We start from the raw sequence: 576,716 nt of genomic DNA, 5'->3' as shown, positions 1-576,716 counted from the left end.
CTACTTTCCCTTCTTCTCCTAGGAAGGGGGTTTTTAATTCTTAAGAAGTTTTTTTCCCATGCTCCTTTTGTTGTAAATCTTATGTGCTTCTTTCCCTGATCTCTCCAATAATTCATGTCCCCTCTTTCTCCTCACTCCTCTATTTTGCTAGTCTGAGTCTAAACTTAAGGGTCATCAGTATTGTGAAAGAAGGAATAGAAGTTCATGTTGATGATCTCAAACGACCTGAGTCACAGAAACAATATGCCTGAAATGGCCAGTCCAAAGAGCAAGACAAATGACTCAGTTGTGGCAATAACAATAAAGGATCCACATATTCTCTACCCACTTAGGTATAATTGCTTTTTATGTATGAGGACATGTGACTGTCTTAATGACAAGGAACACTGAATGGCTGGCTGTATGTTAACTCACATTGGATTACCGCCAATAACTTCTATGCACAAATGCACTGAAAAAAAAAAAAAACAGGAACAAAAAATAGACTCTTAACAGACTCTATTCATTTCCAAAGAGGTTGTTTCTAGTAATATCATTTCGCCAACGATGCAACATTGAAATGGTGATCAGGTGATAATAAGTTGACTTAAATTAAATGATTTAGCCATGTGTCTGTCAGTCAATGGCAAATAGAAACCTGAATTTTACTCCTCTATGAACCCTTCTCTGCCTATACCAGCCAGAAATGATTTCTACTCCTCCTCAATACTGCAGCTCATTATCTGTACCTCTAATTGGGTATTTATTATTAATATCATTTATGTTAGGATTTTTTTAATATATTTTTGCAGTACAGCAACTTACACAAAATAAGGGTTCAATAAATGCTTTTTGAAAATATTAAGTGTTGCAAGTCTGACGTCAAAGATACCTTCATAGGATTTAGACCAGTAGGCTAACTGCCAAAGCCACCATTAGGGTCTTTTTGAAAGTTCTATAGTCTGTATCAGCCTTAAAACTGCATTAGAGAGCCATCTCTCTGAGTAGGTCATTGTCCTCTAGTAAAATAAATCTGCCATTATACCACAAGGTGAGTTTTTTTAATGAATTACAGGAGTAATGGGAGAGAACAGTAAGATGAAGAGAAGGTGTGAATGAAGTGGGGCTCAAGAGGCTTTGAATTCCATCCTCATCATTTATGAGCTGAGTGCCTTTGAACAGGTTACACAGTCTCTCAAAACCTTGACTTCTCCCTCCCTAAAATGGAGACAGTAAGAGAATCCTACCTAGGTTGTTGTAAGAAGTAAATCAAGTAAGACTTGAAAAGTGTTTGGTACTGAGTAACTAGGATTTTTATCCAGATATCCTGATAAAAATGACCCATGAACTACCAAGACAGGAATAAAAATTTAGAACTTGAGAGCAGGGGCACCTGGGTGGCTCAGTTTGTTAAGCCTCCAACCTTCGATTTGGGCTCAGGTCATGGTCTCAGGGTTCATGAGTTTGAGCCGACAGTGAGTTTGAGTTGACAGCCTGCTTGGGATTCTCTGTCTCCTTTCTCGCTGCACCTCCCCCGCCTTCTCAAAATAAATATATAAACTCAAAATTTTTTTACAAAAAGAACTTGAGAGCAAAAGTGTAATGACAAGAAAGGGCTAGTGATAGACATTGATAGAAAATAATGAAATGGAAATAATTATTTTAAATAAAGCTAAAAAGAACAGAAAATTATCTTGAAGAAATTCAAATTTAAAGGCAACAATGGACCAAATGGCTATTCATTGCAAATATCACAGTGAGTTAATATTCTTAATATAGAAAGAGCTCATAGAAATTGATAAGAAAATTCAAAGGCTAAAACAGAACTGGTCAAAAGACACAAAAAGGCGATAGTGCACTGGTGAAAAATTTGCACAAAAAAGGCAATAGCGCACTGGTGAAAAAAAGATCGATCGAGTGAAACATTCACACTAACTATAAAAAATGCAAATTAAAACAGCAAAGACTTTTTGAAAAAACAAGACTATCAAGTGTTCACAAAAGTGAAGTAAAATAGGTAGGAAGTGAAAACTGTAAAAATGAATGGGGAAACAATGTGACAATACACACATTAAATATGTATGTTTGACTCAATTCAGTTTTAGGAAACTTGTCCTAAAGAAATAACTCAAAGTGCAGAAAAAAAATCAGGCAGAAAGATGTTTATTGCTGCTTTATTTGGTAACAGCGTAAAATGAGAAGTGATCTAAATATGTAACCACATATGAATGGCTGAATAAATTATATGGTCACTTAAAGCAAGTATAACATAATATGTGCTTGCGGGGTGCCTGGGTGGCTCAGTCAGTTAAGCATCTGACTCTTGATTTTGGTTCAGGTCAAAATCTCATGGGTTTGTGAGTTCAAGCCCCATTGTTAGTGTGGAGGCTGACTGGGATTCTCTCTTTCCCTCTCTCTCTTTCTGCCCCTCTCCACTTACTTGTGAGTTTGCACATGAGCTCCCCCCCCCACACACTCTCTCTCTCTCTCTCTCTCAATGTAAATAAACTTTTAAAAGAATGTGCTTACAACGAGTTTGTAATTACATTCAAAACTACATATGTTACTATTCATGGAAAAGGCTAGGGGAAAATTGCAACAGCATAATATTAACTATGTCAAGCAAATCAATTGCTCTAATACTAGAAAGAAATATATGAAAATGGGAAAAATGGTTTTTTGTGTGTTTTTTTTAATGATGGAAGTTAGGTCCATTTTTTCCTTTATACTTTTCTGTTTTTCCAATTTTCTATATTAAAACTAATGAGCGGGGGGGGTGGGGGGAAAGAGAGACAAATGAAGAAAAAGATTCTTGAGAACAAACTGGTGGCTAGCAGAGTCATCCAGGAGGGATGGATGAAACAGGTGATGGGGATGAATGAGTCCACTTGTGATGAGCACCGGGTGTTGTATGGAAATGTTCAATCACTAAATTGTACACTTGAAACTAATATTACACTGTATGTTAACTACACTGGAATTTAAATAAAAACTTTAAAAAATAAAAGTATATTATTTTTACAATGGGGAAGTAATTAAATGAAATATCGTGTAAAGCATGGAGACGGGGATCAGAAAGTAGGTCCAGGATCCTGGTTCTGGTTATCCACCTCTCAGTGGAGTTTGCTGCTTATTAGGAAGCAAACAGCAACTAGTAAGTAGCAGGTGCTCTGCTAGACACTGAAGCTAGGAAGACAAACAGGCACAAAGTGCATCAAGTTATGCGGGTGTATTTTCAGGGGTGAAAACTATTAGTGTAGTTTTGGTACACAGTGCAATTGTTTTGTTTTTGTTTTTTACAAACAAAGCTGAACTTTTACATGTAAATGAATGCCATCCTTTTCAATGTCAATACCAATGGAAGCTATGAACCAATTTCATCGATGCCTGCCAAGGAATAAAGTAGTTGGAACTTTTTTTAAAAAATGGTCTTCAGAGTCTACAGAAATATGTTTTGAATGTCCTGAATAGCAAATTCTGCCAGTGACTGAAAATTTTAAGTTTCAGAAACAAGAGAAACCCTACATTGCAGCGAAGAATGTGGGCTTCAGCATTAAACAGATTGAGTTTAAGTTCTGGTCTTTTGACGGAGTAATTATTCTCACTGCAAATGAAATTCCCCATTTGTAAAATGAGACAGTGAATGGAGAGCAGTTAGCTTAGTACCTGGAACGTTAACTTCTATTCTCATGGTTCTTGTTATTATTATTAGACTAGTGAGTGACTTACTTGACAGAAGTTTCAGTTGAAAAATTAAATATTGCTACCAGGTAATGAGCCAATTTTTGCGTGCGCTTAGCAAATTTATTCTGAAGATTATTCCTAAGGGGAAATTCCTCTGAAGTTCAATACTTCTTCAGTTAGATCAATCCTAGTATACAGTATCTATTTAATCAGTGTCTTACTTAACAGCCAAACCTTTTGCCCTTATACATCAGCACTGAGGAATTCCTAACATAAAAATGATAACATTTCCTTAAATGGTTAATTTGCAGAGTTCATGAAAAATGTCACTTCCTTTTCAGTTTTTTAATTGCTTTATGATTCATTGACTTTGAACTTGTCCAATCTTAAATAAACTCTCTCCTGGGAACAAGGTCAAATCAGTTCAATGAGCTGATGCTCACTTACTTATTCTTTTTAAAGCTTTGTATTATTTCATAGGACAAATCTACTTAAAATACACTTCCATGTGTAAGGAATATTGTACTAATAGACCAACGCATAGTTGGTTAGATCTGCTTTTACAATTATAAACTAAGTTAAGGAATATTTTGGGTTTTTTTTTTCAATGTTTACTTATTTTTGAGAGAGACAGAACCTGAGGGGGGGAGCAGAGAGAGAGGGAGACGCAGAATCCGAACCAGGCTCCAGGCTCCAAACTGTCAGCACAAAGCCCGACGCGGGGCTTGAACTTACAAACTGCAACACTTAACCAACTGAGCCACCCAGACACACCAAGGACTGTTTCATTTTAAGTCGATATTAGGAATTCACTCATTCATCCATTCAACACTCGTATCTGAGCATCTACTTTACGTCATGTGCTATTCTAGGTTGACATGCGTCCATGAACAAAACAAGCAAAAATTCCTGCTTGGGTGGAATTTATATTCAATGATGGTAGGCAGATTGACAAAAGAATTTAAAAAAATAAGTGATTTAGTATGTTAAAATGTAGACAGTGCTAATGGGGGGAAACAGATCAGAAGAAGGAGACTGGGTGGACCAGTCAGGGAAAGATCTCAATTTTAAGTAGGAGGACCTCCTTTGAGCCAAGACTAGATAGAGCTGAGGAAAGATTTGAGTGAGCAGTAAAGTTCTTGGAAATTCTTGAATATGAATGCTTTTAAAATTATTTCTGTAAAGTGGTTTCTAATGTAGGGTAATTCTCATGCTCCAGTGTTTCAGATTCATGAATATTTAGGTTTATAAGAGAATTTCAAGGTCGATGTGTACAGTTCCTTCATTACACTGAAACGGAAATGCTAACAAACTTGACTAAGGTCACACAATCAGTTAGAAAGAGGATCAAGTTAACAACATGGGTTTTCTGACACTGAGTCTGCTGTTCTTTCTAACCTGTTGAGAGGGGATTCTAATGGCAAAGATTTCAGATTGGCTAGTATAGGATACGTGTTAGGGGGACAGGTGCAATCATATTCTCTAGCTGTTTTATTTCACCTTGAGTAAAGTTTCTCTCATTTTAATTTTGTTTTTGCCCTTGATCAGTCAGACTATCCTGTTTTAATTACTGTTCTTCAGGATGCAGGAGAAGGGTTACCAGTTCCAGAGTGCATTCCATTTATTTGTTTTAATAGTGTTTATAGTCCAATTATGTGAAAATTTGGACCCAAGGCTTATTTTATTGTTCAATACTTAGAAAATGGTGAAAGGGGGCAACTGCGTGGCTCAGTCAGTTAAGCATCTGACTTCGGCTCAGGTCATGATCTCACAGTTCATTGGTTTAAGCCCCACGTCGGGCTCTATGCTGACAGCTCAGAGCCTGGAGTCTGCTTCACATTGTGTCTCCCTCTCTCTCTGCCCCTCCCCAACTCACTCTCTGCCTCACTCTCTCGCTCCCTCTCTCTCTCTATCAAAAATAAATATTAAAAAACTTTACATAAAAAGAAAAGGGTGAAAACATATTGCTTGTTACAAGTTGCATTTTTGTTGTAGCTACTAATAAGAATCTATTAAATACCTTAAATATTAACACATAGAAAATGAGGGGACAATGCTAACCACAATACTGTAAAAAAAACTAAAATTTTAATTGTGTGAACTTTTAATGAGACAGTGATAAATACAATTATTACCTTTTAGTTTACCTTGCATTATTCCTTCCCAAAGAGGTATTCTTTAATTCTGCCAAATATTTGCTGTATTATCTCTGTTGTTTGACATGGCATGCCATGATCTTATAGTTATTGTGTTCCTTCTAATTGGCAAATCCTACTACAATGTTCTTTTCTGGGAACTGACAATTAAGTTTGCAATTAATATTCTGTTATCATTTCTAGCTTTGTGCCTTTTATTTTACTGACTACTATGCATTAAAATCAAATAGTGTCACCCAAGTCAACTATATTACCTATATTACCATTTCATCATATGGCAAAGGCGAACCTTCTTACTATTCTGTAATCAAGTTTTCCTTTTCCTCCATCATCTTTGTTACTGTTAAGGATACTAAATACTAGTACTAACGTATGCTGTGAAAATTGCCACCACTAAACCACTATTCTTTCTTAATTGGTTCGCTATCAGAGCCTCTTAACTAGTTTTTCCAATTTCATTCTAGACCTCCTCTAATCCACTCTCCACACAGCAGCCAAAGTAACTTATAAAAATGCACATATGACCACGTTATACCCCTTAGCTAAGGCTTGAAATGGTTTGCCATTGCTCTCAGGATGGCCTTGCCTGATCAGGATTTTGCTCATCTCTCTAGCCTCAGGTTATTTCTCTCCTTGCTCTTTCAGGATCCAGCCACACGTTGGCTGTCTGGCAGTTCCTTTGAGATTTGCTGTGCACTGTGTTCCTTCTGCCTGGCTTCATAACACAGTCTTTCTTTATCCTCTCCCCCCTCCCCCCCATTGCCCAACATGCATTTACATGAACACACACACATGGATTCTTTCTTCTGGCTTAGTTTAAAAATCACTTCTTCAGGAGGAGGGGTCAACATGGCAGAGAAGTAGGGGGATCTGTACTTCCTGTGTCTCTCAAACAAAGAAGGGTTGAAGTCAAAGGACTTGGAACCCCAAGAGTCTGGGAAGAAAGGAGACTGAGTCTAAAAGGGAGACACTGGTACAACCTGACAGGTCACAGATGGGTGAATGAGAACCAGGGGAGAGAAAACAGGCTGAGTAGGCATGGAGGGGAAGGATCTTCTTCTGTGGAAAGAGCAGCTGGGGGAAGGTAGGACTATAACTGGAGAAGAGAAAAACCTTGGGCCAAAATGAAGACGGATCCCATCTCTAACTGCAGGGCTTTCTTCAGACTGGGGTCTGCTGCCCCATTCGTGCACCTAGGAAGGAGGGGAGCCTTGGTTCAGTGGTAGATCAGGTGCACAGTTCACAGTAGCAGAAAGTGATCACCTTCCTGAAGTGCTGCGGAGCAGGTCAAAACCAGCGAGGACCTCATATCAGGCAGCATAGAGAGGAGCTTCCCCAGTGCTGCAGTGAATGGAGCAGGAGTTTAAATCCCAGCCAAGCACCAGGTCACGGGAGTCAGAGAAGCGAGACAGACTGCCCTGTCTGCGCCTGCGGCACAGTGAGGATGACTCCAAAGGAGTCCACTGGGTCTGTGAAGAAGAGACTGAGGGATCACCATTTTTCTCCCCACCACCACCAAGGCAGGGCCTCAGGGATCAGTCCGTGGAGCCCACAGTGGAGGCGGACCCGCCTACACCAAACCACATCCCTCCATACCAGGTAACTGTGTGTCTACTGGAGCGGGATAGACCCTGAGGAACCAGATGGCCCCTCCTCCAGATCAGCTCTGCTGCATTGCCTGGATTAATTCTAGGACAATTCTTGTGATTTAGATATATGCTTTCTTCCTTTTACCTTCATATCTCTTCCCTCCTCTAGGCTATTCTGGTTGTTTGTTTAAGCAGACATATTTAATCCATTCTCTTGATACATGTTCTACACCTCCTTCCTTTACTTTCCATTCTCTCTCTCTAGAATAATCAAGCCATATAGTTTCTCTGTCTGGGTAACTTTATCTTCCTTTCTTTTTTTATCCTCCTTCTTTATTTTCCTTTCTCTCTCTCTGAATTAAGCTGTTTAGTCTCCCCAATCTGGGGAGGGAAACAGACATTGAAATCCAAGAGGTATAGAGAACTCCCTTCAGTTGTAACTTGAATTGATCTTCTGCACAACATATCATAGTGAAACTGGAAAAATGCAAGGATAAAGAGAGAATTCTGAAAGCAGCTAGGGATAATCGGGCCTTAACATACAAAGGTAGACCCATAAGACTAGTGGCAGACCTACCTACTGAAACTTGGCAGGCCAGAAAGGAATGGCAGGAAATCATCAATGTGATGAACAGGAAAACTATGCAGCCAAGAATCCATACAGAAAGACAGTCATTCAGAATAGAAGGAGAGATAAAGGTTTTCCAAAAAAAAACCAAAAAACTGAGGGAATTCATCACCACTAAACCAACCCTACAAGAGATCCTAAGGGGGACTCTCTGAATGGAATGTTGCAAAGATTACAAAGGACCAGAGACATCACTACAACCATGAAACCTACAGATAACACAATGACGCTAAACCCATATCTTTCAATAAAAACAGTGAATGTAAAGGGACTAAATGCTCCAATCAAAAGACACAGGATATCAGAATGGTTAAAAAGACAAGGCCTATCTATTTGCTGTCTACAAGAGACCCATTTTAGACCTGAGGACACCTTCAGATTGAAAGTGAGGAGATGGAGAACTATCTATCATGCTACTGAAAGTCAAAAGAAAGCTGGAGTAGCCATACTTATAGCAGACAGACTAGACTTTAAAGGCTGTAACAAAAGATGAAGAAGGGCATTATATGATAATTACAACATCTATCTATCAGGAAGGGCTAACAATTATAAATGTCTATGCTTCGAATTCAGAAGCACCCAAATATAGAAAACAATCACAAACATAGCCAATCTTATTGGTAACAAAGTGGTAATTGCAGGGGACTTTAATATTGCACTCACATCAATGGAAAGATCATCTAGACAGATAATCAGTAAGAAAACAAGGGCCCTGAAAAATACACTGGACCAGATGGACTTGACAGATATATTTAGAACTCTACATCCTAAAGCGGCAGAATATACTTTCTTCTCGAGTGCACATGGAACATTCTCCAAGACAGATCACATACTGGGTCATAAATAGCTCTTAATAAATATAAAAGAACTGAGATCATACCATGAACACTTTCAGATCACAATGCTATGAAACTGGAAATCAACCACAGGAAAAAGTTTGGAAAACCTCCAAAAGCATGAAGGGTAAAGAACATCCTACTAAAGAACGAATGAGTAAGCCAGACAATTAGAGAAGAAATTAAATAATATATAGAAACAAATGAAAATGAAACACAACAATCCAAAACCTTTGGGATGTGGCAAAGGCAGTCCTAAGAGGTAAATACATTGTGATCCAGTCTTATCTCAAGAAATAAGAAAAATCCCAAATACAAACTCTAACAGAACAACTAAAGGAACTAGAAGCAGAACAGCAAAGATACCCCAAGCCCAGCATAAGAAGAGAAATAGAAAGATCAGAGCAGAAATAAACAATATAGAATAAAAAAAAAAAAAACCAGTAGAACAGATCAATGAAACCAAGAGTTGGTTTTCTGAAAAAATAAATAAAATCAATAAATCTCTAGCCAGGCTTCTCAAAAAGAAATGAGAGAGGACCCAAATAGATAAAATCATGAATGAAAATTGATTTATTACAACCAACCCTCAGAAATACAAGCAATTCTCGGGGAATACTATGAAAAATTATATGCCAACAAACTGGACAACCTGGAAGAAATGGACAAATTCCAAGACACCCACAGACTACCAAAACTCAAACAAGAAGAAACAGAAAATTTGAACAGATCCATAACTAGTAAAGAAATTGACTCAGTTATCAAAAATATCCCAACAAATAAGAGTCCTGGACCAGAAGGCTTCCCTGGGGCAATCTACCAGACATTTAAAGCAGAGTTAATACCTATCCTTCTCAAGCTATTCTAGAAAATAGACATGAAAGGAAAACTTCTGGACTCATTCTATGAAGCCAGCATTACGTTGATTCCCAAACCAGACAGAGACCCAGCAAAAAAAGAAAACTACAGGACAATATCCCTGATGAATATGGATGTAAAAATTCTCAAGAAGATACTAGCAAATCGAATTCAACAACATATAAAAAGAATTATTCACCATGATCAAGTGAGATTCATTCCTGGCCTGCAAGGCTGGTTCAATATTTGCAAATCAATCAATGTGATACATCACATTAATAAAAGAAATGGTAAGAACTTTATGATCCTGTCAATAGATGCAGAAAAAGAATTTGACAAAATACAGCATCCTCTCTTCACAAAAACTCTTAAGAAAGTAGGGATAGAAGGATCGTACCTTGAGATCAGAAAAGCCATATATGAAAGACCCAACACTAATATCATCCTCAATGGGGAAAAACTGAGAGCTTTCCCCCTGAGATCAGGAACACGACAGGATGTCCACTCTTACCACTGTTGTTTAACATAGTGTTGGAAGTCCTAGCATCTGCAATCAGACAACAAAATGAAATAAAAGGCATCAAAATTGGCAAAGAAGAAGTCAAAGTTTCACTTTTCGCAGACAACATGATACTCTACATGGAAAACCTGACAGACTCCACCAAAAGCCTGCTAGAACAGATACATGAACTCAGCAAAGTTGCAGGGTACAAAATCAATGTACAGAAATCAGTTGCATTTTTATACACCAATAATGAAGCAACAGAAAGAGAAAAAAAGAAACTGATCCCAATTACAATCGCACCAGGAACAATAAAACACCTAGGAATAAACCTAACCAAAGATGTAAAAGATATGTATGCTGAAAACTATAGAAAGCTTATGAAGGAAGTTGAAGATGACACAAAGAAATGGAAAAACATTCCATGCTCATGGATTGGAAGAATAAATATTATTAAAATGTCAATACTACCTAAAGCAATCTACACTTTCAATGCAATCCCAATCAAAATTACACCAGCATTGTTCTCAAAGCTAGAAGAAATAATCTTTAAATTTGTATGGAGCCATAAAAGACCCTGAATAGCTAAAGTGATACTGAAGAAGAAAACCAAAGTGGGAGGCATCACAATCCCAGACGTTAGCCTCTACTACAAAGCTGTAATCATCAAGACAGCATGGTATTGGCACAGAGACATAGACTAATGGAATAGAATAGAGAACCCAGAATTTTACCCACAAATATATAGCCAACTAATCCTTGACAAAGCAGGAAAGAGTATCCAATGGAAAAAAGAGTCTCTTTGGCAAATGGTGCTGGGAGAACTGGACAGCGACATGCAGAAGAATGAAACTAGACCACTTTCTTACATCATACACAAAAATAAGTTCATAAACTCAAAATGGATGAAAGACCTGAATGTAAGACAGGAAACCATCAAAACCCTAGAGGAGAAAGCAGGCAACAACCTCTTTGATCTCAGCTGCGGCAATTTCTTACTCGACACATCTCCTAAGGCAAGGGAATTAAAAGCAAAAATGATCTATTGAGACCTCTTCAAGATAAAAGGCTTCTGCACTGCAAAGGAAACAATCAACAAAACTAAAAGGCAACTGATGGTATGGAAGAAGATATTTGGAAATGACATATTAGATAAGGGGCTAGTATCAAAAATCTATAAAGAACTCACCAAACTCCACACCTGAAAAATAAATAATCCAGTGAAGAAATGGGCAGAAAACATGAATAGACATTTCTCCAAAGAAGACATCCAGATGGCCAATAGACACATGAAACATGTTCAACATCACTCATCATCAGGCAAATACAAATCAAAGCCACACAGAGATACCACCTCATGCCAGTCAGAGTGGCTAAAATGAACAAATTGGAAGACTATAGATGCTGGCGAGAAGGTGGAGAAATGGGAACCCTCTTGTACTGTTGGAGGGAATGCAAGCTGGTGCCGCTGCTCTGGAAAACAGTGTGGAGGTACCTCAAAAAATTAAAAATCGATCTACCCTATGACCCAACAATAGCACTGCTAGGAATTTACCCAAGGGATACTGGAGTGCTGAAGCATAGGGCCACATGTACCCCAATGTTTATAGCAGCACTTTCAACAACAGCCATTGGCAGCAATGTGGATGGAACTGGGGGTATTATGCTAAGTGAAATAAGTCAGGCAGAGAAAGACAGATACCATATGTTTTCACTCAGATTTGGATCTGGAGAAACTTAACAGAAGAGCATGGGGGAGGGGAAGGGGAAAAAAAGAGTTACAAACAGAGAGGGAGGGAGGGAGGCAAACCATAAGAGACTCTTAAATACAGAGAACAAACTGACGGTTGATAGGGGGTGGGGGAGAGGGGAAATTGGGTGATGGGCATTGAGGAGGGCACTTGTTGGGGTAAGTACCAGGTGTTGTATGGAAGCCAATTTGACAATAAATTATGTTAAAAAATAAAATAAAAATCACTTTCTCAAGGAAATGTTCCCTATGCTTCCTGATTAGATTTAGTCACCTTGATAGCATTTCACAAGGTATCTTGGACTTCTACATCACAATTGCCATTTTTGCTCATTACAAAATATGTCTTTCCCATTGAGATGTGAGCTCTATAAGCAAAGTCCAGCTCTGCTTTGTTCTTCTGTTTCCCAGCAAATAAAGCACAGTGTGCACTCAGGAAATATTTGCTGAATGAAGATATAACTAAATTATTATCATCGTTCATTTCCTTACTTTTCTCTCATTATATCCTACTGGGTACACTTCTTTTTCAATCCTTATTCTAACACTTGTAGAACAACACTACAAGGTCTTATATAGCAAACAACATGACTACTTTCATTTGACATCCCCAGAAAGATTCCCATCTTTTGAGACTAGGAAGAAAATAATGCATTAGTATTTTTTTTAATTAGTTAGATCATGTCTGGATTTTTTTGATCAATGGATATTTGATTTTCGGGTTGTTTTAGTTATACTTGGAAATTTGAATACTTCCTTTTGTCATTAGATCTTGACATCTCCCATATTTAGGGTTTGAAGTATTATGTAAGTTTTGTGGATAGGAACTAAGTGACACATACACATCTTTTATACCTAAATTGTGTTCTATAAATATACATTTCAATATCAATTGTATGGTGTCTGAGTATTATCTCTTAAATCAATGCTTAAAACAGATTGCTTTGGGGTCCCTTGGTGTTTCAGTTGGTTAAACATCTGATTTTGGTTCAGGTCATGATCTCACAGTTCATGGGTTCGGGCCTTGCGTCAGGCTCTGTGCTGATGGCTCAGAGCCTGGAACTTGCTTCAGATTCTGTGTCTCCTTCTCTCTCTGCCCCTCACCCGCTTGTGCTCTGTCTCTCTCTCTCTCTTTCTCTCTCTCTCTCAAAAATAAATAAACATTTAAAAAAAACATTGCCTTAGCACTTCTATAAGCTCTAAGATATCTGAAAGATAAGATATTCACTAACAGTCTGACTGCAGAAATTCAACTAGAAAGACAATGCCATCATTTCATTGAGTGTAGAATAGCTCATCAATAACTTAAAAGCACAGTAACCATTATCTACCTTGAGAAAAGGTCTACTCTTTTGGCTCAAGTTTTCATTCTTACCACACACCATGTTTAGGACAGTGGTAACAGTGATAATATCCACTGAATTACTGTATTATGTAAAGACACTGTCTTCAATCAACTCATTATTGAAAATTATGGGCTAAAGGAATGTCAGAATATGGAGGAGAAAAAAAGATCTTAATATACATGCATTCACGTCTTCCCACTCTATGTCTTTCTTCATTCTCCCAATTATTCCCATTTTCCTAGACACAGCCTTTGCTTCCTTTAAAGGAAATAACTGCATAAGTCCTGTAACCTTTTTGATGGAGAAGATTTACTCAGAAAGAATAGTGTTTTTTCCCTCTTTTAAAGTCTAACTTAATTTATATACTGGTTTGCACTGCTTCATCAGAACAGATAAGTCAAATTCTCATGAAGTTTAATTGAAAGATTGAGGTTCTTGGAGTAGAATTTTCTCACTGCCACATAGGTTAAAAACTCCTTTATATTTTCTGACAAACACTGCCATGACCCTACCTTTGTGGATAAAGGACTCTAGGAAGTATACTCTGATCAAACTGATATCTAGATCCACTAGGGATTAGCTCTCCAGTATTTTGTTTTTTATCCATCCTTTCTAAATTGTAGAACTTCATTGCAAAACCATTAAAGTAGGATACTGGTATTCTTCACCATCCTTGAATACATGATACTGTTAGTCTACATTCAAGAAAACATCAAAGAATATATGGAATTATACAAACTGGACATCTAGACTAAGGTTCCATGCCATCACTCCCAGACTGTAGCGATTACTAAAAACTCTTCCCACACACACTCCACCCATACAGACTCTGACAACACCTTTTAGATTTAATTGCCAATCTCTATGTCCCAAGGCCACCCTGAGTGCCAGGTCTTCCAGAAACTAGCTCTGAAAATCACTCATCAAATCATTCAAATACACTCCAGCTTATTAGTTTTAATAGGCTAAATCTCACCTTTAAGAAACTGTTGAAAATATGTAATAATCACTGGCTCAAGTTGGTTTGAAGTCTTCATGAACTCAAATTGCTTTCCTTGACACATTGATAGAGGCTATTTTAAGCTCTCCTTCTAGCAACAAAACAATGCACCTCAAATATTTATCCTCTCAAACTCTGATATAGCTACATTTAGTATTAACTTACGTGCTTTACTTAGGGGAAAAATATCAAATGTGGAAATATGGGTTCTCAAAAAAAAGAAAAAAGGATGCCCTTAAGTAGTACACTAGCTGTCTAAAAAATCTCATTTCTGCTTCTTAAACATTATGTTGTTCTGAACGAGAGGAAGCACACAGAGGTGGTTAAAGATGTGGATTCTAGTATTCAAATTTCTGAATGGGACCCTGGATGCAAATTTCTGTTCTGCTACTCACTGTGTCATATTACACAGCTTTTTAATTTCACTTAATCTTCATTTCCTCTTCTTCAAAATGAATATAATCACAGTCCTGCCTCTGTCAGGATTACTGGGGAAAAAACACCTGATTTAGAGCTCAACAAATATTAGAAATTTTTATTTTCTTTCTTCAAATGCATTAGGAGCTCCTTTGAAGGAAAGTACTAACTCATTTCTCTTTTTATCTAGAATGCTCAGTGCAATTGCTTAATAAATATTTGTTAAATGTTGTTGTTGTGGAATTCTTAGATTTGAGAAAAACCATTTGCAGTAAGCCATTAAAAAGATTTAAACAAGTGTATTTCCTCTGGCATCAGATTACCAGGGCATAGTATGGGGTGGTAAAAAGCAAGGAACTCCTTCCAACTGGTCACAAATCTTGATCATACCAGAGTATCTTAAAACTTTCCAAATTATGTAATTCTCTTCAATAAAGGTAATTTCTTCTATGTATAACAAACATGGTTAATTTATACCTTTGTAACACTTAATGTTAAGTCATAAATCAAAAATGATTCCCTCATGAAACCTTGGGTGCAGATTCTTTCATTTGCTACACGCACGCAAAACCAGAAACAAAATCTGCATAGATCAAAGAATTTCAGATGAGCACTTAAAAAAAAGTGCTTTCTTTTTTTTAGAGACTCAAACATGATACTGGCACAAACTGGATAATCAGAAGAAGGGACCAGAATGGTGACTAAGAAATAAACTCTACTGTATATTAGAAAATAACATGGTGGTGCCTGGGTGGCTCAGTCAGTTAAGCATCTGACTTTGGCTCAGGTAATGATCTTGTGGTTTATGAGTTCAAGCCCCATATCCAGCTCTGTGCTGACAGCTCAGAGCCTGGAGCCCATTTCAGATTCTGTGTCTCCCTTTCTCTCTGCCCCTCCCCTGCTCGTGCTCTGTCTCTCTCTCTCTTGCAAAAATAAACATCAAAAAAAAATTTTTTTTAAAGAAAATGACATGTAGTAGAAGAAGCATCACAAGTAATGGTGAAGAAAGGGGTTTTCAATAAATTGTATTTGAGCAGTTGACTACTTATGTAAAAATAGATCCATTTAGATTTTTACCTTATACCACCTATCAAGGTCATTCTGGACATGTGCTTTAAAGTAAATCACAAAGAAAACACAGACAAATTGGAAGACATAATTAGAAATGTATAAACCTCCAAAGAGAGAAGTGCTTTCTAAATTTAGAAGTAATAAAAAAAGATCACAAAAGAAGGCTTGGCAGATTTAATAAGACATAAAACCTCTATTGGTAAAAATAATTAAAAGGCCAATCAGACGAGGGAAAATGTTTACAGCAGATATTAAAGACAAAAAATTAGTATCTTTACTGACCAGTGAGCATACTATTATAGAAAATTCATATTTTACCCTACTAGATCTCAGTTTCCACATCTGTAAAATGGAGATAAAGCAGTCTCTTACAGGGTTTTTATTTGAATTAAATGAAATAATAAATGTGCAAAGCTTAGCACATAGTAAGCAACTAATGAGATTATTTTTAATTTATAAATATAAAAATATAAAGAAAATTAGTAACTTTAAAGGGCTAAGACAGAACTGTCTAGATACATGGCATGGGGTTCCTGGCTAAACACAAGTAGACATTTTAAAAAATAGGAATATTCAACCCAAGTGCAAAATAATAATTGGTACTTGGTAATAATAACTTAGCCTTTTTGTTGTTGTTTTGTTTTTGCCTATCCTCTAAGAAAAGATTTTTTAAAAATAATATCTAACTGGCAAAATGTGATGAAACATGCACTTTTATGCCTTGCCATTGTATTTGTAAATTAATGTAAACCTCTTAGAAAATAATTTGTCATTAAAAAAAAAACAACTTTAAGGGGTGCCTGGGTGGCTCAGTCGGTTAAGCGTCCAACTTCAGCTCAGATCATGAACTCACAGCTTGTGAGTTTGAGCCCCATGTTGGGCTCTGAGCTGTCAGCACCTGAGCTGTCAGGCTCCTGAGCTGGAGCCTGCTTCACATTCTGTGTCTCCCTCTCTCTCTGTCCTTCCCCCACTCACACTCTGTCTCTTTCTCTCTCTCAAAAATAAATAAACATTAAAAAATTTAAAAAAAGAAAAGACAATAAAACAGCAGCCACGCTGGACAAGGGGAAATTGCCAGCTTTGATAAGGCCAAACTGAAGAAAACAGAGACACAAGAGAGGAACATCCTGCCTACCAAAGAGACAACTGAGTAGGAGAAGCAGAGTGAAATTTCCTAAGAATGTAGAAGATTCCCCACCCCCATCATCAAGACACCCAGTCATGATGTGGAGTAGGAAGAGCCACCTGCAAGATGGACACAAGTGACAAACTGCTCTGTGAACCTGGGCACTCTGAGCTGAGGCCACCAGTCTGGCCGTCAGGTCTCTGAGGGAAACCCCCAACCGGACTGCCCAATTCTCTGGTGTGCTCTGGTATATTGTAGCAAATTATTTGTATAATTAATGAAAATAAAACACGCCTTGTGGCACAACAAAACAAAACAACCCCTCCCCCACAAACCCCCCCAAAAGAACTCTTTAATTTCTTTCAATTAATTAGATCTGAAAAAGGCAATTACCAACTTTGAAAGCTTTATTTTTGTTTATTAACCTGTAAAAACTAGAATTCTGTTCCTATCCTTTGGGTTCATGCTAATATTTAATATCCTCTACTTGATTACTCCTTATTTTAACTAAACTATTCTAAGTAGTCTAATAATATTTGTTTCTTTATAAAGTTAGTTCTCCACCACAAACTAAAAAATAAAATTATAAAATGATGGGAGAAAAAAACCTTGACTAATATTTATTTACTGTAGCTTACAACGTTCCCTAGTTGATAGCATTTCAAAGCATGACCTTGCATTACAAAGCATTAGATCAAATAACGCTATTTCTCAAGGTGAATTTTATTAAGTAGGAAGAATGTTGCAATCTAAAATAAAGCAAAACAAAATGTGTTAAAAGTCAGCCATTTTAGGTATTTACGATAATAATACTATTGGTTTCATCTTTTATTTTTATTACTGATTTGTTTCCTATCTCTCCTGCTACACTATAAATGTTTTAAGGAAAGAGCTCTGTATCTTGTCCATTTCTATAATCCCCCATAGCCTGTGCCCAGAGTGGGGACCTAACCTATATTGGTTGAATTAATGAATGAATAAGGTTGGCCTGTGCATTTATTCCACAGAGTTAACGAGAGGCCTAGAAATGAAGAAGGCAAGAATGGGGAGTTACTCTAAAACAATCCACCTGTTCCTTGCCCTGATCTCAATCCCCTCAAATTTCCTGTTGCACTAGACTAACATCTTAAAGTTGGTAGAAAAACAAATCTGACCAGGATGCTTTCTGACTAAAACATTTCAGTGACTCACAACTGCCTAAATAGTACAATCCAAGCTTCTTTGCAAACAAGGGTGTCTGAATTCTCGCTTGTGTTAACATTTGCCAGGCTTCTCTCTTGCCACCCCCGGTTCCAGTCTTACCTCACCAACTATAGCCCCAATATCCATCATGTTCTTCACTACCCCAGACTTTGCTTATGCTCCCTCTGGCTTGGAATGTTCTTCCTCTTACAGTCCAATCAGTGAAGTCCTTCTTCCACCTACTCAGCAAGTCCTTCTGTTCTACCTCCAGTACCCAAGTAAAACTAACCATACCCCCTTTGATGTTCCAATATATGTTGTATGAGATTTCATTATGAGAGTATTTATCAGTATGTTGTAATGATTGGTTCCATGTTGAGGTCCTCTACTAGTCTGTGAGCCCTTCAAGGGAAGAAGCTGTCTTGTTAATTTTTGTAACCCCAGCATAATTCTTATAATACTAGAATATAAGAAGTGCTCAATAAATGATGAGTGAATGGGGAAAAGGAGATAAAGTAGGAAAAGAAAGCTGAGGTTGGTTTCATTGGCTCAGAAAGTAACAGGTGAACAACTACCAAATGTCAAACACTGTTCTGCATCAGTGAACAAAATATGTGGAAATTTTTGCACTAATGAAATTTTATGTCATAGTGAGAAGAGATAGAAAAGGAACAAATAGATGAATGGAAAATATATTAAGATTGTGATAAGCACTACAGAGACAAACAAAGCATTGAAAAAATATAGGGCATTCAGAAGAAAGGGGTTTGTCATTCAAATAGGGTTTCAGGGAAGGTCCCCACTGAGTAGGTGACTGAAGGAAGAAAGAGAATGGCTCCAGTTCTTATCTGGGGTACAGCAGTGCAAAACCCCTAAGGCACTAAAGTATGCCTGGAATGTCAGCAGGAAGCCAGTGTGGCCAGAATAGAGTGACCAAGGGGGATGAGCCATATCATAGAAGTAATAGTCACATAGGGGCGCTTGGGTGGCTCAGCCAGTTAAGCGTCCGACTCTTGGTTTCAGCTCAGGTCATGATCTCACAGCTTCGTGGATTTGAGTCCTGTGCTGGGCTCTGTGCTGGCAGCACGGAGTCTCCTTGGGATTCTCTGTCTCCCTCTCTCTCTGCCCCTCCCCCACTCAGTCTGTCTCTTTCTCAAAATAAATTAATTAATTCAAAAAAGAGAGAGAAGTGGGAAACTGTGCCATAATCCAGGTGATCCCAGAAGAGCAGCAGTGGGGGTATTGAGAAATGTTCAGATACCAGATATATTTTGAAGGTATCTCCAACAAGATTGTAGAGGTGAACAAAGGAGGAAGGAGAAGAAGGGCCAGTGGTCATATCAAAATTTCCAAGGTTTATAAATTTGAAAATGTATATTTAATCTAATTTTATATTGGAAAAAATGATTTTTCAATACAGACCACAGAAAGTACAGATCTACAAAATCTGCTTGACTGGTGGAGATGAAGAATACTCAGAAGATTAAGAAAGAGAGCATTGAAAGAGAGCCTAACAACCTTGTGCTTGGCTTTATTAATAACTATGTGCACAGTAAATGCAGGGTGTGATTTATATCTTTATGGCCACTGCTTTAAGTAAGTATAACACATTTTAAGGAGAGTAGATTTTAACATAAAGTTTGATGTTATAGTGATGGGACAAAATAATGAGAAACATCTGCCCTGTAAACTTATGTACCTGAGAGTTATTTATATCTTCTATTGGTATCTTCTATTACTTGGAATAATAAGGCATCTTAAATGTGAGCATATCCTGGGCTGTTACTGAGTTGTTGTGACTTCTGGGTTGTGAGGTCTTTGAAGTGCAGCTTGTGTGTATAGAAGAAAAGGACAAAGATGATTCAGAATACCTGATTAGGCAAACCTGAATAATTAGAGAACATTCTTTGTAAAATTATGAAGAAGAGGAAATATCTGATAAGGAAGGTTAGATGTTCTGTCTAATCTGGAACTGACAATTTCCTGGGTTAAAAAACAACAATGACAATATTAAGGTGAAATTCACAAAGTCCTTGCCAAGCCATACAATACAATTTTGGAGACCCCAACTGAATCCAGACTTGATGTTCTGGTGCTTCTTCCATGAAGAACAATTAATAATAGCTAACACTGGTTAAACACTTACTTTACACCAGTTCCTGTTTGAAGAGCTTTATTTGTTTTTCATTTAATCTCCACCAAACTCTAGGCAATAGATACTGTCATCATTATACAAACTTTAGAGATCAGAAAACTAAAGGATGTAGAAACATAATTTTCCCCAAGGTGACCTAAAGCTCATGAAGGACAGAGGCAGGAGCTATTATACAACTTCATGGTAAGGGAAGATAGAATTTGTCTGAAAAGAGCTCAGTAAGCCATATTCACTGTATCCTTTAAGAGTTTAACAAGAAAATCTGCATATAGTGTTAAGGAGGACTAGGCAGAGTGATGGTTAATTTTGTGTCAACTCAACTGGCTATAGGGTGCCCAGATTAACATTATTTCTGGGTTTGCCTGTGAAAATGTTTTGGAAGGGATTAGCCCTTGAATTGATGTATTCAGTAAAGTAGATTTCACTCCCCAGTGTCAGTGGGCATCATCTAAACCATTGAGGGCTTGAATGGGACAAAAGGTAGAAAAAAGAGGAATTCACCTCTATTCTTTTTCCTGCTTTGTTGCTAAGTTGCATCTTCTCATCTCATATCCTCCTGTCCTTGGATTGGGAGTTGGCTCCTTGGCTCCTGTAGTGTATATTTTATAGTATATATTTAGTATGTGTGTGTGTATATATATATATATATATATATATATATATATATATATAAAATACATGATATATACATAGTGTGTATACACACACACATACACATAGTGTATATATGTAACAGTGTATATACAACATATATATTATATGCTATATATAATATATATTATGTATTATATAAAAATATATATGTATGTTGTATATACACTTATATATACATATAGTACAATAGTACATATATGTAAATATATTATAATACATACATATATGCAATAACACACACACACACTATTGGTTCTGTTTCTCTGGATAATTCTGAATAATATAGGTAGAGAATGTGTATATGTGGCAAGGCAGAGCAGGGGAAAAGCCCATGAGATATGGACTGATTTGGGTTACATGGTCTTTTTAGTCCATCATATCAATTACAGTCCTGCCCAACTCTGCAAACTGGAAATCACAAAATCGGTAAAATCAGGTAACTAGATCTGCTGGTTTTGGGTTCTGTTAAATGGTTTAAGACGCTGGTCTGAATGCTAAATTTCACTTAAGTGGGGAGGGAGCTGAGGCATAAAACCAGGATAATTCTGCACTCAGGTATTGCCTTTAAAAATTATTCACTAGTATAAAATAAAATAAAATATAAAATAAAATAAAATAAAATAAAATAAAGAGAAAAGAATGAGTGAGGCAGCATCCTTGAGACTGGAAAGGACGGGTTAGGGAAAAGATGGGCATCCTGACAATCAAGGGACTGAATTGAAATGGACAATCTCTCAGGAGGACCTCTACCCAGCAGAGGTCATCTGCCAAACAGAGGCTTTCCTTGGCCTCCTTCTCCTACCATCCTATCCCAGCAGACCCACTTCTCACGAACAAGCTTCCATCACATGGTTTGGCACAAAAGGTGAGGTCATGAACACCTGTATGGGGCTATGAACAGGAGAAAGCCTCACCCCATACCCAGACACAGGTTAGAACAAGTTTGGATTCTCCCTATGAACCAACCCAGGAGAGGGTGTGGCACCTGTGTCATAAAACTACAAGTGGAAAATCAGAAAGCAATGGGAGCCTGTGAATCAATAAATGGGCACAAATAATCAATCTGTGACTTATGTGGTTACTATTACTCAAACTATGATTAGTTCTGAACTTCCTGGCAGAAAGAATATAAAGAGACAAATGGTCTAATATATAGGTAGGCATCAAAGGAAGGATTGCCCTCCTAACAGTGGAGTTTAAAGGAAATTGTTAACAAAGAAAGAAAGAAAGAAAGAAAGAAAGAAAGAAAGAAAGAAAGAAAGAAAAGAAAAGAAAAAGAAAAAAAATACTCATTAGTTGCCCAGATAAATTCTCACACTTTTGTCTGTTCTCGTTTACTTTATTTTTTCTTTTGGATAGAAGATGATAATGACTCAAACAACCAAAGCTTGAGGAGGCATAGGTGAAGTGGGGATTCCCACATATAATAAAGGAGGGGTTTTCCAACAACAATATCACTCACTGTGGTGATGGTTAGAAAACTCTGAAGAATGACAACATGTAACCTTTTCATCTGAAGCAAAACCACAGGCATATTACTGAAAAAACAGTGGAGTTCTTTGGGTTTTCGGTATTGTTTTTCTTCTTCTTCTACAAAGTACATCGTGGCCCAGTACATAAGATTGCACAGTACAGGCACCTATTATTAGGGACTTAACCTACTAAGGCTTTAAGGTGAGAGAACTAGAGTTTTCAATCACAGTGCTTGTAAGAGCCTAAGTTATTAGGGAAACGCTAATGAAATCTTACATTCTGAGCACTGTCAAATCATAATGCAGCAGCACTTTTTACCTGCAGCTTTCAACCACTTTCCACCTAGCAGCCAGAGTGATCATTTCAAAACTCAGACATGGTCTTGTCAGCCTTTTGCTACAAACAGTTCCAGGGCTTCTCAGTGCTCTTAGGATAAAGATCAAAATGCTCAACGTGATCATTGAGACTCTGAGTAGAGCAAATCCTGCTGTCCTTTCTGGTATTATGTCCAACAATACCCTTCTAGTCCCCTTTCACTATGAGCTCCAGCCACATTAACCCCAGGCACAGTGTATTTCCTCCAGCCACAGACCATTTGTACATGCTTTTTGTTCTGCCTGTATTCTTTCTCCCACCATAAGCCCCTTTCCCTAGGTAATTCCTAATTCTTTCTTCACACCTCAGCTCTTCATTCCCTGACACTGCTGCAGGGACACAGTGTCATTCAACTTCACAGACACTGTTGACATCTTATTCTATGGGGACAGTGCCTCCTGGAGTCCTGTTCCCAACTTCCCCTTTTATATGTTCTCTCCTTTGGAGCATTTATCATAAGTTTACATAAGTCTATATGTATTTATTTCATTAGTTTGTATCAGCATCTCTTTCTCTTATCTAAACTTTAAACTCAAGGAAAACAGGAGCTTTTGTTTACCATTGCACTCCCATAGCTTGGCACAGTGTCTATCACCAAATGGGCAACTCTGATGATTAATTTTACATGTCAACTTGACTAGTCTCAGGGATGCCTTGATAGCTCCTAAAACATTATTTCTAGATGTGCCATCTGTAGGGGTGACTATGGAAGAAATTTGCATGTGGATCAGTAGGCTGAGTAAAGGAGATCATGCTCACTGATTTGGGTATCATCCCATCTGCTGAGGGCTTGAATAGAACAAAAAAAGGGAGAAAGGGTTAATTAACCTTTCTCTGTTAGCTGAAACATCTACTGTCTCGTGCCTTCAGGCCTTTGGACTCAGAACAGGACTTATGCCATCAAACCTCAGATTCTTGGACCCTTAGAGTCAGACCTACATCACCAAATCCCTACATCACCAAAGTTTTCAGGCTTTCAGACTTGGACTAAATTGTACCGCTAGTTTTCCTGGTTCTCTAGCATGCAGATGACAGATCCTGGGATTTCTTGGCCTCCATAATTGCATGAATCTCTTGCTATAAGGAATCTCCTCTTATATCTATCATGTGAATACATACTATACATATATACATGTATACATATATATACATATATATATGTGTGTGTATATATATATACACACACACACACACACACACACACTATTGGTTCTGTTTCTCTGGAGAACCCTAATACAGCAATGAAAATGTATGTACTGAATGAACAAAAATGACAAATGTTGTTTCCCTAAGGCTTGGAGACCTCTAGTGGGTTGATGGTCTCTTTGAAGTTAGCTGTATCAAATTTCTATCACTAGAATATTAACAGTGGAGGGGAGGAGCCAAGATGGCGGAACAGCATGGAAGTTTTTTTTGTGTCTCACGTCTATGAAATACAGCCAGATCAACAGATCAACACTAAACCACCCTGCAAACCTACAAAACTGATTTGAGGATTAACACAACAATCTGCACAACGTGAACCACAGAACTCAGCAGGAACGTTGTGCGGAGAGATGAACTCCCGTTGTGCGGGAGAGAGAAGCTGCAGAGGGCAGGGAGCTGTTTTTGCTTGTGTTTTTGCTTGCTCTTAGTAGACTAAGAGCTCCAATCAAAAGACATAGTGTAACAGAATGAATAAAAAAACAAGATCCATCTATATGCTGTTTACAAGAGGCCCACTTTAAACCTAAAGACACCTTCAGATTGAAAATAAGGGGATGGAGAACACTCTATCATGCTAATGGTCAGTAAAAGAAAGATGGAGTAGCCATACATATATCAGACAATCTAGACTTTAAAATAAAGACTGTAACAAGAGATGAGAAGGGCATTATATCATAATTAAGGTGTCTATCCACCAAGAAGACCTAACAATTGTAAACATTTATGCGCCAAATGTGGAAGAACCCACTTATATAAATCAATTAATCACAAACATAAGCTCATTGATAATAGTACCATAATAGTAGGGGACTTCAACACCCCATTTACAACAATGGATAGATCATATAAACACAAAATCAATAAGGAAACAATGGCTTTGAATGACATACTGGACCAGATGGACTTAACAGACATATTCAAACATTTCATCCTAAAGCAGAGAAATATACATTCTTCTGCAGTGCACATGGGACGTTCTCCAAATAGATCCCATACTGGGATACAAATCAGCCCTCAACAAGTACAAAAAGATTGAGATCATACCATGCATATTTTCAGACCACAATGCTATGAAACTCAAAATCAACCACAAGAAAAAATTTGGAAAGGTAGCAAATACTTGGAGACTAAAGACTATTCTGCTAAAGAATGAATGGGCTAACCAAGAAGTTAAAGAGGAAATTAAAAAGTACATGGAAGCCAATGAAAATGATAACACCACAGCCCAAAACCTCTGGGACACAGCAAAGGCGATCATAAGAGGGAAGTATATAGCAATCCCAGCCTTCCTAAAGAAGGAAGAAATGTCTCAGATACACAACTTAACCTTACACCTTAAAGAGCTGGAAAAAGAACAGCAAATAAGACCCCCAAACCAGCAGAAGACAGGAATTAATAAAGATTAGAGCAGAAATCAATGCTATTGAAACCAAAAACAACAAAAAAAACAAAACCAAAAAAAAAAAAAAAAACCCAGTAGAACAGATCAATAAAACCAGAAGCTGGTTCTTTGACAGAATTAACAAAATTGATAAACCCCTGGCCAGTCTGATCAAAAAGAAAAAGGAAAAGACCCAAATAAATAAAATCAAGAATGAAAGTATGCGCCAATAAAATGGGCAATCTGGAAGAAATGGACAATTCCTAGAAACATATAAACTACCTAAACTGAAACATGAAGAAATAGAAGATTTGAACAGACCCATAACCAGTAAAGAAATCTAATTAGCAATCAAAAATCTCCCAAAAAACAAGAGTCCAGGTCCAGATGGCTTTCCAGGGGAATTCTGCCAAACATTTAAAGAAGAGTTAACACCTATTCTCTTGAAGCTCTTTCAAAAAATAGAAATGGAAGGAAGACTTCCAAACTTTCTATGAAGCCAGAACCTTGATTCCAAAACCAAAGACCCCACTAAAAAGGAGAACTATAGACCAATTTCCCTGATGAACATGAATGCAAAAATCCTCAACAAGATATTAGCCAACCGGATCCAACAATACATTTAAAAAATTATGCACCACGACCAAGTGGGATTTACACCTGGGATGCAGGGCTGGTTCAATATCTACAAATCAATCAACATGATTCATCACATCAATAAAAGAAAGTAAAAGAACCACATGATCCTCTCAATACATGCAGAGAAAGCATTTGACAAAATACAGAATCCTTTCTTGATAAAAACTCTAAAGAAAGTAGGGATATAAGGATGATACCTTGAGATCTATGTGAGCTATATGTGAAAGACCCAACACTAATATCATCATCAATGGGGAAAAACTGAGAGCTTCCCCCCCAAGGTCAGGGACAAGACAGGGATGTCCACTCTCACCACGTTATTCCACATAGTATTGGAAGTCTTAGCCTCTGCAATCAGACAACACAAAGAAATAAAAGTCACCCAAATCAGCCTGGATGAAGTCAAACTTTCACTCTTTGCAGATGACATGATACTTTATATGGAAAACCCAGAAGATTCCGCCAAAAAACTGCTAGAACTGATCCATGAATTCAGCAAAGTGGTGGGATATAAAATCAATACACAGAAAATGGTTGCATTCTTATACACCAACAATGAAGTGACAGAAAGAGAAATCAAGGAATCAATCTCATTTACAATTGCACCAAAACCTATAAAATACCTAGGAATAAATTTAACCAAAGAGGTTAAAAATCTATACACTGAAAACTATTGAAAGCTTATGAAAAAAATGGAAAAAGACACACAAAAAATGGAAAAATATTTCATGCTCCTGGATAGGAAGAACAAAATTGTTAAAATGTCAATAATACCAAAAGCAACCTACATATTCCATGCAATCCCTATCAAAATAACACCAGCATTCTTCACAGAGCTAGAACAAACAATCCTAAAATTTGTATGGAACCAGAAAAGACCCTGACTAGCCAAAGCAATCTTGAAAAAGAAAACCAAAGCAGGAGGCATCACAACACTGAACTTCAAGCTGTATTATAAAGCTGTAATCATGAAGTACAGTATGGTACTGGCCCAAGAACAGACACTCAGATCAATGCAACAGAATAGAAAACCCAGAAATGGACTCACAAACGTGTGGCCAACTAATCTTTGACAAAGCAGGAAAGAGTATCCAATGAAATAAAGACAGTCTCTTCAGCAAGTGCTGCTGGGAAAACTGGACAGCAACATGCAGAAAAATGAATCTGGACCACTTTCTTACACCATACACAAAAATAAACCAAAACAGGATGAAAGACCTAAATGTAAGAGAGGAAGCCATCAAAATCCTCAAGGAGGAAGCAGGCGAAAACCTCTTTGACCTTGGCTGCAGCGACTTCTTACTCAACACGTCTCTGGAGCCAAGGGAAACAAAAGCAAAAATGAACTATTGGGACCTCCTCAAAATAAAAAGCTTCTGCAAGGCGAAGGAAACAATCAGCAAAACTAAAAGGCAACCGACAGAATGGGAGAAGATATTTGCAAACGACATATCAGATAAAGGGTTAGTATCCAAAGTCTATAGAGAACTTATCAAACTCAACACCCAAAAAACAAATAATCCAGTAAAGAAATGGGCAAAAGACATGAATAGACACTTCTCCAAAGAAGACATCCAGATAGCCGACTGACACATGAAAAAATTCTCAACATCACTCATCATCAGGGAAATACAAATCAAAACCACAAGGAGATACCACCTCACACCTGTCAGAATGACTAACATTAACAATTCAGGCAACAACAGATGTTGGCGAGAATGCGGAGAAAGAGGATCTCTTTTGCATTATTGGTGGGAATGCAAGCTGGTGCAGCCACTCTGGAAAACAGTATGGAGGTTCCTCAAAAAATTAAAAATAGAACTACCCTACGACCCGGCAATTGCACTACTAGGTATTTACCCAAGGGATACAGGTATGCTGTTTCGAAGGGGCACATGCACCCCCATGTTTATAGCAGCACTATCAACAATAGCCAAAGTATGGAAAGAGCCCAAATGTCCATCAACGGATGAATGGATAAAGAAGATATGGTATATAAAAAATGGAGTATTACTTGGCAATCAGAAAGAATGAAATCTTGCCATTTGCAACTACCGTGGATGGAACTGGAGGGTATTATGCTAAGTGAAATTAGTCAGAAAAAGACAAATATCCTATGACTTCACTCATATGAGGACTTTAAGATACAAAACAGATGAACAAAATGGAAGGGAAGCAAAAATAATATAAAAACAGGGAGGGGGACAAAAACATAAGAGACTCTTAAATAATAGAGAACAAACAGAGGGTTACTGGAGGGGTTGTGGGAGGGAGGATGGGTTAAATGGATAAAGGGCATTAAGGAATCTACTCCTGAAATCATTGTTGCACTATATGCTAACTAATTTGGATGTAAATTAAAAAAATAAATTAAATAAAAATTAAAAAAAAAAGAATAGAAATGGTTTGGAGTAGGGAAGACAACACCAAGTAACAAACATTTAACAAAATAAATGTCTTTAAAGAATGAATTGCTGGGGCGCCTGGGTGGCTTAGTCGGTTAAGCGTCCGACTTAGCCATCTCGTGGTCCGTGAGTTCGAGCCCCTCGTCAGGCTCTGGGCTGATGGCTCAGAGCCTGGAGCCTGCTTCCAATTCTGTGTCTCCCTCTCTCTCTGCCCCTCCCCCGTTCATGCTCTGTCTCTCTCTGTCTCAAAAATAAATAAGCCCCTCCCCCGTTCAATGTCTATCTCTCTCTGTCTCAAAAATAAATAAACATTAAAAAAAATTTTTAAAGAATGAATTGCTTCTTTCACCACTGTAGTAGGCAAAATCCTTAAAATGGCCCTTAGGATCTCAGCTCCCTGACTTTACTCCTTTGATTATATTACTTTACATGACAAGAGGGATTTTGCAAATAGGATTATAGTTACTAATCTGGTGACTTTGAGATAGGGTAATTAACTAGGTGGACCAAACCAAAGCAGAGTTTTCTGGCTAGTAGCAGAAAAGAAAGTGAGAGTTTCAAAGTGTGGGAGAGTTTCAGTGCGTTGTTGCTGATTTGAAGATGGAGGAAGCCAAATGGAAAGGATTTGAGAGTGATTTCTGAGTTGGGAGTGACCCCCAGCCAACAACCAGCAATTAAACAGGGACCTTACTCCTACAACTGCAAGGAACTGGATTCTGCCAACAACCTGAATGAATTTATAAGTAGATTTTGCCCAGAATCTCATTCTCCAAATGAGAACGTAGCTTAGCTGACACCTTATGAGATCCAGAGCAGAGCGCTCTGTCACATTGTACCAGACGTCTAACCTATGGAACAGTGAGTTAATAAATGGGTATTTTTAAGCCACTAAGTTTGTGGTGATTGTATAACAATAGCAAAATAATATAACTGTTAAGCATTAGATCCCAAACTCTGCCAACCAATATCTGACAAGATATTAACCTCATTTTCAAGATCAATTATATGAACCACAATAAATTAAACATAAGCTTGGTAAAGAATTGAATGATGACCTTAGAATTCTTCTTTTCCTTGTTTAGTTTCATTGGCTGACATAGGTAAATATACTTGGCTAGGTTTATTACTTGAAAGACACAATTTTTGAACACCACACACAGAACTTAATGGTCATAAATTAGTATATACCTAAACAAATACACAAATATATATGATTAAATTGATCCTGAAAATTCAGAGGGGCAATCATTACTATCATTGTTATTTTGATATATTTTAAGCATGCAATAGCAAAATTCAGTTGTGGGTATAGTAAACTGGTACTAAAGTGTATTCTAATTTTCTTGACTTTAAGGATCTCTCAGGAAGAATTTTCTTGAAAATTGTTTTAAGGAGAAAAAGTCTCATTCAGTCTATCTTCAGGAAGGATTAAAGCAAGATATTTTTTTACAACCGTGACATCATGGCTTAAAATCTTATTCAGAAGTTTGTGAGTAACCCATTTCTCACTGATGTTTAGCTTTTGCCAAAATATCCCCCCAGATGATTATTTTTAAGAGCTTACATTTGAATATTTTGCCCAATATAACTTATAGAAAATTACTTTGTAGAATTTGTAAAATTGGTATTCACATATTTTAAGCCATTAAAAAAAATTCCTGATGTAAAGAGATTTCTGTTACTACACTAACCTCACTATTGATCTTTCTGTTTTTGAGCGAGTGTTTTGCTATTTTATCTTATGTTTTTACATACTTCAGTATTTTAATATCTGATAAAGCAAGCCTTCTCTGTTACTTGGCTACATTTGCATGTTTATGCCAACAGATAAAATTTAGAATTATTTTTCCAAGATCCAAAAATGTAACCTACTGACTTCATCGTGGACAATTCAGTCTTTCTGATAACTTACTAAAATGATTCTATGTTTATGTGAAAGAATAGGCATTCCAAAATTACCCAAGAACATTCTGAAAGGGAATAATTAAAAGATATTACTGCTACTATGTATTTAAAAGAATTGTAAGGCAAAAAAATAATAATAATAATAAAAATAAAAAAAAAAAAAAACCACAGTCTGTCTCTTACAGCTGGGTAGCAGACCAGCCCCTCTGCTAGAGAGACCACATGGAAAGGTCCTGAGACTACATAGTAAGGGAGAAGTGTCCAGTGCAGCCCAGCCCCCAGCTGTCCCGGGGAGCCAATCATTCAAGTGATGACATCCTAGGACCCTCAGACCAGCCTGGCTGCCAGCTGACACCAATGAGTGACCGCCATCAAAATCACATGAAGCTCAAGTATCTCCCAGCTGAGCCCTGCCTGAAATCATGACCCATAAACTGTGAAACTGTGAGATATAATAAAATAATTGTGTCTGAAAAAAAAAAAGAATTGTAAGGCTTCATTGCTTATTCAATTTTGGCATCACCAGTGCACAAATGATAAATCAATGGATCAGAATAGGAGATCTAACAATGGACTCAAAAATATACAAATATTTAGTACCTAATGAAGATAGTATTTCATATAAGTGGAAAATAATGCATTTTTAATATCACTATTGGATAACTATTGGCCATTTGGAAAAGTTAGGCTTTTACACCAATTGATTCCTACAGCTAAATTCTGTGGTTATCAAACACAAATGCAAAAAAAAAAAAAAAAGGGAAAATAAACATCCCACAAAAGTTAGGTAAACATTTTAATAATCTAAGCATAACAGAAAGCTTTTCTAAGCATGAAAACTCAGCACTGCAAAATGAAGATATGTAAATTTGACTGCAAAAGATACACAATATTTGAAAGGAAGAAAACATTATAAACAAACACAAACAAATAGTGACAGGTGGTGAAAATATATACCAACTGTATGTAGCATGAATCCTTCTGAGTAAAATTAAGTACATATATCTCAACTGTATTCCTGGAGATATATCTTGAAAAAAGTTGCTGTGAAATATTTATGTTAGTTGTCTCTGTGGATTTATTATCAGTAACACAAACCTTTATTGCAAGTGCAAATTACTATTTAAAAATTATTACATGATAAATTTAATATTTCAAATCAGTAGGGAAAAGATGGATCATTTAATATGCAGAATTGGACAAACGGCTAATCATTTGGAAAAAATAAAGGTATATCCTAATTTCACATCTTCATGTATTCCATATAGATATTTTTTTTCATTCAAAAAGTATTCACTGAATACTAACAGAGATGTACAAGATGCTAAACACAATGACATGGTATCTGTTCTCCTTTAGCCATAGTGCATGTAAATTTCTACAGAAATATGTTTTTAAATGAGAACAATAGATGAACAATTTCTGATAGAAACCAGCAACTATGAAATATCTGTATAACCTTGGAAGTGGCAAAGGCTTTTCTAAAATCACCAAAGGAAAATCCAGTAAAGAAAAAGATGGATGAATTTCATTTATATGGAACATTTCAATGTCTCTCTCTATAATAACTTTACAGGCACCCTAAAAGAGGCAACAGCAAACTAGAAAAAGTAGTTGCTATCCATACAGTAGACCAAATGATAAGTCATTATAAAAAAGACTGATGTTCCTTAGAAAATATTAAGCAAAGGACTCAAATAGGCAAAACCCAAACACAAAATATATGTGACCAATAAGCACATGAAATTAATGTGCAATTTTACTACTAATTCAAAAATTAAAGTATAAATGTGATAATGCTCTTTGCTTATTTTATGAAACAATATCAAAAAGAACGATAGCTCCCAGAATGAGCAAGGGTATAAGAAAACACTCTTACATACTGTTAGTAGGAATGTAAATTGGTAAGACATCTCTAGAGAAAAGTTTAATTTGTGTCCATTAAAATATTTCATATTTTTTGACTCAACAATACTTTCTGAGTCAAAAAATGTATGCAACAATTTCTCTTAAAGCAGTAATCATGGATATGCAGATTAGCAATGCTAATGCTGTATATAATAACATAATTGGAAAAATGCTGGAAGTTCAATAAATGTGGGGTTGATTGAATACATTACGATACCAGTATACCATGGAATATTATTTTGTTATTATGGTGTTTCAGAAGAGTTTTTATCAACATTAAGGTGACATTGAAAAATGTTGATGGTATTTATTAGAACCATAGAGGAGGAGGGGAGTGGGTGAAAAATGAAGTTAATGTGCTGGAGAATGCTGAAAACATTCTCTTTGGTGTAAAACAATTCAATCTGGTACAAGATGAGGCTAAGGCTCTAGTGCAAAGAGAAAGGTAAGATGGAGGAGGGAAATGGAAAGACTGCTCCATGCTCTAAATTGATCAGGTGACTTTCTTGCTAGTTCCAATGAAGAAATTCATCCCACTTTTCTTTTAAATTTTTCTTTTAATGTTTATTTATTTTTGGGAGAGACAGAGACAGAATGCGAGTGGGTTAGGGGCAGAGAGAGAGGGAGACACAGAAGCAGAAGCAGGCTCCAGGCTCTGAGCTGTCAGCACAGTGCCCAACGCGGGGCTTGAACTCAGGAGCCCTGAGACCGTGACCTGAGCTGAAGTCGGATGCTCAACCGACTGAGCCACCCAGGCTCCCCCATCCCACTTTTCTTATAAAGCATTATGAAAGCTTGAGGACTGCCGCTTTTGACTCTGGAGACGTGATGCAACTGGTCACTGTATACAACTCTTCCTGATTCTTAAGCACTATGTGTGCAAAGCAGAGGTTTTGTGTTTAAGCTTCATCTGGAACTAGGTGGCAAACATGTTAGGAAAAAGAATGAATCTAGTAAAAACAGTATGGAGGTTCCTCAAAAAATTAAAAACAGAAATACCATATGCACTAATAAGTCCACTACTGGGTATTTACCTATGAAAGGAAGTGAAATCACTAATTCAAAAAGGTAGATGCACCCTTATGTTTACTGCAGCATTATTTTCAATAGCCAAGATATGGAAGCAACTGAAGTGTTAATAAATGGAAAAAGAAGATGTGGTATACATATAAAGAGAATGGAATATTAGCCATAAAAAAGAATGAGATCTTGCCATTTGTGACAACATGGATGGACCTAGAGAGTATTATGCTAAGTGAAACAGGTCAGACAGAGAAAGATAAATACCATATGATTTCACTTATATGTGGAATCTAAAAAACAGAACAAATGAACAAAAGCAGAAACAGCCCCATAAATATAAAAAACAAACAGATGGTTGCCAGAGGGAAAAAGGGTGAGAGAATAGGCAAAATGGGCGAAGGGGAATGGGAGATACAGGCTTCCAGTTATGGAATGAATAAGAAAGGTACACCATAGAGAATATAGTCAATGATATTGTAATAGGGTTGCATGGTGACAGATGGTAACTCCATTTGTGGTGAGCACAGCCTAATGTATAAACTTAAGGAATCACTGTATTGTACACCTGAAACTAATGTGACTTTGTGTGTCATGTATACTTTTGTGGAAAAAAAAAAAAGGACGACAAAATGAAAAAAAAAAAAAAAGAATGGATCTAATAGATCCATTTGCCTCTAATAAATGAAGCTTTTAATTTTGGTTCTCCAATTTATTGTGTTATTTTCTGCAAGTTACTTAACCTCTCCAAGTCTCTGTTTCCTTGTTTGTAAGTGGGAGACTATATCCTACTACAGAATGGCTCTGAAGATTAATTGATGTAGTTCAAGCAATGTCTGGAGTCTGTAATTTTTTGTTAACACCCGCTTCAAAAGAAAAAGAAAAAAGCCCTCTGAACTAAGAGCCCATGTTACCCTCCTCAAAGAAACTGTAAGACCAAATGCACCTTGTTTTGATCAGCCATTAAGTAAGCCTTAAAAAAAAATTTGTGACATCTGTCAAGGGACTCTTCAACAAAGCCTGTAATGCCAGTCTCACCATCCATGCCCTATTGTACCAACGTTTTACATGTCTTTGATCTTGACCTTATCTGCCACCCCCTCCATGATGACCTCTCAATTTTTGCTCTTTCGTATCTCCACCCTCTTTCCTCAACGGAAGCCTGGATCTCCCCTGAGGACTCTGCTTCCTTTGTACTCTCAAACAGATTTTTGTTTTGTTTAGTTTTGTTTTGTTTTTAAATATTTTCATCCCTTTTATAACTTAGAGCCAGAAGTATGCCTGACTGGTTTCTATTGCCACTTCTAAACCATTATTTCTCCACTGTCTTGTAAAAAGCAAGCAAACCAAAAAAATTCGCTCTCAGTCCTGAGGTTTAGGTAATTTGACAATAGTGTCATGTATTAGTCTCCCACTTATTCCCCCTGTATTATTGGAGGTAAGATAACACAACAGCTACTGTGTATTCTAAATCCTGTCACAATGCTGGGTGACTTCATAACAACATAAATGGCCATTCAATACTCTGACTTCTAAATTTTTCTTACCTGCTTTCATCACCAGACCTACCCATCCACTCCTCTACTCTGACAACAATCTCCAATCTTCTCTCCTAGTTTGCTTGTTTAACTATATCCATTATGACTATTCTTTGAACTCAACAGACCAGCCAGTTCTTTGGTCCTTCTTCTCTACCTCAGCTAATCACTTCCTTATCTTCTTTCTTCATTCCCTCTATATCAAATTTAAAGTACATTAGAGTCATACTCTTATTAATACAAACGTCCTTGTGCTTCTGTCTTTTCCTTTTACCCCATAAAATCTCAGTCCTGCTTGAAATCAATGTCTTTCTCATCACCTGCATGCCAGCAGTCCAGCTGTTCTCAACTGAATGCTTTTGTTTCTCCCCAAATCCATACATTGAGGTCCTAACCCTCAGCGAGATAATATTTAGATATGGAGCCTTTGGACGTAATTAGGGCTAGGTAAGGTCATTAGGGCAGGTGCTAATGATGGGGTTAGTGCCCTTCTAAGAAAAGACACCAGAGAGCTTGCTCTCTCTCTCTCCCACTCCCCAACCGCACCCTCTGTATACGAAGAAGAGGTCATGTGAGCACACAGGAAGATGGCAGCCACCTATAAGCTAGAAAGAGAGTTCTCACCGGGAACCAAATTGACTGGCACCTTGATTTTGGAGTTCCCAGCATCTAGAACTGAGAAAATAAATCTCCATTGTTTAAAGCCACCAAGACTATGTTATTTCATTATGGCAGCCTGAGATGAATAAGACAATAATAATGGCAAAGAAAGTCACTCGATAGGGTGGATATATCTCAATGTGAGTTCACCATTACCAAATTCAAATGGATCCTCAAACACTGACCAGGAGTCCTAAGTTTCATTAGTGAATTTGTTCTACTACTACATACTATTTGAAAGGACTATTTGAATCTTTCATTTTGTGGGTAACACAGAAGCTATGAGACGGGAACCTCCTGGACTTTCTAATAATAAAAGTTCAAAACTACTTAACATCTACATGGACACTCCCACCATTTTCTCTGGTTATAACTGCAAATTAGTGCCTCTGACCAAAGCTCAATCCATTCATCTGTGCCTTGGATCCCACTGCTTTTCTGCATTCTCTTTTCTGATCACTTTTTTTCTCTCTATTACTAACCTTTCCTTCCTAGTGGATTCATTCTGTCAACTTTAAAATGTGCTCAGGTTACTTTGGTGAAAGGCAACAACACAACAATAGGGATAAAATACCAATATCCCTCTATTTAATATTACCCTGTACCACTCCCCTCTCTCTCCCCACCTTCATTTGGCTTCCACCTTCATTGTTCCACTGAAACAATGCTTACTGATCTGCAGGAGTACTGTGTATATAAAGGAAATGAACATTTTGTCCATGATATTAATTTCAAGTATGTTTTCTTAGTCTGTCATTTTTCTTTGGCTTTGTTTATGGATAAACTTCTTCATGGATTTTTAGAAATGTTTTTAAATGAGAAAGGTGCAGAGATTTCTGTATATTCCCTCCTCCAGAAAAAAATATACCTTAGGACCAAGACGGGGGAAGAATGATGGACTGGTCTAATTCATCATTAGAGGTCCTCTATATGGGGCTGACAGCAGCTCTCTTCATTAAAATGCTGTGTAACATGACTATGACCTTGTCTAAGACAATTAAGAAACCTAGAGTCAATAGAGTGGCTCTTGCTCAGCTTACTGCCAACTCAGTGAGGACCAACAGTGTGATATGCCTTCCAAGTTCATGTAACCCAAACTGTATTAATAAAAACTTAGAGACTAGAATAAGGGAAAAGAGCCCCATCACATCCTCTTCACAACAGATCACTTCCAGAATGATCTCTTTATAGAAATACAAGTTGGAGTACCAGTGATAGTACAACTTTGAGAAATTGTGCCCAAACAGTTATGTATATTTTGTCCATGCTCTAGAGTTCTCACAGTCGCTATATTTATTATCTCACTGACTCTCAATATAAATATATAATGTAACATTATCCCCATATTACAGATGAGAAAACTGAGGCCCAGACTGGGTAATAGACTAGCCGGGAGGTGGAGCTTCCTGAATTTAAATACAAGCTTTTTTGTTCCAGGATTGGCATGAACCATGAATTGAACTTCAATAAGCCCAGAGGCAGGGGGCTAGGACAGGATTCTGGAAGCCATATTCCAGAAGGAGCTTTTGAAGAAACTAGAGATGTTTGGCCTGAAAGAAAGATGCTTTTAGAGGGCCTGTGTAGCTGTTGTTAAATATTTGAAACCCATCATATGGAAGAGGAAGGAGACTTCTTTATTAACTCTAATGGGCAGAACTGGGAGTAATTGAGGAAAATTATGATGAACTGGGATGGTGAATACAAAACTGTGTCTGAAAGAATGACAAGTGTTGAGTTGCAGAACTGTGTCCAGATAGGGCAGACAAGTAATGAGCCCAGAGCAATAGAGAGCCAGCCTGGTTGTCTGCAGCTGGTAGGAGGGAGGGTCATCAGCACAGTGTCTGCTGCTTAATTTTTACCTGCTTTTGTGGGCCAGCTGTCCGTCTAAAGCACCAATCCTGCTCAGTTTTTATTCCACTCCCAGCAGTTTCCTCTCATGTGGGGTCTTGTCCTGGAGGGGAGCCCTGGTTGGTCAGTTTGGAAAGTTTATAGCTCACAGCTGACTGCAGATCCCTCCCACTCCCTGACTGGATTGGGCAAAGCACCTCCCAGTACCTGCATGGTTTCCCCGTAGGCCTGTAAGTGCTCCCACCTACCTATTGGCTATATTGGATTTTCCTGTTCTAGGTCTATAGCTGCCCTGTGGCTTCCCTGTGCTTTCTCACAGCTGCTGGAGAGAGCCCAGGGCTTGCTGCTCTTGGTGGTTTATCCCAGCTTGTTTGCATTTGGGGTTCATAGGAATATCTCATCACCTAGTTTTGTGGTAAATGTTGTCCACAGCCGGGTTTCTTGGTTTGGCTGCTTAGTAGCTCTGTTTATATGAAAATTCAAGAAGATCCAAAACCTTGCTGACCCATCACCACCATCCTGAAAGAATTCTCAGGCCTGCTATTGTTACTTCGAGCTCCTTCTTCAGCTCTCTGGCTGGATATCTGCTAATTGAATTCTATTCAGTTGACACTTGGAAATGACCATCAGCATAAAATGAAACACAATGCTTCTGTAAAGGGGCTTGGAGTTTACAAAATAAGCTCTGCCAAAACATAACTTAAAAAAGAAACTCAGGAAAATTTAAAAATGAATATAGACGATTTTTTTTCACAGTGAGTTACGGTCCTGGGGTGGGTAAAGATAGGCCATTTATCCACATTTTGCATCCTTCACCCCAGTAGAGAATCATTCTCACAGTTGGATGGCTGAGTCAGTAATTTGTCAGTTTTGCCTGACTAAAGTCACATCATTGATTGATGCCAAATCTCCCTCAATTAAAGGTTCATTTTTCTCTTGGCTGTTGGCAAATCCAACACTGATTATGAGTTATTAGCACCCACCCCCTCAGATTTCTAATGTGCTGGGAGCAGTGCTGGGAGCTGGGAGCATTTGCCTGCATACCAATTACAGCAGCAGCAACAGAGCTCAGCCACACCTTTCTATTCTGGGCGCAAGGACACCTGCCAGGATGCCTGACTGCAGGGAGGGATATGTTTATTCAGGTCCTTCCTAGGGAGATTAAAAGAACAAGGGATCTTTTCCAATATCCATCTCACCGCCAGCTCTGCACCTTCATGCTAAGAAAAACGGTGATATTTTGTGACAACATTTGGTTCTTTTTACTTGTCTATCCACTTTGCATTTGCTCATTTATTGGATTCGTTCAATAAATATTTTTGAGGACTGGCTTGTGGGACAAATGAAAACAGTACAGAGACCATAGATGGATGAGACTGAGTCTCATAAGCCATGTGTGAAAGTAGACTCTGTTTTATTGCAGGAATTCCTGAGCAGGATATGGAAACTCTGAGACAACTGTGGATAGCCACACTTTCTCTGACGTTTTCTGAGGAGAAAGAAGACCTGGTCTGCCTTTGGCCTGTTCTGTCAAAGGACTTTAACTTTTTCGGTGTTTTCCACTTTGGGGTGGCCCTTTGTCCCCTCAACATGCTCCATTCATAGCAAAGCTTTATGAGAATGAAAAGTAGCTGCTCCTCCTACATGGCTGAAGCCTCCACAGGAGTATGCTAGCAGGAAGGAGTTTGTGTCCAAGGCCTGCATCTGCAGAATTTTCTCTGCATTGTTGCCTCCAAGCCTGATTGGGCCCATGGGTCTCCACTGCTACCCAGTGCATTTGTATATGAGGACTGCTTTTCCAGCATCCAGAGGTCTCCTGTGCTCCCTTGGGCTCCTGTCCCCCTTCCTCTATCCTCAAAGCCAGCAGTGTACTGTCTTCTTTCCTCTCTACCCTCTGCTTTTGTCTTCACATCCCCTCTCTTGTTTGGGGGATGTTTTAAAAATTTTGTGTCTTACAATTTATCAATCTTTTCTTTATGATTGCTGTGTCTGGGCATGCTTAGAAAGTCCACTTCTTCTTTGAAATTAAAATAAACAATGGTTTGATAATCTTTCCTGCTCATAGCATTTTAAATTTGAGGGTGTTTTGTATGCTACAGTTGTACTATTGTCTTTCTTAATGGGGAGAAAGAGGAGGTTGGGAAAATGGTGAATAAGTATGGTCTGACCATTCAGTTCTACAGCATTCTCATACTTTTTTTTCTTCCAAATTTTTATTTAAATTCAAGGTAGTTAACATACATTGTAATGCTGGTTTTAGAAGTAGAATTTAGTGATTCATCACTTACATATAGTACCCAGTGCTCATCACAAGTGCCCTCCTTAATACCTATCACCTACTTAGCCCATCCACCACCCTCCTCCCTCCATCAACCCTCAATTTGTCATCTATCACTAAGACTCTATTATGGTTTGCTTCCCTCTCTCTTTTTTTCCTTGTGTTCACCTGTTTTGTTTCCTAAATTCCACATATGAATGAAATCATATGATATTTGTTTTTCTCTGACTTACTTCACTTAGCATAATACCCTCTAAATCCATCCACATTGTTGCAAATGGCAAGAGTTCATTCTTTTGATGGCTGAGTAATATTCCATTGTATATCACATCTTCTTTATCCATTCATCAGTCTATGGACACTTGGGTTGTTTCCATAGTTTGGCTATTGGTGATAATGCTGCTATCAACATTGGGGTACATGTACCCCTTCAAATCTATATTTTTGTATCCTTTGGGTAAATACTTTGTAGGATAGTTTTATTTTTAACTTTTTGAGGAACCTCCACACTTTCCAGAGTGGCTGTACCAGTTTGCATTCCCACCAACAGTGTACCCCTTTCTCTGCAGCCTTATCAACATATGTTGTTTACTGTGTTGTTAATTTTAGCCATTCTGATAGGTGTGAGGTGGTATCTCATCATGGTTTTGATTTGTATTTCTCTGATGATAAATGATGTTGAATATCTTGTTATGTGTCTGTTAGCCATCAGGTTGTCTTCTTTGGAAAAAATTCTATTCACATCTTCTGCCATTTCTTCATTGGATTATTTGTTTTTTGGGTGTTGACTTTGATAAGTTCTTTATAGATTTCGGACACTAGTCTATCCGATATGTCATTTGTAAATATCTTCTCCCATTCCATAGGTTGTCTTTTAGTTCTGTTGATGATTTCCTTCTCTGTGCAGAAGCTTTTTATCTTGATGAAGTCCCAATTGTTCATATTTGTTTTGGTTTCCCTTGCCTCCAACAATGTGTCTAGTAACAAGTTGCTATGGTCGAGGTCAAAGAGGTTGCTGCCTACGTTCTCCTCTAGATTTTGATGGTTTCTTGTCTCAAATTTAGGTCTTTCATCCATTTCAAATTTATTTTTGTGTATGGTGTAAGAAAGTGGTCCAGGCTCATTCTTCTGCATGTTGCTGTTTGGTTTTCCCAACACCTTCTGCTGAGGAGACTATCTTTTTTCCATTGGATATTCTTTCCTGCTTTGTCAAAGATTAGTTGACCATATAGTTGTGGGGCCATTTCTGGGCTTTCTATTCTGTTCCATTGATCTATGTGTCTATTTTTGTGCCAGTACATACTGTCTAGATGACTACAGCTTTGTAATATAGCTTGAAATCTGGAATTGTGATGCCTCCTGCTTTGCTTTTCTTTTTCAGGATTGTTTTGGCTATTCAGGGTCTTTTGTGGCTCCATACAAACTTTAGGATTGTTTGTTCTAGTTTTGTTAAAAATTCTGGTGATCAGGATTGCATTACATGTGTAGGATGCATTGGGTAGTATAGACATTTTAACAATGTCTATTCTTCTAACCAATCCACGAGTATGGAAATTTTTTCCCATTTCTTTGTGTCCTCTTCGATTTCTTTCATAAATGTTCAATAGTTTTTCAGAGTACAGATCTTTCACCTCTTTGTTTAGGTTTATTCTTAAGTTTGTTATTGTTTTTGGTGTACTTGTAAATGGGACTGATTCCTTCATTTCTTTTTCTGCTGCTTTGTTATTGGTGTATAGAAAGGCAACAGATTTCTGTACATTGATTTTGAATCCTGGGACTTTGTTGAATTCATGTATTCCAAAAATTTTTTGGTGGAGTCTTTCAGGTTTTCTACATAGAGTATTAAGTCGTCTGCAAATAGTGAAAGTTTGACTCCTTTCTTGCTGATTTGGATGCCTTTTTGTTGTCTGATTGCTGAGGCTAAGATTTCCAATAGTATGTTGAATAGTAATGATGAAAGTGAACATCCCTGTCTTGGTCCTGACTATAGGGGAAAAGCTCTCAGTTTTTCCCCACTGAGGATATTAGCTGTGGGTCTTTCGCATATGGGCTTTATGATGTTGAGGTACGTTCCATCATTCCCTACTTTGTTGAGGGTTTTTATCAAGAATGGATGCTGGTTTGTGTGTGTGTGTGTGTGTGTGTGTGTGTGTGTGTGTGTGTGTCAAACAGCATTTTTATACTTTAAATTAGGCATTTGCTTTTTTCATTATTTTTATTGTGAGTCTTTTTACATCTCTAAATAACCTATGTTCAAGTGCTCAAATAAATAAAATAAAGACTGTAACTGGTTTTGATGAAAGTTTAAGAAGCAGTATAAAAACTCATGTGACTTTATAGTAGTATTATATTTTGTAGCAGATATAATTGATTAATTATTTCCAGATTAGTCATGTAAAGAAAGAATGAGGCCCAGGACACATTGCTCAGGATAATCAAGAAAAAGCATTATCAGATAAGGCCCCCATGTGGCAGTTTAATGACTCGTTGTACATACACAAAAAAAAAGTTCTTTCTTAACAAGAAATACTTTCAGCAAATACCTGTGTCAGCCGAATTCACTGAACAAGTAGCGTTTGAAGAAACTTTATTACCTGATCATCTAAGATGGAGTTTTAGTAAGTCTTCAGTTATAAGTAAAAATTTGTAGTACAAACAATATGAAAATGTACTTGAAGCTAGAGAGCCAATTTTAAGAATAACAACACCTCACTTTCCAGTATTTGACAAAACCACTTAGTTTTGTCTTCTTGATAAATGTTAAGGACTTGTGTGTCCTCTCCTTCCTGTGGGACAAACCAGCATAGGGGTCTAGGAATTTTCTTGATAACTGGTAGCTTTCCACTCTTTTCCTTATGCAGTTTTCACTTGTTTTTAAACAACAAAAAAATCAGTTTGAGCAGTGTTTGTCATTGCCAGTGCAAATATTTTGCAATGACTGCATGCATAGCTAGTGTATCTATTTCCTTATGGCTACTTCTGAATTCACCGTTGGTCTAGCAAGAGGGGACAAGTTAAGTCAGAGCTTCTAGAATGGCAACTTCCTTAAAAGCTTCCATGTTGGCAGAGAGCAGACAAGAAATGTTTGGAGACAAGTGCACTGACCTAGAAAACCCTCCTGCTTTTATTATTTTAGAAATATAAAGTTTAAAGTCTAAGTTATTTTTTATAATTTTAATGTGTGAATGTTTATTGCAGTAAGTTAGTTAAGACAAGTATTTTTTTTCTACACAGATTTTTATTCTATTATGATTAGAGTTAGTAGCTGAAAGGGCTGTCTTTGCCTTAATCTATAGAGACTTTTTTTTTTACAAACTCAGATATTAGTAATCTACAGTTTTATTATACAAAACTCTTTTTAAAGTGTTCGGCATAAAGTAACAATACCTCCTTTGTATAATATACATGAAGGCCAGATATCCATTTACACTAAACGATGTATTCTATAACAATCATCTTTGACAGAAACTTCAAAATTAAAGGTGGAAGTTATATGGATTTGGGGGACACTAAAATTGTAAAATTTCAGCAAAATAATGCCAAATGTAACTTGAAGTTACATTTAATGAACGTTTATTGAGTACTTGTTCTATTCAGGGAAGGTTCCACAAGGCCCGTAGTTATTAACGGATTTCACTCTAAATCTGAGCATATTGATGCCAAGGGAGATGGACCGCCACATAGGTGAGTACGGGAGAACCAGGTAGAGGCCAAGACCTTCCTGCTGGTAAGGCCAGGGGGTGAAGTTTTGCAAAGTGGGCGCTAGATTCCAAACACGCGGACAAGAGCGGTACCCTTCTCAGGGAGCAGCCCAGAAGAGCCAAGGGCCAACCCTCCCTAGACTCACTGTTCCCCACGCAACCCCGGAATCGCTGCCCAGGCCAGGAGAAGCGGGAAGGGGCAAGACCGCACATTAGCACCGCGCTGGTTCTCATGTGGGTGGTCAGTCCTGGCTACAGGACATGCTGGGTCTAGGGTAGGAGCGACGTGGAGTGGACGGTCAAGAAATCCCATCATGAGACGCTCAAGAGGGATATTCCACGGGCATTTTCCCTCCCTGGGGCTATTTGTCTCTGTTTTCCAGGCCAGGGGAAGAAATTAGGACAAAAAAAACCCCTGCTTCATTCCTGAGAGTCAAGTGCTAGGTAGGGTGTGACAACCGGACTGCTGCCTTTTCGGGACCGAGGACCTTAGAAGAGGTTAAGGGCAGGAAAAAGATCAACTGCTAGGGATCCTAGTGGTTAAAGCCGGGCTTTCTGCAAGGGTCGGCATTCTGCCTGGGGCTCTCCAGCGCCCCGCATCCCACAATCCCCGGGCAAACTGCGACGCCGCTCCGATGCGTGCTGGCTGCCTGCGGCACGCGTGCTGCGAGCACGAGCCCGGCGTCTTGACAGCTGCCCACGCGCCGGGGAGGTGCTTCAGCACGCTGCATTAAAAAGGCCACGCGGCCGGCCCCGCCCCTCGCGTGCCGCGATTGGCTCCAGGTGGACTGCGTTGGTCTGATAGGTGCAGGGCGGGCGGGGCTGCGCGCGCCAGGTCCGTGGCTTCACCGTGGCCGCCACAGCTGGGGCGCGAGTGGCGGCCGAAGGCGGGCGGTAGGGCGTGAGGGCCAGCGGGAACGCGCGCGTGCTGGCAGCCGAGGTCCCTCAGGAAGCAGGGGAGCGCCCAACGCCGCCCCGCACGCGCCGCCCGAGGCCGGCGGCGCGCGCGAGGGCGGGGGAGGTGCGCGCGTGTGTGCGAGTGAGTGTGTGTGTGTGTTGGGCTTGGGTGCGGAGCGTGAGCCGTCAGTGCCCGGGTACCGGTTACCCCGCGGTCTTCCACATCCTCCGTCGGTCCCTGCTCTTTCCCACGACCCTACAGTGTCCTCCCACGGTCGCAAAACGAACAAGAGCGTTACGGAGCAGGTGTGGAGGGGTGGGGGTGGAGAGGAAGGGTAGCACCAGACAAAAGGGGCGCCGGGGTCAGCCCGCCATGGCCTCCCGGAGCCTGGGGGGCCTGAGCGGGAGCCGCTGCGGGGGCGGCGGCGGCGGCAAGAAGAGCCTGAGCGCCCGCAATGCTGCGGTGGAGAGGAGGAACCTGATCACCGTGTGCAGGTACGGCGCGGCCCGCAGAGCGCTGCGAGGGGAGGGGGCCGCCGGCGCCCCAGGCTTCGGGCTTCGGGCGAGCGCGCGTGCTCCCTGGGGGTCCCGCAGACCCGGGGCTGTAGCCCCAGTCTCTGCCGCACCGGGTGTGTCCGCCGGCGCGAGCGTCCTGAAAGGGGCCGGGGTCTGGGCACAGCTGAGGCCCGGGACTTTCCGTCAGTTTCAGCACTGGAAGCAAGCGAGGAGAAGGCTTGGGGCGGGGCTGGGGGAGGATTTGTTTTGAATGTGCCTGCTAGTGTCAGAGTAAAAGAGGAGGGCAGGGAGGAAGTGCTCTTTCATTTACTGCACATTAAGCTGTCAACTAGCTTTTGGTAAAATCGTCGTCACTGTGATTATTTACTGTGTTGTCTCAAAATCGGAATGCATTTTGGTTTTGTTTTGGCTTGTTTACATATGTATTCAGTCATTTCATTCCACCAGTATTGAGTGTGTGTGTGTGTGTGTGAGTGTGTTTTCTCTCTCCACTTTTGAATTGCAGTGCTAGTGCAGTTTCTGCAGTTGTTTTTAAGAGTGGGACTGTGGAAGATACCGAGGCTTCATGTCAATGATTTATTCCACGTCTGCCTCTCCTTCAATGTTTTCTAATTGTAAATGTAGTATTCCTTTACTCTGGAACATATAGAAACATAAAAAGGAATAATTAGTATCTATAAGTCTAGTATTCAGAAATAGCTGATTTTTCACCAAACACCTCCGCAGCAACTATCGGTAATCCTCTAAGAATTAGGGAATGATCACACCTTTCCCTTCCTTGCAATTTCTGTCTGTATATTTCTTCCTGTGTAACATGTGTCTGGCATCTTATGCATTATACAGATACAGATATTTATACTAGGACTTATATTCAATAACTTTGAGCGACTTGTTTTTAATTTGGACTGTTACAGATGTTTGCCTATATAGCAGGAAGACCTGCCTCGCTGTTACTGCACTTAGAGCTGTAAACCATATTATAATGTGGAATTGGTTTAGTTTACCATTTGTGCTGTCTAGAATGCAACCTTTTGAGGAAGACAGGTTTTAAATGTATTTAAATCCAGATAAATCTTTTTTTTTAAGTTGGGAAAAACAGAACAATAAGCAAGGCTGATTTCTTAGTTTTATTTTATCTACATTAGAGATTATTTTATTTTTCTAAAAGACAATCATCTCAAGCAGGATCCAACATATACAGCGCTTCTTGGGGTAGCGTATTTTATAAAAGCTCCATCAGAGTTAAATTTCACAGGAGAGCTTTTTGCTCAATTATATTTTTTTACTTTTTTAAAACCTTCCTACTATAGCATCTGATGCTCAGGAAGTATTTATTGAATGAATAAATTCAGTGGTGGGTACTATTTCTTTTGCTTCTCCATTTTTGTCATGGCCGATTTTAGGTTATTTAATGTTCATCTCCCCCATCAGAGGCTGAGGCCTGAAAAAAGGGCTTGTATCTCAACCTTATTTAAATAACATTTTAAGTTATGGATAAGAAATTTCAGTTATATCACACTGATTTGTGTGGACAGCTGTTTGGGCTAGCTGTATTTTCATTAATTTTATTTGCATAATTATTTTCGATTGTGAATATCAGTGCTGACCTTAGTTATAATTTACTTGTAAGTTTAGTATTGTAGCTAAAATACATTTCAGTTTTTCAACATGTATTTATGTGGATTTACTGCTAAGGTTGTTCTTTATGTCCGAAGAGGCGATAGTTTATATAAATTACATCCATCTCAATAGTAATGGGATCTGTTTGATAGGCTTTGTCTAAAAGGCTTTTACTTTTTGGGAAAAAAAGTCACTATAGGCCATTTGTATGCTTTAAGTAGCTCTGCCCCTAATTCAGCAAAATGAACAAATCAATATTTATGCATTTGCGTTTCTTTGCCTTTCAGAGTTACCATATTGTAGAATCTCACCCATGTCTCTTAATTCATTTTTTAATTTTTATTTATCAAGTTAGAGGTGATTTGATAGTTAAGTTGGGAAGAAGTTGGATTAGAGTTTGAGTTCTAAGTTTACCTTGTCATTGACTAGTTGTATGTCCTTTAACAAGCCATGCAAACATCTCATTTTCTAGTTTTCACATATATAAAATAATCTTGTACTAGATCATTAGTAAGCTTCAGTAACAGCCCTAAAACTAATAATAGTCTTGATGCCAAATGTGTTCATTTTTTTTCTTTTGAATTTCTCCAAATATGAGCAGGGTAATGGTAGACATAGGTTTTATGGTAGCTAGATGAGGCATGTGCATTTTTCTCTTTAAAGAAAAATATTTTGAACTGTGCCTTCCATTTTGTTTCTCTACTGATGTTCTAGAAAACTTGTGAACAGTTTAACAAAGCAAACCAAAGCAAAGGTTCCCCCCCCATTACCACCACATATCATTCTACTGTATCTATAATACTTATATAGTAATGCTTTTTCCTTAACCCTTAAACGTTATGCATATTCGCAGCTTAGTTTTGAAACCTTATTATGTATCTTCCTAATTCTTTAGGTTTAAAGCCTTATACAACAACAATATTGTTATGGTGTTAAACTTTTGAAGTGGGTTATTTGGTTAGGTTAAGATAGTCAAGACCTGAATTAAATTGCAGTACATTGTGATTGTGTATGTAATTATTTCATCGCTTGTTTTTGTTCCATTGAACATTGTATTGCAGCCTTAAAAATACTTGTATGATACTTAGTAAGAAAGTACTATTTTATCATGCTTTTTACAGATTGTGGTGGAGAGAAAGTAGGTCATTTGAGGCTTCTAAATATTCCACACTCAACACCAAAATATTCGTAGACTGATGTTGGCTCTGTGTACCAACTAGTATTTTCCCTGCATATTCTCTACCATTTAGAACTTTGAAAAATTAATTTTTTAAGGTCTTATAGGCTTTTTTTAGCCTGCATCTTTCATCCATAGGAAATCAGGTACATTAGTCATTTTTTCTGTCATTTTTAAGCTTCATGTTTTACTGAAAAGCTTACATATTCCTTTAATTTTACTTCTGTTGACAAGGAGAATTTAAATCTAGTCTCTTTCTGTGGGTTAATATTGTTTTATGAGAAAGCTGTTACAGTATACAGTTTAAATATATATGCATAAACGCTTTTAAAATAATATTCAGCTTTTACATCAATTCTTTAAGAGAAACTCCTCACACAGTCATAATTTTCCTGTCTTGTGAGGAGAGAGGATTAACGAGTGATTTAAGGAGAAAGTGTGATGAGTGGAGACAAATGATGGTTATCAAATTTAAAGTACTTCTAATAAGATGTACATAGTTATTCTTGGATGTCTGTAGGTGAATATATTACTTCATAATTTGAAAGTTATTTCAAGTAACAGTAGGGCCTTATTTTTCCAGTGTAGTCAGGGAATGAGGTGCTCATATTTTCCATGTTATTAATGTTTGAGTTAAGCTTAAAATTCTCCCATTAGCTAGAGTGCCCTACTCAGCATTAATTGTGGAGTAGTCTTCTGAATAACTGAAGCTTTTAATTTAAGTGTTCAAATTTAAGCCATAATAAATAACAATATTTAAAATATTTTGGGTGAACTGCTTTTAAAAATGGATGACACATTTCCCTACCTTCTTTAAAAAGACTCTCTAAAGAATAATAAAATCCTTATTAAAGACTTCACTCTGAATCTGTTTCTGTGAATATGCCCTCTGCAGTGGCTGCCCTGGGGACTCTTGAAATACATAGAGCTTTTTGCTACATGGCCCCTGAAGATTGTCTTTCAAGTTTTTTGTCTGGTTTTGTATTCTGCTGTCGCCTCCTACCAAGTTGTTATTTCTTACAACTTTGCATGTTTCTGGCAGCTCTTTCCTTTATGCTTCCATCCTCACATGCTTCTTATAATTGGTTGTGATCTAGGAAAGCAGATAAGTAAATTTATCATATGTTAAAAAAAAAAAAAGGCACCCAGAGGCCTTAGTTAAGTGAGTGATCTTTAGCACTCTGAACTTCACATTCTACTTGATGAATAATCAGAAAAAAGGTCTATTCCTATGCTTGAACTTGGTGGGTAAAATGCAGATATGTAAAATGTTACTGAGTATCATTGGCAATATAATCCTTTAACTTTAAATCCAGTGACTTACTCTACTTGTTACTATTGGCTTGAGTATCCCTCATGAGACTGTTCATCCATTGGCTATAGTGATTATATTTTTGGTGAAAGCTCTTTTAGTCATGCTATGTGTGGCAGACCTTGGGGTCTGGTCTTTGATCAACATTTTTAGTTGTATTCTCTTGGAGCAGGTTCAGTATCATTTCTAAGGATTGTTAGAGCCCTGATAGTAGGTATTCACAACCGAAGTAGCATGATAATCTTTTCAGCTATTGGTCCTGGATAAGCTTCTCAGCATTCATAGAAGGTTATTATCTCTTTCCCTAGCTAAAATGTGTTCATACTCAACTTACAGAGAATAGCTGTCCTCCACACATTTACCTGCACTGCTTATCGTAACTTCACTGCTGATAGATAAATTTGAGAAGCTCAGTTGAAAGATAAGATACTCAGGGGAGAATATGTGACGCTTATCCACTGTTGTATTCAGTCTTACAGGTTTAAAAGATCTGTCTCTGAGTCGGTCCAAATCATCAGAAAGCAGTTGGGTATGTTCACACACTCCTTTCACCAGTTGCTTTTACAAAATTGTGTATTGGTAAGATTCCGCTAGCCTATATTGTGGGTCATCAGAAGAAGCATTCACAGGTCTTCTTGACATTGTTGTCAAGAACATCATTATGTCAAGAAGTGTCTTCTTTTTGTAAAGATTTCTGTGAGAAATATCGGTCTTATTTTAGTGCCAAGAATTCTATCTCTAGGCAGTTGGTGTATTTATATCTACTGGACACAAATGTGTAACTGACAACTTCTCTTTTCTTACACAGCTTTACAAATTTTAGTATTAAATCTGTAGCCAAGCTTTAAATGATAGGTAGAACATGGGAGTATTGCATTTAGCCTTATTCTTAGCTGTTCTTTGTTTCCACATTTTTCATATAAATTATTACTGGGGCACCTGGGTGGCTCAGTGGGTTGATTCTGACTCCTTTTTTTTTAAGTTTATTTTTATTTATTTTGAGAGAGAGAGAGACCAAGCAGGGGAGGGACAGAGAGAGGGAGGGACAAGCAAGGGACAGCTTGCACCATCAGTGCAGAGCCCCATGTGGGGCTGTAATTCACAAACGGTGAGATGATGACCTGAGCTGAAATCTAGAGTGGGACAGTTAACTGACTGAACCACCCAGGTGCCCCAAGATTCCGACTCTTGATTTCTGGTCTCATGATCTCATGGTTTGTGGGATGGAGGCTGTGCCTGACAGTATGGAGCCTGCTTGGGATTCTTTTCTCTCTCTCTCCCCCTCTCTCTTTTTCTCTTTTCCGCCCTCCCCTACTTGCACATGTGCATGCTGTCTCTCTCAAAATAAATAAACATTAAAAAAATAATTACTGATTTATAATCCGTATACAGAAAGTGCACATAGCTCAGTGAATTTTTTGCAAAGAGAACACTACAGTGTAACTCATACCCAGGTCAAGAAAAAGAACGTTACCCTTCATATATTTAAATATTCTTAAATTTTTCTCAAACATGTTGGTAGTTTTGAATATCTCTTTTTAAACCTATTTGTTTATATTTTTTATATTGTAACAAATCATTAAAATTTTTTTCAATCTTTTTTTCTCGCTGATGCATAGACATAAAATCAACCTTGTAAAATACTTGTTTTGTGATCTAGTAATCTTAACCAGGTTTACTTATTCTAACAGATTTTCTGCAGTCTTTTTTTAAATTTTGAATATAGTCATGTCATCTGCTTGTTTTATTTCTTCCTTTTTCAACTTTTACACCTTTGTTTTCTTGTTTTGCTGCACTCCCTAGGACCACATTATTGTAGAAAATATTAACAATTTTACCATGAAGCAGATATTTGCAATCAAATGGTTTTTCTGTCTACCAAAATAAACATAATTTCTCTTTTTTTGGTTTATGTGGTAAATTATATTGATTGACTTTTGGAGGTTAAACTACTCTGGAATAAAAACATGTGCTATATTGTTAACTTTTTAATATATATTATATATATATATGATATATATAATATATGCTTTTACATATATTTAATATAATATATATATAACATATATATTAATAATATATATATTAATGAGTTAATATTCTTTTGGGATTTTTGCGTATATGTTCATGGAAGAGATTTATCTGTAATTGTTCTTATAGTGTCCTTGTTTAGTTTTGTCATTTAGATTATCTGACCTTATAAAGCAAGTTGGGAAATATTCCTCTGCAGAAGAATTTGTGTAAGATTAGATTATTTCTTTCTTAAACTTTTGGAAGAATTCACCAGGGAAGAAATTTGAACTGCTAATTGTTTTTGTGGGAAGTCTTTTAGTAACAGATTTAATTTATTTAATAGACACTGTAGAATTCAGATTTCCTTTTACTTCTTGAATCAGCCTTCAGTGAGTTCTTCATGTGTGTTACCAAATTTATTCCTAAGACCTTTAAAATATCCTCTTAAAATATTTTTTATTCTTAAAAAAAGTCTGTAGTATTTCTTTCCTTACCCTTTATTTAAGTTCTTGTTCTTTTTCTAATTTCTTGTGATGGGGTTTTAGATTACTGTTTTTCAGCCTTTCTTTTCTAGTAAATACCTTTTAAATACAGATGCCCTTCTTGGACATTACTTTGGGATTGTTCACAAGATTTGAAATTTGTGTCTTTATTATTAATTTGTTTAAAATGTTTTCTAATTTATGTTGGGATTTCCTCTTCAACTCAGGGATTATTTTAAAAAATTTTTATCTTTCCAACAGTTTAGGGTTTTCTAATTATTTTCAGATACTGATTTCCAACTTAATTCTACTCTGCGGAGAACATATTCTGAAAGCTTTTAAACTTTTGCTAGTTAGATCTAAGTATGTTAATTTTGTTATTCCTATTTTCTGTAACCTTACTGGTTTTTGTATGCTTAGTCTATCTGATTTTGAGAGGTATGTTAAAGTCTGTCTCTGAGTGTACATTTGTCTATTTCTTCTTTTAATGTGTCATTTTAGCTGACAGTATTTTGTTGGTATGTGCAGATTAAGAGTTGTGATCTCTTCCTAGGGGTTGGATTATTTGTCATCATGAAATGTCTTTAATACTGTTACTGCCTGAAAGTCTATTTTGTCTGCTATTAGATAAAACTTTCTTTCAGCCAATGTTTGTATGTATGATGTATGTTTTTCCACCCTTAACTTTTAATCTTTTTGTCCTTAAACATTTTTATTTAAATGTTTATTTATTTTCGAGAGAGTGAGCATGAGCAGGAGAAAGGCAGAGAGACAGGGAAACACAGAATCTAAAGCAGGTTCCAGGCTCTGAGCTGTGAGCACAGAACCTGAAGTAGGGCTCGAACTCATGAACCAGGAGATCATGACCTGAGCTGAAGTCAACGTTTAACTGACTGAGCCACACAGGTGCCCCTTAATCTTTTTGTCCTTAAATATAACGTGTCTCATAGGCAGGATAGAATTGAATTTTGCCTCTTATCCAACCTTTTATTTGGAGTATTTAGTCTATTTACATTTAATGTTGTTATATTTGGGTTTATAGCTACCATTTAACTCTTTGTGTTTACTTTTTTTCTTCTTATATGTCAGTAAAGTATTTTTTATTTATTCCACTATTCCAGTTTTTCTAGGGACTTGTTAGTCATATATTCTTTTTCATTTTCTATATATATGATTGCTATCCTTTTAGCAGTTACTCTTGATTTGTTACAGTGAAATATAAATCTAACTCTCACTGCTTCTCCAGTAGTGTTAGAGCCATTTATTCATTCTCATCCTGAGACATTTTAAGTCTACATATATTTTACATTCTACAAGATTCTTTTATTACTGTATTTTACACTTGATATTCAGGCAATACACGTTTGCGTTTACCAACATATTTACCCATGCCATTGATCTTCCATCAAGTTTGGAAAGATTTGGCTAATTTTTTTTTTTGTAAATTTTTTAAAATGTTTATTTTTGAGAGTGAGAGAGCGCGTGCACGTGCATGCGCTTGCATGAGTGGGGGAGGGGCAGAGAGAGAAGGAGACATAGAATCTGAAGCAGGCTTCAGGCTCTGAGCTGTCAGCTCCTGATGCAGGGCTGGAACCCATGAACCGCGAGATCATGACCTGAGCTGAAGTCGAACACTTAACCAGCTGAGCCACCGGGCGCCCCTTGGCTAATATCTTTTTAACCTTCAATTACATATATGATAAATTTTACCCGGCTCCACTTGCCTTATATCCTTTTCTGTATTTTCTCTTCATTTTCTCTGTGCTTCAGTTTGTTTATTTTCTATTGACTTCTCTTTTCATTAATCTTGTCTTCTGATGTTTCTCATCTACTGTTTAACTCATTAAATGAGTTTTTAATTTCATATAGTCCTAGAATTTTAATTTGATTCCTTTTTAATAAACTCTAGTCTTCTGATAGAAATGCCTATCTTTTTATCTATATCCATCTTTTCCTGTATTCCCTAGGTCATATTAATCATGGTTATTTTAAAGTTCTCATCACTGATTTGGAATATTTGGATTGTCTTGCGTCTCTTTTTTTGTGTTTTCTCTCTTCCTCTCTTTGTCATGCAGTCTTATTTTTTGGCATATTTAGGTGTTTTTTTTTTATTGAATGCCAGAGAGTATGTATTAAATTTTTCTTTAGCACTTTTATTGTTCATTAAATGCCATTATACTTACCCTATTGCCAACCATCATGTCAAATGTATTAATTAGAACAGAGTAGAAAAAGATCACGGAGTAAACAGGTGGAGTCCACTCATCCATTTGAAAAAAACATGGCCAAGGACATTCTAATGCCCAGTGCTCGTAGTATAGGATAATGCCCACTTTCCTTACTGATGTTATCTTCCTTTGGAAGATAGAATGGTAGCTGATCACCATCCAGTCAGGAATTATGCTGAATCCAGGCTGTATTCCAACCCTGTTAAGTCTTGCTCAGCCTTTCATTTGCCTCTGACCATCCAGGGTTTTCAACCTAGGTTTGATGTATTTTTCAGCACCCTTTCTCTGGTAGTCCTAAAGTATTATTTTGTTTTCTGGAACTACCAAATGCTTTATTCTGTTTTTCAGAGACTTCTTGATTAGGATTTTAGTCTCCTGATGACAGCGTGTTAGAGGGCTTCCCAAGTCTCTTCCAAAAGCTTTCCTGGTTTTTCTTTTCCGCACTAGCTGCCTTCTTTGGGAGTCAGACCCTCCACACTCAGAATTGGCAGACGTTTCTGGGTAAAAGCAGCTATAGCAGTCAATTGATTTTTGAGCCTTTCTCTTTTTGGAGTCTTAGCCTCTCTAATTCTTATTGTTGGAGCCACTCTCTGCAGGTTTCAAACATAAGATTTCTGTAATTCTTCCCCCTCCCCTCCAGTTTTGCTAGCTGTATTCTGTGGGACACTGGTCTACCACCATTTATTCTGTCCTCCTTAGAACTGGAAGTCTAATCTCATGTTTTTTATCTTCTTCCTAGTTTTAATTTATGCAGCCAACTGATGGTATTTTATATGCCCCCATAAGTAATCTTAAGTCTTTCTGGAATAGGTTATATAAATAAATATAGCACCAACTGTGCTGTAACCTAATTATCTTTTGTCTTTTACTAGAATGTGAATTTCTCAGGTACTGGAATAATAATTTATTCAGCATCTAGTTTATTTCCAGCATTTAGTACACAGTAGGCATATTTATCAAATGAGGTAATTTGTAATTAATGAAAAATAATAGGATAGACATTTCCAAAATAAGGGTGAAGGTCGAATTAAAGAATCATCATCACTTAATTTTTGAAAGTCACCCGAAGGATTAATCTCTGATGATAGTAGAATTTTAAACATCTAATAGCGTCAGCAGAAGAATTTGCTTTCTTTTGCTTGGAGTCACTCTAATTGAAATTTAATGAGGAAATGGAAAAATAAAAATTCATCTCTTCCAGTGTTTGAAAAATAATAGTAAAAACGGTGAGGCTGAAGTAAACAAATATATTTTTTGGTATTTCTTTACCAAAGCAATCTACTTTAATTTTCAATTGTATAGAAGCTATTTCACAAAAATAGGTTAAAAAAATATAAAATGCATACTATTTTAAAAGTATTATTGAAAAGATAGAAAATGTACATAATGCACACATTTTTTTCCATTGAATAAAATGACATTGTCCATTTTCTACAGTGATGGTGATTGTCCTTAGAAGAGGATAACAATATCTCCCATATATTCAAATTTAATTTTCAAATTAATTGAAAATTGATTTTGAAATTTTAAATTTCTCTTAGTATTTATAGTTAAAAAACACATCTGTTGTATTCCAGATGTAGTCTCAAAATTAATATTAAAAATACCAGTTAAAATTTTAATAAATTAAAAAAACACAAAACATCTATGCTTAACATATGAAGAAAATACATTAATGCATGCAGAATATGCTTTTTGGAGGAAAAATATTAGATTGAGCATTTATGACTAGTCATGGAAATTCTTTAATTGAAGCAATGTCTGTTTCACTCAGATTTATGTTTGGTTAAGCCTAACATTGGTAGAATTAAAACCCAAATATATCAAAACCTATGCATTTCCTCTTATGTTGTGCTTCCTTCAGTGTCTGTGATGTGTCTGAACTGAATCTAAATTATGTATGGGTATATGTGTTTATATTTGAGCCATAGAATCAGAAACTGGGAACCTTCATTTTCTTAGCATTTCTGGTGTTCATAAACCATGATTACTGTCTGCTAAGTTTTTTAAAAATTCAGTTCACATACAAACACTTGCAATTCTTGCCTTTTTTCTATGCTTAGATGTTACTAAGTGAAACGTTGTTGCTCTAAAAAGAAAGGGGATGTGTGCTAACATTTAATAACTTTTGTGTAAGTTGAAACTGTATTAAATACTTTATATTTTATTTATTTATTGTGAGAGACAGTGCAAATGGGGCAGGGTCAGAGGGAGATGAGATGGAGAATCCCATGCAGACTCTGTGCTGCCAGCGCAGAGCCCAGTGTGAGGCTTGAACTCACGAAAGGCATGATCATGACCTGAGCTAAAGCTAAGAGTTGGACGCTTAATGGACAGAGCCACCTAGGCTCCCCAAATGCTACCTCTTTTAATCTTCACAATTATTTGGTAATTGATTACTGAGAAAACTGAGGTTCAGAGAAGTTAAGTGTCTTGACAAGGAATGGATAATAGCAGAGCCAGGTGTGAATCCAGGGCGTTCTGATATTAAAGTTCTTGTTCTTCCTCTTGCTGTACTGTTACCTTGAATATCTAGTTTACTAGTTTACCTATGTTAAAATATGTTACTTGAATATTTCTGTTTGTCATTTGATAAAAAACAGTTAGATTCCAAAAGGATATGTGATCTAAGTGTATAAAATATTCTTGGGCCTCCTGGGTGGCTCAGTCAGTTAAGCATCAGACTCTTGATTTCAGCCCAGGTCATGATCTCATAGTTCATGGGATCAAGCTCCCTGTAGAACCTCAAGCCCCATGAGGACTCTGCACTGTCAGTGTGAAGCCTGCTTGGAATTCTGTCTCTCCTTCTCTCTGCCCTACCCCCACTCGCATTATCTCTGTCTTTCAAAATAAACAAGCTTAAAAAAAAGTCAAGTATTCTTTATTAACATGATTTTAATTTGGAGTTCTTTCATATAAGAAATTTAATGAAATTATGTTAAGATGGAAGTTTTCTGGTTTGATAGCTTCTAATTTTAGATGTGTATTTTTATTGGAAATTTTTTGTCTTATCCCTTTTTTTAAAAAGATAGTGCATCTAATATTTTTCATGTTGGGAAATCTGTTGTCATCTATCTGCTTATATAGTGGTGTAATACAATTATATAGATTATCTTCCTTAAAGTACCTAGATTAACAGTTTTCTTTAAAAGAAATATTATCACTACAGGTGAGGAAAATATTTTAAAATACACTTTTCTCTGTCTCTCCTTTTAATTTTTAGATTTGGCAAAATTTTTAGAAATAATAATCACTATAATAGAGACTTTTAGGTTACACATTCCAGAGAAAATGGTTGGGACTTTTCTCCCCTGTGTTCCAATAAAACTTTATAGAAATGGGCAACTGGTTGGATTTGGCCCATGGATACTGGTCTATAGACTCCCAGTAAAAGGAAATAGGAAAATAATTTTTTTCATTATAAAAACTTTTAACTTTTATAATTTCTATTTATGGTTATAATTATGTTACAAATCTTTGACTAGTAGAAGGAATTAATTTAATATAGTATAATAGTTTTTAAACATAGTTTTGGTAACTATCTCGTTTTTCTTGGTATGTTGCCACAGGGAAAAAGGTAGTTTATGCTTTTTTTAGGTTTGAAGGGCTTGTTCACAATCATTCTTTCTTATTTATGATCTAACAAAAATTTTCTTTGGGTTTTGGAAGTGGAAAAGAGAATCTTTTCAGACAGAGACATTTTAAAAAACTGTGCTTAATTATAAGACTCTTCTTTGTAAATTTTTGAATTTTTAATTCTTATGTAAAAGCTGTTACTTAGACTTGAATTGGTATTTTTAGGCATTCATCAAATTGTCATTTCATTATTTTAAAATCAGTCCTCTTCAGGAAATAGATGACTAATATTAATGTCATCATTATCAGGAAATAGCTCAGCATCTGTGTGATATTTTTTTTTTGGTGAATTGAAATTCTTTTTACAGGTTTGGTTTTTATAGCACATCTTAGCTAGTTAATGTGTTATGGAGGAAAAGATTTTCATTATTTTGGCATAATGGAGCTAGCTAGCTACATGATTCTAGAGCGGTGTTAAGTGGGATGACTTGGCTAGCTAGAAGTAAAACATGAACTGTAAGGAATTAAGTTACCTTTTGAAATTTTGATTTGTGTTACCAGGAGGAGAGTTAAGATATAAATGATGAAGCAAAGCCAGAAAACTTTCTTTTCTTCCTTTTTCATTATTAACTTTGATGTAATTGAATATTTAAAATGCTTTCTTACCCTTAAATATCTTCATGCTTGGCAATAACAGAAAATGTGTCTCATGGTATCCTTTAAGATATGTGAACTTTTATTTTAGTTTTTATTCAGGTGTTGGGTTAAAAGTAATTTAATGCTCTGAGATTCACCATCTTATGTTTTTGTCATGCAAATAGTGTCTTCTATAGGAATATAAACTGATAACATGATAAAAAGACTCATGTATTTTGTTAACTACTGATTGATATGTATATAGCTCTTGGTGCTACAAAATATAGGTATTCATATCCATGGCCTTTCTTCCCGTTAGATTTTACAAAGTAGATCATTTGCTAGGGAATTTTGTACTGTTCCTGGAGGACCATAGTGACTAAAATCTTACCAGATTGTTACAGGTAGAAATTGAATGTTCAAACGTAGCTCTTTTCGATGAAATAAGTACTTTGTTATTTTTAAATTTAAAGTTTTTGTTCATTTCACTAATATGCATTACTATCTTAAATGCCATATTTAATTTTTTTTTAATTTTTAAAATTTTTTAAAAATTTATTTATTGTTTAATTTACATCCAAGTTAGTTAAATGCCATAATTTTTTAAAGCAGTAGGTTACTTTTGCCTTGAATGTGATTGTAGAATCAGACTTCCTATTCTAGTCTACCTAACGAAGATTAGAGGGAAACATTCAGATGTTCCAAAGTTTCCTTTTATTTAGGTCAAAATCCAAACTGTGAGTTTTATTTATTCATTTTAGGAACATTTCTTTTTCATTTTCTTACTGAATAAGAACATTGTACTTATTTATTATTAAAAGTTTGCTGAGGATTGGCAGCTTTTTTTTCATTTATTGTCTATGAGATGGACATAGGAAACAAAAACAAGTTTTCAGGTTCCTCTTTAGTCTGGTTTATCTGTTTATCTTCTTTTTGTTTCTATTTATCTACTCATGCATTTCATCTGATGTTTATCTGACTTGACTATCTTTTAGGTATAAGAGACCTACTTCATCACTGTTACTTGTTAGCTGTTCATATTTTTTCTTTACATAATGGTTTCCACTTTTGATCTTTTGTTGTAGTTACAGATAGTACTATATACCGAACATTAATCCTCCTTAGCTTTTCTCAGTCAAGGTTACTTGCCCTAACCAAAAAATTATTTGAATAATTGTTTCCTCAGTTCTCTCAAGGAGATATATATATATATATGTATATATATATGTGTGTGTGTGTGTGTGTATAATTACTGCCATCATGGTTACATAAGAGAAAAGTTATTTCATCACATACAAAGAATTACATACAAAGAATGATTCTCAAAGTCAGAATTACTTTCTTGTTGCATTGGGGGGTGGTCTCAACGGGCAATAGGTGTTAAGGAGGGCACTTATGATGAATCACTAAATTCTACTCATGCAACCATTTACATTATATGTTAACTAACTTGGATTTAAATAAAATTTTTAAAAAATTAAAAAAAAATTATTTTCTTAATTTTAAGACCTAATTTGCCTTTTTTGTTCCCATTCTTTAACAAGTGTACAGTGGAGTTTTCCAGAGCCACATGGTGTATAATATTAGAATAGATTGAATACAGAAATGGATATGAGGATTTAGCTATATTCTCTTCAACACAACATGAAAGATGTTTGCAAAAAGGAGCATCTGGGTGGCTTAGTTAAGCATACAACTCTTGATCTCACCTCAGGTCATGATCTCATGGTTTGTGGGTTCAAGCCCCTCTGTGCCCCCTCTCTGCCATCAGCACAGAGCCCGCTTGGGATTCTGTCTTTCCTTCTCTCTGCCCCTTACCTGCTTGTGTTCTCTCTGTATCCCAAAATAAACAAACTTGAAAAGAAGATATTTGCAGAGATGTACAACAATGCTATTCTTGGTAATTTTTTGTTTTGGAAGGCAGCTGTGCTCACCACTATACCACCAATGCTAATTTTTTGTTTTGGCAAATATATGTTTTATAAAAATACATTACTTGAACATAATTAATTTCATTTGTAATTAATAAATAAATGGGGTGGTCCTCACTTTGCACAGTTCCAGTATGTACTAATTTCAGGTACCTGAAAATTAGCTAATACCAGTCCTACAATAACATAGTTCTAGTTTGACCACCACCATATATTAACTGTAATTGCATAAAATAAAATTTTGTTGCTCGTGCTTTAGTCTACGAATCACTGTCATTAAATGCACATCATGATTAGTGACCAAAGACATCACTTCTTGTAAGTGGGTCTAGCATTGGTCACTATTCATGTGTTATTAGTTCATACACAGAAATCAAAACCTGTAGTTGTGTTGCCTCCTTGTGTTCTGGTGATAAAAACACATGCTTTACAAAAATGGATAATTGAAAGAGTGGCAAAGAAATGGAAAATGCTAATATTGGAAGTGAAATTTGAATTTAACAAGTGGAATTATAGAAGAAATAGTAGATCACAGGAATATTGACATTGCTGCTATTCAAGGGAATTCAGGTATGCAGTCATAGGAACTTAGTGAAGGAGGATGTATTGATTTAAGTGAACAGAGTGGTTGTGCCAAAAAGGAGGTCCCAGCGTAAGTGGCACTGGCAGGCCATTTCACGTTATAGGACCTCTCAGAGATTTTCACAGTTGAAAGTGAAAAGGATAAAATGCTGGAAACTTGGGGTGCCTGGGTGGCTCAACTGGTTAAGCATCTGACTTTAGCTCAGGTCATGATGTCACATTTCATGAATTTGAGTTCTGAATCAGGTGAGCAGAAGCCCTGCTTTGGGTGAGCCCGGCTTCTCTCTCTTGTTCCCCCTTCCCCTCTGCCCCCTGTGGGATTCTCTCTGTCTCTCTGCCTTGCTCACATGCACCCTCTCTCTCACTCTCAAAAAAATATATGTATTGGAAACTGATCCAGACTTAGAAAGGAATAATTTGCCAAGGTATAGAAAATATGCTCAGCCCGTATTTTAAGTTATACAGTAAGAATGTAAGCACTGTTCAAACTACTCTTGGTAAATTTTTTACAGAGAAGACATTTAAAAATTCCCAATATTTCTGTTTTAAATTATAGTGTACTATTGGGGCCTCTGGGTGACTCAGTCAGTTAGGCATCTTACTTTGGCTCAGGTTATGATCTCGTGAGTTCGAGCCCCACATGGGGCTCCGCACTGACAGTGAGGAGCCTGCTTGGAATTTTCTCTCTCTCCCTCCCTCTCTCTCTCTCTCCCTTTTTCTCTCTCAGCTCCTCCTGTGCTGTGTTCTCTCTTTCAAAATAAATAACTTAAATTTTAGTTAACTATATAAACGTTTCACTAGTTTTGTAAATAATTTCCTTATACATTACACCTGGCAGCAAAGAGAGTTTTTAGTATAGAGTTTTTAGATGTAATCCATATAAACAAATCTCTTTATATTTCCCTTTATACTTACCTCCTGTGTTTTCTGTCCTGATTGAATAGTATAACCATCGAGCCTAAAGCCTAAGAAATAGTTTGTATTCCTTTATCTCCCTCATAGTTTACATTTCTAATTATTTAACAACTCTCATAATTATCTCAATTGCCTCCTTCCTCACAGATTGTCCTTACTTAGGCATTCATTTGTCACCCTTTATAGGGTATGGCTATAAAGGGATGGCATTAGGGAGTTGCTTGAGATGACAGAACTGTCCTGTATCCTGACTTTGGTGGTTACACGAATGTTGTTATATGTTAATAATCATAAACATTTTCTCTTGTCTTGCCATGATATTGGCATTAAAATTTTTTTTTTTTTGCTGTTCTTTCAAAATAGGGCTTACAAATAAATGAACAAGTACTGACAACAGTGTTCAAGGCATTGTCCTCTGTGCTGAGGAACATATAAATGTGCAGAAGATATGTTTCTGCCCTCAAGGAGTTTATATTTTAGTAAGATTGATACCACACATAACAGCAGTAGGATAAACTGTAATTGTTCCTTAAGGAAGATATGAACAAAATGCTAGCTTGTGCTGGGAATATTCAGGAGGATACTTCTTCCTTGAAGAGGTGGCATTTGAACTAAGTCTTGGAAAACACATTGATTATTGACAGTCAAAAATAGAGACAAAGGACATTCTGATAAGAGAAATCTAGCTCACTTGGCAGATTTGTAAGTTTCCTATTTACAAAGGTCATAAAAACTTCAGATCTACACTTCATGCATTCTCTCATCCTGTTTTATTCAATATTGTGTTCCAAAACTCTTAAAAGCATTTGGACACATTTCTTATAAGTAGTATTGTAGCTTTTGAGTTTTTTGGACTTAATTTAGGTGATTTTAAAGATTCTGACTTTAATGACTGTTAACAGTGAGCTATTCGTAAGTCTTACTGTGATCAGTAGATAGTAAATATATAAGTGAAAGCCTGATATTTATATAAAATTTTCTAAAAAAAAAAGTTAGAATGGGAGAGAGCCAAAGCATAAGAGACTCTTAAAAAGTGAGAACAAACTGAGGGTTGATGGGGGATGGGAGGGAGGAGAGGGTGGGTGATGGGTATTGAAGAGGGCATCTTTTGGGATGAGCACTCGGTGTTGTATGGAAACCAATTTGGCAATAAATTTCATATATTAAAAATAAATAAATAAAATTTTCTATTTACAGAGTTAATTTAAATAGGTAGAGTTTTCAATATATGTAATACTTAGAAAGTATTTTTGTAATAGTTCCTCAAAATGCTTTCTTTCCATTTTTCCTAGTTGAGTGCATGAATCAACTCTCTTTTTTTTTTCCACAGGTTTTCAGTGAAGACCCTGATTGATCGGTCCTGCTTTGAGACAATTGATGATTCTTCTCCTGAATTTAACAATTTTGCAGCTATTTTGGAACAGATTCTCAGTCACCGGCTAAAAGGTAACAGAATTAATGTATTTATATTCCTCGACAGCTTTCTTTTTAATAAACTTGAAATTTTACAAGCCATACAGTCTGGTATGATTTAGATAATAGCCATACTCCATCTTGAAAAACGTAAAACTGATTTTAGAATGCCTAATCTTTTGTCTTGTCCTTTGTCCCTCAAAAAGAAAAGAATTTCTGTTCTCAGATTTATACCTGTTTCCAGGATGCATTAAAAGTGTTGAATGTATTGTCACATACAGGCAGCAGAGTCACTTTCCATAAGTGATTAAAACAAAAGCTTAAATTAAAAGGTAGCCTATCTTCAAAGGTTTCTACATGCTATTTTAACCAATTTACAAAGATGCATCCAGGCATTACATTTGTTTGCTTAATCTTTACTTTGTTAAACTTTGGACTCTTTGAAAATTTTTTTACCATAAATAAAAGAGGTATGTAAAAAGATGCTTAACTATGGTTTTATTAAAATAAATCAGTAAATATATTCACATTAGAAAGAAGAGTCTGTGGTTTCTCCGAATTATAAAAAATATTTACATTAAAATACCTATAAAATAAAGCGGATAACATCAAGAAATATTATGTAGCATAAGTGAGTAGTAATAAATAATAACTTTATCACATTAATTCCATTATCTTCTTTTCCTAAAGGAAACTTGATCATCAGATGTTTTCACTTAAGTTTTTATTATCTTTACTATCTTAATGGTATAGTTTCAAATCAATAATCTACTTTGGTAATACAACTTAAGAGAATCTCAAATTTAACCTAGTGGTTAATTCTTTTCTGTGCTTTTTGATGCTTTTTGAAGCATCACGTCTTTACTCTTAATTAATTATTTAAATCATTTGAGCAGTCCTGTGGGCCTAACAAAGGGTTGAATTTAATTACATGGAAAAACAAAATTGTATTCAGTCAGCCCTTTGTAATTTAAAATGGGGTCCATAACATCACTAATGCTTTTCTGTTAAAAGTTTGTTATTTTGCATTTAAAAAGTTATTTTTTATTTTCGCTGTACTGCATTTCCTAAATTTTCTGCCATTAATGTTACCTATTATAAGAAAATAAGTTTTTATAAAAGCAAAGGCTATGAGAATACTTTGAGATATTGTCCAGGTTACTATATTGTGGTAATCATATTTTAGAATTATATGTACAAATTTATAAATAATAATTGAGTAGAAAACACATGCAACGCAGTAGACCTTGATGTGCTTTAAAATTTACAAATGTGTTATCACAAGACCTCAGTTCCCTTGATTCAGTGTACCATTTAGCATATGAATCACTCACAAAATACATAAACAACTATCAGCAGAAAACAGGCCATGTTGAGATATCCATGCTGAGTGATTGGGCATACTCCTGACCACATAAGTGGACCCCTCCTGCACAACAGTCTGCCATCTTCTGAGTCATGCCTCAGCAAAATATAGATGATAGATCTTTAGAATTACTTAATAGTGAATGTTATTTCTTTTTTTAAATGTTTATTTATTTTGAAAGAGAGAGGGTACATGTGAGTAGGGGAGGGGCAGAAAGGGAGGCAGAGAAAGAGGGAGAAAGAGAAACCTAAGCAGGCCCCACATTGTCAGCACAGAGCCCAATGTGGAGCTCCCTCTCACGAACTGTGAAATCGTGACCTGAGCTGAAATCAAGAGTTGGACACTTAACTGACTGAGCCACTCAGGTGCCCCCAGTGAATGTTATTTCACGGAAGCCATTGAACTACCATGTTGAAAATAGAATCTCTAGTTGATTTATGGATAAGGATTCCACTAGTGTGACTAAGAAAGTAAGAATGATGATACAGTGAAATTTGTGTTGTCTTTTTAGGCTAAGTAAAATTAATAATTTAAACTATGCTTTTTGAAAAAGATCCTGTAGATTGACTAATGTGGTCACTATAATTAGTACAGATATGAATCATGAAATGATACTTAACTTTTGAGATGAGCTATTTAAAGTTTTCTTTTTAATGTTTGTTTATTTTAGAGAGAGAGATAGAGTGTGAGTGGGGTTGGGGCAAAGAGAGAGGGAAACAAAATCCAAAGCAGGTTCCAGGCTCTGAGCTGTCAGGACAGAGCTGATGTCGGGCTCTATCCCATGAGCCACAAGATCATGACCTGAGCCAAAGTCAGACACTTAACTGACTGAGCCACCCAGGTGCCCCTGAGATGAGCTATTTTTAAAGACTTGGGTGTCTACAGACTTCTGTATATTAGTATTCTGATATATAACAAATTGCTTTTACTTTTGGAGAAGTTATATAATTTTTGTGGTACACTGTGTTCACCTAAAATTTAGTATGTAATAACTAATTTTTCCAATGTTTGTCTTTATAGAAGTACAGATTTAAAATGTGTAACTTTGTGGGTTTGTGAGATTCACTTTCCTCCAGGTACTTTTTATTTTTGAAATAAAAGGGCATTTTAAATACTAAAATTTTCAGAGAAAGGTAAAATCCACCTGCAGGCACAAATAGGCTGTACTGACACTTGTAAAGTGGAAAACTGAAACAGTTATTTATTTAATTCATTCTAAAAGTCCCAATGGTGAAAAGGAAGCTTTTAAAACTACATACATTAATCTTCTTTATAGTTATCTCTCAGTAAAATAATGATCTTATTTTCCTGGAAGATAGCTGAGAACTAGGAATTAATCACAGAATATAGAATTCAAAGAGACATCAGTTCAGGTCTTCACTAATTTTTGAACTTTTATTTACTTTAAAGTCTCCTCCTCTCCACCCCATCCGCACCTGCCCTAATAAAAGCAACTGTAGACACTGGCTGTGTAAGTGGAGTGTGTGGTTGAAGCAGATTGAGAAAATTGGGCATTTACCTGCTCAGCAGTAGTTGTACCCCACCACCCTGTAACTCTGTAGCATTACTTCAGGTAGCACCATGAATCACAGATTAAAAATTTCTCTAATCTCTGTCCTTCTGAAGCAATCCACTCAACAATATTCATGACTGGTAGACATACAGACTGTTTGAATACTTCTGATGTCTGAGAACTTAGGATAGTAAAGCAGTTCATCACATTTTGGGGCAGTTTAGATTGTTAGAAAACTCTTATATAAATGAAGCCAACCTATTTGATTGGCTTTGATATATTTTCTGCCACTTTTTTGTTTTTCAGTTTTGAACGTAATATTAAAAGACTGCTATTATATAATTCTTTGTCCTCAGTTCTCCTTTTTTCTAGGTAATGTATCTGTAGTTCCTTCAACCTTCTGGAACCACCACAGTCTTAGTTGTTCTTCTGGTTTGTCACTGGTTTATTGGTATTGCTCTTAAAATCTGATACTCATAGCTGAGTAAAGTGCTTCATATAGGTCAACACTGTATTAGTTCAGAACTTAAGATTATGCTGATATTTTGATTCCCACATCACACTTTTGGTTTTCATTGAAATAGAGACCAAGTCAAATCCCATAGATTTTTAGAAATTGAACTATTACTTAATTTATGTTTTAGTTAATTCTCTTAGTTGCCTGTGTAGAAGTTTGATAGGGATAAATACTGTATTTTTTCCTTTGTCGTCCACTATATAGATGGATGAAGTGGCAATAAAAAAACTTAAAACTTGTAAAGATGAAGTGGACTATTTTTTCCTATTTCTCTCACTATATCTAAAAGCCTGGACATTGTTATATAAAACAAATACATGAAGACCCCAAAAGGTAGGGAGAAGAAGAAAGACTCTCTAGGGACTCTCAGACTTTGGGAATAACACGATTGGTTCTTTGAATTTTCTGACTGCCTTGTATACCAAGATTGGGTAAGCCAGTAGCCTATAGACATCAATATGTACAGAAAGCAAGGTGGAAGACTTTTAGTAACAGCTCTACTTTAGCCAAATGCACAGAAGTGTGGTACCACCCCCACCCAGGCTAGAAAAGGTTAAGTGGGGGACTTAGAATTCCCTTCTCCTGAGGCTGTAACAGTGTGTCCCCCATCATCATCAGAGTGGTATCAAAGAAGGCCATGCAAAGAACTGGGACTTCTTCCCTCCTGGCTGGTTGTGAGTCTTCTCTTCCTATCTTACCTCCCACCCTCACCATGTTAATGGAGAGCCTGGATTTCCATTCCCAACCCAGCAGTAATGAGGGGTCATTTCCCTGCCATCCTGAGGTTGTGTCAGAAGAGACATTTTGGAGATTGATGTCTTTCACCATCGCCCAGCAGTAACAAGAATACTCCCAATGCATTATCGGTGGAGACCTTGTAGGAAGCCTGGACTCCCACCTCCACCCAGCAGTAATGAGAACTCCCCTCTCAAATGTCAGTGGAGGTCAACTGGAAAAATTGGACTTCTCCCTCCACTTGGCAGTAATGAAGTGATCTCACCACTTTACCTTCCCCTGCCAGAACTGTCATAGAAAGCCAGTGAAATAAGATTCCAACACTCATAACATAATATTAACACGTCCAGGTTTCATATGAAGATCACTTGTCATAACAAGAACCAAGAAAATCTCAAATTGAATGACAGAAGACAACTAGTAGATGTGAACACTGAGATGACAGAGGTATTAAGTTAGTGACAAAGATCGTAAGTTGATCATGATAAAAATACTTCAGTGAGCAGTTAGAAACATGCTTGAAACAAATGAAAAAGTAGACAACATCAACAAAGAAATAGAAGATATAAAAACAACTGAATAGAAATTTCGGTACAAAAAGTACAAAACCAAAATGAAAAGCTGAATGGATAGGCTCAACAAGAAGATGCAGGGGACAGAGGAAAAAATCAGTGAACTAGAAGAGAGAACGATAGAAAAATTTTAATCTAAATAACAAAGACTAAAAATAATCTAAAATTAGAAAGTGGACTTAAAAAATGAACAGAGCCACAGGGACTTGTAGGACTATAATAAAAGATCTAAATCTTTTCATCAAAGGGTCTGAGTGAGAGGAGAAAGGAATGTACTGAAAAGGTGCTGAAAAAATAATGGCTGAAAATTTCCCAAATTTAGCAAGAATAGGCATACAGATTTGAGAAACTAAGTGAATCACAGAGTAAATCCAAAGAAATTCATGCTAAGACACATTATAATTAAACTTTTGAGAAATAAAGACAAGGAAAAAATGTTGAAAGTAGCCAGAGAAAAATGACACCCTGTTTGTAAAGGAAAAACTGTTTGAATGATGGCAGGTCTCTTATCAGAAACCATGGAAGCACTTCTTTTAAGTGCTAAGAGAAAAATGTCAACACAGACTCCTATAGCAGAATTATTTTTCAGTTTTGAAGGGGAAATCTAGCCATTCTCAAAACAAGGAGAACTAAGCAATTTGTCACCAATAGACTGACTGAAGAACTGCCTTGAAGCAGAAATGAGATGATAAGGAAGAAAATACAATAATTTCCTATTTTTAATGTTTTATTTTTTTGATTTTTCTTTTTCTTGTCTTCCTGTGGATTACTTGAGTGTTTTTTTGAATTCCATTTTTATCTGTCTGTATTGTTTTTGAGTGCATCTTTTGGCATAGATTTTTTAGTGGTTGCTCCAGGTATTAGGTTGTATATACAAAATTTAATCACAATCAAAAGTATCATTGTTTTCTGGTCTTAAATTTAAAAACTATGCCTTTATTTCCCTTAACCCCCCCATTTATACTATAATTGCTTTAAAAAGTTAAAAATAGAACTGACCTCCAATCCAGTAATCACGCTACTGTGTATTTACCCAAAGAATACAAAAACACTAACTTAAAAGGATATATGTACCCCTATGTTTACTGCAGCATTATTTACAATAGCCAAATTATGGAAGCAGCCCAAATGTCCATCAGTAGATGAATGGGTAAAAAAGATGTGATACACACACACACACACACACACACAGGACATTATCTAGCCATAAAAAAAGAATTAAAATTTACCATTTGCAACAACATGGATGGAGCTAAAGAGTATGATGCTACAGTAGAGAAAGACAAATACTATATGATTTCACTTGTGGAATTTAACAAAGAAAACAAATGAACAGTGGGGAAAAAAGAGACAAACCAAGAAATAGACTCTTACTTGTCTATGGAGAACAAATGATGGTTACCAAAGGGGAGGAAGGTAGGGGGATTGGTGAAATAGGTGAAGGGGTTTAAGAGTACACTTATGATGAGCACTGAGTAATGTACAGAATTGTTGAATCACTATATTGTATACCTGAAACTAACACAACACTGTATGTTAACAATATTGGAATTAAAATTAAAAAAAAAGAAATACATATAAATGCTTTAAATATTTCCCCTACAATAGATTAGAGCCACATTAGACAGTGTTAGAACTTTTGTTTCCACCATTAAACTTAATTGAGAAAACCCAAGAGGAGAAGGTCAGCCTATTTCAGGTTGCTGATTTGTCCAGCACAGAGTCTGGGATGTATGGGGCAAGGAAATTTACCTGCTGTGTTATTTCTTGGCTTCTAAGATCTCTAGCCTGGGTTCCTTTTATTCTCTCAATTCAGAGTCTTTTTGTTTTATATGTAATGTCTAGTGTTTTTAGTTATATTTGGCAAGAGGAAAGTGCATCTGCTTTGTCCTGTCTGGTACCAGAATTCGTACTTAATTTTTTAATGTGAAGAATTACATCAGTAGTGTTCCTAATGTTAAATCCATATATTCTTGGGACAAACGCAATTTGAGCTTCATGTATTGTTTTCATATACTTGGCCAGATTTAGAATTTAGTTTGCTAGTATTTTAGGAGTTTTGGTTCTATGTAATTTCTGTTTTATACTTGTTTTGGTTTTTGTTATGAAGATTATATTAGCCTCACTAAATGAATCAAAAGTGTTTTATCTTTTTTATTCCTTGGAAGAATTTTCCATAAGCTTGGAATTGACTGTTAGAAAGAATCTGCCAGTAAAAACTCTGGGTTTGAGTACCATGTCAGGCTCTGTGCTGACAGTTTGGAGCCTGGAGCTTGCTTCGGATTCTGTGTCTCCCTCTCTCTGTGACCCTTCCAGGCTCATGCTCTGTCTCTCTCTCTCAAAAAAAAGCAAAAACAACAAAAAAACAAACTTAAAAAAATAGATAAATTTATCTAAATGGTTTTAAAAAGTTAAAGCTCACTGAAGAGATCTAAAAACTTAAAGCTTAAAGCACATATTCGTCTTTATAGCTTTTTTTAAAAGCTGAAATTCTGTTTTTTTTTTTAACTTAGACCCTACTTATACTTATGTATGAGCCATCCACCCCCTTTTCTGAAGGATATGACATGTTTCATTCAAATGGCTGTTAAGAAACAAAAATTTCACTGTTGTTACTTTCCATGCAGTTGTCAGCTAGTTGGTCGCCTTTTCATCCCTAATATTATTAATTCTTTTTCTTTTTTCATAAGCAGTATTGCCAGAGATTTGTTAATTTTATTAGTCTTCAGGTAATTAACTTATGGCTTTTTTGTTCATTTATGTATGCTAATGACATCATTATTTCCTCTATTAAATTTTCTTTGAGTCTATTTGTTATGTTGGGTTCCTAGCAGATTAATTTTCAAACTTCTCTCCAAGTACTGCTTTGGTTACATGTACAAGTTGGGATATATAATATTTTTATTAATACTCATTTTTAGGTAACTTCTAATTTTCATTCTTTATTTTGGCTTATGTGTTGTTTAAAAGTTAATTCTTAGGGTTACTGAAAATAAGAATTTTTCCTTTTTATTTTTACTTCTGTATTAATTAAATTGTGGTCAAAGAATTTGATATGTAGGGCAGATGTTTTGAAATTTGTAAGATTTGCTTAAAGGCCTAGCCTATGGTTGGCTTTAATAAATGTTTCATCTTGAGAATAATGTTTATTCTATAATTGATTATGTTTCTCAAATGTTACATTTTTTTATATCTATTAATAGCTTAAAATTTGAAACTTATTATTTTGATGGATTTACCAAGTTACTCTTACAGATATGTCTAATTTTGTTTTTTAGATTTTGAGTCTATTTTGGTGTATTCAGTTTTAGGGTTTTTATACATTTCCTCATTTTCTGTTTACTTATTTTTGGCTTCTTAAGGATTTCGATGATTTGTTTCATGTGGTAACTGTATTTTAAAGTGTGTTTGTTATATATTATCCGGCATTTTCAATTTTCCTACTGTTGTGTGTTGGGTATCAGGAAGGTGTTCCTAAAATTCCATGTTTACCACTCCATAGACAAATTATTGCTATATCTAAAGAGAGCTCTGAAACTTCCTCTTCTTTTCTTCTTTGAAAGTTATCCTTGCCTTTTGTTGTGAGTAGTTTGAGTGAATAAACTTAATGGGCAAAGTATGTAACATTGAGGTAAAACAACTATGGCTGTAATTTTAAGTATTTATTAGTTTATTTTAGATAGTCTCTACTGTCATGTGGTTAAAAATATTTTCCATTAAAAAGTATCCAGATATATGTATATATATTTGCATAGTATATGTTATATGCACTGTAATATGTAGTCATCATATACGTTAATGTTTATGCAATACCGTGTATAATGAATTATATATATTTTAAAGTTAAGACACCCCCTTTTCCCATGTTCCTATCTTTATATAAATTTACCTATTTCTATCCTCTAGCCTGGGGTTTTAATTACTTTTTTGTTCCTTTGGATACAAGGTTCTTTTCTACTTGAGCATGAAGTATACTCCTGGTTATTATCCATTGGAGCTTTTATTTGAATAGTAATTTTGTTTTCCAGTCTGCTGCATTCTTCTATTTCCTTTTTATTCCTTTCTTTCTAGCTGGTTCTTAATAAGCTTTTCTTTCAGATGGTTTTCTCTTTCCTCTGCTGTTATTATTGCATTCTGAACTCTTCATTTTTCTTAACCCTGGCAAATTTCCTAAGAAAACTTCCCTTATTTTTCTACCGTATCCTGTTTTTCAGGCAGCATGGGTTCTGTTTATCATGTCTTTTACTACACTGTACACTTTACCACATTATAGCATTCCAATATTATAATTAAAAAACCTAACTGAACCTAAAATGTTATTCAAGATGGAGTAAATCCACTACTATCCTGTTTTAGTCTGCTCAGGCTGCTATAACATAATGCCACAGACTGGATAGCTTAAACAACAGAAATTTGTCTTTTACATTTCTGGATGCTAGGAAGACCAAAACCAAGGTACCGGCTAATTGTGATTATGGAAAGAACTTTTTTCCTGGCATGAAGCTGGTCACCTTCTTGCCGTGTCCTCACATGGCAGAGAGAAAGAGTGCTTTCTGAGATCGTTGCTCTCAAGGACACTAATTTTATCAGATTAGGACCCCACCCTTCTGACTTCATTTAACCTTAATTACCTATGTAGTCACAGTGGGAGTTAGGACTTGAACATATGACTTTGGGGGGATGTGACTCAGACCTTATCTTTCTCCTCCTGATTGAATTTAAAAACTAGGCAGAATACAGAAAACAACTAGTTGTATACTATGAAAAATAAACAGTAGCATCCAGACTGGGAAGAGATACCAAAATTTGAAGAGGAACTATTACAGGAGTTAGTATCCTGTGTATTTTTTCCTCTTATTATTTCCTCAGCTTTAACCTGTGGGGGCCTCAGTTCTTAATTGCACTTGTGGCTGCAGACAGCAAAAACTCTCAACAGTAACCTCTTTCTGGTAAGAGGATAAGGAAAGATAGCCTTTGTGAGTCAGGGAGTGTTGGAGTCTTCCCATTTTTTTCTCTTTTTCCTTGCTTCTTTTCCCCCAAATGTAGCTTAAAGTTGCCCATATCTTTTTGACAGTGTGGGAAGTTAAAAAATTTCTGATAAAATGGAAGAGTAATTAATAAAAAAGAGACCTGGGAACCAAAGATTGTATCAGGGAAGAGAGAGCTGGAAAGAATAATGCTCTGATTCTACATGCTAATAATGAGCATGAGTCCTGGCTTCATACCCAAGATTCTGAGGACTGAGCTAGGACACTAAGTCCTAGAGTGGCATATATATGGGTAAGATGCAAAGAACCATAGCAAAGGCTTTGCAAACTGAACTTACGTTGGAACTTCTGCACATATAAGACAAGAAAGAACTTGGCTATCTGGATTTAACCAGGTTGATTGCCTACCAAAACAGAGCAAAACAAAAATCAACATACTTCCGAGGGTTTTAACAGAATACAGAATTTAAAGATAAGCACCTACTATAAAACCCAAAATTGCTTCACGTAAGAAGAATCAGGAAAATATGGCCAGTTCTAAAAAGAAAAGACAAAGATGCTAATACTGAGGTTAATTATCAAAGATACTATAGCAGCCATTAGAACCATGCTCTGGGATGTAAATACCCTTTTTTCTTTTCTTTTTCAAATTTTTACTTAAATTCTATTAGTTAACATGGTACAATATTGGTTTCCGAAAGTAGAATTCAGTGATTCACCACTTACAACACCCAGTGCTCATCATAACAAGTACCTTTCTTTTTTTAAAAAAAGTTTATTTATTTTGAGAGAGAGAGAGCCTGGGAGGGGCAGAGAGAGAAGAGAGAATCCCAAGCAGGATCTACACTGTGAGTGCAGAGCCCAACGTGGAGCTCCATCTCACAAACTGTGAGATCATGAACTGAACCAAAATCAAGAGTCAGACATTTAACCAACTGAGCCATCTAGGTGCCCCCCTCAACAAGACCCATCACCCATCTAGTTCATCCCCCCCCCCACCTCCCTCTATCAACCCTCAGTTGGTTACCTATCTTTAAGAGGTTCTGATGGTTTTTTTCCATCTCTCTCCTTATTCCCCCCCATATGTTCATCTGTTTTGTTTCTTACATTCCACATAGGAATGAAATCATATGGTATTCATCTTTCTGTGACTGACTTATTTTGATTAGCATAATATTTTATTAGCATAATAAAAGCCTCGTTTTTCCGTCCACATCGTTGAAAATGGCAAGATATCATTCTTTTTGATGGCTGAGTGATACTCCGTTGTGTGTGTGTGTGTGTATGTGTGTTTATATATAGTGTGTGTGTGTGTATGTATGTGTGTGTATATATATATATATTTAACGATTATTTCTTGGGTATTGAGTTTATTTTTATTTTTATTTTTTTACATTTATTCCTTTTTTGAGAGACAGAGAGAGACAATGTGATTGGAGGAAGGACAGAGAGAGAGGGAGACACAGAATCTGAAGCAGGCTCCAGGCTCTGAGCTGTCAGAACAGAGCCCAACATGGGGCTTGAACTCATGAGCCGTGAGATCATGACCTGAGCCGAAGTCAGTCGCTTAACTGACTGAGCCACCCGGGCATTCGGGTATTGAGTTTAGTAAGTTCTGTTCCTTTGATCTATGTGTCCATTTCTGTGTCAGTACCATGTTGTCTTGATGACTATAACTTTATAATATAGCTTAAAATTTGTAATTGTTATGCCTCCAGTTTTTTTTTCAGGTTTGCTTTGGCTATTTAGGGTCTATTGTAGTTCCATACAAATTTTAGGATTGTTTTTTCTAGCTCTGTTAAAAAGGCTGGGTGGTATTTTGTTCAGGATTGCATTAAATGTGTAGATTGCTTTGGGCAGTATAGACATTTTAACAATGTTCTTCCAATCCAGGAGTAGGGAATGCTTTTCAATTTCTTTGCGTCTTCCTCAGTTTCTTTCGTAAGTGTTCCTATAGTTTTCAGAATACAGATCTTCTACCTCTTTGTTTAGGTTTATTCCTAGATATATTATTGTTTTTGGTGAGGTTGCAAATGGGATTGTTTTTTTCATTTATTTTTCTGCTGCTTTGTTTTTGGTGTATAGAAATGCAACAGATTTCTGTACATTGATTTTATATCCTGTGACTTTGCTGAATTCATGTATTAGGTCTAGCAATTTTTTGGTCAAATCTTTTGGGTTTTGTACATGGAGTATTATATTATCTACAAACAGGGAAAGTTTGACTTCTTCCTTGCCAATTTGGATGCCTTTTATTTCTTTTTGTTGTCTGATTGCTGAGGCTAATACTTCCACTACTATGTTAAATAGTAATGGTTAGAGTGGCATCCTTGTCTTGTTCCTGACTGTAGGGGAAAAGCTCTCAGTTTTTCCCATTGAGGATGATACTAGCTGTGGTTCTTTCTCATAGGGTTTTTATTAATGTGGTGTATCACATTGATTGCTTTGCAAATATTGAACCATACCTGTAGCCAAGGAATAAATCTCGATTGTGGTGAATAATTCTTTAAGTGTATTGTTGGATTTTATTTGCTAGTATCTTGAGAATTTTTTGTATCCACGTTCATCAGAGATGTTCATCATGAAATATTCCTTTTTAATGGGGTCTTTGTCTGGTTTTGGAATCAGGGTGATGCTGGCCTTGTAGAATGAATTTGGAAGTTTTCCTTCGTTTCTATTGTTTGGAACAGTTTCAGAAGGAAAGATACTAACTCTTCTTTTATATATCTGGTAGAATTCCCACTGGGAAGCCATCTGGCCCTGGATGTTTATTTGCTGGGAGATTTAAAAAAAATTTTTTTTAATATTTATTTTTTAGAGCAAGAGCATGAGTGGGGAGGGGCAGAGAGAGATAGAGACAGAATCCAAAGCAGGTTCCAGGCTCTGAGGTGTGGGGCTAGAACCCACAAATCATGGGATCATGTCCTGAGCCAAGTCAGACATTGAACCAACTGAGCCACCCAGGTACCCCTGGGAGATTTTTGATTACTGTTTCAATTTCTTTGGTGATTATGGGTCTGTTCAAATTTTCTATTCCTATTTCAGTTTTGGTAATTTGCATGTTTCTAAGAATTTATCCATTTTTTCTAGATTGCTCAGTTTGTTGACATATAATTTTTCATAACGTTCTCTTAAAATTGTATTTCTAGGGTGTTGGTTGTGATATTTCCCCTTTCACTTGTGAGTTTATTTGGGTCCTTTCTCTCTTCTTTTTGATAAGTCTGGCTAGAGGTTTATCAATTTTATTAATGGTTTTGAAAGACCAGCTCTTAGTTTTGTTGATCTCTGCTACTATTTTGTTTCTTTCTATATCGTTTATCTTTGCTCTAGTCTTTATTTCCCTTCTTCCACTGACTTGTTGTTGTTGTTGTTGTTGTTGTTATTTTTCCACTGTTCCTTTCCTAGCTTTTTTATATGTAGTTAGGTTGTGTATTTGAGACCTTCCTTGCTTCTTGAGGTAGATCTGTTTTGCAATATACTTCCCACTTAAGGCTGCCTTTGGACTATCGAGGTTTGGATATCCAAAGGTTTTGGACTATCATGTTTTTATTTTCATTTGCTTCCATGTACTTTTTAAATTCTTTAATTTCTTGTTAACTCATTCATTCTTTAGTGAGATGTTCTTTAACTTGCATGTATTTGTGGTGTTTGCAAATTTTTTCTTGTGGTTGACTTCAAGTTTTATAGCACTGTGTTCTGAAAATATGCATAGTATGATCTCATTGTGTTTGTACCTGAGGGCTGGTACGTGACCCAGTATGTAATCTATTCTGGAGAATGTCACATATATACTTGCAAAAATGTGTATTCTGCTACTTTAGAGTGGAATGTTATGAATATATTTGTTAAGTCCATCTGGTCCAGTGTGTCATTCAAGACCATTGTTTCCTTGTTGATTTTCTCCTTAGATGATCTGTCCATTAGTGTGAGTGGGGGTGTTAAAGTCTCCTACTATTATCGTATTATTATCAATGAGTTTCTTTGTGTTTGTTAGTAATTGATTTATATATTTGGGTGTTTCAAGTTGGGGGCATAAATATTTATAAATATTTATAATTACAAGAAGATCAAGTTAGATCTTCTTGATGGATACATTCCTTAATTATGATATAATGCCCTTCTTCATCTCTTGTTACAGTCTTTGGTTTAAAATCTAATTTGTCTGATATAACTACTCTGGCTTTTTTTTTTTTTTTTTTGCATCCATTATAGATGGTTCTCCATCCCTTCACTTTCAATCTGCTGATGTCTTTAGGTCTAAAATGAGTCTTCTGTAGGGGCGCCTCGGTGGCTCAGTCGGTTAAGCGTCTGACTTCGGCTCAGGTCATGATTTCATGGTTTGTGGGTTCAAGCCCCACATCAGGCTCTGTGCTGACAGCTCAGAGCCTGGAGCCTGTTTTGGATTCTGTGTCTCCCTCTCTTTCTGCCCCTCCCCCACTCGCACTCTGTCTCTCTCTGTCTCAAAAGTAAATAAACATTAAAAAAATTTTTTTTAAATGAGTCTTCTGTAAGCAGCATATAGATGGATCTTTTTTTTATTATTATTATTCATTCTGATAGCATCTGTCTTTTGATTGGAGCATTTAGTCTATTTACATTCAGGCTGATTATTGAAAGATAAGACCTTAGTGCCATTGTGTTATCTGTTAAGTTTGTGTTTCTGGTGATGTTCTCTGTTCCTTTATAGTTTTTGTTATTTTTTGTTCCCTTCCCCCCCCCCCCCCCAACCTCGAAGAATCCCCCTTCATATTTCTTGCACAGCTGGTTTAGTGGTCATGAACTCCTTTAGTTTTTCTTGGTCTGGGAAACTCTTTATCTCTCCTTCTATTCTGAATGACAGCCTAGCTGGATAAAGAATTCTTGGCTGCCTATTTTTCTGATTCAGCACTTCAGATATATTCTTTAATTCCTTTCTGGCAGGCCAAGTTTCTGTGGACAGATCTGCCGTGGATCTGATCTGTCTTCCCTAGTTTAAGGACTTTTTATTCCCTTGCTGCTTTCAAGGGAATTCTTTCCTTATCTGAGTATTTTGTGAATTTGACCATGATATGGCTTGGCAGTGGACGGCTTTTGTTAAATTTAATGGGAGTTTTTGTGCTTCTTGGGTTTTGATGTCTGCATTCTTTCCCAGATTAGGGAAGTTTTCAGCTATAATTTGCTCACATAAAACTTCTGCCGACTTTTCCCTCTTTTTATCTTCTGGAACTCCTATGATATGAATGTTACTACATTTTAATAAGTTGCTGAGTTCCCTACATCTACCTTCATGATCCATCACCTTTGTTTCCCTCTTCTTTTCAGCTTCATTATTTTCCATAATTTTATCTGCTGTATCACTAATTCATTCTTCCACTTCATCCATCCTTGCTGTTACGGCATCTATTGAAGTTACATCTTGGTTATAGCATTTTAATTTTGGCCTGACTAGATTTTAGCTCTTTTATTTCTGCAGTAAGGGATTCTCTAGAGTCTTCTATGGTTTTTTCAAGCCCAGCTAGACTTTTTATAAGTTCTAGTTCAGACATCTTATATTGCATTGATTAAATCCCTGGCTGTGAGTTCTACTTCCTGCTCCTTCTTTTGGGGTGAATTTCTCTGTGTTGTCATTTTGAAGGGAAAAAGTAATAATAAAATTAAATTAAAATTTAAAATAATAAAGGAAGCTAGATCATAGGTGTGTTTTGGTCTGATTGTTAAGAGAAACTTGATAGAAAACAAAAAGGGACAAAAAAGATAAAAAGTAAAAAATTAAATAAAATTAAAAATTTGCTCTTTCTGTATCCAAGAAAAAACGAAAACAAAAACAAAAAAAACACACAAACCACAAAAAAAAACTAAGGAAGCTAGATCCTGTTTCCCCTAATGCTGAAGCTTTGCAGCACTCTATGATCACTAGACTTAGTGCATGGAAGGGGTTTATGCTGGTTTTCTGGGTGTAGGGTGGGGGGCTGCTGTTTTGATTCTCAGGCCGACTTGCCCTAATGGAGAGGCACAGGGGTGGAACTTGGTGTAATGGCTCTGTTTTCCACTTGGTGGCACTATTTAACTTACTGAGGTTGATCTGTGCTGGTGAGCTAGAGGTGAAAATGGCTTCACCCTGCTCTCTAGTCTCTGGAGCAGGAAGTTCACACCCTCACAGATGTGCAATCAGTAATCCCTCCTGTGTCTCCAGATTTTGTCAGATCCCTGACTTGCCAGGCCATGCCACCCTTGTGGGTTTTATCTCAGGCCGGGCTGTGTTTCAAAACCCCATACTTTAGAGACCCTTGTGGCTGGGACCTGTGCTGATCCTTTGGGGGAGCATCTTGCTGCACTCTGGTCAATACATCCTTGTCCTAGAAACCAGCTGGATGACTATGCAGCCACAGCAGTTTGGAGTTTATGGTAAATCGCAACACACAGCTGTTGCCAGGGTTTGCTGCCCTTACTTCGTGTCTTTGTTCTTGTATTGTTGAACTGGGCAGACCTATGGCTCCTGCCTGGTCTTTGGCCTGTGGAGAGGCCTTGTCACCTCTACCAAATGCAGGGGAACTGCTTCTCCCCTGGTGACCCAGGAAGTCCTCATACCTTGCTGCCTACTCCTGGGGCTCTGCCGTGCTTCCTCGTCAAAGCATTGCCAGGCGCTAACCTCTGAGATTTCAGACTCTGTACTCTGCTATTTATAAAAACTGGTGGTATTGAAATTTTCTGCTTTTACCTGTGAATCGTTTTGGGGAATAGTTTGCTTGAGCACTCCTCTGTGCTATTTCGCTCTTTTTTTTCTTCACTCTTAGCCTATGTCTCCATGATCAGAGATACCTCCCCACTGCAGCTACTCTCTTTTCTCCCAAATCAACTCTCTGCAGTTCCTACCTTCCCCAGGTCCTTTTTTTTTTTTTCTGTTTGTAGATGTGCAACTTTGTTCTCTAAGACTTCTGATCGATTTCTTGGGTGTTCAGAATGGTTTGATATTTATCTAGCTGTGTGGGGTAGGAGGCAAGCTTAGGGTCGCCATATTCCTCTCCCATCTTACTTGGCTTCCCCATGTAAACGTTATTGAAATGAGTAGAAAAATAGAAGTTCTGAATTGAGAAATACAAAACTCCAAAATGAACAAATGTAGTACAGTATCTGAACAAAAAAGTACAATATCTGAAATAAAACATTGAATATGTGGGTCTTTATAGCAAAATGGAGATAATAGAGATGTTTATGAATTTGAAATTAGATCAGTAGAAATTACCCATCCTGAAGAACAGAGCTTCTGAAACCTGTTGGACAGTAGCAAAAGAGAGCAGAAAGCAGTGGAACAATATCTTTTAAAGTTTTAAAAGAAAAAAACTGAAAACTCAGAATTCTATCTCTGGTGGAAACATAGGTTAGGAATGAAGGCAAAGCAAATACTCCAATGAAGGAAAACTAGAATTGTTACTAGTACCCCTGATCTGAAAGAAATGCTAATGAAAGCTCTTCCCTTCATAAAGGGAGATGATACCAGAGGGAAACTTTGAATTCATGAATGAAGAAAGAACAATAGAAATGGTGAATATCTAAGTTACATAGCAGATATTTTTTCTTCTGAATATTTTAAAAATATGACTATTGTAAGTGAAAATTACTAACATTTATCTTTTCATGTATAAGGGACGCTTAAAACAAGTAATGGAAAGTAAAGGGACCAATGTGGTCATCTATTTTACTTCAAATAGTAAATTAAAAACTCTAGATTGTTATAGATGAGATATTATATTGTAAGCGCTAAAGCAACAACTGTAAAAATACCAAGAGACTTAACCCAAGAGCCAGTAAATAGATTAAAATAGATTAAAATTGAGATTAAAAATACTCAAATGAGCTGAAAGAAGGCCAGAAAAAATGAAGGCGTAAACAGAAAATAAAATGGTAAACCTAAATCCAACCATATTACTAAATGTATTAAATATACATTATATAAAATATAAATTGCTTTAAATATAAATGATGCACCAATTAAAAGAGACAGTTAAAAAAAAAAAAAACAGACTCATAGGGCACCTGGGTGGCTCAGTCAGTTAAGCGTTTGACTTTGGCTCAGGTCATGATCTCACGGTCCATGGGTTCAAGCCCCATGTTGGGCTGTGCTGACAGCTCAGAGCCTGGAGCCTGCTTCAGAATCTGTGTCTCCCTCTCTCTTTGCCCCTCCTCTGTTCACACTCTGTGTCTCTTTATCTCAGAAATAAACATTTAAAAAAAAAGACTCAATATATAAAGAAACCTACTTTAAATATAGTGACACAGATAGGTTAAAAGTAAAAGAAAAGAAAAAGATATTGCGTGCAGAAACTAATTGAAAGAAAGTTGGAGTTGACTATATTAACATAAGGAAAAATAGATTTCAGAATAAGGAAAATTGGTGGGATTGAAGGTGGACGTTTACATAGTAAAAAGTCAATTTGCCAAGAAGATAAATCCTAAACAACAGAGCTTCAAAAAGCAAAAGCTGTTAGAACTGACTAGAGAACTAGAAAATAGAATAATCCACAATTAACCATTGCAACTTCAGTAATCCTTTTCTAATATAGATCAAGTAGACCTAAAATCAGTAAGGACAAAAAAGACCTGAACAATATTATCAACCAACTGACTTAACTGACATTTATAAAACAGCTCATCCAACAACTGCAGAATATGTGTGTTTTTCAAGGGCAAATACAGTATTCAGAAAGATCTGATTCTGAGCCATTACACAAACCTTTAAAATTTTTTAAAGAATTGAAATCATATAAAGTATATTCTCTGATTATAAATAATCTAGAAATTAAAAACAGGAGAATCTGAAAAATCACCAAAATTTGAAAATTAAAAAAAAAAACTTGTAAATAACTCATGGGTCAAAGAGTAAGTCTCAAGGAAAATTACAAAGTATTTTAAATTGAATGTAAAATGAAAATGCATCATAGAAGAAAACATATCACAAGAAAAAAATTAAAGGCTAGTATCCCTCATGAACACAGATGCACAAATCCTTAACAAAATATTAGCAAACTGAATTCAAGAGCACATTAAAAGTATTCTACACCATGATCACGTAGGATTTATTCCAGGGATACAAAGCTGATACAACATCAGCTTTGTGGAAGTGAATCAGTATGATACACTGCATTCACAACATGAAGAATAAAAATCATGATTACCTCACAGAAGCATTTGAGAAAATTCAACATCCATTTATGATAAAAATTCTCAACAAAGTAGATATAGGAGGGAACACACTTCAACATATTAAAGGCCATATATGACAAGCCCATAGTTAACCCCACATGAAGCAGTGAAAAGCTGAAAGCTTTTCCTCTAAATAAAGGAACAAGACAAGGATGCTCATTCTTAACACTTTTATTCAATATTGTATTGGAAGTCCTAACCAGAGCAATTAGGCAAGAAAAGGAAATAGAAAGCATCCATATTAGAAAGGAAGAAATAAAACTGTCAATATTTGTAGATGACAGGACTTTATGTATAGAAAACTCTAAGGGCTCCATTAAAAAACTGTTAGAAGTAATAAATTCAGTCAAGTTGCAGGATACTAATAAACAAATTCAGTCGAGTTGCGGGATAACAGATATCATAGGGGTGGCCCTATTGGTTAAGCATCCAACTCTTGATATCAGCTCAGGTCACGATCTTACAGTTCATGAATTCAAGCCCCACATTGGGCTCTGTGCTAATGGTTGCAGAGCCTGCTTGGGATTCTCTCTCTCTGTGCCCCTCCCTCACTCATGGTTTCTCTCTCTCAAAATAAATAAAACAATTTTTTAAAAATATGTTGTATTTCTATACACTAGTGATGAACTATCAGAAAGATAACAATCCCATGTACAGTTGCATCAAAAAGAATAAAATACCTAGGAATTAATTTTATCAAGGCGAAAGACTTGTATATTGAAAACTATAAGACAATAATGAAAGAAATTGAAAAAGACACAAATAAATGCAAACACAAATTCTATGTTCATTTCAAGCTATCTTACAAAGCTTTATTAATTAATATAGTATGGTGGTGTCATGAAAACAGTCCCATAGATCAGTGGAACAGAATGGAGAACTCAGAAATAACCCCCCATATAAATGGCCAATTAATTTATTACAAAGGAGCCAAGAATAAACATTGGGAAAGGACAGCCTCTGCGATAAAATTGGATAGCCATAGGAAAAGAATGAAACTGGACCGCTTTCTTATACTGTATACAATAAATTAACTCCAAATGGATTAAAGACAAATGCAAGACCTGTAGAAACTCCTGGGAGAAACCCCATAGGCTGTAAGCGCCTTGGCATAAGTCTTGGTGGTGATTTTTTAAACCTGAGACCAAATGCAAAAGCAACACAAAAATAAACAAGTGGGAACTACATCAAACTAAAAGTTTCTGCAAAGCAAAGGAAACTAGCAACTAAGTGAAAAAGCAACTTACTGAATGGGAGAAAATACATGCAAAACATATATCTAGTAAGGGGTTAATATCTAAAATATATAAAGAACTCCTACAACTCAATAGCAAAAACAAATACTGATTTAAAATTAGGCAGAACATCTAAATAGACATTTTTCTAAGAAGACATAAAGATGGCCAACAGATACATGAAAAGATATTCAACATTACTCCTCATCAGGAAATGCAAATCAAAACCACAGTCACCTCACACCTGTCAGAATGTCTGTTACCAAAAAGACAAGCAGTAACAAGTGTTGGTGAGGACGCAGAGAAAAGGAAACACTTGTGCACTGTCAGTGGGGGTGTAAATTGGTGTAGTCACTATGGAAAACAATATGGAGGTACCTCAAAAAATTAAAAATAGAACTATATGATCCATCAGTTCTGCTTTCTGTTATCTGAAGAAAACAAAAACACTAACTCGAAAGGTATCTGTGCCCCCCATGTTCATTACAGTATTATTTATAGTAGCCTCGATATGGAAACAACCTATGTGTCCATAAAGGAATGAACAGATAAAGAAGATGTGGTATATATATATATATACCATGGAATATTATCCAGACTTAAAAAAACAAAAACAAAAACAGAATGAAATCTTGCCATTTCTGACAACATGTAATGGACCTCAAGGGCATTACACTAAATGAAATAAATCCAAGAAAGACAGAAAACATGCTCTTTCTTAATATGTGGAGTCTAAAAAAAAAATTAAAATACAAAGTTCATAGATAGAACAGATTGGTTCTGCCAGAGGTGAGGGATGGGAAGATAGGAGAAATGGGTGAACTTAAAATAAATTCTTTAATAATAAAAAGAAAGTATTTTGAACTGAATGAAAAATTAATATGCATTATATCAAAATTTGTGATATGTGGTTAAAACTGTGCTTAGAAAGATATTTAAAGCATTAAAATATTGTATTAGAAAAGAGGAAAGGTCTAAAGTCAATAATCTAAACTACTACCTTAGGAAACTAAAAGAATAAAATTAAGCCAAAAGCAAACAAAAACACGAAGCAGAAATCAATGAAATAAAAAAACTATAAAAATGATAAAGTCAATGACATGAAAGCTGTTTGAAAACATTCATAGAATTCATAAACCTCTGGTTAGACTGACCAAGAAAAAGAGAAGACACAAATTACCAGTATCAGAGTGAAAGAGGACATCTTACTGCAGACTCTATATTCAAAAGGTAAGTGAATACTGTGAATAACTCTGACTGTAAATTCGACAACTCCTATGAAATGGACTGATTTCTTGACAGACAAACCTAACAAAACTTACAAAGAAATAGATAACCTAACTAATATTATATCTATTAGTAGCCAAAAACCTTATAACAAAGAAAACTCAAGGCCTAAATAGTTGTACTGTTGATTGTGACCAACTGTTTAACAAAGAAGTAATAGCAATCTTCCTCATTCTTTTCCCCAAAAGAAGAGACAATACTTACCAACTCATTTTATGAGGTCAGCATTAGCCTGATACAACACTAGACAAAAATCACACAAGAAAAGGAAACTATACACTGATACTCTTTGTGGACATAGACACTAGAATCGTTGATAAAATATTAACAAATCAAAAGGTCGTTTTAGTATTTGAAAATCAATGAATGTATTTCATTTTATTAACAGATTAAAGAATAAAAATCATAGAATCATCTCAATAGATAATTTGACAACGATTCAACATTAATTTATGATAAAAGCTCTTCACCAACCAAGTATTTATTAGAAGAGAACTTCCTTAAAAACCATTGTGTTTGGGCTACCATAACAGAACACCATAGACTGGGTGGTTATAAATAACAGAAATGTATTTCTCACATTTCTGGAGGCTGGTAAATTAAAGATCGTGCCACTGACAGATATGTCTGGTGAGGGCCTGCTTCTTGGTTTGTAGCTACCATCTTTTTGCTTTGTCTTCAAATGGCAGAAGGAACAAAGGAGCTTTCTGTGGTGTGTTTTATAAAGGCCCTAATCCCATTCATGGGGGTGTTTGACCTAATTACTTCCCAAAGGCTTCTCCACCAAATACCATCTCACTGGGGATTAGGTTTTGACAATGGGTGGTCACAAATGTTTGGTCTGCAGTAGGCATCTATAGAAGTCTGCAACAAGGTTTCTCCACTTTAGTACTGCTGACATTTTGGACAAGATAATTTTTCTAAAACTGAACATTAAGATGTCACTTCTTTCGATATTAGTCTATGGATTCAATTCAATCGCAGATTCTCAGCAGGCTTTTTTGTAGATACCAGACTAATTCTGTATATGGCCAGACAAATAACTAGACTAGACCAAACAGTTTCATAAAGGAAGAACAAAGTCGTATACTGAAACTATCTAAGACTTACTGTCAGGATACACTGCGTAAAATAGTGTGTTATTAGTGAAAGCTCAGATAGGTAGGTAGGTAGAGAGATAGAATGGAATAGAGTCCAGAAGTAGATCCACACAACTATTCTTGATTGGCTTTTAGCAAAGATGAAAAGGCACATTCACTGGTGAAATGGTAATCTTTTTAACAGGTACACTGGGATACCTGTATGCAAAACATGAACATTGGCCCATCCCTCACACTGTATACAAAAGTTATTTCAAAATGGATCATAGACTAAATTTAAAAGTACAAAAATGTTAAAACTATAGAACACCTTTGTTATGTTCAATTAGGCTAATATATTTTAGATACAACAATGGAAATTTAATCCATAACAGCCAAAAAATAGTATAAAGTGAACCTTATCAAAATTAAAATTTTTGTCCTCCAGGAGACATTGTTAAGAGAGTAAGATAAGTCATGGGCTGGGATAAAATAGCTGCAAATCACATATTTGACAAAGGGCTTGAATCCAGAATATGCAGAGAACTGTACATATGTAATAATACATATTATTATTGTATATAACCCACTTTAAAAATGGGCCAACCCACTTTAAAAATGGGCCAAAGATTTGAATGGCTACTTCATCTGAGATGATACACACATGCCATGTGATCACATGAGAAGATGCTTAACCTCATTAGTCATTTTGGAAATGTAATTAAAACCACAAGCAGGTGCTACAACATACCTGTATGAAGTTCTGATGAGGATGGGTGGAAATTTTCAGATGTTACTTGTGGGAATGCAAAATAGTTTCCCAGAAATCCCACTCCTTTACTCAAGAGAAATTAAAAGTTATATTTACACAAAGAGCTGTTTACAGCAGCTTTATCCATAATCATTAGAATTGGAAACAACCCAAATATCCTTCATGAGATCAATGGATAAGCCAACTATTATATGTATCCATACAATGGACAAAGTCAGCAATAAAAAGGAAAAAACCCTTCTCTACACACGGCAACATGAATGAATCTCATATGCATTATGTTAAATGAAAGAAGAAGACTAAGATACTGTATGATTCCATTTATATGACATTGTCAAAAAGACTGAACTGTAGTTTCAGAGAATAGGATTATGGGTTAGAGTTGGGGGGGGGAGGGGGTAGGAGGAGGGGCAGTATTGATTATATAGCACCAGCACGAAAGAGTTGTTGTTTTATGGTTTGTTGGTTTTGTTTTGTTCTTTGATGATGGAACTGTTACATATCTTAGGGTCTTGGTTACATTACTCCTTGTATTTTTCAAAAATGATAGAACTATACACCAACATTAAATTTACTGTAAATTAAAAAATATAACTCATCCAAATTCTATTGTTGCCCGTTAAAATATTTTGAAATGCGGAAAGATACCACTTTTTCATTGATAATTTTTAAAATTCCTACTCTTTGATCCCCAATTGCTTGAGGGAGTTGGGTAGTTTGTCATACAACACGGTAAAAAAGAAACCCCAAAGAGCATTCCTTTACCATCACCTTTCCACATTTTCCTTGGCTAAATGTAACTCTTACTTTTCCTCTCCTTTGAAAGTGAATCATAGCACGAGTTTCCTATTCTTCTGGAGTATATGTCTTAAATTGGGCACTTCACCTATACTTTCCTCTTTTTTTTTTCCCCCACTTTGCCTTTTTCCCCTGATTGTTTTCACATACACATACCTATTCTCTTTGTCCCACTCTCTTACTTAGTAATCAGTCTAGGCCCTGTGCTGGGGTTTCGGGAGATTAATTAAGGTATGCTTTCATATGAAACTCTATTCTGTCTTGGAGGGCAGAAGGAGGTTACATTAACAAATAAAGGTGTATAGTAGTGTCACTGAGTTATAATAGAAGTATTAATGAGCATGAGGTAGCACCAAAGAATAATGAATGAATTCTGCTTGGACAGGTCAGGAAAGGCTTTATACAGGAAAGAAGTATAAAAGTGGCTCAAATTAAAATTAAAGTTTAATTCTTTAAGATGTCATCTATGACTTTGATTATAGACTGTAGTCTAGACTAAACTGTTTAGACAGTTTAAGAAAAATACGAAATTTAGTAGTAAAGTGGTCAGAAACAGTTGTGTAAACTTCAGCTAGAAGGTGTGGGGATGGGATATATAGTAGTGAATCTTGTAAAGGTTATATAGAATATAAGTGACTAGAATGAAAAACCTTCTGAGTATCATAGAGGACTGCAGATTATCAATTAGTAAGATACTATTTATTAAAGAAAACAGTGATCAAATACAATGAGACCCTCCTTTACTCAAGAGAAATGAAAACTTATATTTACACCAAGAGCTGTTTACAGCAGCTTTATCCATAATCATTAAAATTGGAAACAACCCAAATTTCCTTCATGAGATCAATGGCTAAGCCAACTATTACATATATCCATACAATGGATAAACTCAGCAATAAAAAATTTCCTGTGAATTAATCTGCTAATTGTACTTATTAACACTGCCTTGCTGACTCACATTCAATTTAGATTTTGCCTTGATTCTGAATATTATTTTCTGGTTGTACTTGTGTACAGTGGACCCCTCTTTGCTTTTTACATTACTGTGTTCTAAGCCTCATCGGTCTCTTGCTTTCTCTTGACTCCACCAGGCACATTCCTGCCTTGGCGCAGTGTTTACTTGGTTTACAGTGTTTCCTCCCTGTGTACAGAAAATACTTCTCCTACACATCTGCATGGTTAACTCCCCTATCCATTTCAAAATTTCTCTTTGAGGCCTAAACCCTTCCACCGTATTTTAGATTCGAATTCACCTCCCTTCCTTTCACCCCCAAGCAGTCCTGACCTGTTTTTCCTGCACTATCTTTTTTAAGTCTTAATTTCTAACGTACTGTGTGACTTAGTTATTATGTTTATTGTGTATTGTCTGTCTTTACTTCCACTAAAATGTAAGCTTCACCAGGGCTAAGATCTTTGTCTGTTTTTTTCATTGATGTATCCCCTATCTCTAGTGCCTGGGATATGGTAGGCACTCAGTGAATATTTGTTGGAAAACAAGAGTCCTTGATGTAAGAATAATCATCTCTGCGTTTTTCTCCTAACAGTGTCTGGATTCAGATTCTTAAAATAAGTTAGAACGCCTGTGACTTGATGCTTTAGAATTTCTCCAATACAGTTGAACTGTTATGATACTTAGCATTGCTCAGGAACACTGGCTCGAACCTCAAAGCTCTTCCTGACTTAGATGATAAATAGTTACCTCCCCATGAGGCCACCTTTTGAAGTATCATATAAACACCGTTAGAAACAATGGATAAATATAAACCTGTTCATGTGGCTTTTGAATTTTCTTTGTTCATTTTGAAGGTCTTCCAACTTTTGATTCTTGGCTTGCACACAAAATGAGACTGGAATTGTTTCTGTAGTAACATAGGAACGCAACTCACCCAATAAAAACCCATATACTTAGGCCAAAACATGATATAAGAGATAAGAAAGTGGCCCTAAAGGTTAGCAGAATTTGGCTTTTAGACAATGGACAAGGCCATTCTGAGAAACACCCTTTTAAGTTATTCACTTGGAAATTTAGGAAAGCTCCAGCAGATTTTGTATCTCAGAAAATCATAATATTCAAGTAATTCTTGAAACATGGTATGTAGCACAGTATATTTGGTTCAGTGTCTTAAATTGCATAGGAAATAAAATTAACCTCTATATAATACAGTACATTTAAGTTTCAGTAGTAAATAAGTAAACACATAGAATCTAAAGACAAAAAGCCTTAGTTTCTAAAGCAAGTATGATGGAAACAATTAGTAACTGACAAAATTTAACTGTTACTCAGATTTCTGTATTCTTCCTGTATCTTTTTCAGTTAAATTCTATTCCTATACTGTATTTACTATTAAACTTGTAGCCATGATTATTTCTTGTTTTTCTGATGCCTTTTGAAAAGCTGCTTTCTTCACTTTGAGATTTTATTTCATAACTGCCATATAGACTATTTGAGTTGACTTTTTAATTTAATCTTGTTTTGTATATACTTTTTATCTGCTTGGACTACCAATCATTTTTTGCCTTTCCTCTTCCCCCTACTCCTCCTAAAAGTGACAAGATATTCAAATTTAAAGCTGTAGGAAGTATTAATAAAATCTTCCAGAAATTCCAGATATAAATTGCAGCTGGCATACCTATTACATATATTACATATGTATTTGCATATGCATGTATACATATTTGTATTTCCTTTGCTATGATCTGTATTTTACCCTTAGTGTATTGTAGGCATCTTTTCATGGCCATATGGTATTTTCCATTTAATTTTGTTTTTAGTAGTTTTAAGTGAGATTCATGTATCATAAACTCATGATTTTAACCATCTTAAAATGTATAATTCACTGATTTTTAGTATATTCACATATAGTATATTCACAGTATATACTAAATACTGATTTAATGTATCCACTACTGCGTGGTTCCAGAACATCTTCATCACCCTAAAAATAAATTCTATACCCATTAAGTGGTTACTTCTTTTCTCTCCACCCTACTTCCCTGGCAACCACTAATTTACTTTCAGTTTTTATGGATTTAGTTATTCTGGATATTTCATGTAAATGAAATCATAAAATATATGATCTTCTGTGTTTGGCTTCTTTCACTTAGCATAAAGTTTTCAAGGTTCGTGCATGTTGTAATGTGTATGAGTAGTTCATTCATCCTTTTACGGCTATCCATTATATGGATATAACACATTTAGTGTATCTAGTTAAGGAACATTAGATTGTTTCCACTTTTTTTCTCTCATAAATAATGCTGTTGTGAATATTCATGTACAACGTTTTGTTTGAACAAATGTTTTCTTTTTTTGAGTATATTTCCATTTCATATTTAACAAGTGAATAATATTCTAATGCATGAATTAACCATAATTAATATTTATTATTTCCTAATTTTCTCTTTCATAAGCATGGTGTTTTATCCCTGAACATTTATGTTTATGTAGTTTTCTGATTTATTTAAAATTATTTCCTGTTAGTGGTACTAGCTAATGAATTCTTAGAGTTACAATTACTGAAATCATAGGGTGTACATTCTGATTTATATACTCTTCAATATATGTTGCTACATTGTCTACCAGAAAAGCTGTACCAATAATAATGTATATAATTGTTATTTTTTTTCATGTCCTCATTGTATCATTGTTAATATTAAAAATTTTTAACCTGATAGGGGAAAATATCTTTTTGGCCTTTTATTGATATGAAATATATTAAATATTCTGTTATTTTAACTTGCATTTATTTGCAAATGAGATAGAGTATATTTTCATGTTTATTAAAAATCTTTTTTTGTAATTTTCTGATTATGACCTTTGCTTATTTTCTGGAGTGAGTTTTCTTAATAACCCGAGAATAGAAAAAAAAAAAAACAACTTTTTACATCACATGGAACTAGCTTTAATGTAGCCCATTTTGATCAATAATGGCTTTTTTTTTTCCTCCCTGTTGGTGGTCTTTTTACATGATTACTATTGGTGTTATTTTCTGCTTATTTTTTATTTGAGTGTTTATTATTTCTGTTTTAAAATATCTGAAATATTTTTCTTCTTTTGGTTTTATAATGTTTTATATAATTTGTGAATGTTTATAATTCTAAAACCCATAATCCCCCCATACTTGGATATTTGCTTCTTTTTGGAGCCATATGATTGTAGTGGTAGTACTCTTAATTACTGTATTTCTGTAAGCATTTCTGGGTGAAGAGCAAGAAAAATGTCTTTAGTATTTGTACTTATTTGTAGATACAGACAAAATGGTCTTTATGTTTTACAACCAAACCAGAATTTTCAAGGAGTAATTTTAATCCCCCAGTTTAAATATTTATTTACAGAATGAGAGATTTACTAGTGGTTTTAATCTTTGTTTTTCGATTATTTTTCAGGTTTATTTTACATGAACTTTACTTCCAAACCCCATTAAATTAAGAATGCCAAATTTAGATTTGGCTTCTGAATGTGAATACCACATAGAAAAAAATACTATGACAATACTTAAATAATATCTACCATTGATAACATTGCCTCAGATATTTTTGAAAATCTTTTTTAAATACGTGAGAGAGGGAAAGAAATTTATAATTCTACCAGATAATACAGATTCTTGGATTTAGCAGGAATTAATGGTTTCTGATGGTAGTTCATGCTTATGTTTATTTATCTGTATTTGTAGCCAGAAAAATAATGCAGTATTTCCAGTTTGACCTGATGATTTTTGTGGAATTAGCATAGAGTAACTTACAGTACTTGTAATTATCAAGTTATATTTTGCTTAAGTAATGGAAAGTTGCTGTCTCATTAAATTTTTTAATACATAAATTCAACAGTTTTGATCACTTTTAATGCTCAAATATTGCTCACATATTTCTCATTTTTACACAACAGAGAGATTGCATAGTTTAATGGACTTTAGTTCATTTTTGTAAGGCATCATAATAATTTTATGTTCTACATCTTTCTGCATTTCTAATTTCAGGAGTTGTTTGTTCATGTAACTTAATATTTTTATTTTATTAAAATTCTTTTTACATGTCTTTCCTTTAAAGTCACTATGACTCTTAAAATGTAAAATGTTTTCAAAGTTTTGATACTCACTTTTCAAAAATTATTGAATGAATGAACAAATGGTTTTGTTTCTAATGCACCTACCATCTACCTATAAATGTCATTTAAAAAGAATTTTTTTAATATTTATTTATTTTGAGAGACAGCATGAGCGGGGTATGGATGGAGAGAGAGGCACATTTGTTGCCAAAAAATTGAAGAATAAATGTCATATTCATGCGTTAGAATTAAATTCAGCTTATCACCAAGGCAGATTTACTTGTGGTCAGTAATCTTTTCTGTTTGAGGGCCAGTTTCCACATTAGTGAAAAGATTATAGTTGCATTTATTTTCAGTTGTTTGTGAAAGTTCAGTACTGTTTGGGTTAGAAAATTCTGTTTTCAGTATGATTAAATATTCTTTTATTATATCCATCTCTGAGTAGACTCTTTGGCTGAAATCTCAGAAATTAAGTTAACACCTACTATAACTATGTGTGATATGGTTGTAATGGTGCACTTGAATGAATTTTGTTTTTGAACAAAAACACTTTCTGTTTATTTGGTTTATTTGGTCTTGTGTAAACTTTTTCTAAGGTACTTAATGGTAAAATACTGTTTTACTTTCTCTTAACATTACTATATTTTGTAACAAAGGGTTTTATTTTAGTTGCAAATGAGAACTTTTTTCCAAACAGAACTCCTTGAGCCACTCTGAAATAATGTGATTTGTGGTTCACTTATTTACTTTTTTGGCAACAACTGTGCTAAGAATTTAAATTTTGTATGAAAAATATTCACCCCAGCCACACTAGATATTTATTGCCTGTTTTTTCTTTCTTTCTCTCTTTCTTTCTTTCTCTCTTTCTTTCTTTTCTTTCTTTTCTTTCCTTCCTTCCTTCCTTCCTTCCTTCCTTCCTTCCTTCCTTCCTTCCTTCCTTCCTTCCTTCCTTCCTTCCTTCCTTCCTTCCTTTCTTTCTCTATCATTGAGAACTCATAACCAACCAGGAAAACCAGTTGACTGATTCTCCTCTGTCAAATCTTGTCTTATGAATAGAGCAGCATGAAATTACAGCGAACAGAAATGGGTCTAGGCAGACTCTCCCTGGGCCTCTTCTTTCTCATCTATAAAATGAAAGCAGTGTTGAAATTTGATTACAGATAATTTGGAATCTAGTGGATGGTTATTTGGTCTGGATGCTTCTGGTTGTTTAAACTGACCTAGAGTGAGATATTATATTATGATTAAAGCAGTTAAGTCCTACAAATAAGTGAAAGCATTTTAACTTTAAAAAAATTGTTTTTAATGTTTTATTTATTTTTGAGAGAGAGACAGAGTGTGAGTGGGGTAGGGACAGAGAGAGAGGGAGACACAGAATCTGAAGCAGGCTCCAGGCTCTGAGCTGTCAGCACAGCCCAACATGGGGCTTGAACCCATGGACCGTGAGATCATGACCTGAGCCAAAGTAGGACGTTTAACCGACTTAGCCACACAGGCTCCCCAGCATTTTAACTTGTTAAATTTTCGCATGATATTTTACAGCCAAAATAAAAACTTTACATAATGAGGACATAAAGGCTAACATACTAACAGCTTTAAAAAAAGCTTAATCTATAAATTGTGATTTATAGTAGAGTTAGTAACTATTTCTTCATACCAGGGGTTAAGTCATGACATAAATCTGGATATGATACACCTTATTTGATACATTTTTTGAAGTAAAATTTCTTTAAGATTTTCATAGAAATTGTTTTTACATTGATAACTTTTTTGATTATGTTAATAACTACAAATAATACACATAACTTATTTTTAGGGCAAAGATAATAATTGTGGTTTAAACATTAAGAATTGGTATTAATATTTGCAATGAAAAGCATTCTATTCTGACTTACATTTCAATGCTGAGACATTTTCATTTTTCTGGTAGTTGTAGTAACAACATGATGTTGTAAACATCATGTTTCAACTAGGGTACCAAATTATAATTCCTTTTGGATATGTGTTTCCAAATTTAATGTTGGTTAAAAATGTTATACATTGAGGTAGGATAGAGAGTGAGTGGTTAACACATAGATGTAGCCAATAGCGCAAACTATATATGTCGTCTAACTTTTATTTTCATACATTACTGACTGTGCAGTTGATTTTGTTTGGTTTCGTAAAAGGTATAAATATTTGGTAAGGTATATGGGACCATGTCCTGTTGGAGATTTCAGTGTTTGGTTATGAGAGACGAAAAGATTATTTTGGGGGACTGCGACTTTAGAAATTTGGCTTTGAAATTTTCCTGTATAATTATACTAGGAATTTTCAAACAACATAGCAACAATTTACAGTACTTTTCCACATGGTGGTTGTTAAACAATAATTGGAAGATGTAGAAGACGTATTTTGCATGAACCAGGCATTTAGTTAACATTCCTTAAACTGAACAACTCTCTACTTGATCTCTAAGTGGTGTTCTCATAATTCACAAAAGAAAAAAAAAATACTAACTATTCTTAGGCCAAAAAAGCAAGAGAGCTGATCTTTAAAATGAGTTTGCTTATAACTTTTACAAAAGTTACCAGGTAGAAAGTATATATATTTTTACAGTTGAAAATGTTATAAGCTGTATAGTTTAATATTAATAGTTTAATAGTAGTTTTCCTAACCAATCTTATAAATTCTGAGGTGCAAAGGTAGCAGATTCATTCAAGCTTTTGCTCTTTTTGCCCTGTCAACATTGGCGTATCAATTTTGGGAAGAATGATGGCCCTGACACAAACAGGGAACCTATTTCTGTGACTTGCAAATACCTTCCCTTCTCCAGTAGAACAGGATACAGGGGACCAACTTGATTTAAGTGCTAGGTGTATCTCATATTCATCTTAACTGAGTTCATTTTATTTATTAGGTAAAACTAGTGTTTACTGCACCGAGATAATGTGTAGCCATCTTATTTGGGCTATTCACTTTGCAATTGTAAACTTGATAGCAGGTTTCTTAAATATCTGTGTGTTGTTGTTGTTGTTGTTTATTTTTTTTAAAGAGATATCCCAAAGTTGCAGATGGCTGGCTCATCTCCAAATACCTCTTCAAGGTACTCTATGCTGGTGATGTCTCCCGCCACTGAGCTGCGCGGGAGCATGGAATTGACTTACTGGGGAGGGCTGTATCAGTTAAGTGATCTTTTTTAGTACATTGCATGGGTTTTGCAAAGCTTTCTTTTTTTGTTTTGGCTAATCCAGAGAGCACAAATATGCTTATGCTAATTTTTAAATTAATATCTTGATGTAAACCCACTCAATATAATTATTTACTTTCCTTCCTTTCTCAGTGACCCCCTCCACATTTCTCTATGTTCCATGGTTTTAATGACTTTTATTAATTACATCTATCAGTGTAATTTACATTTTATTATAACTCTTAATGATATGATAATTATTAGTTATTTCCTCATTTTTGTAACTATTGTGTAATAATATTTGTATTACATGCTAACTGGGGGCTTAGGGAAGCTGTGTGATTTTAACAGTCACTCAATGAAACATACATGGGCAGTATCAATAACTTCTTTGCCATTCTTGAACCATTAGTGGGAATATATTTCTTAGTTTCCTTTCTCCCAGGTAGAATGCATGCTTTTATTCACTTATTCAAAACTTTTTAATTGAGTTCCTGCTGTCTGCAAAAACACTGCTGGGCTCTGTACTTATGACCTAGCCTTTTGTTATATTTTTTAATTAGAAAAGAAATATATAGTCATTCTTTCTAAGGATTATAATTAAGACAAAAGATAGAAAGTAGAAAACAAATGTCTTCTTATTAACCCTCATTTCCACAAGTAATCATTTTAAACAGTTTCGTTTGTTTCATGTTCTCTACATATAGCCTTAATCACTACTGAAACAAATTATGCTTGATTTCTTTGGGGCTGCACATTGATGTGCTGCTCTCTTTATGGATTTCAGCCTTCAGTATTCTAATTCAGTCTGCCAGTAGTCTAAGCCTTATGTTAAAACACTGGTAGAAGGAAAAAACAAAACCTTTGTACTCTACTCAGAAAGATGGTAAAATTACTGGGATAAAAAGCTTATTAAGTCAAATTCAATTTTTGGATTTTTGGTGAACCTGGTCATCTTAAATTTTGTGGAAGGTTAAGAATGGACTCAGTTTTATAGTATAGATACATATTATTGGTATTTGTGGTAAACTCCTTACCAGTGAATAAGACATTGTCAGTAACAAAGAATAATAATCATATTTTGTAAACTATGATTCATAGTTGCTAGGTGACTTACTTGAGATGCCCTGTAAGTATCTAGTCTAGATTTACTCTTCTTAAGATTCAACTTAATATGTAATTAAAGTATTTTTAAAGTGTTTAAATTTGATTCCTCTTTTTAGAGTATATGACCTTTTACTTAGAAAATTAATTATCATTGTCATTATTTTACTTTCAGAGCTGAGTGATCTAATAAATATGAACCTCAAATAATAATAGTACTTTTTTTAAAGGAAAAGATTCTTTTTGCAGAAATAGGAATTTTCTCTGTTTAGCAAAACTATAATAGAAAATATTAAACTGAGTTTTATAAATTAGCAGTAAGAAATTGAGGATTGCTGTTACAAAATTTAAAATGAAAAGTTAAAGTTGTATATCTAAATACTAATATATTGGCAACAATCAGTCTACAAGTGACTATTTTCCTTTAAGTGTCTGAAAACTTTCAGAGTGGTCAATTAAAATTTGATGGGACTGTATTTTATTGCTTGTCTAGTTGAATGACAGTTCCAAGGTAGTAGTCTTTGATATTGTCATTGATGTGATGTATTGTAACACTAACAAGACTTAAATTTGTGGGACCAGTGTTTCATTTGCTCTTTACATAGATAAGCACTAATACAAAGGCTGGAGAAAGGAAGTCACTTAACAGATTCATTTATATTTTGTATTATCAAAAGATAATGTGTCATTAGCCACTACTTAGTAGAGAACCACTTTAGAAAATTTAGTCCTTGTTCTCAGAAGGTCTCATTCTGGATGTGAACTAAGATATAAGCAAAACACAAATATATTGCATGATATGAACAGACATCTAACTTAAGTAATACAGAAGAGTAATTTTATTTTATTTTTAAAATTTTTTAGAATTTTTTAGTAATTTTAGAATAACATTGGACCCGAGAGATCACAGGCCATTGTTAGGTGCTGAAAATAATGCTGTTTGGTGGGAAGGATACCACATAGTTGGTTAGTAGCACATTACCTTTTAGTCTAGCTAACTTTTCACTCTTTCTTTCTTTGCCTTAAAATGATGGAATGCTGATAAGTTTGGGAAAGTTTGTTAACTTTGTCATTGCTAAAAGTTAACTTCTAGGAAAACATAACTGAAAGCATATTATAAACTTATCAAGGGCTTTAAAAATAATTCTGTTGGTGTATTTCTTCTCCAGAATAAAATTTCTTCAAGGTATAAACTAGTTGTTTTCTTGAAGTGTGATTTGTTTTTATGGTTATTTTTAAGGAAATGAAAGTATTTGAGGAGTGATTGTTTATTCAATAGTTATTTTTGAAGGCGTGATCAATCCACTTGTAGCTTTGTTTTTTGATTTTTCTGTTGAATAGTGATTACAGACTAATACTCTCAGTACATCTTTTGCAATTAATCTGTGTTTAAGTAAAAGTTGTCTTCAAATAATAATATTTCAAGTGACCAATTGAACACTTCCATTATTTTCAATTAAATGTAACCTTTTCATAGATGCAGAATTTAACTATTTAAATAAAATTCTAGGATATACAATTTACACGAGAGTTTGTTTGGAGGCTCTAACAAGGGAATGCACCTTCTCTTATTCAAAACAGATTCTTTTGAATGTGAAAAATTCAGTGTCTTGAATTCAGAACTTGACTTTGGACATGATGCACACGGAAGAGGAAGGAAGGCAGAATCAAGCCAAGTTATCCTTGCATCTAGTTTGTGGAGTAGATAAAAGTATTGTGGAGATAACTACAGGGTATTTTTTTAAGGCCCTGTAAATCATGATGATATGTCATTCTGTTAATTGTTTAGTCTCTTGGTTTGTAATCTGGGAAATCTTGCCATGGTCTCTTGGGTGAGAGTCTTATAGATAACACATCTTACCCATACCTGGAGTCCCACAGATTTAGTGCCCATTCCTTCTGTTTAACTTTAGCCTAGATTTTGCTTTTTGATATCTTGGTTTCCTCTCCTCCAAAATGGGGCTTTGTTCTATTGTTTTGGGATTTTTTTTACAGCTTTATTTTAAAACGTCTTAAGTTATTTTCTTTAGCCGTGTCAAACTCATGAGAAGATTCAAAATAAAGTTGACAGAGAAAGCTTGTAATATTCCCTTTCTTTAAGATCTCCTCATTTTGGAAGTCTGGCAACCATACCTCTCAAATTATGGAATGATCCTACTTAGTAGAAGCCAAAGAAAATTAATTGAGAATAGAGACATATTGGGGAGGTGAATATAAAATGGTTGATATGTGAAAAGGCTGAATTAGGGAGCAAATTTTAAGGACTTTCCTAGATTCTGAGCAAGTAATGGGAAAAATTTAATTTTGCATCTCATTCCCACTTCATTGACACTACAGGGGAGCTTGGGTTCTTTAACTATTTGTATGATAATAACAGTAACTGTAGTAATAATTGTTAACATCTGTACCAGGCTGTCTACTAATTGCCTCACACAGATTATCTCATTGAATCCATGATAACAGTGTTATCATGTAGGTACTACCATTATTGTTAACTTATAGATGAAACCCAATTTACAAAGTGAAGTTAACTTATTAGCTAGAAAGTGATCTAATTCAGATCCCTCCCGACTCAAAAGCATATATTCTTAACCAGTAGGCATCTTACCTCCTCTCCAAATGGCTAACAAATTGATGTTGTCCCAAAGACAAAGTATATTGAGATACTGTACCAGGAATTTTTTTCTAACCCACAGAACAGAGGGGGCAAAGGAAAGTGGTAGGGAGAGATTAGAGAGGAAGACAGGAAATTTTAAGTATTCCTATAGATTTCTGTTTGTAGATAGTAAGCTTTGATTTTTAAGGAGACATTGAGTTATAGAAATAGTTATGTAAAGATTTGTAGATGCTTTTGTATTTTTATTTATATAGATAAAGGTGTGTTTGTCCAGAATGTTTGACATTTGTAATCTAGCATGCGGATGTCTTCTCAGATTGTCTCTGAACTGTCACTATAAAAAGATATGCAGAATTTTAAAAATCGAATTTTTATATGCAATTAAGATGATCTCTTTTGTGTTGATTCACCAGTTGATTTGTTTAACAAATATTTTCTGAATGCCTACTGTGAACCAAGCATGTGTCAGATGTTAGAGATTGATTTAAAGACAGATAAGACAGTCCTTGCCTTACTGATTTTACCCCTTAATATGTAAGATAATCAAGTAAACATTTATAAGGATAAATAAGCACAGAGTGCTGTGTCAGCACATAGGAAGGTGTTGATCCACTGTAGAGATCATACATCGGTTGCAAGAAGAAAAGAACTTTAAAATGTCCAGAATAATGAATACAAGTTTCCTATCATGATATGTACAATTTCTATTGGTTAATTAACCATAAGTAAATTATTAGAAATAGCAAGGTGATCTTTTAAAAAATACCTATGCCTGGGCCTGCCCTTAAAGGTTTTGATTATTTAGTTTGGGGTGGAGCCCATGCATGTATATTTTTTAAAAAGCAGCCCAGTTACTGTTTCGAGCTCCTGTGTTTGGAAACCACTGAAGTATCATTTGAGACAGTTCTCCTAAGACAATGCTTGCCGACAAGAATGCTTTTGATGTTGCTAGAGAGAAACTATTACTGGGGAAAGGAAGATTTGAGATAGATAGATAGATAGATAGATAGATAGATAAAGGAAGCACAGATTTAAGATGCTTCTACATTAAGATTAAACAACTTCCTTAGGTAAGACTAATCATTCCAGAAAAACTAAAGAAAGTATTAAGATGTCTCTTATATTCTGCTTAAAAATGCTCAGAATACAAAATGGCTCTCACAGATCCACCACTGAAGAGTCCCACATAGAAATAGTAATACTAATGGGAGATAACACAAAAGAACATTTGTTTGTGAACAGACCCATAATTACCCAAATCTGAAAAAAATTATAATGGTAAATGCCTGAATGAATTTTGATGGTTTGCCAACTAGAAGAGAGCAGATGAATGACAGAGGGAAACTTGATGGGTTTTTAGATGGGAACGATTGGGTAGATAATGAATGATCAGTGAATGCAGGATTCTAATTCATCATGTTACTTAGAGGGTAGACCACACATTGTTTTATTTCTTTGAAGTTTCCTTGTGAAGAGGAGGAAAGGGGTTGTGTTACTATTTTTTCTGTTTCTCTACGTAGAGAAAGGTTTAGAATGCAACCGGTGACATGTGAATTAATGGTTAACTAGAACCATAAGGAGGGTTTTCTGGGTGCTATCTACCAGATGGTTAGTCTCTAGTCCCTTTTTCTTTGATTTGTTTGGTTTTATTGTTGAGAAAACTATGATCCAAATCCATTAAATAGATTGCCTAAAGTAGCACAACTAATTAAAAGTAGAGCAGGACTAGATTTAAGGCTTTTGGCCAATGAGATCATTACCCTTTTCACTATAGTACATATGCTGTCTTTATTTTTTAGAATTTTATTCTTGCACTTTGAATTTTCTAGTCTAGTTTTCTTTTATTTTGTATTACAATTTGTCTTCTGAAGGTCAAGTAACCTGGTTTGGTTATGAAAGTCCTCGTAGCTTCTGGGACTATATCAGAGTGGCTTGCCGGAAGGTTTCACAGAATTGTATCTGCAGCATTGAAAATATGGAAAATGTCAGTTCCTCTAGAGCTAAGGTAAGAAATAAATAATAATATGCAATGTATATAATCTAATCCTAAACAGTTTTGACCCAAATAGAAAATTCTGAGCTCTTTGCTATGTAATTTTTTTTTCTTTGTTGGGATTAAGCACTTGACAAAGTTTAACATCTTCTGTAGGCTTGTTTCCATTTCTTTTAATTGCATGTAGTTATTTTAGAATGCTGTTGAATCTTCACTGTGGCCTTAGGAATAGCAAAAGGATTTGTAGCTAGTCAGTATGAATTATTTTTTTTTGAGAAGCACAATAAAATATTTCCTATTCTGTGAGGTTTGTACATTTCTTGAATTACCTAACCCAGTGGCCCTCAGTGTCCTAAAGAACCCTGGAGGTCCATAATGTCAAAACTATTTTCATATAGTACCAGGGTGTTATTTGGTTTTTGTGCTATGTTGGCACTTGCACTGCTGATACAGAAGCTATGGTGGCAGAATTATTAGTTCCTTAGTATGAATTAGGGCAGTGGCATCAAACTGTACTAGTAATCATTGTGTTCTTCCTACTGCATTCAGTCTTAAAAACAAAACAAAACAAAAAAAGCCTGTTTCACATGAGAATATCCACGATGGTGCAGTAAGCATTATTAATTTTATTAAAATTCAGCCATTGAATGCCTGTCTTTTTAATATCCTGAGTAATAAAATGGAAAGTACACATAAAGCTTTATAGCATATTAAAATATGATGGTTGTTTCAAGGAAAAGTATTCATGTAGCCATTCGAATTTGTGAGCTGAATTAGACACTTGTATCATGTAATACTATTTTTACTTAAACGCATAGAAAGTATAGTTTTTTAGATTTAGGCATTTGGTAGAATTTTCTTGAATAAACATGACAAAGTAAGCCTTTTAATTCAAGGGAAACAGCTGACAGCATTTGTTGCCAATGGTAAAATCAAAACTTTGAAGTAAAAATTAGAATCTTGAAAAACTTGTATTTACCATCTTAAGACCAACAATTTCCTTGAACTTAGACTTTTCTGATAACAATGATGTTGATATTAGAAATGTATTTTTTAACTTGTTTAATGAGATGTGTTAGCATTTGGTAAACCTGCAAACCTCATACTTTCCAAATGATCATTGTATGGAATTAAAAAATCATGCATGGGTAAAAGATCCATTTTATCCAGTGGGTTTAATGTAATACAGTATGAAGAGTTCATTGATACGGTTATAGATTCCATGTTGCTGTTAGCCTTTAAGGAATTCTCAGTTATTGAATTTTAATGTAGAATCAAAGGAGAATGTCCACAATTATCTTAAAAGGCTATAAAAGGTGTCCTTTTGCAACTGTGTATCTAGTGAGGCTAGATTATATTGCCTTCATATGCTTCAGCCAAAACAACACCTTAGATTGAATGCAGCAGCAGATACCTAGTTCACATTTATTAAGCCATACATTAAAAAGATTTGAGGGGAGCCTGGGTTTCTCAGTCAGTTGGACGACCGACTTTGGCTCAGGTCATGATCTCGCAGTCCCTGAGTTCAAGGACCACATCGGGCTCTGTGCATGATCTTGTGGTCGGTGAATTTGAGACCCACATCAGGCTCTGTGCTGACAGCTCGGAGCCTAGAGCCTGCTTTGGACTCTCTATCCCCCTCTCTCTCTGCCCCTCTCCCACTTGTGCTGTCTCTCTCTTCCTCAAAAATAAATAAACATTAAAAAAAATTTAAAAAAAAAAGATTTGAAAAAATATAAAACAGACCTCCTTTCCTCACTAATATTTTTGTTTAGGAAAAGAGAGTTATTTTTAATAAAAGATGTTATTTACATTAACATTTAATGGGTTTATATGTATATATATTATCTAATTTTAGAATTTTATATATTTTTTTATCTAATATTTTAGAAGTTTTCAGTTTTAACTTGTAATACAGTAAATATCAATAGATATAATCTATATAAAAGCACTTTGGAGTCCTCAATATTTTTAAGATTATAATAGGTCTGAGTTGCTGATATAACCTATATCAGCTTTAGTTTAGGAGTTTTGTTTTTTTTACTGGATCATCATACTAGCTTTCCTTACTATTTTTGACACTTAAGAGTTACAGCATGAAACCCGGGTAGAAAATAAAGATTGAAAACAGATACATACAATTGTAAGATCAAGACATAATTCAGTTCAATTCATTATTTCATAGTTACAAACTTATGAATTACAAGTCTCTATAATAAATGAAAATAGTATAGCAATCATATTTCAGAAGTATAGTTTCCAAGTTTATTGTTCCTGCATCTGTTTTTATTTAGCGTAATTTTTCTTCTGGAAAATTATTAGCAAAATTGATAAAGATATATTAAAGTTAAACATTTTGTAATACATAAACTGAATGTTTTTTAAAATGAGATTTATAATATTTAAGTGACATAATTAGAAAGATAGTTAAATATTTTTAAATTATACTATATAAGTATTTTTGGATAAAGTTGATAGCTGTGATTTTTGGCGCCTTTTGAAAACTAGGGCTGTAGACTGCATTTTGTGAAACCACTGCTGCCTCCTTCACTGCCGCCAGTCTGAGCAGTGGTTAACTTTCTGTTTCATTGTCTTTGAACTTTATTAGTTTGAATCAGTTTTCTTCCCTGTGTCACACATTTTTTAAGCCAATAAATGTCTTCATTTTTAAGTCAATTATAGCTAGATTATTGAAAATGTTTTTTCTTATAGATGTTTAAAACTTGTTTTTTATTTTAATGGCTTTCTTCTTAGCTATAATATTGTGTTAGTAGTCCCTTTAGCCTCTCTTTTCTCAAACTATTGAATTTATGCATTTATTTACATTTGAATTATCTACAATTTGATTGACTACAGGTTTAGAAAATGTACAATCTGAATTCTCCTTTGCATCTTAGTTGAGTTTATATCAGGTTTCCTTTCATGTTTTCTTTATGGTTTAAGAATCATATTGGGGGCTCCTGGGTGGCTCAGTTGGTTGAACATCTGACTCTTGGTTTTGGCTCAGGCCATGATCCCAGGGCTGTGGGGTCAAACCCTGTGTGGGACTCTGTGGTGAGCTTTGAGCCTTCTTAAGATTCTCTCTGTCTTGCCCTCTGGCCCTCTCCCCTGCTTGCACTTGCTTGCTCTCAAGAAAAAAAAAATTTTTTTAATATTTTTAAAATTAAAAAAAAATCTTTTCTTCTGTAGATTAAGATTAAAAGGCAAGATGTAATTTGAATGAATGAAGTGTATAAAAATAGACAGTGTCCCAGGTGTTATGTAAACTTTATTTTCTTATTTTCAAATTAAAAGTAGGAGCAATTGATAATAAGTGTATTCTAAACCCCTTCAGTATAGGAGAGAATATTTATAGAACTAGCGTATACCAAAATACAAAAGGTAATTGTGAAGTTAACACACATTAGATATGTAGCATTTGGACTTGGGTGTAATACATAAATGCAAAACCCAGCTGACTCCCTCTCTTAATGAGACTCTTGGGAATAGGCCCTGCACAGCAAGGTGCTGCCCATCAGAGAGAGTTAATATTTATTCTGTAAAAAACCAGTGTTGAATATCACTGCATAATAATCAGGTTCCAAAATCTGGCATTTATATCTTTGTTTGCTCAGGCCTCAAATAGATTCCATTTACTGGGGAAAGAAAGATCAGTGATTTGCCTGGTTATGCTGGGGAAAGTCTACAAGCAAATATTACTTCTGTCTTTATTCATTGTGGTGGGAAGAACAAAGTATTTAATCTACTTATTAAATCACACGTGATAATGCCAACTGTTAGGATTGAAGGATTAAGCAAATACCTTAGATGGCTGGTTTATTGAGTCTTCGAGCTGCTTTCAGGAGTAACTACTAGCCTATACAGCACTCACATCCAGTTTTGACATTTGTGAAAACTTATCAGAACCACAGCACCAAATTTACCTGCTAAACAATGTGCAACTCAGTACACCTGGGACCAAGCAGATCTTCATTTTTGAATTCTATATAAGAAGCAGAATAACTTTGATTACACCTTTAGGGTTATGTGGATGACATACTAAGCACTGGAAGACAAGATACCTTACAGAACAATGACTAATTCAGTATGGAAACTTTCTTTAACTTTAGTTGCATTGATTTTAATCGGGATTGTCTGTGTCCTACAACTACTGTACAACTCAGATTCGCATCGTAGAAACTTGCCACCATGGGAGATCTGATACTTGGTCACTCTGAGCTGAGATCTGTGAAATGCTGACAGTCCCTTTCTTTGCTCAGTCTTTGTCCAGCTGAACCTATTTGCCAGGGCTTAAAGAAAGCCTAACAGTGGAATACAGTATTTGAATTAAATATCATTTCTGTAATCTTTACATCTCAGGTGTATCAGCCGCTCTTCTTTCTACAATACGCAGAAGTTCTAGGAATGGGATTTCTGTATATGGGATTTCTTATTTAAGTTTCAGACTAGAATTAGCACTCTTAGAAAACTAACTTCGTCGCAAAGGGCATTTATTTTACTCTATTCTGAACACACCCATCTTTCCCATCTGCTGTTGGACTGATTACTTATCAGCATAATAGGTGATTTCTGACAGAAATTCCCTAAATGGATCCTTAGTTACCACTGTTACTGATCTTACATATATTTCCATTGAATTTTCTTAGTATTCCAACTGATTTCAAGCTCAAGAAATTCTTTTCCTCCTTCTGTTTTTGTTGTTGTGTGAGGCAACAGCAATTCCAGCATATGAGCTCTATACTATTCTTGAGTTCTTCTTGCCTTCCTGCCTATCTTATGTAGTTTTCTTTTTCTTTGTTTTTAATGGTTCTTTTTTTTTTTTTAAGTTTATTTTGAGAGAGAAAGAGAGCAAGCGTGGGGGAGGGGAAGAGAGAGATGGAGAGAGAATCTCAAGCAGGTTCTACACTGTCAGCGCACAGCCCAAGGCAGGGCTCAAACTCATGAACCATGAGATCATGACCTGAGCCAAAATGAACAGTCAGATGCTCACCTGACTAAGGCATCCAGGTGCCCCTCTTTTTCTTTGTTTTTAAGAACAGTTCTTGTTTGTGGCTAAGTTAAGCTTTCCTGGTTTGTGGTTGCTTACTCTGTACATTTCTTTGGTTCTTGAGTTTAACATATTGGACCAATTTCTGAATATGCTGGCCATACCAGCCATTCATATATTCATGCATTCTTTCATCTGATACATTTTTGAGCACCTATACTATGTCAGAACTGTGAATGCAGTCCTTAACACATTTCTAGGACAGAAATCCCCAATCCTTCCTGGTCTTTTTTGGTCTCATCCTCTTGTATACTTTTTCCTTTATTCAGAAGCTGACTTTATCACTGCTCTTTTTTAGAGGCAGGTTAGCCAAATTTTCTACCGAAAGAGGTAGGGACAGTGGGGCTATTAATCACAGATGCACTAGAGTTATCAAATACTAGAACTTTACAGTAAGATAGATTTGTGAAGACATGATTTTTATAATCATTTTCTATTACTAACAAATCTGTCTCCTCTTGTCCCTTAAACCACCGCTTGACATTTCCTATTCCTAATTCTTTATTGTGATGGCTGCAAACCTGGAAGAATGGCAGACATACTTGGGGAGCTTTAAAAATAAACGGTTTCCTAGGCAGAAACCAGAAATACTCTGATTCTGCCCATTTGTTTTACATTCTTTCCATTTTAAATACTAAGTTCATATGAATCTTTATGAAATACCATTTTCCTCACATCATTCCTTTTCCCCACTTGTCACTGGTACCTCTAATGCCTACTGGCAATGAGCAAGTTACTTATCTACTTTAGTTTTATCCATTTATTCAACAAGTATATATTGACTGTCTACTGTGTGCTAGAAACTGTTAATAAATATTGAGGATACAGTGGCATTGGTGAAAAGATGGCAGAGAACAAATGTTGTGTAATGTTTCAGTAATTATAACATATCAGTGTATATATAATATAATCTCAGGGGCCTTAAAAAAATGAAACATGTTAAGTTAGAAAGTGATCAGAGTGGTAGAAGAAAGGACACTCTTTTAGAAAGGTTGGGCAGGGAAGGCTTGTGTGATGCAACAACATTTGAGCCAGCACGTGAATTACAGAAAGAAATGTGCTGTTCAAATGGTAAGCAGAGGAAGCAGAGTATGTTAAGAGTTTAGATATTACTCTGAATGCAATGGGGAGCTACTTGAGGGTTTCTTTCTTTTAATTTTTTTAAATAATAGAGTATTGTTATGTAGTTTGCATTTCAAAAAGATCAACTGAGTGCAGTATGGAGAATGCACATGGAGGGAGAGAGTCATAGTAGAAGGATATAACTGAAGTAAAAAAAAAAAAAGATGATCCTGGAGGTGAGAAATGAACCAGTTTCTGATTCTGGTGATGACAGAGTAGCTTGTATCAGAGCATCCCTTCTGCCAACAACTGTAGAGTTTGGATAAAATACACAAAACAATAAATTTAAGACATAAGAGAACAGACAAGGCATGAGGACTTAAGTGGCCACAATACTAGAGAGAAGGATCGTACATGAGGTGTGAGCCCTACTTTCATCTTGGCTGTTAGCCTAAGGACATTTGTCTGTTCACATCATTGATACAGAGTCAATCAGAGAGTGCTGGGAATTCTTTTAGTTTCTCTAGGCTAGAGAAACAGAAGGTGGAACTTGGACCTGCCACTGAAACCAGGACTTTATTGAGATAGCTGCAGACAGATGTGTCTGAAGTTATACATGCAGTTTTCCTGTGAGGTGTTTGCCAACTTTTAGCTACTTGAAGCATAGAGCAAAAGTCTCATAAACCAGGCTGAAAGTTGCAGGTAGGAAGCTAAAAAAGCTGATTATAAAGATTTCACAGTTTTGGTCTGGAGATAAAGAGGTTAGAGTTTAAGGTCAAACAAGTTGGAGGGGCCTTGTAAAATACTGTAGACTTTTATTTGTGACCCCAGAAAGATTCCACCTTGGTAGTAAGAGATATTCAGACAAAGACCAGCCCAAAAAAGTCCTACAATTGGTGCCCTTAAACAGTGAAAAGTGATGTTTAAGTACACTCCCTTCCTACCTGAGCAAAAATAAATCTACTCTAGAGAAAGGTAGGGTTAGTGCAGCTACAAACTTTTATATACAGTGTCCAGTATTCAATCAAAAACCGCTCACTATGCATATCAGGAAACAAGATCTAATGACCAAAACTAAGAAATAAAAAAAGGTAATTGAAATATCTATTGGAGATGCAAATAGTAGACTTTTAAGTAATTGTAGTAGAAAATATTAATAAGGATTAGTAGTACCAGAGAACTGAAGTATGTAAGAATGTATAAATATTCATTCAAAATATTCATTCAAACCAAACACATACAGAACTTATCCAAAAATTGATCATATGCTGAGTTATAATTCATTTCATTGAATTTCAGATTGAAATCATCTCAAGTGTGTTCTCTGATCACAGTGGAATTAAGCTATAATTAATAACAAAAATATAACTAGAAAATGCTTATGTGAGTAAAAATTGAGAAGGACTTCTAAATAAGTCACGGATGAAAGAAGTTAAAATTAAAATGGAAAAATAAATGGAAAGTAGTGATAATGAAAATATAACATGTAAAATTTGTGCTTAGGGAAAAAAAGACTTACGTAGGCTCATGTATTAAAAAAAAATAAAGGCTGAAAGTCATTGATCAAGGTTTTCATCTCAAGAAGCTATTTAAGAAAAGTAATACATCCAAAAAGAAGGAAAGAAATAAAGGGAAAAAAATCAATTAAATTGAAAAAATATATACAATAGAAAAAGCTCAACAAAACTAAAAGGTGGTGGTTTTAAAAAGATTAATACAATTGGTAAGCTTCTAACAAGACTATTCATACAGAGAAAAAGATTATAAATTACCAGTACAGAAATAGGCCAACCAACCTCATAGGCCGTATAGGAGTTAAAAATCCTAAAAGGATATTATGAGTAATTCATACCTATAAATTTTATTTTTTTAAGGTTTATTTATTTATTCCAAGGTGGGGAGAGGCAGAGAGGGAGGGAGAGAATCCCAAGTAGGCTCTGCACTGTCTGCACAGAAACTGACGCAGGGCTCAAGCTCACAAACCACAAGATCTTGACCTGACTTGAAATCAAGAGTAGCACACTTAACCAAGTCACCATACCTAGGAATTTTAAAATTTAGATGAAATGGACAAATTCTTTGAAAAAAATTATAAAACTAACTTAAAAAGGAAGAAAACATCTGAATATTTTGGTACCCACTAAAGAAGTAGAATCTATAAAGTCTTTCCCTTGCAAGCCCAATTTTTAGTTGAGTTATTCTTATAGATTTGTAAGAATTATTTGTATTTTATAAATGAGAGCTTTTTGTCATATGTATATAATGCAGATATCTTTGCCTACTCTGTAATTTGTTTTTTTTTACTCTCTTAAATGATTATAGGTTATCCCCTGAAACAGGAGGGAAGGTAGAGTATATAGAGCATATAGATTTTAGTTCAGTTAGGTTGGTTGGTTTGGTGGTGGGATGTTTCCTGTCTTCTCAATGTGTCTGTTTTTTGTTTCCTCTTAGAGTAAGGTAGGGCTAGTATTGTAACTCACACAATTCTTGAGAAGATTAAGTATTTTAATGTATATAAATATCTTAATGTATCTTAAGCCAGAGCTAAGCATATATTAATTAAGCCAAGCTGTAAGGCTTTCCCACTTTATGGCCCCAACAACTTTTATAAGTCTGTTTATCTCCTGTTCTAGTAAAAGTTCTTTTGTTGAAAGAAAAGAAACTTAAAATTAGCACAGTGTATTATCACAATATAATAGAGAATTCCACAAACATACAAGGACAGGAAATTAGGTGCAGGCCAGTTTTGCATGAATTGAAATTAATAAATCAGGAAGCAGGGCTTTCCCCACATTTCTTATCTAGCAATAGCACAGTCTCCTGTGTCTAACTTTCTCTGGCGAGCAACTTTCCCACCTTCTGCTCTGGTGAAATCATAGCCTTTTGATTCAAACCACCACTACCAGTCTCTGTGTCTTTCAAAGGAAATTTCAGGAGAGAAACTTGAGACTGCTGACCAGTGGTTTGCTTCTTCCTTCCTTTTGTTCTGATCAGCCACTGCTATTTGTAGGTTCCCCAAGGCTTACTCAGCAGGAATAATGGACTGAGCCCTGGGCAAACTAAAAGGGGTTTTGAGTTTGATGAACAAATTGACTGCCCTGCTAATCACATTCATATCGTTCCTTTTTTTCACAATACTGCTGCTTCTAGTTTGTCAGGTTTTACCACTGTCTAGATTGACTCCTTTTTGATCTTTCCTATCCAGAGGTTTGGTGAATTCACTAGAGGTATAGACATTTCTAAAGAATGTTGTGTGTGTTTTTTGTTTTTTGTTTTTTTCTGGGCACCTGGGTGGCTCAGTTGGTTAAGCATCAGACTCCATTTTGGCTCAGGTCATGATCTCAAGATTTTGGCTCAGGTCATGATCTCAGGGTCTGTGAGTGAGTTCAGATCTCATGGTTTGTGAGTTGGGCCCTGTGTCAGGCCTCTCGTGTTGACAGTACGGAGCCTTCTTGGATTCTGTGTCCCTCCCCAGCTTGCTCATCCTCCCTCCGTCCCTCCTTCCCCCCCCCCTCAAAAATAAATAAGTAAACTTTTTTAAAAATGCTTTTTTTCTCCATACCAGGTGATTGACCATCATGTATAATGATTAGCGTCACCTTTATTCTCAACTGCCATTGCATTGTTTTGATTTTCTATCTCATTAATCTTCATAGATTTTCTGGAGATTGGTGGGAGGGTTGCATGAAAATGAAAGCAATCGAATTAAAAAATTCTCATTACAAATGTGACCTCTTATATTCTTTAATTTTAAACAGAGTCCAGGAGAAATGCTTTGGATTATTAAAAAAAGCAAAAACAAAAACAAAACTGGCTAGTCTCAACTACTGAATGATATTACCCCTTTCAAAAGTAAAATTAAATTATTCACATTTAGTCAGAATTGTCTGCTTATGTGATTTTCTACTAGAATATATGGTTTTGTGTAACTTTATTGTGAGTTTGTTTTTTCCAGTTAAAATATTTGGTAATAGTTTTAGGATGTTACGGGTGCAAACTCAGTAACTCATGATTTGGATGCATGGTACGTAATGAAATTTGGTTCAATATTAGTTATCTAAAACCTCCCTCTGGAAGGATAGGTGGGAAGTTTTCTTAAACAAGTGGTGTGGCAATGGTCATTTAAAAAAAAAAGAATGGACTCTGCTCTTCATGTTTTATAAGGGGACTCATTTTAATTAGCATGTTAATTTGGGCATTGAAGTAGAGTTACGTAAAGTCTCTGACCCGAGTAACTCAATATTAATAGTTACCTCCCTACAGCTGATAGAAAATTAGTATGACATATGGTACCCTATATATTTAGAGAAACAAATGACAAAAAAACAAACTTTATATAATCAAAACCTACCTGTTCTTATCTACTTAAATATTTTTTAGTCTTTATCAAATGTATATTTTGACTGAATTGTTATTTACATATTAAAATGCTTATATTTTTGATTACAGTGGACAAAATATTTTTTTAACCTGTAATTTTTTTTTTCACATTTGATTCTTTCTTCTTCCTTTTAGGGTAGAGCCTGGATTAGAGTAGCACTCATGGAAAAACATTTATCTGAATACATCTCTACAGCTCTGAGAGACTTCAAAACAACCAGGTTTAAAAGTCTTTTTGATTTTCAAATATATATTTAAAAGAATCACCTAAAGATTAGAAGTAAGAATAAGATGAAGATTCATTCCTATCTTAAGTCCTTAGCTATTTTATTTCCTCTTTTTTTGTACTGCTCAGGTAAATCCACTATCTTCTCAGGAAAATGCCATTTGTCAGCTAACCATGTATCTTCTTGGGTTTATCTTTTCAGGCTTTACATTATACCTAGAGTATCTTTCTGAATCATTTCTATTTCTCACACTTTTAATAGTTGAAGTTCATTCTCTCCACAGGCTTTTCCCTGACCAATTTGAAGAAAAATCTCACCATCAGATTCCTATAGCATTCTTTCTCTTTCTATATTACATTTATTTTATTTCTTTCATTTAATTCATACATATAACTAGTGATTCCTCAGTTGTCTTTTTAAGGCAGGCTAGACTAGTGTTGTTTTTCTTAGGTTGTATACACGTAAGAGATGACATACTGTGCCATGTGACTTTACTTTTTTACAATGATAAAAGAAAAGGTTCATATTAGGACAACAGGCATTCCTATAAAACTCTGGTCTGCTAATCTCTATGCTTATAACTGTTGTTAAAAAAATGATTTTCTGCATTTCAAAAGTATTTGTAAATGAAAATATTCAGTACTTTCAGTACCTTAAACATGGACTATTCAATACAGTGGCCACTAACCACATGCCACCATGTAAATTACTGTCAGTTAAGAGTAAATAAAATTACCAAATCGCTTCTTCAGTTGCCATGTCACATTTCAGGTGTTGAGTAGGCATGTGCAGCTAATGACTACCAAACTGGACAGCACATATGTAGAACATTCTATTGGACCACACTGCCTTAGGCACTTCTAAATTACCATACATATTACTACCTCATAAATCATATTTCTGAAAGAGAAGAAAAGAGTGACAACTAGAAACCAGTTTTGATAGAGCAATTAGGGCCATATATAAAGAACTCATATATCTGGAATCTTAATTTCCATGTCCTGTTGCAATATTTGGCATTTTGGATTTTGAAAAAATCTGGGCATTTATTATGATACATTTTTGCTTTGTTTTTTTCCCACTTTACTTAGGTATAATTGACATATTTTGAAGTTTAAAGTGTACAACATGTTGATTTGATACACTTATTACTATCAAATGATTACTGTCATATCACTAACACTTCCATCATGTCACATAATTGTTTGATATATACTTACTGAATTCTTTTATTGCAGTATGATTCCTTGGGCAGTGAAATGATGAACTCTTAGATGTTTGAGATGAACTTTGTGAAATGAAAATTTTGTTACTTCTATTTATTATTTCTAGTAAATAAGTTTAATTATGGAAGATACCAAATATTGAGGATACTAAGGTTTTGAAGATAAAAGTAGTATAAGAATCTCATAGATCAAACCTATAAATCCTAAATCAATGAAATCAAAATGAAGTTTACACAATAAACATCTCCTGTGCATTTGCATAGTTGCATTAAAGTTATGCTAGTCTTCTGAATAGAAATTAAAGCATTGATAATCTAAGTTGTTAGTCTTGTTTCTTAGACAAATGAGTGGAGTAGAAATAGTTCTTGAATAGATCATTTTTAGACTGAGTAGTTCAAATATTTAAAGGGAAATGCTTTTTGGCTTGTTCTTAGGTGTTAGCTGTCTTTTTTGATAAAAAGGAAATGATTCAGCTCTAAAAAAGTCCATGAAGTAAAAATACTCTTGTAAAAATATATAAGCACACATTATTGAAACAGAAACATGGCTTAGTAAATGTTTCTACACATATGCAAGCAAATATATGTTTATATAATATATGCACCCATAGTATTTAAGTGCTAATACAATGGCTCTAATTTCCAGAAAAGGAAGGAGGGTGTTATTTCAGAATTCTCATCTTAGAAGTTAAAAAATGCAGTTGCAAAAAGTCTTCCTTTTTAAAAGCAAAACAAAACTATGCTATTTTTTTTTTTTTTACTGAAGTCAAACCAAAGAAACTTCTTAATTATAAATAAATTTGATTGTGAACCTCTGGCTGAAACATACCTATTTGGAAGATTAGGCTTGTGAAATGCAAGCAAAGTATTGCAAAGAATAGTTATACCTTACCTTTTGTCTGGATGCTCCTGACATAAGTGCTTGTAGAACAATGAGAAATGATCTCTGGTCCTTTAGGAATCTTGAGAGTGTCTGAATCAAGTCTTCTTTTCTTGTTCTACTCTTCACAGATAAAGAGTAATGACGTCCTTTAAAATGGTGATGCAAGTGTTTACCCCAGGACAGAAGGAGGAGCTACATGAGCTAAGATAGGCAAGCTTGAGAATAATAATCTGTGAAAATCCAAGGATAAGATTGGGTGAAGAAGTAGGGGAACAGAAATATAGTAAATTATCTTGTAGGAGCACATCACATGGCTCTGTAGTGTTAGAGAAATACAAGTGATTTTTTTTTTTTTTTTTTTTTTTTTACTAAGATGGAGGATGTCTTAGTAGCAGTTGGAAACAACCCTTGCAGGGTTTCTGGTTTAGGGATTGAGGGGTTACTGGGAAATAGCCAGAGTTGGGAGGTTAGAGAGTTGAGATTAGAATCCAAACTTAAAAAAAAAAAAAAAAGGTGGGCAATTGTTTTTGTAGGTTACTGGGAAGACTGAGAAATAGAGAAGTAAAGTAGAAACTGAATTAATTTGTTCCAAGTTTTAATTTCTCCCTACACACAGACTGAAAAATAGTTACAAAAGTTAAGCTAAAAAACACAAATGTGATACTTGAAACAAGATAAGATTGAAACCATTCTGGTAAGAATTTGAAGTAACAAATATGGAAAATATGAAGTAGAGATAAAATTAGTTTTGTAGAGACCTGTTTGTTACTTTACAATTGTACCGCAGTACTTAATTTATGACAAAAGTTGTACTCAGAAGAAATAATAATTTTTTTATACTATAGTAGGTGTAAGAGAAGGAAGGAGTGAAGTATGAAACCAAACTTCAAAAATTAACTGAGCTGTCACAAAGTGAAAAAGGAGTTGATAAATACTTTTCCCACTTACAGAAAAGTAGATAGAATAGTGAAAAATTACCATATCTTTCAAGAGCTAAGAAAGACTTAGAATCTGAATCTGTTTAAATTGTAAAATACAATAATTAAATATTTTATAAATATATATTTAAAATATATTAAATATTTTAAAATAATTTATTTCCTAAAAATATAAATAAAATACTTATATTTTATATTATTAAGATGAAAAACATTAATAAAACTTGCTTGTGCACTACTACCTTATTTCATGTACAAAAATTACTGAAAATGGATCAGACTTCCATGAAAACTCTTGGAAGAAAACATAAATGTAAATCTTCCTGACCTTGGATTAGGAATAATTTCCCAGATATAATAGCAAATACACAAGCCACTAAAGAAAAAGTAGATACATTGGCATAATCAAACTTAAAACCTTTTTGCTTTGAAGAATATCATCAAGAAAGTGAAAAGATGATCCAAAGAATGGGAGGAAATTTTTGCAAAGTTAAATGTCTGATAAGGGACTTCTATCTAAAATATGTATAAAGTACTCTTACAACTTAGTAATAAAAACGAAAACAAAACATTTAAAAATGAGCAAAGAATCTGAATAGGCATTTTTCTAGAGAGGATGTACAAATGACCAATAAACACATGAAAGATGCTCAACATCAGTAACAGGGAATTGCAAATCAAAAACACAATGAGATATTACTGCTCATCCACTAGGATGGCTAAAATCAAAAGAACAAATAATAACAAGCATTGGCAAGGAGCTGGAAAAATTGAAATCCTCATACGTTGATAGAAGGAAACAAATCATGTAGCCCCTTTGAAAACCAGTCTGGAAGTTTCTCAAAAAGTTAAATATAGATTTACCACATGACCCAGCACATAACTCCTATATATATGGATACATATATGTATGTGTGTGTGTAGCTATCTATAGATACATATATATCTACATATGCATATATGTGTATATGTATTTCCGAGAGAATTGAAAATATGTTCACAAAAAGCATATATACGGACGTTCATTGCAGCATTACTCATAATAACCAAAAAATGGTAACAACCCAAATGTCCTATCAACTGACAAATGAATAAACAAAATACATATTCCATACTGTGGATTGATATTCAGTCATAAAAAAGAAATGAAGTACTTCTTATGCCACTACTGGTACTTGCTTCTGTGCTCATTCAGTGTGGACCTGATACCTCCTTTGTAAAGTGGCAGAGGAGGATACTCTGAAATTCTCCATGGTCAATGAAAAGCCCAAGGAAGGAGTCAAGACTGAGAAAAATGATCATATTAATTTGAAGGTGTTGGGTCAGGATGCTTCTGTGGTGCAGTGTTAAGATTAAGAGGCGTAAGGGTGTCTGAGTGGTTCAGTCGGTTAAGCATCCGACTTCAGCCCAGGTCATGATCTCAAGGTTCATGGGTTCGAGCCCCGTGTCAGACTCTGTGCTGACAGCTCAGAGCCTGGAGCCCGCTTCAGATTCTGTATCTCCCTCTGTCTGCCCCTCTGCTGTTTGCACTCTGTCTCTCGCATCGTCTCAAAAATAAACAAACATTAAAAAGTAAAAAATAAAAAAAAAGATTAAGAGGCATACAACACTTAGCAAACTAATGAAAGCCTTCTGTCAACCACAGGGTTTGTCTATAAGGCAGATCAGATTCCCATTTGAAAGACAGCCAGCCAGTGAAACAGACATACCCACACAGTTGGAAATAGAGGAGGAAGATAAAACTGATGTGTTCCAGCAGCAGACAGAAGGTGTCTACTAAAGAAGGAACCTGCCACTTTGTTCCAGAACTATGTTCGTACAGACCAAGAATACATTCTGTGTTAAAAACCTCAGTTTGGGGCGCCTGGGTGGCTCAGTCGGTTAAGTGTCCGACTTCAGCTCAGGTCATGATCTCGTGGTTCATGGGTTCGAGCCCCGCGTCAGGCTCTGTGCTGACAGCTCAGAGCCTAGATCCTGCTTCGGATTCTGTGTCTCCCTTTCTCACTGCCCCCTCACTCACACGCTGTCTCTCAAAAATGAGTAAACATGCAAAAAAAAAAAAAAAAAAAAAGGAAAGGGGTGCCTGGGTGGCTCAGTGAGTTGAGCGTCCGACTTCGGCTCAGGTCATGATTTCACAGTTCATGAATTTGAGCCCTGCATCAGGCTCTGTGCTGAAAGTTCAGAGCCTGGAGACTGCTTCAAATTCTATGTCTCCCTCTCTCTCTGCTCCCCAGCTCATGCTCTGTCTCTCTCTCCTTCAAAAATAAATAAAAACATTAAAAAAAATTTTTTTAAATTAAAAAACTCAGTTTGGTTCCACCACATCCTGAGTACTAGTTGATAGTTTATTCTTTCATTTTCCCGTTCCTCATTCCTTTACTCTGCATGCAGTAACTGGTGTGTTCGCACTAGCATATTGCCTTTTTTTTTTGTACTAAATATCCAGTGGTATATTTTGATTGACATCAAATCAAGATGGAATGGGACAAAATAATGACTCTGTGAAAAGAAGCTCATTCTCCATGTTCTTCACAACTTTGAAAGATCAGTATTTCCTGACTTAGCCCTATATTGTGTGATCTTTATTCTCTATTCATTTTCCTTTCTGTCTTCGTAGAATTTTTAGAATGGCTTTAAATACCACCTGTATGATCATGACACCACATTTAAATCTCTAGCTAGCGAGTTTAGATCAGATTTTTTTCCCCTCTAATCTTCTTTACCTCTTCCTTAACAAGTGGTCTCACAATCTACCTACATGGTTGATCAAGTCAGAATCTAAAATTCGTATTTGATTTCTCTTTCTCCCTCATTTTCTATAATAATTCCTAATTATCAAGTCTTGTCAATCTTCTCTCCAAAATATATCTTGATCTATTTACCTCAATCTCCATGACGGTTACAGTAATAAATACCTTGTTTATCTCTTGTCTACACTCCCTTATTGGTGTCCTAATTGAGCTTCCAGTTTTCCCCCTTCTACTAGCCATTTATCTTCCAGCCAATCTTCTTGAATGTTAAAAGGATTGTGTTAATTCCCACTTAGGTCTAGAATGGTTTCTCTTCAAACATATTTCTTGGAGTCAAATCCTAGTTTCACCACTTTCTATCTGTAGAGTCTTACACAAGTTCTTAATCCCTCCCTGGCATAATATGTGCTGGTAAAGTTAAGGAAGATTATTCATATCAAGCATTTGTAACTGTGCTTGGCACTCAGTAAATGTTCACATTTATTATTAATGTTATAGGGCCTGCAGAGCCCTGTGTGATCAGACTTCTCTGGGCATAAGGCTTAACCCTTGAGAATGCCTTTCCTAATAGTGATTTTCTTCAGAGTTGAGTTCTCCTTCAGTTTTTCTCTACTTCAACAACCTATTTATTTGCTTATCCTACTTATCAAGTCTAATTACCTTTTTCTCTTGTTTGTTGCCTGTCCCCTCCCCTAGACGGTAAGCTTCATGGAGAGGGACCATGCTTAGGTCATCCACTATTTAACTTTCATACCTGGCACAGTTCTTGCCACATAGTAGGAACTTATTCTATACTTGTTGATAAAATAATTAATGAATCTCACATTCTTAGCAAGATATTTGGAGATTTACTTTTTAGTCAGGTTTCATTCTGATTCAGTTTGTCTTTGAATGGAATATAACATTTATTTATAATACTATAATCTATTTTGGATGTCATGAGGGAGACTTTTCTAACTTCCTCCCTTAAAATTTCATACATAGAGACTAAACTGGGCAAGGGAGCAAGAATGTGATAATGAAATTTCTTTGGTTTAGAAGAGAAACTTTCTCATACTTTAGTATTGCATTTTCAGTGTGTGTAATAACTTTTGACTCTCAAAAAAGGAAAATTTGAAGCCTGATATTATATAGTATCAGTATGATACTCTGGTGGTTCCTTTGGATGCAATTCAAAGGGTATTTGTTATTGAAGTACCTGAAGGGCCTTCAAATAGTTTTACAGAATGAACACCAAAGAAAGAATTATAGAGATATATTTCAATGAGAGTTAAATTATATATGATAAGAGAAAAAGTACGGTTGTTATTAGGATGTTATTTTAAATGGTTTTCTGGTTTCTGATATTTTTGTAGTCAACAAATGATTGGAAAGAGTATACCTAATAAAAAGTGGAAGCAGGGCACCTGGGTGGCTCAGTTGGTTAAGCGTCCAACTCTTAATTTAGGCTCACGTCATGATCTCACAGTTCATGAGATCAAGCCCCACATCAGGCTCTGCACTGTCAGTGACGGGCCTGTTCGGAATTCTTTCTCTGCTCCTTCCCCACTTGTTCATTCTCTCTCTCTCTTTCTCTCTCAAAATAAACATGGAAAAAAATTTTTACAGTGGAAGCTTTTCCTCCAGATACAGTAATATCAGTAGTTGCTCATAATTTTTCTTTGTTTCTAACATGTAACACTTCTTTAGGGATACAATCTAATGTATAAAGCTTTAAATTGAAGTTTTAATACATCTTTTTCACCTTGGTACTTTCATTGTTTATAATATATTTTAGCAATTCATTATACTGTTTTGGTTAGGTCCTCCTCATACAATTATTTTCTTTAGAACAAAAAATATTTTCAATAAAAGGGAATTTTTTTAGTGTATACCTTACTATTATTGAATTTAGTCATTTAGGATTTACCCTTGGTTCATTTGTTACATAACTTTGATTATATAAGCAAACTTTATTAATGCTCCAGTTTTTCTATAAGATAAAATGTAGATGTTTACAGGTTTTTTTGAAGTCTTTTGAAAGGGTTGATAACAAGAGTCAGATTTCCAGTCAAAATTGATATGTTGATTTGATTAAGAGAAAAAAAATTAATTTTTCCTAACAGCTTCTTCTTTAATACATGGGAGTAATGTCTTTGGTTAAATGATAAAAATACCTTTTTTGGTTCAGATCACTTTAACTCAGTATTTTTTTGAATACTGAATTATTTTTTAAATGTTATCTCAGAAGTGTATTTTATGAAAAATACTTTTTTTCTTAGCTTGCATTAATAGTGAAGATGTTGAGCATACGGTGGACACCTCGTTAAGTAGCACTTCCTCTACCGTTTGTCCTCCCATCCCTTCTGGTTCAGTAAAAACTCATAATAAATGAGGTCTATGCAGCATTCCACTTCAGGTATTGTTTTATTTAAGTGGAATTATTTCACATATAGCAAGTGTTTCACTTATATTGGTTTACTTAAAAAATTATTAGTAAAACTTAAGCCAAAGAACTCCTCAAAAGAATATTGTATTAGATCTTTAGACTTTAAGAAATCTCTGAAACTGGTGAGATACGTGTGTGTTTTTGGTATTCTTCAGCAGTCCCTAACACAATGTTGACATTAGGAATAAGCAGAAATAGTTTTGATCTGACTCTTAGAATGTACTTTTAAGCATGGTGGACTCAAAATTAAAAAAGAAAAAAAAAAGACCTTTTCTTATATAGGGAAATACTAGGAATAATGGGTGACTCCCAGTTATCAAAAACCAGAATTCTTTTTAAGGCATGTGTTCAACAGAATTTGGGCTCTAGAGCCATTGTAATCATAACTCTTTACGGAGTCAAAATATTTTGTCAACAGCCATTTTAGCTATTGGAACAGTGGCAAAATCTCAGGTATATAAATTTACTTAAATATCTTTACCTTTTTGTGGAAAACCTTAAGTATGTAGAAATTTTTTCCACTTGTTTTGTTAATCTCTGTTAGGCTGGAAGTTTTAGTTTTTCTCTTTTTACATAAATCAATAAAAGCAATTCCCATATTTCCAAGGAAACACAAAACCTCTATTCCAGGCAAGTCTTCCCACATATTTGTTTGTATCTGACAGAAGGTCTCTTATTTTCCTTTGTACTTTTCACTCATTTAAAATTCCTTATGAACTATAATATAGGTTAAATTCTCTTTAAATATTTTTGTTTTATAGGAAGTGATAAGGTTTAAAAGAAAATATATAGAACTTAAAGTAAGAAGAATTATGTTTCTTCCTTGAGCAGTTTATCTGCATGAGCTTGGGCAAATTGTTTTAACCTAATTCTTAACTTTTCTTGATGGAAAATTTGAAACTAATAATAGTTCTTTCCACCTTTGCTTCATGGACTTTTTAAAGAAGTATCAAAGGATATGTTTGTAAAAGTATTTTTTAAACTATGAACTATGCAAAATTGGTGGATTATGAGCTTATTAAATTTTTTTGCAGCCTTAATAAACTCATGACTAAAAAGAGTAAGACAAATTCCGTTTACTAAAATGGAATAATTTAATTTGATAAATAAATTTTATTTAATTTTTTTATAAATAAAATAAATAAATAAAATTATTTTTATTTAATAAATAAAATTAATTAATTAATTAATTAAATAAAATAAATAAAATTTACTAAAATTCCATTAGTAAAATTTCCTTTTAGTTGGTGGGATCTTACAGAGTGGTGTCCACTGTCTATATCTAATATAAATAGGTAATACAATCAAATGATGCCTGGTTATTGAACATAAACTAGTTTTTGCACAGTATTATTTTTAAAAGTAAATACAATGATCGTACTTATTTGTGGAAAAATGCCATAGACTCGTATCATAATATTTTCTCAAAATACTTATTTTAAATATTTTAAAAACTGACATTAACCAAAACAATAAGCTTTACAAGAATTAAGAGAGGTGGATTCATAATTTATTTTGTCAGAGATAATGAATACTTCCTTTTTCATACGCAAACATCCTGCTAGCTCATTAGTATTGTAGTGTTAAAAGATTAGGATGAATTACTAATGATCACATCTCTCTAGTTCACCATTTAGTTAATAAATGGACTTTCTTGTACTTACAGGAAAGCAATGTGTGTTTGTCTTTTTCTATATATACAATAATATCTACAGAATTTCAAAATTAGACCAGTAAAAATGTGAATTTTCCACCTTTCAGATTACATTTATATTGCTTCGCTGTTAGGGAAACAGAGTAGGCAGTTTTGGCCAGTTGAAAGAGTTACTTTGGAAGTTCTTTTTAAAAGTGGTGGAAATACTTAGAATAATTTTTTGTTGTTGTTCTTATGGCAGCATTTTTTGTTTTTTTTCCTAAATATCTTCAAGAATTGGCTGATCCAAATAGTTTTTATTTTGATAAATAGAATTTAGTTCTTTATACCTTAGTTTGGTTTCTAAATAATTTCTACAGAGGATACTTCAGTCTGTTTTTAATATTTATATATTTACCCGTTTCATTTTATAGGCGATTTTATGACGATGGAGCAATTGTCTTGGGCGAGGAAGCAAATATGCTTGCTGGCATGCTGCTTGGACTCAATGCCATTGATTTCAGGTACTTAGTCTAAATGCATTCAGGTTTTAAATTATTCTACCTCATACCAGTTTCTACTTAGCTTTTATTCTTGGTTTGCTAATAAGAAGTAAAGCACACAGCTGGATATTGATATTTGATTCATGTCGTTCCCTTTCCAGTAACATCAGCTTTCTAACTGGGTTTGCTCTCAGCAAAGAGACTGTCTCAAAGTTAAGGATTTAACGGACATGTTTGTTCTGTAGTTTGGGCAAATCTTAGACTATATCTCCCCAGCAAAAGATTATGTACCCTTGTAGCCCTGAAGGAAGTTTTTGGATCTTATCTCTTAGTATTTTGCAGCTACTGCTATAAAGTGAAAAGATGCACTGAAAGTAGATGGAAAGCCAGAAAGATTTTCATGATCTCATGTGTTGAAATAAAAAACTCCTGGCATGATGTGTTTGGTATCTTGTGTTTATATTATGTATCTGGGCCATCAGAAATATTATTAATATTTGCTTCTATCATCAACAAGATGAATTGATTTCAGACTGAGTGTAAGTTCTAAAAAGGTAAATGTAAGTTTTTCATATATTCATGGAAGTATCTTTTTGTATTCTTTAATTGATCTAAGATTTTACATTATGCTAAAAATAAAAAGTTTGCTTATAACAATTTAAACATAAGATTAATGGAAATATTACAATTTTATTGAAAAATATAACTTAAAATCTAAGAGTATCAACAAAATAAGTATAAAACTTAAATGAAAATCTACTGTTAGATATTTAATAGAAATATAATGCTGCTCATTTTTAATACAGGTACCTTTTTTTTTTTAGCAAGTCACTGAGGGTACCTTTTTTTTTTTTTTTTAGCAAATCACTTCCTTTTCAAAATACTTTCATTTTCTCAGTATAACTTTCCTCTGTTTAAAATTTAATAAAGTAGTATTAGGTTATTAGCTTAATTGTTTAGAATACAAAAATGATAGATGCCATATGGAGGTTGTCTTTTTGATCCTTCTGAGTGTATTAATTTTTCACCTGTCATCCTGTTGGTTCTGTCTGAATCCTTTACATTTCTGTTTTTTGGTGCAAAAAGAAAACCTGGGATAAGAATGTGAACTCTTGGTTTATTGTAACCCAATGATACTGTATGATCAGCTGAAAGTAAATGTCTTAAAGATACATTAGTAATATTTCTGTAAATGAAGGAAAGCCCTTATAAAGTATTGCCACTTTGGCTCACTCCTTATTCAAGCATGAAACAGTATGGAGCAATACCAAGATACTCTTGATATTAACATTTATAAATGGAATTTCAATAGGCAGACTTCCCAAAGAAATCAGAACATAGGAGTTCATAGAATACTTTGTTTTTTGAAAGATCCACCTATATCTTGTAAATGTTCTTGTTTATGTTCCTAGTAGATGTACTTTTTTAATAACAGTGACCATAAAACTAAACACTTTTTTTATTATCCTATTGGCTACACCATCATACAAAACAAAGATTACTGGATTGGGAGACCAGAGGTCTAGAGTTTTTTTACTGGCTTTATGTGACTCCCAGTATGACTTTGGGCAAGTAGCAACCTTTCCTGTTGCCATGGCCTCAAAAAGGATCGACTGATGACCAAAAGGACTTTTTTTAGCTTTCTTTTTAGGTCTAAGACCCAGGCCCTTTCACTTATTCATAGTTTAAAAAACTGTCATCTTCTAATTAGTTAAATCTTTTAAAAATATAGTCAGCGGCATCTAAGAATTTGTATGAAAACATGAACAAGTCTTCATTTGAAAATCCTCTAATGACGTCTTAAAAAATCCAGTGAAGACTAAAATAGTGTCAAATAACGTTTGAACAGATTTCTCAGAAAATTTTTCTTTTGCATGATATATTCAGGTTAGAGTGTATTGTGCAGTCCTTTGTCATTGGTATTGAACGCAGAGTATCTTTATTGAGGTGTTTATTTGTAACAAGTAACATCTAAAATATGAATAAAAAATTTACCTACAATTTGATGAAACAAATGTCTCGAACCAGAGATTGTTTATAATGCTTAAGGTCGATTTAAAGGTTTGATGTATTATGTGACATATTTATTTGTTTCTTAGCTTCTGCCTCAAGGGAGAGGGATTGGATGGAAACTTTCCTGCTGTAATAGACTACACACCATATTTGAAGTTTACCCAGAGGTATATGACGTTTTGAAATATGTTATTGAAATCTTAATTTAGGGGCACCTGGGTGGTTCAGTCAATGGAACGCCCAACTCTTGATTTCAGCTTAGGTCATGATCCCAGGGTTGTTGGATTGAGCCCCACATTGGCCTCTGTGGTGAGTGTGGAGCCTGCTTAAGATTCTCTCTCTTTCCCTGTACCCCTCTTCCCTACTTGTGTGTGCTCTCTAAAATAAAAAAAAAGATAGAGAAAAAATAAATATTAACTTATAGTTTAATGTCTTGTGTAATATGTTCATCTGATTAAAATTGCTTTTATTTTAGTATCAGAAGTTATTCAAAAATACAGACTCCATTTGCAGACCCCAATGTGTTTAAACTTTTTACATAGTTGTAATTTCAGCGTAGTTTTTAGAAAACATCATGTATTTCTGTTGCTATCATCATTATAATAATAACTTTGATAGCTCTTTAATAGTCCATTGAGAGTTCAAAATTGTAATTCATCATTCAGATTGTTTTCCATTATAGAGGAAAGGATAATGAATGTTTTTGCAAATCAGTTTTCTTTTTGTTTCTGCTGTGAATTTACAGAGTTATTCAGGCAAATACAATGAAAAATTTTATGGCTCTTAAAGTGTGTCTTTTAAAAGAGTCTGTACCAATTTATCTTAATACTAGTATTGTATGAGAGTTAAGAATTTCCTACAATCTCACCAGCGTTGAAAATTAATCAGATGATATCTGTAAATTTTTTGAAGGTGTGATTACATAATTGGCTTCCTGAATAGAAAGATTATATACTTTAAAAGTGTTATGATCAAGCTAAAGCTTTAAGGAAAACAGAAAGAGAGTATTATAGGTATATATGTAATGTACATACACACACACGCACACTGGAAGATGCATTTATTGGGGATCTAATGTAGGAAAGAAACTTTACCAGCTGCCAGGGATACACAGATGTCAACAGTAAGGGCAATTCATGAAATTCTGAAAATAATAATATAGTCCCTGTCACCAGGATAATCATCATCTAGTGAGAGAAGTCCCTATGTGAGAGGTAGGAGTGTGAAGATACTTGAGGTGGTGAAGGAGTAGTAACACAGTCTTATGGTACCAAGATTTCTAACTTGAGTAAGTGGATCACTTGGGGAAAGTGATAATTCTAGTACTTTACATCTAAAAACCAAATAGAGCAAGAATTTTGAACAGGCATAAAATTATACTGTTTTGGGTATATTAGATTTCAGGACATTTTTGAAGACAGTAGTTCAAAAATAATACTAGTAGAAAGAATGCTAGTAATATTGAATGCTTATTGTATATCAGGCATTATTCAAAGTGCTTTCCTTCTATTAACTCATTTAATCCTCAAAAGCTAATTTTATAAATGAGAAAACTGAAACATAGCTTAAGTAGCTTGTCTAAACACACAGCTAGTTTGTGCAGAGTGGGCCACAGGTCTGGAATTAAAGAGCAAGATGACAGCTGGACATAGGAGTTTGGCCACTGACAAGTAGGTAGAAAGGCTATTTGTAATGATTTAGGAAGTGACTTTAAAATATAAAGATGAATGTGAATACTAATTCTACATACATAAGAGACTATAGTAATTACTCTCCTACATACATAAGAGACTATAGTAATTACTGCAACACTTTTAAAAATAAAATAATGGAACTTTCTCAGGTGGTCCCCTCAGAATGAGTTTAATGATAAATGCTCTCTGCCTCCAACTTGCTTAACCACTTTTTGTCCGCATTTTTATGCAACTGTCTTTCTTTGATGCACTAATCCAAACTTGTTTGCCTAGCTTCCTCTCCTTCATACGCTGAGGGATTTCTACTATCTTATTATAAAAAGGACACTGAAATGAGAAGGGAAGTACCAATTCCACCTTGTCATAAATAAGTTAGCATTACTGATAATGGAGGTCTTCTTTTTAGAAATACGTAAACAGTCTTGATTATCATAAAGAGCCAATATTGTAAACATTCAGTTGCTTCCACAAAATATACCTATATTAGACAAATAAAAAAAAGGTTTATTAGGTTTCTAATTTTAAGAAACTGTAAAAATATATCCTTAACAAAATTACTGCTTTTAATTTATTTGATAAGTAATACATTCTGATGGTGGGTCTGAGTCCATCACCACTCAAATTTATTTGGTAAGTAATACATATTCATTATACAAAAACTAGAAAATAAAGATAGGTAGATAGAGGAAAACTTAAGTCACTCAAAATCTTACCTTTAAGAAGCAGCTGCTAGAGGCATTAACATTTTGATGGGTAGCTTTCCAGCCTTATCTTTTTCTTTAACATGGAATTATAATGTACATGTAGTACTTCTTTCCCTTAATACTGTATAATGAAGATTCTTGCATGTCATTAACCATCCTTCCACAGCGTCATTTCCCTAAGTGAATAGAATTTCATTATCTTACAGTATTTTTACGTAATTATTGTTGGACTTTTAGGATACATTCAGTTAGTTGTCACTGTCGTATGCACTTTTGCAGTTAATAACCTTGTAACTACATCTTTTATGTAGACCATGATTATTTCTTAAAGTGGAAGTAAAATTTCTGGGATAAATAGCACATGTATTATTAAAGCTTTTGAAATATGCTATCAAATTGCATTCCAAAGAGGCCATGCTAGTTAAGTTTGTATAGGCAATATGTGAGATTGCTTGCTTCCCACCATTGCCAACCAAGTATTAAAAATGTGGCCAGTTGTACAAGTGGAAAATAATATCCTGTTGGGTTTTTTCCCTATTGTTTTAATTTGCATTTATTTGCTGGTGAAGCTGAACTTTTAAAAAACGTTTATTAGCTATTAGTCTCTGTAAATGAAGTGTTATCCTTCTGAAGCTAAATATATGAAATATGTTAATAGAAAACATCCTAAAATAGATTTCATATTTAATAACTGGCTTTTAGGTTGTGTATCATTGAGAAAACTCAGGTTTTCTGAGTTACTGCTTGATAAATCTTTAAACATCTTTTAAACATTTTTTCTTAAATAGATTTTAGGCCTGAAAAGTCCAGTAGCTAATGATAGTGTCTTATGATGCCTTCAGTTTTGTACTTCTCAATATAATGTTGCCATCAGCATTCTTATAGCTAAGTCTTCGTACTTAAACATGACTATATCCTTAAAGAGGCAAATTTCTACAAACAAAATTGCTGACTTAAAGAGACTGTTAACTCATGTATGCTGTTAATTGCCCTTCTTAGACATTCTATCCCATACATTCTGCCTCCTGTAGGAATAAAGTAATCATTTTGCTATGGAAGACCAGTTCTTTGACCTGTGTACTACATCCCATCCTGTCTCTTAGGTTAAGGTTTTTGTCCCAGCAGTTGTTCTGTCCTCTTCCATTAATTTTTCCTCTTTTCTTTTTTTATTAATTTTTTACTTAATTTTTTATTTATTTTGAGAGATAGAGGGCAAGCAGAGGAGGGACAGAGAGAGGGGAAGACGGAATCCCAAGCAGGCTCTGTGCTGTCAGCGCAGAGCCCAATGTGGGGTTTGAACTCATGAATTGTGAGATCATGACCTGAGCTGAAGTCAAAGAGTTGAATGCTTAACCAACTGAGCCACCCAGATGCCCCTAATTTCCCCTCTTTTCAGTATCTTCCCACACCTCACAGAATACATGCATGTTGTTATTTTCCCCATGTTAAAAATGAAACAGAGGAATTTTCCCCATAGTCACTTGTAGCTACTTCTCAGTCAGTCACCTCTCCTTTATTATAACACTGTGTTCCCAGGTTTGTTTTGTTCTGCCTCCATTCTCTCTTGAACTATTCAAATTGAGCTTTAATACTTACCCCTGAAAGTGCTCTTGTCAGAGTCAGCTGTGGTGTCTCATTGTCAAATCCAGTGGTTAATCATTTCCTTGTGTGTCTCGACCTTCTTTGAGCACTGTTTGATACCATGCTCTTCCAGTTTTCCTCCGTCCTCACTCCCCTTCCCCATTTCTCCTCATCTCCCCAACCTCTAAGTGTTGGACTGTTTTAGAGATCAGTCCCAAATCATCTTTTCTGTCTGTACTCACTCTCCAGTTTAGTGGCTCTAAATATTATCTTTATGCTACTCTTTCCCAGATGTACACTTCTACCTGGAACATTGCCCTAAACTCTAGACTCATATATCCAGCTGCCAACTTGCCATCTTTGCTTGGATGTGTAGTAAGCACCTCAAATGAGCATGTACAAAATAGAACTATTTCTCTCCCAAACTTTTCTTCCTTTAGCCATTCCCATTCCAAGAATGGTAGTTCTATCATTCTGGCTGCTTATGCTGAAAACTTTGGTATCATCATTGAACTTTCTCTGCCATAATCCACATAGGATCCACCAGCAAATCCTTTGGCACCACCACTATTACCTCCTTAATTCAAACGTGGAAATTTGCAAAAGTCTTCAAGCCTTCACCTCTGACTCCTATACTTAATTCTCCATAGACAGCTAGACTGATTTTTCTTAAATGAAAGATCATTTCATTCCTCTGCTCATAACTTTTCCAGCAGCTTCTTTCATGTAACTCAAAATAAAAGACAAGGTCCTTAATTGATCTGGCCTCCAGTACCTCTCTGACCTTATCTCCTACTACCTGCCTTCCCACTTACCATGCTTCAGTAACTCTGGCCATTTTGTAATTCCTTGAGCATACCAGACATACTTGTGCATTAGGGCCTTTGTCCTTCCTATCAAATGCAATATCACTCAGATATTTACACGTCTATTTCCCACTTCTTCTCTAAAATCCAGCTTAATACCCTCTTACTGATGAAGCCTTCATTGAACTACCTACCTAAAATAATATTCCTACCCATGCTATGCCTCTTCCCTCCTTTATTTTCTGCATAGTGACTCTTGCTAACAGGTGGTATATTATTTGTTTATTTCCTCCTACTGGAATGTAAACCCCGAGAAAGCAAGGACTGTTACGTCGACTCACACTTAAATCTCAGTGCTTTAACAGTACTTAGCATAAGAATAGACATGCAATAAGTAGGTGTTTTGAAAATTAAATGAATATCTTCTAGTTTTTGTCATGCTCATTTACAGGATTAAAAATAGCCCTCTGAAGGAAATGATACTTTAAAATTTCAACAAGATAAATAGTCTGAAGATTTTATGGTCCATTATTTCCTTCTTTTTATATCCTTATTAAAAATAAGTGCTTAATTATTAGAGGTAAAGGAATAAAGAAGGTGAGTGATAAGAATTTTTAGTCTGTTTAACAATTATAAATAATAAAGCATTATATAGGTTTTCGGTAAAGGAAAACTATTTTCCTTTTATATCATTGCCTCAATAAAAATTTTAAAAATATTTTGCTCTTCAAAATATTGGAATGTTCCTGAAATTCTTAAGTATCATTTTCCCACCAAAAATATTGCAGAACTTCTGTGTCCTTCAGAATAAGAGATACTTTTGTGAGTTTCAGCTTTTCATTGTCCATGGCCTAAAATAACTAAGTGTTAGCAAAACATATAGGTCATTCATGACCTGGTATCAATATACCTTCTTAGCCATTCAGCTTTTTTAGACAGCTGTAGTATTATTAGTCATTGAAATGTTGGGAGGCAATGTAAAATTGTTTTAAAATTTTGTAATAGAATACCAGTTTCCCTTACTAGGGCGACCTTGAACAAACTACTTTTCTCTTATTCTTACTGTCTTCCATTGTTGGGTGAATCTGTTAAATAGTAGAGCAATACCTCATGGAGTTATCATGAGGATTAATGAGGTAATGTATACCTTGGAATCATTGTATGTAAGTATTTATTTTCTTCCTCGTCCTTACAAGAAACTTCCTTATTGCTCTTTGCTTTCTACTTTTTAAATTTAAAAAAATTACTATTTTAATTTCATTGGTAGTCCTATTAATCATTACAATTTTCTATTGTTGATTCAGTTTTGGTAAATTATATTTTATTAAAGTAAAACAAAAAACATGTCATGATGTTCAGAGATTTCTTTAAATATCTTTTAAAATCTCTTTTCATTTCTGTTATGTTACCTTTTGCCTTTTGTGTTCATAGCCTTTTATTTTGGCTTAATTTTGAAATCATTCTTGCCAAAGCATTTTGTCAGTTTTGTAGATTTTTTTTTCAATTTTTATTGAGAAATAATTGGTATACATCACTGTAGAAGTTTAAGGAGTACAGAATTAAGGTTTGATTTCCATACATTGTGAAATGAATGACTACCACAGTAGGTTCAGCTAACATCCATCTTCTTATATAGATACAATAAAAAGAAAAGAAAAAAAAGGAAAAAAAACTCTACTTGTAATGACCACTCAGGATTTATTCTGTGAACTTTCTATATTCATACAGCAGTGTTATTTCTTGTTATCATGTTATATATTACATCCTTAGTACTTAGTTATTTTATAACTGGAAGTTTGTACCTTTTGACCACTTTCCTCCAATTCCCTTTCCCTTTCTTCAGTTCTTCCTCCCTCTACCCTCTGTGTCTGGTAACCACAAACCTAATCTCTTTTTCTACAAGTTTGTGTTTTTGTGTGTGTATGTGTTTTCTACATATTAATGAAATCATATAGCATTTGTCTTTCTCAGATTTATTTCACTTACTAGCATAATGCCTTCCTTCAAGGTCCATCCATGGTGTTGCAAATGGCAAGATTTCATATTCTGTTGTATACCTGTACCATGTCTTTTCCATCCATTCATCTACTGATGGATAGATTGTTTCCATATCTCAGCTATTATACATAGTGCTGCTATGAATGTAGGGTGCAGATATCTTTTCAAGATAGTGTTTTGTTTTCTTTGGATATATTCCCAGAAGTGGAATTTCTGGATCATATGGTACTATTTTTAATTTTTTGAGGAGCATCCATACTGTTTTCCATAGTGACTGTATCAAATTTACAATCTCACCAAAAGTGAACAAGGGCTTCCTTTTCTCCCTATCCACACTAGCATTTGTTATCTCTTATCTTTTTGATGATAGCCATTCTAACAGGTGTGAGATGGTATCTCATTGTGGTTTTGATACTCATTTCCCTAATGACTAATGATGTTGACCATCTTTTCATGTACCTGTGACCCTTTCATATATCTTCTTTGGAGAAATGTCTATTCATGTCCTTAGTCCATTTGTAATTGGATTATTTATCTTTTTGTTATGAAGTTCTCTGAGTTCTTTATATATTTTGGGTATTTACTCCTTATCAGATTTATGATTTGCAAATATTATCTCCTATTCAGTAGGTTGTTTTTTAATTTTATTGATGATTTTTTTCTACTGTGCAGAAGCCTTTTAATTTGATGTTGGCCCATTTGTTTACTTTGGCTTTTGCTTTTGTTTGCCTTTGTTTTTGGCCCCAAATCTGAAAATCATTGTCAAGATTAGTGTCAAGGAGCTTACTTTCTGTGTTTCCTTCTAGAGTCTTACAGTTTCAGATTTTACATTCAAGTCTTTGATCTATTTTGTTGAGTTGATTTTTATGTATGGTATGTGTAAATGGGAGTCCAGCTTTATTATTTCACATGTGGCTGATCAGTTTTTTCAACTCCACTCATTGACCAAACTGTTCTTAACTATTGAATATTTTTGGCTCCTTTGTCATAAATTAATTGACTAAATATGTTTGGGTTTATTTTTGGACTCTATTCTGTTCCATTGATCTGTGTTTATTCCAGTATCATTCTATTTTGATTGCTGTTGATTTGTAATGTATTTTGAAATTAGTAAGTGTGATGCTTCCAGGTCTGTTCTTCTTGCTCCGGACTGCTTTGGCTACTCACTGTGAGTGATTACGTAGATTTTCTGATTGTTCTACTTCTATGAAAAATGCCATTGAATTTTGATAAGGATTGCATTGAATCTTAGGTTGCTTTGGATAGTATGGTCATCTTAACAATATGAATTTTTCCATTTCATGAGCACAGAAAGAATGTCTTGAAATTTATTTGTGCCTTTTTCAGTTTCTTTCATCAGTGTCTTACGGTTTTCATTGTAGAGATCTTTCAACACTTTGTTACATTTTTTGCAAGGTATTTTATTCTTTTGATGTAAACATAAATGGGATTACCTTCTTATTTTCTCTTTCTGATATTTTGTCATCAGTATGTAGAAACACAGCTTATTTTGTGTATTGATTTTGTAGTCTCCATGTTGACTGAATTCATTTATTCTAACAGCTTATTGGTGGCATCTTGAAGGTATATATATATATATATATATATATATATATATATATATATATATCATGTCATCTGCAAATAGTGACAGTTTTACTTCTTCCTTTCCAATTCAAATGTCTTTTATTTCTTTTTCTTACCTAATTGCTCTGCCTAGGATTTCCAATACTTTGTTGAATAGTAGTGGTGACAGTCGGTATCCTTGTCTTCTTCCTGATGTTAGAGGAAAGGCTTTCATCTTATTACCATTGAGTATGATATTAGCTGTGGGCTGGGTCATATATGGCCTTTTTTATGTTGAGATATGTTTCCTCTATACCCAATTTGTTGACAGTTTTTATGATCTTTTCTCTTTCAATACTCAATTTACTTCTTTTAAGTACATAAGGCCCTTGAATTACTCCTTTAGTTGTACCTTATGTTTGATAAATTATTTTATATTTTAGTTGTTTTAAATTAAATTTCCATTATAATTTTTTTGACCAACGAATATTTGAAGTATAATTTTTAATTTTCAAACATTTTCAGGGCTTTTGTTATAGTTGAGATTAGTGAGTATGGTTCACATAATAATAGTTTCTTGAAATCTGCTGAAAAATGGTCTAGAATTGGTCAGTATTCCAATGATTGGGGCCTATGCTCATTAGATTATGCTTGTTAATGGTTGTTCTGGGAGTATGTATCCTTTCTTATTTTTCTCTGCTTCATCTCTTTCATTGAGATGATGAATTCTTTCACTGTTATATTTGATTTGTCAGTTTTTTCTTGTCGTACTTAAAATTTTTGCTTTCTAGTTTTGAAGCTGAGTTAAAACATGCGTCTAAGGGAGGCAAACCATAAGAGACTCTTAAATACAGAGAACAAACTGAGGGTTGCTGGCGGGGTGTTAGGTAGGGGGATTGGCTAAATGGGTGATGGGCTTTAAGGAGGGCACCTGTTAGGATGAGCACTGGGTGTTATATGTAAGTGATGAGTCACTAAATTCTACTCCTGAAATCATTATTACACTATATGTTAATTGACTTAGATTTAAATAAAGTTAAATTTTTTTTTTTAAATTACCAAAACTAAAAAAAAAAGATGCATCTAAATTTTGAATTCTTAGGTTTTCCTGAAATAATGAATTTTTTTATCACTATGTAGTAGCCATAAATATGTAGTAATTTTTTATTCCTTAAAATCCACTTTGTATGATATAAATAGAGTCCCACCAATTTTTTAGGTATTTTTTAGTGTATTTTTATCTTTTTTTAAACCATATTTCATCTTAACTGACATGCCTTCCATTGTAAATGCATCCCAGTTCAGAGATATTACTAAGTGAGAAAATGGTTTGACAGCAAGTAAAATGTCATCAGTTGTATGCTGTATCCTGATTTCAGTATGTTAATATATGAAAAAGCGTACAGCAGGAAGGTATGAAATGGAGCACTTCTAGCCTTTCTATATCCTTATTTTTAAGTGTATCTTTTTAAAGTACTATTTAATTAGAAATTTTTTAAAAATTTCCATTGTAGTTGACATGCAGTGTTATATTAGTTTCAGATGGACAGTATAGTGACTTAGAAGCTCCGTATATTGCTCCATGCTCATCAAGATACACTTAACTGGAATTTTTAAACTCTAGTCTAAAGGCTTTGTCTTTCAACTGAGGTGATTAGGACATTTACTAATATATTTAGATTGGTATCTACTGTTTTACTCTTTGTTTTGATTCTGTTTTTTTGAATTTCTTTTTCTACCTTCTCTCTCTTCTTTCTCCCTCTTTTTGTATTGATTTTTTTCCTCTCCCCCCCATTTTATTTCTTTACTAGTTTACAAGTTACATACTACTCTTCTTTTATTGCTACTTCATTAATTTTAATATGCATATTTAAAAGTTAAAGTCTAAAGTTAATACTATCTCTCCATATAAATGAGGACTTTGTATTGTTTTAATTCCACTCGTTTTGTTTTTAACATATGCTACTACCATCCAGAATCTTAGGTCTCTCATTGATGTTTTTAAAATTCCACAAAGCAGGAATCATTGTTAGTGTTTCATTGCTCTCAATATTTGTTCAGGTTTACCCATAAACTTAAAAATTTCTTTGATCACTGTTTCTTCTTAGATCATTGTCTTTTTCTTGGAGTATGATCATTAGAAGTTCTTTTAGGAAAATTTATTCGTGTAACTCTCAGGTTTTAGTTTTCTGAATATGTGCTTATACTGCCCTCTTTCTGAGAAGATAATTTTGCTGGATATGCTATCCTGGAATAGCAGTTATTTTTTTCTTAGCATTTTGAAAATCTTTAATTATAATTTCTTCATAGCTTCTACTAATTCCCTCTTCAATTCTATCTGCTTGTTTGCTCATCCATTTAATTTTTTAATGTCAAATATAATTTTTTACAAGTTCTATTTGTCTATTTTTCAAAGCTGGAGCTTTATTATCAGCCACTGCTTTATTTTCTCTGGTCCACCAAAAGCCTTGGCTATGTTAGGCACATTTCCTCTGGTGTGTGTTTATTTATTAGTTTGTTTTCTAGATCACTGACTGAGAGCATCTTCTTGGTAGTTAGGACCTTTCTTTATGGAGGCCTCTGACTCATATTGACAACATACTTGGACCCCAGACTTAGAAGACCAACATATGCAAACACGGATCACGGAGAATGGAATGTATATCTTTCTTTGATACTTATACTGTTTTCCACCATTATATCTATGTTACCCCATGAAATCATGATTGCTGACCTGGATTTCTTTTGAGTCATATTTTCTGGGTGTGCTTTCCATCTCTTTAAGGTTAGTTGTTCTGTATTCATATGTATCTTATAGACAACTTATTGTTGGTTCTTATTTGTCTTAATAAAATTAAACATTTGGCTTTTGTTATTGAATTTAACCCATTTAAGATTTTTATAACTTATTTTGTATGAGGGATTATTCTGCCATCTTATTTTTTGTTTTGAATTTACTGCATTTTCTTAGTTTGCCCCTCAATTTGATAGATCACAGGTTGTTTTAATACTTTGAAGATTATGCAGAATATTTTTATGCTGTTCCTCTTATGTTACTATCATTGCTTATATTTTGAAATGTACTTTTATCTGTTCCTCTTTGAATATAACATCTCCTCATTCTTCTTTCTAAACCAGACATCCATTTTAGCACACTTCTTCATTTAGTTTCTTCTTTTTTTTCCCCACCTTATTCTGTCCTCTTCTACCATAAAGATGTCATTAGAAATTTTAGGTATGGGTTGTAAATGATGTTTTCTCTGCTCTACTTCTGTTTCTCCTACCTCATCCAATGGAAGATGCCTAGGAATACCTAGTTTTTCTGAACCTTTTATTATTTTTGCCAACACTGAGCTCACCTTGAATACTGCCCTGTTATACTCCCCCCGATGTTAGGCTGGTAGTGCTGTTTGTCTGCCCTACAGTGGATATTGGATAGGCAGTGAACTACCTATGACAGTGGAGAAAAAATAGCTAGAAAGTTCTTCCCAACACATTTGGGGTTTGTGGTTCTCTTCTCTGGAAATCTTTTCTCTCTCAGAATGTTCTCACAGTTTTTATGTTAATTCCTTAGGTCTATAAACCTCAACTGAATTTCCGTAGCATCTCAAGGCTTAACTCTGTGAGAGGGAGTCAGCAGCCTATGCTAGCTGTCTTTTTTTTTTTCCAGGAACTAAAGTCTTTATAATATCATTTTTATAACTGTATATGGAGTGCTAAATATTTGCAGTTTGCTCACCAGTAGCTTACAAAATATGGAAATATTTCTTAACAGAGTGGAATATATTAACTTTATTTAAAAAATTTTAACCTTCCCAGTTCTGATAGTATCAGCAGTGACGAGGAAGAACTGAGGACTTTGGGAAGCAGTGGTAGTGAAAGCAGCACTCCAGAGAATGTCGGGCCTCCTTTCATCATGGATGAGAATAGTTGGTTCAACAAGTGTAAGAGAGTTAAACAAAAGTATCAGCTAACCCTGGAACAGAAGGTATTTATCAGTTGCCAAAGGTCATTTAATTTGATTCTCATTATTGCGTTTGGACTGTCACTGCCAAAAGATTTTAGTTGAATGTAAGTGTTGACCCGCTGCTACTTCCTTTCTGTTCTTGAATTGTCCTCTTAATTAAAAATCAGGCATAGTTTTAAAAGAGGCTTTTGTTTGTTCAACTTCTAATTTTATGTTGTAATATAAAAATAAGCCATTTAGGGGCTCCTGGGTGGCTCAGTTGGTTGAGCATCCCATTCTTGATCTCAGCTCAGGTCTTGATCTGAGGGTCATGAGTTCAAATCCCACGTTGGGCTCCACATTGGGTTCCACACTGAGCTCCATGCACGACGTGAAGCCTACTTAAAAAAAAAGAAAGTAATTTATTGTTTTGTGTGCAGTTTCATTTATATATTTGAGATTTTAACATTTAGTAGAATAAAGATAAAACAAATACTAAGCAAAAGAATTCTATATTAATATCATTCGACATAGACCTTAAGGCAAAAGCACTATTAAATAGACTAAAGAAATACATTGCCTTTGAAAAAAAGTAACAGTTCACCAGAAATGTATAACATGGTGAGATGGGTAAAATGGATGAAAGGGTCAAAAGGTACAAACTTCCATTCTACTTATTGCAGCAAACATACCTTATTGAACTTCAGAGAAGGGCTTTAAATGGTGGAGAACATATGTTAAATTTTCATACTTAATTGAAAGGATTATTTTTTTTATGATTTCATCAGTAATGTTTTGAGACTGTTTCATTACAATATAGAAAGAATAGCATTTAAACTATTCAATATTTACTTTCAAGATATATATTAGATTTTTGCAGTTGCTTTATCTCAATGATACTGTATTTTCAGGGTTATCTTGAAGAACTCTTACGACTTAGAGAGAACCAGCTGTCTGAATCTGTCTCCCAGAATAAAATACTGCTTCAAAGGATTGAAGATTCTGATCTGGCCCATAAACTGGAAAAGGAACAATTAGAATATATAATTGTGGAGCTTCAAGATCAGCTGTAAGTGAGCTCCTTTTGGAAAAATATTGGCAGTGTATAAACATAAGAAAATGTCATGTTTTGACGTAGGATTCAAATTCCAAGAAGTCTGATTGCTTGCTATTAAGTTATTTTCCACTTACTCTTTTTTAAAAGTTTACTTTTCTTATTTTAAAAGTAATCCGTGCTCATCATAGTTAGATTACAAAATATAGAAAGAAAATAAAAATTACTTTCAGTTGTGCTACCCAGAGTCAACTGCTATAACTTGGTGTATATTCTTTCAAATGCATAAACATAATTTTTTAAAAGTGTTTATTTAGTTAGTTATTGGTTGACTGATGATTGGCTAAAAAAGATGGTATATAAGACCAGTACCACTCAGAGTATAGTGACAGTGCAGTGTTTGTTACCTGGCTGTCCCAGAATATCACTAAGCACAGTTTAGGAGAGCCTTTTCCATGGCAGTACTTTTTTTTTTTTTTTTTTTTTTTTTTTTTTTTTTTTTTTTTTTTGATGAAGAAAGCTGTGTATTGATCTACATTCTGGTACCAGCTCCTTAAATTATCACTATTCAAAGCACTTGTACTGATCATACCATTTTGTCAAACTTGATTTTATTAATTATTTGTTTATGGTGAAAATCTTGTCACATTAATATTTAATCTTAAAAGATGATTTAAAAGTTTTTTTTTTGAAATAATTTCAACATTTCAGAGAAGTTGCAAGGAGAGCACAAAGAATTCCCATAGGGCATTTCTTAGATTTACCAATTTTCAACACTTGCCACATTTGCTCAGAATTCTGTCCCTCTTGCATACCTCATAACTTTTCCCCGTAATACTTCAGTTGTGTCTTTCCTAGGAACAGAAATATTCTCATATATAAGCATAGTTCATCTATCAACTTAAATTTAATTCAGTACAGTACTTTCATCTTACCCATAACTCATTTCAATTTCATTAGTTATCCTAATAATGGCTCTTATTGCAGCTTTCCTTTTTCTGGTACAGGATCCAGTCCAGAATCATGTTTTTCATTTGGTTGTTTGCATCTTTGGTCACTTTTAACCTAGAAGAATTTCTCAGTCTTTGTCTTGCATGAGATTATTTCTGAAGAATACCAGCTAGTAATTTTATAGAATGTCCCACAGTTTGAGTTTGTTTGCTTTTTCTCATGATCAGAATGAGCTCATCAATTTGTGGATGCAATATTACATACATAGTATGTCTGTCAGTGCTGTGGATATCATATCCAGAGGTCCATGGAGTCTGTTGGCCTTTTTTTAGTGATACTAGTTTTAATCATTTGGTTAAGATGTTTTTCTCTCTGTATAGTAATTATGGTTCCTTTTAATTAAAGGATGTTACATATTTTGCACAGAGATCCTTTGAGAGCTAGTCAAAGTGAAAGATGATTTTGAAGTAAAAATTTTTTATTAATAAACATAAAACTTTAATGCTTTCTAGGAATTTGTATCTTGATGAAAAGAATTATGTTCACATATTATTTATTTTTTTCCTAATATTTTAAAGAGAGTTTGTCATTTGGAGTATTACTCATTGAGGGGCAGATTAATACCTTCCATAAGTCCTCACTTCTATAAGTGGGGAGAAAAATATCAAGAGCCAAACAATATGGATTTCTAGTTATTTCTCTACCATTAAAAGAGTAAAAAGATAATTTAATTTTTCATTTGCAGGTGATGCTGGTAGTCTGTCTTAATGGTGTTAACTTAAAAAATAATTGTGAAATCAGTTTTTATTTTGTCAAAGAAATATTTTCATTTGAAGAATTAAAATGTATCATTTATTGTACTTTGGATAATTTAAAGGAAAAGATTCTTATGATTTGCCTCCCTCGCTGTTTGAAACTATTTTTTCCCCTTCCCTCCCCCCATGGTCTTTTGTTAAATTTCTCAAATTCCACATAAGAGTGAAAACCATAAGAGACTCTTAAGTACAGAGAACAACCTGAGGGTTGTACGGGGGGAGAGGGGATAATGGGTGACGGGTATTGAGAAGGGCACTTGTTGGGATGAGGACTGCGTGTTGTATGTAAGCGATGAATCATGGGAATCTACTCCCAAAGCCAAGAGCGCTTTGTATATACTGTATGTTAGCTGTATGTCATACACTGTATGATAGTGTATTATATTTAAAAAAACAAAACAGTAAACAACAATCAAAAAAGGAAAAGACTCAAACTTTTTAGTTTTAAAAAAGAATCTAAAATACAGTTTTATGTATGATAAAAGAGTGTCATTGATACTTAAAATTGTTTTTAACAAGCCTTTAAGGAGATTTAAACTAAATATTATCAGAGCAACAAATAAATAATAAAGGCCAACAATCAGAATTAGGCTGTTTTCTTGACTTTAGGGTTAAAGATTTACTTTCACATAAGATGGCTACAATCTTAGCCAGGTGTAAATTGCTGTCTTAAAAGATTCCTTTGTGCAAAAACCATTTACAAGGATACTGAATAGAAGAGTAAGATACATTCCTTTGAGAGTCTTCACAACTCACTACATCAACTGAATCATCTCTCAGGTACTGAATACTCTGGGTATTTTTGTGGTTGTAGAGAGAGTGGACTTATTTTCCTTCTTTTCTTGCTGAGATTTTTGTCAACAGTTAGGAGGGCCTGCAGTGAAAGCTGGGCATTTAAATTCTCTTTGTTAATCCTGAGAAGATAATAGTGGCCCTGAGAAGATTAAAATTTGTGATGTGTAAAGGAAAAGGTCAGGAGAGGGGTTTAAATGGATTATGTAGAATGTAATATTTGCTTTCTCGTTATGTTAATTATCTTTTCCTGGTTGATTTAAATCCTTTGTCACTTACCTTATTCTTTTTATATATTTCTCAATGCGTTGAGAAATATGTGTTTGGTGTGTTTTTGAATAACTGTTAAAATATGGTTTAATTTGTCTCAAAAAATGTGAACAGTCTACAGTTTTGGCAATAGAATTTAAGAGTGACGTAGTAGAGGAGCATTCTAAAGCTTTCCTGCGTATGTGGACTGTGTTCAGATACTGGCTTTATATTTGCCCGTTACGAGCTCAGTCTTAATGTCCTGTTCCTCTGTCTCCTTATCTATAAACTGGAATTGATATTTACCTTGTGGATTGCTATGAGTATTAAATGCTGTTGTATATAATATAGTTAGAACAAACAAAACATTCAATGATTATTCCTCTATTTTGGTCTCTAGAAACTTTAAAATCTCCTTTAATAAATACACCTGGATAAATGGTAAATTTAAAATATTTTACTTTATCATGCCCAGATGCTACACATCAAACAATGAGTTTGGACTTAGATTGTGTTATCCCAAGTTTCAAAAAATTTGCTTTTCAGATCTAGTTTTTAAATGGCATTTGGATTAATATTTATAATCATAATATAGGTTTGTGTATATTGTGAGGAAGACATTCATGGCCCCTGAAGATTTTACTGGTATCAACTTTAACTGCAAGTCTTTTCTTCATTGATCTCTGATATATTACTAATTTGGATTATTTTGGATTATTAGGCTTTGACAAAGATATATTTGAGTGATTACATTTATGGTGGTAGAGTTTAAAAGTATTAAATAATTTTAAATCTCCAAATAATGATTGGAAATAATCCTATCATTTCATTGAGAATACAGCATAATTCTAGGTTTTTATTCTGATACTTTTATTGAAATCTGTGGTACACATTTATTTAAATGACTTTTAACTCCATTTTACTTATATATTAAACTTCATTAAATAAATACAGTCTTAATGTATCAGTTATATTTTGAATCATATTTGGAAAGTTTCTCATAATATTATGAAATATATTGGTTTTAGCCTTATAAAAAACTTACTGTCATATTATTTATGCTGATTTGTGGAAAACTTTTCATTTTTGTATTTAGTTTTTTTCAGTAAGCACTTATTTAAGTGTATACTTCTGTACTTGAGAGTAATAGAATACAGAGAAGAATAAGACAGTTTCTCTGTACAAGGACCTCATAAGCTAATCAAGTGGACAGATTGACATCATTGGTCACATTGTTAATTGAAGAGTGTCCTACATGGGAGGAAAGCTTTGTCCTCAACCACAGGTTTAGATCTTCAGATCGATGATCTCTTGTACAAATAACTCTTTGTAAAACACTCATTGCAAGCCACAGGAGTAGGCAGCCTCAGAACAGTGTACATTATTAGTTCTTAGAGGATATATTACTTACAGGATATTGTTGACTTTCAGAAGAAAATGTTGATGCCCTACTTAGTTACCAGTGAAATGAAGATTTTGTTCTTTGTTTTGCTTTCTCTCTTATTTTGAGAATATGATGAACTTGTTATATATAATCACTTCTGTAATGTGAATTAACTCATACAGGATTCACAAACTAGGGTGTGATGTCCGTATAGCAAAGAAATCACCTTGAGTCATAGTTGATTTTTCCTGAGGTTACTGTTTCTCAACAAGAAACATGAATGTAATGTAAAAATACCAATATGGGCACATACTGCAATGCACCAATAGATGGCACTCTCTCACTATAGTACTGTTTCATCATGCATTCCTTTGGTTCAGTTGAACTTTATCTTGAAGATGCTCTTTTTGTCCTTACCCAGGTTTGTGCATTCTATCGTTGCCTTCTTGGCAAGCCTTAACCTCAGCAGCCTCAAGCCTTCTTTCCACCCTTTTCTATCAAATGGCTTTTACTTTGTTGTTAAAGTTGTTGTAAAATGATTATTATATTTCTTTACTTAATGGGAATTTAACCAATATTTTAAATCTGGTTTGGAATTTTGTTAGAAATGTCACTGTTTTTTTAAGTGTGTTATAGTTAGAAAGTTGAATAGGTTTTGAATTGTTAGCTCCTACCTCTGTTTTACCCATAAGGCTGGTTATTTCCAGTGTGATATTTCAGAACACTTTGTTTTATTTTCTTTCTGTGTTATAGCAGAAACGCCCATATTCAGTGTGCTTCTATAGCTTGTAATTATTTTAGTTTTGATGATCATGTTGTCCCATCTTTGTCTAGTGGAAACCTCTTTATATTCATGTTTTGTGGCCTTCACTTTCTTTGATCTTTAGGGCTCTCTGCACAGCCGTTCTAACCATTAGCATAAAATTCTGCATTCCTGAAGCCATGATATATTAAATCTTTCATTTTCATGATTACAGCCTAAGATTTTCTCCATGTGCCATGTCACAAATGGCAGTGGAGGGTATCCTAAGAATTACACCATATCTGACAATAAGTGATAAGTGGAAAATAAAACAAAGGTTTACTGCAGTACCATTAAGATTTTGTTAGACTCACTCTCAGAACTTAACTCATAGCCATGGGCTTCAAATGTATTCCCTTATTAAAATTAAAAGTTCCTTCAATATCAGGAGCACTTGGGTGGCTCAGTCAGTTGAGTGTCCAACTTTGGCTCAGGTCATGATTTCATGGTGCGTGAATTTGAGCCCCACGTCGAGCTGGCTGCTGTCAGCACCGAGCCCGCTTCAAATCTTTTGTCCCCCTTTCTTTCTGCTCCTCTCCTGCTAACTAAGCTCTCTCTGTTGCTCAAAAAACAAACATAAAAAATTTTTTTAATTGTTTCATATCACTCATCTTTGGGGTTTCTCAGAAGTACTTGGAATCGCAGATATTAAATCCTACGTGCCAAGGGTCATATGCCTTCTATGTCCAGCTGCCAAAGTAACCCTCATCATGGGCATCAGCATAGCCTCTGAGGTAAATGAGAAAGAAGCAGAGTAACGGAGAGAAGATAACCCTCAATTGGAGACACAAGCTAAAGGATCATGTGAACAAAATAATAGCTTTGAATGAGTAATTACTGCTATCAAAATAGAGTATAGAATTCTAGATCCTTTATAAGAACTTGTGAGTTAACAGCAGACTTGAGCCTAATCTCTGAAAGGAAGGAAAAAGACCAAACTGAAAATCTTCTTTTTTTGTCTCTTTTGTTTAAAGTCATAAATGTTACATCCAGGGCTCAAAAGAATGTGGGATCTCATTTTTAAAGCCAGGATAATCTCTATTTACAAGGAATCTTAAGGATTTGAGAATAGGAGTGGAGGGAATCATTGGGAACACCAACACTTTAGGAAGAAGGTACCTCCCCCAACAAAGACCAAGAAGGAACAGCCAGATAGTTATGTGTGGAGTTGTTATTATTTCACAGGAGAAAAAAAATATATTCACTTAGGGAACATTAACAAATACCACTGCCTGGACCCCACCATTGTAGAATCTCATCTCATCGATCTGAGATGAGATTAGGGTATCAGAATTTTTTTAATGCTTCCTTACTTACTTCAATATATAGTCAGGGTAGAGAACCACTAGACTAGAAGTTTGTTGTGGTGTTTAGCAAAGCACAGTGGTATTTATTATGCTCTGAACAGCAATTTAATTGCTTCCCTAAACATTAAAGCTACCTAGATATTTTGTTATTTTAAGCAAGAAAGATACAGTGGTAATTAATTTCTAATAGTTTTAAAGTAGAATATATTCTGTATTTGCTATTCCCCAGAAGATTAAATTCTTTTTCAAGATGCCTTTTTTGAAAAACTCTGTGTTGTCCTTTGGATTAAAAAAAGTGAACCATAGCTTATTTTGATAATGATCAAATTTACTTGTTTTTATAGTTCAATATTTGTTTATCCTGCTGACATTTATTGAGCCCCTCTTCTATCCTAGGTGCGTGGCTTGGTGCTAAGAATACAGAAATAAATTTGTTCTAGTTCCATAGCTCTTACAGAGGCCACAGACCTAGAAACAATAAGAGCAGTAAAATGTCACAAGTGCTATGATAGAGGTGTGTATGGTATACAGTGGGAAACAAAGGAGAACGAACTGGGAAGGATTGAAGGTGGAGTGCTTACACTAATTCCTTAAAGTGGCTTTGACGTTTGATAGATGACGGTGGGAAGAGACAGACCTCCCAGGCAGAGAAAACAACAAAAACAAAAAGAGATTAAAGCATCCAGCAAATATAGGAAACTGTATGCTAGCTTCTTACTCAAACATAGAAGGCAAGTGTATATGTAAATGTGGCCAGGTGAGAAATGAGTTTATATTCCATGTTAAGGAGTTGTGTGGAGTTACCTGTATCACATCAGATCAGATTTCCATTTTAGAATGACAAACCTTTGAAATAATATTTTCTGATACATAAGCACTTACTGAGTACCTATGTTGTTCTAGGAACTATGCTAGGTACTGCAAATTTAAATGTGAATACGATAATTATGAGGATATCAGAATTGACTAAATGATATCTAAATGATGTGAGGAGTGCATAGGAACGTGTATATATATGTACAGTAATAAAAGTATGTGCACTTTACAGAAGTAGCACAGGAATAGTGGTCCAGAGAAAGCATCACTAAGATATTGATGTTTGAATAGGGCTTTTCAGGAGTTAAAGTGACCAGGTAAAGGAAGGAAAGGAAGGTTTTTCTAGATAAAGGGAAGAGTACATATGGAAACATGGGTACAAAACATGAGGAAGATCAGCATAATAAAATATTAACCAAAGTATTATTAGAAGCAAATAGTTTTTTGGAAACATTGAAATATCTTTTATTGGGACTATATATTTTTATCTGAGATGAGTCTCTATTAAAAATTAAGATGCCAAACAAACAAAGAAAAAAAAAGAAATAAACTGAAAAACAGACTCTTAACTATAGAGGTTTACCAGAGGGGAAGTCGGTGGGGAGGTGGGTGAAATAGGTGAAGGGGATTAAGATTGCATTTACTGTGATGTGCACTGAATAATGTATAGAATTGTTGAATCACTATAGTATACACCTGAAACTAATGTAACAGTGTGTTATAACAGTATGTTAACTCTATTGAAATTAAATGAAAATAGGGGCACCTAGGTGGCTCAGTTGGTTAAGTGACCAACTTCAGCTCAGATCATGAACTCTTGGTTCATAGGTTTGAGCTCCACGTCGGGCTCTGTGCTGACAGCTCAGAGCCTGGAGCCTGCTTTCGATTCTGTATCTCCCTCTCTCCCTCTGCCCCTTCCCCACTCATGCATGCACACTCTTTCTCAAAAATAAACAAACATTAAAAAATATTTTAGGGGCACCTGGGTGGCTCAGTCAGTTGAGGGTCCGACTTCAGCTCAGGTCATGATCTCACAGCTCATGGTTTGAACCCCGCATCGGGCTCTGTGCTGACAAAGCCTGGACCCTACTTCAGATTCTGTATCTCCATCTCTCTCTGCCCCTGCTCCCCACCCCTGCTCACTCTCTGTCTGTCTCTCTCAAAAATAAATAAAAATTTAAAAAAATTACAAAATATTTTTTAAATTAAAAATAATTTAAAAATTTTAATTAATTAAAATGCCTGTAAAATAGTTCACATTATCAGAGGAGAGGGGTAAATATACCTTTCTTGTTTTTAGTTTTTTTAAATTCCATTATAATTAATGCACAGTATTACATTAGTTTCAGGCATACAACATAGTGATTCACCAATTCCATACATTATTCACTGCCCATCACTATGAGTATATTCCTAATCCCCTTCACTTGTTTCACCCATTTCTCCACCTCTCCTTTAGCAAATGACAGTTGGTGCTCTATATTTAAGAGCCTGCTTTTTGTCACTTTTTTCCTTGTTTGTTTTTTGTTTCTTAAGTTCCACTCGTGAGAAATCATATGGTATTTGTCTTTCTCTGACTGATTTATTTCACTTGGCATTCTATCTTCTAGATCCATCAGTGTTGTTGCAAATGGCAACATTTCATTCCTTTTTATGGCTGAATAGTATTCCAGTGTGTGTGTGTGTGTGTGTGTGTGTGTGTGTGTGTGTGTGCGCGCGCGCATACACACCATGTCTTCTTTATCCATTTATCTATCCATGGACGGTTCAGTTGCTTCCATAATTTGGCTATTGTAAATAATTCTGCAATAAATATGGGAGTGCATATCCTCTTTTCGTATTCTTTGGATAAATACCCAGGAGTGGAATTACTGGATTATATTGTAATGCTGTTTTGATTTTTTGAGAGCCCTCTATACTGTCTTCCACAGTGGTTGCATCAGTTTGCATTCCCACCAACAGTGCCTGAGGGTTCCTTCTTCTCCACATCCTTAGCAACACCTGTTGTTTCTTGTGTTTTTGATTTTAGCCATCTTGACAGATGTGAGGTGACATATTGTGGTTTTGATTTGCATTTCTCTTATGATTGGTAATGTTGAGTGTCTTTTCATGTGCGTATTGGCCGTCTACATGTCTTCTTTGGAGAAATGTCTGTTCATGTCTTTTCATTTTTAATTTGATGATGATGTTTTGGTGTTGAATTTGATAAGTTCTCTGTATATTTTGGATACTAACTCCTTAATCAGAGATGTCATTTGCAAATAACTTCTCCCAATCAGAGGGTTATCTATTTGTTGTGTTGATTGTTTCTTTTGCTAGTAAAAGATTTTTATTTTGATGTAGTCCCAGTAATTTTTGCTTTTGTTTCCCTTGCCTCAAGAGACATATCTAGAAAAATGTTGCTATGGCCGATGTCAAGAAAATTACTGCCTGTCCTCTCTCCTAGAATTGTTATGGTTTCAGGTCTCACCTTTAGATCTTTAATCCATTTGGAGTTTATTTTTGTGTATGGCATGAGAAAGTGGTCCAATTTCATTGTTGTGCTTTAGCTGTCCTGTTTTCCCAACATCATTTGTTGAAGAGACTTTCCCCCTTGCATATTCTTGCCTTCTTTGATGTAGATTACTTGACCGTATAATCATGGATTTATTTCTGGACTCTGTTCTATTGATCTATACGCCTGTTTTTGTGTCAAGACCATACTGTTTTGATTATTTCAGCTTTGTGGTGTAACTTGAAATCTGGGACTGGGATATCTCTAGTTTTGTCCTGCTTTTTCAAGATTGCTTTGGTTATTCTGGGCCTTTTGCGGTTCCATACAAATTTTAGGATTGTTTGTTTTAGTTTTATAAAACATACTGTTGGTGTTTTGATAGGGATTGCATTAGATCTGTAGATTGCTTTGGGTAGTATGGACATTTTAACAATATTTGTTCTCCCAATCCATGAGTGTGGCATATTTTTCCACTTTTTTGTGTCATCTTCAGTTTCTTTCATTGGTGTTTGTTTTTGGAGTGCAGGTCTTTCACTTCCTTGGTTAACTTTATTCCTAGGTACTTTATTATTTTTGGTGCAAACGTAAATGGAACTGTTTTCTTAGTTTCTCTTTGTTCTACGTCATTATCAATATATGGCAATGGAAGGGATTTCTGTATATTGGTTTTGTATCCTGATGCCTTACTGAATTGGTTTATCAGTTCCAGCAGTTTTTTGGTGGAGTCTTCACTATACTATACTATACTATACTATACTATACTATACTATACTATACTATACTATACTTAGATATTTTACTATATGCTTAGTATTTGGATATACTATGCTATACATAGTATCATGTCATCTGTAAATAGTAAAACTTTTCTTTTCCCTTACCAATTTAGATGCCTTTTATTTCCTTTTTGTTGTCTGATTGCTGTGGCTAGGACTTCCAATACTATGTGGAGTAAAAGTGGTGAGAGTGGGCATCCTCGTCTTGTTGTTAATGTTAGGGGGAAAGCTATTTTTTTTTCCAATGAGTATGATGTTAGCTGTTGGCTTTTCATAGATGGCCTTTATTATGTTGAGGTATGTTCCCTCTAATCCCACTTTGTTGAGGGTTTTTATCATGAATGAATGTTGTACTTTGTCAAATGTTTTTTCTGCATCTATTGAAATGATCATATAGTTTTTATCCTTTCTCCTGTTGATGTGATGTATCGTTGATTAATGTGCAAATATTGGACTACTCTTGCAACCTAGGAATAAATCCCACTTGATCTTGGTGAATGATTTTTTTAAAAAAATATATTGTGGAATTTGGTTTGCTAATATTTTATTGGGGTTTTTGCTTGTATGTTCATCAGAGATGTTATACTGCAGTTCTCTTTTTTAGTAGTGTCTTTATCTGGTTTTGCTATCAGGGTATTGCTAGCCTCATAGAATGAATTTGGAAGCTTGCTTTCCTCTTCTATTTTTTGGAATAGTTTGAGAAGAATAAATATTAACCCTTTTTTAAATGTTTGATGAAAATGTTTGAAGCCATCCATTCCTGAGCTTTTGTTTGTTGAGAGGTTTTTGATCATTAATTCAGTTGCATTACTGGTAGTTGATTTGTTCAGATTTTCAATTTTTCCTGATACAGTTTTGGGAGGTTATGTTTCTAGGAAGTTACCCATTTCTTCTAGGTTGTCCCAATTTATTGATGTATAATTTTTTATAATATTTTCTTATAATTGCTTGTATTTCCATGGTGTTAGTTGTCAATTCTCCTCTTTCATTTCTGATTTTTTTATTTGAGTCTTCTCTTTATCGCTCGCTCTCTCTCTCTCTCTCGATAAGTATGGCTAAAGGTTTATAAATTGTGTTGATATTTTCAAACAACAAGTTCCTGATTTTATTGATTTGTTCTACTGTTGTCTTTTTAAAAAAAATTCTGCTATAATCTTTATTATTTCCTTTCTTCTACTTGTTTGTTCTTCTTTTACTAGCTCCTTTAGGTATAAGGTTAGGTTGTTCATTTCAGCTGTTTCTTGCTTCTTGATGTAGCCCTGTGTTGCTGTAAACTTCCCTCTTAGAACAGCTTTATCTGTATCCCAGTGATATCGGACTATTGTGTTTTCATTTGTCTACATGTATTTTTTGATGGCCTTTTTGATTTCTTATTTAGTAGCATGTTATTTAACTTCCATGTATTTGACTTCTTTCCTGATTTTTTCTTGTGGTTGATTCTAGTGTCATAGCAGTGTCGTTGAAAAAGATGCATGGTATAACTTTATTCTTTTTGAATTTTTTGAGCCTTGTTTTGTTGCCTAACATGTGATCTATTCTGGAAAATGTTCCACGTGCACTGGAAAAGAATGTATGTTCTGTTTTAGGATGGAATGTTCTGAATATACCTGTTAGATGTCATTCACAGCCACTGTTTCATTTTTCATTTTCTGTTTGGATGATCTATTCATTGATGTAAGTGGGGTGTTAAAATCCCATACTATTATTGTATTACTATTGATTACTCTTTTTACATTTGTTATTGGTTGCTTTATATATATGGTTGCTTTCATGTTGTGTATGTAAGTATTTACAATTGCTACACCTTTTCATTGCATTGTTCCTTTTATGATTATGTAGTGTCCTTTTTTGTCTTATTCCAGTGTTTGTTTTAAAGTCCAGTTTTTAACTTTTTTTAGTGTAACCTCTGTATCCAACATGGGGCTTGAAGTCACAACTTCAAGATCACGAATTGCATGCCCTACAGACTGAGCTATCCAAAACCCTTAAAGTCCATTTTGTCCAATATAAGTATTGCTACCTCAACTTTCTTTTATATTCAATTTGCATGATGTTTTTCTGTCCCTTTACTTTTAATCTACATGTGTCTTTAGTTGTGAAATGAGTATCTTATAGGCAACCTATGGATGGGTCTTGTTTCTTTACCCATCCTATCACCGTATGTCTTTTGACTGGAGCATTTACTCCAGTTACATTCAAAGTAATTATTGATAGGTATGTACTTAAATGCCATTTAATTGCTTGTTTATGATTATTTTTGTAGTTCTCTATTCCTTTCTTCTCTTGCTCTCTTCTTTCATGGTTTGGTGGCTTTCTTTAGTGATACACTTGGATTCCCTTCTCTCTATTTTTTTTTACAGACCTATTACTAGTTTATGATTCTGATTAGCATTAGGTTTATATATAAAATCTTATGCATCTAGCAGTCTATATTAAGTTGATGTTTGCTTCAGTCTGAACCCATTGTAAAAGCACTACATTTTTATTCCCCTCCCTCCCTCACAATTTTACAAATAGGGTGTCATACTTTACATTTTTGTATTTTGTGAATAACCCTTACCGATTTTTATAGATATACTTAATTTTACTACTTCTGTGTTTTCTACTTTTCTTACTCCTACTTATGGTCTTTCCACTCCAAGAATCCCCTTTAACATTACTTGTAAGGTTAGTTTAGTGGTGAGAATGCCTTTAACTTTTGTTTGTCTGGGAAACTTTTTGTCTCTTCTTCTATTTTGAATGATAACCTTGCTTGACAGCATATTCTCAGCTGCACATGTTTCCCTTTCAGCGCTTTGAATATATCATGCCACTACATTCTGGCCTGCAGAGTTTCTGCTGAAAAGTCCTCTGATATTTTTCTGGGGTTTCCCTTGTTTGTAACTATTTTCTCTTGCCGCTTCTAAGATTTTCTTTTTATCACTACCTTTTGCCATTTTAATTATTACGTGTCTTGGTGTGGACTTCCGTGGGTTGATTTTGTTGGAGGATCTCTGTCTCCTGAATCTGAATTTTTGTGTTCTTCCCCACATTTGGGAAGTTTCCAGCTATTATTTCTTCAAATACATTTCCTACCCCTTTTACTCTCTATTCTTCTGGGATCCCTGTAATGCAGATGTTATTATACTTGATGGTGTCACTTAATTCCCTTATTCTATTCTCTTTTATTTGCTTTTTTTCTCTATCCTGTTCTCCTTGATTGCTTTCCATTACACTGTCCTCCAGGTCACTGATCCATCCTTCTGCTTCCTCTAGTTTACTCTTTATTCCCTCTACTGTTTTATCTCTTTTTTTTTCAGTATATATAATTTATTGTCAAAATGGTTTCCACACAACACCCAGTGCTCATCCCAAAAGGTGCCCTCCTCAATACCCATCACCCACCCTTCCCTCCCTCCCAGCCCCCATCAACCCTCAGTTTGTTCTCAGTTTTTAAGAGTCTCTTATGCTTTGGCTCTCTCCCACTCTAACCTCTTTTTTTTTTTTTCCTTCCCCTCCCCCATGGGTTTCTGTTAAGTTTCTCAGGATCCACATAAGAGTGAAAACATACGGTATCTGTCTTTCTCTGTATGGCTTATTTCACTTAGCATCACACTCTCCAGTTGGATGCACGTTGCTACAAAGGGCCCTATTTCGTTCTTTCTCATTGCCCTGTAGTACTCCATTGTGTATATAAACCACAATTTCTTTATCCATTCATCGGTTGATGGACATTTAGGCTCTTTCCATAATTTGGCTATTGTTGAGAGTGCTGCTATAAACATTGGGGTACAAGTGCCCCTATGCATCAGTATTCCTGTATCCCTTGGGCAAATTCCTAGCAGTGCTATTGCTGGGTCATAGGGTAGGTCTATTTTTAATTTTCTGAGGAACCTCCACAGTGTTTTCCAGAGTGGCTACACCAGTTTGCATTCCCACCAACAGTGCAAGAGGGTTCCCATTTCTCCACATCCTCTCCAGCATCTATAGTCTCCTGATTTGTTCATTTTGGCCACTCTGACTGGCGTGAGGTGATATCTGAGTGTGGTTTTGATTTGTATTTCCCTGATGAGGAGCGACGTTGAGCATCTTTTCATGTGCCTGTTGGCCATCCAGATGTCTTCTTTAGAGAAGTGTCTATTCATGTTTTCTGCCCATTTCTTCACTGGGTTATTTGTTTTTCGGGTGTGGAGTTGGGTGAGCTCTTTATCGATTTTGGATACTAGCCCTTTGCCCGATATGTCATTTGCAAATATCTTTTCCCATTCCGTTGGTTGCCTTTTAGTTTTGTTGGTTGTTTCCTTTGCTGTGCAGAAGCTTTTTATCTTCATAAGGTCCCAGTAATTCACTTTTGCTTTTAATTCCCTTGCCTCTGGGGATGTGTCGAGTAAGAGATTGCTACGGCTGAGGTCAGAGAGGTCTTTTCCTGCTTTCTCCTCTAGGGTTTTGATGGTTTCCTGTCTCACATTCAGGTCCTTTATCCATTTGGAGTTTATTTTTGTGAATGGTGTGAGAAAGTGGTCTAGTTTCAACCTTCTGCATGTTGCTGTCCAGTTCTCCCAGCACCATTTGTTAAAGAGACTGTCTTTTTTCCATTGGATGTTCTTTCCTGCTTTGTCAAAGATGAGTTGGCCATACGTTTGTGGGTCTAGTTCTGGGTTTTTCTATTCTATTCTATTGGTCTATGTGTCTGTTTTTGTGCCAATACCATGCTGTCTTGATGATTACAGCTTTGTAGTAGAGGCTAAAGTCTGGGATTGTGATGCCTCCTGCTTTGGTCGTCTTCTTCAAAATTACTTTGGCTATTCAGGGCCTTTTGTGGTTCCATATGAATTTTAGGATTGCTTGTTCTAGCTTTGAGAAGAATGCTGGTGCAATTTTGATTGGGATTGCATTGAATGTGTAGATAGCTTTGGGTAGTATTGACATTTTGACAATATTTATTCTTCCAATCCATGAGCATGCAATGTCTTTCCATTTCTTTATATCTTCTTCAATTACCTTCATAAGCTTTCTGTAGTTTTCAGCATACAGATCTGTTACGTCTTTGGTTAGGTTTATTCCTAGGTATTTTATGCTTCTTGGTGCAATTGTGAATGGGATCAGTTTCTTTATTTGTCTTTCTGTTGCTTCATTGTTAGTGTATAAGAATGCAACTGATTTCTGTACATTGATTTTGTATTCTGCAACTTTGCTAAATTCATGTATCAGTTCTAGCAGACTTTTGTTGGAGTCTATCGGATTTTCCATGTGTAGTATCATGTCATCTGCAAAAAGTGAAAGCTTGACTTCATCTTTGCCAATTTTGATGCCTTTGATTTCCTTTTGTTGTCTGATTGCTGATGCTAGAACTTCCAGCACTATGTTAAACAACAGCGGTGAGAGTGGACATCCCTGTCGTGTTCCTGATCTCAGGAAAAAGCTCTCAGTTCTTCCCCATTGAGGATGATGTTAGCTGTGGGCTTTTCATTAATGGCTTTTATGATGTTTAAGTATGTTCCTTCTATCCCGACTTTCTCAAGGGTTTTTATTAAGAAAGGGTGCTGAATTTTGTCAAAGGCCTTTTCTGCATCGATTGAGAGGATCATATGGTTCTTATCTTTTCTTTTATTAATGTGATGTATCACGTTGATTGATTTGCGAATGTTGAACCAGCCCTGTATCCCAGGAATGAATCCCACTTGATCATGGTGAATAATTCTTTTTATATGCTGTTGAATTCGATTTGCTAGTATCTTATTGAGAATTTTTGCATCCATATTCATCAGGGATATTGGCCTGTAGTTCTCTTTTTTTACTGGGTCTCTGTCTGGTTTGGGAATCAAAGTAATACTAGCTTCATAGAATGAGTCTGGAAGTTTTCCTTCCCTTTCTATTTCTTGGAATAGCTTGAGAAGGATAGGTATTATCTCTGCTTTAAACATCTGGTAGAACTCCCCTGGGAAGCCATCTGGTCCTGGACTCTTATGTGTTGGGAGATTTTTGATGACTGATTCAATTTCTTTGCTGGTTATGGGTCTGTTCAAGCTTTCTATTTCCTCCTGATTGAGTTTTGGAAGAGTGTGGGTGTTTAGGAATTTGTCCATTTCTTCCAGGTTGTCCAGTTTGTTGGCATATAATTTTTCATAGTATTCCCTGATAATTGTTTGTATCTCTGAGGGATTGGTTGTAATCATTCCATTTTCATTCATGATTTTATCTATTTGGGTCATCTCCCTTTTCTTTTTGAGAAGCCTGGCTAGAGGTTTTGTTTATTTTTTCAAAAAACCAACTCTTGGTTTCGTTGATCTGCTCTACAGTTTTTTTATATTCTGTACTGTTTATTTCTGCTCTGATCTTTATTATTTCTCTTCTTCTGCTGGGTTTAGGCTGTCTTTGCTGTTCTGCTTCTATTTCCTTTAGGTGTGCTGTTAGATTTTGTATTTGGGATTTTTCTTGTTTCTTGAGATAGGCCTGGATTGCAATGTATTTTCCTCTCAGTACTGCCATTGCTGCATCCCAAAGCGTTTGGATTGTTGTATTTTCATTTTCGTTTGTTTCCATATATTTTTAAATTTCTTCTCTAATTGCCTGGTTGACCCACTCTTTCTTTAGTAGGGTGTTCTTTAACCTCCATGCTCTGGAGGTTTTCCAGACTTTTTCCTGTGGTTGATTTCAAGCTTCATAGCATTGTGGTCTGAAAGTATGCATGGTATAATTTCAATTCTTGTATACTTATGAAGGGCTGTTTTGTGACCCAGTATATGATCTATCTTGGAGAATGTTCCATGTGCACTCGAGAAGAAAGTATATTCTGTTGCTTTGGGATGCAGAGTTCTAAATGTATCTGTCAAGTCCATCTGATCCAATGTCTCATTCAGGGCCCTTGTTTCTTTATTGACCGTGTGTCTAGATGATCTGTACATTTCTGTAAGTGGAGTGTTAAAGTCCTCTGCAATTACCACATTCTTATCAATAAGGTTGCTTATGTTTATGAGTAATTGTTTTATATATTTGGGGGCTCCGGTATTCGGCGCATAGACATTTATAATTGTTAGCTCTTCCTGATGGATAGACCCTGTGATTATTATATAATGCCCTTCTTCATCTCTTGTTACAGCCTTTAATTTAAAGTCTAGTTTGTCTGATATAAGTATGGCTACTCCAGCTTTCTTTTGGCTTCCAGTAGCATGATAAATAGTACTGTATCCCCTCACTCTCAATCTAAAGGTGTCCTCAGGTCTAAAATGAGTCTCTTGTAGACAGCAAATAGATGGGTCGTGTTTTTTTATCCGTTCTGATACCCTATGTCTTTTGGTTGGCGCATTTAGTCCATTTACATTCAGTGTTATTATAGAAAGATACGGGTTTAGAGTCATTGTGATGTCTGTATGTTTTATGCTTGTAGCGATGTCTCTGGTACTTTGTCTCACAGGATTCCCCTTAGGATCTCTTTTAGGGCTGGTTTAGTGGTGACGAATTCCTTCAGCTTTTGTTTGTTTGGAAAGACCTTTATCTCTCCTTCTATTCTAAATGACAGACTTGCTGGATGAAGGATTCTTGGCTGCATATTTTTTCTGTTCATCACATTGAAGATCTCGTGCCAATCCTTTCTGGCCTGCCAAGTTTCAAAAGAGAGAACAGTCACGAGTCTTATAGGTCTCCCTTTATATGTGAGGGCACGTTTATCCCTTGCTGCTTTCAGAATTTTGTCTTTATCCTTGTATTTTGCCAGTTTCACTATATGTTGTACAGAAGATCTATTCAAGTTACGTCTGAAGGGAGTTTTCTGTGCCTCTTGGATTTCATTGCCTTTTTCCTTCCCCAGTTCAGGGAAGTTCTCAGCTATTATTTCTTCAAGTACCCCTTCAGCACCTTTCCCTCTCTCTTCTTCCTCTGGGATACCAATTAACGTATATTATTTCTTTTTAGTGTATCACTTAGTTCTCTAATTTTCCCCTCATACTCCTGGATTTTTTTTATCTCTCTTTTTCTCAGCTTCCTCTTTTTCCATAATTTTATCTTCTAGTTCACCTATTCTCTCCTCTGCCTCTTCAATCTGAGCCGTGGACGTTTCCATTTTATTTTGCATCTCGTTTAAAGCGGTTTTCACCTCCTCCTGACTGTTCCTTAGTCCCTTGATCTCTGTAGCAAGAGATTCTCTGCTGTCCTGTATACTGTTTTCAAGCCCAGCGATTAATTTTATGACTATGATTCTAAATTCACTTTCTGTTATATCATTTAAATCCTTTTTGATCAGTTCATTAGCTGTTGTTATTTCCTGGAGATTCTTTTGAGGGGAATTCTTCCGTTTGGTCATTTTGGAATGTCCCTGGAGTGGTGCGGACCTGCAGGGCACTTCCCCTGTGCTGTCTTGAATAACTGGAGTTGGTGGGCGGGGACACAGTCAGACCTGATGTCTGCCCCCAGCCCACCATTGGGGCCACAGTCAGACTGGTGTGTACCTTCTCTTCCCCTCTCCTAGGGGCAGGATTCACTGTGCGGTGGCGTGGCCCATCTGGGCTACTTGCACACTGCCAGGCTTGTGGTGCTGGGGATCTGGCGTATTAGCTGGGGTGGGTAGGCAATGTGCATGGGGGCAGGAGGGGCAGGCTTAGCTCACTTCTCCTTAGGTGATCCACTTCAGGAGGGGCCGTGTGGCAGCGGGAGGGAGTCAGACCCGCTGCCGGAGGGGTGGTTCCGCAGAAGCACAGCGTTGGGTGTTTGCGCGGAGCGAGCAAGTTCCCTGGCAGGTACTGGTTCCCTTTGGGATTTTGGCTGGGGGATGGGCGAGGGAGATGGCACTGGCGAGCGCCTTTGTTCCCCGCCAAACTGAGCTCTGTCGTCCCGGGGCTCAGCAACTCTCCCTCCCTTTGTCCTCCAGCCTTCCCGCTTTCCAAGCAGAGCTGTTAACTTATGACCTCCCAGATGCTAAGTCCCGCCTGCTGTGGGAACACACTCCGTCTGGCCCCTCCGCTTTTGCCAGCCAGACTCGGCCAGCAGGCCGCCCCTCCACCCCGGCTCCCTCCTGCCAGTCCGTGGAGCGCGCACCGCCTCTCCGCCCTTCCTACCCTCTTCAGTGGGCCTCTTGTCTGCGCTTGGCTCCGGAGACTTCGTTCTGCTAATCCTCTGGTGGTTTTCTGGGTTATTTAGGCAGGTGTAGGTGGAATCTAAGTGATCAGCAGGACGCGCGGTGAGCCCAGCATCCTCCTATGCCGCCATCTTCCCAGCATCCCCTCTACTGTTTTAAAATGGCTTTTTCTTTAGTGTTTATTTTTGAGAGGAAAAGCACATGAGTAGGGGAGGGGCAGAAAGCAAGGAAGATAGAGAATCCGAAGCAGGCTCTTCACTGTCCACGCAAAACCCATAAACTGTGAGAACGTGACCTGAGCTGAAGTCGAATGCTCAACTGACTGAGCCACCCAGCCACCCCTATTCCCTCTAGTATATTTTTAATTTTAGTTTTTGAGTTCTTTATCTCTGCTTGGTTCTTTTTTATATTTTCTGTGTCTTTGTTGAGAGTTTCACTGAGGTCCTCCCATATTTTCTCAAGCTCACTGATTATGACCATTACTTTCTGTATCAGATATATTGCTTATCTCCATTTTGTTAACTCCTTTGTTGTGATTTTTGTCCCTTCTTTCATTTGGGACACAGTCCTTGGTCTCCTCATTTCTGTCTAACTTTCTGTGTCTTTTTTTATGTGTTAGGAAAGTTAGCCATGTCTCTGGCCCTTGAAAGTAGTGGCCTTATGAAGAAAAGGTCCTATAGTGCCCTACAGAGCAATCTCCCATTTACCAGAACCTGAAGCTTCAGGGGCATCTCCTATGTGTGTTGAATACACCCTATTGCTGTGACTGAGCTGCATTTCTCTTCAGTCTTATGCAATGACTGCTTTTGACTGTTTTGGGCAGGGTTTGGTTTCTGTGTTGCTAGTGGGCCAGTATGGGGCTGCCTTGGGCTTGAGTTGAGTCAGACCAGGAATTTGCCAAAGCTGTGGTCATGTTAAACTGCAGAGTGCTCTCCTTTGTTGTCCCCTGAGAAGCTTTCATTGGTGGGTGGGGACTGCAGTCAGACCAGGTGTCTATCCCCAGCCCACTTCTGGGGCTTCAATGGAGCTGGGTGTATGGGTATATTTCCCTCTCATCAGGGCAGCAGTTTTTTTGAAGTAGTCACTGTCAGGGCTGCTTGCACAGTGTTAGGCTTATAGTGCCCCTTTGGCTGGATTCCTCCCTAGGGCAGGTTGGATGGTGTGGGTCTGTAGAACATCATGGGGATGGGGCATGCAGTTAGCAAGGTTGGAGCAGAGGGCCCCTGGAGCCACTTTGGAGAGTTCAGAAGTACAAGTTAGAGGGAGTAGTCCACAGGAGAGCACAGGCTCGGAAGGCATGTTAACAAGCTGCATGGAGAGTGTCTGTGCTGATTCTGCAGGTGTCTGCATATATAGGCTGGGGGACGGGAGGGAAAGGTGAATTCTTCAGTGTTCATGATCAATCCAGAGTTGTATTATGTTATATTGTATTATACTTAGTTAAGAAAAATGAAGTGTTTTGGCAAATTATATACCTATATATAGTGCAAATTACATATTTAGAAAGTAAGGAATTTTCAGGCTTTAGCTAGATTCCAGAGAATAAATTGTATTCATCAAATAGTTCTGTCATGCCCATGAGGGCTTAATAATGAGCTGATTTCCTTTGAAAAATAGAACAACTCACTGAACTTTAACTGGAAGCTATCCTGTTTTGTTCCAAACTGTTTCTCAGGAGAGCTGGACTCCTGCTTCGTAGAGAGATTTTGTGTTTATAAATCCATGGTATTTTGATTTTATGTATATCCGTAAGGATATGCTCAGGTTAGAGAGTTGAAGGTATATTCAGAGGGCTTATGAAATGGCCAGTTAACACTGACACATATTTCAACATAGTTATGCATAAAGAATCAAACTTCACATGATATTTTTTTACCAAAATGCCAAGTAAAATAACTTTACGTAAGCAAGACAAAGATCCTTTTCAAGGATCTGGAAGCATTTATTGGGAAAGGTAAAATATAATAATAGAATTTAAGTTGTACTTTCTGGACTTACCTTTTGAGAATGGTTATGAAAAAGATAGGATAATCAGAGGTACTTTTAGATGGTTGCTTCTTTACACATTTTAGTCATTTTTAAAAATATTAATTTATTTAAATGTTTTATTTATTTTTGAGAGAGAAAGAGAGAGACAGAATGGCAAGTGGAGGAGGGGCAGAGAGAGAGGGAGACACGCAGTCCAAAGCAGGCTCCAGGCTCTGAGCTGTCAGCACAGAGCCCAACACGGGGCTCAAACTCACGGACCAAAAGATCATGACCTGAGCCGAAGTTGGACGCTTAACCGACTGAGCCACCCAGACGCCCCTGCTTCTTTACACATTTTAAGTGTATCTGCCATGGCCCACTCAATACATTTACTTGATATTAGTTGCAAATACGTTTTTTCAGTTTTCATGAAAATGCTCTCTTTGAAATATTTTGTAGATTTAATTTAAATATTTGGTTACAGCTGAACTTGGGCATATGTACTTAAAGCACTTTCAAAGTGCTTTACATAGAGTGTTTTTTGTATACATTTGAAGTTAACATGATTTAAAATAGGAAGTTATAACTACATGAAAATTTATTCAAAACTCTAACCACAGAGAATAAACCTATAGTACAAACACAGAAGATAGATTGGGGGCCCCTGGGTGGCTCAGTCAGTTAACCATCTAACTCTTTATTTCCCCTCAGGTCATGATCTTACGGTTTTTGAGATGGAGCCCCTTGTCAGAGCCCCTCATCAGGCTCTGCACTGACGGTGCAAAGACTGGGATTCTCTTTCTCCCTCCCTCTCACTATCCCCACCCTCACACTCACTCACATGTGTATCCTCTCTCTCTCAAAATAAATAAATAAACACTTTAAAAAATTATAAAAAGAAAGAATGGCAACAAATCATTACAAAAAAATCATCAGATAATAAAGGAAAACAAAAGTGGAAGAGAGACACAAAACTGCAAAACAGAATGGCAGTAATTAGGATTAAACTCATCCATCAAAAGGCATAGAGTGACTGAATGGATTAAAAGAGTAAGAGCCAGTGATATCCTGTCAACAAGAGACTCATTTCAGATTTAAAGACATACATAGGCTGAAAGTGAAGGAATGGAAAAAGATACTTCATGCAAATGGTAACCAAAAGAAAGCAGGGTGTCTGTACTCAAAATAGACTTTAAGTTTAAAACTGTGTCTAGAGGTAAAGAAGGTCATTATATAATGATAAAAGGTTCAGCTCAGCAGGAAGATGTGTGTGTGTATGTGTATGTACATACACATATGTGCATATACATATATAAAGTCTCTGGATATTAAATATCTGGAAAGGAAATTTAAAAACAATCCTATTCACAGTGGCAACAAGAATACAATATTTAGGAATAAATTTAACCAAAGAGGTGAAAGATTGATACCCTGAAAATATTAAAACATTGACAAAGGAAATTAAGATACTGGTAAATAAAAAAGATATCTTGTGTTCATGGATTGGAAGAATTAATATTATTAAAATGTACATAGTATCCAAAGTGATACGCAGATTCAGTGCAATCCCTATCAAAATCCCAATGTCATTTTTCACATAAATAGAAAAAGCAATCCTAACATTCATATTTTAGACCCTGAATAGCCAAATCAGTTTTCAGAAAGAAGAACAAAGCTAAAAAGACATCACATTTCTTGGTTTCAAAATTTATTATAAATTATAGTAATCAAAAAAGTATGGTACTGACATTGAAACAGACATATAGGCCATTGGAACAGAATAGAGAGCCCCCAAATAAGTCCATGAATCTACAAGTCAGCTGATCTTTGACAAGCTTACCAAGAACCCACAAAAGGAGTAGTGTTGGGAAAACTGAATATCCACATACAGAAGAATGAAATTGGATTCTTCTCTTACCATTTACAAAAATAAATTCAAAATAGATTAAAGATTTAAATCTAGACCTGAAACTGTAAAAATACAAAAGAAAACAGGGAAATAACTTTTGACATTAGTCTCAGCAATCATATTTTTGCTTATTATACCAAAAGCACAGGCAATAAAAGCAAAAATAGAAAAATGAATTGTACGAAATTTAAAAAATTCTGCACAAAAAACATTAGAGTAAAATGGCAACATACCAAATGGAAGAACATATTTTCAGCATCTGTCTAATAAGGAGTTAATATTCAAAATCTATAAGGGACTCATAATAGCAAAAATCTAACTCAGCTTAAAAATGGGCAAAGGACTTGAATAAACATTTCTCCAGGGAAGACATGCAAATGACCAATAGGTATATGAAAAGATGCTTAACTTCACTAATCATCAGGGACATGCAAATCACAGTCACAATGAAATACCTTCTTACTTAGAATGTCTGTTACTAGATAGGTGTTAGAAAACAACTGTTGGTGAGGATATGGAAAAAGGGAGCCCTCATGCCCAGTTGGTAGTACTATAGATGGGTATGGTCACTTTGAAAAAGAGTAGGAGGTTCCTCAAAATATTAAAAATAGAACTATCTTATGTTTAAGCAATCCCACTTCTAGGTATTTATCCAAAGGAAATGGAGTTACAATCTCAAAAAGATATCTCCATTTAGGTGTTAATTTCAGCCTTATTTACAGTAGTCAAGAGGTGGAAACAACCTCAGTGTTCACTGATGGATGAATGGGTAAAGAAAATGTGATATATGAAGATTCTGTGTCTATATACACACATAAACACAATGGAATATTATTCCACCTTTAAAAAAAGGAAGGAAATCCTGCCATTTGCAACAACATGGATAAACCTTGAAGGCATTATGCTAAGTGAACTAAATCAGATGTAGAAAAACAAATAGTGCATAATTTCATTTATATGTGGAATCCAAAATAGTCAAACTTACAGAAGCAGAGAGTAGAATGGTTATTACCAGTTCTGGCCCAGATAGAGGGGGAAATGAGGAGATGTTGGTCTATAAGTACAAAGTTTCAGTTATGCAGGATGAATAAATCATGGAGATCTAATGTTAAGCAACATGACTGTACTTAACAATACTGTATTGTGTACTTGAAATGTTCTAAGAGGGTACATCTCAAGTGTTCTTATCACACACAAAAAAGAGGTAACTGTGAGGTGATGGATATGTTAATTATCTTGTGATTACTCACATTGTATATGCATATCAAATCAAGTTGTACACTCTAGATGTATACAATTTAAAAAAATTTTTTTAATGTTTATTTTTGAGAGAGGGAGAGAGAGAGCATAAGTAGGGTGGTACAGAGAGAGAGGGAGACACGGAATCTGAAGCAGGCTTCAGGCTGTGAGCTGTCAGCACAGAGCCGGATGAAGGGCTTCAACTCACGAACCACGAGATCATGATCTGGGCTGAAGTTGGACGCTTAACTGAGCCATCCAGGTGCCCCTAGATGTATGCAATTTTTAATTGCTGATTATACCTCAGTAAAGCTATGGGGCAAGATATTGAATTATATTTTTTGTGGCAAACTTCTTGCATAATTTCTATTGAAAATCTGAAGAGAAATTAGCTATCTAGCAATTTAGGGGTGGATACCACAGGAAAGTTCTTAAAATTAGTGTGGTAAATATATTACGGATATGTTAATAAATTTCCTTTATTGTATTTTCCTGTAGAATTGTTACCTTAGTGACAGAATATTCAGTTGTTAGTGAGAGACTTAGAACATAGATATAAGTGACAAGTAGCATCTATCTCATATACAATAATTTAATTATTAAATTAGCTCATTAGTGTTAGCATTGGTTAGCGTTTGTTTTTTTTTTTTAATTTTTTTTCAACGTTTATTTATTTTTGGGACAGAGAGAGACAGAGCATGAACGGGGGAGGGGCAGAGAGAGAGGGAGACACAGAATCAGAAACAGGCTCCAGGCTCTGAGCCATCAGCCCAGAGCCCGACGCGGGGCTCGAACTCACGGACCGCGAGATCGTGACCTGGCTGAAGTCGGACGCTTAACCGACTGCGCCACCCAGGCGCCCCTGGTTAGCGTTTTTATTAAAGTTAAATGCTAACTTCATAAAATTTTGCCTTTAATTTTCACTGATTTGACCACAAGGTAATGACAGTAATTGTTGAGTGACTTAAGATGAACCTACTTTTAAGCTTGGCCAATGAGAAAAATACCCTCATTTTACTTCGCTTGTAAAAAAAAAAAAAGTCCAACCAACTCTTAAGCACAAATGGAATTTGTTAGATTGATATCAATGACTCAAGCAATGGATAGAAAGACTAGAAAAGTAGGCTTGGAGAGAGGTAGGTTGAGCTACTTCGGAGAGTTGGGAAGTAGAACTCCACGTATATCTCTTTGCTGGTGCATTTTGGTCAGGGCCCATTGCTAGAATGAATAAACTACTTTGTCTCTTTATTATCTAAATAGACTGAGCCAAGATTCAGAATTCAAGGGTGGGTTTTCAAGGTGCCTTAATGGCCCCTAGTATACTGAAGTGGTGAAAGGGCCTTACACAAAGGTCCTCCAGGAACCTTTCCCTTTGTAGTATCAAGTTGAATGTCAGCATTGTGTGTTTCCCTCCATATTCCTCACAGAAGGTGGAAAACAGATGCAGCATGGATGAAGTTATGCCCATCCAGTACACTGAAATCTCTTATCTCCTGCTTCAAAGGACTAGGCAGTTCCCTTAGAAAACAATGTCATTAGGATTTCTAAACACAAAAGTCTAAAGACAATACAATAATTTGTCATTAGACTAAAATTTTCCATGGACTAATGTGTAAAAACTTGTGTAAAACTTAGTTCTTTTTTTTTTTTCATTCTATGCAGTGTAAAACTTTGCTTTTCCAGAAAGAACATATTCTAAGTTGGAAGTTGTTCAGTTACTTGTCATTAACTGAATTTTTCCAATGTCATTTCCTCAGATGCCCATTTGCCTTCCTTGCATTCTGCTGTAGATACTTCCTGTAAACCAATTATGACATTGAAGTTGTTTTCCAGTGACAGTCAGTAGAGACCCTAGAGAGTGAATATGTGAAGGAGAAAAATCTAATAAGCGAAGTCTAGGGGCACCTGGGTGGCTCAGTCGGTTAGGTGTCCAACTCTTGATTTCTGTTCAGGTGATGATTTCATGGTTTGTGAGTCTGAGCCCTGTGTCAGGCTCCGCACTGACCGCACATGGAGCCTGCTTGGGATTTTCTCTCTGTCCCTTCTCTGCTTGCACGGGTACTTGCTCACACCCTCTCTTTCTCAAAATAAATAAACTTAAAAAAAAAAGCCAAAATAATGGTACTTTATTGTAATAAATTCTCTGGCCAGTAATCCCCTTTTTGGCGTCACAAGATTTTTTTCTATCAGTCTTGTAATTTTTCTGAACTCCTTACTGTTTTCATAAAAACCTAGGTTAAGGTTTTTAAATTTTTCATTCTTCTTAAATTTTTCATCCTTTTCCTGTGAAATTGTTGAAAATAGTCAAAACGAGTATCTTCTTGTGATACATTCTCACGGACTTCTGCCTGTTTTACTTTTTTAGTATTCAATTCTGAGAATCTAGTATTTACATCAAATACTATTTCTTTGTGGATATAGTGGAGCAAATATTTTTAAATGTACACAGATATCCTGTAAAATCAGAAATATTCATAGTTAGACTGTTAGAGACATATACATGGGGTTGTTCCATTTGAATCATTTCCAGCTAGAGGTTTTGTGCAGGCTAATTTTCTTTAGTGAAGGGTTGTCTTGCCAGCACACTGTTGACTCTGCCATCCACAATAGGACAGTTGTTCCTACTTCCCTGCTTCTGAGCTGATGGCTCAAGACTTTGGTACACTCAAGTCATGGACTCCTGTTGGAGAATGTGGCTTGCCTAGGTTATATTTTGAAGCCTTAGCTAGAAGTAGAATACAACCTTTGCAAACAGAATTACACTTTTTTTTTTAATAGTTTTTATTTTTAAGTACGTCTACACCCAACGTGGGGCTTGAACTTAAAACCCCTGGATCAAGAGTCGCATGCTCCACCTGAGCCAGCCAGCCCCCCCCCCCCCGAATTATGCTTTTAAACTTAAAGTTTTTTTAATGGTTTTATTTTATTTTTGAGAGAGAGAGAGAGAGAGAGAGAGACTGAGAGAGAGAGAGACTATGAGTTGGGGAGGGGCAGAGAGAGTGAGGGAGACCCAAAATCTGAAACAGGCTCCAGGCTCTGAGCTGTCAGCCCAGAGCCCGACCCAGGGCTCAAACTCAGCAATGGTAAGATCATGACCTGAGCTGAAGTCAGAAGTTGAAGCCACCCAGGTGCCCCTAGAATTATGCTTTTAAATTATCTTTAACTACCGACTCAAATGTTGAATTAGTCTTGTGACAGTGATTTGTGAGGTTTAAATTTTGGCAAAAATTAACTTCTTTTGAAAATTGTTATTAACGGTTCTACAAAAATGAGAATAAACCATGTATTATAATGGCCTCATTCTGTAAATGGAAATATTTCCAGTGGGTTGTATTGTTCAATGTAGTTATCATTGATTTAATTATTTTCTTTTTTTAAAATGTTTATTTATTTTGAGGAAGAGCGAGAGCATGCGTGAGCAGGGGAGGGGCAGAGAGAGAGAGAGAGAGGATGAGAGAGAATCCCATATGGGGCTCAAACTCATAAACCATGGGATCATGACTTGAGCTGAAATCAAGAGTGGGACGCTCACCCAACTAAGCCACCCACATGCCCTGATGGAATTATTTTTATAAAGATTTATTGGTGGTCACTTTTATAAAAAAATTGCAGAAACCTTATGGATTTTTAATTTTATGTTTTTCTGATGTGGTTTTATTTTTTATTCATTTTAATTGTTTTTTGTTTACTGAGTTAAATGACTTTAATAGATTGTGAATTTTGAAGCTAAAAAATCATACACATGCAATCTTTTCTTATTTTAACTGGCATCTGATAATCTATAACTTTAAGATATCACCCTAGTTTTTTAGGTAAGATGTGAAATTCAGCTTTAGTCCTTTAGTAACATCTCTGTAAAAGATTGAAAGTCTGCATTTCACACGTTAGTGATTTGTTACAGCCTTTGGAGAAAAAGTGAAAAACGCATATTGTAGGAGATAGTCATAGCCCCAACTAGTCTTCCTGTAGTTCTGTTGACAATCTGTTAACGTACCATTTTAAAAGATGAATTTTGGGGGCCAGGTTGATACCATTAGGTTCCTCTGCCATTGCAGAGCAGTGAAGACAAAAGCACTCACCATCTTAATATTCACAGGACTGTGCTAAAGAATAATGATTTAAGATCAAGACAAGAGTTAACTGCCCACCTCACCAACCAGTGGCCTTCCCCAGGAGCTCTGGATGTCAATGCTGTTGCCTTGGATACGTTGCTTTACCGAAAACACAATAAACAGTGGTATGAGTAAGTGTAATACTTTTTTTTCCAACTAATTACAAATTTAGTTCTACCAAAACATTTGGTTATCCACTTTGGTTTCTCACGTATTCGTCTTTCTGAATTCATTATTACTTTAGGGCAAAGGTAGAATTTAAGACTACTTTGGCTTGATAAAGTCAGATTAAAGCAGTAAATATGTTAGTATTTTGAAGCCAAGGCACCCTGGGGAAGTAAAGTATCTAAGAAATTCTTAAGCAGTATTGTACCGGCTACCTGCTTCTCCTTTAGTCTTCAGCCAGTCCTTCAGTTAAGTCTATGAGCTCATATTTAATGAGCCACCTATTTTTGAATTTTAGCTTTGGTATTTGTATTTGCCTTAGGAATAATTGTCCTGCCAGTGAGAAAAAATTCCATCTCATGAAAGAATGGAAAGATACTTACCTGTTCTTGGTGGGTCTGAACGAGTTTTGCTTATTTTCAATAAATCTAATTTTTGGAGGCTATAGAAGATATAATCACCCCACCTGTTGGCCACAAGATCCTTTACCTATTTTTTATCCCTTTTCAGGACTATTTCATTAAGTGAGAGTGTTGCAATGTTGAGAAATCTGCCAAATCTTAGGCTGCATTCCTTTATGGTATCTTCGTTTTGAACTTAAATTTTGTATTACCTTCTTTTGGCTTTTAGACATTTTGTCCATCTTGATAACTTTTTGGTTATCTTTATTTTCCTATCTTCAGCTAATTTTCTAATTATTTCCCCGTTGCCCTCCATCCCCTTCTGTTCTCTCCCTTTCCTCCTCCCCCCCACTTTCTTCTCTTTCCTTTCTTCTCCCCTCCCTGCCTGCCTCCCTCTTTTTTTGTTTATTTGTTTGTTTCTCTACTCTTCTTTTAGAGTTCTTGTATTTACACTTCACTGGTAGAGTTACCCACTTCCATTTGTGCTTGTTAGGGTGCTTTTCACTAGGTAGTTAGTGGCTAGACATTTCTACAGGGATTGTTTCAGCATAGACTTAATTTCCGCCTGTTTACTATGTGATTTTTTTCATTTATCAGAGGGAATACTCAAAATAAATTTGAGCTTCTGTTGCCTTTTTTGCTTGTTGGTTTCACTGATTGCTAGAGATAAGGAAGAGTGAGCAGATTATTTACAGAATAAATCATTAGAACTGTTTTCATTATCTACTAGCCCATGATTCAAGGTATTGACTGAAGCTTTCATGGATTGGGATCTAGTTCCCTTATATACCCCTATGAAAAATTTGAATAACTAGAGTATATCTTCTTATACTGGTATATAATTTTATTTTTCTATAATGTATGTAAGTAATAAAAATATTAGTTTATTCATATTTCTGATATATGATGAAAAAACTGAATCTATTTTAATACTTGGTTCTTATTTCTATATAACATACAAGATACTCTTGCTTTTATAACTATAAAAATATTGAAAGATTAACTCCTGACAAGTTAAAAGACTAGTAATACGCTTTTTTACTACAATATCCACATTGTTACTTTAGGTAGTACAAGGTAAAATATTTTAGCCAAAAAGATGTGTTTGTAGCCCTGGCTGCCTGTAGAGCTACCTATTGAGGAACCAGTGAGTCTAAATGGAAGAGTTACTTCAAGTTTACCTTTGTATGTGGTAATAATGACTAGCTTTTACAAAGTATTATAGCAGCAGCAAAAGTAATTGGAGTATCAGAAAAGAAAGTAGTGAAACTGTTTGACGTGGATCCCGATTTTATACTCCTTGACTCAGCTACTTACTCCATTAGCTCTTTCTCAGCATCATCCTTTAATCTGGCCTTACTGTAGATGTTGTTATTGCCTTTAGATGGCCCTATTCCTGAACAAAATATTTGCAGCTAGTATGCAAAATGTTTGCAGGTGTAGTATGGAGATCACTGGACCTAGAGTGTAAGGTCAGGATTTAAAAGTAATCTCTGCTACCCTACTTGATGTGTAACAACACTAAGCAATACCTCCTCTTACCTTCTGCACATGTAATACTGGGGCTAATTCCTGTTCAAATGAGTAATAAGTTGCTTGGCACCTAATACTTCTCACGAAATCTTTTATACTCTGTATAGTCTTTTTTTTATGTTCTTAGAAAACCTTGTGTCTTCCATGTTTGGAGAATATACACCCACCCACTGTCCCAAGCTCTCCTTTGAGAGTTTGTAAAACCTATGTAAAATTAAAATGACCAGCAAATCCCCAGATGTTCTGAACAAATAATCTTTTTAATGCAACTTTTTAATGTAAAAATGGAGACTTTGGATTTTCAGATTAGAGTGGTGCTGTATAAATCATGTTTGAAACATCATAGCTTTTCTCAGGATTAGTTTTTGCTGTTCTCAAATTTGTAATATAAGCTAAAGTTCTTGAACTAACCTCATCATTTTTTCCTCTTAATTTGACCAATATCTTCAGTAGTTTAACAAACATTTTTGAGAACCTACAAATTATTATCAAAGTGGCCAGAATCTCTTAATAAGGAACATTAGTGCTCTTGATAATTCGGAGAGAGAAATTGACCATATAAGTAGTCATTATATGTATTATAATTATAATTTCCTGCTAAGAAAATATGATGCCTGTATTTCTCTAGGAGATTTGCTGAATTAGCTTTGAAAAGACTGAGAAGGTGCTATTTGACTTGATCAATTTCTTGGTCTTGCAGACATTTCTTAAAATGAGTGATTGGGTAACTTAGCTATGTTGTCATCTACTCATGGAAGAAATCCTTTGCATAGTAGAAGATTTTACATTTAGTTTCATTTATTGTACTGTTAATAAAGCTTTAGAAGTATCATTTCCATTGTTTTCTTGATTACTTAGACCTGGCAATATTAATTATGTTAGATTTTCTATCCTTTATTTCAAACATTAGAGATATCTTGTTAAAAATGTTTCAAGCATTATAGGCTGATTGTAAAAACTCAACAATAAATATGTAAGCACATTCCCTTAACACACACCTGGAGAGCATTTGATTACTTTTTTATTTCCAATTTGTTCCTATTTTAATGTTTATTTATATTTATATGTTAAGTCTAGGTCACATGAGCTTATTAGATACAGGTTATATAATTTTATTATATTATATAATCTTGTTAGATTATTGCCTAAGCCACCCATTTCCATCCCTAAAGATCAGATTCATTATCATCATCTTTTTATTTTCTACTTAGGCTTTTTTGTCTTGTAAATTTATCATTATTTTCATTTAGGCTGTCATTCACAAAATTATTAAGAATTATGAGCTTTTATATGCCATTCATGATCTACTCTTTAGGCTAACATTTTTGAATGACTGCTGATAAGTAGGTATAATTACTTCAAATGTCTTATAGGGTCTTCTTCTTATGTGAATCTTTCCAGTATTTTTGGAGTAGGACTCCCCAAAGCATTGAGACTGCAAAAATCTTTTACAACTTATAAATTTTGCATTGACCTGACTCGCATACAAGCCTTCCCTTTCAGGCTCCCTTGCATCCTTCCATTAATTTTAGTAGTTTAAAAGTATATCAGTATTCTACTATAGGAAATGTTTGTTTTCTTTTTTAAACACATTTCTATGAAAATCAAACCAAGAATAAAAAGAACAGCCTATCTCTGGCTCCATGCACACACGTATGTGCCTCTGTGTATATAGTGTATGTATCTTTGTTTTTATTTTCTACATGTGGAAAGTGTCTCCTTCTGAGCCTAATACTCTCTTCCCCAATGACTATGAGATAATGTAAATTATTACTGACCTCTGTATATCTCTTGGGCAAATAGGTGATACAGATTATCGATATCATTACTTCTGATCATTGATATGAAGTCTAAGACTGTAGAAAATATATTCATAAGTGAATTCAGGCCTACTCAGTTTCCTTTTAATTTGCCTTTATTTGGTGTCCAAATTCTTTGTATACAAGTCTGGATTTGAGTGATTTAAAATTTTAAGTAATTAGATATTGAATGCAATGTTTTGTTTTTTGGTTTTTGGTTTTTGGTTTTATGTCCCAGATGCTTATGACATAACTCCTGTCTTACTATCTGGGGTTCTTATTTTGAATAAGTAAGCTATTTCTACTTGAAAAATTCACTTCTGGAAAGTAGACTTAGACTGTTGATGGGCTTGATGTGTTTGGTGGGTTACATTTCAATTTTACAGTATGATGCTAATGAGTCTAGAATTCTAAAATAGGACTTAGTGGTGACCTTTTAAAGACAGAACTCCCATAGACAATTTACTCCATGACAACATGTTTGTCAGGTGGAGCACCAGTTGCATTGGAACTCAGGTAAGAATGTGGAAAACCTTTCTTGGTCATTACTACAAACAGCTAAACCAGATTTCTCCCAGGTGGTAGATCTGTAATCATTTTCATGCAAGGAAGATATTACATGGTACTGTTCTTAATATCTTTTGATTCAGGTGCCTAATTTTGCCTAGGCATTTTTATACTGCTTCAGAAGTCATTGTCTACCAAATTCTGTTTCTATGTTCATTGACAATTGGTTAAGTGAAGCCTGTAAACTGAAAGATTGTTTACTAAGTGTAACAAATTAGAGGTTAGAAAGTGTCCATAATCACTTTGGATTTGGAAATATGATATCTAAAAGGAACTTAAATAGTTCACGCAGAAAGCTCATTTTGTGTTGCTTTTACCAGAGATTGCTTTTATAGACTTTTGCAGGCTTTCCTCCCCTCCAGTAGTGACAATACTTGATTTCTATAAATGTGTGCTGTCAAGCTCTCAGTCCTTATAATTTTCAAATTAATTTGATGTTTGTTTTGCTACTAGGTACTTTGTTGTTTGTAAATATTCTTATAATTTTTTAAATTTAATAATAGTAACTTTTTATCAAGTTTCTAATGATGAAAGTCCAGTGTCAGAAACTCCCTTAAAGCCATTTAAAGACAGGCCTTCTACCTATTAGGCACAGAAAAATAATTTGGAAAAGAAACTTATTTATAACTTCCTTTATTGAATTCCTGTGTTCCCTGCTTTCTTGTATAGCTAAAGAAATACAGTTTTAATGAAAGTCAAGTGAAATTTTCAGTGATACGATTACATACAGTATAGTTGACGTGGTCAATCTCTGTAAGCAAACTGAAACCTAGGAAGGGTTTCTCATAAAACAGAAAACATTTTTTTTCTCTCTCTGTAGTAGGAAAGGAGATAGCATAGAAGTTAATGAGACAGAATTAGAGCCAGGCTATGAGGTTCAAATCTAGTCTCTTTGTGCCCTGGTTAACTCTGCTATAAATTGGGAACAGTATAATTCCAACCTCTTAGAGTATTTGTGAGGAGTAAATATATTAATCTATATAAACATGTAGGGACAGTACCTATATAGTGGGAAGCATTATATAAATATTGGCTATCCTTCTTTATTACATGTTGTATAGCTCATAATATATTTTATGTATTACAGTTATCAGAAGTTTCCTACAATAGATTCTCCTTTAAATAAATTTGTAAGTTTACTCTTCTGTGTCTGAATAGAGAATAGCTCTGGAATAGATCATTTAAATTACATATACTCTCCTGTAATGTTATCATAGAATATATGACATTTCTAGGAAATTAGTTAGGGTTTGGCTACCTTGGGAAATAGATATTAAACCTGAAAAACATACTATTTTTCCTGGATCAGATATATTTGGAAATAATATTGAATTCCATTCTCTTACTTGTCAATATGTCAGTAACACCAAAACTGCCTAAGTCTTTTGAGTTGTTTTTATCTTGACAAAAGAAATATGAGGAAAGTTTAATAATAAACCTTATTAAGTTTCCATACATAATGGAATTTTTCCTCTGTTACAATTCATTTCTCTTAATTTGTTTAACGGAAATCGAAATCACAGTAGCAAATACATGAGGGAAGAAAATTAGTTATCTTCATAGTATATTAACAAAAACACCTATTTTATAATCCAAGATTTTTAAACTTCTAAATTAGAGGAATTTGTAATGGTAATTTGTAATTACTCTTATGTAAAAGCATCCATAAGAATATCAAGACATTGGTGAATTTTGAAGTGCCTGAGAGATAATACATCATTATTAAGTTATATCATTTTGGTTTCTACATTAAGAGTAATCTGTAGATTTTCCACTCCTTTGAACATTGACAATAACCAGGGGTGTTTGGATGGCTTAGTGGTTAGGTATCTGACCCTTGATCTCAGCTCAGGTCTTGATCTCAGAGTTGTGGGTTCAAGACCCACACTGGGCTCCAGCCTGGGTGTGAAGCCTACTAAAAAAGAAAAGAAAATTGATAATAACCAGAAAGTCTCCATTTTCTAAGCAGCTAAATAATCAAAAATTTGTGTAAGGGTTTAAATTAGTCTGACAAACTGTTTTTCTTTTTTAGTTGATCAATCCCAGAGACCTCCAAAGAGGGTAGAGGGAAAAGTATAATGGAGATCATATTGCAACCACAATAGAGACAGAGTTGAGGGGGAAAATTGTGGAGAAATAAACCAAAACTCAGTAAATTGAAGAAAAACATTGAAGAATATCTCTAGAAATTATTTTTTTGTGAGAAGAAATCCAAGTAGTATTTCACTCTTGTTTTACAGAAAAAGTTATCAAAGTCTTGACCAGTTATCAGCTGAAGTTAGCCTTTCTCAGACTTCGCTGGATCCAAGTCATTCACAAGAAGGAGATGGAAAACAAGACACATTAAATTTAATCACTGAAGGTAAGAAAAGAAAAATTTAGTTGGAAATTAGTTTTTCCTGCACTATGTATGCTTTGGTTGCAGAATGTTGAACAGTAGTGGCATTTCTGTGAAGGATGCTAGGAATGAAAGTGCCATTCTGATTTTTAAAGGTCTGGTATTGTTTTTTGGTTTTTTGTTTTTTTCTCATGTGTTTGTGGCTCATGTTCTCAGAAGATTGTAATTTTTCCTTTTATTTCCCTTGCTTCCTGTCCTGTTGTGTTTTTGTTTGTCTGTTTGTTTTAACCCATGCTGATTCGGCTTTTGTGTCTCTACAGCTTACTAAAATGACTAAAATGACCACTTAAAAGGTGGTCGGCCACTGCCATATTGCAATTCGAAAGTCACTTCTCTGTCTTCATCGTTTTAAACTTTACAGCAGCTTTGATACAACTGACCACTTCCTCGTTCTCAAGTCACTTTTGGTTCCTCATTTATTAAGTATTCTGAAAACCTTGGGGAATAGATGTAAGAGTTTTATTTTTTCCTGTTACTGCTTTCAGCTGTGCTCTGTCAACCCCTCTTTCCCTTGTATTGCATCTTCCTGGACAACATCTTGGTTCAATTCCAAAACTTTTCAGGTCATTTTCGTAACCACATTTCTTGTCTAAGACTCAGCCTACGTATTTTTAAGCTTCAGTAGCTTAGTTGATTGCAAGTTATTTTCTTTCCTATCCCCAGCGTATGCTAGGGCTGTGACTCTAGAACTTTGGGTTGGACAAGTGGTGCTGGTGTGATATGGTGCTCACATCTTTTATCTCTGTGACCCAGTTCTCCTTCTGCCAGTGTGTGTGAGGTGAGGGCTAGGGAAAGAGTTCCTTACTGCAGGGGAACCTGCACTCCTCTGTGTCTCCAGTTTCTTCCCTGTCTTCTGCATTGCAGTAAATGGCGCTACCATATGTCTTACTAGATTCTACTACCCTTTACAACTCCAAGTCAGTTTATCAGCAAGTCCTGTTACTCCCCATACAACACATGCTGTCTACATTGACTCATCATCTTCTTCACTATTATAACCCTAGTCTAAGTCACATGGAGCAAGCCTCTTGGATGGACTGCTGCCACAGCTTTTTCTTTGATCTTTCCTCTCTCATTCTTGTCTCCTCGTAGTCCATTCTCCATATCGTAGTCAGGGTTCTTAGAAAATATAAGTCAGAAAATATTATACCCAAACTTAAAGTTCTCCAGTGGTCTCGATGACAATCACATTAAAATCTATACTGCTTATCATGGCCTCCCATATGATCATGTCTTTGCCAACTTCTGCCTTACCTCATACCATTCTTTTGCTTGCTCCCTGCACCCCAGCAAACTGACTTCCTAGCTGTTCCTTCAGTCTGGTTCCTGCCTCCACTCTTTGCAATTGCTTTTCCCACTGCCCTAGATCTTCTTTCTTAAAGTCTTTGAATGGTAACCTCCTTATCAGATCTCTGTTGAAATATCTCTTTAAAGAAGTTTTCCTTGACTACCATACTTTAAGTAACCATCCCCATTTCCATATCCACCCACTCCAGACACTCTATCACATTGCCCTGTGTTATGTTATGATTCTTGTCTCTAACTCGCCACTAAAATGTAAGCTTCATGAGGGTAGGGAAACTTACCCATATTTTTCACCAGTGTGTTACTAGGGCCTGTCACATAATAGACAATTATTAAATGTTTTTTGATAGAATAAGTATATAATGAATGAATGTCTTAGAATGTGAGGTACAAGGTGTGGATAGTATAAAAATTCAGGTAACAAGAAGGCTCAGGCAATGGGAAATTTTGTTAAGCTGAATGTTCTGCTTCTTTTAAGAGTTGTTGAAATGTTCTCAGAGGGCCTTAAGTCTATATTGATAGTTTTGTAAATACTGTGTACTGACTACATGTGAATCTTTTTTTGATGACGTGGATAATAAAGATAGCATAATAGAGTATCCTAATGGCACTAATGTAAATGGAAGAGAGTAAACTGAGTTCACTGTCACAATTTAGAATATGTATATTTTAAAAATTAATTCAGTAGTGGATTTACTTGTGATGACTCTCAATGTAAAAGACACATTTATTTAGTATTTTAATCAATTTATAATTATAGTCATTTTAACAGCAATAGGTCATGATTAATAATGGGTAATTTTTATACTATAAAAATAAACATATAGAAGAGTGATGACTGGGTGAATCATAGAGAATTTTTAGGGCAGTGAAACTACTCTGTATGATAGTAAAATGGTGGATGCATGTCCTTATAAATTGGTCCAACCCATAGAATGTGCAGCACCAAAAGTGAACCCTAATGTAACCTGTCAACCCTGCTTGATAATGATATGTTTGTGTAGGGTTTATCATTTGTAACAAATGTACCACTCTGGTGGGGGATGTTCATAATGGGAGAGGCTTTGTATAGAGATACGGAAAATCTCTGTACATTCTGCTTATTACTTTTGCTATGAACCTAAAACTACTCTAAAAAATAAAATGTGTAAACACACATACACACACAGAGAAGTTTTGGCTTTAAGAATTCAAGGTTAAATAACAGATGAAATATTATTTATAGACTTTCCATACCCAAATATCTAATAGAATGATAAAAAAAAAAGAATAAATTCACCAACTGAAACCCAACAACAAAAAGGACTTCATTTAGGATTGTGTAAAACTAAAGAAAAAATTGTAAAACTTGAAGGACACACATCCTTTCCACTCATAGCATCCTTACCCTCTCCACCCCCATAAAAGCCATACAATTAGGAAACTGCTTTGATACACTGACACAGGAGGCTGCTCTTGAATGAAAAGTTTCACCAGCCAATCAAATCAGCTAGACTTCCTATGTGTACAAAATTACTGTTTTTTTTAAATGCCTAAATTGCGGAAAACAATTCTGATAAAACCCTCCGCTAGAAAAACAATAGTGAAGCAGGAAAAAAAAAAAATCCTGTAATACAACCATACGATTTTATTCAGTATCTTCAAACAAGCATTTAAAGATAGGATAAAAACATTTTAAATTAGAAGTCAAAAACTAGGAACAGAAATGTTCCAGAAACAGAAAGAAATGAATTGGTAGTTGATTACACTCTGGAAAGAAATGTAGAAAAAGGCAAAATTATATCAGAAGTAAATATTAAAGAATAAGCTGTCTAAAGAATAGATTTGAAAGAGAACTTAATAAAGAACACTGAAGAAAAGCAGGAAAGGAACCAAGAGAATGAAAATGCAATGAAGAAAGAAGTAAAATGAGTCAGGAAGTGTTTGAATTGAAGTCAAGCAAAGAAGATCTATCAGTGAAGTCACTGAGGAAGATAAAACAGTGGAGCAGAACTAATACTGAATCTCTAATCCGAGAAAAATATCTGGAAATAAAAGACTAAAATCTACAAATTGACAGGGCTGACAAAGTGCCTGAGAAAATTAACCAGTATTAATCACCAGCAAGACATATGGTATTAAAACAATTAGGCATTAAAAATAAAAAAAAAAAAAAAACCATACTCAGGGCTTCTAGGCAAAAAGATCGAGTAATTCATAAGGGGAAGAGGATGAGATTAGCATTACACTTCTCTAGTTGTATAAAGGATAAAGGTAACAACTAGAACAAAACTACAAACCATTCCAAATAATATGAAGTTAAAACAGAAAGTAAGACTTGTTATCCTGTAGAAAAAGAAACAGCAAGTAAGAAAAGCTGAAATTACCCATTTCTAAAAAATGACAATAAAAACTCATCATAGCACTTTGTGAGATTTATTTAAGCCAATCAGAGGAAAGTGTATAATTTTTATATATATACCTTTTCATTAAAAAGAAAGAAAATAAATGAATCAAGTTTCCTAGACCAATATGGCAAGAAAAACAAAGTAAATAAAAAAGCCAATGAAGAAAATAATAAAGATAAAACCACAAATTGAGATAAAGAATAGAAAAACAGATCTAATTAATGAACAATCATTTTTCTTTTAAAATTAACAAATTAGAGACCTAGCTAATAACAAAGGCAGAAAGAACAAATAAAAGTGTAGGGGATAAATATAATTTGATACAGTATGAAAAATTAAAAAATAAAAAATTATAGCCCAGTATCACTTATATTGATAAGTGATTCTAAATAATATATTAGTTAACAGAATCTTAGCCACACAAAAAGAAATGGTATACAATGACCATGCACATTTAACCCATGAATGTAAGTTTAATTCAATATTATGAAATCTATTAATATAATACCATAATAATAGGTCTAAGATAGAAAAGGTTGTCCCCACAGATGACAAAAAAGCCCTGAACAGAATTCAACATTGTGTGACACATTTAAGAAAAAAGAACTAAATAATAGTTCTTTTCCATGAGTATGTATGAATGTCTCTGTCCCAAAGCGGGTATCTTACTTAATGAGGAAATACTAAGATACCACATTGATTCTACCACTGTTTAATGTTATACTAGAGGTAGTAGCTAGCACATTTAAAGAAGAAACTTCTAGAGACAGGAGAGTTGGATTTTTGCAGATGATGGCATGAACCTGGAAAACAAGAGAAATAATACTTAGACAATAAAAGTAGTTATATGAAGTAGCAAAATATAAAATTATACAGAAATCATTAGCTTTTACATGTACAAACAATAATCAGTAAGAGACTCTGTTAGTGTGTGTGTGGGGGTGACATTTTAAATAGCAACAGAAAAGATAAAATATTTAGAGTTTGCACATTTAGTGTTAAATTTATTCCTAGTAAGAGGAGAGCTATAAACCATCCTGAAGGGACATAAAAGTAGACACAAGGAAATGGAAAAAAATACTTTAAGTCTTCCCCAAGTTAATGTAAAGTTACATGCTTTTACTTTCTAAGCCAGCAGTCACACATCTGGGAATTTACCCTGAAGAAATACTTAAGCAGTACAAAAATATAAATGCACAAGATTATTCTGCTCATTTAGCATTCCTTAACATTCTGCACTATTCCCTCACTGCTTATCATATTTTAAGGAATTTCTCTAGCTATCCTTTTTAAAATTTAACTATTTTGAGGTGAGTGTGGATTCAAATGCACTTAAGATCCGTGTACCCTTCACCCAGTTTGCCTCCGTGGTGGCATCTTACAAAACTATAGTACAGCATCACATCCATGAAACTGATGGTATGATCCAGTGATTTCATTCAGACTTACATGTATTCATCACTGTGTGTTTTTAGTTTTGTGCAGTTTTATCCCATGTACAGGTGTGTGTACACATTGCTAGAGTCAAGATACAGAATAGTTACATCATCACCAGGGTCCCTTGTACTGCCCTTCAGTAATCATACCCACCTCCTTCCCAGCCTTGCCCTATCTCTGCCCCTTCCCTAACCCATGGCCAACACCAGTCTGTTCTTCATTACTATAATTTTGTCATGAAGTTATGAAGGGAACTTGTAAATCAGACAGTATATAGACTGTTGGGATTGGCATTTTTATTTTCACTGAGCATAGCTCCCCTGAGATCTATCCAAATTGTTCTGTGTATCGATGATTTATTCCTTTTTATTGCTAAAATATATTCTGTGGTATGTATATATTATCACCTTTGTTTAAAAACCCCTCATTGAAGGACATTTGAGTTGTTTGCATTTGGGGGCAGTAAAGCTGCTACTATAGTCTGAATGTTTGTGTCTGCCAGACTCATAATTTCTGGTGTGATGATATCAGAATGTGGGCTTTGGGAGGTGATTAGGTCACGAGGGTAGGGCCATCAGGAACAGGATTAGTGTTCTTAAAGAGACCCCAGAGAGCTCCTTTGCTCTTCAGTCATGTTGGGACACAGTGAGAAGATGGCTGGGCTGTGAACTGGATATAGGCCATCACTAGGCATGGAATGTGCAGGTAACTTGATCTTGGATTTCCCAGCCTCCAAAATTATGAGAAATCAAAACCAGAAAATAAATTTCTTTTGTTTGAGCTGCCACTCAATTTATGGTATCTCTGTTCTAGCAGCCTGAATGGGCTAAGCTGCTATGAAGGTTTGTTTGCAGGTTTTTGTGTGAACCTAAGCCTTCATCTCTCTGGAATATATACCTAGGAATACAGTTGCTGGGTTGTATGGCAGTTGCATGTCTAACTTGATAAGAAACCACCAGACTTTTTCAGTGTACCCTTCTGCATTCCCACCACCATTGGATGAGCAATTGAGTGTCTCTACCTCCATGCCAACAAGGGGTGGTGTCACTATTTTTTATTTTAGCCATTGTGGTTGATATGCAGTCATATCTCATTGTGTCTTAATTTGCATTTCCCTGGTGGCAGATAGTGTTCATTATCTTTTCGTGTGCTCATTTGCCATCTGTATATTCCAGTGAACTACCTCTTTGCTTATTTTACCTGTTCTTTAATTGGATTATTTTTTGTTTTTTTTTTTCCTGTTGAGTTTTGAGAGTTCAATAGATAATTATAAAATTGATGCTTGCAGTTAACACCAAGATGTGGTGGGCAAAAGTATGAATGTTTTTTATGCTCTCTAAATATAGAGTAATCTTTTACAAATTAAATCTCAAAAAAAATTTTTATTAGAAGTTCAGCATTTCTTTTACTGGCCTTTTCTTATATTGAATTTCAGTTAAAAATAAAATGAAAACTTTATGAGAAGTATATCATATGAATTTTATAATATTTTTCTGTCAGAATGTAAGCTGAATGGTAATTTAAAATTTCTTGTGTGCTTTACTCTGTTGATTAAATTTTTACAATGAATGTATGTCACTTTTATAAACATAGTAGATTGTTTTTTCCATCTAAAAACAAACAGTGGAAGCCAAATATGTCAAGATTTAAAAGTAATTAATTTTGGTGGTGGAACTGTAAATCATTGTTAGTTTATATATTTATGCATTTTTAGTTACAAATATTTTTATTAACTCCATATGAACAATCTTAAGAAATAGAGATTTGTTACTTATGACTTGAAAAAAATAGAAATTTATGCTTGTATTCTAAAATTTGATTCAGGCCTTTTATGCCTTTACATAGAATAACCTTTTATGTGTTTACATTCCTCAAGGATGTATTTTAATGAATAATACAGTAGAAAGGTATAAAAAAAAAAGCAATTCTACATTCCCACTGATTGCTAAATAAAAGAATATCTCAGAAGTTAAAATGGCACCATAATTGTTGAAGGAAAAGGGTGAGAAGTTGTCATTTTTTTCAAGAAGTTTTTATTGGGGCGCCTGGGTGGCTCAGTCGGTTGAGTGTCCGACTTCAGCTCAGGTCACGATCTCGCGGTCCGTGAGTTCGAGCCCCGCGTCGGGCTCTGGGCTGATGGCTCAGAGCCTGGAGCCTGCTTCCAACTCTGTGTCTCCCTCTCTCTCTGCCCCTCCCCAGTTCATGCTCTGTCTCTCTCTGTCTCAAAAATAAATAAAAAACGTTAAAAAATAAAAAAAAAGGTTTTATTAATCCTTCTTATGTGACAATTCCTATTACAGTATTACTAGTTAGCTACCTATGTCTCAGCAAATCTTTTTATTTTTGAGAGAGAGAGAGAGAGAGAGAGAGAGAGAGAGAGAGAGAGAGAGAGAGAAGGGCAGAGCGAGGGACAGAGGACAAAGCGGGATCTGCGCTGACAGCAGACAGCGCAGTGCGGGGCTTGAACTCATGAACTGACTTAGCTGAAGTCAGATGTTCAACCAGCTGAGCCATCCAGGCGTCCCATATTTCAGCAAATCTAAGATGACTTGGGTTTTAAAATACACCATTATTTTATGTGGCTCCCCCAAAAGAAAAGAGCCAACAATTAAATCATAACATTGTTTACATATCTCTTAGCATTTTTTTACATTTATTTTAAAAGATCCTTTAGGCTTTCAAAAACTATTGTAATTTACTTAACATAAAATTCACCATTGTAAAGTGTAGAGTTGATTAGTGTTTAGTGTATTCACTGTGTTGTGCAACCATCACCACTAATCCCAGAGCATTGCCATCAACCAATGAAGAAGCACTGCACCTGTTAGTAGTTGGTCCCAATTCCTCCCTCCCCCAGTCTTTGAGTAACTACTAATGTACTTACTGTCTCTTTGGATTTGTCTACTCTGGACATTTAATATAATAAAGTCATATAATATGTAGCCTTTCTTGTGTAGGTTCTCCTACTTAGCATTGTGTTTTCACAGTTCGTCCATGTTGTACCAAGTCTCAGTGCTTCATTCCCTTCAGTGCACAAGTAATATTCCATTGTATGGTTATACCACAGTTTGTTTATCCACTCATCATTTGGGCATTTGGATAGTTTCCACTTTGGGGCAGTTATGAATAATGTTGCTATGAGCATTCACATACAAGTTTTTGTGTGAACGCATATTTTACTTCTCTTGGGTATATAACTAGGAATGGAATTGGTTAGAACATATGTGTAACCATTTGAGGAGCTGCTAAACTTTTTCACAGCAATTGTATTATTTCATAATCCCCCCAGCAACGTATGTGTATCATTTTCTCCACACCCTCACCAAGATTTGTTATTGACAGTCTTTATAATTATAGCATCTTAGTGGGTATCAAATGGAGTTTCATGGTTTTGATCTGCATTGCCCTAATGAGTAATAACATTGAGCGTCTTTTCATGTGCTTATTGGCCATTTGTATATCATCTTCAGATAAATGCCTATTCAACTCCTCTGACAATTTAAAAATTGCATTGCCTTTTTTTTTTTTTTACTTGCAATGTATATTTTGAATAGTAGGCCCTTGTCAGATGTAGGATTTACAAATATTTTTTTCCATTCTGAGGGATGTCTTTCTACTTTCCTGCTAGTGTTGACTCACAAAATTTTTAGTTTTGACAAAGTCCCATTTAACTGATTTTTCTTGTGGTTGCTTTTGCTTTTGGTGTCACATCTAAGAAACCATTGCCTAATCCAAAGTCATGTAGATTTACTCGTGTGTTTCTTTTTAAGAGTGTTATAGTTTTAGATCTTACTTGATTTAAGTTTTTGTATATGGTGTGGGCTGATTGTCCAGCTTGATTCTTTTGCATGTGGATATTCATTTGCCTCTGGATCATTTGTTGAAAAGACTATTCTTTCCCCCAACTGAATGGTCCTAGGACTCTTTATTGAAATGCATTACCCATACATGTATGGGCTTATTTCTGGATTCTCAGTTCTGTTCTGTTGGTCTGTATGCCTGTACCAGTGCATATTCATACTATAGTACCACACTGTCTTTATGTTTATACTATTTATGTTTTGAAATCAGGAGTTTGTTCTTTTTCAAGATTGTTTTGGCTATTTGGACTCCACTAAATTTCCATAGGAATTTTAGAATCAGCTTGTTATTTCTAGAAAAAAAGGCAGTTAGAATTTTGATGGGGATTACACAATATGTAGATAAAATTGGGAGATAGTGCCATTTTAACAATATTGTCTTCGAATCCATGGAAAAATGGAATGTTTCCCCACTTGTTTCAACCTTGAATTTTCTCAACAGTAGTATGTAGTTGTCAGTGTACAACTCTTGCACTTCATTTGAATTTATTCCTATTTTATTCTTGTAGATTCTATTATAAATGGAATTGCTTTCTCAATTTTATTTTCTGATTATTCATTGCTTCTTGTATTAGACTTTAAGCATAGATTTAAAAAATTACTGGACCTCCTCTGTATCTGTAAAAAGGAAAATAAAAGTGAATTCAGTTGTAAAGAACTTCTTTGTATTCAGAGTCAGTCTCTTCTGAATCATTTAATCAAAATTGTCAGTGGCTGTCTTTGCTTACAGTAGCATTTTCTGTGTCAACAGTGAACCATTTCCCAAAACAATCCTCCACTGATACAGGGATTTTCTCTCAAGGTACTAAGTATCCTGTACATTTTTATGTGTACACTTTGCTATCCGCCTGAGAGTTTCTTTTTCTTCCTCAATTAAATCAAACACTTCTGCAGGTTAAATAGCTTCCCTTCAAAGGCCAGAGGAATTCCATGGCAAATTGACGTTTGACGTCTTAACAGAAATCCTTCATGGTGCATGAATCAGTCACACCAATTGCTTGTTGCTTTAAAATTTCTTTTATCTAGTCTGAGGAATTTCTTCTGCCTTCATTTATACACTTGGCATGTGATAAGCAATCCTTCTGTGTAGGTCACCAAGCTTCATCTACTTGCAGGGTTTGTCCCAAGTGCTATGTGTTGTTTTACCAGAAAGTGTGAATTGTAGTAATTCTTTAATGAAGATTTGCTTCAGTAATAGGAAATTTACATCCTACTGTCTGTTTTCATACTCTTCTATCAACAAACAACTACTAATTTGAAAGGGAAATTGTAAGTTTTTGAAGGTTTTTTTGGCCTTCATAAAAGTAAGTCTGTTAGAGATTGCTATGAGCACCCATGGCCACCGTTAATCCATGTGCATGCAAAAACAACTGTGTCACAACTCCCTCTTTGCCAGCTCCAACTACTACAGGCAGTGGTTCCAGTTTGAAATTTTATCGCACAAAATTCTGACCACCCCTTTTCTTGACCTTTGATCACAAAAAGGTAACATGTTCCTTATATAACAGGTTAACATAACATTTTCCCTATGTTTATGTGTTTATGATAGTGGCTAAGGAATCTGTGTAGGCATTCCTTAAAATTAGGATATAGTTTACTGCCTCTTCATTTCCCCATTGGCCCCTCCGTCCCCACTCAGACTTCCTTATAGAGTTGGTGATCTCACCTTTACCTTATGTTTCTCACTGTACTTCCTGCATTTTATTATTATTTTCTGTGTGTCTGTTTCTACCTTGCATTAAGCTCCCTACAGGCAAGAAGTGGTTCCTTTTATTTGTATCACAATATCTGGCATTGTGCTGAATGACTTCTAACTTAGTAATATTTGTAGCAGTACCATCTGAAGACTTGTAGAGTCCAGACTCTTTATCCGTAAGTTTAAAACAAAAGGGATCTTTCTTGCTATAAAATGAAAATCTATTTGCTGCTTCTTATGACTAACTTGTTTCTGCTAGGAACTACTACTTTTCCATTTGTCTGAGCTAGAAAGTTTTGTTAACCTTGACTAGTTATTTCCTCCCATATCAAAAAATTGTTAAAATATCAACACATAGTTTAACATATTTATTTTTTAATTCATATAGTAATTTTATACGTATATGTGTATGCATAAGTTACTGTTGACATCACAATATTCAAGAATATTTTGGAATAATCAGTTATAATTCTGTATCTTAACGCTTCCTTTTGCTTATTTCCTTTTTTTAAAGTTAGAGCGCATGCATGTGCACACACACACACACACACACACACACACACACACACACACAGTGGGGGGAGGGGCAGAGAGAGAGGAGGGGAGAGAGAATCCCAAGCAGACTCTGCATTGTCAGTGTGGAGGGCTTGAACTCATGAATCCCATGATCATGACCTGAGCCGAAATCAAGAGTCAGATGCTTAACTGACTGAGCCATCCAGGTGCCCTTTTTTGCTCATTTCCTTTTTATATTTTATTTCCTTTTATAGTTGCATGGCTGCAGTCACAACATAACCATTTTTGGAATCTTGTGCATTTTTTTTCTACTTTTATTTTTAAATGAAGGCTTACAGTGAAGTCTCTTGGCTTTCTTGAGGGTAACAGACTGCCCTGCATGTTCCCCAGCATCAGTATTTTCAGAGGCTGGCCGTGTGTCTGCAAAGGCTGGCTTTCATAGGTGGCTCCCCACCCCCCACTGTGCTCTCCTGGATATGCCCCACTCAGCTCTGCTGTATGATTTGTTTGTTGGGGCACAACTGAGGACTTTGTGTACCTTTGTTTTCTTCCCCCACTCCAACTTTTTTTTTTTTTTATAATTTCAAATCTACAGAAAAGTTGAAAGAACAGAAGAATGAACACCCCTGTATGCTTTACCATGATTCACCAATGTAACCATTTTGCCACACTTGTATTATGTTGCTCTTGTTTTTGTGGGCACATACTCCCTTCATTTACTCCTGTATCTGCCTTTTCTGTTGTGCTCAACCATCTGAAAGTGAATTGCAGGTTTCATAAACTTCATCTGTAAGTATGTCAGCATATATCTCTTAGGGATAAGGATGTCTTCTTACAAAGCCATACCATTATGATCCTTAGGCACTTTAACATCAATACACTATTACCTGATAGTTTGTTAATATTCTTGTCTCAGCATGTCCAGTAATATCATTTAAAAGCCTTTATTTTTTTTGGTATGTCCAGAATCCGATCAAGGATCACATATTATTTACTTTTCATTCTCTTTGGTGTCCTTTCATCTAGCAGAGCACCCACCAACTTGGCTTTTTCTGTCACACACGTTTGTATATTGAAGAGCCCAAGTCAGTTGTTTTGTTAAATGTCCCACGATTTAATTTGTCTGATGTTCATTATTATCAAATTCAGATTAAACATATGTGCATTAACAACATAAATGATACATCTTTGTCAGTGCATCTCATCAGGTCACTGTCCTTTTTGAACAGTGACCCTTAAAGATGGCTTCTATGTCCTTTCGACACTCCCCCAGTCTATCATAGCTTCCTCACTTTGTGGTGAAAAAAGACGTTTACATTTCATGCCCACACCCAGAATCAGCTATTTCTTTAAGAAGACTTACCTCCTTATACTGGGAAATGTTAGAGGCCATAATTTAGCTTTAGGGGTCCCTGTTGCTACTAGAATAGTCATTGTTCCTAGCCTGTGGAAGAGTTAGGAAAAATTTTTTTAAAGAAAAATATACTTTAAATTTATTTTACAATTTAAGATTCAGGGTTTCTGTGCACTTGATTTTATATTTTGACATGTTATGGTGAATATATTGGTTCCTAATTTATATGAACATAATTACTTATTTGCTTTATCCTACTATATATTAATTTCAAAATAACAGTATCTATGTTATTACTAAAATGTGGTAAGATTTCTTTCTAATTATTTTATCTTGAGAATATATGCTAGAGTCCAGTTACTGTGCTGAAAGTTCATTTCAGTTCTGTTCACTTCTGCTTTCATAGTTAACTATTTTTATTTTTGAATTATCTTTTTAAAATACAAGTAAGTTCAAATAATTTACATGCCCCTCTTCTAGATAGAAGGTAACATGCTATACGCTATTCTGCAGTTTGCTTTTTTCACTTGACAGTGAAATCACTACCTAGCAGTACATAGAGATCTTTCTGATTCTTTTACAGCTGTATAGTACCTCATTGTGTAACTATGTTAGACATATAGGTGGTTTAGCTTTTGCATTACTGTATGATTGTATTAAAAAAAAAAAGTTACCTAAGTATAGACTTGCACAGAATTGCAGACAGTACTCAAACAGATTCTTGTGTGCCAGTGTTTGCAGCTGCACTCTTTACAATAATCAAAAGGTAGACACAACCTAAGTGTCTGTACAGATGAATGGGTAAACAAAAAGTAGTGTATACATACAAAGGGATATTATGCAGCCGTAAAAAAGGAATGGGGTTCTGATACATACAACATGGATGAACCTTAGGAGACATGGTAAGTGAAATAAAGCCAGACACAAAAGGGCAAATATTGTATGATCCTACTGGTAGGAATAACGTATGGTAGGCAAATTCATTGACAGAAAGTAGATTAGAGTTTCCAGAGATTGGGGGTAAGGGGAGAATGGATAGTTACTGCTTAAATGGGTAGAGAGTTTCTGTTTGGAGTGATGAATATTTTGGAAATAGTGGTGATGGTTGCGCAATACTATAGATAAAATTAATGCCACTGAGTTGTACAGTTAAAGTAGAAATTTAGAGAGACTATCCAAAGCAGTTAAGTCCCAGGAGCATTTAACAGGAACTCCAGAATGTTGACCCGAAATGGGTCTCTAAGCTTAAACGTGAAAAGGGTGCTTGAAACACCTAAATCTTTTGGTCGTGAAATAACGCCATAAACATTTTAAATTTGAATTTAACAGTCTTTTTCATAACTTTTTCTAACGCTTTTATATTTTCCTGTATTTTACTTGTCAGCAGAACTATGCAGTTAACATAACTCGTCATATTTAGTATCTGTTCTCATTTTATTAAGCACATAGGCTCCGAGAAGATGCTTTTCCTAAGGCCATACAGCCAAAAGGGACTAGGAACGCTCTTGGGTCCCAGTACAGTTCCTACAGTCATGATTCGTTAATTATATAATTATTTAATGACCATCTCCTGTGTGCTAGGCACTGGGACTATAATAATAAACCACAAATTCCATGTCCTTTCTCAGTGTACAGTTTAGAAAAAGAGCCCCACAATTATCATACGTATCATAGTATATAGTACTATGTACATAGGCCCCACATATTGTACCATATAGTACAACTAGGTGGGTTAGAGTACAGAACCCTGTGGGAACACTTCACAGGGGCCATTTGAAACAGTATATAGTATTCAGAAACACCTGCTGTCTGGTTTGGTTTATACTTGTATAACTGTGTAAGTAAGACGTAAGCTTTTTATCTACGTGGGAGACCTGATTTTCAAAGCTTAGCCTTTCAGTCTCAAACCAGCTACTTCTAGCTGGTACTTGAAACTCTGCTCTGGGAAGCACTTGTATTCCCCAGCTGTGCAAAAGATCTACCAGTCTTCCTTCATACGCCTACTGAAGTCTAGCACATACTAAAGTTCCTGATGCAAAGCAGATGCTGAAAAATGTTTATATTCACTAAGTGAGTTAATGCTGTCCCAGTTGAGCCCTCCTACTGAACTGTACCAGTTTTGCTTCTACAGCAGTACTTTACCTGCATGGGGATTTCCTTGTATTTCTGTGGCCTGGGCACTGACACTGTTACTTTAGTTTATTATCCTTTACCGACTGAACATGAACATATTCTGGAAAAAAGGTAAACTTTTGATTTTAATCTCAAAACAAGGCATCTCAGACTTCCATTTCTAGAACTTTTATGAGGAGCACAAATAATTCTCTGGTAATGTTTTTTTAAGGGTGACACTGAAACTATAGAAATACATAATTAGATATCTATGTTTGCATTATTTTGTGAAGTATGTAAGTTTTAAGCTTTGTAAGATCTTTTGGTACCATTCTTCAATGGCAATTAAATATCTGTAATTTTATCTTAACTTTCAGGTAAAGAAGATACTCCCTCATTACTCGGTCTCTGTGGGTCTCTAACATCAGTGGCAAGTTACAAATCACTAACAAGTCTCAAATCTAATGACTACCTTGCAAGTCCCACAACAGAGATGACAAGTCCAGGCCTAACTCCATCCTGAAAAATTTTATGTAAAAGCCAGAAGTTTTTATGTTGCAAATGTTCTATTTACATAAGTTTGACTGCTGGGGAAAACCTTTGGAATTTTATATTGTTCTGGCACATGTATGGAATCCTTTTGCTTCTTTTAGAGAATTCAGTCTATTCCATGTGCCCTTCTGAGTGAAAAAAAATGATCCTGCCATTTTCATTTTAAGATTCTTAAATTTGTCACTGAGGAAGTTTAAATATGAATAGGCTTAAAAAACTTTCAAATATCCTTTAAATTAATAACCCATTGTAAACGGTGATGTATATTTATTATTTAGCTGATTTTCATGTATTTAAATGCATCATCATTGCCAGGCTGAGTTGAAGGTTTTATTCTAGAGACATGTTTTTTCTTTTACTCTCTTATTCAATGATTTTCTAAAAATGACATGTTAATTTCATTTTTTCATTAATTTCTTCCTATATTCTGATGTTTAAATGCCTTGTTTTTAATATGAGGAGGAAATTCTCAGCTGGTTTCATAGTGGCTTATTCAGTTTTGGTATCAAAATTCCATTAACATTTTATAAATTTTGTAGGAATGTGCCTTTAGGCCATCACTAAATTTATGAGGGTCATATGGGAAGTATTTTACAGCATTTCGGTAAAGTGGATAAATTTCTTATCTTTATTTTCCCCAAGATTTTCTTAAGAGGTTACATAAAAATATCAAGTATTCCTCAATAGTTAGAAAACATTTAAAAATGTACAATACTTCTTGAAAAAAACTCCAGGTTGATTTAAGGATTTGAGATCTTTGAAGTAAGGATTAGTAATCACCACACTAAATAATCTGACATAATAGGGTTGTTTTGTTGTCCCTTGTGTGCAACAATGAACCATGCCATGTTAACGTTAAAAATCCCTACACTTCTACTAAAGTTAGTTTTCTTTTTTGAAAAGTTATGTGCTATAAACTTTTTGCAGTTTTTGCAACTATATATTTCATCCATAAAAATCCCACCATACTGAAAGAAAAAAAAATGTATGAAGTATATTTTCTATAGTAAGTAATATGAGGAAAACACGATCAGTTGTGCCAAAGAAGTTTTCTATATTGTTTACATGAAGAGGACACAATACTTAATGGGGAATTTGTATGCTATTTTTGTTTATTAAGAAAACATTACATTCAAACTTAGGAGCTTGGACATAACAGGAAGAATGTTCCTCCTACAGCGATTTCTTTTATTCAGAGGAGGCAAGAAGAGCGCTGAATTTACTACATCGTTCTTTGCATTAGAAATGTGTAGGAGGAGTGTGGTGGTTCTCTGCAATACTTAGAGCTTTATTCTCATAATTTGGAATTTAGGATAAATAATAAGAAGGCTAGTCTTCTATGTAAGACACTTTAAGCAATGTTATTTCAGGGACAGAGGAGGCCTGGAAGCTGTTAAAATAAGTTATCCTAGATGTACCAGAACATATTCAGAGCTTTATTCCTTTAGCTTAAGGCTTTAGTACTTGTAAAAATGCAAATATTCTTGAAAATTGGTACCTTTTACCTGCTCTTAATTATGTATACCTTATTATGAGTGAGGTATCCAAAGCAATTTTTAATGAGCATGGGGCTGGAAGGAAGATATAAAATGAGGACAGTGGCAACACTGGGAGAAGAGAGTAAGAAACGGCTAAGTTGGGGAACTTGAAAAATTTGAAGCTGGCTTCTTAAGCACTATTGCTGCTTTCCTAAAAAACGATCAGAATGTGTAAAATGTTTTATCATTCACAGTCCACTCTGAACTGACATTTATTATTCCTCAGTGATTTAAAACAATTATTGTTAAATTTTTTCCATACATTTTTATAATACAGAAAGGAAATTCAAGATTCCATAATTGGTAATTTTCCAGATTTGTCTAATGCATTCAGTAACCTGTGCATCTTCACATGCTGCTAAATGCAGATTTAAACATGACATCTGAGGATCATGACTTTTCCTCCTTTCTTGGAGCTCTTGGTACAAAATTCATCTGCTGATGTGAATTCAGGTTTCTGTACAGTTCATTTCACACTTGTTATATATGTAATGTCTGCATGAGGAAACAATGTATGTCTCAATCTTTAATTTTAGGTGGTAGTGTTTATTGTTTACACACCCTATCCAAAATAGAATGCTGAATTGTATGCTGATATTTCCATGTGTATTTTGTTGCCTTGATGTACTATACTTGTTGCATGTATATTAAACGTTTTGTACTATGCATTAGTGGTTATATTTTTTCCTTGAAGTTACTTGATTCAAGTTGTACACTGAGCCTTGTGTTTTAGCAAATATGGTAAATGTATATTATTCAACACCTAAAATACTAATAGGACAAAAGTTTTAGAGAAATCTTTATTTTAACTCATATAAAATTAAATACCTTTTATTAAAAAAAATAACATGATATGGTTCAGAATACACAATATCTATTGAAGTGGTACAATACCATAGTGATTTGGGCAGTTGCTAATATAATTATACATCAGCCATATTTGTTTTCTCACCTATAAAATGGAAACATCACCATCTTCTCAGAACCTATGATAGCATCAAGAGGATGTCAGCATTAAAAGATATTATGTAAACTAAATTTTTATTTAAGTCATCTTTATTAGATTTACATAATTGTTTTCAATTGGTTAAAAATGTGTCTCAAATTTACAACTTAAGGAAATTCTCTGTAAAAGAAGTTCCTAGTCAAATCTCCAGTTTTGATAAATACACTGAATCACCTCTGAAATGTCACAGGACTCCTTTGAACATCAGGGCTCTTAAATATCTTTTAATCTTCTGAAGGAAAGCAGCCCCTATTTCACTTTAGATTTTGTTCTTTTTAACTGATGAGGGGATATAAAATTGTATCAATGACCTTATGGTCTCTTTCAAAAGTGTATTTTAGTCCAAACTAGTTCTTATTATAAGTCCCCATTATTTCTCTAAAACCCAAATAAAACCAAAGTTTCACTACATAAGACAGCCTTACTACATGTGACACATTCTAGTGTTTGCTGTGCTGTGTTGTGCTAAACTATGCTACCCTATTTTCTTTTCAGTTAAAAAAAAAAGCTGGTCTTGGAAAACCAACCAACCAACTCAACTCCATAATTACTAGAGCTATGCCAAAACATGCTTCTTTGGTTTCCCGTTGTCTTCTTGTTTTTCCACATTTGGGGCTCAATGCCTCCCACTTCCAGGTATGTTTAACTGGATCACCTGTCCTAATCATAGAAGTATGTCCCTGACACCCTGCCTCTCTGCTCCCAGGCTGAGTGGACAATCCCTCAGCTGTTCCATGTCTTCCTTTGCAAACCTGTCAAACACCTCTGCCGTCTCCTTGTAGCTGGTGACAGTATCTGAAGTATTTTCTTATCTCAAGTGCTCTTTATACTGCCTACCACATAAAAGATCTGAGTAAATGTTGAATGTTAAAATTTATTTAAAAAGTTCATTTTGGAGAAAAAATTCAAAACTGATTCAAAAAATTCAAAACTTTCCTACATCCTTGGAACTCGTACTCCAGAAAGAGGGAAGAATTTAAAAAAGTCATATGTGATACCATATGTTTTCACTCTGTGGATCCTGAGAAACTTAACAGAAACCCATGGGGGAGGGGAAGGAAAAAAAAAGAGTGGGAGAGAGACAAAGCATAAGAGACTCTTAAAAACTGAGAACAAACAGGGTTGATGGGGGGTGGGAGGGAGGGGAGGGGAGGTGATGGCCATTGAAGAGGGCATCTTTTGGGATGAGCACTGGGTGTTGTATGGAAACCAATTTGACAATAAATTTCATATATTAAAAAAAAGTATCAAAAAATGCATAAAAAAGTCATGTGGTTAAATATGTATAGTGAATAGTTTTCTTAGAAATAAAAGAAAAATTTATTTTAATTTCATCTCTGCTTTTTTAATAAGTCAAATGTGTATTATATGGAAGGTAGCAAGTATGTAATACATGGATTTATTAAAAAACTTACACATAAATCAAATGTATGTGTTAGAAAACTTAACATAAATAGAAGGAAACTGCTTTCAGAAACATTACATAGAATATAATTTCTAGCCAAGCACTTTTTAGCTGCTATTTATTTAAATAAAACATTAATGCTTCTCTACCTCTACCACCTAAGTACAGAAAAAGCTTCATTTCACTCTTCTTTTCATCCAGATACGCTGCATGTAGTATGTATTAGAAAAGCTTCGAAGGAATTAGATTTATTTATTTTAATCCTGAATGATAAGAATTTTCCATATATGCAGTCATACAGTACTGGGGATGGTGGCAGTATCCCTGTTGGTATTACTATTAAGGTGAAATATCAGACTGCTTCTTAAAAGTTACAAATTAAAATTTTTGTTTTCTACTGATCAGTTACCAAAAAGAAGCATAACAGAACCAAGGTAAATTTAATACTGTTAAAAAAATAAAATAAAATAAACTTAATACTGTTAAACATCAGTGTTCAAGATAAAACTTTCTTATATAAAGTATAGCATTAAAATAATGATTTTGTATGAAAATATTTAGCTTGAAGCACAGTCATACTTTTAAGAAATCAAAATATTTTAATGAAAATGTCAAAGTCATAAATATTTATGATTTTATAGATATTGCAATTTTAAGGTAAATCAATAGAGGGTAAAGCAAACACAAAAGACTACATACACACACGATCTGTTCTGGTGAAACAGATAAACTCTTTTCTATAATACAAAGTACATTAGTTCCTCTACAAACACTAGAGGTCTGTCACCTGAACATATTACTCTATTTTAGAACAAAAAATACTTCACATTTCCTAGCATACATGTAGACTGCAATAAAGTGCTTTTTCTTATAGGATACAGATCCTGGGAAAATGAAACAAAAACAAAAAAAGGGTATCACTTTTGTCCTGTCTTCATAACCCTTCCCTGTCTCATTCCTGCAGTCATAAGCAACATTACTGAGGCGTTAGCCTACAGTGACTGAAAGCTATTTCTTCAAGGAAACTGCTGCCTCTTTAGTCTCTTGATCTAGCATACTAACATGAAGATGTGTAAAATCGAGGGACATTTTGGAAATATTTTGTGTCTTATACTATATTAGTAATCTCTATTGTGTTAGAAGAAGCCAGTACAAGTGACCTAGAGAACTCCACAAACAGTGATATCTGAATTACAAGATGGCTGAAACCAGAGGCCCTTCCTAGGCTGAAACAGAAATTTTACTAATGTAAATCTAATGTGGTTTTCTGCTCAGCCAAGAGCTACTGTGCCAAACATTTAACACCATCAGAAAGACGACTCCTCTTTTGCAGAAACAGTGAATAATAGTCTTTAATCATAAAAAATATCACCTATATCACATAAACAGTTATATTTTGATTCATAAAGATAAAATAGCCATACCTTTGAGTGAAGAAATCCTAACACTGGTGAAGCCTTAAAACAGCAACAGGAAGTAAAAAAAAAAAAAAAAATCTAATGCATTTGAATTAAAGAAAGTAATAGGTATTATTTGCTAAATGCAAATAATGTTACTTAAAGACTGCCATCTATTATATACTTTGCTGAAATACTTAAATATCTACATGCATGATTTAGGTATGTATAAAAGACTTGGGCATTTTTCTTCTAGACTCTCCACATCATTAAGAACACAATTCAAAATGTTCTGATACATCCTACACATTCTCAATTATCAAACTCTCAGATTATTGCTTTCAGTACTTAGGAATAATTTTTCTTTTCTTTACAGGGACATTTAATGGATGTGATTTCTGGAATATCTTTTTCAGTATCTCAAAAATTAGGGTAACAGAATTTATTTTTAACTTAGGATTATGATTTAGAGGCAAAGCAGAAACTAGTACTCATTTAAGTTATAAAACAGAAAATAAATCATTTTGAGATAATGGTGAGAGTTCTTGCCTAAGAATCTCCAACTTATTATTTGGCTTTGGTTGTTACTTCAAGTTGAAACAGCATCACTGGTATTGTTGTCTTCTGGCATTTTGCATCTGGAAAAAAGCCTTCCCAGATTCATAGGTACTGATCATAATGGCACAAGCAGGAGCAATTTTAATTAAACGGGGAATGAGGCCTGAAAAGAGAATAGAAAAAAATCAGAACAAATTTTACCTTATGTTTAAAAAATGTAATTTATTTGATTTCATTCTGATAATGATCAAATGAAGTGATGTATCAAACACTGTGCCATCAACTGGTATCAAAGAACAAGCCAAATTACTCCCAAGCTCCTCACTTTAATTCCGCTTTACTTTATACAGAAGTTTCATCTTATTAAATCTATTCAGATTTTTTTTAACTTAAAGATGTTTAGGGAGAAGTCATAAATGTGTAATATTTTCAATAATTTTCTGCTAATTTAGGAAAAGGACAGACTGAAAAATAATCATTTTATTCAACAATTTGGTAAAATAAGTATTTTTACCTGTAAATAATCCTGCAAACCCATTCTTAGCAACAATGTTCTTCATGATAGTCCACGTTGACATATGCAAAGGCATAGAAACTAAATGTTAAAGAAATGATACATTATAAATTACCACTTAATTATTTCTAATACATATGACATACATCAAGTATTTATGGTCTTTGGGAATGTGGGGTGTATAATTTCATTATACTAAGAAAAGATCTATCTACCCAAAACTTACCCAAAGTCTTATATTTAATAGTCGGATTCATTAAAAAGAAAAAATAGAAAAATGTTGAAGGTTAAAGGTGTATAGTGTATAATATAGTGTATAATTATAGTGTATAATTTGTCACTGAGGTTCAAACATAAAGCTATAAATGAGCTATTCATGCGCAAAGTTTACTTACCTTTATTTTACACAACGATTCTAAGCAGCTGGCTTAACCCAAAGACTACTAGACACAGTAAGTAAAACAAGAAAGAGGCTGCTATGAAGCAGACACACTACTATGCAAACACTGTGATAGCTGCACACGGAAGTTGTCAAGGTCTTGGTTTGACACCAGTTGGATGAGGGGCAAACACTCCTCTATTATCCTCATTAGCTGCTGGGAGCTGCTATTAGACTCCACAATCACCAATGTGAACATGGATGAGTGAGTCATTAAGAAAGATTAAAGTATATAGTATTAAGCATGGCCAGGGGAAAAAGGGAAAGGGTGGAGAAAGAGAGCTTTCAGAAATGGCTTTTTAGAATTTTGCCACTTAATGGAATGGGGGACTCATTATCTCAAATCTCATTTATATAAATATCAGATTCTCTATGAAGATAAATGAGGCCTTGTTATTTAAGAAGCTATATGATCAATATAAATAGTATAAATATAATAATTATAGCAACCCAATAAAAGGACATTTTTTAAACCAAGAACAAAGTATTTATGAATGAAATTTAACTTTCTAAAGAAAGTCAATGACAAAAACTTTATACTATGAGTCGGCAACTTCTGCATATTTGAATTATTCCATTTAAATTTTGGAAACAACTGGTGTAAGAAAGGAAACCGAATAGCCAGGTATTTTCTGATCTTGTAGAATTCAAGCCCCATACCAGTCCCTGTTTAAAGACTAAGGTGCAATAAATGCAAAAGAGAACAGACAGAAAGAGTTATTAACTGAAGATTAAGTCTCAGTAGAGCTCCAAAGCGATCTCCACAATATCTCCTGCCTAAGTTCCAACACTGAAGAGCTATTCCTATAGGAATATTGTAAGGGAACACCGTTGGTTACTATGTATTTCAAGCATAGACAACAATAAAATACTCATTTACTGACCATCCACATTTTTCAAATCCTAACACCTGTATCTTTTAGCTACAATTGAAGTCCTCAATATATTCCTTCTCAATACTATTGCTCTCCTTAGATGTAACCACTCTCTCTCCTTTTTCCTTTATCTTTCTCATGCATGTGTTTAAACCTTTACTACATGTGAACATATCCATAAATAATACATACTCTTGCTTTTTATGCTCTTAAACTTTATATAAATGCTATATGACATTGTACATTTGTAATGTGCTTTTAGGATTATCTATGTTGACAAGCATAGCTATATTTTATTCATTTTCATTGCTGTATGGTATTGCATTATATGAATGATCACAATTTACCCATTTCTTTGCTAGGGGCTATTTCAGTGCTTTCTAACTTTTGGGGATTATAATTCTTTCAGTGAGTATCCCTGTACATGTGCAGACATTTCTCTAGGGCACATATCTTAGGTGGAACTTCTTGTTCAGAGAGCCTTCTTGGCATTGCCAGATTATTTTCCAAACTCATACTCTCACCTGCCCAGCATTCGCATTACCATTGCTCCGTATCCTCCCCAACAACCCAATGGGGATGTGAGCCAGGTTTATGAAGTGGAAACCTGAGATTAAATTTTTTTAAGTTTATTTATTTATTGAGAGAACAAGTGAGCAAACGTGGAGGAGGGGCAGAGAAGGAGAGAGAGAGAATCCCAAGCAGGCTCCATACTGCAGCACAAAGCCTGATGTGGGGCTTGAACTCATGAACCTTGAGATCATGACCTGAGCTGAAATCAAGAGTCAGGTGCTTAACCGCACCCAGGTGCCTGAAACCTGAGATTAAAATTTTTAATTAAATATAAATGATGGACTCAGGACTACATAAATGATAGGACTACATCCTAAAGTGCTTCTTTTCCATTAGATTATGAGCTGTTGGACACTGCTTCATTTGTCTGTATATACCAGAGTGGAGGAGCCACTACAACTGGAACATTTGGTAGGGATAAATAATATATAAAAATGAAAAAAATATGGGCTATTTATCACTCAAATCAGAAGTGTAGTTTTCAGTAGAAGTAAATATAACTGGTTCATAGCTGAAGCAGAGGAACAGGTAAAAGTGACCAAAAATAATCATCTAAAATTAAGACCCAAGGCTTATTCTAGATTTCTCCTTTGGGGTTTACTGGAGAAACATAAGGAAAAAAACAGCTATCATCGGTAAGAGCTGAATCTAGTGAAAGAAGATGCCTCCCTGATGCCAGTCTCAACGAGGATGTATAATCATTATCATCTAGGGAACATTTTCAAAATACACAAGCTAGGGCCCCAGATTAGAACTATTATATGAGAGTCCACTGGGGGTGGTGGCCAGCTTCAGATGTAGTAAAAGAGCACCCCAGCTGACTCCAAAGAGTATTTACCCAGAGAAGTGACTCTCAAACCTTAGCCTCAGAATTTACCTGTAGAGATTCCCATCTTCTCCCTGTCACCATGTCTGTGCCCTCATGGCCATAGTCATGAATCACAATAAAGAAATATTCCCACTATAGTAAATACTTAATGCAATTGAGGAAAGAGGAATTATGATTAGTTGGAAAGAAGAATGAAACAGTTAATTTCAAACTACCAAGGGAGAACAGATAGGGCATAGGCAGCTAAAAGGCTCCCACCTAAAACAGGGAACTGGAAGAACCCTGATAATCAACTTTGATTACTTCTCGGGTTTTAGTTAGCTCCTATTATTAGTGGGAACTAGGACTATGGAAAGTCAAGGACAAAGTTGTCATCGGATTCAGTTTCAGGGTTCGGTAAGCAATGTTTTTTTCAACATATTATAATACCTATTTTACTTTGTATGCAAAATCTTCTGGTGGGTCAAAACTATTTACATTATTATAAGAGACTTATCAGTCAGAAGGTTTACATGACATAATTTTGTAAGGGGTAATTTCCAGTGGGTTTGCCACATTTTCCATAGATAATAATAATGACAGATCTGGTGGAAGCAACTAAGAGTACACTTTTGTTCTAGAAGAAATTACAGGTTATATAAAGAAGGAAAAATTGGATAATATGAAGAAAAAACCTATCCAAAGAAGCTAAAAAATAAACAGAAAAAAAAAAAAGAAATATGTATACTAATGAAACAAACAAGAGACGATGGGTTCCTAGTAATTTCCTACCCTTCACCCTAATTTGTCTAGATTTATTTGAAAGGATAATTATAGGGGCGCCTGGGTGGCTCAGCTGGTTAAGAGTCTGACTCTTGATTTCAGTTCTGGCCATGATCTTATGGTTTATGAGATGGAGCCCCCACACAGTCTGTGAGAGCAAGTCCTGTCTCAGGCTCTGCTAGTGTGGAGCCTGCTTGGGATCCTCTCTCCTTCTCTCTCTGCCCCTTCCCTGCTCCCATTCTTCCTCTCTCTTTCAAACTCTTAAAAAAAAAAAAAGTTATATAGTATGCAATCTTTTTTTTTTTTTAATTTTTTTTTAACGTTTATTTTTACTTTTGAGACAGAGAGAGACAGAGCATGAACGGGGAGGGGCAGAGAGAGAGGGAGACACAGAATCGGAAACAGGCTCCAGGCTCTGAGCCATCAGCCCAGAGCCCAACGTCGGGCTTGAACTCACGGACCATGAGATCGTGACCTGAGCTGAAGTCGGACGCCCAACCGACTGAGCCACCCAGGCGCGCCTAGTATGTAATCTTCTATATAGCAGGTATGAGACTTAATTGATGGCAGGCAAAAGAGATTTTTAAATTTCTTAAATTTTGGAGGGGATTGAGAGTATTTTTTCTGGGCATTTCATTCTAACAGTATATTATAGTTTCAGTTAAGGCAGCAAAGGAAAAAAATCTTGTTTCCTTATTTTTCTTCTACCTGGAAAGAAAAACAAAAACAAAAACAATCATGGCATCCTGAAAATGTTTTAAATTAATAAAACTTACTTTTATGACATTCATCTATCCAAAGTTGTGTCTGCTTTTGTGTTTTTACCACATCAAACGGCAAAGTTGCAATAGCTGCAATCTGTCAAAAAGTAAAATTGATTAAATTTACCTTTAAATTTTTTCTAAATGTTTTTACATTATTCTAAATAGGAAATTACTTCAGGATAATAATGGAAATCATAACTAAACTGAAACTTAAAATGAAACATTATCTATTCAAAGAGAAGTTGTTATTAAAGAAAAAATAACGTGTCCTATATATTTCTCCCCAAATTCAAAAGTAAATAGTCTCAAAAAAGCTCTGCTACTTTCCTGAGGTCACACAACTACTAGTGATAGAGTCAGAATTAGAACCAGACAGACCACTGACTCCAAAACCAGTATACACAAATTTCCGATGCTCCTGTAGGTCCTACTATTCCTTTACTACACATGAAGGTGTAGAGGGAGAGAGAATCCCAATATAATATTTTAAAACAAATTCTCGGGGCGCCTGGGTGGCTCAGTTGTTTAAGCGTCCCACTTCGACTCAGGTCACGATCTCGCGGTCTGTGAGTTCGAGCCTGGCGTCGGGCTCTGGGCTGATGGCTCAGAGCCTGGAGCCTGCTTCCGATTCTGTGTCTCCCTCTCTCTCTACCCCTCCCCCGTTCATGCTCTGTCTCTCTCTGTCTCAAAAATAAATAAACGTTAAAAATAAAAAAATAAAACCAAAATTCTCAATTATTTAGTAAGCATTTAAAAATTCCAATATTTTTAAATTGATTAAAAAAAATTTACATGAACAACACTTTATGGGTTTCAACATCTTTATCAAATATAGCTACAGTAGTTCACAAATCACACTTTTAAAAACATCTAAAAGTGAATCGATGATTATTTTCAAAATGACCTAATTAAGGTTTTTTTTTAAGAGTAAATTCCCTAAAGAATGTGTCATAATACTTGACATAATAGCCATGCAAAGTAAAAATGTTTTTCTTCCCAATTCACATTTGACAATAGGCTCCCAAAATGTTCCCCAAAATCAATTACATTGTATTTCACCCTAACGATGTTGTTTTAAGTTTCTGAACTAACATCAGTTTCAAAGATCTCAGGTAAGTGAAAATCAATCATTATTTCTCCCTTTCTATAATCTAGCATGTAGTAGCCAAAGGTAGCAACAATGTTATATAAGCCTTTGACACTTTCTAAAATGATGTGGCTTAGGCTGTTCTGTTTCCTGACAGAAAGTCTGAACATAACACTCATGTACTTTTTCTGTTACAGAAACAAATTTTTATTTGAAAACAGTCAAAGGGCAGCATTATAGGGCATCTAAAAGTAGGGAATTTTCCTTCATATTTTTGGAAAGCTGGTATAAAATCCTGGAGCCATGATCCAACTTTTTAAAAAAAGATATTAAGCATTTATTTTTATGTACAAAGTTGATTTTGTGATTCATCTGTTATAAATTTCAATATATAATAGTACTTGTTTTTCTTCATTCATGCTGGATTAAGATATAATGAAAATACAATTAAGTTACATTTAATCACCTCACAAATAAGAAGAATAATGAAAATACCTTGCTGGTTTTTAACTACTTAAATTACTCAAAAAGTCAATGGGCGTATAACTTACAGAGTTAAATCTGACAGAGCCCAGACCTGGAAACGCTCAAATCTAAGTTTTGAGCTCAATCACAGTGGCTTCCTTAGCTCCAAGTTTTCTGGTACAATTATTCCAGTATTTTTCTGCAGGTCTCCATCCCTTCACTATGCTCCTTCAATCTTGTTTTCATTTGGTTCCAATAGGTCAGCATCTCATTCTAGGTCATTACAAATTCCTTTTGTGTAAGACCACTACACAACTTTACCTTATGTGGAGGAGTTAGAAAAAGTGAACTCTCTACTACCTAAAAACGGTCATCAGAGATTCTTTCCTTCTGATTGTAATTTCTGTTAAAATTCCTTTAAGGAATGCTTACCAAAATGTTCCCAAAGAAATAGGAATTAGCGCAGAGGATGAAATTACTTCTATACAATCTGATTATACATATGAAATGACACTCCATGAAAAATTACCTAACCAGATCTACTGGCATTTAATTTAATGAACAAACGGGCAAATATCTGGTAAATAATAAAGCACTATTATAACTGTAATGATCTAAGAAATCCAAATTTTTTTCAGAAAAATGTATTTGTAATATAATAAAACGATGGACACAAAGTACATTTTAAGACATTTAATGACTAATAATTTATTTCCTCAAAAGGGGATAGTCAATACTTTCAGCCGTGCGGCCCAAAAGTGGTATCTCAACAGATAGGAAATGCTATATAATTTGTTATAATAAGACAACTACCGTTATTCTGGAAAATTAACAACAAAATAATATAAACTTACAGAACCAGACAATGCCCCTGAAGTAAAGTGGATCATAAATGTTGGTTTATATAAACCAGATTTCTCACACAGCCACTTCTTTAAAACTTCATAGTTATACCAGTACAGTGCTATAAAAACAGAGAATGAAATGAACATAGAATTTAGAAGTAAAATGTGAACTTTATTTATAAATATATATATTAAAGGAAAAGAGTAATTCTAACCTTGACACACCCTACTTCCTGCTTGGACACATACTAGATGAGATTGAAAAAGAAGGGGGCAGGGGGAAGGGAAGAACCAAATTCTCAGAAATGTTCTAGCAGTCTTATAAACAAAAAGAACCCCTATGCAACAGTAAAGTAGGACTTTAATTCCAAAGCCTGACAAGGTCAGTAGGAGAAAACAAAATTACAGTTCAATCTCATTCATTAACAAAGGTATAAAGATTCTTAAAAAAATAAAAAATAAAAAAAAAGCAACTGAAGCCAGAAGTATTTTATAAAAGATCATACACTATGACTAAAGTGGGTTTTCATAAGAGGAATGCAAAGGTAGTAAATATAGCAAATAAATGCCAAAGACTGTATTAAAATGCCCATGCAATAATCTAAAATTGATGGAAAAGCATTTCATAAAATTCAACACATTTTCATTTAAAGCAAAGCAATTTCTTGAAAACCTGGGATAAAAGAGAATTTCTTTAAATAGAAAAAGGATATGCATCAAAAACAATAGCAAAAGTAATTAATGGTGAAACAACAGAAGTATTTCCTTTAGAATGAGAAAAAATGATAGGGATGTGACATTATCATCGCTATTTATTATTCAAAACTGTTCTACGGAGCATAGTAAGATAGAAAAAAAATAAAAGCTCTAATGATTAAAAATGAACAAAGTAGTTATAATTTATATATTAATGTCTATATAGAAAATCCAAAAGACAAAATTATTAATAGAAATTTAAAAGTAGCTGAATATTAAACACAATCTAACAGACAAAAATTAATTATAACACTGCACCAGCCCAAGATTTGGAATTTTTATTTTATTTTATTTTATTTTATTTTTATTTAAAATAGCTACCAAGAGGAGTTAAGATGGTAGAATAGGAAGGACCCCATGCTTGCCTCATTCCTTAAACTCAACTAGATAAATACTAAATCAATCTGAACAGCCAGGAAATTGACCTGAGGACTGAGAACACAAACTGCACGTCTAGAGGAGAAAAGAGGCCACATCATGGAGGGGAGGAGATGGAGAGATGTGATTTGGGAGAGAAAGAACCTGGTTCTGTGGACGGGTGGGGGCCCTGATCAGGGAGAGAGGGGAAGAGATAGGGAAGGAGGGAAAGAAAAATACTGGATTACAAATGTAGACATAGGAAACTCAGTAACACCATAAAACATAGTAACATTCATCTCATAGGAGTCCCAGAAGAAGAGAGGGAAAAGGAGGCAGAAGGTTTATTTGAGCAAATTACAGATGAAAACTTTCCTAATCTGGGGAAGGAGACAGACATCCACATCCAGGAAGCACAGAGACAGACCTCCCATCAAAATCAATAAAAGCAGGCCAACACTGAGACATGCTGTAGTAAAATTTGCAAAATACAGAGATATGGTAAGAATCCTGAAAGCAACAAGGGAAATGAAAACTGTAACTTACAAGGAAAGACAAGGTTCACAGCAAATCTCTTCACAGAAACTTGGCAAGCCTGAAGGGGTGGCATAATATATTTATTCAACGTGCTGAATGGGAAAAATATGCAGCCAAGAATACCCTATCCAGCAAGGCTGTCATTCAGAACAGAAGGAGAGATAAAGAGTTTCCCAGAGGGGTGCCTGGGTGGCTCAATCAGTTAAGCTACCCAACTTTGGCTTAGGTCATGATCTTTTGGTTTATGAGTTCAAGCCCCACATCAGGCTCTGTGCTGACAGCTTGGAGACTGGGGCCTGCTTCAGATTCTGTGTCTCCCTCTCTCGCTGTTCCTCTCCGCTCACACTCCCTCTCAAAAATAAATAAAACATTAAAAAAAAAGTTTCCCAGAAAGACAAAGAAACTAAAGAACTTCATGACCACTCCTAAAACAGCCCTGCAATAATTAAAGGGGACTTTTTGAGTGGGAAAAGAAGACCAAAAGCCACAAAGACAGAAACAATGACAAAACAAGTAATAAAATGGTAGTAATAAATTCATATCTATCAATAATTACTCTGAATGTAAAGGAACTAAACGCTCTAACCAAAAGACATAGGGTGTCAGAATGGATTACCAAAACAAGACCCATCTACATGTTGGCTACAAGAGATTTATCTTAGACCTAAAGAAATCTGCAGATTGAAAGTGAGGGGTGGAAACCATTTATCAGGCTAATGGACATAAAAAGAAAGCTGGAATAGCCAAACCTGTATCTGACAAACTAGATTTTAAACCAAAGAATGTAACAAGAGATGAAGAAGGAAATTAAATAATAAAGGGGTCTATCTAATGAGATGATCTAACAATTTTAAATATTTATGCCCCCAACTTGAAACCCCTAAATATGTAAGTGGGACTTTAACACCCCACTTACAACAATGGACAGATCATCTAAGCAGAAACTCAACAAGGAAACAATGGCTTTGAATAACACACTGGACCAGAGGGATTTAACAGAGATCTTCAGAACATTTCATCCTAAAGCAGAATACACACTTTTTTGAGTACACATGGAACAGTCTCCAAAACAGATCACATACTGGGTCACAAATCAGGCCTAAGCAAATACAAGAAGATTGATATCATACTATACATTTTTTCTGCCTGCAATGCTATGAAACTTGAAGTTAATCACAAGAAAAAATTTGAAAAGACTATAAATACATGTAGGTTAAAGAACATCCTAATAAAGAATGAATGAGTTCGCCAGGAAATTAAAGAAGAAATAAAAAATAATACATGGAAGCCAATGAAAATGGAAACATAACAGTCCAAAACCTTTGGGATGCAGCAAAGGTGGTCCTAAGAGGGAAATATATAGCAATCCAGGCCTTCCTAAAGAAGGAAGGAAAGTCTCAAATACATGACCTAACTTTACATCTAAAGGAGCCAGAAAAGGAACAGCAAATAAAGCTTAAAGCAAGCACAAGTAGGGAAATAATAAAGATTAGAGCAGAAATAAATGATATAGAAATGAACCAACAAACAAAAACAAAACAATAAAACAAATTAATGAAACCAGGAGCTTGTTCTTTCAAAGAATTAACAAAATTGATAATCCCCTAGGCAGACTTATCAAAAAAAAGAGAGCAAAAGGACCCAAACAAATAAAACCATGAATGAAAGAGCAGAGATCACAACCAATACCACAGAATTAATTATAAGCGATTATTATGAAAAATTATAAATTTATAAAATATTATAAAGCTGTAATCATGAAGACAGTATGGTACTGGCATAAAAACGGACACAAAGATCAGTGGATCAGATTAGAAAGTCTAGAAGTGGATCCACAACTACATGGTCAACTAATTTTCAACTAAGCAGGAAAGAATATCCAGTGGAAAAAAGACAGTCTCTTCTACAAATGGTGCTAGGAAAACTGGTCAGCGACATGCAAAAGAATGAAACTGTACAACTTTCTTATACCATACACAAAAATCAATTCAAAATGAATGAAAGACGTAAATGTGAGACCTGAAACCATCAAAATGCTAGAGGAGAACACAGGTAGCAACTTCTTTGATCTTGGCTATGGCACTTCTCACTAGACACATCTCTGGAGGCAAGGGAAACAAAAAACAATCATCAACTCTTGGAACTTCATCAAGATAAAAAGCTTCTGGACAGTGAAGGAAACAGTCAACAAAACTAAAAGACAGCCTATGGAATGGGATATTTGCAAATGACATATCAGATAAAGGGTTAGCACCCAAAATCTATAAAGAACTTATCAAACTCAATACCCAAAAAACAATCCAGTTAAGAAATGGGCTGAAGCCTTAAATAAACATTTTTCCAAAGAAGACATCCAGGTGGCTAACAGGCATATGAAAAAATGCTCAACATCACTCATCATCAGGGAAAAGAAAATCAAAACCATGATGAGATACCACTTCACACCTGTCAGAATGGCTAGAATTGACAACACAGGAAACAGAAGATGTTGGCGAGAATGTGGTAAAGGGGAAACCTCTTACACTGCTGGTGCGGATGCAAACTCATGCAACCACTCTGGAAAAGAGTGTGGAGGTTCCTCAAAAAGTTAAAAATAAAACTACCCTACAACCCAGCAATTGCACTACTAGGTATTTATCCAAAGGATACAAAAATGCTGATTCAAGAGGGCATATGCACTCCAATGTTTATAGCAGTACTATCAACAATAGCCAAACTATATGAAGAACCCAAATGTCCATCGACTGATGAATGGATTAAGAGGTGGTATATATACCCAATGGAATATTAGTCGGTGATAAAATAGAATGACATCTTGCCATTTTCAACAATGTGGATAGAACTAGATTGTATTATTAAAGGTGAAAGAAGTCAGTCAGAGAAGAACAAATACTCAAGAAATATCACTCCTATGTGGAATTTGAGAAACAGAACAAACACAGAAGGGGAAAAAAAGAGGGAGGTGAACCATGAGACTTTAACTATAGAGAACAAATAGGATTACTGGAGAGGAGGTGACTAGGAGATGGGCTAAGTGGGTGATAGGCATTAAAGAGGACACTTGCTGGGATAAGCACTGGGTTTTACATGTAAGTGATGAATCACTAAATTCTACTCCTGAAAGCAATAGTATGCTGTATGTTAACTAACTCGAATTTAAATAAAAACTTAAATAAAATAGCTACCAAAGTTGGAGGTAGGTGTACCTATAAATAAATCTAAAAAAAAAAGTTGTACATAATATTAAGAAAATTTTAAAACTCTACTAAAACACTTTAAAAACTTAGAGTTATATAACAGAGATATAGGACAATACTGGAGGGGGGAAATAAGGTAAGATCAAAACATTTAATAATGCACTAGTAATTTAGACAACACTGCAGTATTAGCAAAGGGTTAGACAAATTGTCCAGTGGAATAGACACAGGCATGTGTGAAACTTTAATGTGACAGGTTATACTACAAACTCCTGGAGCATGTATGGTTATTCAATAAATGATGCTGGGATAACTACCATCCATATGAGGGAGAAAGACAGTTGAATACTTACTTCAGTTCTTAATCGCAAATCAATTATGGATAAGTGAATGGCCAATGAAACAGTGCCCAATCTCATTAATAATCAGGCAAGTATTAAGTTAAAATAAGATACCACTTTCACTTACTAGGTGAACAAAAATTATGAACTTTGATAGTAAAAGTGCTGGTGAAGGGATGAAATGAAGGAACAGAAAACTGGTAGGTGTACTGATCTACACAATCACTTTAAAAAAGAATTTGAGAGGTGCCTGACTGGCTGTCAGCAGAGTATGCAACTCATGATGTCAGGGTCATGAGTTCAAGCCCCACATTGGGCATGAAGCCTAATTAAAAAAAAAGAATTTGATATTACTTAATAATTAAAATATATATTTATATGAACTAACAAATCTAATACTGGACAAATTCTTGTACACCAAGAGTCTGTTAAAAACATTCACAATAGCACGCACTTGTTTACTCATAAAGAAGAGTAAAAATTTTTTAAACTTATATGTAAAAACAAAAGGAAATCTTAAGATTCTTAAGTAAAATAAGCTTTTAAAGCTCAAAAAGAGGCGCCTGGGTGGCTCAGTTGGGTGTCTGACTTTGGCTCAGGTCATGCTTCTCGAGGTTTGTGGGTTCGAGCCCCAAGTTGGGCTCTGTGTTGATAGCTTGGACCCTGGAGCCTGCTTCAGATTCTGTGTCTCCCTCTCTCTGTCCCTCCCCAATTTGTGCTCACTCTCCCAAAAATAAACATTAAAAAAAAGCTCAAAAATAGGCAAAACTAAATAACATACTGTTTAGAAATAATAGAAAAGATCAATGAAACCAAGAGTTGGTTTTTTTGAAAAAAAATAAACAAAATTGATAAACCTCTAGCCAGGCTTCTCAAAAAGAAAAGGGAGATGACCCAAATAGATAAAATCATGGATGAAAATGGAATTATTACAACCAATCCCTCAGAAATACAAGCAATTATCAGGGAATACTATGAAAAATTATATGCTAACAAACTGGACAACCTGGGAGAAATGGACAAATTCCTGAACACCCACACACTTCCAAAACTCAATCAGGAGGAAAAAGAAACAGACCCATAACCAGCAAAGAAATTGAATCAGTCATCAAAAATCTCCCAACACATAAGAGTCCAGGACCAGATGGCTTCCCTGGGGAATTCTACCAGACTTTTAAAGTAGAGATAATACCTATCCTCCTCAAGCTGTTCCAAAAAATAGGGAAGGAAAACTTCCAGACTCATTCTATGAAGCCAGCATTACTTTGATTCCCAAACCAGAGACCAGCAAAAAAAGAGAACTACAGGCCAATATCCCTGATGAATATGGATGCAAAAATTCACAAGAAGATACTAACAAATCGAATTCAACAGCATATAAAAAGAATTATTCACCATGATCAAGTGGGATTCATTCCTTGGCTGCAGGGCTGGTTTAACATTCACAAATCAATCAATGTGATACATCACATTAATAAAAGAAAAGATAAGAACCATATGATCCTGTCAATCGATGCAGAAAAAGCCCTTGACAAAATTCAGCATCCTTTCTTAATAAAAACCCTCGAGAAAGTCGGGATAGAAGGAACATACTTAAACATCATAAAAGCCACTTATGAAAAGCTCACAGCTAATATCATCCTCAATGGGGAAAAACTGAGAGCTTTCCCCCTGAGATCAGGAACACGACAGGGATGTCCACTCTCACTGCTGTTGCTTAACATACTGTTGGAAGTTCTAGCATCAGCAGACAACAAAAGGAAATCAAAGGCACCAAAATTGGCAAAGATGAAGACAAGCTTTCACTTTTTGCACATGACATGATATTATACATGGAAAACCCGGTAGACTCCACCAAAAGTCTGCTAGAACTGATACATAAATTCAGCAAAGTCGCAGGATACAAAATTAATGTGCAGAAATCAATTGCATTCTTATACACTAATAATGAAGCAACAGAAAGACAAAAAAGAAACTGATCCCATTCACAATTGCACCAAGAAGCATAAAATACCTAGGAATAAACCTAACCAAAGATGTAAAAGCTCTGTATGGTGAAAACTATAGACAGCTTATGAAGGAAACTGAAGAAGATACAAAGAAAGGAAAAACATTCCATGCTCATAGGCTGGAAGAAAGAATATTGTTAAAATGTCAATACTACCCAAAGCAATCTACATATTCAGTGCAATCCCAATCAAAATTGTGCCGGCATTCTTCTCAGAGCTAGAACAATCCTCAAATTTGTATGGAACCACAAAAGATCCAGAATAGCCAAAGTAATGTTGAAAAAGAAAACGAAAGTGGGAGGCATCACAATCCTGGACTTTAGCCTCTACTACAAAGCTATAATCATCAAGACAGTACTGTATTGGTGCAAAAAGAGACACATAGACCAACAGAATAGAATACAGAACCACGAACTGGACACACAAACTATGGCCAATTAATGTTTGACAAAGCAGGAAAGAGTACCAAGTGGAAAAAAGTCTCTTTAGCAAATGGTGCTGGGAGAACTGGACAGCAACATGCAGAAGGTTGAAGCTAGACCACTTTCTTACACCATTCACAAAAAATAAACTCAAAATGGATAAAGGACCTGAATGTGAGGCAGGAAACCCATCAAAACCCTAGAAGGGAAAGCAGGAAAAAACCTCTCTGACCTCAGCTGCAGCAACTTCTTACTTGACACATCTCCAAAAGCAAGGGAATTAAAAGCAAAAATGAACTACTGGGACCTCATCAAGATAAAAAGCTTCTGTACTACAAAGAAAACAATCAACAAAACTAAAAGGCAACCAACAGAATGGGAGAAGATATTTGCAAATGACATATCAGATAAAGGGCTAGTATCCAAAATCTATAAAGAACTCACCAAACTCCACACCCAAAAAGCAAATAATCCAGTGAAGAAATGGGCAGAAAACACGAATAGACACTTCTCTAAAGAAGACATCCAGATGGCCAACAGGCACATGAAAAGATGCTCAATGTCACTCCTCATCAGGGAAATACAAATCAAAACCACACTGAGATATCACTTCACGCCAGAGTGGCTAAAATTAACAAATCAGGAGACTATCAATGCTGGAGAAGATGTGGAGAAACGGGAACCCTCTTGCATTGTTGGTGGGAATGCAAACAGGTGCAGCTGCTCTGGAAAACAGTGTGGAAGTACCTCAAAAAATTAAAACTAGATCTACCCTATGACCCAGCAATAGCACTGCTAGGAATTTACCCAAGGGATACAGGAGTGCTGAGGCACAGGGCCACATGTACCCCAATGTTTAAAGCAGCACTTTCAACAATAGCCAAATTATGGAAAGAGCCTAAATGTCCATTAAATGACAAATGGATAAAGAAATTGTGCTTTATATACACAATGGAGTACTACATGGCAATGAGAAAGAATGAAATATGGCCTTTTGTAGCAACGTGGATGGAACTGGAGAGTGTTATGCTAAGTGAAGTAAGTCATACAGAGAAAGACAGATACCATATGTTTTCACTCTTATGTGGATCCTGAGAAACTTATCAGAAGTCCGTGGGAGAGGGGAAGGAAAAAAAAAAAAAGAGGTTAGAGATAGAGAGAGCCAAAGCATAAGAGACTCTTAAAAACTGAGAACAAACTGAGGGTTGATGGGGGGTGGGACGGAGGGGAAAGTGGGTGATGGGCACTGAGGAGGGCACCTGTTGGGATGAGCACTGGATGTTGTATGGAAATCAATTTGATAATAAATTTTATATTTAAAAAAAATCAAATGAATGGTAAAAAAAATTCAGTATAGCAGTGACCACTGGATGTGGCAGTCGAGGAGGATATATGTCATGATTTGAAAAACTGCAGTGTTCTAGTTCAGAGATTGAACTGGTGACTTCACATGTGTTCACTTTATTAATATACTTCATAATTTATACTGTTACTTTCTACTTGTCAAATATTATAGTAAAAAAATAATTGGCCTATGAATCTATATTTCTAAATAGCATTAACTGAATATTAAAGGTTGAAGAAAAATAGTAATGGAAAGGGCAAGATGCATGTGAATAAGAGAGCCCAAGAAAAGGATTAACTCAAAGGGAAGAAGAAAGAGAAACTTTAATACAAGGGTTCTCAATAATTATTCATCTCAGGTCTTAAACAGAAAATTCTGTGATTCACAAGAGAAATATTACTAAAGTATGCACATTTTGTAAGTTATTTGTTAGTTTTATACTTCTTTTTCATAATTTTCTGTTTCTTCATAATTCAATAATTAGCACAATCTTCTGATTAATAACAGTGTTTTACAGGATGCTCAAAGGGGAAGATTTTGATCTGTAATAATTGAAAAAGCAGGAATCAATATAATTCACAGGTGGTATTTAATGTATTTTATATTTTGATTTGTATTAATTTATTTACCTTACTAATTATGGCATTTAGAATAATGTCAAAGGTAGTTTGTATTATCTAAATATGACTACACACCAGTTAATATCTTTTAAAAAGTTAAAAAGAAAGAAAAAAGAAAAGCTTGTATTAGATACTATTCATTCAATAAAGACTCATAAAGATCTGAGAGCCCAACAACAAACTAGAAGTTTATGGTCACTAAAGAAGATAACTTACTGTTAGCCTTAAAGGGTTTAAATTGAGTTGATTTAAAAGTGATATATACATCAGACAACACTACCTAAAATTGAGCAGATACTAAAATAAATCCTACCTGAGAATGGTACATCTCTAAGAACAGTAGGAGCCCAGCCCCTCCAAAGGGAAATCCAACCATCTTCAGACACTTTCCTGCTGATAAATCGATGTAATTCTTCATAAGAAAACTTCTTAGATTGCATCTTGGTTCTAATCAATTCTAATGGACTTATCACAGTTACTGCACCAACTAATACAAACAAGTAAATATAAGAAAATAAAAACAAAACCATGTACGATGCAAACATATATACAAAAATATTTCATCATTATATATAAAAAAATTTTATTCTGAAATGTCTGCAAACCTTAAAATCAAATAGGTAAGGATGCCAATATATTGGAGCACCTTATTTTTCCTTGATAAGGCTATTTCTTAAAAGTCTGTTTTCATTTAACTTCCTCTTTCTGGTTTCAATTCTTTTTCTTTTTTTTAAGATTTTATTTTATTTTTTAAAGTAACGTGTAATGTCTAATATCTATATTCAATGTAGGGCTCAAACTCTCAACCCTGAGATCACGAGTCATGTGCTCCACCCACTGAGCAAAACCAGGTGCGCCTAGTTTCAAGTCTTTCAAGAGCAGTTCCAGAAATATTACACATCAATTAAAATACTATAAAACCTCACTTTTACATTTCTCATGGAGAGAAATATCCTTCTTCACAGAGGCAAATTCCCTTCTGAATAGACTCTGAATCCCAGAGTCTACAAGGAAAATGATTCAGGACTTGGGCATCAATTTGATGTCAACCTGACATTAATCTGACATCTGATGTAACTCTAAAATCTAGAAAATATAAAGTCTAACCTCTCTGCCCAAGATTCAAAAGGGATGGGTTGATCCCCTCCTATCCTATGGCAATCACCATACTACGACTCAAAGAGTATAGATATTAACAAATCAGTACAAACTACAATGCAAAATACATCTTACCAATACTCTGTATTTTATGGAACATTATCTGTGACTGTCAAAATTTTAAAATAAGCTTTAAACCGAAATCAAAATGATATAACAATATGTTTAAGTTTATTAAACAATAAGTTTATTACTTACATCTAGCAACAATTCCAGCAACAATTGGTATATGACTTTCATTTTCTCCTAATTTTGATTTCAGAAAATAAGTTAATTGATCATAGCAGGTAAAATAAATGACTGTGGCAGGAACTGCCATCACTCTGTTAGAAACACACAAACAAAAAGATTTATACAAAATTAACAAAAGGCTTAAATGTATTCTTAAATTATTATTAAATATAAGCAAAAATCCTTATATTGTGTATAAGCTGAAAACCACAACGAATCAGTACAAATGATCAACTTTTCCTTTAAAATTATTGTGTTTAACTTAGTATGCAACAAAACGATACACAGTAGGTATCTGCCCTATGGAAGTTTAGATTCTAGTTGTGAAGGTAAGTTACAGAGCACTTGGTCAGGTCATAAACAGGAAAAGACTAATGAGGACACTCCTCTACTTCCTTGACTTGTTCTATTGTTTCTGGTCTCCCAAAATCTTCCTCCCAATTACATTTACTATAATGTGAAAACCTCTGAAGTAAAAAATACAAGAGCATTTATAAAATATTTTTCAAACTATGGGCCATATGTCATACCTGCTTATAACTAGAAATAAATTACAATTAATGTTTTGAGGAAATTCCAATGACATACCTTTCAAATAAAATTATCAAAAGGTTATTATAAATAAAATTAAACACAAAGGTGGGGCACTGGGTGGCTCAGTAGGTTAAGCATCCAAGTCTTGATTTCGGCTCAGGTCATAATCTCACAATTCGTGAGACTGAGCCCTGAGTTGGATTCTGTACAGACAGCATGGAGCCTGCTTGGGATTCTCTCTCTCCATCTCTCTCTGCCCCTCCCCAACTTATGCTTTCTCTCTCTCAAAATAAATAAATACATAAAAAATTAAACACAAAGTTGCAGGCACTCTCATGTTATATATATTAACACAACAAGAAACCAACTGATGTTTATGGTCTAACTAAGGGACATTCACAGACCATACTTTGAAATGTCTAAGGTTCCATAGTGAAATTTGATGATGAGAATTAGAAAAAGAACTGACTGTTGGTTCTGGATCAGCCACTAACTTTAGAATTTTAGGCACTGTTTAAAATATATGCCTCTGGGCGCCTGGGTGGCTCAGTCGGTTGGGCATCCAACTTCAGCTCAGGTCATAATCACACGGTTTGTGAGTTTGAGCCCTGTGTCGGGCTCTGTGCTGACAGCTCAGAGCCTGGAGCCTACTTCAGATTCTATGTCTCCCTCTCTCTCTGCCCCTCACACGCTCATGCTCTGTCTCTCTCTGTCAAAAATAAATAAACATTAAAAAAAATTAAAATATACACCTCTAAGTTGACTAATTCACTCCATAAAAAGATATATTAAAAAGAAATGAGACAGGGGTGCCTGGGTGGCTCAGTCTGTGAAGTGGCCAACTTCAGCTCAGGTCATGATCTAGCGGTTCATGGATTTGAGCCCCATGTTGGGCTCTGTGCAGCTCAGAGCCTGGAGCCTGCTGTCTCCCTCTCTCTGCTCCCTCCCCCGACTCATGCTCTGTCACTCTCTCAAAAATAAAACATTTAAAAAATTTAAAAGAAAAAGAAATGAAACAAAGTATTACTTGGGCTTTTTCCATTTAGCCTTACTAGTTTATCATATTAACTCATATAATAGCTAGTTAGTAGAGAATTAAAATTATCCAGTAAAGGGAAAGTACACACATCAGGGTATTTCTTGTTAGTAAAATAAATAAAAAACCAAATAACACCAAACTCTTCATTTCAGAAAATGCAAACAAAATTATGCACCAAAGACCTAACACAGCAGGCCTGGTTGTTCAAATCTTCTTTATCTTCAGGAGGACCTTTCTGCATGCCTGACTTTTGGCCAACTCTAAGGAATTTAGCCCTTGGAATAGTCCCTGCAATAAGGTTTCTTCGGTATGCTTGTAGCACAAAGTCAACTTGTTTAGGCTGATTTGTGCAAATTATGTGGTTTTTGGTAAATATCTGTTTTCTTCTGGGGGGTCTGGAGTTCTGGTAATCACAGCTGGTCATAAAGCAAGGTCATCAATCCCAATGTAAGCTTCAGACTGCCATTCAAATGGATTTTTTTTTTTAATTTTTTTTTTCAACGTTTTTATTTATTTTTGGGACAGAGAGAGACAGAGCATGAACGGGGGAGGGGCAGAGAGAGAGGGAGACACAGAATCAGAAACAGGCTCCAGGCTCTGAGCCATCAGCCCAGAGCCTGACGCGGGGCTCGAACTCACAGACCGCGAGATCGTGACCTGGCTGAAGTCGGATGCTTAACCGACTGCGCCACCCAGGCGCCCCTCAAATGGATTTTAAGGTAGAAACACTTTGCACATGCTGCTGCACTTCAGTGGTGGACAAACAAGCACGTCCTGTGGGATGTCACCAGGGAGGGCCCTGGAAGCCTTGTGCCTGTCTGGTCAACTACTGTTGTGCCTTTCCCTTACTGATTCTGCTTTGTCTCCTTTTGCTGCAGTAAATCACAGACATGAGTATAACCTTAGGTCCTGTGAGTCCTTTTAACAAATCATCAAATATGTGGGTGGTTGTGAGACTCACAAAACAATGTTTTAGAAAATGAAAAAATCCTAATGTTAAAAATTTTATGCACAATTTTATGCAACCATGTTTACTATAAGGCAAAATAAAACAGCAATCACCATTTAGTGAGAAAAAATAGTAAATTATAACTTACAAAGTAGGGGGAAGGCCACTCCACAGGGATTTAATGCCCTCATTTCGAATGATTTTCAAAAAGGCATCCTAAAATTATAATAGAAAAAAGTGTCAAAATATATCCCTGAACCCAACATTACAAACTTTTTGATAAATGATTGGTACACTGATTCTTTTAAGCATTTATGTCCAAAATATGAGTTTCTCAAACTTATATTACATCCATTCTTTTAAAACTTTCAAACATAAGTAAAACATTTCTGAATGATACTTTCTGCTAAGCAGAATAAAAACTATGTCACTAAGCTTTGGATTATTCTACTTAGGGCTTAGATGCCAAGTTTTATAAAGTTTATTATAAAAAGGAATTGGAGTAATGGCAGAGAATTGGTCAGATTAACTCTCTTGACCTACTAAAGAATCTGAGAAAATATTATTTAAACCCAATACTTGAATTCTCTGGAGAGGAATCAAAAGCAGGTAAAGATCAGAGGAAAGTACTGTTAAGAGAGACCAATGAGAGATTTGCAAGTTTGTAGCTTTTTGCCCATGGAAGTCAGCTGAGAACAGCACATGTACTTGCTTAAGGTGGCAAATACAGAGTGCAGGGTGGCAAATAAAGAGTGCACAAAGTTTGCATACAAAATCAGCCACAAAACGTGGCTCACTAATAAATTATGCAATGCCTAGAGGAAGATAACAAAGTGCTGGCAACAGCAACAACAACAAAAAAAGCAGCAGCTAAAAGCTGCTGAGTGGAAGTTTCAGCTGCAACTCACCACAGGGGAACCTAAATATGGAGTCTGAATAGAGCCAAAGTTCAGTGCTAGAATTCTAGAACAAAACTGACTCTTTCGAATATAAAAGAAATCCAGAGTCCTTACAACGCATCATTCATAACTTCCACTATACAATCATAATTGATTAGGGGTGCCTGGGTGGCTCAGTTGGTTAAGCGTCCAACTTTCAGCTCACGTCATGATCTCATGGTTTGTCAGTTCGAGCCCCGCTTCAGGCTCGGTGCTGACAGCTCAGAGCCTGGAGCCTACTCCGGATTCTGTGTCTCCCTCTCTCTGCCCTTCCCCTGCTCTCTCTCTCGCTCTTTCTCAAAAATAAACATTAAAAAATTTTAAAAAATTGATTAGATATAGAACAAAATAATGCCCATACTTAAAGAAAAAGTAGTCAATAGAAATCAATACTGAAATTTCAAATAATATAGTTAGCAGACAAGAATTCTAAAGCAGCTATTATAAATATATTTAAAAAACTAAAAAGAGAATACATACATAATGAGTGAACAAATTTGGAATTTCAGCAAAGAAACAGTTACCATAAAAAACAGCCAAATGAAAATTCTAAACCTGAAATGAAAAATTCACTAAGTGGGCTTAATAGCAGAATGGAAGCAGCAAATAAAGAGTTGGTGAACTTGAAGGTAGATCTTCAATCTGAAGAAGGGGGAGAAAAAGAATGAAGAAAAATGAACAGAGGCTCAGGGACACTGGGGAAACATTAAGTGGTAGAATGGTTTTATATGGAATCAGACAGGAAAGGAGACAAAACAGTCTTAGAAATAACCTGAACAAATGATGGCCAAAAACTTCCCCAAATAAGTGAAAGATACCAATTTACAGAGCCTAAAATCACAAGGGTCCCAAGCAAAACAAACACAGTGAAAACAAAAAAAGAAAAGAAAAATGATAAGGGGTGATACAAATGAAGGCTAACCTCTCATCGGACACATGGAAGGCCACAAGATAATGAATGATAGTTAAACGTATTGAAAAACACATTATGCCAGAATTTTGTATGTTGCCAAAACAGGCTTCAAAAAAATGCTTGATAAAGACATTTCACTAGAACAAAAGCTGAGAGAAAAACTGCCAAAATACCTGCACGAAAGAAATGTTGAGAAAAGTTCTTCAGGGAAGAGGGCCACAATGCCAAATAGCAACTAAGATCTTCAAACAAGTTAGGAAGTACAGGAGAAATGGTAAATATGCGGTTATATACGAAACATTTATTTTCCCCCTTTCTCCTTTTAACTACTTTAAAAGATACAAGACTCTAAATAAAAAATTCTAATAGTGAAATGTGGAATTTGTAACATGCAAAGATGAACTGTACACGAAGCTATAGCACAAATAAAGAGGAGAGTGAATGGTGTCAAGAACTGTGAAGGGGCTGGGACTGTACTCCACCTGCAAGTTGACAAATCAGCCAGCCACAGTATCATGAGAGCTGGTAGAAGATAAGAATCTCTGGGATAAGAGGTAAAGGACAGTTTATTACTCACAGGACCAGCAGCAGCCAGAGTATCAGCATTTCTGTGCCAGTTTCCTGAGCCCCAATTTCCACAAGGCAACATGAAGAAGGCTGGAAGACACCTGAACATATGGTGGCCTGCATTATAGGAGGGGAAATCTGACCATAGGGAACCCAAATCCTCTATAATAGGCAGTGAGGATACCTTTCCTTTGCCCTAGAGGGAAACACTGTATCATCCAAGCTTATTCATTATGTAAACACCCTTGAAAAGATGGAAAGGACAAAGGACAGTCAGTACCTTGCTCAAAACTTATGCAAAAATGTGAAAGATTTTTGGAGAACGGTCTCCCTAGAAATGGGAATAGAGAAGTCAATGTAATATTAATTATAATTGAACTAATCCAAAAGAGAGCAAGGAGAAAAAAAACAAAAAGCAACAGAGGGAGCATATAGTTTTGGACTGAAACTCAACCATGTTAGTAATTTTGGGGGCGCCTGGGTGACTCAGTTGGTTAAGCATTGAATGTTGCTCAGGTCACGATCTCACAGTTTGTGAGTTCAAGCCCCAAGTGGGGCTCTGTGCTGACAGCTCAGAGCCTGCAGCCTTCTTTGGATACTGTGTCTCCCTATCTCTCTGCCCCTCCCCTGCTCATGCTCTCTTTCTCTCAAAATTAAACATTAAAAAAATAAATAAAAAAATAAATAAAGTACTAAATTATCCAATTAAAAATCAGAGATTGTAAGAGAGGGTAACAAAAGAACAAGGCCCAGCTATGTCGTCTTGGAATAAAAGGATGGAAAAAGATATACTTTATAAATAATAATATGAGAAAACTGGAGTGGCTGTATTATATGACAAAAATTTCAATATAATGAATACCAGTAGTGATAAAGACACTTCATTATGATGAAAATATGTCAGAAAAACATATCAAAATCCATGTAACAAACCTAACAGAACTAAAAGGGAAAACAGACAAACTGTCAATCATAATTGAAGATTTTTATATCCTCTTTCAGTGACTGACAGAGTAAAGAAAAAATTGAGTAATAATCTAGAAGATCTAAATGAAACATCAGCCATCCTGACCTAATAGTTTATAGGATACTATGCCCAACAATTGCAGAGTACAGATTTTAAAGTGTACATAAAGGGGTGCGTAGGTGGCTCAGTCAACTGAGTGTTTCAAATCTTGATTTCAGCTCAGTCATGATCCTACAGTCGTGGAATCGAGCCCCACTTAAGATTCTTTCTCTCTCTTTCTCCCTCTGGCCTTCTTTCCCACTTGTATGCTCTCACTCTTTCTAAAATAAATAAATAGATATAGATAGATAGATAGATAGATGGGTAAAGTGCATATAAAATATTCAACAAGACAGATCATATGTAGGGCCATTAAGCAAGACTCAATAAATTTCAAAAATGTGAAAATTTACAGAGTATATTCCTCTAATCACACTGGAATTAAAAGTAGACATCAGGAATAACAGGATATCTAGAAAGTACCCCATTATTAAGAAATTAAAATACTACACTTCTAAACCCAAGGCAAAAAACAAAATTACAAGGGAAATCAGAAAATATTTCAACTGATAATAAAAACAGAACATCAAAATTGTGGAATACATCAAATTTAGTGCTCTGAAGGATATAGTTGCCATTTCTGTTCTCACAACAAGAAAAAAGCTGAACTGAAAAATTAACAACTTGTTTTACATTTAGAAACGTAACCAGTTTTCAAATATACCCCAAACTTATATTCTCCTTAACAAAGCTGAGCAAGGGAAACTATTTTATCAGACCCTCATTTACTGCAGTTTTGCCAAAATCTGCAATCTGGCAGAGTGGAAATACCCAATTCATGCTCCGTAAGAGTAAGACCTAGTCATAGGACTATAGAATGTTTCTCTTCCTACATACTTACCACCCCATCAACAGGGCTCCTGTGAAACAGAGGATCACAGCTGAAAGAACCACAAACCTAAGACCCTATTTGAGCAGTCTCTAGGAAAACTCAAAGATGATAGCAAACAAGACAAAAAAATAGGACACTAGAGGGAACTTCATTCTCTGAGAACACAGCTATAACAGGCAGTAAACATAGACTAGCTTCTAATCAGATAAACATATCACTTGACAATAAAGCTGTATTTACCTGTTTGGTTTTTTTTTAACCCAATACAACATGCCTGGCTTTCAACAAAAAAATTACAAAGCACGCTGAACGGCAAACAACACAGTCTGAAGAGACAAAGCAAGCATCAGAACCAGACTCATATATGGCAGAGATTTCAGAATTATCAGACTGGGAATCTAAAAACATTAAAAAAAAATTAAAAATAACTAAGATGAATATGCCAAGCGTTCTAATGGTAGTGTCAGAGGAGCAGAGGAAGAAAATGAGGAGGGGTTAGGGTTTTCCTGTCACCAGTGTAAGGCAAGCCAGAACTTCCTCTCTGCTGTCTTAGTCTGTTTGAGCTGCTATAACCAAGTACCTTATAAACGAAAGAAATTTATTTCCCACATTTCTGGGGGCTGGAAGTCCCAGACCAGGGTGCCAGCAAGGTCACAGGGTCCTCTTCCAGGTCTTTGATTTCTCATTGAATTCTCACATAGTGGAAGGACAAGGGAACTCTGGGGTCTCTTTTCTAAGGATATTAATTCCATACGTGTCTGCCCTCATGACATAATCACCTCTCAAAGGCTACACCTCCTAATACCATCACATCAGGTATCAGGATTTCAACATATGAATTTTGGGGAGACACAAACATTCAGATCATATCACCTGTGTAAGAGTAAAGAAACTCTCCACACGGTGTGCCCATGGAAGCTAAGTGAGGAACCTTAACTTCCAGCTACACTCAGTACTAACAAGGTGACACCCCTCTTCCTCTAACATTGTCTAAAAAGCCAGTCACAATAGAATGTTTCAGTGAGATTCAGAGTCTCATAATGTAATACTTAAAATTTCTTGGTTTCAATAAAAAAAAAATGATCACTTGTCATTCTAAGAAACAGGAAGATGTCAAACTGAATGAAAAGAGACAATAAACAGACGCCAACACGGAGAAAAGAATATTAAAATTATCTGACATAGATTTTAAAGCAGTCAACAGAGAAATCACTGAATGATCATTTACAAACACATCCAAAAAATTAGGAAGGCTCAGCAAATAAATATACACCCAAAAACCCTATAAAGACAGAATTCTAAAAAATGTTCAAGTAACACATTAGAAGGCAGGAAAAATAAAACAGCAACAGAAAACAAAGAGAAAGCAAAAAAGGAAATGGTAGGCTGTTAACAATGGGACAACAGAACCAAAATGGAATCACGTATGCTCACCCCTATGTCAGCACAACCAGCATAGTACCTAACCTAACTGCAGTTTCAGCCTCTCCTAAGAACATGATCTTTAATCAGTCAATGTGTAATTACCAGGTTAGCACTAGTGAGGTAATCTGCCAGACAGACCCCCACCTTCCCTCAGAGGAAGGTGACCTTGCCTGTAACAATCCACTGCTGGTTAGTAGAATTTCCTGGCCCCATCTTCTTCTGCCTATAAAAGTCTTCTGTTTGGTGTAGCTCCTCAGAGCTCCTTTCTACTTGCTAGATGCAACACTGCCCAAAGCATGAATTGTTGAAATAAAGCCAATTAGATCTTCAAATTTAGTCAGTGAATTTTGCTTTTTAACAAAGATTAAGTTCTAATATATCTATAACTCTATTAAATATCAGTAGTCTAAATACATCTGGTAAAAGATAAAAACTGACAGTAGTTCAAAAAACATGACTCAATTATATGCCATTATGGGGAGCAAAATTTGCCACCACAAAATGTGACTTTTTGACATGTAGATTATTTTAGGCTGAATATTTTCAAGAAACATAAGGTTCAGGAAGAAACTTTGACCTTCTTTCTGTCTAAAAGAGTTTAGAAAGAGGAAGTGCTCTACGAAGGGAGCTTTCACCATAGATAACTATAGTATAATATAAAGTAGGTGTGGTAGAGAGAAATCTAGCAAAATCTGTTAAAATTCCTGTGTCCCAATGTTTCTATGTGGTTCAGCACACATTATTTACCAAACATTTACTTTTTCATATTCCTGTGAATTGTCTTTATTCCTTTGAAGTCCCAGACCCCTCTCCCTTCTTAACTGTGGGTGGCATATAAACCTTAAATGCCTGCCTGGGGGCTGTATTATCTTACAGAGCACCTGTACATATGTAGTTAAGTTTGATGTTCTCCTGTTAATCTGTCTCATTGTCAACACAGTAAAGATGTTATTTCTTCCCAAAGAGATATATAGCCTTAACACAATTTCTATAAAAATCTTAGTGACATTTTTTATAGATATAAAAATATTTTTCTAAAATTTATATGAAGAGACCAAGGAACTTCAGGAATAGCTAAAACAACTTTGAACAAGAAAAATAAAAATAAAGTGGGAGAAATCAGTCTACCCAATTTCAGGGCTTATATAGTTATAGTAATTAAGACTGTGTGATCTCAATACCCAAAAAACAAATAATCCAGTGAAGAAATGGGTAAAAGACATGAATAGACACTTCCCCAAAGAAGACATCCAGATGGCCAACAGACACATGCAAAAATGCTCAACATCACTCATCATCAGGGAAATACAAATCAAAACCACAAGGAGATACCACCTCACATCTGTGAGAATGACTAACATTAACAACTCAGGCAACTACAGATGTTGGGGACAATGCAGACAGAGGATCTCTTTTGTACTGCCGGTGGGAATGCAAACTGGTGCAGCCACTCTGGAAAACAGTGTGGAGGTTCCTCAAAAAATTAAAAACAAAAATACCCTATGGCCCAGCAAGTGCACTACTAAGCATTTATCCAAGGGATACAGGTATGCTGTTTCAAAGGGACACATGCACCCCAATGTTTATAGCAGCACTATCAACAACAGCCAAAGTATGGAAAGAGCCCAAATGTCCATTGATGGATGAATGGATAAAGAAGATATGGTATATATAAAATATGGAGTATTACTTGGCAATCAGAAAGAATGAAATCTTGCCATTTACAACTACGTGGATGGAACCAGAGGGTATTATGCTAAGCAAAATTAGTCAGAAAAAGACAAATATCCTATGACTTAACTCATATGAGGACTTCAAGACACGGAACAGATGAACATAAGGGAAGGTAAGCAAAAATAATATAAAAACAGGGAGGGGGACAAAACATAAGAGACTCTTAAATAATGGAGAACAAACAGAGGGTTACCAGAGGGGTTGTGGGAGGGGGGGACAGGCTAAATGGATAAGGGGCATTACAGAATCTACTCCTAAAATCATTGTTACACTATATGATAACTAACTTGAATGTAAATTTAAAAAACAATAATATATTAAGAAAAAAAAAAGACTGTGTGGCACTGATATAGGTAATAGACAAAAAAATGAATGAGAGAGAGTAAAGAATTCAAAACTAGAGCCACAGAGTATGCCCAAATGATTCTTGATAAATGTGCAAAAGCACCTAATGGAGGAAAGACAGCCTTTTAACAAATCCAACTAGACACCCATAGGCAAAATGAACAAAAGCAATGAAAAGGTCAACCTTGGGTTTATACTTTATGTAAGAATAATTCAAAATGGATCAAAGACTTACACATAAAACATAAAGCTATAAAACTTATTAAAGATAAAGCATTCTTAGATTTGACACCTAAAGCAAGAAAAAAAATGATAAGTTGAACTACATCAAAATTAAGCTTTAACTCCATGAAAGACTGTTCAAGAGGATGAAAAGGTAAGTCTGAGAGTGGAAAAAATATGTGCAAATCCACATTCGAGAGAGGATTATTATCTAGATTTTATAAAGAGTTCTCAAAACTTAACAGTAAAAATACAAAGAGTTCAATTGGAAAATGGACAGAGGACATGAGAAGCCATGTCCCTGAAGAGGATATACTAATAAACAATAAGCATATGAAAAGATGTTCAACATCATTAGCCACTAAGGAAATGCAAATTAAAACCACAATGAGATATCATTAGACATCTATCAAAATTGCTAAAAAGTGACAACATCAAAGGCTAGTGAGGATATGGAGAAATTAGAACAGTCACACACTGCCACTGGCAATGTAAAATGGTACCACTAGTCTAGAAAACAGATTGGCAGTTTCTTAAACTCTAAACATACAACTACCATGTGACCTAACAACTGCACTCCTAGGCATTTATCCCAGAAAAATGAAGACTTATGATGATATTAGGACTTATAAAATTAGAAATATACATTTTGGTCTTTGTCCATGGTTCCTGGCACATAGTTCCTAAAATCAATATGATTTCCTAATTGATAAAGAGCAGTGGAGCATCTTTTGTTCTAATATTTGGCCTTTTTTTTAGTCCTACAAAGCTCCAAAGAATAAAGGTGAAAAGGGTATCTTTTGTTACTCATAACTGTGGGGGATAAACTTAGGAACCCTCCTGGGCTTACACCAATGGGTTAACAAGGCATAAAGAAATACAAGGCCATAGGATGCTCACACCCGAGCTTGGGTAAACAAGATTGGCACCCCAACAATAGGGAGGTGCAAAGGAACCCCAGGATAGAGAAGGGCACAAAGGCGCCCAATACAAAGATTTATGAGGTAAGCAAGATTAGGTGTTCAGGGCAGAAGTGCCCCCCAATTTAGTACTATAGCAAAAAGCTGCTTTCACAGGAGGAAAGGACCAAGTTACATAAACAGGTAAATTGAGCTATAGACTGCTGTGATGCAGGTGAAGCTTCCCAGAGCTGAGATGATTAACAAAAGAAAGGTGCCTTATTAACTCTGAGGTCAAGTGTCCTGTCTCATCCCCTAGTCTAGCTAAGATAAACGGAGGTGGTACTTCACGTCCACTGTAAACAACCTTCTGCCCAACTGCCTGGCGCCCAGATTTTGTTTTGTTTTAACCCAAACCCCTAACCCCGAATATCTTCAAGACCCCCTTTTCCTCATGTCCCCAAGTTAATGTTCACAGATTCATTGCTTCTTTGTACATGCCCATCATGTTTGCAAGCCTTCTGATCCTAATAAAAATGGGGCTAATAAAAACCCTGATTCAGGGCTCTTGTCTTTTCCCAGACATTAGCCATCTCTTGCTTTTCATCGTGCATCCCGCTCTTTTGCTGGCCAAAAGAGAGCTTTAGACTTAGAGTCTATGACATGTAACAAATCTCTTTCAAACCCCATCAAATTTATGCTAAGGAGGTGACTTATGAAAGGTCCCTCAGGACTGGGCACCTGGGTGGCTCAAGTCAGGTGAGTAGTCCTGTCTGACTCTTGATTTCAGCTCAGGTCATGATCCCAGGGTCAAGGATCAAGTCCCACTCCATACCGAGAATGGAGCCTGCTTAAAATTCTCTCTCTCCCTCTGCCCCTCTCCCTGCTAGTATACACATGCTCTCCCTCTCCCTGAAAAAAGAAAAAAATAAAAAATAAACATGAAAAGTCCCTAGATAAGCAGTGGATGGGGGGCTGGCTGCTGGGGTACCCAACCATGTGATTAAAGGGCTCAAACTTCTAGTCTCACTCCACTACTCTAACCCACACCCCAACTTCAGGGGCTCTGGGGAGGAAAAAGGGACAAGAGGTTACATTAATAACCAAAGGCCAATAATCTGATCAATCATGCCTATATAACAAAGCCTCCTTAAAAAATCCCTCAAGTATGGAGTTTAAAAACTTCCAACTTGGTGAGCAAAGCACATGGAAATTCAAGAAGGGTGACATACCTAGAGAATGAAGCTCCATACCCACCCCCCGAGTCTTGCACTAATGTGTCTCTTCTACCAGGCTATATTCCTGAGGTGTACCCTTTCATAAAAAGCTGGTCATCTAGTTAGTAAACTATTTTCTTGAGTTCTGTGAGCTATTTAGCAATTCACTGAATCTGAAAAGGGGGTTGCAGGAACCTTTGTTTACAGCCAGTTACTCAGAAACACAGGTGACAACCTGATCTATGATTGGCATCTGAAGTGGGAATAGTCCTATGGTGTCAGAATGGAGTTAAACTCTAGGATACCTAGCTGGTGTTCATTAATACTTGAAGAATTGTTTGGAATAAGGGAAAAAACCCACATATCTGGTTGAGAAATGTTGTAAATAGAGTGTTCGCAGAAAAAAAACAGTGAGTAGTTTGTTTTGTTTTTTAATACTTTCACACAAAAACCCGGAAATGAATCTATGTAACAGATTTATTTGAAACAGCCCCAAACTAGAAACAACCCAAAAAGCAAACTGTGGTACATCAATACCATGGAACTACTGAGCAATGAAAAAGAACAAACTATTGATAAATGCAACAACCTGAATGAATCTCCAGATAATAATGATAAATGAAAAGTGCTAATCCAAAAATGTTATATATGTTATTATTCCACCCACAGAACATTCTTGAAATGAGAAAATAATATAAACGAAGAACACATGGGGCACCTGGGTGGCTCAGTCAGTTGAGCATCCGACTTTGGCTCAGTTCATGATCTCACGGTTTGTGCGTTCAAGCCCCACGTCAGGCTCTGTGCTGACAGCTCAGAGCCTGGAGCCTGCTTCGGATTCTTTGTTTCCCTCTCTCTCTGCCCTTCCTCTGCTCACGTGCTCTCTCTCTCTCTCTCTCTCTCAAAAATAAATAAACATTAACAAATTTTTTTTAAAAAAATGAAGAACACATTAGCGGCTGCCAGGTGTTAAGTAAGGAGCAGTTGAGAACACAAAGGAAATGGGTGTGGCTATAAAAGGGAAACAGGAAGGATCCTTGTGGTGATGGAATTGTTCTACACCTTAAATGTATCAATGCCAATATCCTGGATGTGATATAGTACCACTTTTGTATGATGTTACCACTTGGGGGGAAGTAGGAAAAAGGTATATGGGATCTGTCTGTATATTTTTCTTAAAATTGTTATTATCTATAATTATGTCAAAATTTAAAAGTTCATTTTTTCTTTTCACACAAAAAAGTACAAACAGATGAAAAGAAAGTTAATAAATTAATTAAAAGCAAAGCAGTACTTGCCTTTTCCTGCCTTACATCTACCTTTTAACTCTGGATAACTGTGCTGTGTCATGGACTTTTTACTCTCTTACAATTAGAAAAATCTTTCATACATAAATCGTAAAAATAGAAAACATATTGTGATTATAAATAACATAATCTCCTTACCAATGTACCCTGGAATCGTCCTGGCTTCTTATACCATGCTCTGTTGCCTTCCTCTTCACAAACACATAGATGATCCATAAGTCCATTACTATATACAAAACATTTTCCTAACAAAGAAGATCCCAACAGTCAAAACCTACTTCACACAACTATGCTATTTTTACAGATGAACAAATTCAAAGTACAAGGAGTTGACTAGAAAATTATGAAAAGAGATATACCTTTGTTTTCACCTTTTAGGATGAAAAATACATATGCTGATTTGCTTATGACATAGCACTAGTCTCTAAACTCAAAGTAGTGAAAAGTAATAGAGTAAATTTTACATTTTCAGAATGTAGAAAGCAAATGCACACAGAAGTAAATTCTTTTAGGGTATATGAGGGAATACAGGGGGGAAATAAAGGAGGAAAACCTGTTTTGAAAAGAGAACATGGGTGTACATCCTATTTGACAAGAAGAAAACTGTGGTATACAAGGGAAATTCAGGCAATAAAATTTTTTTTGGACTATACATAAGTGAAACAGACATATAATAAAAACATACACATAAATCTAATGTACACTTGAAAGTTGCTTAGAGAGTAGATTTTAAAAGTTCTCATCACAAGAAAATGTTAATTGTGTGAGATGATGGAACACGGACTAAACTTACTGGGTTGATCATTTTGCAATACACACATACATTAATTCATTATGTGGCACACCTAAAACTAATACAATGTTATATGTCAATTATATCCCAATTAGAAAAATACACTATTTAAAAAGGTTCTTCTCACCAATGTAAATTGTGCTATGCTTTGTCCCTTGCTCTCTATTTATACTGCTCAATCTAGACATTCATCAGCTCCCACCTAATTTACTACAACTTTCCCTAATAGCAACTCCTTCCAATTATTGGACTCACTCTAGCTGCCAAAATTACCTTTTCTGTTCAACCATGTATAATTCTGTGAGTTTCATAATATGTAAGTCTAAGTGTCTCCTTCTGCTTTTAAGGATTTCTTAAATGTGTAGGAAACTACCTTCCCTTTTACTCTCCTATAATCCATGTATACTTTCCTCCATCTGAAATATGCCTATTGTTCATTCCATGTCAGTACTGTGTTCATCAGAGGGGCATCTATGTCCAAGCCAACATTCTCATAGTCCAAGCAATCTGTTTTCTGCTACTTAAACATGTTTGAGGGGCACCTGAATAGCTCAGTTGGTTAAGCATCCGACTTCAGCTTGAGTCATGATCTTGTGGTTCATGGGTTTAGCCCTGCGTCGGGCTCTGTGCTAATAGCTCAGAGCTTGGAGCCTCCTTTGGATTTTGCGTGTTCCTCTCTTTTTCTGTCCCTCCCCACCTTGTACTTTCTCTCTCTCTCTCAAAAATAAATAAACATTAAAAAAAATTTTAACATGTTTAAAATATCATCTTTATAAAATTGTGGAAGATTGATAAAGGAATTGCTATTTTTTTCCCATCTAATAAAAATACATGACTACTCTTTTCAAATTCACATAAACCATACTATCCTGATAAAATAATGATTTCTAAGCACTATATTCACGCACCAGTTGGATGACTGTTGGATGAATGTTCTAGGATGGGCAGAACTCTCAGACTAAGGAGGAAGCTAGAGTCTAAGATTCCTTACACTTTTAATTGTGCTCTTGTGAGACACATACTCAAATATTAAATCACCCGATACTTTAATCAGCTATATAAAAGAGTTATAAGTGTTTTATATATATTTGTTTTAGGGCTAGACTCCATCACGTACAACTAAGTACGTGCCAAAAAGCATTTCTGCATGAGGATAAAGAGGCATGAACTTTAAAAAATTAACAAAAAATATTTTTCAAACAAAAATGAATAAAGTAACATTTAAAAACCTAACAAGATTTTTCAGGATAACTAGTACACATACCTTTGGAGAATGGGTTCCTTTGCGCTTGCAGTCGAATTTTAACGACATCCAGAGGAGTCACTATGAAGAAACATAAATTTTAATTAATAATACCTGTAAATTATACAGATATTTGTCCAAATATGACAAAATGTAGCAAATCATACCCCTCTTCATGACTATATGAGTAAGATTATTTATCTCAAAGTGGTTTTAAATGTAACATTCTAATTTTTTGCCCTTGAATTCTGTTTAAAAGAGGATCAATGAGAAGACAATTACTTCTCTCATCACTAAACTATCATTTATAATATTTCTATAATAATTCCATTCCAAACCTAAAATACTAGTATTTTTAAGAAACTACATCATCTAAGGTAAAGAATAAAAGTTTTAGAAGTCTATATAAAAATTTGAGAATAACTCTATTACAAGTAATCAACAATATTAGTTTTTCTAACACATTAAATTTAGCTATATCAAATAAAAACTATAGATAATGAAAAAGTGAGTAAGCTAGCCATAAATTGTCTTTACTGTCACATTGTGTTACTCCATTTGGGAATAGCACAGTAAAGGAGAATTGTTTTCATTTGCATGCTATTTTATCCAAGTAGGAAAAAATGCCGAATAGTGGTTGAAGAAACCTTTTCCTTATCTGAGAATGAGGAAGTCACATTAGATTATCTTTAAGGTCTTTACAATACTAACTGAAGTAAGATAGCACATCCAACAGTAATACATTTATATGTGTTCTAATCATCTGCTATCTTATCTAAATAAACTAGCCATCTATCACCTAACTATATTGTTTGTCTTTCTCTAGAAGAAATAGACTGTAAAAAACAGAAAATGTGGCCAAAGGAATTTAAGAAATTCACTGTTAATGCAAGCAAAAGAAAATGTAACTTGTATTTGTTGCTACCATAAGTTGCCCAAGTTCTAAATCATTCATTATACTAATATTTTATCCTATTTTCTTGTTTCCTTTTAAAAAAGGCTAATAGAGTCATAAAAGTTCAATATTGACAGGCACTTCAATATTGGTCTGAGCCCCTGATTTCATAGGTAAAAATGAAGTTCAGAGAGAAGTAGGGACTGTCTCAAACTGCACTCAGCCTAAGAATGGCAAAGACTGTAATAAAATTCAAGTCTCTTGATTCTCTCTCCAGAGTTATTTTTATGTTACGCTGATGGAGAGATATGATGAAGCATGAATGATAATACTATCATTATTTCAGACAGTAAATTCAAATGGAAATCTATAACAGTTACATAATCTATAACATTAACATTATTTTACCCATTAGTGATGTCAGGATAGCTCCAGTACAAGAGGCAAACATTTGTTGAAGGGGTGTCACTTTGATAATCTGTGGTCCCTCTGACTCAGGATCCATATTTTTAACTGACTAAAGAAAAATCTGTTAAGGAAAATCAAAATTTAAAATAGGAGTTTAATGAAAATCCCTCAGATCTGACTGCTAAAAATTAAATCATCTATAAAAACAGTAGCCAGCATTAATATCAAAGCACGTGCTGTTGACCACAATCAAAAATAAATATATATAAGTTCTACACAAAGGCACTAACTACACAATTGTCATTAATAGAACATGCACTCTGATTTTCCAAAAATGGTAGTGCACTTAAGCTGTGTGAGCAGCATCACATTTGTAAGACAGTTCATAGAGCAGTAAGAATACAGACTCTGGCCATGTAACAGAATGAAGGCACCTGATCAACAAGGCCCAGAATCTGTGTATTTAGCCTCACAAGAACTACGTATATACTCTAATATAGAGGTAGCAAATATATCATTATTTCTGATGCATGCCAAAAGTTGCTCCAAAGGTATAAAATAAAAACACATAATCTTCAAAAGAGGCATTATCTTAGAAAAATTTGATGTGAAAAGCAATATATACTCTTTTCTAAAAAGTCAGTTAATATAAAAAAGTATAAAAACCACTTATAAGCCTTTTATTCAAAAATAACCACTAGCAATATAAGGGTATCACCTTTCCAAATGTCTATGTACACACAAATGCATATATAAGTATGTACATGTATATAACATATACACACATGCACCTGCAGATTACACATAATAAATCAAACACGTACAAACATTTGTATACCTGTGTACATGCATCTTTTTAAAAAAACAAATAGGTTAATACTATTCATAATGTTTAGTAGCAGTGTGGACCCTTAAAAATACATTACAGACATTGTATCAATAAATATAGATTTATACTATCATTTCTAATACTTTGAGTTTTTGATTGTATTTAATCAGTCTCACATTGTTGGATATTTAGGTCACTGTCAAATTTTCATTATTCATTCACTCATACACTCTTGTATAAATATCCTCATATACATAGTTTTTTGTAGTCTTCCTAGAATTACTATATAAGAAAAAGTAAGCTTACTAGGCTTAACTAAAAACTTGAGATAAATTGCCAAAATGCTTTCCAGAAAGACTGGACCAATTTATACTTCCACTGGAAATAAATGAGTTCCTATTAACCCAGAATTTCACCAAACTCACTCACTCTCTCTCTCTCTCTCTCTCTCTCTCTCACAAACACACTTTGGTATCACTTATTTTTTTGTGAACAATTTGAAAGTAGGTTGAATACATCACACCTCTTCATCCTAAAAACCTCAGAATATTCTTAAAAATTTTTTTAATGTTTATGTTTTTGAGAGAGAGAAAAAGAGAGACAGAGCATTAAATCATCTATAAAATGATGGGAGAGGGGTAAAGAGAGAGGGAGACCACAGAATCTGAAGCAGGCTCCAGGCTCTGAGCTGTCATCACAGAGCCTGACCTGGGGCTCAAAAGCACAAACTGTGAGATCGTGACCTGAGGCGAAGTCAGATGCTTGACCAACTGAGTCATCCAGGTGCCTTACCTCAGAATATTCTTACATTTCACAGTAACATTATCAAATTGAGGAAACTTAATTTAGAGAGTATTCTATGGTTCATATTCCAATTTTATCAATCATCCCAATAATGAACTTCATAAAAATGGTAGTCTTATCATTTCTTCGGACTTTTCTTACTACTCACCTGGTTTAAGTCTTTTCCTCAACTCTATGCTGCAATATTTTGTTTGTAACATCAGTAGCTGAAAATCTGTAGTGAAAAATGAAAGTAATTGTCTTATTTTTTCACACAAGAAAAGGAGAACCTAAGGAAAGGAGTATGTAAAAAAAAACAAAAGACAAATCAACAAATATTTACTGAGTATCCTCTTTTACACACTTTGAGGAATATTGCCACAGTAAATTTATTCTGCTAAAAAAACCCAAAAACAATTCTAGAACCTGCACACTCTGATTAACCTTAGCATCACTGAGTCAGTAAGATTTTGTGCTGCAAAATTAAGTATTCAGCATTATCTATCTATGAAGTATTTTTTAGGAAAAAAGTTTAATCTAAATCTAAACAATCCACTGGATCTAAGTTCCAATTTATAGGAAATTCAGAGACTCAAGTAACATGGTTAAGAATACCACAAAATAGGAGAAATTGTAACACTCTATAGGACTATTGTCTTGGTTTCAACAAATGAAATTAAGGTGGGAAAAAAGCAGGGGAAGGAGAACTGTTCTAGTACAAGGGAATCTTGTCAGAGTTACCAAACAAATACATCTTGATTCAAATAAATGAAATTTTAAAAGTCAGTTTGAGGGTAAATAAGGAAATCTAAACATCGTCTACATATCAGATATTAAACAATTATTACTGATTTTGTTTGATGAGATAATAGTACTATGGTTATACTGGAAGTGTCTTTTTTTCAATTAGAATTTTTATTTATTTATTTTTAGAGAAAGAGAGAGAATGAGAATGAGAAAGAGAAAGAAAGAGAGTAAGTGTGTGCCATGAAGGGGGAAAGGCAGAGAGAGCGCATCCCAAATGTGGATCACTTTCACAACCATGAGATCATGACCTAAGCTGAAATCAATAGACACTTAACGGACTGAGCCACCCAGGCACTCCCAGAAGTGCCTTTTTTTTTTTTTTTTAAGAGAGTCACAGTGTAAGTATTATAAAGCTAAAGTGTTATGATAGCTGCAGTTTACAATACTTCAGAACAAATAAATATACTAATATTAATAATCTGCTGGGGTGCCTGGGTGGCTCAGTCAGTTAACAGTTTGACTCTTGGATTGAGCTTCACACTGGGCATGAAGCCTGCTTAGGATTCTCTCTCTCCCTCTACCCTTCCCCTGCTGTGTACACACTCTCAAAACAAACAAACAAACAAACAAACAAACAAACAAACTCCTAAATCTAGGTGGTAAATATACCATAAGTTTTTCACTGTTCTGTATTTTTCTGTATATGGGAAAATTTGAACAATGAAATTTTTTTAGTTCCTGAAATTTATGTAGAAACTTCAAGTCAAGTCCAAGAAAATACTTTTAACATTTGTTTATTTGAACAGTTAAGTGGAAAAATAATAAACATATGCTAGAATATAGGTGTACTCCTCCTCCAGAAAACTAAAAAGGCCTACCATGCTTTATTTTGACATCCTTTCCAGCAAACTTGTTAACCTGAATATGCTCAAACCAGAAAAAAGAGTCAAAAAAACTGATATATTTCTAACAATTATATAGAATTATATAGAATGTAAGTCAGAAATTCAGTTGTAACATTTGAGAACTCAGAATTAAGGTTATTGGACTTTTTATTTCTTCTTAATAGAAAAGTATTTTAAAAAAATTATAGCAGCAATTTTTATAAGATCATAATCTACTTAACAATGAGATCTGAAAAATTAGTCTCTTTTTCAATTTATCTGAAAAATAATATGGGAAAAAATGAACAACATAACCACAGATTTGGAGGCAGATGGAGAAAAAGTGGGAAGTAATAATCATTGAGGACTGTCTAGAACTTATAACATATTCTCCAGTGTTTTAAATTCCTTTCAGTCCTATCATCCTACTTATCTTTTTTCTTTGCATCCTTCTACTCTTCTATTGGGGGAAATGATTTTAACATTAATATATCCTGTAAACTCAGTATATTTCGTAAAGAAATATTCTGCAAGAAAAGCTTTTTCCCCAAGTCCCCCAGCTCCTATTTTTTACACCTTTTCTGCATTCTACACAGTACTTAAGTTGGTATTAATAGTTTGGTACACACCGCCAAGGTGATTTTCAAGTATAAAAGGCAAACATTCTCAAGCATGAATAATGAACGAGCCCTTCTTGGGGCAAGAAATAAATTTAATTAGTGACAAAATAATACTCAACCAAACAATGGATGGAGAGGCTTTAGTTAAAAGGATTAGGGCAATACCCAAGTTGGAGGACAGTAAATCAATACATACTTCGTATCATCAGAATTTTTAATTTTTTTTCAGTCAAATATGTTAACTGCTATCTTTTTTTTAAATTTATGTTTTTATTTTATTTCTGAGAGAGAGAGAGAGAGAGAGAGAGAGAGAGAGAGTGTGTGTGTGTGTGTGTGTGTGTGTGTGTGTGTGAGCAGGGGAGGGGCAGAGAGAGGGGGAGACACAGAATCCAAAGCAGGCTCCAGGCTCAGAGCTGTCAGCACAGAGCCTGATGCGGGGCTCGAAATCCCGAATTGTGAGATCATGACCTCAACCGACTGAGCTACCCAGGCGCCCCTAGTTTTACAATTTTAGATCTTATATTCAAATCTTAACCCACTTGGGAGTTGATTTTTGTGTATGGTATAAGAGAAGGGTCAAAGTTCTTTTTTTTTCCTTAATATTTATTTATTCTTGAGAGAGAGAGAGAAAGAGAGAAACAGAGTGTGAGTGGGAGATGAGCAGAAAGAGAGGGAGACACATAATCCAAAGCAGGCTCCAGGTTCTGAGCTGTCAGCACAAAGCCTGATGCACTGCTCAAACTCGTGAATAGAGAGATCGTGACCTGAGCCGAAGTTGGACACTTAACCAAATGAACCACCCAAGTGCCCCCAGGGTCAAAATTCTTATATTGTTAATGTAGTGAAGTTTATCATCTTTCCCTTTATAGACAATACCTTTTTGTTTCCTCTTTAAGCAATCTTTCCTTACTAAAAGTCCAAAAAACATATGCCTCCCTAGGTGTGTTGAAGTTGTGCTATTGAACAGATATTAATTCTTTAATCTAAATGTAATTTTTTATTAAAAAAAATGTTTTTGGGGCTCCTGGGTGGCTCAGTCGGTTGAGCGTCCGACTTCGGCTCAGGTCATGATCTCGCGGTCCGTGGGTTCGAGCCCCGCGTCAGGCTCTGTGCTGACTGCTCAGAGCCTGGAGCCTGTTTCCGATTCTGTGTCTCCCTCTCTCTCTGACCCTCCCCGTTCATGCTCTATCTCTCTCTGTCTCAAAAATAAATAAACGTTAAAAAAAAAATGTTTTTAATGTTTATTCATTTTTTTTTTTTAGAAACAGAGCACAAGTCGGGGAGGGGCAGAGAGAGAGGGAGACACAGGATCTGAAGCAGGCTCCAGGCTCTGAGCTGTCAGCAGAGAGCCCCACATGGGGCTTGAACTCATGAACTGTGAGATCATGACCTGGGCCAAAGTCAGTCACTTAAATGACTGAGCCACGTAGGCACATTTAAGCAGAATTTTTTAAATAGCATGTGAAATAGTGAGCCAGTTGCATCATTTTCCAGGTGAAAACAGGTAACTATTTTCTCCAGGTCCAATTACTAAATAATCCCTCTTTTCTCCTCTAAACAGGTGCTTTGTGGAACTGTTTCTAGGCTCTCTATTCTATTCTGTTAAACTTATCCATACTTAAACCTTACCACACTGCATTATTATGTAGCTGTAATAGGCGCTTATATATGTGGTAGGGTAAATCCACCCTACCTGTTCTTCAGAAATATCATGGCTGTTCTTGGCCTTGTGGTCTCTCATGTAAATTTAAAAATCATCCACAGGGCTCCTGAGTGGCTCAGTCAGTTAAGTGTCTGACTCTTGGTTTTGGCTCAGGTCATGATCTCACAGTTGTGAGATCAAGCCCCTCCACTCAGTGTGGAGCCTGCTTAAGATTCTCTCTCTTCGTCTCCCTCTGCCCCTTCCCTGGCTCATGCTTTTTTTCTTTTCCTCTCTCTTTCCAAAAAAATAAAAAATAAAAATAAAGAGAAAGTCAATCAAAACACTACTGAGTCATCACACAGAAAGACAGCAAGAGGGAAAAAAAGTAACAGAATTACAAAAATAACCAGAAAACAATTAACAGATGGCAGTAAGTACACACCTATCAATAAATTACTTCAAATGTAAATGGTCTAAACGCTCAAATCAAAAGACATAGGATGACAGAATGGATAAAAAACCAAGACTCAGGGCGCCTGGGTGGCGCAGTCGGTTAAGCGTCCGACTTCAGCCAGGTCACGATCTCGCGGTCCGTGAGTTTGAGCCCCGCGTTGGGGTCTGGGCTGATGGCTCAGAGCCTGGAGCCTGTTTCCGATTCTGTGTCTCCCTCTCTCTCTGCCCCTCCCCCGTTCATGCTCTGTCTCTCTCTGTCCCAAAAATAAATAAACGTTGAAAAAAAAAAAAAACAAGACTCATTTATATGCAGACTATATTTCAGACCTAAAGACACATAAAGAATGAAAGTGGAAGGATGGAAAAAGACACCATACGAACAGAAGCAGAAAAAAAAGGCTGGTATCTGATCTGAGTAAAAACTCAAATCAGATAAAACAGACTTTGAAACAAAGACTGTAATAAGAGACAAAGTATTTACATAATGATAAAGGGGCAATTCAACAAGAAGGTATAACAATTGTAAATATCCACAAACCCAACACTGGGGCACCTAAATGCATAAAACAAACATTAACAAACATAAAGGGAGAAATTGAGAGTAACACAGTAATAGTAAGGGACTTTAACACCCCTTATATCCATGAATACATCATCCAAGCAGAAAATCAATAAGAAAAATGAACAAAGTCTTTGAACAAGACATTAGACCAGATGGACCTAACAGGTATATACAGAACATTTAATCCAAAAACAGAATACATATTCTTTTTAGATGCACATGGAACATTTTCCAAGATAGATCACATTAAGGCCACAAGTCTCAATAAATTTAAGAAAAGTGGAATAACATGCATCTTTTCCAACCACAACAGTATTAAAATAGAAATTAATCACAAGAAAAAAAAGAGAGAAAATGCAAACACCTGGAGGCTATACAACATGGCAAGAAACAGCCAATGGTCACCAAGAAATCAGAGGAAATTAAAAAATACGACTAGGGGCACCTGGGTAGCTCAGTCATTTAAGCATCAGACTTCGGCTCAGGTCATGATCTTGCAGTTCACGGGTTCGAGCCCCACGTTGGACTCTGTGCTGACAGCTCAAGCCTAGATCCTCCTTTGGATCCTGTGTCTCCCTAGCTCTCTGCCCCTCCCCCGCTCACACTGTCTTTCCCTCTCTCTCAAAAATAAATAAAACACTAAAAAAAAAAGCTTTTTAAATTAAATAAATAAATAAATAAATACATCTAGACAAAAATATAATGGTCCAAAATCTTTGGGATATACCAAAAGCAGTTCTAAGGTAAGTTGATAACAACAAAGGCCTACCTACAGAAGAAAATTATCAAAAAAATCTAACTTTATACCTAAAGGAATTAGTAAGAACGAAGCCTAAGATGAGTAGGAGGAAGGAAATACTTGAGCATAAATAAATGAAATAAAGACCAGAAAAAGAAAAAAAAAATTGATGAGACCAAGAGCTGGTTCTTTAAAAATATAAACAAAATTGATAAAACTCATTTAAAAAAAAAAGACACATAATGAGAAATGAAAGAAGAATAGTAACAACTGACACCAGAGAAATACAAAAAAATTCTAAGGGAATACTATAAAAAATTATATGTTTGGAATTTAGACAACCTACAAGAAATGGATAAATTCCTAGAAATATACAATCTTCCAAAACTGAATAAAGAAATAGAAAATCTGAACAGACCAATTACTAGTAACAAAATGGAATCAGTAATCAAACAACTCCCAACAAACAAAAGTCCATTTAGAGAAGAGTTCACACCTATTGTCCTCAAACTATTCCAAAAAAACAGAGAGGAAAGAAAGTTTCCAAATACATTCTATAAGACCAACAATACCCTGATTCTAAAACCAGACAAAGACACTACAAAAAAAAGAAAACTACAGGCCTCTATCTCTGATGAACACAGATGCAAAGGCCCTCAACATAATGTTAGCAAACCACACTGAACAATAAGTTAAAAGGATCATTCACAATGATCAAGTGGGATTTAAGTATGAGTCAATATTCACAAATCAATCGCTGTGATATACCACGTCAACAAAACAAATGATAAAAATCACAAGATCATTTCAACAGATGCAGAAAAGTATGTGACAAAATCCAACACTCATACATAATAAAAACTCTCAAAAAAGTGGGTTTAGAGGTAACATACCTGAACATAATAAAGGCTATATATGAAATATCCACAGCAAACATTATTAATAGAGAGCTTTTCCTTATAAATATAGAGCTTTTCCTCTAGCATCAGGAACAAGAAAAGAATGCTCACTCTTGCCACTTTTATTCAACACAGTACTGGAGTCCTAGCTGCAGGAATCAGACAAGAAATAAAAGGCATCCAAATTGATAAAGAAGAAGTCACTACTTGCAGATGACAGGATACTATATTTAGAAAACTCTAAAGACTCACCAAAAAGCTATTAGAATAAATGAATTCAATGGGTACTGAGGAGGGCACCTGTTGGGATGAGCACTGGGTGTTGTATGGAAACCAATTTGACAATAAATTTCAAGTTAAAAAATAAATAAAATGGTTTAAAAAAAGAATAAATGAATTCAGTAAAGCTGCAGGATACAAGTTAACATGCAGAAATCAGTAGCATTTCTATACACTAACAACAAATTAGCAAAAACAGAAATTAAGTAAATAATTCCATTTGCAATTATGCCAGAAAGGATAAAATATCTAGGAATAAACTCAACCAAGGAGGTGAAAGACCTGTACTCTGAAAACTATATAACACTGATGAAAGAAATTGTAGGCAACACAACCAAATGGAAAGATATCCCATGCTAATGGATTGGAAGAATATTGTTAAAATGTCTATACTACCTAAAGCAATCTATTGATTGAATGCAATCCCTATTAAAATGGCAAGAGCACTTTTTTTTTTTTTTTTTTGCAGAACTAGAATAGATAATAACAAAATCTGTGTGGAACCATAAAGATCTGGAATACCCAAAGCAATCCTGTGATGGAAGAACAAAGCTGGAGGTATCACATATCACAATCTCAGATTTTAAGATATACTAAAAAGCTGTAATAATCCAAACAGTATGGTAGTGGCACAAAAACAGACACAGATCTGTTGATGGAACAGAACAGAGAGCCCAGAAATAAACCCACACTTAAATCAAGTGGTCAATTAAAGTATGACAAAGGAGGCAAGGACAAGATAAACAATGGGGAAAAGACAGTCTCTTCAATAAATGGTGCTGAGAAAACTGGACAGCTACATGCAAAGAATGAAACTGGACCACTTTCTTACACCATACACAAAAATAAACTCAAAATGGATTAAAGACTCATATGGGAGACGTGAAACCATAAAACTCCTAGAAGGAAATGTAGGCAGTAATTTCCTTGACATCAACCATAGCAACATTTTTGTAGAGGTCTCCTTAGGGAAGGGAAATAAAAGCAAAAATAAACTATTAGGACTATACTAAAATAAAAAGCTTTTACATGGCAAAGGAAACCCATCTTTAAAAGGCAATATATTAAATGGGAAAAGATATAGGCAAATGATTACCCAATAAAGGGTTAATATCCAAAATATAAAATGAACTTACACAACACCAAAAACATAATTGATAGGATTTAAAAAATGGGCAGAAACCCAGATAGACATTTTTCTAAAGAAGACATACAGATGGCCCCAGACGTATGAAAAGACGCTCAACATCACTCACCATCAGGGAAATGCAAATCAAACCACCGAGAGATATACCTTACCCATCAGAATGGCTGAATCAAAAAGATAAGAAACAACAAGTACTGGCAAGGATGTAGGGAAAAAGGAACCCCTGTGCACTGTTGGTGGGAATGTAAATTGGTGTAGCTACTGTGGAAAACAGTATGGAGGATCCTCAAAACTTTAAAAAAAGAAGTACCATAGGATACAGTAATTCCACTTATTGGGTATTTCTCTAAGTAAACAAAAACACTAATTCAAAAAGATATATGCACCCCTATGTTTATTGCACTCTTACTTACAATAGCCAAGATATGGAAGCAACCCAAGTATCCACCAACAGATGAACTTATAAGAAGACATGGTGAATATATACATATACGTAAATATACATAAAGAACCATTACTGAGCCATTTGTAACAACACAGATGGACCTAGAGGGTATTATGCTAATTGAAATACATCAGAGAGACAAATACGATTTCACCTATGTGTGAAACATTAAAAAAAAAAAAAAAACCCAAATAAACAAAAAGCATAAACAGACTCATAAGTACAGTGCAGTGATGGCTGCCAGAGGGAGTGGGTGGGGAATAGGCAAAATGGGTGAAGGAGAGTGGGAGATACTCTTTCAGTTATGGATTGAATATGGTACTGGGATACAGAATATAGAGAAACAGGAAATAACCGCTAATGGTATTGTGATAGGATTCTATGATATTATATGGTAGCTACCTATACTTCTGGTGAACATAGCATAACATATAGATACAAGATACTACTTCACAGCAGTAAGAAGGGCATAATTTCAAAAAATGAAAAATAAAAAAAACATTAAGTGCTGATGAATGATGAGTATGTGGACAAATGGGAAACCTTTTACATACACTGGAGGGAATGTAAAATCATGCAGCCACTGTAGAAAAGTTTGACAGTTTCTCAAAATGTTAAACACAGAATTTTCATATGACCAAGCAATTCCACCACTAGATATATACCTGGAAGAACTAAAACCATAGCCTAACAAAACCTTGTACACAAATATTCAGAGCATTATTATTCATAACAGCCAAAAGTGGAAACAATTTGAATGCTCAACTGAGAAATAAATAAACAAATGTGGTGTATCCTTACAAGGGAATTTTATCCAATCAAAAAAAAAAAAAAAAAAATGAAGTACTAATACATGCTATATCATGGGTAAACCTTGAGAAAACGTTATACTAAATGAGAGAAGCCAGACACAAAAAGACATATTTTATGATTCTATTTATATGAAACTTTCATAATTGGCAAATATGTAGACAGCAGATTCATGGTTGCTAGGGGTTGAGGAGAGGGGGATTAGGGGAATGACTGCCGAATGGCTATCAGCTTTCTTTTTAAAGTTTTAAAAATGTCCTGGAATTAGATGGCGTTGATGATTGCATAAGAATATAAATACACTCAAAGTCACTAAATTATACATTTTAAAATGGTGAATTTTATGTTGTATAAATTTCACCTCAATTTTTTTAAAAACTAGGTGAGGTATTTCTTCACTCTCACAGACTACGATGCAACTGAGGCTTCTATACATTGCTGGAGGGCAGAGTTAAAAACTTCAGTAATTTCCCATGGTGTTAAACATTCAGTAAACATATGATCCAGCAATTCCAAGAAAAATAAAAACATATGTCCACAAAAGGACCTGTATACAAATGTTCACACCAGCATTATTCATAACAGTCAGAGGTGAGAAGAAACCATCCAAATATAAATCACCAGGTACACTATATTCACACCATGGGATACTACTCAGTGATAAAAAGGAATAAACTATTGTTACATATAGCAACATGGATAAATCATAAAAGGTTTATTTTATGCAAAATAATTCAGAGTTACAACATATAAATTATATGACTTCACTTATATTAGGGTGAAATATAGGAAAAACTATGCTAATAGAAGCCAGAGAACTGGTTACCTCTGATGGGATGAGAAAACGGAATGAAGAATGAAATAACCTTCTAAAACAGAAATGTTCTATATCTTGATTTTAGAATAAATTACATGGATATACGTATTTATTAGAATTCATCCTGTATGCTTAAAATGTGTGCATTTTATTGTATATGGATTATCAGGAATACAGAAGTCTCCCCTCATCTGCCAGGGGATACATTTCAAGACCCCCAGTGGATGCCTGAAACCTCATATAGTAACAAAGTCAATGTATACTGTTTTTTCCTATACATACACACCTATCATAGTTTAATTTATAAATTAGGCATATTGAGAAATTAATAATAACTAAAAACAGAATTATAACAATATACTGTAATAAAAGTTATGTGTATATGGTCCCTTGCTCTTTCAAAAGATCTTATTATACTGTACTCATCCTTCTTGTGATTATGTGAGATGATAAAATGTCTGTATGATCTGATGAAGTGAGGTGAAAGAAGTAGTGTTAGGCTACCACTGACCTTCTGACAATAGATCAGAGGAAGCTCATCTCCTTCTGGACCATGCAGATAAGGGACTACTATATTATAAAAATTTAAAAAATTTACATAAGGAGAATTCTATGGGGTCTTATGTAAACCTTTCTCACTGATCATAGCACACTGTGGGTGCTCAATCAATACATAAGGAAAGAAATGAGATAAATATGTAGACTATTTTATAGTCATGGCCAAATAGTATGTATGTATCCTGTATGACCCTTAAGGAATTTACAATCTAGTTCAGAACATGATGTATCACTTATGAACCAGCTCATTATCCTCCTATAGATGCCATAGCAGCCTCTGAATTATACTGTCTCAAGGGAATCCACTTTCAAATTCTGAATCTTCCTGTCTTGCTAATTCTCCATTTTTTACCCTTCACTGAGGTTGTGTTCAAGGACTTGATCCACTGAATTTTCCCTGGTTTTCCAGCCCACCCTCACTTGAGACATGGACCACACCTATCAGTGCCACACCTATCTTTTCATATGCTTAGCCTATGAAACTAAAAACATAATCTTCAAAAACCCCTAAATTCTCCAATCCACCAGGATATTGAGATTATAAAATGTGAAAATTGAATTTAAAAGATAGCAAGAGAACACATTTCAAAAGACAATATACCAACAGTTAACAAATGAATCAAATACGAATATTGCTGAAGGCCTCAAATTAGCAGGAGATAAAGGCTCAATCTAAGCTAGGCTTGGTATGAACAGGGAAGAGAAACAGGTGGAGTCTTAAGCAAAAGAAAGAAAATAGGAAAGTGATTACTATTATAGAAGGGACAAATTCATTCATTTGCCTAGGCTCTAGAATTAAAAAAAAATTAAATCTGGATATGTGAGAGGTAGTCTGAAAAAGATTAGGCCTCATTTCATAATCACAAAAATTGTAGGGTAGATTGAGCAGATACAGTCTTCATTTACAAATGAGGAAACTGCCTAAGGTAATAAAACTTCTTAGGAATAGAGTCAATACTGAGTGGAATTCATTTCTCCTGATTCACAGCCAAATGTTCATTTAATTAGACCATGATTCTGCTCAATGTTCTACAACTTGGCTTAATAAAACTCTAAACTCTAAAAAAAAATTTTTTTTAATGTTTATTTATTTTTGAGAGAGAGAGAGAGAAAGAGAGAGCGCGCGCAAGCACGAGCAGGGGAGGGGCAGAGAGAGAGGCAGACACTGAATCCGAAGCAGGCTCCAGGCTCTGAGCTGTCAACACAGAGCCCAACCTTAGGCTTGAACTCAGGAGCAGTGAGATCATGACCTGAGCTAAGGTCAGCTGCTTAACTGACTGAGCCACCCAGGCGCCCCTGCTTAATAAAACTCTTTAAACAAACTTCTCACACAAATAACCTTGCCCCCTTCCCCATTCAGTTCTTCTTGAATGTATACCCTTCACCTGAAGCATACCCTAAGATATACTGTAGCATAAAGTTTATCATCTTATCAACAGCCTGATTACTGACAAGATAGGTAAGGGGGTTTCTATGCATTCAGGGCATAGACACATGACCAAATCTTTTCTGTAGCTACTGAAAGATTTGAGCTCCAAAAATATTTTTTTTAAATTAACCTTGAGTTACAGATTAGAAACTTATTAACACCCGTAAAACAGACTTTCTGCTTATTCATAGCTTGTCATTATCACCTATAATGAAGTAAAGGGTGTGTCTAAAACCATATGGTACAACTGTTACTGTTTCCTCATTATTATAAATAAGAAAGGTAACTCAGTTTTCACTAGAACATAAAATGAGCTTCATTTTTTTATTTTCTTGATAGAAATATGTTTAAATATTTCCCATATCCCCTAAACTTTCCAAAGACCCTATTTTCCCTTCCTATCACTTTAATTCCCTACACTAATTTTTTCAAGAGTACACTGAACCTGTCTCCACGTCAAGGCCATTGTTTTTATCTAGTACTTAACCTTAGTCATCTACTGACAGGCCTATTTTTCAAGTCTTGGCCTTCTTGAAATCTTGAAGATGGAGGAGCTGGTGTAGAGTTCACCAGAACGATAGCCCTTACTAAGCTCTCTGTGGTACTAGTTAAGCTTTGAAAAATGTTTCATTTCATCCTCATAATATTTCAGAAGTATTAATCACAGCCTTTTCAAAGATTAAAATTAAGGTTCAAAACTACCCAAAGCTAGACAGTGAAGACTGCATGAGCCCAATGTTTGTAATTCTGTGACTTCTGGGAAGTTTCGTTCCCAATTCTCTTCCCACCTCTACGACCTTTTCTCCATCTTTCTCACTATTTCATCATGGTCTGCTCATCACTCCTTCTCTTATTTCACATGCCCTCCTGGGTAATGTCATTTCCTCAAATGACTTTCTTTAAAGTCATTCCTTAAATGACTTTAACTGCATTCTATATTCGTGTTTCTCAACCCTAAAGTTTTTAATAAACATAAAAATCTTGTGCTCTTTCTGTAGTTTTACATTTTGGAAACAGGTTGTTTCCCTCAAACAGAAATTCTCATGTTGAATGCTTTGTTCAAACTATACCTCCATCTGCCTCCCAAGATCTGATAACCTCTTCCACATCACCCTCTGGCTGAGGGTGTCTAGGCCTCTCAAACCAATCTCTTCCCTCTCTTCACTACCTTCCCCCACCCCCCACCCCCCATCTCTCCTACCTTACAAACAAGTATTACCGAATGGTAATATAGTTTCATGATTCTCTCCCCAGGTCCTTCAACCTAAAGCCATCCACAACTGAACTCTCATTTCCCTTAGCAAACCTGAACCACCTCTTTGTATTCTCCATTTTGGTTAAGGGTTATTACAATCCTATGCTTTAAGGTACCTACCGGTGAAACGGTGATATTGGCACTAACCTCCCCGACCTCCACTAGTTCGAAAATCAACCATTATACAATGAGTGACTATTACGGCCAGATGTTAATGAATGCAAAATGGTACACGATTTAATCCTTTTCCTCCTTCACAAGTTTACAAGCAGTAACAAACCCAAAATAAATTTTTTGTGAAGCGTTTTCCCACTTACAAAATTATTTCACTTTACAACATATTTTAATGTAATCCTTTCTGTAATCCCATTATTATCCCCATGTTACAAGTAAAAAAACTGGCACTCAAAGGGATTAGGTAATTTAACCAAAAGTTACACGCTAAGTGGCCGGTCCAGACCCCAAACCCTAAAGCTTGAGATTTCAAATTCCATTTTCTATTATTGTTGAAATAAACTCCACAAAACGAAAACAGAGACCAAATGAGCAGCACACAGTCAAGTACCAAATGGCACAAGGCGACGTGAACTCGCTCTAGGCTGCGAGTCGCCAGGCCCGACCTTCGCTCCGACGCCCCCCTCCCCCCACAGGCTGTTCCCTCCCTGGAAGTCCCTCTGCGGCCTGGCCTGTCTCCGGCCGGCTGGGTCGGCGATGACCGCAGGAAAACCTCGCTGCGCGACTCGGGGCGCGCCGAGGCTGCCGCTGCCAACCAGCCCGGCCTGGCGGGAGGCTGAGTCCTAGCTCAGCCGCAGCCACCACGCCTCCAGCCTCGGGGACAGCCGACCCGTGGGCAAGGAGCGTACCTGGTGAAGGAGGAAGCTGGAGGGCTAGCGGCCCCGGCAATCTTAGTAGGCGGGAATGACCCTGGTGGAGGGTTGGGCTGGCCACCTGGGCTAACTGCATTCACTACGTTTGGTAAACAAGGAGCCACAAGGACTCCACGGTAGCGGTGGGACCCAAAGCCACCGGCGGAGAGCTGTAACCACTGGCCTGGAAGGCACAGCTATGGGGGAGGGGCGAGGGGCGGAGACGCGGCCCGTGGGGGCGGGGCGCGCAGCGCCAGGAGGCAGGCACGTGGGGGCGCGGCGCGCGGCGTGAGAGAGGGCGGGGCGCGCGTATGGGCGCCGCGGCCGCGTGACGCGTTTTCAAATCTTCAACCGCCGCAGCCCACTCGTTTGTGCTTTACCTCTTCCTCCTCCGCGCCTTGGAGCCGAACCCGGCCCCGGAAACCCGGACGGTAGACGCGGCATCTCTGCTGCGTGGGTGTGGTAGTCTGCGGAAGGGAAGAGGCGACCCGCGGATAAATCGGCCTCGACGCGCTGTGTTTTCGTGGCCGCCCGGCGCGACACTCTCCCAAACCCAGTATGTAGGTGCCGGGCGGCTGCCATGAACTCCGTAGCCATGAGGATCCACAGCAAAGGACATTTCCAGGGTATGAAGCCCCTCCCCCGCCCCCGCAGTCCCTTTAATCCTTCCCTCTCCTCGTGGTTCCACCTTTGATTCTCTGGAGTTCTCCCCCCGGGGGTCTCTGCTCCTTTTCTTTTATGGCTCGTGCGTCCTTCTCTGTGGCCTGAAGGAAGGCTCTGTCCAGGGCTTTGCCTCGGAAAGGGAACGGATCCCATCCAGGCCCCTCGCACTGCTCATGCTCTAGCCGCAGCCCCAGATTCCCGGTTGTACCGTTGATTGTACAACCAGGAAACAATGTGCGGACCCCGGACCTCGCCGACCCTCGGACAGATGCTGAGACTCAGCTCAGGCCCTTTGAGGCTGCCGCCGAGCCCTCTATTTGAAAGCAGAGGTGTTCGTGGCTTTTAAGTTCCTGATTAAATTGGGTGGTTGTGGGTGGGTTTTTGGTCTTTTTGAATTTATTTATTTTTCACTCATAAAGTTGAGGGATAGTATTTGTATTTCAAATACACCTTTGCTGTTTCAGCATTATAGACAAACAGATTTTCATTTTCGATGACTTTGTATGGTAGGTGCATTGCATCCTCCCAAGGTTTTCTTTTTAATGTGCCTAGTATGTGTAGTAGTACGTGTATAGGAATCTCCATCTTACGAACGGATTGTATTCTGAAAGTTAATTTTTAAGGCAATTGTTTCGATCTCAGATGCTTTCAGGGGAAATAATGAAGTGAATGGTGATTTGGGTCTTAAAATGTACCATTGAGTTCTTAATATATAGACAAACTCTATAGGAAACTAAACTTTGGCATCTTGAGGATTAGGTCATCGTGGGTAACAGGTTTCTTGTATTGGAAAGTGTTAAACATTTTAAGCCCCAACTTTGAGTGTTCAACACAATGGCAGATGCTCCATAAATATGTGTGAGTAAATAGCTCATGGAGTTTACATCCTAAGGAGGAAAATCTTTCAAAAGGGTTTTATGTAGTTTCCACCGAAGTACATAAAAATATGAACAAATGCATAAATATTTCCTGCAGATTCAACTCTCTGTGAAAATAAGTATGGTATTTTGGTTTTATATTAGGTGGTACTACAAAGAAATATGTTAAAATGCTATTGAGTGGAGGTGCCTAGCTCAGGCGGTTAAAGCCTCTGACTTTGGCTCAGGTCACCATCTCACGGTTCATGGGTTTGAGCCCAGGTTCCAGCTCTGTGCTGACATCTCAGAGCCTGGAGCCTGCTTCTCATTCTGTCTCCCTCTCTCTGCCCCTCCCCTTCTTGTGCGCGCTCTCTCTCTCTCTCTCTCTCTCTCTCTCTCTCAAAGATGAATAAACATTAAAAATGATTTTTAAAAAGTGCTATTGAGTGTTTAATTGGTGGGATTATAAAGATTTTTTTCTCCTCTGTGGTATAATGTTCTATAAGAAATAATTTTAAAATAGTAGAAATTTTTTTGTCTGTATAAAACATCTAATTCTACGTTTTTTAAACAACAGGTGGAATCCAAGTCAAAAATGAAAAAAACAGATCATCTTTAAAATCTATGAAAACTGATAACAAACCAGAAAAATCCAAATACAAGCCACTAGGGGGAAAAATATTTTACATTGACTTACCTTCTGTCACCGTATCTGAAAAACTGCAAAAGGACATTCAGGATCTGGGAGGGGTAAGTCAAAACTATACATTTTGACAAAGGAATAATTTGTGACTAGTACTTTCTACTGTGAAATCGTTGAAGATACTCATTTTGGGAAACATAATCATGTAATCACCAAGCTTAAAATTTTTATGAGCTGTTTATCATCAATGAAAAATTATTTGTTTTAACCTATTGTAGCATAATAGAACTTTTAGGTTTCTGTGATTAATGTAAAGTTCACGAAGTTTGAGAACTGTGACTCCCTTGGCCTGGTGGAACCTCTGCTTGCGTTCTCATTATTATGTTGGTATGTCCTCCAGAGAGCAGCAGCTCCTTGATTGTGATTTTTAGGGAGCTACATAAATCTGTCTGGACTAGCATAACAGTAAGAATGTCATTTACAGAACAAGGAAAAAAACCTCTACAAACCACAACGAGTTAAAATTAACTCTCAGTGGTAACAGTCTCAACAGAATGAATGTCATTAAGAGAACAATTTTGGGTTAACAATTTTGAAAGCCCTCTTTCCTACCTTATGCTTTGACTAAATGATTAAATAATTAGAAAGTTTGAGGAAAATTCCAAGATTTTCTTAGGAATAAGGTTAACACTGGGCAAATTTTAGCAAGTGAGGTTAAGAAGTCATTAATTTCTTTCTTAATTCGTCCTATTTAAAAAAAGTTTTGTGCTGCACTTTGAGTTTGTTGAGGTTAATACCTTTGAATAAGCGAAAGAATCCTGGCATTTCTAGAACAGAAATTTGCAGAGGAACATGTAACAAGTTTCTTGGAATTGTTTGTTGGTGTGATATTTACTTATTTATCTTTGAAAAGCTGTTCTACTTTGTTACTCATGTTATTAAAACATTGTCATATTTGTCATAGCAGTAACGTGTCATAATGACCCTATGACTGCATTCCTAAAGATCATGTCTTATAGGCCTGCCACCTTGGAATAAAGACTCCTTCGTTTTAGATAGTAAGTACTTAAGCATCCAGGGAAGTGAAATGACTGGCCCAGTACAGGATCAGCCTAATTCCCAAACTGACATGCTACTACACTATTCTGTTCCTTTAGGAATTAATGGCTACAAAGTAGCTTTCTGGTTTAGTTTCACAGCTTTCTCAAATATGAATAACCCATTAACTTACATGATATAAATCAGTGATTTTAGACTTGTATTTTTAGCAGTAGAACTCTTCAAGCAAAATCATTCAGAAGTCCACAGTGTATAAAGCCAGTAAAAAGAAAACTGTTCTATATAAAACCGCACTTACGGTTAGTGCAGGGATGCTTGCTCTGCCCCCTTTCTCTCTCCTTCCTACAGCAGTTCCTGAGGCACTTGCAAGAAACAAGTTTTGGATTAACTTAGGCATTTGATAATAGTTGGGTTTTATACAATTCAAATTTTATCCTAAAATGGTTTGAAGTAGACCAATGAAGTGAAGATTATATTAAGAGCATAAATTTCCAGATTTTTTCCCTCAAGCTGTGGATTTTCAACTAAACTTAATTTATTAACTTTTTTTTAATGTTTGTTTATTTTTGAGAGAGAGAGACAGAGTATGAGCGGGAGAGGGGCAGAGAGAGAGAGAGAGGGGAAGACACAGAATCCAAAGTAGAATCTAGGTTCTAAGATGTCAACGCATAGCCCGACGAGGGCTCAAACCCACAAACTGCGAGACCATGACCTGAGCCACAGTTGGACTCTTATCCAACTGAGCCACCCAGGTGCCCCTGATTTATTAGCTTTTAAAAAAAAATTTTTTATCAAGTTACGATATCTCCCCCACACTATCTTTCCAATAATTTAGTGATGTCCTGATTTCTGTTCTTAGCACTTTACCATCTCTATAATTAAAAAAAAACTTTGGTAATGGTCATCTTTTACATGAACTATAAAAGAATCTTGACCTCTAGACAGTAAGAGTTTTAGGGCTCCACATTAAGGAATATTTAGTTGAATAGATATTCCTTGAAAGGCTGATGCTTTTTAACGCATTTTTTAGGATTACTTAGACCCTTTTCATTTTGTAATTGATCTTCAGATTATTACCAGTGGGTTTTTTTTCTGTACTTGTCCACTTTATGAATTTGTTTTGTCTACTCTTAATGAAAACATACCCCATTTATCTAGAGAGTACACTTCTGAGACATTCAACCACTGAAAACACAGCAGTGAAGTCTGACCTATTGGGGAAATATCTTCTGGTGGTGGCAAGGAATATAGCTGTTATAAAACCATCCAAAAAGGACATGGAACCAACCACATTTAGGCCCATATTTAAACATTTTGTGCCAAAATAAGGCAGTTGGAGAAGAACAGAGATGTAAGGACAAATGCCATATCATGAACTTTGAGGACAGAGTTCCTTATCTGATGTTCACTGTAACCTTCAGTGACTCAAAAATAAGTTTTGAGTTTACTCTTGAAAAGACCTAAATTCAGCAACAGCTAATAAATTGAAGACTGATGAAACTAAATCAATTCTATAGGGCATGGTATTAAGTGTTTTGGTAGATTCAAAAATGAGTCTTAAGTCCATCCTGCCTTCAACTTCTGATCTTGGTAGAGATTACATGGGCACAATTAATTGTAACACAACATACAGTGTCAACAGGAGGGAGAAATTACTTCCAATAGAGAAATTTTGGAAGCTGTTTTGCAGACCCAATTTTAACTCTGCTTTGAAAACATTATAATTTGGGCATGTGCAAATTCATTACAGAATTGTTTCACTGGTGTCTTTCATGTACCAACACTATTTTAGCTGCTGGGGATGCAAAAATAAGTAAGATGTACTCTACTGCGCTTAGTCTTTGGGAATATGAGACCCCTAAATCATTTACAATATAGCATTGTCCGTGTCTAACAGAAATTATGTTGAAATTGCCATTAGAATACAGAGAAGAAAATGATTAACTTTGCCTTCAGAAATCATTGCACAGGTAGAGTTTAACCTAAGGCTTGAAAGTCTAGTAGGAATATACCAGGTAGAGTCAACAAACTAAATAGAGGAAAGAGTATATTTGAAAATTTTTTTTAAGTTTATTCTTGAGAGAGAGGGAGACACAGAATCTGAAGCAGGTTTTAAGCTCCATCCTGTCAGCACAGCCTGACACGAGGCTCTAACTCCCAAACCGCAAGTTCATAACCTGAGCCAAAGTCAGACATTCAACCGACTGAGCCACCCAGGCACCCCTAGGAAAGAGTATGTTTAAAATATGGGGTGCCTGGGTGGCTCGATTAAGCGTCCAACTCTTGGTTTTCAGCTCAGATCATGATCTCACGGTTCATGAGTTCAAGCCTGCTTCAGGCTCTGTGCTAACAGCCTGACACCTGCTTGGGATTCTCTCTTTCCCTCTCTCTCTGCCCCCCTCCCCTGCTTGCTTGCTCTCTCTTTCTCTAAATAAACTTAAAAAAAAATGAAGCTATATGCATGTTATATGCTAAAATTAATTACCAGTGGGTCAAGGTCTAAACATAAGAGCTAAAACAAAATATAAGGAAAAGTCTTCATGACATTGGATTTGGCATTGATTCCTTGGATATGAAATAAAAAGCACAGAGAATAAATGAAAAAATAGATAAATTGAACTTCATAAAAATGAAAACATTTGTGCACAAAAGGATATTATCAAGAGGGCAAAAACACACTAAATAGGAAGAAAAAGTATTTGCAGATCATGTACCTGGTAAGAGGTTAATATCCAGAATATATAAAGCGCTCCTGTAGCTCAACTACAAAAACAACCCGGTTAAAACATGAGTAAAGGACTAAAATAGACATTTCTGTAAAGAAGATGTACCAATGGCTAATAAGCACATGAGAAGATGCTCTACATCACTAATCATTAAGAAGATACAAATCAAAATCACAAGGAGATACCATGTCACATGCATTTGGATGGTCAGTGTCAAAAAAATAAGTTGGCAAGGATATGTGGAATTTGGAACCCTTGTGCACTGTTGGAGTTATAAAATGGTGCAACTGCGTGGAAAACAAGTTATATCCAAAAGATTTGAGAGGAGGGCCTTGAAGAGATATGTTCATAATGGCATTCACAATAGACAAAAGGTGGAAACAACCCAAATTTTCATCAGGATCAATGGATGAACAAAATGTGGTCTATACCTGCAATGGAATATTATTCAGCCTTGAAAAGGGGTGAAATTCTTTTCCATGCCACAGTATGGATGAACCTTGAAAACACTGTCCTAAGCAAAATAACTCAAATACAAAAGAACAAGAACATGATTGCACCAGTATGAAGAATCTGGAATGGTTAAATTCATAGAAACAAAGTAGGACACAGGTTAAGAAGGGCTAGGAAGAGAAAAAAAAAATGGGGGGGGGGGTGTTGCTGTTTAATGGACTCAGAATTTCAGCTTAGGATGATGGAAAAGTTCTAAAAGTGTATAGTGGTAATGGTTGTACAACATTGTAAATGTACTTAATACCACTGAATTGTGTACTAAAAAATAGAATAGTCAATTTTACATATACTTTATCACAATTTTTAAAAAATATATAGGAGATTGGGCTTGTTTTGAAAAATTGGAACCTCTGGCAGCACTGAAGCCACATAGTTATGAAAATGAAGAAAGCATTTGATGTGTAAATTGTGAATTTATATTCCTGCTGGCACTTGTAGGCATTTGAGTTTATAATCCCTGGAATTAATAAATGTGAATATCTTATTTACTAGTTGATGAAATGTTGCTCAGAAAAAAAGGAAATAATGATTTACATCTAGCCATTGGTATAAGCAGCAGATTCTGCTTAATGCTTAGATGGAATTAATTCATGTTACATATTTTGCTGTTTTTATTGTTACTTCCATTTATGTTGTAAGATCCTATAGAAATTAGATACAGCTTTTTAAAATATTTTAGAAATTTTTCATTTATGGAAGTAGTTAATGATTGATAGTATTTATGTCTACTTTAATTTTCCTGTTCTTGGATGGGAATGATCTTTGATAATGTTGACATTTGGTACCTGCATTTATAAATTCAGGCATTTAAACAGTGGTTTTCAAAAATTTTAGTAGGGTAATTGTCTTTGACCTTAGACTCAAAGGGTAAAGGTCCCCTCGTATACGTAAAGATGTTATAACTGATTTTGAGCTGTACTGTCCAGTATGATAGCCATCTGGCACACGTGGCTATTTAAATTTAAGTAAAGTTTAAAATTCTGTTGCTTGGTCACATGAGTTACATTTGTTACGTTTTAAGTACTCAGTAGCCAAATGTGGCAAGTTGGCTACCGTATTGGACAATATGCTGGTAAAGAACATTTTCATTATTGCATTAAGTTCTACTGAACTGTAGTGCTTTAGAGGATGGACTTGAGTCACAATACCTATGTTCAAGTTCTGTTATTTACTGCTGTTGTAACCTGCAGCAAGTCACTTAACTTCTCAGTTTTCTTCTCCACAAAATGTAGATATTAGCAATATTAGGACCATGGAGTTGTTGTGGATTAAACTAATTGGGATAGATAAAGTACTTAAAAATAGTATCTAGCCCATGCTGGTTGTTATTGGAACTCCCATTGTACTTGCTCAGAACTCATAGTCAGAAGAACACCTTATAAAAACCCCCAATTTACAAGTTAAAAAAAATTTTTTTTAATGTGTTATTTTTTGAGAGAGATAAAAGAGTGTGAGCAGGGGAGAGGCAGAGAGAGGGAGACACAGAATCCAAAGCAGGCTTCAGACTCTCAGCTGTCAGCACAGAGCCCGATGTGGGGCTGGAACCCATCAGTCATGAGATCATAACCTGAGCCAGTTGGACCCTTAACTGACTAAGCCATCAGGCGCCCCTACAAATTATTACAACGTATCAAATTTGCATTTTTTACTAAAAATATGAAACAGTCTATGGTTTGTATGGCTTATTTGAAAATACTTTGGTTTCCTTTAGCGAGTTGAAGAATTTCTCAGCAAAGATATCAGTTACCTTATTTCAAATAAAAAGGAAGCTAAATTTGCACAAACGTTGGGAAGAATTTCTCCTGTACCAAGTCCAGAATCTGCATATACTGCAGAAACCACCTCACCTCATCCCAGCCATGATGGAAGTTCTTTTAAATCTCCAGATTCAGTAAGTATCTTACATTCACAAAGGCCATAGCTGGAGGATCTCATGATTTTCAAGAGACTGACAGTCGAGTTCACTTAGGTAGAATATCTACATTGTGTGTGGCTTTCCAGTCATTTTTTTTTTTTAATGTTTATTTTTGAGGGAGAAATAGAGTACTAGTGGGGGAGGGACAGAGAGAGGGAGACAGAGCTTCCGAAGCAGGCTACAAGCTCTCAGCACAGAGCCCCAACATAGGGCTTGAACCCACAAACTGCGAGATCATGACCTGAGCTGAAGTCAGTCGCCTAACCGACTGAGTCACACAGGCACCCCAATAAAGTTACTGTCTTAAAGTATGGTGATTTTTCTCCTAATACTTATGCAATCATGCTCGGCTAAAATAATAGCTTTGCATTTGGGGATGACTTTTATTTTGAAGAGTAATTTACAACTAAAAGTAACAGTAGATCATTATTTAAAGAAGAAATGGAAACTTTTTGTTTGCTTCACAACGTTAGTAAGCAAACAAAGATTCTGTAGGCCAAATCCGGCCTGCCACTTGTTTTTTACAGCTTATGAGCATGGTTTTTATATCTTTAAATGCTTGGGCAAAAATCTAAAGAATATTTTGTGACAAATTTAAATTCAGATGTCATTGTACATAAAGTTTTATTGAAATACAACCAGTCCTGTTTGTTTACAAATTGAGTTCCTATATAGGAAGTATTGGATAATTGGGGCAGATACTTTATGGCCTGTAGAGCCTAAAACATGTACGATTTGGCCCTTTACAGAAAAAGTTTGCCAGTCTCTGTTTTAGTTATTTAGTTATCTCTAGTACTCTGTTGACAGTAAGTTTGAAGATTATAGTCAGGGATAAATTGTGGAAGGAGAAAAAACAAATACAAAGAAGGGGAAAAAATTCCAGGAAGGCTCATGCATCTTTTCACTTTAATGCTTTTTTGCAGGAATGAGATTATATACTAGCGAATGGTTCCAAATGAACTGTTGCTCATAGCATTTCAATTGCATCTCCAGTATTTAAAATGTGAAATACCATGTAAAGACAACATATACAATTGATATTCTTAGATCTTCATTTGAATAGGGAATTAGAATCTAAACTTAGTTTTTAATTATGGACAATTTCAGAAGAATCTAGCTATTTTATTTTTAATGTTTAATAGAATTTACTACAAAACTAACCTATGGTCTCATTTAATTGTTTAGTTGCTCTATCAAGAAAAGAAGCAAACTTTAATAGATCTTATTCCCAAGACTCTAAGGAACTCACTTTTACTGTACATTTATTGTGTTGATAGTCTACAGACTATCAACTTGTACAAGACTACTTGTACAGATACCTTTCATTTATTTTTGATATTTTATTATTAAAATTTATAAATTGTATCTATTTATTTTAGCTATTTTTAAATTTTTTCCCAATGAGGCATTGTTATAATGTTTAACGTTTGATCTCTGGTCTTTTTATAGGTGTGTTTGAGCAGAGGAAAATTATTAGTTGAAAAAGCTATCAAGGACCATGTAAGTATGAAATTTAAAAACTGACAGTATTTATTCTGTTATTAAAAATTCAAGTGGAAACGGAGATGTTCCCCAAATCTTCCTTTCCTAATTTTAAGTAGGAAAAGCGTAAATATTAGCATGTATCTTGTTTTACAAAGAACAGAATCTACTTTTCATGAAGAAACATCTCCATCTTGTGGCCTTTTAAAATATTACTGCAGACGTATGAAGCTTACGGCATTTTTGTATTTTTAAATGAAATTTCTTGAAACTTAATTGGAAGGCTACAGTGGGATTAATTGTGAAGTATATGGGAATATATTAAACAGGGTTGATTTTAGAAATCGCAAAATAAAAACTGGTGTACTCTTTGCCCTTGTAACTGTGTATGTTACTAAATACCCACCTCAGTAACATTAACCCTCAAATAATTTTTAAAATTTAGCTCATTTAAGTTAGTAATTTTCTAGAAAAACTATCAAACCTTTTTTATTTTACAGGATTTTATTCCTTCAAATAGTATATTATCAAATGCCTTATCATGGGGAGTAAAAATTCTTCATATTGATGGTAAGGATTTTATCAATTTTTTGACAATATTTGTTAAAAGTATTAATTTGTACCCCTTGGTTCCTAACTTTAGGTAGGGAGTATTCTGATAGCAAGAGGTCCTATAATGACCTATAATGATTTAGGTGAAAGAATTACCTAAATCTAGTAGTAAGAAAATAGCAGTGCTTAACTCTAAAGATGAAAATGCTAATCTTAAACTTTTTTTTTTAATGAAGACATTAGATACTACATTGAACAAAAGAAAAAAGAATTATATTTACTCAAGAAATCAAGCACTTCTGTAAGAGATGTGGTATGTTATTTTCCTTAATTTTTAAACTAATCACAGTGATCAAGGTTCGTTTTTATTTATCTATAAATTATTCTTGCCAAGTAGAAAATATTACTTGCCAGCAAAGGTAAGCCTTTGTACTGTTTTCGTTTTTCTGTTATTTGAATAAGGTATTATGTATCATTTAACTTTAGGATTACTCCTGAGGTAAAAGTTAGTTGTTCCTGGGAGGCTGGCATAGTTGTATTTATTTTTGGTTGCTTCTTTGGCTGCTGTTGCTTTTTATTAGATACTCTTGTTCAGTTCTGAAGGAAAACATAATTAGCTTATTGCAGGAGAAGCTTCTAATATATATAATTTATTTCTTTGGTGAACATAAATAGGAAATGTGTTTACTTTTCAACTGCTCTAGATAGCATTATGACAAAATCTTGTTATGCACTGTGGCTTTCTGGCCTGAATTCACAATATTTGCTAATTGAGTGCATTAGGCATTGCAGTGTTAGACCTAATGTTTCCGTATCTTGTGTCTTCCCTTTTCAAAAACTAGCTTCCTCCTTAGAGCCTTTATACCAAATCAGGGCTTTTCCATCCTTTAAAATAAGTATAATAAAACTTACCTCTTTTGATCTCTATCCTTCCCTGATAACCATCCAATCTTTTTATCATCTAAACTCAAATCTCCACTTTCATACTTCCCATTCACTCTTTAGCCTATGAAGTATAAAACTCCGGACTGATTTGCCAAATGGAGTTAACACTTTTTTTTTTTTTTAATGTTTATTTATTTTTGAGAGAGAGACATACACAGAGCTGTTAGCACAGAGCCTGACGTGGGGTTTGAACCCACAAGGTGTGAGATCATGACTTGAGCTGAAGTCATACACTTAACCAGCTGAGCCACCCAGGCACCCCTGGAGTTAACACTTTTTAAAACCAGTCATATTGGTTCTGTGAGCTTTTGTTCATCTCCTTTTTATTTACCTGTTTTCTTCTGGAACTTATCATCTCTCATTTTTGTCACAGTTCTCATACCAGTGTATTCTTTTGTGATCTGCTTTTTCTTCATCAATCCTTAAATGATTAAAATATAAAAGGAAAATTTTATAGAAGAGTATATGTATAAACACATGTAGACATAAATAGGCTGGCATGTTAGGGAAATTTTCTGAAATCAAATGCACCTTGATTTTTGTGTGGGAGAATGATAAATGATGAAGCAGGAAAAATTACGAAGTTCAGATAGGACCTTGCACATTGTATAAAGGAGTTAGAGTTTATTTGGAAAGGTTTGAAAAATTACTGAGATTGTTAATAGGAGAGTAACCTAGTTGAATAGATATGAAAGGTCTGGTTGCCAGTAAAGCATGTTTGCTGGTAATAGTGACATTGGGACAGTGACTTTTAAACTCTTCTGAACACAGTTTTCAATAAGAAACATATTTTACATCATGAGTATTCTATATATGCATGTTATGTGCAAAGATACCTAAAGTCTTAATGAATTTTATATTTTTAATAAGTTTACATTTGTATAAGATAGGAACAACTTGCAGAAAGTAACAAATAGTTTACTTAATACTTAATGCTTTGAATGTCTTATTTACAAGTGATAAAACAAACCTCCAAATGGCTATTTCCAAATTTTAAAAAATTATGGGTGAATATACCTTAATTGAAATATGCTAAATAGCATTAAGCTACCTTTACTGTTCTTTACAGAGTTTTTGGATGGTATATAGAAACAAATACGAAAATGTAAACTCACAAGGACATTATGGTCTCTGAATACACAAACGTATTTCTGTCTACATGCAGTGTATTTAAGTACATATCTGAAACAAGTTTCATGAAATAGTATTTACCCTTAATGTGATTTATGCCAGTATTTCAATAGTATTGTATTTTCATTTGTAAAAAATACTAGTCACAACTCTTAAGTTGATATTAACCTGCTAATAGGTCATGGTTCATCGTTTAAAAAGTATTCAGGGATATTTTGTTTACACTTACAACCGTCAGTATTCAACAGATATTCAGTCCTGTTATGGGCCCGGCACTAGGGGTTGTTGCCCTGGTGAAACAAGAAAAACAATGAAAGTGTGATAAAATAGCTGTGAAACAGATCTTTTCTCTCAAAACAAAAAGGAAAAGAATACCAAATTTATCTGTAGTCCAGGATGTATACTTGTCAGGGATTGATTGATTGATTGATTGATTGTATGTATGTAAGAAATTTTGTTTGTATATGAGAAGAAAATGTTTCTGGAAAATTTGGCTTCCCAAGTACTAAAGTTGAATGAATGCATTTTGCTCCACTATTTAAAGTGCTTGGAGTTTTTTTTCTTTTCTCGGTTTACTTGAAATTTTGGGGAGAGAGTGTGTGTGTGTACATGTACATATACACATACATATGTACATGAGGAATATTGGTCTTTCTCTGTTTTGATGTCTTTGGTTTTAGCGTCAGGGTAATTCTCTCCTCAAATGCTGGGATGTATTTCCACTTTTATTTTCTAGATGGGTTTTTGTAGAGTCAGTTTTATTTATTAAATGTTTGGTAGAATTTACTAGTAAGGTTATCTGGGTCTGGAATTTTCTTTTGAAAATCGCCAACTATGAATTCAATTTCTTTATTAGATAAAAGAAATTCAGGTTATTTCTTCTTGAGTGTATTTTGGTGTTTGGAATTTGTACTTCCTGTCTAAGCTGTCAAATTGATGGCAAAGGTGTTTGTAATATTCCCTAATTAAGCTTTTAATGTCTATGGAGTCTGAATGAGGTTTCGTCTTTCATTCCTGAGATCATTATTACATTTTTTCTTCATCAGGATAGAGTTTTATCAATTTTATTAATCTTTTCAAAGAACTAGCTTTGCTGTAAATTTTTTTGAGCCCTGCTTTACTGCATTCCCACGCAATTTATATAGAGCTTTATATACATATATATGTGGGTGTGTGCGTATGTGTATATAATATATATGTTTATGATATGCATCAAATATGTATAATATATATGGTATTTATGGATATAGTATACATACAGACACTGTTTTGGAGCAGCTGTAGGTTCATAGTAAATTTGAGTAGTAGGCAGATATTCCCACATACCCCTTGCCTCTCAGTATACACACAGCCTCCCCCGCTATCAACATCCTGCACTACAGTGGTACATTGATTATAAATTGATGAATCTTTATTGGTAAGTCATCATCACTTAAAGTCCATAGTTTACGTTAGGGTTCATTCACTCTTGATGTACATTCTGTAGGTTTGCACAAATGAATAGTGACATGTATCTTCCATCACAGTATCATACAGAGTAGTTTCTCTAAAAATGCTCCATCTATTCATCTCTCTCTCCCTCCTCGTAACTATTGATCCTTTTTCCATAGTTTGGCTTTTTCCAGAATGTCATATTTGGTATCATATAGTATGTAGCCTTTTCAGATTGGCTTCTTCAGTTAGTGATAGGCTTTTAAAGTTTCTCCATGTCTTTTCATGACTTGATAGCTTTTTTATTTTAATTGCTGAATAATTCCATTGCCTGGATTTGCAACTTTACTCATTCACCTTCTGAAAGACATCTTGGTTGCCATGTGCAGGGTTTTGTTTGGACCTTAGTTTTCAACTCATTTGGATAAATACCAAGGAGTATAATTGCCGGATTAGATGGTAAGAGTATGTTGAATTTGGTAAGAAGCTGCCAAACTGTCTTCCAAAAGGATTCTACCATTTTACATTTCCACTAGCAATGAATGATTGCTGTTTTAATTCTTTTATGGTCAGAGCACCCACTTTGTGTGATTTCAGTTCTTTCAAGTTTGTCAAGGCTTGTATCATTGTCCAGAATATAGTCTCTTAATGCAAGTTCCATGTGCACTTAAAAAGTGTATATTCTGCAATTAATAGATGGAATGTTCTTTTTTTTTTTTTTAAGTTTATTTATTTTGTGAGGGGCAGAGACAGAGCAACTAGAGGAGGGGCAGAGAGAGAGGAGACAGAATCCCAAGCAGTATCTGTGCTGTCAGTGCAGAGCCTGACATGGGGCTCAAACCTACAAACTGGCTCAGACCTCCAGACCATGAGATCATGACCTGAGCTGAAACCAAGAGTTGATGCTTAACCAGCTGAGCCACACAGGCCACCCCAATAGGTGGAATATTCTTTAGATGTCAAACAGGTCAAATTGTATAAGTTTTCTGTATCCATACTGATTTTTTGTCTTATTCTAGCCATTACTGAAAGTGAGAGGAGTACCGAAGTTGCCAAGTATAATGTGAATTTGTGTATTTTTCCTTCCAGTTCTGTCACAATTTTTGACTCATGTATTTTGAGTCTTCTTAGATGTATACACGTATATTATTCTTATGTTTTCTTTGTGAATTAATCTTATCATATGTCCCTCTGTCCCTATTAGTAAGTAACCTTATTGTCATATAATGTCCCTGTGTCTCTGTTAGTATTTCATGTTCTGAAGTCTCTGTGTCTGAAACACTATTGCCACTTTTTTCCTTTTTTTATTACTATTAATTTTTTTTAACATTTATTTTAGAGCGAGAAGGAGACAGTAAGAGCGGGGGAGGGACAGAGTGAGAGGGAGGCACAGAATCTGAAGCAGGCTGCAGGCTCTGAGCTGTCAGCAAGAGCTTGATGTGGAGCTCTATCCCATGATCCGCAAGATCATGACCTGAGCAGAAGTCAGACACTTAACTGAGCTACCCAGGTGTCTCCAGCTTCCTTTTGATTAGTGTTTGCATGCTCTTTTTTATTCCTTCTCCATTTACATATCTGTGTGTTTTTTAAATGCGTTTCTAATAGATATTTGGAACTTGTCTTTTTATTAAATCTGCCAATGTCTGTCTTTTAATTGGCATGTTTTTAATGATTTCTACTTAGTAATTATCAGTATTGTTTAATTTAGGCCTAGTAAGTATACTAATGTTTTTCTCTTGGTGTCTCTGTATTTTATTTCTCTGTTTCTCTATTTTCTGCTGCCTTTCAGATTGTTGGAAAATTTATCTCTTGGCTTTTTGACCATATCCATTTTTTTTGTTTTTGTTTTCGTTTTGTTTTTAGTTGTTGCTTAGGATTTAAACTATACCTATGTAACTTTTCATAGTCTATTTAAAGTTAGCATTTTACCCTTCAAATAAAATGTAGAAGGCTTAAGACTTTTTGAACCCTTTTATCCTCCCAAACCAATTTTTGTGGTATATTTTGTTAGATTTGCATTTTTTGAAAAACCCACCAGTTTTACCCTTTTAGCTCGAAAAAGTCCTATAGAGGAGAGTGTGAGAATGTTTTTATTTTGCTTTCATTCCTGTAAGATCTTTTCACTGGATAAAGAACTATGAATTAATTTTTTTTTTTTTTTTTTTTTAAATTTCAGGGGCACCTGCGTGGCTCAGTTGGTTAAGCATCCTACTCTTGATGTCAGCTCAGGTTGTGATCTCACAGTTCAGTTTGTGAGATAAGCCCTGCTTCGGCTCTGCATTGGCAGTGTAGAGCCTGCTTGAAATTCTCTCTCTGCCCTTCCCCTGCTTGTGTGCACTTGTGCACATGGTCTCTCTCTCAAAATAAACTTAAAAAAAAAAAAATTCTTTATTTAGCACTTTTTTTTTTTTTTAACGTTTATTTATTTTTGAGACAGAGACAGAGCATGAACAGGGGAGGGGCAGAGAGAGAGGGAGACACAGAATCGGAAGCAGGCTCCAGGCTCTGAGCCATCATCCCAGAGCCCGACGTGGGGCTCAAACTCACGGACCGCGGGATCATGACCTGAGCTGAAGTCGGATGCTTAACCGACTGAGCCACCCAGGCGCCCCTTTATTTTAGTACTTTTACAGGTGTTCTACAACTATCTTGTTTCCACGGATTTTGATGAAAAATCTGGAGTCATTCGATTGTTGTTTTCTTATATATAATGATCATTTTTCTCTATGTACTTCCAAAATTTTTAATTTATCTTTGGTTTTCAACAGTTTGTGTTATGCCTCAGCATGGTTTACTTTGAGATGATTCTGTTTGTTGTTCACTAAGCTTCTGAAATCTATAAACTTAATGTTTGGGAAGTTTGAGCTATTTTGTTAAACTTGTTTTTCTTCATTCTGTTTCTTCTATTTCTGCATCTCCAGTAACACTAATTTTAGACCTTTTTTTGTTAATTATAGTAGAATACAAACAAGGTGCTTATTGGGTCCCTGAGGGACTGTTCATTCCCCCGCCCACCTTTTTTTCCCTCTGTTCTTCTAAGTAAAGATTTTTATTGATGTCTTCCAATTCTCTGACACTTCAGTGGATCATCTGTGTTTTTAAGCCCATCCAGTTAATTCCAAATCATGTATTTTTCACTTCTACATTTGATTATTTTTAAATAGTTTGTCTTTTTGCAGAGAACTTGTATTTTCCCATTCATTTTAACTGTGTTTACCCTTAAAGTCTTTCTCTGATAATTTTGACATTGGGAACATCTTGGGGTTGGCATCTGATTGTCTTTTTCCCTCAAGAATTGATCATGTTTTTACTGATACTTAATATGTCAAATAATTTTTGATTTATATTAAATATTGCAAATTTATGTTGTATAGACTTCCAGAGCTATTACAGTACTCTGGAGAATGCTGATTTTGTTGCTGTTGTGATTGGGGGTTTTGTGTGTGTGATTGTTTTAGCAAACATTTGTCAAGTTTTGTTCAAACTATCAGTTCTGTCTCAATTTCTGTACATAGCACTTCCAGTCTCCGTTTTGGTTTTCAAAGATTTGTATGCAGCTGTTTGTTCTGCACATGTATCACTTATAGGTTAGTCAAAGGCTTGGGCAGTGTTTAAATCTTAGTTCTATTTTCAAAGCCTTGAAGTTAAGCCTAACACCTATTTTGGATATATATATAGGTAATTAAGGATCCCTTTCTCCAACTTGCTACTTTCTGCAGTCTACCCTTCACTCTCCAGCCTACAATGGCCCTTTCCCTTATTCTTATGTTTAGAATGTCAGGATTTCTCAATTTTAGTTGCCTATGGCACCTACAACTGCAGTTTGATAACTGGAATCCACCCTGAGGTAGAACTGTGGGAGAAAAGGAAAAAATAGTCCATGGATTTCCTTTGTACTCTTGGGACTACAGGAAATATGTGGTTTATATAGAAGTTTTAGCCACTGGCTCCACTAATTGCTGCCAACTCTGTGATTAGAGGTTACATTGTGAGATAAAGGGGAGGATGGGAAGTGTAGTCCCTTAAAGGTAGCCTAAGTTTTGGATTCTTTCTACAGTACGTCTGCTTTTGTTTACTTTTCTGTTCTCCTGTAGTTGCTTATTGTATTTTATCCAGAGTTTTACTTGTAATCAGGGGGATTGATTAACCATATTGAACATATTCCACCTTGACAGGAATTGACAGACTGTAATATTTCAATAATTCCTTTGTTCATTCTGTCACAAATGTTTTGTTGAGTAAAGGCATAAAAATAACTTACAATGACTTTTAGATTATTTCATTAACTGTACCTTTTCCTCATTGGTTGATTTCTTTCTGTGAAGACAAAAACAATTATAGCTAGAATGCAAGGTATTTTGGGGGTGCATTATAAAAGTGAGCTTGTATTATGTTCACTGTTTCATGTCTTTGGTTGAGTTGATTTTTAAAAGCAAGCTTCTCTCCCCCCCACCAAAACTACAGTAATTACCCTTTTTTATTTAATACTTTCCCTGTATGATGGTCTTCAGGATAAAAAGAGCCATTGCAGTTGCCATTGTCACAGTACTTTCAAATCCAGTGTTTTCACTTTTTTTCTTTTTTTTTCTTTTTAGGGGAAAAGAGTAGGTATTGGTACACAGAAAGCAAGAAGTAAGTATTTTGATATCCTTAAGTGTGTTGGATTTGCCTTTAGAAAATAGAACATATAAAACTCCTCTGAAAAATCATGTAAACAACACTTCAGGGAACTCGTTCAGTAGGTCTTAGCCTTTTTTAGAATATGGACACCTATGGTAGTCTGGTGAAACTTATGGACCCCTTTTCAGAATAATGTTTTTAAAAACATTTGAAAAATTATTAGATTACTGAGAAAGTCAGTAAATGAAATTCAGTTGTCAGAATATTTTGAGTTATGAAATCATGATATACTTGATTTTTTTTACACATTAAAAATGAGTTCTAGCAGTGATTCTAATTGCTATTGTAATTTTGCAGTGGTAAGCTATCAGTGGTGCTTTCGAATATCTGTAATAACTAATATGAAAGTATTTCTTTTATTCAGTATCCGAATTACAGGCACTGCTAATACCACTGTGATCCTGTTCCTTATATGCATAACTGGAGGAAATGTTAAATTTTGGTTAGAGATCAGTGAAAATAAAAGTTGAAATTTTTTCCTGTTTTAGCTCATTATTCTCCTGAATTCTATTCATAGATCTTTTGGGGGATCCCTTCAGTTTAAGAATCTCAGGATATAGACAGAACTTCTGGTATTTTGGAAATGGGCTGGTATTGTAAAATATCTCACCTGAGGCTTAAAACTTTGAGTTGAAATGAAATGGATAATGGATATAGATGGTCCTCAATTTACAATGGTTTGGCTTATAATTTTCCATCTTTACAATGTTACAAAAGTAATACACATTCAGTAGACATCGTACTTCACATTTTGAATATTGACCTTTTCCCGGGCTGGCAGTATGCCATACAATACTCATGACGGGAAACGGCAGGGAGCTGCAGCTCCCATTCATTTACGTGGTCGTAAGGGTAAACAACCAGTATGCTTAAAACCATTCTGTTTTTCACTTTCAGTATAGTTTTCAATAAATTACATCAGATAGTCAGCATTTTATTATAAAATTGGGCTTTGGGTTAGATGATTTTGTCCAACTATAAGCTAATGTAAGTGTTCTGAGCATGCTTTAAGTTAGGCTAGGGCTAAGCTATGATGTTTGATAGATTAGGTGCATTTTCATCTTAAAATATTTTCAACTTAAAATGGGTTTATTGAGGTGTATCCTGATTGTAAATTGAGGACCTGTACATAGTTGGGTGGGATTTTTAGCCAGAGTATTTTTTTTTAATTTCTTGGATTTATACATATCTAATAATAATGTTTTGTTTGTTCTCAAGCAGGTAGACTTAAAAAACCTTTTGTAAAGGTGGAGGATATGAGCCAGTAAGTATCTAAGTTCAGTTAAAAGAAAAAAAATCTAATTGATTAAGCTATCTCCACTAATATTATTAGGTCTCTTTGTTAGAGTTATACTAATAGGCAGGTGCACAAGTTGGAGAAAGTAGTGTTAATTAATTTTTGCTCAAAAATTAAGCAATTTTTAGCTTAATTTAGTTTCAGTATGTTGTAGATGATAATTCCTTGAAATATTTGGTTTAGAGCAGTCATGAAACCAGCTCATTTTTTTAATATTTCAAATAATGATTTGCTAGCTAAATGCAGTACCTAATGATTTAGAAATACTGTTTAAAGATTGCTTCTACTTTGTGAAAAAGAAATTATTAGGTAATATTTGGAAGTACAAAATCTGAGAATAACCTTTAGTAGTTTTCTTGAACTCATTCTGAAGTTTCAAAGAGTAATCTTAATGAAGACTGTATACAAGGAAATTAATTTGACATGAGAATTAGATAACTTTTTCTTAACCTTCTAGTTACTCCTTTAGACATGTGTGATTAATTTTGGGTACTCATTGAGGTGACAAAGATGTGTTGAGTGCTTCTTTTTATGAAACGTATTACTATGAGGAAAAAAAATGCAATTCAAAGTTAGGCCTAGAGAAGGCACCAGTATATGGAAAGATATCCCAAGTTCATAGATTGGAATACCTCAGACTGCCAACATGTCAGTACTGCCCAAAGCGATCTACAGATTCAGTGCAATCCCTGTCAAAATCCCAATGACGTTTTTTGCAGAAAGTGAGAAATACATCCTAAAATTCATACCAAATGGCAAGGGACCACAAACACCCAAAGCAATCTTGATAGAACAAAATTGAAGATCTAGACTTCATGATTTTGGAATTTACTAAAAGCTACAGTAATCAGAACAACTTGTTATCGACATAAAGACAGATGTGTAAACCAATGGAAAAGAATAAAGAGCTAAGAAGTAAAATCTTTACATGTGTGGGCAAATGGTTGCCAGCATTATTCAGTGGGGAAAGGACAGTCTTTAGCAAATAGTAGTGGGGAAACTACATATGCACATGCAGAAGAATGAAGTTGGACTATTAATTTATACCATACATAAAATTAACTCAAAATAGATCAAAGACTTATAACTATAAAACTCTTGGAAGAAAACAAGGGGAAAGCTTTATGACACTGGATTTTGCAATGATTTCTTGAATATGATACCAAAAGTACAAGCAACAAAAGATAAAATAAATTGGATTAGATCAAAATTATAAATTCCTGTGCACAGCAGTGAAAAGGCAAACCATGGAATGGGAGAAGATATTTTTAAATCCTTTATCTAATATAGTGTAATATGGGGGGTCGGGGTGGAGCTTGGGAAGATAGTGGAGGAGGATCCTCAACCTATTCCATGTTTACAACTAGTTAGCACTTGCATCTGAATGAATAAACCAGAGAACCAACTGAAGACTGGCAGAACAAACTTCACAACTAGATGTGGAGAAGAAGCCACATCTGAAAGATTAGAAAGGGCAGAAATGGTGATTGGGAGCTGCAGGCCCTGGCTTGGAGAGGTGAAAGCACCAGGCAGCCCACAAGGGGAGGATGAATCCCTATAATGTCTGGCTTTGAAAACCAGAACAGCTGAGTTCCCTGATTTTGTATAACCAGCAGGACTTGGATCTTAGAGATTTAAAAGTCAGCTGACTTACTAGTGAGTTGGAAGGGCATGTGATAGCTAGGTTCCTGCCCTTAAAGAGACCACAGCCTGCGAAGAGGCAACATAGAAACTATAGTTTGCATAATGCCTGGGGCAAACAGGAGGAGCATTCGGTGATGTATGGAATTGTTGAATCACTATATTATACACCTGAAACTGATGTAATAACTATTTTAACTGTACTGGAATTAAAAACTTAATTTAAAAAATGTAATATTAAAAAGCCAACAGAAAATCAAATTATCAGATTTTAAAAATGACACAGGACTTGATGTTTCTCCAAACAAATTGCCAACAAATACATGGAAAGATGTTCAACATCACTAATTACCAGAGAAATGCAAATCAAAACCACTATGAGATATCTATCACCGCACACCATTAGGATGGCTGTTATTAAAAACAAATCAGAATAATAGGTATTGGCAAGGATGTGGAGGAATTGGAACCCTTGTGCACTGTTGGTGGGATTGTAAAATAGTGTGACCACTATGGAAAACAGTATGGAGGTTCTTCATAAAATTGCAACTATGATATGATCTAGGAGTTTCACTTCTGGGTATATATCCAAAGGAGTTGAAAGCAAGACTTGCACATTCCATGTTGGTGGTAGTACTGTTCATAGTAGCCCAGCAGCAGAAGCAATCCATATATCCATCAACCAATGAGTGGATGATATGGTATATACATAAAATGGTTATTATTCAACCTTAAAAAGGAATTAGTTTTTGACACATGGATGAACCTTGAGGACATTACGCTAAGTGAAATAAGTGGAAAAATACTACATGATTCCATTTAATGAGATGTGTCAAGGGTTGGTGGGGAAGGGAGAATGAATTACTGTTTAATGGTAGAGAATTGCTGTTTTCAAAGATGAAAAGAGTTCTAGAGATGGACAGTGTTAATGGTTGGAAAACCCTGTAAATGTACTTAATGCAGCTGAAGTGTACATTTAAAAATGGGTAAAATAGGGGCACCTGGCTGGCTCAGTCAGTAGAGCCTGTGACTTTTGATGTCACTCATGAGTTTGAGCCCCATGCTGTACATAGAGATTACTTTTAAAAAAATGGTTAAGATAGTAAGTTTTGTGTTATTTTACCATATTCTTTTTAAAATGTTTGTTTTTAAGAAAAGAATTAGGTCTAGGAATGGGGAAGGAAAGCCTAACTGATTTCTGTTATTTCAGATTCTAGATGAATTCCATGTTTTTGAAATAGAAGACTTCAGTTGTGTTTTTTTTTCACCCTAAAGAATTTCATGTATTTGTCTTTTTACTTTTTTAGACTTTATAGACCATTTTATCTTCAGCTGACCAATATGCCTTTTATAAATTATTCTATTCAGAAGCCCTCCAGTCCATTTGATGTAGATAAGCCATCTAGCATCCAGAAGCAAACGCAGGTTAAACTAAGGTTGGTTTAACCTTTAAGTGATTTTTTTCGATTTAAGCAAATATTTAAAATAATTCATTTAGCCATGGTGGTGTGTGTGTGTGTGTGTGTGTGTGTGTATTTATGTTTGATCACTGTTACGGTTTTACCCCTTGTGTATTTTTAATGGCTCTCTGCTAGATTAGAAGTCTGAATCTCTTCTAAGTCAGATTTAGACAGATCAATAGATTGAGGTTGAGGGGTGGCTTACAGATATTTACGATTAAAATGTGTTATATCTCCTAAGTAATCTACAATATTCTACAGAATAATTACTGCATTCTTAGTTTGCTTCTTAATTTCTTAAAAAGAAATATATTTAAAAGTATTTATTGATATAAATCTCTGGAGATTATAGCAGATTGTTTGATAGTTGAGGACGGTACACTTTATAAATTACTCCTTAATGTTCAGGAGTTAATTCTTTTACCGTATATTTCTATCAGAATCCAAACAGATGGCAATAAATGTGGAATCCCAATTCAACTCCAGTTGAAAGAGAAGAAAAAAAAAGGGTACTGTGAATGTTGCTTGCAGAAATATGAAGATCTTGAAACTGTAAGTGTCATTTTATACTTAGGGGGTTGATATTTCTAAAACTATGAATATTTACTATTTAAATTTTAGCTTATTTTTCTGATTGTGGTTCATAACTTGTAAGTAGCATGTATTTCTTTTTTATAGAATTATCTTAAATTTTAAGAACCCAAAGTGGGAAAATAATATTTTGAAAAATTCATTTTTATTCATTAACTCAGCAAATATTTATTAAGTACCTGTGTTATACCAGTCACTACTCTGAGCAAACAGCACTGAACAAAAGAGACCAATTCCCTACCCTTGTGAAAATTACATTCTTTGGAAGGGGGTGGGGGATAGGTAACCACATGGTAAGAAAAGTAAAAAGAACATGAGATCAGTGCTGTGAGAAACTGTAAAGCAGGAATGGGAGTGTTGATACTTATTTAGACTACATAAGGAAAACCTAGATAACTGAATATTGAATGCAATATTGTGATTCAGTAAAGTGAAATTGAAGTAGAAACCTAGGAAGTGAGGGAACAAGACTCATGGATATTGAAATAAGCAGTGCAAAAGTGCTAAATTAAACTGATTTGATGGGATTGAAAAAAACATTAAACTGGTAGTGATGACCTAGTGGAAGTGATGTGGTCTGGTCAGATTGTGGATATATTTAAAGATGGGGTGAAGGGGATTTGCCAGTGGATTGGATGTTCGGAGTAAGAGAAGATGCTTCAGGTCTGAGGAATTAAAAAATGAGCATATGATTAACTAATAGGAGGATGAGAAGAAAGTAGAATTCTTTGAATTAGCAGAAAGAGAAATAGAATAATTGGAAGGGGTACGGGATGAAGATGCAGTTTGTAAAGTGATAAATAAATTAAAAAAAAAAACGAAAGCTTTGTTTGGATCCTGCTACCCAGCTTTGAATCCTGGCTTCCTGTTTGTGTGACCTTGGACAGTGGTGGGAGCTGTGTTTATTAAATTTTAGGTGTTATTATTTGAGTTGGTCATTTTAGTGGATATGTATGTTTGGTGTTTAGTTTGGTAGAAGGTGGTGAAAAAGTTTAAGGAGAAAGAATAATATTTATAAATATCTAAGAAATAAGCTATTTCTGTTTTTAGACTCTAAGTTGAAGTTTGATTGTTTTATAACCCAAAATATATCAGTATTTTGTGTTAGTATTTTGTGTTTTATTTACGTAATAAAGGAGAAATGTAGGGTTACTTTAAAATTATTTTTTTAAATGTTTATTTTGAGAGAGAGGGGGACAGAGAAAACACTGGGTATATAGGCTTGTACATGTGCAGAGGAAAGACAGAGAGGGAAAGAGAGAATCCCAAACAGGATCCGCACTGTCAGCACAGAGCCTGATGTGGGTCACGATCCCACGAACCTTGAGATCATGACCTGAGCCAAAGTCAAGAGCCAGACAATTTACCAACCTGAGCCACCCAGGAGCCCTAAAATTATTTTTAATCAGAAGAAGCTAAAACCATCCTAGAAATATTTCCTCTTCCCAAAAAATCATTTTGAAATTTAAGTTATAGATTGGTCCTGAAATTTTGCTTTGCTGTTATTAAAATGGAATAATCTCTAATGGATGTTTTCTTTAATACCAATTTGTGATCCTCATTTAATGTTCAAAAAATGTTAGGACTGAAAAATGAAAACCTGGTCACTGACACAAGGAAGGAAAAGTAGTAGATGTTGGGATTTATATTTTAAAATCATTTGTTATTACAGTTTTTATGTATCTGTTTCTTAGTTGCTGAGAATAAAGAAATTATTTTGTTTTTCTGAATCTTAGGTTTTAGGGATTCAGTTCCACCTGTATCAAGGCATTCATTTAGCAGATTTGATTACTGGAGATTAAGCAACAAGCAAGGCAGACATATTCCTTTCCCTTAGATAGTTTATGGTATGAGAGAGAAGATTGATACAAAACATGCCTTTGCAAGTAGGATAGTATCAAAAAAGTGAAGTATACAGTGCAATGATAACAAATAATGAGAGGGTACTTAACACTGGATAAGGGACATAGAAAACTCTATTGAAAAAGCGACATTTAAGTCAGGACTTCAGAGAAGAGGTAGGTGGAGGTAGAGGACAGCTACATAAAAGTTAGGAGACTGTTTTCTTAATTTATTAAAATTAATTTTCTTTCTCCTAAAGACATGAGTAAATGGAATCTAAACTTAAAAGTTAAGGTTTCTTTTTACATTTTAATCATTTCTCATTTGTTTAACATTACTGGGCATAGATAATTTGTATGTGGGCAATTTTGCAACTTAGGAAGGAATAGTCCAGAATACTTTTGTTTCTTGTAATCACTGGAGACTTTAGTTTTTGGAAATACAGTCAAATCATCAAAAGTTACATGAAACTAGAGAAACGGAAGTGAGGTTCTTGCACAGTCACTTGGTACAGCCTTCTAGGTGCAATTCCCTTATCAGCTGACAGAGAAATAATAGAATTAGCCTGGAGATTCCACCTATTTAGCAGAAACTGTGTTTCCTTTGAGTTTTATCCCAGTACACTGAACTTGTTTACTATTCTGCACCACACTTAAGACTGAGAGTAACTGTCAACTAAACTTCAATTAAAAAAAAAAAAGACTGAGAATATAATTTCCATATTCTCTATTATAAGCATTGGGTAATTGAGATGGTTTACTTGCTCATTCTCAAATGTGTTCCTCAATAGTGAATTCTTTCTTTTTTTGTACCTCACAGCATTTATTTCACTTGTCTTTATAATCGCCTTTTGGATTCCTATATGTTAAACTGTAACATTTCATTCATTTAATATTTTATAGGCCCTACCATATTTACTTAGTGGTAATTGTGTAAGAATGAAATAAAATAAAGAGAAATACTGTCTTAAGAGTATTAGCACACTCTAAATGCTAAATGTTACTGTTGTATTTCTTCATCTTTATCTTTATTTTCTGATGTAGTTTATTTGTAGTTCCATTTAAACCACAAATTTATTTTACTTAACATTCTTTGAAGTTCTAGTAAAGGATATTTCTTTGGAGTAGTTATGAGAAACCTAATCTTAGGGGCATGAAAATATTAGAAAGCTTGAACAAAAAGGAATCTGTTCGTTTAAGAATATAATTATATGATTTATGTGTATTTTTGTTTTTGTTTTAGCATCTTCTAAGTGAGCAACATAAAAACTTTGCACAGAGTAATCACTATCAAGTTGTTGATGATATTGTATCTAAGTTAATTTTTGACTTTGTGGAATATGAAAGAGACATGCCTAGAAATAAAAGGTAATATATCAACCTAAGTTTTAAATTTTACCAGAATATTAAGCTGTTTCATTAAACTAAAAATAAATCAGTTTTTCGTTCTTTAGAAGGAATATATCTTTTCAGGATGTAAATGATTAAGAACTGATTACTTCTTTTCTCCCCACTCCCATCCCCTCTTCACTACCAAAAGTGCTTACTTTAGATTACTTTTAAGGTCTTCAAGTCTTGTTATAGTCTAGAAGGGGAGTTGGCAAACAGTAAATATTTTAGGCTTTGTGAACCATAAGATACCTATTTCAACTACTTAGCTTTGTCATTGTTCAGTGGAAGCAGCCACATCCAATATGTGTAAGTGAGTGGGTGTCGCTGTGTTCCAATAAAACTTTATTGAAAAATATATAAATGATAGACTAGATTTGGTCCATGTGCTATACAGTTTGTCAGTCCCTGGTGTGGGACCATAAAGTTTACCATCTTCTTGGACTAAAAGAGCTAGAATTTTTAGTTAATCTTAAGGAGTTTAAATAAACCTTCTTCTACTTACTTCTGTTAAATCTTTATACTTTCACTAAGTTTTTTTTTTCTTATATTCTACTTGCCAATAATATTTACTAATAGTACTTAACAGAACTTTGAAATATGAATACAGTACTGTTCATTAGCAGTTTACTGCACTTTGACTAAATGATCCTGGTTAGATTATTCCCATAGATCCAAAATAAAAAGACCTGCTTTCCCTTGCTAAAATTTATAGTAACTCATTAGGCTATTCAGTCCTTATATCTGTTTTTAGTCTACTCTTAAGGCTTAAGGAAGATTAGAAAATATATCAAGGTACAGGTTCAGAAAATTAACTGCAAAGTCTTTTGATTATATCTAGGTAGAACAGTCTAAATTTATTTCTGTAACATTCAGAATGGTTGTTTATTATTGACTTAAGATATTTGGAGAGGAGCCATATTTTCAATTATTAAAAGTATGTGGGGAGCGCCTGGGTGGCTCAGTTGGTTGAGCCTTGACTCTTGATTTCTGCTCAGGTCATGACCTCAGGGTTGTGGGATCAAGCCCTATGTCAGCTTCTGTGCTGAGTGTGGAGCCTGCTTAAGATTCTCTGTTTTTCTCTCCCTCGCTCCCTTTGCTCTCTACTCTCTCCCTCTCCCTCCCTCCTTCTGTCCTTCTTCCCCTGCCTCCCCCCCATCCCCCTGCCACTCATGCTCTCTCACTCTCTCTTAAAAAAAAAAAACTATAATTATGTGGGCTACTGTAAGAATTCAGAATTCCCTAAAAATTTAATCTGCAGCAAATTCTGAACTAGTACTTAAATATAGACTGGTTTTTCCTTAATTATATTATCTGCATAATTATCATCTGTGTGCACATCACCTAAACATCTCTAGACATTAAAGGAGAGAGCAGTATTGGACTAGTAATTTTACATTTTTAATACTCCATTTGTTCAAGAGGAATTCTTGAGTGAAAGTATAAACAAAATAAATATAAAATGGTCCTTGCTGGTTTTGAAAGGGCAGGCTGAATTCTATATTTCTGTGTTATCTGTGACATGTAGAACAGAAAACATAAGTAGTGAGCTGGTAAGTTTCTCTCTGTATATAATTTAGTAGGATTGTGTAATACAAACTAGCATACCAAGGATATTAAGAGACGCCATGAAGAGGTTTTCAGGTCAAATACATGTGTGAAACTTCAGGATTACTATTTTGTCATTTTTAGAGTATAAAGATACCAGGTTTCTGACTCCATATGTTCTTAGGTATTTTACACTTAAATATATATAAGTGGGGAATATGTTTCTGCCTTAGGTCCCAATACTCATTCCCCACATTGTTAAGTAAAATGAGGAGACAGTATTAATGTAAATGAAACCATAGAAGTTAGGATATTTTTCAGGATAATGAGAACAATATTAGGAGAAGACCCATATCTCTTTACTGTCCTCTTTCTTTGAATTATATGGTTAAAGTAGTTGTAAACATCACATTTAAGTAAGATAACTGGTTCCCTCTGGGAAGAAGGGGAAGAACATAGATGAGAAGAGGGGGTACACTAGAGTTTTCAGCTATATCAGTTTGTTACTTTAAAGACATCTAAAGTAAATTTGGCTAAGGGTTAAGATTTCAGTATTTTTGTATTATTGTCTAAATAAGCTACATAAGTAGTTTTAAAAGATACTAATTTGACTTTAAACTAAGGAATTTTTATAGCAATTTAATTTTTTCTTTTTGTTTTATAAAGAATAAAATACAGTATTGGATCCCTTTCTCCTATTACTGCAAGTATCTTGAAAAGGTCTGAACCAAAAGAAAAGCTAGAATTGCAACATACTTCTCAGAAAGACTTCAAGGAAAATAATGTACAGGTAGTTGAGCAGCGTTTCCTGTATAAAGAAGTCCAGGAACCTGAACGGAAGTTTGTGTTTATTTCAGAATGCATCCCCTGCCCTTCAAGTGAATTGAGAGGACTCGATGAGAAAGCACATAGTAAATGTTCCAAGTTAAATCCAGTTGAAAATGACCTAAAACAAGATTTTACACTTCTACTTCCACATAAAAATAAACAGGGATGTATTCTTGACATTTCTGAACATAAATTAATGATAAATGAAAGTGACTTAGAAGAACTAAGTGTAGATCGCTGTCCATGTAGGCTACAGACATCTGTACAAGTTTCTAACGTCAGTATGGATAATACTGCATCTCAACCAAAACAAAAGTCAGATACTGTGCTTTTTCCAGCAAAGGATGTGAAGGAAAAGGACCTTCATTCAATAGTTGGTCATGATTCTGGTCTGTTAGCAATAAACAGTTCACAGGAGCACCTAACAGTTCAGGCAAAGACTCCATCCCAAAGTCCCCCTGAGGAACCCAGTGAATGCAACTTCAACAATGTGGATAGTTTACCTTCTGGTAAGATCCATCGGAAAGTGAAAATATTATTAGGAAGAAATAAAAAAGAAAATCTGGAACCAAATGTGGAATTAGATAAGAAAAGAACTGAATTTATTACACAAGAAGGAAACAGAATTTGTAGTTCACCAGTACAATCTCTACTAGATTTGTTTCAGACTAGTGAAGAGAAGTCAGAATTTCTGGGTTTCACAAGCTACACTGAAAACAGTGGTATATGTGATGTTTTAGATATTTGGGAAGAAGAAAATTCAAATAATTTGTTGTCAGTGTTTTTCTCTTCCCCTTCAACTTCTACATTTACTGGCTTTTAGACTTGAAATAAATACCTTTCAGAAGTGATGAAGATCATATTCTTGAAAATTTTAATAATGTGTATGAGAATGCTTAGTTTATTTTCTTTTTGCCAACTTTGTTTACAGAACTAAGTGTAAATATTAACAATAAAGGTGATGTTTGCATTTTTCTACAGAATTGGATACCTTTTATAGGAAAATTGTAGAATAAACTTGTGACTTATTTTACACACTATGTTTTAAGAATTATGAATAATGTTTTATGTCACTGAACTTCAAGTGAAATTTTGGGTATATTAATATTTAGCATTATATATTTGGATAGTCTAGTTCTTTCCAAAGGCTATTAAAATAAGATTCCCATGATAACCTGAGAATATTGCTTTTAAAAACCTAATTTTCACACAAAAGGGAAAAACCGTATTAATTTCTGTGTTTGGGTTTTGGAAGTCATTATTACTTGATACTGACCTACGTGGACCCTGCTCCTGTGTTGGCACCAAGGAGTTAGGTTATTTGAAGAGATAAATAGAAGCCATAAAGGGAAAAACTTAGCCAAACTACTATATGGAATAAATTTCCCATTGTTGATTATTCACCTTTAGAAAGATTTTCTTCCAAAATGACTCATTATCCCCTAATTTGGTATCAGGAAATGAAAGAGGGAGGATGGCATTGAACTATAAATAAAAGTATTGAAGCATTGTGAAGATTGCCTTTGATTGGGCACTTAGCAACTCAATAATTGAGGGGAAAAAATAGTCAAATACAAGAAAAATTTCAACCATTCAATCTTTAGATGGTAGAGGCGTTTGCCTTTGAGTGTGTTCTTCCAGGAGAGGCATTTACAGCTAATGACATTTTCACAATAAAAGTTGGTGCCATTGAATATTTTTGAATATATTGTCATTAAAAATTAACTTTGATTACCAGTGTTAATTATTTGAAACCCTATAGGGTTCCTAGTGTATTCGTTTATATGTTCTGATGTGTGTGTTTTGACTGTGTGGAAAGTGTCAGTGAGAAATAGTAGCTTTTCATCACCTTTTTGGTCCTTCTGGTACCTTAAGTAAGTAGGATCACTGAAATACTCTTTTACAGTGCATTCATGCAAACCTTGTTTTCATTGTAAATTACTATAGCATTTTCTGTCACAAATGCATGTGTGTGTATGTAAATCTATGTCAGATTTTATAGATAGCCTTCTAAAAACCTAGATGAAACTTGGGAAATTATTTGTAGGAGGTATTTTTTTCTCTTAATTTTCCAAATAATTAAAAGGTATTTAAACTTGTTCTATGATCCTTAGACTTTAGAGTGATAGTTGCTTCAATTTGCAGTGGCCCTGTTTGCCTTAGTTGTATCTGATAAGGAGTAAAAGACTCGAACTGAACCCTTCCAGTAGTTAAAAGTGTTAAACTTTATTTTGATACCATTTTTGAACTATTATTTTGAACACTGGGCTTTAAGATACTGTCCTCCAAAATCTTCATAATGAGTATGTCAGGTTTTAAGAAATGCTCAAATTCTGTGTGTGGGTAGCAGGACCACCACATAGAATTTGTGTGAGCTGGGCAGTGCAGATGGGTGCTCAACCAAGGGGAGGGTGGCAGGTAGTAATTGAGCCTCCAGTATGCGGTAAGTAGTGCGTATGAGGTAGCAGCCATGTAGAAGTATGAATACTTTCTCTCTTAACTTTTACCAAGGCATGGTCACCTGGCCAAGGTGCCTTGGCGGTTGTGTTAACTATGGTTTCGTTCCCAGATTTGTTCACAAAAAGACACTTAATTTTTAATGTAGCAAGCCATCTTACGAAGGAAGCTTCAAATCCTCAGCAGGGTAGATAGAAAACTTGGTTTGCTTGATAAAAAGTGACAGCCTCCGCCAAAAGCATCTAGACAAACAAATCTCAGCAAGTACATGATAAGTTTAATTCTTTGACAACAAGAGCATTGAAGTGGAAAGGTGTGAAGGGAAAAAAAAGGCACCCTAATTAATTTTAGCTGTGGGCAACAGTGCCGCTTTCAAAGTTGGTGGCTCTTTTTCTAGGAGTAACTAGAAACAGCAGCAGTAAAGACAGTGTGATTTTGTGACTTAAAATGAATAATTTTCTGAGGTAACAAGCAGTTCTAGCAAAGGTATATTTTACATGTCAGTAGAATCTTTTAAATGGTTTTTAAAGCCAGTGACTTCTTTGCATGTATAGATTAGTATATTAAAATAATGGAGCCATATATAGATGTTATTCTAATGTTATAATTTGTAGATAATAATTTGATGAATGTCAAGACAAAATTACCTACTTTTAAAGGAAACAAGATTTTATGTATAAAACTTAAACATAAAACCATTGAACTTGAATCCTTATCTCTGGAAATGTGAGATTATTATGCTATCAGATAAAAATTAAGGTTTTTTTAAACACTGGTGCTAGGATGGGTGTGTAGTTAATACTATTCTATCTAAAGAATATATTAAAATAATAAATGTTATATCTATTTAAATATCAATTTCTATAAATATAGTTTGGTTAACGTGAGACCAAAGAGTTTTGTTTCACTTTTCAATTAAGAATCATTCCAATGCTATGTTTCATTAGTGGAGTGAAATATGAGGAAGATCATCCTCTCCCGAAGGAGATGGAAAGATTTTTCAAGCATAATGTAAACTAATCCTTCACTGAGCTAGTCGGATCTTAGATCATGGGATTGCCAAATTAAAAGGTCTGAAAGAATGCTGGTTACACAGTAGGTTACTCAAAAGATTAAGTGGAGTCAAATTACCTTAGATATCAGCCACTATAGACTTGGTGGTGTTGAGCTCTGTGCTGTGACCAGTAGTGTAATGCATGAACCATATGCTGTGATTTCATCATTTGTTACATAATGGAGAGTAGGTCAGGGACTGAGGAGAAGGAATGGTAAAGTACAAAGGCAACTAGATCAAATGAAAGGACATTAGTCTTCTAGCTGTGTTAGTTGCAAGGAATGTTTAATGCTGTTACACAAGTAGTATAGCATCCATGTTTCCACAGATTCCAACCTTTGCATAAAGAAGCCACATTATGCCCACCTACATGACTATATGGACTAGTGATTTTGCACGAGTAATGTTAAAAATTAGAACCAGACCCTTACTGATAAAGGCCATTAATTAGCATTAATATTGTAGGCAATACTAGAGGGAAGTAGCCTCCTTACAATATCATGCAAAAGAAGGGAAAAGCCTGGGAAGAGCAGTGGGCAATTAAAAATGCATAAAGAATCTTGACACAAAGTGTATTACACAAACAAGAAAAAGATACTCCAATTTTGAACACTGGGAAAACTGTGTGACCAAAAAAATAAGACTTAAATAGAACCAGATTAAGACAGCCACATCTATTGAAGAATGTCACAATTCCCTCCTGAAGAAAGCAAATGGGAATTATCAAAGTCCCTGTATATTAGTTTATTTCACTTGGTTGTGCTTAATGTATAATAAATCGCATTCAGCTTCTGTTACTGTACCTGATGTGATCAACTTGCCATCAGGTGTCTGATCTTGAGGGATTGTGCCATGTTAGTGTTAGTGTTGGTGTCTGTTCCTTGGCAGGTTGGCCTCTTGGCAATGGCAGAAACACGAGGTCAGCTTCAGTGAATAGAAACCCATGCTGTCAAATCTATATGTGACTTTTTTCCTGCCACCATAACCCTTTTGCTCATGTATCCATTGTGCCAGCATTGGGGTGGCATTAACATACAGTAACGAACATGCTCACACTTTGCGCCCACCTCCATGTGCCATGTGCCTATACCCCTTGTACTCTTTCTTCAGATCTTTTTTTTCCCCAAGTCCCTTTACAGCCATATGTCATTTCTCACTGCTCAGCAGTCCATGTATATTTTAAACTGAGGCCAGTTCTCTTTCCCTACAAAGGGGATGACCAGGTATACCACTTGAAGCTCTGCCCATCAGGAAGATTTTCTCTTGTGACTGGCTTTCAATGTCACCACTGAGTGGAGATGTACGACAACTACCATCTATTCTAAACTTCCACCCACAGAAGCAACTAATCCATGAACCAAGTTTAGGTTTTCCTCATGTTTCATCTGGTCCAAAGGGATGGCACATACACCTGTAGGTATGACCCGAGGGAGAGGTACTGATGCAATAGCAATGTATGACATGGGGATCTCAGCTGCCTGTTCATTCCTTGAGCTCTCTGGTCTTGATCTAGCTCAATCCTGGATGTACCAATTCCATTTTACAATGGATTATTGGTACATCTGCCCAATTTTATGACTTGATAGTTCTGACAGAACCTCAGCTCATGATTGGCAGTTGTGACCACATGATGGTTTTTGCCCCACAGACAGGTACTTCATCTCATGTCATCATCTCATAGAACAAACTTTTCATTTTTCCAAAAATACATAATTATTCACTAAAGATGGCATGGCCTTACTCTAAGTCTCCTAGGGAAAGTTGTCATCTCCCTATTGGGGCTTTACATAAACTCGTTTTTCTACCAATGATACCTCTCAAACCTTTGAACCTGCCTGGTTATATGACTGCAGAGCTATTTTCTGCTCACAGTTGGCAGCCTTTCATGCCCTTGGATGGAAGCAGTACTCCCATTTGGAACATTCTGCCTCCAGAATCTAAAGAGGCTTAGCAAACATTTTGTTTCCTTCATGTTTAGGAAGTTCAGGATGCAATAACTTGTCCTTTACTTTGGATGGGATGTCCTGGCATGCCCCTGACCACTGGAATTCTAAAAAATGTTACTGATGTGACAGTCCCCTGAACTTTCTTAGGATACATCTCTCACCCCCTGGAAGACGTGCCTCACCTAAGTTTCCAGTGTGTTAGTAACTTATTATTCATATGGTCTGATAAATATATCAATACAATGGATTAATGTGATGTTCTTAGTGGCATCCTCTTCAAATTATGACAAAGGACAAGTTTAAATAGCCCTGAGTTAACACTATAAATGTAGGAAGTGTCTGATCCAAACCATCCTGTAGGACAGGGTTACTTCAACGAACAAATCAAAGCACACCTGGTGGAAGGTCCAAACCACCACTACAAGTAGGGAGATAAAGCAACCAGAGTCACAACAACCGCATGCAACACACTCCAAAAACACCTCCTGAAGGGCCAGGTCCTGGACAGTGTATGACCTCTTTTTAATATAGTAGTGCTCACAGGTTCAGGACACCTAACAAGCTATTAAAACACATAAAGGACAGAAAACTAGCCAAACTGACAAAATGGAAGAATTCTCCTGAAAAGAAGTTCCAGTAAGAAATGCTGGAGAATTTCTGAATTTCTGAAGAAATGCTCCAGAACGCTGGAGAAATGTGAGAAAATTGCTCAAAACAGATATAAATAATGTATCTGATCAGAAATTTAGAATAAAAGTCCTAAGATTAGTAGCTGGGCTTGAAAAAAGCATAGAAGACAGCAGAGAACTATTGCTGCAGAGATCAAGGAATGAAGAAATAGTCACGACAAATTAAGAAATGTTGTAAATGAGGTGCAAAATAAACTAGATGCAGTGACAGCAAGGATGGAAGAAGTAGAGGGGAGAATAAGTGAAATAGAAGATAAAATTAAGGAAAATATTGAAACCAAAAGATAAGAAAATATTAGACCATGAGGGGAGAATTAGAGAGCTAAGTGATTCATTGAAACGTAATAATATCCGTATCATAGAGGAGTTCCAGAAGAACAGAGAGAGAGAAAGGGGCAGAAGGTTTACTTGAACAAATTATAGCTGAGAACTTCCCTAATCTGGGGAAGGAAGTAGGCACCCAAATCCAGGAGGCACAGAGAACTCCCTACAGATCCAACAAGAATAAGTCTTCTCCATGGCATATCATAGTGAAACTGGCAAAATACAATGATAGAGAATTCTGAAAGCAGCCAGGGACAAAAGGGCCTCAACCTACAAGGGTAGACGCATAAGGACAGTAGCACACCTGTCCCCTGAAATTTGGCAGGCCAGAAGGGAGTGGCAGGAAATATTTAATGTGTGGAATAGGAAAAATAAATCGCCAATATCCAGCAAGGCTGTCATTCAGAATAGAAGGAGAGATGAAGGCTTTACCAGGCAAACAAAACCTGAAGGAGTTTGTGACCACTAAACCAGCCCTACAAGAGATCCTAAGGGGACTCTGTGAGTGGAATGCTGCAAAGACTACAAAGGACCAGAGACATCACCACAAGCATGAAACCTACAGACAGCACAATGACATTAAATCCATATCTTTCAATAATAACTCTGAATGTAAATGGACTAAATGCCCCAATCAAAAAAACATAGCGCATTGGAATGGATTAAAAAACAAAAACAAACAAACAAAAAAGCAAGATCCATCTATATGCTGTCTACAAGAGACTCATTTTAGACTTGAGGACACCTGCAGATTGAAAGTGAAGGGATGCAGAACCATATATCATGCTACTGGAAGTCAAAAGAAAGCTGGAGTAGCCATACTTAAATCAGACAAACTAGATTTTAAACTAAAGGTTATAATAAGAGATGAAGAAGGGCATTATATCATAATTATGGGGTCTATCAATCAAGAAGAACTAACAATTGTAAATGTTTATGTCCTCAACTTGAAAACACCCAAATACTTAAATCAATTAATCACAAACATAAGCAATCTTATTGATAAAATATGGTAATTGCAGGGGACTTTAATACTCCACTTACAACAATGGACAGATTATCTAGGCAGAAAATCAATAAAAAGTGGACCAGATGGACTTGACAGATATATTCAGAACTTTTCATCCAAAAGCAGCAGAACACACATTCTTCTCGAGTGCACATGGAACATTCTCCAAGATAGATCACATACTGGGTCACAAAACAGCCCTCAATAAATATAAAAAAGAATTAAGATCATACCATGCATATTTTTAGATCGCAACACTACAAAACTTGAAATCAAACACAAGGAACAATTTAGAAAGCCTACAAATGCATGGAGGTTAAAGAACATCCTACTAACGACTGTATGGGTCAACCAGGCTATTAAAGAAGAAATTAAAAAATATATGGAAGCAAATGAAAATGAAAACATGACAGTCTAGCCCATTTGGGATGGATGCAGCAAAGGCAGTCCTAAGAGGAAAATACATTGCAATCCAGGCCTATCTCAAGAAACAACAACAAAAAATCCCCAATACAAAACTTAACTGCACACCTAAAGGAACTATAAGCAGAACAACAAAGAAACACCAAGACCGGCAGGAAAAGAGAAATAACAAAGATTAGAGCAGAAATAAGCAATATAGAATCCAAAAAAAAGGTAGAACAGATCAATGAATCTAGAGCTGTTTTGTTTTGAAAACATAAACAAAATTGACAGACCTCTAGACAGACTTCTCGAAAAGAAAAGAGAGGGAGCCCAAAGAGATAAAATCACAAATGCAAATGGATTTATTACAACCAACCCTCACATATACAAACAATTATCAGGGAATACTATGAAAAATTATATGCCAACAAACTGGACAACCTGGAAGAAATGGACAAATTCCTAGACACCCACACACTACCAAAACTCAAAAGGGAAGAAATTAATAGAAGAAAGGATAAGAACCATATGATCCTGTCAATAGAGGCAGAAAAAGCATCCGACAAAATTCAGCATCCTTTCTTAATAAAAACCCTCAAGAAAGTCGGGATAGAAGGAACAGAACTTAACATCATAAAAGCCATATATGAAAAGCCAACAGCTGATATCATCCTCAACTGGGAAAAACTGAGAGCTTTCCCCCTGAAATCAGGAACACAACAGGGATGTCCACTCTCACCACTGTTGTTTAACATAGTGTTGGAAGTCCTAGCATCAGCAATCAGACAACAAAAGGAAATAAAAGGCATCCAAATTGGCAAAGAAGAAGTCAAACTTTCACTTTTCACAGATGACATGATATTCTACATGGGAAACCTGAAAGACTCCACCAAAAAGCTGCTAGAACTGATAAATGAATTCAGCAAAATTGCAGTATACAAAATCAATACACAGAAATCGGTTGCATTTCTATACACCAATGATGAAGCAACAGAGAGATCAAGGAATCAATCCCACTTACAATTGCACCAAGAACCGTAAAGTACCTGGGAATAAACCTAACCAAAGATGTAAAAGATCTGTATGCTGAAAACTATAGAAAGCTTATGAAGGAAGTTGAAGAAGACACAAAGAAATGGAAAAACATTCCATGCTCATGGGTTGGAATAACGAATATTGTTAAAATGTCAATACTACCCAAAGCAATCTACATATTCAGTGCAATCCCAATCAAAATTGTACAGGCATTCTTCTCAGAGCTAGAACAAACAATTCTCAAATTTGTATGGAACCACAAAAGATCCAGAATAGCCAAAGTAATGTTGAAAAAGAAAACGAAAGTGGGAGGCATCACAATCCTGTACTTTATCCTGTACTACAAAGCTGTAATCATCAAGACAGTATGGTATTGGCACAAAAACAGACACATAGACCAATGGAATAGAATAGAGAACCACGATTTGGACACACAAACGTATGGCCAATTAATGTTTGACAAAGCAGGAAAGAGTACCCAGTGGAAATAGACAGTCTCTTTAGCAAATGGTTCTGGGAGAACTAGACAGCAACATGCAGAAGAATGAAACTGGACCACTTTCTTACACCATGCACAAAAATAAACTCAAAATGGATGAAAGATCTAAATGTGAGACAAGAAACCATCAAAACCCAAGAGGAGAAAATAGTCAAAAACCTCTTTGACCCCAGCTGCAGCAACTTCTTACTAGACATGTCTCCGAAGGCAAGGGAAATAAAATGAAAATGAACTATTGGGACCTCATCAAGATAAAAAGCTTCTGCACTGCAAAGGAAACAATCAACAAAACTAAAAGGCAGCCAACAGAATGGGAGAAGATATTTGCAAATTACATACCAGATAAAGGGTTAGTTAGTATCCAAAATCTATAAAGAACTTACCAAACTCAATACCAGAAAAAAATGAAATGAAATGAAATGAAATGAAATGAAATGAAATGAAATGAAATGAAATGAAATGAAATGAAATAAAATCCCAGTGAAGAAATGGGCAGAAGACATGAATAGACACTTTTCCAGAGAAGACATCCAGATGGCCAACAGGCACATGAAAAGATGCTTAATATCACTCATCATCAGGGAAATATCAATAAAAACCACACTAAGATACCACTTCACACTGGTTAGAATGGCTAAAATTAACAACTCAGTAAACAACAGATGTTGGCAAGGATGTGGAGAGACAGGAACCCTTTTGCACTGTTGATGGGAATGCAAACTGGTATAGCCACTCTGGAAAACAGTGTGGAGTTTCCTCAAAAAATTAAGAATAGAATCACCCTGTGACCCAGCAATAGCACTACTAGGAATTTACCCAAAGGATATAAGAGTGCAGGTTCATAGAGGCACATGTACCCCAATGTTTATAGAATCACTTTCAACAATAGCCAAATTATGGAAAGAGCCCAAATGTCCATCAACTGATGAATGGATAAAGAAGATGTGGTTTATATATACAGTGGAGTACTACTTGGAAATGAGAATGAATGAAATCTTGCCATTTGCAACAATGTGGATGGAACTGGAGGGTATTATGCTAAGTGAAATAAGTCAGTCAGAGAAAGACAGATATCATATGTTTTCACTCATATGTGGAATTTGAGAAGACCATGGAGGAATGGAAAGGGGAAAAATAGTTTCAGAGAGGGAGGCAAACCATAAGAGACTCTTAAATGCAGAGAACAAATTGAGGGTTGATGCGGGACAGGGAAGAGGGGAAAATGAGTGATGCGCATTGAGAAGGGCACTTGTTGGGTGAGCACTAGGTGTTGTATGTAAGTGATGAATCATGGGAATCTACTCCTGAATCCAAGAGCACATTGTATATACACTGTATGTTAGCTAACTTGACAATAAATTCTATTAAAAAAATTAAAAATGTATACTGTAATGTTTTCCTTGTTAATGCAATGTGTTCCTGATCCTTTTTTTCTGGCCGGGATGGAAAAATATGCATCCACCCAAACAATGGCTGCATATCACCTATCTGAGGCTATGTTAACTTCCAATGAAGAGGATATTACATCTGGCATTGCATCTGCAGTTGAGGCTACTACTTAGTGCAGTTTGTGGTAGTCTACTGTTACTCTTCATAAACCACATGAAAAGGATGGGAATCCACCATCTTTAGATGGTGCATTAATTTCCTCCATCACCACCATCACCATTGCCCCATATTAAGGTATATTTCTTTAGGGGTGCCTGGGTGGCTCAGTTGGTTAAGCGTTTGACTCTTGGTTTCGGTTCAGGCCATGATCTCATGGTTCGTGAGTTCGAGCCCTGCATCAGGCTCTGCTCTAACAGCACAGAGCCTGCTTGGGCTTCTCTCTCTTCCCCTCTCTCTGTCCCTCCCCTGCTCACACTCTTTCTCTCTCTCTCTCAAAATAAATGAATAAACATTTTAAAAAATTAAGGAAAAAAGATATTTTTAAGGTTTATTTATTTATTTTTGAGAGAGAGAGAGCACAAGCAGGGGTGGGGCAGTGAGAGAGGGGGACCGAGAATCCCAAGCTGGCTCCACACTGTCAATGCAGAGCCTGATGTGGGGCTTGAACTCAGGAACCAGTGAGATCATGACCTGGGCTGAAATCAATAGTTGACATTTAACCAACTGAGTCACCCAGGTGCCCCATGGGATATTGTTTTTGATTTATTATTTGGCTGAGAGATAGAGGCAGTTTCACAGATTCTAACTTGGTCTTTTTTTTTTTTCTTTCTTTCTTCTTTTCTTTTTTTTTTTTTTTTTTTTTTTTTTTTTTGTTTTTTGGTCTTGTCCACTATAATAATTCTTACCCTGTAGGCCGGAGATACAATGTGGAGGATTTACTGAAGTACTAAGTATTTCTTTACTTTCTTTTTTAAAATGTTTATTTATTTTTAAGAGAACACAAGCAGGGGAGGGACAGAGAGACAGGGACAGAGGATCCGAAGTGGGCTCTGTGCTGACAGGCTGACAGCAGCAAGCCCCATATGGGGCTCAAACGCATGACCTGAGCCAAAGCAGATGCTCAACTGACCGAGCCACCCAGGTGCCCCCAAGTATTTCTTTTCTAATAAAACATTAAGAGGCTAAGCAAATGACACTGTTGACCCACTATGAGCCAAAGCTTGGTGAGGACTTCATTTATTAGCTGGCTCCCATGCACCCAATATAACAGGTGCTTTGGTCCCAGGTATCACTGCCAGTTGAGACTCTGCATCCAACAATTATTTGGGTATTCTTCCCCCTTTCCCCAGTACAGTTACCCAGGTAAATGGAGGTAAGTCCCTTTGGGGAAGAGCTGAGGGAATAGTTACCATGTGTACTTAGCATGTGATGCTGGGTCCTTCTTCTGAGGATATGACTTTTTCTTCAGTGGTATCTTGGTTGAAAACTGACTTAAGTCTGGAAACAGATCATGATTCTCGATTGTAGCAACTTCCCTCAGCCTCCTGAGGCTGATTTATTTTAAAGGACATATTGAGAAGTTATCTTGTTACTCTCCATCGTTTTGCTTCTAAAGGAACCATGTTCTATTAACCAACTCCACCACTCTCAACATCAACTTGGCATTAGTCTTGGCAATGACTTTTTTGACTTAATACCACAAACAAAGGCAACAAAAGTAAAAAAACAACTGAGGCTATGTCAAATTAAAAAGCTTCTGCACAGTAAAGGAAACCATCAACAAAATGAAAAGACAATCTACTGAATGGGAGGAAATATTTGTAAAGCATATTTCTGATAAGGGGTTAATATCCAAAATATATAACTAACTCATACAAATCAGTTGAATGGATAAAGAAGATATGGTGTATGTATGCCACAGAATATTATTCAGGCATAAGAAAGAAGGAAATCCTGCCATTTGCAACAACATTGATGGAACTTAAGGGCATTTCGCTAAGTGAAATAAGCCCCCCAAACACAAATACTGCATGATATCACTTATACGTGGCATCTAAAAAAAAAAAAAAAAGTCAAGCTTGTTAGAATAGAGAGTAGAAAATTGGTTGTCAGGTCTGGGAGGTTCCCACCTCCCAATAGCGAGGTGGTTGGTAAAAGGGTACAGATTTTTAATTATAAGTTGAATAATACCTGAGAGTTTAACATAAAACTTGGTGACTATAGTCGATAACATTGTGTTATATGACTGAAATTTGTTGAGAATAGAACTTAAATGTTCCCACTCCCCACCCCCACCATGTATTTGAGGTGATGAATGTGTTAATTAACTAGATGATGGAAACCAAATAAAAAATTCACCAAAAAACTATATATCAAATATAAATATATACAAAATAGGCAAGATGCAGTCAGAAACATTACTTCAAAGAGATTCAAAGAATATTCTGTCTCTAGAGGATGGGATGTTTTGTTTTGAAATGACACTGGGATAAGCTTACTCCTGGCCCTCCCCAGAACAACACACACCTTGGAGAAACTGTGTAGTTTAGAGCAGGTATCTTCTCGCTTACCTTGCCTCTCAGGATGTCCGTTCTGTGCCAAGAAGATGAAATGGTTTAAAGGCATGTCTCTAGATACACCTGGGTGGCTCAGTCGGTTAAGTGTCTGACTTCAGCTTAGGTCATCATCTCGCGGTTTGTGAGTTTAAGCCCCACGTTGGGCACATTGCTGTCAATGCAGAGCCCGCTTCGGATCCTCTCTCCCTCTCTCTTTGCCCCTCCCCAGCTTGCACTCTCTCAAAAATAAATAAACATTAAAAGAATAAAAAATAAATAAAGGCATGTATCTACTACCTTAAAAAAATGTGCAAACCCTTTGGACTAAGCAAGTCCTAAATCTGGTGTCTGTCTTAGAGAAATGCTTACAAGACATGCACAGGGAGGCATTGCTTATAACAATAAGAGAAGTGTAAATAAAAAAAAATATGGAGTATACTTAGAATAGCACAATATTTACAAAACCTGTAAAATTAATTATTCCAACTTAGAGAATTGGGTTAAGAATTTAGATGTATGATAGAGAAGATGAAGATATTGGGCTTTTCCAGGCCTGTAGGTTTTAATTCTCTTTTACTGTAACTACTATGGAATCTTCTGCATCAAGGTGTAAAGTGTACGACTGAAATCTTTTAGATCTTATTCAGGTTATAATTGCATGTCATATATAAAATTCTTAAGTGTCTTATTTATTTGAAAATTTGGGGAATTTTTTTTTTTTTTTTTGAAATGACAATAAGATCAGTGAGATGTGGTTACCTAGAGATGATAGAATGTTCCCTCAAGGGAGAAAAGAGTCCCTCTCTACTGTTTGCTTGTAAAACCATGTCTAAGTTGTATTTAATTTTGAATACCACACTTTAATTGGAACACTGACATACTGGAGTGTATTTTCAAATCATCATGATCATGAGGAAACCTAGAACTATGTCACAAAAGGCAAGGGTGAAAAGAATTTTTGCCCACGGGGGAAGGAAAAACATCTTCAAAGAACATCACATGGAAGATTCTTGTGCATGTTTTACAGGACTGGAATCAGGATGGAGGTGACAAAAACACGGGTTTGACCAGCAAGATGTGGAGAAAGACTCAGATTTGAAAGCAGGATATCCAGTCCACTCTATAACAAGCCACGGGAACTTAGGAAATCATTTAAGTTCCCCAAACCACTGTGGTCCAATAGAACTGTCTGCAATGATGGAAATATCCCATATTCTTGCTCTACAATACAGTAGCTGCTAGCCAAATGCAGCACAAGAAATGTGGTTAGTGTGACTGAGGAACAGAATTTTAAATTTTATTTACTTTTAATTAATTTAAATTTAAATAGTTACATGTAGCTAGTGGTTACAGTATTTAGAAGGTGCAGCTCTAAGCCTTAATTTCCTCCTCTCTGAAATGGGAATAACAACACTTATTAAATTGCTGACCCGAAGATCAAACGACATTATATGTGACCCCAGGAAAACTGTATCACACTACACAAGTGTTAATTACGGTGATAACTAATTACTGAATTGTATGTATTGTATTACTGTCTTATCCTCAAAAGAGTTTCTAACATTTGGAATTAGAGAAAAATGGAATTAGCAGCCTGAGAAAGTAGAGTTCCCCAAGTCTGTTTTTCACAAACAGGTTTGAGACAGGCAGAGATCAGAGAAAGAACAAAGTATCCTGGAGACTTGGGCTATATTCAAGACATCCTTCCAGTAGAGCTTCTTAATGTTCTCCCTTGACTCCCCTGGCTGAGTTAACGATGCTCCTCACTGTCGGGCACTTTCACACCGTTCTGTAAAAAAAAACAGTATTTACTCAACTGTATCTTAGAGCACATGCCTCTTACACTCATGTCTTTCACGGTTGTATCCCCGTTCTTAGCCACCGGGCCATACAGTAGGTCCTCAATCAGTATTCGATGAATGATGAACTTAGCATGTTTTCTTGAGGGAGTGATTCCCCGTTAATAATGTAACCAGTAACTCTTTGAAAAACATTATTATGGTTCTTTGAGGATGTACGGAGTGGAGGAATACTGTATCCAGCGGCACAGTTGGAGATTTCGGTGCCAGGAGGCCTGCGGGGATGACCTCTCTTTCTCCTGCCCTTTTCCTCCCTCCGGTCTTCGGCTGTGGAGGATCTCGTGGTCCCGAAAGTCGCTACCGTCCGCACCGCAGTGAAGAGGAGGGGGACGCGGAGAACTACATTTCCCAGCTGACTCTCCTGCGCGCGCCCCTGCCCGTGCGCGCGGGGGGCGAGTGCACCAGGCGCTCGCTCCCTGCCGAGCGCTCGTCGCCCGCCAGAGCCTTTGCCTTGGGATGAGGTGGGAGGCGCTAGAATCCACTTAGCTACAGCCAACCGCCCAATGCAGCACTCGCTAGCTCCCCCCGCCAGCGGAAGCACCCGCGGAGCACAATGCAGCACTGAGGCAGCGCCGCGGCGGAGGCTGCAGCGCCACGGCCGCCGCAGCACGGTCCGGGGCTGGGAGGGGGTGGCCGAGGAGAACCGGGGGGCGCGGGCGGAGGGAGCCGGACCCTGCTGCCGGGGCATGAGGAGCTAGCTGAGCGTCTCGAACGAGGCGGGCTGACGGCAGCACCATGCAGGCGGCGGCGGCTGCGTCCGTGCCCTTCTTGCTGCTCTGCGCCCTGGGGACCTGCCCCCCGGCGCGCTGCGGTCGGGCAGGTAAGTTCGCCACCCTGTGTGGCTTAGGGACGTACCATTTTCCAGGAGTCTTTGCAGCCCTCAAGCGCACTGGAAACGGGCATGCCCGTTTCCCGAGTGCGCGGGGAGATTTTTTTATTTAGAAGGGTGGTGAGAAGTGAAGCAAAAATACATGTGTGGGGGCGCGCAGATGCATTAGAAGCCTTCGGTCAAATGCATGTTTTTCCTTTTCTGAAGAAGCGGAATGCGGAGGATGGGAAAGGGGTGCTGTGCTTCTGGGCCCCGATCCTGGATGATCTCAGATGAGCTGGTCCAAGGCTCTCCGTCCGGCTGGTGTCTCTGCGTCCTTCCCAGATAGGGACCTGGAGGGAGGGGGCGGTGGGATTTTCCTACAGAAGACGTCGGACCGCAGGAGACACGCGTGTGGGTCAGGGTCATTATTTTCTCCTTTTCTCCCCGCTCCCTCCTTACCCTCGTCCTGCCTGGAGGAGACGCCTCGTTGACGGAGCTGGAGAGGAGGAACGAAAACCGCTTCCTGGAGCGCCAGAGCATCGTGCCACTCCGGCTCCTCTACCGCTCGGGCGGTGAAGACGAAACTGGACACGACGCGCTCGACACGCGGGTGCGGGGCCACCCCGGCGGCGGGCAGGTGAGAGGCGCGGTCCAGGGGGGTGGGCCCGGGCGCGGCCTGGCCCACCCTGACCCCACGTTTGCTCTCCGTCGCCCTGGAGATGCAGTGTCTTCGGTGGAAGGAGCGCAGCCCTAGTGCGAGTCGTGCATGGCGCTCCCAGTGCGAAAAAGAAGGGGCGGGGGGGACAAACCCCTCCAAAGCACCACAGGCCGGAGCTTTGCTAGAGAGGAGTTTGTGCGGGATGTCTTCGGCAGTGCGGTATCCTGAGCGGAGGGGCGGAGACCCTCTCACCTCCGGCAGGCAAAAAAACATGCATAGGCAAGAAAGGATGTAATGTGTGGGCAGGGTTTGCATCATCATTATTGTTGTGGTTGTTTTAATCCTCAAAAAGACTTTATACGTGATTTAAACCAAGGTTGGTACCGTAGAAAAAATGGAAAGGCAAGCCTAGACATCCCTAACTAAACTCAAACTGTAAAAATAAGCTAACCTGCAGGGTTCTCAGCTCACTCGATTTATGGACACCAGAGATGTATCCATTCACCTCCACGTTTCAGGAAAGGCCTCTCCTCCTCCATTTCTTCGCTGGCAGTGGTCCTTTGGCGTAATTTGAGTCCTTTTGTTTTTTGGGCATTTATAAACTATGTTTAAAAAATCTAAGTTTATTCCATTTACCCATATTTAGATCAATATCACATATCCACAGATAATGCCTGAAAATTATTTTGAGCTTACTTGCTAATTTAGGTAATTATTTCAGGGCTCTCTAAGCAATTTTTGTATTTATATACATCAACATGGCAAGCAGTTTATTCACCTGCAAGTACATATTAAGGTAGAGCTTGTTCGTGTGGTTGAAAATGTTGTAAGTTTTGCTGACCTAAAGGCAGCTGAACATTTTCACGTGTGTAAATACATTTATTAATACTTCAAGATGTATGTTGTAGCTGTGATAGTCATAATATTTGATCTGTTTCTGTAAAATATGTGGAAGCAGAAAAATGCCATATAAATCACAAAAATGCTAATGCTTAGCTCTTGAAATTTTCATACAAGAAATTAATTTAAAGGGCTACACTAATATCCATTAAAGTTTGAGTACTGTGGTAGAAAGTCCAGTGTGCCAAGCTTTAATGAAGATTTCCATTATTTGAATCGTTTGATAAATACCTCTTCTCTTTCATTTTGACTTGTTTTCATAGTAAGACTGAAGAAACGGGACACTCTTATTTTTCAATAAATGAGAATTATTTCTGTTGAGGAATATTCTCACACTCATTTACAGCTTTTGCTTAGGAAAAATTTCACATACATATGCAAAAGAGAATGTTATAATGAATGAATATTAGAATAAATACATAATGCTTCAACAATTAGCAACTCATAGCCAGTCTTGTTTCATCTGTCTCCTACCTGTTTTCTTCCCCTTCTTGTATTTGAGGCAGATCAGATCATTTCATTCATAAAAAATTCACTCTGTACTTCTAAAAGGATTCTTTCAAGAAAGAATGTAACCCTGTTATTATACCTAATACATAAATATTATAAATATGTAAAATATATTTAAGTATATTAGATAAATATATGTAAAATGTATACATTTAAGTTTGTTTGTTTGATCCAGGACCCAAATGATGTCTATAGACTGGAATTAGTTTATTTTTTTGAGTCTCTTTAATGCATAATTTACCCCCTTCTGTTTCCTTCATTTTTTCCTTACGATTTATTCATTGAAGACAGGGGGTCTTTCATCCTGTAGTTTCTCAGCCTGAATTTTTGCTGATATAGCCAGTGCTTTAAAACAGATCACAAAGTCTTTCTCGGAGAGGAGGGAGACAGAAGTAGAAATATAGAAAAAGAAAATTTTAGAATTGGAAACTCCCACATCTCTGCCATATGCTGGTAATGTCTTCAGGTACCCTCTGCCCTTCACTATGGTGGTGAAAGACCACCACTTTTGGAAAACAGGCCAGTCCTTCTTTTCTCCTATTTATGGAGCACCACTTCGGCAGTTTTTTGGTTCATTGGCCTTTCTACTTGGGGCGGAAGATACCTTGGGCCTGTGCAGTTTCTTCTTAAAATAATAAAACTCACAGTTAGGAAGAATGACTCTGGCTTTTGGTGAGGTATGGATGAACTGGTATGATTTAGGTTGAACAGCATGAATAGATTGTTTATTCAAGTCAGGATTGGAAGTGAAGATACTGTCTACTGTCTTACCATCAAAGTAATTATTACAAGTAGTTACCTCAGTGCCTGGCACGTAGTAAGGTATATACCGAACACCTGGTTGGATGTCTGTATCACCTGGGGGGCTGTTGCATTTTACCGTGCTCCTTAAACTACAGTTAGAAATCGCTGACTGCTAGATCTGAATCTGGCAGTTACAGTTGTGAAGACTTAGTTGCCATATGCCAAATTTTCCTAAAGTTAGGGAACTCAGGAGTGTTCCTGCATTTTTAGATTCATTGAGAGCTGCATTGGATCTAAAAACTCAAGCTGATTATATTTGGCCCTTGTTATTTCTTTGGTAATTAAATAGATAAAATTTATGGCATCTTAGCTACCCATAGATATTTTTTAGTAATTTCCTTTCTTCTTCAGAAATAAAATTGGGATGCCTTCCTATCAGCCTACAAAGCTTATATATTCATTTGTTGATTTGTGTATTTAAAAGGCACTTATTTACTTGAGCTCATACTGTGTACCAATTTTTGTACAAGGCTCTGGGGATTTAGAGGTAAGAGACACACTTCAAACCTTTAAGGAATTTATAGACAAGTGGGAACGTGCATGAATGGATAAGCAGTTATACTCTGCCCTTCTGTGTGAGTTTCTGGAGGTGATCACAGAAAGCTTTGGAGGCAGTGAAGACAGTGTTTAACCCAGGTGAGCAGGCGGGGTGGGCTTTCACGGGGAGGTGCTGTCTTAGCTGTGTTTTGAGGCTGAAATGGGCCAGATTAAAGGAAGGGGATGGGCATGTCAAACCAAAGGGGCAGAAGTACATGGACATTTGGGAATTAGGACACTTTTTTGTTAGGTGCAAATAGTTAGGATTTAGGGGACAGATGAGCCAAAACAGGAAAGCAGAGAGTAAATGCTGCAGTACCTTCATGATTTGTGGAGCAGTTTGGACTTTGTCCCAAAGGCAATTGAAGGACTTTAGTAAGGAGAGTTTACTGACCAGACTCATGATACTGTGGGATGGTCCTAATTGTTAGAAATGAATAATTTTAATTTCACAGGGTAGGTTCAAGTGGTTGTTCACTTTAATTTATTGGTAAATGCTAATTCACATACTCGTTAGCTTCCTAAGAATTTAGTTAGTAAACTGAAAATACCATATAAATGAGTTTATAAGGCATTTAGAGCAATGCTGGGTATATTGTAAGCATTATATGAGTTTTTGTTAAATAACATTTACTCCCTCAGGCTGCTTGAGTACTATTTAGAAATTTTATGACATCACTTTAATTCAAAATGGTGCCCTAATTACCTGAATGTAACACATTCCCAGAAGTAAATTACACATTACTAAAATTTACATAAGTAAGTGGAATCTGACAGTCCTAGAGATGGTAGAGACCTTATAGGTCATCTAACCTAATTCAGGAATTACTTCACACCTGGTAAGATAAAGTCATTGATCCACAGTAAGGAAACCAGTAACGTATCACTTAATGTTTCAGAAAGCTCACAGGAACTATGATGGTATAAAACACCTTAATTTTACTCTTAATGTGTCCTTGTTTCAGTTTTTAACCACTGAATGGAAAAGAATACTCAAATTATTACTTTTTTAATGTTTATTTATTTTTCGAGAGACAGAGACAGAGCATGAGCAGGGGAGGGGCAGAGAGAGAGGGAGTCAAAGAATCTGAAGCTGGCTCCAGGCGCCGAACTATCAGCACAGAGCCCGAAGGGGCTTGAATTCATGAACTGTGAGTTCATGACCTGAGCCAAAGTCAGATGCCTAACTGACTGAGCCACCCAAGTGCCACAGAATACTGATACTTTTAAAAGAAAAATTTATTTCAGTTTTGGGGAAATACTGGCAATATGATTGGTGTGAAATAATAATTCTGTTGATGAGTCCATGTTGTAAAAGATTTCTTTATTACCTGTCCAGTTAGTTACTTGAATGCATACTTTGTTTTTATCCCAAGTGTGATGATCAACCCATAATGAAAGGTTATTTTGCCATCAAGTTCTAGAAATGATAGTCCAAGAAACCATGTTTGATTGTGGGTAACCTTGGTATCCTCAAGGTTGTCTACCTAGTCTGAGATAATTTCAGTCCTGTAAAATAGCACAGGGAACTAGAATATTCAAATTATTCAGTCTTTCTTTCTTCTGCCTTGAAGTGATTTGTGCTGAAGGAATTGGGTGTTTGCAGATAAATAGATAAAACTTTTTTAACTGGGCATCCATATGGGCAAGATAGTGCCTCCTGAGCCTTATTGATGGTTTGATACTGATAACTGATAATCATTTAATTGCTATTTTTAAGAAAAATCACCTTAGGGGCACCTGGGTGGCTCAGTCGGTTAGGCGTACTTTTTTGGCTCAGGTCATGATCTCATGGTCCGTGAGTTTGAGCCCCGTGTCGGATCTGTGCTGACAGCTCAGAGCCTGGAGCCTGCTTCGAATTCTGTGTCTCCCTCTCTCTCTGCTCCTCCCCAGCCCATGGTCTGTCTCTCTCTTTCCTTCAAAAATAAATAAAAAACATTAAAAAAATGTCTTAAAAAAAGAAAAAGCACCTTAATGGTTCCTTTTTTTTTTTGGCTAGCCAAGCAGGACAGATTTACTGTAACATCAAAGATAAGTTATTTGGTGGTTTATTTTGTCATGTATTCACCCCATATATTTTCAATTATTTATTTTTCACCCATTGATATTTCTCTATAAATAGCAGAATTTCTTTTTATCATAAGTCTTTGCTTTCAGTGAATAGTTGGGCTACTCATTTCTCTGTCTCTTTCCCTGGATAGTGTTGTAGCTTCTCAAGTAGTCAGGTACCAAAAACACAGATCTGTAAATTATCATACTTTTGATAATCAGTAATGCCAGATGGTATAGCAAGATGGTAAGTAGTCATGTGCTCCCATTTTTTTAAAAGGCTTATTTACTTTTGAGAGAGAGAGAAAGCGGCGCAGAGAGAGAGGGAGACAGAGGATCCAAAGTGGTCTCTGCACTGACAGCAGAGAGCCCAGTGGGGGGGCCTGAACTCAGGAACGGCGGCGAGATCATGACCTGAGCTGAAGTCGGGCACTCAACCAACTGAGCCACCCAAGCGCCTCTAGTGTGCTCCATTTTTATGAGTATATTTATACATGTGCCTAAGCATGGATGAGCTGTAGTTAAAATTGTGCTGTTTCACTTGGGAGCACTGAGTCAGCTTCACGGTAAATTGTCTGCGGTACTGCTTCTCTGGCAAAAAAAGGGCTCCTAGGAATTATAGCTTTGGGAGTATTTTGCAAGGATAGCACAAGCATTTTTTTTTTCTTAATGGGCATTTGTTAAACCTAAGTAGCTCAATATTGATAAAGTTTTGCCACCAGTAAAAAGTTTGTTCTGCTATAAATAGGAAGGAGACATTTCCTACCACATTTTTTTTAAATTCTCCTACCAATATCCTTCCCTTACAATTAAATTTTTAAAAGAAATGGTATTCAGAATTGTGGGAGTTTTCTTTAAGTCTTGTTTTTACTCTGTGAGATCCCAATTTGTATATATGTGTTTGGGGCATCTTTGAAATTATGCCTAATGATCTCACTGCATACAAAAAGAACCCATCTCTCATCACTTCTTTATTTTTTATTTTTTTAACGTTTTATTTATTTTTGAGAGAGACAGAGTACTAGTTTGAGAGAGGCAGAGAGAGGGAGACACAGAATCTGAAGCAGGCTCCAGGCTCTGAGCTGTCAGCACAGAGCGAGACGCGGGGCTCTAACCCACGAACTGTGAGATCATGACTTGAGCTGAAGTCGGACGCTTCACTGATGGAGCCATCCAGGCGCCCCTCTCTTCACTTCTTTACATTTATACCTGAAAAACTATGAATGACTCTAAGAGCTTATGGCTTGGTAAAAATCGTTCTTAGTTTTATTTGCTTTCTCAACTTTCAAAGAATGTGAAGTATTCTGTCATTTTTAGTGATAAAGCCCTCTCTAAGTATATACATGGAGGGAGGCCTGCTTTCTTGTCATGGTTCATTGAGAGCAGTAGTCTGTAAGGTCACTAGCTCTCAGTAGCTCCAGTGGGGCTGAGATAAGGCCACATTTATCATTATATTTCATGGATAAGGTCCAAAGGGAAAGAGGATGTTAATAAAAGGAGGGGAGTGAGCAGAAGAGGAAAGGATGGTAAGGAGAGTGGTGACAAGGAGGAAGGAAACAAATCAGGAAAAGAGAAAAGTGCTTATAGTAGTATTATCATATACGTTATAATGTACACTAACATACTTAAGTACAATAACTTATGTGGTTAGTTTTTATGTACCCAACAGTTTTCTTAGTACTTGGTGCACATTAACTCATTGCAGTCCCACAAGAATCATGTGACAGGTAGTACTTATCAGCTGTAAAACCACAAAGCCGGTGGGTAGCTGAGAAAGGATTCAACCCAGGTACTTTAACTCCACTGCACTGCCTGGGCTTAACCACTATGCTTAACTGGCTTTATGGCAGGAGGCCACCAACATTTCTTTAGATGTCGTTCAATGGCAGTGAGATCAAAGCTTTCTTACATTTGGTCCTGTTGGAACCTTATGTTTTTTGCAGCTTGCAGAAACAGTAGGAATGCATCATTTCTACTAATTTGAGAATGAGAATGGACTGTATAAAGATATTTAACATTTAAAAGATGAAAAACACCTCTTCAAGGGTCATGTTCTAGTTTGGAATTGCATGTGTACCCTTATTGTTATAATCTTTCTGTGTAATTTGAAGATTTTAATATTCAACAGTCAGTACCAAAATTATGTATATTCTTTTGTGGTCAAAGTTTCATAAAACAGAAAGAAATGCTAAACAGGGATCGATACCCTTACCTTTCTCCAAAAGAAAAGATACAGAATATCTTTTGTAGCTTCACAGAGCAAGTAGCTCCAGAGTTCCAAATATCAAAGCTTTCAGGGAAAAGCGATACATAATCATTAATAACCAAAATGATAGCTTCTGTGAGCACCTAGTCATGCTTTCATATAAGTATACACATTTATTTTGGTAATAAAAGCCCTAGAAAGCAAATATTAAGGGAAAGAAATGTAAAAGAAGAATGAATATTTATTGAATATGTAGCATGTACCAGGCACTGTGATGAGTGATTTACATGTATTATCATTATGAGGTAGATATTATATCCATTTTATAGATGAGGCTACTGAGGCTTAAGGAAGCTAACTAACCTGCCCAAGGTCATACAACCAGGAAACAGTAGTATTAGGAGAAGAATTCTCAAAGAAAATGTTAGAGATCCAAATAAAATAATCCTTCTGTAATATATGCTACTTATTTAACATGTAGTTACCCATTCATCTCTGTGGTGGAATCATCCTAACATTTCTTTGAGAAACTCTTGGTCCTGCTCACGTCTCCTCCCTTGCTAACTTCATTCAGGTGTGAATCGATGTCGTGTTTAGCACTTGTTATATGTCTTCATTTCTAGAAGTGGATATAATTTCTGTTTCTACCTCAGATATTCTTTTAGCCACATAGACATATTTGAATCTACATCTAAACAACAGCATAGAATATCTGTACTCAGTACTTGTTGGAGTTTTATCTGCCAGAAACTCAGAAAAAACTCTTTATGGGGGAGGGAAGAAACTATTTATGGGGAACTATCCTCTGTTCCTCCATAGGGTGCTGGCCTCACCTACCGGGATTCTGGGTAATGAAAAAAAAAAAAATCTCCCCAGTGGATTCCAATTTGCACGCAGGGTCAAGGAGCTCTGTGTATCCTTAAGATTTAGGAGATTTTTTTTTTTCATCTTAAATCTTTCTGGATTTAAGTTAGTCACAAGAATTTGTATCTGAATTGGGATCAGTTTTCTTATTTGCATCACTCACCTCCTCAATAATTTATCAGACCTTTTCAAAAGGATATTTTAAAGGACATTGTAAGAATTATTCCTGAGAAACCAGTTACAGTATTAATTGAAGTCTGGGGAAAACATTATGGATGGTGCCTCATCAGGACCAAGAGGAGAGATTTGTCATGTAATTGTTTCCTTCCTTGGGTGGGACGCCAGAAGCTTAGAGGCAAATTGTGCCCTCCTCCAAGCCAGAGTCATAGCCTGAGTTTTCATTCCAGCTCCATCCTAGCTCATCAGCACCCATTTCAGCTCAAGAGTTATCTGAAATATCTCTTGACTCGTAATAATTTGTCAATATGAAACGTCATACCTGTATTCAGGCTTAGGGAAAGTAATCTTAGAGGTTTCCTCTGTCTGCTTTCCTGAAGTGGTCCACCCACCCCCTATCACGTCATGTTACTCTCTTGTCTTCCCAGCACTTGTCAGCACTTGACATTCTTTTTAATGATTGGCTTGTTTATTGTCGTTCCTCCAGTGTGCCATCCCTGGAATATAAACTACGAGAATTGTGTATGACAATAGTGATCTTGTCTGTTTGTTCATCACACATCTCCACTGCCTAGCCCAGTGCCTGGCACAGAGTAGGTACTTAATAAATATTTCTTGAAGTGATAAATTTTCCTTTCCCTCCAGTTTTCTCATCTGCTTATAATATCTTGTAAGTATCCATGTAAACATCCTCAAGTCCTCTTTGGAACTTGGTATGGTATAAAATAATGAATACATGAATAAATGTTAGTCTTTAAATATTGAATTTATAGCCCCCTTTGATAATTGTAACTCTTTTACACATAATTAAAATAGAATTCAGTGTGCTGTGTTTTTATTTTTTACTTATCAGTGTGCTGTATTTTTAGAATATAAATACTTCATATATAAAAATGATTTTAGACTTCTAGTTGTCCTTTATTTCTGATTTCATCATTCGAGTTGCTTTTAAGATCAAAATCGGTTTTGTCTTCCCTAGAGCAGACTATTAGATGTAATTTGATTTTGAAAATAAAAAATGCCATACCATGACCAAGAAATACCAGCAGTTATAACTGGGAAGAGAAGGAATAAACAACTTAATCCACCCCCTGGCCCCCACCCCCCACCATCTGTTTGTTTATGTTGAAGAGGTTTTTCAGAATCATATGCATGTATCAGCAAGGGTAGATCAACATTTTTCTCCTTTTTAAAGATCGATTTTGTACCAGGGCATTTCAGTTACCACTGAGCAGTAGTTGCCCTTTTGCTGCATTTTTTTTTTTTTTTTGTCCCAAGTAGAGAACATTAGATAACCGTTTTTGGAAGAATGAGAAATCAATGAGGCTTTCCTGAAGATGGGCCTCAAGAGCTCACATTTTGCAAGTGGCTTTAACATTTTCTACCTGAGGCAGGAGAACTCCTGGTTGACAGTTTTCTTAGACCCCTTATTCTACTTGGCACTAACTCATGTCTCTAGCCTTTACCTCTAGTCAGTCAATTGCTCTTCTTCTTATTTTATTTTTTTTCCAGTTTACTTCTTATATAGGCTTGGTTGGGAGAAATTGCCTTCATTCCCCTCCCCCCAGCCCCCCACTCCCCCACTAGTGAGGTCAGAAGGTTGGGAGTCAGGCTGGTACATGTGATTTGGTACCGCTGGTCACAGCTCAAACTTTAAGTGGTTTCTCATTCTTTGGACTAGGTAGCAAGATGCTGTAGAAAGAGCTGGCACTTGACAAAAACTAGTTCTGTAGATTTCTGTGAATTCTCAAGTGGATTTTTAATGCCTTTAGAATACACTGTCAGGGGTCTGGCCAGGAACTCAGCTATGGATTCTCAGTGGGCATAATGAGCTGTCAAGGTTACACATGGTGGTATTAGTCTAAAGTAGCCTGGGGGAGCAGTTGTCTGAAGATAGCTGTCTAGGGTCATCAGAACATGGGCAGGAGCAGGGTGTGGAAAGAAGTGTGGTGGTAAAGCTCAGGGAAATCACAACGCAGTTACAGGGAGAAGATATTAGGTGCGCTGTGCCAGGTGGGTCCCAACTAGAGAGAGCTACCTGAAACAGACTGAGGCACAATCTAAGTTTTTAATCTCACATCCAGGTTTTAGTGATTGGCTCCACTCTTGATTTAGATCTTGTGTTTTTAAGGAAACGGAGTGTTTTTTAGCCTGACCTGTCTCTCATGGCACCAGCGATCATTTTCATCCTCACATGAGTTTTAAGTTTTTGTTTCAGAGGGAAGAACCATTTCCCTTCTTCTTCTTCCTCACTTCTCCTTGTCTTTTTTTCTTTCCTCTTCTTCCTATTCTTATCCTTCTTTATTCCTTCTTCTTCCTGCTTTCTTCTTCTTCCTCCATCTTACTCTTTGTTGGTCTTTTATTTTTTATTTTTTTATTTTTAATGTTTATTTTAGAGAAAGAGACAGAATGCAAGTGGGTTAGGGGCAGAGAGAGAGGGAGACACAGAAGCAGAAGCAGGCTCCAGGCTCCGAGCTGCCAGCACAGAGCCCAATGTGGGGCTTGAACTCATGAGCTGTGAGATCATGACCTGAGCTGAAGTCAGACGCTCAACCAACTGAGCCACCCAGGCGCCCCATCTTCGTTGGTCTTTTTTAAAGGTCTGAAGGCTGATGGGAGAGGGCTTTCCTGGGCTCACTCTGCCCCATTATGCATAGTTCAGACTGTGGACTCTGCTTCTCCTGGGTCAAGAGATGAGGCTTAAAGATTTATGGCTTTATATACTCTGAAAAATCACACTTTGTTTGTACAAAATGAGCAACAGGCTCATTTTGAATGCCATGTGGTATGCATTAAATAAAGGTATGTTAATGATTGAAGAGTTCTTTTGCAGTAGCTATTTGGAACATTTATTTTACTGATGTGGATAATTTTAGTATTGTAATCAAACTAATGTAGTCCACTCCTTGGTGAGTTATTTATAGGAACTATACCGGGTAGAGTTGTTGCACAAAGGAAACTTGACTTGCAGCAAGGGAGGAGGTCACAGGGAATATCTTCCAAAGCCATGACCCTCTGAGCAAGGGTGAATGGGTTCCTTTTATTTAGGGTTAGGGAGAATATTCAGAAAGGGGTGTTTTGTCATTGGATGTGGAGGTAGGCGTGAAGTCACGCATGTGCCTTAGAGAAACAAGCCTATACACACATTGTGTGTAATGTTAATGAGGTTTGTGCTCCTTTTGGGGCAGAGATTTTAGCATTATAACAAGGCAGAGGTGCCTGTCAGTCGCTCCATGGTCCATGTGCACAGATGTGAGTTGGTGGTTGAGCTCAAACTGGTCTGGGTGGTCTGGGCAGGCTGGAACTCTTAGGACAGTTGTTACTGCTTGAGAAAGTCGTCTTGGTTTCCATCATGGGTTGCTGTGAGGTCCTTTGCCTGTTAAAAGATAAGCTGGAAAAAAGAACTTAAGGAAAATGTGGGACAAAGGTCGGTGGATCTATGCAATAAAGGTCAGGTCTTGAGGTCCATCGTGGGATGTTGCTGGTGACAGTATCAGTCTCTGTTTCTATAAATAGTGGGTTATTTTCGTGGTGAGTTTGGAATTATATGGAGTTAGAGGTAGTTATGAGTACTTGCATGTGCTTTCAAGTTTCATTACCTAAACTTTCAAAAAAATTTAGATAATGTTTAATAAGAAGAATGGGAATTTGGTTTTTACAGATGCATTTACAAATGTACCGTTATGTAAAATAATTAAGCCATCATTTCTTAGGAAGATTTTTATTTATTTTGATAAAAACTTAAGCATCACTGAAGGTGATGAAAATTTAGATTCAGAACCGCAAAATTGTGTTCACACTTTAGGACTTTGTACATCTAGTTTAGCTATAAATGTTACGTTGGGTTTTTTTTTTTTTTCCAAATGTATTTCCTCATAAAAGTACCTTAAGTCTTGGACAGATATTGATAAGAAGGTGGGCAAAATTCAAGTAGTGTTCATTGTGGTCACCAAAGGTGAAGCAATTTCTGCCTGGGAGGGTGACCTGAGATAAGGTATTTCAAACCACGGTATAGCAATTTTTGTTGGTTTTCAGGATTTTCTAGGGTAAAACAGGAAGAAAAATATTATTGGTGCTGAGATAGTGAAAAGTCTCATTTAATTTCTGAAGTAAGTTTAGCATGATGTTCTTACGGTTCTTAATCATCTTGCATAGACAGCGTTCTCAGAATTAATGAAGGGAGAATACTATTAATTTATAGCTTAACCAGTTTCATGTGAAATCAATGTGAAGTCATTGATTAATGAGATATTTAGAACATTTCCTATATGTTCTGATGATGAAATCGTGAAGTTTGCAGTTTTCTTAGGGTGATGGGGTAAAAATTATTTTACATTAATTTCATTGTACAGAAAAAACAAGGGGCGAAGGCATGCATCCTCATCTTCATTTTTATTTCTTCCCAGCGTTGACACACAGCCTTGTACATGGTTCCGTGTACATAGTGCTCAACAAGCAGATGTTGGCTGGATGAAATCATTGATGCCATGTCCCCAGACCCCTGTTATTAGGTTAGGTTTTCCCTGGTCAGTTATTTCTTTCTCTTCATCTTTCAGTACAAGTTTGAGCACTTTCCTGTTGCCTCTTTCCATTTATTGTTTTCCCGTGAGCCTAGTCTTCCTCTGTTCACTTTCCCCATGACCCTTGGTTTATTTTGTATTTCTCCCCTACTCTATTTCTGTCAAGTTCCTCTTTTTCTCTTAGCAACTAAAGAAAAAACAAGTCTCTGAAAGGTTATTTACATTCAGTGTTAGGACCCATCCCTGCTGCACATTGCTGGACTTGATTATTTTGCGATTTGGAAAATGTGTTATAGTTCAACAAGCTTTCCGTTTTACTACTTTTCTTTAAATCTTTTTTTTGGGGGGGGTTGGGTATGGCTTTTATTTTTTCTGTTTGTTTGTTTCTTTTGTTTCCCTTCAGTCGTCTCTCATTCCTTCTTTTCTTTGGACATGGAGTGAAGTGCCCCTTCTGCTTTTTACTGCTGGATTAATTGCCTTCCTAAAATCGTTTTTCTGTTTGTTCTCATTGCTCTTCATTCCCTGGATTTAAACTCTGAGTTATGTGCTCAGTCCACCCTCCATAGTTGCTCAGCATGTGCCTCTCAGAGTCTTCTAGAATGATCCATCACTGCATTGTCACAGGATTCAGACTCAGTATTAAGAAATGATGAGGCACTTTTGCAGGTATAGTAAAACTTGCCTCAGAGTGTGGTCATAAAATTATTCATGCTTATGTGTGTGTTGGTGTGTGGGGTGGGGGACTGGGGCACTGAAAACTTGGGTATGTTAATAGAAGGTGTTCCCATGAACTAGACTGAATAATATTGGTCTGGGACTTTGTCATTCAAATTTACTGTTGTTCGTTCACTGCTTCTTGTTGTGCCTGACGTATAGGTGAAATATTTTGGCTCAGCAAATATTTTGGCTTTGTTTCAATTTTCTGTCTCAAAGTTGCAGGAAAGAGTTCTGTCACCATTTATGTTACGATTTTACGTACTTTTGATTTATTTCCAATGGTTAGAGTAGTTCTTTCCCTGAGATTATTAAAATCTTTTGTTGGGATGAGCTTGAGAGGAGCCATGGACTTTCCCTTATCTGTGATCTCTTTGTTCCTCTTCCTCCCACAACTATTCTTGCTCACCCTACAGAGACACCCTGTAGATGGCATGCCCAGGTTCGTGAGGATCCCGTCACTGTGAGCATCTGAACTGAAATGGCTGTCACTCTTGCTTCACATTCGAAGCAAGGTTTATGAGGAAAGGCAGGGCTGTGATGGGAAGGAGAGAGAAGGCAGCGGGAACTTGGACAGTGGTTGGCACACTGACATTCCGGCACGTGAGGCTGCCTGCCATCTCTCTGCAGCCTTAATTGCTGTGACAAAATCATTCATGTCAGTTTATAGCCTCATCTCCCCCAACAAAAATAAATCCAAGCCGTTTAACCTTTGTGTGTGACTTTATTCACCAGAGTTTGCCGTTTGGTGCCTGGAGCTGCATTTTCTTTAAGACAATGATGCGTGTCTTCTGGGAGAGTGACCATGTAGTGTTTTTGATGGATCTAAACTCATGTGACATAATTCAACCAAGGAGTTCCCTTGATATTTATTCTTGGAATTTTGATAATTTTGATTTTTTAAATTGGGTTTTTGAACTAAGTACAACACCTGGTCTTTTGTTTCCCTTTAACTAAGTCCCAGATACTTCCTTGTCTATTATTTTATCTTTATTTTTGCCTCACCCCCAATGTTTACTACACCATTTTATGGCCTAACAAGTTAATATAAAAGATTTACTTTCTTTGTTTCTTAGGAGGTAGATATAGATAATACCTATATAATATTATTACTCCATGAAATCTCCATGACTCAAAAAGCTCTGCACATCTGACTTAAATCCGAATAAACACCACTACAAGGGCACCTGGGTGGCTTAGTCGGTTAATCTTCCAACTCTTGGTTTCAGTTCAGGTAATGATCTCTTAGTTCTTAGGATTGAACCTGCGTCGGGGTTTGTGGTGATAGCATGGAGTCTGCTTGGAATTGTCTTTCTCCCTCTCTCTCTGCCCTTCCCCTGCTTGTATTCTCTCTCTCAAAATAAATAATAAAAATAAACATTAAAAAGTGTCCTAACAAAAAATAAACACCACTAGAGAATAGTTTCTTTAGTATAAGTAGAGACCTCAGAGAGGGATGGATGGCACTCTGTGCTGTTTTTAAGCACTCATAGCTTAGTGTGAATGAACTATCTAAAAGTAGGTTAAAGACCAGAAAAGAAAATAGAGGCATATGGTGGTGGGGAGGTCCCACATCAAAATATTAGGATCAAGTAGCTGGCCCATAGAAATGAACTCTAACAGTTTTCATGACTTGAGTGGCCCCAGTGTAATCTCAGGAACAAAATTATGTATATTTTAATTGTGTACATATATATTTTTTAATTTATTTTTTGAGAAAGCACGAGTGGGGGAGGGACAGAGAGAGAGGAGAGAGAGAGAGTCTCAAGCAGGCTCCACTCTGTCAGTGCAAAGCCTGACACGGGACTCCATCCCATGAACCGTGAGACCATGACCCGAGCTGAAATCAAGAGTCAGATGCTCAACCACTGAGCCACCCAGGTGCCCCTGTATGTATATATTTTAGTAAGAGATTTATTGGATTATAATTTACATACCTTATAATTCACCCACTTAACAATTGTTTACAACTAAAAGTTTACTAGTATATTCAAACAGTAATGCAATGACCCCCACTGTCAACTTTAAAATGTTTTCATCACCTCACAAAGTCCATACAATCCCCCAAACTCTCCCACACTGCCTACCCCCATCCTCACCCCTAGGCAACCATCTACTTTCTGTCTCTGTAGATTTGTCTGTTCTAGACATTTTATATAAATGGAATAATACACTGTGTATGATTATGAGTGGCTTCTTTTACTCAGCATAGTATTTCCAAGGTTTATCCATGTTATTGCATGAGGTGTTACTTCATTCCTTTGTATTGCTAAATAATATTCTCTTATTCATTCATCTTGATAGAGATTTGGGTTGTTTTTACTTTTTGGGAATTCTGCATAATTCTATGAGCATTTGTGTAGAAGTTTTTATGTGAACATGTGAAAACACAAACACACCAAATACTGAAACAAGTGTGTCCTGAAAAATACTTATCCTTAATACATGCAGTAGTATACTTTTCATTGTACTCTATTCTTTTTTTTTACTTTTTTTTTTTTTTATAAAGCTTATCCATTTATTTTGAGAGAGAATGTACATGGGAGGGATAGAGAGAGAGAGGGAGAGAGAAAAAAATCCCAAGAAGGTTCTACACCATCAGCTCAGAAGCCAATGTGGGGCTTGATCCCACAAACCATGTGATCATGACCTGATCCAAAGTCAAGAGTGGGACACTCAAATGACTGAGCCACCCAGGGGCCGTATTCTACTCTGTCTTTGTTATTTTCTAAAAAATGCTGGCTGTGGTGCACTACAGTGATTTCAGAGCCCTCTAATGGGTCATGATCTGACCTATAGGATTCCTGGTGGTGAGCCTGATACCTACAAGGCAGGTCTTCTTTGAGTAGCTCTGGTTTAGGTTTTAAGAGGTTGGGGTGCCTGGGTGGCTCACTCTTGATTTCGGCTCAGGTCATGATCTCATCCAGTTCATGAGATGGAGCCCCGAGTTGAGCTCTGCACTGACAGCGCAGAGCCTGCTTGGGATTCTCTCTCTCCCTCTCTCTCTGCTCCTCCCCCACTTGTACATACTCTCGCTCACTGTCTCATTCTCTCAATAATAAAAATAAAAAGGTTTCAGAAGGTTGAGTCAATGTGAAGCTCCCTGCAGCTTTCAGAAACATTAATTTTTGTTTCTTGTAGTTCTTCTGGCCACAGTATTAGAGACATATCTGCGCTTGTGCTATTCATCCCTTGGCTGTTATGTGGAGTCTACAAAATCGACTGTGTGAAGGTGTTTGTGAAAATTTATTTAGGACAACTTTTGTTTCTCTTTTAAATTTAAAACTCCTTGTAATGTGATAGGCACTTGTACTCACCATACAGAATCAACACAAATTTAATAGTTTTTTTAAAAAAATTTTAAATGTTTATTTATTTTTGAGAGAGAGACAGAACATGAGCAGAGGAGAGGCAGAGAGAGAGGAAGACACAGAATCCGAAGCAGGCTCCAGGCTCTGAGCTGTCAGCACAGACATGGGGCTCTAACCCACGAACTGTGAGGTCATGACTTGAGCACAAGTCAGAAACTTAACCAACTGAGCCACCCAGGTGGCCCTAGTTTTTTTTTTTTTTTTTAAGTAATAAACATTATAGATTCAGTTGATGCTCTCCTGCCTTCCATTTCCCCATCCTTCCCAGGGAAAATCATTATCTTGCAATTAATGTGCATCCTTCTTGGCTTTTTATACTTTAACTACATAAATATTTATCCATAAACAGTGTATATTACTATTTTGTGTGTTTTTTTACATGTACATATTTGGTTTCATATACGTCCTTTTGATACTTCTCACCATTGACTTTCTTTTCTTTTTTTTTTGTGTGTGTGTGTATCTTGACTATATTAACAAAGTAAAAAGATAACCCATAGAATGTAAGAAAATACTTGCAAATCATATATCTGATAAGAGATTAATATCCATAATATATAGAGTAAACTTAAAACTCAACAACATACAAACAAGACAGGTTATTCAGATGTTGAATCTATAAATTTGTGTCTTCTACCAAATTTGATAGGTTTTCTGCTATTATTTCTTCAATTTCCTCTTCCTCCTCCATTATCTTACTCTTTTCCATGTGGACTCCATTTATCCATGTGTTAGACGTTTTGAAATTGTATCCCATGATCTGAAGCTCTCCTCACTTTAAAGAAAGAAGTTTTTCTCTCTCTTCTTCAGATTGGATGATTTTTATTGTGTTCATTCTGCTATTTCATTACTGGCTGCTTAAGGCCAGCCAGGATTTTTTTTTTTTTTTTTTTTTTACTTCTGGTACTATATTTTTCAGTTGTAAAATGTACATTCAGTTCTTCTTCCTAATACCTATTTCTTTCTTGATCAACATTGACTTTCAGTTTCTTAAGTTGGTACATGTAAAATAATTGAATTTATTCTTTTTTTATTGTTGTCTGGCTTTCTATGTTACAAACTTACCATCATATCTTTCTTTTTATATTAGTGGTATTTATGGATTGTTTTCAAGTTTTCACTCTTACAGCAGTATTTGCCATTGATAGACACATGTGCATGAGTTTCTGTGGGACATATATTTTGAAGAGCCATTGTTGATTCTTCGGGTTTGTGCATTCTCAACTTCTGTACATAATGCCACATCACATAGTGATATACCAATTTACGTCCCCTGGCAGTGCATGAGAATTTCTGTACGTCTCCATCTTCATAATCATTTGGAACCATAAGATTTAAAAACTTATAAAAACATTATGGATGTGAATGGTGTGTAATTATTTTACTTCCCATTTCCCTGATGACTAATGAGATTGAGCATTTTTGGTGATTATATTTCTTCCTCTAAATGGTCTACTCATATACTTTTGCCATTTTTCTATAAGAATATTTGTCTTTTATTCATTTATAGGCATTTAAAATATATTATGGATTCTTTTCTTTTATTGGTTATTGCAGATACTTTTATAAATTATTATGGCATGAGGTACCTGGGTGGCTCAGTCGGTTGAGTGTCCAAGTCTTGATTTTGGCTCTGGTCATGATACCAGGGTCATGGGATCGAGCCCTACGTGGGGCTCCATGCTGAGTGTGGATCCTGCTTATGATATTCTCCCTCCCCCCCCCCCCACCACCTGTGTCCCTCTTCTCTGTTCTCTGTCTCTAAAATAAGTAAAATGAAAAAAAAAATACTATGGCTCATCCATTCTCATTGTATCGTGTCTTTTGTTTTAACATTAATAATTTTTTTGATATTATCCATATCAATTCTTTTCTTTATAATTCTTTGTGTATTACTTGATTCCTGCAGAATCTACTATTTTTTTTTAAGAATAAGTCTTAATTCGGGGTGCCTGGGTGGCTCAGTCGGTTAAGCAGCCGACTTCGGCTCAGGTCATGATCTCACGGTCCGTGAGTTCGAGCCCTGCGTCGGGCTCTGTGCTGACAGCTCAGAGCCTGGAGCCTGTTTCAGATTCTGTGTCTCCCTCTCTCTGACCCTCCCCCATTCATGCTCTGTCTCTCTCTGTCTCAAAAATAAATAAACATTAAAAAAAAAAAAAAAGAAAAGAGTAAGTCTTAATTCGTAGTGAAATAAGTCCCTGATACAATTTTTTGGAAACATTATAGGATAGTGATTAAGGGTTGGAGGTTCTAGAATTAGGCTGCGTGTGCTCAAAGCCTACCTTTGCCATTAGCTCACTGTGTGAACTTGGCATGCCTGTAACTTTTTACACCAATAAGACTGGAGCAAGAATAGTACCCAGCTCATATGTTGTTGTGAGGATTAAAGGAGATAATACACATAAAGCTTGTGGCTGAGTATTTGGTATATAGTAAGAGCTCAATAAATGTTACTTTTTTTTTTTTAAGCTTCCATCGTGATCATTTCTTGGTGTGAAATTGGTGCCCAGTTTCTTGTGTATTCAAATCACTGCATTACTCAGATTATTTCATGAGAGCTGTGATTCCTATCGAGTATTCCAGGAGGGTAGAACGTTTGGACCCTGGTGCTAATTGTGGGTTCCAGCTTTGATGTAGTTGAATTCTTTCCAGGAATTTAACAAAACAAGTAAATCATGTTTCTTTTCTTTAATTGAGTTATAGTTGACACACAATGTTACATTAGTTCCAGGTATGTACAACATAGCACTTTCACAAGTTTGTTTGTTTGTTTGTTTGTTTGTTTTATTTTAGAGACAGAACATGCGAGTCAGGCAGAGGGGTAGAGAGAGAGAGATTCTTAAGCAAGCTCCACACTCAGGGTGTAGTCGGTCGCAGGGCTGGATCCCACAATCATGGGATCATGACCTGAGCTGAAATCCAGATTCTGATGCTCAACTGACTTGAGCCACCCAGGCGCCCCATGATTTCACAAGTTGATACACTGTGCTGTGCTTACCACAAGTGTAGCTACCATCTGTCACCATACAAGGCAATTATAGTATCATTGACTGTATGCTCTATGCTGTATAATTTTGTTTCTTGTTTGTCCCCTCACATAGTTTTAGTTCAAATATCAGGTGGGATTTGTTTTCTTAAAATTGAATGAGTAACAATGCATCTTAATTACTTTGGGATGGGAGGCCTCTCTGCATCAGTCCAGACTTCAGTAGTCTCTATCCTCCACAGGGCTGTTCCTAGCCAGGAAGTGAGGAAAGGGAAGGAAAGCAGGACATGAAGAGGCTGATGGGCAGTGGGATAAAAGGTTGGGCTCTTGGTTCCTAAACTAGGCTGAGTGTTGGAATCTATATGTTAAACTGGATTAGAGGATAAGATGCTCTATTTTAATAGCTTGCTTTATTTTCTTTTATAAAAACATGTTTTATCTGAAGAGCTTCAGAAGGCAAAAATCTAAAGGAACAGATCATTGAAGAAGAAATGGTTTCCAAAATTTTATAGAAAGTAGCAGTTATTATAACAAAGTCCATTTTTCTTCTGTGAAAACTTTGTATTTGTTTATGACAACAATCCTAACTTTTAATATAGTTTTTGATAACAGCTTTCTTGGGATATAATTCATGTATCATAAAAATCACCCTTTTAGCATACAAAATTCACCCTTTTTGCAGTGGCTTTTTGTTTTTTTAAGTTCATTTATTTATTTTGAGAGAGAGAGAGCACATGCATGCTGGTCAGGGGCAGGGGGAGGGAGGAAGAAAGAGAATCCCAAGCAGGCTCTGCACCCTAGCACAGAGCCCAATGCAGGGCTCAAACCCATGAACCGTGAGATCGTGACCTCAGCCAAAATCAAGAGTCATAGGCTCTTGACTGAGCCACCCAGGCACCCCTTGCCGTGGCTTTTAATAAAACGTTTAGTCATTCTTATATGTGGAATTTAAAATGCCAAACAAATGCATACAAGGGAAGAGAAGCAAAAATAATACAAAAACAGAGAGGGAAACAAACCGTAAGAAACTCTTAAATACAGAGAACAAACTGAGAGTTGCTGGCTGGATGTTGGGTGGGGGGAAGGGCGCAAGGGGTGAGGATCATTAAGAAGGGCACTTGTTGGGATGAGCACTGGATGTTATATGTAAGTGATGAATCACTAAATTCTATTCCTGAAATAATTATTACATTATATGTTAACTAACTTGGATTTAAATTAAAAAAATAAAAATAATAAAAATACAATGCCTTTTGGAAAAAAAAAAAACTTTTAGTCATTCTCAGTTCTCTGTTTTTCCTTTTATGTTCTGGCTCTTCACTCTTTATCATTCTGTTGTTTTGGATCCCATTATAAATAAGCTGTAATCATAAGTACCTTTGCTGAGCTTCTTGTTGAGATGACTCAACCCAGCGTTAGACATAGCCTTCAGCTTAATGGAAGAACTTTCCATTTTTTTTTGCAGTGGATTTCCATATTTAATAAATATTTTAACACTTAATCAATCAACCATGTGTTTCTGAATTTCCAACAGTTTTCAACAAACATATTTCCAAAATCTGTGCTTTCAAAGTTAATTGTGTTATTTCTCTTTCTCAAGAAATAATTAGGTTAGAAGAAGTCCGTATGCTTTCATTTTAGTATCATATGCTCATTGCAGAAAGTGTTGAGGAGGAAAAGAACTCTTAAGTGCAGATATTGTTGCTGGTGGTAGTAGCTGGGTGTGTGCGTGTCTGTGTGGAGAGTGTTTGCAGACCATCCTGTCTCCATAGGGCGGGGGGGTCAGTTTCAGTTCTTATACCCCACTTGATGAGAAAAACAGCTACACTTGTCCCTGCACCTTCTGGCCCTTGTGCAGTTGGGTATTTTAGTTATGTTTGAGCTATTAATCATGCCTTTTTATAGCTCCTGTTCTCTGCAGCGTGTTTTCACTAGAACTAGAGATTCTTGATTTTTCTTTTCATCATCCTATCTTTGAATAATGAGGGAGCAGAGAAGGTTGCAAATATTTAATAGGCTTTGATTCTTATTTCTTCTCTTATGAAGTTTGAACTTGACAACTTTGCAATTAAAGTTTTTACATTAAAAAATTTTTCAGATTAAGACTTAATAACTAGTGTGTGTGTGTGTTTGTGTGTGTGTGTGTGTGTGTGTGTGTGTGTGTACATAGGTGAGAGAGGAGGAGAGAGGAAGAGAGAGAGAGAGAGAGATGGAATTATTTCTTGTGGTTTGATTTGTGAAGTAACATTTTTAAAATTCACTCCACAAATATTTATTGTGGGCCTCTTATATGCAAGCACTATTTTGGGCCCTTTGGATCATAAGTGATTAAAAACAACCCTAAATTTCTTTTTTCATGGCACTTATATTCTAGCAGATAGATAAAAACATAATGAATGATAAGTTACATGGTGAGTACTATGGAAAAAGAAAAAAAATGAGCATGGTAATGGAGATTGGGCATACAGAGGGGTGTGGATATCATAGGTTGTAATTTTTAATAGGGTGGTCCACCATGTCTCAGGGAGAAGGTGACATTAGGAAAAACTAGAAGGAAGTGGAGAGTGAGCCAGGCATATATATCAGGAAGAGCATTCCAAGATGAAAGAACAGCCAGTACAATGACCCCAAGACTAGCGCGTGTCTGTAAAGTATGAGTAACAGGGCTATTACTCCAAAGATTTGTGTTGAGCGGTCTCATTGAAAACTGTACTGGGGTAAATATTTGGAATTATCCATGTCTCTGGAAGTATTTTCAGTTTTATCTTGGGTTCTCAAAGGATTGCATTTTATCACCAAAGAAGACCATACAAATTTTCACTTTGGGGTTTGAATGTAATCCACCCCCCTCCATCTCCCCACATTATAATGCATTTGGATTCTTCTTTGCAAGGCAGTATCACTTCCATGTAGTTAAATGTACTTCTCTTTTATGTTTAGTACATGGATGGCTATGGTTTACTTTTGTGCAAGGTATTTTATTGTGTGTGGTTGGTAGATATTTTTAGTCCTAGCCTGCTGTAGAGCTTACAAAGTGGCACATGATTTCTACTCTGCCTAAGAGATGAGAGGCATACTTCCAACCCATCTTTGAACATATCCTGCTTCACAAATGGAGAAAATGGACCTAAATTGCATTAAGAGAGTTTTGTTAGCTATGTAAGAGGGAAAATAAGATGATTCAGCATTGGAACAGACCACAAATAGGGGTTGAGGAACTCTCTCAAGAACTTATAATAAAATAGGCTCAACAATCATTTTTTCATAATAGTTTTGAATGGATATTTGTTTCCTAACAGGTGGGAAATGAATCACATAAGTCATTGAGCTTCCCTAAAACTCAAAGTTCCATCTTTCTCCCTCTGTCCTATGGATAATGTATATTTTAAGTCATGTAACCAAATGACTACCACCCTCACGAACAAATGTTAGTTGAATAAATTGGGCACAGAAATACAGATTAGTAATTTTAAGGACCATGAGTGGAAAGCGCATGCTGGTAAGGGTTATACCCTTTTTAACAGTGATAAATGTTTGTAAATACTAGAGAACTAAAAGAAGCCAATAAAACAGTTTATACTAATGAAAGCAGCCTTCATTATGGTTATACTCCTGAGAACTCCTTCCCATTTTTGGATCATTACAATTTGCAAAATAATGTTTGTTTATGTTATTGTCAGATAACAGTTGTCAGGTTTATTTTAAATTCATAAACGAGCACATCCTTTGTGCCAAGAAAGGTGCTAAGTGTTGGGAATACATAGGCACTTGGAGTAGAGATGAAAATGCAGGGTGATGTAGCTGTAAGGCATGGACCTCAAGAGACAGGGACGGAGGAATTGTCATATGGATGTGACAGAGGGTAAGCAAGAACGATTCCGAGCCCTGGATGCAATACAAAATTCTGTTTGCACATATTCAGACTCTTGCTGCTTATGTGGTGCAGTCATAAGTGGCCCTGATAGAGCTAGAGTGTTCTGCTCACCTTACATATACTCAATCTTCCCAGCAATCCTGAGGTTGGTACTGTTGTTCGCATTTACCAAGTCGAGAAATTGAGGCACACAGAGTTTAGATAACTTGCCCAAGATCATTAACTTGGGGGAAGAGGGGGGGGGATGTGGAATTTGAAACAGTAAATTTGGCTCTAGAATCTAGAGTCTTAGCCAATACCCTCTGCAGCTTTTCATAAGAAACTGCTCACAGTTTTAAAACAGAGGGAAACTCTTGAGGATGAAACAGTTTCATGCTGGATTATATTATTTTCTTACATAGTAGTTGAATGTCTTTGCAGACAGTTGAAATCTGTGGATGTAGACTGAGTTCCTCACTGTCTTCTCTGGTTCTCACGGCGTCCCTGTGCACACGGAAAGGGTTCAGGATGCAGTGGTGGTATGGAGGCGGTAGACGCATGCAGGGAAGAGCAGAAAAGGACAAAGGGGATGGATCGGTGGCAGTTTGCTGAGGATGCTGATCTGGGGAACATTTCATTCAGGAGTCCATGCCAGGAGGCAGCTTCCCAGAAACTCAGTGGGCATAGTTCAGACCCACTTCTCAGAAGTGAATAAATTCCTTTATGTTATCATTTAATAAATTAATTGAAAAGTGAAATCCATATTATTTCAAAGTATTCATTTGCTTCAGAGCAACAACCAGTAAAAAACTGTCACAAAATGGGCAGAAAGATGGTACCCAGGCTTTTTCCTTTGTAAAAGAGAATCAAGATGTCTTGTAGGAATCCTTTCTTCAACCCAGCATGTGAGATGCACAAAGCCCTCATTATGCTTTAATTTTCCTCCGGTAGAGGCAACAGCTAGAGAGTTTGTTCAGCTTTATATCAAAACACATGAGCAGCATAGAGACCTAGGTCATGTATAGAACATTAAAAACAGCCCAGCGTGTGCTCCTGGGTTGAGGCCAAGAGTTTACACAGAGGGAAGAAAAAAATGGCTCTCCTCTAGTTGGTGACTCCCAGGCTCCACCAACCCACCCTAATGAGGTCATGGCTGCTTGTGACTCTATTGGTTTATCCTTTCTGTTTCTTACATAGAGGTAGTCAAATTCTATCATGCCTTTGACCTGAAGTTGTGTCTAGCAGAGCTGAGTGTATGCCAGTGAAGAAAACAGTGGTGAGACTAAGGATTTTCTTTCTTTTCCGGTTTAGACACAAATTCATAAAAAATTGGAAATCTCCAGTATTATGTTTTGGTTTTTTTTCTTCGTGTATGAAGATGCATTTTAGGGCTAAGGGATACTCTACATTTGATTCTGACTTTATGTCATTAGACACTGTTTGTTAGCTTGTTCTAATCTAGAAGACCCTTTAGTGATGATCTATGTCCTATCTCCCTCTTTTAGGGGAGCAGTTGTTCCTTCTATTTGGGCTTTTCAGAGTCAGACTTATCAGCTTATAGAGTTCGCTTGTTGCAAGTAGTAATTATTTTCTAGGTTACAGTTGGTTACAAGATTTCCCTGCCATAACATATACACACAGGCACAGAAACGTGTGCACGCAAGCATTATTTGGATGTACAGTGGATAATGTGACTCGATTTGTTGAGCTTTTCTGTCTGTCTTAATAACAGTATCTTTTAGAATTTCCTACTTTCAGAGATTATTTACAGTCAACGTATTTTTAAAAGGCATTTCACTTTTCTAGGGGAAGTTTTTCATGCTAAGTATTAGGTGACAAGAATGACCTATTTATTTCCAGGGCTAATAGTGACTGGCTCCAATAAATAATAGAAGTGTAAGTAAAAGTAATTTCTAGGGGTACTTGGCTGGTACAGTCAGTAGAGTGTGCAACTTTTGATATCAGGGTTGTGAGTTCAAGCCCTGTGTTGAGTATAGAGATTATTTAAAAATAAAATATTTAAAAAAAGGTGATTTCTAGAGTTTCTTTCATTACCCTTATAATAAGGGTACCCCTTTGATTTTTCCTCATAACATGTCTGAAAATTGTACTTAATTTATTTAGATTTAGATGCTTTTGAAATTAGCATCCCAGCAAGATTATAGGCCAGATACATGTAATGCAGCGCACATAACGACAGTTTTCTTATTGCGTATTTGTGTTTTCTCTCAAATATGCATCATCATGGATGGATTCTTTGCATTTTCCTTTAACCTAAGGGTACAGAGTTATCCTTCAAAGCAGTTTGGAGACACCAGCTAGTAGTATGTGGAAGCCCTTCAGTTTAAGAATTTGGAGGGAGGGGGGCAGATTCATGTCTTACTGAATCTCTCTAGCAGATTCTTGCTATATTCTAATGTATGCATGCATTGAAAGATTCCATGGTCTTGAGACATGGTTTCCTCAGAGATAGCTGGTGATGTTTTCTCTCTTTCTCTCACACAATTTGACTTTGTTCCTTTCCTTCATAGTTCTGGTGAGTAAGATAACTAGTGTGTTCTTCATACCAGTCTTCATTCTGGCTATTTGAGAAACCACCAAAAAATGAAATATTTTTGCAGGAATTCTTATCTCTGGAATTCTCTCATTTGGTGTCCTAATAAAGAAAGCCCTTGGTGGGTGACTGTTAAGTTATAGGTGAAAAAACATCTTTTTTTTTAATTGAAAAATAATTTTTTATTGAGGTATAATTGACATACAATAGCCTACAAGTATCAGGTATACATCAGAGTGACCAATATTGAAATTTTTTTTAATTTTTTAATGTATTTATTTATTTATTATTATTATTTTTTTAAATTTACATCCAAATTAGTTAGCATATAGTGAAACAATGATTTTAGGAGTAGATTCCTTAATGCCCCTTACCCATTTAGCCCATACCCCCTCCCACAACCCCTCCAGCAACCCTCAGTTTGTTCTCCATATTTATGAGTCTCTTCTGTTTTGTCCCCTCCCTGTTTTTATATTATTTTTGTTTCCCTTCCTTATGTTCATCTGTTTTGTCTCTTAACGTCCTCTTATGAGTGAAGTCATATGATTGTCTTTCTCTAATTTCACTTAGCATAATACCCTCCGGTTCCATCCACGTAGTTGTAAATGGCAAGATTTCATTCTTTTTGATCGCTGAGTAATACTCCATTGTATATATATACCACATCTTCTTTATCCATTCATCTATCGATGGACATTTGGGCTCTTTCCATACTTTGGCTATTGTTGATAGTGCTGCTATAAACATGGGGGTGCATGTGTCCCTTCAAAACAGCATACCTATATCCTGTGGATAAATGCCTAGTAGTGCAATTGCTGGGTTGTGGGGCAGTTCTATTTTTTAGTTTTTTGAGGAACCTGCATTCTGTTTTCCAGAGTGGCTGCACCAGCTTGCATTCCCAAGAACAGTGCAAAAGAGATCCTCTTTCTCCTCATCCTTGCCAACATCTGTTGTTGCCTGAGTTGTTAATGTTAACCATTCTGACAGGTGTAAGGTGGTATCTCATTGTGGTTTTCATTTGTATTTCCCTGATGGTGAGTGATGTTGAGCATTTTTTCACGTGTCAGTTGGCCATCTGGATGTCTTCCTTGGAGATGTGTCTATTCATGTCTTTTGCCCATTTCCTCACTGGATTATTTGTTTTTGGGTATTGAGTTTGATAAGTTCTTTATAGATTTTGGATACTAATCCTTTATCTGATATGTCATTTGCAAATAGCTTCTCCTATTCTGTCAGTTTTCTTTTAGTTTTGCTGTTTGTTTCCTTCACTGTGCAAAAGCTTTTTATTTTGATGAAGTCCCAGTAGTTCATTTTTGCTTTTGTTTCCCTTGCCTCTGGAGACCTATTGAGTAAGAAGTTGCTGCGGCCAAGATCAAAGAGGTTTTTGCCTGCTTTCTCCTCGAAGATTTTGATGGCTTCCTGTCTTACATTGAGGTCTTTCATCCATTTTGAGTTTATTTTTGTGTATGGTGTAAGAAAGTGGTCCAAGTTCATTCTTCTGCATGTTCCTGTCCAGTTTTCCCAGCACCACTTGCTGAAGAGACTGTCTTTATTCCATTGGATATTCTTTTCTGCTTTGTCAAAGATTAGTTGGCCATACGTTTGTGGGTCCATTTCTGGGTTCTCTGTTCTGTTTCATTGATCTGAGTGTCTGTTCTTGTGCCAGTACCATACTGTCTTGATGTTTACAGCTTTGTAGTATAGCTTGAAGTCTGGGATTGTGATGCCTCCTGCTTTGGTTTTAGTTTTTAAGATTGCTTTGGCTATTCGGGGTCTTTTCTGGTTCCATACCAATTTTAGGGTTATTTGTTCTAACTCTGTGAAGAATGCTGGTGTTACTTTGATAGGGATTGCATTGAATATGTAGATTGCTTTGGGTAGTATTGACATTTTAAAAATATTTGTTCTTCCTATCCAGGAGCATGGAATCTTTTTCCATTTTTTTTGTGTCTTCTTCAATTTCTTTCATAAGCTTTCTATAGTTTTCAGTGTGTAGATTTTTCACCTCTTTGGTTAGATTTATTCCTAGGTATTTTATGGTTTTGTGTGCAACTAAACAGGATCGATTTCTTGATTTCTCTTTCTGTCGCTTCATTGTTGGTGTATAGGAATGCAACTGATTTCTGTGCATTCATTTTATATCCTGCAACTTTGCTGAATTCATGAATCAATTCTAGCAGTATTTTGGTGGAATCCTTTGGGTTTTCCATATAGAGTATCATGTCATCTGTGAAGAGTGAAAGTTTGACCTTCTCCTGGCCGATTTGGATGCCTTTTATTTCTTTGTGTTGTCTGATTGCAGGAGCTAGGACTTCCAGTACTATGCTGAATAACAGTGGTGACAGTGGACATCCCTGTCTTGTTCCTGATCTTAGGGGGAAAGCTCTCTGTTTTTCCTCATTGAGGATAATATTAGTGTTGGGTCGTTCATATATGGCTTGTATGATCTTGAGGTATGCTCCTTCTATCACTACTTTCTTGAGGGTTTTTATCAAGAAAGGATGCTGTATTTTGTCAAATGTTTTCTCTGCATCAATTGAGAGGATCATATGGTTCTTGTCCTTTCTTTTATTGATGTGATGAATCACGTTAATTGTTTTGTGGATATTGAAACAGCCCTGTATCCCAGGTATAAATCCTGCTTGATCGTGGTGAGTAATTTTTTTAAAGTATTGTTGCATCCAGTTGGCTAATATCTTGTTGAGGATTTTTGCATCCATGTTCATCAGGGAAATTGGTCTATAGTTCTCCTTTTTAGTGGGGTCTCTGTCTGGTTTTGGAATCAGGGTAATTCTGTCTTCATACAGAGTTTGGAAGTTTTCCTTCCATTTCTATTTTTTGGAACAGTTTCAAGAGAATAAGTGTTAACTCTTCCTTAAATGTTTTGTAGAACCCCTGGAAAGCCATCTGGCACTGGACTCTTGTTTTTTGGCAGATTTTTGATTACTAATTCGATTTCCTTACTGGTTATGGGTCTGTTCAAATTTTCTGTTTCTTCCTGTTTCAGTTTTGGTGGTGTGTATGTTTCTAGGAATTTGTCCATTTCTTCCAGATTACCCATTTTATTGGCATATAATTGCTCATAATATTATCTTATTATTGTTTTTATTTCTGTTGTGTTGGTTGTGATCTCTCCTCTTTCATTCTTGGTTTTACTTATTTGGGTTCTTTCCTTTGTCTTTTTGCTCAAACTGGCTAGTGGTTTATCAATTTTGTTAATATTGTCGAAGAACCAGCTTCTGGTTTCATTGATCTGTTCTACTGTTTTTTGGTTTTGATAGCATTCATTTCTGCTCTAATCTTTATTATTTCCTGTCTTCTTCTGGTTTTAGGTTTTATTTGCTGTTCCTTTGCCAGCTCCTTAAAGTGTAAGGTTAGGTTGTGTATCTGAGATATTTCTGCCTTCTTTAGGAAGGCCTGGATTGCTATATACTTTCCTCTTATGACTGCATTTGCTGTGTCCCAGAGGTTTTGGGTTGTGGTGTTATCATTTTCATTGACTTCCATATACTTTTTAGTTTCCCCTTTAACTGCTTGGTTAGCCCATTCATTCTTTAGTAGGATGTTCTTCAGTCTCCAAGTATTTGTTACCTTTCCAAATTTTTTCTTGTGGTTGATTTCGAGTTTCATAGCGTTGTGGTCTGAAAATATGCACGGTATGATCTTGATCTTTTTGTACTTACTTAGGGCTGATTTATGTCCCAGTATATGGTCTATTCTGGAGAATGTTCCATGTGCACTGGAGAAGAATGTATATTCTGCTGCTTTAGGATGAAATGTTCTGAATATCTCTGTTAAGTCCATCTGGTCCAGTGTGTCATTTAAAGCCATTGTTTTCTTGTTGATTTTTTGATTACATTATCTGTCCATTGCTGTGAGTGGGGTGTTGAAGTCTCCTATTATGGTATTACTATTGATGAGTTAGTTTCCTTATGTTTGTGATTAATTGATTTATATATTTTGGTGCTCTTACATTTGGTGCATAAATGTTTACAATTCTTAGGTCTTCTTGGTCTATAGACCCATTGATTATGATATAATGCCCTTCTGCATCTCTTGATACGGTGTTTATTTTAAAGTCTAGATTGTCTGATATAAGTATAGCTACTCCAGCTTTCTTTTGTTGACCATTAGCATGATAGATGGTTCTCCATCCCATTATTTTCAATCTGAAGGTGTCTTTAGGTCTAAAGTGGGTCTCTTGTAAACAGCATATAGATGGATCTTGTTTTCTTATCCATTCTGTTACCCTTTTGATTGGAGCATTGAGTCCATTGACGTTTAGAGTGAGCACTGAAAGATAAGAATTTGTTGCCATTATGATGCTTGTAGAGTTGGAGTTTCTGGTGATGTTCTCTGGTCCTTTCTAATCTTTTGTTGATTTTGGTATTTCTTTATTTATATATATCTATATATTTTCATCTTTTCTCCCCTTAGAAAGTCCCCCTTAAAATTTCTTGCAGGGCTGGTTTAGTGGTCACAAACTCCTTTAATTTTTGTTTGTCTGGGAAATTGTTCTCTCTCCTTCTATTTTGAATGACAGCCTTGCTGGATAAAGAATTCTTGGCTGCATATTTTTCTGATTCAGCACATTGAATATATCCCACCACTCCTTTCTGGCCTGCCAAGTTTCTGTGGAAAAAAAAAAAGCATCTTTCTAATATCTTTGTCATTAGAGACTTACTGTCTTTTTTTTTTTTCCTCTAAAGCAGGAGCTTTGTTCTTGTGATATTTTACTTGATTATTTCTTCACTATGTTCTTGGAAAACTTTTGGACAGTTGAGATATGTTGGCAAATGAGGAATCTGGTCCTTTTAAAGTTTAGTATATGTATGTATAAGTTTATGTTTTTATGTTTTTGTGTGAGCAGAAAGCCCTCTGGAGTTATGTTTAGTTACAGTCTTTAGTTCTAGGAGAGAAAAACCCTTTTTATCCCATGAGAATTTGTTTCTCAAAGGAAATGTTATGGAATTCTTATGTTCCGGGTATTCATCATGGGATTTTGTTCAGTGTTACTTCTGATTCTGCTTTCTTTGGATGCTTGGAGCTGGCCTTTTAGTGGAAATGAGACATAACTCTCAGACATCTCTAATGTCTTTGTAAAAAAGATGAAATTAAGCAAGCAAGCAGACAAAAGTCCATTGACATACCAGAACTGAGTGAAGTGAATCTTGATGTGATGAATTCACCATTCTTAAGTTTATTCTTTGGACTTGGCCTTTTTCCGATGTTGCCTCCAGGAGACAGTGTGACCCAGCTGGCAGACACAACCCTTCTCTCCAAGGCTGCTTTTCAAATGATCTGATTTAGAGCTGAACTCACTACTTACTCATTTGATAACGTCATAGCTTAACTACCTACTCATTTTCCCTCCTCTGCTTTTTTTTTTCACCTGTCTTTTGTTTAGCTTTCAGTAGTTAGATTATTCTTTGTAACCAGCTTTTATATACTTTGTCCATAAACAAAAATTTTAAAGCATTTTTCTCACAGCATTCTATAATTAATAACCTTTCACATTTGGGGAGAAGCAAGATGAAGTGTAGAAAGTTTTCATAACTCCACTCTTAAATCAAATATCAAGTCACTAGTGAGGCCTGGAAGCCCTGTCATCTTTCTCCCAAGCCTTTTTCATTCAGGAAGAGTATCCATTTTTCAAGACTGATTCATCTTTTGTCTGCTCATTTTGTCTGCTGATTTTGTTGCATCTAAACATTGGGGTTTCTTGCACTCAGATTTAATTACAGCTCAATATGACTACATATTATATTGTTCTCTGGCTACTAAAGATCTTAAAGATCTGCTTTGACTTCAAAATTATACGAATAAGCGTCTCTTGTTCAGACCTTAAATGAATGCCTAGTAATGGGCAGTTAATGGCCAAAATGATGGAGAGACTGATGTATCAGAAGATAGCTGGAGCATAAATAGGTAATGAGGCTGCCTGACTTCCTGAATGGAGATGGGAAAATCGAGATGGTGTCTGTGTCAGCATAGTCTCTGTGCTTCCAGTTTATCGGAGCAGAGGGGCCACTGGAGACAAGGGCCCGTGGCTGCCAGGGAATCACAGACTTTAGGGTGTTCAGTGCCACCAGAACTGGACACTTCAGCAAGGTAAATTCAGAGAATGCCTCTCAAAAACTCATCTAAAGAAAGCCTTGTTTATAAAGTTTGTGTGTGTGTGTGCGTGTGTGCGTGCGTGTGTGTGTGTGGTATATACAGCTTCACCTAGAGGTACTCTAGGTGCAGAGATTTCTATGGTGTCATATCTGTCCTTGGGTCATCCATCTCAAAACAAGGGTATGTCGCATCAATTGAACATGTTTACATTGATTGTAAAAATTTTCACATCAAATAAAGTCAGTGCAAGGACAGGCATTTGAGTTGGAGAGCAAGTTCATCTGGAGGGCAAGACCATGGGAATTGGCTACACTTTAGGCTTACTCATGTTATTTCCTCACAGAATTCTACTTCATAAAATTATTTCCATATCTTAACTAACTAGCCAGGGGAAAACTATCTTGTTCATGTGGCCACAACAAATGGTAGAATGAAGAATCTTAAGGTTACTAGATGTATCTCTTTGAGCTGTTTTGTCCAAAGTCCATGCAAGGCAATGGAGTAACTACAGTGAAATGATGGTCATTTTTCAATTGGCCTTTTCTGTTGTAGAAAAAAAGGATAATATATGCAAGTGATTATTGGTATTTTGTTTTTTACTGAGCTCAAGGTGTATTAGATGCCAGGAATTACGCTTGCATTTTTAAAAAAATTTTTTTTTAACATTTTTATTTATTTTTGAGACAGAGAGAGACAGAGCATGAATGGGGGAGGGGCAGAGAGAGAAGGAGACACAGAATTGGAAGCAGGCTCCAGGCTCTGAGCCATCAGCCCAGAGCCCGACGCGGGGCTCGAACTCACGGACCGTGAGATCGTGACCTGAGCTGAAGTCGGACGCTCAACTGACTGAGCCACCCAGGCTCCCCTACACTTGCATTTTTTTAAAAACTCAGTTGAAGCAATCAAATGGCAAAGAAGTATGTAGGATGCAGAAAAGCCAGAGATTTTGTTACTTGCATTAAAGACTTCTTTTTAATAATGTTCATTACTTTCACAGTTATTGTGCTGCACAATGCCATTTGATTGGGAATATTCCCACCCATTGGTATTCATTGATTCATTCAAGTTGGGCTTAATTAAACACCCAGACTACCTTGTCTTTCTCTTTGTGTCAGAGTTCCAGTTCTACCATGAAAGTTTTAGCATCAACTTAGCTTTCAAAAAGGGTTATGAATAAAGCAGTCTTCAAAAGTTCCTTTGTATTTATTTGATCTTTGGGTTATGTAGGTTGGCCCTGGTTCATTGGCTCCAGAAGATATCAGGAGAAAAAGGCTGCCGAGAGGCAAAATGCACAGGAGCATGGGGCTATGTTAACTTCATATTTAAATTTCAGCTCTTAGCCATGAATAATAAATAGGCCTCAATCTGGAAATTTATATCAGGTTCTTCTGGTCCTAAAATTCTGTGATTCATTTTTGAAATTTGAAATTAAAATTATCCTTATGTAATTTTATTGATTTATGAAGTTTTCTTGCCATCTGGATAGTTATTTTATATCTTTGCAGGTTTTCCCCTTAATCTTTTGTTTCACAGCTTCTATAAATGTCCGCCTCACTACTTCTCTCAGTCCTGAAAACACACACATACGCTCACACAATTTACCATACCTATGTAATTTTTTTTCCCTTAAGAGATACCTACTTTAAACTAATTCTTAATTTCTTAGTTTGTAATCAAATTGGCCTCAGAACATGTGCTCTGTGTCAGATGTGGTAACATTGTTGAATGTTCTGATGAAAAAGTTCTAAACACTGCTTTTCATTATTTAAGTTTTCTTTTCATATATATTAAAAAAGCTCATTAGAGCATTTTAATGGCTCTAAAAATGCTCCTTTTGTATTTAAAAAAAATTTTAACATTTATTTATTGAGAGACTCAGACAGAACATGAGCATGGGAGGGGCAGAGAGAGGAGGAGACACAGAATACGAAGGAGGCTCCAGGCTCCGAGCTGTCAGCACAGAGCCCGACAAGGAGGTCAATCCCACGAACCGTGAAATCATGACCTGAGCTGAAGTCGGATGCTTAACTGACTGAGCCACTCAGGTGCCCCTGATGTTTATTTATCTTTGAAAGAGAGAAACAGAAAGACAGAGTGCAAGCAGGGGAGGGGCAGAGAGAGAGGGAGACACAGAATGCAAAGCAGGCTCCGGGCTCTGAGCCGTCAGCACAGAGCCTGACGCGGGGCTTGAACTCACAAACCGCAAGATCATGACCCGAGTTGAAGTCAGACGCTTAACCAACTGAGCTACTCAGGCACCCCAAAATGCTCTTTTTTTTTTTAATAATTACTCATATGGGGCGCCTGGGTGGCTCAGTTGGTTAAGCGTCTGACTTTGGCTCGGGTCATGATCTCACGGTCCGTGAGTTCGAGCCCCACGTCGGGCTCTGGGCTGATGGCTCAGAGCCTGGAGCCTGTTTCGGATTCTGTGTCTCCCTCTCTCTCTGACCCTCCCCCATTCATGCTCTGTCTCTCTCTGTCTCAAAAATAAATAAACATTAAAAAAAATTAAAAAAAAATGATTACTCATATGAACCCAGTAAAACCTGCAAGCACCTCCAAGCTGCAGAATGGAAACCAGGATGAAGTGTGATGGGAATGGTCTCTGCCGCCAAGTAGCGTGACATTGCAAATGACCTTTGCCCACACTGGCCTCACTTTCCTTGTTTGTAAAATAAGGGTGTTGCATTATATGAGCTTTAAGGGTTTTCTCCATATTATTCTATGATAGTGAACTGTTTGATTAATAGTTTTTAAAATCACAAATCATTCTTATGTAGTAATTTGAAAGAATGCATTTCTGCAAAATTACATTTTAAAAACATCCCTGAGAGCCAGGAGCACCTGGGTGGGTCAGTTGGTTGAGTGTCTGAATCTTGATTTCGGCCAGGGTGTGATCTCACGGTTCATGGGTTTGAGCCCCGCATCGGGCTCTGCGCTGAGTGGAGCCTGCTTGGGATTCTCTCTCCACCCTCTCTCTCTGACCCTCTCTCACTCACGGGCACTCTTTCTCTCTCTGAAAATCAATAAATAAACTTAAAAAATATCTCTGGGAGCAATTACTACCTTTTACATTCAAATTAAAGTTAATAAATATTAGAAATTTTCTTTGACAATGTGTGTTAGGAATTACCCAACCCGCTCCTGAAAAAAAGGGAAAATCCTGATATTGTATGGGTTCTCTTGTTTCAAACATTTTCTTTTTCTTTGAACTAAAAAGGCAGGGTCTAAGATTAACTTTCTGAGACCCACTCTGTCTCACTTTGATGGTGTTGGCTAAGAAGCTGCATTGTTAACATGGCATGAAGTCAGTGTAATTCTACTTAATTTATTATTTCTCCAAGATAACCTAAAGACATAAACATGTTTCTTTTCTTTGGCCTGGTTTTTAAACAAACATGGAGAAGGCAGGTTCCTGAATGATAGAAGGTCACAGAGAATACAGGGACAACATTTACTGTTGTGGTCACCACTGCAAGTTGGGTTTGGTTGGGAAAGTCTGATGTTTGGAGTTTGATCCTTACGCCTTCATGGGTATCAGTGCTTCCAATGTGAGTGCCATGGAGGAGAGTGACATGGAACCATTGGTGAAATCAACTCTTTATTGAACCCCTTTTCTAAATGTTCAGGCACATTGCCATTGATGCTGTATTGGTTTTGTATTGCCGCTGTTACAGCATTACCACACATTACATTACCACAAAATTAATATAACAAAACAGCAAAAATTAATTTTCTTAAGTTCTAGAGATGAGAAGCCTGGAATGGGTCTTACAAAGCGAAGGTGCAGGTGTTGGCAGGAGTATGTTCCTTCTGGAGGCACTAGGGGAGAAATGTTTCTTGCTTTTTCCAATTTCTAGGGGCTTCCAATGTTCATTGGCACGTGGCTTTTGCCTCACCTTATTCTCATCTCTGTTTCCATGATCACATATCCTTCTCTGACTCTGACCCTTCTAAGAGTCTGGTTTTATAAATACCCTTGTGATTAGATTGGGCCCACCTGGATAATCCAGGCTAGTCTCTCCATCTCAGGATCCTTAAATTAAGCACATATGCAAGCTCCCTTTTTCCATGTATGGTAGTATGTTCATGGGTTCCGGGAGCTAGAGTTTGGGACTCTTTAGGGCCATTATTCTATCTGCTATAGATTCCTTTTAGTCACTTATGTGTCTGCCCGGTGCCACCTCCTCAGAGAGGCTTCCAGGACCACCTAGAATCTCATCTATCCTGGTCACCTGTTTACCTTGTTTTATTAAATCTGGGAATAGTGTATTTATTTTCCAATTTTATTTTTTATTGTTAATTTTCTGTCATTTTATTTGTCACTTTCTCCTTCCACTTGAAAACAAGCTCCAGTAACAGAGAAACATGGTCAGTTTTCTTCACTACCTTGTCTACCAGATCAAAATAGTTCCTAACACTTGGTAGATTCTCAGAAGATGTTTGTTGAATGAATCAATCTGTATACAGTCTAAGGAAGCCTGCCTTACATTACAACAATAGTAATATATACTTGTTCCTATTACTATCAATAATGCAATTTTTTCTTTTTACTAAATAGCAGTTAAACATGCTGTCAATAGATTTTCTTTTGAATTTAAGTAATGTGTTTCTCTTTGGGACATGTATGAGATCAATAAAGATACCAGATATAAACTGAAGCTACAGGAAAAACAAAACATAGGGACGAGATGAAATTAATATAAACAGTGAGTATCTTGCTAAGAAAGAATGGTTATATTATCTTGATCCCTACAATGAATCATAATGCCATGATGAATAACATGGGGCCTCTTCCCTGTTGACAACAGTAAATGCCAAGAAAGAATGGAGGGAAGAGGGAAGAGAGGTTTTAATTGAGACATCAATTCTGGTAAGCTGAGCTTTGCTCAGCCTGTTCCAAAACATGGTTGTTAGCACTTCAGGAAACTCTGAAAGCTTTTAGACAAAAGGAAAGACATTAATGGTATTAAGAACAACCTTGATGGAAGGAGTGCATTTCTATAAGCGGGTAATTTATAGCTGCTAAATTTTTGCTCATTTTTGTATCCAGGTGACTCATAAAACAAACCCTCAAATGAGTTAATCAGGAAATACTTACTGAGTACCCCATGCTGGTCAGTACTGAGGCCCTCATATCAAATTGAACAGTATTGAGGAGGAGAGGAGGAGGAGGCTTGGAAGGGTTGGGAAGACTTCATGGAAGAGGAGTGTTTAGGCTAAACTGTGTTTCCTCCAAAATTCATATGTTGAAGCTCTCACCCCTGCTATGACTGTACTTTGAGATGAGGTATTTAAAGAGGTAATTAAGACTAAATGAGGTCATTTGGGTGGGCCCTAAATACAGGATGACTGATGTCCTTACAAGAAGAGAGAGAGGGGGGCACCTGGGTGGCTCAGTTGGTTGAGCATCCATATCTTGATTTCAGCTCAGGTCATGATCTCAGGGTTGTAGGATGGAGCCCTGCATCAGGCTTCATGCACAGCATGGAGTAAGATTCTCCCTCCCTCCCTCCCTCCCTCTCCCTCTGTGCCTTTCCCCTGCTCGTGCTCTCTTTCCCTTTCTCTCTCTCTCTCTCTCTCAAATAAAAAAAAGAAGAGATAGAGAGACACCAGGCATGCACACATACAGAGTAAAGGCCATGTGAGGATCCAGTGAAAAGCCAAGGAGAGAGGTCTCAGGAGAAACCAAATCTGCCTTTACCTTGATCTTGTAGTTCCAGCCTCCAGAACTTTGAGAAAGTAAATTTTTGTTGTTTAAGCCACCTAGTCTGTGGCACTTTGTTATGACAGCCCTCAGGGATTGATACAAGGAGGAGTTTGATCTACATCTTGAAAGATGGATAGGGCCATTTCTGGGAAATGGCCTTGGTGAAGATCCCTCAGTATCCAAGGGTCTGGTTCATCATGGCACTTTGCAGAAGTGATGAATGAAGCCACAAAAAAAGTTGGAATGCACACAGCTTGTTGAATTAAAGAGTAGAAGAGAGAATTGTGCATGAATAGAGTACAGGTGGGTCCTTGGGGACTTGTGTGGCATTGTCTGGGAGGTGGGGAGGAGACTGTGGAGGATCTTGATATCCAGGGGGAGAAAGTTTGTATTTGATACAGTAGAAAATCTGGGGCTTACCAAAAGTCAATTTTAGATCAGGGAGAATATGATCTATGGCAGATATGGAAATGAAGAGTAAGGTGTGGCTTCAGGAATTACAAGAAGAAAAAAAAAAAGCCAGAGTTTGCTGATAGATAGCCTGGGTGTTAACTGGGAAGAGCCAGCAGTTAAAAATGAATGGTAATGAGGTAATGAGGCTGAGAGGTGTTCAAATAGTTGTTCATTCTTGGGGTTTCATGGGGATTGGAATGTGTTAGCAACTGACTAACTGGAATGCCCTACCCCCACTTCTTTCAAATACTTGAAAATAGAAGGATTACCCTTTCTTTCCATAAAGCTTTATTATTATCAATTAAGCTTTCTCCTTTCACCTACAACAAGAAGCTTACTATGTGTGAAGATCCCAGGGATGATTGAGGTGCCCTTTATGCCCCACAGAATCCTAGGATAGTGCTCGTTCTCCGAGAACAGTAACACCATCTGCCTCACATACCACATAAATACAGTTGCTCAGATGGTTCTTATCTATAAAATAGCATTTGTTTTATTTTCACTGTTGGAATTATACGTGTTTATTTTAGAAATTTTGGATACCAGACAGACATAAACAAAAAATTAAAATAATTCATAGTCCTGCTTACCTATAGCTACAGTTAATATTTGGGGAATCAAATGGAATAGTTTTGATTACTTCAGTTAATGCATATGATTATTGAATATGTTAATATTAGTGTTATTGGTAACATTACATTTTTTTTTAAGTTTAGAGTCCCTTGTGATTTTATCTAGGAGTTCCTAGAATAGCATAGAAAATAGTGACATTTTTTTTTTCCAAACAAATTTTTGTAGGTGGTATTTGCAGTAGATAGCAGAGGTTCAGTTTTGCTCTTAGGAAGATGTGGAAACCTCTCTGAAATAATGTTTGGTAAATTAGAACTGACTTATTATTTTTAAAGTGTGTGTTTCATTTAGGATGAAGAAGGTTTTTAAGAGATTCAGATATCTTCCTTGTAAATGGTGCATATTCACTGTATTATTTTACTCTTGAACATATTTTTCATATCTTTTTTTTAATGTTTACTTATTTTTGACAGAAAAAGAGAGAGAGGGAGAGAGAGCGCACACATGGCTGCAGAGAGACAGGGAGACAGAATCTGAAGCAATGTGGCGCTAGAATGAACCTGCCAGATCATGACCTCAGCTGAAGTCACACTTAACCGACTGAGTCACCCAGGCACCCCCCATATCTCTTTTTTAACATACAAAGTTTAATTTTAGAGGAGCCAGTCATTTAATACAGAATAAAATGAATGAAGTGCAGTCTTCTTGGAAATGAAATGGTTAGCCACTTGAGATAAACCAGAAAGGTAGGGCACTTGCCCTCTAAGGTTAGGTGGTATTTTACTTCAGACTGGTGAATGTTTGGCTTCTAAGAAGGTGCAGATTTGATGTTTTTTTCATTTCATGTCTGCGTTGAATTGGCTTTCTAATTTATGATGTTACAAACCTTTTTGAATCATCATAAGAAATGCTTATTGTCCGATTGCCATGGCTAAATAATAAATACCTTTTATCTTTTTGATATTGCAGTTGACTCATGTTGACCAGGCAAGCTTCCAGGTTGATGCCTTTGGAACATCCTTTATTCTCGATGTCGTGCTAAACCAGTAAGTCTTTGTTGAGCTGTACTCACTTTTGTCAAATATACATTCAAACCACTTTTATAACTTTTGTAAAGTTTTGTTTTCTTACTGTATTTTACTTCATCTTCCCATATCAGTTAAATACTACATTTAAAACTTTTCTATTGACTTTAAGTTATAAAGTCTGACAAATGACAGGAAATGGATATTCATTTAAAATTGAACAGCTGTAACAGATTTGAGAAGGTAAAGTGGAGGGCAGGACTTACTCCAATATTTTGCATGAGAATATATGTGACCTAAGTTCCTATGAATGGCAGTAAATTGTGAAAATAATATTTAGGATATTAACACATCCTCTTTAAGAACAGCAGAAAAGAGTTACTTTTTTTGCTCAGTGATTCAAAGGACTGGCTGCATGATGTGCGACTCCTAATAATGGCATTAGATGCTTTGATTTGGGAGTCCGTTTCTGTGAGATGTAGGTACCCTGCTATTATTCTGTAAGTATGGTATAATTTTGGAAATTCTGTTTTTCAGTTTTATTAGCCACATTTGAAGTGTTCAATAGCCATCCATGCCTAGTGGTTACCTTATTGGACAAGGCAGAACATTTCCATCACGGCAAACAGTTCTGTTGAGCATTGCTGGTTTAGATTTCTTTTGGGGAATGGGCACTATGTATAACTGTTAGATTCTTGAGCTAGATCACTCAGTATTCAGGAGGAGAATTCATGTCTTCCTTTTAGATTCCAGGCCATGTCCAATGGATTAACTTAATAATTAGTCTTACTAGGATCCTGGTTTTTATGGAATTTATTGCAACGTCATAAATTTTGATAATATCATTTGTGTTATATTAATGTTTAAGCCGTGTATTAGGTTTTTTTTGTTTTGTTTTTTTTTAGAGAGAGAGAGAGAGAGATAGAGAGAACAAGCAGGGGAGAGGCGGAGAGAGAGAGCGGGAGAGAGAATCCTAAGTAGTCTCCACACTGTTAGCTCAGACCCCAAACTCTGGGCTCTATCCCACGACACTGGGAGATCATGATCTAAGCCTAAACCAAGAGTCAGATGCTTAACTGACTGAGCCACCCACGAGCCCCTAGTTTATTTTTTAATTAGGCTGTCTCATAGCTACCTCTTGTAAGTTTTTCTCGTCTCTCCCCACATTTTTGTAGTTCACAAACAAATCTGAAAAGCATTGTGTTAGATTGACTATTTGGGTGATCCATTAATGGGAGTTGTTTGTTCTTGGATCATGTACATTTTAAAAATGTAACATAAATTTTTAAAAATGTAACATAAACTATATTTCTACTATGCTCATTAAAATACAGTTTGTTGCTTGTTTTTAAAATCAGTGGCTTAGAACATATATAATTAAAGCCTTTCTACCACACTTTATACCAGGTATTTAACCTAGTTTCATAGAGCATAAGACTCTGTTAATATGATTTGTATCTTATATTCCTGCTTGATGTAAATGCCCTAAAATTTACATTTTTAAGTTACTTATTGCGTTTTTTTGGCAACTTTAATATTCTAAAGTTTTTAAAAACTCAGTATAAAGGAATGTATGCTCCTTAAAAGAATAATGATAAAGTAGCAAAAACGGTGTCACATAAGTGTACCACTTGGAAATGGATTGCCCCATTTTATTTAAAAAAAATTTTTTTTAATGTTTATTTACTTTTTTTTTTAACGTTTATTTATTTTTGAGACAGAGAGAGACAGAGTATGAACGGGAGAGGGTCAGAGAGAGAGGGAGACACAGAATCTGAAACAGGCTCCAGGCTCTGAGCTGTCAACACAGAGCCCGACGCGGGGCTCGAACTCACGGACCGCGAGATCATGACCTGAGCCGAAGTCGGCTGCTTAACCGACTGAGCCACCCAGGCACCCCAATGTTTATTTACTTTTGAGAGAGAGAGAGAGAGAGACAGAGCACGAGTGGGGGAGGGGCTATTTACTTTTGAGAGCGAGAGCGCGCGCGCATGAGTTAGGGACAGGCAGAGAGAGAGAGAGGGAGACCCAGAATCCGAAGCAGGTTCCAGGCTCTGAGCTGTCAGCACAGAGCCTCACACGGGGCTTGAACTCACAAACCATGAGATCATGACCTGAGCCGAAGCCGGACGCTCAACCAACTGAACCACCCGGGCGCCCCTGCCCAATTTTAAGTTGTAACCCTCTCTGCTCTCACTCTTTTATCGAGCCTACTACCTATTCTTCTCCCCTGCTTCATTTTTAATTTAATTTAATTTAATTTAATTTAATTGTTTAGTTTTGTTTTATTTGTTTTATTTTAATGTTTATTTTTGAGAGAGAGAGAGTACGAGTAGAGGAGGAGCAGAGAGAGAGGGAGACACAGAATTTGAAGCAGGTTCCAGGCTCTAAGCTGTCAGTACAGAGTCTGACATGAGGCTTGAACCCATGAACCATGAAATCATGACCTGAAGTTGGATGCTTAACTGACTGAGCCACTCAGGCACTGCTCCCCTGCTTCATTTTTTAAAACATAATATTCATCACCATTTAGTATATAGGTTGACTCACATGATATCATCATTTTTGCACATCACAAAGTTTAGCCACACCAGCATTGTCATATGGTGAATTAATATTCTGTATTTTAATTACTTACTTTATTGTCTTCTTCCTCTCACTAGAGTATAAGCACCTTGAGGGCAGGAATTTTCTTTCCTTCCTTGGTGTCTCCTTAGCATAGAATGGATACTAAATTCCAGGCTGGGAAGCTATATAGACTTAGAAGCCAGACATTGGAATTCCCTGGAATTTGCAGGACACAGGGAAGACCAGATAAAGGATGGAGGCTATCAACTGGGGAGAAGGCAAATAGCAAAAAAGATCCAGAGATTAAGTGTTTGGGACTAGCTCCCAAAAGCTGAGCATCTGTATATAGGTGTGATTTGGAAAGTCAGATTCCTACGTTTCTGTTTCAATGACTCTTTCCTATCCCTCCTTTATTTTTAAATTTTATTAAATTTATTTTATTTTATTAAAAATTTTTTTTAAATGTTCATTTATTTTTGAGACAGAGAGAGGGCATGAGCGGGTAGAGAGAGAGAGAGGGAGACACAGAATCTGGAGCAGGCTACAGGCTCCGAGCTGTCAGCACAGAGCCCAATGTGGGGCTCGAACTCACGAGCTGTGAGATCATGACCTGAGCCGAAGTCGGACACCCAACCAACTGAACCACCCAGGCACCCCTATTTAATTTTTTTAACATACGAAAAATTTAATAGCATAAGTTGAGGGAGTGACATAGACGTAGAAATTCCCTCACATTCCTCCTTTAAATCACTATTCCTGTGGATAACCCAGCCTCAGTTTCTGGTTCCTGACAGTTGTAAAGCCTTGATTATCAATTCTCAAAGAAATGATATTTTTTCCTGTCCATTCTGCCCTAAACTACCTCACTTCCTTTGGAGAAATCTCAGCCCCAAAACATTCTCTTCCTAAAGGCGAAACACATATGGCCATACTTATCAGAGCATGAATACTTTGGAGTACTAAGGGTAAAGCAGAATTTCTTTGGAAATACTGGCAAGAATCTCCATTGGGCATTTTTCCTCTTATTACAATGGAAATTTAAAATTGCAAGAAGTACAAAGTATAAGATAATAACATAAATGGAGGTTCCTGGGCTGAGGAATATGTGAAGTCCTTTTTTTTTTTTTTTTTGGTTCTGGGATCTATATTACATATGGGTTGCACAAAGCTGATTTCTTTATGCTATAAGAGCCAGGATGATTTGATACCAAGTTTTTTTTTCTTATTTTTGTGAAGAATGTTTTTAATTCATGGTTTCAGTTTATATATTGCCTTGTGGTTGTGTTGATTAAGGAGCAGGAAGGTGAAAAATTGAATATGCTCTTCAAAAATTATTTTTCTTATGAGGCAATTCTAGGGTTGTGGAACCGGTGGAGTTTTTTGTTTATTTGTTTTAAACTGGAGGCAAATTAAATAAGTCTCTGTGTAGCTGGATTCCAGTTGCAGATTAGATCCAATAATACATATTTTTAGATTGGAGTGGAAGGAAAAGTATCATTACATAATATTCCTTCTGACTGTTCAGTAAACAGAATTATCTATAACAAAATTATGCAAGAGTTCAACCTTTAAGTTGTAATTTCTACAAAAGGCAGATAAGGAATATGGAATATGGGTAAAAATGAAAAGCACAGCCAGTTCCTGTTTTGTCGAGCGATTTTTAGTTCTTTCATGGGGTCACACAGTTGTGAAATTTCACTCTTTAGGACAGATCAATTAAAAAAAAAAACCCAAACCTATGGTCTAGCCTGGTCAAACTGGTCCTGAGGCCACATTGGACCTTTCCAGAGATCAGTGACTGGTGAAACATTTCTGGGAAAGAAGAAGACTCAATGAAGATATTTTATACCACATATGTAATACTGTATATACAGTGTGTATAGTACATAATATATATTACATATGTGTTATTGGAGCAATTCATTCAAGCCAGGTCTTTTCCTATAAGTCTCTCTCCTGTTCTTCAAAAAGTGGATGATTAAACTGCCCAAAGCATTGCACAAATTTTGAAAAAATTTCTTTTCCATACTCCTTGATCCTTTTACAACAGGTGTCCTGACAACACAAACCACACATGTGTAGGCACACCCACACCTGCACCCATACACACCCACATACCCATCCCTACACACCCCACAAAGAAGCAAATACTCCACATGGATATGGTTAGTTGTTTTAGGATGTGAAACATATAATTAGGAAGAGAACCCATCTTTTATAGCCTGTTTTTGGAAGGGGATTCTGTGGTACAGTTCACAGATTTCAGATGATCCTGTTCCTAAGTTTTGACTGTATTTTACATATTCTCTCATTTTTAAAATTCTGATAACAACAAAAATATTTTCTATAACTGAAGATCCTTTTATCAGTGGCATTTTCCCCTATGTGACAGGAGAGGTGGGGAGCTGTCAGCAGATGGGGTTGCCCATGCCAAGTGGGAGGTGGTGTAGAGATGGAGGGAGGGGGAGGGGGAGAAGCAGGAACAGGGTCAGACAAGGAACATCCAAATTCTGTTCAAATGGTCAAGTCCAGTTTTGTCTTCTCTCATTTAGCCAATTAGTCACCTTCTAATCATTTGCCAATCAATCACCTCTTGATTGCTTTCTGCTAGCACTTTTGAATTTGCAGGGAAAGTAGAAATCCCAATGGACAAAAAACAGGGTATGAATCCAATTGGAGTTAGGTCTGGAAGTCTCATTTCCTTAACTATGCTTTATGTACATTGTGAATAAAAATAAGTGATGGGTGCTTGGGGTGCCTAGGTGGCTTAGTCTGATAAGCGTCTGACTCTTGGTTGCGGCTAGTTCAGCTAGTTCAAGCCCCACATCGGGCTCTCTGCTGACAGCACGGAGCCTGCTTGGGATTCTGTCTCCCTCTCTCTCTGCCCCCTCCCCCTTTTGCTTTCTATCTTTCTCTCAAAATAAGTAAAAAAATAACTTAAAAATTAATGAGGTTGGCAAGATAGCAGGACCCAGATTATATAGGGTCTCATAGAGACAGAAAAGACTTTGGATGACAGGCAGAGACTCCTGGTTTTCCCCACACCATGATCTTGCATTATTGACTCCTTTCTCCACCAACTTATGATCCTTTATTAATCATATTTAGTTATTGTATATTTTAATGTCTTCCCAAACCGATCTCTTCTGAAGATCTATTCATTAATTTTTTGGCCTGGTATCCTCATACTATTTGTTGTAGCTTTATAAATGTTTTAATATCTAGTATAGAAAAATCTCTCATTAGTTTTCTTTTGTAAACTTTCTTAGATATTTTTGCCTTTTCTAATATGGAAATTTATACTAACTTTGTCAATCTCCTTTTGGAATTTTAATTGAACTGTCACTAGATCTCTATTTTAATTTGGGAAAAGTACATGTTTTTATAGGTACTTATTCTTTCCATCCAATACCATTGTGTTTTTTTGTTTTGTTTTTTTGTTTTTTTGTTTTTTTTTTTATTTAAGCATCTATTTTGTCTCTCAGTAAAATTTAGTACTTTGGTTTTTACAGGTTCTGCACATTTCATGTAGAACCTTTTCATAGGAATTGTGGTCTTTGTTGCTACTGTGGATATCTTTCCATGTTTTGTAATTTAGTTATTAATGATATTTAGGAAAGTCACTGATTTGCATACCTTATTAATTTCTTTAATGTTGCTAGTGCTTTTTATTTGTTTCTCTTGGATTTTCTAGTTTGACAATAACATTACTGGAGAATTATAAAAGTTTTTTCTTTCCAAAGTGTTACTTCATATTACTGTTGCCCATCTTAATGCTTTATCTAGAAGTTCCTGAACTCTATTATTTGGTAATAATAGCATTTTTGTCTTGGTTCTTTTTTTTTTTTTTAATGTTTGTTTATTTTTGACAGAGAGAGAGAGACAGCGAGCACAAGCAGGGGAAGGGCAGAGAGAGAGGGAGACACAGAGTCCGAAGCAGGCTTGAGGCTTTGAGTTGTCTGCACAGAGCCCGACACGGGGCTTGAACTCACGAACTGTGAGATCATGACCTTAGCCAAAGTTGGATGTTTAACTGACTGAGCCACCCAGGCACCCCATGTTTTGGTTCTTTTGGGAATGGGAATATGTCTTGTATTTACTGTTAAGTAGAATGTTGATTGTTGATTTTTGAGAGCTAATCTTTATTATGTTAAAGCAATATCCTATATCTTGTATAATAAGTTTTTTTTTAAGGGAAACAGTATTAGACTTTATTGAACCCCTTTCTAGTCAATTTGAGTGAACATATTGATGTTCTTATTTGACAACTTTATCATGTTGCATAATTCATCATTGTAGCCCATATGTTGCTGGCCTTTCTAGTTGTGACTACAGAATGGAATTATACCTCCTGTTTTTATCTAAATTACTATGGCATAAGCCCTTACGGGCTTTTCTGCTATAAGTTACTTCTGTCTCCAAGTGTGTTCCTCAACCATTTAGGAGATTTGTTGTTGTCTTTTACCTTGCCCCTCCATTCCTGCCTCTGATAGATCTCCTGCAGTGACTCTCATGACAGCTGCCCTGCTGGGCACAGCTGCCCTCCACCAATGAAGACTGCTGACATCTGCCAGGAGTGGTCATTCCAAGTACCCACGGGTCCAAACCCACCCACAGGCCTTCTTGTGGAGTCATTACCACCATAGTAGGAGGGCACAGCTATAGCCTCTACTTAGAGATAGGCAGAGAAAAGGGCAGGTTCTTTTTTTCTCTGGTCCAAGGCACCATACGTTCTGTTTCAGTGTGAAAAGCACTGGGGACATCTACTCTCAGAAAGTGAAATTGGACCCCTAATCTCAGAGTGATGATCTGACTTGACTACCATGGCTTGACAGTATCTTTCCCAAAGTATGACTTATTCAACTCTAAATAATATTCCATGTGTGATGACTGTAGCCTAGAACACCAAGTACATGTCTTTGTCACAGTCTTTACTCCTGCATGAGGTGAGGAATAGATTAGGATTGTACAGCCCTCCTGCATTCGATCTGGCTCCTTATTTTTCCTGATCCAGTGCTTAGACAAGGATAGACAGTTTTCAGGAAGGGGGCAGGAAGACAAACGCAAACATTGGGCAAACACCGCAGTTAACACCTTGAGGAGAGTGTAATTGCTTTTCTCTGTTGGTTCAGGCTCTCTGAAGAGTTCACAGAACCCCAAGGATTTCCTGGGGGAATCTGCTCCCCCCAAAAGGGAGAGTTGCCCAACTGCAAATTCAAGTTTTTATTTTAGAAAGTTACAACTGATTTTAAGACAGTTTCTAATTTAGAATTTTAAGATCCAGTCTCTTTAGGTACCCTATTACTAACTACTAAAATAGATACGCTGTTCTATTATTAGAATTTTTACATCAGCAATAATGAATGAGATTGTATCAGAATTAAAAAACTGTATAAAATGAATTTTTTTACTTACAAAAAATTCCTTGAAACACTATCTTGGAGACTATAAGAGTCACATACATATCTTTAGTTTTTAAAAGTCCTTACCTTTATTTTGACTAGTCCAGTAATCTTTTAAAGAGATAAGTCCTTGATAAATAGTCATTTCTTTTTTTTAATGTTTATTTTTGAGAGAGAGAGTGCTCGTGCACGCACGTAAGTAGGGGAGGGGGAGAGAGAGAGGGGGAGACCGCGAATCCTAAGTGGGCTCTGCGCTGACAGGAGAGAGCCCAATGCAGAGCTCAAACTCAGGAACTGTGAGATCATGACTTGATGCTTAACCCACTGAACCACCCAGGTACCCCAATTAATGATAATTTCTGATGGATATCGATATATTTATCTACTTGTTTTTAAACCAACTTTGGGAAGTTGTATTTTCCTGAAGAATTGTCCACATAAGTTTTATCAGTATATTTTTGTGTATGCTTTTTAGGAAATAACTTCTAAAATTTCTTCTATATCTATTGTTATATCGTCATTTTCCATGCTTTCGTTTATGCTTATCAGATATAAACTCAAATATACAAACTTTTAGGAACATATTTACCACATAAATTAAGCAATGTGATTATTATTTATTTATTTTTATTTATTTATTTTTTAATGTTTATTTATTTTTGAGAGAGAGAGAGAGAGAGAGAGAGAGAGAGAGAGACAGTGTGTGAGTGGGGGAGGTGCAGAGAGAGAGGGAGACACAGAGTCCGAAGCAGGCTTGAGGCTCTGAGTTGTCTGCACAGAGCCTGACACAGGGCTTGAACTGATGAACTGCAAGATCATTACCTGAGCTGGAGTCAGTCGCTTAACTGACTGAGCCACCCAGGCGCCCTGCAATTTTTAAAAACAATTTTATTGAGGCGTTTTTACACGTCATAAAATTCATCCCTTTCATGTGTACAATTCAATGATTTTTTTTTTTAATTTAACTTTACTGGGTGGTGCACCTATCAACATAAGTCAGTTTTAAAGCACTTTTCTTTTTTTTTTTTTAAGTTTATTTATTCATTTTTGAGAGAGAGGGGTGGGCACAGAGAGAATCCCTAGCAGGCACTGTGCAGTCAGCACAGAGTCCAACCCACAGGGCTCAAACACACGAACTGTGAGATCACAACCTGAGCTGAATCTGACATTTAACCAACTGAGCCACCAAAGGTGGCTCTAGAACACTTTTCAATTCTCCACTAAGATCCCTCATTTTTATTGAAACTTACTCCCCGTTCCTGTCTCCAGCCGCAGGCAATTACTAACCTCCTTTTTATGTCTTTATAAATTTACCTTTTCTGGACATTTCATATAAATGGAATCACACAATATGCATTCTTCTGTCTAGCTTCTTTTATTTGACATGATTTTGAAGTCCATCCCTGATGTAGCATGTCTTCACAGTTCATTCCTTTTTATTGCTGAATATTATTTCCTTTATAGATATATGATATAGATAGATTACGTCTATCCATTGACCTGATGACGGGTATGTAGGTTGTTTGCAGTTTTTGGCAATTATGAATAATGTTGCTATGAACATTCACGTGGAAATCTTTGTGTGGATTTAAGTTTTCATTTAGTTTTATGTTTAATTGTTTTGAGAAATGCTAAACTGTTTTCCAAAGTGGACTTTTGGTTTTTTAATGGTACAGTAACAGCTGTTTTTCTGTAAGTTCTATTTTACAGGAAGAGTGGTGTCAGGTATAAATAGTTGCTAAGCTTTCAGGTTCTCAATTCCATGTCCATTGCAAGTCTGGAAGGAGCTCCATGCTTCTCATGGTTATGATTTTATGCTCTTTGATTCATAATAAAACTCTACATTTGAAATATATATTGAACTTCTGACACTTTTTAAGGGATAAGATTCTACCATTAGCACTTTATATAGGAATTTTATATAGACCTGATATTTCTTATACCACAGCTGAAATGTATTTCATTTCTGCTCTTTTGTTCTAAGTTGAAAGATGGTCATTTTAAATTCTGACTGCTAACACTAGGCAGAAAGTGTCCTGGGCTTAGCCTAGAATGGCCTTGATTATTAGCTGGGCAGACCTTGACTGCAAAGCCCATAGCAAAGGAGAATGGTGGGTGAGGTAGGGGGCATTGGATGTGCCTGGCCAAGAGCCGGAAAGTCATCCAGTACTAAAGCTGAGACCGGGAGAATTGTTTTGAAGGGGGCATCTGGAAGGAGTTCTAGAGGCAAACAGGACCGTAGGGGCTGGAGCCTTTTATAGGGTTTGGAAGGCCAAACTCATGGGTAGGGAGAAAGCTGTGCAAGGCTCAAGTCAGTCCTTTTATAAAGATGGGTCAGAGCTGAGCAGAGGAGAGTCACCTTCCTATCACTGGTCTGTTTAAGCTTTCTCTTTCTGGTTTGTTTTTAAAAGTACAGCCTTGGCCGATAGCCTCTCCTCTGCTGTCCTGCCTGCTGCTCCCTTGCAGTATATTCAATAAACTTCTTTTAAAAAGGAAAGGGTGCCGCTTGGGTGGCTCAGCTGGTTAAGCATCCATTCTTGATCTTCGCTCAGTCATGATCTCACAGTTCACTTAGTGAGATCTGGCCCTGCGTCGGGCTCTGTGCTGACAGCACGGAGCCTCGTTGGGATCCTCTCTCACCCTCTCTCTCTCTCTGCCCCTCCCCTGTTTGTGTATGTGCGCTCTCTCTCTCGCTCTCTCTCTCTCTCTCTCTCTCTCTCTCTGTCTCTGTCTCTCTCTCGCGCGCGCACTCTCTTTTTCGAAGTAAATAAACAAACTTAAAAAAAAAAGTACAGCCTTAGTGCAGACTCCTTTGTCTTTCATCTGATTGTTTAATATGACCTTGAGATGTTTTTGGCACTATCCCCTCTCTTTTTAATCAGGGAGTCTCGAGATCTCAGCACATTTATGAGTATATTATTTAAATTGTAAATAGAATAATTACATAATTATTTAGTATAACTGAGACTATTTATGGCCCTTGGTGTTTCAAGGAAAATACCACATAAATACTATTTTTATAATTAAAATGATTACTGTATATTTCTGTGTTATAGATTTATGTAATTTGCTGGATATGGTAAATATTTTTGATGTGCAGTAATGAAACTTGCAATAAATGTTTTTGCATAATGGCAAAGAAACTCTTTGGAGTTTTTACAGTGATTAGGAGACACATCAAAGATCAAATTATAAGAGTTCACTGCTATTTTTACCCTCGTTGCCAAATTATACAACTCTGTTAAATTATTTAGCAGTGATATGGTAGATACTTCAACTAAGGGGAATTTTGCTGGAGCAATAAATTGGATTCCCTAGACATATTTAATATAAATTTAAGTTTATGATATGGCTGTTAAGATATTAGGTGAACAAAATCTTTGCAAGATGAAAGACTAAATTTGAGTGACTGGACACTTGTTCTTTAATGGCAATATTTGTTTTATGTAAAGACTGTGTTTGAGGCACCTGGGTGGCTCAGTCAGTTAAGTGTCCGACTTCAGGCTCAGGTCATGATCTCACAGTTTGTGGGTTCAAGCCCCGCATTGGGCTCCGTGCTGACAGCTCAGAGCCTGGAACTTGCTTGCTTGCTTCAGATTCTGTGTCTCCCCCCCTCTCTCTGCCCCTCCCCTGCTTGTGCTCTGTCTCTCTCTCAAAAATAAATAAGCATTAAAAAAAAAGACTGTGTTTTAGGGTGGGGTATAAGGTACATATTTTACCGCAGGTGATGCCATCTACATAGAGCTGGCTTGTTGCTCTTTGTCTCTGAAATACATTTCTCATTCATATAAAAATACATATCAACTTGTTACCACTCATTGTGAATATGTGTATATTTTCTCATGCTTCAGCTCTTGGCATAGGTTCTCAGCCAATGAGATCTGATGTGGAAGGTTATACTTTACATGCTTGTCCCATGAGTGTTAGCTATAACCGTTGTCAGGGAGTGTGGCCATATTATTCTTTGGTGATTCTTTTATTTTGTCTAAAACCAAAGAGTTTTGACTTCTAATACCTAGAAGTGATAGTGCTAGGCATGCTATACTAAGAAACAAAGAAATATGAATGGCCTGGTCATTAAACATTTTACAGAGGCTTAAGGCTTTTGCTGAAAGTGGGAGAGGATAAAGATCAGATAAAGACCATTTCAAGGAAATGGTCCCAGAATCATGGGGTAAAAATGCAGAGGCAGCAAGGAATGGAAACATGGTGCGATCATAGGGAGGGAGGGGTCATAAATATTGTTGCAGCATGGTGGCCGGTTGGAATTGTATGAACAGTAGCTGGGAGGAATTATACATGGGTGCCTGTTATAAAGCTGGGGGATTTGAGAGAAAGGCACTGGTGTTAGAAGCTGGAGGAGGTAGGGAGCCTGGGTGGCTCAGTCAGCTGAGCATCCAACTCTAGATTTCAGCTGAGATCGTGATTTCACAGTTCGTGGGAACTGCTCAGGTCATGATTTCATGGTTCATGGGATTGAGCCCTGAGTCAGGCTCTGCGCTAACAGCATGGAGCCTGCTTGGGATTCTCTTTCTACTTCTCTCTGCTCCTCCCCCACACATCTCTCTCTTTCTCTCAAAATAAACAAATGAACATTAAAAAAAAAGGAGGTAGAAGAGGGTCAGTACATATCCTCTGATACTGAGAAGGCACTATGAGATCAAAAGAATGAAGGAAGTCGCTCCGTAATGGTTAGACAGAGTTTTATTCAGGGTAGCTTACTGATGAGGGGGGATTGGGTGGACAGATGATCCAGGCTGTACGCAGCTCTTCTCTGCAATTCTCCTTTAGTCCGGACCTTAATCCCCAGCTTTCATAGAGCAAGGGGCATGGTGGTGGGCTGTTGAGTGGTTATCTAAAGTGATGCCATCCTGTGTGCCAGAAGATATAACTAATTATCTCAAGTAGGGTCTTTTGTATGCCAGTTGTCTTTGCTAGTTGCCTGAAGTGGCACCTTCTGTGCCCCAGAAGATCTCTACTAGTTGCCTGAAGTGGCCTGTTATGTGCTCCTCTCTAGGGAAGATCAGAACAAGCCTCCCCACATTCTAGTCAGGGCATACACTAACTTCCACAGGGCCTAGAACACATAGTCCTGAGGGAGGTCACTGCATGGGCATGAACAAGATGGAGGGCCAAAGATGGAGTCAGTGTTGTTAGCCCTCCTACAACCGGAATGCTCCTCTGTAAGGACTATGCTGGAATAACCTTGTGCAGGACCTTTTGCATAACTGTATTCCCATATTTTGGGGTGTATCCCTTGCTCTTGCAGAGAAGAAAATTAGGAGACTTCTCTTTTTTTTATTTTTATTTAAAAAATTTTTTTTTAATGTTTTATTTATTTTTGAGACAGAGAGAGACAGAGCATGAATGGGGGAGGGGCAGAGAGAGAGGGAGACACAGAATCTGAAGCAGGCTCCAGGCTCTGAGCCATCAGCCCAGAGCCTGATGCAGGGCTCGAACTCACGAACCGTGAGATCATGACCTGAGCTGAAGTCGGATCCTCAACCGACTGAGCCACCCAGGCGCCCCTAGAAGACTTCTCTTATGGTAGGATATGCATTAGATTAATGTTTATGGCAGGGCATTTACATATGAATTGAATATTTAAATTCAAGTAATCTCTACATATTTTATTTTAAGAAAACCTTGTGGTAACTGAACTCATAGTAACTTCAGTTTTATCCTACTCAGACGTGTTGGAGAGGTAAGGCCAATAGAAGCATAAGACATTTGCGGTCTTTCTGGAGGTTATTCTTTGAGCTGCCTTGCTCTTTTCTCCTCCTCTGCTTCTCAGAGGATCAACAGCCCTTTTTAGCAATGGTTAAAACAGCAGATGGGCCTCTTCAATTCAGGCATACATCTCCCTCTCCAGTAGACATGATAAAATAAGAGTTATAGATAACTTCTTCTTAGTCTTAGTCTAGAGATTTTTGCTTTCCCTGTATATTCTTTAAAAAAAATATTTTTTAATGTTTATTTTTCAGAGAGAGAGATAGAGTGTGAGTGGGAGAGGGGCAGAGAGAGAGGGAGACACAGAATCTGAAGCAGGCTCCAGTCTCTGAGCTGTCAGCACAAAGCCCATCGATGGGGATGGGGGTGGGGGGTGGGTGGCTCGTACCCACAATCCACAAGATCATGACCTGAGCTGAAGTTGGACACTTAACTGACTGAGCCACCCAGGCGCCCCTCTTTTTTTTTTTTTTTTTAAATGTTTATTTATTTTTGAGAGGGAGAGGACAAGCAGGAGAGGGTCAGAGACAGAGAGGGAGACACAGAATCTGAAGCAGGCTTCAGGCCCCCAGCTGTTAGCACAAAGCCCAGTGCGGGCTCTGACTTGTGAACTGAGAGATCATGTCCTGAACAAAGTTGGACGCCTAACTGACTGAGCCACCCAGGCGCCCCTCCCTGTATATTCTTTTAAAAGAGAGACTATAAGGGCGCCTGGGTGGCTCAGTCAGTTAAGCGTCCAACTTCAGCTCAGCTCATGATCTCATGGTTTCGTGAGTTTGAGCCCTGCATCAGGCTCTGTGCTAAAGGCTCAGAGCCTGGAGCCTGTTTCAGATTCTGTGTCTCCTTTCTCTGCCCCTACCCTGCTCCTGCTCTGTCTCTTGCTGTCTCTCAAAAATAAATAAAAACATTAAAAAAAATTTAAAGAAAAATAAAAGAGACTATAGTGGGGTGCTTGGGTGGCTCAGTCGGTTAAGCTTCCAGCTCTCGGTTTTGGCTCATGTCATTATCTCATGATTCATGGGTTCAAGCCCTGCGTTGGGCTCTATGCTGACAGTGTGGAGCCTGCTTGGAATTCTCTTTCTTTGCGCCTCCCCTGCTGATGTTCTCTCTCTCTCAAACTACTTAAATAAACAAACTTAAAAAAAAAATAAAAGAGAGACCATAGTGCAAAAGAGAAAAAAAAAGATTTTTCCCTAAAATAAATCCATTTATTTTATTTGCTTTCTCTTGTCCCAAGGGAAGAATAATTAGCAAATGAATGATTAATCTTGCTGTTAGCTTGTGCTTTATTTCCAGAGTCAAAAGTTACAAACAGTCAAGTTTTACACCTTAAACAGATGCATTTCCGCATGGGATTTTAAGTTTGGTTCTTTAAGGTTAAGTATATGATGTAGGATATTTCAGTGAACTTACGACATACCATTAGGGCTTTCATTTATGAATGGGCTGTTTAATCAAAACATCTTTTGGAAGAAAACAATTATGGAAAGTTTGCATGTTTATTAAATAGAAACAGATGGAAAGCTTAGATAACTCATTTTTTTTTCAGTGCATATATAAAAACACCTAAGGTTGAAATTTATTTAAATCATCATTGTGTTTCATAATTATTCACACATATACACATATATCTTTTCCATATTTGACTTACTTATATGTGAAGTAGGTATTTCAACAAGCTCTAGAGCTGAGGTTATTCAATAGGAATAATGTAAAAACAATTATTCTATTCAGTTTTGTATTTTATAACCCTACTTTATTTGATGCAACATAAACAGGGAATCATGTGATATGCCTCACAATTTATTTATTTATTTATTTATTTATTTATTTATTTCTTAATTTTTACTTTAAGTAAGCTCTGTGCTCCACATGGGACTTGAATTCACAACCCTGAGGTCCAGAGTTGCATGCTCTACTGATTGAGACAAGCACCCTCTCACAAGTTTTTAAAAGTTTTTATGTATTTATTAAAAAAATTTTTTTTAAATATGAGATTTATTGTAAAATTGGTTTCTATACAACACTCAGTGCTCATCCCAAAAGGTGCCCTCCTCAATACCCATCACCCACCCTCCCCTCCCTCCCACCCCCCATCAACTCTCAGTTTGTTCTCAGTTTTTTTTTCAGTATATGAAATTTATTGTCAAATTGGTTTCCATACAACACCCAGTGCTCATCCCAAAAGGTGCCCTCCTCAATACCCATCACCCACCCTCCCCTCCCTCCCACCTCCCATCAACCCTCAGTTTGTTCTGTTTTTAAGAGTCTCTTATGTTTTGGCTCTCTCCCTGGAGAGTGTTACGCTAAGTGAAATAAGTCATACAGAGAAAGACAGATGCCATATGTTTAAAAATTTTTAAGTAACTTCTCCACCCAATGTGGAACTCGAACTTACAACCCCGAGATCAAGGGTTGCACCTTCTACCAACTGAACCAGCCAGGTACCCCTAAGTTTTTATTTAAATTCCAGTTAGTTGACACACAGTGTAATATGTTTTAGGTGTACAGTACAGTGATTCAACACTTCATATAACACCCCGTGTTTCTTTTATTATTTTTTAATTTTTAAAATTTTTTAATGTTTATTTTTGAGAGAGAGTGCGAGTGGGGGAGGGGCAGAGAGAGAGGGAAACACAGAATCCAAAGCAGGTTCCAAGCTGTCAGCACAGAACCTGACACGGGACTCAGACCCATGAACCATGAGATAATGACTGAGCCAAAGTTAGACGCTTAACCGACTGAGCCACCCAGGTGCCCCTAATGCCCAGTGTTCTTAAATAATTTTTAATCCTGACTTGTTTTTGCCAAATGATTAGTTTAGGGGGAAAAAAAAGGAAAGAAAGGAAAGTTGACAAAAAGAATTTAAATTTGGGGAGCCTGGGTGGCCCAGTTGATTAAGCATCTGACTCTTGATCTCAGCTCAAGTCTTGATCTCAGGGTCATGAATTCAAGCCTCACATTGGGCTCTATGCTGGGTGTGAAGATTACTTTTTTTTTTTTTTAAAGGATACCGTTTTCTGGAAATATTTATTGAAAAATTTTGTGCAGACACCAACCCTTGTTGGCTAGTTTTATGTTTTTACATTGTGACTGATTAAAACTTTTATTTATTTTAAGTGTTTTTAAAATATTGAAATGTAGAGAGTGCCTGAGTGGCTCAGTGGGTTATGTGTCTGATTTCTGTCATGATGTTGTGGTTCGTGGGTTCGAGCCCCCCATCGGGCTCTGTGCTGACAGCTCAGAGCCTGGAACCTGCTTCAGTTTCTGTGTCTTCCTCTCTCTCTGCCTTTCCCCGCTCACACTGTATCTCTGTTCCTCAAAAAAGAAATAATATAAAAAAATGTTGAAATGTATATACATATATATAGAATAGTCCAAATAATACATATGAATAAGTATAAAATATAAAGAGAATATCAGCTTAACCACTACCCAGGTATGGAATGTTACCAGTGTTCTCCAAATCTGTAGCATGCTCTCTCCTTCCCTAACAGTAGAAACAACCACCCTGACTTTTCTGATAATCATTTCAGTGACTTTCTTTATAGTTTTATCACCTATTTATGCATCCCTAAACACAAAGGTACATCTCTCTCTCTCTTTTTAAAAAAATTGGAATGTAGGATGGACTTGTGGATTTTTATTTATGCAATGTTTACATTCAATTAGTTATTACTCTTTATGATGTTCAAATTGTCCCAAAGTTGGCTCGTGGGAGCCCTTTCATTTTGGTTCCTGTGTCCCTTTGACATATTAATGACCCCATTAATATTTAAGGGCTTCTTTGCTTTCTGGGACAACAAGAAGGCTTTCTTTCATATGGAACAACCAGGTTCACTTTTAACTTTATAACAGATTTCTGTTTTTGTATGGTGACTAGTTTATGAACAGATACTTGTTATTTTGCTATTTCAATTTTATGTCATTATCATCTATAAAAAATTTTTTTCAATGTTTATTTATTTTTGACAGAGAGAGCGAGAGAGCAAGAGCATGAGTGGGGGAGGGGCAGAGAGAGAGGGAGACACAGAATCCAAAGTGGGCTCCAGGCTCTGAGCTGTCAGCACAGAGCCCGATGTGGGGCTCGAACTCATGAGCTGTTAGATCATGACCTGAGCCGAAGTCAGACACTCAACCTACTGAACCACCCAGGGGCCCCTATCATCTTATTAATATTTCAGTTGTATTGCATTATCATCTCATTAAAACCCAAGACTGACAGCTATCACTTACTCTTATTTTTAATCAAATGTTGAACCAATGCATGAATCAGTGACAAAAGTATTTTAATTACTTGTTTTGGGGGAGGATTAACTTACACATAACAATTAAATTAAGCAAAATATAGGATCTCAGATATGGCTGTTTTCAGAATATCATGGTAGTTAACCGTATGTGGGGGTTGAGGTAATAGGAATTTGAAGAAACAATGGAGTTGAAACAGTCAATTAAAAGAGAACTATATTTGTTTCCCTACCCAAAGTAAAATTCTTAATGTCTTTTTCTCTTCCAACCAAAAGATTTGATTGAGATCTGTACGCCCTAATCCGATTTAACTGAGATCAGAGAAATGATCTTGTTGTTCAAGGTATTTTTGTCCATGTGGAGGAAACAAGACCTATACAGTGATGTACAATGGAAGCTGATCAAAGCCGTTTCTAGTTGTATAATCCAGGGAGAGAATGAACAGTTTTGCCAGTGTTCTGGGAACACGTCACAGAGAAAATATTTTTCTTCCTGAATTTTAAACCATGTAATATTTTACGAGGGCAAGGATTTTGTAAAACAGAGAAAAGGGACAGAACAATGATATGGTGATGTGAAAGTGCTCTGGGCAGAGTTGTATCAAGTTCAGAGAGCCAAAGAAGGCTAGGAGGCCAAGTTGCTTCATTAGGCTGGGGCTTAACTAGGTGAGGTCTTGCATTGCTAGACCAAGGAATGTGGACTTTATGTGATTGGTAGTGGAGGACTGTCAAAGTTTTTACATGACTTAAGTCTTAAAATCAGTAGTGTGAAAGAAAACTTTGATGGTAGTATGGAAATTTGATTAAGCATGAAAACAAAAACCTGGTAAAAACCTGTTTTGAGTTACTTAATAAGTTTTCTTTTATTAGTGGTTTTGATTTTCAAAATAATTCCTGACTCACATAGGTAGTATTACTTTTTAACTCTACCATAGGTGGTGATTTTCTTATGGTACTGTGAAATTGTTTTCTTATAGCACATTTTGGTAATAAATTAGTTAGGATGCTTTGGGGTAAAAGTGAAAGTCAAAGAGTCTTACATAATAGAAGATAATCTCACATAACTATAAATCCAGAGGCTGGGCAGCTCCAGCCTCTGTGACTCTAGCTTTGAAGCTTGCCATTCTCGTGTCCAGAAGAGCCAAAAAGACCACCTCTCCTCCTTTTCATTGTAGCAAATCATGAAACCTTTAAACTGAAATTTCCAAAGTCTTGTTGGCCAGAACTGGGTCAAATCTTCTGCTAACCTAGTCTTTGGCAAAGGTGAAGGTATCTCTGTGATTTGTTAATACTAATCAGGATCATTCTGGAAGTGGGGTGAGTTCATCTTCCCCCTGTCTCATGGGAGAAGGTAGGCTATCTGACCCATTCTGGATTCTGTTAGCTAGTGCCATGTGGGGTAGATATTAGAGAGATAGCCAAGAAGGTCTGCCAAAGAAAGAACTTATTTATTGAAGGTGATCTTCAAAGAATAGATTGCAGTGCTATATCGTAATACTGCTGCTGAGTTCATTCCACAGACTTGCTGAAATCAGAACCTTCTGGTCTTCTAAATGCACACCCTTTCTACTTGAGCCAAGAGAAGCTCCCATTACCAAAAAGTAATGTGTCATGAGACAGTAAAACCTAGGAATTCTTACTGGATTTTATTAATTGGTTTTGATAATCCTATATATATCTTATTATCCATATCCACTGAGAACCTGTAATAAATTGCTTTAATTTTTTCTCATTTTAGTAACTTTTGCCCTAAGTAGCTGAATAATCAGATTAGAAGTATTGAATGTCTGGTTGCCCAAGAATAGTCTTAGGCATTATTAGCCTTCCAGCTGCCAGGCTCTGGACCCCACCTGAGCCAATAGCTTCCCTCTGTAGGGAAGTCAGTATGCCTCAGGCGTTTTCAGCATTGCTTTGCCCCTTCCACCATCTTACCCATCATGTGCAATCTGTCCTGCCCCTGTTGGGTGGTCACTTAACTAACTTGGTCCTGTTAATCACCTGTTCACTGATGAATTAGTCCATGCTTGTGTGTTGGCTTTTTCTAGTCCCCTTCTTGGTCTGTATATGTGACTTTTTAGAGGTGTTCCTGCCCCTTAGGAGTAACTCAGTGGATTGACTAAATGTTGGTATTTCAGGCCAGCTAGGAAGACAGGGAACAGTTTTGAGCACTGTGAAATCTCTTAAATCTTACTGCACAAAAAGCATGATCTACACAGAATTAGCCCTAGTCAAAGGATAATTAGGGCCCGTGAACCCAAATATACACCAGACTTGACTGAGATATTCCGAATACTCACACAATTAATCATTTAGAGGAAGAACAAAAATCATTTTAACAATGAAAGATTCTCAGTTTCCTGATATACAGTAACATAGTAAGAAAAACTCCTCCTCTTTTCACAAAAATTATTTGAGTAGTATTTTATTAATTAAAGTGAATTCCATAGTGACAATGGTTGATTGTCATTCTTCAGCCAGACTTTGTGGAGATCAGGTATCCATTGTCACTTGAGTAATCTTTTTGCCCCATTACTTTTTGCCTCTCTAGATCTAATATTGATGTGGAGCTAATTCATATCTCTTCTTAAAAAAATATTTTTTTCTGGCTCTCATCCCATTCTGTTTCCTCTTCTAAGGCTTGGTCCAGATTCTAGTAGAAAACAAAGCTTAATAGACATCACAGAAAACCCCAGTTATCACTTTGCTGTGTACTTTGCATTTAAAGTGCATAATTACACAAACTTCTTCAAATAAAAATTATCATGTGCATAGATAGTCTCTAAAGCCTAAGTAGTAAAGTGGCTTTGAAACAGCCCTTTGGCAGTGTTTTTTTAAAGGCCTTTTAGTTAACCAGTAACACATGGTTATGGATATGAATACCAGAAGATTTTAGAGAAATAACAGATGTGGATTTATTCCTTCCTCTGCAAAAATTATCTTGGGAATTACAGTGCCTTGATGGAGAGGGTTAGGGTTTTCCCTCATGTGTGCCATTGATTGCTACTGAGCAATGTCCAGAAGAGCTGGACATTTTGATGTCCAAAAGGGCTCTTCTCGAAGGCCATAAACTAGCCTGCAAACCCACTCCCCCAAGAACATCTTCCCTCCAAGATTATCCTAGCTATTCAAAATCAGTTTCTACATTACTGTCTTTCTTGTTAACAGCTTTCCTCAGCTTTCCTCAGTGATCCCAACTATGGCTGCATATTACAATTATTTGGAGAGTTTGAAAAACTGCCAGTACCTGGGGTTCACCGTAGACCAACTAGTTCAGTGGTTTTTCAGTGTGATCCCTGGACCAATAGCATCCACATCATCTGGGAACTTGTTAGAAAGGAACATTCAGGGACCTCAGGCAGACCTACTGAATCAGAACTTCTGATGGGTGGGACCCAAGAAACTTTTAATAAGCCCTCTGGGTGATTTTTGATGTATGTTCAAGTTTGAGAGCCACTGTTGTAGTGTTTTTTCCCTCTGACATTCACCTCATGCCATTAATTTTTTCTCATAATCTTGATATAGTCCAGACACCAGCCCAACCCTGTACTTATATGCCACTTAGCCTCTTACATATATTCCAAGATGAACTTTTTATTGAAGTTCTCAGTAATTAAAAACTCTTTTCACTCATAATAAAGGTAATGTCTTCTGGACAAGTTTTGCTGAAAACTATGAACAGTTTTGTTGTTGGTGTCTTTTTTTTTTTTTTAACTATAACCTTGGCTATTACAAATTGGGTTGAAGAAGATTCCCCTGGGCTCTGTGTAGCTTCCTTTGATCTGATGTATTATATTGAGCTGGAAAATGGCAATTTGGCCACTCAGTGAGTCACCATGAGTTTGTTTTGCAATAAGAGGGACGTGGCTGTGACACCAGGTTATTTGGGATTTTAGATCTGGTAGTAGGCATGACATTCTGGAAGTTCACAATATAGGGGCACTTGGGTGGTTCAGTCTGTTAAGTATGTGACTTCAGTTCAGGTCATGGTCTCACGGTTTGTGAGTTCAAGCTCTGCACCGGGCTCTGTGCTGTCAGTGCGGAGTCTGCTGCAGATCCTCTGTCTCCTTCTCTCTCTTCTCCCTCCCCTGCTCCTGCATGCTCTCTCTCTCTGTGTCTCTCTCTCTCTCTGTCTCTGTCTCTCTCTCTCTCTCTCTCTCTCTCTCTCTCTCTCTCTCTCACACACACACACACACACACACACACACAAATGAATAAACAGTAAAAAAAGATCACCCCAAATAAGATATATAGATAGATAGATAAATAAATAAATAAATTTCACAATATAGTAGGAGAGAAAAGGTAGCACAACAGGAAACCCTGGGTAGAAGATTGAGCTGGTTGTCTGACTAATAACGTACTGTGTTTCCTGAAGGACTTGAGGGATCAGTGTACAAGTTTGTATTAAGAAAGATTTAGCCTATAAATTCTGGAGTAGCAGGTACTCCGTTGTGCCCATTGTGGGTGTTTGATTAAATGGTACCTGTACCAACAGAGAGGCAATATGGTCAAGTGGTTAGTAGCAGACTTCGTAGCCAGACTGCCTGGGTTTAAAACTATGTTAGTTACTCGCGATGTGATCTTGGGCAAGTCAGTTAACTGCTCAGTGCCTGGGTTTCTCCATCTGTAAAACAGGGATGGTAACAGTACTTTTCTCTTGAGTGGTTGGCGGATTACATGGGTTAAGGTATATGAAGCCTTCAGAACAGTGATGAGCATGTAGAGGTGCTCAGTAAATGTTTAACTGTTATAAACTGACAGAGGCACTTTTCTTTTAAAGAGTTGCTATGATGTCATCTGTCATGGAGGGACTGGCTAACTTTGAAACCTTTAACATAAAAGGGAGTTAAGAGATGAGATTACTATTGGAAGTTGTTTTGTTTCTGTTTTTGTTTTGTTTTTTTTTGAGAGAGAGAAAGAGTATGAGCTGGGGGGGGGGGGCAGAGGGAGAGAGAGGGAGAATTCATGATGAACATGAAGCCCCACCCAGGGCTCCAATCCCACGACCCTGGGATCATGACCTGAGCCCAAATCCAGAGTAAGATGCTGAACCAACTGAGCTACGCAGGAGCCCCTGTTTTTGTTTTAAAGATAGATAATAAGATTTTAGTGAAAGTTCCAAAGCCTTATTAGTATCCATTAACTTGGTAAGCTCACTGAACACATTTAAATAACAGAAATAGAGTTCTGAATCCTTGTGTGTAGTTCTGAAACCCCCCGCACCTCGATCACAGAAAGATTTTGTAAATTTGCTGTAATTCATTTGGCATTAAAAACCTCACTTGAACATACACATATTAGTTTTCTATTGGTGCCATAACAAGTTACTCTAAATTTAGTGGTACAGATTGGTACAGTGCAGATTGAATATCTCCCAGTTTCCGTGAGTCAGACGTGCAGGTACCAGTTGGCCCACCTGGATCCCCTGCTCTGTCTCACAGACCTCAGTGAAAGTGTCATCTGGACTGTGCTCCTTCCTGAGTGCTCTGAGGATGCCTGGACTTCCAAGTATTTTTAGGTTATTGGCAAAATTCAGTGTTTTGAGATTGTAGGACTAAGGTCCCACTTCCTTGCTGGCTGTTGGCCATGGATTGTTCTTCTCAAGGCTGCCCCACATTCCTCAGCTAGTGGCCCCCTTCCTCCATCTGCAAAAGCAGCAATGGCCATTCACCTGCCTCCCAGACGTTGAATTGCGTGGACTCCCCTTTCTGCCTCCTCTTTGCCCTGCTGCCATTCTCTTTCACCATATCTCTCTGATCCACTCTTCTGTCTTCCTCTTCTGTTTTTTAGCATTCCTGTGATTACACTGGGGCCACCCAGATAATCTAGGAAAATCTGTTTTAAAGTCAGCTGATTAGTAACCTTAATTCTATCTGTGAAGTCTCTTTGTGTGGTACCTAGATTAGCATTTGATTGGCTAACCAGAGAATAGGAATTTTGGGGGACATTGTGAGAATTGTGCCTGCCCAGTGCATTAAACTATATAATAGTCTTTATCCTACTTATGGTATGAATATCATTTGGTGCAGAAATATCAAAATGTTTCATTAGAGCTTGCTGTCCTTGATCCTGCTGGGAGAATTACACAATATATGCACATTGTTACCTTTCTAAAATTAAAAAAAAATTCTCAACTCCAAACACAGCTGGCCTCAGGGTTATTGAAAAGATTGTGGACTTATAATAAAAAAAATACTGGTGAAAGATATTTTTAAAAAGCATTTATATTGATAATATATTTTAAAGTATTATGGAATGTTACATATGTAACAGTACTTGAGAACAGGAAAATGAGTATGTTTTTCAGATTCATACTTACAGAACTAAAAGGGATTTTCAAGGGGTGCCTAGGTGGCTCATGATATCAGTTAAGTGTCTGACTCTTGATTTCAGCTCCAGTCATGATCTTACGGTTTGTGGGTTTGAGCCCTGCATCAGGCTCTGTGCTGATGGCATGGAGCCTCCTTGGGATTCTCTCTCCCTGTCTCTCTGCCCCTCCCCTGCTCATGCTCTGTCTCTTTCTCTCAAAATAAATAATCTTTGAAAGGGATTTTCAAGATAAAACCATTATTTTAAAGTTTCAGAAGGAGGCATCAATATTACAGGTAAGAGAAAGGATGAAAGAAAACATTTATCAAATACTATACTGTTAACTTTAGATAGCTATACAACACACACACGTGTGTGTATATGTGTGTAATTTAATTTATTCAAGGTCACATGGCTAGTCACTGTGAAACTGGAATTTGAACTTGGTTCTGACTTCAAAGTCAGCTTTCTCCATTCATCAAAGAAGCATCTATTTGGAAGCAGATCTGGGATTTAAACACTAGCCTCTGTCTCACCCTGTTAAAATAGTTTTTTTCAATCCGTAATTATAGATTTACAAGTGCTTTCTGAAATATTTAAAACATTTTGAAACTTCTTACAGCGGCAATTTATGATGCTTGACTTTTTACCAAAATTAATTTGCATTTAGGCTATCAGTTATATAGGATTGAAAATTACCACTATTTTAGGATCGATTTTAATTGGTTAAATCTTAAGAGTAGAGTCTCTTGAGTATTTTATTCTTAGGCGAATTCTTTATTAAAAATTATTTGCTATAAATTGCCGTCTCTCAAAATGACACCGTTTACCAATTTAACAGTCATTATCAAGTGCTAGAAATAATAATACCCTTTTCCAATATTGGAACATTTCATAACATTTGGTGTTGTTAAGTTTAGATATCCAGCTTGTTATTCTTTCTATATAAAATATTCTCTTTTGAAAAGTAAACAGCTTCCCTACTGATTCTCTTTAAATTCCTCCTCGCTGTTTTGGTCTCTGTTTTCTCTGTGTAGTAAAGTGTTGACAGAAAGCAAATGTACTGAGAGATAAAAATATGCATCAATTAGAGCAGCAAATCACAGTGTAGTTTTCAAATGAGGTATTTTAGCTAAGACACAAGAAACACAGCTGTAATAAGTGTCTGAATATGAATTTGTTCCAAATTGTTACTAAAATAATCTTATCATTTTCTATTTTACAATTGTCACAGGGGATAAAAAACGAGAATAGGCATGCATATTCTCGATCGTGCATTACTTTGAAAAATAAATATCAGGCAAAGACTAATGATTTTCCTAATGTCTTCATTCTGTTCCTGTTATTTTGTTTTTATATCCACAAAGAAAATATTCTAGTTTAACATGATTTATTATGATAAAAGTTTTAAAATCTTGGCTCGGGACCAGCTTTATGATTCAACAAAATAGGTTTTGTGTTACATAATGTGGATTCTTTAACAAAAATGTTACCTTGCAAAACTGAAGCTTTGAGATAGATACCTATATTGAATGTGATTATTTGAATATTTTTCCATTTGGATTAAAGCTTATGAAATATTTCTTTCAGATTTCTTTCAGTAGGAATAAATACGGTTTTAATTAACTGTGGTGTTTTGGGAAGTTAGGAGGTGGAACGGCTGAGAAGGGAAGTAGGTTTTGTTCTTAACCCTGGTCTTGAGGAAGGTTGCTCTCCATCTCTTTTGTTTGTTGGTTATTATTTGTCTTTGTTTTAGACAGAATTCCAGGTCAGGCAGTGTGATTGTATCATCTTGGACTTGCTTCTATCATTTGTGGGCTCACAAGAATGGAGATTGGTTAGCTTTTATGGGATTCAGTCTGAGGAAGACCTTTTATACTCTGGGTCTTCCCCATCTTTCAGCCCAAAGCTACAGAGACATATGCTGAACAGCAAGAAGGACTTTGAAAACTCAAAGGCTAAGGTATTTAGGAATAAATAATTCTTTCTTGTTTAGAGATCTAGTATTTCACTGTCTGTTTAGACTGGGGACTGAGGCTCTCTGATTTCCTGATTTTATAAACTTGTGTTTATACCTGGGGAATTCTGCTCCACTTCAAAGCCAGGGGTGGCGGTTGGGGGTAGATAGCATTTTGAGTTTTAATGGTAGAATTGATGTGTGGTACACTATGTGCTGCCACTTAATAACTTTGTACTTAAAATTTTTTTTAATGTTTGTTTATTTTTGAGAGAGAGAGAGAGAGAGATAAGGAGAGAAAGAGAGAGATAAGAAGAGAGAGAGAGAGAGAGAGAGAGAGAGAGAGAGAGAGAGAGAGAGAGAACATTCCCCAGGGAGGGCAGCGAGGGAAGGAGACAGAGAATCCAAAGCAGACTCCATGCTGTCACTGCAAACTGTGAGATCAAGACCTAAGCCAAAGTTGGACACTCAGCTGACTGAGCCACCAAGGAGCCCCAATAACTTTGTATTATTAAGGCCAGGCTTATAATATAGAAGACAGTGATCATTTCTCCATTGTTCCACGTGGTGCTTAACAGTGTCTGTAGTTCTCACCAATAGGTGAGTCTTTTAGGATCTAATACTTGGGTGAAGAACTAGCAAGGTGAGACAAGGAGGAACAAACACATTGGAAGTTTTCCATCTGTAGTTCTGTTTGTAGAAAAGTGAAAACTATAGCAAAGCAGGAATTCAGAAGACCCAGGTTTGAGCTGTCGCTCTGTGATGTAGCAGTTATGTAACCTCAGCTATATGCTGTATTATCTCTCTGGAGGTCAGTTTCCTTGACTTCAAAATGGTGAGTGTTTTTTTTCTGCTTTGTCTTGGAGAATTGTTGTCAAGAGCTAATGTTACAAACTTTGCCACCTCACCAAATATGACGTGTATTGGTTGGGAATCTTTCATTTGCAAATGACAAAAAATTAAGTCAACTGTCCAAAGGAAGAAAGAGATTTACTGAAGGCCAGGAGCAGGACTGGATTTCATTATCAGGATTTGGTTGCTGTCCACTCTCAGCTCTAGTCCTCTCCATCTTGAGCTTGTAATCCAATGTATTTCTCTGGGCATGATAGCTGATGTGCCTTCAAGTTCAGTCCAGTAGAGACTACTGCCTGCCTCTGTCTCAGTGAGTCTCATTGTCTTCCACCAGCTTTACTTGAGTCACATACCTGTCTCTGAACCCGGCAGTATAACCAGGAAATATGATGTGGCCAGTGGCTAGGGCCAGTCTGGACCTCCCCCTGGAGCAGGGAGTGGAATTGATCTCTCCCAAAGCTCATGGCCTGAATGTGGAGAGGGCTGATTCCCCCAAAGAATTTCAGGGAATGCTTTTACCAACTTCAAGGTATACTGTGTCATGAGAACAATTTGCCAGTGAACAAGATACTGTTATTTTCTTCTCTGTGAAGAGGCTCTGTAATGGCTTAAAAGGAAAGTTAAGAAATAATGGATGGGCATTTATAAATTTCAGGAAAGGACCAAATTTAAAAGGGAATTTTATTCAGTAAATCAGAGAGGAAAAAGGCCAGAAATGTATGGAGGACAGATAAATAATGTTATGGGTGAAGCAGAATCCTCTCCTGTATGTAACTTGGATGAGAGTCATCATGCCTAGTGATAATAGCCTCCACCCTATTGGATGGCCATTTTATGAGACTCTTTTTACTTCCTTCTTGATCCTAACCCAAGAAACAATTCATTTTTAAAGAGCTTCAGCCCAAAGGAATAGGATTAGGAAAAGCTCATTCTTGGCTGAAATAAGAGGAGGATGTTATTTGTGACGTGTTGGAACCTTTAGTCAGAAGGAGAAATCCTATGTCAGAAATGTACCTGTTCTTGCCAGAATAGTAGCTACAACAATAGTGAAACTGATGCTGATTTTCAGTGACTCCAAGTGGAGTCAGAATGAAAAGAGGCGAAACAGGGAAAATTACAAAAACTCCACTAAAATTTTGTTTGGGAAAGACAGCTGCAGGAGGCATGCTATCGAGAACTGGGAGTCTTCAAAGGTCTGGAATAAACAAACCCAAGGAGACTTAGAGAGGCAGAAAGTTAAACAACTATTAACTCAGGAAAGAAATTGACCATTTAAAATGGCCTTCTTTGTTATTGCAGAAACTTTATATTATTTTTTTCATTTAAACCTCATGATAATTCTTGTTTATACATATGGAGAAATTCAAGCTCAAATAAGTAACTTGGCCAAGGTTCTACAGCGAGTCAGTATTAGAGGTGAGGCTTTGCCTGGCAATCACGTGGATTGGCGGTGGTCCTGGAGTGACTCAGGTATTATGTACAGCTTCTCAGAAGTCAGAACAACCTTTGTTCATTTGGATTGTTCCCTCAAATTAGATATATCCTGAGAATCACTTTTAAATTCAGGGCTGGTTGCCTGAATTAACTATTATAAAATACTTGGCTATTTCAAATTGGGGAGGTGAAGAGAGGGCAGATTAGAGTCTCCAAATGTAGGGAAATCTTGTTCTTTATAAAGAGGGAGCTCTGATTTTCAGTGTTCCTAAAGAAAAGTTTCTGTGATCAGAGAAATTTGGGAAATGCACTGCAGTATGTCCACCTCTTGATGTCATATGCAGATTAAATATGTGGCACCTGGGAAATCGCCCTTGCTCTACGGAGTCTTAAGGGAGCACTCAGAAACGTATGGGCTTGTTAGTGGTTGCTTGCATCTGGTGGACAGGCAGACAGAAGATCTGAGTAGGAAGTGTTAAGAGTCTAGAAAGAAACGTATGAAAAAAAAAGACTTGAAAACCGAAATGAATCTTTATTTAAGGAGAAACATCAGCAGCTAGGGCTTTTTTTGTGGATTGAAGGCCTGGGAAGACTTCTCTTCCTGGGAGTACTACTGTGTGGCCTCTTCATACAGTAGAGACCTGGAGGCTTCCGAGGCCTCCTCATATAGTGGAGACTTGGAATCTTTTTCCTGTACTTGGTATCTGTCAGCTCGGTGACAAATACCCACGTGTTAAAGGCTCTGAGAAGCTCTAAGGTAAGAAACTTGATGAACTCAGCATTTCTCTAACCTTCTTGACCCACGTACGTATCTGTCGGGGGCAGGCATGAAAACACCTTTTAATATCTTCTGGACCACAGTCAAGGAAATAAAGACTCAAGATATGACCAGGGTCACATTATGAGCTTTGATGCCTGAAGCACTGAAGAAAGGGCAACGGCCTATGAAATGTAATTCAAAATAAAAACAATAAGCTGTAAAATAAGGTAAGGAAGTCCCACAAAGTTCTAATTTTCTAAATGATAAAAGCATGTACCATTTACTGTGTGCCAGGTGAACACTCACATATATAAATATGTTCAAAACTCATAGGAGTAAACTGAGGCACAGAGAGATTAAGTCAATTGCATAAGGCCACTCACAGAGTTTGTGGTAGAGCTGAGATTCAAAATGAGGCAGTTTGGTGCCAAAGTTTATGCTGTTAAACAATATATATTCTACCTCTAAGATTAATAACTTGGATGCTTTTGAAAATTTGTTGATTTTTTTTGTCAAAAAATCTTTTTTCTCATTTGGGGGGGCGTAGGTCTTGTTTTTCTAGAGCCCTAAGCATCAGTATAGTTGGGCTTTTTTTGTTTTTTTAAAGTTTACTTACTTGTTTTGAGAGAGAGTGAGAGAGAGCAGGGGAGGGGCAGAGAAAGGGAGAGAGAGAGAGATAATCCCAAGCAGGCTTGCACTGGCAGATGGATGCTGATGTGGGGCTCCAACTCACAAACCATGGTTCATGACCTGAGCCAAAATCAAGTGTCAGACGCTTAACTGACTAGGTCCCCCGGGCACCCCCAGTATCGTTGAATTTTGGATAATCCAACACTGTAAGTGAGAATTTTATGCCATATTACTATAAAACAATAATTGAATCTTCTCTTCACCCGGTCACTTCCTATGAAGTTGATACATTACATGGATAGGAGATTGCCTGAGCTAGTTATGGGTTGGTAAGCTAAAGGAAAGGAATCTGCTTGCTGTGAGGAAGTATCATTGCAGAAAACCACTCTGGTGGGAAAGCCAAATCTACCTTTGGGTGGGTCATTCCCATCTTCAATGAAGGTCATCAACCAAGGGTGCACAGTTCAAAGCTTTGGGGATTGTGAATGGTGAGCTCAGACTGAGTGATAGCCAGGAAGTTATTGATGACCATGTGACAATGAAACTGGGCTTGGAGGAAAGAGGTAAGAAGGAGGCATCTCTTTAACCTTCAGGAATACACTGCAGCCACCTTCTTGATGTCGGGCCTAGAGAGGCAGGGCCTGGCAGGGGTGGTAGAAGCTGTCTGGATAAGCAGACAGTTCTTATTGAGAAGGCAGATTTTGGAGGCCCAGTGCTATCACCATGACCATGGGATCTACTGCTTTCGAGCAATTGCAGGTTTCAGGTACTAGATATGTACTCTTTTCAGACCCAACTTATTCTTGTGGAGGTTTGTATCAGTATACTGTTAATAGGCTAAGACCTTGGTTCTAGGACTAGATGGACATGAACTCATAGGGGCCAGTGAATTCCTATTATATACAGATGCTGAGGTGTGTGGGTGAAGGGATCAGGCAGAGAGGAATGCTAAATCTGCTGCCTTAACCATATTTGACTAATGTAGTAGGCTTCATGTGCAATTTTTATTAATATGATAAGGGGCTGATTCAGTCCATGGTTGGTTCTGGATTCTGTAAGTCCTGAAAGTTATGTGTAATTTTGAGGGCCTTTTAAAGAAAAAAATACAGAATTATAAATACAAGGTTAGGTATGGATGTGAATATTTATGTAGAATGAGAAAATAAAAGTCTATATTTTAAAAAGCTAACAAACATAAGAAACATCATAAAATCCAAAAAATAACATTTAAAAAATTATGTGTCTGGAAGACCACGTTAATACTTTATTTTAGTCAGTGTGTTTTGACTGTATACTTTCTATATACCTCTCTTAATATGATAATCATTTTGAAATATGATTTCCTGTAGAGAGACAACATGGAGATAATTCAGTCTCTCCAATGTGGTGGTTTATTGAAGTTTCATTTCTATTTTTGGGTTTTGTTCTTGTTATTAATAATGTCTTATGAATTTGGGGGATTTTTGGAAAAATTTGGGGAAATATCTATCCTAATGAGCTGTAAGATTTTATTGTATTTCAAGTTTTGGAGGAGGGACACATTGACTAATCTTAAATATTATGCATTAATGACCCTCGTTAAATGGTTTGCCATCAGTGTCCTCATTTAGTGGCACACTGTGAGCTTTGAAGTATCCTTTTGATGTCACTATTTTATGTCAAATCAGTAAGAAATTTAAATCTTTTTCTAGTATGATCATATGATTAACTCCTCTTCGTAATTAGATTTTTAAGCAACCCAAGGGCCTATTCATTATTTTTATTTCTTTTTTATGGATTTCTGCTTTTGGTATAATCTGAAAAAAAATTCTAACATTTGTTTCTCAATGTCAAATCAATTTAAATAAGTTACATGACTGTTCTTTGTCAGTTTTGTTTCAGATTTATTTTTTTATCTGAATTTTCTTTTAGTTGTTTGATAAATTTAAAAATGACAAAAGAAGGTGCCCTTTATACATATCCAAATCAGGCATCATAATTTTTCACTTCACATTATGTTGGTGAAGGTATAGTGCATTTATATTGAATTTATTTCTGACAGGAGAGCACTTTGAATTTTGACTAGGCATCAGTGATAATGGAATCTTCTGCTTATAATTCAGACATCTGGTGGCTGGAAAAATTTCCCACGTATTAGCTTTTCTTTCAAACCTTTCATCTCCAATACCTGTATGCTTCAGTGTCAGGCATCAAAGGGTGCATCCCTGTGCGGATAGGACTTCGGCCATGCACCTTCTTGTCCTGTTAGTGGTTAAGTAGGTGCAGTGGGCTGTAGGAACATACCTGGGTGCCATTCCTATGCCACTAAGCCTAGTAGTAACTTAACTGTACACAAAAGGGACACAAACCACGTAAGTATTTCTCCAATTTACTTTCCCTTTGTCTAGATGCCAAAATGCCCACAGCTATTCCAGCCCACTGTGGTTAAATATCTTTTTCAAATACAGAAAACGTAAGAGCATATGGACATATGGTGAGGGTCTCTCATAGTGCTTGGAAGGGATCCTTAGGTTCAGGGTACACCTGCCTCTGGCTATACCTCACTTGGAACAAATCACTCAGGGGAACCATGAAAAGACACATCAAAGGACACTGGCTAGAGGGTGCCAGAAACTGACCTAATTTCAAATTTGTCACAAGTGAAATTACAACAGAGTTCTTGTCTGAAGTGTACGTTTATGAATTTGGTTTAAGACTCTTTTCATTGCAAGTGACCAGGTGACAGACACCCACTTTGAATTGGTCATGGCTTTGTTAGAAAAAATTTGCTGGTTCAGCTAACAAACTATTGAAAGGTGAGCAGGTTGGAGCTAGCCTGAGGATCACTTGGATGTAGGGATTTGAACAGCTTCATATCTGTTCATCAGTTTCTTTCTGTTCCCATCTCTGCTTTTCTCTGCCAGTTTCATTCTCTATTCCTGAAAATAGCCTTTTTCTGAAAAATGATTGCAGGTATTGTGGGTTCTTTAGCCCAGGAGGCAAAAGAACTTCTAGAACCAGTGACTTTTTTGTGCCTCCCCATGGGTCTAGCATGTGTGGGGCACTGTGATTGGCATGTGATTGTGGGAGAGATGAGTAGGTTCCGTGAAGACGTAGGGTATCATTTTGGAAAGACAAAACCATAATTGTCCACTGCAGTGGGTGAGACTAAGACTTGGTGTGGACACGGGCATGGAAATCATATAACTGATGAAACCCACCACGTGGAGTGTGCCATTCCTCGTGTAGACCAGTAGCTTATCCCCATTTTGAAGATAAATTCAGGAACAAAATTCACTAAGTGTCAGAAAGTATCTTCTCTGTGATAGTTAAGTACGTGCCTTTAAAAGTGTATCAGGGGAACCCGGGTGGATCAGTCAGTTAAGGCGTTAAGTGTCTGACTCGATTTCAGCTCAGGTCATGATCTCCCAGTTTGTGAATTCGAGCCCCACATTGGGCTCTGTGTTGACAGCACAGAACCTGCTTGGAATTCTCTGTCTCACTCTCTCTGCACTTCCCTACTCCTCTCTCTCTCTTTTCTCTCACTCTCAAAAATAAAAAACATTAAAAAAAAGGTGACACTTAAGAAAAAGTATATTGTAAGATATTGAGTTAATTCACATAATTCTTTATTAACATTTGGGTAAAATGGGACTAAATTAGTTCTAAAAATCATTTAGGGCTCTAACCTATATAATTTGGAAAATAGCAGTTCAGGAGGGTGAGCAGTTAGGAAATAAGGGGATCTGAGGACCAAGAAACTTTCAGAAACAACATTTTTAATGTTTATACTAAAATGGTAAAAAAGAAATGTTTAAATTAATCTGATTTTTGATTTAAATGCTTTGAGTAAGACAACTTGGTATTGAACATTAAAATTAAAGGCTTAGAATTTCTGTTCTTCTTAAGTCAACCTGGTGGAGAACATTAATATTTGGATAGTATGTTTCCTTTTTTAAAAAAATTTCAAATTTCTTATGTAAAAAGTGTGATTATGTAACAAGCATTTGTATAACTATCACCAAAAATTAACATATATTAACATTTTCCATTTTTGTTTCATATTTTTCATAACATAAGAAATTAAACATTACAGATAAAGTCTAATTCTGCTTTTTCCCCTGCTTCCTCCCTCCACAGAGACAACTTCTATTATGAATTTTATGGGAATCATTCAAATCTATTTTTATTTTTGCCTTTACCATGTTTAAATATGTGTATAGATACATACATTTAGTGTTTGTTGAGTTTTTAATTTATGTAAGTGTATCATGCTTATGTTCTCCAAATCACTTTTCTCGTTCAACATTACTTTTTTTTTGAGAGCTTGCTATTTAATGCAGATTTTCATGCCTGCTCTCAGAACTTCTAATTTCATAATTCTAGGTGAGGAATCAGTATTTTTATCTTTAACTGTTAGCATTTTAATTATAATGTGTTGTGGTGAGGACCTCCTTTGGTTGGTTCATCTTGTTTGGGACTCTCTGTGCTTCCTGAACCTGGGCATCTGTTTCCTTCCCCAGGTTAAGGAAGTTTTCAGCTATTATATCTTCAAATAAGTTTTCTGTTCCTTTCTCTTCTCCCCTTCTGGGACCCCTGTAATGTGAGTTTGCTTATTGTTGTCCAGGGTGTCCCTTAACCTATCCTCATTAAAAAAATTTTTTTTTGATATACTTTTTTATTTTTGCTATTCAGCTTGGGTGCCTTGCATTACGCTGTCTTCCAGGTCACTGATCTGTTCTTCTGTGTCCTTTGATATACTGTTGATCCCCTCTAATGTGTTTTTTGTTTCAGTTATTGTATTCTTCATCTCTGATTGGTTCTTTTTTGTATTTTCTCTCTGTTGAGGTTCTCACTAACTTGTTCCACTCTTCTCTCCAATCTGATAGGCATCTTTATAACCATTACCTTGAACTCTTGATCAGGTAGATTGCTTATCTCTGTTTCATTTAGTTGTTTTTGTAAGGTTTTGTTTTGTTCTTTTCATTTGGAGCATTTTCTTCTGTCTGCTCATTTTGCTTGACTTTCTCTGTTTCTGTGAATTAGGTGGAACAGCTAACTTCTCCTAAATTTAAAGGAATGATCTTGTGTATGGTCATCCCCTATGAAGATGGTTTGTGCCTGGTGACTTCAGGTGGCTGGAGCTGTGGCTAGTGAGAGTCACAGGGCATTTTGTTCTGGGGTCACACTGGTGGGATGGCCAGAACTGAGGTAGATGCATGCTGGGTCAGTGCCGGGGCTCTTGGCACAGAGGGCACCCTAAAGTGGGTGCATCCTAAGGTGTCCCAGGATGCTTCTTGCAGGGGTGCCCTGGTGAGGAGGCTGGAGCCAAGGTAATTGTGGGCTGGGGTATCCCAAAGTGTTCTGCTCTGAGGGTGCCCAGGCAAATTGTCTACAGCTGAAGTGGTGTGAGCCTGGAGTGTTCCAGTGTGCTTTGCACCTTTGTCACCTTGGCGAGACGGCTGGAGCTGCAGTGAGCACTGACTGTGGCTGTCCTGGTGTCACTCTGTTGGAGCTGCCTTGGTTGGATGTCTGGGACTGGTGTGGGTTAGGGGCCTATGGTTGCTGAGATGGTAGGCTGGCTAGGGTGCCCGGACCCTGCACCTACCCATTCTATCAAGGTGGAGCGAAACACAAATTGTTGTACTCCTCAGCCCTTGCACTGTAAGTGAGTTCCAGCAGCAGCCCTGCCATTTGGCATGGTTCTAGGACTGGATCCCTTATATTCTAGTTGTTCTATTAAACTGTGCCTTTTTTTCTGTGCCCCTAGGTGGAAGAATGTGTTCCTTGTCCCTCCTTATTAGCCTTCCCCACTACAGTTTGCAGTGTTGTGAGTAGGGTTCCCTTTGTTGCTGTGTCTGTCTCTCTTGCCATTTTCAGTGTGATCTTTCTGTCTTTTGCTGTGTAGAATCTGTTCAGTCAGTCCTCAGTTTTTCTTCAGGAGGAATTGCTCTATAAATAGGTGTAGATTTGGTGTGTTCATGGAGGTGGTGAGTTTAGGGTCTTCCTACCTCACCATCTTGGACTGGAACTGGTAATGTGTTTCTTTAAAGGGAAGGTGGGTGGTGAACCCTGAAATAACCTTTGTTCTATATCAAATATGACCTAACAAAGTTGAACTGTATTATAATTTGTTTACATTAATGGAGTTATAATTATTTTTTAATTATTTGAGATTGTATGGTAATACCATGATCATACATGGATTTAAGGAAATGTAAACTTCATGGAAATATAACATGTAACTTAAACAGCATTCTTCATTTATCAGATATATAGTATCCTGAAAGAAATATATTATTTATCAGATGTTACCTTTGTGAGAAGCACTTTCAGTGGTAGATTGTTACCATGACATTGTCTTGTTGAAATAAAAAAGAAATGGTATCATACCTTTGAATGAGGTGACATAATTTGATTTTGATGGGTGTTGTGTGTTGTCCCCATAGAATGTAAAATTTAGAAACTTTATCTTGAAATAGAATATTTACCCTGTATATAAATAATTTGTATGCTTATGCCAAAAAATATAACAGCTCTTCTGGGGGAAAATATAGTTTTGGAATTATTATAATTTTATTTAGAGAAACAGTTTATAAAATAGCAATTTTAGCAGGATAAACCTTAGAGCGGTCAGGAAAGAAGTTGAGCACCGGTAACTAAAAAGACATAATAAATCTAGTAATAGGGAATATTTATTGAACTTCTACTATATGTCAGGCCTAACATGTACATAAACCCATTGACTCAATTTAATGTACTAGGTACAATTATTATCCCCATTTTGGAGAAGAGAACACTGAGGGTCAGGGTAAAATGGTGAAGCTGTTTTAGAACACAGCTTGGCTTCAATTACATGCTGGAAACACCTAGAATGAAAAGGTACTTGTTTCTAGATAAAGAAATACATTTGAATTTTGGCATTATAATAATATAAATGTCTCTCTATATAATATGACATATATACTAGCCCATAGGATAAAATATCCCCACTAATTTATATTATTTAAAAATATTATTTAATTACTTCCCAATTGTTATTTGAGCTTTCATTTTTTGCAGTATTAATTTTTTTTTATTCATTTTTGAAAGACAGATGGAGACAGAGCACAGTCAGGGGTGGGGCAGAGAGAAAGGGGGACACAGAATCTGAAGCAGCCTCCAGGCTCTGAGCTGTCAGCACCAGAGCCCGATGTGGGGCTTGAACCCGTGAACTGTGAGATCATGACCTGAGCCGAAGTTGGTGCTAAACTGACTGAACCACCCAGGTGCCCCTGAAATCAATTACTTTTAAATGTTAAATATCTACTGTACCCTTCTTTTAAGGAGTAATATCTGAAATCATAGGCCTGATATACTTATTGTATATTGTTTATGATATATGTTGAAATAACTTCCTAAATATTAGAATAAAACTTTCCTAAAATCATCCTGGGTCTAACTAGTGGCATCTGGACCCATGTTGGGAAGCACTGCTCTAAGCTAATGAGTAACATGCAACTATACTACTTCTTTTTATGAGTTCTCTCAAAAATTAGCTAGTTGAGCAGAAACACATTGCCCTCAGTAAGATAGGAGGAAACTCTGTCTCTCTGGATAGCCTAAGAGTGGGAATGAAAGAGACCCTGGTGCTGCCTCTGTTGCAGGAAGGCACACCTTTCTCCCAACTCTCCATCATACAGTTTCTCACTAGAATATTCCATTGTACCACTCTTTACATCTGAGAGTACGCTGAGAAAATTTTCCTGGCATGAGCTTTATCAAGAAGATGGTGCACCTGGGTGGCTCCGTTGGTTGAGCGTCAGTTCAACTGAGGTCGTTATCTCATGGTTCATGAGTTTGAGTCCTGCATTGGGCTCCATGCTGTCAGTGCAGAGCCTGCTTCAGATACCTGTTCCTCTCTCTCTCTGCCCCTCCCCCACTTGCTTGCTCTCTCTCTCTCTCTCTCTCCCTCTCTCTCAAAAATGAATAATCATTTAAAAAAAAAAAGTTATACACTTTTGGCAACACTGGGCTCTCTAAGAGTTTGCCACCTCAAAACCAGAAGTTGTTCAAGAGCTTTCCAGCAGCAGGAAATTTACAAAGGCAGCATTTCCCAAGTCATTATTCCACTGAGAATAGGTAGTATTCCAATGATCTCCAAATGCCGATTTTCAGACTGGCTGCAGCAGCATCACTTGGTAGACTTTAGAAGAAATGATTCCCAGTCCAAGTCCCACCCACAGGGATTCTAATTCAGCAGACCTGGTGGGGAAGTCCTGCAGATTTGTGCAGATTTGTGAAGTTCCCCAGGTGATCCTGATATAGTGCTCTATGTATGTTCTGGTTTATGCAGTGATCATTGCAGTAGGGTAGAAACCTTATCTAATTGTTCAACGTATGCTGTGACACTCTTTTTCTCTCATTCTAAATAAAGTACCAAGGGTTTAATTAAAAAGAAAAAGCAACGGATTATGGGTACTGAATATACCATTCTTGTGGAGATCCAAAGGACTTTAAAAACTGCCTCAGAAGGAGTTAGGGGTGAAAGTGTGTTGAGTTGATTTGGACCCTAATTAATGTTTTCTGTCTATTGATGTTATAGACTGTGTCTTCCCAAATTCATATTTTGAAGCCTTGACCACCTATGTGATAGTATTAGGAGGTTGGGCCTTTGGGAGGTAGTAAATTTAGATGAGGTCATGAGGGTGGGGTCCCATGATGGGATTGGTGCCCTCATAAGAGGAGGAAGAAACCAGAGCACTCTCTGCCTGCAACTTGAGGATGAAGCAAGAAAGTGGCCATCTGCAAACCAGGAAAAGTTGTTTTCACCAGACACCATCTGTGGTACCTTGATCTTGAACTTCTCAGCCTCCAAAACTGAAAAGTAGATGTCTGTTGTTGAAGCCACCCAGTTTATGGTATTTTGTTATAACAGTCTGAGCACTCTAAGACTTTGGGAAGTACTGAAACATTGATTAATGATGAAGTAGATAGATATTGTCTTGTTTTTAAAGAGGTAGAACGAGAGTAATAAGGTGCCAAAATAATACCCATATTAAGCGATATCATAGCAGAGTGAAGCAACTGTGGATTCTGGCTCTGTCCATGTAACTATGCTGTCTCCACCATCCCTGACATCCTTCTTGGACATGTGGAATCAATCATCACAGGCATGCATAACTGCAAGCATTTGGTTTCAGGAAAGAGGTTCAGAGAAGCTAAGTGGTAAAAGGAATATAGTTGGATCAAATAAAACAGCCGCATGATGAAACTGGAGGAGGAAATGGAACCAGACCTCCAACCATCACATTTCATCTGAGCACATTAAATGTCTTCCTACCAAAGCCAAGCAAAGCCCAGGAAATATTAAAAGCTTGACTTCTAAAGCCAGGCATTTGGATTTTTCTGCAAGCACCATGTCCCAGCAAATGATGATTTTTAGTATTCTCATGTATTATTTTTTTATTACTAATGTAAAAATCTGTGCTTCGTTTTGTACTAGTGAAATTTGTGTGGTGGAGCTAGAGGCATTGTATTATCCCTGTGAGTATTTAATTTTGATTGAAGTTATGTATACATATTTTTAAATTAATTCAGTAGTTGTACACTTTCCTTTGCTATGAAGCAATGACTTTCCACTCTTTCTTACTTTGTCCTCATAAGTAGTAAGTGTAGAAAGAACGATATAACTAGAAAATATCTTTTCCCTAAAACTGTTTTTCCAGGTGTGTTCTCTGATCACTGTCATCAGAATTGGCTGGGATAACAGTTAAAAATGAGGAGTCTGGGTCCCATTCCAGCCCTAATAAGTCTCTTGCTGGGGTGTGTGGCCTAGGCATCTGCATTTTATACAACCTGGAAGTGATCCTGATACAAATTAGAGTCTGAAAGTCATTTCCTAAATCTTCTTGATTTTCGCCAGGGAATATAACATTTCCTAATTGTATTTCCGTCTTCCTTTTTTGTTGCCAGATGGTTAGCGTCCTACCTAGCAAAGATTACATCTTAAATGGTATTAATACAAACAGGACAAAACAGCAAGTTCACTCCTCCTACAGCAGTGGGGATTGGCTCTAGAGACTAAAATCTGTGTCCTAGATGTGTTCATTGCTATTGGGGCTTTGTTTTGAGGCCCTTTTAGGGGACAGGTTTAAAAATTGTGAGTTATTTTTAAATTAGAAATAGCAATAGATTTATTACAGGGTGTTGTATATGTATTTTTTCTTATGCTAACATTCGTAGCTCCTAAAAACAGTGACATGGTTACTTTCTGATAGTCATATAACTGTTTAATGATGCTTAAGATACCTTTATATATATTCTTTATGTCTTTATATCTTCTTTGGGTCTTAGAATATTTCCTGTTAAGTACAAAGTACTATGCTGTGAATTAACTTTATTTATTTTCTCTGTTTAGTTATATTACCAGTTTTATATATCTGTGGGTTATTTGTTTCAGCTAGTTTTCAAATAGAGCCAACATGTTTTCTTTTTTATTTAATTTTTGAAATATGTAAGGCATATACATGTTCAAAACTATATAAAATACATAAAGTTTATACTCAGAGTAGTTGCACTTATATGTCTGTTCCCTCCACCCAGTTTCCACCTCCTTGCCTCATATAGGTAATCATTTTTATTAACTTTTTGCTTTTTTTCCTTTTCTTTTTCCTTTCATTTTTTGTTTTTATAAACGCAAGCATGGGCATATACATATTCTTGTTTCTTCAGATTTTTTCACAAAAACATAAAAAGTATATTTGCTCTGCATATTATTCCCATACTTTTCTCCTTCATATATATCCTGAATATCATGGAGAAGCCTTGTATACTTATGTTTTCTCCTGTCTCACCAAAGATTTTGAGATGGTTCCAGTGAGCTAATAGCTTGTTTTGTTCTCAGGTCCTCTTGTTTCAGGTGTCCAGACTGGGCCCTTTAATAATGACCTGTTGTCCAGGGTCAGTTATTTGCTATCCCATGTTATTGGAAAGGACTTGAGAAATAACATAGTGTATTACGTTTGTTTGCGTGCTAGCATATATGTAGATGATCCAAACACTGTTGTTGCCAGGTGGCCAAAAAAGAATTTTGCCTCCCTTTTGTCCTCTGAAAATAAAAGATCCAGATGGACCACCCACAGACCACTATTGTACCTGTTTTTTCAGTTTGTTCTAATCACCATAGTCTCTTTTTTATGGTTTTTCTTCCTTAAAATATTGTCAAAAAACATTACAGAGCAGTATAATTAATAAACTCCTCTGTATGGGACCTTCTGTTTTCTAAATAAATTCTATTAGGTAATTTAGATTTTTTTTCCATCAGACTATTCTACCGAATTAGCATAATCTTACTAACTAGAGCAGAAAAACACCTGTATGTACATATATAAAAAAGAAAAGCCAAAACAAATAGAGTAAAATGATATTAATGAGATTTGGGTCGAAATACAAAGAGTTGTTTTTTTTTTCCTTATTTGCAAAATGCATTGACAGTAAGGCATATTGTAAAGAAAGAAAGCACTCTTTCCGAAAGATTTTCCATCTGAACTCACTTTTTAAGACTCCCAATGGTATGTTCACTTCCTGTTTTCCTGTTACAGGCACACAATCTTGGAACATGAAAACCCCTAGAGGTCAAATGTTATTTAAATGGTTTCTTAGCAGTGAATAAAGCCTCCATAGCAGTAATTGTCTCTGATTCTTACATAGTAATCTTAGAAAGCAAACTGCATAATTACTTTGCAAGAAATGATAGAATATAATAGTGTTTACATAAAGCTTTGGACAAAGGTAGTATCCATGCACATTCCTTTTGCAAGATAACATATGAGCCCTATAGCTTTTTTTTGACATAAAAAGGATTGAACTTAGTTATAAAATCAAAATATATAGCATGGTGTACTATATAGCATGATATCTCTTACCTAATGGAATTTTTTTTCTGAACTCTTAAAAATGTGTAAACTGCTAAAATAGAAGTGATTAACTTCAATAGCTTTCCATTTTTATATGGTGAGGAAAAAACTCAGACAATTTAGCACTGAGGTAGGGACAGGACACTATTAGCCCTATCTATCTGTATGTCTGTCTGTCTATCTGTATATCTATCTATCTTGAAGTATAGTTGACATACAATGTTAGTTTCAGGTGTACAACATAGTAATTAAACAATTATAACATTCGGAAATGATCACCATGGTAAGTATATTACCATACAAAGTTTTTATAGTATTGAGTATATTATCTGTGGTAGTCTTTTCATCCCCATGACTTATTTATTTTATAACTGGAAGTTTGTACCTCTTTATCCACTTTATCTACTTCACCCATCTGGACCAGTTTGTTCTTCATACTTATTAGCTTAGAGCATGCTTACCAACATGGGTACTTATGCCACTAGTTAGACACATATGTTCATATCATTTGATTTTAGGCAATTTTTATTCTAATATTTAGGAAATTATTTCAACATATATCATAAATAGTGTGCAATAAGTATATCAAGCCTATGGTTTCAGATATTACTCCGTAAAAGAAGGGTGCAGTAGATATTTAAAACATTTAAAAGTAATTGATTCAAGAAAAATATAAACAAAATATAAATGATATCCAGAGATGGCTAACACTTATTAACATTTATTCCTTTCATGAATATTTATTGATGGGTTTTTGGTAAAGAATATAGATAAGTCTCTCTCTTTATTAGGCTTACATTCTAACAAAGTCTAAACACAAATATGGGGAATAGTATAGACTACTTTCTGTATGAATATGAATGTATGGTGTCACATCAGTGAAAATCATTCATCTCAATATAGCATTCAGAAGCTTCAGGAAAAATATAATCTACTGAAAATACAGAGAATTCTAGTTTCAGCTCCAGCATATAAAGAGCTTGAAGTCATCATTTCTATCCATAAAATGAGAAAAAAGCTGAACAAATTGAACATCAATGATTTTTCTTGGACCCATCAGAGAACAGAGGTTCCTAGGGTAAGCTTCCAGCCCCAGATCTAGGGAGATAGGAGGATATAGAGAAAAATAGCTGAGTTCAGCTTATCTGAAGCAGTAAGTTCCTACTTGCTGGTGTGGGAACACTGGAATGGTAACTCTGATTATGAATTGTTGGAGTGAAACAGCATGACAGTGAGGGACACCTGTGGGCCATGGTCTTAGGGCGGTTCTCACACTTTAAGAGTCGTACCTGCAGGAATCCCATTGTGTTCTGTTTCTATTTTGTTTGTTCATTTGTTTTGTTTTTTAATTTCCACATGTAAGTGAAATAATGCGATATTTGTCTTTTCTGTGACTTATTCACTTAGCATAATACTCTCTAGGTCCATCCATGTTGTAAATGGCAAGGTTTCATGCTTCTTTATGGCTGGGTAATATTCCATTACATACACCAAAGCACACACCCCATCTTCTTTATCCATTTATCTGTTGCTGGACACTTAGATTGCTTCCATATCTTGGCTATTGTAAGTACTGTTGTAGTAAACACAGGGGTGCATATATTTTTTCAAATTAGTGTTTTTGTGGGGTTTTTTTGTTAAATATTCAGAAGTGGAGTTACTGGGTCATACGATATTTCTATTTTTAATTTTTTTGAGAATCCTCAATACAGTTTTCCCTAGTGACACTCATTCTTTTTAAAGTTTAACATACTGATTTTGAAATTTTTAAGGGAACAAACTTAGTTTTAAGTATATTTCATTCTTTAAAAGATTAAACCATGAAAAACTAGTGTTATCATTTTCTATAATACTGATGAAAGTGAAGTAAATGTTAACTTCCTGAAACTTTATGAGAGTTCACAAAGAATAGTGAAAGCTATCTCTTTATGTGGATAGCAGTTTTTTTCTGGGGAATACTAATGATACTGAGAAAAGGCTCTGCCATTACACCTGTGACTTACCACATTCTCATGAGTACTGGTGTGGTGTTAATGAGCAGGCATTAAGTGTTACCCAAGGTGTTCTCTCTAACTACCAGTGTGAAAGAGCTTGACAATGAAAAGACAAAGTTCTTAGTATCTTCTCTGCTGGAGCCTCATTCATGTCAGAACCATAGCCTCTTTCAATTGAAGGTTAGTAATGCCTGCCTAAACCTGACACAGTGGGTTTTCAATGGCTCTGCCCGTCTTGTGCCAAGAAGGAGGTGGGGGTGGGGGGGGGGTGCGGCTGGTGCCATAACCACATGTAACAATATTCCTCATGGGCAGTTTCCCTCACAGTGCAACTCTACCCTTTATTAAAGGAGTGGTCTTGCCTGCAAAGTGCATGAGTTAGTAATTCGTACTTCCTGTCACTGGGAGAGTAGAGGCAACCCTGTTGTCTGGGTTTGTTTCCTCAAATTTGTATTGATCTTGGTTTCATTTCCTCCCTCACTATCCCAGCCTACCTTAGTAGTACTGCTGAAATTTACTGCTGATATCAGGTGAATTCTCATTAAATCTTTGACCCTTCCCTCTGCCTCCTAAAGCAGTAGGCCCAGGTAGTCACCAAGTCCTGCAGATATATTTACTATAAGAAAACATACATTTTTTAAAATTTAAAATTTATTTTGTATTCATATATATATATATAATTTCAAATATGAAGAAGAGTGAATCAGGCAAGGGCTCTGAAGGGAATAGATGGCATTAAAAATAGGATTATTCCAGGAGAGTTTCTTTACAGTGAAACCATTTACAAAAGCATGGGGGGTAGGGGGGACTCCAAAGGCTAATGCAGTAACCTGGCTGTTAGTACTAGCCTAGTTAGGGATGAGGGGAGGGAGTGGGGTACTAGGACTAAGGTACTAGAACTAGAACTAGGCTGGAAGTACTAGCCTAGTTAGGGATGAAGGGAGGGTATGGGTACTAGAACTAAAGCGAGTGGGTACTAGGACTAAGGTAGAGTTGCCCTTGAGAGAAGCCATAACCTCCTGCAGAGAGACCGCCAACTCCAGGAGACCTTTCATGAGAGAACCAGGGCATAAATACTCTGTCCTCATTCTTCTCCCTCCCACTGATCTGTCCTGCTTTCCATTGTCTATCTCAGCCAGAGGACAGGAAACCCTTGATGTTAACCATATAGGTCAGCTTCCTGGGGTACAGGCAGGGTGGCACATGGATTCCCAGGAGCAAATAGAAGATATCTAGCACAAAAGATATATGGGGAAAAGACTCTCTCTTGCCCCAGCACCCCGTTCCCTAGGTCCCCAGTGCAAAAGCAACCATTTACCAGGGCTTCTTTTCCAGAGATCTTAAGCCTTGTTATTCTCTAAGTAAACTGAGGGGTAGGGATATTTTTACAAATTTCAAATTTGCGTAGTGCAAATCTTGTTGCAGGGAAGGATCTCCTGATGTGTGCCAAACTTTTGCTTAGGGTCATGTAAGATAATATGACACATCCTGTTCTGGGTGCTTTGTACAGTCCATCTTGGCTTTAAAAATGCTAAATAGGTTAAATTTTTATATTGTTGCCTTGTGTTTTTTATTAGTGATCTGGCTTAGAAATAAAACATGTAAAAATATATTGGTTCTTTTGAGACAAGTGATTATAGCATTTTTTTTCTTAAACAGACTTTTCAGTGGATCCAAAACACAGTTTCCTAACCTACTTACTGTTCATGGATGGACACTGATTTTTAGGAACCCCTGAAATTGCATTTAACATGTGAATTTTTTAGGAGAGCAGGGCCATGGCTTTCATCAAATTTTCACGGAGGTCTTTGTGTCGTAAGACTACAAACATTGGTCTGAAAGGAAGTTTGATTTATTTGGAATTTCTTCTTCCTCTCATTACATGTTTCTAATGTGACCTCTGCATTTTTAGGGTTCAGTAGCCTGGGCAAAGTGAATGATACCAGACGTTTCATGACATTGAAATTCAGTGCTCTCAGTAACTTGCAAGCGAAAATTCTCCAGTGTGATGAATTCGTGCGTGCTACAGGATTCTTGAAATATAAAACAGGGTGATCCTGGTCCACAGTTCTTGCTGTGGCCAGCTAATAAGATGATTTATGTTCATTGAGAAGATTTTGTTTGGATTTAAGCAAGAGAAAAATCTTTTGGTTAGGTCATAGGAAGGAGGATTTGGATCAATGAAAAAGTTGTATACTGTTTTTCTTTCCACATAAAATTATCCAGAAATGTTATAGTATGTTTTATAGTATGTTCTGTTGTGTAAAAATTGTTATTGATTTTCATCATACCCGTAAGTAGACTTGATAAATTAAACTAAGTACACTCATATTTAAGATTTTTATCATTAAATTATTGTTCTTTTATGTGAATGATTTCAAGGTTTGTCATATTTGGATTCCTGCTTTATGTATTCTGTCCTCTAGCCAAATATTTTTCTAAGAAAACAATTTTAATTTAATACTGAAAAATCACTGAGTGAGCTCAAGATACGATTTTCTAACAGTGTTTAAGGGAATTTGTTTCTTTCATGAGGTACATACAAACTCCTTAAACAATCAGTGGATCAATATAATTCTTGTTACATTGTGTTAAAGCATTGTTAGGCTAGATTAGATGAATCAGTCTTTTACTTCTCATTTCACTTTTCTTTTGTTTATGACTCTGGCTACAAAACAGGGAATTTATTTATTTTTATTTATATGAGTTATAGTTGGAACAATGGAGGTGGACTGGCTTCAGGTATGGCTAGATCCAGGATCACAGTTGTATCAGGCCTCTTCAGTTTTATTTCTTGGCTCTTTTTCTGTGTTGGTCTCATTCTCTTTTAATTCAGTTTTTCTTCCTGCTGAGAAGACACTGTAGTTATGGAAAGATCCAGACTTATAACATTCCAGCCAGCAAATAAATAGAAAGAAAACATCTCTTTTTTTTTTTTCACTTAAAAATATATAAAAATCCAGGGAAAGAGCTTCTTTTGCTTTGCTTGGTTCGCATGTCTAATTGTTGGACCATGGGATAATGCCTCCTGCTTACCCCATGATTGCCAGTTGGTTCATTCAATGGTGCAGCCATTTCTCAAAGGAAGGAGAGGCATATTCTTACCTGAGTAAGAGGGCAGGGTTGCTGGGCTGGCCTAACACAATGAGTTAGTGTATACATGTGTCAGAAAATTCTGGGGTTGAATTAGTAACCAGAATACCATCCTCTGTACTCTATAAGCTAAGAATTAAATTGCTTGTTCTATTTTAGCTATAAAGGCACAAAGTCTGGAAAAATATGGATCTGTTTTATCTCCACATGGTCTTGGTCTTTCCATAGAAGAATGTCAAGTAGATAATACTTAAGTATAATTGCCATATAATCTTTATTTTTGCAGAAGGCTTTTAAGTTGCTGACTAGCTGGTAAAATTAAATATGCATGCAAATGAAAAATAAGTAGCACATTATGTTTTATGTTTATGACACATTTGGAAATAATTTTTGCATGGGTATTTTGAATACAAAAAGCCTTCACTGCTCTTTTCTCCATATAATGCTCTTTTTTTTTCTTTTGGAAATTTGCTAAAAACCTTCACGAAAGAATGGGAAGACTCAAGAGTTATAATTGATGCAAGGTTTATTGCCCCTCCCAAAGTTCAGAAATCCTCTAGGGTAAATGTTTTCTTTCCTTAACTCTTTTAATAGGAAAAATTAATAATACCTTTCTTTTCTGCAGTGTTCTAATTGGGGCTGGGTACAGATGCTAGAAGGAATAAAGATAAAGCATTTTTCACAATCTCAGTTTCAATGTAGCAATTCATTTTATCACCACATTATTGTAATTTATTATACTTGTGATACATTAACAGTGCATAGCAGTACAATCAGCCGTATAAACAGCCACCACAGGCTAAAGCTATGAGAAAGTTTCCTTACCATGACTTTAGCAGTTCATGAGAATAGACAATACCGTATCTGTTTCCTCTCCTTTGATGTATGAATCCCTGGATAAATTGAGCCCATCCTTAGTTTCTTTTGATTTTAGTAACTGTTCTTCTTCATCTCTTCTTTCCACCTAAAGGATAAGAAGTAAATTAGGACAACATGAAAAATTCTCTTGATTTAGTTACCCATTTTTGAAGGATTATTTTATAAAAGATGTCTACAATTTATGACAACAATAAAAGAAATAAAAAGAAAAGAAAATCCTCCTACAAAATCTTACCATCCAAAGAAAACAACTGGTTTTTCCACTTCGTTTCTTTCCTGTCCTTTCCCATTGGGGTTGCATGTATTTTTTCTCATTGTCATCATACTTAGTGACAGTTTGTTTTCTACCCATTTCAATGAACATTTATCATAAACATCTCCATGTGTTGCACATCCAGTTTGGCTACATAAAATCTAAGTGAGTGATGTTCCATAATTTACGAAAGAATTAACATTTTACTCACATTCATGTTATTTCTGGTCTTGAACTTTATAAATGACACTATTATGAGTATATATATTTGCATATTAGAATGTTTCTTTTTTGACATCATTTCCTTAAAAAATAAGTAATGGATTTAATGGATTAAAGAGTAGAAGCATTTTTTTAATAATCTTATAGTAAACTTGAGATATTTTCAAAATTTGGAAATATATAGCTGCAGTGTTAGAGTACTATTTTTTTTTTATTGGCTTCATTACATGTTTTCTGCCAAATTACCTTTCTTTACTGTGTTTATTATGTGGGCGAAAAATGAAAACCTGAAGCATAGATTCATATTTGAAAGAAAGAAAAAGGAGAGACAAAGGTTAAGGGACATGTATTGATTTTCTTTTCAACCTGCTTTCTAGTTTCCGTTAAGTCTGCCTGCTGCCTAATTTCCGTTAGGTCTAGTTTGATTTCTTTTTTTGCCTATTGTTAAGAGCTTATTTCATGGCTGTAGGTGTTGACCTTTAAACCCAGTCATGGTAAGTGAAGAATAATGGTTTGATAGTTCCTCACCATCTTTCCCTTTACAAGAAGCTTTTGGTGATTACCCTGCTCCCCATCCCTTCCATGTACATTCTCTCTCCTGGGAATTTTTCATAAAACTAGCTCTCTTTAATTTTGTATGGAAGGTATAATCATATATATCATCTCTTTAAGACTTTCAGTGGGAAACTTTGTGTCATTGTTCTGAGAACATTTTAAGTGACTGTTGGACAGCTTGGAAAACCAAAGGTAATGAATTTATTCTGAACATTGTACCTCATTAGCAGCTTTTTTTTTTTTTTCACCCTGTGGCCATTGGGCATTGTGATGTATCTCAGCTGGCATGAAAATGTTCTGGAGTTGTGAGCCACTTTATTTTATGTCTTGAGAAATCAGATAATGCCTTGTTTTTATTTGTGTGTGTGTCCCAGGGACCTAGCTCAGTTGCTGGCCAGTATGACTTAGCATTCCCCATGTCTCATGGAGAGATAAGTATATTCTGTCACATTCTGTGGGACAGAATATAGACCAGAGGGGACAAGTTCCATGAACAATTGGCTCATTTTGACTTAGGATTTAAAAAATGACAAAAAATTACTTCATTCTGTCAAGAATTTTAACATACAGTACAAATTTCAGAAAATGTTGGCTTATGGTTGTCAGACATACTCATTGACATAACTATAAAATCCCTGCATGAAAACTTAGACTGGAACTTCCATTTATAAGCAAGCTCCAAAAAAATCACATAAAAAGAAAGATCCATCTTTGTTTTTCTATCTAGTAATTGTGTGTGTACATTTCTTTTATTTATTTATTTATTTATTTATTTTTAACGTTTATTTATTTTTGAGACAGAGAGAGACGGAGCATGAACGGGGGAGGGTCAGAGAGAGGGAGACACAGAATCTGAAGCAGGCTCCAGGCTCTGAGCTGTCAGCACAGAGTCGGATGCGGGGCTCGAACTCATGGACTGCGAGATCTTGACCTGAGCCGAAGTCGGACGCTTAACCGACCGAGCCACCCAGGCGCCCCATTGTGTGTGTACATTTCTTAATCCAACTGGACAGTTCCAAATTTTTTTCCCAGGACTGTGGATCTGCAAAGCATGGTAGCTATAATCAAGTTTATGAGAAGGAATTCTAAATGAGAAGACAAATGATTTCCCACAGGATAGCTATAATCTGAACCTGATTTTGTTTCCAAATATTGAAGAATTTAAGGACTGAATAGATAATAGGATTATACTCGAAAGGTGTTTTTTGTTTTGTTTTGTTTTGTTTTATTCTTTGTGTGTATGTGTATTTTCATTTTTGGAATGGTCAGTAGTGGTTATCATCCAGTATTTATTGCCTGTCTAAAAAAAGAAAAAAGAATGAACTACTTTTTCATTTCCTTACTATCTGGATTTTGCCCGTGTTACTTTACTGAATTTTCTTTCACCCACGTTACCACTTACATATTTTAGTTCTTCTGATTTAGTGACCTTTTTGGTCCTTGGTTGCTCTGGAAGTACTCGAAAAGGTTGATTCTCTCATCCTCAAAACTCTTTTCCTAATACTAACTCCTCCTTCCTTTCTACTTCTTTAATATAACTTCTTTCTCTGAGTGTGGGTGTATCCCAGCCTGAGTCAATGCCCTTTTTATTCTCCCACGTACCATCAGAGCTCAGCTCTGTTTCTGTAGATATTTCCTAAACCTGACCTCTTTGATGAGTTTTCTCCCCACAACTCTACTTTCTCTTGCCTACCTCTCCATGGACAGGTGTTCTGCAGTCACTTCATGACCAACACATCTGTTGCTAAACTCATCAGCTTTTCCCCTGGATAGGTCTTTTCAAGATTTTCACATATCTGTGTCTCTACTACTTCTACAGACATTCCGGCTTATTAAATATCTGTTGCAGATGATGTGGTGAAGAGAAAATTAGAATTTGGATTAGGGTTAGTTTTCTTTTATTGCTGTGCAACAAATTAGCTCAAATTCAGTGACTTGAAACCACACACACATTTTTTTTTTTTATCTCAATGCTTCTCTAGGTCAGGGGACCACTTTCAGATTTGCTGGGTCCTCTACCAACGTGGACTCAAGGTGCTGGCTGGGGAGGTGATTGCATGTGAGGTTTGGGATTCTCTTCCAAGCTCATTTGGGTTGTTGGCAGAGGTCAGAATTCCTTGTGATTATATGACGAAGGTCCCTGTTTTCTTGTTAGCTGTTGTCTGCTTTCCTTTTGGCTCCTGGAGGTCACCCTCAAGTACTCACAGTTCATAACGTGTTTTTTCTAGTCTCTAGTCCTTATGGGAGAGCTGCTGCTTTCTGACCTGATGAAGGGCTCATCTGATTATGTCACACCCACCCCATAGGCTCTCCCTTTTCCTTAACTCAAAGCTGGCCTTAAGGGACCTCAATTACAGTTGCAAAATCCTTTCTTCCATACAAGGTAGCATAATCTTGAGAGTGAGATCCCAATATATTTACAGTTCCACCACACCCAGGGGGAAAGGATTATGTGGGATGTGTACACCATGGGGTGGGAATCCTAAGGACCATCTTAGAAGTCTCCTTACCATAGGACAGTTGGAAGTGAGGATGGTAAGAGTGCCGCCTTTAATTATTTAAGTGATGAAGTTGAGATGGTTATGTTAACTTAGGTGGTGTCAATAAAATACCAGTTTAAAATTTCATTAGCATGTGTATGTGTTAATGAAAAATAATACTGATTGTGTATCCATGTTGATAGTTTAAAAAACAGACTTAGAAAATGTTTTAACATTTACTCATCTACATTACACTAATTGTATCTAAAATCTGTCTTTGATGCTTTTTCGTAAATATTTCCGACTTTGAATGTGAAATTTAAGATAATTTTTGGAACTGTGTTTTTATTGTGAGATACAGTGAGTACTTTTTGCTCTTATTCTTTGTTACAAAATTTTAGATAATTATACATGCTTTTCCCCTAGCTAGCCTACATAAGGTGTAATATGAGGTGACTGTCTTTATCAGTCCTCACAGATAAGGATAATTGGTTCTGGTGAATAATCAAATTATTACTTTCATCCTACTTCGCCCTCTGACCTTTGGAGGAACAACATTCCTCCTCGTTTTAGTTGCTTTTGTGTGTGTATGAGCCAAACTGTGTCTTTGAAATGTTATTTTTCTTAGGAGCAAATCTGTTAAAAGAAATAAAAATGTAGGGGCGCCTGGGTGGCGCAGTCGGTTAAGCGTCCGACTTCAGCCAGGTCACGATCTCGCGGTCCAGGAGTTCGAGCCCCGTGTCAGGCTCTGGGCTGATGGCTCAGAGCCTGGAGCCTGTTTCCGATTCTGTGTCTCCCTCTCTCTCTGCCCCTCCCCCGTTCATGCTCTGTCTCTCTCTGTCCCAAAAATAAATAAACTTTGAAAAGAAATAAAAATGTAGATTTCTTATTTGAATAAAAAGAATAGTGTTTCTGCTCTGGTTTCCTAAAATATATTTATAAATAGCATCTGCTTCTACATAAATATATAGGGATTTGTTGTTAATTGTTTTTTGCTTGTGTTGCTAAAATTGGTGATAGACCTTTTCTTTGAGTCATATCTATCTTGCATTATTTGCTCGTGTCTAAACCATTTCCCCAGTCAAAGAAGAAAGTATCTATTTAGGGGAGCCACCGTTTTGCATTCATTTTGCATACATTGAAGCCCGTTGCTAGTTTTGGCCTATTTATTCAATTAGCTGTAGGAAAGAAAGATTTTTAATCTTACTTTTATTTTACGGAGGTTGGGATCCAAAACTTTACATGATTTTTACAAATATGGTATCTTAGCTAGAGGATTTTGTAGGAAACAAAAGGAAGAAGTCAGCTTTGGTATTATTTTCAAATTAGTGGGTTCTGTTGATATAGTCTTTAGCTGATATGAAGTTAAATACTGACACTTGAAGACTTAACTTTTTTTTTTTTTTAATTTAGAGCTGCTTATAGCTATCAAGATCATTATGTGGAGCAGTCTTTTACATATATATTCATAGATTATTCTGCTGTAGACCCTTTAGCACTGTGCTTGATCTGAAGGAGTTTAAAATAAAATTGGAAATTAATATGCTTATCTCTGCCCACCTGTACATTTGGTTTTCATTTCTCTTTATTGACTTAATGTTTCTTTTCTCTTAGAGGGAAAAAAAAAGGTTCATGGCTCAGTCAGTATTTTTATTCATCTTTCAATTCAAATCTTTCTTGAACTTGTTCTGGTCAGGTTGACATTTTGCCTCAATTAAAGGAGCCTTGACATATGAATCCACAAGATAACATCTTGTTCTTGAATGTCATTAAAATGTGCTTCTCACCCAATCTCAAGGCGTTTGATGTGTCTTAGGCCCTAGTGATCCATCGATATTTCTTCCTCTTTCCTGGGTATACCAGATCTAATTTTGACAATATTAATAACCTTCTAAGGAAAGGGATATACCAAGTTGTAGAAGGAAAAAACTGTTGCTATCAGTAGCAGAAAGGTGAATAAAACATACTTCTCTGCATAGTGGCCACTTTTCAAGTAGCTTACCTGTTTTTCTTTTTTCTTTTTCTCTGCGTGAATGTTTTGATGCTAGCTGCATATTTCAGATCTTCAGTTTCAAATGATATTGCCATTTCTTATCTTTTTTTTTTAATGTTTATATTTTAGAGAGAGGAGAGGGAGAGAGAGCGAGGGAGGGGCAGAGAGAGAGGGAGACAAAATCCCAAGCAGGCTCTGTGCTGTTAGCACAGAGCCCAACACAGGGCTTGAACTCATGAACTGTGAGATCATGACCTGAGGCGAAATCAAGAATACAGATGCTTAACCAACTGAGCCACCCAGGAGCCCCACCATTTCTTATCTTAAACATAGATATCAGGGAAGTAATTGTTGGAAAAGTAATGAGTGATTCAGTTCATTATTTTATTAAATGGAAGGAGTGTTCTACTCTTCATGGTAAAGTGTATAGCATTCTATATTATATAAAAAAAGTACACTTAGAAATTTACATTCATTTCCTATTTGAACAAATGAAAAAACTGAATAAAGGTATAGGCAAAATACTTAAGAAGAGCATTTATATTATCTCAGATACTTCCATGCACATCTACTGTCTACACATGTCAATGTGGTGGATGGAAATTGTGGAGAGTTTTTCATTGGTATGCATACCACTTAAAAGTACAAGAGATCCCAGGGAAAATAATTTCGTTCTTAGCATCAAAGATATTTCTTTTCATCTATTTTTATGTATGTGCATCATATAAATCAACTATACCATTCTTTTCATCACTGCAATATGGTTTCTATTAAATCCAAAGAGAAGTACTCCTTTTTGAAATTAAAATAGGGAGCTAAGCAATATGCATTCTATTAAAAAGTAGATATTTTAAATGTACGTCAAAACTGTAATCATATAATTGCCCTTTACAACTCTCAGATATTACAGTGAAATTTAATTCTTATTAAGGAATTGGTAAGTGAATAATTTGAAGAAAGTGATTTAAAATTAACTCAGAAGTTATTCTTCCCTTTTGGATTATGGCTATTTCATTTACATATCATCTGTGATTATAAGGATGATGGGTTTTTTAGAAGGCTCATGAACTACCATATTACCTACTCTGTTAGATGTTCTCAAATTGGTATACAGATGGATGGATTTGTGGAATTTTCCATGAATCTACCCTGAGTTGGAGAAATTCATTCTATTCATATAATGGAGATATTTTTTTCATGAGTCTCCTCTGCTAATCCTTTTTACCTACTGTAGTTAGGTTATTTTTAGTAGGACTTTCATCTTGAATTGTCTGTTTATGTTCATTGGCCATATTGTTGCTATAGGATACAACCCTTAGCAGTCTGATTTTACCCTTTTCTAGTAATAGAGGAATGTAGTTGTTCAGAGCGTGGACTCAGCATCTACCTGGGATGAATCCCGTGGTATTGCTGACCAGCTGGGGAGCTTTGGGCTTGCCTCTCTCTTTGACCAGTTGGGCAGTTTTAGGTTTGTCACTTGACCTCTCTAGGCTGCTCTTTCCATGCCTTCCTATCTTGTTGATACCTGCCTTGCTGATGGGTTATGTACTTCAGTGAGTTACTAATGCATTTTAAGTCCTCACCCAGTGCCTGATACACAGTGAACCCTCCACAAATGTTGGCTTGTAGTATTACTCTCTCAATTGGAACCCTCAGCTCTAGGTAGGCTTATCTCACTACCCTGGGGTCACTTGAAATTTTTCCCTTGCTACAACTCTCTTTTTCCTCTCATTTGAGGAATGCCTTCTCTTCCTCTCTCCAACTTGCTGACGTTCTACTGTATTCTGAGAATGAAGTTTTACACTTTCATGAACCTGGCTTGATTATTCTCATTCACAGGGAGTTTTCTCTGTGGATTCTGTGTGCCTACTGTCAGTTCCATTTATTGTGGTTCTCAGTAATACATTGTATTGAGCTCTCTTCTATTTTCTTGTTTCCATAACAAGACTCGAAGTTCCATGGGATCAAGTGCCCTTTAAATTCTCACATCTTCCTAAGAATTGAACATGCAGGCATGGTTGAATTGTCTTTTTTCTTTTTTTCTTTTTTAATGGTTTTGTGTTATTTACTATTAACTACATATATTTGCAAATGAAAACAATATTCTAAATATTTTAATTCTTAACAATTTTATTAAAATATATGAGATTGTAATACATTTATAGGGAAATGTTTTTTGTCATTTATTATGGCAGAGTCTTTTAAAAGGTTTCTTAAATAGTAAAATTTTAGATTACACATATGCGAGGCACTGTGTATTTATAAATAAATGGATTAAGTGAGTAAAGGCATAAACTCTATGCACTTAAATAAATTTATGTGTACATATACATAAGAAAAACATTAAATACACTTTTAAAAAGATGAAAAGATAAAAATGGGAATGAGACAACTTGTTTTTTTTTTTTTAACATATATTACACATTGAAGTGAGCCCATGCAGTATTTGTCTTTGACTTATTTCGCTTACATAATGCCCTCATGACCCATCATTGTAGTTGCAAATGGAAAGATTTCATTTTTGTTTTATGGCCAAATAATATTCCATTGTATACTTTTTCCACATCTTTTTTTATCCCTTCATCCATTGATGGCCATTTAGGTTGTTTCCCTGTCTTGACTGCTGTAAATAATGCTGCAGTGAACATGGGAATGCAGGTATTTTTGATACTTTATTTTAACAAAAGTAAAAATGGACGTTCCTTGAATATGTCTGTCTCCTGGAATTTTTTTCTGGCCATGTTTTCTCCTCATGTCTGCCCTATTTCTAGACTGGTGCCAACTGTAGAAAAAATAATTATTTTCCCTGTTACATGTAAAAAAGAGATAGTATTTGTTCTGTTCTGTGACCTGTTTTTTTTTTTTTTACTCATCTAATTTTATAAATATTTTTATGTTAATAATACATCCATATTATCATTTTTAATGTACATAGTATGCCAGTATATAGTTCTGTAATTTATTTAATAATGGATTAGTGAATATTTAGATTTTTTCTAATGTGAATATATGAGTATTAGTATTTTTGGCCACTTAAATTTTCTTTGGCTCTCTTCTTAGGAGGGGCACTTGGGTGATTGATAATACAACCTTTATGATGCATTTTGTCAAACTGCCTTCTATCAAGGTATACCAATTTACTCTTTCAAGATTAGTCTGTTTTTATACCTTTAATAATTTTTTAAAGTACTCGTTTATGATAAGTTAAACTTTTTTTTATTTTAATATTCTTTTCTTTATTCTTTGATCCTGGAAAGATTGAATATATCTTTTGAAATGTTTATTGGCCATTTGTAGGCATTTTATGAATTACTTTTTCGTGTAGTCTAACCATTTTCTGTTGGGATGTTTGCCTTTCTCTTACTGATTAGCTGTTTGTTTGATATACAGGGTCATCATTAAGTCTGGACACACAGGAGAATATATAATAAATGACTAGTAGGTATTCATATAATTAATGATCAAATAATATCTATGTTTCCATCTTACAGCCACCCCATCTATTCTACAAATAATTCTCCTTTCATTCTTTAACCCCCTGAGTGTCACTTTCATTAACTGGGTTTAGTATTATTTGTCAAAAGGACTATTTAAATGTTTATGTAGCCAAATCTATTAAAAGTTTTCTTTTTAGTTTTGGTTTTGATCTTAGAACAGTCTCTTCATTGAGGAAACAGTCATCCACATTTTTTCCTACTACGTTTAACATTTTGTTTCTAATAACTGAGGATTTAACCCATTTAGGATCTATATAAGTATTAGTGTGAAGGAAGGTTCCAGCTTACTTTTTCCAAAAAGCCTGTCACTTCTTCTTGTTGGAGGATTCTGCCTCGAGTTTTAATGGCTACTGACAGGTTACATTTCTTGAGAGATCGCTTAGCTTTTCTGAGTCTCACTTTTCTTATTTATAAAGTAGGGGGTTAAATTATTTCCTTAAGAAATTTTTTTTAATGTTTATTTTTGAGAGAGAGAGACAAAGTGTGAGTGGGGGAGGGACACAGAGAGAGGGAGACACAGAATCTGAAGCAGGCTCCAGGCTCTGAGTTGTCAGCACAGAGCCTGACGTGGGGATCAAACCCATGAACTGTGAGATCATGACCTGAGCCGAAGTCAGATGCTAAACCAACTGAGCCACCCGGGCGCCCCAAGAGTTAAATTATTTCTCATCTCATACTGAAGTCCATGGAGGTTTAATAACTTGTCCAGGGTCTGATATCTTATTAGATCTGTAATAGAACTTTTCTGAGTACAGTCTTCTATGTGCCCTTTGGATAAGTACAGTCTGCAGTGCATGGGATTTGTCTGTCGTGACATTGATCATAAATTGAGAAATCTAAGGTTAGAGTTGGTGAATGCTTTGTAACTTTTATTTTTGGCCATATTTGATGTTATTTTTAGGTGATGAAATATGGTATTTTATATAAAATGCTTTTTGTAACAGAAACTTTGAAATATGAAGTGCTATCAAAAGAGGATATAGTAATATATACTTTACAAAAAAAAGAGATGAACTTAGAAATAAAATAGATCAAGTACAGATATACAACAGTTTTAATTTCGAGTTTTTGTTTAAGATCTCTGGTCTCCAAATGATTTTTATTTATTAAATATAATAATTTAAATATTTGAGAAAATTATAAAGCATGAAACAGAAGAAAAATGTCGAGAATTAGTCCTAGAGATCATAAGATAACAGCAACAAAAGGAATTGGGTAAAGAAGATGATTGAATGATTTGATATGGTCATTGAAGTCAGAGTTAGAGAAAACCTTAGCTTTTCTGATTTTTCTATTAAGAGAACATGGACATATCTCCAATAGTTTGTTTTCTTTTTTTATTTATTAACAAGATATACTGAATCTTGGCTTTTAACTTGGCCTTTTTTTTTTAAGTTTATTTTGAGAGAGAGCGAGCACATGCACATGCTTGAGGAGGGGGGGCAGAGAGAGAGGGAGAGAGAGAATCCCAAGCAGGCTCTGCACTGTTGTTGCAGACCCCGACGTGAGCCTCAGTCTCACATACTGCAACATCACGACCTGAGCTGAAATCAAGAGTCAGACACATAACCGACTGAGCCACCCAGGCATCCCAGTTTGGCTCTTCATGTAATATCATTTCCTGTTGACCAGTGAAAGGGCTTTACCAGACCAGACATATTGTGTCTAGTGGGGGGGAGTCATGGGATAAGGTTGTTACCATGTTCTTTTTATTTTGACATAGATGATCAGTTGTTAGATTTTTACCTTTGCCTTTGAAAAATACATTTTTAAGTATCCACTGAAATTCAGAATATGTCTGGGTGAGGTTTAACCTGCTAGATGTGAAACTGAAGCTCTCTGTTAATTGAGCTTATTCCAAATATATCATTTATTGCAACTTTGGTGTGTTTGTTTCACTCATCATTCATTTGGTCCATTTCCTGCCCACCATTTGAAGTGTCCTCATTGCTCACTTCACTCTGAACTTTGGAAGGTAGCTGGGTATCCATGAAAACAAATACCCTGGGTCTTTGCTACTAAAAAACAAAAAAACAAACAACAACAACAACAACAACAAATCCAACCCCTAAATGATGCCATTTGATCAGATTATCAAATATTGCATTTTTTTCGGAATCTTTAGCACAATATGTGAAATTTCAATACGATTTTCATACTCTGATGATTTTGCATGTTTTTTTTCCAACCTAATTGAGGCCTTCTGTGATAGTTTTCATGCTCTCATGCATTATTTCTTTTCATTGGGGTAAACTGAAGAAAAAACCTAATTTTCCCATTTCCTTCCTCCCTCTTAAACTGTTCTGTTTGCTTTTAAACTCTATTGCTCTTCACTTTGGTTGGCTCTTTCAGATCTCCCCTCACCGAACGAATGCTCCCTCTCCTCAGACTCCTCCTCAGCTGCCATCATTCACGTAAAAGCTTTCTTTTTATTAAGGGTCATTAGGTTGCTTCCAGTGTTTTATTACTACAAATGGTGCTGTGATAAATGATGTACACATATTCTTTTGAACACATGGGATTATGTTTACATTTTTAAAAACCATACTTGGATGTTAATTTCATATTTTATTGCTAAATTACTTTATGAATTAAAATGTTTATTTTTAAATAGATGATTCAGACATATGGTGCAGAATTTAAAATAAAGTTTCCTTTACATCCCTGTTCTCCAGAGAGCTGGCCAGTTCCCCCTCTCTGCAGCATTCATTATTATATTTACTGAGTGTCCTTTCTGAGGTAGCCTGTGTGTACATGCATATGCTAATATGTGTACATACATACAGGGAGACTTCAGAGATCTTGCGGGTTAGTTCCAGATCACTGCAATAAAGTAAGGATTGCAATAAAGTGAATCAAATTAAGGTTTTGGATTCCCGGCACATATAAAAGTTATATTTACACTATTTGGGGGGGGTCTCCTAACTGTGAAATAGCATTGTGTCTAATAAAAAAATACATATCCTAATTAAAAAATACTTTATTGCTAAAATATGCTAACCATCATCTGAGCTTTCAGTGAATCATAATCACTCATCACAGATCACCATAACAAAAATAATAATAATGCTAAAGATTTGAAATATTGTAAGAATTGCCAAAATGTGACAGAGGCATACAAAGTTGTAAAATGATGTTGGAAAATGGACCTGACAGATTTGCTCAGTGCAGAGTTGCCACAAACATTGTAAAAAATGCGTTATCTCTGAAGCGCAATAAAATGAGGTATGCCTACGTATATAATTGTGTGTATTTTCTACATAGATGTTGGCATATTAAATGTATTAAAAGTCACTTCTGACATTTCCTTCCTCACTTAGCAATATGTTTGGATATGTTTCTATTGTTTGTTTGTTTGTTTGTTTGAGAGAGAGCACATGCAAGCTTACAAGGTAGGGGGAGGGGCAGAGAGAGAGAGAGAGAGAGAGAGAATCTTAAGGAGCTTCCAGGCCCAGTGCAGCCTGATGCCAGGCTTGATCTCACCACTGTGAGATCATGACCTGACCCAGAATCAGGAATTGGATGCTTAACCAACTGAGCCACTCAGGTGCCCCACGTCTCCATATTAATGTATAGAGAGCTGCCTCATTTTTTAGAAGGGCTGTGTAGTTTACTATTTGATGGATTTACTGCAATTTCTTAAATAGTTCTCTGTTGAGGGCCATTTAGGTTGTTTTTAGTTTTTTTGTGGTAACAACTGGTACTGTCATAAGTTATGTAAACATATTCTTTTGAACCTTTAGGATTATTTCTGTAGGATAAATTCTAGAAGTAAAATTGCTGAGTCAAAGGGAGTATACAACTTATATTCTCACTAGAAACTTGTGAGAGTGCCTATTTTCTCACTCCAGTATCCATCTCGTGCAGCTTTACTCTAGCTGTTCTTGAGTTTCCTGGGAGACCCTGAGGGGATCACGTCCTCTCATGCTTCTCTCAGTTTGTGCTTTCTTGTGCCATTGGGAATTACCCCTGCCCCACCATAGCGCCCTCCCTTCTTCCAGTCTTTGTTTCCCTTCCAGACTCAGCTTTCCCACAAATTTCTCTTGGAAACATCCTTGCTCTGTTAGCACCATTTTGCTGTCTTCCCCCAGAACTTTCCAGACCCATTCTGGGGTGCTGTCCTTTGGGTACGTGTGAGATTCCTCTATAAACATAACAGATTTCTTCTGCATACTTAGGTTAACAGTGCTCATCACGCGGAACTGTCCTCAGTGGCTCTTTGCTCATACTTCCATTTAGCTGATCTCTTTTTAAATGAATTAAAATAAATCAATGTCAGACGTTTAGGTTGAACAAGACCTTGGTTATCATTACATCCAATGTATTCACTTTAGTAGTGAGAAATAGTTCCTAATCTTAATGTTCTAAATAAAAAATCAGGCAATTCATTGTTTTTTAAGGAAAAAACATTAAGGAAAAAAATTAAAGCCAGTTTAAAAAAAATTTTTTTATGTTTATTTATTTTTGAGATAGAGAGAGATAGAGCATGAACAGAGGAGGGTCAGAGAGAGAGGGAGACACAGAATCCAAAGCAGGCTCCAGGCTCTGAGCTGTCAGCACAGAGCCTGACGTAGGGCTCAAACTCACAGACTGTGAGATCATGACCTGAGCCGGAGTCGGAAGCTCAACCGACTGAGGCACCCAGGCGCCCCAAAGCCAGTTGTTTTTTTTTTACTTGACTGTTTCTCTGGGTTCAAATCAGTACTCCAGTCCTCCATTCATTGATTTGTAGGGTTTTTATAATGGAATATGCTGTTGTTTCTTCAAACTCAGCAAATATCAAAGGCATATCTTTTATTTCTTTCCATTACTTTTATTGCTTGGTCATCCTATGTTTTCAGGACCTTGCTTGGAACAGGTTTCCCATGACCTGCCCAAGTTTGGAAACACTGAGGGATAGGCAGGAATTTGGAGAGCAAAGGATTACCGTCTTACTGATAAGACAGTTGAAAAACATCATGCCTTAGTGAGAAGGCCAAATGATCCTAATTTGTCTTCCTGTCTCCATTTCCTCCTGGAAAGTCTAGACTTTGGTATTTAGGAAAGATGTGGGTGTGTAGAGAAGATATGATTTCTTACAATCTCTATATTCACATTGGTCTGGAGCAGGGAGGGAAAGAGAGGCAGTCCTAGTGTTTACAAACTTTTGAAAGATTAACTATACCCCTTTCAGAAACATGGACCAGGATTGCTCCTAACCAGGTGAGCTCATTTCTTCAGATAGACAGAAGGGTAGGAATCCAAGAGAGAATCCCTGTGCCATTGCTCCAACATGAAAACAAGGTATATTGGAGGGAAAGAGGCTCCCTCTTGCATTTTTCTTAACCCTTCCCATGTTTAATTATGTACTCTTTCTATTGCATATATCTTTTTTAGGTGTTTTGTGTTCTTCCCCACATCGTTTTGTTCTCTCTTCTTGAACTGTAATAACCCAGTTTTCTTGATCTCCGGCCTCTCTCCATGACAAGTGATTTACTTGCTGTTTGGATTGCCAGTCATCCTCATAGGCTTTCACAGCCCTGGTTTGACTCCTCAAAGCCTAGGAATCTGCATATGAGAAGATCCACATATGATTGACAGAGCTTTGGGAAATATTCCTTTAGTCCTGTGCAATCCCTAGTTCAACTTCCTTCAACTTCAACTTCGACTTCCTTTCATTTCATTGAAGTTTTTTAATATTTATGGAGTCCCTGTTAACTCTCATAGTTTTATACTTCTTGGTACATCTGCATAGAATATTCATAGATTCTTTTTTGTCCATTCTCTTTATTTGATAGGCAAGAGAAATGCTTAGATTTTATTAAAACATTCTCCCCAAATGCCTAATTCATTTGATACTGAAACCTAAAATTAGAGCCAAAACCAGATAGAGCCATGGGAGAATAGAGGAGGGTGGGGGAATCTTTTCCTTTCTTTCTTTCTGGGTTCTTTGGCTGGTCTATTAATTAAAGTGACACAAGACAGATGAACAGAAAAAACTCAAATTTTAATTTTGTACATATGGGAGCTCATAGAAATATGAGACTCAAAGAAGTGACCAGAGAAGACAGTTTTAATATCTTTTAGACAAAGAAACAATAAATTTGTGAAGAATTGACTAGACAAAGAAGTTTGGGCTTGGAATAGTAAATTCACGAAGAAGTAACAGGGTTTGTTTATACAGTATCTCAGTCCTAAATTCCTTGTCTCTGGTGATGAGGATGTCTCTTTATTTTCTGGTACAGGGAAGGTACCTTTCACATGGAAGATCCATTTCGTACTTTCAGGGTCATAGAGGAGGGCCAGAGTGACTTTCTTTCTCTGGCTGTTTCTTAAGTAGCTTTAAATCAAAATAATCACTATTGCCAGTGTGGCATATTTTGGGGCAGCCTGCCCTGAACCCCATCAGGAGGAATATCACATCATGTAGCTATATCTTGGGTCTTTTTCAGGTGGATGTTTGTAATAATAGACATTATTTTGTTTCAGGATCTCTGCTTATTTCCCAGTAGCTGAACATGAAGCCTTACCATTATGCATTGATTTCTCTTTTGTTAAAACATAATTTGAAATTTATGACTGAAAACAGCACTGAAAACACTATTTTCCCTTTTCCTGGGTTGGTGGCTGAATTTAGATTGAGAAGAATACGGTGGCTCATCACATAATTATGGAAAGAGGTGGCACACACAAAGGCCTTAGATAATCAATCCTCCGTGTCTGGAGTGTAGATATTCACCACTAAAATACATATATATATGTATTTATGTATGTATGTATGTATGTATGTATATGATGATATGATGCTTTCTATTGTTCCCCTTTTATCTGCTTTACAGATTTTCAGCTGCAAAAATTTCAGTAATTTTCCACAAGAAAGTTTATTCCTAAAAGGGTTTCCTAGGGCTAATTTTGTAAAATCTAAGAGCATAAAAGAGCAAAGCCTATTTAGCTTCTATGTCTGCAGTTTTATGTTTTGATTATTAGCTTTTAGAATATAGACACTAACTCAGGATCAGGTCAGAGAGTCAAGATCTTAATTAGTTTTCTATTTATTGCTCAGTTTAAGCCAGTTTGAGTAGTGATAATGAGCTGATGAAAGTCTTTTTAAACAAGCTTTTTAAAACACATACAGCCAGGTAAGTTGTTTCCTTCAAAGATGTCCCTGTAAGAGGGCATTGCATTTATTACAATAACCGCTCTATTGCTCAAAGTAATGTTAGATCTTTTGAGGAGAGTTTCTATCAAAGCCTATAGCACAGTTTTTGAACCTTTTTAATGGTGACATGACATCAGTAACGAAGGGCATATTTGAATTTTGGAAGCAGCCACCATCCATTCACCATCATCTTTTCACTAGTATGGGGAATGAGCCTATTTATTATTTAGAAAGTATGGTTAGGAAATAACGAGACTCGTTTCCTCATGGGTCACATAGTATCACTGGTGTAGGTGAAGAGGATCTCAAGATGCTGGTTTTCAAGGGCACCTGGATGGCTCAGTTGGTTAAGTGTCTGACTCTTGATTTAGACTCAGGTCATGATCTCACAGTTCATGAGATAGAGCCCCATGTTGGGCTCCGCTCTGGTAGGACAGAGCCTGCTTAGGATTCTCACGTTCTCCCTCGCTCTGCCCCTCCCCTTTGCTTCATTCTCAAAATAAATAAGTAAATACTTTTTTAAAAAAAGATGACGGTTTGAAATTGATGAAATTCAGCTGGCTATTTACTTCTGGTATAATTTTTAAAAACCACTCATTATTAATTGTAATATTCTGGCATTGTGAAGAAACATTAGTGGAACCAAAATAAAATAGTTTGACTTGGTGTGATTACCATTTGCTCATAAAAAGTCATTGTAAATTGACTGACACTAACTGGAAATGGCCCTTGGAATTGAATGATAGGTAAGGAAATGACAGCTAACAGAATAGAATGGAATGTGTGAGAGCAGAGGGCACCTGTTAAGGAAGTATTGCTAGGGTTTGAGACAAATGGTGAGATGTAATTATCTATTCTCTGGTATGTATTTCGTGCCCAGATTCTCTAGATTTCCCTGGCTCAGGTTAATCAAATAATTTTCCATCATAAAAATTATATGATCATGTAAAAATATAAACATTTAAAATGACCTGCATATTCCTGATTAGATAGGGTCGACTGAACCCTCACATGTGTCTTTCCTTCATGATAATGACAGTGAGGGCATAATAAACTCACAAGAACAAAGTAGATGAGAGACATCAGTAAAAATTTGGAAGATGTCACAAAAATGGGCAAGGGGTAACTGACTGACTTGGGTGGAGAAAGCTGCTTTCTAATTTCAGTAAGAAGCAGAACCTGGGAACAGCTCTGGAAATGGAACCATCAGATATCTCAGGAAACTGGGCTAAGGTGTGGTGCTGAAAGCAAAGGTAGATTATATTAACTTAAAAAGATATTAAGCTCTAAAACTGTGTTTTATAATGGGAAATAATACAGTCATAGTTTTACTTTGTTTTACATCTCTAACGTGGGAGAAGATAGCAGTGTCAGCAAGAAATGCTCTTTTAACGATTATTTATGCTTTACAAAAAACAATGTTTAAATATTATTGATAGAATAACATTTAAGTAAGGAGACCAAATAGAATTACAGACTTTTTAGACATCATGCTTACTTTCATGGGACATACCACACTTCCTCATGTCTGGATTCTGGGTAAGAATTTGTTGTTGGAAATAACGTTTTCAAGAACTGTTCAATAACATAGATTAGTATTTGCTTTCCTGCCACTATAGAAGCAGGAAGAAGAAAGAATGTTTCTTTTTATCCTGACGAACTTCCTTTCACCAATATAGTTGACCTTTGAATAACATGGGAATTAGGAGCACTAACCTCCAACACAGTAAGAAATCTGTCTATAACTTGTGACTCCTCAAAACTTAAGTACTAATACCTTACTGTTGACTGGAAGCCTTACTGAAAACATAAACAATTGATGAACACATGTTTTGTATGTTGCTTGTATTATATACTGTATCCTTATAATAAAATTGGCTAGAGAAAATAAAGTGTTGAGAAAATCATAAGAAAGAGCAAATACTTTTACAGTATTGTACCACATGTGTTGAAAAAATCTACCGATTCAAAGGACCCATGCAATTCAACCCTTTGTTGTTGAAGGGTCATCTGTTGTTAGAAGGGCCCATATTGTCAATACTAGGTATTAGAATTCCAATAATTGAGGAAAAAAGCAAATTTGAAAAGCAGTAAGCATATAATATGGATTATCAGATACTTGAGGAGAACATCTAACAAAAAGAAAGAGATGAGAACAAACAACTGAATTCAGCTGAAACAAAAATATGCAGGAAACAGAGGAAAATATTTAAAAACCCAACCCAATAAAAATAAGAAAGATAAATACTGCATCTATGAAACAAGAAAATGCCATTAAAAATCCAGAGAAAAGCAACTACAAAAATATGAGAAACAATAAAGATCGATAGAAGGGTTGAATGATAAAGTTGGGGGGAAGTTGTCTCCCAGAAAACAGGACAAAAGATAGGTGGAAGGTAGGAGAGAAAAGATAAAAATTGTGAGAGGATCAATCCAGGAGATTGAACATCCAAGTAATAGGAATTCCATAGGGTAGAGAGAAAACAGAACATAAATTAACAAAAATTATTCTTCATAACTGAGGGGCATGAATTTCTAGATTGAAAGGGAATATTGAGTGCCCAAGTCTGTGAATAAAAGAAGACCGACATAAAGACATACAATTTTGAAGTTTTAGGATAGAAATAGAAGAGAAGGTCACAAAAGCTTCTCAAGACAAGAACCAGGTCACATTGGAAGGATCAGCATCAGAATAACATCAGATTTCTCATTAGCAATGCCAGATACCAGAGAAAGTGGAGCAGTGCTGTGTAAATTCTGAAGGATTTCTGTACTTGCAAATCTAAACCATCAATCAAATGCGAGTTCTCAAAAAATGTACATGCAAGATCTAAAATAAATGAACATCATATGCATTCTTTATTTGGAAGGTACTGGAGACTGACTCCTACCAAAATAAATGAGAGAACACCAAGAAAGATGAAGATATGAGAAATAGGAAACAGGTTTACAAGAAGGAGAGAACCAGAGGGGGTTCTCAGGATCATGGTGAAGACAAAGACAGGTCACATCTGTGCCACAGACCTTGAGTGCAATCAGTCCATCTATGAGCAGGAGGATAGAAGGGTGAAGGAGGAATACAACTAAGAAGAAACATGAAATTGATAGAGTACCTGATGTGTTTGACCATACTGAAGGCTTTATAGTTCTGTGGGAAGGTCTGGGGCTAATTTAGTGACATGTACGGAAAATTAATTAAGAAGAGAAGAAAATGATGAGAGAAGGGAAAGAAAAGTACATGTGGGGGTTGGGTTTAGTTGGTCAAGAAGATGCATGCTGGAGTCAGACCGTCTGAGTTCCAATGCTGGCTCTACACTTATTACTATCTGTGTACTCTTGATAAAGTTACTCACCTCTCTGTGCTTCAGTTTCCTCGTCTGTATGGAGATAATAATAATACCCACTTACCAAAATCGCTATAAAGATTCAATTAATGCATGTGAAGCCATTAGATCAGTAGTAGTAGCAGTAGTAATAATTAGTAGTAAGGACCCAAAATTATTAACTGTTATTTTTATTATTGCTATGAATAATTAAACTTAAAACAGTAAAGAAATATAATTTTGAGCATACTTCTTTTTGAGAAATGTGGAGAAGAAGCTGTTTAAGAAGCTAAAAAAAAATTTAAGGACCACTCAAAGGCGACCTTTTTTAAATATTTGGGTGCATTTTCTTCCAGGTTTTTTTTTTCTGTGCTTTATTTTATCTATGTAATTGTCATGTTCTCTCAATGTAATTTCATGTACTACTTTTCTTTTTTAACTTAAGAAGCATTTTTCTAGTTAATACAAATTCTTAAAAGTTTTTGTTGACTTTTATTATTTTTTACTTATTGGATAGAAAATAATGTGTTCCACCAGTCATCTATTTTTGTATGTTTAGGTTGTTTTGTGAATAATTTTAGTGATCGCTTTGAGAAATACATTTCAAATTTAGTTTCCTATTTTTAGGGAATTATAACTTATTTCTTTAGTTTCTTAATGTAATACATTTTTATTATAGAAATAATAGATAGTATAGATAATGTGTAGAAGTAAAACAAGTACAATTAATGTAGCCATAATCTAATTACCCAGAGGTAAGCACTGCAACATTTTTAATGTGTGCTTGTTTTTTCATTGTCCTTCATACCTATATGTTTTTCTTTCTTTTGCAAAATTTGGAGTTTTTCTTAAGTAGACATCTTATGAACATCTTTTCATATGAACACTATGAACATCTTTTAATATCTTTAATGACCTGTTCTTGTTAGTAGTGTTCAACAGTAAGTTTTTATACCCTATGTATTTAATTGTTTCTCTTGTTATTTCCAGTGTTTCTCCATGATGATACTATATTGACAGTCTTTATGGCTAAACACCTGTACACAGTAAAAAAATAATTTTCTTAGGTTAAAGTTTTAGAAACAGAATTGCAGTTTCAAAACTATTTAAGTTCAGGATGTACTGTCCAACTGCCCTCCTTGAGTTTTTAAAAATTCTGTGCTTACAATGTGTGTGCTACTGGTTCCCTAGTAGCCTTGTCAACACTAGGCTTTTAAATAATAACTATTTTTTAAATGGCATAAAATACCTTTTATATTTATAGCTATTTTCCTTCATTAGATTCTTGAATGCCAAGAATATCAGAATTTTAAGACTTTTACTAAATTTTGAAAGATTGCTTTCTCAGAAGAGGGCAATGATTTAAGATACAGAAGCCACCTAGGGATCCACCAATGGATGAATGGATAAAGGAAGAAGTGATGAATACATATAGTGGAGTATTAGTCAGCCATAAAAATAAATGAAATCTTGCCATTTGTGACAACATGGATGGACCTACAAGGCATTATGTTAAGTGAAATAAGTCAGAGAGTGAAAGACAAATAATACATAATTTTATTTATATGTGGAATATAAAAAATAAAACAAAGAAAACCCAAGACTCTTAAAAACAGGGAAAAAACTGGTGGTTGCCAGAGGACAGGTGGGTGGGAGGATGGATGAAATAGATAAAGGGGATTAAGAGGTACAAAATTCTAATTACAGAGTAAGTCGTGGACATGAAAAGTATAGCATAGGGAATATAAGCAATAATATTGTAATAACATTGCATAATGACAGAGGGTGACTACACTTATTGTGGTGGACGTTAACTATAATGGATAGAATTGTTGAATTAATATGTTGCACGCTTGAAACGAATGTACCACTGTATATTAATTATACTCCAACAACAAAAAAAAGGGGAAAAATTTGACCATCATTACCAGTGGGTAAGAAAAGCCTGTTAATCTGTGTTCTCTCTAAAAATGGGACTGTTATCATCTTCACACAAATGATTAGGAAAATATTGACAGGTTGACACATAGATCTTAAGCATTACTATAATCCAGGCAAGATACCATGGTGATTCAGACCAGGATGGTGGCAATAGAAGTCACATTCTGGATATATTTTGAAAACAGAGTTGGCATAATCAACTGGATATGGTATATAAGAGAAATTGAGGAGTCAGTGATCACTCCTTGGTTTTTGGCCAGGGTAACTGGAAAGATGGAGTAGCTATTTATGAAGGTGGGAAGACTATTGGAAAATCGTTTGTCAAGCAAGATCAGGAACTTAAATTTGGATATAGTTAAGTGTGATGTGTTTATTTGATAAGGAGGAGATGTTACTATGTGGTTGGAAATATTCTGAAGTTCAGAGAATTCTGAAGTGGAGATATAAATCTGAAGGTCATCAACATATACTTGTTATTTAACAGAAGACATTAGGTAAGATCACCATAAGACTACGTATAAAAAGAAAAGGACCACTGACTGAGCCTCAGAGCACTACATTGTTTAAAGATTGGGGAAACAGGAAGAAACTAGCAAAGGAGATTGAGAAACAGCAGCAAGAGAAGTAGGAGAAACACCAGGAGAGTGTGGTGCCTGGTTGGAAATGTAAGGAAATATTTTCAAGAGGATGGGTGATCAATTGTATCAAATGCTGCTTATAGGTCAAGTAAGATGAAGACTGGGAATCAGCCATTAGATTTCTACATTTAGTTTAAGGTAAGTAATTTGTGACTTTGTTAAGAGCTGTTTTGGTGAAGTGATGTGGTGAAAATCTGATTAGATGTGCTCAAGAGATAGGAGAGGAGAGAAAGGTGGATATTGACTATGGGTAATTGTCTTGAGTGGTTTTGCTTAATGGACAGAAAGAAATGTAATAGCAGTTGGATAGGGAAATGATGTTAAGAATTGTTTTATTTGTTTTTGTGAATGGGAGAAATAACAGAGTTTGTGTGCTGGTGGAAAAGATCTAATAGAAGGGGGGAATTTGATGATGCGGGAAAGGGAACAACATCTGGTGCCATATCCCTTGGTAGGCAAGAAGGGATGGATTATGGTGCGTGAGTAGGGGTGTTGGCTTTGGATAATTACCTGGACAGCTAATTCCTAGACTAGGAGGGAAGTTGCCAGATGGCTTTAAAGGATTCGTTGAGGTCAGTGTTCCTCATTGTAAAGCGAATACAGTCAACATGATGATAGGCTGCTCTTCAGCTTCATTCACTTTCACTGAGTAGGCCTGGTGCTTGTAAGAGCTTTAATCAGGATTGGTTTAGTCCAGGGAGAATTATATTGTAGAAGTTGGGTAGGGAAAGTTACAAAGCAGTGAATATTAAGATTGAATCGAAGCTGAGCAAGGAAGGGTGTGAGACATGAGGGTGGTGAGGGACAGTGAAATGGTAGTAAGTTCAGTGGATTATGGATCTCACTGGGGTCAAAGAATTGAAATGGGGTATTGAAGGAGAAAGTTAGATGGACAGAAGTTTCTCAGAGAGTGAGAGCCTTGGAATTTAGAATATTTATATGGTAGGTGAAATGTAGGTGAAGGAATGGAGGAGATCATCAGAGGAGATAAGGTCAAGGAGCTGAGAAGGCAGAATTATAAGGGTCACCTAGGTAAATATCAAAATCACCAATAATTACAACAGAATAGTGTTGGAGAGTATGATGAAAACTAGAAGCTAAAATCTCCACAGCAGGAGGGGAGTTGACCAGGAATCAATAAATTGCTATAAGATCAGTGATAGGTGGTATAGTCTGATGATAGGAGATATAAAGTGGTGTGATTTTTGGTGAAATGTGCTAGGATGGAATGACATGGCAATGAGAAACATGGAGGATATCTTTCCACATCCCTTTAGTAAGGATGTGCAGCCCCCACTTAAGGGGGTGCAGGAAAAGCAGATCCTATAGCGAAGAGCTGTTTCCCAGCGGAAGATGGTGAAGGAAGTGTTAAAGGAAGAGACTGGAGATTTTTCTAATGGCTGTGGGTGAATTCCAGAGGGCATCATTAAAGGGTATCTAGGGTAGAGAGTGTGGGACAAAGTGACAGAGCCCTAAAGGGATTTGAGATCTGGAGATGAGGGATGATTTGGGAGCCTGACAGACATGAGGTGACAGACATGAACTAGGGTAATAGGCCTGAAGGAGGTTAATCTTGATATTTTGGGAGCATATTGCCATGATGAGGCTGTATGGGCTGATGGTAAGTAGATGCTGTCTTCTAGGAACAGGCAGAATTGGGACTCCCACTTGACTCCAGCTTATGAAGTCACATAGGTAGGGGTGGGGAACAGTGAATTTAGCAGTGAGTTCTTCTTTATTACTGACAGTGGAGTCTGGCTGAGGGATATGGTCATATTCCCAGAATATGGTTAGTGGAGAGGAAGGAGACAAAGAAGGTAAAGATGTTCATTGGGCAGATGGCATTAGAGAGTTTGAGGCTAGCCCTACATTGTTGAGTATGCTTTTCAAGTAATTAATATAAAAATGGAAATGTTTAAATAATACACTTTATTTGAACCATATGTAAGGATTACAACTTTTTACAAGTACCAAAACCTTTCATTTCGATGGTGCTCATGGGAAATCTAAGTAAATATTGAAGTAAGTCTGTCAATTTTCTTTTTAAAAAATGAGTCCTTGGGCTGCCTAGGTGGCTCATTTGGTTACATGTTGGACTCTTGATCTTGGCTCAGGTCATGGTCTCCTGGTTTGTGAGACTGAGCCCTGCATCTGGCTCTGCACTGACAGCACAGAGCCTGGTTGGGATTCTCTCTCGCCCTCTCTCTCTGCCCTTCCCCCACTCATGCTCCTTCTCTCTCTCAAAATAAATAAAACTTAAAAAAAATTAAAAAAAAAGTTTTAATGTTTATGTTTGAGAGAGGGAGACAGAGCGTGAGCAGGGGAGGAGCAGAGAGAGAGGGAAACATAGAATCCCAAGCAGGCTCCCGGCTCCCAGCTGTCAGCACAGAGCCCAACGTAGAGCTCGAACTCACGAACTGTGAGATCATGACCTGAGCTGAAGTCAGATGCTCAACTTACTGAGCCACCCAGGTGCCCCCCAATTTTTTTTAAATGACTCCTTGATTTGGCTTTAATGGAAAAAAGGCCATTTTTTTTCTCCCTCTGTTGATTGTGTGCCATTAAGATTCACCAGGGATTTCTTTTTATTGCTTTGCTGCATTGTGTTCCCTAGTATCTTTGGCTTTCAGCGGGGTAATGAGTCACAATTGTCAGAATATACTACACATTGTTATATTAATATTATTTTGCTAGAATATTTGTAGACTTAGTCTGATTATACTTCAATGCCCTGGTAACATTTTTTGTATGTCAAAGTAAGCCTAGGAGATTCTGATTTAGTAGGTGGGTTAGGGGTGGTTCCCAGGCATTAAAAAAATTTTTTTTTTGTGATTCTGCTGCTAAGCCAGGCTTGGATACCTTTTCCTTAGTAGGAATAAGGATTCTATAAATAAGAAGCAATATTAATAATAGTGCCCAATTCAACTGTCACCTAATCACATTTACTCTAAAGGTCTTAGTCCTTATATGCACACTGAAAGCTCCTTGAAAATTTTCATCAGATTATGACTTCCTCAGTTGAGCATAACTGAAGTAGCCTCACCATTAGGCACAGAGTATACAGAAAATCTCTTGTAAGTGTATAAGCAGGAAAGGAATCTTCATATTTACCTTTTGGAAAGGAATAAAATGAAACTTTCATCCAAAAGGCAGATCTTAAGTAAGCTTTTAATTTAGTTGTTTCCCTTTAATTTATTTTAAACAAAATAGGAATTTTAAATACTAGTTATTACATACTGAGGATGTGGGCAACAGTTCTGGGACAAACTAGGGCTGAAGAATGGATGATTAATTCTCAGTGGTATGAATGTCCAGAAAATTTATCTATTTTCTGTAGTGAAGATTCTCAGTGAAGATATTAGTTTTTAAAAAGGATCTAAGAGGTTAATTCTTGATTAGATGGGACAAAAAAACAAAAGAGAAGATGAATTGGAGGGAGGGAATGCATAAAATGGAGAGGATTGGAAGAGTGTTTTCTTTTTTCCCCTAAGCTTATAGTTTCTTATACCTCTTATGTAAGTTAATGAAATTTGGATTCCTAAACTTTTCATTTTCCCAGTTATGTTCTTCTGAAAAGCTTTGAAACCAAATGAAATCTCTATTTTTCCATTGTGGCCCATGACCCATAGGGTGTTTCCATATTTTAATGGATGGATTATAGTCATATATGAAAATTTTATGATCCTTTTGTTTTTATTATCCCAAGTAAGTTAACACTGGGCTCATTTGGAGCCTGCTCTAAGGAAAACATGATGTTAATTTTGTGCACTATTAACAATTACTGAATGATGAGAATAAACAGGCACGGTCAGCCTACTGCCTTATAAATTATTATTTTGTACAAATCTGTGGGTTGACTAGACAGTTCTGTTTCATATAGTATTGGCTGGGGCACTGTTACATCTGTAGGATCCAAAATGGCCTCAATCACATGTTTGGAAATTGGTGCCGCCATTGGCTGGGAATTCAGCTGGGGCTATTGGGTCAGGATAGATGTTGTCCTCTACAAGCATCTTATTATGCATCTTATTATCGGGTCAGGTAGATGTTGTCCTCTACAAGCATCTTATTATGTGGTTGCTTAGGCTTTCTCACAGCATGATGGCTGGATTCAGAGATTGAAAAATGGAGAATTGTACATGCATGAAAGTAGAAACTGCAAACCTCAGATATCACACGGTATTACTTCTGCCTCATTAGATTTGCTACAGGGCCAGCTCAGATTCGAGGGGAGGAGAAGTGGTCTCCACTTGACTATAAGAGAAGTGACAAATAATTTGTAGACATCTTTTTAAAAAGATTTTTTCAATGTTTATTTATTTTTGAGAGACAAAGCATGAGTAGGGGAGCAGCAGAGAGAGAGGGAGACACAGAATCCGAAGCAGTCTCTAGACTCTGAGCTATCAGCACAGAACCCTATGCAGGACTCAAATCCAAGAGCTGTGAGATCATGACCTGAGCCAAAGTTAGATGCTTAACTGACTGAGCCACACAGGTGCCCCTAGACATCTTTAATTAACCACAGTCCATCCTTTGACCACATATTATTTACATTTCTCACAAATGCAAAATGCACTCAATTCCTCCAAACATTCCTGAAAAATCTCATTCCATTATAGCATCAGACTTGAGCTCAGGGCTCTGATCCTCATCATCTGAATCAGGTTCTGGTATTTAATTAGCTTATTAGATGAAGTAACTCAGGTACAGACCCTTGAACTGAGAAGACAAATGAGCTGTTCCACAAACACTCAAGTTCCAAAGGGAGAGATGAGGACAGGATGACTGCAGTAGATACTCTTGTTTAAAAAGGGAGGAAATAGCAAGTACCTAGCTTTCATGTAGTTGATTGAAATTCTGATACTCAGCCAGGTTTCCCCTGTCTGGGGAAAGGGAATATGTAGGTTAAGGCTCTGTTCTGCTTCCTGGGGGTGGTTGCCTGTGGTTCTTGGCTGTACTGTTTGAGTCACCATTTCTTTTCCATAAGAAATGGGCCCAGTTTTAATCTAAATATCTTTCTAGGTCTGCTTCCTGACTACAAATTTTTCATTGACTTTCCATTTTGACCAAAGCTGGTGGTTGTTCTGTTGGTGGGTTCTGTGTGATTTCATCGAGATTTACCCCATTGGACAAAACCATAGCCACACCTCATTTGGGGGGGAGGCCCTTCCCTATTTTTGACTTTGAGTTAAGATGCTACAGGACAGTGCTTTTAAGATTCTTGGAAACTCTTTTGTGTATCTGAGCTACTGGTAGGTAGGCCCTGGAGAATCTTAGAAACTCTTATATAGGTGATATAATCCAGGTAAAACAGCCCTAAGTCTTCCTGAGGTCTTAACAAAGGGTCTTACAAACGCATCTTTGATTTGATCTTGACCTTGAGGTCACATTTTACTGGTAGTACCTTAGATTAGAGCTTTGCTCTAAGGCCGTTATTTTGAAAATCTAATGCTGTTCAGATTTCTTCATTCATTTGTTTCTTCCTTTGGTATTTTTAGTGGGAATACTGTAAATGATATGTCCTTCTCAGTATATCACTTCAGGAAGCACATGATTTTGGTTTTTTCCATTACTGATGATGTTAACTGATCACTTGATTAAGGTGACATGCCCCAGTTTTCTTCACTGTAAATTTATTACTAGGGTACATTTTGAATGTAGAATTGAATATTGGGATTTGGCTGAGAGAGTTATGCATTAGCCATGTTGAGTTTGAGATGCCTCTTTGACATTCTTGTACAGGCTGGTTTAGAAATAGGAGTGCCAGTTGGTCTGTTGATTGGAAAGATGAAGTAGTCTTTTTGTGTCTCCATTTTCTCAGTGAATACAGAATTGAGGTCATCAGCAGAGAGTTATGATGAAGGAATACTTTGGAGAGAAAGGCTTGGAAGGGTCCTCTTAGAGTAAATTGGTTAGTGGATTGATGGGCAGTGTTGTGTTGAGGGACCACTTGATAATTGTGGTCATAAATTCAACATATCACCATTCAGGATATTCTGCTTTTTGAGGACAGACTTTGACTATTGGAAGAGGTAAGTTTTGCCACAGTTGAGGTTTGGCCAAGAGAGCATAGTGGAGAGAGCAGAGCAAGAGAAGTATGGAAGTTTAGAGTGTGTATAAGGGGGTGATTATCATGACAGAGCATGGAATATGAGTTAGATTAGATGGACAGGAGGGAGGTAAAGGACAGTGAAAAATCAGTAGGTAGGGTTCATTGTTTAAAAGTCTCCAGGGGCTCCTGGGTAACTCGTTAGATTTGATGTCCAACTCTTGGTTTCTGCTCAGGTAATGATCTCGTGGTATGTGAGTTTGAGCCCCACATCGAGCCCTATGTCAGGCTTCACTCTGACAGTGCAGATCCTGCTTAGGATTCTCTCTCTCCCTCTCTCCCTGCCCCCCCCCCCCCCCGCAAAAAAAACAGGTAAATAAACTTTAAAAATAAATAAATGCCAAAGAGTTAAGTGGAAGTTTAAGGGAAAGATGGCTAGGAGACGGTGAATAGGGAATGGGGTGTTGGAAATCAGTATGTGGGAGGGATTTCACACATATTCTGGTTTAATACCTACCAACTTCATATTATCTCCATAGACAAATTATGTTTATAAAGATTAAATAACTTGACCAAGGTCACACAGCAAATAAATGACAGTTTGAATAGGAAGTCAAAATACTAGTTTCATATTTAAACTCCAGAATCTTTGTACTTTACCAGCTGCCTCTGATTCATGACAGTTGCCCACTAGACAAAGAGTAATCATTATTACGACTGAGAACGTTTACACTGTATTTGTTTTGCTTTCTTTAGGCTTATTAAGGTATGCAAATTTAAAAAAAAGGCCTCAGACTACATTTCTAATTTTAAAAACATTTCCCTACTTTCTTTGTAAAACAAGTGGCCTTTATAATTTGATTGAAAATGATTTTCAGTTTTCATCTTTCAAAATTCACAAGTTAGCATTCACACATCAGTTTCGAGTAAGCCGTTAACATAGAGTAAATTTTACCTTCTCACTCTACAGTAAAATAAAATTTCCCAATGTTAAGGAGATTCCCCATTTTCCTGCACTTGAGATTATTTAAATAGATCCCTGCTTAACTGTAAACAATGTCGATCTGAGGAAAGGAACTTAAGGTAATTTTTATTATCTCTAATTAGGAGGCTTCAATAAAATTTGCTTAGGGTCTAAGTAGATGGTAGTCAAGATTTTATGCTTTAGTGGAGGAAAAGTGACATTTTAAATATAAGGTTTTTCAGCCTAATAATTAAAATAGCAATTCTTAGCAGACTTCCACAATACTGCAAACAAACAAAACCCAATTGTCAGGGCTGTTTTTAGTTTAAATTACATGGAACCCCTTCCAACAATACCTGTAGGTATAGAGCTACATAATTCCTGAGCAGGGAGTTTTCTTTGCTGTAATTACATTCATGTGGTGACTCATAAACTCTCTTAATTCCTAGATTTTATAATTGAAAAGAAAATATTCCCTTGAACTTTGAAAACCTAGAAGATTCAAAAGTTGTTTTTCAGAAATTACTGTGATTATTACTACTATCTCAACTTCTCTAAGTGATATTGTACCTAGTTGCTTTTGATCTCACTCGTGCTAGGGGGTTTACTCAGGTGACTGATGGAGAAAGGATCCCACCAGTACTCAGCAGCAGGGCTGTGCTGTTCTGGGTCCCGGGACCTAAGCAGCAGAGATCTGGGGCTTTCCCTCTGGTATTCACCACCGACACAACTCTGTTTCTCTCAAATGCCTGCTTATTTTTGACTTTCTGCTTCTCTTTCCTTGAATTATTTTTTTGTGTGTATGCATTTATTTGTTCAGATTCCCAAGGGAAGGAATAGTTTCTGCTAATAAACACTGCCTGGGTATGGCAGTTTTTCTCTCCCACTTCTGGGGAGGTTATTTGAGACCGATACAAGGTTGAGGGACAGTCCCTTGTAGACATCTGGCTGGTATCTCTCCTGTTCGGGGTATGGTCACGCCTAAGAGGGTGAGATGTGGATGCTTGCACAATGACATGTATTGCTTGAGGCAGATTTTTATCATGAGGCTTTACTTTTGTTAGAAGGCCTTGGAGATTTGTGAAATACTATCTGATAACCCCATAATAAGGGGAAAAAAAAGCAAGCAAGAAATAAAAGAAAGACAACTGTTGGTTGGATGTTCAACAGACACTCTCTCCACCACCATCCTTTCCCCTAACATTATTCAGCTCTCTCTTGGGTAGTCATGATATACATGCCAGGCTCGGGAGAAGGAGAACTTGATTGTTCAGAGACAAATTTCCCAGTGAAAAGATTTGTTTTGGCGAGGCCCAGTAAGGTAATTCTGGAAAAACATGTTTGAGAAGATGAATGCTAGGGGCTTTTTGTGATGTTTACTGACTCTTTTAAGGAAATACAGTTTGTTTGTTTTTTAATGTGGGGTATTTTTATCTGTGTGAGATGCTTAGAATTGCAGTAGCCATGTTAGGGTCATGATAGGAGCCAGTTAAGAGAACAGATCACTCACTATACTGATGGCAGAACAGAAGGATGAACTTATGCCTGGTCACACAATTGTGCTGAGCCACCACACAAGCTAACTCTGGAGCTGCCTTGTTGTCTGGTGGGAAGTTACTTTGTTGCAATGGTAGTCTACAAGTATACTACTAGGCAAGCTAGCCCCCATATGCCAAATTAAAATCTTCAGGTCACATGGTTTGCTGAATTAATTTTAAGGACCTGGTGACAAGCAAGAGGAAAGAAATGGGTAGGTTAGCACACTTAGGTTAGGGTGCAAGTTGGATGGAAGAATCGCTCCGGCTAATCCTCGGGTACACGGTGTTCATATGTTCTGCTTCTCTCTCTGCTGCATCTATCTTCCCTACTGATGATGTGGTTTCAAGGACTAGAGGTGAGGTTTTGGCAAGCTCCATAGGTGAAAGGTAGTCCAAGTTAATGACACCCGTTTGCCGTATCTGAATTACACAGGGACAGTATGCTTGGTCGGGGGTTGTAAATTGCTGGTTAGCATGATGGTCAGTCATGAATTCTCTTTGTATTTTGGGGGCAAAGAAAACATGAGGCAGAAATGGATGTCAGTAGTGTTTCTTAACCAAAGCTATTTTAACCGTGAGTGTACATTGGCAATATTGGGAGACATTTTTGATAGTCATGACTAGCGTGTGTGTCTGTGTGATGCTACTGGCACCTAGTGGGTAGAGGCAGGGATGCTGCTAAACATGTGACAGTGTATAAGACACCCCCCAAGACAAAGAATTATCTGGCTCTAAATGTCAGTAGTATGGAAGTTGAGAAGCCATGGGTATTGAATGAAGACCTCATAAATAATAAGTGTTTATGTATAGTGTATCCTGGATATTTAGTATCTTTTTTGTATATTTATTATATCATGAACATTTATTACCCAGGTGCCTCATGAACATTAGGTATCTTTTGGTCATCCATCCCTTTCTATCAGTGTGTAACACACACATGATCTTCTTAGTTATACTTTACACATCCTTTGCATTCTGTCTCATCTAACACAATTTTGTTTACTAGTACTTATCTATATTTAAGACATCTAAAATGTGTTTGCATGTATTTTATGAACTCCAGATTTATTCATCTAACATCTGGAGATTTGCAAAAGCATATTCACATTACACCTGTCCTAGAATTTCTAACAAGAAATAAGATATAAATGTCCTGATTGTTTAAGCCATTTTTAGTTGTGTTTTCTGCATCTTGCAGCTTAGAGCATCCTGACTCCCCTATAACATCAATAGGAAAATAAATTACAAAGATACATGAAACAAGGACTTAAGCTATGATTATAGGTTTCCAAAATGGCAATGTAAGGGTCAGATGCTGGAGGAAATTGATGATGGTGCCTGGGTTAATATAACACATGTTTGATCATTCTGTTTACATTTCAAGCAACTGTAGACAGGGTGCTTATCACAGCAGACCTCTGTGCTCAGAAATTCACATTTTTGAAATGATTGGGACAATTTTGGCATGGTGACCTTCAGAACACTGTGAAAAAGATTATTTAGTTGGTTGAATGTCTATTAATACATTTAGAAATTTATAGCTTCACAATTATTTTTACTTAATGTTTTTATTTATTTATTTATTGCTTTAAAAATCTTCAGATTTTATGACTTGTTACAGAAGTTGTATCTTGAGGCACCACCATTAAAGGGGAATTTTTTTCATATATATGGAATTAAAGAGAAGCATTTTTAAGATAATGTAAGCATGTTTAAATTATACAAGAAGATTGTTTAGGAGAGATTTCAAAAAGAATTATTTAAAATTTCTGAAAGCACATTCCTTCTCATTTCTTCTACCTTCCTTTGCCCCCTTTTTAATGCTTTTTGTGATGGAAAGGGTTATTTTGTTAGATTAATATATCAAACTTTAAAAATGGTCAAGTACAGTAGCAAATCAGAACTATTTAATAAAAACTAAAGTAAAACCAGGAAGAATAAGATGTCTTGCAAATAACGGTGTGCTTATGGTAGTTTCCGAGACCTGTTGAACTTGATCAGTGGCATTAGCTCTGCTGCAATGGGTGACAGGTGATTTAACCTCATATTTTTTTAGAAGTCCAGGTGTGTATGTGTGTGTGTGTGTGTGTGTGTGTGTGTGTGAGAGAGAGAGAGAGAGTGTGTGTGTGTGTGTGTGCGTGTGCGTGTGTGTGTGTGTGTAAGAGAGAAAGACAAAAGGAGAGGGGGAGGGATACAGAGAGAGCCCTATAAAGTTTTCTTTTTGTATTCAAATCTGAGTAAAAATCAGAAAGCTGATATATGTAAACTTGGTGACTTTCAAGTGATTTACACTCTCAGGGTCCTTTTTAATCACCATTTCTATCTGTTACAGCGATTTGCTGTCCTCTGAATACGTAGAGAGACATGTTGAACATGGAGGGAAGACTGTGGAAGTTAAAGTAAGTAAGATTGTCTCCCTCTGGCGGAGATTTTTTGAAAATTGTTAAAATATTACGATTTTAATTTTCAGTGAAACTTCTAATGTACAGTTTTGGGGTTTCTGTATTTTGGCATTTTTCAACTAAGTGTATCACCCGCTTGTGAATAAAACCTTTAGTTACCAGAAAAAGGATTCTTAGTGTGCTATAGGAATTGTGGGAGTTATGTTTTATGGGATTGATACAAGGGTTGTGTGGGATTAATACAATGCAAGGGTTCTTATTTAGAATATGTCACAGAAAGTAATTCCTGAAATTTGCCTTTAAGTTTATCCCTGAGAACCAAAAGGTGAAATCTTGGGTCCAGGGTAGGTATGTGACTTTGCATTCAGTTGGAAAAGACATTCCCCTGGTAAAATGATAAATTTATTTGGTGTTCAGGGTAGTCCCAGGAGGTTTTAAATCCCTGGAGAAAGAAATCTCAGGATATTGTTTTTTTTTTTTTTTAAGTTTATTTATTTTGAGAGAGAGAGAGAGACAGAGAAAGTGGGGGAGGGGGAGAGAGAGAGAGAGAAAGAGAGAGAAACTGAGAGAGAGAGAGAGAGAGAGAGAATCCGAAGCATGCTGTCAGCATGGAGCCAGATGTGCGGCTCGAACTCACGAACCATGAGATCATGATCTGAGCCGAAATCAATAGTCAATCAAAAGTTGGACACTCAAGCAGCTGAGCCATCCAGGTGCCCCGGGATATTGATTCTTGTCAAGTAAGCTCTGAAGAGATGCCTTGTAAATAAAATCCTCCTCCAGTTGCAGACATAGGCATGTGTATTTTTTTCTGGTCTACTGATGATGATGTAATCTGAGGGTATGTGAGACCAAATTCCACCCAAAGGTTTTTTTTAGGCTCATTTTTTTTTTAGGCTCATTCTGTAGTATTATAAGTTTTGGCTAAGTGTTTATTTTCTTCCGAAAAGAGTTCAGACTACCTATTTGCCTTGTCAGAATTATAATGCCATTTATATATATTTGCTTTCTTTTTCCGAATATACATTTGATACAGACTCGTTTTAGAAAACTTACAAGTAGATAAAAGTAAAAATAAAAATGAAAACTCACTAAAATTCATCACTGAGGTAAACTTTGTTTTAATTTTATTGTATTTTCTTTTAGTATTGTTTTGCCCTGTGCACATATTTATATTTTAATTTTTTGTATATTTGCTATCATATACATCTGCAGTATTGTATCTTGCTTTATAAGCAAAATTTCTATATCATGTATAGATATCTTTGATAAAGACTAAAAACAAAATGTGTTAATTTTTACAAGTGAACTAATTTATAATAATTATGCCAGTCCTTCCAGAAAGTTATTCTAAACTTGTTAAGGCTGACAAATGGAATGGTTGGTTGATTTATTTCACTGCCTTTCTGCAGAAAGGACGTCAGGATGCTTCCAGGCATGACACAGGAGAATGGTGCCATGTTGCTTATAGTTGGAAAAAATTACCTAGATTTAGAATCTCTGGGCTTTTATTCTCTTTCCCGTTGCTTGGCTTTACTTCCCTATTTTGTATGTTGCTTTTCTGAATGCAGAGTATTTGTTATTGTTAAATTAAAGAGGAAAAGAAACAGGCAGTTCACTATTTCTATTTATGCCTGTCAGTGGAATGATGAAATGCAAATATGAGCATGGAGGGCAGATCGAGCAAAGAGCCATCTGCTGTTGCTCCAGTAATGTCCCTTTTCAGGAAACTTGTACTTAATCAACAGAGCGTACTCCACTCTGAGATCATTAGGCTCCATGGGTATATATAACACTCAGAGCACTGACTTTCTGCACAATCTTTGCTGATTTTCCAGTCTGAGAATTTCATTTTCTTTGTTTGATGGTTGCCTAAATCCCAACCCTATTAAACCAGGGAAATAATAAAATCCAACCTTCATTTAAACCCTTGGGCCAGAAGACGTTTCTCCCTTTCAGAAAACCACTGGGATCTCACCCATCACCTCCATTTGTGTCTAGTCCCTTTAAAAACCTAACTCAAAATTCTCCTCTGGGTTTTTTCCAGAAACCACACTGAAAGCTCTGAATCCTGCCCCATCAATTCAGTCAGTAGCCAGTTATTTTCCTGCTGGTTCCCTCGTGTCTTGCCCTTTGTGCTTAGCCCATTGGGGTGTTTCTTTTTAACGTAATCTGTTCTCTTTTCTTTACTAATGACTCAGAATTTTCTTAAGCTTTTCTTTTCACTGTGTATTATGAGTCAACTAAAATTGTAAAATTGTAACATTTTGTATTTCTTTTTCTTCTTTCTACTACCTTTTCAAAAAATTTTTTTTCTTATGAGCTGTACTAGTTTGCTAAGGCTCCCATAACAAAGTACCACAGAGTGGCTTAAACCACAGAAATGTATTTTCTTACAATTCTAGAGGCTGGAAGTTCAAGACCAAGGTGTCAAATGGGTTGGTTTCCTCTGAGGCTTGTAGATGGTGCCTTCTCCATATGGCTTTACGTGATTTTTCCTCTGTGTATATCTGTTCTCCAATTTCTTCTTAAAAGGACATTCATCATGTTGGATTAGTGCCTGCTCTTAACAACCTCATTTTAACTTAATTACTTCTTTGAAGACTATCTTTACAGTCTGAAATAGTAGGGAGTTAGGACTTCAACATAAGAATTTCAGGGGAATACAATTAAGCCCATAACACCTTTCCTAAGAGCTCTATTTGGTTTGGTTTTGTTTTTAAATTGGCTTTGCTTTTGGAAGTGAAATAAATGAAGGGTATGAAATCAAGACAAAACTCTACTTCTTTAAAAAAATTTTTTAAACGTTTTTATTTATTTTTTAAGAGACAGAGCATGAGTGGGGAAGGGGCAGAGAGAGAGGGAGACCCAGAATCCTAAGCAGGCTCCAGGCTCCAAGCTGTTAGCACAGAGCCCGATGCAGGGCTCGAACCCACAAACTACGAGATCATGATCTGAACCGAAGTCAGATGCTCAACCGACTGAGCCAACTGGGTGCCCCAAAACTCTACTTTTTTGATGACATAAAACCAAATTCATTTATGCCAGGTTTAAGCAATGAGTAGACACCAATCTGATAAATAACTGCTCACGTGTCATGGAACCTTTGTGAGACTCAGGTACAATGCATTTATTTAGGTGTGTGAGCATGACTGTGGGAAAGGAATGTATTTGCATGGAAAAGTACATAATAGCTACTTTGGCAAATCTTTTAGATTCCGATTATATTTTTCAAACCTTTTTTTTTTTCCAAACATTTTTTTTTCTAATATATAACACTGGCACGGAAATTACTAAGGTGAATACTCCATAACCACTATCCAATTCAAGAAATAGAGCTTGACCAGCTCTTCTGTGTGATACTTCCCAAAGCTGAGCTCCTCCTGCCTCCTCTTATAGACTTGTAAATACTATTGTGACTTTTCTGGTTTTATTTATTGTTTTATTACCCAAGCATGTATCCCTGTAGTTTAATTTTGCCTAAGTTTTTAAAATGATTTTTAAAAAGTCTCTTTTAATCCATTGGTTTCCCCATATCTTTCTCTTTTTACAACAAATTTGTTTCTTCCACAGATAAATTGTTGATCTTGTGTGTTTTCTCACAGTCTGGATTTTGCTGTTGACTGCAGTTTTATATTTAGAGTAAAATGAAATATGTGTCAGTGATCTTTCCTTAAGATAGTAATGTGTATTGTCTGCAAAGACATTCTATGCCTTGTCAAAGGTGGTTTTATTCTGGTCAGATAGATACAGAATTGTGATTTTAAAGTTTTTTAAAAAACTTTTCTTCAAAGGTTACAAAGATAAAGGCTTTAAGCAGAAAAAAATATTTTTGTACCTTTAATAAGACATATTAATCTCATCTTTCACTTAAATTTATTTACATTTCATTTAAAAATTAAATTCTAAATTTGTCCCTTAGCTTAGAGAGAACTTTTATGTGTTTAATATGAACTTTTAAAAGAATTTTAAGGGGCGCCTGGGTGGCACGTTGGTTGAGGGTCCTACTTCAGCTCAGGTCATGATCTCACAGCTTGTGGGTTTGAGCCCTGCATCAGACTCTGTGCTGATGGCTCAGAGCCTGGAGTCTGCTTCAGATTCTGTCTCCCTCTCTCTCTGCCCTTCCCCCACTCATGCTCTGTCTCTCTCTGTCTCAAAAATAAATAAAAAACATTTAAAAAGAATTTTAACAGTAAGCTTCAACTGATCAGAGTATCTTGGGAACAAAATCTTTTCATTTTGACTATGAAGAACTGTATATCTAGATTCTTGAGACAAAGTAAATTAGGAATGATGAGCAGCAGCAAATGAGTGTACACTGTGCAGCTCACTGTTTTATTGTTAGCTAGCTTTTTTGTCTTGAAAGCTGCCAATATTCAGCTTAATTGGTTTCCAGTTATATAGACTCTGGTTAATCAGTGTTATAATACTAATAATCATGGTATTTATTGCTTGTGATGTGACAGGCACATGAACTTATATGTATTTGGTGTTCAAAATGACCTGTGATTATAAATATAATTATTATGACACTTGACAGGAAACTGAGGTATATAGAGGTTATGTAACTTGCTGAAATCAACACAGTGAAAAGTAGTAGAGCCACATTTGAAATCTAGGCTATTTAACTCCCGAGCTGACTCTTATACAATATTATCTACCATATATTCTATATTATGTAAGAGAGGATAGCCATGAAAACTGAAATGTATTTAATTTGGACTGATTTTATACATACCTAATTCATTTTGGAGGTACCTAATGACTCCTTTATAGTCTTATCCTTAACCTGAAGTGGTGGTCTACTCAAAGACCTTTCAGGTATTTCTCTCAAATTTGGTTGTGTGTTAGGGTAGTTTTTCAGTTATGTCATTTGCCTTGTGCAACATATGGTAAAGACACATCTAGTACAAAGCCTGTTTTACTTATCACATCTCAGGAAAATCACCATAGTAGGAATTTTGGATCATTAGAAAAGGAATGGTTCAATTCTTTATATCTATCAAGAATATATATAGATGTGGAATGGGGCAGATTTCCTTTGGGTGAAAAAGAATAGTTATCTTGGTAGAGATATGATTTATTGTATTTATTACCTATGAAAGACCATGACCAGTCATCAGTATCATTTGTTATAACAATATTTTTTTGGTTAGATTTTTTGATGTCGTATAAGCAAAAGTAATAGCTGCTAAGTATCTAATTAGCTCAAATTATTTCTAATCTACTATATATGAGTACTCCCAGCTTGTCTTTGGATCAGGATCCTAATGGCTGTGTACAGAATGCTCATTATACAACATTGACTTTGTCAATCAACTGGTTACTGTCCATCATTTAATTGAATTGAGGGCACTCAAGGATCATTGTCTCAGTTTATGCCCATAGTGGCAGTAAAAAGATAGTAAGAAAGCAGAGGAGTGTGGATCAAGGTTGAGTATACAAGTGGGTAAAGGAATTGCTGTGTGTTGGGGTGCAGGTGCCAGAGGAAAAAGTGTTTACCTGAGGGCAGGAAAGGTTATTGTGACTCGAGGAAACCTTTTACTGTAAAAGAATGATGGTGTAATTCTCATAAAAATACTTCCTAAGGAGGGCCTTAGTTGGTTGAGTGTCAGACTCTTGATTTCAGCTCAGGTCATGATCCCCGAGTTGCAGGATCAAGCCCTGTGTTGAACTCTGCACTTAGCGTGGAGCTTCTTTGAGATTCTCTCTCTTTCCCTCTGCCCCTCTGCCCTGCTCTTTCTCCCTTTTTCTTTAAAAGAAAAATTTAAAAATAAATAAATAAAATACTTTCTAAGAAAATTGAAATGGCTAATGTTACTTCTGGAAATAGAATATCAGTAAAGTTGATATAGAGGCAAGGAGAAAGCCTGAGTTTTTCTACCATAGTTTTTCTCCTGCTGTTCACATCATCTTAGCTCCCTGGGGTTGAAGCTCCATGAAAGATTAACAGCACAGAGTGGTACCATCTACCAGCAGATACCTGTGCTACAGGCAGAATCTCTAGATTCCTTTTGCACTCATTTTTATAAGTCAATTTCTAGCTCATTCTTCTTTCATAAAGAAGAGATTAACTTGTTTTTTAATCCTGCCTGTAATCTTTTTGTTTTCCACAATGAATGTGTCAATGATAGGAAAAAAGCTTCTAGTGGAGAATAGCTTTAAGAGATCACTTAGAAAATATTAAATGTGATGACCATCAGGGCAACATATACCTTCCTGGCTTATGCTAACTTTGTAGTTCCTTTAAGCCTGAATGGTATCCATAAAAAATTCCTTGTTATTTTGAATTATTTTCAAGCCTTCTCATGTTTCATTTTCTGATTTCTCCACGATGAACATAATGTTCAACACTTGAATAGTTTAAAAAGCCTACAATGTATTAAATAAATGTTTCTTAAGATATCTTTTAACTTGTTTTGTTTGCAAAAAAACTACCCCCCCAAATAATTATGTGTTGCTATAAAATATTGTGGACTGCTTTCTTAAGTAAAAAAATGTTCTCAGTTTGTCATTAGTAGAAGGATTTAGTCTATTTAAAATATAGTTTATAGTTCAGTGACTGCATTCTGCTTCTACTTTTTATTTTAATGACAAAAGCTTAACATATCCTTTTATGAGAGAGATTTTTCTTGAATTCATTGCATGCAATTGAGTAGTGCGTAAATGCTTGAACTATTTATTTTTTGGCCATGGGAACACAAAAATTGCTATTTAACTGCCAAAGTGTCATTATATATATGTATTGCAGCAGAAAAGATGAACAAAGGGGTTAATCTGTTTTTGCTTATTCTGAGTATCAAGTTTCCTTATTGATTCTCAAAACTGCATTACTGTTCAGAATCCTGGTTCTTTCTATAGAAGGAAGAAGAAAGAGTAAGTGATTAAGAAGACAAGGAAAACCAGGCTTGGGTGTGCAGTAAATTTTGCTGCATGCATTAGTACAGGGCCCTCTATACCATTGCTTCAGTGATGAATCTTCTGAAATGGAGACTTGTGTTTTTTTCAAGTAGCTTTTAGGTGATCTCTTTGTTTTGAGGCTGTCTGACATGAAATGCAAGCAACAGCCACTGTTGCCAAGTGATCTACACAAAAGCTTTTTAAAATGTTGTTTTCCATTTTTGTTTGTTTTTTTAGGAGGACAACTCAACAACAGCATTTCTCTTCCAAAATGTGTCTGTTTACAACTTTCCTTCACATTTGAGGGACATGCTTTCTATCTTGAATTCTCACTACAGTAGCTTTTTCGGAGCTTCTTGGATAAGGGAGTAATACTTAGTTACCTAGACGGTAATTAAGTCACATGATCTGGAAAGATGCTTTTAGAGAGGATTTTTTTTTTTAATGGATCTATTTATAGAAGTTTTCATGTAAGCTCTTAGTTGTATCACCTTTAATTTCAAATACAAGGTTCAGGCATTTCCCCTGGCTCTGTGGAAATGGAGAAGGCCTTTATCTAGTAAAGTAACTCGGTGATGTGCATTTTAAGGATGGCTGAGGGGCAGACTATCAATCAAAGACCCTTAGTTGGTCCTTTGGGGGGGGGTTCCTGCTGCCGTGGTAACTGGGATTATTTTTAAAAAAACAGTTCTATTGAGATACAGTTCATTTACTATAAACTGAAGTGGTTTTTGGTCTCAATTTTGTCAGGGAGGTTTTTTTTTGTTTTTGTTTTTTTAACCAAGTGTGTGTAAATAGAGTTGATTAAAATTATTACAAACAATTTAGTGAAGCATTGATAGTATGTTTGGCAGATGCAGCTACCCATATGTCAGAATCTGTATTTATGTTCTTGTTGCTAGATTTTCTGGGAGACTTAGGCTAAGGACTTTTCACCACTGAGTCAAAACTCTGTGAGCAAAACCCTAGGTACAGGATGAAGGTCAATTTCAGGGACAGGTGTTACAGGTTGTGCAGGTACCTCACACAGGTTCTCTTTACCAGGGGGGAGATTTTCATATGTCATACATATAGACGTGATAACTTTTTACACTAATGAACACCAAGTTCAGGGGTGCCTGGGTGGCTTAGTCAGTTAAGCATCCAACTCTTGATTTCGGCTCAGTTCATGATCTCACACTTCATGAGTTTGAGCCCCACATTGGGCTGTCTGCTATCATCACAGAGCCTGCTTCAGATCCTCTTTTCGTCCTCTCTCTGTCCCTCCCCTGCTTGCTCTCTGTCTCAAAATAAACTTAAAATTTTTTAAAAAATAATAAAATAAAATAAAAACCAAGTTCACCACAAATACACAATTTAAAAATTTTTTTTAATTTATTTTGAGAGAGAGAGAAAGAGAGAGAGCGCATGTGCATGCAAGCAGGATGGGGTCAGGGTAGAGAGAGGGAGAGAGAGAATCCTAAGCAGGCTCCATGCTCAGTGCAGTCCCACATGGGGCTTGATCTCACGACCGTGAGAGCACGACCTGAGCCAACCACAAGAGTTGCACACTCAGCCGACTGAGCACCCAGGCAACCCACAAATACGTGATTTTTAAAATTAGATGACTTCAAGAAATTTCTTCTCCGTTGTCTGAGACAGTTTAGCCATGATGTAACATCAGTCTGACTAGTAGTAAAACCTGAATGACTTTTAAAGAATTATTGATCTACATATTTTTCTTATGCATGAATATTTAGTTACCAGATGCATTTTATTATATTCAGTGATTTCACTAGTCTATAACTGCTGACATAGCTAATTATTTTTTTAAACCTGAGGATATAAGAATCCTCCAAGAATGAGATCTAGACTTTCTACAAAATATGTATATAAGTAAGGTTAATCTTCCAGCAATTTAATAAGAAGTTATTGAATTGAATAATAATGGGGGCTGGTAGTGGTATTCAATTCTAGGATCTCCTGGTTTAGAAATGATTCTGTAACTGCAACTAGAGACAGCACAGGGAAACCTTGTGCTTCTGGTCCAGAGTTGAGCTGTTGCTCATTTTTAAATATTTTAATCTTCAAATAGTGAATTATATTGAAATGACGACTCCTTAATTTTCTCTGTTACTAGTGCAAGAACCATATATCCTCATATAAGTATTTTAAATTGTGAACAAAAGTATAGCTGGAAAAGCCATCTATTTGATGGTTAATGTTTGTGAATCCTAGTCAGCTGGCTTTGTTGACTGATAATTACCATGTGTTGCTTTCCTGCATAAAGTCTATGTTTTCATTGCTATCTGCAGGACTCAATCTTTCTTCATGGCAAATTACTGCTGCCAGTGGTTTTAATGTTAGCTGCTTGCAAGAGTTAACCAATTCTCCTTAAAAGCCAAACTCATTTTGCTTCCTTAAGGTTATTGGTAGCATGTTCTTTCCAGCTAACTGTACTCACCTTAATGGAATTGAAAAATAAAATGCCTAGCTGTGCTTCTGTTTTATATCATTCTCAAAATTCTGCATTTTTGCAAATGAATAATTATTACCCCATGGATGCTCATTTTACCATCAGGGATTTTTTTGTTTTAAGCGATCTGTACCTCTTTGAATCATATTGATATTCTGATGGGATCAATACTGGTAACTGGACTGAGGAATAATAAGATTAGAAGTACTGGTGGCAGTTGAAGAAATCGCAGATGGTGGTGTGGTACTAACTATGTGCTGGATACTAGTCTAATAAAAATTTCACATACGCGGGGCGCCTGGGTGGCGCAGTCGGTTAAGCATCTGACTTCAGCCAGGTCACGATCTCGCGGTCCGGGAGTTCGAGCCCCGCGTCAGGCTCTGGGCTGATGGCTCAGAGCCTGGAGCCTGTTTCCGATTCTGTGTCTCCCTCTCTCTCTGCCCCTCCCCCGTTCATGCTCTGTCTCTCTCTGTCCCAAAAATGAATAAACGTTGAAAAAAAAATTAAAAAAAAATTTCACATACACTAAGTTATGTATCCTCCAATAGTACCATTGCTATCCTCATTTTGCAGTGAAGAAACAAAGACACAGAAAGTTTAATAACTAACTTCCCCAAGAATTTAAATCCAAGTAGTCTGGTGCCAGAATTCCTACTATTTTCCACTATAATCTACTTTCTGTATGGAAACAAATAATAACAGAGGAATCAGAATACAAATTTTAAGTTATAACACTTCAGTTTACCATTTGCAATTACCTCTACATTGGCACTTGTTTTAGTAAGCCATACAGTGAAGATGTAATCATTTGGTTTACGTGAATTTCAATTATTCTAAATATAAAATTTCTGTTCTAAAGAAAACCAAATGCCTTCTAAGGAAGCCCTGTTTTTTTAGCCATTTTCCCTTGGGGTTTATTTACTTATTAAAAACAATTTTTTTTAGTGTTTATTCATTTTTAAGAGACAGAGTGTGAGCGAGGGAGGAACAGAGAGAGAGGGAGACACAGAATCCAAAGCAGTTTCTTGGCTCTGAGCTGTCAGCACGGAGCCCGACACGGGGCTCAAACTCAAGAGCCATGAGATCGTGACCTGAGCTGAAGTCAGATGCATAACCGACTGAGCAAACCAGGTGCCCCATTATCTTGGGATTTATTTTTAACTATTCTTTGTTCTCCATAGAGGTTAGACTATCATTCAGTATAGGAATTTGCCAAGGCTGCTAAATTATAACCCTTTGAAATATGTTACTGTCTTGCACATGGCAAACACATGGCTGGGTTCTTATGCCCATCTTATGCCTATGTGTAAATTTATTTGCATCTGGAGGAAATGTGAAGTTCTATGGACAAGAGTAACTAAGCCGAAACATATCATCATCGTGCCAAGAGACTAGAAGATATTTGATTATATTTCTGCCAGCCTGCTTCAAAATACCCATTCCCTTTTCTTTCCCCATGTGTGTGTACCCACACCCACACGCCACCCCCTCCCCCCCATGGAAGAGTTAAAGAGCTACACAAATTTAATTTAAAAATTCTAAAGTGTTTGTTTCTTCCTTACATGTGATATTTATTCTGGGTATGTTTCCTAACTTTATTTTTTAGCCACAGCTAGTCTCTATTTTAGTATCCTTTTGATGAGCTGGACAGTGTGTGCATTTTTCCCTTGGCAAGCTTATGCAGACATATGCTCCTCTGCCATCTTGTAATCAGTGTGGTTTCAGGAAGGTCTCACATTTCACGATTTGATTCTCTTTGCATTATAGGAAGAAATTCTTTGGGGATTAAGTAAATTTTCTTTTCCCTTGGGACTAAAGCAGGGTTGCTGTAGGTCCATCATCATGTATAATGCATCAGCTACCTTAATGGCATTGTTAAGATTGCAAGTAGTCTTAACTTTGTAGCCTGAAGAAAATATATTGGCCCATTACCAGTTTATACAGGTCAAGTATCTTAGGGATAGGAGCAGGGAGAAATGAAAAGTGACAGCTGGTATCAGTATGAGTTCTATTTCACAGCTCTGTTTGTAACCAGTTTGAGTAGAAAGTTCTATTTCTTTTCTTTCTAGTGTAATATTTTTTCCAATTAAGTCCCTAAATAATTATTTCATCTGTTAATATTCAAAGTGTTATCCATAAACTTAAAAAGACATGTTCAGCCGTAAGTTAAAATTAAAAGTAGCACTAACTAATGGTATTTCTATGTTTAGAACCAATTAACTATTTTGTAATAGAATATTGTTCCTTCTTTAATTCTAATCATAGAGTTAATTTTTCATTATATAATGTCTTATATAAATCTACTGTTGCAATTTTTTTTGAATTTAGAGTGAACAATTACTAGAGTAATTATGATTGAACAGGAAGTTGTGGAAATGTTTTTGACAAGTTTGAAACTGGTTTGAAGCAAAAAAAAAAAAATCATAGATTATTCCCTGTGTTGTCCTAGTGTTATTTTCTTACTCATTTATAAAAAATGCTTATTTTCCAGTGAATAAGTGGCCACTATAAAAATAAGAACAGGTAATAATGACCAGAGAATAAGTACCTTAGCTTTGAGTGGTTTGAGCCATTTTGGAGGGGTAATTGATCGGGGCTCCTTTTGATGTTTTATCATAACAGCCTTTTTGTTGCATATAAGAGTTAGAATGGGAGGTAGATCCAAGTGGACCTGATTATCCCTATGGGAAACTTCTGAAAACGTACCCATGTGGAGTTTAAGGAACTATGAAAGGTGACATTAGAGATTTATGACAGTGGGAAAAAACCTAAATTCTCAGATACCCTGTTTGTGTTCTCACTTCTCCTTCTTTCAATAGATATATATTGAGTGCTTGCCATCAGCTTAGGGATGTAGCTATGAATAGTATGATACACTTCTCACTCTCAACACTTGCAGTTCAGTGGGGATGACAGGCATAATGAAAATAACTACCAAAAGAGCTTTTCAAATGGCAGTTATGAAAGTGCTGTAAAGGGAATTAAGTCCACGTCCCGAAAGCATTTTATGGGAGACCTCATCTAGTCTGCTTGGTTAGGAAAGCCTTCCTTAAGGAAATGATATGAATTCTGAAGTTTGAAAAATAAGTAACAGGCAGGTGAAATGGGAGAGGAACAGCTTTGCAGGCAGTGAAATTAGCATGTGTAAGGATCCAGAGGCCCTGATGCAGGATCTCGGTGCCTTAGAGAAACTGAAAGAAACCAGAGAGGGTGGATAGAGCAGGAGGTGGTACAAGAAGGGATGGGATCAAAGCAGGAGTATGATCTGTGACCAGAGCCTCAACTCAAAGAAATCAGGTATGACCTACAAGAATTGGACCAATCCTGCCTTTGGGTTTACACATTGATTTTTCTCTTTTCTCAGTATTCTCGAAAATCTGGAAGAGTACTTTTAACTGTCTCTGGAAAGCAGAATAGTGGCTTTGGTAATTCTGAGTGGGGTCAGTAGGCATTCCACATGACAATTAGATTTTTGTGCAGAGTAAGTGCTATCTTCTTGAGCTTTTTAATGTACTTTTCTGATTAAAAAACAATTTTTTTTTCAATTTTTCTTGAGTAGTGTTAACAGATATAATTAAGCACTTCTTTTGTTTCGAAGTCCAGAACAGGTCTGTAGTTTGGAAGCAGTAAAGCTTAAAGACTGACAGTCTCATTAAGGCTAGCCAGTCCTAAATTCGTATCCTGACTCTGCCAATTTGTATTTGTAGGACCTTGGACAGTCCTTATTCCTTCTTTGTTCATTTTCCTCGTCTATGAAATGAGTAAGACAAACATGTAGCCCAGAGCTTTGGGTAGAGAAAGTGCTCCATAAATATCAGTTTTGATATTATTATTAAGGTAGAGTGACAGTTTGTCAAGAATTTCTAGCTAGGCCTTTGGTGGCTTCTGCCCATTCTTCCTGCCAGTTTCTGATCCTACTCAGGGCACAGGAGGCACAGCCGGATCAACAAAAGCTATCCTTCACACTCTGCTTCACAATAAAACAATCGTCTGTGCCCCTAGACTGTACATTCCATGAGAAGTTACTCCAAGTGTAAGCTCCTGTGGAAACTTGTAGTGTGTACCTAGCCTTCAGCATGTTGTGTGCCTAGAAGACAATAAATATCTGTTGAACAAAAAAAATAAGTGAATGAATTAAGCCCATCATTAGGAAATAGGGTAGTTGCTCCTATTCACCCAACACTGTGTGGGGCGAAGTCCAGTTTGGACAGGTGTGAGAGATCCTGTTTCTCCCCCTGCCATAAAAGGATGCAGTAACTATAAACAGGAATACCAAGAACCAGATTGTGAGCCTCACATCTGCTCACCTAGTGCTAAGTTCGTCACCTGTGCTGAGGCTCACATCCACATGTGTTTCCTTTCCAAAGTATTTTAGAGCCACTTCTAAGTCAATTTTAAATTGAAAATCATAAGCTATCAGCAGCTGACCTGTGATATTCCTGTAATTTTGAAATACTTAAAACATTAAAAATTGCATATAACATATCCATGTGTACACTTAACATGTTAGTATTTTGCTATATTTGTTTCAAATCTCCTCAAGGTTTTTAAAATTGAATTCTATATTATTGTGTCTCCTATTTTATTTCCATTTGTTTATGCCTTTACTCTTTTACTTGGTCAATCCTGAAACTTTTTTTAAAACATTTTTTTCAAAGAATCAGCTTTACTTTTGTTATTAATGTTTACTGCTTTTACTTTAAAAGCACTTCTCTTTGTTCTTTTCATAACTCATTGAGTTAAATGTTTAGCTGATTCATTATCAATCCTATTTTCTGTAAGCATCTAGGAATGTAAAATTTACTCTTAAGTACTATTTTAGCAGTATTCATGAAGTTCTGATACCTACATTTTTTTGTTGTCCATATACATTTTTTCCGTAATTTATAACCATGACTTTTTAAAAAAATTTATTTATTTACTTATTTAGAGAGAGAGCACACACAAGCAGGGGAGGGGCAGAGAGAGAGAGGTAGAGAGATAATACCAAGCAGGCTCTGCATGGTCAGTGCAGAGCCTGAGGTGAAGCTCAATCTCACAAACCCGTAGATCATGACTTGAGCCGAAATTAAGAGTTGGAATGCTTAACTGACTGAGCCACCCAGGTGCCCCTATACCATGACTTTTATATGACTCACAAATTAATTAATTATTTATTTATTTATTTATTTATTATTTTTATTTTTAATTTATTCTCAAGTTAGCTAACACACAGTGTAGTCTTGGCTTCAGTGGTAGATTCCTGTGGTTTATCACTTACATACATCACCCAGTGCTCATCCCAACAAGTGCCCTCCTCAATGCCCATTACTCATTTCCCCACCCCCCCAGCCCCCACACCGATCAACCTTCAGTTGACTCAGAAATTATTTAGATTTTAGAAACAATTTTTAAATTGTTTAAAAATTTTGTATTAAACATTAAAAACATTTCCAAATCTTGTGTTATTGGTTTTCAATTTGATTGCTTTATGCTAAGCGCTGTATATAAGATACTGAATTTTTGGAAGTTGGCCTGGTATTTAAAAGAAAAAAGTTGGTAACCTTTGATTTTTTAAAAGTAAATTACAAAAACAAACAAAAAACAATAATAAAAAATAGATTACAAATCATAGATACCATGTAATTCAACTCCCACTTTCATTTTACAAGAAAATAAGCAACAAAAACATGGCAAATGACCAACCTGTGTCCACAGAAACAGTTGCTGGGGGAAAAACAAAAAACAACAACACTTACTTTTCCAAACTTAATTTCACTTTTCATCAGATACAGCCTTAAATATACCAGTTTGTCTCTCTGAAGGACATTGCTTAAGAAGTTCCTCCTTAGAAAGTCAGTTTTTTGTATGTGCATTTAAATCCACCCTGAGCTAATTCACAATCATCCAGGAAGGGAATGCTGAATGCTGGTGTTGAGTTCTTGAGCTCAAGTGTTTGAGACTCAAGGTATAAGAGGGAAAAAGGATGCTGCTTATCCTTACTTCTTCAGAAAAGGAGTAGAGGGAGAATGATAGAATGGAAATGAAAATAAAGGAGGATAAATTCATGGTAGAAGTGGGGGAAAAAGTCCTTTTTCTCCTTACCCCAGACCCTCATTTTTCTTAGGGGGGGGGGAGAAAAAGGACAAGAAAACAACAAAAGTCTTCTTTTCAGATGTAACATAATCTTTTTCTTCATTTTAGGGATGCCACATATGCTTTCTTTTTGCAGAACTATCTCCTAATCAGTTATATTTCTCAATGTTAATGTTCAGACATCAACTACAGAATAAAGTTTTAGATAATATACATCTCTTATGCTAAAAAATTCATATAGAGCAATTGATTTAAACTTCTGTTATTTTAAAAAGATAACAATGATGTAATAATTTCCTGGAAAGAGTTATAATTTCATGAGTTTGTAATTATATAGTCACTGTATGTGGTCCACATTGATTTTCCATTCTCCCAATTTAGAAGTGCATCTCACAGTACCTGATAAGTACCCTGTCTGTATTACAGTAATTTGTTGCAGAGGAGCACTTTGTGGGAACTGAATATTTTTTTAGCAGTCTAAGAAGACATTGTTATATTGATGTGTCATAATTACCTGACAGCTGAAAAATAATTTCTCTTGCCTATTTTCTGGTTAAAAATAAGCAATTTGGGAAGCTCTGTTTGACTTAATAAGGGAACTGAAGGTCAGATTTACCATATTATTTGTGTAAAAATAATGGCGAGCATTTTTAAATGAAGTTATGGGAAACTAGAATGGCTGGCTAGAGGTAATTAGGATACATTTTAATCTTATTAAATGAATGAAGCTGGACGCCTCCAGTTTATTCCATTGAGCCAATCTTCTTAGAAGCAAAATCCCTGGATTTAGAAATCTAAACATTCACTTGATGAGAAGTTGTACTGTGTTGAATAGTGAGTGTACCTTCAAAATTCATGTGCCTGTTATCTGTGAATGTGACCTTTTTTTCTGCAAATAGGATCTTTTCAGATTATAATGAAATTACAAAGAGGTCCATAGTCACATTGCTGGTGTCCTTATAAGAGGGAAGCTTAGGGGCCCCTGGGTGGCTCAATCTGTTAAGCCTTGGACTTCAGTTCAGGTTCAGTTTGTGGGTTCGAGACCCACATCGGTCTCTGGGCTGAGAGTGCAGAGCCTGCTTGGGATTCTCTCTCTCTCCTTCTCTCTCTGCCCGCCCTCCCCCTCCCCCCTTGTGCTTTCTCTCTCTTAAAAATAAATAAATAAAAACTTAAATAAATTAAAAAAAAAAGAGGGAAACTTAGAGACATAAACACACAAGGAAAACACAATGTGAAGACAACGCAGAGGCTGGAGGATGTGTGTACGAGTCAGGGAACATAGAGGATTCTTGGCAACCACAGGAACTTAGGGAGAAACAAGGGGGATTCTTTCCAAGGGTCTTCAGAAGGAGCATGGCTCTGCTAACACCTTGATTTCAGACTCCTAGCCTCCAGCGCTATGAGAGTATACATTTCCATTTTAAGCCACCCAGGTAATTTGGTAATTTGGTATGGCCAACCTGGGAAACTAATACAGAAGGCATTTTGATTATAACTAATGTAAAAACATTTAGAATATGTGCTGGAGGTGCCTGGACCAATATCTAAGAGGAGAAAGAACTAAGTCTGTACATTTTGGAAATGCATTGCATCCCAAAAGACTACCAATTGTTCACTTAGGGTACTTGTGAGCTGGAACTCCTGGGAACTTATCATAGTTTTCATACTTTATTTTCCTTAACTGACATTACCCAGGGGAAATCAGTATAAGGAAAGACTCCTGCACAACGATAAAAATAGATTTTAAGTTCACTAGGTCCCTAGTGGGATTTTTTTTTTTTTTAAACCTGAGAGCTCGTAAGAAAGTTATGGCACTCATTTTCTGTGATGTTCACCACCTTCCAATAAGACTCTTCCCTTACCACCTTTATTTATATCCAGTGACTTTCTAGTTCTCTTTTTTCCTTTCTTGTAGTAACTTTTGCTACAATAATATACATCTTTTTCTCTTTAACAGGAACCATGTAATCTTTAAATGAAATAATTCTCTTTTTAGTCAGCTAGATTTATCTATTAGTTTTAAATTTTTTTTTTCAACGTTTATTTATTTTTCGGACAGAGAGAGACAGAGCATGAACAGGGGAGGGGCAGAGAGAGAGGGAGACACAGAATCAGAAACAGGCTCCAGGCTCTGAGCCATCAGCCCAGAGCCTGACGCGGGGCTCGAACTCCCGGACCGCGAGATCGTGACCTGGCTGAAGTCGGACGCTTAACCGACTGTGCCACCCAGACGCCCCTATCTATTAGTTTTTAAAATGTTTTTTGATTAATGATGTTGCTGCAGTGCTTAGCACTAGTGTTTATCAGTGAATATTAAAACAGTGCACAAATTTTGAATGACCCATTAGCTCCAGATGTTGGAGTAAGCCTGTAATTTGGTTGCTGCTTAGATAACCATACCATGGAATAGGGTGGCAAGCACAAATATCCAAAGGTATCAACCAGTAGTATAAATGAGAGAGTGGCTAGCTGTGATAAAATGGGCAATGTGTGCCTTTTTCATCTTCAGCTGATTTTTGTCCTACAGGAAGATGGAAGTATGGGACTAAGGCTTACTGTTAGCAAATCTCCTAACCTTCAGAGAAAGATGGAAATCCCAATTTCCAGAACTCTGAAGGTCTGAGATTTTATCCTACTTTCAGTTTAACAAGTTAGCCTGCTGCAATTTCATCTGTGTTAGCAGAAGAGAGGAGATCCTGGGTCAGAGACAAAGGACTTTATATCTCATAGCAATAGCAATAGCCAGAACATCAACATTTTCTTTTATTTGTGTCTTGAGCCTTAATTCCCAGGGGCTAACAGAGGGACTGGGTGACACCTGCACACATGGTGTGTCATGTTACTAGAGAGAAATTCTGAATTTAGGAAACCTAGATCTTTTGTAATAGGAAGCAGGGGCACCTGGGTGGCTCAGTTAAGAGTCCAACTTCAGCTCAGGTCATGGTCTCACAGTTCGTGGTTTCGAGCCCTGTGTCGGGCTCTGTCCTGACAGCTCAGAGCCTGGAGCCTGCTTTTGATTCTCCCTCTCTCTCTCTCTCTCTCTCTCTCTCTGCCCCTCCCTTGCTCACGCTCTGTCTCTCTCTGTCTCTCAAAAACAAGTAAATATAAAAAAAAAATAGGAAGTAAACATGTTTAGCTTTTTGCTCTAGAGGGAGATATCTCTATCTTTCAAGGCTGTCCAGTATATGAACATCCTTGAAAGGATAGTCCAGAACAATCACAGAAAACAAAGGGTCCTAGATTTTTATTATAGCAAAGTGTTATTGACTAATCTTTTAGAATTTATGTCCATGGGTTATTTTAAAAAATATATTTTTAACCAGTCACCTAAATTAAGCTGATTATATAAGGGTGTTAAAAAAATCTTTTGAAAACTTATAGTGTGAATGAAGTTAAAGCCTAGGAAGTATTCACTTATACTATTCATCCTAGAGTTATATTTTATAGCCCAGCATACTAACAAAACAAATTATGGAGATCATTATAGGATTGCCAGTCTTTTAATTTTCACTGTATAGGAAACAACCCTTTCATATTACTTAAATTCTATTTGCTATTGTCACCAATTCACAGAAAATGAGTTTGACAACTAATGCAGTATAGTACCCTGGTTTAGATCCTGGAACAGAAAGAGGAAATTAGTGGAAACACTGGTAAAAGCTCAGTGCTCAAAGTCTATTAAATAGTAATGTACTGAGGTCAATTTCTTAGTTTTTACAAATGTACTCAGGTAATGTAAGATGTTAACAGTGGGAGAAACTGGGTGATTAGGTATACTAGAACTCTGTGCACCATCTTTGCAATTTTTTTGTGTCTAAAATTACCCTGAAAATAAAGATTTTTTTAAAAATTTAAAAATGCTTAAGTTTAATAAAGGGAAGGAATGGACTAATCTCAAAACAACAGGAAGTTATATAAAAATTAAGTACATTTAGCTTTATGAAAAACTGACAACATTGTAATTATTTTTCTCATTTTGGCATGAACTGGTAGAGATTTTGACCTGCATTAGTAGAGACCCATGGATTATTGGCATTTGGGAACCACCATGTGGTAGTGTTCTTTAATTTTTAACTTACTGTAAAATGAGATGAGATTATCTTTCTCTCCACTTTTCTTTGAAAGCCTGTAGAATCAAATACTCTTATACTTTGTACCTGAAGAGGTGTTTAGCCTATGTCACTTCTGTGAATCTGCTTTGATTCTTTGTAATCCCAAATTATGAATTTTAATCCGGGTGGGTTGGTAGATCCTCTCCAACATAATAAGATTTTGCTTTTCTAGGAATTTCCTTGATGCAGATGGCACTAGGGAGATGTGGTATACTCCTGACTGAATAATGACTGAAAGCACCATTTGTCACCATTGGGAGGGAGGGTAAAGGTAAGAAAAGGGTGGGTTCCTCATGTTGATACTACTCAAGAGGAAATTGGAAATAGGTTATTGTAGGCAAGCACCTGGTGGAATAGATTTCAGCCGCGTGGCCACAAACAGAAGTCTGGGCAGTGCACATGCCTGGGAGGAGTCTAGTATACAGTAAAGTTCAACAGCAGGGCTTCAGTTCTTGCAAAGGGGTATTGGCTAGAGCATAGCTTCTCAACCATGGCAGCATATTGGAATCATCTGGATAGATTTTAAAAATGCCAGGTCCCACCTGTAGAGATTCTAATATAACTGGTATGAAGTGAGGCTTGGTATTGTTTTAAAAGCTTCCCCTGTGATATTAATGTATGTCCAGGGCTCAGAACCACTGTGCTAGAGTGAGCAGAGATCTCACCCATAGAGAAGGATGGCTGGAATAAGCCCTGATCTGCAAGACAGAAGGCTGGTCCTGGAACTGGTACCCATGGACAGGGAGAGGGCTATGACCCAGGGAGCAGAGCAGGAACACAAGGGTTTCCAGGTTGACAATTTGATCTGGTAGTGTCTCCACTGGCCATGTCCCTTTTATGGTGACCACATCATCTTTATTTTCCTGTGGTTTTCATGGATGTAGCACTGAATAACTTGCATCCTGTGAGGCCCCCTTGATCTTAATCTAACCAGGACAATTGATCACTCTGGGTTTTGTAATGCAGGCCAAAGCATCCTACTTACCAGCACCTCACCTACAAAAAGTAGTGCTGCTTTTCATGACTCTGTCCACAGTAGAACTCTCACATATTCTTGGCTCACCTTTAACCTTCCATATTGTTTCTTATAAAGCTGGCTGCTCTGGGGAAAACAGGAAAAGGAGTGGAGAAGAGCTGTGGCTGTTTACATCCTTTCTGCTTCATTAAGAATCTGCTGAAGAACTAGTGTATGATTTCAGGGAGCTCAGCAGTGAGGGGCTCTGAGGACAGGTGTGGTGTAAAGCAGTTGTTCTCAAAGTCTAGAGTGCTTTGAAGTCAGCTGGCGGGTTGGGGAAAACACATCCCCAGACCGTCGGATTGGATTAAGTCTAGGGTGAGGCTTGAGAATCAATCTATCTTTCTTTCTTTCTTTCTTTCTTTCTTTCTTTCTTTCTTTCTTTCTTTCTTTCTTTCTTTCTTTCTTTCTTTCTTTCTTTCCTTCCTTCCTTCCTTCCTTCCTTCCTTCCTTCCTTCCTTCCTTCCTTCCTTCCTTCCTTCCTTCTTTATTTATTTATTTCATGTGAGAGAGAGACAGCATGAGTCGGTGGGGGGACAGAGAGAAAGAAAGGAAGAATCCTAAGCAGACTCCACGCTGTCATTGCAGAGCCTGATGTGGAGTTCGAACCCAGGAATCATGAGATCATGACCTGAGCCAAAATGAAGAGTCAGATGCCCAACTGACTAAGCCACCCAGGGGCCCCAGGAACTTGTATTTCTAACAAGTACATGTTATTGTGATGGAAACTGCTTTTTTTAAGTTTATTTTGAGAGAGCAGGAGTAGAGTGTGAGCTGGGTGGTGGGGAGGTTAGGGCAGAGAGAGAGAGAGAGAGAGAGAGAGAGAGAGAGAGAGAATTTCAAGTAGGCTGCACACTGTCAGCATGAAGCCTGACTTAGGGCTCAAACCTGTGAACCATGAGATCATGACCTGAGCTGAAACCATGAGTTGGATGCTCAGCTGACTGAGCCACCCATGTGCCTACATGGGGATGATTTCCTATTGGGTTGAGTATTTTTAGGTTAGTAATTCCAAATACAATATTCAAAACCACCTGGGGAACTTTTTGCAATTCTAAAAAACCTAGAGCCCTACCTCCTTGGACGTTCTGCTTCAGTAGGTCTGAGGAAGGCCTGGGAATCATTTGGTTCACAAAGCCTATCACAGTGAGGCTTTGCTTTGGGGAATAGTTTTGGGAACCACTGCTCCTGAGCAACTGTTCTCCAGTGCAGGGCTTCTCAACCACTGCAGCTTCATTGAATCACTGAGAACATTTATAAAGTTGCTGATGCCTGGGCCCTGTCTCCAGAGATTATGGCTTAATTGATTTGGAATATGGCCTGGGCATTGGGACTAAAAAAATTTTTTTTAATGTTTGTTTATTTTTTAGAGAGAGACAGAGCGTGAGCAGGGGAGGGGTAGAAAGAGGGGGAGACACAGAATCCAAAGCAGGCTCCAGGCTCTGCCTTCTCAGCACAGAGCCTGATGCGGGGCTCGAACTCACAGACCATGAAATCATGACCTGAGCTGAAGTCACACGGTTAACCGACTGAGCCACCCAGATGCCCCTAAAAATTTTTTTTTAATGTTTATTTATTTTTGAGAGAGAGAAAGAGAGAGAGAGACAGAGTGCGTGGGGGGGGGGGGGTGGCAAAGAGAAGGAGACAAAGAATCCAAAGCAGGCTCCAGGCTCTGCCCTGTCAGCACAGAATGTGGTTCAGGGCTCAAACTCAGGTACCAGGAGATCATGGCCTGAGCCACGAATCAGTCGCTCAACTGAGCCACCCAGGCGCCCCAATGGGATTTTAAAACCTCCCCAGGTGATTCTGATATGCAGCCAAGATTGAGAACCACTATTCTGGTGTGTTCCTATTAATCAATGCCCTGAATTGTTCGTCTTGACAATAAATTAACAGAATCCTAGCTCAAGGGGCATGATAGAATCTTTCATTGAGTAAATATTCCCCGACTGCACCTCTCACCTATTTATATAGCAGTTTACAGTGGACTTTAATTTGTTATCTCCTGGAATCCTTCGCATATGTCTGTGAAGCAGTGTGGGTAGATATTATCCCCATTTTATTGTTGAGGAAACTTGAGATTCACAGTTTTCTAACAGCACACTTGGAGATATAAACATAGACACCATGGTCTAGTGGGGGACATAGTAATGAGGTGGAGTACAGACCTGAAAATATATGAAAATTCAAAGAGGTTTAGGAAGAGTAATTTGTGAAGAGGAGGGATTCAGAGAAGGCTCTTTAGAGGAGGTAACCCTGGCTCCGCTCCTCTTGGAACTGATGAAAGTTGCAGAATTTCCTTTGAGGGTCTGAATGGAGGGCAAATGACTGTGGCCTTGGTGCTGCGCTCCAATTGGTTCCCATTATTGGATTTTTATAGTTTTGTAACCCAGTCTGTGTAACTTCCTTAGTGCTTTCAGTTTATCGTATTTATAATAAACTCTGTTTCTGTTTTGAGATCTTTCTGGCTATTTAATAAAAATGTGGTTTGTCTTTGAATATTGCAAGTAAGTGATTATTTTGACTTCCCTAGAATAAAAATTACAATAAGCCTGTTGTCCAGGGGGAAGTAAACCAGTGGAGCTATCATACAGTTCATTTTTATAGAGGTGGGTAATTTTTTTTAGCTATAACTATTTAATTAGCTAAAAATAAACATCTGTACTGTTATGATTGTGTTACTAAATCAAGGAGTACGAAGAAAGTTTCAATGACAGTGGATTTATTTCTGGAACAAAAGAGACTTTAAGGAATAAAGCTCTGACTGGCAGTCGGATAAAGAGCCGAACTCTATTAGGATGTGCTGCTGGCTTTTTTCTTTTCCTACATCTGTCTTAGATTATTATTTATAATACCTACTTTCATAAAGCATCTGGTTCCTCAAGAAAGTTGTATGAAGATATGGAGAACTTTTATAATTGATAATACTCGAGAAAGTTGGCTTAAGGAGTCATCTTTTTTGCAGTATACTGTTTTTATTTTCAAATGGAGTGCCTCTTTTAAGATACAAGTGTATTATTTTCAAATGGAGTGCCTCTTTTAAGATATGAGTGCAAAGATACACAATTTTATTTGCTTCTTAAAGTATTTTTTTAAATTTAAAATGCACATATTTTTTGACCTGCCAGATCCACATCTAGTAATGTGTTCTACAGACATAGCGACAGAATTGCACAAAATATGTTAAAGGATGTTTGCAATGTTGTTTATGACAACAAACAAATATGGAGATAATCTAAATGTCTGTTAGTACAGGACTATTTAAATAAATCATGGTTCACCCCTCTAATGGAATATTATGCCATCACTGGAAGAATGAGATATTGATATACAAAGATGTCAAGGTTAACTTAAAGGAAAAAAATTAAGTGGCAGAACAGTGTGCCCAGTGTACAGCCCATTTGTGCACTGAAATAGATATCTGTGTATTTAGGTGTTTCCTTAAATATACCATACAGACCATTCCTGATACAGCACACAAAATCTGCCAAACATGCTTACTTTTTAGGAGTCATCTATAGCCTGGACAGTGTTTATGAAGGAGATATTTTTTTACTCTTTGTCATGTACCTCCTGAATTCTTAGAATTTTTCTGTAAGCATATTTTAATTTTTAAATACTGGGTAAACAAAAAAAAAATACTGGATAAAAAGTTACATAAAAACTCAAAATCTATTAAATTTATTTTATGTATTTTATACTTGATCTTAGCCAAAAGGCTGAGAAGCAATACTTATTTTATTTATTTTAATAATAAATTAATAATTTCAATGTAAAACTTCATTGCTTTAGTTCTTATTTTAATAACTTGCTATCTGGTTAATAATCCCTTAAAAAATCACAACACAGAAATTAATTCTCATCAGTATTTAGAAGAATTTCATGTACCATCAGTGAAGAGCCTCAGGATAGGAATTGTAAATAGCCCAACTGAAGAGATTTTACCCCCTGTTGTTTGTGCTTTTCTTGAAGTGTCATGGAAACATTTGATAATGAGTCAACCATATTGAGCTCTTTGCTTCATTTGCAGTGTTAGGCTTTTGTGCAGATGGGTCTCAATCATATGCTGTTTTTGGATTGACTCCTATTTTTCAGAATCAGAAATTAGTGAAAGATTGTTTTCCATTATCTAATCATCTATTTAGTCCCAGTATATTGGAAGATTGTTTTAAAACATGAATTCTTTTTTTTTTTTATGATTTACTATAACATGTTTCCAGAGTTGGCATTTTAAAGAAAACTTTAGTAGTTTATAAAAGATTTCTTATGTGCCTTTGCCTCTGACATATTTTCCCCACGTACAGTGACTTGTCAACTTCCATTGTTCCCTAATTTGATACCATAATTCTTGTGATTATCTTTTTTGTTTCTGCTTTTTTTTTTTAATTTTGAGAGAGAGAGAGAGAGAGAGAGCACAGGGGAGGGGTAGAGAGAGAGGGAGATAGAGAACTCCAAGCAGGCCCTGCATTGTTGGCAAAGAGCCTGACACGAGGCTCGAACACACAAACTGTGAGATCATGACATGAGTGGAAACTAAGAGCTGGATGCTCAACCAACTGAGCCACCTGTTTCTACTATCTTTATATCTGCTGTTCACTACAGTCTTAGACTTCAGAAAGAGATCTGATGGGGTTATTTAGTAACTATCCAATAGAGGGAAACATTTTTAGATAGAATTATCTCTGTATCCAGGTGACCCCATTGACTCTTGGCCCCTCTTGTCTGTTGAGTAGAAAGCTAGAGTGTTGTTGGTCCAATTAGATGTTTCCAGGAAAACAAGGTCTTTTGAAACATAGTGAGTTCTAATTTACAATCTAATGTTATGGATAATTCACAACAGAAGATATTTTAAACTCTGTTAAATTTACTCCTAGCTTTACTCACAAAATAAATTAAAACAAACAAAACCCCTAAAGAAGCAGCCTGGGGGAAAGGTTAGATTTTCACTAGACACCCTACAGGTTCTAGGCCCAACTCATAAGTAGTGTAGGGGAAATGACACAGGGCTTGCATTTACACATTCACATAAAGTTTGCATCTCTACTTCGCAACTTCCCAGGTGGACAACCTTCACTCTCAAGGTTGTGACCTCCTATGTAGAACAGAGGGAGCAATATTTCTTTATAGGATTGATGTAGGGATTTAAGGTGATTGTGTATGCACATTGAATAATTGACACACAGTAATTATAACAGTAGCAAGCATTTATTAAGTGCTTACTAAGTGGCAAGCATTATTCTAAGCCCTTTCTGCATTTTACCTCTTTAATGATCTGAACACCCCTCTGAAATTGTTGCCCCCATTTGCCAGATGGCCTGTAACTTGCCTGAGGTCACACAGCCAGTAAATGAAGGAGCTGATAGCTCATGCAGTTAGCATCTACACCAAACCCTATGCAGAAAGTTGGTGTCTGTCTGTATTTCCTAGGACAGAAATACAGTCTGTGGCCTATTGGGTTATACCCCCTGCCAGGCTTATAGGTGAAGTACCCCCCTGTTCTTACCATCCATCAAATCCAACTGCATTCCTCAGTTCATGATGCTCAGTGACTCCTTTGGAGATTTGGTGATGTCACAGGATTAGGCAGACTAGCTCGAGTGCCTATTCTCTGCCCCCTCACTGCAGCTGAGGTCCCCCAGATCCTGTAGGATTATCTCACGAGGAGCAGAAGTTACAGGCCCAGCTGCCTTCCTTGGGATTCCAGTGCAGAAAATGTCTTCAGGCTTGTTACATCCTGTGTCTTTCTGTTCTCTCCCCTCTACTTGTCAAGTACTGAATATTTGAGGTAGGATTAGTCCTAAAGTCAGACTATAAGGCAGATAGCATTTGCCCCTTTAAACCATCCATTCTTCAAGTCCTTCTGATTTCATTCTTTCACATCTCAGTGGATCAGTTGAAGTAGCAGCTTTCAGCTTCTGAAGAAATAGGAGATTAGTGGGGGAATGGAAGAGGCCATTTAGAACAATGGTTCTCAAATTTTAATGTGCATATGGATCAACAGGGGCCTTGTTAAAATGCCGATTATAATAAGTAGGTAGGTTGGGGCTGGAGTTTGAAACTGCATTTCTAACCAGCTCCTGGGGGTGTTAGTGCTGCTGGTTTCTAGACTATGCTCTGAGTGGCAGGTATTTGAAGACTGAGGCACCACCCTGAGATGGCAGAGGATTTATCCTATTACCTTTTCCAGGAACGTTTAATCCAAAGAAATGAGTCTCATGGGATTTTAGTTAATGTAACCAGCTGCTAGAAGAAAGTTTGGAATTTCAAACCCCACCCAGACAGCTTCCTGGGAAAGCCATTCATGATTGGAGAACAAAATAGTATAAATTTGTCAAGTTTTGCTATAAACACTATAAAAATAGGTATTTTCCTCCATCAGTTTAATTTAGTGACTCTGGAATGATTTATAGTCATTTTTACTTATCTGTATGTGAAAGAGCATCATCTTGCTGGTGCTCTAGGTTGAGTTTCTCATGACTGGGGAGATAGATGATTCAACTGATCCTGATGCAGGAGCCACAGATGTATTTCAGTATCTATTTCTTTGCTCTTTCTATCATCACCTACATAAAAGGCAAGTTAAGTCAACTTTTATTTCTTCATCTTTTGATTTGGAGTTGGCTCGCTTGGAGTGTTTATGAATAATTCTGTTAGAAGAGGTCTGATAGCACTAATCTGAATAGCGAAATATTCTGCAGAGCTTTAGACATGGAGGTATGGCGTGCACTGGAACCTGAGGAATGACGTGGGTGATGCTCCTGGCGATGGTGGAGGCTTATGCTCTCGGTTTCTGTTTCCAGGGAGGAGAACATTGCTACTACCAGGGCCGTGTCCGAGGAAACCCTGCTTCATTTGTTGCATTGTCAACATGCCATGGACTTCAGTAAGTGTCCCCCCAATTTTTTGTACTATCCACTCTTTCAGTCACTTATTTTCTTTATTTTTAATGCACTGTAATTAAAATTCTTATGTCAAGAAATAATTTTAAATCAGCAACGGATCTGATCTTACTTTCTTCTGAGGTTTCGAAACCAGGTAGATTTTTAGATTAGAGTTGCGGAAACAGGCCAGGGTCTTTGGAGTTATGATATGACACCCCATGGTGATGTTTGAAGCATTTTCTAGTTTCATCCAAGTTGGGACAGGAGCGGTTTGCATAATGTGGGTCTCTGTTTCTCTGGGTGTTTAGACCCTTGGTACCATTCTGCCCCTACTCCTTCTTGATGCTAGTTTTTATACTTTTATGGAATAGTGGAAATTTTAGTAGGTGGAAACTCTTGACTCCTTGTACAAAGACAGTAGACTGCAAATCACCTCAAGAGCTTATGTGTTGGAGCCCATTGTTTGGCCAGAATCCCACCTAAAACCCACAGCAAGCTTGTGGGAGCGTCTGTCTGTTCTCGGAAACCTCCAAGGAATGGAGTTCATCCTTCTTCGGGGCCTTGCTTCCTTTCTCATAACCTTCATTATCAAAGAATGTTTGCTGATGTTTAACATGGGAATACATCCACTTCCTCTGTTCTGTCGCTAATGGTGACACACAGGTGGCCAGCTCTTACTTGTTTTGTTAACACCGTGTGAAGCTACCGTGTCACTCCTCTTCATTCTACTGAAGCTAAATCATCTCAGTTCTTCCTTGTTTGTTTTACTTTTTTTTGGATGTGGAACAAACCAGCACTTTAGTTTTGTTAAATTTTTTCTTGGAAAATTTAAAATGCATCCTGTCAGTTCCCAAGTAAGAGATCTGGCTTTTTTGTGTAGCTAGCAGTTATTGAGTGTCTGCTATGTGCCAGCCCCTGGGAAAATCGAGGCAATGAGAACATGACTCCTGTCCACAACAGCTCACAGTCCTGTGGGGGAAGCTAAAACTAGCTCAGCTTCCTACTATGGAATGAGATAGGTATGTTTTCTTTGAGAGAGAAAGTAACAGAAAAATGCAAATAGAGAGTGGGCACTGGGGAATGAGGTAGTGCTTGAGGCCTCCGCAGAAATGCCATCTGAGTAGGTAGAGTGGGCCCTGGAATAGGCTTTGATAGAGCCTTCCAAGAGAGAGGGCTAGGCAGACAGGTCTTAACGTTAGGAAAGAGTTCTAATGGGAAATCCAGGAAAATCGAGCTAGTCTGCCTAAGTGGTGCCTCCAGTCAGACTTGGGCAGTAGGTATGCGAGAGGCAGAAGGTAGAGAGTATGAGGAACCAGAGGAATGACACCAGATGCCCAAGAGCATGAAAGACCTCTATCTGCTGATTGTTTGCTCTGAAAGACTTTTACTTACTTTGATTACAGTCTTTGACTAAAGAGACATTTTTACAAACAGGAATCCATGCCTCATATGGTCTTGGTTTTCTTATCTGTAAAAATAAATTTAAAGTCCCCTTCAGTAATAAAATTGTTACAACTCATCTCAAGATGAGCACAGCTTTCTGGTAAGAGTGGTACCCTGGGCCCATCGACATTCGTGACAACAAATGTATGATAGTGATATAAATAGGAAGAGGCTTTTTTCTCCTTCTCTTCCTCTTACCATCTCAACCCAAAGTTCCCATGTAAGCATCTTGCCCAGGGCTTATTCCACTGTGTCTTCCAGTTTTCCAAACAGCATGTTGTGAGAAGCAATGAGAAGGTGTCACTGCCTTCCAGGGACTCTGGTAGACCAGGAGCTTGCTACTAACCTTACACAGTCATTTCAAGGAGGATGGAAAAGAAACTTTAAGGAAACTTTAGTGACTATATCAGGAGTATCACTCTGAGGCAGCTTCAGTTGTTTTAACTAGGTAAAATTTACCTCTGTCGTGAGAAAACTTTCTGTTTAAAATGAAACAAAAAGAAACAAACAGAAAATGCATCATGTGTCTAGGAACACTGTCAGGATTGTGTATAAGCATGTTTGGGTGTTTGTGAGAGTGTTGGATAAATTTACTCTTGATCCATTTTGTTATTTATTATTAATTATCCTCATGTTGATTTTACTTTCTGAAAAAAAATTGCTGACAAATATTTTAAAGGATATTACTAAATATTAAATAATTTATATTGTATCAATTACATTGATTTGGATATGAAATAGATTATTTCATCCATGACTCATCTTTAGTAATTTACCAAGTACATACATAGATCTCTCACTTTTCTTGATTTACTGAATTCAGTTGAAGAACATGAAGGGGGGAAAGATGCATATTTTTATATCTTTTCCATAAAGAACCAGAAAATGCACATTTTAAAAAAATTTTTAATTTTTTTAAATTTTTATTTTTTATTTTTTTTACTATATGAAATTTATTGTCAAATTGGCTTCCATACAACACCCAGTGCTCATCCCAAAAGATGCCCTCTTCAGTACCCATCACCTACCCTATCCTCCCTCCCACCCCCCATCAACCCTCAGTTTGTTCTCAGTTTTTAAGAGTCTCTTATGCTTTGGCTCTCTCCCACTCTAACCTCTTTTTTTTTCTTTTTTCTTTTTTTTTCCTCCCCCTCCCCCATGGGTTTCTGTTAAGTTTCTCAGGATTGCACATTTTTTTTTTCAAATTCAGAGGACTAACAGGCAGTATTTTGGTCCTGGTATGTTTGATGTTATGACAAAATCCTGTAACTATAGGAACCTAAAAGAATGGGATCAGATGTAAGTTTATTGCCCTCTTGTGGCAATTTTTAAGAATGGCTGTTTCTTTTCAAAATCTTGTTTTGATCCAGCCTTTTAAAAAATCAGTTCTATTAGCCTATAATAAATAGGTCCTGGATGCTGGTTTTTATCAAAACTATACTCTGTGTGGACTTGATATACTTATTGGAATTTTATATAAATACAACCGAAAGGTGTCAATCCTCAAAACAAATAAAACACATATGCTTTTTAATAGTTAAAGAGTTAGTGATGGCACATTATCATATAGGGAGCCAGAATCTTCTAGATATATATGATGTCAGAATCTGATTTCTTTACCCTGTGTGTCATGATGTTTAGATCCAATAAAGGTCACTGACTTTCACACTGGACACCAACTTAATGCAAGAGGAAATAATACCCTAGATTATTTAAACAAAACAATCTGCTTGCTGTTTAATCAGCATAGCCATGTGAATTTTGGCAAAGGGTAGTTTTTCTGTACCATTTTCTGGATGGGTCTGGCCAGTTCTCAACAGGTGCAGAGAGAATGTCTGCTGTCGTATTTGGTCTACTGTTTGAAAAAGGCTTCCCCCACTCTGATTCTTTAGGAGTGTATTGTCAGTAATATCTTATAAATTGCATCTGTTTATCTTCAAATTCCAAATGCGATGTCATCCAAATTCAGAAAGTGTACTTTGTGAGAGAAGCAGTTCTAAGGGTATATGAAAGTTGAGGGCATGTGGAAGATGTTACAGTAGGAATGAAAGAATTTGGATAGAGGCAGAGCTGAAAGCCATTATGATTACAGCTCAGGGAAACCAACTGATTCCATTAAGCCATCATCAAAAGATAAATACTATTATATGCTTAACAGTTTGTGTCTCATGCAGTCATTTCCACATAACACTGAGAAATGACTCCTGAAGATCACACTTCGTCCCTTCTCAGATGCCTGAATGATAAGACACATTTCTTCAGTGTCATTAGAGGTTTCATCTTAGTAGAAAGACCATGTTCTCCTAGAAGGAATGGCCATCAGGATCTCTCTGAGTGGGAGCTGAGGCCATCTGTAGCTTAAAATGCCCTCCAGAGGATTTCTCAGTTGGCTTATAGTCATCTTCAGCCTAAGAGATCAAAACCCAATTCCAGATTTATGCCCTGCGCCCTGCATCCTGCTTCCAAGGTCCATTCTGTCCTTCCTGCAGCTTTTCCTATCTGACTAAATGGCAAACCCATCTCACCAGTTGCTCAGGTCAAAACCTTGGAGTTTTCATCGACACAACTCTTTCTTGCATACTCCAATTCAAATTCATTAGTAAATCCTATTGGTGTTCTAATTTTGAAAAACTACCCCCAATTTGACCAGTTCTCGCGATCTCCACCATTACCATTGTGATCTAGGTGGCTACCATTTTTTTTTTCCACCTGGATTATTGCTATAATTTCCCCATTTCCTGTCCTTGCCATCCTAGAGACTATTCTAACTCAGCAGTTGGAGCAATTATTTTAAAATTTAAGAGCGATCGTGTTTCCCTCTGCTAACTTAAATCCACATGTCTCTCAGGGTGAAAGCCAGGGCTATTAGAAGGGCCTGCCTCATGTGGCCCCACTCTTCCTCTGATAATCATTTCAGAGCCCTCCTCACACCCACCCTACTCCAGCCACACTGCATCCTTGATGTTCCTGGAGCACACTTAGGGCTCGACGCTCTTTGCACAGATATCCTCCCTTCCTTTATTTCAGATCTTCTCTAGAAAGCCTTTCTTTGAGACTCTATGTAAATCAACAGTCTTCTCTCTTTGGTCTCTACACCCAGTCGTCTAGCACAATTTATTGTCCTTAACCCGCTTTACTTTCCTCCCTAGAATTTTTTACCACCATATATAGATATAGATATAGATATATAGATATATCAATATATATACCTATTTATATATATATAGTATATATATATATCTATATTTATATCTATATATATATACTTGTTGACTATATATTTTTTGTCTGTCTTCCCTGCAATGCACATGAGCACCATGAAGGCAGAAAAATCATCTGTTTTGTCCACTATGGTGCCCCCAGCACTTAGAGCAGTGTATTGTAGGTGCTCTATAAGTGTGTGCTGAATGAGTGAATGGATGAAGAGGTAGCCAACTGCAGATAGGCAGTTCAGGAACCAATCTGCCTGGGCTCTCTGTTCCCGCCTCTGATCTTCCTGGTTATGTAATTTGGTCAGGTTACTTCATCTCTTTGAGCTTTGGTTTCATTTCTTGTAAAATGAGTATAGGCAAACGTACAAGTTTGCCTCCCTCATACATTTGTGGAAGCGATTCAAATGAGTGTCAAGTTTTTAGCGCATGGTAAATTGTTGAAATGCATCATCTCTTGTTACCAGAGAACGTTTCAGGTGTGTGGTAGATAGGCAATTCTCAGTGTAGTCCCTGACAACCTGCGTCAGAACCACCTGGGATTTGTTTAAAATGCAGCTTCCTGGGCCCTAGCCAAGAAATCTGAGGAAGACCCTGAAAGTTTTACAATTTTACAAGCTCTCCAGGTGACTATTTGCATATAAAGTTTTAAAATTACGTGTTGGAGGGAGGAATAATGGACCACAGTTAAAGAATGATAACCCTGAACCTGGGAAGTGTCAGGATGAGGAGACCCTGCTGTTTATGGGGAGTCAGAGGAACGGGCCTTTCCCTTCAGTAGTGTGTGTGTGTGTGTGTATGTGTGTGTGTGTATGTGTGTGTGTGTGTGTGTGTGTGTTTGTGTGTGTGTTTACCCATGTGTGATGTGGTGCAGTGTGTATGTGTATGTGGGGTGTGGTATTGGGAGGTTTGTGGGGTATGGTGTGTGGTATGTAGTATGTAATCCGTATGTGCTGTGTATGTGTGGTATGTGGGGGTATATGTGGGGTGTGTGTGTATGTGTGTGGTGTGTGGTAAGTAGGGTGTGTGTGGTGTGGTATATGGGGAATGTGTGTGTGTCTGTGAGTCTATGGTATGTGGTGTGTAACTGGCAATGATGGGTGGGACTGGGAAGTGAGTGTTGAGAAGTGAATTCATCCTTCGGCAGCTGTTGATTTTAAAATGATCTTGTTCTGAGGCAAGATGGCTATGCCTGATTATTTTCTTGTCCTTGGCAGTGGAATGTTCTATGATGGGAACCACACCTATCTCATTGAACCAGAAGAGAATGACACCTCCCAAGTAAGTGCTCCCGTTTCTTGTGGCCAATGTAAAAATTTATATTGGGGGCTTTCCCTCTTCCCTTTTCCTCCCTTTTTTTTTTTGTCTCTATTTTCATATTTTTAGAGTCAGGATATAATTGAATATTGAATAAGCCAAAACCACAAGTGTTTTTTAAAGTCTGTCTCTTTCTCTGGATACTGGAAATACTTTCCTTCTCAGGTGTTCTGAAGCCTCCATTTTTGTTCTAACTCCACCATAATGTGCTGTGATTTGTCTTAGTTTGCTCAGGCAGTCATCATAAGAGAGTGGGTGGCTTGAACAACAGAAATTTATTTTCTCACAGTTGTGGTGGCTGGAAGTCCAAGATCAAGGTGCCGGCAGGGTCCATGTCTGTCGAGGGCTCTCTCCTTCGATTGGGATGGCTTCCTTCTTACTCTGTGTTCACATGGCAGAGAGAGAGAGAGAGAGAGAGAGAGAGAGAGAGAGAGAGAGAGAAAGAGAGAGAAAGAGAGAGAGCGCGCTTTGGTGTTTCCTCTTCCTGTAAGGACCCCAGCCCCACCCTTGAAACCTGTTTTAACCTTTAGTACCTTCTCATAGGCCCAATCTCCAAATACAGTCACATTAGGAGTTAGGGCTTAAACATATGAATTTGGCAGGGTGGGGATGGACACAATCATTCAGTCTGTTACACATCAACTCAATAGATGCATGATTTTCCAACTCATTTTCTTTTCTGGATTTCAGATTTTTCTCTATTGCCTATTGTCTGTAAGGCCTTGTGCTGGTGAAATGTAGAGAAATCCGTTTTATTAATTTCTCCTTCATTTTAGTTGAAACAATTCATTTTCCAAAAAAACTAGAAGAGGGTTGAGTTAATATTATAGACTGCAGAGAAAGATAATACACTTCCATTGTAGCTCTGTGCACAGAAACATTCTTCATCGTGTCGTGCAACAGTGTTCAAACACTCTAGTAATTTCTAAAAATACACACTGTGTTGCCACCCATAAAGGGAAGCTATTTGTATTGTATTTTGTTTTCTGGATGCCTATTACTGGCCGTCGTATCACTTCGCCTGGCCAGGTGATGTTTTTATGGCAGTATCATGAAACTTGACTGTTTATGACATTCTGTTTTTTTTTTTAATGGAAAGAAGCCAGAAGTAGTTACTTGAATGTTCATTAATTTTTCTTAGATGGAACAGTACTTTTTGTCTGTTGGTTTGTCACAGAACTTTGTATGACATTTGAATTTTGGAGCAAGGTCCGTTTGGGCATCTGCTTACACCAGTCATCCTACTTCCCGATACTGGAAGAGTGTTAGCCCTGCAGTCTTTGCCTAGCAAAACTATCTGACTCTGAAAGTGGGGCAGGGATCCACAGAAAGGAACTAGTTATAAAAAGCATTAGCCCATTTTCCCAGATGTCTTACTTCTCCTTGGGGGAATAGGTTCATTCATTTATTTTCCATTACTGCAGGCTTTGGCCTCTGTGTCTGCAGAGGCATTTTGTTTCTAATAGGATATTTCTCTGGTGCAGGGGGAATCCAGGCAGGGGAGGGTTGCACAGTGGCTCATTGCCTTTCGAAATCCAGGAGGGCGCATAGTCATGCTTCTTTTAGGGGTCTCTGCTTCTTCAGCTCTCATTGCCCGAGGCTGGGGATAAGTGGTTGCATGTGCTCAATCTCTGTTGTTTGTTATTGCAGGAGGATTTCCATTTTCATTCGGTTTACAAATCCAGACTGTTTGAATTTCCCTTGGATGATCTTCCATCTGGTATGGTATTCATATTATGACTTTAAAAAAAGTCAGGCTTAATAATTCATTTGAATGCTTTAGAGCTAATCTGTATGTGAAATGTCCTTAGCACATGATTGCTCATAACAGTTTGAGAGAGAAAGTGACATGAGGTCAAGTGACATCAAGAAGGAGAATAAAATGCAAACTGACCTCATGTTTGTAGTGGATGAGTTTGGAAAGATAAAGCTTGAGCACATTGGAGGAAGACTTTTTAAAATGGTAACAATCACAGTAGGGTATCTCTGAAAGGAGAAATAATGTTAGAGCAAAAATTGGTCCGCGTGGACAAAATACAGAAAAATTCACTTTCAGTGAGATACTGATTTTATAAACACAGGGATGGACTTGTAATCATTTCCCCATTTGTTGTTTTCCTCCTCTCTTTTTGCCCCAGCGTTTTCAGAAGGCACGATTATAGACTAATGCTTTTTATTATTATGTGTTTTTGTGAAAAGACTTTCCATCTCACGTGTGTTTGTTTGCAGGCCCATTTATTTATACGTGTTGGCTTGAGTTGATCCAAACCTTTGCATGACAAGCAGGGCAGAGTACTCCTACTTTGGCCTCGTTAGTCGAACAGCGATTATACGGAGTACATTTGTCTTTGGATGTACTGGATTCCTTGATTTTCTTTTCAAGACCGAGCACACTCTGAATACCTGGGGTGGAGGCGCTTCCTTTCTTAGTGGGCCCTGCCTATGGTTACAGAACCTTCGAATTTTTAATCTCATTTTTATCTTCGTTACAGCTCTGTGAGATTGATTTTATCATTTACATTTTATAGATGAAGAAATGGGCTCATCTAGCTTGTCTTTTCCTGGGCCCACAGCTAGTCGGGGGCTGAGCGGGGTTTTGGATTGTGCCACTATGAGAACGTGTGCTGGGAGAGAGGCAGCGGGGAAATGGAAGAATTATCCAACCAAGAGCATGTCCTAAACTACTGCTTAGGAAAACCACTTAAAAGTGTACATTGTTGGGTGCCTGGTTGGCCTAGTTGTAAGAACATGCAGCTCTTGATCTCGGGGTCATGAGTTAAAGCCTCACATTGGGTGTAGATATTACTTAAATAAATAAAACTTAAAAAAATAAAAAGTTTTGGGATGCCTGGGTGGCTTACTTGGTTAAGCGTCCGACTCTTGATTTTGGCTCCGGCCATGATCTCATGGTGTCCGGAATCGAGCCCCACGTCAGGCTCTATGATGACAGCATGGATCCTGCTTAGGATTCTGTCTCTCTCTCTCTCTCTCTCTCTGTCTCTGCCCCTCTCCTGACTTGTGTGCTCTCGCTTGCTCTCTCTCAAAATAAATTAAAAAATAAATACTTTTTAAGAAGTTAACATTGTCTCCTTATTGGAAAATGAGATGAGTGTTTGCTAATGTCCCTTCTCTGAAATAGATTTGTGACTCCTTGATCTTCTGCACTTCTTCTGCCCTGCTGCCAAAGGGCTAGGGGATCCATTTTATAGATTTCACAATTTAAAGAAATGTGCAAATAAGCATATAGATGCTCTTACTTTACATAGATACTTGAGGCTGTTCCTTCGGTTACCTTGTGAAACCATTTACAATCCCTGTGATGGGAAGAAAGTAAATCATGCCAGTCTGTCTGAGAATAAAGCTACAACCTAATAGGTCTTACTGGAAGTAATAAACATTAATTAATATTTAAAGTAATAAATAAAGATCCCCCTAAGGACTCTACTGTAGGCTTGCTGTGATACAGTCTTCCAGTTTTGTTTTGTTTTTTAAACTTTGTTCAGGGTTTCTTTTCTATACAAACTTTTTAAAGATGACTTGGCACTTTTGCTGTCATTAACAATAATTTTCAACGTGTTCTTCCCCAAGTCAGGTCTGTCTCCCTTAGTTTCTGGTTTTCTTTTCCCATCAGAAGTTGGCACTGTCAGTTTTAAGAGTGTTATTTGTCTTTCTAGATACTTGGATTTATTATGACAAATTAGAAAGAAAGAAAGAAAGAAATGTCAAAACTGCAATTTTTGTGAAATAAGCTCATGTGGAAGCTTTTTTACTTCAGATTTAATGAAGTTTTCCTGGGTCATGACTTATCAGTACCTTTGTCTTGCTGTGCATGATGCATGTCTCTGACACAGAATGTGGTCAGGTGTCCCCCAGACTTGTTTCACTGTGGACCCTTTTGTTTTACATGACCCATCTCTCAGGACTAGTGTCCCTAAGAAAACATTTGGGAAAGGTTTATTTACTTCCTGTGGACCCCTTAGCACAGTCTGTTTTAAAAATTAGTACAGTGAGGGGCTCCTGGGTGACTCAGTCGGTTGAGTGTCCGACTTCGGCTCAGGTCATGATCTTGCGGTCTGTGAGTTCGAGCCCCACGTCGGGCTCTGTGCTGACAGCTCAGAGCCTGGAGCCTGCTTCAGATTCTGTGTCCCCCTCTCTCTCTGCCCCTCCCCTGCTCATGCTCTGTCTCTCTCTGTCAAAAATAAAATAAACATTAAAAAAAATTTTTTTTTTAAATAAAAATTAGTGCAATGAAGTATGTAAATCTCGAATACCTTTAAATGAGTTTTGGTACATATGTACTCCCTTGGTGAGATTTGGCACATTTCTGTTATCCCAGTACCTTCCTTTGTGTACCGCATCCCAGTCAGTGGCTCCCACTTCTGCAGTCCCTTTTGTGGCTTTTTTTTTTTTTTTTTGCTGTAGATTAGTTTATCCTGATTTAGATCTTCATGCATTGTGTCTTGTGTCCAGTTTCTTTTGCTTAGCATATGCCTATGAGATTAATGTCAGATATAGCAACAGTTTGTCTTTATCTTTTTAAATTACTGAGTACGTTCTGTTGTTTGAAGATAACACAGAGTTTTATCCATTCTGTTGATGGACATTTGGGTTGTTTCCACTTTTTGGCTAGTCTGAATAAAATAACTATAAATATTCTTATAAAAATCTCTTTGGTGGACACATGTTTACATTTCTTCTGTAATTAATTACCTGGCGGTGGAATTACCGAGTCACAGCGTAGTTGTATGTTTAACCACACAATGGTGTATTCCTCTCAAACTTTGGAGTGCATCAGAGTACCTCATGGCAGCTTGTTAAACACAGACTCCTGGCCGTGTATCTAGAGGGTTTTTCCAAGCCACTTAATTGAGATATGATTGGCATTAAAGGAAAGCTGTACATAATTAATGTATACAGTTTGACGAGTTTGGAGATAAATGTGCACCCATGAAGTCATCACTGTAAGCTATGTTGTAAACATACCAATTAGCTCCAGCAGTTTGTTTTCACCCTCTTTATTATTGTTGTTGTTGTTATTATTATTGTTAGTAGTAGTAGTAGTGGTAAGAATACAACACAAGATTTACACTGTTAGCAAAATTTTAAGTATACTGAATATAGTATTGTTAACTCTGGGCACTGTGCTGTACAGTAGATCTTTAGGACCTTCTCATTTGTACAACTGTAACTTTGTGCTCTTTGAGGAATGCTCCCCTGTTCCCCTCTTTTCCTAACCTCTAGCAACTGCCATTCCACTTTGCTTCTAGGAGTTGGACTCTTTTTTTTTTTTAATTTTTAAAAAAATTTTTTTTAACATTTATTTATTTTTGAGACAGAGAGAGACAGAGCATGAACGGGGGAGGGTCAGAGAGAGAGGGAGACACAGAATCTGAAACAGGCTCCAGGCTCTGAGCGGTCAGCACAGAGCCTGACACAGGGCTCGAACTCACGGACCGCGAGATCATGACCTGAGTCGAAGCTGGACGCTCAACCAACTGAGCCACCCAGGCGCCCCTAGGAGTTGGACTCTTATATGTCCTTCTGTGTCTGGCTAGTTTCACTCAACATAATGCCCTCCAGGTTCATCCATGTTGTCACAAATAGAAAGGTTCCTTCCTTCCTTCCTTCCTCCCTCCCTCCCTCCCTCCCTCCCTCTCTCTCTCTTTCTCTCTTTCTCTCTTTCTCTCTACCCTTCCTTCCTTCCTTCCTTCCTTCCTTCCTTCCTTCCTTCCTTCCTTCCTTCCTTCCTTCTTTTGTTTTTAGGCCGAGTAATACTTCATTGCATGTGTATACCACATTTCCTTTAACATTTAGGTTGTTTCTATGTCTTGGCTATGGTGAATAATGCTGCAGTGAACATGGTGGTGCATGTATCTCTTTGAGATGCTGATTTCAATTCCTTTGGCTGTATGCCCAGAAGTGGGATTGCAGGGTCCTAGCATTGTTCTATTTTTAATTTTTGAGGAACCTCATACTGTCTTCCATAGTGGCTGCACCAGTTGCTACAGTTTTTGATTGAAGTACGTCTTGGGTGGGTTATGAGAGTTTGCATTTCCAGCAAGTTCCCAGGTATGCTGGGAATATGCTGATGCCATTAGTTCATGGATTTCACTTTGAGAACTATTGTTGTGTGAGAAATTGCTGAGCATTTCTCTTAAGTGCTTATACCATTTTATACTCATCAGCACTATATGAGAGTTCTGATTGTTCACATCTTCATCAGCGTTTGCTGTGTCATTCTTTAATGAAGGTCAGTAGTGGGAAGTCAAGTTGGCTATTTAGAAGATTCTTGATAAAGGATGTGATAGTATTTATTGCAGAAATATGAGAAAAATTTTGAGATAAATTAAAATAGGAATAGTGCCCAAGATTGCTTTAATTATATTCATTCATGATATATGTATTTAGTATTAATATGAGCACAATTATTTTGATTAATGTTCTATATTATCTTTAAGTGTAACATTATATATTATAAAATTTATAATAACCACATAATTATAATTATCTAATTTTCCAATTATAACTTACATTAATTATCAACAGTTATAGTAACTGTTACTAATAGTTAATAAAGTATAATTATACAATTTATTCTAGGAAGGGATAGTAAAACTTTGATTCCTCTGTATGAAAGAAAACTGGCAAATACAAGTTACATTAATTTATTTTTATTTCCTTTTAGAATTTCAGCAAGTACACATCACTCCACCAAAATTTATTTTGAAGCCAGCACCAAAAAGAAGTAAACGGCAGGTATGTATTCACAGGATATTCCATGATGTTTCGAAAACACTTGGCAACTACCAGTCATCTAAATCTACATTAAGTCTCTGTAAGATAGCTAACTATTAGTTCAGGCATTTGTCATGGTAAACAGTAAGGGTGACGGATCTGTAGGAGCAGTGGAGATGGGGCCATATTGTTTCAAGACTCAAAAAGGACTCAAGATAGTGGTGATAATATGGTTATTCATCTTACAGATGGATTATGGCCCCTGCTGTGGCATCTCGGGTTCTTTATAACATAGGCCTCTTTCCTTGGCCTGGGTTGTACCACATCATGAGGTCTACTTGTAAAGATACCCCCTTAAAAGAGAATCCATCAGGTTTTAAAGCCACAAAGTGCTGTTGCCACACTTAAACTATGTTGGAGTCTGGGATATAAACTCAGGATGTCAACTTTATGAATGTTCAGTGCATCTTGGACTTGGAAAAAATAATGACAATTTGTATAATGCTTTGCACCATATGAAGTAGGTGCTATCAATCCCCTTTCACAGGAAAAAAAAATGATGTCTTCGAATGTGAAAATGACCAGAATCATAGAACTGGAGAATGCTTTAGGCATAATAAGAACTCTGCTCATCACAATACCGTACGTTTTCACTCACTTTGTGGAATATAAAAAATAAATGAATAAACAAACAAAAAGCAGAATCAAACCAGTAAATATAGAAAACAAACTGGTGGTTGCTAGAGGGAAGTGGGTGGAGTCATGGGCAAAATGGGAGAAGGAGAGTGAGAGACACAGGCTTCCAGTTATGGAATGAGCAAGTCACAGGGGTAAAGGACAGCACAGAGAATATAGTCACTGATATTGCAGTAACCTGTATGGTCGCAGATGGCAGCTACACTTGTGATGAGCACAGCATAACTTAGAAGTTGAATCACTGTGTTGTATACTGAAACTAACGTAACATTATATGTCTAGTATACTCAGAAAAGGAGAGGGAAAGAAAGAACAGAACTCTGGTTATTAGAATTAAAATATCATACTTTATGTATGGGTGTTTGGCATAAAAAACATAGGATGATGGAAATAGATCTCTAGTAAGATCACACAGTTGAAGAAACCAATCATCTTCTGTTTAAATATGTTTATAAGTATGACATAATATGAGTTTACAGACACATATCTAATGTGAATAAAATTGCTTATTTTTATTGAGGCACAGGTTACTTGTGCCTCGTCCTATTCTAAGAATTTAAATTTTATTAATACATTTGATTCTCCTAACAATCTAATAAGGAATGTATTATTATTATCCCCATTTTACTGATAAGGACATTGAAGCATGAGAAGCTTAAGAAACTTGCCCAGGGTTATAGTGAGTTATCCAGTGGTGGAGTTCAGATTCTGACCTAGGAAGTCTGGTATTTTTATAACCATATATACTTTATATACTGCCTCTCAGAAGCCCTTGTGTTCTGTGAATTGCTACATCAGCTTTATATATTTTGTGAATATACATACATATTGAGGCCCAGTTAAATAAAGATGCCAACAGGATTTAATTTGAAATAATATTTATTTTCATGACTTATGAGATCAGAGAACAGGATAGTTTTCTTTTGACGCATTCCTTGAAGTTCTTCATAAACATCTGTGACATCCAGTCATTTGAAGGCAGACAGACACTAGATTTCTTTTTCTGAGACAGCTGTGAACCCACAGAGGTGAGGTGCTAGAATGCTGTGTGGCCAATATGGCAAGTCTCTGACATTGAGAAAATGTTGAGTCTTGTTAGACAGTCTGCTGTGATAACTGGTAAGACTCAGGTCTCTTCCACAATTACAAAGCAGATACTGTCATCCTAAAACATCCACTTTTAAAAAGCCTCAGGTCATTGGATGCAGTTTATACTACTACTTGGTTTCCAAACTGAGAATTCTATCAACTTGGTGTAATAAGGGATTTGAATTTTAAAATAAGTGTTAAAATTTGGGAATGCAGTTAACACTGGAACAAAATCCACATGGCAGCAATTTTTTTAGTTTATTTTAAATGCAGCTCTGAAAGCAAATATTCATGCATTGATTAGTTTTGGTTATATACTCTCATCACAAAAATAGCCATTGGACAAGTGAATAAAAAGATTTACTGAAAAAATGGATACCAAAGATAGCATAATGGAAAAAATTGGGGCACCTGGGTGGCTCAGTCGGTTGGGCATCCAACTTTGGCTCAGGTCATGATCTCGCAGTCTATTAGTTCGAGCCCTGTGTCGGGCTGTGTGCTGACAGCTCAGAGTCTGGAGCCTGCTTCAGATTCTGTGTGTCCCTCTCTCTTGGCCCCTCCCCTCTTGTGTTCTGTCTCTCTCTCTCAAAAATAAACATTAAAAAAAATTAAGACTTAATTTTATAGATCTTGTTAAAGACTGTGTTATAGACTGACTGCAGGGAACAAAGGCATATGGCTGCCTTCGTGTCTCCTACTGGTGGCATCCACTAATCATGATTTTGAAGGTGGAGAAAATTCATTGTTAAACAGACATATAATAGAGCTGTACTAGATAATCCAAGACTTCCTGGAAGCTCTCAAAACTATCCTAACAAAAGCTCTTATATCATTTGGGAGATCCCTTAAAATGTACCAGAAGAAGGAGGGACATTCTCAGTCCCAGATTTGGAGATTGTAGAATAAAAGTATCCATCAGATACCCCCTGTATCCTCTCAGAGATCCGCAGGAGCTTAAACAGAAAGCATGCCCTTCATATGTTATAATCTCCAAGATATACTGGTAAGTGAAAATACCCTCATGCAAAAGCTAGTGAAATAAGTGGAAGTACCAAGTAAAATAAATGTTATATTTGATTTTATATGCATAAATATTTCTGGAAGAAACAACTGTGCTATACCAATTGTGGGGGAAGGGTTAACAACTAGGTGGATAGGGAACAGAAGTGAGAGGAAGATTTTGACCCTGAACCTTTTGATAATTCTTTAAACCATATAAATGTATTACCTATTCAAAAACTAGGTTAAAATTGATGAAAATGGAAAAAAGGATTCTGAAAGAATGAAAGTGGAAATTTTATTTCTCTCATACATTTTTGTTTTTTAAAATTAAAAACATTTTTTCAGCCTTATTGAAGCATAATTCACAAATAAAATTATGAGATACTTGAAGTGTACAATGGGATGATTTGATATATATATATAATGTGTATACACACACACACACTGATTGTGTGTGTACAATGGGATGTACAATGGGATGTACAACTGTACAATGGGATGATTTGATATATATATAATATGTGTATGTGTGTGTATATATTTCAATTAAACAATACAGTCTTATCAGTGTAAGTGTCCATCAACAAATGAATGGATCAAGAAAACGTGGGGGGTGCTTGGGTGGCCCTGTTTGTTGAGCGTTGGATTTTGGCTCAGGTCATGATCTCGCAGTTTGTGAGTTTGAGCCCTGTGTGGGGCTCTGTGCTAACAGCTCAGAGCCTGTAGCCTGCTTCAGATTCTGTGTCTCTCCGACTCTTGGCCCCTCCCCTGCTCATGCTCTGTGTCTCTCTGTCTCTCAATAACAAATAAACGTTAAAAAAAATAAATAAAATGTGGTAAATATATACAGTGGAGTATCATTCAGCCTTAAAAAAGAAGAAAATCCTGTCATTTGTGACAACATGGATGAACGTGGAGGACATTATGCTAAATGAAATAATTCAAAGAAAGATACTGTATGGTACCACTTCTATGTGGAATCAAAAAAAAAAAAAAGGTCAAACTCACAAAAAAGAGTAGAAAAGTGGTTGTCAGAGGCTAGGAGTGGGGGAAATAAGGAGAGTTTGGAAAAAAAGGCACAGTAAAATGTGTGACATAACGTGTAACATATTTTTTAGTTACAGCTAAATTCAGAGGGCTTATTTAGGTGCTATTTCCTTTACTATATTGCAGCTTCGTCGACATCCTCGTAATGTAGAGGAGGAGACCAAGTATATTGAACTGATGATTGTCAACGATCATCTCATGGTAGGATTTGCTGAAATGTTTGTTGTTTGAACTTGTCTGTCCCTGTGGGTAAAGCCGGTTGGTGCAAAAATATGTTTAGAAGAAACAAGAAACCCAGAAAATTGTAACTTGGAGAAGACATTTAAGTGGCTGAAGTATTTGTTAGCCAGTAACAACCTGTAAATTAGAAACATTCTTAGGTGGATGTAACTAGCAGTATTTTGTGAGGTTCCAAAAATATTTATTTGACTTACAATTAGTCAGCTCTTTGGATTTGCTTAATTAATATTTTTATATTGAAAAAAAATTAGTGAGGCACCAGTAATGTGACACTTTAGTTTGAAATGTACAGCTTTATCCTAATAAAAGAAAAGCAGCTTTTCAATTTCTGGCTTGCTCTGTAGCAAACCATGTGGAAATGCTTATATAGGCAAGCAGTGAAGATTTTAGGATAGGAACCTGGCAAAACCTCCTTCTTGCTGAGTCATTTATTTTGACCCAGAGTGTGTGTATATTCAACTCATGGACTTGTTGGAGTCACTAGCTTACATTTACAGCACAGCAGTGAATTATAATGCTAATTGTTCTATGTAACCACTGTTTTAAACTAAACATGTTCAATGATGAACATAGCTGATTTTTACTTAATTTCAAGTACAAGTGCATTTTAATTTGCTTTGATTTATTTGAAGGAAAGTGTCTCATTTGTTTGTATATGATTAAGTAAACAAACATATTGATCATGTATTGTTGCTAATAATGATAATAATAATGATAATGATAATAATATCCAGATTGGGTGCTTCTTTGTTCAGGCTAGAACTAAGTTTTATCTTTCTACCTCTTTGAAATCAGTGAATGTTACTATTTCCTGAGATTTTTACAAGATCAGATTAAGTTATAAAAACATATATTTGGATGTTTTAGGATAGCACAGATTCACATGTCTATAGGCAGGTAACACAAGTGAAATAAGCCAGGAGTAAAACAATGGGGCAGGAGGTTGAGGCCTACGGCAAAAGCAAAGTTACATGGCCTGTCTAATGGAAGTAACTGCCTCTTAGCCTTGCTAGTTATCACCATGGGGAGAATGCTAATTTTAAGGGAAGCCAGAAATCAGGTTTACATAATTCTTGGTTTCTAAAACACTACCAAACAAAAGGTTTATGGCATCCACATCTAGCCTTTAAGTTACCTCTTTGTGACCCGTTAGGACTTTCTTCTTCTTACTGATTAAGTCTTGTAGAACTTGTAAGTTTTTATACGTACAGCAGTATTCACGTACATTTTTCTGGCTGGCCACCCTACTTATATTTTCATCTCTTGCAGTTCATAGACAACTTTCATGTTTTATCATTTTGAGTAACAATTCTGTGATAAAAATAAACTTGTGAAATGGATGGAATAGGTATTTTTTTATTTTATCTCACAGTTGAATCAACTGAGGCCTCAAACTTTAAGAGCCTTTCCTAGACTATACAACATACAAAGAACTAATTCTCAATTCTTACATTTTTTTTTTTTTTAAAAAGCTGTAGAGATATTTCAGTTACTTTATGTTTTTGTCTGCTGAGGTGATTACTTGCTGGTGACCTTGGAAACCCTTCACTTGTTTGTTTGTTTTGTTTTCAGTTTAAAAAACATCGGCTTTCAGTTGTACATACCAATACATATGCAAAATCGGTGGTGAACATGGCAGATTTGGTAAGTATCAACTCTACTTAGTATTGCCATAGAGGAATTTCTTCTCCTGATTGCTAATAGAATGGATAATATGGTTCATATATTTTCGGTGCTCTGAATTGCCCTTCAGGCAAGGTGTCCTCTATGTCCCTAGTAACCTTGCAGTGGACTTCTTTGATTTTGATCCCTGGCTGGGAAGAGGATAAAAGGCGGTGGTCAGAGTTACCCATGGATTTACGCTTGAAATTCTTCTTATATTTTTCACATTGAAAAATAAAAAGTTGAGCCCTAGCCCTTAACAAAGATACAGAGAAAGAGTACAGCAGTTATGCTATTTTCAAGAGAGTGCCTAGGTCTCTGGGAATAATGCACTAAGTAATCCTACTGTGTTCACTTTCTGAATCTTTTCTTGACAAGGCAGTGTGAGTTTAATTGAGGCCAGTTAGGTTGCATAGAAATTATATCCTTGGGGTGTTTTTGTTGTTCCTTTCTTTACTTGGAAAACCCAAGAATGCATAAATTCTTTTTCCAGGGTGCCAGAAAATAGACTCAGGGGGAGCCTTGAATAAGGGTGCAAATATTTGTCAAAAAGTGATCTTTTGTTTCTAACTAGTGTTCTTTGGAAATTAGTTGGTAAACAATTTGATTCTCTGTTACTCAAGGAAAATGCATAGGAATTAGAAAAATAATTATCTCCCTCAAAGACACTAGAGTTTTTTACATTTAACTAAAATGCAAGGGTTTTAATAAAAGATTTACAGTCCTGTTCATAAATCATTTGATTTTACTGCATGTATATAGCTGGTGTGTTCATTTTGTTAATATACTAGATCTATAAAGACCAACTGAAGACAAGGATAGTATTGGTTGCCATGGAAACCTGGGCAGCTGACAACAAGTTTGCCATATCTGAAAATCCATTGATCACCCTACGTGAGTTTATGAAATACAGGAGGGATTTTATCAAAGAGAAAAGTGATGCAGTTCATCTTTTTTCGTACGTAACTTATGATTTATTACTTTTTTTGGTTCCATGTTGAATGTTCTATTACTTGTGACTGAGATATATCCTTTCTGCTGTATAGTGCAGTTAGAATTTGACATGGCAGATACATTTGGAAGAAGTTTTAAAGTATAGGTTGTTTGAAATTGTCATGAAAGTGTAAGAAGTTTAATTTTGAATTATTTTATTACTGAATATATATTTATATTTAATTTTTAAGATATTTTAATCAGAGTATTGAGTAAAAGTACTGGTAATATTATAAAGAATATTCTTAACAGATTAATTATATTCTTTTAAGTTTCTTTCTTTTAAATGTTAATGTTACCTTTGTTTTGGTTCCAAGGGGAGACGTTAGTATTTCTGGAGTTTATTTTTAATTTCTTCTCACTATTTCAGTTTTTTGGGGGTAAAATGCATATGTGATATAATAGCAAATTATATATTATAGCATATAAAAAACCTGTTATCTAAAGAACTATTGAAGGAAGTTTAAATGGAAGTCAAAGAGTGTATTTTGAGATAACTTTTAAGTTTTATACAATTTCAAATTTACAGAAAAGTTACAAGGATACTACAAGGAAATATCTTATGTTCTTTACCCAGATTCATCAATTATTTACATTTGGCCCCATTTGTGTATGATTTTATTCCTTCTGTCCTTCTATGCCTTTTTCCCTCCCTTTTTTCGCTTTCATTTATTTTTCTTTTTTTTTAAATTTTTTTTTAACGTTTATTTATTTTTGAGACAGAAAGAGACAGAGCATGAACCGGGGAGGGTCAGAGAGAGAGGGAGACACAGAATCTGAAACAGGCTCCAGGCTCTGAGCAGTCAGTACAGAGCCCGATGCGGGGCTCGAACTCACAGACTGTGAGATCATGACCTGAGCCGAAGTCGGACGCTTAACCAACTGAGCCACCCAGGCGCCCCTTCATTTATTTTTCTATCTATCAATTTTTTTTTTCCTGGAACCATTTGAGAGGAAGTTGGAGATACTCACATACTGGGCCTTCACTACTAAATACATATATATTCCCTAAAAATAAAGACATTCTCTTATATCACCAGAGTAAATTACTAAAACTAGGAAATTTAATGGGGACACAAGACTTTTAAATAACCCATAGTCTATATTCAGACTTCTCCAGTTATCTGAATAATGTCTTTGATAGCTAATTCCCTCCCCCCCATTCAGACCCAACCCGGGGTCATGCATTGCATCTAATTGTCCTGTCTTTTTAGTCTCCTTTAATTTGGGAGATCTCCTCAGCCTTTCTTTGTGTATTTTGGGCTTAATTTTGAAGGAGTATAGGTCAGTTATTTTATAGAATGTTCCTCCTTGTGGGAATGTCTGATGTTTTCTCATTAAGAGATTCAAGTTATGTATTTTGTCCAGAAATAAACACAGAAGTGATTTTTGTATCCTCAGAATACCTCATATTAGTAAGTTTTTAAAATAAGTATGGTCCTATTTAAGATATTATTGCTCATGTGGGGAAACATCCCTCAGACGTTTTTCTTTGGCTATGTGTGTAAACCGTATTCACATTCCTCACTTACTCAGGAATATGTAGTATAGAAATGTTTTTCGTTGAGAAAATAAGTGTGGTAAATTAATAATGAGAGGTGCAATGATATTTGAACTGCGAAGAGTAAGCATTTTCCATTTCCTTTTCTAAAAGGGGAAGTCAATTTGAGAGTAGCCGGAGCGGGGCAGCTTATATTGGTGGGATTTGCTCGTTGCTGAAAGGAGGAGGCGTGAATGAAGTAGGTGTGAACATCTGTACAATACAAAGTGGTATGATGGCTGAAAATGTTTTCATAATATTTAAGAGATCATTTCTCATATTCCACATTCTCTAGATGTTAGGTTGTTTTATTAACAACCAAAATGATCAGAGGACAAAGAATAGGAAAATAATGGAAGATCATATTTGATAATTCTGTTCATGTTCTCCTTAGAATAATCTGCAAATTTAGCTATTTACAGATTATATAGAGAAAATGTTTTACTTTTACCTTTATTGAAAATAAAACCCTGTTTATTACATTGGCTGATTTTCTGGAGAATTGAGTAATTCTCTGAAGCATTGGCTTCCTACCTAACAACCCAGTTGGAAATTTTCTTCCTTCTTCAATATTTGGTAAATTTTTAGAGAAAAAAATAGATTAAGTTTTCCAAAGAAAACTGTCTTTTGGATATACCCTTAGGGCACTAAGTCTGATGGAAGTGATCTACAAGAAAAATATTAAATCGACATAATGAAAAAAATACCTTTTATTGGTCTTCTCAAGTTTCTTTTGCCCACAGATCATTACCACTTCCTTTTACCCATACCATTTGTTTTCTGAAGTCACACTCTGTTTAATTTGGGGAAATTTCAGGAGTGAACTGGATGGATACACAAAGATAAACAAGTTCCAAATAATTTACACCTTTATTTTTATTATTACCTGAAAGACTGATTTAAGTATATACAAGTATTAAGTTTTTCAGAAATGTCACTGGTAAAATTTGGACTCACAATTAGACTTAAGTTTCAAAACCCAAAAGTTGGTGATTCTCTGGCTTCTAGGCTTCCCTATAAGACTTTACCAATGTGGATTTATTTCTTACAGCTTTTTCTCAAATGCTCCATAGTTCAGCTTTAGCTACTGGTTTAACCTCTGCTAAATAAGATGCTTAGAACTTACATATTTCCAATTATATTATGACATCTTTCTCTGGCCCATCTTAAATAAAAAATAATTTGTATTTACATGTATTTTGTTTTTGTTTTTCAGTTTGGGAAAACTGATTTAATGGCAGTTACACTTGCCCAGTCATTAGCTCATAATATTGGTATTATCTCAGACAAAAGAAAGTTAGCAAGTGGTAAGTTCACCCTTGTGGTTTAGTTGTATTTAAAATAGACTATCTATAAATATTTTAGAGAATGAGATTTTGAATTCAGTTGTTTGATCAAAAGAGTTTGGGTAACAGTATAAGATAAACAGCCAGGGCATACAACATTTTTGTCAAAAGTAATACAAGGTAATATTTATATTGCAGGTGAAAATTTTTCCATGTGTAATAAACGTTTAAAGCTGTGTGATGATAAATTTATTGTTGAATTTCATCTAAAAATTGAGCTCAGTTTGCTAATTTCAAATGGTCTAGTAGAGAATCTTAGGCATATAGGTTTAAGGCATACTTCTATTATGGTTTATTTAAAACGTCTCTTAGTATGGCCACAGACGTAGAACTTGTCTGCCAGGATCAGACCTCATAAAGGGCTTAGTAAAATATGGATCTAGTAAAATACGCTAGGATTACTATCAGGGAAGAATATGTTTTTTCAAGTAGGTAAAGTTAATTTATCAGGAATGGTCAAATATTATATATTTGGAGTGAATTGATTAGAACCTTATTTATTGTATTAATAATAAATATAAATGAGACTGTTTCTGTTAATAATAACTATTACCATTTATGAAGTACCCTTTATAAGACATAACCGCATGCCACTATTATCTACATCTAGATACTAGTTTAATCCTCAAGATAATCCTGCACCATACCAATTATCAGCCCCATTTTACAGAATAACGTGACTGGATGTCAAAAGGGTAATGTCTTCAAGATGACACATAAATTAAGTGGCAAGCCCAGGTTTTGAACCCAGGTGTTTTAAGCCTTTCTGCTTAACTAGTATGCTATACTACCTTCTGCCAGCAGCTTTGGTGCAGAGGTTTTAAAACTGGACAAGAAAGTGTAGGAATTCCCATAAGGAACTGTGAAACCAGAATCCCATAGTGATGCTGTTTCATTGGTATGGGATGGTTAAACCATTTTCTTAAAATTTTTTTAAGACTTACTTTTTGAGATAGAGCAGGCAGGGGAGGGGCAGAGAGAGAGGGAGACACAGAACCTGAAGCAGGCTCCAGGCTCTGAGCTGTCGGCACGGAGCCAAAGTGGGACTTGAACTCACGAGCTGTAAGATCATGACCTGAATCAAAGTTAGACCCTTAACCAACTGAGCCACCCAGGGGCCCCTGGAATTTTTAAGCCATTTTGAAGCAAATATCAAGATTTTATTGTTATAAAAATTATATAATCTTGATATGATCAGAGTAGATTTTTGTTGTTATACTTGCATAGAAAACTTGAAATATAAGGAAAATTAGAAAACAGGTATTACTTTTTAAAAGGTATTTAAGGAATAAAGTGAAAATATACTGTTTAAAAACAGGCTACTCTAACGCACCTTTTTTCACTTTATAACAAGGTATGTGTATTCATTTTCTCTTAGGTGAGTGTAAATGTGAGGACACGTGGTCTGGATGCATAATGGGAGACACTGGGTGAGCCACCTCTCTTGGAAAATAACTCGCTTTCCCTTTCCTGCTGTGCTGTTGTCTTCTTAGGAATATGGTACTGAATAACTTAGTGCGCGCAACCTCACCAAAGACTTTAAAAAGAAAATCGGAAGTAGATTTTCTCAATGGCTCTGTATTATAAAGTATTTTCACAAAATAGTTTCTTATTTATGAAAACAATTGACGTCAGTTAAGATAGTAGTCCAAAGACGTTTGTAGGCTTCAATCTAGGCTAGAAATGTAAGAAGTGAGGAACAGGTGTGTTCTTCGTGGCTTACCTACGAATTTTCTTTTGTCTCTTCAATTCTAATTAAATGGGTTGTAAACAGTAATGTGCTAGTAAGCTGATATTAAATCAAAAACAAGAAAAGAGCCTGGATTTGTAGCTTTCTCAGATTTTTGTGGTGTAAATACTCCTACAATTGCTGATTTCAGGCTACCAATAGTACGTCAGCAAGCAAGGAGTAGGGAAGAGATGTGTACACTTTGCTGTCCTGAGAAAGGTTTTCATTTCTAAACCCTTCACACATTATCAGATGCCAGTCTTCTATTTATTTTTCCTAAGTAAGTTGTACAACCATTCTTTTCATGTCAAGCTCATCACTACTCCTTTAAACTCTTATCATCTTGAGCTCTTAGATCTTATTATTTTAATAGTATTCCAGATACTCAGGCAACTTTCAGCCTTCCTTTCTCCCCTTCTGAACTCCATTTCCATCATTACTGAAAAGGTATAAAGCATAGAAGAGTAAACACTTGTATACCATCACCCAGCCTAAACAAACAAACAAACAAAACACCACCTACATAGTTAAATATTCCTTGTGTTCTCTTTTATTGGTCCCCAGCCCCAACCAAAGTAACTTCTGTCTTGAATTTGATTCGTATCATTCACAAGCACCTTTCACAGTTTATATGTGTGTGTGTTGAAGTAATACATAGCATTGCTTTGCAACTTTTAGTTTATATGAAAGGGGTCATATTATATGTAGTCTTCTGTGACTTGCTTTTTTTGATCTTTATGTTTGTAAGATTTATCTATGCTGATAATATATAGCCCTAGTTCACTGAAAATATACAGCACAAATTTCTCTACTTTCCTCTTCATGTGTGTGAATCATTTTCCTGCTTAGAACTTTTGTGAGTCTCTATTGTCTGAAAAATAAGATTTGGATTTCTTCCTCCAGTACTTAGATATGCATAATCTTTCTTCATCATCACTTATAACCTCATTTTCCACTGCTGTTCATGGTTGTCGGTTTGTTTATTGCCATAATTATACAGGCGTTTCCAGCTTTTTTTTTTTTTAATTTTCTAACGATAATCCTCCATTGATTTTAAGCTTCTTAAAAATTTGCTCACCATTAATGTAATTTCCAGCTTCTTCTGGTTCCTTTAGTATATTGTCTTCATCTGGAATTCTCATTTTTCTCTAACCACACTTCTAGTCATTTTAGATTTATTGTAATTTTAACTCCTGTGTTGTAATTTAATTCCACATATCCTTATACTCACCAATTAGTTGTGACTTTTTGAAGATTACGTAGATATTTTTGTTTGACTTCACACCATCATCTCTTGACACACTTGATTTTCAATAAATATTCATTGGTATTTGAATTTTGAACTCTCAAGAAATGTATGACAAGGAAAACAAATGATTGAGGGAATGTGTATGCAAACATGTATTAAAATATTTTTCAAAATACCTTTGGATTTTCTGTTTAGTAATAAAAGTAAATGATAAAAATCCTTATCCATAGCTGTAATTTTCCAACAATTACTAAATTGAAAGCTAGAGGTCCTTATCTTTTAAAAGCTATTTAGTATGTTATATTTGATTATTCTGCTTAATTACTAGAAACAAAATTTTATAGACAATCTACTTAGACTAAGCATAATGTGTAGCAAGATCAAATGGCGACATTCAGAAATATATATATAGCTCTTTGCATTGAACTCCTCTTACATCAAATAGATGTGTGCAAGAGAAAAGCTTCTAACGTAAGACATTGTCTAGCACAATGCTATATAAAATTTGAGCTGTGTCAAACGTCACCTAACAGTACTAATTATGGACATGTATTTCTGATGGGTACTTTCCCTTTCATTTCTACTTTCTGAAGTTTCTGTGTACTCCTAAATGTTGGAAAGCATGTTGAAATGACCACCAGTCCTTTAAAGATATAAAAATTAAATTTTAAGAAAGCACTGACTATAATAGATACATTACCCTGCAAATAGATAGATATAGTTGCCCTTCAAAATAAATATAGTAGCCTGCAAAAAAAGAAGTTTCCGAGAAGAGCCTAGGGAGATTTCGGCTTTCAGGTATTTGAAGAGCCATGGCATGGTAGAGGAGTTAGTTTTATTTGACACAGGTAACCACACAACTGCGTGTGACAGTTATAGGAAGTCAGACTTGGCACGGTGAAGGTAAGAGAAATCCACAAATTCCAACTCTTAATATGTAGAAAGAACTTTCCTATAAGGTGGTGAGTTTCCTGTCACTGCTAAGAGCAGACTAAACCCCCAGGTGAGCAGTGGGCAGGAGGCTGGGCCAGGCTGAGGCCCCAGAGGGCTCCTTTGCAGGGTAGAGGCTGAACTAGAGTTGGATTCCAACACTAGGGGTCCAACACTAAGAATTAGTCACTTTTTTCTTTCCCAGTAGGGAGCTATCTCAAGTTTTGGCCAGTAGAGTGAAGAGGGAACTTAAAGAAATCCTGTTTAAATCCCATCACTCAGACAGAGATACATAGGATGGATTAGAGGGGAAGATGATAAAAACTTTGACTAGGGTATAGGCAATGGAAGGAAAAAAGTAAGTAATATGTGTAACACACTTCTTAAATAAAGCATAAAGTTCATGACCTATTAGGAAGATGAAGTGAAGGAAATAAAATAATTCAGATAACGTAAACCCAGGATACCTTTATTTGGCATGAAACACTTGACAAATTAGTTTAGGATGAATAATCATTGTAAATTCCATTAATTGATTCACAAAGCATTAACCTTTGTGGTAGAAAGAAGTAGGGATATAAGTGGACATCGTACTTGCAGGCTGGTGGGAGAGACTTTATAAAAACTATCCATTATTCTTTTAATTATGTTTCACTTTTATAAAAGTTCAATGTTAGGGGTGCCTGGGTGCCTCAGTTGGTTAAGTGTCCGACTTTGGCTCAGGTCATAATCTTGCCGTTCTTGAGTTCGAGCCCCGCGTCGGGGCTCTGTGCTAAAAGCTCAGAGCCTGGACCCTGCTTCAGATTCTGTGTCTCCCTCTCTCTCTGCCCCTCCCCGGCTTGCACCCTGTCTCTTCCTCTTAAAAATAAATAAACATGAAAAAAGTGTTCAATTAAAACAATTTTTGAAAAATAGAAAATTAAATATTAATTTCTCCTTGTCTCATTATTTGGTAATAGCCATGGTTAATGTGAAAATAATGCTAATTAGTATTTTTTTCTCTTTCCATGTTTATTCTTGCTTTATAAAATTTGGATCTTGTATATGTCATTGTTTATTCATTTTTTACTTAACATATTATATAGTCAGCATTTTTCTGAGTAGTTTTTGACACCATGATTATTAATAACTACATGGTATTCTATTTTATTAATATATCACAGGCTAGTTAGCAGTTTCTTATTTCTGTACATTTAGGTGATTTTCATAGTGTTGGCTATTACAACTTGTGTAATAAATAAATTGTGTAACTTCCAGTGGGAAGTTCCTCTGTTCCAACATCTTTGTACACATAGCTAGTTATTTCCTCAAGAAGAATTTCTTAAAGCAGAATTATCAGATTTAAGGATATTTCTCATTTTGAAGGTTCTGAATATATATTGCCATTGTTCTCTAGCCACATTTCCTTTTCTACTGATCCTTTATTACTTTTTTTTGGTATACCTTTCTTTATATATATATACACACACACACACACACACACACACACACACATACATACATAAACTTAAGAAAAGTTTCAGGAATAATAACAAAGAATCTTCTTAGAATCTTAAGTTGCTAACTTGGTGTCCCATCACCCCCAAGCATCTCAGTGTGCATTCCCTACAGACCAGCTCCTCCTACAGAACCACAGTACAACCAAGGAGATCATCTGATTCCTAGCCCTCATTCAAGATTAGCCCTCTATTTCAAAAATGCCCCTTTAACAGAAGGTTCAGAATCAAGCATCGTGTTTAGTTTTATGTCTCTTAGTGTCCTTCAATCTGGAACAGTTCTTTGGTTTTTCTTTGACTTTCATGACTTTGACACATTCATAGATTATAAAGCAGTTACTTTGTAAGATGTTGTGCAGTTTGGGATCCAGCCCAGTTTTAATACTTAAGAAAGACTCATTATGAAATAAAGTATTCCTAGCTCTCTTTGATTGAAAATACAGGTATGTGTTGTTTCCTTTGCATGTGTATGCTAACAGTGAATAACCCATAGTCACGATTACTTACCCAATGAATAATTTAGAAATGTATTGGTGGAATGAAAGTCTTATGGATTTAACACAAATTTTGTATGTAAGTGGAATTTATTCTTTCATCTTTAAGAATAATGTTGCAGTTCTAACAATGTTCAAATTTAAGACTAACATACAGATAAGGTACTAAAATTGTACCCAATTATTGCTTTTCTTCTGTCTTCTAGGTATTATCTTCCTAAAAAATTCACTCAATGTAATATTGAAGAGTATCATGACTTTCTGAATAGTGGGGGTGGTGCCTGCCTTTTCAACAAACCTTCCAAGGTAATAAGTGTGATCAGAGTTATTAGTTAATAATCTTTAATAATAATCAGTTATATTATATATATTATAATCTATTACAAGCACAAGTTTTTAGCCATTGGGTCTTACAAAAGAAGGCTTTCTAACTTGGCTTATATGTACATATACTAGATACGTGAAATATCTGCATTTTATTTTATTTTTTAAAATGTTTATTTATTTATTTTGGAGAGAGAGGTGGAGGGGAATACAAGCCAGGGAGGGGCCGAGAGAGAGAGAAGGAGACAGAGAGAATCCGAAGAAGGCTTCAAGCTGTCAGCGCAGAGCCTAACACGGGGCTTGAACTCATGAACTGTGAGATTATGACCTGAGCCGAAGTCGGATGCTTAACCAACTGAGCCACCCAGGAGCCCTAAAATACCTGCTTTTATTTCATTTTATTAATGTTTATTCATCTTTGAGAGAGAGAGAGAGAGCGCGCACAAGTGGAGGAGGAGCAGAGAGAGGGACACAGAATCCGAAGCAGGCTCCAGGCACTGAGCTGTCAGCATAGAGCCCGATGTGGGGCTTGAACCCATGAATGCGAGATCATGATCTGAGCAGAAGTCAGATGCTTAATTGACTGAGCCACCCAGGCGCCCCTAAAATGTCTGCATTTTAAAGTCAGCCTTAATTTTGGGCATTTGGGGCTCTTCTGATAGGAATAGAAAGCAGGTAGAAAGACTGTGTCCCTTCTGAAAAATAATTAGCTTACAAAGATGGTGTCATTTGCCTTCTTTCTCATGTTCTTGGATCCTTGTTTGTTGGATATGTAATCACAACTCATACTGATAGCAAGGAGGGCATTGCTTCCCACATTACTCCCCACCACTGCCTTTCAGAATGAGCAGTATGATTAAAATTACCATTACTTCTCAGAATAAAAACCAAGGCTGCTTACAGCAGAAAAGGAGAAAGTCTTTGTGTACTTAGACTTTGTCAGAGGCTTTTCCAACATGCAGGGCATCTTCTGGTTACTGACTTGAAAGCAATAATTTCCTCATGCATTTGGAAAACTGCATGCAGTAGAAAGCTTTGTCCTTGTTAATTATGTGAACCATTCCGTGCTTCTGTGTGCCATAGCAATGAGTGGCATTGCCTTTATAATCATTTTTCCTGGTTTCATTCTCTCTCTGTTCCAGTGAAATTTAGGAAGAGTATCATATTGCCTTGAAAAGCAACTTGATAATTGTGAGACTTGTTGCAAAACTTCAGAAGGGATATTTGATCTAAATCCCTGCTGCTATAAATGAAAAACAATTCAAGCCTCTTTACCAAAATAACTGATTATTCTGAGCTCAGAGTAAAAGAATAAGTGTGTTTTTCACCTTAATAAGTTTTAGTTTGGCTTTTAAAGCTGTCTGATTTGTTATGATCCCTTTCAACTGAAAATAGAATCTAAAGATGTTTTGATTATTTTGTAGGAGAGAAGAGAATATTTGAAATCAGGTGGGGGTTTTGTTGTTGTTATTGCTGCTTTTTTTATTCTGTTTTCCCCCCTCTAATTAGTTAAGAAAGTGTATGTGTGGGTGTATGTCTGTGATAGGTGTGTGTTCCAGCCCATTCTATAACACATAAACTTTGACGAACTTCTGAATAAGTAATATGTAAGTGGAACATAGCAGCTACTTACTAATTTTAACTATCACCATAAGGTAAGTTATGCTCAAAAGATAATGTAATTGATACAGAGTTAAAAGATAAAATGGCCTTAAAATATACTCTTGTACAGGCCAAAAGTTGCTTCCATCTCTGGGGCAAATTATTATTACCGTTATCTGTAAAACTATGTTAATAGGAGGAGTTCTATTTAATATTAAATAAATCAATGGATTTATTAATTTTTGTGATGTTTTCCTACTTGTCTATGAAATAACTCTCTATTTCACAAGGAGATATAGTTAGTTGGCCTTCACAGATAATTGAACTTGATTCTCACAATAATTTGTGATGTAGATGGGCAGCTAATATTATTATTATTCTTGCTTGAAATATTAAGGCACCTATGTGCTCAGAGATGACAAGCCATTTGCCCAAGATAAGTAGCTGTGCCAAGATTTGAACAGACTTTCTGCCCCCAAATCTCTTGCTTCCTCTTTGAAATGAAATTTTCAAGGGTCAATGGCTAGATCATCTTTATTTTGGTGGAATTTACTAGACTTGATATGTATGTTACTTATGTAAATATAATTAAATCTGAAATGGAAACAGAAGTAGACACTTCTAAAGCTCCCAGTTTTAAAATTCTAAAGTTAAGCTTTCAAGTTTGGGAAAATAAAAATATACTTTGAAATGACTGATAAGTATGCCGCATGCGTAGGTGTGGCACTTACGGTCCCTCGTAAGGTCTTTGATCTTGATTTATCTAAATTGTAGTTGTCTTTTTGGTTTCATCCTGCAGCTGCTCGATCCTCCTGAATGTGGCAATGGCTTCATTGAAACTGGAGAGGAGTGTGACTGTGGGACCCCTGCAGTAAGTCTCTGGGTGTTTTGATGGGTTTTTTTTTTTTAGGTTATTCAGAGTCATTCCTCACACTGAGACATACAGAGCTGGTGTTATGTCTGGAAATTTCATAGGATATATGGAAGAAACATTATTATTGGGGGGGGGTCTATATACTTTTCTTTAAAAAATATTCTGCAACTTTCAGGAAAATGACATGATTTTCTGATGTTTTACAACTGTTTATATTCCTTAGGAATGTGTCCTTGAAGGAGCAGAGTGTTGTAAGAAATGCACCTTGACTCAAGACTCTCAATGCAGCGATGGTCTTTGTTGTAAGAAATGCAAGGTAAATAAATGTTGAGCAATGACTAATTGACAAAAAAAGAGGATATATTTGATTTAATCGTTAAGACTGGGTAAATATAATGTAATAACAATAGTAGTGTCTAAGATATATTGAGTGACTAAGTGCGAGTGTGCCTGGGGTCTTGTACCACGTGAGTCACAGAGCTGGGTCCTGAACCTTGTTAATCTCCTCAGTTTGTCTTCTTATTACTGCCTCCCTGAGAAATATGCACATTGTATGAAGCCAGGTGTTCCTAACCTTCGGATTGTGTTTTTCCTTTCTTTGTAAAGCCAAGTGGCTATTCAGTAGATTCTTTTTCCTTGCTGCTCTGCTTGGTATATTTCTTGCATTAGCAGTTGAGAGATCAGAAGCTGTACTTTTAGACATGATGACACTTCACATGAGAGTTTAGAATGCATCTATTCACATTATCTGTTTTCATCCTCCCAATGGCATCCTATACCTCTCTCCAAATATTTAAGCCTTAACATCAGGACGAAAAGTTATTTGAGGCTTATCTTTTTCAAATAAATCTATTTCTTTTTTTTCTCTTCTCATATAAAATCTGGTACAGTATACTACATTATCTCTGAGGTTTGGTATACATCTTAGTATGTATTTTTTTTTATTTTTTTTTAGCAGAGAGAGCCTGAGCAGGAGAGGAGCTGAGAGAGAGAGACAGAGAGAGAGAGAGAGAGAGAGAGAGAGAGAGAGAGAGAATCTTAAGTAGGCTCCCTGCTCAGTGTGGAGCCCAATATGGGGTTCCATCCCATGACTCTAGGATCATAATCTGAGCCACAATCAAAAGTCAGACACTCAACTGACTGAGCCACCTACATGCCCCTAGTACTTACCCAGTAACTGCTACAGGTTCTTAGTAAATATTTGTCGAATGAAGAATAAATACGTGCAACACTCTCTTATTGATTATATGCTGATTGACTAATGTTAGTCTAATGAGTTAAGGGAGAGTAGGATATGAACCTATCATACTAAGTATCTACTGTGTGCCGGGGATTGTGGTAAACACTTTTATGTTATATCATCATGTATCTGGATTTCTCAACCCTGGCACTATTGACATTTTTGGCTGGATAATTTTTTCTTTTGTTTTGAGGGTGTGTCTTGTGTACTGTAAGTTATTTAGCAACATCCCTGACTTCTGCCCATTAGATACAAGCACCACCCCTCCCAGCCGTGACAACCAAAAATATTTCCAGACATTGCCAAATGTCCCCTTGGGGGTAAGATCATTGCTGCTTGAGACTGCTGTCTTAGATAATGCTCACAACCACACTTTTGGGAAAGGCATTATTATCCTTATTTTTCCAGTTGAGCAATCCTGGTCTCAAGGAAGTGATATAACCTGCATATGCTCATTCAGCTATTAAGGAATAAATGTGAAGTTACATCCCAGATCTGCTGGCAGCATTTGTGTTGTTTCCACTTTATCACTATGTCTCTGGCAGCTTTTTAAGACAAGCAAGGCACTGGCAGAGATCTCTGAAAGCACTTTCTAAAAAAGGAATATAAAATCAAATATGAAACAGACATTTTTAAATTTGGGCTGCATCAACTATATAATCTGTCAGCTTCTCCAACTGCCATAACAATGGGTCCCCCATCATTTATTTTAATCTTCGATCTTTTAAGTCTGCCCATTTATAAAATGCCATTTTTATTTTGAAGTATACAATTAGGCTCTTTGTGATATGAATATTTCAAGGAACAAATATAAAATAATAGAATCATAATATGTACAATAAAATGTCAGGATTAACTATCCCCCAAAGTAAGCTACAGTTACACCAGTCAAGTAAGAGCTTTTTGCCACTCTCTCTATCCTGCACCTCCAGCTCTTACTCCCACCCTACCCTCCTGGAGGAGCCAGAGGCAGGATAGTGAATGGAGGAGGGAGAACAGAAAAACAGGATGAGAAGTCCTGTGTATCTCTGTTTTCCCTGTATGTATTTATGCTAAAGTATCTATAAGTCAGAGTTGGCAAACATTTTAGGTAAAGGGTCAGGTAGTAAATAGTTAAGGCTTTGTGGGTCATAAGCTCTCTGTCTCAGTTACTCAACTCTACCTTTGAGAGCAGCCATCGAAAATACAGAAACAAGGGGCACCTAGGTGGCTCAGTTGATTAAGTGTCCAACTCTTGGGTTTGGCTTAGGTCATGATCTCACAGCTTCATGAGCTCGAGCCCACGTTGGGCTCTGTACTGACAGCAGGGCGCCTGATTAGGATTCTCTCCCTTCCTTTCTCTCTCTGCCCCTCCCCTGCTCACGCTGTCTCCTTCTCTCTCAAAATAAACAAATAAACTTTTTAAAAATGTTGTAAAAAAAATACGGAAACAAATCAGCATGGCTATGTTCCAATAAAACAGATGGACAGCCACTTTTTGTCCTCAAGCTATAATTTGCCAACCCCTGCTCTAAAACATTGCCCATTGACTTACTATTTTTCTTTACTCAGTGGTAAGTTTCAAGAGGGCAGGGATTTGGGTCACTGTATCTACTGCATATCCCAGCACTTAGAGCAAACTGTCCTTCACTGGGCTTTCTTTCAGAAGTTTCTTGGCAGTTCTAGAACATTTACACTCTCATATAAACTCCATCTTAAATCTGCTTATATTTGTACCTGAGAATGTTCTAAAATTGTGGCTTACTTACCTCAATCCCAAGAAATTGGAAGGATAAGAACCAGAGTATATGAATTTAAATTACTTGTTTATTTCCTTATTTTCATGGCCTGTTTACTCCCACTAAAATGTGAGTTCCTTGCAAGCAGGATTCTTGTGCTTTTTTTTCCTCCACTGAATCCCCAGTGACTAGAATGTGCCTGGCACATGTTAAGTGCCTAGTAAATACTTGGTAACTAAATGAATACAAATTTTGTTTCGATCTTCTAAGAAATACTGTTGAAATCCTGATTGGAGTGGGCTGTTCATATTCTAGGAACAATAGGAAACTCAAGTGCTTGGAGGGTTGTGAGCAAGGCAGAGAAAATGGAAGTTAGTGGGGGAGGGAGGGGCCCACATCGAGTGTGTGTTTGTGTGAGTAGACATAAAAGCATAGCATTTGTTAGCATTTTGGAGAGGGAAAGAGAATAGTATGGAAGAGGAGAGAAGGAAGATGATGACTTTGTGTGTCTGTTTTGTGAGGATAAAGACTCTAGCAATTTATAAATTCAGTGAGCTTAAAATTTTATTTGTAACCCCTATACTTATGAGAAATATTTGAGGTAGTTGAAAATAGAGAAAAGAAAAAGCAAAAACAAACAAAGAGGAAAGACTCTTCCCATACACAGGTATACAAATAACAAGAACATTAGACAAGAATAAAAGACCAAGCCATAGATCTATATAAAAATGAGGCAGGAGATAAAGGACAGTATGGGAAGAAATTGCTTTGCCAGAAAATCTAACTTTTGCAATTCAGCCCGGAATGTAACATTCAGATTCTTGGCAGATAAGCCAAAGAAGAGTAATGTGACAAGGGTGCCAGTAAGAAATGAAGAGGAAAGTGTAAATCCAAAACCTTTTTGAGAGGGAGAATTAGTAGAACATGGACTGACTTGTCCTTCTGGGGAGAGGTACCATCAAGATGTACCCTATTTTAGTAGATGTTGTAAGACTTCTGTGTGATGAGTATGCAAATTCTTTCACACAAGAGAAACTCTCTCTGAAAACTTACTAAATGAACGTTTCATTCAGTAACTGTGGTCTTCAGACTACCATCTTAAAACAGCCTAAAATATTCTTATCCAAAAATATTCATGTTGCTTTTTTTTTTTAAGACGATAGATACTGTGAGAGATTTTTTTTCTTCAACAGTTTTACACATTGATTTTTGTTCATTTTAGTTTCAGCCTATGGGGACTGTGTGCCGAGAAGCAGTAAATGATTGCGATATTCGTGAAACGTGCTCAGGAAATTCAAGCCAGGTACTTTACAGAATCATTCCTCTAAACCTGATGGCAAAAAAGCAGGGTTAGCTTAAGTGCCCTGGCCCCCAGACAAAGTGTCAAGGGACACGATGTCTTTTCTACATCAGTTCTCATTCTCTCTTTATTTACTTCTGGGAATTTAAGTTTCCGTGATCAAAGCTTGAGCAGATGTTCCGTGTAATTTTATCTTAATGTTGAACTAACCTAAGACTACATTCATACCTTAACTATTTTGGTTTTAAGGAGAGAGTAAAAGGCATTTGTTTTTTTGTCTAATTTTCAATTCAGCTGGTTGAGACAGGAGCCAGCCAAGGCACAGAGACCCACAGAGCACTGGGTTGTGAGAAGGGGTCTGTTCTGTCTTTTGTTGATCTGAGGCCACATGCAGCACCTCACCCATTAATACCTGCTCTTGAATTTAGTATCATGTAGTTGTAAATGGAGAAGATGAGGGAACTGATACACTTTGGTGAGAGTTCACAGATTTCACATGGTCCTTATATATATAGACAGTCTTCAGTTTGCATGGTAGTGTGGGACCATAAAAATGACCATGCAGGCTGAAGTCATGTAAAGTCTTATTAATCAATGGAAAAAATGAGAGTTGTTCTGTGATCTTTAAAAAATGTTTACAGCCTACTAAAACCTCTCTTACTCTTGGTTTTAAGTGAATAAGGAAATGAAAAAATAAACCAGTATTTATTTAGCATGCTGAATTAAAACAAACATTGAGAATTAAAAGCTTTATTTTTGTTGTAAAATCCTTATCAGGAGTAGTTTGAGCTGTGCATGTCTTCTGTTCAGAAACCTTAAGATCCATAGTAAGCATCTTTTCTGTGCCTTGTTCAATGATCACACTCCCTTCTAAGTTTGGATCAGCTTTTGACATTTTATCCTTTGTACTTCCAATGTCGTGAAATATCTCCAGGAGATGTGAAGATGTGAATGGGAGGGGGTTTTTTTGGCCAAACAGCAGTATCAGCATTCCTAGTTAGTGCTTTTTTTTTTTTCTGTAACTCAATTTACGTTTGATTGGAATTTCACTTCTAGTGTCATCACTTTTCATTTCTTTTCTGCACTTTCATCGTTTCTGGCCAGCTCCCTCTTACGATTGTCCAGTTTTATAAAATGTAATGTGCTATTACCCAGAGACAGAGAGGCAGCACAGCTACAACCTGTGTTGTCTGTGCATGAACTAAATGCATCCAGGCGAGTACCAGTCCCTTGCGGACTTTGTGAGAAATGACAGGTTGGATCACTGACCACAATGGCAGCTGTCATATACCTAGTGATCACCGACTAACAAGTTAGCAGCAAAGTTTGTACTTTATGCAGTTACTCACAGTCAATACGCTGTGGTAACTGAAGTTGGAACCGTGTCATTGGGGTACTGATGTCATTTAACAAAACCATGGTGACTGAAATTCATGTATATTCGCGCCATGCAAAACAAGGACAGCCTACATCTTTTTCTTCTAGAGAAGAGGGATTCAATAGTGGTAAACCTGCATTAATCATTAAAAATGTTTTATTTTAAAGGTAGTCATCCTAAGAGACTAAAGATCTTTCATATGAAAGTATTTTCTTTTCTTACTATCTGATTAGCATTGTTTTTCTAAGTTAACACGTAGTGATGATGAGGATACAATTAATGATTGCCTCATATGTTCCTGGAGGGGGAGTATATTAAAGCAACTTCTTTGGAAATCCATTAAGTAGGAGTTTTTAAAATAAAGAAGCCCAAATCCAAAGATGGCATATAAAGATCCTCTTGTTGAATTAGTTGTAACAGCATAAACTGCTGTTTAATTATAAATGAGTATTTTATAAATTTATAATATTGTATAATTATAAATGAATAATGCAGTATGGTGGTTATATGGTTTGTTAGCACAATGCAATGTACTACAGCTATTAAAGAGATTCCCTACAAAAACACTTATTGTGACATGAGGAAATTCATGTGATGAAAAAATAAAGAGAAGAAGCTGAATATAAAATACTATCTATAACTTGATTACATACCTGTGTTTAAAAAAATCAAATCTTGGGGGCGCCTGGGTGGCTCAGTCGGTTAAGCATCTGACTCTTGATTTCGGCTCTGGTCATGATCTCACAGTTCATGACTTCGAGCCCTGCGTTGAGCTCTGGGGTGACCTTGTGAAGCCTGTTTAGGATTTTCTGTCTCCCTCTTTCTTTCCGCCCCTGCCCCACTCTCATGAGCCGTCTCTCTCAAAAATAAAGAAAGAAAGAAAAAGAAAGTAAATAAAGAATAAAAAATAAAATTTTGTAGAAAAATGTAAAGAAAAAGATGTACCATAATATAAAAAATTGTCTCTGGGTGGTGGGAACATGAGACTTTTGTATGTGTGTTTTTACTTTTTTTACATTTACTAACTTTTCTCAAGTGAGTGTGTAATTATTAAAGATAGAAAAAAATGTGTAATAAATTTAAAAATTACTGTTTATAGCCACACAGGAATGTTTTACAATATTCTGCACTTGCTACAAGGGAAAACCAAGGCTATAAAATAACATGATTTTTCTAATGTGCGCTAGGTGGATTTCTGCTCAAGGAGCATTTTAAGAGTAAGGGCTGTGGTGCTTCTCATGGTAAAAAAAGAGGAAACTAGCTATTGCTTCATTTACGTTGGGATCCTCCTTGCTTTGTTTTGCGCTCTCGTTTTTCTCGCTCTGAGGAATGATGTATCTGTATAAAGCAAGATGCTCTGAAATGTTGGGGTTGTCTGAGTCATTGCTGTTGCTTCTTTTTATTTGCTACTATGTAATCAACTGTTTATACCTCTGGTAGATGCATATTTTTAGAGGAAAGTGCACCAATTGTTACATTTCCTTTTGCTTTCTCTTGATCTTTTTTGTTTTTATTTTCAGTTGTTTTAAGAGACTTACCATATTATCAGACTTTTATTTTACCTTTTTTTAATGGAAACGTTACAGGGATTAGCTCAGCCTGATATTTTGCTGTGCACGTGGTTCACAGTTCTGTTTTCATTTCCTAGTGTGCCCCAAATATTCATAAAATGGATGGATATTCATGTGATGGTATTCAGGTAGGTTACTTCATCTTTACCTAAATCTTTCATGTGTGCCAGCATGAAAGAAATACTGAAATCTTATCAAAAGAGGAAAGTCAGTTTAAATGTTTTGTAATCCATTCTGAAGATAAAAGGCTTTATAATACTCATCTACTAGCTGTCGCAGTCACAGTTTCTTTTTCAGTGATCCGACATAAGCAGACACTGCATCATTAATAGGTGTGCTTTTCCATTTTAGGGGATTTGCTTTGGAGGAAGATGTAAAACCAGGGATAGACAATGCAAATACATCTGGGGGCAAAGTAAGTAAATAGCGTGGATTGATTGCTTTCACAATATGATATGAGGCCATATGACATGTGGGCTGGAAGTTAATTTTGAACCACTTTATGACTGGGGGATTCTCAAAGACACTGCAAGTCTTGGAAGGGTCACTTTTGTGGAATTAGAGAGGAGCACCTCCCTTGAAAGACACGTGGCTAGTTGGTTGTGCCTTTGGACAAGAAATAAGGTGCCTTTGCTGCCAGGCAGGTGAAGTCCACCCCAGAGCATGCAGCCTGGAGAATAGAACAAACCTGGATTTGAGCTCCGTGTACACTTCCCTCAGCTGAATGTCCTTAAGCAAAACCTGTACAACCATATGGAATGGACACGGACCCTGGATAGGGCACCCTTGGCACTGTAGCAGTTTAGCTAGAGTGGCTTTTTCTTCCTCAGCCATCTCTCTTAAAATTACAGGTGACCTTCTGCTGAGGTAGCTCTACCGTGTCAGAAAAAAATTTCAGCATTATCGCTTTCAAAGTTTGTCACATTTTCTGAGGGAAATGTAACATTGATTTCTAAAACATATAACTTAAATTATATCTTTATTTAAATGTGTATTTAAAGGTTGTGTCATTATTTTTCCCCCAGTGTTACTGGCCCTTTTGAAAGCAGTTTTTTTTGAAACTCCTTCAGAAGACAATTTGTATTAGAAAGCAAGCTCAAAAGATAATGCTAATCTTTACTTGTCACAGATAGTGGCTGCATTCTGTTTGGGAGGGGAGGTGTGTGCACGTTTGCACTCTGAACAGAGTTACAGTTTTGTTTCCCCCGCTTGAGAAGAAAGTGTTGCTCACCGCAAGAAGCAGGGAAAAAGAACTACCAATGGTGACTGGTTATTTTTTTAAATATACACAAATGCTCCTGAAACCAAGACTATACTGTATGTAAGTTAACTTTAATTTAAAGAAAAAAAATAAAATTAAAAATTAAAAAAAATAAAATATACACAAACAGTAATCATTTGATTAGTTTGCAAAAGTCATTTTTTTTTTAAATTTTTTTCAACGTTTATTTATTTTTGGGACAGAGAGAGACAGAGCACGAACGGGGGAGGGGCAGAGAGAGAGGGAGACACAGAATTGGAAACAGGCTCCAGGCTCTGAGCCATCAGCCCAGAGCCCGACGCGGGGCTCGAACTCACGGGACCGCGAGATCGTGACCTGGCTGAAGTCGGACGCTTAACTGACTGCGCCACCCAGGCGCCAGCAAAAGTCATTTTTGATCTCACTACAGGACAATCCCATTAGCCAGCCCTGGCTTTAGCAAAATTAAAGTTTTGTAATACTGACATTGTTTAAAATGTTATTTGGCCCTCATACATTTAACATGAATTCAAGCTTATTTAGAACAGAATAAAATTAAGGTGGTTTTTTTTTGATAGTTGTTAGGAATTAACAAGGTAGAATTAACTATAGAATTAACTATAAGAATTAACTATAAACAAGGTAGAATTCATACTGTTTCTTAAATCTTTAATTATAGTACATAGCTATTTTAATAAACTCATCGTTATGATTAATAAAAATTGACACGTAAAAAATTTGTGCTTTATATTTGGCGCTGAGATTAAAGTGTGGAGTATTTATTCTGGGAACCATTTGGTAGTATCTTGCCCTAATTATTGGCCAAATTGTGAGGAGTGTTGTTCCTTGGAACCGATAGCCTCAATCCTATCAAAGATTGACATAGATTGGTTTTCCAAATTTCCAATGAGCAGTCATGAAGAATGTAGCTGAGTCAAGGATGTCTGTGGTCAAGTAAAACTCTGGAGAACCATGGGTCCAGGTTTTGGAACTGGCCACATTGTCATGAAGAAGAGTCCTTAGATGGCTTCTTTCCCTTACTGCAAACATTTTGAGCAACTCACGTGTTCTGTCCCTCACTGAGAGAAAACTCTATTCTGCTTCAGAGGTGATGGCATCAGACAAATACTGCTATGAGAAACTGAACATCGAAGGGACAGAGAAGGGTAACTGTGGAAAAGACAAAGATACGTGGATACAGTGCAACAAACGGTGAGATGAAGTTTGTCCAGAGTTTATCCCTAGTGAATTACAAGCATTACTTTCAGCGTCCCATTTCCTCTTCTCTGCATCCTCCAGAGCTTTCGGTTACCTGCTCACCTCATCTTTTCACTGCATCCCAGCACCACCTTGCAGAAGCCTCCCAAATCTTAACACATATGCTGGCCTCTCCCCAAAGGCCCAGGTCACACTTGCAGGTGCCTCAGGACTTGCTCACCTAGAAGGCACCTGCTAGCATCTCAAAAGCAACAAAAATTAAAGCCACCAGAATATGTACTCAGTTAGCTGGCTCTGACTTTTCTAAACCACTGTTTTTGTCAGAGGTCACCATAATTCACTGTCCTCCAGTTGAGAAGCCTCACAATGGACCTTGATGCCGCTGTCCCTCTGACACATGGTCCAAATGCCAAATTCATGGCCATTCTTCCCTTTTACTCCCCCACCATTTGTCTTTAATTCATCTTTTTATTCCTTTCCTGTTACCCCAGCTAAGACCTATGTTAACGCTTGGTCTATTACAAAGGCCTCTTAACAGTGTTTTAAGCCAAGCAGATCTGGCATGCTGTATTCTACTCTTCTACTGAGGGGCATCTGGGTGGCTCCGTTGGTTAAGTGTCTGACTTTTGGTTTTGGCTCAGGTCATGATCTCACAGTTTGTGAGTTTGAACCCTGCATCTGGCTCTGCACTGACTGTGCAGAGCCTACTTGGGATTCTCTCTTTCCCTTTCTCTCTGCCCCTCCCCCCCACCTCTCTCCATACTTTATTATTTCTGGGTTTATTCTAGAAATAAATCATTTTCAGGGTGCCTGGGTAGTTTGGCCACTTAAGCATCCAATTCTTGATTTTGGTCCAGGTTATGATCTCACAGTTTGTGGGTTTGAGTCCCACATCAAGCTCTGTGCTGACAGCATGGAGACTGCTTGGGATTCTCTGTCTCCCTCTCTCTCTGCCTCTGCCCTGCTTACTCTCCATCTCTCCTTCTCTCTCAAAATAAATAAACAAACGTAAAGTCATTTCCCTCTTCTCTGAATTCCCACGGCCTTTTGTTCTATTATTGTGGCCCTTGTCCCAGCCTCTCTGTTTTATCGTTGTTTATGTGTGCGATTCTCTTCTCACCGAGAGTGTATTTCCTTGACCGTGTCTTTTTTTCTTTGTATATCCTAAAGTACTTTGTAAGCTCCATGCACATAAATAACACTTATAAAAATGTTGACCATCTCTTCTGTGTTAAGAAAGCATTTTTGTTTATGATAGATATGATAAAATGAAATAACTTTTAAAAATTGTTTTTTAAGGATGAATTAACACATTTTTCTGTGTTAGTGATAGATGTAAGTTCTAATTTTGCTCTTTTCTCTATCTGATAAAGCCTATTTCCATATATAATCTTGCTAGTCTACTAATCATTCTTGACAAGATAGTTATCAGTATATGTATTTATAATTATGTATGTTAGGAATTAAAATGTTCTATATACAGAAAATATGTCAGATAATATTTTATATACCAGTACAAATATTTTACAGGTTTAGTTATTATATGTGGCAGTTGGAGGAATAGTGGAATATATTGAAAAAGAGATCATGAGTGTGTGTGGGTATGTGTCTATATATACAGACACATACCCTCCCCCCCACACACACACACATAATTCTTCTTTATTTGGGGGCAACAGGTTAAAGAAAGAGCTGTATTCCAAGAGAATACTCACCCAAAGATCATTTATTCACTTACCAAATATTAAAAAATGTTTTAACATATCCAGTAATATGTTCTAGAGAAAGAGATTCTGATCTAAAAGATGTCTATCTGATGGATAATTTCCTTTAACAAATACTTGAACTAATGGACAGTACAGGAAAAGCTAGAACACAGTTGGGATTTTGGTGCACTAATAGGAGTTTCAGAGAAGACACTTTTTAAAGTGAGAGGCAAATTAATTTGGGCGTATTTAGCTTGTAATTTGAGCAAATAAAATGTAAACAAACATGAAAAACGCTAAAGCAGGATAAGATTATTGTTCTAACTATACATGGTTTGTTCTCTCTTTGTGGAAAGAAGTAAAGAATTGTTATCTTTTAACACAGGGATGTGCTTTGTGGTTACCTTTTGTGCACCAATGTTGGTAACATCCCAAGGCTTGGAGAACTTGACGGTGAAATCACATCTACTTTGATTGTGCAGCAGGGAAGAACATTAAACTGCAGGTAATGCTCTACCTCTTTCCATGAGAACATCATTCATCTTACTTCTGAGGACTGCCGCGTAGAATCACTTCGGTTTTCAGTTCCCATGCATGTTAGCAAGGCGACATGGAATCTAGCCCAGAGAGGTGACTGAGTAAATCCTGACACAAGAGGGCTGAAAAGATGAGAATTAGTTGACTTTAGTTGCTGGAGCTATATTTAATGGGTCAGTAATACCTTGCAGGGTTTGGTTTGCATTTCTTTCCTACTAAGGAAAGTGAGTGAGAACTCCTGGGTAAAATCAGTGGATTAAATATATACATCTTCTTTTACTTCCTTCTGAAATCCCACTAAAATGACACTAACTGGATCTTTTTTTAGAATTCATGTATCCACAGGGAGGCAGAGAAGGGGAGAAGAGACAACAGCAACAAAATTTTGGAGCGTGGAAGGCAAATGGATGTGTGACAAATAGTTGTCAAAACTAAGAAAGCGGAGGGGCACCTGGGTGGTTCAGTCGGTTAAGCAGCCGACTTCGGCTCAGGTCATGATCTAGCGGTCCGTGAGTTCGAGCCCTGCGTCGGGCTCTGTGCTGACAGCTCAGAGCCTGGAGCCTGTTTCAGATTCTGTGACTCCCTCTCTCTGACCCTCCCCCATTCATGCTCTGTCTCTGTCTCAAAAATAAATAAACGTTAAAAAATAATTAAAAAAAAAAAAAACTAAGAAAGCTGAATTCCTAAGTCAGTAATGGGGAAAACTGAGAGCTAGCCCAGTATATAAAGTTAGTTCCCAAAAGGCTCAAAAATTGGTAGCATCATCTACTTCTGCAAGAGGGAGTAAAGGATTTGGGGCAAGGAAGGGCTAAAATAAAGAAGATAGTTGAAAGTCTGCTAACAGATTACTGCCTGACCCACCTAAACTGGGGATTGCTCACCCTCCCAATAAAGATTTGAGCTTTACATTCTGCAGATAATAAAGCAGGTTTCCAAACTGAAGGATAGCCGGCAATATTGATATCAGGGTGTATGGAAGTGGTCTAGCCTCATTGATGTTCAGCCAGAAAGCCCTAAAATCTCCTATAGTTTATCTGATTTCCTAACTCAAATAGGAGCAGTTTATCAGACATGTGAATAAAGGCTCTAACACACATACACAAAGAGTTAAAAAGAGCCAGAAAAAAAAGGCACCTGTCAATATTTATGAGAGATAAGATATTTCTATCATGAAACCAGAATAAAGTGCTATTTAATGAAGAGCAGGGGTGCCTGGGTGGCTCAGTCGGTTGAGCATCCGACTCTTGATGCCAGAGATGTGGGACTGAGCCCTGCGTCAGGCTCCATGCTGAATGTGGAGCCTGCTTAAGATTCCCTCTCTTTCTCCCTCTGTACCTTTCCCCCGCTCGCTTGCTGTCTCTCTTACTCAAAATAGAAAAAAATTTTAAAAAATGAAGAGCATTCATAGAAATAAAATGCTGTTGGAAATTTTAAAATAGGGAGGTAGGAATTAAACTCAGTAGTTGAAATTATCTCCCAGAAAGTAGGGCAAAAGCAGCAAAGGAATGGAACCATAGAGAAAACCTCACCAAGTTAGAATAGACACGATGAACAGAGAAAATACCAGGTAAGAAATTGTCAATGAGTGACTTTGATTGTCTACAATGGATAGACTTGAGTTTCTACATTGACAGGTTCACCAAGTGCCAAATACACTGAGTGAAATTAGAGGCACATTTAAACATGTCATTGTGAAATTTCACAACCTTAGGACAAAGAAAGGAATCCCAGATGTTTCCAGAGAGGAGGAAAAAAAGGATCAGACTTGGAATCTTATGAACAGGAGCCCTGGGAATCAGAAGACAATGGAGAACATGATTTTTGAAATAAGTTCTGTACCTTATTTCTGTACCTTATCAATCAAGTGTGAAAGTAGAAAATAGAGACACTTTGTGATATTCAGGTTGCCCCTGAATTTATTGCCCTGTACCATTTCTCAGGAAGCTATTGGTGAAATTGTACTCCACCAAAATCAAAGAGTAAACTAAGAGAAAGGCTGTGCGTGTAGGAAACAAAATACCCACCATGAAGACAGGGCAATCCTGCAATGAATGGTGAGGGGAGATCCAAGTGTTCAAGTTTTCCACAAGGTACAGTAGACAACTAGATCAGACAGGAGCAGGGCAGACTGCAGATGGAAACTCCAGGAGAGATTTCTGCAGGAAGATGAACTGATGCTCAAGAAACATCTCGAGTATGGATTTGGGGTTAGCAGAGTTTGATCAGTTTTACATTGGTGACAGATTCTTAAAAAGTAGGCAAAAAAGACAACAAATAAGAGACTTGCTAATTTGAGGGAAAATGAAAAGTTGTGCAGGAAAGAAAAGGCTTAATTATGGCACACTGTATCACTCAACTGAATAACATTTACATAGTCGTAATAATGTGCCTTTTTATTATTGATTTAACTATTCATTAAACAAAATTTATGATGGGGATATAGGAAAAAGACATAAATCTTCAAGTTCCATAGAGGTAAGTTGGTTGCTAATATCTGAAATGGAAAAATAAAAAATAGTAACACTCATTATTTAAAAATGTGTGGATAAATAACAAAAGAATCAATTAAGAGTAGAAAGTAGTTTCTTCCAAGGAGGAATATATGGTGGAGGAGAGAGCACTGTATGACTTTATTGCATTTAAAAAACTGATTTATCTGATTGACTCTTTAAACTGTATGCATGTGTCATTTTGATAAAAATAAATAAAAAGAATTGAGATTTATGTGCTGGCATTGACATGGCACCATATGAGTAAATCAACTATGAATATACATTTTTACCTCATTCTGGTTTTTTAAATTTCTATAGAACATGTAGGCTTGCTCTATTGAACAGTGAAGTTAAATATTTTAGCCATTCTCTAATATAATTTTTAAATTATTAACCTTCTTGGGAAATGTAAACCCAGACCAGTTCTCATGCTTGTTTGAAACATGTTTGAAATCTTGAAACCTACAATTACAACTACCAAATCAAATCCTAGCACTAATGCCTCACTTGACTTGTACATGATCCAAGGCAAAATGATAAAGCTATTTTAATTCAGACCTTTGCTATAGTAATTATGTTCAAATTCTAAAATATGTCAATATCTCAAAAGCATTAGATCAAAAGATTCAATTGCTTTCTTCATTTAAAGGAAGAAAATGCTCATGCTGTTTTTTTTTTTATTAGGTAATGGGTAGAAAATAGAGTAGAAAGTAGTTTCTTCCAAGGAGGAATATATGGTGGAGGAGAGAGCACTGTATGATTTTATTGCAGTTGTACAATAAGTGGGCAATACTTTCTTGCCCACTTTTTAGTTTTTTAAAGCAGATTCTCAAAATGAGTGTGACTTAATAGAATCCTATTTTCTTTTTGCTTCCTTTGTTTTAGTGGTGGGCATGTGAAGCTTGAGGAAGATGTAGATCTTGGCTATGTGGAAGATGGGACACCTTGTGGTCCCCAAATGATGTGCTTAGAACACAGGTGTCTTCCTGTGGCTTCCTTCAACTTTAGTACTTGCTTAAGCAATAAAGAAGGCACTGTTTGTTCAGGAAATGGAGTAAGTATTCAGTACCTTGCCGTAGGGAAACTCCTCTGTTCTTTTGTAACACAGAAATAGACATGACCCTAACCTGTTTATTTTGTAAAAATGGAAAATATGCTTATCCCTGTTTCTAGCTGGCATGTAAACAGTTATTTGGTCATAGTCACTGGAATATTTCTCTTGCGTAATCTGTGCAAGCCTGGGAATAAGAAAAAGTATAGTTTTCCTAACCAAATTCTTCTGTTTTTCTTTCTTATCTTGTTAATGTGATCTCATATAATAGAAGTATAATGGCCAGTTTTCTACAAGTGATCGGGGAGACAAATTTTAATAAACTGTAATGGGTTTTTTTAAAAAGGGTGTAAAAGGGAGGATCATTGGCCACAGTATTTAACAATTCGTATTGTCCAGGCACTAAGCAACTAGAACAGATCATAAGTACCTGTTGTGGCCACACCGAGTGTGTATCAGCTGAGGATAACTCCTCGAAATAAAAACTGAATAATTCAGGGAAGTGTTTATCAACAAATGAATAGAAATAATGGCATTGTATAAAATACTAAATTTTATTCTTTCTGTCATATATCTATCTGATAATGTTAGTCCTAGATAACAAAATTTGTAGCTTAGATAAACATGCTCTATTAGTGACTATAGTTTTGTCATTTTCAGTTAGGAATTCCTATACTAATAAAGTAATTTTCACTTCTTTTTCTTTTGGCATGTACTATGATTTTCTTTCTACCCTCACCAGATTCTTTGCTTGAACTGGTCATAATACCCAGTTGAGGTGAAGGATCCCTGTCCTGAAATTGTCAGCCTTTAATCCTGGTCATTCCACGTAGATCTCCAGGAATGTGCCAAGAAGTTTCTTAGGGAGGTCTTACTAGTAACTTTTTGCTAAAGGATAGGAATTCTTACAGCATATGAAAATAGAGAAGGCATGTGGTAAGTAGTTCTGCTCCTATAGATGAGTCTAATAAGTCTTCTTTCTTTAATAAGTAAGAAAATGTTAGCGGAAATGCTTTTTGGGGGATAGGGCAAAAACATTGAAATTATTTCTTGTTCATTCATGCTAATGATAACAATGTCTTCTTCACCTAGAATTCCTGACCTTATGTTTGGAAGAAAGAAACGTTTGTATTAGATAATTGGCAAATGCTTGTATTTCTGCTTAGTTTTATAAGTCTCCCTCCTATAAAATTTTTTTAAATAAAAAAATAAAAACCTCCCTCCTATAAAATTTAAGTTAATGAAATTCAAAACAGTAATTTCATTGATTTCTTTTTGGACTGTAAACTCATTTCCCCTGTCAAAATTCATTATTCCCTTTGGGTCTAACTGCTGATCTCTAGAAAATATTATTTTGGGTACTTGAGTGAGGAATAAGGTAATTAGTATGAAGAAGAAAGTACCGATAGTTTTTCAGTACCATCAAATTCTAGGCATATAACAATTAGAAATCACTCTTTAGTTTTCATGCCATTGTATCAGAGAGTTGACGTTTCCTCTTGATTGATTTTGGATTTCAGGTTTGCAGTAATGAGCTGAAGTGTGTGTGTAACAGACACTGGGTGGGTGCAGACTGCAGCACTTACTTCCCTCACAATGAGGACTCCAAGACTGGCATTACTCTGTCTGGCAATGGTAGGTACTGGATTTGGTGCCATTACATCGTTTTATGCATAACTAAAGGAAACTCTTCAGTTTCATTTAGATTATAATTCAACTATAAAATACAACTGGGATCTACAATATGAAGTTGATATTTTCCATTAACTTGTAATCATGTGTAATATTGAATATAACTTAGTCTACTGATTGAACCTCATCTTGTCCTACATGAGACTGAGATTTTTCAAGTATTCTATTTTTGGGAGCTGACAACAAAACCCTAGCATTTAAGTGAAAGAGCAGTAGTCCTCTTTCTGAACTGTCTGAATTTAAGGGAAGAATTTTATATTTGGGGACTGAATACATAGAAAAAAAAAACAGTTGAAGAATTGAGTTTTAAATATCTTGTTGACTTTAATGTGTGTTTTTTTCTTAAGTTTATTTATTTATTTTGAGAGACAGAAAGAGAAGAAAGCAAACATGAGCAGGGGATGGGCAGAGAGAGAGAGGGTGAGAGAGAATCCCAAACAGGCTCTGGGTTATCCGTGTAGGGCCTGAGGTGGGTGGGGCTCAATCTCACGAATCATGAGATCATGACCTGAGCCGAAACCAAGAATTGGATGCTTAACAGACTGAGCCACCCAGGTGCCCCGACTTTAATATTTTTCATTATAGAATCTCATCTCTATTCAACCTGAGTTCTGTAGCCTGAACTGTAGGTAATTCTAGAAGTAGTAACCTTAGCCAAGGTGCCTGGAAGGGGATTAAGGACATGGATAATAAACAACAGGTGCAGATCTAAAAGCTAGAATGGTCCAACTGGAGAAGTAGAAATTCAATGCAGATAGTTGAAAGAATGCATACATTGCAAGTAGAGGTCCCCTTTTAAACTGTTTTATTATCTTTCATGATTGAGTGTTCCACATACAGAAGTTCTCAAATTCTGAAGTCCATTCACTTCCAAAGGGTGAGAAAAAAGAAGTATGTTCATTGTAATCATCCAGACAGGTTAAAATTCTTAGCCAAGATGACTTTAGCAAGGAAAGTGAAAGAATTAAGATTCTGGTATCCTCAGCCTTAGCAATGGTAATGTGGAGCTTCTTTTTAGCAGTTAAAGCAGAGATGTGGCTATTCAGATCCATGGATTTAAGTGACTTGGCAAAAGTCTTACCATTACTTAGAAATAACTAGGCTGGCATCCAAGTTTATTGATCCCTGTTAAAAATCACTGGAAGAAAAGGAAGATAATACAGACATGTCAGGCCTTACAGTAGGAAAACCCCACTGACCCAGAAGGTCCTCTGCATCCACCCATCTCACAGAGAACCTGGGCAGGGTGGAGTCTGCCAGTTTCCTCAGATGCCCTGCTCCTGAAATGATTTACTGAGGGCTCCCAGACAAGGAGGCTGCCACTTCTGTCATGGGGATTTGCCATTTGCTCTGTTGCACATGATCACTGATGGTTGACATCTAGAAGGATGCTTCATGAGTGCAGCAGACAAAAAGAGATCTGAGCTGCTCTGAGTGAAACAGATCTGGGTGATTGAAATGTGTGGTGTAGATCATTATCAGCAAAACAGCCAGGCCTCTGATCTGTCTTTTCTGCTCTTGGGCTGTCACTTGAGCATTTTGACCAAGGCTTTGACTTACTGGGCCACTCACACCACATGATCTCCCCTATGGATTACATCTCTGCCTATCTGACAGCAGGTGGTGACACAACATTGCCATTACTGAGTCCTGAGAGTCAGCCCAGTCTTGGTCCTCTGCCAGTCTGCTGCTGCCTCACTCTCATGCCTGACCAGCACTGATCTTCTGCTCACTACACTCTATCTTTGGTTTTTCCTTCTCTAGGATGCCAGCCATTGTTACAAAGACTGGGAACTACAAGCCCGGTGCTTGTATTATCTGTATCACCTGAGCACTGATTGTATAACTCTGTAGACATGTTTTCTCTCTTAAGGAGCTTATATATGAGTGACAATGTATCACACGTACAAGTGGGAGCAATAAGAACTTTGCATTAGTTGTCAAGATGGAGTGACATGGGGTCGCCCAGGTGGCTCATTCAGTTAAACATGAGTGGGGCAGGGGCAGTGCTTAGAACCTGCTTGGGATCTTCTTTCTCTCTGCCCCTGCCCCACTCATGTTCTCTCTTCTCTCTTCTATGTGCTGTCTCTCTCTCTCTCAAAATAAATAAACTTGAAAAAAAAAAAAGATGGAGAGACAAAGACTGTAACATCTCTGGAATTCCTGAGGAAGAGGTCAGAGTAAAAAAGAACATGAATTTCTACAAGTTCTTGTCCAGAGAGTGCTATGGCAATATAGTAGGGTCACCCTTACCCTCCCTTTTTTTCAGTCTTTACTCTTCTTGTAGTTCATTGACCTCATCTTATTTTTGAGAAAATTACATGGAAAATAAAACTGCAAAACTCACTGGGACAAGAATTAAAAGGGAATGTAAGCCAAGAATTATTTTTTAAAAAACAGTTGATGGGGATTGCTAAGTAATGGTTGATTTTTTTATCCTTTTAAAAACACCCATTTTTTTTACTTCACAGTATGTACAAATACCAAATCATTATGCTGTACAACTGAAACCACTACAACAGCGTATCAATTGTAGGTCAAAAAAATTAAATGAAAAAAAAAATTCTCTAACATTAAGACCAGTAAAAGAAAACAATACCCACTTTTTAAAACAAATAATTTCGTTAGTGTCATGATTCCAAATATGGAGAATAAAGTTCCTGAAAGAACTTTGTATCAAAATTTCAATTACATACACTTGATCTTCATTGTTTTCTTTTTTCCCTGTAGGTGTTGCTGGTACCAATATCATAATAGGCATAATCGCTGGCACTATCTTGGTGCTGGCCCTCATATTAGGAATAACTGCATGGGGTTATAAGTAAGTGAAATGTCTCAGTATTGTTACTATCAAAATATACTTTAAAACATTTTGTTTAAGTGAATTAAACATCTAGAAAGTTTTGTAGCATTTTCAGTGAAAATCATTCTGGCTGAACATGCAATCAGTGATTATTCTTGGCATGATTAGAGGTAATCATGATTTATTATTCTTGAAAATAGATTTTGAAATAATTGCCTTCTATTCTCAAAGTAAAGAATATTGTTTTAAAAACCATGGTGTGAAGTGAAATCAATCTAAATCGTGTCTTAAACTAAGGCTGTGTGGATTGGCTCTTTAGTGACACAGGTTCTCTTGACTTAAACCCATATCCAAAAATCTAGGCAAGATAGTTATGTAGGGAGCATAGTGCTTTACTAACCACCCCAGTGATAACATCAATATTGACAAGAACAGCAGCAGCACATCAATTGGCTGCGTACTTGATATGGCCTTGCATCCTGCTAAGGACAAAACCTCTTTATCTTCATAGGCAGTACGAAGGAGATACTATTATTTGTTAATATTGGGTTTTTGTGTGTGAAGAAAATACTGTTCAGAGATTATTTGTTCAAATTAAAATTCAGCTTTAAGTTACAACTTTTACAATCTAATTCCTTTTTTAATGTTTATTGTTGAGAGAAACAGAACATGAGTGGGGAGGGTCATAGAGAGAGGGAGACACAGAATCTGAAGCAGGCTTCAGTCTCCACACTGTCAGCGTAGAGCCCAACATGGGGTTTGAACCCACGAATCGTGAGATCATGACCTGAGCTGAAGTCAGATGCTTAACCTACTGAGCCACCCGGGTGCCCCTACAACCTAATGCTTAAGCTTCCAAGTTCAATTTACAAGTTTTTAGTTCATATATATAATTTTTAAAAAGTTATAAATTATATAACTTTTGAATACTGCATCTCCTTGAACACTTAGCTGAGTAAATGACTTCAAAAATTCCAAACTTGTTTGTATATTTAATATGTTCAACTTTCTTTTAAAGTACATCTTATGATGTAAAAAATTTCCTTAGTATTCAAGTAACTTATTTAAATTTAACAAATTGACACTTAAATATGGTGAACCTTAAGTTATGTTTAATATTTCAACTTAAAATCATAGTTCTACTGATCTCTGATGATGATGTCTCAGCACCCCGGGCCAACGGGGCTTCTCCCTTTTGAAGGGCCTGCAATTTTTTCTAGGCATTCTGGCCATTACCGCATTTTAGCACCTTTTCGCCCTCATAGACCAAACTTAGTTCACTGAAAGACTTGGGTATTAGAATAGTTTAGGCTTCCAAATTACCCCAAGCCTTTCAGTAGGCTAGGCACTATATAGTTATGTGCTATTACTATTATTATTACCTGACATAGTCTTAAACCAGTTGAGTTAAAGGAAATTTCTTTAAAAGCGTACATGGCTGTTGCTCTTTCCGAGGTCAAAACTCTGAAAGAGTTTCTTTGATGGAAAACATTTAACTTACTGCCACGGTAAAGTTCATATGCTAAAGGCATTAAAATATAGAAGGCATTTGTGGAAGGCTATATTAACAAGCAACCCAGACAGCATAGTATATAGTTCAGCACAGCATAGTAAATACAGCCTAGACCAGTGAAGGAGGGCACAGCACAGTAGGAATGCTTTGCCTTGATTAAATGAGAACCTAGCTCTGTACCGGCTCATACATGCTCACTACCTATGGGCCTTTTTGATGTGCAGGCCATCAGGTATATCGCATACTTACATTTGCACAAGCTGATTTCAGCATAACATTAGAAGTTGTAAAATCCCTTGTTTGAAAGGAAGGCTTTTCTGTGTATTTGTTGTTTGATCTTGCCTCACACCTCAGGTGAATCAGCCCCATCTTGGAGTAACACTGTTTCCTCAACTTCCCTGATTTAAGACCTATGTGGCAATTGTCATCAGAAGCTTTGCATTCTTGAAGTAGCTCAGGGGTTTCATTGGTCATGTGAAAAGGGGAAAGCAAAATTATTAGTTCTATTGTGTGCAATTTTCTGCCACCCACTGATGCAAATTGGTATTTCATGTTTTTGCAATCTTGGAAAAAAATTACTTTTCAGAAAATATGAAATCTAACCTTCTCCTATTGCTAATGAAATTACCTTTGCTTTAATAATTAGAATTAAAATACTTATTTCTTTATATCATTTCTTATTTTTATGAAATTCTTTTGAGATTTCACTGTTTTTTTCCGTTTCTGAATATTTGTACTTTGCATATTCACTAAGGAAAAATACCAATCTTATTCATACAACTGTGTCCTCTTCATAAATAGTTTGAACATAAATGATGGAAGTTTTAATGTTACTAAACTTATTCAGAATATGTTTAAGAATAGAAAGAGAATGTCTAAGTTTTAATACAGGAATTAAATTCATGAATTTCATATTCTATTTGAAACTCAAAGATGGATGTAGGACGTGAGAATTCATTTCCTCATTAATCCTTCCAATTAAACTATCTACCCCTTCTCCAAGCCTTGGAGTGAAGGAATGGCAGGAATAGGCAATGAGCAATACTCACTTGGAACTGATAGACCACTCACGTCATCACACTGAGGCAATAAAATTAAAACATACTGAATAGAAAAATTCTGGAGCTTATTCTCTCCCCCACTATCCAGTGGTTTGAAGAATGAAAAATCATAAGTAACAAATTGGAACTTTTACTCTCATGAGCTCATCATTAAACCAAGATACTTGGGGTGCCTAGGTGGCTCAGTCAGCTAAGCATCTGACTTTAGTTCAGGTCATGATCTCACGGTTCATGAGTTCAAGCCCCGCATTGGTCTCTGTGCTGACAGCTCAGAGTCTGGAGCCTGCTTTGGATTCTGTGTCTCCCTCTCTCTCTGTTCCTCTCCCACTCATGCTCTGTCTCTCTCTGCTTCCAAAAAATAAGTAAACATTAAAAATTTTTTTAAAAAAGCCAATATATGTATTGGACTAGATAGATATGTATTGGATTGGATTGAAATTCTTAGGAAGAGCTTTAGTTTGCAGGTATAGATTCCAAAAGGAATGAATTATGAGTTTTATTTCTATGGAAGCACAGTTAGTTTATATAAGTAAGTTGAGTAAGATTGACTTTAGAGCATTACTAAATGTTAAATATGGTACAATTGATATTGAGAAGACAGTTATTTTTCTAATAACTGAAGCTTATTTATGCTTTTAAAAATAGTTATTTGAAAATATTGTCACTAATCCATTGGTATCATTTCTAAAGATGAAGTGAGGAGTGTATGTGTGTGTGTGTGTGTGTGTGTGTGTGTGTGTGTAAAGAGAGAGACTGTATTACTCATTTTAGTTCTGCAATTCAAAATCCTTTGTAGAGACCTTTCGATGAGTGTTAGAGCTTTTATGTTTAGTGCTCTCTCTGAAAGTACTTCCATAGGTAACTAATTCTTTTTTTCCCCCCCTTTTCTTCTTGTCCATGAAAAGAAATTATCGAGAACAGAGGTATGTGATGAGAATAACCTGAGCATATAACTGAAAAGCTTAAATCCTGTTAGCATCCTTGGAATTTATACATGCAGTTATAAATCAGGTTGACTTTGTTTTTGTGTTGAAATGATAAAGCAATCTTGTTTTTCATGACCTTGAAATGATAATTTTAATAATGGTGCTGAGGAATGTATTACTTTAAAATAGACCTATTGTTTAATTTTAATGGTTCTTTCATCCAACAATACTACAGTAATAGCAGTTACTTGTATTACCTTTGTAGTAATATATGTGGAATTGAATTTTTTTTCCATCTAAAACAAACTTCCTCTATGTTAAGGAACCACTTGTGTTTACATTAATTAATTGGCTTTTCTTCATCTTTTAAACAAGCTTATTGCCTAGTACTTTATAAAGGAATTTATTTGTTATTTGTTACTGTTGTTATATTAGTAACTTCCATTCATAAATGATAACATTTCTGTGGGCACAGTGTTGGGTTCAGGAGAATGTCCTAGTACTTAATGGGCCTGATTATCTCTGCCTAAGAAAATATTTTTGTACTGATTAGGTAATTGCCTAGGTAAAGAAATGATTTGCATTATTAGAATCTCAGATTGTCTAGTATACTTTTTTTATAAATATAAAAGCCCATAAAGTCAGGTACCCCTATTCATCATAACCTTAAAATCTGTGTTTAGCTAACAGAATAAAAAGAGATACAAAGCATTCATGTAGTTTTAAAAAAATGCCTATTTTTTCTAAATCTAAATTAGTCCATATTGAGATATCTCCTTCACTTTTCACATTTAAAAAATTATTAATGTTCTTAGCTGTTGATACAAAAAATTATTTATTTATTTATAAAAATTTTTAATGTTTATTTATTTTTGAGAGAGAGAGAGAGAAACAGAGCACAAGCAGGGGAGGGGCAGAGACAGAGGGAGACACAGAATCTGAAGAAGGCTCCAGGCTCTGAGCTGTCAGCACAGAGCTGGAAGCGAGGCTCAAATCCCCTGACCACGAGATAGTGACCTAAGCTGAAGTTGGACGCTTAACTTACTGAGCCACCCAGGCGGCCCAATAAAAACATTTAAATATCCTGGAAATAGATGAGCCAGACCAGGTCTTGCACATCACATAGTACTAGTTTTGTGCTCAAGATATCTATGCAGGTTCCTACATAACTCTCCCCACTGTTCCATTAAATGTCAGAGGCAGATTGGAAATAAGAAGTAATAAACGTGATAACACCTTTTCACTCCCCAACCAGATTTCATTTTTTCATTCGGTTTCCTTCCATGTTATAATTTAAAATTCCTAGAAGACTTTAGCCATTAGTATAGTCTCTATAAATGTGCTCACAAGGCAGATCTTGGTCAGTTAGCATAGATATTAGAAAATATTCACCTTGCTCTGGGTAACTAACTCATCATTAGTGTAAAAGGTAAACCTAAACAAAATTAATTAAGTTTTAAAAACTAGATTTCATTTTGATATGTTTAAACTTCTAGTGTCTGGAACTACAGGAGAAGAGCTGGAATCATTTAAACTTTCTATTGGGTAGAATTTGATCAGTCACATTGAAATCTAAGTTTGGTGGATTTCTCTAATGAAACATAAAATTAGACTAATAAGATCAAATATTGATGACCCAGCCTCATTTCCATAGTAGCTAAGACTCTAAAGTAATTTAATATTGCTAGCTATATAAGATAGAAAGTAAAATGTCACTACTGTGTAACATAAGCAAACCTAAACCAGTGCTCCAAGACACATTCTCACCAAGAGTATTATCCAGAATTAGGGATTGCCCATGGTACAAAAAATTATTCATAGGAAAAACTGTGTACCAGTTTCTTATTCTATCTCAATATATGCTTAGGCACAGTTAACATTTTTACATTAAGAATTTTCATTATGTGTCTGATAAAATTTCATGCCTCCTGGTATTACTGAGTCATCATTTTGTCGATCTGGTTACTTTTTTGGAATCTAGTTCATTATTTTGAGAGCTGTCACATCTTCGACAGATATTTATTTTATGTATTGTGATATGTTTCATCACAAACTTTATTTATTTATTTTTGCCCTGTCCATTGCTAATGAATCTTAGGCCTTGTATAATAATCCTCAAAGTGGAGAAGTAGCAAACAGTGGACTTTAGATCAGCAAGTCGTAAATGTATAAATATCTTCTGAAGGACTTTCCTTTTTGAGAATATTTGTCAATGGTTACAGAGCAGGTGGTAAGGTGAATGGAACAAAGCATGCATTAAGAAATTTATAGTCTCATAAAAATATTGTCAGGGATTCAAATAAAGATGTGTCCAGTTCTAAAAGATGCCAGGAAATAGGAATAAGAATTTTGAGTCATCCTTGCCTTTAAGGTAGGTTTTCCTCTGAGGTTCCATGGTGAGCGGACCAATTGGCAAGAAATCAGAAATCCACTTGCTAGGATGTGGTCTTGGGAAATCACTTAAACTTTCCACAACTTTAAAACCAGATAAAGTTCTTTGTAATCTATAAAGCATTATCGCAAGGGAAGTTATTAGTATGTGGTCTCTGAAGGCTTTGTGTTTTTCTGATCTTTAAATAAAGGAGGTGGGTGTGGTTATTCTCAAAGAGAAAGGCAGCATTCATGGATATGAATGAGACCCACACATACTGGTTGACCTGGTATAGGTATTCGCGAACATAAAGGTTTGCTTTGACACTAAATGCAAGACCATATTAAATATGTAGCTAGTTATCAGATTCTTACTAATGATATAATGGCTCAGAAATGCCATTGGGCATAACTTTCAAATTTTTGGAGAGGTCAGGCAAGTACTTCTCTGAAGGAGCTTGATAACTTGGCATGATAGGTTTAATAGCAGGTCTGGCAAAAAGATGTGAAGCAAACCCATTGTTTTCTTTTTGTTTACAAACTGCTTAATAAAAAATAGAACCCTATTCTGGGACACAGTAGAGGCAAAACCCAATACATGAATGATATTACTTTAAATCTGCTAATGTTACCTTGTGAAGGGTAGAACCATGTAACCTAGGAGCCACCGAGAGTTCTTACACATCATGTGGTTGGATAGATGGCTATTGATCTTTTTCTTTAAAATCTTCAGGGAAGAAGACTTCCATAATATTTTCAGTTGATGCTATCACTTACATTTTTAGCATAATTGCTTTAGGATTTAGCCGCTGTATACTTTTTTTTTTTTTTTAGGTTTTATTTTTAAGCAATCTCTACACCCAGCAGGGGGCTCGAACTCATAACCCCGAGATCAAGAGTCTCAAGCTTCACTAACTGAGCCAACTAGGTGCCCCAGCATCTGTATACTTTGTAACAAGAATTACAAGTTTGAGCTTTAGTTTTCAGATAGGTTTGCAAAGAGCAATAGAATAAGAAAACATTAATCTGAACTGGGATTTATGAGACATCCATAGTGAGCTGAAATATTTTCTTCCTTTGTCTGAAATGAACACACATCATTATAATTAATGTGAAATAGAATAAATAACTAGATCATATCTTCCTGATCTATTCCTTAAGCAGAAACCCCTTTCCCCACTTCTTTCCTCTCTCATCCTTTTTAACCAGTTTATTTTCTGCTTGTGAACCACCCTCCCTCATTTTTTTCAAACCTATCTTAATTTGTTTTTACATTATTATTATTACTATTATTATTATTATTATTTCGGTAACATTCATGCATCTGTCAATGTGACTTGGTACACATTACACAATATTTCTTAAAACAGTAAAGTAACAATTCCAATATCAGACAACCCAGGTACCAACAAAACATTGGAGAAATGCCTCCTTCAGCATGAAGGTTAAGACTTATTTTTTCTCATTGTATTCTCATTTTGAGTCTGTGTAAGGATTATTAAATTAAATATTATGGTTCAATGGACCCTTTAAAGAAATACCAGATTTCCCTCATAAGAGGGTTCCTTCTTGAGGAAAAAGAATTTAGTTAAATAAACTTTTATTTTCTTTTGGGCATTATTTATAAAAATTCATGTGCAAGTCTACAATATTTGCATGTAATGTGGGAAACATGAGATAATGTTCCCATTACAAAACTTGGCACTGGTCAGGCCACCTAACGTAGTAATCACTTCTTGATTCAAAATTCCATGAAATGAGCAAAATTTAAGAAGAAAGTCACAAAGACTAGAAAAATAAATTCAGTTAAAAATTTTTAAAGAATCACTTAGCTGGTCACTTATGATCTTATGTAACAAATGATGAAATATTATTTCATTGATCATGGGGACCTGATACTCTCTATCTTCACTAAAGTTTAAGCAAGAAGAAATCAGTTTGTTATAATCTGTTATGGATATTGATGAAGGATAAATTTCTGGGCAATGAAGAATGTTAAATATTATTCTTAAGAGATTTAACAAAATTCTTAATTTATAATTAACATTTTAATTCATTTAATATGTGAAGAAAGTTACATGCATTCCTTATGGAATTGTAAGGAGAATGCAGAGTAGCGTCTATATTTTGGAGTCTTCCTAATAGAGGTAGGTAAGAATCTAATCTGCCCATCACGATAAAAACAAGGCCATGCCCCAGAAGTTCATTGTACTTGAACTTCCTTCCAGCCCCTTGACTGAAGCCCACAGTTTATGATATATTTGGCATTTAGGAGTTTTGTGCATTGTGTGATAGATGACCATGTACTGCAGAGGAATTATGTTGAAGGAGTGGTAAAATGTGCAGAGTTAAAACAACAACAACAAACCAACAACAAATCTAAGCCCATCCATCATGACAGACAGTCCATTTAAGCCTGAATGATCAGCTAAGTGAGCCCTGGGTAAATGCACAAATGCTAGAACCATGTAAAGAGAAGGTAATTTAGGGGATAGATTAATGGGAAAATTCAAGTGGATTTGGAACTTGTCTTTTTTTAATTTGTAGTGAGTTACATCTCATCAACTTATACAGATGATCATTAAAGGTAATAATGATGAAAAGGATTTAACTGTAAGGATTATTATTGGAAATGTGATATTGATGGATGTTCCTTGGCATTCTTTTATAATATTAATATCCAAAAGGAAAGTTTCCTCCCTGAGACGACATACAGAGCTCTGCTTTTATTGAGATCATTTTTTTTGAGCATTGATAGAATATTTTACTCAAAGGAGGCAAGGCAGAAAATGTGATTCCAGAGATTAAAGATCTCTTGAATAAGAATATATATCATTTGTCCTGTATTACTATATTTTTATAATTTTTTAATGTTTATTTTTGGGAGAGAGAGAGAGAGAGAGTGCACATGAGTAGGGGAAGGGCAGAGAGAGGGATACACAGAATCCAAAGCAGGCTCCAGGCTTTGAGCTGTCAACACAGGTCTTGATGCAAAGCTTGAACTCACAAGGAGGTTCCAGGCTCTGAGTTGTCAGCACAAAGCCCAACATAAGATCATGACCTGAGCCAAAGTTGGATGCTTAAGTGGCTGAGCCACCCCTGTCTTATTAACACTATGAATATGGGGAAATTGTCTTATTTCTTATAAAAAATTAATGTTTTGTAATATACTGGGAAAAAGAAAAAAGGTTATAATTATGAGCTGAAGTCACGTAAGGGGTTAAAAATATTTTGAAGGAATATGTGTCATAGAGTTATAGGTAAAATTAGTCTTACATACAAATTTAATGAGAAATTTGACTTTCTTTGAAGGGGAGGATCACATAAATTATTATATGTACTTTGTATGGGTTGAAAATTTAATTTATGGAGGTGTGTGAGTATATAGGATTGAAAAAATATGAGAGAAGTATTCAGTCATTCCGAAGAGCGAATGATCCAGTATTGTAAACATTTTAAACAGAATGGGAATTAGTACAAGCAAGGCAAATATCTGAAAGTAGCATTTTTTAAAAATAGAATTTAGGGGTGCCTGGGCGGGTGGCTCAGTCGGTTGAGCATCCGACTTCGGCTCAGGGCATGATCTTGCGGTCTGTGAGTTCAAGTCCCGCGTCGGGCTCTGTGCTGACAGCTCAGAGTCTGCAGCCTGCTTCGGATTCTGTGTCTCCCTCTCTCTCTGCCCCTCCCCCGCTCATGCTCTGTCTCTCTGTCAAAAATAAATAAACATTAAAAAAAATTTTTTTTAAATAGAAAAAAAATAAAATAAAATAGAATTTAGCATCAGCAAGTAACCAAGGTAAGCATGGTAACTAAGGAAAGACCAAGTAGGAAAAGCAGTTAGCAACTGTGGCCTTCATTGGATACCTTTTTAAGTATATTCTTTTTAAAATTCTCAATCCAGCACCAGTTTGTGGCACCTCCCACAATGATTCTGAATGGAACTGAATCAAGTTTTGGATGCACATGGCTGTTTGCGGTCCATGCACTGGCCGATGATTGGTTATTGAGATTGAGTGGTCCGTTCTATAGTTTTCTACCCTCCTCCCTTAGGAAAAGTAATAAAAATCGGTTTTAATCGTAGTTAATTCAAAATCAGAGCAAGTGGGGTCAGTAATAGTACAGAGTAAGTAGATCTTCCTTTGTTGTAATCCTTCTATGGTGGAGACAGAGAACTGAGGTCACCCACCAACTCCCTATAAATATCTTCCTATAGTCTCAACAAGAATTGTTTTCAACCCCTTCTTCCTCTTGCTAAATCATCTTCCTTCACATATTCTCCTGTGCAGTTATAGAATTACATTGTTGATTGATGTTTGAATCTCTTTCAGTTTCTTCATATTCCTCTTAAATGAACAGTGAAACTCCAAATTGAACAGATTAATAAGAATTTACTTGGATTAAATTATAGACATGGCTTAGAAATTAATCTGTTATTTGACGACCAGTTAAGGTTACATTATATCACATTTAGAAATCATAAATAGTTTATTCATGACAGTAAACAAAAGAAAAACAAAACTATGCCTTATGAGGGGCAGGGACTGTCTTTCCCGACATGTCTCCTTCAGCACCATTTATTTATTTATTTATTTATTTATTTATTTATTTATTTTCAGACAAAACCGCAGTTAACATCTTGAAATATAATAAAGTTACAATGAAAAACCTCATCTTTCCATAGTTTTCCCCTGAAGCAAGGCTTTATTCATCCAGACTGTAAAGACTTAAGCGATTGCATTTCTGACCTTGGCAGTTAGAATGACTTACTTAAACTTGTCACATTTATTAATAATCTTATGTGTTGTTATAGATTTGGTTCATGTAGATCATTACCCCTACCTCTTTTTTTCCTAAAATAATATTTGTATATGTCTGTGTTCGTGTGTGTGTCTTGTTTTCTGACTCTGAAATGTTTATTATGCCTTAGACAGTTACCCCAGGGAGATTATGTAAAAAAGCCTGGAGATGGTGACTCTTTTTATAGCGACATTCCTCCCGGAATCAGCACAAACTCAGCATCTAGTTCTAAGAAGAGGTCTGCTTTTCTGTCGCATTTTCAGATTTCTGCCTGTTCCATCACACATTATTCCATTAGTCAGAACATTTCATTATTTTGCAGCAGGTTTGATTACTTCTTCCTTCTTTCTTGAATGTTAACAAATAGTATCCTTTGTTCTTTGATTACTGTGCTTCAAAATGCCATATGCTCAGAACCACTCAAACAAATCAGGCCAGAAATCAAAACAAAACTGAACTAAACGAACAGCAATGCTAAATCTATATAGAAGTCATAGGGTTTTTCAATCTTGCTCTTATATGGCTTGAGAAACTATTCATAGTATGTGATAATATTTTAAATGGTGAGCTTTATGTCATGTTTGGTAGTCAAAGAAAAAGGTTACTGTCATGCTTCCGTAAAGCAGTTGTTAAGTTGGTAATATAAGTGCTGCGTTGAATATTTAAAAATTTTAAATATACCAAAGCTAAGCTTGCTGTGAAAAAAAAAAAAAAAAGATCGCTTTTCTGTGAATTGTATATTTGAATATTATGATTTTGCCTTTTATTCCTGGAATGATTATTTCTAGACTTTCTAATTTAGAGCTTGGTTGCCAAATTAATTTAAGTATATTTAAATATATTTGCCTGAGTTTTATAATAGGACAAATGGGGTTAATATATTATTTATATGTTTTAAACTTCGATCTTATATTCTTTATCCAGGATCTTAAGATGTATAAGACCAGTTAAAATTCTGCATGCTTTATAATTGCTTAATAAAATAAACTGGTAGAAGAAATAAATAGTTGGAATGTTTTAGGAAATTAGACCTCCATTCACATTCAAGAAAGCTAAAATACTCCTGTGGAAAAGTTTCTTTAATATTGTTGGTGTAATATATAGAAAAAAAAATTTTGATAGCCCAGCACATTACTTTGGGCACAGTACTTACTTTGTAGACTGAAGTAGAAATTTCTAGTTTGTTTAGAAGAAATGTGATCTCTTCTGGAATTCTAAATAAGTGAATCATCTGTAAAAATTCTGCAATGGATTTCACTCAGTAAACAATCACAAAGGAGAAAAGAAAGAATCAGTAAATCTGGGAACTCTTCTTTATGTAGAACTATCTTAAGCATGAAGGATTGTTTTTACTCAGATAACATAGCTTAGAGCAAAAGTAAAAATGCTAGTTTTTGCAAAAGGAGTACAAATCTATAAGATGCCCCAAATTTTTATTTTTTTTAACATATTGGGAATTTTTTTGGCTAAGAGAATAAGATCTAAATTCTGCCTGTATATATTTTCTTGGTCACATATTTAATTTTAAATTAAATAAGATGGTAAATAAGCAGAGAAATCAATGTATTCCAGTGGAATTTCTGTTGTCCTTCTGTACAAAATAAGATTCATTCTATAATTAGCAAATTTACATTGCAAAAATCCTAATTTGGGGAATTAATATGTAATAATTGTGCTGAGTTCCATTTATTTTCATTCATCTGTAGAAGATTCCTTTTAAAATAGACGTTTATTAGTGATTAACTGGAATGACGTATGGAAAATATTTTAAGCATAGTGCTATTTTCTAATATGTCTCAAGAAGAACTTAAAATATTGACTTGAATAATTCCCAGATTTTAGAAAAATGGGTTATGGCTTTTAAGCATTTAAAAATGGTATCAAATTATGTAACTCTTCCTAAGTATATATAGTTTGTCAAAATACTTTTCTTATGTGGTAGGTGTATGAATTTTGCTTCTGTAGACAGTTTATTTAAGATGGCAGGACACAGATAGCACAAGGGCATCATGGTACATGGGCTTTGTGAGAGATACTTCCAGCATAAACATGTGATTTAGTTCAGTTATTGGACAGTTAACTAACAACACTACATTTTGAGGTGGCCGTATTTGTGGGGAAAATGCCAATTCTCAGAAAATAGTTTTATTGTTTAAAAAAACCTGAATGTTACTTTGGTAAAGGTTGACTAGGTTCAGTTGAACAGATCTTAGTGAAATCTCTTGGAAGTCCATGTTCTCATAATATTTGAATGAAAACCATTGCTTTACAGTTAAGAAACATCTATAGTGGGACCCCATTATAACTCTTCTGCTCCAGTTATATAGCTGAAATATGTAGTGAATTTGCTATATGTGGTTGCTGTCAATGTGATTGGCTTGCACTGTGTGCTGATACTTTTCAACTATAAACTATTGTAATGGGGTTCCATTGTATTTGACTTTTCTTACATTGAATGTTGTGTAATTCTGCCTTCTTCATGAAGACTTTCATGTTCTCTTCATTCTTTCATTTCAGATTTTTTTCTTTCTTGATTTATTTAATGCACAGTAGTGCTTAGAGATTTTGCTTACTGATTTTAAAGCATTCACTTGATTGTATTTTTGAACAGTATATATACATTTTCAATTTCAGGTCTAATGGGCTTTCTCATTCTTGGAGTGAAAGGATCCCAGACACAAAACACATTTCAGACATCTGTGAAAATGGACGACCTCGAAGTAACTCTTGGCAAGGTAGAGGGCGGCATTTTGAACAGCTAGTGTGTCTGTTTGCAGAACGCAAATTTTACATTTTGTGGTTCTTGGTTGTAAAGATTTGTTCTTTCCTGTAAGCTCTTTAGCTCTTCTCCCAACAGAGATGAGGGCATTTGTTATGAAAGTCCATGTCTTTTTTTCTTGGTTGAGAAATGATGGGATTCACTAGTACCAGGGCTCTGGACAAACTCAGAAGGCTGTATGTGCTATACAGCCCTGTGTTCTGGGTGGGACTGGCTGGGAATATTACCACTTGAAATACTGTGTGATTAAACATATGGCAGTTGTTCATTTATATGCGAATCTAGCCATAAACCATCTTTTTCAGGTAACGTGGGAGGCAACAGAAAGAAAATCAGAGGCAAAAGATTTAGACCTCGGTCTAATTCAACTGAGTAAGTCTACACCTCTAATGGAAAAAGGCATTCCAAGGTCCTATGCAATTAGTGTGAAAAGTTAATTAACGAGATCATCAAAGAACTGTAAACCATGCCTCTGGTCTTGGTTTTGTCTTTTTAATTCCTTTTTGCCGTTTTAAAATTAACCATGGCTTTTCTCTTTTACATAGGCATCTCCGCAACTGTGCCCAAACCAATATTCACTGCTAGCGGGGTTCCCACCCTCGCTGCAGGCTTTTTCCTCCAGTAACCTGCCATTGTGGTGTCTTGGTTCCTTTTGAAGGGAATTTTGATAACATTCCTTTCTTCTCATCACCCGGGGTCCAGCCATTCCAGAGGGGTCACCCTTCCTCTTCCCAGTATTCACACAGCCTAGAAGCATCAGGGGGAAATTCCCACCGTCCTTGAGCATGATACTGCTCCCAGTGTGAAACCACCGCTCCGAGGGCTTCATGGCTGCAATCTAAGCATTCTCTCAGACTAATGGAATACACTTCCCTTTTAAATCTTCCTTCTGAGGACATTTAAAAGGGCACTTACCCAAAACTTGCTCTTTAACGGAATCATTGTCACTAAGTGCAACACTGTCCGTTTTAAATGATAGCCACACATTTTTTTTTAAGTGGGGGGTGGGATCACAAGTTACATTTAAAGTTACTTCTAATGAGGTAAACACCATGCACTGTTTTTGTTTGTTTCTTCACTTAAGAAAGTACAGCAAAAGTAAGCTTCCTCAAACCTGACGTCGAGGAATAAAACACACCCTTGGTATGCTTCTGGAACTTCCTTGCCACCAGGTTTTCATTAACCGTACTTTTTTTGACCTACCTAAAGTTTTTTTTTTTTTTAACTTATTTCTCACTATAGTGCTAGTTATTGTTTTCAGGATCACTATTGCTTCTTCATGCCTTAATACTTTAAAAATCTGAATAGCAGGTATTTGTTAACTGCTTGTCAGAAACTTATGTTAGCTTTTCCATCATATACCCTGCCTTTTTCAGTCCAGGAATAATAACAGTGCCCTGAAATTTGGACCTTCCTGCTGATGGTATTGTCTTGTAAGTGGCTTGTCAAAGTTTGCTAGAGGACACTTTACCTTAGAAACAAAATATAGGTTTAAGTGATACCATTGCATGGTCCAGAATGGCATCATAGAACTCCATCATAAAAAACTAATCTGTTAGAGTTTATCTTAAACATTTCCCAAAGCGCTTGGATGCTTTAGGGCTCATTGTGGATAAACTCTTCTTGGAATGTTGTTTGATTTGTTTTGCATGAGGTCACCTGGTAAGAGCTCCTTAGCTCATCTCAGTTGCTCACAAGAATACAGATAAAACTGTCAAGTGTTCTTCAGAACTTCCTTTGTGTGCTGGTTAGCATTTTAATGATATTTCCTATAATAAGGCTTTGAAAACTCCCGAGTGGAAATAGATCAACCTCATAGTAAAGCTATGTGTTTAGGACCCAAACAGCACTTGGTGTTTAGCAAGATTCATACAATATTTGCTAGTGCAGTCACTTATTTTGAAAAAATTTTCTGTAGAATTCCCGCTCATATCATATGATAAAAATTATAATACTAGATAGCCCTTAATAAATCTCTTGCCTGTGAGATAACGCTATAATATTTAATAAGACGTCATAGTGGAATCACCTTTGTGAGAAAAAGTAGTAATGACTCCCTCAGATTTTTCACTTTCTGCATTTGGGTTACATGACTCATATTAATTAAATGGAACCAAGCCTGTGAAGTTTACCACTATTCTCACATACCTTGTTGTATGGGCACTATATACATACATATTTTGTTTTTTCTTAAAAGGAATCCTAATACGTAGCATCTTAGGAATTACATTGACAGTCATTTTTTATACCTTTCCATATTCGTTAAATAATCCCTCTTGCTTCTGATACAACAATATAATTTGTGGGACTATAAGAGGAGCAGAATGACCACAGACAAACATACCTTTTTTTTATTTTTTAGGTTAAAAGGTATCATCAGGTTCATTATTTCCACATCCCCTTTAGTACCCATCATCCCCAGGGATGATAAAACATCAGGACATGAATTAAAGCATTCACCACAAATGCATACCCTACTAATCAACAACATAAAATGTCTTTGTTTATTGTATTGTTTTGACACTCAACGTTTTTGCATCTTCCTCACTGTTGTACATGCTGTGAAAAGAAGGTTTTGGCTTAGACTTTGTATTATATATTGTGTTTTTACAGGAGGGAGCCCCAAGCACCTGAGCCTGGGCACTCCCTCGCCCAGACAGTCCCATCCCAAGGCATAAGCCCAGGGGGCTCTGACAGCCCCCAGACAGGGAGTCTGGATCACAGGTCAGTCTCCACCTGCCCCTTCATTCTGGGCTGCCACTTAATCTCCCTCCTAGTCCCTTCCTTGGCTGAGAACGGGGTCATTTGATCTCTGACTGACCCCCAGTGTCTGCTTGGACATGGTCCTGGTCCAGCCAGCACAAGCTAATTTTCCTCTGCCTTTCCATCCTGGAGAACACAAAGAGCTCTCCTACCCTGTCTAACGCATTTTTTTGCATGTTGCGCTACAAGCCAAGTCAAGCCACATAGGCAGGTTTATAGCGGTTTGATAAACTCTCATCACTTCCACCACCGCTACCTAGAGATGCTAGGAAGCCCACTTTGAAGACACTTTAACGGGCGGATCCCCAGAAGGAACAACCTTTGAGAGGTCTCTTCAGTGACCTCTAGTGAAGTGATCACAGCCTTCTGAGATGCTCCTTGAAATGGACGAAAAGGTCCATCATGTACAAGCCAAGCCATGTAGCTGTAGGTATCATGGAACAGCCATGGCGTCAGTCCTTTGAGCTTCTAAGATTGTCAGTGAAAGGAACACACGTCTCCTCCTGGAAGCTGCCTGTGGGTGACTCAGTTTGCTGTGTGGCTATGTTTCACCTGATAACAGCTGCATGGGCTTTTTCTACGGTTTTCCCCAGGCCAGAGCATTCACTAGCCTTCATCTGTGGCTGCACTTGCTTTTTGACATTTTCTTTTTGTTCAAAGTCTCGGTGGAAATTTTTATGCAAGTTTTAATTGGCTATCTCTGTGAAAAGTGCAAGTTGGCAATGATTGTGGCTAAAGGCAAAACTAGTGTGAAATTGTTCCTGAGTCAGGGAACAGTGTCTTAGCAAAAATGGTCTTACAGCCATAAAAGGCAACCAAACCCTTCTCTTAGGAGGGAACTTCATTGGTTATAGCTAAAAATGAGGAAAGGACTATGGAAAAAGTAATCTACTTTTGTTTATATGTCTGGAAATGTCATGATTTCAGTGTATTTACAAACTGAAACCAAACATGGTAGAAAGAAGCAAAGTTTAACCCCAAACAAATAGTGTATTTTACCTTTCCCTTGGTTTGTTTCCAAATGACTTGCAAAATTTGATGGAGCTTGCATCTTCGTTATCTATAGTATCTCTAGGAGTTACTTTTTAAATGAGAAAACTCAGTAGAACCTGCAGATGATTCCAACACTGAATTTGTTGAATCTGTATTTATTTTACAAGGGCACATTCTAAAGAGGATGTGTTTTTGCTTGGCTCCCTGAGTAAAAATCAAAGAAAACTCTAGTGGGGGGGGCGGGGGGAAACCCCCCAAAAACAAAAACAGACTTGGACTCCCAGTTTTACCACCTTTTTACATTTTCCTTTGCACAGTAATTCTGATGGAGATTTTGCCAGATCCATCATGGAAATGCTAATTAAGGTCATTAGTATCCTCTGGCAGTCACTCACACAAGTTCATGATCAGACACTCAGAAGGCAACTTCTGAGGTCCATTTGCTAATGGAAACATGAACACTTTAGTCTGGAGTGCATGAAGAAAAGGAAGGAGTTTTGCAGCTACAACTAAAATTGCGGAGCCCAACTTAAAGGTCGTGCAGGCCTGTTTGGACCACACTTAATGTGTTTTGGGGTTCCAGGATCAGAAGAGCAGGGGCCCTGTCTGCTCTTGATAGAGCCGGCTGAGGTACCTATCTTTGTTAACTCCAGCTTATGATCTGCTGTCTGGAGTGAGACCCTGAGACCAAGGCCTTGTAAAGTCTTTTTTTCATACTGGAAAGAGAACTTTGCTCCTTTTAATTGTTCTTGGGGCATTATATACCCAAACACCAGGTTGGAATTGCAGCCATCTGAATATTCTCAAAAAGCATCGTTATCATTTGAAAACCAAGGAACCAAATGAGAGGTGGCCTGGAAAAAGCCACTTTGGAGGTGGGTGAATGAGATTACTGACAGTACTATGATTGGAAGGCCACTTCTGATCCACTTGGGGAAACCACTGGAAAGATTTTCCCTGCAATGTTGAATACATTCTAGAATGCCTCGAGCCTTGTTGTAGCTGAGTTTATTCTCATGTCATTGTACAGACTGCCTCATAATCACCCAACATCCATCCTGGTTTATTTGCCATAGTCACTTGCATTTGGAGGGTGAAGAACATCCTTGCTAAGCTTGTGCTGTGTATTTTCAGATTTTCTATCTTGTTCTGCTTTCTTTGTTCCTTCCATTGCTTTCTGCAGGTATTTAAACCCATGGTTCAAAAGAGACTATAATGTAGCTAAGTGGGTAGAAGATGTGAATAAAAACACTGAAGGACCATACTTTAGGTATTTTATAAATTAATTTTATATCCTTTTCAAACTCTCCCAGCACATACAAATACTGTAGTGTGACTGGCTCTCTATCTTGTATCTCCCAATACAAGTTCCCATAGGTGGAAAGGGTCCTTGTTTATTTGCTGCCTTTTGATCTCTGTTTCTGGCTTCGTGAGCAAGTCTAGTTTTTTGTTTTTTTGTTTTTTTTTCCTGAATGTTTCAAATGAAGCCATTTGAAAGGGTTGCCGTTTAGTGCATGTCCCCATCACCATCTTGAGCTTTTTTAGTAGCTTTATCTTCATTTTATGCTATGTAGTGTTCTGTGGGCATGAAACATACTTTCCACTAATAAAGAAGCACTATTAACGTGAACAATTTAATGTCTAGAATTTAGCAGTTTTATAGTGCATTTTTCCTACTTACTGCCTTAAGAGTGCATAGTGCATATCAGAAAACTTAAGGGAAAACATGAAAAGAAACTAAATGAAATGTAGTGGAATTTTACTTCGAGTAAAACCAGTGATTTAATGGAACTTAAAATTATCCAGAGAATCTTGACCACAAGAGAGTAGATTGGATGAATTTACGTTTCATTTTCAGTACAACCGTTTGCTCCCAGACAAGGGCAGTGCCGAGAAGTACTTTACAGATTTGCAACACAACATTCAAGGCTCTTTTTATGCTAGTAGAATGCTTGTTGTATAACACTTCAGACAGAGCAGGAAGCAGACTGAAAACATGTTCTTGGTTCACAGAAGAGCAGAGTATCCCTACATTTTAGAAACTCTAGAATTTACTCAATCCACTGTAGCTCAATCTAACGTCAGAGGTCAGAGAGAATTTCCAAGAGCTCTTAATGGCATTTTTTCACTCTTTCTAATACCAAAGTGATTTCCTAGAGGTAAATGTCCAGTTTATATCTGACTACTTTGTGAAGAACTAATGTAAAGAAGAAATATGGACTCAATTATGACCTCTTCTGAACACAATTAGCTTTCAGATTACTTTTTGTCATGACTTGGGTCAGCATTCAATAGATATCAAAATATGTACGTGTGTTTAACTCTCAGCACCCATATAAGGTGGACTTTCTCTTCCAGTGTACCATTTAGTTTAGACATGTATAGTTTGAGAAAATGATTAGACCTATTTGCATTTTATTTTGATCCATACATTTGCATATGCCCCAAGGAAAGCATAACCCTGCCTGCTCACAACAATATATCCTGCTTTTATACCCCATCTTTCCCTTCTGCCCTGTTCCTCTGCTTTTACCACTTTCTCACACTGAACCTCATACACATACACTCACATTCAAACATCCCACCCTCACCTGTAGCTCTCAAGATGGCCAGCGTCAGGAAGACAGGTAAGATTATTTTGAATGTTATTTGGAATCTTGGCTCACCTGCAGTCCTATTTCTCCTGTCTATCTTCCTCAGGCTTGTGGGCAGATTGTAATTTGTATCAGCCATGGAACCCAAACAGAATGACTTTGGTGGCATATGGGCTAGGACTTTTATCCCTAAATGGACCTAGCATCTTTGCAACACTAATTTGTGAAATGGTACCCCGGAAGAGTTGTTTCACCTCCCCTGGGTCAGCTGAGTAGTTGATGTGGCTCCCAGAGAAGAGTTCACATTTCTTAAAATCAGCACCCAGGTCTGCCCAGAAGCTGCATGACTAAACGCAATTTGGATGGGGAAATGCTTTAGCACCCCTGGTTGCACGTGCAAAGCTGCGAGGGCAATTTTAGAGGGTTTCTTTATCTCCTCTTTTAGAATTAGGTGTCACCTCCCACGGTGGATGGCAACATTATGAATTAATTATTAAAGTCCGCATTTGTATTTAAAGGCTAGATAAAATCCAGTGGAGGTTTATAATGTAACTCTCATTTTAGGATTAATAAGCATTATGTTGGTAGGACCTGAAAACCAATGCACAATTTTTGTGAAAGTCGTGAATAATTGAAGATGCCCCAGAGCTTTTAGCACAGTGATTCTAACACAACAGAGAGAATTTCATCCACCCTCCGTCCAAGCCAGTCCTTACATAGAGGGCCGAAGTGCATTCACACTTTGGCTTATGCTTTGCCAGCCCTGTGCTTAAGCTCAGATATGCTTCATCAGTCACCAGGTTATTTGGGATTCCCTCTCCTGCCAAAACACCGATGGGGGCGCAAAGGTCATTTTATTAATCACCCATGTGGTGTGGGCTTTGTGGCATCCTTAATCAAAACGCAGTGGGGACTTTGTGAGTGCTACAAACTGGTCCAAAGTATAGCCCAGCATTTAAAATACTACATCCTCATCACTATGAAGAGAAAAGCAAATGCCAGAAAGTTTTGAGTGATGCTAGTGCCTCAGCTGTGCTCCCTTACGCAGTTCTGTATCCGACACTGGTTGCTCAAATGGTTGCCAGCATACGCTCACATCAAGCAGGACAAGAGCATTATCTCCCCATACCTACACCCTGGGGGCAGTTCTGTTGGTGACAGTGCTTTCCAAGCTCTGAGCAGGTATCTTTTCTCTGGAGTATTATGCATTTGATTACTCAGAGTCCCATGATCTTACGGAAAATGCAGTAGCTCTGAAAAGAAACCAGAAATAATTATCCTGTATTGAGTGCCTGCTATATACCTTCATCTCTTACCACATCATGATATTTGGGCATTCTTACTCCCTTTCTATGGATAGAGGAAACTGAGACACAACAAGTAACTCAGGGTAGCACAGCTAGTTAAGTATAAGAATCAGAATTATCAGCTTGGCTGTGACTCCAAAATCTGTTCCCTTTCCACTTCTCTGTAATTACTTAAGAATAGCAGGGGGTATAGTGACTACTTAAATTCTATCCTAGGACACATTATAAATCCTTCTGGATTATATAAAATTTGCATCTGAACAAAGACAAGTGAGTAAGGGTGGACCCGTGTCCCTCATACGTGACTGGTGTGGTTTCAGCCATTCCTGGAGGGCAGAACTGAGCTCAGCGTGGCCTTACAGACATGTCTACAAAAGGCAAGCCCAGCAAGTCTCCTGTGGCCGCAAGATAGACCACAATCCATGGGCACACAGGCACACATTCATTGTTTAGCCTTAAATGGCACCCATTAAGGTTATTATGGTTTTTTAAAATGCTGTAATGATAATCATTAACATTTGTTCAAAGATTACTTTCTAAGTGAATGAGCTGGGCCAGTGCCTGGTTTTCAGTAAATGCCAGATTGGAACTACCAGGCAAGTAGCCAGGGTCAGAAAAGACCGTGGAGGCAGAAATCTCTCTTTAGACATTTGTTACAAAATTTTAGTTTGCTTTTATTTCCCTAAGCTGATTTACCCCACCTTGTTCTCTGCTCTTATTCTGACTCCTGTTCTGGTGCCGAATAACCCCTCAAAATAATATGCTGTCACACACCACCCAACCTCCAGGACATGATGCCCCTTGCCCCTACTAAAACCATCCTGCTTGGCTTTTCTTCCCCTCAGGGTCAGTCCAAAGTGTCAGCTAGCTGGCGTATTCATGTGAGAGGAAGTATACATGCAATCTCTTGGGGGATCTGGAGAATATCTTATGTTTTGTTTTCACTCACCATTGGCTTTGGCCCTGAAAAAATATTTGGAGGAAATATTCCAGCACCCCTCATTGGGATGGCCTGGTATGTGTGTAGAGCTGGTCATTTGGACTCATGGCCAAGTGAATGACTGGCATGACTGTGAAGCTGTAAGCTAACAGCTCATGCTATGGACACATCCACACTGTAGCAAGTTAAGAAGAGGACTCATTTTGCATGTTCCCCTAAAGTAAACAAGATTTATTTCTTTGTGTACCTGACTAGCTTTCCTGAACTTGGGTTTCTTACCAGTAGTGATTAGGCTAAAAATCTGAACCCAGGTTAACATCCCTTGTTTTAGAAATATGTATTTAAATATCTAAATACAAAAACTTCTCCTCATTCTACACACACTGAATATGTTTCTTAAAGGTCATAGTCCTATTGGCAGTGTTTTCTTAAAATTAAAAACATCCTTAATTTCTGCATTAGAAAAAAAATGCAGTAGTAATACACTGCCTTAATAGTCTTTCGAAGCATTTGAAGTACTTGTATTCTTAGTTTTACCCATCTGCTCTGTAGTGGGGAGCATCAGCACAAGAGAAGTCAAATATCTGTGATATTGTGACTATTCACACTGCTAGAACATTAGACCAGTTCACACTGGTCCTGGACATTTCCCAAAACTAGAAGAAGTGTTAGGAGTTACAGATTAAAAGCAAGTTAAAGCAGTATTGATTCTTACAGTTGAGCAAGAAGGGTCACTTGAATCTCAGGACTTGTAGGAAAAAGTATTTTCAAACGTCAGCTTGAATTTGGTGTCTATAACATGGAAGCCGGTTTGAAGACTACAGGAGAACTAGAGCAAAGCGTAATATATGGATGGGAACCAAAATTTACAACAAGGGGGAAAGAAGAACCCTCTTGATGCCTTTGCATGCAGTGCAGTGGATCTTCCCCTGCCCAGTACCGCCCTGCTGCTGACACTCCCAGGCTGTCAGTCCCCCCCAGCAGGTGAGGTGCCTCCTGCAGCAATAATACCTGTGCTCTGACGTGGCTGTGTAACCACTTCAGCGGTGTGGCTCACAGCCACCAGGCACTGAGAGCTGAGCAGTCATAGATGTGGAGTGGTAACATTTGTGAATGGATAGGTACTGCTGAATCAGCACATCTGTTTCCCTTTGATACGGTGTAAGTGAACAAACTCTCAGCTGTTTTTTTGTTTTTGTTTTTGTTTTTTTACTTTGAAGACAAGATAACAGATGTGGGCACTTCCTGTGAGCTCAGCCTAGTCACACATATTACCACTGCACAGGCAGAATACAGAAGAGCAGAATACATCACAACTCATGCGTATCTTTATACGGAATGTCTTCATGATGGAGATAATACACGTTATCTAAATAGGAAGGGTATTTGTGTTTTGTGTTCGTTTCAGTAAAATTCCAGTCACTAAAGTGTAGCCACCTTATTAGCATGACAAGTACACCCTACATGAGTTAGCAAGGTCTACTTCTGTGGCACAAAACCCTCCCTGTCCAGAAATGCTGATTGTAGGGACTGATCAGACCATTTTTGTATGTTCTCATCAGACTCGTTGTTTGGCTGGAACTCTGCACTCCTTACTGCTTGCATGTTTACTAATTTATTATTAAACCCCCTCTATTTGCCTTTGTTCTTTCACAACTAACACACTGGCCTCTGAATGCATGAGTTATGTGTAAACTGGTGTGTGACTTAGCAACTAATAAATGTATCAATTGTATTGTATTTTCAGAACTTAAAAATATAATTGGAATTACTGTACTAAAACACTTTTTACATTAAGTGGTAAACACAAGGCAGAATATTCCTATGTTGTACATTTAATTTACCATTATGAGCTCTTAGAATAATTTTGCCCCTTCTCCATTTTAGCTTTTTATCTATTCTATAGGAAACTTCATGATTGGCTTTTCTAGTTGAAGAGTCTGATTCTGTGTGCTAACATTTAAATAATCCATTGCAGTTATGACATTAGGAAAATAAAATTCCAGCATTCCAGTGTTGTGAAGAACAGAGAATCTCCCAGTAGTTAAACCTTTGCAGTAGTGGCCTATGAAAATTGCAATCAGAGGGATTGTTTTGAACCTACTTTTCAGATATTTGAAAGAGATGTTAGGCAGTCACATAGTATTTATTCCATGTGTTCTCAACATCTCAGGACTCTATCTCCTGCCAAGTCTCCTTCTTCATCAACTGGGTCTATTGCCTCCAGCAGAAAATACCCATACCCAATGCCTCCACTTCCTGATGAAGAGAAGAAAGTGAACCGACAAAGTGCCAGGGTATGTGGAATATACACTAATAGCCTCAGTCATTATCGTTTATCTATGAGTTCATGCTTTAAAAGAGAGACCTGTTTTTCCTTCTTTATAAAAAAAAAAGGGGGGGGGAAGATTTTCAAGATTCCATTGAAAAATAGAAGATTCTTGGGGTTTGGGGCTCAGATTTATATTTGCAAATGAGTTTAATTACTGAATTAATTCTAGTGATATTTGGTATGTTTTCATCATTCATTGCTATGTATTTATATCTTTTATTATACTTCGTAGCTTCTACATGACAGCCTGGAATAAACAAAACAGAATGTGTTTTGTTTTTATCAATTTTTTAATATACCTGGAAATGCCAGAGATGAAATAAACTAGCCTCATCTTCATGCCTAATTTGCTTACTCAGGCCTTTTACTGGCTAATAATACCCAATAGGACTTTAGAAATCAGAACCTGTGACAGAAAGTTAGACCAGTGGCTTAGAGGCAGGGTGGAATTTGGATACATATGAAAATCTCTAATATTGGGGCGCCTGGGTGGCTCAGTCAGTTAAGCGGCCGACTTCAGCTCAGGTCATGATCTCGCGGTCCGTGAGTTCGAGCCCTGCGTCGGGCTCTGTGCTGACAGCTCAGAGCCTGGAGCCTGCTTCAGATTCTGTGTCTCCCTCTCTCTGACCCTCCCCTGTTCATGCTCTGTCTCTCCCTGTCTCAAAAATAAATAAAACGTTAAAAAAAATTAAAAAAAGAAAATCTCTAATATTAAAAAAATGCGGCAATGGGTATGGTAAAATTTAGCAACCTCTTGTATTTTAAAAAGCCAGATTTATTTTACTTTTTTAACGTTTATTTATTTTTGAGAGAGAGAGAGAGAGAGAGAGAGAGAGAGAGAGAGAGAGAGACAGAGCACAAATGGGGGAGGGATAGAGACAGAGGCAATGGAATCCAAAGCCAGCTCCAGGCTCTGAGCTGTCAGCACAGAGCCTGACTCAGGGCTCAAACTCATGGACAGGGAGATCATGACCTGAGCTGAAGTCAGGCAATTAACCAACTGAGCCACCCAGGCACCCCTAAAAAGCCATATTTAAAAACACATAAGAACTGATTATATAAAAATATGGTTAACCATAAGTTTTATTTATTTATTATTTATTTATTTACTTTTTTTTTTAATTTGTCATTGGGTCTTCACATAGAAGAACCAATTCCTTTCTACTTTATTTTTTAAATGAAGTAATATATTACTATAATCTAGTAATATAATTTAGTATTGTCTGCAGTGTTATATTAGCTTCAGGTGTGCCAGAAGTTCCTTAATTACTGAGTCCTCTTTTATAACTTTAATTATGATTCTGCTCAGCCTCACAGTATTCCCAGAATACATCCATTATGTGAAATTTGAGAGGTAGTCGAATTTAGAGAGGCAGACTGGCCCTCAGAGAGGCTTAAATGAGAGATATCACTAAAGAATAATTACTTTTATTGTTATCCAAGTTCTGTTGTGGTCAGTTACAGTGTAATGTTGATCTTTTCAGAAATAATTTTGCAATAAAATAAAAAAAAAAATGGAGCTTTAAAAGCCCGGGCAGATTTATCTGCTAGTGGGTCTCGGGTTCCTAGGTTTTTTGGTGTAGAAAGATATTTCAGAGCCTCTTTGATGGCTTAAGTAATGGGGTTCAAGGTATACACGAATCATTCAAATTTTAACTCGATCCACTCGCAGTCAGTAAGAAAACTCGCTAAAAGCAAATTAGATTACTATGATCAAAAAGACTTTAAAACCAAGCAGTGGTGTTTTGTGAATTACGTGACAAGTTAGCTTCCCGTGTTCATATGGGTAATGGTAAAAGATGGAAAGGAAGAAGAAAATTCCGATTCCCAGCCCTCAGCTTTCTGGCTGTAAAAAACAGAATCGTTAATAGGCATCCAGTTGTTCATGACACGAGTATGTGGTAAAGAAATCCAAGGCTGTCATCCTTCCTCAGAGAATTGTCAAAGTATAACACCCTACTTTTTACCTCTGATAAATTGTTTACATTGCTGTTTTGCTCTGTCTACTTGGGGATATTCTCTCAGCTGTTGTCATGCCAGGGTGCAGGTTATTGTTCCCACAGGAAAGCCCTGAAAATGACAGCTCCCCAGAGGACATGGCCGGCTCGTGGCCTCTTCCCTGGGATGAATGGGGCGACAGTGAAGACTGTAACCCCGGGGACAGTGTGAAAGGCCCATGGCTCCATTCACCATGAACATCCACATGAGCACATAGCAGAATCCTGCAGAATAGGCAGCCCCCATCTCTGGGCTGCCTTGGAGGGCTGGGGAGTATCAAACAAGCAGATCTTTTTTACCAGCAACCCCTCCATTATAGTCATCTAGAAATTAGAAACGGCCACAGTCATGTCTGTTCCTAAAAGTGATGACTTGCAAAATTCTTCGCTCCTTTTTCCTCACTGGGATGATGGTGATCTTCAGGTTCCACCAGTGTCCCACCAGTGTCATCCCTCTGTTCCCCTTTCTGCAAGCTGTCACTAATTTTCTTAACCGTTTGAGAGAAAACTGGACTCACTGAAGCTGAAGCCTGAACCCTTTACCACTCCATACCATCATCTGAATGTCAATCCAGATGTTCTTACCCGGCAAACGTCCTGTTTAACCATTCATTTTCACTATTCTCCACCAACAGGGGTCATTCACACACACAATCATCCTTAGAGTTGAGAGATTTGTCCTCCAAAGGGGGAGAACACAGGCGGCTCTACCATAGTCTTTGTGGAGTAGCCAACGTGACTATTGAGAACAAGATTTCCATGAAGATTCAAGAGAACCTATTAAATAGGGAACTTACATAGAAACATCCACATAGTCACTTAGCCGTTTCTCCTTTTTCTGTCCCAGAATCTCATTAGGTATACAATGACATGCTCTAGATTTCAGTAAAAATGGAATTTGGATTAATTTGGATATAACTTAAGTCACACCGGTCTCTAGACTTTCTTTGTTCATGTTTATAAAAGTGTACCCAAATCATATTGCCTGGAAGCAATATTTTATCAGCCAGGTCTTCTTCGTCGTTGTCGTCATCTTCTTCTTTTTTTTAAGTAGCCACTCTGGTGAGCTGAGCTGCATTCATATTTGATCATTCCAAGGTTGTTTATGGTCCATTAAAGCAATTACTGAATGCTGTAGAAATTAGATATGAACAGGACAGTGTACAGAACTGGTGGGAGAGGTAAGGAGGGGAAGAGGTAAGGGAAGTAAGGAATTGACATCATGCCATGGGTGCTTTGTTTCCTGGGAAAGGACAATTTTCTAGGAGACAGTGATGGATTTGGAGAACAGATGGCCTGGTCATAGGCCCACAGCAGTGATTTCTAAGTGGGTGGTAGTGGTATTGATGGAATCACACTTTCCCGAGGTCAGTACTTCTCAGTACTGGCTGTACATGGGAATTGTTTGAAGGGCTTCTAGATTATGCTGATGCCTGAATCCCACCCAGAGACCCAGAGAGATTTTGAGTTAGTTGGTCTGATGAGTGGCCTGGGCAGTAGGATTTTTAAAACCTCCTCAGATCACTGAAATGTGCAGGTGGGTCGAGAACCACTACTCTAGAAGGCCATATCAGAATCCTGGGGAAAAGGAGTGTATATATGATTTTAAAAAATAATATTGTAAATTATTTTATTTCATTCGAGACATAATATTTAATCTATTCAAATTTTTGAGTAACAGTAAATAAAGATGTGACGGGTTTGGTATTAAAAGGTGGCAATTGCAAACAAGATTGAAACCAGATTTAGAGGAAGGAGAAAGCTAAAAATTAGAGCGTTTATTTTATCCATTCATCAGATGTCATAAGAGTGTGCTTCTACAACCACATAAGTATGGATGGAATCACCAACTCTTTTTCATCTTTTTCATCTTCATAGCTCAGAATAGTCCTGTTTCCAGTGCACTTGGATGGCTCAGTAAAGCATCTGACTTCGACTCAGATTATGATCTCATGGCTCGTGGGTTTGAGCCCCACATAGGGCTCTGTGCTGACAGCGTGGAGCCTGGAGCCTGCTTCTGATTCTGTGTCTCCCTCTGTCTCTGCTCTTCCCCTGCTCATGCTCTCTCTCTCTCCCTCTCAAATAAACATTAAAAAAAATATGCCTGTTTTCCTGCTTTCATAATGTGCAATTTTGCTTTTCTCTGTTGTGCAGCTATGGGAGACATCCATTTAAGATCCACTGTTTACATGTGATACATCAAAACTGTTTACTTCAACTTTTATAGAAACCCAGCCTCACGGAATCACTGCAAATCTATCTGCTCTTCAGACAATACAGACCCTCTGAGATGCCACAGAGGAGAGGAAGCCGAGTCTCACGTCTGGATACCATTTTCTTTTTGTCATTGGCTTAGGATTTAACTGAACCATGAAAAGAACTACTGAAATGTTACACTATAACATGGAAAAATAAAGGTACCGGTATGTTAATGGATAATCCGCATGACAGATACATGTAGAAATCTCACTAAAATTAACTCATGACCCAAATGTAGCAAGTTTCCTAAGGGACAATAGTGGATTCAGAACTGACATTCTGAAGCACATCCTCATTGTAGACAGTAATGCTATGTGCATGAAGCTTCTGTTTATTGCTTTCCACATTTAAGGAAACAACATCCCATAATAGAAACTAGCATGCAGGGCTAAGGCATATAGGATTTTTCTGCAGGACTTTAAAGCTTGAGAGGCCAATATCCCATATGCTTACTCGAAACATGTATCTTTATTTTTGTTTTTTTACTTTTCATATTTATATCAGCATACAAGGACAATTGTACATATGTAAACATTTTTAAAATAAAAAAAGCAACTGTTACACACAAGTGTATTTTGCCAAATGCCTAAAAATAATCAGTAACAGGCACATCGTCATCATCCATCAAATGGTCTTTAAAGATGATAAACAGATGATGTTGTAAATATAGTGGTCAGTGCCCTAAGTGTCTCTCTCCGTAATTGGTATTTGTCCTCCAAAACCTGTGATATCCCTTTAAGCTGTGCACAGCCTGGAGGCAGTTTTCTTGAGTGATTAATCGAACCAGAGAAGAAAATGCCCAGCAAATCTGGGGCTTCCACATTGGCTGGGGCAGGAGCTCAGTAGTGTAGCCAGTCTCTGGCCTCCAGGCACTCACTCTGAGGCTGATGGCTGCTCCCTGGGAGTCCTCCAGCCAGTGTCTGCCTCGGCAGCTGTTGTCTTTCAGTATCAGAGCACGCCTAGTCTCACCCTGGAGGCCCGTGAGCCCCTCAGCAGCACGTCCTGCTGACCTTAAGCAAGTGTACCAAAGACACGTGAGACCGGGGCCCCTGATACATTGATAGCTTCCGACTTGCCGACACTCTAACCCTTTGTGGCCTCAATTTTTGTTCTTTGACAAAACTTTTTAGCTACCTTTATCTGTAAGATGAATAGCTTGTTTTAATAAAACCAACTTTTACACTTTATCAAGGATATTTATCATCAGTAGGATGTGAGTCCAACAGGTCATTCCGCACTGATGTGGAAGCAAGGTGATGGAGGTTCTACCAACTGGGTGGGAAACCTCAACAGGCCACAGAGGGTTAGAAGAAACCTAAAGCCCCAAGTGTGCGGCAACTGTGAAGTTACCCAAACAGCTGGCAGGGGAAAAGATCTGATGTTTTGAACTCTTTTTTTTTTTTTTTTTTTTTTTAATCCATAGAAAAGTGAGAAATCTATGTTAAAGTCCCTTCTTTAAAACCAAAGTTGGATAGCTGTTACAACGCAGCTCTGTCATTCTAAAAGAAAACTTCCCTGGGAAAGACTACTCTAGTGAACTCCGAAATTGATGGGATCAATCCAATGCTTTGATGTGAAGAGTACTTCTGAATTTCCTCATTTTCTTTCCTTTTTCTTGAGAGGAATGGAATCTGCAGACAAGATTTCAGAAGTATTCTCCTAAATTTGATCTCTCCCAATAGTGTCCATGGTCAAAATCCATTTCATGTTCACATATAGTCATCTTAGATGCCCAAACTGCAGGGCCATGTTAGAGGCAGTATTTTATATTCTATGGTTTTTGTCTTCTGTAACGGACCTCTCTTCTGAAAGTCTTTGAAAATGTTTGACAAGAAATTTAATCACTCAAAACTATAAAGTGTTTGTAAATGGCATTTTTCATGACAGGAAGGGATGTGATTGTCAATACTACAATGAAATGATCCATCAGATTAAGATTTGGGTGAGTGTTGGGTGACAATGCCATGTAGCTCAAATGAAGGGCAGGAGGGCAGACAGATTTAAAGATGTAGCAAATAAAGTGGCTTTTGACCAAGATCACTTTAATGTGCACTGAATATTTTCTGGTATTGAGTGTATAAAATGCTAATGTTATAAGATTTATTTTGACTATAAAAGAGTTTATAGATTTGAATGTAAGGTACCTTGTGTAAATATGCTTCCTAGTTGTGGTTACATAAACCCTAATTTGAAAGAATTTACAAATGGGGAGCTACTTGTCAACAGATTCCCTCCCATACACTTTCCTTACTTTCTCAATTATTTTTACATGAAAACTATTATTTCAAGTAAAAGTCATTGTAACATGTCTTTTGTAAGGCATAGTTATTTATAGTCAGGCTCCTTGATAATAACCTTCAGGTGGAACTGAATGAAAAGCATTTGTTTTATTTGCAGGAAGATTATGATTTTATGGTAGCTTTAATGTTCTGTTCTGGGTATCTGCCTAAGAATGTTTGAACATTCTTACAGCCATTTGCAGAATTCTCTGACAAGTTTATAATCTTAGTGGCTACTTTTGAGAAATACCTATACAGGTACTCATGGTTGGTATTTAGATGTATTAAATCTAAATATTTATGACTTTTCATCCACTGAAACAGGAAAATGGACCTATGGCACTAAACACAAGCACAGCATTAGAACTTTTTAATATATTTTGGAGAGGAACTTTGAGGTCATCAGAGCGGTTTGTATCACGCAACTAATATTTATAGCCCCCAGTCAATTATAGAACTCTGATGCCAAGCAGAGAAGAGTGGTTCATTGGCCTTTCTCTTCCATTGTATGCCTTTTTCTTTTCTTTCTAAAGTTTTTTGCATAGATAAAACTTCAGATTGACAACCGTGCTGCCTGCAATGGTCCATTTGTCCATAGACATTGCAGTATAGCAAACTCTGACTTAAACATTGAAATCTCTTTATTAAGAATGATAACAAGGGGGTGGGGGTAAGAGGGAGCCCCTGAAGGAACTGAGGTCAGACTTACCGGTCTGTGTCCAGCCAACTCTTTCTTTAGTCAGGAAGTAGCGTCCTCCTCAGGAGTCCCTCAGCTGGAAAGTGATCCCAGGTCACGTGCAGCCTGTGGAAAGGAACCCACTCAAACAGCACAGCATAGTGAGGGCCTTCAGTTTACCTTAGTTGCTCTATAGTTTAAAGAAACCCAGGGCTGTTCTTTAAAAATTTTTGACTAATAAAGTAAATGTAGGGTTGGAATGTCAAAAATACTTGAGATAGGTGCTTTATTAAGTGATACTAGTTTCTTTTTCCCCTGGCTTTAAAAAGGCTTTTAAAATTGTCTTTATGTATAAAGTCAGTCTGGTATAGATTTCTGTGCATAAGATAGATAGGGTTTCTAAAAGAAGTTGCTGATAAAATTAGATCTTTTGTGCACTTCCCAAAAAGGACTATTTATGTTTGATTTTCATCACAGCCTTACGTTTCTGTTGTTGTTGTTGTTGTTGATTCCCTTGCAAATTTGCATAATTTAAACTGTCAATTGTCCCAGATCTCTTTACCTTTTGCTTTTTTGGACTTTGTTCTTTACTTTTTAGTTACCTATGGGCTGGAGGAGATGCGGTATTTCTATGCCCTCCTTTACAAAATCAAGCGTGTTTATTTCATCCATTCTTCATTTCCTGTTGTCATGTACTTCTACTTTAACTTATATATTTAGTGTTTTAATGTTTCCTCATGTTATTCAACATAATAAATCCTTACCTAAAGAGAAGACTATTTTACTTTATTTTACTTAAACGTAAAGGAAGGGTAGTTTATTGGGAGGATACCGAGTAGCTGGCAGTGCCGAGATGTGGCACTCAGTGGACTGAAGGAACGAAGGGTGGCCAGCCGCTTGCTGCCACAGCCTGACTAGGACACCACTGCCAGCTGCTGTCAAGGGCGCCCCCTTGGGCAACGTATTATAAATTCCATCCTACCAACTTGGTAAGTTGCCATCAGTTTTTCATGAAATGTTCTGACTTCCACTGGCGGCATAACATCTACATTTCAGGGTCCTGATGGTCCTTTTCCTTTTGCTTCCGTTTTCCCCTAAAATTGCTACGCACATTTTTGTTGTTGTTCAATGGAGTCAAGGTGAATTTCTCATTCTACTAGCTTAAAATATATAAAAGGCAGATATTTCTGTGGAATAGGGCTTAATTTGAGGCTTGTTAATTTTTTGTTGTTTTTCCCCTCAGTTATTTTCTGAATGGATAAAAACTGTTCTGATTTTGGATGCAGCACGTTTCCTCCTGGCATAGGAGCACTAAGCACTTTCATAAACAGCTTCCCCTGTTGGATTGTGAGGAGCCCACACTGCTCTTATGAATCCGTTAAGAGGCAGCAGCCCACGATCTGAGTGTCTGTATGCGTGTGTGCACACGTGCACAGCCTCATGTGCTAGAACTCTGGGCACATGCTGATAGCATATGCTGTGCAGGCAGGTGCCTTTAATTCTGAGAGCAGCTTTCCCAGATGTTCATCAAATGAAGATACAGCAGGACTTTAGAAATCAGGGCATAGTATTTCTCTTCATGTTTTATTCATGGCTTTGTCAGAGCCCCTAACATGGAGCACCATCTGGTTCAGTTTATAAGTAGAAAAGCAAAACATTCAAAAACAAAAACCTGCCTGGCATTTTTGTCCTTTATCTCCAGGACCTGACAAACAGTAAGCATCCTCCCTACGGAGTCTGAGAGATGCTTCCAAACCCTTCCTACTCCTCTTCAGTAGCTTGCCAGCCCTTTTCTCCTCACTGTCGTGGAGGTAAGTCCCTTCTTGGCTAAACTGGCACTGGGGAGAACCACAGGGTGAAGAATAGGAGGAAGAGAGGCACCTTTAGTCTTCTCTCACTGGCAACTGGGCATGGATTATGCAACATTTAGAAGTCACTAAGAGATTGGTCCTCGGGTATATTTCAGGATGGAGGGGGGATAGAAAGTAGTGAGCCTTGGGAGGTCACGGGGTATTTAGTCTTGACACAGGAGCAGAATGGAGACGCACATGAGCCCAGAAGCCAGGTGTGCAGAAGGTGATCAGTGGGGATGTGGTGGGGACAGAGGGGCTGAGTGCCTAAGACAGACTGGTATACTTTGCAGTTTTACTGAGTGTTGGCTCTATAAATACTTTATGGGCCCAGTACATGTTGGGCCTGTCACCCTTGCTCAGTGTGTCCCTATTGAATTGTTCATAAAACCTGTATTGAATGGAGACGTACTTCAAGGCTGGCAGAGTTTTGCTCCAGGGCACCATTATTTCATGTGTTTAGGTATCCTTAAAATCAAAACCAGGGAAAATGTAGGGTGGCTTTTTTTTTCTTTTTTTTTTTTTTACAAAAAGGCATACAATGAGACTAGCAATCTTAAGATAATGCACTTACAAAATCATCAGTAAAGTTTTCAAAGAGTTTATGAAAAGGACATTTTCCTCTCAAGTTAAAAAAGTGTCAGATGTGGATTTTTTGTGTTGTAATGGTCAAACTCTAAAATAATGCAAATAGCCCCCAAATCTTTAAACATAGCGGTGCTAAGTTCTACCAGATAACACATTATGGAAAGTGCTGATATGAATTAATAATTTATTCAGTTATGATACAAGAGTTCTTGCTAAGTTATACATGTATATCACTGCCTGATTAGAAACCCCACTTTCTTTTCTAATCTAGCACAAAATCTGTGATTCTACAGCCAGTCTTTTTAATGGGTAAAAATGACCCAACACCTTTGTTTTATATGGGAAACTTTTTTTTTTTTTTTTAACACTAACTTCTAAAGTGCTTAACAAAAGGTTTATTCAGGATAACTAAGCACGTATGTCCTTTTTAAACTTGCTGGAAGAGACTTACCCCTCCAATCTAGCATCCCAAAAAGACAACTTCTTTTAGGAACTGGGCATTCTAACTAAACATAGCAGCTTATATGTTAGCCAAGGTAGGTCTGCGCTAGTGTTTTCCACAACCATCATCTTAAGGGGTGATGTCCATCTACAGATAGTGGAAGCCACTTCATGGGGAAGTGTTATTATCGGCATGATTTCACTTTTGGTAACCAGGTAATCCTGTGTATATACCTAAGATTGGCTTCATTTTAATATATTCTCTCTGCTCCTCTGCACTTCAGGTCTTCAGCTATTTTAAAAATTGGGTTTTGGCAATCACCAACTGAAATGTTTATGGCAACTGCTTTCCTGAGCAAGCGTGATGTGTTTTATGGCTGTTCAAATTATCAAGTTGTTCTTATATTGTAGGTATACAAAAACCTTAACTGTTTTTAAAGGTCACTGTAACTTGAGGTTCAAATTTCTGGCACAATTTTATTTGTATTCACTTCTGAAGCTAAAAAGATACCACAGTTTTCTATGTTACTCTCATTGTAACATCAATAAAGTGACTTTCAATAAAAGATTTTATGTTATTTTGATGCCTGACTCCCTTTAATCCTGTTTTTTCTCCCGATCGTGGTTTCTCTTTCAGAAGCATGAGAAATACAGAGATCCTGTAGCAAAGCCTGGTTGCTCACTTTGTTGGACAGTTTCCTCAGCTGAGTGACAGGTGGAGTCTCCCGTTATCCACTTGCCTTGCCTCATAAGCACTTCCTCTCTGACCCTAACATGGATCTGTTTCCTGAATCCTGACCCAGAGCCCAGGCAGTGGTGCTTATTTAATAGAATAAGTTCACCTGTGTTAGACTCTAAAGTATTGGGCCTTGGATGCACTTGGCTTAGGTTCAGGAGATTCACTGCCTAAAACACTGGTCCACCTAGCTGTTTGTCTCTCACAGAGCCATTTCATCCTCTGGTCTTAACCTTGACACCTGCTGTTTCCTTGCCTTCAGCTCACAGTCTGCTGAGGAAAAAAGTAGTTGTAAGTAGTCAGACTACTGGTTTTTTTTAATTATTATTTTTAATGTTTATTTTTGAGAGACAGCAGGACCGCAGGAGGGACAGAGAGAGAGAGAGGGAGGGAGACACAGAATTTGAAGCAGGCTGCAGGCTCTGAGCTGTCAGCACAGAGTGCGATGCAGGGCTCGAACTCCTGGAGAGTGAGATCATGACCTCAGCATAAGTCAGACGCTTAACCAACTGAACCACCCAGGCACCCCCCAAAGTAGTTTTAACGTGAGAATAACAGAAGTCATTGACTAGAGTTTGTATGTTTATTAGATTAAAAAAAATTTAGGATTACATATAGCTCCATTTCTTATATTTGTAATATTTTAGGCATAGAAGAATTCAGATGAACACTGAAACAGTAACACACGCAGGTGAGCAAAAGCAAAGTCTAGTTGGGATAGCACAAGTTTTAGCTCACATGCCTCTCATGGACAGACAGTACCACCTGGAGCATCATGCTGAAATGCAGTCTCACCTCCACTTTGGCTCAAAGGGAGAGAGGACTGTGGCTAATTATATAGGGCTGCTGTGGTATAAATCCGGCTTCTGCAGCCACATTCCAATGGAGTGCGTCAAAACTGGTTACATATAGGTACTTTATAAATCATGAATCTCCTGAAACAGAAGACTAACTCACATTATCTCCAAAGATGAGTTGGCATTTTTTGAGGAACTTTGTCTCTAAATAATTGAAGTAGTCAAGCTCGGGCTCACAGCTTGACCATACTCCAGCTAGATGCTTTTAAGAAGAACAGATCAAGAAACAGTTTTAAGAATTGGGTGAGACTACACTGGAAGTATATAGTGAATGAAACACAGAACCCAACATAAAATAGGAATAAGGCAACCCGAGATTCACTTGTAATGAAGACTTTGGCTGTAATTGAAGAACACGGATGGATATGTCAAATTTGTCAAGGGGAAGGAAACGTTCTAACTGTGGGGACATACTGAAGACGAGGCTCCACACTTTTGGAAAGACACTATGAAAGCAGAAGTGGAAGAGATAAGGAGATTGCTACAAGGTATCAATAATTAAAACTGAAGTAATTGAATGTTTCAAGAGACACGGTTTTGCAATACTTGAGCATTTATCCAAAAAGCAAATTCAGAACCATGATTGATGCAGCACCCTGTGGGACTTACCAGAGCAGGAGGATAGTTCAAACATGGTCTGTAACTTTGGGCTAGTGTAGGCCTTCTTCCTTATCACATTAGGGTCACCCAGGAAATGACCATTTCCTTTAACTATCCCTTCCTCGTGGGATCCTAGTGAGTCTGAATCAAACAGCAGGCACTGGGGCTTTAACAATGAGTTCTCTGCCTCCTGGTCCTCTGACCCTTCTTTAGCCCTTTGCTAGAAAGCTCAGGCTCATGCCAAGCTTTATGGTCTCACAAACAGTGTATCTGGAGTGAAACCTAGAGACACTGTGTAATATAATGCAGGCTGCCTCACATATGTAGTCCAGGTGTGAATACTTGACATACTTAAGGCTAAATATTTATAAATTTAATATATTTTAGCAATATTTGAAAAAATAACCAAGTGAAATGAGGCTGAAGATGCTTAGAAATGTTTTCTCATTGGTGACAAATAATTGATCATCTGAATGGTAGCTATCACACTGGAGCCCTAAAATAAGACAGATATTCTGCTGGCAGGGAGAAAATAGGCCAACCGCATCATGTTTCACCTCTTGTGCTCTCTCGCAAAAAAGAGCAAACCAGACCAGCTTTAAATCCAAGAAACGGAAACTTTATTGGTGCTTATTAAACCAATGCACTTTTTCATGTTCAGAACTATCCCATGGAGTATTAATCTCCTTTGCAAAGATGGGGAAACTGAGGCTCTGAGATTATCTGAGATGATTAATTTACATATTCAGGAAGAGACACAGCCGGTATTGGACTCCAGATCCTACTTAAAAGCACGTGGTTTAAAAATTAAAAAAAAAGTCTTCCATTATAAATGCAATACTTGCTTATCAGAGATTATTTGGAACAATAGTAAGAAGGAAGAAAATGAACTCATGACCCTGACTGCCAGTGGTAGCAACATCAATATCTTGGTCTCTCTTCCAGTCCTTTTTCTGTGTATATTTTATAATGTGAGTGTGAATGCGTGGCCTATCAAAATGGATCTATCAATATTTTAAAAATTATCTTCTGATTTTAGAAGGAAAGCACACACATTATAGAAAACTTGGAAAATACTAAAATCTATCAAGGAAATTCAAGTCACCTAGAATCTCATAAGCCAAAAATGACCATAGTTAATATTTTCATACATTCCCTTAGGTTTCTTTCCATCAGTTTTCTTTTTTTACATAGTTAAGCCCATAATTTACAAGATTTTTAAGTGCAGTTAATAAAGGTCTAGGTGGATGATGACAAAAAAACTTGGTGACAGATAGTATTTGCCACTCAAATGGTTCAACAGGTGTTAAAGAGGCAGAAAATAATCACTCATGCTCCCTGTCCAATTGTGTGGCCATCAAAAATGTGTAAGCCTTAAAGCCTGTTCTTAAGTTTCCACTAAGGTGAAGCCTGACATGGATTATCATGGTTTTTCGTTGTTTTTTTTTTTCCTGCATCCAAGAGGGTATAAATCATTTACATGATAAGAATACTCCACACATAAGGCCTTCAATACCATGTAAAATCTCTTCTAGGAAAGATAAGAACAATATAGTCTGATGGGAAGATTTTAAAGTATCTTACAATGAAAAATACATAATGTGCCTTAAACATTTTGCATGCTGAAATTTACATAAAAGAGGCTCAGCAACAAAATAAGGCATCACTGACAATGGCTCAACGAAGTTCTAAATGGTATAAGAGACCCGATCTTGTATTAGTAAAATTCCAAAGAATTTATTATCAATACTAAATACTTCAGTTGTACATAAAGTAATAAACCTTTATGACGGCCCTTAAAGAAAAGCAGTGATGCAAGTTACACACGTTACTGAAGGCAAAGGCAAAAGAGGACTCCAGTCGGAATGTCGGTTATGTTCATGCAGCTTCCTCTTGATTTAAACACTCATGACGCACTGAATGAACTGAAAGAGAGACCAAGTCCACGTTACCCTGCACACATTGTGGCACTGAATACACCCTAGCTTCTTTTTCGGCAGTTTACATTTTGTTTTCCTAAACTGAATTATGGATCAAGAAACATCCATTTCTAAAATAAAAGTACATGATAGAAAGGTTCATGTTTGTAGGGGAAGCAGTCTAATAGAAAATCGAGTGGGTTTCTCTTCTTACAAAAAGCAGACTACTTCAATGGATAAAGAATATTTAAAATTCCAAATATCTCAGACTCTAGAAATGGTAATGGTCATGGTAAAAGGTACCCACTCAGAAATAACAGTTGATACTGTTAAATCACCTGAGGACCTCCAAACTACACAGTAGTACCCCACTGCTCTGGCACCAGCACCTTTTAAATAGGTTATGCCCTTAAAATCTGCTTAATTGCAAATAAATCCTAGCATGCAAGTATGTGTATACACAGAAACGGAATATATGACCTTTCCTCTGCAATTCAGAAACCCAAGTTGAGAGGCATCAGCATTTGCTGTGAAACGTTTGCTTCACCATAAACACCAACACTCTGCTTTTCTATCAATTTTCTTTCTCATTCTTCCGACACCAGTGAGGCACTGTGTATGCTAATCCCTACAGCATTCCTACAAGGCCAAGCTGATGATCACTTTCAGATAAAAGGGAACATTTAAAATCTCCTAAGGGCCCATCGGAGGCCAAAGTCCATGCACTTTCCATTCCGTAGGCTGCTTTTCCATCTTTGGAAAGAATGACAGGACTGTCACCCGAGACACTGATACACACTAATGAAAACACACCTTTAAGCAGAAGAAATAAACATACTTACACATAAGCGTTTTTAAATGATCTGAACTGTGGCAGCTGCCAAACTGAAAATATGTGCATCCTTGCATTTTGTAGCAGAGAAACCTTTTTTAGAACATTCAGTTATCACAGTGACTGCTATTCTGAAAGCAATTTTTTAAAGTCCATAGCTGACCAAAAAATAGAACAACTAAGCATCTCCCTAGTTATGTTATGTGTATTCAGCTAATGCCATCAGAGATGACAACTGGCTATGTTCACATTGGTTACATGGCCTTGCCTTGTCCTATCACATTTAGTGTGGCTGTTTAGTAAATACATTGTTTTAAATTGCAACTTAAGTTTGTGCTTTATAGCCTCAATGAAGAACATGGGTGTGTCAAGTACAGCTTGGAGTTGTTAAATTTACTTCTCAGTGACTGAGATATTTATTCAATGAAGCCAAAAATAGCAACATCTGCATGGTGTTTTCAGGGACATTTCTGATTGAAATCTCACAACAGCCCAGGGGAGAAGGCATTACTACTTCCTCTCCTCAAATAGTCTTGGAGCAATGAAGAAACCTGCCTAAGTGACCCCACCAGCAAGTGAGACCAGTTGGGCTTTGAACCAAGTCTTTTAATGCGAATCAAACAGTGGTCTATGAGTAAGACTAATAATAAATGAAATTGATAAATTTTGAACGGTAACTCCTGATCATTTAATCCTTCATTACTCTGCATCCTTAAGATGCTCTTAATGGCTAACTTCAAAAGGGATGCCCAATTGTGAATTTACGGAGACTTACATCATCATATGGGAAATTCACAACACCTTGCTGAGCAGTATCCCGTCTTCGAAAGCTGTCTGTAAAACACCACAGTAAAATTTATGGTTATTTTTGTAACATCTGAAATCACAATAGTTACTTATTTTGGCATTGGGTTCAAACTGTAGAAATGTGAGTTGTAAAACCAGCTAACATAAACAAAAGACCACAGCAAAGAAGCCAACTACAATGAACATGAATAAATTTAATAAACAACAAAGTAATACAACAATGTAGAAGTTAGTCAACTATCTTTTTCAATGTGCAGCTGGAAGAAAGCATCTTATCCCAAAGTCAGTAAAAGCCATGTGACCTCCAAGGCCATTACTTAGTTGTGATGAAAACACAGAATTTCAAACTTGTTAATAACATAATGTTTAATTAGGAAATGGATAGATGGGAGTCCCTAATATGACAAACGGGCTGTAATAAAATATTTCACCTATCTGAGCTCTGTGCTATTGAAAAGAATTTACTTTAATAATCAAAAAGAATGAAATCTTGCTACCTGCAACGTGGATGGAACTAGAGTATATTATGCTAAGTGAAATAAGTCAGAGAAAGACAAATGTAGTATGATTTTACACATATGTGGAATTTAAGAAACACAACAGATGAACATAGGGGAAAGGAAGGAAAAATAAGAAAAAAACAGAGAGGGAGGCAAACCATGAGACTCTTAAATACGGAGAACAAACTGAGGGTTGCTGCAGGAGAGATGGGTAGGGGGAATGGGCTAAATGAGTGATGGGCATTAAGGAGGGCACTTGTTGGGATGAACACTGGGTGTCATATGTAAGTGATGAGTCACTAAATTCTACTCCTGAAACTACTACTACACTGTACGTTAACTAACTTGAATTTAAATTAAAAAAACTGACCTCAAATTTTTGTTAGGATGCAAAAAAAAAAAAAATTACAAAACCACATTTTAAAAAGAGTAAAAAAGACTAAAGAGAAGACTGGAACAACAAAAATATACAAAAGAAAGAAAAAGAGGGGATAGAAAAGTAGAGATTACTAATATAGCCTCATCTAAGAAGTACGTTCTACCATTTAATATCACTACCATTTAAATGACTACCATTTAAAATTACTTTCCAACAAGAGGACTTAGGAAAGAGAGCTACAAATGAGTAATTTTACTCTCTTCACATATTTACATTATAGGGAGAAATCACAGAATACTACTCATACTCTGATCAAAAGTGCACAAATTAGCTTATCATATTTTGGAACATTTTGTGAAAGTTAAGATTATTTTAATGGCAGATTACCACTAATCTGAAAGAATTTCTGAAAACAAAAAACACAATTACTCTGCTAGATAGGTTTAATAGCAGTGTTAAAAAAGCCATTGAAATGGGGGGGGGGGTGGAAAGAGTGATCAGGGACGAAAGAAGTTCAGAACACTGAAAATGAAATGTCATGCAAATTGTGTCTTCTTGGCCCTTGGAGAGACACCATCTCAAAGAACACACCTGTCAGAGCTCGCAGTTTCACACAGCAGGCGATGTAGTCATCAAAGGTGATCTTGCCATTGGTGCTGTATCGTTTTGCAATTGAATTCACAGCTTGGGGACTCAACCGAAATCCTGAAGGAAGGAAAATCACCCAGTGAAAAAAATAACGTGAAAGGATTACAAGAAGACCGTTGAAAATAATCAAGCACAATTTTTTTCAGACTGGGGGCACACTCATTTTAATTACGAATACACACTAGCAACTATGTATTATGTATTTAATTATGAATATACACTTCTTCTAGAAATCAGAAACTGCCTTCCCATAGCACTTAGTTTTAGAAATTAACACAGAATTATGCCGACCAGGTGGCTCCAGTTAGCCATACCCACCCATTGTGGTTAGGGCCTTCTGCAGTTCTTGAGGGTCCACTGTTCCACTCCTGTCACTGTCAAAACTGGTGAAGTGTTGTCTCCAGCCGTTCAGCACGGCCCAGAGTTCTTTAAATTCATTGAAACCCATTGTGCCTGACATATCTCTCTGAATTATAATCAAGGATTAGAGTACCTTTATTTTGCAACATTTTGTAACGGTTCAAGATCAAGGATAAGGGAATATAATGATCTTTCTGCTAAAAAGGTTAAAAATGTTATATGTTCTTCTTAGTGTGATATAATAAAAACATACTCCAATGAGATAATAAGAAGGGCCTAGGGAGAAAAGCTGAGTACGTATTTCCACTGTGGGAAAAAGATAATCTATGTGAGGTGATTACAATGAAATAACGTCGCCACTGTGAGCCACATGTAAAAAACAAGAGTTCCTGGAACTGTGCCGCACTTTCTTGGCGCCCCAGGCGATGCTGCTAGGGTCCTGGGGTCTTGGCTTTAACATTCCTTTGCTGGGCCCTTCCAGACCCAGGGTTTTCACTTTTGGAAAATGAGGTGGGATGAAAGGCACTGCAGGGTCACCAATAGCTAACCTGAGTGCAGTAACTGCGATGTGAGAAATTCCACTGCCTGAAGGTCAGGTGTGAATCATGCATAGCTCACTGTTAAAGCAAAAAACCTTGCCAGACCACTCTGATTTCTATAGGTGTTCTCTGATGCTTCCTTGAATTCTTGAGGAACCAACATTCTATTTACTGAGCTCCTTTCCTTTTTCACACCAAACTACATCTTAAAAGCTAATGATTTCAGAAAACTTTTTTTGTGGTCATCTGTCACCTTGTGTTTACTGGGTATTAATTCCTAGATAAATTCTTTTAGGAAGAATTTTTTTTGGGGGGGGGGGAGGGTGATCAGAAAAAAACACTCTAGACATCAATCAAAGTAAAGGATACATCCAGCATTGACACCATAAGCCGACAAGTCTCCAGGTTAAAAGCTGTTAAATCAAAAAAAGCACATAATAGTTTCAAAAATTCATATTATATTGCATACATTCAAATTAATTAGGAAAATGACTATTTATTTACACAATCTTATTTTTATACGCTAAACAACATGGGAATTTTGAAGCAGATTTTTTCCAGATAGAGGGGATTCCTTGCAGAACCCAAATTTGATTTTAATAACTTTAATAGAAATCTTTTAAAAAAAAGTATTGCATTGTACTATTAATATTTTTAGGTATGATAATGGCTTTGAAGTTGGTGAGGGAAATGTCCTTATCTTTTAGAAAAGTATATACTGAAGTTATTTGTAGATGAAATGAATGTTAAGATATCTGGAATGAGCTTCAAAAGAAAACAGACAGGATTACACATGAACTAAGAATAACAACACACTGATAATTGTTGAAGCTGGGTGACAGGTGCATGGAAGTTTGTAATAATTATCTCTGTTCTTAGATAGGCATACATTTTCTATAATACAGTCTTAAAACAAATTTTTTTTACCATTTATTTTTTTTGAGAGACAGAGCCAGAGCACGAGCGGGGGAAGGACAGAGAGAGGAAGACACAGAATCTGAAACACGCTCCAGGCTCTGAGCTATCAGCACAGAGCCTAACACGGGGCTCGACCCCATGAACTGTGAGATCATGACTTGAGCCGAAGTCGGACACTTAGCCAATTGAGCCACTCAGGTGCCGCTAATATAGTCTTTTTAAAAAACTTTTATATACTTTTTTGCCTTTGAAACTGTAATATAGTGAGTTTAATTCACCATAATGAACCATAATTTATTATATTCACCATGGTGAGTGGGAAGATAGGGTTACTACATTTCTACTCCTGACTATCAATTGCTGGTTTTGTTTGTTCTGTGTCACTAGTTCATTTGTTTACCTTTCTTTCCCCTTTAATGTCACACACTGAACTACCTCCTACCTCATATAGCTTATGACACCTTTTTATATACAGTAAGTTTATATACGAAACCAGATAAATATGCTTGCTAGAACAGTGTTAAGTAAGAACACTCTGGAATACGATATAATGACCAATTCAGTGATGACCACGATTCGGAAGCCTTTTGAGTTTTTGTACAGCTTGAATATATTCTGAGGACACTTCTATACGACACTTAGAAAAATACACTAGAATATATTTACTAGTTAATGGGCCTACTGATGACCTACCTAAGCATTAGCAAATATAAAGAAAAAATTCCTTGCATCTTCCATTCTGTTCATGAGAATCAATGACTGGGGAAATATATAGGTACAAAGAAGCTAGAAGGCTAGAAGGCAGAAGGGACAAAGGTCAGGTGGGCAAAGGTGGCATAAATTCTGCAAGTTTGTTGAGAAGCACACAGAACTAACATTTTTACAGCTCTTACTAGCTTCATTTTTATCTCCAACAAACTGAATTTCAAATACATCTGAGCTAACTCTCAGTACTGTAGTGTTTCCAAACAGTATAAACTATAAATTGTCCACTTTTAACAGATTCCTGTGTTTGGCATACTCTGGAACATGAAATAAAAGGTGGAGGACTATCTCTGTTTTGGCCCTTCAAACTCCATCTAATCCACAGATACAGGTCTCTGAGGTGACAGGAAGCAACACTTCTACACTTTTGAGAAAGAGTTGGTTGATTCTTCATTCTGACTTTTAAGTTGTGTGGAGGCACGAAGTCTCTCTGATCTAGACCAATGGTTTTCAATCCCAGGTGCTTATCAGAATCACCCAAAAGCTTTAAAAGATCCTAATACTGGGGCTGCACCACAGAACAGTTATTTTCCCCTCAGTGTTACGGAGATATAATTAACAAATAACATTCTGTAAGTTTAAGGTGTATAATGTAAAGATCTCATATATGCACATACTGCAGAATGATAACCATAATTAGGTTATTTAACACATCCATCACCTCACATAGTTAACTTTTTTGTCTGTGTGATGAGAACTTTTAAGATCAACTCTCTTAGCTATTTTCTAGTATACAATACAGTATTGTCACCATCACCACAGAGCAATTAAATGAGAATCCCTGAGCATGGAACCAAGGCATGACTGTTTTTTTTTTAAAGCTTCTCAATGATTCCAGTGAGCAGCCAAGGTTGAGACCACTGTTCTTCTCAACGTGTGATTCCTGGACCAGCCATGTTAACATCATCTGGGACCTTTTAGAATTACAGAATCTTGGCCTTTAACCTACACCAAAAAAATCAGAATCTGCATTTAAATAAGATCCCCAGGTGATTTATTTTCACATAAAAACAGCTGGTGGACCTGGACCACCTGAATCTTCTGGAAGCTTGTTACAGATGCAAATTCTCCGGTCTTACCTCAGACTTCTAAATGAAAAATTCTAGGACAGGGCCCAGCAATCCAGTGATGCTGACACAGCTCAAGTTTAGGAACCAGTGCTCTAGAGGGCCTGTCAACCAAGAGGCAGATCCACTTGTGTCTGACTTTAAGTCAAGGATTTTGAGGGGCTGTAAGGCAGACAGCTTCCCTGTGTCCCAAGTGCTACAAGTAACATCTCCATCCACTCAGTCACCCACGCCAGAAACCAGGGAGTGTCCCCAGTTCCCTGTCCCCTGATATTCAATCACCTTCTTCTTCTTCTTTTTTTAATGTTTATTTTTGAGAGAGAGAGACAGAGCACAAGGTGCGAAGAGGCAGAGAGAGAGAGGGAGGCACAGAATCTGAAGCAGGTTCTGAGCTGTCAGCACAGAGCATGATGTGGGGATCAAACTCACAAACTGCGAGATCATGACCTGAGCTGAAGTCGGACGCTCAACCGACTGAATCACCCAGGCGCCCCTCAATCGCCTTCTAAATTGCTTTAGGACCTATCCATTTCCAGTTCCACAATCACTTCCCTGGTTTAGGAAGTATTTTACTCATCTGATGACTCCAATGGCCACCTGACAGGTGTCCCTGAGTCCCCGTGCTCCACACCCCCCATACCCATGCCCCCCAATTTGGTTTTTATGCTACATCCAGAACAGTATGTGCTCTTCTATACAAAACCCAATAGACATGTTCCACTGCTGTCAGGATGAAGTCCAAGCACCTAAGTGGCATATGAAGTCCTATGCATATATTCCCAGTCCAGCTAATTTCCTGCTCTTTATTCAACCTTCACATTCCATCTTCACGGCCAATTTCTCCCAGTTCTTTGACTGCACATGCACATGTTTCCCCTTACCTGTGGGTCTTTAGTACATGCCGTTCTATCTGCCTGGGGCACAACTGCCCTTTATCCCTCTCACTTCTTGGTCTGCCTGGTTTCTGCTTGACTTTCATTTCTCCTCAGTTTGGCATCAGTTCTGCCAGGAAAACTATCCTGACCACTTTCTGGGTTATGTGCCTCTCCTATGTGGGCTCACAGCCTCTCTACTTCACTTATCCCAGCACTTTTCACTGTGTCCCACAGGCACCACTTGTGGGTGCACAGCCTGGCACCTTGCACATGATGATATCCATTAAAATGTGTTGGTTAGACGGCTGAATAGATAGGACCCCTCATCCCTGTGTAGACAGCTATACACTCCCCTCAACCAGTATACGCAGGATAGGTTTTTAAAAATAAAATCTCATTTTTATGGATACTTAAAAGGACTGTATAATCCCTTAAGACAAATCATAAGTCAAAATACCAATAAGGGTACAGAGCTATGCTTTCTCCATTTTAGGAAATCTTCCATACTCATTAATTCAACAAATGCCTGTTAAGTACTCATTATGTACAGGGCCCAGGATACCAAGAACATTGGAGATACAAATTAAAACTGGATCCTGCCCTAGCTGACAGTCTAAGGAAAAGAGAAGTCATGCATGCATGCAACTCTAATCAAGGTAGAGAGTGGTGAACCATAATGGAGACAGTAAGCAGTACCAGGAAGTACTGAGGAGCAGGAGGCTCCTTCCTACTAAGAAGCACTTCACAGAAGCAGCAGCATTTAAGTCAAGCCTTGAATGACAGGAAAGATGAGGGACATTTGGGGACAGTTAAGTAGAGCTATGGACCAGTATAAGCAAAGTGAATCAGGAAAGTTCAGGCCAAGCAAAGTAAGTGGGAGGAAGTATGTTTGATGAGGCTACATTAGAAGATCTTGAATTCCTACTAAGGTGTTTAGGTTTTGTTTTACAGGTACCAAGGAGCTACCAAAGAATTTTAGAAGAAGAAACTAACAGGTTAGAGGATGTGTCAGGAAGCCCAAAAATCTGGTCATCTTTTGTGAGAAGGGTTTAAAAGAGGGAACGTGATGGGCAGGCAACAAAAGTGAATGACAGAAAATTCACTATTCCAGACAGTTCTAATGGAACTAGAACACTGATGTCACAGAAGTTTGGGTAGGGAAAACTCTTGCTCAATTTTAATTTTATTTTTCTCCAGAAATAGTTTGCTTTTATTTATTAAAATTTACTTTGAGAGCACACGTGCACACCCAGCCGTGTGAGCAGGGGAGAGGCAAAGAAAGAGGGAGACAAGGGAATCCGAAGCAGGCTCTGTGCTGTTAAGTGCAGAGCCCTACATGGGGCTCAAACTCACGAACTGTGAGATCATGACCTGAGCCGAAACCAAGGGTTGGATGCTTAACCTACTGAGCCACCTAGGTGTCCCAAGAAATAGCTTTTACTAGTGCTATTCTATTTTAAATAGCTTCAAGAGTCTTTGATAATTTTATTTTTACTCTCTCCCTTCTCCTGTTCATTCTACTAAAATGCCTCATACATCTTTTCTTCTAGTAGAAATCCAAAATGTAATGGACCTAGCAGGAAAACATGACCTTCAGTTGTTTCTCTCAGCCTTACCATAGAGTAACAGCTACACTCAAGGGGGAAAAAAAGAAGCTGAATTACTATCTTACAGACTAGAGCAACATCTCTTATCAACTCCACTTCTGAGTATGACCGGTTCCTTTTAAGCTGGAGAAGATGACTGTAGGAACTAGGCTGGAATACTCTCTGTTCCTCATTCCACCTCCACCTGTACTTTTTGGTTTGGAAGCTGGGTTTAAAAAACACCAATGGCTGTATAATTTCTGTATCATGAAACTCACTGTGACACTTCACAAGCAGGATGGTTTTGTGATTTATTACAGCCTCCACAACCAGAGGATGATAAGCAAATTAATTCAATCACATGGCTTTGATGACTCAGGAAATGTCTTCCCTATAACTCACTGCTCTAAGGCCATCACTAAACATGATTTTCTCACACGAAATTAAAAAAAAATTTTTTTTAAGTTTATTTATTTTGAGAGAGAGTGAGAACATGAACAGGGGAGGGGCAGAGAGAGGGAGAGAGAATTCCAAGCAGGCTCTGCACTATCAGCACAGAAACTACGCACGGCTCAAACCCACGAACCATGAGACCATGACCTGAGCTGAAACCAAGAGTCGGACGCTTAACTGACAAGAGCCACCCAGGCGCCTCCTCATATGAAATTTTTAAAAGGACTGTTCTCCCAGGATACACAGCCCATTTGTTAGTCAGATTTTAAAACCTGCCACACCTCTTCTACCGAAAGGGTACAGAGTAATAGTTTATGTTGCTACACAGCTCACTTTCATAAACCCTATTAAACCTGCTATGTTCACTAGCCCCAACTGCTTGAGGTTAACATTTAACACTTTAAATGTATTCCCTACAACACTTAAAAAAAAAAATTCCCAAATCTAGAAAGTGCTTCTTTTGTTTAGGACCAGATTAAATGAGAAATGCAAACGGTTCCTCTTTCATATTAATTCCTCCAACTAGGAAATATTGTTAATAGGATACTTAAGTCATATAATACAAAGGATAAAAATAGAAATGCAAATAGTTTAAGAAGAGAGCCATCTAGTAAATATGCCATGTCAAACAGTCAAAGAAAATGCGACTATAAATCTTCATGTGTGACTTCTAGTTCGAGCATTTTATTTTTAAAGTTTATTTATTTATTTTGAGAGAGACAGATCACGCAGTAGGGGCAAAGACAGAGAATTCCAAGCAGGCTCTGCACTGTCAGCATAGAACCTGACGCAGGGCTCGAACTCACAAACCAACAGATCATGACCTGAGCCAAAACCAAGAGTCAGACGTTTAACCAACTGAGCCACTCAGGCACCCCTGTAGTTTGAGTATTTTAATTCACAATTTACCAACAGCTAAGGCTCTGATTTGATGTTTTGTCCCCATTAACAACAGGCAAAGAAGTTAGCAAGTCAAGACACTACTTTCTACCTTATGGATCTGTCAGGGTCAGGATCCGATTGGAAAAGAAGCCAAGTGGGATGTACATGGGATGATGAGAGGCACTGATAAGATGCAGTACTTCTGCAATCATTCCCCATCTGTAGCTCGTGGCAAAGAGCTCTTTCAAAAGGCAGGAAGGTGGTGTAAGCACTGAATTATAAGGTGGCAGAACTGACGACGAGGGCAGAAGGAAGACTAGTGCAAAGAGTTAAGAAATTAGGAAGGGCACTTCCAACATAGCCTGCCCACATTCTCTGAAGCAGAAAGAATTGAAGAAAGACCTGGGGGATGTCATGGCAAGCGCTCATGTTGCCAGCAGCATGCTCAGAGCCCATGAATGCAGAACCGGTTTCCTGAGGACCAGGGGTGGGGACCAGCCACTGCGGGGAACTCGGGACAGGACTGCCCACTCAGAACTAGGAGTGCAGGACAGGCCATTTGGGGAGCAGCTGCACAGGACCAGGCACTCAAAGTCCTAAGTGCCATCAGCCTCAGGACAGTCAACTCTTGGCAAATGGTCAGCTGTAAATGTTAGCTCCTGCCATTAATGACACCTGACCTAGCAGATTTCATTTCAGCACCTCACCTCGTCCTCTGTGAAGGAGACCACGCTGCCCATCTCATTGCTTCCAAAGGTTCCAAATCCAATGGACCCGCTAAACGGGCAGGTAGTGTAGAATGACTTATTAACAGCTGTTTTCAAATTCACATTTTGTGATAATAAACAACCAAAATTAGCTTTTGAAATTCTAAATTATGCTGGATCAGAAGAGCCCAATTTCCTTGGAGGCTATAATCATAAGAAAGTTAAAATACGAAACAGAAGAGTACTGTGGGATTGTCAACTTACGTTTGTATCCTCCAGCAATGCCTGACTGTGTCAGACATCTCTGCAATTCATCAGCATCTATCTGCCCATCCTTTTGAAAAAAAAAAAAAAAATAGGAAGACAAATTACAATAATGATTTGTACCTTCTAGTTCTTTGTTTACTTTCAGTATATTATTTTAGCAATGACAAAGAAAATGAGCATTTTCATGCGTAAGACCTTTTTTTTTTTTGGAAAAAAGAATGCCTTCCAAACATAGGCATTCCTTTCCCAATTCTACTTTCAAAAATAATAATGAAAGAGAAACAAATAGTTAAGTCCTCTTCCACAAATGCATACTTAGGGCCATAAACAAACAAACAAAATACATTTCGTGATACTTAAGTGGGCATTCAATTTCAGACTCTATTTTAAATAATTATTACATACGAATTCACAAGGTTGGAAAGCTGCTTACACCTCTACTTTAGTATTAACATTATCTTCTCATCATTCCTCTAAGTTCCTCAATTAGATTTGGGATTAAATTTTCAAGCGGAAGGTTGGTCTTTTTAATGAAACACTGAGGTAAATTTAGTTTCTTCTTCTGATACACAAGTTTTTTTTTAATGTGTGAATGAAATTAGTTTCTGTCTTGAACTACTCTTCTTTTAGTCTGAGCTAGGAAACTGCCATTTAAGCATTTAAAATTATTTATATAGTTGCTTTAAAGTCTTATTCCTCTTTCTAGCTATTTTTTTGTGGGGGGCGGGGGTGGTAAAGGCATAGCAGCATACAAATCTAACATCCATGAATAAAAAGTCTGGATAAAACAGAGGCCTTTGTGATCACCTTGGTTTATGATGAGGTGAATGGTTTTTTTTCAGAACTACAATTATATCTGGAAGATACAGGTTCCCAGTGCCTATTTATTGGCTAACCAAGTTCACAACTAGATATATGTTGTTTTTAGGGATTTAAAAATAAAATACCTAAATCCCTCACGTCCATGAGGATTGTAACTTCTAAGTGCAGAGCAGGATCAATAATTTGAAAGACAATGGCTATGCTGATGTAGGGGTAGGCCCAGGCTGCTGCAAGAGAAGCAGGTGGGGTCACTTACAGGGCTGGAGGCACAGGCAATCTAAGAACACAAGTCTTGAGCTTTGCCCTGTCTTGTGGTTTCAGAGATACAGATCATTAACTGATTAAGCAGATACTTAAAGGGAAGCTCTTTCGGTTTTGGACTCAATTTTCCATTCAATTTCTTGAGCTATAGTTCTTAGAATGCTTTTCTGCAAGGCGGTCTTGAATCTTTATCCCACAATTTTCTACAGCTTCTTCACATTAAGACTGTGCTGTTTCTTGCTTTTGATCAAAACAAAGGTAAATGCCAAGACAAAAGAGCAAACATCCCTTCTGGAGAGGACTGGGTTCTACCAGCAGTGAATTTACCATACACAGCGGCGTGGTGAGCTAGGGAAGTGTCCTTCCTCAATGTACACCACCGCCTGTCCTACCACACAGTATAGAGAAGTCAAAGGTCTCCAGGAGCCCACTTAATTCTCTCTCTGGGTCAACAAGCCACAACACCTTATACGGACATGGAAGAGCTGACCTAGTAACAGCGTCAGCATCAAAGAGAAAGTAAACTGTGCACAAGATTCACTTCCTGATAGTAAGGGAATAGTAAGTAACTTTCTTATGTTGAAGCTGGTAAGTTTTTAACATAAGTACCTATTTCCTCAGGGGGTAATTGATTAACAAATTCCATCCAAAGAAAGCGTCCATTAGAATCTGACTACATGATTACTGGCACATGTCTGTAAACCGTACTAACAAGGGTTTGTGTTCACCAGATCTGGAATTTATTCTCTGTAAACCACCATGGACCCTGACAATTCATCGTTCTAAAAACATCTTTGTACTTTACAGATCCTCACAGTACATTTATTGCCCTTTATTTTGTTCATTCTGGCATTAATTCAATCACAAATTTAGTCTTGAAGTGAACTAACATAAATACAGGTAACACTTTGTCCTAATTTGTTCTGAATATGCAGAAATAAGTAACTGACTATAAACTTCATTCTTTCTCTCTTCTTTTCTTTCCACAAGCAAAGGGATTCTTTTCCAGAGCAGAGTTCTTTTTTCCATGCCACTCTAACAACAGCTAATACAAATGAAGACTCTGACGATTCTTTAATATTAACGGAAAAAGCTAACCTGTCCTGCTACAGCAGCAAAGTAACCATACAGTGGATCCTGAGTTTGTCCGGGAAACGTAGGCCCTCCGGGAGCCCCTCCATACTGTAAAACAACAAACACAAAAGCATCATCCCACTGAATCCAGTGTTATTCTTTCACCACTGAATGCCTTTGTGCAAAGCTAGGCAAATGCCGGCCCTTCACATCCATGGTTCACCTCCCCACCACCAGCACGCTCTAACTGCAATCATCCCACCCCTTTTCTTTCATTCCCGCTCCATCACAGTGTAAAAACTGGCAGCTTGGACCAAAATGAGATGTCCCGAATAGTGACATCTGCATGAGCGAAGCAACTTTCAAAATCCCAATTAACCTGCAGGTTACTGATTAAATGCAGCGTAGGCAAGCAACTTAAGGGCAGAGCTCGGAACTGTCTTCCTTTTCCTTTTACAACGATTATGGTGTTTTGAAGCATTTTGAGACAGGTGTAGCCTAGGCCGTGCTTAGGTGTCTCGGTTAGGCTATTTGGCGGCGAGCACCTGGGCGAGGAGGCGCGGCGAAGGAACATTCCTTTTCAGAAACAGTTCCCACGACGACGCACATCCCAGGCGCCCAGCGAGGCGGCCTTCCTCCCGGAAGGCTTTTACTCTAGCGGTATTTCTTTCCCCAACTTCTCTTTTAATCCTACTTTCTTTTCTTTTAAAGATGGGAGGTGGATCCCGGGCCATTCGAGATTAAAATGGCTGTTGCTCTCAGGGGAAACCCGCAGGGGAAGGAAGCGAATTTGCACAATTTCACGCCGCGTGTCCCGAAGTCACAGGGTGGGCTTCTTGGATCAAAGCCCACCCGCGCCTCGGCCCCACGCAGCCACCCGCAGGGCGAAGGGACGCGGAGAAGGAGGGAGCCCCAGGATGAGGCCGAAAGGCAGCGGCCTGGGGCGAGGCAGCGGGCAGGAAGAAGCCCGGGGTAGGGGCGGGAGGCTCCCGCGGAGCCGCCCCGCGGAGTTGCCCAGCGTAGCCTCTCGGCGCCCGCGGTGTCCCAGGGTTGCGCCCGGCCACCAGCCCGCGCCGGCTGCACTTACCCCGCCTGGGTAGTACCCGCCGCCGGCGCCAGGGTGCCCGGGGTACGCCATGGTGCAGACTGCGCCGCCGCCACCGCCACCGCCCTCACCCTCCCGCCGGGGCCGCCCCGGAACGCACCACGCGGGCGGCGGGAGACGCGCGCCGGAGCCCCCTTCCGCTCGGCGCTCAGCTCCCGCCTCAGCCCTCTGCGTGCGCACCGCGTGGCTCCGCGCTTCCTGTGCCGGGGTCGCGCCCAAGCCAGGTTCCCGCAAGTGCATGGGACCTGCGACGCAGTTCACGCCGGTGGCGTTCCTCCCTGCGAAACGAATGGCACATTCCAACACCAGTACGGTGCCTCGGGGGTTATTTCTTCCTAACTCGGCTATATTCTGATACTTTTGAACATTTTAACCAACTTCGTTAGTCTGGGCCGCCCGGCTCTAAGCGGAGTGTAGTTTTGCAGGGAAGGAGCTGGATGCATTAGGACAGCTCTTAGATGCCTGTGAGGGAAGGAGACGTTGGAAAATCAAAATAAGAAAACGCCCTTGGAAAACAGGAATAAACTTCAGGAACTGTGTGCAAGCGAGCCTTTGGTTTGCGGTTGCACATTTCACTGAACACCGGCCTGTTTTCTTGCTAGGGGACACGGTCAACTCTTGGTTAAGCTGGGTGTCATATGGCCTGGGAAGGACGGAGGGCATTGACTGGCAAGGCAACCCCGCCCAGGTTCTTAGAAAATGAGTTGTTTGAATTATCTCGATGATTCAGGCGAAACAATCCCCCTTCTCTAAAATTACTCAGCCACTTTGTATACAAGAAAAGTTTATGGCAAGCTAAGAGTGCCCTGGTAAATATTCAGGAAGGTGAAAGGTTAGAACTATTCTTTTAGGCAGATTCAGGAAATGGTTCTCTTCATGCATTTTTCTTTTCACCCTCGTTGAACAGTCTGATGTGAGCAATTCAGGTGTGAGATTTTTGGTTTTTTTTTGGTTTGGTTTCATGTAATTTCAGTCATGAATGTTTTTCTGAATTTGAACGTTTTAAGAAATGCACTGATGAGCAACATTCACATTATTTGCTATGGAGGCTGCACTGAAAAATTGTCATAAACATTTAACAAATGTTGGAGCACCTGTTGAGTGTGGTGACGTGCTGTTCACCATGGTGGACAGCGTTCCTCCATTCCAAGTTTCCGGGCTGTGTTCCCACTAGGGTCATTGTTTTCTTCTAATGTATAACTCTCTTCCAAGTCCTCTTTTTGGCTGCTCAAACTCCAAAGATGGTAAGTCCTGAGTTGTGAGAACAACTTTAATAGTCCCTGTTGTTACCTATCAAATTAACTATATATTACCTGTTTAATGTTTGATTTAGGAAGTAGATTACCGTTTTCAAATTCCAAAGCTATTATCGAGGTAGATTAGGCAATTTTTGAGTCCTTGGCCTCTGCGGAGTTTTCTTTTTTCTTATTTTTTTCCTTTTGTGTGGTAAGAACAATGAACAGGAGATCTACCCTCTTAACAAATGTTTAAGTGTACAATACAGTGTTGTTAACTATATGCACAGTGTTATACAGCAGGTCTCTAGGACTTTTTATCCTGTGTGACTGAAAATCTGTACCTATTAACATCTACTCCCCATTTGCTCCTTCTTCCAGCCCCTCAAAACCAGCATTGTTTGTTTCTATGAGATTGATTACCTCAGATACCTCAATAATTACAATAATGAAGTATTTGTCTTTTTGTGATTGGCTTATTTCACCTAGCATAATGTCCTTGAAATTTATCCATGTTGTAGCATATGTCACGATTTCCTTCTTTTTAAGTCTGGATAAAATTGTATTACATGTATATGCCACATTTTAAATTCATTCATCCATAGATGGCCATTTGGGTTGCTTCTGCATCTTGGTTATTGCAAATAATTCTGCGATGAACATGGCTGTGTAAATAGCTCTTTGAAATCCTCTTTTCTTTTTTTTAAAAAAAAATTTAATGTTTATTTATTTTTGAGAGACAGAGAGAGAACACTAGCACGGGAAGGGCAGAGAAACAGGGAGACACAGAATCCAAAGAAGGCTCCAAGCTTTGAGCTGTCAGCACAGAGCCCAAAGTGGGGCTTGAACCCGCAAACCATGAGATCATGGCCGAAACGATGGGAAGTCAGACACTCAATTGATTTAGTCACCCAGGCACCCCTGGATCATATGGTAGTTTTATTTTAAATTTAAATTTAGTTTAATTGAGGAACCTCAATACCGTTTTACATAGTGGATATACCATTTTGCATTCCCATCAACAATATGCAAGAATTCCAATTATTTCACATACTTACCAACACTTATTGTCTGGCCAGGTGGGGGTTCCTAATAGTGGAGGTGTGAAGTGATAGCTCAGTGTGGTATTTCCCTGATAATTAGTAGCATTGAGCACTTTTTCATGTACTTGTATACTTTCCTTGGAGAAATATTTAATTATTTAGCCCATTAAAAATTTTTAAAAATTTTAAATCCAGTATACTTAAATTAGTTTATATTAGTTATATTAGCTTCAGATGTACAATATAGTGATTCAGCAGTTCTATACTCAGTGCTAATAATGATAAGTGTACTCCTAATCCTCTTCACCTATTTCGCCCATCCCCCACCCATCTCCCAACTTGTTCTCTATAGTTAAGGATCTGTTTTTTGGTTTGTGTCTTTTTTCCTTTGTTCATTTGTTTTGTTTCTTAAATTCCACATATAAAAAAATCATACGGTATTTGTCTTTCTCTGACTTATTTCACTTAGTGTAATACTTTCTACCTCCATCCATGTTGTTCCAAATGGCCAGATTTCATTCTCTTTTAAGGTTAAGTAATATCCCATTGTATATATACACTACATCTTCTTTATCCATTCGTCCTTCTTGTGGACACTTGTGTTGCTTCCATAATTTGGCTGTTGTAAATAATGCTGTAATAAACACAGGGGTGCAAATATCTTTTTAAATTAGTGCTTTCATATTCTTTGGGTAAGTATCCAGCAGTGGAGTTATTGGCTCATTAGGTAGCTCTATTTTTAATTTTTTGAGCGACCTGCATACTATTTTCCACAGTGGCTGCACCAGTTTGTATTCCCACCAACAGTGTAAGAGGGTTCCTTTTTCTCCACATCCTTACCAGCACCTATTGTTTCTTATGTTTTTGATTTTAGCCATTCTGACAGGTGTGAGGTGATATCTCATTGTGGTTTTGATTTACATTTTCCTGATGACCATTAATGTTGAACACCTTTTCATGTTTCTTTTGGCTTCTTTAGCCCATTATCAAAGTGGGTTATTAGTTTTTTGCTGTTGTAAAAATTCCTTATATATTTTGAAAACTAACTCCTTATCAGGTATATGGTTTGCACATTTTTATCCCATTCCATGGTTTGCCTTTTCATTCTGTTGTTTCCTTTGTTGTGCAGAAGGTTTTTAGTATGATATAGTCCTACTTGTCGATTTATGTTTTTGTTGCCTATGCTTTTGTTGTCATAGCTATGAAATCATTGCCTTGGCATTGTCTTCTGGCTATGACTCTGGGAGAATAGCACCTTAGCAAATGCTTTGCTGGTTTTAAGATAGAGCTGGTTTTAAGATAGACTCCAATGTCATGGAATTTTTCCCCTATATTTTCTTCTAGGAGTTTTATAGTTTTTGGTCTTATATTGTCTTTAATCCATTTTGAGTTGATTTTTGTGTATAGTGTAAGATAAGATTCCAGTTTTTTTATTCTTTTGTGTATGGATATCTGGTTTTCCCAACACCATTTGTGGAGGAGACCATCCTTTCTCAATGGTGTATTTTTGACATTCTTGCGGAAGATCAGTTAATTGTATATGCACGGATTTATTTTGGGGCTCTCTCTTCTGTTACTTGACCTCTGCTTTGAAGTCCATTTCTATAGAAGTAACCAAGAATAAAGAATAGATGGAGAGGACTGAACTCAAAGTTGAGTGTACGCTCTTTCAAGACTCAAGTTTGAAAGATCATACAGTGTATGAAATATTTGTGAGTGTGCAGAATGAACTTTATGGATAAGCAACTACGCTAATTGTGTTTTCAGTTGTCTTCAGACATCTTCCCACTACCCCACTGCTAAAGAATTAAATTTAATGGAGTGCTACAAATGAAATTCTTACAATTATTGTTAACAAATTGTTAAGTTGCTGCTGTTTTAGTTTATGAAAAAAATTGTGGCAACTAATAACAACAGATACATACAGTACTTAATATGTGACAGACCCTCTTCTAAACACTTTATATATTCACTTAAACCTCATAGAATCCCATAAGGTAAATGGTTATATCATCCTCATTATACAGTTGAGGAAACAGAGGAGATGAGAGAATTTTCCTAAGTGGGATGAACACAGAGCTGAGCTTGGCTTCCAGGCCACATGGCCCTGGAGTCTGTGCTCTACACTAGGGGACAGCAAACTTTGTAAAGGGCCAGTTGGTAAATATAATAGGCTTTGTGCGCCATATAGTCTCTGTAGCAACTACGCAATTCTGCCATTGTAGCATGCAAGCATACATAGACAATGCACAAATGAATGGGTGTGGCTGTGTTTCAAAGCAATTTTATTTACAGACACTGAAATTTGAATTTCATATAATTTTCACATATCATGAAACATTATTCTTCATTTTATTTTTTTCAACTATTAAAATATGTACATATCATTCTTAGCTCCCGTTATACAAAAACAAGCAGTGGGCCAGATTTGGCCCTTGAGTAGTAGTTTGCCAACCACTGCTGAAAACCCCTCTAGGATTCTGGCTATGACCCCAGGAGAAGAGCACCTTAGCAAATGCTTTGCTGGTTTTAGGATAGGGCTGTGGGTAGCAGTGCCTGAGTCACACTTAGAAATGATGACCTCCCTGGGATAGGATCTGATGTATAAAATGACTTCTTCAAAGTCTTTCCTGTAGTCCAGTGAGATGACCTTTTGGGACACTGTGAATCCCTGACTTATCAATCACATCCTGTGTAGTAGTAGCTAGATGACATGTTCAGTGACAAAGCTGGATGTAAAGCCAGCTTTGAATGTTTATCCATGTATCATGGATTACTTTATTCATAGGCTGAGTATTGTCGACCCCCCCAAAATCAAGAACATGTACTCGATAGGAATTCTACAAAAATAGAAGTAATACAGGCAATTTATTTTTATGGTTTTGACATTCATTCCAAAGGAAGGGGTGAAGATGAAGGGAGAAATAAACAACTTTTCCAAGTTCTTGGTATGTGCCAAGTGCCAAGATACTTCATTATGGTACTGCACTTAAAGAACATCACCTTCAAAAGGAGATGTAATTACCCACATTTCATAGATGAGGAAATTGAGACATAAGTAACTTTCCCAAGGCTATTACCATGTCTTTGACCTCTGATCTACCTAACTCTAAAGCATGAGCATTTTAAAAAAAACATGAAAAACTACAAAGATATTAAACCAAACTCACATTTTCCCCCCTCATTGTACTGCTTCCTGAGGAAATGGGGCAGTGGAGGGGCTGCAGAAAACGAATGTTTAGAGGTAGAAAAACTGTCCAAAGTCATATGAGTCACCCTTGGGCAAGACCACACAAATCATCAAGGAGCGATGCTTACTTACTTCCTCCATTTCTAAATATAACCTAGAGAAAGAGAGTCCACTCCTTGTGTCTACTTTGATTTTGAACCCAATAAAAACCTCAGTAGAATCAGAATCCATTCTTACCCTTATATGTTCAGATCACAGAGTCCTAGATACGGGTGTTGCAATCCTCAAGCCATTTAAAGAAACTCAGCAAAATAACACCCAAGCTATATAGTTGGAAGAGGGATTCCTAACTTCTATGGACAGTGTGGGGACTAAAATACTGTTATTTGTTTTAATTTGCTAATATCTAGAAAAAGACTACAGAAATTAAGCAGCCATACCACAACGGTTGAGGGGTGTGGCAGCAATATGGGTTAGGGTGAGAGCTATGTGAGGTTTATAGATAGGCTATGGATCATAGTCATTTTGACGTCAATGCAATCACAGATAACCTTTGCCATCTTCTCCAGCCATGTTGTTTTATGAAAAAGATGAAAGAGCTGAGAGAGGATGGGAGTAGGTAAATGACTGGCCCAAGATCTTGAAGGGCTGTCCTAGCCTGATATAAATATTTCACTCTTTCCAGTTTAAGTTATAGCATTAGCTGAAAATGTCTCTCAGAGAGAATCTTGTTCTTTTGTGCTTTACCGTCCCCAATCCACCTTTATTCTATTTTCAAGACTAAAGGCTGTGTGAACACTCTCTTTGTTCCTGGAAAAAATTTAATATAAAGTACTGCATAGATTCCAGTTGTGTAATGAATGAGTCACAGGGATGAAAGGGACAGTTTAGCAAATAGAGTCAGTGGTATTGTAATAGTGTTGTATGTGACAGATGGAGGCTACACTATGGTGAGCATAGCATAGTGTATAGAGTTGTACCCACACTATGTTGTATGCCTGAAATGAATGTAACATTGCGTGTCAACTATAATTTGATAAAAAGGAAGTAAAGAATTGCATAGAGCATCAGGTGGAACTTCTCTGCTCAAGTAAAGGGTGAAGGAGACCTTCCAGCTCAGTAACTGAAGTTGCTTCACTATTTCCTGCATTTGAATTAACCCCAGGTCTAATGTATCAGGAAGAAATGAGCAACGACAATTACCAGATTAAGGTCTCCACTTTTTTTAACTCTGATCTTGGTGTGTTACGTCACGATTTAAAGACCTTTGCTTTAGAGAGAGCTCAGATCTCAAAAAATATAGGAATGATTGATAACAACATGGGGAACCCATAAATACTATCTCCATTTTCTTAAGATTGTTGGGGAAAGATATGAAGATTAGGATCTTCACTTGGGAATCACAGACATCCTTCTCTAACTGCCCAGAATAAGAGCTCAATTAATCAAGTAACGGTAAATATTTTTAAGTGAGAGTAAAACTTCCATCATTGATGTTTTAGTGCTTGCTTGAAAAGTGTTTAGTGGGTTCCTGGCACATTTTAGGTGATAATGAATTGTTAACCACAGTTGTCCTATAAATAGTCTTTTTGTTGATTTTTTTTTTCATGCAGAAGTTTTCTAGTTTGATGTAGTCCAACTTATTTTTTATTGTGTTGCTTGTATTTTAGGTGTCATACCCAAAAATTCATTACCAAGACCCATGTCAAGGAGCTTTATTCCTGTTTTCTTCTAGGAGTTTCATGATCTGAGGTCTTTACACGTAAGTCTTTAATCTATTTTGAGTTAATTTTTGTGAGTGGTGTAAGATATGGGTCCTGTTTCATTCTTTTACATGTGAATATCCAATTATCCCTGCACCATTTATTGAAGAGACTGTCTTTTCTCTATTGAGTATTCTTAGCTCCTTTGTCAAATACTAGTTGATTTGTATATGCTTGGGTTTTCTGTTCCATTGGTCTGTTTGTCTGTTTTATACCAGCACCATACTGTTGTTATGATTAAAGCTTCATAGTATAACTTGAAATCAGTAAGTGTGATGCCTTCTCTTTTTCCTTCTTTCTCAGGATTTCTTTGGCTATTCAGGCTATTTGGCTTTTGTAGCTCTAAATTAATTTTAGCAGTGTTTTTTCTACTTCTGTAAAAAAATGCTATTGGAATCTTGATAGGGATTGCATTGAATCTATAGAGGAATTTTGATAATATTGACATTTTAACAGCATTAATTCTTCCAATCCACGATTATAGGATTTTTTCCCATTTATTTGTGTCTCCTTCAATTCTTTCATCAGTGTTTTGTTTTCTGAGTAGACATCTTTCATCTTTGTAGTTAAAGTTACTTCTAAGTGTTTAATTGTTTTTTTGATGCTATTGCAAATGGTATAGATTTATTTTTCTTAGAAAATATGTTAGTAATGTACAGAAATGCCACTCATTTTTGTATATTAATTTTGTATGATGTAACTTCACTGAATTCATTGCTTAGATCTAATAGTTTTTTGGTTGAGTCTTTAGGATTTTATATATATAAAATCATCATCTGCGAATAGAGACAATTTTACTTCTTCCTTTCCAATTCTAATATGTTGTATTTTTTTTTCTTGAATGATTGCTCTAGCTAGGACTTTTAGTACTATGCTAATTCAATAGGAGTGGTGAGAATGGATACCCCTGTCTTTTGCCTGTATGCCTTTTTTAAATCCCAATTTAAAAAAAATGAGCATGTGACCTACTTCTGGCAGTAAGATTAAAAGGGAAGTCATATGGGGGGAATCTAGGAAATGTTTGTTTGCTTTTAAGAAAGTGATATAAGTAGAAATGGTTGTCTGGAATTGTTATATCTGTTTTATTGTTATTCTGAATATAAATCTACCAACAGGCTCTCAGGACACGTAAAGAGACCACTGAATTACTGCATCTGTAAAGTTTCCATACTTCGTCATGATCTCATGGTTTGTGAGACTGAGCCCCCTGTCGGACTCTGCACTTACAGCACAGAGCCTGCTTGGGATTCTCTCTCTCCTTGTCCCTCCCTCACTTGCGTGCACTCTCTCTCCCTCTCTCAAAAAAAAAATAAAGTTGCCATACTTCTGAGTCAGTATTTAATTTTACAGTGCAGAAACATCTTCCCTAAAAAACAGAATATTTCTTGGGGCGCCTGGGTGGCTCAGTCGGTTAAGCGTCCGACTTCAGCCAGGTCACGATCTTGCGGTCCGTGAGTTCGAGCCCTGCGTCGGGCTCTGGGCTGATGGCTCAGAGCCTGGAGCCTGCTTCTGATTCTGTCTCCCTCTCTCTCTGCCCCTCCCCCGTTCATGCTCTGTCTCTCTCTGTCTCAAAAAGAAATAAACGTTAAAAAAAAAACAGAATATTTCTAAAGCATAATTTTATTTTTGAAGTTTTGGCAAGTTATCTTAACTATATATCTATTAAAAAACCCATATTAGTCCTAGGAATTAGTCTATTAATTAGAATTATTTTTGAAATATAGAGAAGATTTTCTTTTTATAAAATCAGGGTTATTTAGGTATCATTTATGAACAGAATTATTCCACTTTTTAATTATATTGTTTTTATTCTAACAGATGTATAGTGCTTTATGGATTAGTCTTTATGCCCATTTACTATGTTAAAAAATATTATGAGGGCATTGTCCCAAAGAAAATTTTTCTGGAAGTGGAGTAAACTCTATCTTTTTATATTTGTAGCTCCAAATTAACTTTAAAGGAGCTGTGAAGCAATCTGTAGAGATACAGATAGGAGTCCAACTAAGGTCAGTATCTTGAGTGCCCTAAAATGTTCCTTACACAGCCATATTATTTTGCCTGTCATTTTGATTTACAATAATGTAGGATTTTCCTGGTTTTTGAGCTGAAAGTTCTTAGTTCTGAGAAACTCTCCAGTCCTGGGCAAATCACATTAGTTGGTCACTCTAGCAAGGTTTCTCAGCCTTGGAACTATTGGAACTATTGGAACAACATAATTTGTTGTTTTGGGGGACTGTCCTTTTGCTTTGTAGGATGTTTGCAGCATCCATAGCTTCTACCCACTAGATACCAGTTAAGACTTCCCACCATTGGTTGTCGCAATCAAAAAATGTCTCCAGACATTGCCAAACGTACCTATGGGGCAAAATCACCCAGGATAAGAACCACTGACCTAGGTGCAAATGCCCTTACAACTTACAAACTGGAAACTCAAAATCTTATTCTTTGTTGCTATGGTAAAGCCAAACAAGCTGATTCTGCTATTTTTACACAGGATTCTGAGGAATTGCTTCTAGATTCTCTTTTGGGAGATTCTCCCTCCACCCTCCCAACCACACTTTAATTTAAAAAAAAATTATTTATTTATTTATTATAATTTTTTAACATTTATTTATTTTTGAGAGAGAACATGAGCAGAGGAGAGGCAGAGAGAGAGGAAGACACAGAGAGAGAGGGAGACACAGAACCCAAAGCAGGCTCCCGGCTCTGAGCTGTCAACACAGAGGCCGACACGGAGCTGGAACCCATGAGCAGTGAGATCATAACTTGAGCCGAAGTCAGATGCTTAATCAACTGAGCCAACCAGGCACCTCACAAACACACACTTTTTGAACAAGTATTCTAGGTGCTGCCAGTGTGGACTGTGTCCTGCAGTCCACAGGCTGCTTTTGTTGCTTCTTTGTGAAAATTTCAACTCTACAACTTGACATTTTTTACCCATTGGAAATTTTATTTTTACAAGTTGTAAGAACTCATGTATATCTCTGTATGTATATTTATATCCATATCTACATATATAAACATGACTGTCCACTGTATCATTTTTAACTTTAATCTTTCCTGATCGTAATTGCCCATCCTGCCCGTTTTGCTTAATTTATGTTTTTCTGCTTTTTGCCCCTCTCTTCATTTCCAGCCTCGCTTTACCCCTTTCCCATTCTGTTTTCTTGGAAACAGACTGCAGCCAGGTTTAGTTTCAGTTGAATTTGGCAGAGTGTCAGACAGTGATAGTATTTGTAGGAGTTTTATGTCTTGACTAATATTCTTGGTATTCCTTCCATAGTTCTTTATTATTTATTTTTAATTGGGTCTTTACTGTTTTTTCCCCCTGATTAATTTGTAAATGCCACTCTACTTTTCAATTTTTAGCACTTATGATTAGACATCAATTTCTTTATTTTTTGAAACATGATAACCAATATTTCCCCCACCAGAATACTCACCTTCCTCACTCTTTTCCCCAGTAAGGTGAGATCTTTAGAATAATTTATCATCCTTGCTCTGCATCCAGCCTCCTCTGGTCCCATTTGTAATGCTTGTATTTCTTTCCTATCGCAACCACCTGCTACTAGGAATTGCTGAGTACCTTTACTGCTTTCCATTCATGACTGTGGTTAGAATATCTCTGGCACTGTGTCTCTTCTTTTTCAGTGCTCTTTGTTTTTATTTATTTTCCATATCCTCAGTTTCTCATTATTAATTTATATTGAACTATTTAAAGACAGTTAACTTGGAAGATTCATTGCACATTACTCTTTTCCTTTCTTCTCCACGTGCTCTTAGCTTGAGTACTCTTGTTCACATTCATTTGTTGTTGGAAATCTTTCCTCAAATCAGATGTATTTTCTAAATTTTTGCATATCCGCAAATCTATGGCCATCATGGGGTAGTTGGAATACAGTTCTTATTTCTCACTGGTCGGTGGATGCCATTCTATCTCCATTTTAAAATTAAAATTTTTTTTAAATTTTAGTTTTTAAATTCCAGTGTATGTAACATACATTGTTATATGAGTTTCAGGTATACAATATAGTGATTCAATACTTCGTACATTACTCAGCGCTCATCATGATAAGTGTACTCTTAATCCCTATCACCTATCACCTATTTTACTCATCCCCCACCTCTCTCCCCTCTGGTAACCATCAATTTGTTCTCTATAGTTAAGAATCTGTTTTTTGGTTTGTCTCTCTTGTTTTTTCTGGGTTCATTTGTTTTGTTTCTTAAATTTCACATATGAGTGAAATTATATGGTGTTTGTCTTTCTCTGTGTGACTTACTTCATTTAGCATTATACTCTCTAGCTCCAACCATGTCATTTGTCATTGTGAATGGCAATATGTCATACTTTTTTATGCCTGCCACTACACACACACACACATACACACACACACACACACACACACACACACACATCACATCTTTATCCATTCATCAATCAGTGGATACTTGGGCTGCTTCCATATCTTGGCTATTGTAAGTAATGCTGCAGTAATCATAGGGGTACAAATATCTTTCTGAATTAGTATATTTGTATTTGGGTAAATACCCAATAGTAGAATAGATCATGTGGTAGTTCTATTTTTAACTTTTGGAAGAAGCTCCATACTGTTTTCCACAGTGGCTGCACCAGTTTGCATTCCCACCAACAGTGCATGAGGGTTCCTTTTTCTCCATATCCTCGCCAACACCTGTTATTTCTTGTGTTTTTTATTTTAGCCATTCTGTTTTTAATTTTTTTTAACATTTACTTATTTTTGAGAGACAGAGAGAGACAGAGAATGAGCAGGGAAGGGGCACAGAGAGAGGGAGACACAGAATCTGAAGCAGGATCCAGACTTAGCTGTCAGCACAGAGCCCAACACAGGGCTCGAACTTACAAACTGCAAGTTCATGACTTAAGCCAAAGTTGAACGCTTAACCGACAGCCACCCAGGCACCCCTTATTTTAGCCATTCTGACAGGTGTGTGGTGATATATCCTTGTAGTTTTGATTTGCATTTCCCTGATATAAGTGATCATGAGCATCTTTTCATGTGTCTTTTGGCCATCTGTATGTATTCTACAGAGAAATGTCTGGTCATGTCTTCTCATTTTTTAATTGGATTATTTATTTTGGGGGTGTTGAGTTTTCTATGTTCTTTATATATTTTGGATACTAACCTTTTATCTGATATGTCATTTGAAAATACCTTCTCCCATTCTGTAGGTTGACTTTTAACTTTGTTGATTGTTTCCTTGGCTGTGCAGAAGCTTTTTATCATGCTCCTAATCTTAGGGGAAAAGCTCTCCATTTTTCACCATTGAGTATGGTATTTGCCATGGGTTTTTCATATATGGCCTTTCTTCTGTTTCCTCGAAACCTACTTCGATGAGGGTTTTTATCATGAATGGATGTGGTCCTTTGTCAAACGCTTTTACTGCATCTTTTGAAATGACCATATGGTTCTTATCCCTTCTTTTATTAATGTAGTATATCACATTGATTTGCAAATATTGAACTACCCTTGCATCCTGGGAATAGATCCCTCTTAATCGTGGTGAATGATTTCTTTAATGTATTGTTGGATTTGGTTAAGCTAATATTTTGCTGAGGAGTTTTGCATCTATGTTCATCAGAGATATTGGCATCAGAGAATTCTTTTGTTTTTGTAGTGTCTTTATGTGGTTTTGGTATCAGAGTAATGCTGGCCTCATAAAATGAATTTGGAAGTTTCCTTCCTCATATTTTTTGGAGTAGTTTGAGGAGAATACCTATTAGTAGTTTGAGAAGTTAATACCTATTAACTTTAAATGTTTGGTAGAATTTATCCGTGAAGGCAAGGACTTTTGTTTGCTGGGAGTTTTTTTTATTACCAATTTAATTTCATTGCTGGTAATCGGTCTGTTCACATTTTCTATTTCTTCCTGATTCAGAGGGTTGTATGTTTCTAAGAATTTATCCATTTCTTCTAAGTTGTCCAATTTGTTGGCATATAATTTTTCATAATATTCTCTTACAATCCTTTGTATTTCTGTGGTGTTGATTGTTATTTTTCCTCTTTCATTTCTGATTTCATTTATCTGAGTCCATTCTCTTCCTTTCCCTCTCAGTGAATTTGGCTAACAGTTGATCAATTTTGTTGATCTTTTCAAAGAATCAGCCCCTGGTTTCATTATCTCGTCTATTGTTTTTTTAGTTTCTATTTCATTTATTTCTGCTCTAAAGTTTTTATTTCCTTCCTTCTACTGGTTTGGGGTTTTGTTTGGTCTTTTTCTAGCTCCTTTGGGTGTCAGGTTTGTTGTTTATTTGAGTTTTCTTGCTTCTTCAGGTAGGCCCATATTGTTATGAACTTCCCTCTTACGACAGCTTTTGTTCCATCCTAAAGATTTTGGACTATTGTGTTTTCATTTTCATTTGTCTCTATGTATTTTTGCTTCCCTCTTTGATTTATTGGTTTACCCATTCATTGTTTAGTAGCATGTTATTTAACCTGCATGCATTTGCAGCCTTTCCAGAATTTTTTTCTTGTGTTTGACTTCTAGTTTCATAGCATTGTGGTCAGAAAAGATTATGGGTATGACTTCAGTCTTTTTGAATTTGCTGAGACTTGTTTTGTGGCCCAGTATGTGATCTAATCTGGAGAATGTCCCATGTGCACTTGAAAAGAATGTGTATTCCACTGTTTTAGGATGGAATGTTCTGAATATATCTGTTAGATCCATCTGGTCTCATGTGTCATTCTAAGCCACTGTTTCCTTATTGATTTTCTGTTTGGATGGTCTGTCTACTGAGTAGGTGGGGTATTAAAGTCCTCTACTATTATTATATTACTATTGACTGCTTCCTTAATGTTTGCTACTAGCTGCTTAATGTATTTGGGTGCTTTCATGTTTGGTGCATAGATGTTTATAATTGTTATATCTTGTTGGATTTTCCCCTTTATGATTATATAGTGTTTTTCTTTGTTTCAGAGTCTGTTTTATCCCATGTAAGTGTTGCTACCCCAGCTTTCTTTTCACTTCCATTTGCCTGATAAATGCTTTTCCTCCCCTTTACTTTCAATCTTCATGCACCTTTAGGTTTGCAATGAGACACTTATAGGCAGCGTTTGGATGGGTCTTGGCTTTTTATCCATTCTGACATCCTGTGTCTTTTGATTTGAGCACTTAATTCATTTATAATGAAGGTAATTATTGAAAGGTATATACTTACTGCCATTCTGTTACTTGTTATATGGTTGTTTTGTAGTTCTTCTGTGTTGCTTTCTTCTCTTTCTCTCTTCTCATGGTTTGCTGGCTTTCTTTAGTCATATACTTTGATTCCTTTCTCTTTATTTTTTTGCATATCTATTACTGGCTTTTAATTTGTCATTATCATTAGGTTTATATATAATGTCTTATGCATATAGCAGTCTATATTAAGTTGAAGGTTGCTTAAGTTTGCACCCATTCTAAAAGCACTAAATTTTTACTCTTCTTCTCCATACTTACCATGTAAGTATGGTGTCATACTTACATCCTTTTATTTTTTGAATCTCTTGACTGATTTTTATAGATATATTTATTTTTAATGCTTATGTGCTTCCTACTTTTCTTACTCCTGCTTATGGTCTTTCCTTTCCACTCAAAGAATCCCCTTTAACGTTTCTTGTAAGGCTGGTTTAGTGGCAGTGAATTTGTTCAACTTTTGTTTGTCTAACAAATTCTTTATCTCTCCTTCTATTCTGAATGATAACCCTGCTGGATAGAGTATTCTTGGCTGTATATTTTTACCTTTCAATACTTTGAGTTATCATGCCATTCCCTTCTGACCCGCAAAATTTCTGCTGAAATATCAGCTGATAGCCTCATGGAGTTTCCTTTGTATATAACTGTTTTCTTTTCTCTTTCTGCTTTTAAAAATCTCTATCACTCCTTGTTGCCATTTTAATTACTATATGTCTTGGTGTGGACCTTCTTGTGCCTCTTAGATCTGGATTTCTGTTTCCTTTCCCAGATTCAGGAAATTTTCAGCTATTATATCTTCAAATACATTTTCTGTCACTTTTTCTCTCTCATCTCTTTCTGGAACTCCTATAATACAAATGTTATTATGCCTGGTGGTATCACTGAGTTCCCTTAGTTTACTCTCATTTTTTTCTTTTTCTTTTTTCTTTCTTCTCTTCAGCTTGATTGTTTTCCATTATTTTGTCTTCCAGTTCGGTCATCTGGTCTTCTTCTTCCTCTAGTCTACTATTTATTCCCTCCAGTGTATTTTTTATTTCAGTTATTGAGTTCTTCCTCTCTGATTGGTTCCTTTTTTATGTTTTCCGTTTCTTTGTTGAGAGTCTTGCTGAGATCCTTCACTCATTTCTCAAGTCCAGTGAGTATCTTCAGGACCATTACTTTAAATTCTTTATCTGACATACTACTTATCTGTGTTTCATTTAGCTCTTGTGCTGTGATTTTGTCCTCTTCTTTCATTTGGGACACATTCCTGTGTTTCCTCATTTTGTCTAACTCTTTGTGTCTGTTTCTATGGGTTAGAAAAGTCAGCTCCATCTCCTGCTCTTGAAAGTAGTGGCCTTATGATGAAGAGGTCCTTTTGTGCTATATCCCCTGTTCACTAGTACATGGTGCTTCTCCTGTGTGTGTTGTGTCTGCCCTGCTTTTGTGGCTGAGCTGCATCTTCCTTCAGTCCAGTTGTCTTCCATGGCCCTCTTTATCTGTTGTGCAAAAGTTTTGGTCCTCATTTTATTAATGGGCCAGACTGGGGCCATGTTGGGCTTGAGTTGGATCAGACTAGGCATTTGTCAGAGCTGCAGTAGCACTGAACTGCTGAGTGCTCTCCTTGTGTTGTCCCCTGAGAAGCTTTCCTTGGTGAGTGGGGCCTATCTTCCCCCAGATATCTGCCCCCAGCCCACTGCCTGGGCTATAGTCATACTGTTGGTGTGGTTATCTTTCCCTTTTCCCGGGGCAGGAGTCACTTTGGAGTGGTGCTGGCACCTGTTGGGGCTGCTTGCGTACTGTCATGCTTGAGGTGCCCACTTTAGATGGAATTCTGCAGAGGGTGGGTTGGAGGGGGCAGGCCTGCAAGAGAGTAAGGGAACAGAGCTTGGGGTGTTAGCAAGGTTTGCACAGGTCTGCTGTGGGAAGGGACCTGGAGCCGCTTTGGCAAACTCTTGTTGAGGACAGGTTGGATTAGGTCATCTGCAGAAGAGTGTGGAGCTGAGGCACATTGTTAGCAAGCTAGGTGCAGAGTGCTGCACTATTTCCTGCAGGTGTCCCTGTGTCTACACAAGGGGGTAGAGGAGGCAGATGGTGCCCACCAGCTCTTTTTTTTTCTTGGAGAAGCTTCCTAAAGATTCTGCCCCATTAGCACATGCTCTGAGATTAGTAAACAAATCTCCCTCCTGTGTACCCCAGGTATTTTTCAAACTGCTCCTTCTATACTGTATGTCAGAGGGGCTATTTCTTGTGCTGTCTTTTTGAGGCAGAGGGCCCAGTTTCCTGTCTTCCTCCTAGCTCTCCCAGAGCCAACATCTTCAGATGTTAGGCCCCATTGGTTGTAAGAACTTGCAGAGTTAAGTCCCTCTGGCTTTCAAAGCCAAACGTTATGAGGATTCATCTTCCATGTATGGGTCCCTTGTGCCTGGGGTGCCTGGTATGAGGTCTGCTCCTCTCCCTTCTCTGTACCTGTCCTGTCCCTCCCTCCCATGGATAGAACTTGGTTCCCAACTGTATCCCTGCCCTTTATACCCACTGTGATGTGGCCTCTTCTGTACATTTAGCTGTGGAGAGTCTGTTCTGCCCATCTTCGGGTCATTTTCTGGGTTATTTACACTGATGTGGGTGTTATCTAGGTGTATTCGTGGGACAAGGTGAGCATAGGGTCCTCTTACTCCACCATCTTCCCTGAAAGCCTTCCATTTTGTCTTTTAATGTTGCAGATGAAACATTCATTGCCAGTCTCATGAGGCAACTTTTTTTCTGACTGAATGATTATAAGGTTTTCACTTTATTCTTGGAGTTTAGGAATTTCTAGAATGTGTCTCTGGCTCTCTCTGTGTGTGTGTGTGTGTGTGTGTGTGTGTGTGTTAATCATCCTTGGGTGAACTTTTTTTAGGTCTTTCTTCAGCTCTGGGAAAAATTCTTCTATTATTTCTTTTTTTTTTTTTTTTAGTGTTTATTTATTTTTGAGACAGAGACAGACAGAGCATGAATGGGGGAGGGTCAGAGAGAGAGGGAGACACAGAATCCGAAGCAGGCTCCAGGCTCTGAGCTGTCAGCACAGAGCCTGATGTGGGGATCGAACTCACGAACCGTGAGATCATGATCTGAGCCAAAGTCGGAGGCTCAACTGACTGAGCCACCCAGGCGCCCCATTCTATTATTTCTTTAATTATAACCTGTTTCCTCTGCATCTTTTATTTCTGGAACATTTGCTTGCGTATTAGATCTCTTAGGTTTATCCTCTAATTCTCTAATTTCCACCCGCCCCACCTTTTTTTGTGTGTTTGTTTCTTTCCCACTTGAACGGAATCTCTTTGATCTGTTTGTTTATTTATTTATTTAGTTTTTGTCTTGCAGTGTGGTTTAAAAGGTTTTTCTTACTTGACTTTCCAGGCCACTATGTGGCATCTTCTGTACAGCTTTCAGTACAGGCTCCCAGGAGCACTAGGATTTGCTCCTCTGAATAAAACACAGTTCCTGTACTCACTCAGTCTCCCAAGATAAAAAGGCTAAAGAATGTTACTTTTATATGGAAAAAAAAAACCAACAGATTACCAAGAATGCATTATAGTCATTAACATTTATGCAGGAACAGCATAGTATCAGACTTTATAAAACAAAATTGATGGAAGTATAAGGAGAAATGGCCTTATGTTGGGAGTTTTTAACACATCACTCTGACACTGAAAGATCAAGTAGGCAAAAATAAGAACAGAGAAGACCAGAACAATTAACAAGCAGAACGTAGTATACATATACAACTGTGCACCCAACAAAAAGGGAATGCATGTTCTTTTCAACATGGAATATCTTTGAAAATCAACCAAAGAGAAAAGTTGTCCACAAATGGCCCCCAAAACCCCAAACATGCATACATACCTGTTCACTGACCTGAATAGTATTAAAAAGGAATCAACAACAAAAAGATATTTTTAAAAATTCTATACATATAGCTGTAAATTTAAAAACATACATTTAAATAACTTCTTGGTTAAACACAGCATATAAAAATCAAACTATAAAAATTTGGAACTAGGTTAAAAAAGCAATATGTTGGGGCGCCTGGGTGGCGCAGTCGGTTAAGTGTCCGACTTCAGCTCAGGTCACGATCTCGCGGTCCGTGAGTTCGAGCCCCGCGTCAGGCTGTGGGCTGATGGCTCAGAGCCTGGAGCCTGTTTCCGATTCTGTGTCTCCCTCTCTCTCTGCCCCTCCCCCATTCATGCTCTGTCTCTCTCTGTCCCAAAAATAAATAAACGTTAAAAAAAAAATTAAAAAAAAAAAAAGCAATATGTTGTTGTGCACCTGAATTAGTGTCCAGTGAGAAATTTATAGCCTTAAATGTTTGTGATTAGAAAAGAAAGATTGACTATAATTGAGCAAAGATACGGAGATAAAGAACAACATAATAATCCTCCAAAAAGTAGAATGAAGGAATTTGAGAAATAAATATTAAAGAAAGATAAAACAAACCAAAAAATCAATTTGAGTTCATTAATAAAATTAGAAGCTAGTTCTTTATGTAATGTAATAATGTAGAAAAATCTTTTGTATGATTTCTCAAGGAGAAGAGAGGAACAGGAGAAAAAAAAGGACACAGGAAATTTAAAAATACAGTTTAACACAATACAGTCTGTGGTATTTTGCATAATTGTTCACACTATATCCTTCCTTATGTTCACACTATATCCTTCCCTATATCGCTGCTCTTTGTCACTTAAATTTGCAGTTCTTTTGGGAAAGATAGAGTATATCCACCTCCATTCCTGAGACAGGGCTGGTAGAAAATCTGAATAGAGGAATTGTCACAAAAGAAAAATGGATATTGCAAAGTTTTGCCACTAGCAAATGTCATGTGATACCAAATCGTAAAATAACAGATTATTCTTATCTTATAAAAACTATTTCAGAACATGGAAAAAGATGAGACACCATCTAATTCATTTTTAAAAAGGTAATCTGACATTGGTTTCAATACTAGAACAGAAAAAGAAATTGTTGACCAAGCTTAATTGAACATCCATGCAGAAATCCTAAATTAAACAGGAGCCAAAGTTATATTTGGGAACCAAAACTATACGTTAAAGCACCATATGGTTAGGAGCCAAAAGTTAATAACAGTATTTTTTTTTAAACAGTAAATACTGTAGCAGTGCCAAGACAGGGAAAATCAAAGTATTCTTTTGTTCACAGCTTATTTTTCCCATCATTGTACCCCAAACCTAGCTGAACACTTTTTTTGTGAAGTCACCTCAAGACTAGTTAGGGGCACCTGGGTGGCTCAGTTCGTTGAGTGTCAGACTTCTGCTCAGGTCATGATTTCACAGGTTCATGGATTTGGGCCCTCACACTGGGCTTACTGCTGTCAGCACAGAGCCCACTTCAGATCCTCTGTCCACCCTCCCTCTCCCTCCCCCTCTCATGCTCTCTCAAAAATAAACATTAAAAAATAAAGATCAGTTAAATCTCTTTGTAATTTAGCTTATCAGGTATATATGAATCCTCAAAACAAAGTATAAAACTTTAAAGGCTGTCACTGGGAATCATTTGCCTTTATATCTCTTAGAGTATCTTGCAAAAAAATAGACTCTGAGTATTTATGTGAGGATTGTTTGTCAGATGTATGGAATGGGCTACTTTAAATTTCTTCCATACAAAATTCTAAACTAAGTAGACTCTTGTGAACATGATGCATGTTATCTCAACTAATGGAATCTGTAGAATACTTTACAATGTATCAGTATTTTATGTACAGTTTCCTATTTAATATTGTAAAATTTGTGAGTCCTGTTGGAATCCCCATTTTACAGATGATTATACTGAGGCTAATTAAATTAGACAACTTTCCTTAGTCTTACTAATAAATGGAAAGGCTAGCCTTGAGGTTAGGTCTTCTCAAACCAAGCATCTTGTTTTCTAATATGTTATATGGCCTACTAAACTTCTTTCCATACTAGTTTAATTTTAAAACATGAAAGTGGTTAAATTCTGTTGAAGTGGTAACTGACATACACAACATAATAACAGAAGGTTTTAAAAACCAGCAAGTTGTTTAATAAAGGGAAAATGTAGAAATTTAGAAAAATGAATGGATGTACTACAATTATATCAGGGCTAATGTCTTTGTCTTACACAAAAACATAGTTTAGTAGGATAGATTGCTAAAAGTTGTGTTTTTCTTTTTGACAAGTTGAAAATTTTAATAAAAAGGGTAGAAATGTACAGAACACAACTATAAAAATATATAATAAATAGGAAAACACTAGTTATGAAAAAAGGGTGAGGATCATTGATTTATTTGAAGAAGAAATTAGGTCTTTAAACTTGAGAAATTAAAAATGGCAGCAAACTGAAGTGGAACAAGCTGATCTTATTTATTTGTTTATTTTAAACTATATTCAAGTTAATTGGCATATAGTGCAATAATGATTTCAGGAGTAGATTCTAGTGATTCATCCCCTACATAAAATACCCAGTGCTCATCCCAACAAGTGTCTTCCTTAATGCCCCTAACCCATTTAGACCATCACCCCACCCAAAACCCCTCCAGCAGACCTCAGTTTGTTCTCTGTATTTAAGAGTCTTTTATGTTTTGTACCCCTCCCTGGTTTTTATTATTTTTGCTTCCCTTCCCTTATGGTCATCTGTTTTGTATCCTAAATTCCATATATGAGTGAAGTCATATGATATTTGTTTTTCTCTAATTTCGCTTAGCATAACACACTCCAGTTCCATCCACGTTATTGCAAATGGCAGGATTTCATTCTTTCTGCTTGCGGAGTAATATTCCACTGTGTATATACATACCACATCTTCTTTATCCATTCATCCATCAGTGGACATTTGGGCTCTTTCCATACTTTGGCTATTGTCGATAGCACTGCTTTAAACATGGGGGTGCATGTGCCCCTTTGAAACACCACAGCTGTTATCTTTGGATAAATACCTAGTAGTGCAATTGCTGGGTCGTAGGGTAGGTCTATTTTTAATTTTGGGGGGGGTCTCCATACTGTTTTCCAGAGTGGCTGTACCAGTTTTCATTCCCACCAGCAGTACAAAAGAGATCCTCTTACTCCACATCTTTGTCAACATCTGTTGTTGCCTGAGTTGTTAATTTTAGCCATTCTTTCAGGTGTGAGGTGGCATCTCATTGTGGTTTTGATTTGTATTTCCCTGATGATGAGTGATGCTGAGCATTTTTTCATGTGTCTGTTAACCATCTCGATGGCTTTTTTTGTAAAAGTGTCTATTCATGTGAACAAGCTGGTGTTTTTAAGGAGCAATCTAGTGTTGTGCAACACAAGGAATGGAAACACGATTTAACCAATTGTACTTTCTGTTGTCCTATGTTTATTTGATCTTAATTTTTCTAGTCTAACTAAAACATGTTGTTGTTGTTGTTGTTTTTAAGTTCCAAAATACCTAGCAGCTTTGTAGTTACAATGCTACTTTTCACTGATGGGTCAGTGCTATACTGCCAGTATCCACGAGATGTCACTGTAACATTATATTTATTTTGGAACCGGGCTTGCATTTTCACTCTTCCTAATTTTCCCATTTGTTAGTAAGCTGAACTTCCAAAGGGAGTCCCCTGGAGGCTGCTGGTTGCTCTGAGGGAGACTGCCAAAGCTGGTATTGGAAGTTCTGGGAAAAGGTGAGGGCTGGACCAACAAAGTTGCTGATGGGCAATGCTGGCCAGAATTGAAAAATTGGAAGGAATGCTTTTCTCTTCTCCCCTGACTTTTCACATTCCTTTTGTGTCCCAAGTATCAGCACAATAGGAAGTCAGCAGGCAAGAAAGTCTGGGAAGTATCATTTGTAGAGTTGCAGCGCAGAACAGAGTAGAAAAAAGTGGACTTGGAGCTGGGAGATAGTAAATAAATAAACAGCATGAATAAATCTAACAACAAGACTGTATAAGTAGAAGGGGATAGGGGTTGGAGTTAAAACATTTTTGGTACTTGTATTATGCATAAAGGGATAAAAACAGTGATTATCTTTAAACTTTTAAAAAAGTTAAATATGCATGTTGTAATCTCTAAGGTACTTACTGTAAGACTACAATAGACTATAACTTTCAAAGCAGGAAAAGGAAAATATGGAATGAAGGGAAATAGTCCATCACTCCAGGAGAAGGCAAGAAAAGGGAAAAAGAATTATAAAACAACATAAACAAAAAGAACAAAATAACACATTTGAAATAAATCCAAATATATTAGTAATAACAATCAATTTAAATGGACTGATATATGTGTATAATATGTAATATATAAAATTTCAGTACAATAATAATTGCAAGTGTGTATGCCCCATGCATAGTTTCAAGTTCTATAAAGTAAAAGCCAATAGAATTACAAAAGAAACAAGACAAATTCACAATCATATTTGAAAATTTTAACACACTTCTCTCAGTATTTGATGGATCAAGTGGACAAAAACATGATTAAGGAAATAAAAGATTTAAAAGAACCAAATAAAAAGAAAAACAAAATCAACAAACAATTTAATGGACATATACAGAACATTGCTGTCAACCACAGGAGATTGTACATTCTTTTTAAGCACACAATGAACTTTAATAAAAGTGGAAAATATGTGAGTCTATAAGGCAAATTTCAACATATTTCTAAGAACTGGTATGGAGACCACAGTCTTTGACCAGTGTAATTGAATTAGATGTCAGTAACAAAATAGATAACATATGTTTAGAAGTTAAAAGCATTTAAACCAACTTGTTGGTCAAAGAAGCAATTATAGGAGAAACTAGAAAATACTTAACTATGTAAAATAAAAACATTACATCTGAAAACCCGTAGAATTCAGCTAAGGCATTAAAAAAGTTGAATCAGTAGTCAAAAATTATCCCTCTTATAAACACTCAGTGGGTTTTATTAGCAAGTTATACAAACATATCAGGAGCAGCAAATTCCAATCTTACATCTACTTATAGATATAAAAAGAAAACATTCTCTACCTCATTTGATGAGACTGATATAATTTTGGAATCAAAACTGGATAAAGATAATATGAGAAAGGAACATTAGACCAATTTCATGCATGCCCTCAGTACTAGTAAAATATTAGTAAATATTTTATTAGCAAATCAAATCTAGCAAGGTATAGCAGAAATAATACAATTTGACCAAGTTGGAGTATTCCAGGAATGCAATATTATTAATGTAAGTCACCATAGTAGTATAGAAGATTATAAGAGAACAATGATACAGTCACTATAATTTAATTAATTTATGTTGCAGGCTCTAACACTAGATATAGATAGTAACTTCCTTAACCTATAAGGATATCTAAAGAAAGTGAAATACAACAGATAAAAAAAACACTTATTGTATGTACTTTAGAAAACATTTCTGTCTGAAATTAAAAACCAGGAAATAATTCTTGCTGCTACCACTTTATTATTTTTTTTTTTTAACATTGCATTAAAGACGTTAGCCAATGCAGTAAGACCAGAAAGGGAAAGAGTTAGATAGATTCACAAATTCTATGATCATTTATGTAGAAATTCAAAAGAATCTAAATATAATAGTAGAGCTTAGCCTGGTTCCCAGATATAAGATCAACATAATACATTGGATGAATGAACAGATCTACATCTGTGTGTAGATTGGTATTTATATGTTGGCATCAAATAGAAAATTAAAAAATAAAAATTATTCCCAACAATGTCAGCAAAATAACATACCTAGAAATAAATTTAACAAATGAAGTGTAACACCATTTTGTAGAGAGAATTATAAAACATTATAAGAAGATACTAAAGCAAGACCTAAATATAAATGTAAAGGGGACCCATACAATGTTCAAGAGTAGGAAGATTCCAAATAAAAAAAAGTCAATTTTCCCTCAAATTAATATATAGATTCAGTCTCATTCCAGGTGTATATTTTTAAGTTGTATGTAAAAGTTAAATATGTTTTCTAATGTGAGGTCTATTTCATCATAAAAGCGAATAGTGAGGGGCACCTGACTGGCTCAGTTGGAAGAGCATGTGACTCTTGATCTCAGGGTTGTGAGTTCAAGCCTCACATTGGGTGTAGAGATTACTTAAACTTAAAAAAAAAACTTAAAAAAAAACAACTAATATCGAGTACAAGAGAAAAATCTGCATATGTGACATATTCTCTCAGTGTGATTAGAAGCCTAAAAACACATTTAATCTTCAAATGACCTGTAACTGTATTCTGTCAGTTCTCAGAACAGTGGTTCTCAGATCAATATATGTTGCTTGGGGAGACAGAGACAAAAGTATCTCCAATTTTATGGATCGAAGATGCACAGCAGACAGATATTTATAATAGGCAAAAGTATCTGATACCCTTGCATTTCACTTCTTGTGTTTTAATTTTCTCAAGTGATTTAAATTAATAAAATCTGATGTTTTGCCCCCAAATATGTCATATGACATCTCTAAATGAGAAGAATATTTTCTATATAAACACAGTATCATTGTCCCAGATGACAAAATTAACATTAATTTCCCAGTAATTATGAATAATTGTAACACTGAGTCTATATTTAAATTAACCTAATTATTCCTTATGCATTGCATTTCCCTTTATTTTCTTAAGTCTGTAGATCACAAAACCTAATGCTACTGTCATGTCCTTTCTCCAGGGTATCATGAAAGGCCTTTCCTAACCCTCACAATGGGCTTGCTGCCTAATTGTTGAACTTCCCTTCACCTTAACTTTCAACTAATCTGCTCTTACCTTGGAGTGAGGAAACAAATAATTATTACTTCGTAAAATGCATGAAGCAGGAAGTCTTAATGCATTTTTGTTCTCATTTCTGGCCTATATAAGATGCTCAGAAGGTGTTGGTTAAATTCAAATTCCTGACACAAATGTCAGCTGTACAATTGGTTAGTTGTAAATGAGGTGATTATCAGTTGATCATTTCTTATATTTCTTTGTATCCCCTACAGTATGTTTTTCAAATACTTTGTTAGTTGATCGATAGTGCTGAAATATTAATTCCTAGTTTCTGAGTACTTAATATACTTTGTCAAATGTGAAGATATCTCAGAAAAATCATCACAGGTTTTCAGGTCCAGTATTTTGTACTCGTTCCTCTGTGTCTCCTATTTCCCACATCATCTTAGTGTTGGTGTTAAACCTCTTCACAGAATGAAATGACATAAAGTAAGCCATAACACTTCAATGTCTTCTACCCTTGATGCACATGTTATTTATAAACCTTGAGAGCAGTTGGAAATGCAACAGCTTATACCAAGTATAAAAACTGGTATGTTCTTTAGCTTAATTAAAACCGCAGGAATAGATCTGGGAAAATACGCCAGTTTCTAAGCAGGTGTTTGGAAAGTCTACCCTGAGGTCTCTGGTTGATTGGTCACCCTGGAGGCAGGATACTTCTTTCTGTAGCTGTCTTTTAGAAGCTACTGTTTTTATGTTAATCACATCCATTACTGTCTCCTCCCGCAGGCTGTCTAGTGAGTTGTGCTTTTATTTATTTTTAATGAAAAAAAATTATTCATCTAAATACAACAGTCAGCATTAAAATTTATTTTAAATCATATGCAGAGAATTTCTCTGGCGTATCTCTAGCATTTGGGCAACCTGTTTGCATAGAGTTTATTTCTTTTGTACTTTTGTTATGCTAAATCAGAGCAATAACTTTTTATATTTTTAAGTGGCTCAATGACAGAATTCTATAAAACTTCAGAATTATGGTGTACAGCTGTATCTTTTCATGTATTCAACAAATATTTTTTAAACACACTATGTGTAAAATATTCTCAGAGGTCCAGAGTTATTAGGGTTTTTAGGGTCACAAATGATTTCCATGTTGCCAAATCCAATTATCAGCTTTATCATATTGGGCACATCAGAAGTGCTTAACATGGTCATCACTTCCTCCTGCTGGGCACATTTTTTCATGTGGCCTCCAGGTCTCCACTCTTTTGAGATTCTCTGCCTACCTCAATATCCTTTGCTGGATCTTCATCATCTTCCCACACTGTAAGGTTAGGATGTACCATGTCTCAGTCATTAGACCTGATTTTGTCGCACTCACATCTCAGGTGATTCCTTCAATCCCGTGGCTTTAAAGACCTGTATGTGAAAGGCTTCTAAGTTTACATCTCCAGTTGTTTCTCAGACATGTCTGTCCACCTGTACACCTGACATTTCCACCTGTATGACTGATGGGCCTTTCTCATTTGACATGTTCAAAATGAAATTTCCTCCCTGCAAACCTGTTTCTCCCACATCTGACCAAGCCTCACGATATTCCCAGCAACGCCTCCTGTCCAAACCATAATCTCATTCCTGGGTTATTATCTTCTAATTTCTCCTCTATTCCCTTGGCCCTTCATGGTCTACTGCGCACTTAGCAAAGTGAAAGATCCTTTGGAAACATGCTGCTCTTCCTTTTAAATGACTTCCTTTTCAGAGAGACTAAAGAGCCAAATCTTGGGGCACCTGGGTGGTTCAGTCGGTTAAGAGTCTGATGTCAGCTCAGGTCATGATCTTGCAGTCTGTGAGTTCGAGCCCCGCGTCAGGCTCTGTGCTGACAGCTCAGAGCCTGGAACCTGCTTCGGATTCTGTGTCTCCCTCTCTCTCTGCTCCTCCCCTCATGGTCTATCTGTCTGTCTCTCTTTCAAAAATAAACAAATATTTAAAAAAAAAAAAAAAAAGAGCCCAAGTCTTTCCTCTGGCTCCCCAGGCTTGCGGAGTGACCCTGTTTTCTGTCTGAGCTGTTGCCACCTGCTTTTCTTCAGGTTCATTCTACTCCTGCAACACTTGCTTCCTTGTCCTTCCTTGAGCACCAACAACACTGTCCTGCCTCAGGGTCTTTGTGCATGCTCTTGCATCTTCCTGGCCCTTCCCCTCAGATATCCATGTGGTCATCTCCCTCAAATTCCTTCAGACTTCTGCCCAGGTGTTACCTTATGACACATGCTTTCCTGGAAACCCCATCGAAAATAGCTGCCCTATTGTCCCTATTCACTTACTTTTCTTCATAAAAGTTATCACTTGACGTATTTTTTTATTGAGGCGTAACTGACATATAATGTTATTAGTTTCAGGTGTACAGCACAATACTCATCTGACATGTAATTTTAAAAATCATTTGCTAACTGATTCCTCCAGCTAGAATATAAACTCCATGAAAACAAGGGATTTACCACTTTCTGGTGCATAGATGACTTTCAAAAACTCTTTCTTGAATGATTGCATGAATTGATTTTTCCCTCCTAAATTTCACATTATTCATTCATTTAACAAATATTTATAACCATTTTCGTTATTTTATAAATAGAATAGGCAAATTAGAATTTCCAATGAGGAATCCATTAACTGGGAGTTGGAATTTTCTCAAATGAAAAGAAAGAACCAGTGATTCTGGTAATATAGATCTCTACATTATACTTCTGTTGCAGAATCATAACATACTTAAAAATTTGATAGAGTAGTTTCTTTAAGCCCCACCTCCACTTTTTAAAAATTTACACATTTTATAAATTATGACATATTCGATGCTTGAAATCACTTTATAAAATGCACACTAAAATAAACTAAAAAAAAAAGTGGAAAAAAAAAGGGGGCTCCTGGGTGGCTCAGTCAGTTAAGCGTTGACTCTTGGTTTGGCTCAGGTTATGATCTCATGGCTTTGACGACTTTGACGGCTTTTTGGGTTCGAGCCACAGATTAGGTTCTGCACTGGCAGTGTGGAGCCTGCTTGGGATTTTCTCTCTCTCTCTCTCTCTCTCTCTCTGCCCCTCTCCAACTTGTACTGTCTCTCTCTCAAAATAAATAAATAAACTTAAAAAAGTGGATAAAATGCATGCTGGCCTCTGGTGAAACAGCCTTCGGTAGCAATAAGTTCACTGTCTCTTGAGACCATCCATTCCACCTTAGAAAGCAGTAGTCCTTACGAGAATGCTCTCATCCCCAGGGTTCAGAGAACAGTGTCTCCTTTAACTTTCAGTCATCAGTCTCAGTCATGGCCAACAGCTTCCCCTCAGCCCTTTGACCTACTATGGCAACTCATCAAATGTAATATTTTGAGATATAATCATTTACCAAGATTGCTTAAAATTCTTATCTTCTGTTTAGAGTGCTGACACTCTACACTCTCCAACTCAGTATCAATCGTTGTCTTAGTCCTAACTTGTTTTGCTGGGAGAGCCCATGTTAAAGGATGCTCATCTGGGGTTGCAGCACTAGGTGTCTCTTGAGATGTTGCAATACTACACTAGAAAACTTAACTTTCTCCCTCTCCATCATTAATAGGCTCTTTCTTTGATATACAGATAAGAAAGTTAGAAACCAATTGGTCAATTCTTGTTTTCCTATCCTATTGGTAAATAAGCATGAAGTACAGAAACAACAGCCTTGCTGAAACTGAGTACTAACATCAGCAACTAGGATTTGCTATAAAATTCTTATTTTTTAATTTTATTTTTTGTCTGGATTATGACTACAGCTATTGCATTTCATAGAATTTTAAAACTAGGAGAAATCTTGGAAAAAATGTGATCTAATCCACTCACTTCACATAGGGGACTCAAGGAAGTTATTCCATTTAATTGCTCTTTCATGATTTTTTGGTTACCTAATTCTGTGCCCTCTGCTTACCCGAAAGGGTACATTTGTGTTACTTTCTGGTGATTGGAGGTAAAATATGACTTAAAGTCATCTGGCCTAATTTCCTAAATTTGCATATCACAAGATCTGAAAAGATTAAATGACCTGTCCAAATTCAAAAGATTAATGTCAGAGACTGGCCCTAGGTTTCCCACTCGACTTTTATTCAAGGACATTTTTTTTCTTTTCTTTTTTTTTTAAGTGTTTATTTATTTTTGAGAGAGAGACACAGAATGCAAGTGGGGGAGGAGCAGAGAGAGAGAGGGAGACACAGAATCTGAAATAGGCTTCAGGCTCTGAGCTGTCATCCCAGAGCCCAATGTGGGGCTCAAACTCATGAACTGTGAGATCATGACTTGAGCTGAAGTTGGATGCTTAACCTACTGAACCACCCAGGTGCCCCTCTAGGGCATTTTCTATTACATTGGATTTAGATTAAATTCTTAAATGATGAGAAAGCAGTAATTATCAGTAATCTAGATCCTTCCAACATGAAATACTTTAAAAAAATTAACAGAGTTCTTTGGGCCAATTTCACTTTTTCAATTCCACTATGTCAAATATATTTTGGAGTTTTAAATATATAAAAATAGAAACAAAGGTATAATGAATACTCATATGCTAGATTCAATAGCCATAAACATTTTGCATCACTGGTTTCATCCATTCTTCTTTTTTGCTGAAATATTTACTTTTTTAATGTTTATTTATTTTTGAGGTGGGGGGGAGGGGAAGAGAGAGAGGGAGACAGAGGAGCCAAAGCAGGTTCTGAGCTGAGAGCAGAGAGCCTGATGTGGGGCTTGAATTCACAAACCATGAGATCATGACCTGAGCTGAAGTTGGATGCTTAACTCACTAAGCCACCCAGGTGCCCCTTGCTGAAATATTTGAAAACAAATCCCGAATATTGTATTATTTTATTCTGACATATATTAGTATGCGCTGTTTTAAAATGGACTTTAAAAAATCATGAAACCATTATCACCTTAACAAAATTAGCAATTCTTCACAAAGTCTAATATATTTATAATTCTCCAAATATTTCAAAAATATCTTTTTACACTTGATTGGTTCACACAAGGTACCACACACTCTGCATTTGGTTAAATCTCTTGATCTAGTTTCACATCCTCTGTATTGTTGATTTATTGAAAAAATTGTGTTATTTGTCCTGTAGAATGTTTCATATTCTGGATTTGTCTCTGTACTTCCTGTTGGTGACATTTAACTTGTTGGTCTACCCCTTGTATTTCTTGTTAACTGAATACTCAGTGTTTGATGAGATTCAGGTTCAACTCTTTTGGCAAACATTTGTGGTGTTGGCTCCTTCATAGAAAGTACATAGTGTTAGTGTCTAGTCATCACACTTATGTGATGCTAACATGATACAATTACCCATCAACTTTTCCTCTAGCAATTTCATCTACTGATGAAAGTTGCTGGAATCATTTCATTAGGTAAAACGGCGATTTTCTAATTTTCTTTTTCTTTTTTTCACTTTCATTAACTGGATTTTTTTCTGTGGAGAAGAATTTTACTTTATTGACTAGGGCTATTTAGTTATTGGGTTGAGCAGAGAAGGCAGGTTAAATGCCTAATTCTTTTCTTCTGCCAATTTTCAAAGTAAGGAATATTCTAAACCCAACGGTGACCAACTAGGTTTTTGTATCTGTGTGTATTGGGGTTTTTTATTTTTAAGTGATGGAATGAACTCATGAATTCTAATTAATTAATTTCTGTTACTATTTTTTCATTGCTTGCATATTTTTTCCAGTGGGATTCTTATATTTGTTCCTGCTTGTTTATATTTGTTTCTGATATGTCCTATTAATCTTTGATTGCTTCCTTGCTTTCTGACATAACTCACCACAAACTCATTTAATGCATTTTATTCCCCACATAGAGAATCAGAATTCTGTCACAGACCCCTGGTCCCTTTTAGTGGAAAATGCTGCTTAGGGACCAGAATTTGGGCACTGGGGCTCTCTTGTTTTTGGGTGGTCACTGTCCTCTCGATCTTTGCAGTTGTAAAGCTAAGGAATACATATTTTTAAAAGAAAAATAATGAAATAATACTGATATTTAATATTGATATTCAATTCAAATTTAACAGCATAGAATTTTCATTTAGCTGTTTTAACTTTAAATTCTTTTCTCTTACACTAATAATTTTGGTTCTTAGCAACATTGAACTATTTTAATTTATCTTCATGCATAAATGTGTGCATTTGTGTGTGTACTAGTTCCAAATTAATGATACTAAAACTGATAGTTACTGAATTAAGTTCAAGACTTATTTGAAGCTCTGTTTTTTAAAAAAAAATGTATATTTTTTTATTTTGAGAGAGAGAGAGGGAACGCGTGCAGGTGAGTGAGTTGGGGAGGGACAGAGAGAGAAGAGAGAGAGAATCCCATGCAGGTTCTGTGCCATCAATGCAGAGCCCAACATGGGGCTTTATCTCATGAACTGTGAGATCATGACCTGAGCCGAAATCAAGAGTTGGATGCTCTACCGACTGAGCCACCCAGGCACCCATAAAGCTCTGTTTTTAATTAGAACACATTACACTTAAGATTACAAAGTGCTCAAAAACCACTTGAAATAAATCTATTGTTTGTGTTACAATGTCATTATTTGGATGTATTGACAGGTTTGATTGTTTTCATTTGTTTTAAATTGGAGGCAGAGTATGGTCTCCAGACCAGCTGCTTCAGCATCACTTGAGAGCTTGTTAGAAATACAAATTCTTGGGCCCCATCACAGAACTTCTAAATCAGAAACCTTGGGAGTCAGTCTCTGCAGGTGAATGCTATGTAATATGTGAGAATCACTGTTCTAGTGATAACCATTTTTATTAGTTTCTCTTTTTGCAAATATAACAAAATTACATATATATTAATAATCTCCTTTTTTTAATCCAAATGTTATCCTACTATGTATACTGTTCCATATCTTGCCATTGAAAAAATATACTTTTCATACAAGTCATTTTTTTAAGTTTTAAATTTGATTCCAGTTAGTTAACATACAGAGTTATATTAGTCACATAAGTCATTTTTTATTTTCTTCATATAAGTCATTTTTTATTTTTGCTGGAATGTTTTGGAGGTAGATTCCTAGAAGTGAAATTTCTAGATAGATTGGTAGCATTTTTTTTTTTTTTAAGATCTTATCAAATTCCATTCCCTGGGAGTGTACCATTTTGTATTCTCATCAGCTGTTTGCCAGAACCTTGCCAATAGAGTACGTTGTCAGACTTTGGGATGTTTGCCAGTCTGATAGATGAGAAATTGTATGAAAACTCATTGTAGTTTTCATTTGCATTTCCTGAATAAGAGTAAGTTTGGGCATCTTTTCATATATTTAGGCACCATCTTCATTTCTTCCTTTGGGAATGGCGGCTGATACGTTTTGCTGCTTTTCTATCAGGTTGTTAGTTTCTTCTCAGTAAGAACTCTTAATATATTAAGCATATTAGCCACTTACATGCAAATATATTTTCTCAGTTTACCATTTGTCTTTTACCTTTAGCTTTGAGCTTGTGTTGTGTCAATGCCAATAGTTTAAGGAAATGTGATCATGATTGGATATCTCAATGTTTTATCTCAGAGCTTCTAGATTTTGAATTAGTAAGGTTTTCCTCTGCTCAGGTGATAAGGCAATTCTCCCATGTTTTCTTTTAGTACGTTTTTCAGTTCATAACATTTAAACTTTGGTTTATCTGGAATTTATCGTGGTATTAAGTATTCACCTGACTTAATTTTATTTTCCTAGTTTATGTCTAGTTGTCCGTCCTAACACTATTTATTATAGTTCATCTTTTTCTTCAGTAATTTGAGATGCCACCTTTATCAGATACTGGATTTCCATATACACTTGAGTCTATTACATACTTTCTTTTTTGTTCTATTTGTACCAACACTTTTTAAATTCAGGAAACCTTTTTTTTTCTTTTTCTTTTTCTTTTTTTTTTTTCAGAAAACTCCTCGAGTTATGGTTTTAAATGTTTTATTTGTTCCATTTCTTAGATGTTATCTTACAGTTCTCCAAATGCATTTGTATTAGCTCTCTTTTATTTTCTGGCTATTTCTAGTACTTTTGTTGCAGGATTTTTACCACAATACCCAGGATTCGTTGTCTCAAGAGGTGGACACAAAATGAGCAGTGTTTTTTCTTTTAATTAATTAATTTATTTTTGAGAGAGAAGGGGAAGGATAGAGAGAGAGAGGGAAAGAGAATCCCAAGAAGACTCCATGCTGTGAGCACAGAGCCCCATGCAGGGCTGGAACTCACTAACCATGGGATCATGACCTGAGCCGAAATCGAGATGGACGCTTAACTGACTCAGCCACCCAGGTGCCCCTCTACCACACACTGTTTTAATTATAGTGACTGTACAATATGTCTTAATATCTGATGATAATTAGGAATACTTTTCATTTTTATTCTAATTATTACTTTTCTGCTAATGCCTT

General features: G+C 36.6%; 6 protein-coding genes across 49 annotated transcripts; 4 read left to right on the top strand and 2 right to left on the bottom strand.

Moving 5' to 3' along the window:
• Positions 1 to 44,096: 44,096 nt before the first annotated feature.
• RUNDC3B (RUN domain containing 3B) lies at positions 44,097 to 193,576 on the top strand. 10 transcript variants are annotated; one of them, XR_008296875.1, is made up of 13 exons: positions 44,097 to 44,662; positions 62,486 to 62,601; positions 94,686 to 94,736; positions 100,413 to 100,546; positions 111,159 to 111,244; positions 121,542 to 121,631; positions 123,710 to 123,790; positions 135,792 to 135,960; positions 136,830 to 136,987; positions 165,620 to 165,766; positions 172,341 to 172,462; positions 190,757 to 190,897; positions 193,440 to 193,576. XR_008296875.1 is itself a non-coding variant. In XM_053218507.1 (12 exons), exons 1-12 carry the CDS (start codon positions 44,541 to 44,543, stop codon positions 190,813 to 190,815), a joined length of 1,335 nt encoding a protein of 444 aa, XP_053074482.1. In that variant the 5' UTR covers positions 44,097 to 44,540; the 3' UTR covers positions 190,816 to 191,357. The 10 variants fall into 10 exon arrangements, 8 of the variants coding, with proteins under 8 accessions (XP_053074482.1, XP_053074483.1, XP_026927610.1 ...); XR_008296876.1 differs by lacking the exon at positions 165,620 to 165,766; XM_053218507.1 differs by lacking the exon at positions 193,440 to 193,576 and having other exon boundaries at positions 190,757 to 191,357.
• On the top strand, positions 111,251 to 120,580 carry LOC106987571 (small ubiquitin-related modifier 2-like). Its single transcript, XM_053217777.1, has 2 exons — positions 111,251 to 115,634; positions 115,876 to 120,580. Exons 1-2 carry the CDS (start codon positions 115,548 to 115,550, stop codon positions 116,074 to 116,076), a joined length of 288 nt encoding a protein of 95 aa, XP_053073752.1. The 5' UTR covers positions 111,251 to 115,547; the 3' UTR covers positions 116,077 to 120,580.
• On the bottom strand, positions 176,887 to 245,058 carry SLC25A40 (solute carrier family 25 member 40). Of its 4 annotated transcripts, XR_003424555.2 has the most exons (14): positions 244,835 to 245,058; positions 230,855 to 230,920; positions 229,074 to 229,194; positions 227,792 to 227,851; positions 225,873 to 225,979; positions 214,418 to 214,485; positions 211,715 to 211,839; positions 210,672 to 210,845; positions 200,784 to 200,893; positions 198,390 to 198,471; positions 194,136 to 194,216; positions 193,613 to 193,784; positions 193,091 to 193,123; positions 176,887 to 176,993 (listed from the first exon to the last, which is right to left on the bottom strand). XR_003424555.2 is itself a non-coding variant. In XM_015085882.3 (12 exons), the coding sequence occupies exons 3-12, from the start codon at positions 229,168 to 229,170 to the stop codon at positions 193,669 to 193,671; spliced, it is 1,020 nt and encodes a 339-aa protein (XP_014941368.2). In that variant the 5' UTR covers positions 229,171 to 229,194; positions 230,855 to 230,920; positions 244,835 to 245,057; the 3' UTR covers positions 192,243 to 193,668. The 4 variants fall into 4 exon arrangements, 1 of the variants encoding a protein (XP_014941368.2); XR_003424553.2 differs by having other exon boundaries at positions 193,091 to 193,784; positions 244,835 to 245,057; XR_003424554.2 differs by lacking the exon at positions 176,887 to 176,993 and having other exon boundaries at positions 192,243 to 193,123.
• A 59-nt stretch (positions 245,059 to 245,117) lies between these two features.
• DBF4 (DBF4 zinc finger) lies at positions 245,118 to 275,069 on the top strand. 3 transcript variants are annotated; one of them, XM_027071834.2, is made up of 12 exons: positions 245,118 to 245,463; positions 246,935 to 247,107; positions 253,010 to 253,189; positions 254,663 to 254,713; positions 255,196 to 255,265; positions 255,484 to 255,560; positions 263,350 to 263,386; positions 264,656 to 264,698; positions 267,680 to 267,808; positions 268,273 to 268,384; positions 271,508 to 271,632; positions 273,868 to 275,069. In XM_027071834.2, the coding sequence occupies exons 1-12, from the start codon at positions 245,418 to 245,420 to the stop codon at positions 274,850 to 274,852; spliced, it is 2,028 nt and encodes a 675-aa protein (XP_026927635.1). In that variant the 5' UTR covers positions 245,118 to 245,417; the 3' UTR covers positions 274,853 to 275,069. The 3 variants fall into 3 exon arrangements, with proteins under 3 accessions (XP_026927635.1, XP_014941369.1, XP_026927636.2); XM_015085883.3 differs by having other exon boundaries at positions 245,121 to 245,463; positions 264,653 to 264,698; XM_027071835.2 differs by lacking the exons at positions 245,118 to 245,463; positions 246,935 to 247,107 and adding an exon at positions 254,399 to 254,469 and having other exon boundaries at positions 253,185 to 253,189; positions 264,653 to 264,698.
• Positions 275,070 to 289,930: 14,861 nt separating this feature from the next.
• On the top strand, positions 289,931 to 524,813 carry ADAM22 (ADAM metallopeptidase domain 22). Of its 30 annotated transcripts, XM_027071815.2 has the most exons (34): positions 289,931 to 290,070; positions 290,538 to 290,698; positions 330,584 to 330,660; positions 411,294 to 411,360; positions 438,721 to 438,803; positions 444,671 to 444,734; positions 446,421 to 446,490; positions 451,456 to 451,526; positions 455,466 to 455,540; positions 457,152 to 457,223; positions 458,033 to 458,199; positions 459,889 to 459,973; positions 460,991 to 461,081; positions 462,499 to 462,550; positions 467,225 to 467,324; positions 469,744 to 469,815; positions 470,042 to 470,134; positions 473,999 to 474,079; positions 477,103 to 477,153; positions 477,377 to 477,440; positions 479,372 to 479,477; positions 481,575 to 481,694; positions 485,104 to 485,272; positions 486,790 to 486,904; positions 489,692 to 489,782; positions 493,244 to 493,261; positions 500,562 to 500,756; positions 503,066 to 503,166; positions 503,516 to 503,582; positions 505,824 to 505,934; positions 508,150 to 508,236; positions 509,564 to 509,593; positions 513,981 to 514,104; positions 518,364 to 524,813. In XM_027071815.2, exons 1-34 carry the CDS (start codon positions 289,986 to 289,988, stop codon positions 518,490 to 518,492), a joined length of 3,144 nt encoding a protein of 1,047 aa, XP_026927616.1. In that variant the 5' UTR covers positions 289,931 to 289,985; the 3' UTR covers positions 518,493 to 524,813. The 30 variants fall into 30 exon arrangements, 29 of the variants coding, with proteins under 29 accessions (XP_026927616.1, XP_053074460.1, XP_026927617.1 ...); XM_053218485.1 differs by lacking the exon at positions 509,564 to 509,593 and having other exon boundaries at positions 500,562 to 500,669; XM_027071816.2 differs by lacking the exon at positions 509,564 to 509,593.
• A 2,206-nt stretch (positions 524,814 to 527,019) lies between these two features.
• Positions 527,020 to 543,321, bottom strand: SRI (sorcin). Its single transcript, XM_027071836.2, has 8 exons — positions 543,171 to 543,321; positions 542,108 to 542,191; positions 539,924 to 539,993; positions 532,776 to 532,819; positions 531,826 to 531,973; positions 531,451 to 531,564; positions 529,949 to 530,007; positions 527,020 to 528,347 (listed from the first exon to the last, which is right to left on the bottom strand). The coding sequence occupies exons 1-8, from the start codon at positions 543,219 to 543,221 to the stop codon at positions 528,321 to 528,323; spliced, it is 597 nt and encodes a 198-aa protein (XP_026927637.1). The 5' UTR covers positions 543,222 to 543,321; the 3' UTR covers positions 527,020 to 528,320.
• Positions 543,322 to 576,716: the final 33,395 nt, after the last annotated feature.

The sequence above is a fragment of the Acinonyx jubatus genome, chromosome A2 (genome assembly GCF_027475565.1).
Source record: "Acinonyx jubatus isolate Ajub_Pintada_27869175 chromosome A2, VMU_Ajub_asm_v1.0, whole genome shotgun sequence".
NCBI lineage: Eukaryota > Metazoa > Chordata > Mammalia > Carnivora > Felidae > Acinonyx > Acinonyx jubatus.
The sequence above is the reverse complement of the archived record's forward strand: the minus strand, read 5'-3'. Positions and strand labels throughout refer to the sequence as shown.

Excerpts from the sequence above, each read along its gene's own strand:
- RUNDC3B (XM_027071809.2), top strand. The coding sequence starts at position 44,541 with ATGGCCTCCCGGAGCCTGGGGGGCCTGAGCGGGAGCCGCTGCGGGGGC. Across the intron at positions 44,663-62,485 it reads AACCTGATCACCGTGTGCAG|GTTTTCAGTGAAGACCCTGA; the intron begins GTACGGCGCGGC and ends TTTTTTCCACAG. Across the intron at positions 100,547-111,158 it reads TCAGTTCCTCTAGAGCTAAG|GGTAGAGCCTGGATTAGAGT; the intron begins GTAAGAAATAAA and ends TCTTCCTTTTAG.
- LOC106987571 (XM_053217777.1), top strand. The coding sequence starts at position 115,548 with ATGGTCAATGAAAAGCCCAAGGAAGGAGTCAAGACTGAGAAAAATGAT. Across the intron at positions 115,635-115,875 it reads TGGGTCAGGATGCTTCTGTG|ATAAAAAAAAAGATTAAGAG; the intron begins GTGCAGTGTTAA and ends AAAAAGTAAAAA.
- SLC25A40 (XM_015085882.3), bottom strand. The coding sequence starts at position 229,170 with ATGGATCCTGAGTCAGAGGGACCACAGATTATCAAAGTGACACCCCTT. Across the intron at positions 200,894-210,671 it reads TAGAGATGTACCATTCTCAG|CACTGTACTGGTATAACTAT; the intron begins GTAGGATTTATT and ends CTGTTTTTATAG. Across the intron at positions 198,472-200,783 it reads CAGGGGCATTGTCTGGTTCT|ATTGCAGCTATTGCAACTTT; the intron begins GTAAGTTTATAT and ends ACTTTTTGACAG.
- DBF4 (XM_015085883.3), top strand. The coding sequence starts at position 245,418 with ATGAACTCCGTAGCCATGAGGATCCACAGCAAAGGACATTTCCAGG. Across the intron at positions 253,190-254,662 it reads CTTTTAAATCTCCAGATTCA|GTGTGTTTGAGCAGAGGAAA; the intron begins GTAAGTATCTTA and ends GTCTTTTTATAG. Across the intron at positions 268,385-271,507 it reads AATATGAAGATCTTGAAACT|CATCTTCTAAGTGAGCAACA; the intron begins GTAAGTGTCATT and ends TTTTTGTTTTAG.
- ADAM22 (XM_027071815.2), top strand. The coding sequence starts at position 289,986 with ATGCAGGCGGCGGCGGCTGCGTCCGTGCCCTTCTTGCTGCTCTGCGCC. Across the intron at positions 290,071-290,537 it reads GGCGCGCTGCGGTCGGGCAG|GAGACGCCTCGTTGACGGAG; the intron begins GTAAGTTCGCCA and ends TCCTGCCTGGAG. Across the intron at positions 458,200-459,888 it reads GATGCAGTTCATCTTTTTTC|GGGAAGTCAATTTGAGAGTA; the intron begins GTACGTAACTTA and ends CTTTTCTAAAAG.
- SRI (XM_027071836.2), bottom strand. The coding sequence starts at position 543,221 with ATGGCGTACCCCGGGCACCCTGGCGCCGGCGGCGGGTACTACCCAGGC. Across the intron at positions 531,974-532,775 it reads TTATGGTGTCAATGCTGGAT|AGAGATATGTCAGGCACAAT; the intron begins GTATCCTTTACT and ends ATTATAATTCAG. Across the intron at positions 530,008-531,450 it reads GAAACTGCGAGCTCTGACAG|ACAGCTTTCGAAGACGGGAT; the intron begins GTGTGTTCTTTG and ends GGTGTTTTACAG.